This window comes from Peromyscus leucopus, chromosome 5 (assembly GCF_004664715.2).
Source record: "Peromyscus leucopus breed LL Stock chromosome 5, UCI_PerLeu_2.1, whole genome shotgun sequence".
Taxonomy (NCBI): domain Eukaryota; kingdom Metazoa; phylum Chordata; class Mammalia; order Rodentia; family Cricetidae; genus Peromyscus; species Peromyscus leucopus.
Genome location: NC_051067.1, coordinates 140,018,069 through 140,588,154, shown reverse-complemented (window position 1 = coordinate 140,588,154; position 570,086 = coordinate 140,018,069). Strand labels below are relative to the sequence as shown.

The following is a 570,086-nucleotide window of genomic DNA, read 5'->3' as shown; positions in this document are numbered from 1 at the left end:
TAAGAGATGGTATTTCCCTGCTTTCATCTTCTCGGGCTAAGTGGCAGACAACTGATAGAAGATGAGAGATAGCTGAAATTATTCCAAATAGCCAATCCTAACCTGAAAACCTTATCCTGGCCTTTCTCCAGAAATTCCAAAGAGGTCATGATCTAGAGTGTTACCTCCCTCCTGCTTTCCACCTCTTGACACCTTGTGGCTTCCCCAGCATGTCCACCATATTGTCCAGATGCCTCTGATTTAGGGTGAGTTTATTCCCCTCAGAAACTCGGTGTAAATTGAAGATTATATAAATCAGTGCATATCGAATTCATCCCACATACCTAACACCCTAGCCCAGTAACACAGTGTACTGTGGAACATCAGTGGTTTCCACCTGTGATCATGTAGCCTACTGGGAGCTGCTGTTGCTCAATTCAGGAGAGAAGACCATACCACATAATGTCTGCCAAGAAAAAGATCCAAATTCACCTTGTTAATTATGGTTCCTACTGCACACATGCCCACCATTGTAAAAGTCAAACAATGGCACATAAAACCGTTATGGATTGAGATCTCACTGTCATAATAAACTTCTCCTGAGTGTGAGTCTTTCCTGAGTTTCCATTGTGAGTACAACATGTTGACAGTCACTCAGAAGAAAACAGAGTGAGCCTCTGAACTTTTAAATCCTAGCTCCAAAACATATCAACTTAGAAGTCTGGGCACGTAGGTCTCTAAGCCTCACCTTCTTCTAATGTAACATTGAATACATCGGTAGTGTTGTGATGAGAGTTTACCTGAGGCAACTTTTGGGGTAGTTTCTTACTATTTTTAGATACAAGATCTTTTTAACTGTCAAGTTCTTAAATCCATGGCTGCCAAAGAGTAAATGTTTGGTGAGCATTAGTTATGTCTGTGCTGACATGCTGACTGCAGGAAGTTATTTCTTAAGTCATCTGTGGTTCTTTCTTCCTGTCACTGTTTTAAAGGTAATTGAAGTCTAGTCAGAAAAAAAAGGGGTGACCTGCCCTTCTCCTTAGTCTAAAATGGTTTCCATTGAGGACCATCTGGAGATTTATATCCATAGTAAGTAACTTTATAGAGAAAGTGGGTTAATGGCTACTTAAGGAAGGATTAAGGAGAATCTACGGGAAGAAATAATTTAAGTTTCTTTCTGGGTAATAAAAATGCCATAAAACTTATTGTGTGAATGTTTACTTATATCTTTGTGAATATGCTAAAACTTTTCAATTCTGCATTTTAAATATGTGAATGGTTTGATGTGTGAAACATCTCATTAAGGGAGTTATTTTAAGGATTTACCATAATTTTAAAAATTTTGTTGTTTCCAAGCTTCTCTTGGAATAAGGATTTTTGTTATAGGAAAAAATGTATTTTTATAACACACACCCATGGAATCATAAACAGATCTTGTATTTTGTGAGCAGTAAAAGCAAAAGAGGAGTCCAATGCCTTGTATTAGCTCATATCTGTGAATACTCCTGGGCCTTCAGGAAGTGAAGCCAGGAAGAGGCAAAGTCATAACAGTGTAGAGAGAATTGTAGGTGTATGGGGTGACTTTGAGTGAGGTAAGACACATAAACACAATTTCATGTACATTTCTCTCATTTACTTTCTCCTCTTCTCAGGAAATATTGGTAAGAGCCTTCATTCTGTCTTCCTTACTGTACTGTGGGCCCTGTTTAGAAGGACAGAGTGCAGGGTGGGTGCGGGCTAAAAAGAAGCCACCATTTGCAGGGACAGTGATCATTCTTTTTCAGATTATTGGGTCTCTATTTTTTTCAGTCAGGTTGTGGGCTTAATGCTATAAATATCTAGCAATTTGCCTTTCTTTTTGAACAAAATGAACACATTTTAGAATTACCCCCATTGATACATAGTCTGAAGTAATCTGTAGTACATTTATTTTCATTGCTCCACAGTATGATTAAAGCACAATCCACTTATCAATGCTCCTGCTGCACATTTTTACTAAGGCATCCACTGTTGCAATAAAATTCCTATACATGTCTGATGATTCCATGGCCTGAGGTCCTATGAACCCAGTCAAGGAATTTCTCCTCAGTCACAAGGACATACACATATGCATTCTAAGGTACACTGCTCTCAAAGATGGTAGCATCAATTTATAAACTTTCCATAACTTTGGAGAGATTCCTTTGCCAGAGTCTTCATCATGGTGAAGGGGCAGTACCATAAAATATATGGGTCTCAGTCCCAATTCTACCAAGCCCACATTGGTACAGAATTCTAGGCCTTTATTATATACGGTGATAAAAGCCCCAGGGCAGACACATTGTCAGCTCTGCAGTTTGCTGTCCTGGTTTTCAGTCCCTTCTTTATTTCTGGCCCAAGGCAATTTCCCTGGCTTTCTTAGCAGTTCAGCCATGTGTCTATAAGGATGTTAGTTATAATTTATTGAGCAATTCTTGCTGATCATACCTGGAGGTTCTAAAGTTATCTGCATTGCCAGCCACTTAAATCCCTGACAGAGTTTTCAGCACCTCACCAATCTTTAAGCACCTCCAGATGTTGGATACCATAAAGAAAATAAATGAAATCAAATTAGCAGCGATAATGAACTATTAAACTCTTCTCTCATACTGTCATTACTCAACATTAAGACACCATAGCATAGCAATTAATGGTAGCAAGTCTATGGCCAGTCGCTTGGGTTTGCATTCCAAGTGCATAATGTTAGGGCAAGGGACTTTATTATCTCTTCAGGCCTTGATTTCTTCCTATTTAGAGTAAGGATGGTCACAATAGTGCCTATCCTGGAGAGCTGATGTTTAGAGCCAATGAGTTACAATTCATAAAATGCTTAAATCTATATCTGGCAATTTGTATGTGTTGTGCAATCACTTGATAAGTAAAATAGAATCCTGAATGCTAAGCATATATTTCCAGGTTACCCATGAATATTTTACTAATGGTCTATCCCCAAGTATTCCATCTCCAGCATAGGGAAGATGGGATTGTCAATATCAAAGCACTGCTTTATAATTCTTATGACCAGTGGATTTGTCATAGGTATTTCTGTGATTATTAATCCAAGCAAACTCATTGCTGCTCATCGTGCCCTTGACACAAAGAAACAATTGCCTGTTCAATGAGTCCATTGCACATGCTGAAGAGCAAGTGCATTATGAAGAGATAACACAGACAGGGTATAAGAAATATCTTGTCCCATTCTTTCTCCGGTTTGGGAGTTAGCCAGAGTGTTCTGTCAGCAGCTTTTTTTTTTTTTTTTTTTTTTTTTTTTCCTTTTTCTGACCTCTTTCCTTCCTCATGTACTGATCACTGTTCTTCACACAGGTCTCTCAGCATTCTTATGTTTGAAAGAGGCTGTGTGTGCACAACACAGCAAAAAGATTTTGTAGCCATCAGTATTGTCAGTTTTACAGGATCCAGAATCATCTTGGAGACAAACTGGTGGGCATGTCTTGGAGAGATTTTCTAGATTAAGATAACTGAGGTGGGAAGACCTGCCCTAAATGTGTCTCATAATTCTATAATCTGATGTCCTAGAGGAGTGGTTCTCAACCTGTGGATTGTGACTCCCTTGGCAAACCTTTATCTTCAGAAATATTTACATTTTTATTCATAAAGCAGCAAAATTACAGTTATGGAGCAATAATAAAATAATTTTGTGGTTGGGGCTCACCATACCATGAGGAGCTGTATTAAAGGGCTGCAGCATTAGGAAGGTTGAGAACCACTGACCTAGAGTGAATAAAAGGGAGAAAGCAAGCAGGTCCTCAGCATTCATTGCTCTCTGCATCATGATGGTGCACACCATGTGACCAGCTGCCTCACGCTCTTACAGCCATGCCTTCCCTCAAACTGCAAGATGAAAATAAATCCTTTCTTCCTTGAGTTGCTTTTGTCAAGGTTTTTCCACAAATAAGAAAATACATTTTTTTCTAAGTCTGCCCAGGCCAATTCCCATGTCTGAGAATTCTTGGGCAGTGAGAAAACTGTGTCTAGGAGTCTGACCCTATGCAAGAACGGAACACTAAATTATGTTATTTATTCTATTGCGCCATGCATTATCAGTATCCTCAATTCCTGTTAAAGAGCAAATGTTTAACAAATTTACTTTTAACAATCCAATTTACTTTTATTAGCAGTTCATGAACTGGGCATCGTCTTGCCAATAACATGGAAAGGGACTCCAGGAAAGCTCAGCCAAGGGCTGCCTTTATGGGCAGAAAGTAAAAAGCAGAGAGAGAAGCAAATGGATGGGTTCTGTCAGTGTTACCGTCTTTATAGTATGAAAGCAGAGTGGCTTCCCTTATCATGCCAGCCTAAACAGTCTGGACCCTTTTCAGATTGCCTGCTGTGGATTTGTTTCTGTAAACTGGAGACCTAGCAGGAGTGACAACATTTAGATTTACCCTGCTTGCTGGGATCTAGAGCAGTTGCACCATCTAAAACAACAACATCCTATACATTTCATTTAATACAATTTTGATGCACACTTAGTAGACATTTAGTACATTATATTTAGCTAGAAGTAAATTAATTCACACTACACAGTTAATAGAGAAAACCTGACAATCCCTCACAGTAATATAATTTGAATATAGCACAATATACAACTAAATGCCTTGTCTTCACAATTCCTTTCTAGCTTGCTTTTCTAATACGGTGGTAAAATACCACCTGAAAGCAACTTTGGGGAGGAAAGGGTTTATTCAGCTTGTAGGTTACAGTCCATCACTGTGGGAAGTTGGAGCAGGAGTTCAAGCAGAGGTCGTGGAGGAACACTGCTTACTGGCTTGCTCCTTGCTCATCTTGCTTTCTATACACCACAGGACCACCTGCCCAGGGATGTCACTACCCACAGTGGGACAGGCCATCCACATCAATCATCAGTCAGGGAAATGTTTCACTGATGTGCCCACAGGTCAATCCAATAGAGGCAGTTCCTCAATGGAGGCTCCCTCTTCCCAGGTGATCCTACTTTGGTGTACAGTTGACAAAAACTAGCCAGCACAATCCCCATTCTTAAAGATAGTCAACTTTAGTCAACTTTAGTTCTCTTCTAGAAAATGGAGGAAGAGAAGTGATCCCCTATGACCATTATTTATTCATAGATGTACAGTCTGCTAATAATATGCAATCAATTTCTCACACATCTAATCAAATTATTTTTCCTCACCACAACTAAATGGTGGGCTGAAAACTTGTATATACAACTAGTGTTCAATCCTGTTTTCCTTCACTGAGCTTTTGGACCTCACTTGTAGTTTGTAGGGGAATGAGGAGTCATTCTGTTTTAAACATGAATAAACAAAGAGGTCTTGCCCAAATAGCTCTGATTTAAACAATAGATTTGTCAACACCTTTTCTATAGTTTCCTTACCACATGGTGTTCTCAGTTCAGACATACCTGGCTTCTCTTCTACACTATATTCCCGGAAATTTTAGTTATCCATTGCTGTACACTCATTTGTTGCAGGAGTGTATGCTATGTGTCCATTGTAAATTAGACCATTACTTCATAATATAAGAACCCTGTATTCTGTTCTTTTTTTTTCTAAGTTTGTAACTGGATGAACAGACCAAACCAAGTTTTCATCATCTTTATTCCTTAAAGATTAGAGCAGAGGGAACACCCATCTTTCCCATGTGCATTCATATTACATGGGAAAAGTGATTTGTGATTATTTGTTGTTGCAGCATATCTTGTCCTATCCTGGATGCAAACTGCATGCTAGAAGTATTTCCTTTTTCTTCTTCTAGACTTGTGCTTGTCTCCTACTACTTCTACAATGCTAACATCCCACTGAAAGTGACTATGAAGTAATCAAATATGTCTAGTCAAACCTAATAAACATCTTACAGTCCTTCCAAGGAGACATCTGTGAATGATAGATGATGTATCAGAAACAGCTGGGAAAGAGACATAAGGTTTGGAGCTACTTTTAAATTCTTTTTTATTTTTGAAATAAAATAGTTCCTTTAGATAATTTATATATAAGTATGGGTCTATTAAATTAATATATAAGCAATATTAAAATAACCTCCTTTAAAATGTTTTCTTTTGCCGGGCGGTGGTGGCGCACGCCTTTAATCCCAGCACTCGGGAGGCAGAGGCAGGCGGATCTCTGTGAGTTCGAGGCCAGGCTGGGCTACCAAGTGAGTTCCAGGAAAGGCGCAAAGCTACACAGAGAAACCCTGTCTCGAAAAACCAAAAAAAAAAAAAAAAGTTTTCTTTTTAAATTTTCAGTTACATATACACACACGTGTGTTTGAGTGTGTGTTTGTGCATGTGAGTGTAGTGCCCTCAGAGAGCGTCAGATTCCCGGGAGCTGCGCTTGTAAATTGCCTGATGTGGGTGCTGAGAACTGAGCATTATTGGTTTTCTACAAGAGCAGAGTACACTATGACCATTGAACTATCTCTACAGCCCTGAAAATAGCATCCATTCTAAGATAAAGGCATTTTAGAGAAGGAAAGGAATTCCTAGCAGAAATCAGTAGCAACAGAAACACCATAGAGAACGGCAAGAGGTGGTGACGAGCACGTGACTAGGGAGCACGGACGGACTCTTTCTAAGCGCGGAGGAAAGAGAAGAGCTGATTTCTTGTGTGACAATGACTGAGCACCGACAGTGCCAAGTTCAGAGTGAGGAGTTCAAGCTTCATTTTGTACTCAGGGGACAGAAATGAGGTTTTGAGGCTTGAGGTGATCTGCTGAAGCCTGTATTTTGCGGACATGAATCTGCTCAACTAGTTGTCCCAGCATACTTAGGCAACACAAACAATTTACATGTGTTTATTCTAAATGAATTCACTATCATATAAATTTTCTATGTTTTTGGATTTACTTTTAATGTCTACTGTGGCATGCATGGTGAAACACACCTTTAATCTCAGCAATCTACAAGCAGGGGCAGATGATCTGTGTGAGTATGAGGCCAGCTTGGTCTACATAGCAAGTTCCAGGAATGCCAGAACTACATAGAGAGAGACCCTGTCTCAAAAAAAAAAAAAAAAAAAAAAAAGCCACTTCTACTATTCTAGCATGAATTCCTTAAGAAGAGTTCTTTAAAATAAATGTCAGTTTTCCCTAAGTGGAAAAAAATCACTGGTACTGAAAAATATGTACTAAAAATGCACATTTTTCTTGACTTAAATGTTTGTGTAATGTAGTTTTCTATTATATTTTCTTAATGCTCATTTTGACATGAGCAGACTAAAGGAATGCTCTGAAGAGTAAAAGCAGAGTCAGGAGTCACCAGCCACACACAGAGGAAGCAAGATGAGAAGGCAGAACCAAGGTACTTGGTACAAAAGGTACCAAGCCACATAGCTAAACATAGATAAGAATTATGGATTAGTTTAAGTGTAAGATAGTCAGTAATAAGCTTGAGCAAATGGCCAAGCAGTTATAATTAATATTAAGCCTCTGTGTGATTATTTTATAAAAGGCTGCAGGACTGTGGGTGAGAGATTTGTCCTGATTGCGGGCCAGGCAGGACTCAGAAAAACTTCCGACTACATTAGTACTATCATAAAGTAAACCATAACTAAATCATGCACTCAACAAAAAAATAATATGCCAGTATATCTTCCCCCCCCTTGGATTTTCCCTATACCTGTTCTTTGTTTAACTTCTTCCTTTGCTCTTTGAAATAATTCACACAAATTTCCTTCTCCTGGTATAAACAAAACTCCTCTTCACACATTTGTAAACACAAGTTAAGGTGGTTGTTTGTTTCTTAGAACAGTTCCCTGGAGTCCCTGGATACCTGTACTCTGTTTGGGAAAGTCTGCCCCTTAACGCTCCAGCCCCAGGGTTTCCCATCACCATTACCCAGAACTTAACTTAGCCTTGACAAGTTGCTGTCACTGGTTTCCAGCTCTGTGTCTTTTCCTTTTGGGTTTACAGGTTTATTTTGTATCCAGGGAGTTCTTGACTAAGGGAACAAGAAAGATTTTGTTTTGAGGGTTTTATAGCTTTCAAAACGCTTTAGAACTAGAACTGGTGGTGGATAAGTGCATAAACATGTATGTGATGTTGACAGCATAAAATCCAGTGTGAAGCGCCACAGCTTCTGTTCTGAATGGCTGCTCTAAATGTGTAGAAGTTCATTGAGTTGTACAGTCTGTGGGTCTAGTTAATTTCACTGTGTGATGTGTTTTGTTTGCAGTATTTTTTATAATAAAGTTTAAAACAAAATTTTTCATAATTCTAAAATGCGTTTCATTCTAATTTCATTATTTGCTGCTGACTGGGAAATGACTAAGGGCTTGGCAGGTGTGGTCCCATTATCTTGCTACTGAGAAGCAAACATCATTCCGATCCCATCTTTTGTTGACAACTGGCTCTTTTCACATTCACAATTCCTAAGCCTCACTCAGGAAACTGTCCTAGGTAAAGCCTTCTAATGAGGTGTATTGACAGCCTTTCCAATTTTAGTCATTCTGGGGATTCCAGCTTTCATTCTCTCATGACAAATAAATATAAAGACATTTTCGTATTGTTTCACGTACTTATAAAGATTCTGATTCAATTCCCTGGGCCATTTGGAGGTTTGATGTTGTGACTGGATGTGGAATTTCTTTAGGTACCTTGCATATTTTCCAGCTAAGTGTCCTATTAGATGCTTTATCATCAAACCTGAAAATCCCTGCTCCATTCATGGTCCATTCATTAAACAGCTATTTGCTGTGGGATGTTCTGTATGTCCTGTGGGAGCCCTTCTTGGGTTCTTTGTGGCGTTACCCAGCAGGTCCGCATAGAGGATGATTAGGACCATGGGCCTGAGTGCAGGTGTCTGAGATGGTCTGCACTTGGCTGTGCTGGGGGATGGTCTGTATGTCAAGTTGTTCTGATTGATCAATAAATAAAACCTGATCGGCTGTGGCTAGGCAGGAAGGATAGGCGGGACTAACAGAGAGGAGAAATAAAAGAACAGGAAGGCAAGAGACACTGCTAGCCGCCGCCATGACCAGCAGCATGTGAAGATGCCGGTAAGCCACCAGCCACGTGGCAAGGTATAGATTTATGGAAATGGACTAATTTAAGCTATAAGCACAGTTAGCAAGAAGCCTGCCACGGCCATACAGTTTGTAAGCAATATAAGTCTCTGTGTTTACTTGGTTGGGTCTGAGCGGCTGTGGGACTGGCGGGTGACAAAGATTTGTCCTGACTGTGGGCAAGGCAGAAAACTCTAGCTACAGCTATTGATTTTGAAAAAACCTATTTACCAAATTTTTGTTATGATTATTGTCTTAAAACTGTGTTTTTCCATCAACCACAAAGATATTGCTTCCCATTACATGACTAATAGTTGTTACTTGTCTCAAATCATTTCATAATTTTAAATGATTTCTGCATGATAGAAACTATAGGAGCTTTCTAAAATTTCACGTATTTTCCTGTGTTTTATTTTATTTTTGATTTCCAGTTTAACTCAAAGAGCATATTCTGCGTGCTTCTGGTAATTTAAATTTCACTGGACTTGACAGTAAGACCAATGTGTGACTTGTCCTGGTGAACATACTATGATCACTTAAAAGGAGCATGTATCCTGCAAGTTTTGAATGCAGTTTTCAAATAGAATTTAGGTCAAGGTAACAGGTTTTGTTCTCATAATATTCTATGTTTGATTGTTTTTCTTATCTAGTTCTATCAATTGCTGAAAAATGGTATTAAATGTTTCAACTATGGTTATAAAAAATATTTCTGATTCTAATGTTATTGTCTCACGAATTTTGCAGCTACTATGACGGAAAAGGCATTTATGAATACATTGTTCCTAATGAGCTGACCCTTTCAGTGTGGAATGTTTATCTCCACACCCCCCCCCCCCCCACCTCTCTGGTTCCTTCCTGATGATCTGAATTTTGATGTGTTATCCTTTCCCCACAACCTGGAGACTTCCCATTAGCATTTCTTAGAGGCCTGCCTTCTGGTAACACATTTGCTTTTCCTTATCTACAATTGCCTGTATGCTGCTTTTTTCATTTTTGCTGGATATAGATTTTTGAGTTCTTGAATTGGCAGATTTTTTTTCTGCTATTTCAGAACTCTAAATGTATTATTGTGCTATAAATTGATTATTCATCAATTTATAATGTGTTCTTTTTTGCTTATACTTTTATTATTTTTTCTTTTGTTATCACTATTTTTAATGTTGAGTCAAAATGTAAGTTTACTACTAACAGTGTGTGTGTGTGTGTGTGTGTGTGTGTGTGTGTGTGTGTGTTTTACTTTTGCATTACTAAACAGCTTGCAGAAACACCAGAAAGTAGGAAAGGCTTATACTGGTTATAGTTTCAGAGGGTATCAGGCCTTATTGCTTAGCTCTGGCCCTGTAGCCCTGTACTGTGACTGTACCTCATGCCATGGGATAATGTGGTAGAGAACAGCTGTAGGAGACAAGAAGAGCTCAAGAGGTGCCAGGGGTGAACTCTAACCTCCAAATGCCCGATTCTAGTGACCCATTTCAGCCAACTAGACCCCATCTCCAAAAGGTTCCAGGTTTCCCAGAATAGCCCCACCAGCTAGCTGGACAAGAAGCATTCAACACACAAGCCCGAGTCAGACATTCCAGCTGCAAAGCACAAGGTTAAAATATCTAACAAATCTGTGACTCTAGAAACTTCCTTCTTCCCCACAATCCACAGAGACTTTCACTGATCTCATTCATGATCAGCATAATATTTGTGAGCCATACATCACTGAATGTATCATCACCTCACACATTTCAATTGCTGAGTAACATCCTGCTTTATAGATATGTTCATCCATTTGATGAATATTTGTATCGTCTCCTGTGGTTCATGGTAGACAGAATTTTTATGAAGATTCATGAACACACGTTTTAGTTCCCTTACATAAATATCCTCTAATGTAATGGCTGGGTCATAGAGCCAATATATGTGTAATTTTCAAAGAAATTATCAAATTGCTTTCTGAGCAAATTTGACTATTTAATATTACCTCTAGAAGCATTTAAAAATTCCAGTAAGTCTGAATTCTCATGAACATTTAGTGGCGGACATAAAAGTATGTGAAACAATAGTTCTATGTAGTTTTATCACCAGTGTACTTTCAATTATAAAAAAGTTAAACCTATGATTTAGTAATGTGTATTATAGACAATTTCAGAAATATAGAGCTATGCAAAACACACAATACCAGTTTTATGGTACTAATGCTATTCTTTTTCATTATGTAAACATGCACGATTTGAAAAATGAATTATGCTACCCACACTTTTATAATCCTTTTCTCTTATAGTGAATCATGAACCCTTGAAATAATGAAATGTCCTTCCTTAATGCCTCATCTTTAGAAACTATAGCATATTCAATCATATAACAGTGACATACTTTATACTGTTGTATCCTTTGTTATATATTTGGGTTATTTCTAGCATTTCATTTCTTTGCACTTGTGCTAAAATGTACAAACTGTAAAGTTTACCAAATTCAGTGTGAAATACAGCATTAAGTGCATATGCTGTGTAAGCATTCTCCAGAACACTTTCATCTTGCAAAATTAAATTTCTATGTCAATTAAATACCTCCCACTGTCCTCCTACCCTGCCTGGACTCTACAAGCTGCCATGCTAGTTTCTGATAGATTTTTCTAGATGATTCCCAGGAGGTCATCTAGGCAATTTGTTCAACTGATAATCTCAGGATGTTTATCATGGGCTTTTCTAAAGTGTTATAATTTTAGGTTTTGCATTCATGTATATGATCCTCTTGAGCAAAATCTTCTAAGTGATGGATGGATATATTGAGAAGCTCATTTTGAAGTATATCACAAAAAACATGTTCCTAATTGACACATAATATTTATGTATCTTTATGGGCTTCATTATAATTTTATACATATATTGAATGCAGTAATTATCAAATTAGGATAATCAACGCTTCCATTTCATACGTTTCTCATTTCCATGTGCTCAGATCTTTGTATCCTTCTTTTCTAACCACTTGGAAATTTATCCACTGCTGTAGACTGCAGCATCTTGCTGTGCCCTGGAACACTGGAAGAAATCTTTATTCTTCTTATTCCTGTTGGTTCATTTTCAATTACCATGTTAAAAATTATCTTTTCTCAATTGAATGCCTTTTATATCTTGGTAGAAAATAAGTCATCCATATGCTGGATATATTTCTGTGCTTTCTTGTCTGTTCCTCTGATTTCATTGTCTCTATGCCACGACCACAATCTATATATCTATATTGTTGTTTTTACACAATTGTTAAACTCACATAGCGTTAGCTCTCATTCTTTTTTTTTTTTTTTTTTTTTTGTAATTTGGGTTGCTGTTTTGGGTGCTTGCATTTTTAAGCATGTAATGTGTAGGGATTTTACATAAGGTTCTATTGCCTCATAAATGAATGTAGGAACATTTTACAACTTAACAACATTGAGGCTACTGCCTATGTATCTTTTCATGGAAAACACAAGTATTCAAAACTATATTTTTTTTCTTGATGGTTAAACCACTCTGTGTGGTACTAACTTTGCATTACTCTTAGGTTAAAAATTTTAAATCTGGGGAGGGTTCTTTTCTTCCAAATTGCATGTTTCCTCAGAATTTGCTTATATTTATTTATTTTATACTGCCTTTGGAAAACTGTCTTCTCTGATTGATTTAAATTATAGGTAGTACTGAAGGGCTAGCTTCTTTGGTAGGAAATCACATGAGCCCCATACTGAAAGCGATACATCAAGGAACTTATTTCTGAAGTTTTCCACTATTCTCAGGCACCTCTATTTCCATTAAAATTTTCTTGTATTTTTTTGGGGGAGGGGAGCTTGGAATTATCTTTTCTACAAGAGGTTGTTACTAAATGTCTCTGAGGTCCTTAATCAGCCTTTCCTTTATAAATGAATGCCTTAAAAAGAATATTGCACGATCTACACTGATTGTTATAGCTCATTCAACAGTGAAAATCTCTTGGGTGCAGCCATGCTGAGATATTTCTGGCCATTTTGATAGGATGCTCTCTGATGTGTACAAATCTGGTTCTTTCTTATGGGCCTGGTGAGTATGTGGTCGGATATATTCTTATACATCATTTATACTTGAAATGAACCATCTAACATGGTTGCAAATATATAAATATAGATCTTCAAGAAAGTTGTTATTTCATCATATGTCTTACATAGAAGTTATTCTTATTCTCCTGTCTTTTGTTCATCAGTAAACATTTGCCTATTGAAGAAATTAGATAATTTTGTTTAAATAGGAAACCAGAAAATAATCAAGCAGAAGTCCCTGAAACCCTTTGAATTTTTTCTAAGTGTTACTTGGTAATGATATTCTAATCATTTATATTTTTGCTGGAATGTACTTTTATCTTCAGCAAGCGGCTTTCTCACATGTCTCACATGTATTCTACATGATACTTACATCAAGCTACATCTGTTTTGTCAAAAAGATCTTAGTCATCACACTTCCTTGGCTTTCTGACGAATATCCCTTCTTCTCCCAATCCTCCTTTTCTTTCTCTGTTTAGCTACAGACTCCTACTGTTCCTCAGAATCTAGCAGAGTGACCTCTTTTGTGACTGCCTCTGACTTTCTAGAGGGACTTCATAGATCTCATCCTTCTGGATTAACCTAATAACATAATGAATTTTCCTCTAAAATACTTATTGCTTTCCCTTCTAATAACAGGGTTTCAGTATTCTCTTATTAGTTCTTGAATCTGATAAATGGGGGGCTCCTATATTTTATGAAATCATCTTACTGCATATAGCATCCCTACTTACCACCCAAAGAGATCTGTAACAATAATATCCAACACTATATTTACATAAGAGTCAAAGTGCTCAACTAAAACCTTACATTCTTATTATGGAATAGTATTTGTGTGTGTGTGGTGGGGGGTGCCCTCAATCTTCTTGAGAAAGTGCTGACCAGAGCATTTTATCTTCAAGCATTCAAAATTTTGCATGAAGTATAGAATCTCATTCTGTAAACCCAAACACATTCTTTATAGGTAGCACAGAGCCAGAATCACCTGTCATTTGTACTAAAATAGTTTGTTGTGACATTTTGTATGAGGTAGTTGATTCTACAATGTATTTGCGAATATATGCTAGCATTTTGAACAATTGAACAGGACATTCATAGGTGCAGGTATCACCTGAGTAAATGTATCAATAGTTTGCTAACTATTATAGATTTTGCTTAAATATGAAGACAGAATTACTATTTATTTAGATGTTCATGTTTTAATTATAAGTGGCATACTTTCAGCCTGTTGCACAGAATGAGCCCAAATCTTTTTCTAGATCTTCCTGTTACTAAACTATTTGAAAGAGAGTCAAGCAGCTGCTGTGTGAATCTGCTGAAGCATTAGAAAAGAAAAAAATCTCCAAGTAAATTTAGTCAGTATTGACTTCAGGGATTGCATACAGGGCCAGCAAATCTGCCAGAAAGATTTGACATCACAAAGATTCATTATTACAAATATCATGACTGCAGTTTGCAATAACTTCATGGAGGCAGTAAGTGTATGAAAGTGAAATTATAAAGGACTGTTTTTATTTTAATGAATCTAGCATAAGTTTCATAATGCATCTAGTGTAAGTTTTATGATGCACAGATGAAATACATCTCTGAAAATGAGCCTGCTGCCTGTTTTCTGCAGATTCTTAGGAATTTCTTCACCCTGAAAGTAAAGTAAATGAAAGTTTGACTGTGAATGTGTTTGCTTAAGCCACAGGGATTGTACAGAATCAAAGAAATCAATGTAATTGTACCGGTTACGTTTATTGTTGATGTAACACAGTAGCTAACAGAAGCAACTTCAGGGAGGAAAGACCCACTTTGGCTGCCAGTTCAGGGGGCTTCAGAGGGCAGGCACAGCATGGCGGCAGGAGCAACTCCAGTCTCCCAGCAGGAACAGCAGACTGCTTGTTCACATGGCTAGCATCAAGAGACAAAGCACAGGCGGAAACCAGAAGCAGGCACAGTTTTCAGCAGCCCACTCCCAGTGATCTAATTCCTCCACCTAGTTTCTACCACCTCACCAAGTAGTGTCCCCAGCTCAGCAGCAAATGTTCAAACACATGAACCAGAGATTGAACTTTCATATCAAACACTAACGATTTAATCAAAACTACACAAACATAATTAAAAATGATTGAAAACAGAACCCAACTTTATAATTAACCTTAGAATTCATGGATTCAGAGTACCCAGACCATTATAGAGGTGATGTGAAAGAAGAGAACATATCATGTGTTCTCATCCAGAAAGCAGAGAAAGGGTGTGGGAAAGATGTGTAAGCAGAGGCTAAGACAAGAAAGATACAGTCTTTCCATGTCATGGCTCAGTCACTTACTTCCTCCAATTAAAATTACCCCTGTCCTTTCCCCAATTCACAACAGTAACATCTTATTATTAATCTATGAAAGAACTAGTATATTCATTAGGTTAGGGTCCTCATGGTGTAATCATGTCTGGAAAAGGTCACCACAGATGCACCTAGAGGTGGCTTCACCAATCTCCTGGAACTCTGTCTACCCAGTAAAGTTGATTATGAAAATTACACCATCACAGGACTCTGTTTAATTGCCAGGGAAGGACTACAGAAAATGCTGCCTGGGAGCTGGGGGTTCCATGATTGCATCTTATACCTGTCAGAATGACTAAGGTCAAAAACATAAGCATCAGCTCATGCTGGAGAGGATATGGAGCAAGGGGAACTCTCCTCCAATGCTGGTGGGAGTGCCAACTTGTACAGCCACTTTGTAAGTCAATGTGGCAGTTTCTCAGAAAACTGGGAATCAATCTATCACAAGATCTAGCTATACCATTCTTGGACATATACCTAAAGGATGCTCAATCATGCCATAAGGACACTTGCTCAACAATGTTCATAGCAGGTTTATTTGTAGTACCCAGAACCTGGAAACAACCTAGATGTCCCTACACTGAGGAATGAATCAAGAAAATGAGGTACATTTACACAATGGAATATTACTCACCTGTTAAAAACAAGGACACCAGGAAATTTGAAGGCAAATAGATGGAACTAGGAAAAGAAAAAAATCCTGAGTGAGGTAACCCACACTGAGAAAGAAAAATATGGTATGTACTCACTCATATGTGGATATTAGCTATAAAATAAAGGATAACTATGCTACAACCCAAAGACCCAAAGAGACTAGGTAACAAGGAGGGTTCATGGGGGAATGCCCACTCTCCCTTAGAAGGGGAAATAGAAGAGATTTCATGAGTGTACTGAGGGCGGTTGGTGATGGGAACATGAGTTGAATAAGTTAGGGTAAGGAAGGAGGGGAGAGTATTAAAAGAGACTACTTGAAAGTTGGAACATTTGGGGGTCAAGTATAAACCTGGCACAAGGTAATCTCCCAGGAATTTACAAGGATGACCTTACCTAAGACTCCTAGCAATAGCAGATATGTAGCCTGAACTGGCCACGTCCTGTACCAGATTGGTTCCTAATCCAATTGTCATCAGAGAGGCATCATCGAGCAACTGATGGAAACAGATGCAGACCCACAGCCAAACATTAGGCAGAGTTCATAGAATCCTGCAGAAGAGGGAGAAGAAGGATTGTAGGAGTCAGAGAGGTCAAGGATACCAAAAGAAAACTCACAGAATCCACTAACCAGAGCTTATAGGGGCTCATAGAGACTGAACTGACAACCAGGGAGCCTGCATGGGACTGACCTAGGCACCCGGCATATATGAAACAGTTGTGTAGCTTGGTCTTCTTGTGGGACTCCTAACAGTGGGAACATGGGCTGTCTCCAACTCTTTTACTGGCTTTTGGGACCCTACTCCTCATACTGGGTTACCTTGCCCAGCCTCAATACATGGGAGGTGCTTAGTCTTACTGTAATTTGATATCCCATGTTTTGTTGATTTTCACTGGAGACCTGCCCTTTTCTAGACAGAAATGGAGGGGTGTGGAATGGGGTTGAGAATTAGAGTGGGGGTGGTGGGAGGAAGGAACTGGGAGGAGAGGAGGAAGAGGAAACTGTGGCCACCTGTAAAATACATACATACATACACACATACATACATGCATACATACATACATACATTTATTTTTTTAAACTGAACCAAACCAAAAGCAACAGTGTAACCCTTTATTCACGCATCTCAGTAGTGTTTAGAGTCTGGGCCCAGTGTCCCATGTTCTTGTCTTCTTACTCAAAAAGTCCCTAATACCAAGATACTTTGGGAATAAGTTTGAATAGAGCCTATTCACCTTTGATGACTGTGAGAGCAGGAGAAACTTACTTCGCTTTTTCAGAGAGGGCTATGAGTGCAGATCGAGGCACATGGAGCTCCCTTGTTGCCAGCCTCTCTGTGTGGAGTGTGGTGTCAGTGAAGAGCGTGTGCAGGTAGAAGAGTGAGGCTGCCAGGTCTATGCTTGGAACAGGCTAGGGTATGGGTAACCCAAACTGCATCGGGAGCTGAAAGAAGGTCAGTCATCCTAGAGCAGCTTCATGCTGAGCAGGAGCATAGAGCTGGAAGTCTCTCCCATTCTGTCTCTAAAGCTGTTATACCTCTTGGAGAGCACCCATGAAACTTCTAAGCCTGCTCATTCTGGATAAAACAAAAGTCCCTTTTGTTGATCCACCCTCGCAATGCAATGACTACCTGTATGTGGGCTTATTGGATTCTGGGAGAAATTGACTCTACAAACTTATTGAAGGAAAGGGGAGGGCAGGGGAGGGGTGGGGAAGGGAGGAGAGAGAAAATAGAAGAGAAGAGAAGAGAAGAGAAGAGAAGAGAAGAGAAGAGAAGAGAAGAGAAGAGAAGAGAAGAGAAGAGAAGAGGAGGAGAAAACAAGGGAGAGGGTAAGTGTCTCCAAAGGATTGTTGACAGTAACTAGTCTTTGAGAATGAAAGGTTACTACCTAGAGTTTCAGTTGAATTTTTCTCCTGGAGGATGTTATTCTTATTTTGCTGTACATTTTCAAATTTATCACCATAAATGATTTACTTAATAGTCATAAGAGGTGGACAATAAACAGCTATCCAGAGGGCCAAAGATATTCCAAGATAAGCTCTGGCTCTACCCTAAAACATTTTAGCTCCCTATATCCACAGAAGTTCTAATCAGGAAGTAAAGCATGTAAAGACCTTAACATAGTTATGGTCTCCTCTCTGGGTTCTTTGGTTTACAGTTCCCCTTGTTGGACAAGCATCATACCTTTTGAAAGCTGAAGCCAAAAATGGTCTTTTTTTCCAGTATTTCTAGGAGGCACAATGCTAGGACCTGGAGTAGATGCTAAGTAGACAGGAAGGCAGGAGAGAAACAATTGGTAAATCTACTAAGGAAGAAACCCCTGGATCGTATGAAAATCTCTTACCCATCAACTTCCAGGTCTGATTTTTTTCCTTTTCATCTTCTGTATCTTACACAATATTTACATGCAGCATATAATAGAAATACCATCTTTGAAGTAAAAATAACCAAGCAAGCATCCTAACTAACAAACTATCCTCTGTATGTGTCAGCTTATTTCTTATCCAGTCTGGATATATGACTTTTTCTTGTGTCTACAGAATGTCTTTAAATTTGAAAGCTCAGTTCAAGTAAGGTTGAAGGTCTGGGTAGACAAACAAACATAATAAAAATGATTAATTGAGGACATAAAATGTCATTTTTGTCTGTAGCTGTACTAAAACTAAGACTGGAAATTTCTTTCCTTCTTTTTCTTTTTTGTTTTTGTTTTTGTATTTTTTTTTGTTTTGTTTTGTTTGAGACAGGGTTTCTCTGTGTAGTTTTGCGCCTTTCCTGGAACTCGCTTTGTAGACCAGGCTGGCCTCAAACTCACAGAGATCCACCTGCCTCTGCCTCTTGAGTGCTGGGATTAAAGGTGTGCACCGCCGCCGCCACCACCTGGCTGGAAATTTCTTTTTAATTTAGGAATATGCCAAAGAAAATTTCAAATATCTTAGGCAGATTTGAAGCAACCAGTTATAAAGGATTTAAGAAATACAACAAATCAAAGTGAGAAATATTGTTTGGGGGTGCAATGACTTCAGTTATGTGGAGTGCCCAATTATTATAGTTGAAGATGAGTATGACCCATAATTTGTGAAGTTAACAAGTATGCATTCTCAGAAGTTGATACATATTTCTGAGGTGAGAAATAAGAATCTAAGAGTGCCTCTCCTGAAGTGTTCCAGCAGAGGAAGGGTTTAGAAAATCCCTATGGAGTCCCTTCCCCCTATGTTAAAGGGGATCTTTGATATGATATCATTTCTCAGTTGATAAAATCAGCAGGTTTTAGCTTTTATTTATATGCTCTTCCCTTCATTGTGGAAAAATTCTATAACCACTTCTGAAGTTTTATTCATTTTTAAAGTCTCTTATAATAATGTATGTGTTTCTTTCATAGATGTGGCTCATATAGTTTTCATTTTATTTTAGAACCTAATATGTGTTTTTCAAAAGTGTCAGAATTTAAGTTTAGAACTAATGGGGGTGTTTTAGGCTAAGAAAGCTGAAAGCCTTGGTCAGTTCTTATCAATTGTACCATTGATCTGTTAAACCTTTTGTTTAGTGGATTAAGATCATAGACACACTTTCCATAGTTTCTCAAATCGTATAAAAAGATTTAATTTTGTATGAATGCCCTGAATAGGACAAATTCTTTGTAATAGAATGTAGATGAGCAATCTTATTAAATAAGAAACACAGAGCTAAATTCAGAATTAAAAGCCCAAGAGGTCAGAGCAGTAATTAAGAGCTAAGAAACCCTTTCTTACCCTTCACTGCCGCTGCTGTCCTACCTCTCTGCAAGAGACCTACTTCCTGTGTGTTTGTACTTTTTATTGACTTTTTGTTCTGCCTTCTCATTGGTTGTAAACCCAACCATATGACCTCCTTATCACCGCCCATCTATACAGACCTGCAGGTCTTCTATGGTTGGTATTGAGATTAAAGGCGTGTGTCTCCATGCTAGTGGTATCCTTGAACACACATAGATCTGCCTGTCATGTGATCGGGATTAAGGGCATGTGCTACCACTGCCAGACTTCTGCTATGGCTTGCTATTAGCTCTGACCCCCAGGCAACTTTATTTATTAACATACAAATAAAATCACATTTCAGTACAAATAAAATATCACCATAATGGAATTCTTCCTAGTGTTACAGTAGTAGGCACTGGAAAGGGAAGGTTTTACCCCAGTGAGAAAACATATATAAACAGCAGGTGAATAAAATCTAGCCATCAATTGTCTATTTAGCAAAAGAATGATGCATTTAGTCCTTATTCTTTGAGTTAATTTTGTGTAATGTTATTAAAAACAGAGCAATTGTTGGAAACAGAGAATTGGACATTGTTTTTTCCTCACAGTAGTGGGTTTTTACCCCAGGAAATTTAACAACCTTTCATTGTTATGAACTCAGTTATATCTGTGTCATATTCTTTCTTTAAGCTTTAATTCTCAAAACTTTTTTACAATGTACTTTAACATTCTTTAACAAGAATACATTATATATACATACACACACACACATATATATATATATACATATATATATAAAACTTTAAACCTCCTTTTTGTTTGATAGTATCTTTCTGTCTTTTCATATTCTATATAGATAAACTTCAAAGGTGAATTGTTGTCCCAAACACATTATAAAAGTTAAATTTAATTAGGGTATAATTAAACACATTGGGACAGTTGTAAACATCATGATGCCTTTTACATCTTTAAGTAGGTCAAGCAGATTTCTAAATGGCTATTTTTTCGTAGTTCCAGATCTTTAGATTTATGTTACCTAAGCTTGGTCAAAATCAAAAATTTAAAGATCCCAGTTACAAAGAAGTCAATAAGAGCCAATAATTATATTAACCTTAAGATCAGAAATGGCAAATGGCAGTATTATTTAAATACTGTGTCTTCCTTCAGTTAGAAACTAGAACAGAAGCAAGGAATAAGCCTGAACACTGGCAAAGTAACAGACTGAAACAAAGATAAACCGAATGTCTTAAACCCATGGATACTGACCAAAGGAAGAGGTCCAAGATCCAGAAAGAACACACTGATATCTGCCTGAGGAGACGATGCTGCATGCTAGATACAAAGGGCCTATGATGGTACCTGGCACTGACCCATCTTATTCTTCCAGTGAAACTAGACTGTCCTTGGGGTCCTACATTTCAGTGTCAAGAACTGGTGATCTGAAACCATACTTATTATCTTAAAAGAAAAAAGAAATAGTTTATTCTAGAGCCAAATATGCATGACCATGGCCCAGGAACACATATTTAGGTTACTTTAAACTCTTTACCCCCACAAGACAAGAGTCCATGAACTCTCGTCTAAATCAGAAACATTTTAAATCATTGATGGAGTCATCAGACAGGTGTGTTGCCCCAAAGCAGAGAGATCATTGTTATAGACCTCAGATACCATCTGGTGACATTATTTGTTTTGAGCTGATGAACCATCAGGAGGGTAATGGTGAAGGATTCACCCCAAGAGGCATGTGGATTGCAGAATTTTAGGATTAAGGTCCCTACAGTCTGAGGCTCCCTGAGGAATGGAACTACTTTGTTAGGGGCAACAATTGCCTGTACATAGGTTTCCCGATTGAAGGGTGGTACATTTAAGGCTACCATTTAGTGAGAATTCCCTTGACTGTGACAGTGTATGGAAAAGGCCAAAGAGAGAAGTCAGGTGGTGGCTTCTCTCACGTCCTGTTTTTTTCCCCCATGGAACTGCAGAAGAGGAAAGTCACATATATTAGCTTAGATTGTGGGAAATGGTGACCTAACTCACTGCCTAGAAATGGTGATCAGTTTTGTAGGTAGAAAGGCATGGAAACAAAGGGAAAATCAGAATGGAGATAGATAAAGTAGGTCACAGAGATGTCAAGAGAGTAGATATTTTTAAGATCTGCTTATTTAATGTGTATGAATGTTTTACCTACTTTCATGCATGTATGTGCACCACTTGCATGTTTGCAGCCTGTGGAGGTCAAAAGAGGATGTCATACACCCTGGAACTGCAGTTACAAATGGTTGTAGTGCTGGGACCAAACCCAGGTCGTCTGTAAGAGAACCAAGTACTCTTTACTGCTGAGTCATCTGTCTAGTCCCCTAGAGAGTGTAACTCAACCACTTGCCCTTCCCATCTAGATTTCAGAACAGAGACAGCTAGGCAGGGAATGCTGATAGGTTGAGGCTATGGCTGGAAGGAGGAGTAGGACTGGTGTGAAAATGCTGAGTCACAGCCTGCAGCTCCCTCCAGAACCCAAGGTGCACTGACTATGCACCACGCCTGCTGGGAGTACAGCAGCTGTGCCAAGACGACAGCCCTAAACTTGCTATTTCCTTGAATCTGAAGGAGTACACTTAAAATTTGCATCTGCAATTTAACCCGGAACCTGGCCTAAAGGCCAATACAAATAACTGGTATTCCTCTTAAATTGAACTTTTCTAAGAGATAAATATGTTTGACCTCATCTTCGGAGACATTTAAGATGGACATAAATTATATAATGGATCGTAGAAATGCATATAGTAAGCCTGGTGGTGGTGGTGGTGGTGGTGGTGGTGGTGGTGGTGGTGGTGGTGGTGGTGGCACACGCCTTTAATCCCAGTACTTGGGAGGCAGAGGCAGGCATATCTTTGTGAGTTCGAGGCCAACCTGGACTACATTGTGAGTTCCAGGAAAGACTCCAAAGCTACACAGAGAAACCCTGTCTCAAAAAAAAAAAAAATGTATATAGTTTTATAGAAAATATTAAGTATAGCATTGCTGTATTTGCAAATTTCAACTACTACTACTCACTTATCTACCTAGTTAAAAAAAAAATAATCTGACACAAATGTACTCAGTTGATTTTTCATAAAATTTCAAAAGCAATCTGATGTGGAAATAAATTTTTTCCATTAATGGGTGTTTATACAATTGCATATTCATTTACAAGTAAACAAAATTAACAGACCCTATCACAGACTTTATATTTATCAAAAAAAATTTCTCAAAATAAATCATGGGGATAAATATAAATATGCAAAACTCCATTTTAATTTTTAAAGACCACTTTATTATTTTATGTGTATGGGTGTTTTGTCTGCATATATATATATATATATATATATATATATATATATATATATTCACCACATGGATGTCTAGTGCCTGGGAAAGCCAGAAAAGGGCTTAAGTTAGGGGTTGACTTCCCTTGAGGCCTTTCTACATTGCTTGCAGATGACTGACTTTTATATGGTCTTTTCTTAGTGTACATCTACTCCATGGCTCTCTTGTTCTTCTAAGATTATCGGTCACTTTGGCTGAGACCATAAAATCAGGCACCTGATAATACCAATTGTTGGAGAACATCAGAGCGACAGCAACTGTTGTTCATGGTTTCTGGAAGTAGAGAATGGCATAGCCACTTGGAAAACCATTTGGCCATTGCTTGCAAGGTTAAATATTTATTACCACAAGGTCCAGCAAGTATACTCTCAGATATTTGTCCAGATGATATGAAAATTTATGTCCACCAAAAACCTACACTACACACAATGCTCATAGCAACTTCACCCATAACTTCCCCAAACTAGAAGCAACCAAGATATTTCTTAATAAGTGAGTTGTTGATCAAATAGCAGTCCATCCAAACTTGCTTGGAAATTAAAGAAATGTGCTACCAAGTTACCAAAAAGACATGGCTGAGTGTCAATAAGCCCAAAGGATGTATCTTAAGAAGAGTAAGCCAGACATAAAAAGGCAGATGCCACGTGCAATCACTCACATATCAAATCTTTTCAAAGGTGGTTTCTATAGAAGAAGAGAATAGAATAGTGTTTATTAGAGGCTGATGAAGATAGGGAGAATGGAGAATGGAGGACTGGCTAAGCAGGCAGGATAAATGGAGAAAGAATAGGGGTTGGCTAAGACGGCATGGAAAACAGAGAAAGAGTGGGGTATTGGCTACCAGGAGCAAAGTGATAGCTAGAGAGGAGGAATGCATTCCAATGTGGTATTATACAAATGTGTGACCATAGTTAGCATTATACTGCACACTTCGAAAGTGCCAGAAGGGGATTTTAATGTTCCCTCAAGAAAGAAGTAATAAATGCTTGAAATAATTAACAAGCTAAGTATTGCATATTAATAACTGTACAATATATGAGTGTATTAAAACACTACATGTGCTAAAAGACTTGAATTACCTGGGTCTGGTGACACAAGCCTGTAATTTGAGCTGCTTGGGAGAGGGAGGCAGGCAGATTACAAGCTCAAGGCCCACCACTACAGAGTGATTTCAAGTCCAGTCTCAGTAACTCAATGAGGCCATGTTCCAAAAATAAAAACTCAGAAATCTGGGAGTCTGTGATAAAGTGCTTGCCTAATGTGCACAAAGCCATGGGTTTCTTACCCTGTACTATAAAGCAAACGAGTAGTCAACATTTTGTTTAATTACTATAAATTAGTTATAACTTTAAAATAAAGACTTAGACAAATCTTGACTAAGAGTATATCACTAACAGAAAGAAGTCAGTCCACTTACTTGGAAAAGGGAACCTCACAGAGGCAGCAAACAAATCATTGGTTGAGTTGGATAGAGAATGGTTGAGGAGAGAAAGCAGGAGATGTATTTATACAGTAAAATTATTTCATATAATGGATCTCAGACTGGAATACAGAATATATGACAAAATAATCAAACTTCACGACACAGGGAACACACCATTGTGGGAGGCCAGCTCCCACTTTTCCCAGGATTCCTATGAGGTGTAAGAAAATATCAGATAGAAAGATAGTAAAGAGGAGAAAGACCAAAACACAGGGTAGCTTCAGGAGGACCTGGGTCAATACCCAGTAGCCTCTTCCATTTATTCAAAAGGGCTTTTTATAACAATGTCAGGGGATGTGGTAAAAGACCTCCCCCTTGCTAGATCAAAGCACACTGCACAGCCAAGTGTAGACCCTTCCAAACACCTGGTAACTATGCTCGGTCAAATCATCCTCTTATGCAGTCCTGCTGGGTAAAGCAAGCTCAGATTCTCAGACCCTGAGTAATTTGGGCCTCCACACACTACCTTCTTAAAGAGGTAAGGGAGAGATGCCGACCCATGTAATTTTTGTGGAGTGAATAGAGTCTGTCAGATCAATGGCAAACAACTATTATAAAAGGGCTGTACTCAGATGATGTTATCAAGTATGTGACTATGTTTAGTTACTTGAACAGATATGTTACAGAAAAAACAATGAAACACATGAACCAACGCTCAACACCACTACTTGTGAGGGAACCAACATACTACCACACACTAATGACAAAAATAGAAATTAAAAAGTCAAAGTATGGGGGAATGAGAGCAAGTAGTATATAGTGCAGGGGAAATGCAAACTGAGAAAACTATGCTAGGAGAATGGTTATTTTAGATACATAGAAATCTATCCTTACACATGTATCCTAAGTAAATTTAACACTGTACGCACACAAAAACCTAGATGTAAATATTTGTAGCAGCTTTAATAAAATCACCCAAACTATAAACAGCTTAAATGCCTTTCAGTGGATGACAGAATAAATAAGGTGGCCCATCCCTACAGTAGGGCACTAACCAGAAGCAAACGCAATGGGACTGTTTTATTGGACTTATTTTTGATTAGTACAAATTTAACTTTCAATGATATTTGCCTCCATTCTTTGGAAATCTTTAAGGCATGTTGGGAACAACTTGGATATTTCAATATTCTTTTTCAACCACAAATCTGATAAAGTTTAAGCATAGATCAAGCATGTCTAACAAAATATAATTTTAAGATTGAGATGTGCTGTAAATATAAAAATTACATATTGGATTTGGAACACTCATCCAGATGTAAAGTGTCTTCATCGTTTTGACATGGATTACTCTTTGCAATGATAATACTATTGATTTCTTTGGTTATATAAAATACTTGAATTTAGAAAAGGCATGCCGAGCATCCTAAGTACCAGACAAGCACGTGCAGACTGAAAGAGGCATGGCATGAGAGAAAGGTGCAGGATGCTAGAGAACAAGAGGCGCAAAGGAGCAAAGTGCGGTGCCTCTGATTAATCCAGCTCCTCTTGGAGTTGGTGCTAAGCTGATGAATATGGGCTCTGAGGTGTCAAGCACCAAGAATTAAACTCATTTCTCTTCTTAGCAAACTGGTCTATGGAGATCTGTGAGATTAGTGTCTTAAGCAAAAGTTACTTCATGCTCCTTCAATGACTGCTTCCTTCCAGAGAAGTTGGATTCCTTAGGAGACAACCTAAGGTTGAAACCAATTCTTAAAGCAAGTGTTTTTTTTTTGTTGTTGTTGTATTGGTGGGCCAGTCTGCCAAGTTAAGAGAAAAAATGGAATTTAGATTAATGAAATAAAAGACTCAATATCACATTTGCACTTCATTCTATGAAGGTATCCATTTGTTTCCTTCCTTACTAAATTGAATCATTTTACTATTCGAAGGGTAAACAGAGGCAGTCCTAAAGACCATTCTATGCACATCAGAATGCTATTGGATAGCTCATTGATTATAGGCACTCTTCAAACACATACCAAACTGAATAGATTACATGTTTTATCAACTCCTAGAACAGGAAGAATGATGTTTTTTCTCGGGCAGTTGTTTAAGTCAGTGGTTAGGTATCTTCTTTGACTTTTCCTATTCTTGTTGCTATTGTTGGTGTGGCTGTTGTTACCTAGTGAGCTGGTTGGTCTTGTATTGTTGGAGATAGGCTCTTATTCTATAGCCCAGGTTGGCCTCAAACATGCAATCTCTCTGCCTCTACCTCTGTGGTGCTTAGATTACAGGCATGAATCATCACATATGTTTTTCTAGTTTCTGATAGAAGGCAACATTGATAATCCTAGAAAATCAAGGGAGAAGAAAAACCGAGTCCACAATTTAGTATTCATTAGGTTTGTCTTTATCTGTCACAAGATAATGTCTCTGGTTTTCCCTTCTCTTCACTGCTGTAGGGCAGAGCAGCATTTATTCCCGTTTACCAACTAAACCAGGGGGTTGTGGTTAGTATTCCTAAAACTTCTGTGTGCTTTTATCAAATAATTCCTCTAATAAAATCCTCCCTCACTTCCATCTGAAATTCACAAGTCAACCATGGTTCAGTCACCCAGCAACCTCTCCTTCCATTTACAGATACTGTGTATACTGCTGTCTTGGTTGGGGTTTGTATTGATAAGACGAAACACCTTGACCAAACAGAAAGTTGGGGTGCAAAGGGTTTATTTGACTTACAATTCACCATTGCTGTTCATCACTGAAGGAAGTCAGGACAGGAACTCAAATAGGGCAGGATCCCAGAGGCAGGACCTGATTCAGAGGCCATGGAGGGGTGTTGCTTACTGGCTTACTCAGCCTGTTTTTTTTATAGAACCCAAGACCACCATCCCAGGGATGGCATCACCCACCGTGGGTTGTGTCCATCCTCATTAATCCCTAATTGAGAAAATGCCCCACAGCTGGATCTCATGGAGGATTTCCTCAATTGAGGCTCCTTTCTCTATGATGACTCTAGCTTGTGCCAAGTTGCCACACAAAACCAGCCACTATAAGTGTATATGTATATTATATATTACATATACAGTATTACATATAGTACCATATATTATATACAGTAATATATTATATATACAATGTATATTTATATGTGTGTGTGTGAGTATGTGTATGTGTCTATGTGTATATATTATGTATGCTGTACAGAGAGTGTTAGCACACCAGTCAGCTTCTTTTCTCATTGGCTAGCTATACATTCCCATTAATTAGAATTCATGTCATAGAAAATACAACTTTTAAATTTTCACTGATGTCACTTGTTATGAATTCACCATATACATTGAGCTTCCACTTTAGACACTGGATGTAACATAGTATATAAAAATCAATGTAGCATTAGCACTTCTGGGGTTTGTATGCTTATGTCTTTGGCCATGATTTTATTCTAATGATCTAATGATATGCCTTAGAAGGTCTCTCTCTCTCTCTCTCTCTCTCTCTCTCTCTCTCTCTCTCTCTCTCTCTCTCACACACACACACACACACACACACACACACACACACACACACATGCACTCGGTGTATTTTGTGTCTGTCACTGTATTTCAAGCATTTGTTTTCACCTAATATAATGCATAGAGGTTAACAGAATTTGAAGGGTTAAATTTAAAAATCACATGGTAAGATATTATGAGGACTCATTGACTTGATTAACTTGAAGAAATCTCTGATTTGAATCTCAGGAGAATCTTGGCCAAACCATCTCCCTCATTTGCTGGGTTTTATTCTTCATGTCATCAGTGGTTTACTTAGTAACAGATTTGAGAGACAGATTTCTCAGCGAGTCTTCCTATTTTTACAGATGGAAAAATGAGCCAGTAGACAATTTAATTTGCTCAGGCACATATCAGCTGAATGAATATAGACAAGTAGCAGCCACAGCAGCAGAGGAAATAAATTTAAACTGTAACTTGTTATTTTGTAGAGCAGAGGTCTGGCTTACAGGTATGAAGATCACAGGCAAGTATAGTTAATCAAAACAGAGTCAGGAAGCAGAATGGATTCATAAATAGAAGCAGGCATAGCAAAGAGTCATCTGATTGTGAAGGAGATGCATCCTTAGGTATAAAAGCAAGCTTTCTGTTGGCTTGTCACTTCTGAACAACACAAGATGATACAGACCTTTTTTCTCTGTTTTTGTTTTCCTCAGATGAGTACAGTAATAATGTAATGGGCAGCCAGAGTGGAATGCTGACTTGTGATCTAAGAACTAAAGGAAAGACACAGTTGCATTTTATTCTCTTACCCTCAACAAAAGAAAGTAACTTCGAGTGGATGTTTTCTGATAGATAATATGGCAATAGATAGCCTGGATAGTGTTGTTCCCTCCTGAACTAAGAAAGAATCTCCACAACAAAAATAGGCACAGCCGTCTCTAGGGCCAAGGGGCTTCTACCTGCAATGTTGCTAATATAAATTGGGCAAGTCTCTCCTTTCTTGACAGGCATGAGATTTCTCTTTCTCATTGAAAAATATGGCCCAGTAAGGTGTCACTTGCAAGAAAACCCCACCACGAGCAGTGAAATGGCCCTGAAAGCCCCTTTGTTCCCACAGAGCTAAGACTCCCCTTCTTATCTCAGTCAGTAAAGGCCCCTAGAAGAGAGATGCCACAGAAAGAATATTAACCCAGCAATGAAGTTCATTGTCAATGACCTGATATCCACTTCTGCACAGAGTCTGGGCATGCAGGTCTTAGGTGATCCACTCTACCTGACTGATAATGCCAGGAAGACCAATTAGGAGTTCTGGGGTTACCAAATAAGCACATAAAAACAAGACCACAGAGTCTGGGAACATTAAACTACCACCAGAACCACAGCCCTGAGTAGGATGGTTGCTGTTAAAATAAAACATTGAAGTAAGACTCAAAACTTTCTAACATCAGCAGTTTCAAACACACAAAAAACAAAAACAAAACTAGTCACGAATTATAACTTGTGATACGAAATACAAGAACCATGCTTCTTTCACTATCAAATGAAGTCACTATATCTGTACTTTTTAAATTTTGATATCCATATTTCCCACAAGGCACTCAATAATTATTGGGGCCTCTATCTGACAACCCCTTGAAATAACATAAGACCCATGTGTGAGTATGGCAAATGAAAGTAGCCCTTTAAAAGGAAATCTATGCACCACGTGTGTACCTGGTGCCCACTAAGAACAGAAGGAGGCATTGGATCCCCTGGACCTGGAGTTACAGGCAGTTGTGAGCCACCACGTACATGCTGGAAACTGAACCTGGGTCCACTGCAAGAGTAACATATGCTCTTATCCAGCCCCTTAAAGAAGCCTTGGGAGCCAAGAGTGTTATTTGCTCATGAATCAAAGTAATTTAAATGTGTATGAAACTTTCAGTAGCATCATTGCTGCAGTGTGAAATCACAGATGTGAATTCTCAGACCATCTTTTCTCTGCAGTTGCTAGTGTAAGTCTTCTCATTCCCATCACTCCTTCATCAGATGACTGTTTATTTCACCTCAGCAGTGGAGACCGACACCCCCATTTATGGTGTCAAGAAGCATTGGCTCTGATGGGGTACAGCAGCCTGTGGACTAGGGAACAGTTCTGCATAATGAAATTTCAGCAAGGCTGAAGAGGGAGAAATGAACCACCTCTACTATCAAACATTTCCCCTTTGTGTCTGCATTCTTCTGGGAAACCAACACTAACTTACTTGTATTTTCCTTTGGGGTGACAGTGATAGGTATCAGATACAGCCATCCATTCAAGAGTAATGAATTGATTGTAATAATGAATGATTTGTAGAGATTCCCAGAACCTTGTGTCTCCTTCATCAAGTCATTCTCGGCCTTGCTGTCAATGAATCTTGTCTTGTTGGTTCAGCATCTTTCATCTTTTGCACTCTTAACACTAACCTGCCTCCCTTGTCTCACTGGCCTCTGCACAAAACTTTATCTTCTACCTTCACTTTGAGTCTAATAGCTCAAAGTTAGGCCAAGTGCAATTTTTAAAATGCCGTCTGTTTGATGAAGTTTATTACATGCCAAGAACTATATTAAATTATCTAAAGATTTTATTATCAAAAAATTTACAAAGTATATGTTCTGATTTCCCACATTGTACCAAAAGGTAACCTTAGAGGGGTAGAGTCACTTTCTCAAAAATCACACTGAAAGATCCCTTCCTGAATTGAAACCTGAATCTATACTCCCCATCTTCCCTCATAATTTCTGCTTCTTTTGCACCCAGGGGTCTGCTGTAGAGTTGACAGGTCCTCTGGTTTCCTGAGAGTGAGGTATCATCTTTCTACCCCTTTTTACATTTAATCTTTTCCAGGAATGTGAGCTCTGCTAGCTACCGCTAGATTCCCTCTTTAGGAACTGCCTGCTTCATGCTGATCCTTAAAAATTCAGGACTTTGTTAGAGGCCAGAACCACACTGGCCAGCATGAGCAAGTCAGCACTCTACTTTGGGAATCTGAAACATGGAGACTGGAGGACTGCATTCTCTTCAGGTATACAGGTTCAGTTCTATTTTCCTAAGGATATTAGCAAATATTTTCAGGTACTGTTGGTTTTCAACACTTACCTTTATATCAGCATAGCTTGTTGAACTATTGTAGCTTTTTGTTGCTAAAGATTAAAAGTGCCTGTCCTATCCAGGTGGAAAAGTGGGTGCCTGATGATTTCCCACTGCACTAGGCTTCCTCACCTCGTTTCACTTGTCTGCATGTGCAGCCTACTCATTCTCAGTCTTTTAACAGGAAAATTTGATATGCTTTTATTAATATCCCAAGTCTGATTTTTCAGAATTTATAATTAGACATGAACATATGGTTTTGTGCATTTCTATAGACAAGGTTGCAACTGTTCATGCTTGAAACTTTGCAATTTCTCAGCCTAAAATGAAATTATTTTATATTCCCTTGCAGCATTTAGTCTAGGGGTGAATACTCAAAAAGCTTTTGAAATTGAGTTGATAAAAATGTTTGCTTTTCCAAATATATTTTGCTATTCTAGAATTTTAGAAAAATAAATATTATATTGCATGCTGAATTTTCCAAACTATATATTCTAAAATGTGTATTAAATATTTACCATTATATACTTATATATATCAACATGCAATAAACAGTATAGTATAAAACAACATGTGTATTTTATATACAAGTATTTTATAGCAGAAAATCACATATATGTAAAATAAAATAACATGTAATTTCAAATAGAAATATTTTGTGTGTGTTCTGTGTTCTTACATCTTTATTGATACTTTTATTTTCTAATTAAAAACATCATTTCTTGCATTTTTTTCCTTCCTCCAAACCCTTCCATATACCTCTCCTTGCTCTTTTGCAAATTTGCTGTCTCTTTTACATTAATTGTTATTAGATACATATATGTATATGTATATACACATAAATTCCTAAATATAAGCTTCTTGGTCTGTATATTGATATTTGTATATGTTTTCAGGGCTGACCATTGGTATTGGATAATCAATTGGTGTGCTCTTCACTGGAGAAGACTGTTTCTCGCACTCTCAACTTTCCTCAGCTTCCAGTAGTTCTTTGGGTAAGGTTGAGGCTTCATGGTGTTTCCCCATTCACACATACTCCACTTTGGTATCTCTATTGTCCTTATTCAGTTCATGTTTAAGCAGCTCTGCTGTTGAGACTTTATGGGTGTAGCTTACAGCAAACTCCCTAATCCTCTGGCTCCTGCAACTTTTCTGCCCTTTCTGCATGGGGATGTTTTTAAGGTCTGTTTAAAGTGTAATTACATATGTCAATAAAGTTATTATAAATCACTAACAATTCTACTGAGGTTATTATCTATAATTCTAAGAAGAGATAATATGACACAGTTGCTCCAAATAAACCAAAAAGATGTTAAAAAGAATATATAAAGAACAAATGAATGAAATGCCTAACAACAGAACTGAATGGCTTAAAAGAAATGAAGTATTGTGAAAGATTGGAAGAAAAAAATGTTAGACTGAAATGCTAATGCAGAATGTTCAACCAGGTACCTCATTTAATGAGGCTCAGTGTTGACTCTCAACTGGCAGAGTTTGTTTTGGACATTGATTATCTGGTTTGTAGTCAAGACACACTAACTAAATCTTCAAGACTAGGAGTTGTAACTTTATTTGAAAAATTTAATTCCTAAGACAATAAGAACTTCAGATTCCTTGTTAATCACAGTCTCTCCTTGTTGAAACACTGCATTCGAGATCAAATTAGTAGACTACTGTAAGTTTGATCATGGAGTCAGGGCAGAGTCAGTTTAAGAAAAAAAAAAATGTGTGTCATTTGTCTGAACTCAAAGCAGAAAGCCTCTAGAACTTCTAACAGTCTCCATAATGTGGTCAAGTTCAAGATCAGTCATCTTCAATCTTAGGAAATCCAACAATAACTTTTCACAACAGACATTTTGTAACAGCCCTCAACAATCAGGACATGCAAAGAAAGTTAGGTCAAACCATATTTATATTTTAAAGTAAACAAGTCTTTTAATCCATAGCTTAAAAATATGGCTTACGTTATGGAAAGGTCCAAGTATAAGACCAAAAGGTAAGGAGACTATTGCCACTGGATGATACGGCCCATTACTGAAAGTTCCCCCCCCCCAAATCCTGCACAATATAGCACAGATGTGGGTCTATAAAGTGTGGTGCAGGATGGCTCAGACAGCAGAGGAAGGAGGACTGCCCTTATAGAGGCTCCCATTGGAAGGCGTTGGCAAGGCCAGGTAAGCAGACCTGAGACTGGCTAACTTGAGTAATTCTGGCAAGCACAGGCAGAAAGCCTATCCAATGGTCTGTGGGCTATTGGTTGGTTATTTTAAATTGAAAAATGTACTCACAGGTGAAGTGTGTACTTTCTAAAAACTGATTAATTCTGGGAAGAGAAGCCCCTCCAGGGTCAACAAATTACCACAGTATTCAACTGCAGCAAGTGAAAGACATGTTTAGTACAACATCAAACCTACATTTATGAAGAGAACTTGATTTCTCTATGTAGGTGTTCCCATGCCACTCCACAGGATACTGTGAAGTAAATCTTTGTCTAATGAGATACAATTAAACTACACATATAGCACGAGATAAGACACAGGCTCTGGCTGGTAGGGAAGGATATTGTTTTGGTTGGTTTTGTTGTCCCCCTCCTCACAACCCTAATCTGTTTTGGGGATTTGAATATCCTTATTAGCATTGCAATCAAGAAACTGCTTTCTCTACAATTTGGGGTGGGATATATAGATAGAGATATATGCATACTCACTCAATTTACATAGTAATGACATTTCTTTAAAAATTCAGCATGTATTTAAATTTAAAGTGTTCAAAAACATCTTGAGTTTATATAGAAAAGTGAGTAGGGATTTATGCTTGGTAATAATAAAGAGGTTTAATTTAAATTTATGCCAACAGGAAAAGTGGTGTCATTTCCAATACAAGACAATCCTCAGTTTTTTCCCTTCTCAGGCAAGTGTATAACAATCCTGGTACCTACTCCTTAGATATCAGTAGTAAGGTCAACTTTAATGTGACATACACACTCCTAAAAAGAACATTCCCACGGTGCAAATTTGTGCAATTAAAAACCACAGTGTGGGCTTAGGGTATATTTCAGAGGTGGAGTGCTTGTCTGGCATGTGAGGGCTTCTCAAAAGACAAAGGGAGAAAATTTGCGGCTTGACCTAGGAAAATGAGATGAAAGGAGCAATAATGAAACCCTCAAGCATGCATGTTTTCCATCCAAGGCAGGATCTATGGAGCACATGTTCCCAAAACAAACAAACAGCAAAACTATGTTAGTCAATTCTCTGTCACTGTAACAAGTACTGGAGGTGATTGACATACAAAGAAAACAGTGTTTGCTCAGTTTGGAGGCTTCTGTCCATGGTGAGTTGCTGCTGTAGCTATGGACCTATGTTGAAGCACCACAGCAGAAACACACAGTAGCACAAGTCACTCACAGAATGGCCAAGGAGGGAATGAATGTGAGGGAGGGTATGTGCTCAGAGACTTAATGACTTCCCCGAAGGCCCTGCTCCTGGAAGGCTCCACCTCTTCCCATTGGAACCATTGTTGGGAACAAACTTTGTACACACAGTCCTTTGGGAGATGTTTAAGATAAAGATGATGGAAAAACCTCTTTCATCCAAGTTGAGAGTTTGATCTAATGGGTAGTATTTATTTGTTTGGTTTTCTCCAATTAACCTCAGTGTCATGACTGGGGGTCCCCTTCCACCTCTCTGATCTTCACTGGGAACATTGCTCAGTATCTGCAGGCTTTGGAAATTGTGTTTATCTTTAATGAAACCACTAAGAGTGACATTATTGATGCCAAAAGGAATATTTGATTATTTCCATAAGGTCTGTGTAACTAGAGAGGACTTTTCTCTTTAAAAACACCACTTTGTGCTTTGGATAAGGTTTCTTTAAATTGATTAGAGATGTTTCGGAGCTATTTTGTGGTTTAAATATAAAATTTAAAAATGTAAAAGAGTCATAAAATATAAGCCTACAGGCTAATTAATACAGTGGTCCCAATATCTGAAATATAAAAAAGCTGTGTTATGGCATTTTATGAATTCTTCATAAGCAGATTCTTCAGACTGCTGTTTTATGCATCAATGTTGCTGGTGGATACAATTTTGTAAAGAACAAGTTCAAAATTTATTTATGCTGAGAGTGCTCTTTAATCTACTCATTGTTGTAAAACAAACTCACAGGTTGAAAAATCAGCATTATAGTGGAAATGGTTGAACCTTCCATCAGGTTATAAGAAAACACCATATATTTCTTAAATGCCCTGCTTAGGAGGTCAGCCACAACCCTGTGGATGTCATAACCCTTCTTACTTCTGGTAATATATATCTTAGGGTGTGTTTGGCATGTCGATTTCATCTGTTTACTTAACTCTCAAAATACCTAATTACCTTGTTTTCAGTCCAGCCTATACGTAACAAGTGATATGAGAGCATAGAAAAAGGAACGCTTAGCTAATTTTTAAAGACAAGAGAAACCTAAGTAGTAGAGCTGGGATGTGTCTGAGGGGTGAGTAGGAGCTCTCAAGGCACCTGAACAACTGACTAGATTTTAAATCATGAGTTCTTTACGCTGTGCTGGTGGACCAGCAGGATGATTCTTTCTAGCTACTTTGGTGTGTGTTTTGCTGTGTGATGATGTTTACCAATTAAAGTAAACTGGTCTTTTAGTTATGAATGCAGTGGTTTTTTTTTCTACCAGCGCTGACTCCATTTTGAACTTTCTCTTGAAACGCATGCTGTAACTTAGCCAAGTAGCTGACCAAGAACAACTCTGGCAAGTGTGCACCAATATGAAAATAAAATAGCTCATGTCCCTCTAAAAATTGCCTTATGACAGGATAATAGCCCTCTGGTATATAAATACAGGTACCTTCACACTGTCATTGGAGTTACAGCCTACAGGGTCTCCTACCATGCAAGCTGAGCATTCTCCTCAGTGACACTGGCTGCCAGGGGTTCTGCTTGAATGAACAGTCCTTTGTTTCATGGAAGACAACTTGAGAGTGTTATAGATATCTGTGGGTCTCCTTGGAGGGAGACCGGGTTAATCTGGATGAGTTCTTTGGTGACCATGGACCATCTGGTTTTGTTCTACGCTGCTCTCCAGTAATTTTATTTTGCCAACACTTTCATTTTCCTAATTTATTTTTGTCTTCATCTGATTTTGAGTGTACTGCAATAAACTGATGAGCTCAGGAACTACCCATGTTTCACCTGAATTGTCACTTGATTGGGTAGTGAAGAGCCCACCCTTCTTAGAAATGACAGTCCTTGAACTTCATCTTTTCCTGGGATTAGGAAAATATTCCATGCTTGTCTGACCAATGTGAAGTCAGGCTATTTACTCGAGACTTTCTTCCTGAATGACAGTCCATCTGTGAAGACTTGGAGCAGGACAGTGGCACCCTGGGCATGCTGTATAAGGGTTGGTTGAGAGTACAGACTAAAAGCCCTCAAACAAACTAATGAAATAACACGTTTCTACCGATGAGCGCCAGGAGGCTCTTGACAATGCAAAAGATCAACATTGGCTAAGGCAATCATCTGCTTATGAAAAACACTCCAGGGGAAATCAATCACTACCCTTTATTAGGTGATTAACATGCCAGGAGGGTTTTGTGCTCTGGGGTGTTTTAAGTTTTCATCACTCTCATAAGTTTAATATCATTTGTTCATATTTTTCCTGGTTCAGAGGTAAGACTAGGCATGAAATTTAATTTACTTGCCAAAAGTTGTGCAGTTAGAATGTAGCCAATTTTTTATCATGGTCTCTTATTCCTTGTTCTCCCACTCTGTTCTTGATCCAGCTGGGATCTCCCACTCCCCTAAGCTCTCTTTCTCCTGACCGTTGCCCTTCATTACCCCCACTCACATCCAGGCTGTTCATGCAGATCTCATCCATTTCTCTGTCATTGGGCGATCCCTGTGTCTTTCTTGGGGTCCTGTTTTCTAGGCAGCCTCCCTGGAGTTGTGAGTAGCAGTCTAGTCATCTTGAGACCAAGATTGGAAAAAAGCAAAGGGACAAATAGCCAGACGAATGGAAACACAGAACCAATAGCTGAGGAGCCCCCAACTGGATCAGGCCCTCTGGATAAGTGAGACAGTTGATTAGCTTGATCTGTTTGGAAGACATCCAGGCAGTGGGACTGGGTCCTGTCCTTGGTGCATGTGCTGGCTGTTTGGAACCTGGAACTTATACAGGGACACTTGGCTCAGCCTGGGAGGAGGAGACTGGACCTGCCTGGACTGAATCTACCAAGTTGAACTCAATCTTCAGGGAAGTCTTTGCCATGGAGATGGGAATGAGGGGGCTGGGGGGAAGGGAGGGGTGGGGCAGGGGGGAGAACAAGGGAATCCGTGGCTGATATTTAAAATTAAATTAAATTATAAAATAAAATTTTTTAAAAAGAATGTAGCCAATGTTATGCCAGTTCCCTCAGTGTGTTTGCCAGCAGTGTACCTTGTCAGGTGTGTGAATTTGGGAAGAACGCAAATGGAGAGAGGCTTTTATAAGACTACTGTTTCCACTCAGGAATTAGTACAAGTATTTTTAGGCACTGTTCAAAAAATTTCAGATGCAGCCGGGCGTTGGTGGCGCACGCCTTTAATCCCAGCACTCGGGAGGCAGAGCCAGGCGGATCTCTGTGAGTTCGAGGCCAGCCTGGGCTACCAAGTGAGCTCCAGGAAAGGCGCAAAGCTACACAGAGAAACCCTGTCTCGAAAAACCAAAAAAAAAAGAAAAGAAAAACAAAAACAAAAACGAACAAAAAATTTCAGATGCATGCTAAAATGAGTGCTGCAAACTACTGAGAAATGAAAAACAAAAACATCAAACAAGAACAAAAAGGGGACCGGAGAGAAAGTTCTGTGGTTAAGATCACTGGCTGCTCTTACTGAGGACCTGGGTTCTGTTCCCAGCACACATAGGGCTCAACTGTCTGTAAGTCCAGTTCCAGGACATTCAAAGCCCTCTTCTGGCTTCTGAGGACACCGGACACACATGTGGTACAAAGACATACATGCAAACAAAATACTCACATATATAGTCATAGCAGGAATCTTAGAAGGTCTTATTAGTAAAATCAAACCTAAGGCCAGTTATTGGGATGAATACTGGAAGATCAGAGAAGCAAAACAAGCCAGAGCCACCTCACCTCACCAATTCCTCAGCTGATTCTCTTTCCTCAGACTGGAAGCTTCTGAGTCCTCATCCAAAATCTCAGCTGAACTGCTGCTCCAAAGCCTGAAAGCTTAACTTTCTAGTTCCTGTTTCTAGATGTTTCTAGTTCCTGGTCTTCACACCTTATATATCTTTCTGCTTTCTGCCATCACTCTCTGGGATTAAAGGCTCACTTTATGGGATTAAAGGCATGAGTCACCATACCTGGCTGTTTCCAATGTGGCCTTGAACTCACAGAGAACCAGAGGGATTTCTGCCTCTGGAATGCTAGGATTAAAGTTGTGTGCTACCACTGCCTATCCTCTATGTTTAATATTGTGGCTGTTCTCTTCTCTGACCCCAGATAAGTTTATTAGTGTGCACAATATTTGGGAGAACACAATAACACCACATTTCCTCTTTTTTGTCTAAAATTAAAAAAGCTTATAACTAATACAAGAAAAACTATCCAATAAATATATACAATATATACAGTCAAGAATTATATTAACAATGTCTAGTCCATTAACATTTAACAGATTCAAACAAAAAACTCCACTATATATTAACAATGTCCAGTAATATTTGATAAACTCAGACAAAAAATTTCATTATTTATCTTATTTAAAACAAGTAGTTCCTTTTTAAAAGTAGATTCAAAAATTGACCTTTTTATCTTATCATATTCATATTCTCTCTTTTTCCTTTTCATAAAATTTTCAATAAGCTACCTTTTATCATTTTTATATCTTCCCCTTTTTCTTTTTAGTGTAGATTCATTTATTTATCCATTTATCTTATTATCTTTTTTTTAAACAAAACCTTTGAATTTAATCTCCATGTTCAGCTTTTTTCCTGACCATTAACAATTAACAACTTGTAACCAGTCATTGTAAACAATGACAATATCCAAAATTCATTAAACAACCAAAAACCTCTCATCCCACCTCTTGGGAATGTGGGTATCATTTTCTTAAAATTACTTCCTGCTTTCTGGGGGTGAAGACATCTTTAGGGGATCCTGAAAAGAAAATTTTGGGGTTAATTGTCAAGTCCTGAGAGAGTTAGTTATCTCATTTGTCCAATCTCTGCATAATGGGAAAGTGTAAGGCTTGTCTTAAGTCCTTGTTCAAGTAGTCTGTCAGGCTGGATCATCTCAGCTAGCCATCTCAAAATTGTCCTGAGTAGTTTGTAGTCCAAAGCAGATCTTTCTATGGTGTTAATCAGCTTCATGGCTTTACCATAGTCCATGTGGAATCATGACCAGAAAAACTCCAGCTACATATAGTAAAAATTTATTTAAATCATAAAACTGCAAAAGGGAAAAAATTCCAATACTAGGAGCTATTCACCAACCCTAAAGAGGCCACAAAGGAAGAAATGATATTAAGTGAAGAATAGATGAGACTATATGCATGCAAGTAGCAAGATAATAGAATGAAAGCCAACGACAGCAGCAGGAAGAGACAGGCAGAAGCTTGCAATATAATTTGAATGCCACTTTGAAATTGATGCTCAGAAAATTTCAGACTTCAAATCTCTAATAAGCCCAATAAAAAACTGATATTGTAACAAAAAAGATAGTTGTAAGATGCAAGGTTAAGACAGAGTGCAATGTTTTTCTAAAGAATTTAAAATTGGAAATGAGAACTCAAATACAGAAGTGTTTTATTTTGTTTAAATTCGTAAACATTTCTGATCACATCTCCACACAGTACATCTTAACTGTTCTTCATGAAACCATTTTCACAAGAAAACATAAAACCACGGGCGATTTATTCAGTCCAGTTTCATTACAGCTAAATCATTAAACACATAAAAGGATTTTGCACTTTCTTAATAAGGAATTTATATTTTCATAGCGACAAAATCTGGTTGACATTTAGTTTCCCATGATTTGTTTTTATAAATAATAAAAGATAATTATATTTCAGAGAATATTTTAGTGCCAACTACATTTTAAACCCTTTTGGTTTAACAACACTAAAATTTTATGCCTTGTATGTAGAATTTATCCACATGCCCTATAGTAATTAAATGATCACAGATATATGAATCTTTTGTGTTGGTTGGACAGAATATTGTTGGTTTTTCAAAAAGGTTTATATTGTTCAACTGAAGTAATAAATCAGAGAATTACATAATTTTTCTACAGACTGAGATATTTTTCACATGAAGTAGTCATAAAGGGAAAAAAGTTAAAAGTGTCCTCATATAAGACTGTCATATGTTACCTGTTGACTGCTGGGGATGCTGTGAATGTGTTGCTCTGATTGATTGATAAATAAAACGCTGATTGACCAGTAGCCAGGCAGGAAATATAGTGTAGGAAGGATAAGGAGAGAGGAGAATTCTGGGAGGTGGAAGGCTGAGTTAGGAGACACTGCCAGCCACAAAGGTCATGAGAAGATGTAAAGTACTGGTAAGCCACAAGCCATGTGGCAACTTATACATGAATAGAAATGGGTTAATTTAAGATATAAGAACTAGAAAGCAAGAAGCCTGAGCCACATGGCTGTACAGTTTATAAATAATATAAGCATCTGTGTGTTTATTTGGATCTGAGCAGCTGTGGGATTGGCGGATGAGAGAGATTTGTCCTGACTGTGGGCCAGGCAGGGCCAGGAGATAGCCCCAGCTACAGCTGACTGACCACCAGCTAAACTAAGGCTTACCAAAAGTTGACTTTACCTTGAGTCTTCAAATCTTTGAGGCACTTCTCCATTCCCCAACAGTTAAGAATGCTGCTTTTATATGTGTGTTTGAAAATGGTTTTTGACAGCAAAGACAAAAGAACAACTCTAAATATTATTTATAGAGAGAGACCTCATTGGATTTGAGCCAAGTTGCACTCAAAGTCTCTTGTTCATCTGTGGCTATCTACCAAGCTATCACTATTGGTACATTGCCCATTTCACAGTGCTGAACAAAGTACACCCACACTTGACTCCACTGTAGCAGGAATCTTAACTGGTCTTTTTAATAAAATCAAACCTGAAGTCAGGTATTGGGGTGAATGCTGGAAAATAAGAGAAGCAGAACAAACCACAGCCACCCCACCTTGCCAATTCCTCAGCTGATCCTGTTTCCTCAGACTGGAAGCCTCTGAGTCCTCATCCAAATGGATCTTAGCTGAACTGTGCTGCTCAAAGCCTAAAAGCTTAACCAGCCAAATGCTTCTAGTTCCTGGTCCTCATGCCTTATATATCTTTCTGTTTTCTGCCATCACTCCCTGGGATTAAAGGCTCACTTTGTGGGATTAAAGGTGTGAGTCACCATGCCTGGCTTTTTTTGTTTGTTTGTTTGTTTTTTTGAGACAGGGTTACTCTGTGTAGCTTTGCACCTTTCCTGGAACTCACTTTGTAAACCAGGCTGGCCTCGAACTCACCACACTCCACTGTACTTCAGAGTTCTCTCTGAAGTTCCAGACCCTCATCACTACACCTCATTAGTTACTTTGTCTCCCTGAGGTTCAGTCTCATCACTTAGAGGATGAGACTGGCATGCAGACTAAAGAAATTTGCAAAGCTTAAAATGCATTGCTGTATCTAAAATTATTATGGCAGATTGAAGTTGGCTCACAGAAGGAAATCACCTAAAGCATACAATTTATTTGTGAAAGATTATGTTGGGAAGGTCTGTATGGCACTGGGCTCTTCAAAATCAGCCTATCCATTCCAGTTCTTTCCCTCTGTACAAGTGAAAGCATGTTCATCAGGGAGTTAACTCTCCCTATGGCCTCTGATGAGACGCCCAGTTTTTTCACTGTCCGGGTAAAAGTTTAGAATGGCAAGCTGCAATGCCTTTCTTTGACCTTCATGATGGTCACGGGGAACAGAAGACAAGTCAAAAGCAACAAAATATGTACAGTGAATTTTTGTGAGCCCTGTTTTATGAGAAACAGGATGAAGAATCAGAGGAAACTGTCTACTCCTTTTAAACCATGTATTTATTTTATCTTATGTGTATGAGTATTTTGCCTGCATGTATGTATCTACACCACATACATACCTGGTGCCCACAGGGCTCAGAAGAGGGTATCAGTCGCACTAGAGCTGAAGTTTCAGATGATTTTGAGCACCGTGTGATGCTAGGAACCAAACTCAGGTCCTCTGAAGGAGCGCCAAGTGCTCTTAACTGCTGAGCCATCTCCCATGCTCCACACACTGTCTGGTTTTTATGCTTAGGCTTTGAAATTGGACATAGATTAGATCTAGTATGACACACATTTAACAAGGCCAATTGTTGCAAAATCTTCTAGACCTTTCTTTCTATTACCCCTTCCTCTCAGGCTGGAGCGGTGCACCTTCTGGAAGGAGAGACTTGTGATCAGACATGGTGGGTTGAGGAGGTTCTTTGTGGCTGGCTGCAACTCAGAAGGTCAAGGAAAGGCTAAAGGAATGTGGTAGTCTCGGTAGCTTACTAGACGAAAAGGGTTCTAGTTTCTGTGATTTGTTGTAGGGATGAGGAATTGTGGTCTCTGTGACTTGCTTTGGAGGAAAATGAGTCATGAGAGCAGAAGAGCTGGAGGGCAGGGGCCTTGGTGCCAAGGCTTTTTATTGGCCCTTTTGGTTTCCCGTCCAAGTTTTCAGCGTGACAAACTTCCATACCTGAGGCATCATTTTCTGAGTGCAAGAAGTTCATATCCAGGATAAACCTTACAACGAACTCTGGTCTCATTTAATGACACATGCCTAAGACCAAGGATCATGGTATTAAACTGTGGGACTTGTCTCTGGGTTGGATCTCGAGGTACTCATGAGTCCCACAGAACTCTGCTTTGTGTCTCAGATGCCGAGCTCTCCATCTTCTCCTTGGTTTGCTTCTGGAGTCCATTCCCTCCCCTAAGTGAATGGCTAGAATTATTTACCTTTGACTAGCAAACAAGGCACTATTTAACATAAATAAAATGAAGCCTCAAAAATTAACACCCTGTTGCAGTAAAGGATGCGGTAGAAGTTGGTTTCATGAACAAATGTCTAGTCCAGTGGTTCTCAATCTTCCTGCTGCTGTGACCCTATAATATAGTCCCATATATTGAGGTAACTATGAACCATAAAATTACTTTCCTTGCTACTTTGTGACTTCAGTTTTGCTACTGTTATAATGTAACTATCTGTGTTTTTCAAGGGTCTTCGGTGACCTTTGTGAAAGTGTTGTTTTTACCCTTAAAGGGGTCATGACTCACAGTTGAGAACCACTGGTCTGGTGCATGCTAGGGTATCAGGGCCTGATAGAAGTGTCTGGAGAAGTCACGGTGATGCTCCTGGGATTACTGGGATGCTGTAGTGTTAGCAGGGTATATGAGCCCATACAGCTAAGAGAGGTACAGACTTGATGCCATGAGCCTCAAACCCAAAGCTACAGGGATTTGGAAGAAGGAAAAACCCAATAAGAAGGCTTCATGGAGACTCTCATTGGACAAGTGTTTTATCAGGTAGAGGTGAGAAACACCAGTGCTTAAATGAATAAGAATGGGGAAACATAGAGCCTGTCCATCAAAGGACACTGTTGACATTGATTTGGGTTTAGGGTGCTAGCAAAACCAGTGGAAGGTTAGAGACTGAAGGCATTGGGCTGCAGATGTAGGTCAGTGGCAGAATGCTTGCTTAGCATACATGAGTAAAATAAAGGTCTTGCTTATGAATGAAAACACTCTAATTCAAAAGGCAATGAAAAGACATTATTATTTTTTTCTTCAGAGACCTGCAAGTGAATCTTTATGTTTTAAAGAGAGAGTTTTAATTATAGGATTTAGAATAAATTTGAAGAAAATGACTTCAGAGTGGATATTTTAAATACTCAAATGGAAAATCATGAAGTCATTATATAAGGCACCAAGAGAGGACATAAGAAAAACATAGGTAGTTGGAATCTGTCTACATCTACATACGATGTTACTACAAGATATCAAGCCTCAGTATTGAGTGAAATACTGTCTATAGAGACAGAAACATAGAGAAGTATCTGGCTCTGTAAAAAGTGTGTAGTTATGCACAGTGAATTTCTGTCATCCAGAGACACATTCCTAAGATCCCCAGGGGATGCCTGAAGCCAAGGAAAGTATTAAACCCTATGTATACTAAGTTTATGCCTGTACATATTGTGCCTGTACATAATATCTATGGCAAAGTTTATTTTATAAAGTAGGTGCAGTAAAAGATTACCTAATGACAAAGTAGAATGATTATAACAGTATATTATAGTAAAATCATTTGAATACATTGTTTTTCTCAAAATATCTAGTTGGAATGCCTCACCCTCTTTCTTGTGTGGATGGAAGATGAGACAAACCCTACACGGTAAAGAGAAGTGAGAATGATGTAGACACTGTAATGTGGAGTTAGGATGCTACAGGCATAATAGTCAGTGCACACTGCGATACTGTGACAGTCTATCTAATTACTACACAGCTCTGTGCTGCTCATACAGAGTGAAGACCTGTGCAAAGAGATAATTTGCCTACTGGATGGAAAAAGGTGGCTATATGAGGCTTTATTGTACTGCTTACAATTGCACACTTTAAAATTTATGAATTATCTTTTTTCTATATTTTCCATGTAATATTTTCAGACCATGGCTGACTGTACATAACTAAAACCACAGGAAACCAAATTGCAGCCATAAGGGAACTCTTGAACCTATTCTTATGCTGGGAGAGCTGGGCTTGATAAGGAAAGGAAGCAAGTAGACGAAGACTAGTGAGGAATCGCTTCGGGGGACACAGTTCAAGATTTCCTCTTAGGCAAAAGTTGAAAGAGTCGACACCCTTGTCAACTTTAAAGTCATGTCAAAAAGGAGGCTACCCCACAACTTCAAACCTGAGAGATCAGGAAAACAAATACTGTGACAGGCTGATAGAGTGACGGGGACAGAGTGACACTTCAGAAAAGGGAGGCAGGGTCTGTGGTGGGAAAGAGCATCCTAGGACCTGGGGCTGGGCGTCAGTTCTGTTCTTGTGGTGACACCTTGCTTTGTATCCAGGTTGTTCCTGAGGGCCACGATATCTCTTGCCTTTTGATGCCCAGCTGAGAGCAACACTGAGTGTTTTAGAACCTAGATAACAGCAATCGGTGTGGTTCCTCAGTTGATGAGGACAGACAGACAGATAGACAGACAGACATATAAAAAAAAAAACAGAAAAGACAGTAGTACAACATCACAAATCACCAGGCTGAAGCATACAGGGAATGTCTTCCACACCGGTGCTGTGAGCAAATTAAACATAATTTTAAAATAATAATGGAAAAAGTTCCACTTGGGCTACATTCTTATTATAAAAACTGAGTATCATTTGCCTTGATTATAACTTAAGTACAAAGACCCTAGGCAAGTTAGCAATATTTTTAATCAAATTAACTTGTACTAACTATAATCATCAAGTGTATTTCCAGCCAAAGATGCCTAATACTTCTTCACTTTAAATTGTTAAAGTTTCAAAGATCTTCAAATTAATTAAATGTTTGAATTGTACATCTACTAGAAGCAGTATAGTTTTTATTAATGAAAACTACTTATAAGACAATTAAACAAAAGTTGAAAGCCTCCCCTCCTCAACCCACCCCTTCCTTTTTTTGAGTCAGGTCTTACTAAATTGCCTGGGAAGACCTTGAATTTGCCATCCTCCTGCTCCAGCTTTGTATGTAAGTAGCTGAGATTAGAGTCTATACCACTTAGCCCAGTTGTATTTGAAACATTTTTAATAGAGAAAATTACCTTTCTGAAAGTTCAGAAACAAGCATTACTTCTACTGGTAACAGAAACTGTAGCAAGAACACACAGACCATTGACTTATAGTATTAGCAAACATTTTTAATAAAGCTGAAATTCCCTTATCAAGTATTTCTGAATTTGTCCTTGTTCTTGGTAAAGACAAATGACTCTCTGAGATTTAGGATATTGAAAAGTCCACATTTGTTTGTAGATCACGGAAGATATGGTACGGTTCGTTTCTGCAGAGCATCTGCTACAATCCCACACTTGATTAATCATCTGACTCAGAAACAAACGTTATGCGTTCTAGTGCTTTCATATAAAATCCTCTTTGATCCTCAATATATGTGCCAATTTGTGTTTCTGGTTTTCTTAAAAGGAGAAAATTAAGACTTAAATATTCACTGATGTTCCCAAGCTGCAAAAGAGAAGAGTCGGGGTTGGGATTCAGGTTCTCTACTAGCTCCAGAGCTCTTAAATAATGGAAATGTGTGTGTACAAAATGGTGGAACTTTTTGCAAAATCCCAACTCTATTTGAAATACAGTGAGAAGTTTCTCTTTGCAGCAGACAGAGACCACTGGAGAAAGTACAAATGATCAAACTACAGAGAACAACTGACTCCCACGGTGCCCATCTACAGAGCAACTTCTGCACCTAAGGCTCGGGCTAGGAAGATTGTAAGATCCCAAGAACTGGGAAGTGTGCCTTGAGATTTTTCTCCTAGAAATGACAGGGAAGATTTCCCCAGATGCTGCAACAATAAGGGTGCCAAAACAAGACCCAAACTTGTTTTGAAAACACTAATAGACATGCTAACATGGAGGGGGAAAATCTCAAGAAACTCCAACCCTAGTCTACAGGCAACTGATGACTTCTGAGGGAGAAGGAATTAGTCTTTCCAATAGATGAGTCCTCTAATTGGTTATGTAATAGCAAGGGTTCAACCCTGAAATCATGCATATACAACCAACACTAAACAGGCTCAGCATGGTGTGTGTGTGTGTGTGTGTGTGTGTGTGTGTGTGTGTGTGTGTGTGTGTGTAATAAACAAAGAAAAGCCTTGAATCTTAGTGGGAGTAAAGAGGGAATAAGAATGGTTATTAGGGAGGAAAAGAGAGGCAGAAAATGGTGTAATTATATTTTAATTAAAATTTAAAAATTAAGAAAATAAAAGAGTCATTGATGACAAAGTCTAAACAAATTGAAAAGGGATGGATGTCCAATTTGTCACTGGAGTTTTGTAGAGCAGTTAGAAGTATTTGCATCTATTACAAAATTTGCTTTCCTACGATGACAGAAGTTTCCTACAAATATGTTATTTCAGACCAGAAAGGACGCTGTAGAAGCTGCAGAGGAAGAATGCCATTAGTGTCTCCTTCAAAATTTTCCCACAGTTCCACATCAATGTTGGTTTGAAGCCAGCAAGTTCATGCACTGCAGGTAGACTGGGAGGCAGCTCTGCTTTCACCCCATCTATCCATTCCCTCCCTTGGCTTCTCTGGGAACTTTCATTGCACTGTGTGAGGAACAGATATGCCTCTCTGTTTTAAAATTAGGCACTAAAGAATTTGGGTTCATTTCATCACAGTTGAAGAACACACTCAAAATGAGTTTTATCAGGAAAGTAAATGAGATATTTCAGAAGTATCCATCAAGCATTCAGGTGTAGACTCAATTTTAAGCCAGCCTCTAAGCCAGCTTCGCTCAGTTAGAAGCAGTAAGTCAAGCGAGGAGTTAAAGCTTGATTCAGGTAAGGCACAGAGTCAGGACAGTGATGAAATCAGCCTTGGGTGCAGAATCAGCATGGATTGACTACTTATTGGATATAAGGGATTTCTGATTAGCCTCCATCTTTTTTTTTTTTTTTTTTTTTTTTTTTTTTTTTTTTTTTTTTTTTTTTTTTTTTTTTTTTGGTTTTTTGAGACAGGGTTTCTCTGTGTAGCTTTGCGCCTTTCCTGGAACTCACTTGGTAGCCCAGGCTGACCTCGAACTCACAGAGATCCGCCTGCCTCTGCGTCCCGAGTGCTGGGATTAAAGGCGTGGGCCACCACCACCCAGCAGCCAGGGATTCTGGTCTCCACAGCTGCACAAACTTTAACTGGTTTCAGCAGTGGTTGACTTTCTCCGCCGCCCTCCCCCCCACCCCCCCCACCCCCGCCCCAACAACAGAGTCATTTCCAGTTTTTTGCAGGGTTTTGCCTCCATTCAAACTGCCCAGAGTTTGCTGCCCTAGGAACATCCTCACTCTTGGTGTTCCTCTATGTTAATCTGGTAGCACACAGGGATGCTGCCATTCTGCTCTTATTTACAATAGTTCAGCAAACATTTGGCTTTGAATTTGGAGTGCTGCTTTAAGTCAATGACAAACACTCCCTGCTTTGTAGAGAAACAGACTCTTAATTCCTGGTCTCTCAGGGTAATACTCAAGGGAACTGGCTGTCTTCCAGCAACAGAAGACTCAAAGCAGCCACCAGAAGTTGTCTTGAACCTTGTGTTGGAAGGTTCCATCTTGTCATTTGTAGATGGACCCTTGATAGATGGGTTCATTGTGGTGGCCTAAGTGTCTTGGGTACCAAAGCATGGGCAAGTTTTAGTTCAATTGTCCTCATTTCTGAAGTCAAATGAAAGTATTTTCTGTTTCTCAGAACATTGCTACAGGCTCCCTGAAAACCAGCTGCAGAGGGTAATTTTGGACAGTTTCGGTTTGCATTCTTAGGAAATATAACTTGATGATTTGAAATAAGCCCATTCTGTATATTCATTCATTCATGAAAGCCGCCACTCAGTTTCAGGGCTGCTTATCACTTTTAGATTTCTGTTTTTGACATGGGCTCACGGTTGTAGTACTGGCTAGCCTGGAGCTTGCTACACAGAGCAGGTTTTCATCAAACATGTGACAATGATCTTCCAGCCTCTACTTTTACAATGCTGAAATTACAGACATGTACCACCACACCCAGCAAACGCTTTGAGCTGTGGACTCTTTTGCTTCCTTCCTGAATGAGAAAATGAAAACAAAGTAAACAAAGCCTTCATCAAATTGACGTGGCTTGGGCTCTGACTTCTTTGGGTTATGAACAAATTGTTACTTGCCTCAACAAGTGACTGCAGAGTCTGACTGGGCAGCCTTATCAGGAAAGCTAGACCTTAAGACAGAGCATTTGTTCTCCTTGGCCCCTGAAATGAAGTGACGGGGTCCGCATGGAGAGTGGTGTTGGGACCGCCTTCCTCTAGAATGCTTAGTGAACACTCTTCTCAGTAAAATGTTTCTTGGGACACTTCGACAGCACCATGGCCACCGTGGAACCACAGTTTTGCTGTTCCCACCACAGCCTCCAAGCAGAGTGGAAGAGAAACAAAGGGAAACTTCTGATGGTATTGCAAATTTTGTGTCTAGGAAATGTTAAATGTTGCAACATATGGGTTATGAACTGGAAACTTCACCTAATTAATACCAGTTAACTTATGAGAAACCATTGGGTAGTAAATTCAACAAAAATACATTGATGTAAAATATCTCCACAGTGCCTCTGTGGAGATAAGAGGACAATTCTTAGGAGCTGGTTCTCATGTGCCGCCTTATGGGATCTGAGGATGTCTTTCATGTCATCAGCCCTGCCTACAAGCATGTCTTCCCTCTGAGCCCATCTTCCCCAGCCCTCATGCTAATTTTATACATGAAGCTAAACATGGAAAAGTAAAAGCAAATATTTCAGCTACCAAGTAAAAGGTCTCAACCAATACAGAGTTAACGTCTGTGGAAGGCCTTGTGCACTGATGAGCTGAGTATTTAATACATCTTGGCCCTTAGGGACCTCATGGTCTCTAGAAATCTACTTTATGGATTCCTCCCTCATAAGCCTGTTGGGTGCCCAGTATTACCCACTTTCCAAGATGAGACCGTGTAGAGAATGTAGACAGATTGCATCTTATGAATGAAAAACTCAAGCTCTTAACCAAACGCATGCCTTTACTCATCTCTGCAGTCATTTTTAAGTTCAAAGGAAGAAATATATTGTATAATTTAATATTCAGAAGGAGGTTGCTGTGGATATCATTCTATATAAATAAAACACTGATGGCCAATGACCAGGCAGGAGGTAGGTGGGACAAGGAGAGAGGAGAATTCTGGGAAGCGGAAGGCTGGGGAGAGACACTGCAGCCACCGCCAGGAGAAACAGCATGTGAAGACGCCGGGAAGCCACCAGCCATGTGGCAAGGTATAGATTTATAGAAATGGGTTAATTTAAGATAAAAGAACAGTTAGCAGGAAGCCTGCCATGGCCATACAGTTTATAAGTGATATAAGCGTCTGAGTGATTATTTTATAAGTGGATTGTGGGACTAAGGGGCTTGGGGAACCTGGAGAGAAGCCCTCCAGCTACAAATGGCGCCCAACGTGGGGCTCGAGAAGCCCTCCAGCTACAGGAGGTTAAATGAAGATTTTTTTAAACTGGGCTTAAATGACCCTTTTCTGCAGTAATAAACCATATTAAAGGTCCTGATATATTACAGGAAGTTTTTTTTTTAATAAAAAAAGTATTAAATGGTCATTTGTTTCATGGAGAAATAACTCTTGGATAAAAACCATAGTTTAGTGAAGAATTATTCATCTTCCTAAAATACACCAACCTAATATACATATTAGAGTTCCTGCCTAAAAAAACAGGTTTCTTGGATTTACCAAAGACTTTAAAATAAATAGCAACTTAAGACGGGTGGCAGGGGTGGGGTGGAAGGAGATGAAGTCAATGAGTTTTGTCTTTAGTATCAAAATGATTGGTGAGAATCAATTATACTCCAGCTTGTGTAGGAAATGGCACTATCTTCTGTGAACCATAAAAACTACCAGCATTGTTAAGATCTGATAGAAACTGGAAGAGATTTTCATTATAAAGTCATTAGGCTAACACAGCTGCAAAATCAAAGATTAGTAATGCATCAAAGAAAAACCTAAGGTTTTTTCACTATAATCTTCCATGTTTGCTAGGTTTTTCCACTTGAGTTTTTACCCAAATTATCAAGAAGCTGATAAAAAACTGAGAGACACAAAGCCTAGGATGGAAATATCTTTAGCCACCCTCTTTTGCTAAATTCCAAGGTTGAGGAAATGGGCTTTATTTACATCTAGAAGGATGTGTTAAGTGATTAATTAAGAAAGAGGGAAAGGAATATACAAATTAAATACATGGGAAATTTTTTATCTATAAATAAATATTTCCATAGAATTGTTTTAATACAGATAAGGAGTTGAGGTTGTGCCACAGTTTAGAATAGGATTGATCCCCAAAGATTACATGTATTAAAGGCTTGGTCTCCAATGACCATATTAAGGAGGTAAAATTCTTAGAAGGTGGGACCTAGTGAGTAGTGGTTAGGACACTGTGTAGATATTAAGGTAATTATTATGATAGCTATTGTGGGTAGTTATTAGTTACATCCCACAAATGTGAATGCTATACAAGTATCCCCTAAACACTAGCTGTCTTCCTGTTTTGCTGTGTAATTCTCCACATGGTGTGATGATATCATTATGATCTACCTAATGAGGACCTCATTAGAGGTCACATGGGTCATACTTGCCAATCTAGGACTTTCTATCTCTAAAACTGCTCGCTAAATAAACCCCTTCACTATACAAGTACCCTAGTCTCAGGTATTTTGTTATAGCAATGGAAAAAAATAACTACTATTCTTACCATGTTGGGGGAGTTTTTTTGAACAAAACTGAAACATTGGATGCCACATATTCACCTTATTGCAGGAAGGCCAAGGGCCTCTCCTGACACAGATCTTCATTTTACTTCAAGTTATTCTAGCTTGACCTTGGAAGAGTTTGACTTAAAACCTGGGAGGGAAGGTCCCTGATGAGAAAAAGGGACTGAGAAATGATATCTCTCTTAAGGGGTTTTCCATTCAGCCCACTCTATGTGCCTCTTAATGAATAAAGGATAATGTACTGTATATAGTTATTATTGTTTGAACAGATAAACCTCACAAAACTATAATTTGAAAGGAAGCTGAAAGGCTGTAAATTTATCCCTAATTAAGAAATATTAGTTTTATTTTGATAATATTTTATATATTAATGTTCTGTTACCACATATTACCATTGTATTATGTAAAGGACTGATTAGCTTACAGAGGGAACTGAGTAGATCATTGTATTAAATAATTCACGCAGAAAATCTACAACTGAGAAATAAAATTATGACACTATCTTCCATGAGGATCGCCAACAGAAAATTACTGGGCACAGAGCAAGCCTGACCTGTGCCCCTAGTCTGTTGTATGCATTGTTGATGGTATGATGTCATTGGCCTCTGGAAGGGCATCATTATTATTCAGCCTTTACTTAGCACAATGACTTTTATTGGGTTTAAAAGGTCGATTGTGATCTCAGGTTTTTCCTTATTCTCCTTCCCTTATCTTCAGCCCACTAAATATGTTTTCTTAGCTTGTTTTACTCTGAAATTTTCATTCTCTGAAAGATACACTGAGCACAAATAATAATTACTGAACACAAATGATGCCTTATAAATACAACTCTTTTGTGGTCTGCTCATTTCTATAATGAAAGCCTTTAACATGCACATGTATTTATCTGCTTTAGGACATGGCTGCCATTCACCCTGTTTACACCAGACTGTTCAGAGTACTGTCAAAAGCAGTCTGGAGGAAGATGTAGTGCGTCCACTTCAGGTTTCATGTTCTACCAGAGGCAAGATAGTTTTTCCCCAAGATACATATAATATTTAGTAAGTTAACTCTAACAGGCTGGCACCTAATGAACACTTGGTTCTCAATGTGTTCATAGCTGCAGATATATCTGTTCATGCTCCTCTTTGTTACCCTATCATTAAATCAAAAGAGGCTACACTTGAAAGAGTTTTAGATATTCTCGACAAAAGAGCCAGGATGAGAGATTCAAGTGTCTTATGTACACAGCTAAGTGTGTGGCCATTTATCTTTTACTTCTAACACACTTCCCAAACTAGCCATGAAGCAGTGACTGACCCATTTAGATGTCATTCCGGCTCCAAGTTACAAATGCTGTCACTTCTGAATCCTAGCCAGGTAAATCTGTCATAGTCTGGATGAGTGTACATCAAATGTCCATGTGTTCAAAGATTAGCTGCCAGCCTATGTTGAGTGAAGAGTTAACAAAACCTTTTAGAGGTGGTACCTATTGGAAGGGGTTTTTCCACTGAAGACATGCCACAGAAAGGGTATTAGAACTCTGTCTCTCTCGTTGCTTTCTGGCATCCATGATGAGCAGACTTCCTACGCTACATACTGTCCCTATAGTATAGTGCATGTTAGACCTGAAAAGCAACTACAGACTGACACCTCTGGAACTGTGAGCCAAATTAGACCTTTCCTTTTGTTAAGTGTATTATCTCAGCATTTCATCACAGTGATGGAAACCTGACTACACATCTGTTAATTTCAACAAATCTAGTTACTCTCAATGGTGACTCTGCTGGCAATCCTTAAGTAAGATGTCATTCCTCTGCCCACAGCCTGTTTGGGTATCCATAGAAGATTTCTGAGTGTGTCTCCATGACTCCTGCCTGTCTCTGCCATCTTTCCCCATAAGAGAGCATATCCTTTAAGACAGCAAGTCATCCACAGAGATTATTATCAGACTTCAGACATAACTGAGTGCTGTCTGTGTTAAGAGGGAAATGACTTTATATCCAAGTTACAGAGTATTTTAAAATAAACTAAGACCAAGACCCTTTCCTCTGGTTATTAATCATCCTCTTCCTTAGACATTACCTGCATGTGATTCTTTGTTATCTCCATGTTCTCATTCTAGTCCCTGGATTTCCAAATCTGTCTTTGTTCTTCTCAGCCCCTAGTCATTTCTTTCCATTCAATTCTATTTCATTTTATCTCACACTTTCACACCCTTCATCCCATCTTCACATGACCTTGCCTTAATGGTAGCCTACATCTGATCCTTCCATGGTCCCTATTACTGAGGTTTGCTTGTTATTTGGTTCTACATTTTTTAAAATATTCATGCATAGCTTAAAGATTTCACACCACATCTATTCATGTCATCATGCGTGATGACTTAGGCATGCTTGTCAGAATTTAATCAAACTTACCACCCCACAGTTTCTTCTAGTTTCCCATTCCCATGACCATACCCAAAAACTTGCCATCCTCCAGAGCTTTTATCTTTAAGATGCTTTAATATCACTTTCCCACACTCTAGGCACCTTTATGCTGAGGTTTGCCTGCCATCCTCTTCTCTCTCCAACATGACTTCAACATACTCATCACATCAGTTCCTAGGGCTCTCAGGAATTCTCCTGCTCTTACCATGTATCTTTTCCCATATAGCCCAGACCTCTTCTGATGATTCTCATCATTTCTATTCTGCTTGTAAAACATTAAATTTTTCTCATTATATATTCAAACTGGTAAGTCCTTTTTATTGGTGTATATTAATTATACTTAGTACTGAGTTTCATACGGACATATTAATACAAGTATATAATATCCTTTGACAGTGTTTTCTTGCATACCCCAAATCATCTTTCTCTCCTTCTTCTGTTAGTGCTCCTTGTTCTTCTAGACTTTCTTTCATGTAATATGCACAGGTTTAACAAATTAGCGGAAAAAAACTTCAGTATTTGTTTTTCTGTCTCTGACTTAATTCACTTAATAGGATAGCCTGCAGCTACAACCATTTTACCATAACAGGTAAACTTTGCTACAGAATGCCACAACTTAAAAGAATACCTTCCTCACCATAGTCTGTCAGCAAGCACTGAACACACAATTGGAAGCCACTTTATCATTTTGAAAATGAATTAATTCTACAAATATTGGTTGGGTTTGAATGAACAAGCTGTTGCTTTGTTTATTGAATTTTGCAGATGCTTCTTAGACAGTATTTATCTATGTTTAAAACTGAAGAAATGTCATGATACGTCTGGCATATAATCTCCTGGGGCAGGAATAGAAAACATCTTTTTCAGTTACTTTGAGTGTGGGGAACTCTTCTGTGAAGGGCACAGAACACAGCTGGGCCACCATGGAGGACACAGAGGATTAGGGAGGCAGGGACTTGGAAGAGCCTTCCAGTGGTGCCTGGCTGACATACATTCAACCTTCTGATTTCCACTGAAGCAGAATCTCTTCAAGGACAACCCACTGCCAAACTTGATTAGCTCTTCCCATTTCATATTCTCCATGCTAATGACTAACTACAACAGCAACTCTGCTTTTTTAAAAAAAATGCTTCCTAAGGAAACATCACCTGTGGTATCCTCTGTACCATTTGTACTTGGGTTGTATCTCCCACCCAGAGAATGCAATGAACATTAGCCAAATAAGGTTGCTTCCAATCATCACATCCCAACAGTGTCCACATAGTCTTCCTGTCTAGCCAAACTAAGGCACTTGTTCTTTCCTACAGGGCATCACATATTTCAACTTTACTCCTTTTAGCCCCAAAGTGTACTGATCCCCTAGAGCCTAAATCCTACATTGTAGTGGGTAGCCATTCCAGCTTGGATCTGGAAGTTCCAACCCCCATTGAGACTTTGGCAACTGTCACGCCTGCGAGGCGGGGCAAGGGGAGGTGCCTGGAGACTCGAGAGCTGGATGGGCCAGCGCTCTCTCTGTGCATTCTCTGTGCCGGGATGCTGAACGGTGAAGGTGGACTGTGCAGAGCTCCGGAGAACACCGCTGGACTGCAATACACCTTCCCCAGACCCTGTAACCTACCTTTCACTTAATTTGTGAGTTACGCCATTAAATAAATATCCTTTTAACTACGTGGAGTAGCCAAAATAATTTCTCCAATACTACATGCTGGGTGTGTGGCCTCTAAAGTATGAGGTATGTGAAAGTGTCTTAGGAATGACTTGATTGGTCCAACTCTCTGATTCAGCACACAAAAGGCTGAGCTTCAAATCATCTGACTCTACTAGATGGAGACCTAAGTCTAGAGTTAGATCTCTTGTGCTCTGTCCAAGGCACAGCACCACCTTCTGAAGGTGGAAGGTGAGCTTCGCCACTGAGTGCTCTAACTCAGCTGGTGTCTCATTATGCTAGCACATCCAACAACAGCAGAGGACCGTTACCATCTAAACAGTGCCGTCCAACTCTCTAGAAAGTATTCACTATTTACATGTAATGTGTTAGTTTGTCAGTTAGGACACCATAAACCAGAAATGTATACAGTGAGATTCTTTTTCATTAATGAGCATAACATATGGAGACATTCTCATCTTCATGAATATGAGCTGGACATATTCACCCAGACTCTAGTTTCTTTTTCATAAGGCACTTTTAAGGTAAATACATCATGATGATAGTAATCTCTAAGGAGAGGCTTTTCTGAGCTCTAATTTGAACTTAGAGCTGAAATCGTTTTGAAAATGGAAGCAGAGCTTTCAGTCTTTGTGGAGGAAGGGTTTAGCAAAGGTTGAAAGGCGTTCCTGGGGCAATGTATTTCTTGGGCACTACGCTGCTTTGTTCATTCCCATTCCTGTCCTGCTGTCTGCTCAGCTTTTGTCTTAACTTGTCCATGTGTTTCCCTATCAAGGCACTGTTAGTAGCAAAGATGGACTTAGAGCCCATTATGTTACCCAGGAGAGCAGAGCAACAATAAATAGTTCCCACGTCACTGTCCTGGCAAGGCTTAGTTTTGTATTTTCTGGTCGTCTTAACACCAGTCCTGCCTGATCTTCATTATTAACTCCAACTTGCATATTCACATTCATCTTTCAAAGTCTAGTCAAGTTCACAGTCAGCTCAGGAGTCTTACTCAGAACTGTTAGGAATGATTTCTCCAACTGCTGGATCCTGAGAGATGGATGGACCTTCAGAGCAGGAACAGTGTGAGTATGCAGATGTTTTCTGAGATGCGTGGAATCTAGTTTTGCTTCTCCCAAAACACTAAGTGGAAAAAAAATGGAAAAAAAAATATGTCAGTGCTGTGAAATCAGTATTCTGGGGTAGGAATATTTGATAATCTGGACATTTCTAAAAATCATGAAGTTAGCAACTAGCTAACATTAGAACAAACTTGGGCTACAACAACTTAAAAAATGATTTCAAAAACAGAAACAGCAACCAAAACAAACTAAAACTCTACTCTTAAGATTCAAACAGGCAAGGATAAAGGTTATTTTTCAGAAGTTGAGAGGAATAATAAAGCCATGTGGGAAAAGGAAAAGGAAAGTGGGTCAGAGAAAACAGCATAAAAATGCTGCTATGTGCCAGGAAGGGTTCTTTTTCACTTCCTACCATTTACTTAACATGTACTGTGAAAGTGGGTGACTTGGTCAAAGTGCCTGGCTGGCGTCTGTTTGTACAGATACTAGCCAACAGCACTTCTTGCAGGTAAGTGTAAATGTCATTTTCTCTCCTCCAGACTGTCTGAGTGAAGATTCAAGCAGACAATATCAAGGAAAGCAACAAATTGACAGTGTAAGTCGGCCATGTTTGTCCCCCACCACGAGGAAGTATGACAATTGATCATCATTAGTTTAGAGTGGTAATAACATTGCCTTTGATATTGCTTTATAGTTACAGCACTACTGTTCAAAGCACAAAAGATGAACTGGTGAATAAATACTATCAACTTCAGTCATAAATGAGTAAGTTTTGGAATCCTCAAATGAAAACTATATTAATTATGATGCATTTTATGCTTGAAATTTCTAAATAAGTAAAAAGTTTAGAGGCAACAGTATGTTAATTTGCTTGATTGTGATAATCACATCCTAATATAAATCAAAACAGCATAATATATACATTAAGTATATAAAATTTTTATTTGAAAATTACTCCTAAGTCTGGGAAAGAACTACAATGCAGCAGAGATGGAATCATTCAGCAACTATCACACGCCCCGATAATCAACCAAAAGCATCTCTTTTGGAGGGAGCACATCTATGCCAGTGTGCTCATTTCCTACTTTGGTCCACCAGAGAGAGTCTGGAGTGGGCACTTCTGTTACATTAAGCATCAATCTTGCAGCACTTTTTAATGGAAACTTAGAAATTAATTCATCATTGATGTAGGGAACAAGAACTGAATCTGAGAAAAGACTGGAGTTTGGTGTTCTCTTCAGACCTTGGACTCAAATTAGCCGTGGCAAGGCTCCATCTTAGTAATTGTGCTTCCAGCATCTTTCCTGGATCCACTGGGTTTATATGGACTGTAACACCAGTTGAGGAGATATGGAACAAAGCTGGGTGCCAGTGGAGTGCCATACCATCCTGTCATGGTTGGTTGGTCATGATTGTCAACTTGCTGGATTAGAACGGCCTGGAAGATGAATCTAAAGAGGTCATTTCCAGAGAAGATGAACTCAGAAGATACCTGCTCTCGGAGTGCATAGCACCTTCCAAACCGCAGCCCAGAGAAATTTCAGGAGACGGCGGTGGTGACTGCCATCTGATCTTCCTTCTGAGCAAGTGTGTCTATCCCTACACATGTAGAGATATGCCTATCTCTGCTGAAGCAGATTCAGAGGACTCTCCAGGGAGCATGCAGGCCTCAGCACCAGAGTGGAACTGCTGAGGCCCCTGGGGTGGTACACTGAGCAGCTCGTAGGTTTTGAGATGCTCCAGTGTGCACATGGCTTTGGTTGTACTACCCAGACCCTATTGTGGAAGCCAATCTGATAAATCCCCCTTGTAACATATGTTCATTCTAACATTCTGTTCATCTAGAGAACCTTGCTTAGAAAACCATCAGGAGTCAACATAATTCCATACAGCGAGTTCTACCTTTGGAGCTTCTAGGTTCTATGGTCTGTATGCTTTTGCATGGTTCAATTTGTAAATGACAGAGGATTATAAAGTGCTCGTGATGAGTGGCAAATAATCAAATATTATGGGGATTGGAAAACTCTGCCAAAATGAAAGTTCTTGTTCAACTGAAAAAAATCCAAGTTTTTGTTTTTGTTTTTGTTTTTTTTTACAATAAGTGAAAGTATTTTATTTTATTTATAATTGAAAATGTAGTAAGTTGACTATTTGTAGTTGGATATATTTATGGAGTCTAATTGATGCTATTATTTATGGATACAATGTGAAATACGTAAATAGAACTAATTAACTTCCATCCTTGTTGTGGAATATTATCTTAATTAGGCAAAGATGTGTTATGTTTGTTTGTGCTGCATTTGTTTAATTATGTAAAGATGTGTTACTGTTTCACCTTGTCTGCATAAGGCACCTGATTAGTCTAATGAAACACTGAATGACCAATAGCTAGGCAGTAGAGAAGTAGGTGGGGCTGGAGGGCAGAGAGAATACATAGAGGAACAGAAGAGAGAAGGAGAAATAAGGGGAAAAGTGGGGGACACACCCAGAGCCAGAAGCCAAGCAGCTACTCGCCGGACATGAAGGCAGCAGAAAAGTAAAATATAAAGAAACAAAGGTAAAAAGCCCCAAGGCAAAATGTAGATAAAGAGAAACAGATTAAAATAAGAGCTAAGCTAAGGCCGAGCATTCATAACTAATAGTCTCCACGTCATGATTTGGGAGCTGGTTGGTAGCCAGGAGAAAGCCTGCTACACGTTCCTTCAAAGATAGCCTGCATTTTGTCTTCTGCTTCATTTCACTTTTTTGTTGTTGCTCTTGTTGAATTTTATTTTCGTTATCCGAGTTTGAGTTGAAACCTTTACACATGCTGGGCAAGAGCTTCTGATGTTTTAAAACAGAGTCTCCCTCCCTGTGTAGCCCAGTCTGGCCTTGAACTCGAAATCCCCTTGCCTCAGCCTTCTGATCATGGGATTACAGGTGTGTTCCTCCATACCTAGAACAATGGGAGGTTATTTTTCCAATGTTGGGGATTGAACCCAGGTGCTTGCACATGGTAGTCAAATGCTTTGTCAGGGAGCCACATTCCCAGCCCTGATTAACATTTTTTTCTGGTGAAAACATTTGAACTTTATTGCTAATAGTGTTGAAGTTTACAATATGCTATCATTGATTATATTCAATACTGTGCAATAGAATCTCATACTCAAGAAAACTTATTTCTCCTCAGATATTTGTACTCACTGACCATCATCTCTCCATGCCCCAACCCAGTTTCTGTAACGGCCATTCTGTGCTCTGCTGCCATGTGTTTGATTGTTTTAGATTCTACATATAATTGGAGAATCAGTGGTGTTGGCTTGGGAACAGGAAGTAATAAAGAGCTGTTGTTTGATACACATAAAGTTAGTTTTTGCAAAATGAAAATACATTGAGATGAGTGTACTTAGCATCAGTGAAGTGTATGTGCACTCATAAATGGTCAAGATGGCCAGGCAGTGGTGACACATACATTTAATTCCAGCACTCAGCAGGCAGAGGCAGGCATATCTTTGTGAGTTCAAGGCAAGCCTGGTCTACAAAGTGGGTTCCAGGACAGCCAAGGCTATTACACAGAGAAACCTTGTTTCTAAAAAAAAAAAAAAAAAAAAAAAAAAAAAAAAAAAAAAAAAAAAAAAAAAAAAAAAAAAAAAACAAGATGGTAATATGTGTAGTTTAAAAGTCCATAAGCCTTGCTATTTTTGCTTTCTCCACAGTGAAATCAAGAAATTCTATTGTCATTTATCATGGTGGCTCCATAGTCTGGAACAATGCTGGCACAGAATAGAAGCTAATATGTATGTGAGCAGTTTAGACCTATTGTTATCATCATCATTGTATGATATGCAGATATTTTCTGTAGTCTTGGAGATTTCAAGATTGCCTGATAGTAAAATTACCTGGAATGGTTCCCAGGTACAGCCTAGCCTGCTGAACAGAATCTCCAGGCAACTTCCCAGACTATTTATTTTTAAACAAGGCTCCCAGGTGATATGTATGCAAGACAAACTATGCACCATGTGGTTATTGCCTCTGGGATCCTGTTAGATTCATAATCACAGGCTCCCCCCAGATGCCCTGAGGTTTGACAAACATCTCAGGGACTCCTTGGTACATCAAACTTGAAGAGGGGCTAGTCTAATAAGGTATAACTCGTGGAATTTTCCAACTGCAACCACTTAGTACAACTGGAGAAAACACACTGTCTCCCTTTTGATTCCTGGGGTAATTCTGAATAAGCCACAGTTGACTCTGATCCCCTGGTCAGACTATCCCACTCCAGGATTTAAAGAGAAAACAGATCCTTCCCTCTGTGAAAAAAGTCGGCCTCAAAGCTGTGATCAGATTGCCATCAAACTAATAGAGCAAGCAACTAAAAGTTACTCCCTACCCACTTGAATGGGACTCTCTGCTTGGGACTGCACCAAACGGCTTCAGATACAATCGAAGCACCCATGGAGTTTTCTGTTCAATTCTCAGATATTCAAGAATTCTATAGCCAATTCCTCCATATTCTATTCTACATTAAACACGGGTTTTGTTATTCAGATAGCGAGAGGCCTACTAGTTAAGCAGCAGCTGCCCCTGAATACCTAGTCACTTATGTTCCTGGACCTCAAGAGTAAAGAGCACCACACAGCAGGAGGGACCATGTGCAGAGGCACAGAGTGACAGGTAGCAAGACTGACATGGGAACCCAAACTTTGTTGAAGGTTCTGAGAGAAGTATGGGGCCAGGTCCAAGCAGGGTTAAGATGGGGTGAAGTGTAATCGTCTCAGCGGGCTCCAGGTCATTTGGCTGTCCTTTGCTGTCTGGTCCCTGACACTGTGGTAATCAGGGCAGGTGACCAAAGAAAGAGTGAGGAGCCCCATAGAGAAGTTAGCTCTGGGTGTAAGACCACCCCGGTTGGTTGGTTTGCGTATGAGATGCACACTGTGTGGGATGTCCTACCGCTGAGAATGTTAAGACAGTTAAAACTATAGAGGGCTAGCAGCAAATGAAATAGTTAAGAGAGCCCTTATGGGTCCACCACACTCTACCAAAATCTGAAGTATCTCTCCTATCCATCCTCAGATCGGTCCTGCCCATGTGATGAAAACACATCTTCTTACTATCATTGCCTCTTCTCTGGCCCACAGTGCTCTGCTCTCTCTACATTTAACATAATGATAACTCTGACTCTGAAAACAGAGATGTCATTCAACTGTGATATTTCAGATGCTGTGGTTTTCACAAGGGGCTGTAATCGGAGTTCTGTCTTTAAAGTGCCCTCTCTGAATCTATCTTAATTTTTAAACAGATGTATCAGCTAACTTTTCAGGCTGCAAACTCGGTGTCCCTTGTAACCCAGGACAGCCTGCTTATCAGGCCAGACCTAAACCACTCAGTTGGTGTCCCTAACTTTGATGTGATAGTCCTGGAGGGAATGAAGAAATCACAGCCCTTCACTTGAATCTCTGCTGAGGAATGCAGTGACAGTGGTCAAATGCACTCCAAAATATGCCTGAACTGTATCCTAGAAGCCCAAGAAAAGCCACAGACAAGGCCTACAGCAATGTTTTTCAGGACTTATAAGAGCATGAAAAGTGTGCATAATACATTCCTGTAAATGCCTTTTGCTCAGACTAACATGATGCATCCTTCATTTTGAATCACCATTTTAAAATTGACATTCAAAGCCATATATATATATACATACATATATATACATATATATATATATACATATATATAAACTCATACAATAATTACCACTTAGGTAATAATCATCTAGTTCTTCTTCCTCAGATTTTTCATTGTATGTCAGAACATATGATCAGGAGTTCAGAAGTAGACATTCTACTGTAGAGACTCACAAAGGTTTCCTAGTGAAAACTTACTCAAGGTCAGAGAATATGAGCTTGCTTTACCCAGCAGGGCTGAATAAGGGGATGATTTGACCATGGGCATGGTCACCAGTTGTTTGGAAGGGTCTACACTTGGCTGTGTGGTATGCTTTTCTCCTTGGCATTGTTATAAAAATCCCTTTTGAAGAAGCAGAAGGGGCTGGTGGGTTTTGATCCAGGTCCTCCCAAAGCTATCCTATATTTCTGTTTTTCTCTTCTTTGCTATCTTTCTATCTAAAAGTTTCTTATCTCTCTCTCTCTCCTCCTCATAGGAACCCTTTTATTTTTTTCCATTTTTCTTAATTAAGAAATTTTCTACTCACTCTACATACCACCCACAAATCCCACCTCCTCCTTCCTCCCACACCCCAGCCCGCCCTCCCTCCCAAGCCACCCCACATCCCTACACCCCCCAAATCAAGGTCTCCCATGGGGGTCAGCAGGGCCCGGCACACTGAGCCTAGGCAGGTCCAAGGCCCTTCCCACTGCACCACAGGCACCAGACTCCCAAAAATCCTGCCCATGCACCAGGGATGGATCCTGATGCCCCTGCCTGGGTGCCCTCCAAATAGTTTGAGCCAAACAACCATCTTCTGTATCCAGAGGGCCTAGTCCAGTCCCATGGGGGCTCCACAGCCACTAGTCTACAGTTCGTAGGCTTCCACTAGTGTGGCCATCTATCTCTGCATGTCTTCCCATCATGACCTCGGTGTGCCCCCCTGCAGAATCCCTCCTCTCTCTCATCAACTGGATTCCTGGAGCTCAGCCTGGTGCCTGGCCATGGATCTCTGCATCTGCCTCCATCAGTCACTGGACAAAGGCTCTATGATGACAGTTAGGGTAGTCACTAGACTGATCACCAGAGAAGACTAGTCCAGGCACCCTCTGGACCACTGCCAGCAGTTCAAGGTGGGGTCATCCTTGTGGATTCCTGAGAGCCTTCCCAGCATCCTGCCTCTTCCTATTCCCACGATGTCCTCATCTATCATGGTATCTCCCTCCCTGCCCTCCCACTCTGTCCCTGTTCCAGCTCTACCCTCTCATTTCCTTATGTTCTCATCTCTCACAGAGGAACCCTTTTAAAAGGGGGGAGCTGGTGATCCACGTTCTACCTAGCATTTAGATCCAGCATTTAGATTCCTAGTATAAGAATCCCTCGAGCTTTGCTTAGTTTTAAAGCACAAAGCTCTCATATATACCTTAGCATGTGACACAAGAAACTGTCATCATTCAGGCCTTTCAATTCTTGGCAAATGATTATATATACTATGAAGCTCATGTTTGGTTCATCAATATGCCAAATATGTACGAGGACTCTTAAACCTGTTTGCCACTAAGCATGATGTCTACCGAGGTTAACATCACCCTGGAAAGTGGCAATTGAAGAGTGGACCTTTAAGGGTCAAAAGCAGTGGGTGGGAAAAGAGACTCAAGACAGGAATGTTTATGTGTCTTTATCATGAAAACCATTTTGCCTAGTAGCTACATGGAAATCAATATTTTCATTCTTAGTAAAAAAAAAAATAAATAAATCTTAAGCCAAAAGGAAAAAAGAAAAGAGCCTTTCCCCCTCATGCCACTCAAATAATGGCTGCAGCACTCTTTTTTCCCCAGCAACTTTACAGTAAAATGTACTTGGCCTGTCTCCTCTTGTTCACCTTAGAGTCCTGGTAACCTGGCTTTTCCACCAAGGAGCTGTCTAAAGACAACTGTGGTTTGTTAAGAAGCAAGGAAACCCACAGACTTTAGATAATTTCACATGGCTGACTGGCACTCCAGTGCAAGGTCATGCTCTCAGTTAAGCCTGGCCCGGGATCATCCCAGTGCTGCTCTCCCAGCCATCATGTTTAAGCCTGCCCACAACCCATTCCTGCTTCCGAGAAGACAGCCTTGATTCTCTATATGCCCAATCTCTAACAGTTCTGCTCTTAATCAAGGGGTGTCTAGTGCAGCCCAGGTCCAGCCAATGCTATTCTGCTTGGTCTAGTAACTGCTTTAGACAAAAGCATGTGATTCAGTCTAGACCATGTGCAAGCACTTCAGGCTTTTATTTTGTGGAAAATATTATCCACTATTGGGTTTGGTGTGTGAGCTGTGAGTTAGTGGTGCAGTTAGCCAATTTGTTGTCACCGAGGGAGTGCTTGTTGTGGGATATTTGATCCCACTGTGAAAATCTAGACTGTGTTAATAAAATTAAGCTTGGATCAGGGAGTGGAGCCAGAGACTAGTTAACAAAAATTAGCCATAGAGAGTACAGAGGACCTGGGAAGGCAGATGGAGAGATGCAGAGGAAGGAGTAGGGAGGGACTTAGAGATTTGAGGGCCTGTGCAGAGACAAACTCTTGCTGGGTGGGTGTCTGGCTGAAAAGGAAGGTTAGCAGGTTGCTTCTAGGCTTCTCTGATCTAGCAGGTTTTCACCCCAACCTCTGACTCTTGAGTCTTTAATTGGTAAATAGAACAACATAGATTAAAAACCACAGGAGCATTGCAGCCCCAGCTGCAGGATAACCGGCAAGACTCCTGAACGTAGGCCTGACCACCACCACCCTCCATCAGACCTTGCAATCTATAACCCCCTCTCTGTCCCCAAAACCCACCCATTCCCCAAGACCACTGCTGCTTCCTGAGACACAGACCCTGCCAGCTCCAATTGGATCAAGAGGGGACTGATCTCCTAGCCAGTCACCCCAGCCCCTAGGCCTTAGCGCCAGAGGTACAACCCATGCCCCCACACTTCCAAACATTGCAGCCCCAGTTTCAGGTCAGCAGGCAAGATTCCTGTGGGTAGGCCTTCCCACCACTACCCCCCATTGGACCCTACAATCTACAAGTCTTACTCTGTCACCCAAACCTACCCATCCCCCACAAGATCCCAACAACCGCAAGACACAAACACCACCACTGCCCATGGACCAAGAGTGGCTGCCTGAGAAACAGACACTATTTGCACCAACTGGAGGAAGAGATGGGTAGATGCCAGTGCAAGAATACACTCAACAACATAAAGAGCAATATGGCACCACCAGAACCTATCAGTTCTACAACAGCAAGACCTGACCATTCCAATGTAGAAGAAGCAGAAGAAAATGACCTTAAAAATGACTTTATGAAGATGATAGAGGCCTTTAAAGAGGAAATGAAAAATTCCCTTAAAGAAATCAAAGAAAAGAGACAAAAAAATTGGAAGAAATCAATAAATCCCTTTAAAAAAGTCAAGAAAAAGCAATCAAACAGAGGAAGGAAACGGTTCAAGACTTGAAAATTGAAATAGAGGTGATAAAGAAGACACAAACAGAGGGAATGCTGGAAATGGAAAATCTGAGTAAATGAACAGAAATCACAGATGCAAGGATAAACAACAGACTGCAAGACATGGAAGAGAGAATCTCTGGCATTGAAGATACAATAGAGGAAATAGATTTGTCGGTCAAAGAAAACATTAAAGCCAACAAAGTCATAACACAAACATCCAGGAAATATGTAACAGCATGAAAAGACCAAAGCTAAGAATAATAGGGATAGAAGAAGGAGAAGAATACCAGCTCAAAGGCACAGAAAATATATTCAACAAAATCATAGAAGAAAACTTTCCCAACCTAAAGAAGGAAATGCCTATGAAGATACAAGAAGCTTACAGAACACCAAATAGACTGGACCTCCTCAAAAAAAGTCCCTTGACACATCATAATCAAACCACTAAACATACAGAATAAAGAAAGAATATTAGCTGCAAAGGAAAAAAGCCAAGTAACATATAAAGAGAGACCCATCATAAAAACATCCAACTTCTCAATGGACACTTGGAAGTCAGAAGGTCCTGGACAGATATTATGCAGACACTAAGAGACCATGGATGCCATCCAAGACTACTATACCAAGCAAAACTTTCAATCACCATAGACGGAGTAAACAAGGTATCCCATGGAAAAAAAAACAAACATAAAGATTTGAGCAATACCTATTCACAAATCCAGCCCTACAGAAAACACTAGAAGGAAAAATCCAACCTAAGGATGCACCCATGAAAACACAGGCAACAGATAACCCCACAACAACAAATCCCAAAGAAGGGAAACACACACATACTACCATCAGAAATTTCAGGAATTAACAATCACTGGTCAATAACATCCCTTAATATCAATGAACTCAATTCACCTATAAAAAGACAGTCTAACAGAATGGTTATGAAAACAGGATCTATCCTTCTGCTACATACAAGAAACACACCCCAGCTTCAAAGACAGACACTACCTCACAGTAAAGGATTGGGAAAAGACTTTCCAATCAAATGGACTTAAAAAGCAAGCTGGTGTAGATACCCTAATATCTAACAAAATAGACTTCAAACTAAAATTAATCAAAAGAGATTGAGAAGGACATTACATATTCATCACAGGAAAAATACATCAAGATGAAGTCTCAATTCTGAATATTTATGCCCCAAATACAAGGGCACTCACATATGTAAAAGAAACATTACGAAAGCTTAAATCACATATAAAACCCCACACATTAATAGTGGGAGACTTCAACACCCCACTGTCACCAATGGACAGGTCTGCCAGACAGAAACTTAACAGAGAAATGAGAGAACTAATAGATGTTATGACTCAAATAGACTTAATCGATATCTACAGAACATTCCACCCAAACACAAAAGAATATACCTTCTTCTCAGAACCCCATGGAACCTTCTCTAAATTTGACCACATACTCGGTCACAAAGCAAATCTCAACAGACACACACACACACACACACACACACACAAAAAAAAAAATTGGAATAACCTCTGTATTTTATCAGAGTACCATGGCTTAAAGTTAGAATTCAACAATAATACATATCACAGAAAATCTACAAACTCATGGAAACTGAATAATGCTCAACTGAATCACTACTGGGTCAAGGAAGAAATAAAGAAACTAAAGACTTCCTAGAATCTAATGGAAATGAATGTACAATATACCCAAACTTATGGGACAATATGAAAGCAGTACTAAGAGGAAAGTTCATAGCTCTAAATGCCTACATAAAGAAGTTGAAGAAATCTCACACTAGTGACTTAATAGCACACCTGAAAGCTCTAGAACAAAAAGAAGCAAACTCACCCAGGAAAAGCAAATACCAGGAAACAATCAAATTGAGAGCTGAAATCAATAAGATAGAAATAAAGAGAACAATACAAAGAATTAGTAAAACAAAGAGTTTTTTCTTATAATATAGAAAAATAAATCCTTATCCAAACTAACCAAAAAGTGGAGAAAGAACATCCAAATTAACAAAATCAGAAAAGGAAAGGGAGACAAAACAACAGACAGCAAGTAAATCAAGAGAATCATCAGGTCATACTTAAAAAGCCTGTACTCCAACAAAGTTGGAAAATCTAAAGGCAATGGACAATTTTCTGGATAGGTGCCACATACCCAAATTAAGTCAAGACCAAATAAGCAATTTAAATAGACCTATAACCCCTATGGAAATAGAAGCAGTCATTAAAAGTTTCCCAACCAAAAAAAATGCCATGGCCAGATGGTTTTAGTGCAGAATTCTACCAGAATTTCAAAGAAGAGCTACTGCCAATACTCCTCAAATTGTTCCACACAATAGAAACAGAAGGAACACTACCAAACTCTTTATATGTGGCTACAGTTACCCTGATAACCAAACCACACAAAGATGCAACAAAGAAAGAGAATTACAGACTAATTTCCCTCATGAACATTGATGCAAAAATACTCAATAAAACACTGGCAAACTGAATCCAAGAACACATTTAAAAAAATCAGTCAATCACCATGTTCAAATAGGCTTCATCCCAGTGATACAGGGATAGTTCAACATACAAAAACCTGTCAAAGTAATCCATCATATAAACAAATTAAAGGAAAAAACCCCACATGATCATCTCATTAGATGCTGAAAAAGCCTTTGACAAAAGCCAACACCCCTTCATGATAAAGGCCTTGGAAAAATCAGGAATACAAGGAACATACCTAAACATAATAAAGACAATTTGCAGCAAGCCAACAGCCAATATCAAAGTAAATGGAGAGAACCTCAAAGTGATCCACTGAGATTAGGAATAAGACAAGGCTGTCCACTCTCTCATATCTATTCAATATAGTACTTGAAGTTCTAGCTGGAGCAAAAAGACAACAAAAGGAGATCAAGGGGCTACAAAATGGAAAGGAAGAAGTCAAACCTTCACTATTTGCAGATGATATGATAGTATACATAAGTGACCCCAAAAATTCTACCATGGAACTCCTACAGCTGATAAACACTTTCAGTAATGTGGCAGGATACAAGATTAACTAAAAAAAATTCTTAGTAGCCCTCCTGTATACAAATAATAAATGGACCAAGAAAGAAATCAGAGAATCATCACCCATTATAATAGCCACAAATAATATAAAATGCCTCGAGGTAATGCTAACAAAACAAGTGAAAGACCTGTATGACAAGAACTTTAAGTCCTTGGAGAAAGAAATTAAAGAAGATATTAGAAAATGGAAAGATCTCCCATACTCTTTAGTAGGTAGAACCAACATAATAAAAATGGCCATCTTACCAAAAGTAATCTCCAGAGTCAATGAAATCCCCATCAAAATGCCAACCCAATTCTTCACAGACCTTGAAATAACAATATTAACCTTCATATAGAAAAACAAAAAAATCTAGGATAGCTAAAAAAATCTTGTACAATAAAGCAACTTTTGGAGGCATCATGATCCCTGACTTCAAGTTCTATTATAGAGATATAGTAATAAAAAAACCAGCTTGGTACTGGCATGAAAATCAACATATGGACCAATGGAATTGAATCAAAGACCCTGACATTAATCCATGCACATGTGAACACCTGATTTTTGACAAAGAAGCCAAAACTGTACAAAGGAAAAAAGAAATGGTGCTGGCATAGCTGGATATCAACATGTGGAAGATTTCAAATAGATCTGTATCTATCACCATACACAAAACTCAAGTCCAAATGGATCAACGACTTCAACAGAAATCCAGCTACACTGAACCTGATAGAAGAGAAAGTGAGAAGTAGCCTAGAACACACTGGCACACTAGAGTGCTTCCTAAATATAACACCAGCAGCACAGACACTGAAAGCAACAATTAAAATAGGACCTCCTGAAACTCAGAAGCTTCTGTAAGGCAAAGGACATGTAAGTAAGACAAAATGATAGCCTGTAGAATGGGAAAAAAATCTTCAATAACCCCACATTTGACAGAAGGCTGATCTCAAAAATATGTAATAACTCAAAAAACAAGACAACAAAATACAAACAATCCAACTAAGAAATGGGCTACAGAGCAAAACAGAGAATTATCAACAGAAGAATCTCAAATGGATGAAAGACATTTAAGGAATTGCTCAACAATATTAGTTATCAGGGAAATGCAAATCAAAATGACTCTGAGATACCATCTTACACTTGTTAGAATGGCTAAGATCAAAAACACTGATGACAGCTTATTTTGGAGAGGATGTGGAACAAGGGAAACTCTCCTCCACTGTTTGTGGGAGTGCAAACTTGTACAGCCACTTTGGAAATCAGCATGGCGATGTCTCAGAAAATTGGAAATCAATCTACCTCAAGACCCAATGCTAACACTCTTGGGCATATAGAGATGGGATGCTCCATCATACCATAAGGATACTTGCTCAATTATATTCATAAGAGAATTATTAGTAATATCTAGAACCTGGAAACAACCTAAATGCCCCTCAAAGGAAGAATGGATAAAGAAATTGTGGTACATATACACAATGGAGTATTATTCAGCTGTAAAAAAAAACAATGACATCATGAAATTTGCAGAAAAATGGATGGAACTAGAAAATATCATCCTGAGTGAGGTAACCCAGACTCAGAAAAACAAACATGATATTTACTCACTCATAAGTGGATACTAAATGTAAAGCAAAGGATAACCAGACTACAACCCATAGCTACAGAGAAGCTAGGAAACAAGGAGGACCCTAAAAGGGACACATGGATTGCCTTGGGAAGGTGAAACAAATGAGATCTTCATGAGTAAACTGAGGGTTGAGGGGGGGGCAATAGATGGGAGGGGATGGGGGATGGGAACATAAGGGCACAGAATGGTCAAGCTAGGGGAGGGATTGAGTGGGAGAGCAATGAAAGATATCTTGATAGAGGGAGACATTATGGGTTAGGGAGAAACCTGGTGCTAGGGAATTTCCCAGGAATCCACAAGTATAACTCCAGATTAGACTACTAGCAATAGTGGAGAGGATGCCTGAACTGGTCTACCCTAGTAATCAGATTGGTAAATACCTAACTGCCATCATAGAGCCTTCATCTAGTAAGTAATAGAAGCAGATACAGAGATCCACAGCCAAGCACCATGCCAAGCTCCAGGAGTCCAGTGAAAGAGAGGAAAGAGGGATTATATGAGCAAGAGGGGTCAAGATCATGATGGGGAAATCTACAGAGACAACTAAACCAAGCTTGTAGGAACTCACGACTTGAGACTGACAGCTGTGGAACCTGCATGGGATCAGACTAGACCCTTTGTATAAGGGTAACAGTTGTGTAGCTTGGTATGTTTGAGGGGTCCCTGGCAGTGTGATCAGGATCTATCCCTAGTGCATGAGCTGGCTTTCTGGAGCCCATTACCTATGGTTGGATGCCTTCCTCAGACTTGATGTAGGGAAGAGGTGCTTAGTCCTGCCTCAACTGAATGTACCAGACTTTTCTGACTTCCCATGGGAGGCCTTACCCTTTTAGAGGATGGGATGGGGGGTCGGTTGATGGGGGAAGGAGCAAGAGGAGAGATGAGAGGGGGTCTGTGGTTGGTATGTAAAATGAATAAAAAAACAAAACCAGGAGCTGGTCTAAGAAAGAGACAAAGTAGGTGGAGTGAAGCATAATGAAGAGGTGAGAAATTCCCGATGGCCCCATTTTACCCATGAGGCCTCCATTGTCCAGGAACTACAGTCACTACATCTTTGGTAATGGGGAAGATGTATCAATGGTCAACAGCTGTTATCCAAAAAAAAAAAACTTAGGTTCAAAACCCAACTTCCACATGGTAGCTCACAATTGTGACTAACTACAGTCCAAGGGGGGCCAGTACACTCTTCTGGCCTCTACAAACAATGAATGCAAGTGGAATATAGACATACATGCAAGGCAAAACACCCATACAAATAAAATAAAAATAAATAAAATCTACAACAAACAAACAAAAATTCTAGTTAGGTTGTTCATGCCAATCATGCTTTGATTTCTTTCTATCGCATGTGCTGCAGACATGGTAATCAGACAGTACTTAGGGATATTGTCTGTAGACACTATTAGGATCCTGCCTTCACTCTCATACATGTGCATCTTGGGGTCTTAGTTCTTACATCATCAGCGGGCGATGACGATTATATACCCACCTTAGAAAGCCAGATGTGGACCCCCACCCTCTCTCTCTGTTCTCTCTCTGCTCTCTCTCTCTCTGTATTCTGCTCTCCTCTGCTCCTGCCATCTTTCTCTCCAGGCCTGGCTCTCCTCCCTCCTATCCTTTCCTTCCTTCTAATAAAGCTCTCTGTAACTCTGGTAGTCATGGCCCTATGGCCCATGACTTTTCCACCGGTAACCAGTGCCACCACCCGCGCTGTTTACCTATCAGACACACTCTAGTAAGACAATATATTGTAAAGTTTTAGAAGGAAAATGGTTCCTTTGCAAAGGATAAGAGATAGGAATCAAGTTTCATTCTGTTACATGTGGCTATCCAGTTTTGCTGGCAGAATTTGTTGAAAAGGCTGTCTTTTCTCTGATGTATATTTCTTATATCTATATCAAAAAAACTAATGGCTGTAGCTGCTCACAGCTAGGTCCTTTATTTCATTCAATCATTGTACATGTCTTTTTGTGTCAGTAGCATGCTGTTTATGGTGTTATGGCTCTGGAGTGTACTTGAAATCAAGTATGGCGACACCTCCAGTGTTGTTCTTTTTCTTAGGATTGCTTTGACTATCTGGGCTCTTTTGTGCTTTCTAAGAATTCTAAAGCTGTATTCTATTTTGCTGAAGAACATCACTGGAAACTTAATGGTAAGTGCATTGGACCTATAGATTTACATTTGGTAACAAAACTTCTTTCCAAGTAGTCTTCAACTGTGAGCATGAGAAGGCTCTCTGCCTTCTAGTATCTTCTTCAATTTCTTAAATCTGTCATTGAAGAGATCTCTCATTTCTTTGGCTAGATTTATTAGAAGGTATTTTATTTACCTAATTTTGAGGCAGCTGTGAATTGGACAGTTTCCATGATTTCTTTCTTGCTGCACTCATTATTTGTACATAAAAATGTGACTGGTTTTTGTGTCACTTTTGTGTTTTGCCACTTTTCTGAAGTATTTATCAGCTAGAAGAGTTTTCTGGTGTAATCTTTAGTATCTCTTTATATAGAATCACTTCATCTGAAAATAAGGATGTTTTTACCTCTTCCTTTCCTATCTGTATCACCTTTACTTCTATTGCTTTAATTCTCTAGCAAAAGTTTCAGACACTACATTAAATAACAGTGGAGAAAGTAGATTCCCTATCTTCTTCCTAATTTTAGTGGAAATATGTTTTCCCCCATTTAGTGTGACATTGACTATAGGTTGCCATAGCCCTGATCATGTTGTGCTGTGTCATTTGTATTTTCTTGAAGACTTTTATTATAATGAGATGCAGATTTTTGTCAAAGGCCATTCCATCTTCCGTTGAGACGAATGTGTGATTTCTGTCCTTGAGTTCATTTATAGGATGTATTGCATTTATAGATTTGTATATGTTGAAACATCCCTGCTTCTCTGGAAGGAGGCCAAACAGATCATGATAAATGATCATTTCGGTGTGTTCTTAAATTTGATTTGCAGTCATTTTATAGAGAATTTTTGCATGAAAGTTCATCATGGAGATTCGTCCATAGTTTTCTATTATATTATCTTATTTAGATGTTAGGATGAATTGAGTTTTGTGAACAGTACTTTATAGCAACCTTTCCTATTTTATGAAATAGTTTGTTAGTTGCTCTTAAAATTCTGGTTGAATTGAGCAGAGAATCCATCTGGGCCTAATCTTTTTTTAGTTGGGAGAGTTTTTATTACTACAGTCTTCTTGCTTGCTATAGATCTGTTCAAATTGTTTATCTCATTTGGGTTAATTTTGGCAGGTCTTAAATTTGTCCATTTCATCCAGATTTTTCTGTTTAGTTCAACTTTCTTTAAGACACATCCCAAGGCATTACCAAGTTTCATTGTGTCTGTGGAAATGGCTTCCTTTTCAGCTTTACTTCACCAATGTAGATCCTTCCTTATTTTCTTTTTGGGTGTTCAGCTAAGGGTTTGTTGATCTTGTTTATCTCTTCCAAGAACCAACTTTTTATTTCATTTATTCTTGTGTGAAAATGTTTTATATAACATAATGCCAGCACAATGAATAGGCACAGTGAAAACTAAAAATAAACGTATTTTATCCTAAAACACTCAGGTAAAAATTTGCAACTAAAATGAAAAAATCCTCAAAGTACATAAATGAGTAAAGTGAGTGAATAGTTCAAGGGCTGAACATCATTTTCCCTTCCCTATCTCCTTAACAATCTAGTTAATAATTTGATCCCCCCTTTGAACTCTACTTTCTCAACTTTCAAATTGATACAATTGACCATCTCTCCTCCCCTTCTCTTCAAACACTTGTTCTGCATTTTATTCATGGTCTTTTCTTATGTCTAAATGTTAGTGCCTCTGGGTCATGTCTTCAGCTCTATAGCATTCTAACTCCAAGTGCCTCTCATCAATGCTTCAACTGTTCTCAAACACGTCTTAGTGCTTAAGTTCTCGTTTTTACTTAAAATCCAGAGTATTTTTCCTTAGGACTTATGGCTAGTTTTATCTGGATATATTCAAATTCACATGCAGCCAAGCCACAGATGTGTTGTCTTTACAATTAATCCTGCTTCCCTCATTATGGGACCAACAATCCGAGCCACTTTGCAACATCCTGAGTTTTTCCCTATAATTCACTTTTTCACATCCTGTAGATTAGATCTTGTTAATGTATCTCGCAAATCTTTGTCAAAACATTTTCTCATCCTTTATTCTCTCAGATACTTTAAAAATTCGAATAAGAGTTTTATGTTTTAGATAAGCAATTCACAAGCACTAGAATATAGATGTAACCAACCGTCTTATTAAATAAGAAACACAGAAATAATGCAAAGGAGAAAGCCGAGAGGTCAGAGCTCAGAGCTAAAATCTCACCCTTCCGCCTGCGGTGTCCCAGCTTCCCGAAGGAGACTCTATTTCCTGTCGGTTCGTCTATTTAAAGTATTTTGTTCTGCCTCCTCATTGGTTGCAAACCCAAACACGTGACTGCCTCGTCACTGTCTGAATGTACAGCCCCCTAGGTCTTAAAGGCATATGTCTCCAATGCTGGCTATATCCCTGAACACACAGATATCTATGGGATTAAAGGCGTGTACCACTACCACCACACTCTTGCTATGGCTCTAATAGCTCTGATCCCCGGGCAACTTTATTTATTAACATACAATCAAAATCACATTTCAGTACAATTAGATTACCACCACACTAGAATGATATGATTTTTCTAGAAGATCACATAATGCATCTGGAAAATATAAAATAAAATCCTTGAGGGTAATTCTTGAATGGATTTTGATGAAGTTGGTCTGAGAATCCCATTTTAAGCAATGCTCTTCTGTTTCTTGCCTTAGCCTTAACTGCAGTGAATATACCCAATCTGATAATTTCATTTGTTTGCTGGCCTCATTTGCAAAGGTGTATCCTGCCTCCAGGATAACCTACAGCTTCTTACGGCATCTCATGCTTCCAAACTCAAGTCTCACAGTGTCTTAAATAAGCTTTCAGACTGAAGAAAATACCTCTGGAGAGTAGGATATCATTCTCCTAATTTACTTCAACCTCTCAGTAACATTTAGGTTTTTTTTTTTTATATCTTGTGAACACTATATGGCCCATATAGCTGCCAGGCTTAGTCTTAAATTTTTGTCTCTATTATCTTACATAATGCATGTTATAGCTCAACAAAGGAAGTGGATTATTAGTATAATTTTACAGCTCAGGAAATCTGAAGCTGAAAAAATGAAATTTCCCACTCTACAGTGCTATTCACTCTGGACTGGGATTCTTAATTAGGCCATAATATGATTGTGCATGGTCCTGTCTGAAATATGAGTCCCCCGGGACCCAACAGGCTAATAAACCCCAACAAGTCTTTCATATAGTGGGTACTCAATGTGAGCAAATGACTCACAATGCATCAATGTTGGTAAGCAGAAAAAAAATTTTAAAATCAACTACAATGTTTGCTTGATTCTATTCATCCTCAAAATGTTATATTTATCTTTAGGGCATTACTCCCTTATTAATAAATCTGTCTTTAAAGTGCATATTTTGAGAGGCTTTTCAAACTCATTATTCTTTGTGTTTCACATGTGCGTGAGTGTTTGTGTGAGTGTACTAACCATGTCCTATTACTGAACTAGACTGCCAACCCTACATTGTGTATTTTTATCTGAAATTGTTTTGAGCCAATTGTATCTCACTGTGCAGCTGTGAGAGATGAGCAGCGAGCTCCTGCACACTGCTATTTTCTCTAAAAGGTGCAGTTTCACAGACAGAGGACTGACAGGGCTGTCCAGGCTATCAGCATCACCATGAGGAACACTTCATCATTCTCACGTGGCCACAAACGATCCCCTCATCTGACCCATGTTCTTTCTCTCTGAATGTTGACAGTTGAGGATTGCCATACAAATGGAATCTTCCAGTACCAACCTCCTGCATCACTTTTAGATTCTTTACATGGCCTAAGGCAGGCATTAGTAACTTGTGAGATCAGTAGTTTGCAGCTATTTCTTTTTCCCATGTCTTCATATAGGCTTTAAAATAGGAAAATATCTAAATTGTAATAAGATCCTGTTGATTAACTTTTCTTTTTTTTAATGGAGTATGAATTTTGTGTCAAGTCTGAAAACTGTCTGGCCAAAGATACTGCAAAATTTCTTTTATGATTTATTTTCCTGAAAGTTTTATGTTAGTTTATAATCTATGTGTGTCAGATGCAATGTCTAGAAGTTCACTTCTGTACCTATAGATATTTAATTGCCCCATCATCTCCACTATAGGAAAAGACTATCCCTCTTTAATAGAAGTAGCTTTGTGCTTTTATTAAAAGTGTGAATACACAATTGTCTCCAAGTAAATTTAACAATAACCATCACAAAACCCAGCCCTTTTCAGGGTGAGGTGAATTTGGGGGAACTAGATAAAAATGATGATGACACAATGCTGTGAATGTATTAAATCCACCTAATTTGATGTTTTTAAAATGTGTGTGTTTGGAATTTCATCTCAATAAAAGAATGAGGAAAACCATACCCCAGCTAAGCTTCCAATGAATGTTTTATACAATTCATATCCATATTTCAAAGAATGTATCAAACTCTGTCTTCTGTTTGCCTCCAGCTTCCAGATCCCTTATTGCTAAAGCCAGGTAATATACCCTCATGTGTCTAACCTCTGGGCAAACAATTTCAACAGTGAGGCAAGATCTGGACAGCAGCAGTTCTTGGCAGGCCTGATGTTTCTCGGCAATCCATCCCACAGCCTTTAGTCATTCAGTGGCCATTATTTATACTCTGTCTGCATTGCTGAGGATTAAAGTGTCCTCAACAGAACACTCTATTATATCATGTGGTGACCGCTGCCTTTCCTTGGAGCCCACAGCTCCCAGATGATATATTTTATCACTTTTCTGACAAAGAATTTACAGACTTCTACTAAAAGGGAGCAATGTGGCAAATCAAGGGCCAAGACTGTGAAGTTCAGGACTGCGAGTTTGCACCGTCTGGAACTGAGACTTTCTTCCATGTACTTTATTCAATTAATGGTGAAGGGGGTCATTTTATACCACCATATTCAACTCTTGCTTAAATGGCCCACAATGGCAGACCAGAGAACCCCACACTGAGCAAACATCTTCTGAATACTATTTATAAGAGAAAAATTGGTCTTTTTCCTTCAAAGCTTTTAACTCATGGTACCCTGGTCATAGGCATCAAACAAGGCATAATGAGTATGGAAATCTTGGCAGACTGGACCCAAGTTTTTACACATTAAAGTGTCTCAAATCCAACATGTTCTCATACTATGAAGCTGATGTGACCCCAAATGGGTAAAGACATTTTCCTTGCTCCATTGACTAGCTCTTTCTGGCCATACCTGCCTAGACATAGATGAAGATGGAGAGGATGAGAAGGTCATAGCTCACTTTTAGTAACAGCACTGTCATTGTCACTTCTGGGGGTACTTGTCATCTCCTTCTTTGGGTATGAACAACATCCCAGAAGGTTAATGTTGGGTCTGGGGTCACATAATAATGGGGGACAGACCACCAAAGTCTATTAAACCAGAAGCAAATTTTATTCCAGAAAAAAAATATCACCCCAGGGCACAAAAGCTTATCAGCTAGCTAAGACCACAGCCAGAGTTGGAGCAGGTTCTGGCCCCCTTTTTATAGTAAGGGGGAAAGCATCAGGCATGGGATGCATGCTAGAAGTCACAGAGAAACATCTATTAAAATTTAACTTTGATCCAGGCAGTTGTTGGCTATAAGGGATAAGGGGGATTAAAAGTTAATCTTTTAATTAAGGAGCTGGCTGTAAGCAGAGAGCCACTGCTAGAAGTTAACCTTTGGAGCTGATGACTGTGGGCTTTTATTTATTTTTTTTTTTAGGTTTACAATTTTATATTTCTATATTCCTAGATCCTTCCGTTAAGATGCCACCGTTTCCTGACCATGTGTTCACTTCAGTGTATGAAGTTTCTGGACTATTTCTCCCACATTGTTTTGATGAATATTTGTATCCCAAGGAACAATGAACAACTCTTCCATGAATATGGCCTGTCTTCTCTTATGGGAAACACTGCACAGAGCATTTCTTTTCAGTCACAGTTGCTGTTGGTGAAAGTGTTCGGGAGTGTTGTAAGGAAACCCGATTCACTTGCTCTTTCTTTCCCCTTCCTTTGTTCTCTTATCTCTCTTTAAAAACATGCCTTACTCTGTAGTTCTTTTGTTTTCGAGTGAATGTCTGTCTCACTGTGTGTCCCGAGTTGGCCTGGAACTCACTATGAAGCCCAGGGTGACCTTGACCACACTAGATTCCTGTCTCAACCTCCCAAACACTGAGATAAGAGGCGTGGCCCAAGGCCCACAGCAAATCTGTTTCTTAAACCTATTACCGTTATAAGGTGTGTGTGTGTGTGTGTGTGTGTCTGTGTGTCTGTGTGTGCGTGTGCGTGTGCGTGTGTGTGTGTGTGTGTGTGTGTCTGTGTGTCTGTGTGTGCGTGTGCGTGTGCGTGTGCGTGTGTGTGTGTGTGTGTGTGTGTGTGTGTGTATACATATGAAAAAGGGTGAAAGGAGAAGGGAAAGAAGGGAGGAAAGCATGCTAGTAGCTCGCTTTTGGAACACAGATATTTTTTCATCTTGTTCCAAAACAAACAGCCTATGTTTGCTGCTTCTATTTTCTTAACTCTTAAAACTATATTAAATGTGTACAGCAGCAGTAACCAAACACTACAAGTCCAGTTATTGATTTCTTTCCTCTCATTATTTTGATTTTGACATTTCTGAGCCAGCCAACAGGATCAGTAGCATATGTGCTCTTCAAACTTGCCACTTGGCTTTCATAATTTCACATCAGTCATCAACTATGTATCTAGCTATTCAACTCACAATGGCCTGGCACTGTCTAGGAGATTTACCATGGCAATCAGACCCACGTGCCCAGAGCCAACTTAAATCTCTGTCTATACCTCTTTCTAATCACATCCACAAACCTTTACCCTATCTGGTCTCTGCCATTCACCATCCCAGAAACCTGCCTGGTGTGTCTCCATCACCGAGCAGGGAACCTGCTTCTGTTAGGTGGCTGCTTCTGTTGCTCCTCTTACTCAACCTGCAAGCTCACCACCTTTCCTTACCTCACCTTCTCTCTTCAAATTTTTGACACCAATGTTTCCTCTCCTGAGACCAAGAACGCTGTAAAGCCAGTAGTCATCTATGTGAGTCAAACTACTAAGGTCCAGTTCAGTCAATAGTGGGCAAGCGATCTGTAGGCAGCCCATAAATTGAAGTTGATTGAATCTAAACTCCTTGAACTTACACAGTCCAAGCTTCTCACACTGTTCGCTTTGCACTGTTGTGCACTTCTTTTGTTAATAGATAGCTCCCTGGCTTGTGTACTGAATAAATCACCTCCTATGACTTTTGAGATCACTGCATGTATAACACTCTTAGCAACAGGGACGACCACAGCTCATGCATACTAAGTGGAAACCTGGAGAGATTGGCTGGTTTCAGAGACCTCACAAGCCTTTCTTTCTAATAGAGCTTTCCTACATTGTGAGCCATATTAAACCTCTCCATCTGCCTCCTTCCCAGCAGTTCCCATTTGTGTCATACCTGGGTCAAGTTTTTTCTCCCCAGCTTGTCAACTTTTAAAGGGTGAACATTTTAGTTTCATTTTTCTGCCTTCCAAACATGTAAGAATATAATAGGAATTAGTCAAATTTAAGCTCATACTATAATTCACTTTATTATTGACATTTATCATACAATATTACTATTCCAATCTTTTATGTGGGCAAAATAAATGACATAAAATACATAATGAACTTTAACAAATTTAACCATACACAAAATATGGAATGATCAAAACTATGTTACATGGGTATTTTACAAAGGAAAAAACAGGCTAATAATACATTTAGATAAAATTTATCATTGAATTTTGGATGTTATATAATATTAAATATAGACATAGTCGGTTACTTTTAGAGAACCAGTTTGATATTTTATTATTAAAATGAATACTGTGTACATGAGTGCTTACAAAAATATTTTTAAGCAAAAGCTATAATCTACTCATATACTTGCAGTTACAAAAATATATATTCCTCTGAAACTAATAAACTTGCTTGAGGCATTAGATACTTAAATTCAAATGTATGCTTTCTAAATATTTCAACAACTTAGTGTTCTTGACTGTATAGTATATAATACACACATGGTATTAGAATAGATTTATCAATGAATAACATAATTTTAAGTAAAGATCCAAGTAACCCTTGTATACATATGGATACAGGGATCCTGTGAAGATTTTTTAAAATTAAATACATCCAATACACTCAACTCTGGTTGCACCTTTTATTAAGTAAATTTTCAAAACATTTGTTGGATGACTACATGAGTGGATGATAGTAATTGTTGTTTGTGCCTAAAATTAACTACCCAAACTTTTGTTGTTTCTGGTACTACCAATATTTATAGTAACTATCATTTAACAATTTAACAATTATGTCCATTAAGCTATTTCTTAATGGTAAACTAGGTAAGTAGATTTAAGATTGACAGGATAGTAATTCAGTTTGGACCCTGGCATGTCTCCCAAAGGTCCCTGGGTTAAGGGCTCGCTTCATGGTGCTCTTGGAAGTTGGAGGCAATTGGGGAGGTCCCTGTGTCTGTGGAAGCCTTCCTTTCAAAGACTGGGGACCAAATCTCTTTCTCATCATTGTGATTTGGTTAATGAACAAGAGAGCTTTGTTCTGCTATCCTCTCCTGCCACGAGATGCTACTTATTACAGGCCCAACTACTCAGGCTTCATTTGACTGTAGACTAGAATCTCCAACACTCGGAGCCAAATTAAACCATTCCTCTTTGTAAGCTAATTATCTCAGATAATTTGTCACAGTGATCACCACAAAAGAAAAAACAAATGAAAGAAAAAGAAGAAAAGCTGGCTCACACAAAGAGCGAACACAGTGAACCAAACGAAGATACCTCACCAGGTACACCTAACGCCTAGTCAGCACTGGTGTCTGCAGCACACATCATACTGTCTATTCACAAACTCTGTCTCATGTTTTCATACAAATAAGACATCCAAGTCTAATTTTTGTAATTAATTTTCACAAAATAAAACATAGTTGATAAATGATATATAAGGACATATGCATACATGTATCTGTATATCATTTAGCAGACTTAGTATACTTTAGGAATCTATTCCTGTGAGAGGAGAAACTATCCTGAGTGAAGCAGGCTTCCCACTAGGTCACAACCAAGAGATGCACAGACTATATTTTAACAGACCTCTATGCATGCCAGGTGGTACTTCGCAATGTGAATGCTAACAACACCAACAATGGCAAATCATTAGAGTAGCAAAGGATTCTGAAACCAAAGATTAACCACTATGGCCAGCATACAATTTCAATACCTAGGAAAATGGTGGCCATTTGTAAAATTACTATGTTGGGGTCATTCTTAGTAAATATGCCTCTTACATTTCCCCTTCTTCTTCAGAGTAAATATTTTCCTAAGATTCTTCCTTAAACTCCAAAGACACAAAAGTATAGTGTGTTTTATTTATTTGAAATTTAGGTCATCTTAAGCCATTTCAGAATCTTTTGCTCTTACAAGTGGATTATTTCTGAAAACTAGTTAATATATGTATATATACAAATACATATGGATGTTAATGAAATCATAACTGGCTAAGGAAGAGGCTAGCAGGAAAATTTACATAAAAATAAAGACTAGTTTAAAGACTAGTTTCCCAAAATTCAGAAGCAATTTTGTCAAATACTAAATTTTGGTAGTTTAGTTTTAATACCACTAGTGTGAAAAGTCTGGAATTACTTCAAAAATTTTCCAAAGGACAAATGACTTAAAGCAAGGTTATTCATTTGAAATTTTAATATTATGATTTTATAAAAACACAAATGAATAAGAAAACACCTGCTCAGCTATGCTGAATCATGTTGCACACTACAGCAGCTTGGACTCGTGTAAGAACACTTGACTGTTTGAAATAGAAATGTATTTGCTTTAATTACAATAGTTTACTCTCAACCTAAAGCTTCCCAGAAAAATTAAATACATACTTTGCCTATACTTGTTAATACCTCCTCTGAGATTTTGTTTGCTTAAAGTTAGCTAATACCTACTCTGGGATTTGTTTCTCATTGATTTTCTTCACTGTTAAAGTTAGCATAAGATCAACTTCATGTCATTCTGAATTGAACTACTCAAAGTTAAAATCAATACAGTCAGCAATAGTGCCATTCCCATGTAACATGCACTATAGCATCTTAGTCTGTCTTAGGCAGTGTCTCACACTGTAGTTAACATTGGTCTCACACTCACTCCCTAGCTCAGGCTGGCCTACAACTTCTGGCAATTCTACTGCATCATTCTCTTCTGCATACTGACGTTTCGGTTGTAGCTTAAAGGGGAGCCAACACAGTTCAACATATGGCTTCTCATGTGCTCGGCAAGAGCTCAACCATGGCCCCACATTCATAGCCATGGTGTTGTCTTCCTTTTTAATTGAACATCTTGCTGCGAGAAGGGTAGCCACTGACTACACAAGGGATTGAAGACACTAGAGAAAAGTGTGTTAAAGGGAAAGAAAGCAGCAGCAGCCTCCAGATGGGATGCTGGTTTAGAGGGGAGCGTGCAGCTACTAGAAACTCAGCACTACACATCTTGTTAAGCAAATCTGCAACAGAAATTCTCACCCTCTGTCTGTCTCTCTAAATAAGAAGTAGATATATTGTTAGCCCTCAAATCTTCATATTTTGACAAAATTAAACTTTGTAATGCTAGAAACCAATGAGAAAAACCTGTAAGATAGTATAAAGGATTCAGGTCCCATGATAAGATCTGAAATCTCTCGACGGGTAGACAGTAGCCTATGTCTGCATACAGAAGTTGGAAGAATAGTAAACAGGCTTTCTCAGTAGTTTGTCAATAAACACTGGTTACAGAGGAGAATGCAACAGTAAAGCAAGTGTGCCCTAAAATTTCAAGACCTGCTAAAGACCCAGTGTCAAAAGGAGGTATATATTATGGTAGTGAAAAATGATTACTCATCTATCAGATTTTTATCAGTTTTCTCATCAGCCAAGTTTTATATGATGTCCTACTCCTGGCTTGCAATACACGTGTAACCTCTTCAATTATGAATGGGAAATACCCAAAAGACCCTATAGTTCTCATACATTAAAGACATTTTGCATATTCCCACTTGATTTTGCAACATAATTTATATAATTAAATGACAATACATATCACAAAGCTCCAACTTTAGTAAGAAAATAATTATTAATATTATAGTGGCTCTCACATTAATAAAGAAAAGTAGCACAATGCATAAAGAAAGTAGGTTTCCCAGGTTAAACTCTGACTCCACCATGTTTACCATGTGAACTTGTCCAAGTCACTGGGTTAGTCTTTGCTTTAGCTTAGCTATGGAGTGTGGGCAATAAAACAAGGTCATATTTCATCACTGCTACAAGGTTATGTAAAAAAGGAATAGCAAAATTTGGGCTGGGCAACCAGAGGTGCCATTTAGTACACACTAAACCATGGAGGCTATAATTTTATTACACTAAAAATTTACAGTGATTGATTGATGTTACTATAAACCACTAGAAAAATTTTCATGTTAGTAAGTGCTGTGTACAAAGATAATATGTTTAACTCAAAAAATCACATTGATCACATTCTGTTATATAGAGTGGATCCTTAGAATAGAGTAATTTATAAATACTGCCAAAGCCAATAATACGCTTGATGAGCTATAACCATGCTTCATAGGCCTTTGTGCTCTGTGGAGGCTTACTTCCAGGATGAGTGAGGAACAGTGAAGCAACATGAAGGGCCTGTGAGTCCGTCAGTTCGCACTCTTACAACTTTCAGCAGATGATAGTCTGAATTACCAGAGCATCAGAGCTGTATGCTGACGGGAGCAAGAATGCTAATTTCCCAAAAGTTGTGGATGTATGTCATATAAATAAATATGCAAGTGCAGGCCCTATCTTAATTAGATTCAAAACACTAAGGCTTTTATTCAGCAACTGATGTTGGTTTCCCCACAATTAATCACATACAGATTTATTGGAAAAAAACATCAGGTGCTCTGTGAGTGCCTAATAATTTTTACCTTAACTAGTAGGATACATGTACCCCATACCTTTGGAACACATTTTTAAATTAAATATACCACTGGCAATTGAGACAGCTTTTAATGATGGTCTAAAAGTCATTATGAAATTTATAAAGTAAAACAGTTTGCCCAAACTGTAGTTAAGGTAAGGATTTCACTTGCTTAGCCTACATCCATACACAGTCCTGTGCTGCACAGTGGCCTTTGGGTCAGTGATGGGCAGCCTCTAGGAGATGGTTCCATAGGCCCTATCATCTAATAAGGCCGTAGTCATTTCTGCTTGTGTAAGTGTATCCCGTGACATTTGTATAATGATAATATCACCTAAAGGCACAATTTATTCCTCTTAGTAAGCAAAGTACAACTCTACCAGAATCACAGTGATGATGTTTTAATTATTTTTAAAATTATATATTTAAAACCAATATTAATCTATTCGCGGTGTTAAAAACAATGTTAGTGTATCAACACAGAAGTGATATAAACACTGCATATACTTTAAAATGAATAAGTCTATACCTTGGTTATATAAATTATCAAGGTTCTTCCCTAATGGCCCTTTAAAGTACAACAAATAAATCTATTTTCACATCTTATACATACAACTTTATAGAAAAATATCCATGATGGTATATTATTTTAAGGGTCTGACATCTCACAAGAAGACTTCATAAAATTACATTTGTCTTTCTCAGTTCAAGGTTGAGTTTTCAAATAGGCTTTTTTCTTCCTCACTTCCTCCTCTCACTTCCCCAATCCTGGCAACTCCTTATCCACAGTCATCAATGGTCCATCACCCAGTATTCATGGCTCATTGCAGAGATCAACAGAAGCATCTTCCTGCTGGAATGTTTACACAGACAGAGAACATACTTGACAACAGTGAAGAAGTCTTCCCAGAATCTCACAAATTTCTTCACTAAAAAGAAGCCTTAGACAAAATAGAGGCGTGTATTTTTCTACCTCCCACATATACACTTCTGTGTGGTTCATGGGGGAGATGAACACCTGTGCCTCCCAATCTACACTGTCCCTGACATTTCTGTATGATGGCTTCCAGAGTGTGGCCATCATTTTTAGTGACAGACTTCTTCAAGAAAAACTACCAAGTATTACACGTGTCCATTGGGGAAGTTAAAAACAAATACAATATAATTAATGAATGAGAAAGGAAGCAAAATAGTTAATCCTTCATCTCTGTATATTTTTCCTATAAATTCCAGCAGTGAATTTTGCCCTAATACAAATCTTTAATGTCAATACATAGAGTGTGATGCTGAACTGTCTGAATGAGTTGCTAGTTCCAACATAAATATCCAAAGGGAAACCAGACATTAGTTATTTACACCAGGAGAAAGGGTTACATCTTAAATATGCATCTCGGTATCTTCAGAGGAGAACGTGGAACTTGGTCAGCATTTGGAAGCTTCTGCTTGCCTGACTCTTGGGAATCCTTATTCTTCTCCAACGGGAGGTGGTGGCTCACACAGCTTGTACAGCCTAGAAAAGACACAGGACAGTATGACAATCATTTAATATACCACCCTAACCAGAGTGGCAGAACAAATACATTAGATAATTTCTTGGCTCCCTCAGCCATTCACCACATTGACTATTCTATGAAAAATAGCATATGAATCAGCTTGATTCAAAATTTTGGACCTGTGATTTAGAAATACTTCTATTTCTTTGAGCACATTTAAAAGGCTGCTCATTAAACAACATTCCCTGTTATGAACTGTAATGTAAATATCTGATACACAGGCTATCTGGTGTGACCTCCCCAAAGGGGTTGTGACCCACTGGTTGAGAACCACTGTTTTAGAAGCTGCTGCTCTGCTTGAGTCTGTCTGTTTCCTTTGCTGATAGTAAAATCTATCCCCTGAATGCCAGGAGGCAGTGTTATTATGATAGTTAGCACCCTGTCTACCACAGATATCTCGCAGTGATGTGGTCTCTATCTCATGGGGACCTACAAATTTTCTTACACCTACTACAAATTTCCCTCATTTTGCACTATCCCTGTGGAGCAGAGGCTGGCTGTGGATGGGCTGATGTGGCAGCTTCCTGAAGCCTGAATCTCAAGACACAGTTAGTTACTTGGCTTGTTCTAAGGATCTACAACTGGCTATAGCCAGCCATCAATCACCTGTCAGTAGGATCTATCTCCAGGTTCAAGGAATTCATGTCACCTGTGGAGAAGCTGGGGCATGCTCCTTCATAGCCAGGCCTAGTTGTTTGAGACCATACTGCAGCAGCACACAGCTCAGGAGAACTCATTAGTTCTATACAAGTTGGTCAGGGTGGCTAAAAGCTAACTCTAGAACCAAAGCAAAAGGGAACAAAATGCTGCCAGATAATGCTAATGACCTCAAGGCCACATGCATTACTTACAGTACATCCAGAGCAGTGGTTCTCAACTTTCCTAATACTGTGACCCTTTAATACAGTCCCTCATGTTGTGGTGACCCCCCCAACCATACAATTATTTCATTGCTACATTATAACTGTAATTTTGCTACTGTTATGAATTGCAATGTAAATATCTGATATGCAGTACATCTGATATGTGACACCCCCCCCCCAAAAGGCTCGTGACCCACAGGTTTGCGAACAACTGACCTAGCGGCTGAACAAAAGTGCTTGGATGTTGGATTGTACCTGTTCTCCTTAAGAATTAAAGGTACACATACCCTACTTTGTACATTACTCTAGTATCTCAAATGTGGAACTCAATTTTGAAACATTTCTTGTGTCTGTGTGTGTGTGTGTGTGGTCAGGGGTGTGTGTGTGTGTGTGTGTGGTCAGGGGTGTGTGTGTGTGTGTGTGTGTGTGTGTGTGTGGTCAGGGGTGTGTATGGGTACTAAGGATTGAACCCAGGGCTTTCATACTTGTTAAGCACATGCTCCACCACTAAGCTGCACTCCCAGTCTCAACAACCCAATCTTACAGCTTTTTGAAAGTGATTCAGACCAGGGTCGCCAAGGAAATTTACTCCTTTTTGCACAGTAAATTGAACAGAACTTACAAGCATTGTTAGTCACTTTAGAAAACTATAAACTTCCTCTCCCTGTGACATACAAAACCATGCTAATTCTAAACCAGTGGAGAAAAATGGGGATGATTTAATACCAATTTGTAAGTCTGGTTAATAAAATGAACTTTATCAGTCTGGAAGCCAGAAGTTATGTCTTTGGAGGTTTGCAAAAGGTACTTCATGCCTGAAAGGTGGCTTTTGCCCCGTAGGTTATCTCCACAGAGAAGGAGAATTTTGAAATGCGTGTTTTGTCCTTCCCAGAGAAAAGAACACATTAAATTGAGCTGAAGTAGTTGGAAGATTCTTCTGCAGCTGAAGGACAAGATGCTGCTTCAAATTGCCTCCTGGGGCTGGGAAAACAGAACAATGAGAAGGTTCTTTTCTTTCTCAGTTTCTAGCCTCCTGTTTCCATGGGAGTTCTGCCTAGTGTGTAACGAAGTACAGAGGCCTGAAGCAGGTAATGGAGATGGGAGGGCTGGTGGAGAACGTCCTACTGATCATACTCTATTACCTTGCTCTGCATGCTTGTGCCCAATATGATCAATGGTAGCAGAGAGATGAGTCTTGGAAATGTCTGCCTTGCAAATTGGAGCAAAGGCTACTCCCTGTAGTCACCAAATGCAATAATAGCTCTGTCTACTGCAGAGCTGGAAAGCTTCGGCTTCTGTGAGGCTTCTTGGAAGTGACTCGGGGTTATCTGAGTTCAGACACACTTGTAATGGAAATTGTACAGCTCTGGGAGTGTAGCACAGGCAGGTGAATTTGGGGAGTGAAATGTAATAGGTAAGGAGCTGGACTCTAATGTTGCAACGTGGCTTCTACTTTTGGCATCTAAATTATTGGTGTGTGTGTGTGGCGGTGGGGACTTCTGCTGGCCCAGCATAGGAAGCTATTATCCTACACATGGGTACCAGAGGTCCTGCATGAGCGAGGGCTGTCCTGGCCCCGCTTCCTCTTCTGCCTTGTTGGGCTTATATTTCTGCATTGAGCAGAGTCCCCAAACTTCAGTGTCTACACCATGCCCTTTACCCTCCTACGTGTGCTAACAGGGCTACAGAGCAAATGCCTCTTCTATAGTTAAAATATAAGGTGTCTCAGCAATTGCCCATCTAACAGATGAGAAGTTGGAATCTCAGAGAGAAATACACACACACACACACACACACACACACACACACACACACACACACACACACACACGAGTTGGGACTCAGAACTTGTTTTTCTCTTCTCTCTCCTTTAAGCAATGATGTGTGCTACCTCTTTTCACCCTGCTTTCACCGAAAGGCCTGCCCCTCCCAGACACATAACAGAAAGTCCATATATGTCAGTATATGTTTGCCAAGTGAAAGGTAACAATAATAAGGAAAGTGGATGTTAGGAATACCATGATGGAGGCTGGCTGGGAGATTTGAACCAAATAAAACCTCACATAGAGAGAGCTCACTGGACCTCCAAGAATGAACTTTTTAGAAATCTTTTGCCAGCTTTGCCAATGGGTAGTTTGGCCCTGAGAACTAAGTGTGTCCTCCAGCTAACTGTCCTTGAGGAAAGTGCTGGTTCCTGTTAGGAGGAAGCCTAGGCTGATATGAGTCTCTATATTCTCAGCATCTCCAAAGACTGTGGCTCATCCCCTCTTCTCCCCTCCCCTCCTCTCCTCCATCCCTTCCCTCTTTCCCCTTCCCCTTTCCCTTCCTTTCCTCCCTCCCCTCTTTCCTGTCTCTTCCTTTCTGGGGATCAAATCCTGGCCCTTGTGCAGTCCAGGCAGACTTGCTAGTGCTCTACCACTGAGTTAGGTCCCCAGTCCCACACTTCATTTCTTTAAGTGGAAGCTCCTTCAGGACCACAGTCACTTCTGTCCTGGGCTTCTGTCCTCCCTGGGGCAACAGTAACACGCACTGTATTTCCTCATTAAATAGCTGCAGAATGAGTGAAATAGTAAATAAAAATGTGAAATGATTTTCATTTCTGTCTTAAGGCTGTTATTCCCTTGTACAACGTGTCAATTTTATAGCTGGTTCATTTTATTATGTTTCATCTCCAAATGTTTAAAGATAATCCAATAGAGAAAAGGCCTGAGTTCATCAGTTTGTCTTCTTGTGTTCAGCTGGAGTATTGGTTTATTGATCGGGGTGCTGAAGCCTTATCCCAACCCCACTGTTTATTACTGTTCAAAAGCTCTAGCTGAGAATACCTTGTAAAGCTATTATCTTGTTTTCTTATTGGAATTTTAACACTTCAATGGGTCTATTATACAAATATACCACATCTGCTCACGGTGCTAGAGAGAACGTTTCATGTGTAATGATTCTTTAGCAATAGAAAGCTTAAGACTCCAATTTAATCACCCATGAAGGATAACATTAGCAAGACTGGAAGACTACATCGAGTTGGGAGTCAGCACTAAAAATGAATGCAGCAAGAACAGGAGAGTCCCATCCATTTTCAGGGGGGAAATATGTTTTCCCTCTTGAAAGTACTCTCACCACCCAAATCGTTTATCAAAATGAAGTATAACTCTGTAAATGGCTGTGGTCGCTATCCTCTCTCTGGTAATGGTGTTGTAAACAGAAACAAAGAACATCTTGCCTAAGTCAGGCTCTGGAGATGCCTACGTTTTGTTAAAATATAAACATAATAATGATCAAATGTAAGAGTAATTATTTAACATTGCTCCACTTCAATACGGATGCCTGCTTACCCTAATCATGGGAAATCAAATAGAAAACATTTCTCTATGTTCATTCACTGAGAGTCCTTTCATACGATAATTGGTGAACTGTGAACATTTGATATAACCAACAGAAAGTTCACTGGTTCATTCAGCTCATTTATTCATTCACTTGGTCTTGAAATAAATGTAAATATTTGATGTCTTATGTAGTCACTGATAAAATAAAAGTATATTCTCTGTTTTCTGAGAACTCATATTTGGGTTGGGCAGAGAAACCTCTAATTATTATGGCAACATGACATAAAAAGAGGCATAATGTGATACGCAGGATACCAGGAAGCCTGATAAAACAGCACTCGAGCAAAACTCAAAGCAGGAATAACATCCAAACTGGCATTTGTGAGTTAAATAGGAGTTCTCCAATCACAGCAGAGGGAAGAGCATGGCAATCACAGAGGGGCAATGGAAACGGTAGACAGTCACAGAGGGGCAATGGAAAGGGACAGTCACAGAGGGGCAATGGAAATGGTAGACGATCACAGAGGGGCAATGCAAACAGTAGACAGTCACAGAGGGGCAATGGAAACGGTAGACAGTCACAGAGGGACAATGGAAACGGTAGACGATCACAGAGGGGCAATGGAAAGGGTAGACAGTCACAGAGGGGCAATGGAAAGGGTAGACAGTCACAGAGGGGCAATGGAAAGGGTAGATAGTCACAGAGGGGCAATGGAAAGGGTAGATAGTCACAGAGGGGCAATGGAAAGGGTAGATGATCACAGAGGGGCAATGGAAATGGTAGACGATCGCAGAGGGGCAATGGAAACAGTAGACAGTCACAGAGGGGCAATGGAAATGGTAGACGATCGCAGAGGGGCAATGGAAATGGTAGACGATCGCAGAGGGGCAATGGAAACAGTAGACAGTCACAGAGGGGCAATGGAAAGGGTAGACAGTCACAGAGGGGCAATGGAAAGGGTAGATAGTCACAGAGGGGCAATGGAAATGGTAGACTGGTAGTTACATTTTGAGTTGCATTTGCATAGACCCTTCCTTTTGAATTCACTTTCAAAATAAAAAGGTCTGTTTATTTTGGAAAGCATTCATTAGCCCCTCACCAAATTGCACCACTGAATTCACCAATTGAACATCTTTTTTTTTGTTGTTTTGTTTTTTGAGACAGGGTTTCTCTGTGTAGCTTTGCATCTTTCCTTGAACTTGCTTTGTAGACCAGGCTGGCCTTGAACTCACAGAGATCTGCCTGCCTCTACCTCCCGAGTTCTGGGATTTAAAGGCGTGTGCCACCACAGCCCGGCTCAATTGAACCTCTTACAATTAGTGTCAGTATGACACTGAGCATGGACTAGAGCAGATACCTTTGCCGTGACTGACACTACCAGAGGCCAGCAAGCCCTCAGGTCAGTGGTAGATGGGGTATGCTTACCTTGGAGCTGACTGAGGAGTCCGGTCTCTAACCCCCAAGTTCTTAGCTGTGTTCTGAACTCTTGCACCCTGAAAGTCAGGGAAATCATTTCAGCTCAATAATGTTCTGAGTTAATTCATATAAACATGAGTTGAGGCATTATTCTAACACTGTTCAACATCAAGGGACAGTAATAAGAAATACAACAGAAACCACTATATGAACATTTTGTGAGTGCTCTTATGAGTTAAATTATATGGTTCTAAATACTATTTATCCTGTAGCATCAGACTCATCCAAAAGCCAGTTTAACAGATTCCCGTTTATTCCCACACCTTAATCTTTATCCTCAGATGCAATTAATAACTTAAAACATTGAGAACAGGACATGATCAATGCTATAAACACATGCTAGTCCCCAATACTTTCACAGAACAGGAGTCACACCTGCATCTCTTCAGATGGACAGTTGTTTTAAATGTAATAGTGTTTTTTATAAGAAAACATCTTCTAAATAGTTCTAAAGAATTTCTATACATATAAATGTGGATTTATGCAATCTAAGAGTTTTGCCTCAAAGTTGGTGATATAAAGACAATCTTCTTCAGCAATAAAAAGGACCCTGTGACCTGTCAGTTTCATGAATTAAATTACAACCGCTTTTTAGTTCCTAATGGAAGCTAATTACATTTTGACCCAACTATGAGTGTTTGCTGCTGGGAACAGAGAAAGGAGAGTGACTAAAACAAAACTCTGAAATGCTCCAAGTACCCACTGCACATCCAATACTACCCTAATAAAGTTGACAGTAAATGAAGATAAACCCTAAAGGATAGATTCTCTCAAAATAAAACTAAGAAATGAAAGCAGATCTGGAAAGATTAACAGGCAAAAAGGACACACAAGAAGGAATTAAAGAATAGTAACCAGTCTTATTTCTTTTGAAGACATTGAATACTTAGGAGAATATCTGCAAGAGCAAAATAGATTTCTACACATTTCACCAAGCTTCCCTTCTTATTAAAATTTCCATTAGCTGTAGTTTATCAAAACCAGGAGTCAGCACAATATGATGCTATTAATTATAGTACATTGTGTTCAGATCCTACCACTTGCTCCAAGAAGGCTCCTTTTCTGGTCCAGGATCCTCCAGAGTAGAATTTCATGCTGCATTTTGTGAACAAGGTCCATGCTTCTAGGACAGCTACTCAGAACCTGTTCTTGATGACCTTCATACTTTGATGGGTACCAGCCATTATTATGTAGAATGTCTCTGTCTTATTTAGGATTTCTATTGCTATGAAGAGACCACGACCACAGCAACTCTTTAATTGAGGTGGTGACTTACAGTTTCAGGTGTTTAGTTCATTATCATCATGGTGGGACATGGTAGCATGTAGGTGGACATGGTGCTAGAGAGGTAGCTGAGAATTCTACATCTTGCAGGCAAAAGGAAGTGGTCTAAAACACTGGGCAGTATCTTGAGCATATATGAGATCTCAAAGCCTGCGTCCACAGTTAAACACTTCCTCCAACAAGGCCACACCTCCTAATAGTGCCACTCCCTTCAGGGGCCATTTTCTTTTAAACCACCAGTCTCAGTTTGGATTTGTCTGGTGTGTTCTTATAATTAGAGAGAGGAGATGCATTTTTTTTAAAACAAGAAAATCAAGGAAGTAATATTGGGGCATTCTCTGTGGATGATATTAGGAGATACATGCTGTCCTTGTATCTTAGCACTTGTGAAATTACTTGATCTCTTTTCTAATGGGACATCTACAGTAAAGTCACCACCTCTCTGTAGGCTTTACAAAGAAGTTATGACTATGAGACTGTGAATAGTGAGTCTCCCCTTCAAACTTCTGCTCACCATTTCAGGCCCCACTGATGACATTGTGATGGAATGGAATTTTCTATCAAGATGAGTTTTAATTTACCAAATCCTTTATTCAAGTATATATTTAACTCAGCAGGAACTCACAGGTAATGATTAATTTCATTCTGAGGTACAATATGAATCTCTTAAAATTTTCCTCTCAAATTGCTCTGGTTTTGAGTACTGGGAGTTCTTTCTGGTTGCTTCTTGTACACCTTGATCCACCTTCATCATGTGTCAGCACCTGCTTTTGCCCAGTACCCAAAGGCCCATCTTTTCATCTCAGCAAGTAAGTCACCATTTTTCCTTGGACACAACACTTCTTCCCTCCTTCCCTTTCTTCCTTCCTTCCAAATCCTGTTTAGAAGCCAAGACCTGGATACTCTATGTCCTTGATACTGCTGGCGAAAAGCTGCTTCTAGACCTTTTAGCAGACAGGGTTAGTTTACTGACAAACATGCTCAGACACTATTTCTACATCTATACTTAATCTGTGTATGCACATATTGTGTGTATACACGTGTGTGTGTGTGTGTGTGTGTGTGTGTGTGTGTGTGTGTGTGTGTGAGTGCATGTCTATTAGGTCATATTGATACTAAAGTACCACAGGGCTCATTAGTGACTCCAGCCTTTTCTTTCTTACTTATTTGTAACTTATTTCTCTGTCAGTGACAACCCATCTTTTCTTGCTTAGATTAGCATTGCTAGTGAGTTCAGTCCTAATGTTTACAAGAATTAGTTTTAGAATGTCTAGGTCATACCTGCATGAAAAATGTTTTTTAACTAGGTACAATATTCATGTATAATTCTCTGTGTCATTTCATATTATTTCATTAAATAATTGATAGAAAGCTTTTCATATAACTGGTATAATTGGAAACAACTATTGGCATATTTTCTATTCATCTATATGATTCTCAGATGAAAGAGTGATAAACACAATATGTGCAGTTTAGATTCTACCTGGCTTTTTGGTCTTTCTGATATACATATATAGATATGTATATCATGTATACACAAATATGTATATCATGCTTGTAATGAACTTTGTAGCAGTTATGTCAGACATATGTATATCAACTTCTCTTTATCTCTATTTTCTCTATGTCCATTTTGTTTTCATGATTGAAGATATTACAGAGGATCGTGGTCACTCAAACCCACAGGTAGAAATGCATATGGAACCAACTCAAAATAAACTCTTCAGTGGAATGTTCATGAAAGGCTCACTCTAGCTCCTTCTCCTCATAAGGTGTAATTTTGGGAGAGCTTTTCCAAAGTTTCCCATGCACGATCTCTAAGAGTAACACAAGAAAAGCAAAGAAGACTTCATTCACCCTTTTGTTCTTGTTTCTGACCTAAATCCTACCTCTGATGTGAACATTTACCTTTTTGTTTTTTTAAAGAAGAACTTGTGCATGTACTTCCCCAAGTCCTTCCTAAACCTCATGGCAGTTTGCATCTGTGTTTGTCACTTGCCACCTGGACAACAGTATGTCACACTCTCCTGGTGGGTCTAAACTTAACGAATCCCTGTGTGACCTTCTAAGTTGCATTCAGTCAACTGCTAACCCAGGATACCTAAAGCAGAAGTGCCAAGGCACGCACACTCACTGGACCTGTGATCCACACTGCAGATGTTAGCCCACTGTTGGCTTCTTCAGTCCATTTCTTCACTGGCTAGCTTAAAATTCTATAGTGAAATCTTGGAAACAATCCTGGGGGTGGGGGTTGACAATGCTTATGCTTGCCTGAGTCAAGTTTTAATGAATAAAGTGGTGTAATAACAGGAACATATCTAATGAAGTCACTGTCGCTGAACAACTCAAGGCAAGTCAACTTTTACTGCAGCAGGTCAAGGATAGAGACAGAAAAATGTAGAATTGATGACTTTTATTTTTCCTATTACTGCTTAAACGTCTTTTGGACTAGCTCAATTCTATTTTCTAATCAGAACAATAGAACTCAGTGCATTTAAAAAAAAAGAATTTAAACTATTTAAGACCAAATTACCTTGGTTCTTCAAATGCTATTGGGTTTAGGAAATTCATTTTATTTAAAAGGGAATACAGAAATAGTCTGGTCTCTGATGATGGAAAGAGAGTTGATAGGATCATATTCAGACTCACATGGAAATTCTGAGGTAAGCACTTTATCCTCAGGATGATGCATACATCGTGCACACATCTTATCATGGACTGGAAGACTTTGGAAGATCACAGAAACTAGCAGTGTTCTCAATTCCTCTTCTTCTTTGCCTCTGTCCCCTCCTAATCTACTTCCCAGGTTTAGTAAATTATCTACGATTTCCAGAAGTGCCATACATCCTTTATTGTGTTACTGCTAAAAGCCCAGTCCACCCTTGTTTTGTGCGACAATTCCCTTTTTGCTGTCACACAGCACAGAAATCCTTTTCCCAAGTGTCCACACTTGGACTAGGTGTCTGTACTATTTTCTCATTGGACATGCTTCTCAGCCATGACTTACCCAGAGTCCCATGCCTAGAAATGTCCATCGCACACAGGCACCCATAAGCCACCAGATAAATGAACAGCAGCAAAGCAGGTCCTAGAAAACAACTCCCCTAAGACAGGCAGGAGAGAGGGACTTACCTGCTTTCTCATCACATCGGTGGCCTGCATAATGTATCTAGGAGGCAGCCCATGGCTTCTGGCTAGAATGATGGCCTGCTCCAGTGTCACACTTAGGGTGCACCTGTGGGCCAAGGTAATGGGAAGCACAGTTAGACCCACTGATCCATTCCTAGAGAAATCAGAGCTACCAGTGTCATCAGAAACCAGTCAAGCTCAATGTTGCTCAGAATCCAATATTGACTCCTCTACATGGAATTCCTGTTTACAAAGGGGCCACAGAGAAACATACATTACTGGAGATATATGTTAAAAAATTTTAAATTTAAAATGAACTTATTGTGAACTATGTATAAAAGAGAACTTCACTATAGGAAACTGAATAACCATATTTTAAATAGAATTTTTACTTTTATTAATAATGCATATAATTTAGAAGAAATAGTTTTGTATTTATCCACTTCTACATATTGGCAGTTAATAGATTTGGGGTTTGGGTTTTAGAGACACAGTCTCATAACTTAGCACAGAGTGACTTCAAACTCATGATTGCCCTGTCTCAGCCTCTTCAGGAATGGAATTACCGGGCTAGGAATTTTTCTAGATCTGTCCAAGACTTTCTTTCACTAGTGACTGTATGAAACACTAAGTAACAATGCAGGTGCTCACATATGAGGAAGTCCGACTCATCCTTAGTTATGAGACTATGGTACATAATTCCAATACATTTGGTAGATTTTACTGACTATCTAAAGAAAGAAGAGAGGATTTAAAAGCACCATTTGTAATAAGAAAAGACCCTGCTAAGGTTGGGCTCTACAATTACCCATCACTCTAAGGAAGAACATGATGAGTTCCTCTGCCCAATAAATAACTCGAGAAGTTGCCTCCTCATAACCACTGCCAAGAATTCCTCTGGATTGCTCACATGCCAATGGTCTGAAGTTACATAATTAGCATCTAGTTTAACACAGTGTTCACAGGTATTTAGTGTCTGAGTCAATTCGAATTGTTTCACGCACTGTTGTACGTGCACCTGCAGGCCACCAAAGGCCAACCAGGGTATCTGATGGTTCATGTAAAAAGAAAATCAATTTCACTTAACTGCCTGCCTCCTCAACAGACTACAACCTTTTTGTCCTCCATAAGGTATCCTCTGCTCCAATTTTAAATCTGTTGACCCTAACAGTTTAATCAATAATGCTCCTTACACTAGCTGAACGAAGCTCAAGAAATAAAAAAAAAAAAATTAATTTCATTTTCTAATCCTGAGACATTCCTGCACTTTCTGATAAAGCATGGCTTGTCTCTTCTACTGGGGACACAGATACAGTGAGGGGTTTTCTGTCATCAACCTTCTTAATCATTTTACACTGACTTATTCCTCATTTTACAAGTTGTAAATAGTGACACAGCAGGAAACTGCCTGCCAGAGACTTGAAAATATTTGAGTTCAACTGGGCCATAGATGTAGCAAATAATATACAATAATATATATATACATACATGTATATATGTATATATATATAGTAATAATATATACAATATAAAGAGGGGGCATCGAAGTGTTAGTTATCTCTTTTGTCTGTCCCCCCAACCCCCTGGTCTTTCAAGAAAGAGTATCATTATTTAACACTGGCTGCTATTCACTATGTAGCCCAGGCTGGTCTAAAACTCACAATAACCCTCTTGCTTAGCCTCCCAAGTGCTGGGATCAGAGACATAGGATACCACATCTGGCTGAGTGGCACCTGTTTAAAAAAAATCAATGATATCTCACTTAAAGAAAAATTAACCTTCAAATAGGTATGCATGTTTTCTTTCCCCAGCCAATCAAAAAGAATGCTGTGTGTATTTTAATGAACTCCCACGATTGACTAACAAATATTTTTAAGGACATTTTTTCAAAGAAACAAAACATTAGGAATGCTGCCTGCTTACAATTCAGGATGCCAGGCTTCTCCAGGCTCATATTTCCATGCACAACATCCAGAATTCCACCACCCTAAGTGCAGTATGCACAGGAAAGCCAAGCACAGAGCTCCCAGCTCTGTGGGTGATAGGTCATTATTTGCCTCATCACTCTTTATCTTCTCTCAACTCTTTCGATCTGAATGCCAGGTGGTAAAATGCAACATTTTATTCCTTGTATCTAAAAGACTCCAATTCCTGAAAGTGGCATGTAGATTTCCCCTCGTGAATAAAAGCAAGCACAAAGCACACCCACTGTCAGGTTTTACAAGACATCATTGGATTTTACAAGTGATTTGATTAGAGAAGGGCTGAGCTTCAAACCTCAGATGAGCAAAAGAAAGGACATTCGAGAGCCCAGGAGCTGAGGAAAACCTACTCAGTAAGAAGTTCCTTGCTTGACTACACTACCTCCTTTCTAGAATAACTTCTGCTCTCAATAATGGACAAATTTTAAATATCTATATTTTTGCACTATCTTAGACAAATATGGTCTTTCAAATTTGTATCTCCTTCTAGTTGCTATTAAAAAGGCAAGAAAGAAGAAAAACAAAAAACTTGACTTATTTTCCCCCTTTGGTTTACATGAAAGTAATTTAACATTTATATTGCATGATATAAATGTGCAACTTTAAATCAAATTATCAATGTCACAGAGTAGTATGTGAATACTTCATAAAAGGCAGATAAGTACAGTGAATAAAGTTCCTAGATTACCTCACTAATAAGATATTCCAGATTCATATCCTATCTGACACTAGTGAGGACATGTACTTAGTGGGGTGGTAAATCACAGAAGAATTGCTAGTTCTCTACAGAAAGAAAAACAGGACAGTATATCTGTGCTTATGACTAACACATTTCTAGACATCCTGCACTGAAACCAGAACCAACTCATTACTATTTCATATACACGTAAAATGATAAACTAAAGCTAATGGGTCTGATTTACATTGAAGGATAGTTTGTTTTAGAAGTCTTTTGTGTAAGATGTGTGTGTGCGTGTGTGTTCACATGCATTCATGTGGATGCTAACAGTCAATCTTAATTGTTTATCCTCAAGAGCCTTCCACCTTGTTCTTTTTCCAAATAGATTCTCTCCCTGGCACCTGGAGCTAGCTTAGGGTCTGGTAACTGGCCAACAACCCAGAGGGACCCACCTGTCTCCACTTCCCAGCACTGGGATTACAAGTGCATACCACAACAGCCAAAGTGTTATGTGTGATCTGGGGGTTGACTTGAGTCCTCATGCTCATACAGCAAGAACTTTACCAACTGAGCATCTTCTCAGCACCTAAGGCAGAAGAGTGCCTTTCATTCATTCATTCTGGGCTACTTTTGTGTGTCCACTTTGCACCAAGTACCATTACTTGCCAGCAGAACCAAATGTGGTTCCATAACATTTCACTTGCTTGCAATGATCCTTTTGAGGTTCTTAGAGGGGCCCTGCCAGGATATTGACATCACCACATTATTAAGAAGCTAATTGCCTGGGTTCCTGTTGCAGCTTTCTTAAGCAGCAGTTACCTACCTGCACAGCATTCAAATTGTGGGGAAGAATGCCCAACCCCATGATAATGATGGGGTGTAGGGCACTAGAATATGAACTGCTCTGGTAGACACATGGGTGCTTCTTTTAACAGATGTGAGACATTGCCGATTACCTGATTTCACACACTCCAGAGCATCACATGTACTTGTGACCCATTAGTTTTAGCAATCTTTGAACTAATGACACATTTCTACCTGTTAAAAAGATAGAAGTGCTTACATTCAGTTTCAAATTCAAATTCTTTTTCAAATTCACAAAGTAAAATGTGTTAACTGCAAAAGGTTCCAAATGCTATTTTCTTCACTCCCAGCTTCTTCATTCATAATGTATAGTCTTGTGTAGACTTTTAATGGCTGCCGGTTATTTCTGGAACTGAGCTAGCAGAAGCTGGGTTAGGATGCATTCAGGATAGCTTGACTGAGATTATTTAGATGATTCATAGTTGCTTCCACATGGAGTTAGGGTATTTCGGTACTCTGGTACAGCAATGGCTTCCAGAGCATTCCTTCCTGCTTACACACTGCACAAAGCCATCCCATACTGAAAAGCAGATGCAGGACCAGAGGCTGTGATGCATTACACCCGCACCCTGCTCCTCTTGACTGGAAGTGTGTGTGGTCAGAGAAAGCAAGCCTGAAATGTACAACGCTGGAAGCTATCTGTGTAATAACTTTCAAAATGGCATGGCTCAGTCCGTGTGCTACAGAATTTCATAAAGTTTTAGATTAACAACCGAAAAGTGAGCAAGCCATTAGCAGTAATACACTTTTGCTACTGAAATGTTTTTCTGAACTCTTAGTAACTCAAATTAAATCAGTCATGCTAGAAGCTAGAACAAATTTTCTATTCTCTTCATAGGAAAATTATATCACAAAATTATCATAATTTGCTAGGCAGTCAAAGGCAGTGCCATAAAAATTGTGGGACAAAAGGACAGAGCGGGGTCACACAATAATATCATATTCTAAGTTTTGTAAGGCTTATATTTATTAGCATTTACCCCTTGTGACTTGTTCTTGTTCTGATATCTGGTAAATATTAACTTTTATTTCTTTTTTGTCTTCTCATTTTTCTTAAAGAAGGCACTTAACTTCAAACCTATCATCTCCACTATTCCAGCAAGAACAGTCTTCTACCTCTCACTGTTACCAAATGATAAGCCGACATTCTGGGCCTTTCTTCAATTGAGTCTCACTGATGAGGAAAAGCTAAGATTCTCAAAATTGCTTAAATGTAAAATGCTGTATTTCATCCCTGTATTAACTCCCATCTACTACACACTAAGTTCAGGTCTTTGAACATTCATTTTTCCATGAGGCAGCTTTTGCAATATGCCTCCTATTTAAGATGCTTCATGATACTCTTATAATAAATTAGTAGGTTTAGTGTGCTGGGCTCTGCTGACTCCCCATGGGAGACCTTGATTTGGGGGATGTGGGGATGTGGGGATGTGGGTTGGCTTGGGAGAGAGGGCAGGGGGTAGGAGGAGGGAGGAGGGGGATCTGTGGGTGTTATGTGAAGTGAGCAGAAAATTTCTTAATAAAAAAATGAAAAAATAAAGAAAAAAAGGCCTCTCAAAGCCTCAGGGCCTTCTGCACATTTGGTCATTTACAATGAACGAAAAAGCAGCTTAATTCTAATTACATCTTCAAACCTTCCAAGGTCTATTGACTCATTTAATGTTGATTTAAATTTTAGTGCACCAATCTGGGGGGGGGGCAGATGCTTTAAACTAAGCACCTGGGGAGATGCTGTACCTCCTCTGGACCACAGGGATGGTGCTGGATACAGAATAAGACTGATGGGGGAACCAGTGTGAGTGCTGGTTGTGGTACCTGGTGTCTTTGCTCTCAAGGCCAGTGTTAGAAGCTTTTGTTACTTGGTGTGTGTGAGGCGGGGGGGTAAAATTGATTGATCCAGGTCCTGGTTATAATTCAATATGACAAATTTAAAACACGAAGACCAGACTGATGATAAACATCTCTGGATTTGTAGCCACAGTTTGTCATACAATAGTATCATGTATATGTTCATCTAAAAATATTTTAAGATGAACATGGAAAAATGCAACTCTTAAGAGTTTCTTAGTATTTACTCTCCCTTCCGCATGTGGAAAATCATGAGTGAGATTGACCACTAGTTTAAAACTTTTCTCTGTGTCACATTACATATCCAGAATCTAAAACATCCATTATCAATGAGTTTACACATGAGTATTGATGATTCAAAAGTAACTTGAGCAATGTGGTATTTTTTAAACAATTTTGAGCATTAATTATAAAATGACATCACTTGGATAAATATGATCTTATTAGAATGCTATTTAAATGATTATTAACTTACAAAAATGGAGTATTTGTTAACAGACATCTGGACTTTACAAGTTTTTGTCAGTCTCTGAGTTTTAGAGAGTAGGTGTTGAGCAACAGCCTCCCCTGGGAACATGCTTGCTTGGAGATGTTGCCCCCTAACAAACACTCAGTGTAAACTGGCTAACCCTGATGCTCACACGCATTCACTTGCCTAATTTGAACTAGCTGAATACAAAAGAAAATCATCCTGTTCATTTGAAATCCGTGAGCTTTGTCTGGAGGCAGAAGTCTATGTCATGACCACAGTCTGAGTCTCTTTTCACCATTCTTCACAGCCCTGGTGCCGCCTTCACTCACGGAGACAAGGGAAAGAAAATTCTCCAAGAGTGTAGCACCCGGCACAATCTGATAAGGACACCCTGAGGTGTCCTATTATTTTGATTAAAAGTTCCTCACATGAATTATGTCTTAAGTAGCTTTTAATTCATATTTAGAATCTTACAGATTTAGAACATAGAAAATGAAATCATTTCCCCCATTTTCAGTGGCAGTCTTGGTTATTTCTCCTTTAATTAAAAGCTGGGTCACTTTGTGCAAGTGACTATTGGGAGCACATTATTAAGAAGCTAATTGCCTGGGTTCCTGTTGCAGCTTTCTTAAGCAGCAGTTACCTACCTGCACAGCATTCAAATTGTGGGGAAGAATGCCCATCCCTAAGATAATGATGGGGTGCAGGGCACTAGAATATGAACTGCTCTGGTAGACACATAGGTGCTTCTTTTAACAGATGTGAGACATTGCCAATTACCTGATTTCACACACTCCAGAGCATCACATGTACTTGTGACCCATTAGTTTTAGCAATCTTTGAACTAATGACACAGTTCTACCTGTTAGAAAGATGTAAGTGCTTACATTCAGTTTCAAAATCTCCTTCGCTTGGACATTTTTATGATCCTATTTCTCTCTGACTACAATAAAAAGAAATCTATGAAACAGATATGTTAGAGATTCACCAACTTGATGAGAAAGAAGAAAAAGGAGGCATGAGAATTAATTTATTAAAGATATAGGGTATAAAGACTTTTAAAATGTGATCCAAATCTTGCCATTTTCATAAGCCCACCCTGGAGTAAATGTTACAACTTCCCAAAAGTAATTGCCTAGTGATTATGATGACCTCCTATGGTTCCATTAAAAGTGGTATATTACTATGAACCCCATGTTATTAAGTATAACTTGTCCATTCACAGGAGATCAATGTATGTGTGCAATGGATTACTGCATCTACTAAGGAACATTGCATCCTACTCGTTACCTGTTTTTAACTAACTCTCAAAACCCCCTCTCTAGCTGTACTGCCAATGCTATCTTTTGTCTACACTGGTACAATCCCACCCTGACCCTTCTGTTTGGCCTCTTCTTGTTGGTGGTGAGGTATAAGGTCTTCACAGTACAGTCTTGGTTTCTGCTAGCTACTGCATGCTTTAACTGCACCGCTGACATTCTCTGTAGTCACTAGCCCTCTGCTTTGCACAAACTGTTCCTCACATGCTCTCTGTGAGACCTGGTTTAAGTCACATACTGTATCCTGTGAGACCAAAATGAGCCATCTTAGAAATAAGACCAAAATGCTTTCACCCCAAAACTAAAGGCCTAAGACTGCTTCTTTTAGCTACAGGCCATAAGTTACTGGAACAGGCCAGAAGTTACTGAGACCAGTCAGTTCAGATTCCAGAAACCAGGAAGTGTAAAAGTACAGAGCCACAAGATAGTCACGAGGTAATGCCTGCCAGACTATGGAATGTCCTCTCCCTGGTTTCCAGGGTAACTGATCACAGAAATGCCTCCACCTGAGGGCAGCCAATGAAAAATGGTGGTGGGCAACTACTTCCTTAGAAGGAAAACTGAATTGTGATTTCTGGAATTCCTACAAGCGAGCCAATCAGAATTGTACCTGTACTAGCACCCCTAAATGATGTAACCTTGTGACTTTTCCCTTTAAAAACTGAGCTTGCAGACAGGTGGGCGCTTCCTCCAGCCTCCACTGCGTTGGATGTATTGGACGAAGTCCCTGCCTAGGCTTGTATTGCTTTTGGATATCCAGAATTAAACCTTGCTTTTGCATTCCGGCATGCTCGTCTTTGGTGGTCTCTCTGGGGGTCACGATCTGGGCACAACATATCCTACTTATCTGGGGAGTGTACATTTAGGAACACAGACACTGGAGAGATGGTTCTCAGTTGGATTCTGGCTTAGCTGATAGCTCTGTGACCTTGAACAGGTTATTTAATCTCTTTAAATTCTGTGTTTCCCAATATAAATCTAGTTAAATGATAGTAGATATGAGGTGGTTTTTTTTTTTTCAGGATAACATAAAGTAACTTATCTTATTACTTTTCATAGAGCATATAGTATATAGTATAGCCTCAACAACTATCAAATTTCATTAATGTGACCACTGCACCATCACCAATAGGCTGGAGTGGTATCTGTGTCCACTGTAGGCTTTCTAGATCATCGTCTGCTTCCTGGTACTCAGTAAGCATTCAGTACATATCTTTTTAATGTATACATGTACTCCTAAAAGACAAGATTCATTTCTTTATAGTCTGGATCTGGCATTTATTTTTAAGAAGGGTCCACTCATTAAATCTCTTCAGAAATATGACAAATTCATTAAAAGGATAATAGATATTGGCAAAATCAATAACCGGTTCCCTTATAGCATATACATAAAAGATTTGGTTTCATTTCCATATCTCCAGATCCAAACACTGTTCCCCCTACACCTGCTGGTTAACATTTCTGGGTGAATTTCATTTCTACTTGGAACATAAATATTACAGTCTATTGATTAATTAGTTTTACATTAATACTCCTGAGGACAGTTTGCCTTGAATAAATCTCAGTTGTCTACAATACATCTGTCACACAAAGCTGCCACCTCTTTTTATTCTGTGTTGAATCACTTCACTTAAAAACCCAACCCTGTGGCTATTCTTTCCCTTCCCCATGTAAACTGCTGCAGTTCGGCTTCCCAGGGTGGCTCCCTTGTTAGGACTAAGTGCAGAGAAGGTGGGGACTCTCAGTCTCCCTCAGAGCCTCCACAGTAAAGGTAGACAAATAGCCTTTTGTGTTATCAATGACTGAACACAGGTTAACACCTGCCTCTTTTCATGTCCCAACCTTTTGTCTTTATTCTAATGGATTTTCTCTCTAGGAATGAGAACTTGCTCAGCTGAAGTTCAAGGGGGACCCTTTTGTTGTTTTGAGTGACAATTCATGAGGCAGCAGGGGGGATGTTTGGTGGTTTCTATGAATAAGCACTAACAAGGTCTAGCATTTTGTTCTCTGTTTCTTAGGATACCTCCCCCTTTTTGCCTATGATGAACCCTTACTGTGATTTCTGATGGTTCCTGCAGGTTTTCTCTATTTTGGTAGGTTGACATAGTAATTTTCAGCAGCTGTGTTATGTGGGCTGGGGGTATAGCCCAGTGTAGAGTGCTTGCCTAGCATGAATGAGGACCTGGCTCTATTTCCAGTACCCTAAAAATGAAAAACACAACAACCAAACCAAACCAGCCAACCAAACAAACAAACCAGTTAGATGTGTTTCATATAACTCTGCAATAAGGAGATGGATGGATTTACTATCAAAACCACAGGTCTCTCTAGAACAGCTAGAGTAGCTGCAGTTGCTAGGTCCTCTGTCAGTGCGGTGCTGTTAGTGCATGCTGCTCACTTAGTGTTCACACTCCCACTGTAACAAAGAACTCATGACTGCCGCCTCATCCACGAGGCTCGAAGAGATCAGGTTACGCAACCATTTACTTACTTTAATAGCAAGTAAGGAACAGGATCCAACCATTTTCCGATCCAAAACCCGAGACTCTTTTCACTACATGAAATTCATATCACATAGCTAATGCCTTTAGAGAATTGGAGCTCCCACCATCCATTATTCAACATCCACAATCTTGGGCTCGGGACTTGCATTTTATATGCATTGTTTTGGGAGAGATGAATCCAGGAAGCTCAGATTGCTTCTGGATGGATGTAGACTTTGTCGTACTAAAATGTGCTCAGGATTAGAAGGGAAAGAGCTCTGAAGCATACTCAGGTGTATTGATTGTAAAGTAATCAAAGGGTGAGAAAAACCTGACAGGATAGCATGTCCCTTCCTACCAGGGCACTGTATTCTGTTGTATAAAATGCACTGCTCTGTGCAAAGCGTGTCATTCCTGCACGGCTCACACTTACTCCAGCCTCTAATTGTATTTAACCAGGGCACACAGAGCATCGCTGTGCAAAATCTCCTGAGAAGCAGAGAGAAGCACCCGATTGAAGAAACCAATTTGTTCCTGTTGCAGCTCTTTTTTTTTTTTTTTTTTTTTTTTTTTTTTTACCTTTCTCCTTGCTTTCATTACCTTATACTGAGGAAAACTGTACACCTAGGGGCAGAAGCAGTATGTTAAACCCAGATCAATCCCTAAGTGACTGCAGTGGTTCGCCACAGTCCGAGCTGCTGCAAAGTTAATATGCAAAGACCAGATGCTGACCTACTGAGCTTTCTCACCCCATTTACCCTCAGAAATGCTTCTGTGGCAAACGAAAAGCTCTATAAAATTACTGCAAGCCAATGGGGATTTCAGAAACCCAGTACCTATGTAACAGAACCCCCTTTCTTAATGAAGCACACAAACACATTTTTGTGTGGAAAAAAAAAATCCCAAACTAATTCAAATGAGACAACCTCTGGGTATCTATGGAGATTTTCAACATCATCTCTTGACCCTTGTCAAACAGACAGTCCCGGTGAAATCTTCCGGTGATGTCTAGATTTGATCATCAGAGAGCTGAAAAGTTAATGGATCAGCAGAGACAGGGCAGGCAGAGCACAGCCTGTGACAAACAAGGAACAGAGTGCAGGAGTGATGAGCAGGAGCTGGGGACAGATCCTGACAGCAGAGCTAAATTGAATACTGCACTCTAGCTTCTACTCTGTCTTAAGGCCCAAAATCAACGGAGTCTAAGGGGGCTTCTTTCCAGCATCGCACAGGGAATTAACCATGAAATCCCCATTAAAGATGTGATACCTTCTATTACAACTTCCAACAGAGACTCCTGAAGTTCTCTGTGCTGGCTTCTTTTTTGTTTTGTTTTGTTTTCAAGACGAGGTTTCTCTGTGCAGCCCTGGGTGTCCTGAAACTCACTCTGTAGACCAGGCTGGTATTCAACTCAGAGATTTGCCTGCCTCTGCCTCCTGGGTGCTGAGATTAAAGGCATGTTTCACCACCAACCATGGGCTGCTACATTGTATACTTCCAGGCCTGGATTCTCTCTCACACCCATGCATTTCATCTCTGTTTTGCTTTTGAGGTTTGACTGAATACACTGGCTATCTATCCTAGGTAGCTACAGTTCTTCAGTACCACCTTCTGGTCCTGTGTTCTTTAATTTGCCATCTCACTCCTGTCCTTATTCTCCATAGGTTTCCTGATGCCATCAATATGTAAGGAAGCATCTAGCTACGGTTCTTTAGCATGGAGCCGCAGTTGACTTCACCCTAAGTCCATCTAAGTTATTAAATAGGCCTTGGTTGCTGTGGATCCACATCGTTGGTGGCTTGTGCTGTGTTTGTGTCTCAGGTGTCTTAACCAACGGGTGCATGTAGGTGAGGCAGGTGGAGTACCAGGAGCATCAGCAAGCTTATGTATCTACAGGTGACCTGTCTTCTTGCCATAGCTCCTCCCAGGGACAGGTGATTAATCTTTTCTTCCCAGGCCTTCTCCTGGACTAGCTCTGTCTTGTTCCTAACAGAAAATGTTTTAACCTAGCTCAATATATATATTGGGCCTTCTCTCTCTCTTTTCTAATCAGTTCCATCTCTGTTTTACAATAGCCTGTAACTCACCTGATACTTTCAGTCCTTGTTAATTGTGACTCTATCACAGGACATGGAAAATCAGCGTGTAACAAGTTAATTCAGGATCCTCTGTCCAACTCCCTAAAAAGGTATGTCTCTCTCCCTGTGGATATCCTGACTCTGCATCCTTCCAAGGTGGTCAGAGTCATTATCGCCCCTGTGGTGGGCAATTTGGGATGTCAGCCAGACTGAATTATGAGTGGATGTCAGCTGGACTGAATTATGGGTGCCAGGAATCTAGAAAAGCTGCCACTTATTTTGAGTCATTGCATTCATTCTTCACAGTCACAGGGCCTACCTCTCTTTGCTGAAATGCCTAGGTGTTCTGGTCTTTGACTGACATGGCTGGGTTGCTCCCGCTGTTGCTGTGAGGATTCTGGGGGACACTAGCATCTGTGGCGGTGTAGTGGGGAAGATTTAACTAACTGGCTCCAGTTCCAGAAGATCAAGAAGGCAAAATCCCCTTTCTCCTGAGAGCTGAGATGCCTCTCTACTACCTTTGTATGTCAGAATTGCAGGCCCACCCATCTTTAGACTCCAGAGCTCACATTGGAATGTTGGACATTTCATAGTTACTTAGACTTTCCTATTTTAATGATGAAAATAGTTATGTAAAAATACTCATTTTATACATACTGAAGTTAAGGCCTGTTTGACCAACAATCACACACATCCTGATGTCACAACTAGACCCTTCCAATAAGATGTCACTCTCAGAAGCCTGGAGTTATTAACTTTTGTTTACATCTAAATTTAAGAAAATAATGGGCATTTCAAAATCAAATAATGTCATGCATTAATTTGTCAAGATTTGTATCAAGTAAAGGCAATCTAGGTATTAAGACAATGGCATCACTTGTAGATGTCAACACAACTATAAGGAAAACAACTGCTACCTTGATCCCTTATTTTTTATGAAAGAATGAATCTGCAATCATGTTTGAAGTATCTAATTTCCTCTATTACTTTAAGAGGATACATACAACTGTATTATTTATCTAGTTACCAGATCAGCAGAAATCTCTGTGCTTCTTTGCTTACTGGAAAATTCTATAATATTTAAATTACTTCTTAGGATGAAAACTCATGTGAAGTGTCCTGCCTGGCCTGTGGTCAGCACAAATCTCTCTCACCTGCTGGTCCCACAGCCGCATGGACCCAAGTAAACACATGGAGGTTTATATTATTTACAAACTGTATGGCCATTAGCTCAAGCTTATTACTGACTAGCTCTTACACTTAAATTAACCCATAATTCTTATCTATGTTTAGCCATGTGGCTTGGTACCTTTTCTCAGTTCTGCCTTGTCATCTTGCTTCCTCTGTGTCCGGCAAGAGACTCCTAACTCAGCCTTCCTCTTCCCAGAATTTTCCTTGTCTGCTTATCCTGCCTGTAATTCCTGGCTACTGGCCAATAAGTATTTTATTTATCAACCAATCAGAGAAACACACATGCACAGCATACAGAGCTACATCACCCATCACTCATGAGACGAACTGATACCTGAGTTATGAAAAGGCAACATTACCAATCTTTTACTGGTACACTGTCTTTTAGAACCTCTTTATCGAACAATATAGATTAGAGACTTGTAAAGTTTCTTCTTCTCCCTAAGAACGAATGCTTCATTTAACCATCTTTTAGTGATTTAAAATTAAAATATCTTCCTGAATCTTGCTATTACTCTCTTAAAGTATTTTCTGCACAAAATATAAATGGATACATTTGAAACTTTTATTTGCTTATGGAGGTATTCATTATTTTTTTTGTCCCACACATGGACTTTTACCTCCATATGGAAACCCCAGAGTGGACTGTGTCCTCTGACATATTTTATATCTTTATGAGTTAGAACAGATAAAGCTTTGCTGTCTGCCTCTTGGGACTCTATGATTACCTAAGTCAGGTTACCTTGAATGTTCTACTTTCAAAGCATCTACATGACCTAATCTGAGCCCATTTGTCAATTTGTCCTTTGATGTCATGTTAATGACAGAATAAAATATACTAAGAAAGAGTCCTTCACAAGCTCAAAGCTGTTGTTGCAAATGTAAGTTGAAGTTGCCTGGGAAAGACTGTTGTAACTTTATCACAATATTGTTTATCTTTATTTGAAATGAAAACTATTCCATGGGAGGCATTGCTAATACTGGTTTCTTTGGAGTTGTTTTTATATTTCACCTTCTGGATTTTATTTCCTTAACAAATGCTGTAGTCATACTTTGGGCCCTGTACCATGATTACATCATTGGACTTCTGTTGGTAAGTATAAGCAGGGGATGACCCTGGGATTCAAACCAACTCTTAGAATGTTAAACAGGAAAATACATCTCAACTTCCTAATAAGCTACTGATAAAAGTATTTTGGAAATGAATCCTTTTAAACTTGATTCCTAAAACTTTGTGTGTGTGTGTGTGTGTGTGTGTGTGTGTGTGTGTGTATTCTACAACTAATAGTGAAAATAACCAGATGCTAGTTATATGTGCAGAAAGAGGTTCATCAGTTTTTATGGTGATATTTGTTTGTGCTTTCACAAATAAACCTTGCCTAAAGATCAGAGTCCAGAGCTAGATACAGAGGCCAGGCAGTGGTGGCACACACCTTTAATCCCAGCACTTGCATGGAAGAAACAGGAAGTAATATGACTGGGCTGAGAGAGGAAATGATAAGGTGGGATGGAGACAGGAGCTTGGCCTTTCAGGCTGAGGATTCAGTAGAGGTAAGAAGTCTTTATAGTGGCTGGCTGCTTGGCTGCTCTGATCTTCCATCAATTACACCAATATCTGGCTCCACATTTTTATTATTAAGACCAAACAGGATTTGTGCTGCACGTATTATGTGTTTTAACAACAACAACCAGCTGGCCCTAACATGCTCATGGGCAGTTCTTCACAAGGAGAATCATAGTGCAGCTGGAGCTGGGAGCTGGGAAGCCTCAACACAGTAAGGCTTAGCTGACAACTTCCACTGATGAAAGGCCAGGTATATTAGCTAAGAATGAAGGGTCTGATTCTTCAAGAAATTCAATCTCACCAGAAATCATGAAGACAAAAGTAGTTCCTTTATACAGAAAAATTTCATTAGACACATCCCAGGCTAGTTAAGTCCTTAGCCCTGTACTAAAATCACTTGCCATTTGCTGGCACAGCCACACCAAGACTCTGATATCATGGATCACTCACCACTAAAAATCAGATCAAGATGAGTACACAGACAAGTCCCTAAAGAGGTACACTATGATCCCAGATGCCTTGCCTTCACCAGACATTTTTCAAACATCTTGTGACCTTCAGGATGCTCTCTACTCATGGGTTCCCAGAGTCTGATGAAGCAGATACTAATACAGTGGAAGAGAAAAAGCACCTTTGGAGTAAGAGACATATCTGGGGCTTTGTAATGCTTGCAAGGTACTGATTTATATTTGTTAAAGGGGAAATGGTGGCTGTTAAGCAGGGGTGGGAATAAGGAGCCCAAACAAATTAAAAAACCACTCTAAATGGAAGGATGCTGCAATAGGAGATGAAAGGAACATTTAGATCTCAGTTGCAGTCGCAAGCTCGTTGATTGCCTGTAACAAATAACTGGCGTGGGTACAAAACAGAACTTGAAAAGCCACAAAGCTGATTCAATACCATTAAAAGGTTCCATTTGGGAAAACAAAAATAACTTCATCTACAAGGCAGGTAACAACACAGTATAAGTAGCATGTGTCTCTGTAGGAAAGGAAATGCATAAGACAGCCAATACTTTAATGTGTTAGCAAAGAAATATTAATTAGAGCACTACAGAAATATAATTGTACCTCTGTAAAGAAACGAATGTCAAGGTGAGGAGAGACAAGGTAAGCCACACTACTTGTTGTGTTATACTGAGAGTAATTCTATCTGGAGATTAAACTATAATGTATTAACCAAAAAGCTTTAAGTTCTATGACACAGTAATTCTAACTAGAGGATGTTTCTATTTTAACTTAAGAGATAGACACATGTAGAAGGCTACCTCTGTGCCAGTATTATGTGCAATGGCAGAAAAAAGAGACTCATCATTAAACAAGAAATTAATAAGTGATGGGAGACTCATGAGTTGCAACATTAAATAGTACATAGACAGGTGATGGAAAAACATGTCTTTTATGCTGCTATAACAGAATACATTTGAAAACAAATTTAATTCTTAAAATTGAGGCTGAAGATGAAGTCCAAGGCTGAGGAGCCTCCATCTGGTGCATGCCTTCTGGCTGCATGGTCTCCTACTAAAGGTAGATGGGCAAGAAACCAAAGGGGTCAAACTTACCGTAAAAACCCATCCCAGTGAACTCACCCACTTCCCACAGGACACAACCAGCTCTTACTAAAACAGTTTATGTACTAATAAAGCAATGTGTAAATGTGTAGTACTTGACAGAAATAATGAGAAAATTCAACATTGAAAGGGTGGACATGTGAAGCAAAAATTCTATACAATGTCCATTACTAAATCACCTGTAATTGTATTTATACTTTCTAAAAGGCAAGCCCTCACCTTAAAGAGAGCCCACCCTGGTTCCCTGGCTCTATGCAATGACAGTGGAAAGCTCACATATCAGTAAGAGGCAGAGCAGAGCATCAAAGGATAAGGAATAACACCCTGTGAAAAAATTCAGTAAAGACAAGGCCAGGCTAAGTGCTATGAGATTTTCACAATTCATCTAAATTCCATTCTCCTAATTGTGCATATGCATTATTAACTATATAGATGGTATGTTAATGTGCATTAAGCCTGCCTCTTCTTCTAAGACCCATATTCTTGCTCCTAATAATATTCAGACACTCCCTTTACCCAATAAATAAGAATTTAGTAAGTAATTCAAGTGGATACTGTATAGTTTGGTTATTTCTCCCTTTTATCTTAAAAATAAATGTTAAAAATATCCTCTATAACATTTGATTAACGTTGAATCTGTCCTCTCTGTGGGAACCTGACTGCAAACTTCCTTGTTTAATGTTTCCTGCAGGTGTGGATCTGCTTGGCTTCCTCTCTAGCTGCCTGAATTAGAATTACTAAAGGATTATTTTAGGAACAGCCTTCTGTGAAAATTTGAATTCCAATGTAAATTGGCACATATTTTATCTTCCTAAAAAAAAAATCTAAGCAAGTCTCTCATGGAAAAAAAAGTAACATTTATATAGAAGTCCCATGTTATTCTGTATATTATAAAAATAAAACATAATTTTCAAATAGTTTTAGATTTAAATTCAGCATCTGTCAACAGTTTAGTAAATATCTTCTGAAGCAAATTACCCAAACCATTATTGATTTTTAATTGTAAAAATGGAGAAAATCATTAAATTTTTTTAACGCTACTTATGATTCTAATATAAGAATCAACGAAGACTGAAATTGTGAAACAGCTGTGTCATGTTGGCCTTGGGCTCATACAACACTATCAAACTCTAAAACTGTTCATGGAATGTCTGTGGAAGTGATCTGGACATTTGCTCATGATTGCTAGCATTAAATGGCAGATTGAATTCAGTGAACTCACACAGAGGTTAAGAGTACACATTTCTAGATGCAAAGTTCCAAGTGTCTGTCTGCTTGTTCTAGGCCTCTGGTAACTCTGATCATGAACTAGGGAAGGCAAGAGCACAGAAAGTCAAGGTGATTCCGTTTTGTTGGGTCCACTGTGGACTTTTTGCCGCTCTTTAAACCTATCAGGCATACTCCTGACAGAGGATTCTTGTTCTGTCTCTCCTGATGACTGGAAGGCTCTATCTCTGAGACAAGTGAGTGAATGAATCACTCTTCTTTTCTGATAGGCGAATGAGATCTGCCTAGCCCTCAGCAGGCATTCCCTTCTCTTATGCTGACTCCTTCTACTACTCTGACTTCCATTCTTTGGTGTTAATCCCCCTGTAACACAATGTATTTGTTTTCTTTATCATTGTTTTCTTTATCCTCCATTTCCCACAATGCAATGTACACTATATGCAAGTGGGACCTTTGTTTCTTCAATACAGTAAGTCCAGCAGTATAGACACCTAATCAGTGCTCAGTGAACACAGATAGGTTGAACAATCAATGAATGGAATGGGAACAGCCTGAGTGAACAGGAAGTTATCAGAAAAATTATTTCTCTGCTAGTAAAAACATTATGCAATATGCCTTAAGAAATTATCTCACTGGGCAGTGGTGGTACACACCTTTAATCCCAGCACTCAGGAGGTAGAGCCAGGCATATCTCTGTGAGTTCGAGACCAGCCCAGTCTACAGAGCAAGAGCCAGGTAAGGCACCAAAACTACACAGAGAAACCCTGTCTAGAAAAAGTGAAAAAAAAGAAAGGAAAGGAAAAAGAAAGAGAGAGGGGGGGGAAGGAAGGAAGGAAGGAAGGAAGGAAGGAAGGAAGGAAGGAAGGAAGGAAGGAAGGAAGAATTTCAAACATAAGATCGTGCTATACTGGGTTTCAAAACTACACCTTGGTGATATCCCATCAAAATGAAATGATACAGACTACAGAGGCTGCTGCCTTGAATGGCATTTCTCCCTTTCTATAACTCTATAATCCCAATCCAAACATCACCTCCATGGAATGGTCCAGACCTAACACTCTGAAATCAATTGCCCTCTGAATCCTATTCATTAGTTTTGGATTTCCTAAGTTATATTTTTCTTGCATGGTAGATTTTGTTGTATTTTCATCCTTGCTAAAAATATTATTAATTTTATTAACTGTTATATTGCCCCTATTTGTTATTCATGCTTGCCTTCAACATGAACACCCTCACTGTATGTTGTTACACAGCTACAATACTTTGCATGGACTAAATACCAAACAAATGTGAATAAATAAGGAACCATGACCTTCAAAGTCTAAATGACCTAATACTAAGAAAGTATATCCTGTGACACAGTTGAGCTCCCTATTCAGATTAAAGGGACAACTAAAGTTCTACCTTATTACTTCCATCTCTAAGGCTTCACTTCCACAATAAAATGAGAAGAGAGGAGCAAGTGACCATGAAGTGGGACTTGAGTTGGGATGCTCACTCCCATTGGAGGTTGAGTCTGAAGCACCTGCCTTGGCTGCCCCAGAAAACACAGTGGGCAAGACTTAGCACGAAGAGCGTATCATATCATGTGAGCTCCTGGACCGTCACTTTGCTGACCATGGGAGGAAGGCAGTGGCAACCCCAAGGAACATAGGTCTCATGACACTCTGGCTCTATGAATGTGAGTAACTGGAGAACAGAATATCCGTTAAGCACCCTGAGAAAAGTGGTGTTGAGCAATTTGAGTTCAATTCCAACAAAGGAAATTCCTACAATGAATAAGAAAGATATATGTTTTGTACCTAAAATACTAATATGGTGATATAAACATGAGAGGAATATACATCTAAACTACCCTGGTATAAATGGAAGATTACACTAATTTGGTTTGTCTACAGTTACTAAAACCACAATAAACCAACCCAGAAAACATCTCAAATTGTACCCCAAACACATCTGAGTCCTTTGAACCTTTCTAGTTTTAATTCAGCCACATTAAATATGAGACAAGAAAAAACCCCAACAGGTCGGAGACGTTCACATACCGGTGCACACCACTGCTGCACATGATGATGTGACAGGCTCCCAGCCTGTCGCACAGCTCCGAGGAAACAGACAGCAGTCCAACTCCAGAGGCGCTGCAGGGTGTGTTCACACAGGCGGCGATGCGTTTGGATCTGATGAACGAGGTGATCAGCCGGTAAAGCTCATCTAGAGCATTGAGAGGCCTCATGAGCTAAAAGGAAGTGACAAACAGAAGGCACCACTTTTAGACGTCCTTTTAGGTGACATGCAATTCAGCTGTCCCCGCTTTTAGATCCCCTATCTGAAATTCCACCTTAGGATGGAGGCAGCACATCGGGACTGCAAATCTCCATAACCAGGCAGCGCTCCCGAGGGGCGGCAGAAAGACCAAGAGGCAGCAGGTGAACAAGACTGCAGCAATAAGGGCAGTCATTGTGTTTGTTACCTTATCTATGTAGGCAGCTTTGGATGTGGCATTTGGTGGTGAGTTTGACTTGTCCAAGTAGAATGCCCTGAAAGAGTCCAAAGAAAATCATGTATTGTTAGAAAACAAAGAACATAAAATGCATTAAGATGTTTGATTTCCAAGAACTTCTGCTGAGAGATCAGTGAATGAGCAAGGCCTGGACGACCGATGGGGTTGGTCAGGCTATGCAAAGGCAATGGTTACTCGTTTAAAAAAACAAACAAACAGACAAAGCTGTCAGGACGGCTCACAGGAGAAAAATTACTTCCAGAAACTGTCCTCTGACTTCCACATCCAGGCTGTGGTCCACGGGCACTCTGTCCCCACAGTGCTATTTTCTTTTTTTTTTTTTTTTGGTTTTTCGAGACAGGGTTTCTCTGTGTAGCTTTGCGCCTTTCCTGGAACTCACTTGGTAGCCCAGGCTGGCCTCGAACTCACAGAGATCCGCCTGGCTCTGCCTCCCGAGTGCTGGGATGCTATTTTCATAATTAGCAGTGGCCTTGTTTGTTGTCTGCTTTTCAAAATAAAGCACCAGGGATCAATGAGGATTTACAAACTAGATCAGGAAAGATAAATCTAAGAACAACTTCCAAAATGACAATTACATTCTTATTGAGAATTAGTTTCCTCCTTCCTAGAATACCGATTGAGCGTCTCTTTTAAAGAGGTTGCATATAATTAATTCAGTACCAAAAAGTTGGTTACTGTTTGCTAGAATTCAGTCTGTCCTCCTGAGATTTATTTCCAGGTGCCACCTATAGTGAGTAGCATGAGCAAATATACTTCCATGAATGTGGGAGCCCGTTTTCGGGTTCCTCGTGGCTTTACCCAGCATGTCCGCATAGAGGATGATTAGGACCACGGGCCTGAGTGCAGGTGTCTGAGATGGTCTGCACTTGGCTGTGCTGGGGGAGGAGGTCTTTTGCTCCACCCCTTGGCGTCTCTATAAATACCCTGGGGCAGAGACAGTCAGAGCCCTTTGGAAAAAAGGTTCCAGGCCCTCTTGAGGCTACCTTTTATTTTCTATCTGTTTATCTCCACAAGAGTCTCCACAATAAATCCTTCTATCTAATATTTCCTGCTGCTCACACTCAATGAAAACTCTGGGGAGCTGTGGGGTTGGTGAGTAAACGCCCCACACATGAATACCGGAATGACTCAACACAAGGCAGTGTTTGGTCCCAGTGGATAGATTACAGTGACATGATCCACACATACCCCTCAGATGCCAGGAAGATGGCTCCCATTGAGCTAATGAATCGGTTTGCATGGCCACTACTAGATCAAGAGCAAAATCAAAGGCACCATTTAAACTTTCCTCTAGACTTCCTGAGAAGTTGAGAGCCATAATCCAAAAAGCTCCCCAAGAAAAAGAAAATAAATCTTGGATCCTGTGAGGGGGAAACAACAACAACAAAAACAAAACAAACAAACATGTAGTGGAGCTGAGCTGGGGAAAAAGAACCAGCAAGGAGGCAAGAAGGGCTAGACTGGATAGGTGGGGCCTGGTAAGAAGTTGGGAGCCACTGAATGGAGGTGACCATGCACTTGAGTCAGTGCCAGAAACTGACCTGGCTGTTTCATCAGCTTCTCCTTATGGCCCACACTTCAGGAGTTGGAAGTTGAATATGTCTTTCATTTCAAACCCATGAGGCCATATTTAGTATAATATGAAAACGCACATACACACCACCACGCTCTAACAAACTGTGGCACTTTGCCTGTTGTTTCACCTTTTATATAAATAAAATATCCCGAAGACGGTCAAAGCCATCCTCCTGAGCACATCCTCCTCTGTTCTCCTGCTTGTGCCGATGACGGTCCCTTCCCTAGAACACGCACCTTCTGGGCTAAGCTGACAAGTATGGCTGCCACACTAAGGTCATCACACTACCGGCTGCCGCCAGAGGTGCCAAAGACCAGGTGTTCGCACTTTCCACATCCACGTTTACGGACTTTCAACCTCTGGCTTTTAGTGTGAATTTGTATATATTTGATGACCAGTTGTTTCTTCTCACTTGTCTGCTCCCATTTCTTACTTTTGTGTAGTAGGACACTTCTTTGTAAAAAGCCATTAGCTGTTCCTTTTTTGTTTGTTTTTCAAGACATGGTTTCTCTGTGTAGCTCTGGTTGTCCTGGATCTCGCTCTGTAGATCATGCTGGGCTTAAACTCACAATGATTCGCCTGCCTCTGCCTCCTGAGTGCTGGGATTAACGGTGTACGCCACCACTGCCTGGCCAATACCTATTACTTTTTACACAGAGTTAAATTTGATGGCTTAAAGTTTCATTTTTAACCCCACACATTTCCTATCCTACCTCCTTGAGAGCATTTAATCTTAAAAACTGCTTATTCGATTCATATTTTCATTCACTGCCTTTCAGCTCATACCATGCCATAAAATTTTAGAATCTGTTTCAACGGTATTTCCTCACCAACATGGCTTTCAGTTTAAGATCTGGAGAGACAGATTTTTGCTGAGAGCCAAGGTGCCTTTTTCACTGGATCTCTGTTCTGTACTTTAACCACTAGTGTTTAGGTACACATTTACTTTTATAGGTATACATTTACTTATTTGTATAGATCCAGGTAGGACCTTAGATTGGACTTTTCCTTGTGAGGAATTTCATTTTCGTATCTTAAATAATTGAAGTTATCACCCATTCCAGTTTTCTTTCCACCAATATTTCTAATTTCTTGGCACCCCCATTAGACACAGTCACACCTTCTCAAGTGTTCTAGCCTTCTCCTTCCACAACCCCCCCAAATCCCCCCACACCCTTTTCTTTTAGCATTTATCTGTACTGAAGTTTAGGTGGTTTCCTCAGTAGTAACTTCCAAGTGTATACTTTTGCCCCTCTGTCACATCTATAACTGGTCCTTCATTACAAATTTTACTCTGATGACTTCCTTTCTATTTTCAAGATGACTACTTATTCTTATTTTACTTTTGTCATGAAAAGGTTAGACCCCCCCCCCAAACACCCCCAATATCTCTTCCCTAGGTGGCTACAGACATGTCTTTGCTTATTACTGTAATATTAGCCCCTGTAACAGGGTCATCTTAATAAATAATTTCAAGTATACAATAATTGGGTAATTAACATTTCTGTTCGAGGATTTTTTGCCTTTATAGCTGACGCTCCCTTTGTCATACTTTCAGAATCCCAGATATATTTTTTCTAGGCTGCTTTAATGCATTAATGTTTCTAGAATAGTGGTTCTCAACCTGTGGGTTGTGACCTTTTTGGGGTCATATATGAGATATCCCACATATTTACATTATTATTCATAACAGTAGCTAAATTATAGTTATAAAGTAGCAATAAAATGATTTTATGGTTGAAGGTCACCACAGCATGAGGAACTATGTTAAAAAGTCACAGCATTAGGAAGGTTGAGAACCAACATTCTAGGACATATTTATTTTCAGTGGCCAGTTTTCTGGCTGTATTTCTTAGAGTCAGGATTTTTCAAAACCTATGGAATGAAATGTACTTTTACTTGAAGTGAGAAAATTTTAAATTCAGTTTTTTTTTTGTATTTTTATATAACTAAATTATTAACCCTATTATGCTACTTTTTAAAATAATTCCAAAGTCATTTTGTGCCGAGAATCACATTTCTGTCTCCTTTACTCAGAGGTTTGGGTATTACATCTTACAGACGAGTTAGATTAGCCGTCCCAGCAGTCCCAGTGAGTGACTGGTTCAGTTCCCAGTTTAGTGGCTCTACTTGCTTCCTTCAGATCGCCTTCAGATCGAGCACCACCCGAGTGACAGTCTCAGACAGGGTGGGCAGCAGTCTTTTGTCCTTCACTGAAAAGCAGACCTGTTTTCTAGTTCTGATTCAATCAAGGAAACTGGCTCTGGACTTCCACACAGTAGAGCTTACCAGTGACTTTCTATTGTCCTGCAAAAGCTGCCCCCGCCCTCCCTCTCTGCAAGCTCCAGAGCCCATCAGGTCAGAGGTAGAGCCTTTAACTCATTATTTACATTTCAGGTTCAATTGTGGCCACAGAAACAGATAATATTTTGACATCAGCTTTGACTTACACATTTTCTGTCCTCACAATTGACCTAGGAAAGCTGCTGCAGAGTCAGACCCCCTCCCTGACCAAGAATGTTTCTCCTCCAGTGGGCCTGGGTGCAAAGTGCAATGTGGTGAAGAAAAGTACCAAAGCTCAAGGGGAGACTACTTAGCCTCTCAGGGCCCCAGTGCCATCATTATGCAGGTTGCACAATGTTGGCATGTGAAGTGCACAGTTTTATGACATGCAAATAGGACTTGTCCAATAGACAATAGTGGCCACAAGTGCACACAGTGGTCAGAATTTTTTAGGAATGTTTTAGTCATATGAAAGGATAGACTTGGACAAGCAAGATCACTCAGCAGGTAAAAGTCCTTGCCAGGCAAGCCTGACTATGTGAGTTCAGTTCCCAGAACTCATATGAAGATGGACAGAGAGAATAGACTCCACAAAGTTATCCTCTGAACTCCACGTGTGTGCTATTATATGTGCATTCACACACACAAACAGATCTATCTCTGTCCCTCTCCCTCTCCCTCTCCCTCCCCCTCCCCCTCCCCCCCCTCTCTCTCATACACACACACACACACACACACACACACAATTAAAAAATGTTACAACGCGTTTGCTTTAGAGGATAAATTAGGGGCTAAAGAGAGAGCTCAGCAGTTAAGAGCATGCAGCTTTTGCAGAGGACTCAAGTTTGGTTCCTAGCACCCATGTCTAGCAGCTTGTACCTTCCTGTATCTCCAGCTCCAGGGGATCCCAGAACCTCTTCTGGCTTCCTCATGTACCTGCATTCATGTGCACATACTCACACATATACACTCATAATTGAAAAGAAAATGAAATCTTTTTTAAAAAGATAAAATTAAGACCAAAGATATTCTGCTTTTCTTGGGGTCACCTAAAAATAGTTTGCAGTTATTTTATTTATTATTTAAACTATTATGTTAAAAATAAAATTAAGTTATGGATTTGAAATACAGATAATTCCCTGATCACTACACAAATAAAGGTTTAGGGTTAAAAAGAAAAGAACTGTTTTTAGGTTAAAGAAGAGAAGTCTGTCCTCTAAATGGCTTGCCAAGTGCATTGACTGTAGAAAGTTCCCGGCTCCTACATCTCGAGTATGTCAGCTAGGAGAATGTACACTATCAGAGCAGTCCACAAACGGTCAGTGGCATCTAAGGAGACCAACCTTGGGGAAAGACGCCAGTGCCACGGCTGCCCTCTTCCATCTTCCCAAGAGAGTGTTCTCTTTTAACAAACAAACAGAAACCACTCTGGTTGGGTTGTAATCCAGTGGCAGAATATTTGCCGACCCTGGCATGCACAATGCAAGTTTGGCTTCAATCCCCAGTACCATAAGAAAAAAGGAAAAAGTTATCATTGATTCAGCTTCTTGAGATCAGGTTAGGTCATGATGGTCTAAATCTGCTAAGTTCACTTAGGAGTGACTTTACAAAAATCTCCAAATATCAGTGCAGCAAAATATTTAAAGCAACAACTCATATCTGATGAAGTTCTGGAGAAATAACTTATAGATTGAAAATGCAGCCCACATCAAATAATACCATTTAGAAACCTTACTAACTGTTATACAGCAGAATTGGCAAAGAAAATCAGCTAACGTTAAAACTTCACCACTCAAAACATTCTTACAAGATAAAAGTCACTACAGAGTCAGAGCTAAATACTTGACTCATGAAGATATGTGCCTGCACTTAACACTTTCTAACCCACAATGGAAGGAAAATGAATAATTATGAAGACTCCTTAATGCATGTCTATGGAAGATAATCAACAACTATTATTAACTAGTATTAACAATATATTCATTGTAAAATACACATATTCCCTGAAGAGGTCCAAAGAAAATCACCAGGAACTACTTAGCTACTTCAATATTCCTCTAGGCACAGTCAATAAATTTGAAAACTCAGTTACTTGTGAGGATGAAAGTTTAAACTTGAGGTAGAAACTAATGTTAGGAATTCTTTATCAGATAAACTGTTGTTCAGCCCTATTTAACAGGTAGTCAGTGAATTTCAGTATCATTCAGAATATGATAAACCATGGATGGAAAACAATTTCCTAATGCACTATCCTTAATTATAAAAGTCATGCAATGCCTCTTAATCAAATTTTATGGAGAAAGTTAATGGTAAAATTGGATTAATGCCAAAGCTGATGTCATTTATGATGCTTCTAAGGTGAGTAAGAATGAAGTCATGGTCCTGGGTCTGAATATAAAACAATCTTATTAAGACCATCCTGAAAGTGTTGATGCTAGTTTGGAAAGGCTGACCATTGAGCTCTCTTTCCTGCTGGTCCATGTCAGTTTTCACTATCACAATTTTCTAAAATGAGCATATTTTGGTATAATCCTTGTGTTCAAGCCTCTGAGAATGAAATACCAGTAAAAGAGGTGAAGTGGTAATAAATTTCAACAAATATTTGAACTTAAGTTGACTTATTTTCGTACGTGCATGTGTGTGTGTGTGTGTGTGTGTGTGAAATAACTACAATAAAAGTAAACTTGGCAGAGTCTGCCTACCATTGTCAAGAAGACAAGTATAGGTGTGTTTGCAATAAAAATAAAGGCAGACTATAAGAGATAAGTTCAAAGACTTAGTGGATGAATAGGAGGATGGTCCCAGGAATAGGATTTAAGAGTTGGCTGTGGATAGGATTATGTCAGGTCACAATTGTAAGTAGCATTTTAAGAGGAAGCTTCACCAAGAATAACATAATAGGCACAGGGGGAGACAGCCAATATGCCTAAAGAGTGGGTTCAATTAATGGTAGAGGAGAGGACATATGGAAAGCTGGCCAGATTCGTGTTCTTTTTTTTTTTTTCTTTTTCTTTTTCTTTCTCTCTTTTTTTTTTTTTTTTTTTTTTTTTTTTTTGAGCTGAGGACCTAACCCACAACCTTGTGCTTGCTAGGCAAGCGCTCTACCACTGAGCTAAATCCCCAACCGTCAGGTCCATGTTCTAAGGAAATGAAATGTCACACTAAAGACATTGTCAATACTCTATTAAGGAGTGCAGAGGTCTCAAAAGAGAGGTTCAGCTATCAGCTCTGGTAAGAATGGGAAGAAACACGTGACTTCTAACGTGGAAATTTAGAGCTGCAAGGGATCCTAGAAATGATAAGGATCACTCAGCACTATAAGAAGACCTTAGGGATGAGGTAGGGAACTAATGTTTACCATAGGAGAAAGAAAACAAGTATGGACACATTGATTAGTTCATGCAATCACCCCCGCTAAGCACTAATTTAAACATTACAATATTGCACTCTCAACTGGGTAAAAAGTCCAGATCCTAGCACAGCAAGATCAAGCTGTGCCCCAGAGATGAACATTTCTTTTCCCACAAAGGGAGACAATGTAACTCCTTGGTTAAAAAGAGTTAAAGAAGTTGATTTAGACTTGAGAGACACATAGAAGTTAGCTCAATGACAAAAGTGACATCTTCTCATCTGGCTAACCAACTCTTTTTTTTTTTTTTTCCTGAGCATGGAGAAGAGCCAGTTTCTAAGAGAGATGTCAAAGGCACAAGCATCTCTAGTGTTTTATCACGAAGTGGAAGGGCACTCTCCAGGCAAGACCTCTGCTGTATTCTGGCTTTTTCTCCAGATCAGTATTCATGAAATCACCACTCTATTTATATATTTATAATCATGTGCAAGATTCTTCATTTGGTCTGACATATATAAACTGCTACTGTATCTTATTTGAAAATATTCTAAATTGTAGCAAGTTGCTTTTGTGCATTTTACAAGTATTTTGACTTACAGCAATTATTCTTTATTTCAAAAAGAACTGGAAAGCCATTTGGTCAATTACGGGGATCATCTATACATATGGTTAGATGTGTTACTATTACAGTTGAGTACAGGTATGACTGGATGTCTGGTATTATTGTTAAATTGCACATGATGGACTGCCATTGCACTTAAATTATGGAAAATAATTTTCTATCTTATTAAAAGGCACTGGATACTGTACAAATAAAAGTGACTCATGTTCAACCTCTCGCCACAGATGTTTAAAGGACACAAACTGAGTGGCAAAGCCTGGGAGTGATAATTTGTTCTCGAATCTCACCAGCCTTTTCCCATGACCTTAAACACAGTCTGGGCATCACTGAAAGCAGTACTTACAATCAGATGAAGAGAAATTCTGATTGTGAGACAATCTTGCGTTTGCCTAGGTCCCCTTCGCCTGTCATAGTGAGTTCTACAGTTAGAATTGCTGTGGAACTGTCAATGACTAATTGGCAGCTTCAGTTAGACTTACACACTGTAAATTCAGCTGCTAGAACGTTAACAAGACAGACCATGTGCATGACCACAGAGAAGTGTGCCATAGCATGTGGGTAGATAGCACTTTTATGACTGGTCACATTGGTCATGGACAAGGACCTCACTGCTCCCCATTTCTTTCCTTCCCAAATCCCGCGGGGAGCTGATGCGGTCAGCCTCCTTCCTCCACTTCCCAAACACGCCTTTACTGACTCTTGCTCTCCATTCATCAATCTGCAAGGGGGACAAATTCTCCTTGGGTCTACATATTTACATAATGCTATGGACAGCATCTGCTGTTGAAATCCTCCTGGAGGTTGTTGCCAAGGCAGTGCCATGCTCCAACATTACGGAAAAGAATCTGTGGAAGAGGAAAATATGAAGCAAATGTCTACTCTAAGGAAGCTGTTCTCAATAAGGAAGTTTAATGGTATCATGTCACACAAAATGGCTCATTTTATCCAAGAAAGCATTCAATTGAGTAGTATTTCAACTTTAAGTATCATTCTAGCTCATTTAATAATTATGTTGAATAAACTATGTAAGATAGCATAACACCTTATTTTCAAGAAATAACTCTGTAAGGTTTAGAATCGTAGAAGTTTTTTGTTTTTCCAAATATTAAATTGGTGCCAATTCTTTCTGGGTACCCAAGTTAGATGGGGTCGAATCTGTCTTCAAGATGACCTCTGGAGTACACAGATTCCGTTTCATTGCTTTCAAAATCACTTAACCATCTTCAGGACCCAAAGGTTGACATGCAGCCAAGCATTACCCCAGCATCCCATCTGCTCAGCACACTAACTTGCTCAGGTCCCATGTGTCATCTGTGCACAGGTCACTTCTTTCTTGAGCACCGCTCTCTTTGGTAGGACTTTCCTCTCCTTCCTTTCCTCTGACAAAATCCTGCTAGTCCCAGGAAGCCCAGCTCAAACAATACACTTGACCTAACTCCACGATATTGAGTTGCACACACTCCTTTGCCTATGATGAACAACGCAGTCTGAGTGTGCAAACACCCTTTGACATGCTTACTAGACTTCATGTTGAGACAGGGTCTTATACTCAGGCTGTCCTGGACCTTACTATGGAGCCCAAGTAGCCTCAAAATTATGCCAATCCTCCTGATTCCACCTTCTCAGTGTAGATTTAGGTGTAAGCCATCCCACTAACCTCTATTTTACTCTGGAATCCCATCATCTAAGGCAGTTCTTGACAATGCTGTGCATTTCATACTGAGCTGATTTTTATATCTCGAGAGCTAGAAATAATTGCGGAGTTATCATACCATAACAACTAAATATACACGTGACCTAGCAGAGGAAAATATTATATTTATGCATATTTGCAAAAGTTTTTTGGCATACAGGAAGAATTCTTAAGCTTATAATAAGCATTAAGTTACAGTTGAATCAGCACTCAAAATAACACATTAAGAAAAGCAATTACCAGTTACCAGAACTTAAAATGAGAATGAGGACATCTGACAATCTCTCCATCAGTGAATGACAACTGAAACAAACAATAAAAATTCTCAGGGTGCCTGACACCCTGGCAGAGGTACAAGTTTACTTTTTATTTCTTTCATAAGAAAGAAATGATACAGCAAAACTCTTGTTTACTTCTAAGGAAGAGACCAAAAACCACAAGTCTGCTATTACACTGAGATTCTAGGCATCTCATTCTTGGCTTGTATAACTCCACACTAGGCCTCATCAACCAGCAAGATTGATCAGAGGATAAAGGAGCTTGCCACCTAGCTTGAGGACCTACGTTAGATCCCTGGTACCCACAAACTGTCCTCTGACTTCTAGGTATACACTTTCATGCATGTGCTAAAGCACACACACATATACAGTAATTACATAAGTGTAATAAAAACTTCAAAAGTCAATTTCCCATTATCTGGTAAAATTCAGGCTGTACAATACAGTATCCGAGGGACAAAATGTCACCAGATGATGGCTGTCATTATTCTCTCTTCGGCATCATGCCTTCTGGCTTTCCTTAGACTTGGAGACTCTTTACTGCCCCAGAAGCCCAAAAATCTATCAACTTAAATCCCAGTAGTGTTCCTCTTAGGCATTGTCCACATCATCGCTACATCATTCCTCTTCCTGGGAAGGCAAGTGGTCAATGTATTTTATTGGAGCAAATAAATGAATAATTTTCCAACTTTTCTGTTAAATGACACCATTTCCAAGAATCTTTCAATTAAGATTCTTTCTCAACAAGTACTGAAAAATTGTCCCTCTTGAATGGTGACTGTTGGTCAAGAAAAAACAAAACAAAACAAACAAACAAACAAAAAAAATACACCAAGCATAACACCTGTTTTTAGTCACAAGATGTGCATGCACATATACAATTTGTCTTATGATCTGTGCTCACACAAGTAAAAACAAACAAACAACAACAAAAGACAATGACCTTGCTGGCAAAGCAACCCAGGTCTGCCCCACCTTAAACTTCCAATACCTTTACTTAAAATCATCATCATCATCATCATCTTCAGCAGCAGCAGCAGCAGCAGCAGGAACTTGCCACTATCGCCTAAGTGTGTAACAGTCAGAAGTGAACTTCATAAAAAACTGCAGACCTCCTCTTCCCAGAGAAAAGCAGGGTAGTTAATACCGTTGGAATTATAGGCATCAGACATGGGGAAGATGCCTCCAAAAGAATTTAGGGAGAGAATACATCAAGAGAAATATGCAAGTAGCCAACGTCCCATGTGACCCCCTTTCACAACTCGATTCCTTAGAGGAACAGGGATCAAATGTCAGTCTGGAAGTAGGCATTAGAACTGCTGTGTGGAAGGACAGAGAGACATATGTTCACCTCCTAGAAAGCTAGCTGCTCAGGAAGTGTACATAAGGGGAGCAAAAATAAATCCAGGAGAAAATAAAAATCAGTAGCGGCTCAAAAGGAACCACCTCACATGATAACAAGCCCTTTCCATTAATAATTGCAAGACTGGCCAAGTTTATGCTGACTGAAAACAAACTGACCACACCCCTTGCAGACTGTCCACTCACCCCCCATTTCTTCCAATCAAAACTTCTCCCAAGAAAACCAACTTGCCAGTCCTGGTCCCAGGCCTTCACCCTTGCTCCTGTCAACTGGGGACAGCACTCCTGGCCTCTCTCTGTTAAAACCATTCTTCCCCACTGACACTGAAGGCTTTGCATTTGCCAACTCAAGTGGACAGTTTCCAGAAATTACTTCCTGGTTCTTTTGTAAATGACACCCCTCCATCTTCAAAGTCTTACTTTTATCACATTAAACTGGAGCCTTGTTGGCTGCATATTTTCCTTGCTACCTCCTCCTTGGCATTCTCTTCATCCCTAACACCAAAACACCTGTGTTAGGGGGCGTTCTGTGCCTAGTGTCACTATTCTAGGTCACCTTCAATTCCTCACATTACCTAGACATTTCTAAACATCATACTATGGATTCCATTATCTGTTCATGATATGTAATTCATAAGGCAGGAAGAGTGTCAGTGCTTAGAATTACAAAGTAAAAAGACAGTCTTAACCTGCAGAAAACTAACTGCACTCAGGGAAGAAAAATGAATAGGTAATCACAATCCTACTTAGGAAGCAGAAGTAAACGGATCAGAAATTCAGTGTCATCCTTGGCTACACAGCGAGTTCAGAACCAGCCTGAAATACATGAAACACTGTCTCCAAAACAAATAAATAAAAACAAAAATAAGAATTTGAAAAATAATGCAACTATTTACACTGCTTTACTTTGTCTCAGCATCCAAAACTTCCAAAGCCTTTACTTCTCTTAGTGAATTGGAATGTCTTAGTGCAGAGGGTCACTCCAAGCTGAGGTGTGAGTTGTCTACATTAGGGCCACATCACAGTAAGGGACATAGTAAGACTAGGTTCTTTTGGTTGTGCAAGTTTCTGAATCTGCTGACTTAGATGTTTATTCACAATAGCTAAATTAAGAATCTAACCTACATGTTTGTCAACAGAAGAAATGAGTAGAGAATCGTGCCATGCACACAATAGAAATTATTTAACCACGGGGAAGAACGAAGTTACATTACTTGCAGAAAAATGGATGCAGCTGGAAATAATTAATCTTATTAAAGCAAATTACATCAGTCTCAGGCAAAAAGCGTGTTTTTCCCTCATTTGTGGGTCCTAGATTTTCCATAGAAACATATTACATGAAACTAGAAGTAAACCGTCCAGGGGAGCAGGCAAGGAGGACTAACAGGACTGGGGAGAAGAGACAGGGATGGGTATATTCAGCATAAATTATGTACTTGCTTGACAATATCTGTGTGTAATCCAGTACCACGCACAGTGAAAGAAACAGAGCGGACTAGTTTGAGAACTATAAGGCAAAAGTATGTAATATTTAACTAGAAACAAATTTTCTTTCATTTAAAAATTGCCTTCTTTACAATTAGTGTGTGTGTGTGTGTGTGTGTGTGTGTATGTTATACGCACACACATGAATATGTGCGTATGTGCCCATTACATGCATGCAGAGACCAGACAAGAATATATGGTGTTGTCTATTGTTCTCTGTCTTATTTTTTGAGACATCCTCCCTCACTGAACCTAAGTTTGTCTTTCTAGTTAGTACAAGGGGTCAGAAAGCTCCTAGAACTCACTTTCTCTGCCTTTCCAGAGCATTTCCATGCCTGGCTTTCAGGTGGGTGCTGGAGTCTTGCTTCTGCTTCACAGCAGACAATCTTACCCACTGAGCCATCTCCCCAGCCATAGGCAGAATTTTAATGTTGTTGCACCCACATTCTTAACTAAATTAAAAAATAAAATGGTTATTCTCTCTGTAACCTGGCAGTAACTCTACTAGACATTTGCTAGGTAAATGTGTCTTTTGAAACCTCTTCTTCTCTTCCTGTGAATGCATTTCTGAAATTGTTTTTCAGAGCCAGCCTGTAAACCATGCTGTCATTCCAACTTAATGAGATGTGTTATCAGTAGGAAGCAAGTCCATTCTCATATGCTGTTATTATATATGAGATTCTCACCAAAGCATGTATAAAGAAGTTGAGAGTGGGGATTTATTATTTCATTCTTAAACTTTATTTTGGTTGACTAAAGTGATTTTAATGACAATTATTTAACTGCTACAGAATCTGGTAGCATTGAAGAAGCTACAGAATCTGGTAGTATTCCCACCTTGTGGCTCTACACAACATAAAATATGCTTACAAGTCTCCAGAAATGTTGCTCATGGTCAATTTGGATAACTGGCCTTCCTGTCTTTGGGCTAAATTCAGGACCAGGAAAGCAAGGTCTGCCCATCCTTCCAGATCATGTTTCAGGATCACCTCTACCCCTGTGTAGCTTGCTGGGGTACTAACAGGTGCAGTATCTGTGTTTATATCTCAGGATTATGGCTGTGGACAGGCAAGGCTCCTTCTAGCCTACTTTGTATGTTCTTTCATACAGGTTCATTCTTTCTTAGTGGGCAGTGAGGTCAGTTACCCCAGAGCCAAGCAACTCAGAGAATCTCTAGGCATTATTTTTTTTTCTCCAATTACCTTGCTCTGTATGAAACCTATTTTCAGACAAAAATCTCTAGGATCAGCTCTTCTGCATGCTAGGCAAGTTCTGAAGACTGATCATACTTCTTCTCAGCTAATAGGATAGCCTATAAATCATAATTAGCTCCAACAGACAGAATGGGAAACAGAATTGTAGGCATTAAAAACTTGCCCCAAGTAATGTGGCTACTCAGGGGGTCTAGTTAGGGGACTGAGCTCCAGGTATAGCAGACTCCAATGAAGACATGCCCGAGCAGATGTGCAGCATCACTCCTTTCCATATATATATTGTTTACCTCTGTCCCTCTCACTGGGACCCGACTGACATTCAATCAATTAGGCAGCCTTCCATTTTGTTTTTCTCACATGGCTCATAAGAAATACAGTAAATGTCCTATTATATCTACTGAAAACACTCTTCTGTAAGAACAGTAAAGACTTTGCTCATCTCTTTCCCACCGAATATTCAGAATGCATATAGTTGATTTTTTTAAATTGTTATTTCTGTGTTTGAATGTTTTGCCTACCAGTGTGTCTGTGTACCATGTGCATGCAGTGTCCTCAGGGGAAGAAAGAGGGTGTCAGATCCTCTGGGACTAGAGTTACAAGGTGATGTGGGCCACTATGTGGGTCCTGGGAATTGAAACTGCATCCTCTGCAAGAGCAGCCCATACTCTTAACTGCTAAGCCATCTCTCCAGTTCCTGGATGTGTCAACTTTTATGTCTGTGCAACTGATGTCAAAAGTAGATGAAGTTTAAAATCTATACAAATGAAAGCACACCCAAGAGGTTCAGAAATGTTACACAAATTTATAAAATAAGCTACATGTGGTGATATTTTATTTGTGCTTTAATAAATAAAGTTTGCCTGGAGATCAGAGGAAAAAGGCCAGCCATTATAAGTAATCAAAGAAGTCAGGCAGGGGTAGCACTCACCCTTAATCCTATCACTTAGCAGGCAGGATCTCTGTGTGTTTAAGACCACACTTGGGAACAAAGCCAAGCGTGGTGACACATGCCTTTAATCCCAGTACCAACCATAGAGGTCTGGAGGTCTGTACAGACAGAAAGAAAGAGACAGAGCTGTGGTGGTATTCTAATTGTACTGAAATGTGATTTTGATTGTATGTTAATAAATAAAGTTGTCCGGGGGTCAGAGCTATTAGAGCCATAGACAGAGTGTGGCGGTGGTGGCACACACCTTTAATCCCATAGATCTCTATGTGTTCAGGGATACAGCCAGCATTGGAGACATATGCCTTTAAGACCTAGGGGGCTGTACATTCAGACAGTGATGAGGCAGTCATGTGTTTGGGTTTACAACCAATGAGAAGGCAGAACAACATACTATAAAAAAAAAAAAAAAAAAAAAAAAAAAAAAACGAACAGACGGGATATAGCTCTCTTTCGGGAAGTTGGGACACCGCAGGCGGAAGGGTGAGATTTTAGCTCTGAGCTCTGACCTCTCGGCTTTCTCTTTTACATTGTTTCTGTGTTTCTTATTTAATAAGACTGTTGATTACATCAACATCTGGCGCCCAACGTGACAAGAATCCATTAAAAACCGCTTGGCTTGGCGGCAGGTCTGCTTACCCGCAAGGGCGACAGGCAGCCGGCAGCGGCAGGCGGCGGCAGGCGCCGGTCGGCTTCTTAGTCCGAGTGGCGGCTTCTTAGCCTGGGTCTAGGTCTGCTTGACCTCAGGCTGGACTATCGGTGAGCAGCTTGCTTAAATCCTGCTTGCTTAAAGCCGGTGTTACAGGTGTTACAAACAACTCAGACCTGCCCTGCCGAACAGGGCCCTGCCTGTAAAGCCAACGCACGTGGTCGGAGCTTAAGGAAGCCAGACCCAAGCCTTGACTCAGCACAAGAGGAAACACGTGGCTGGATTTAAGCTTTAGCCGGTTACGCTTTCTTGTGCATTCTCTCTCTCTCTCTCTCTCTCTCTCTCTCTCTGGATTTACACCTGGGACACTAGGTGGCTGTTTTGAAAATCCCCTCGGATTTCTACTGTTCTACGCAGATTTGGTAAGTCATAACATATCAGATATTTTAAAGGAAACTATCTAAAAGAGAATTTTTTTCCACATTAAAAAAAAACAAATGGGTTTTATGTGCACATTGGAAGAAAATTGGTTTTTGTTTGAAATTTTAGGCAGTCTGACAATGGAACAAATATATAATATTAGTATTGGTGGAATTATGCAACTTATCACTATGCTAATCCACATTTTAATATTTAAAAAGATAGTCAATTTAAGTGCCAGGATAACAGCTTTAGAAGAACTTGTTAAACCTGTAAAAATTCAGACAGAAGAAATTAACAGTGAAGTTGTTTCAAGTCGGGATCATAAGGTTGCAGAAAGAAAGCCTGTTTTCACACAGTCACCCTTAATTTATCCTGTAACTGTACAGCAGATGCCTGATCAAATGGCTACACAAAATATTTGGGCTCCAATTGAAATGTTGGATTTAAAAAGGTTTAAGGAGGCAATAGTATCTTATGGCATGCATTCCCCATATGTAAAGCAAATGTTAAACTCTTGGTCAACATATAATAGGATAGTACCACAGGACTGGCGGGACCTTGCACAAGGTGTTCTGGAACCCAGCCAGAGACTTCAATTTCTGACCTGGTTTAAGGAGGAGGCTAAAAACATAGAAAAACAATGGAGGGATAAAGGAATACAAGTTTGCCAGGATCAGCTTATTGGAGAAGACCAATATGCTTCAGTACAAACACAATGTTTATATGATGTCCAAACCCTAATTTTGTGTCGGACGGCAGCCTTGAATGCATGGGACAGAGTTGAGGAACCAGGAAAAAAATCTGAGGCATTTACAAAGGTGATGCAAGGCCCAAAAGAGTCTTTTACAGATTTTTTTTACGAAGACTGGCTTCATCAGTAAAGAGAATGGTCTCGGATTCAGAAGCTGGTAAGGCAATAATTGAATCTTTGGCCTTTGAGAATGCAAAGGCAGCATGCAAAAGAATAATCAGGCCATTAAGGGCAAGATCTGCACCTATGGAAGATTGGATTAGAGAAACAATTAATGTTGAGGCTGATGAGCATGATGATACGTGGGTAGGAGAAGTAATTTCAAAAGTTTTGAGGAGTGTTAGATGTTTTGGATGTGGAAAGCAAGGACATTTGAAAAGGGACTGTAGACAGGTCATTCCTAGAAAAAATGTTTCTTCAAGGAACAATGGCAACAGAATGCCCCTTCCTTCTGGAGTATGCAGAAAGTGTGGTAAGGGAAAACACTGGACCAATGAATGTAGATCAACAAAGGACAGACAGGGTAATCCTTTGCCTCAGTCTTCGGGAAACTCCCAGAGGGGCCTTGCGCAGGCCCCCATTGCAAATCCAGTTCAAACCTTTCCTGCAGCCATAGAGGAAATCCCTGCTCTGAGCGATTAAATAACCAAATGCCTATTGGAATATATCATGCTGGTCAGGATGATGAAACAGAGAGAATAGAAAATTCAGGAGAAAACATAAAGAAAAGTTTTTGGCAAACTTCTATTAATGAACAAAGACCAAAATTAACGATAAAAATAAATGGTGTTTTGTTGTCTGGTCTGGTAGACACAGGTGCGGATGTTACCATAATTGCACCAGAATTTTGGCATCCAACTTGGCCTCTTCAGGAGGTAAACGTTCAACTGTTAGGAATTGGGACATTATCTCAGGTGAAACAGAGTGCAAGATGGCTCGAATGTATAGGTCCAGAAGGACAGAGAGGAAAATTAAAACTATATGTGGCTAACATAACTATGAACCTGTGGGGCCGAGACTTGTTGCAACAATGGAATACTCAGATTAACATCCCTCCAATATCAGAAACAAATCATAAACTAGCACATGTTACTGAGAGAAATATTAGAAGATATTGTTCTAATGAGTGGTCACCAGCCATCCATATTATACAAGAACAGGGCACAATAACTGATGATCTTCCGAAGACACCAACAGCTCTACCTTTAAAATGGTTAACAGACAAGCCTGTATGGGTCCAGCAATGGCCTTTAACAACAGAGAAACTCCAGGCTTTAGAAGAGCTGGTAGAAGAACAGTTGAATGCTCAGCATATTGAAGAATCAACCAGCCCTTGGAATTCTCCTGTATTTGTTATTAAAAAGAAATCTGGTAAATGGAGAATGGTAACAGACCTTAGAGCAATTAACAAAGTAATTCAGCCAATGGGCTCTCTACAATCTGCGATGCCTTTGCCTACTCTGTTACCAAAAGGATGGCCTCTCATAGTTATTAATTTAAAAGACTGTTTCTTTTCAATACCCTTACAAGAAGAAGACAGAGAAAGATTTGCTTTTACAGTGCCTACTTATAATAATTCTCAACCGGTTAAAAGATTTCAATGGAGGGTCCTCCCACAGGGAATGTTGAATAGCCCAACTCTGTGCCAATACTTTGTACAACAGCCATTGGAAGTGATATGTAAAAAATTTCCTAAATCTATAATTTATAATTATATGGATGATATTTTACTAGCTGACTCAAATGCAGATAATTTAGAAATAATATTTGAAGAAGTAAAGAAAATTTTGCCTTGCTGGGGATTACAAATTGCTCCTGAAAAGATACAAAGAGGAGATTCTATTAATTATTTAGGATATAAAATAGAGCTACAAAAAATTAGACCCCAAAAGGTGCAAATTCGGCGAGATAGACTACAGACTCTTAATGACTTTCAAAGATTATTTGGAGATATTTCTCATCTACGAACTATTGGGGTAAAAAAATGATGAACTGACTAATTTGTTCAGAACCTTAGAAGGTGACAAGGACTTAAATAGTCCAAGAGAATTATCACCGGAAGCTGAGAAAGAATTGGCCTTGGTAGAAAAGAAAGTGCATGAAGGACACGTGGATCGTATTGATCCAAAGCTGGATTGCATTTTGGTTATTTTACCTTCTAGGCGTTCTCCTACTGGAATATTAATGCAGAGGGAAGATATTATATTAGAATGGATATTTTTACCAAATAAACCAAATAAAAAATTAAAAACTTATGTGGAAAAAATCTCTGACTTGATTTACAAAGGAAAATTGAGACTTCGTCAATTAGCAGGGATAGACCCAGCAGAAATTGTCGTACCATTAACTAAGGAGGACATTGAAAAATTATGGACAGAAAGTGAACCTTGGCTAAGAGCTTGCAGTAATTTTTTGGGAGAAATTAACAGCAAATATCCCAAAAGCAATAGAATTGATCTTATAAAGAGAGCTGATTGGATCTTGCCTCGAATTGTACGGCAAAAACCCATATCTGGGGTTCGTACATTTTATACAGATGCCAACAAAGAAGGAAAGGCAGGTTACAAATCAGAAAATTTGAGTAAAGTGGTTCAAAGTCTGTATAATTCAGTTCAAAAATCAGAATTGTATGCTATTTTGTTGGTATTAATGGATTTTTCAGAACCTCTCAACATAGTAACTGACTCTCAGTATGCTGAAAGAGTGGTGTTACATATTGAGACTGCAGAATTTATCCCTGATGCTTCAGAATTAACTTCACTATTTATTCAATTACAAGATACAATCAGGAAAAGGAATCATCCTTTATATATAACTCACATTCGATTCCATACTGGTCTGCCAGGCCCTCTAGCACAAGGCAATGATGAGATTGATAAATTATTGATAGGAAATGTGCTGGAAGCCTCAGAATTTCATAAAAAACATTTATGAAAACATTTTAAAAAAGGTTTAAAAAAGGATTTTTCCATAACCTGGCAACAAGCCAAAGAAATAGTAAAGAAATGTCCTACGTGTTCCTTCTACAATCAAACACCATTACCAGCAGGATGTAACCCAAAGGGTACTCAGAGAAATGAAATCTGGCAGATGGACGTGTTTCACTTTGCAGAATTTGGAAAATTGAAATATGTACACCACACTATCGATACTTATTCAGGATTTCAATGGGCTACTGCTTTGAGTTCTGAAAAAGCTGATTCTGTAATCACTCATTTGCTAGAAGTTATGGCCATCATGGGTATACCTGCACAAATCAAAACTGACAATGCTCCATCATATGTCTCTGTTAAAATGAAACAGTTTTTGCTTATTACAATATAAAGCATATTACAAGCATACCACATAATCCTACAGGTCAAACAGTTATAGAAAGATCAAACAGAACTCTAAAGGATATGCTAAATAAACAGAAATGGGTAACAAAAATCCCCAGAAATAGACTGCATAATGCTCTTCTAACTTTGAATTTTCTGAATGCCAATGAGAAAGGAACAACAGCTGCAGAGAGACATTGGATAATAGAAAACACTACAGAATTAAATCAGCCTATATACTTTAAGGATGTGCTGACCTCAGAATGGAAACCAGGGTGTGTATTACATTGGGGACGAGGTTTTGCTTTTGTTTCTACAGGAGAAGATAAGCTGTGGGTACCATCAAAATTGATAAAGGTTCGATTTGAACAAGAGAGACCTCTTAATTAGAGGAGGTGATAGTTCATCAACCAGCATGAACATCCAATTTAAACTAACACATGCCTTTTCATTTAATCAGATAATAACTTGTCAAAAAGAAACGTCCCCAAAATTAGTCTTGGGGAAAGGTTTTTGCTTTTGTCTTTTAGGAGAATGAAGGTTAAGGAATTTGAAGAACACTGGACAAATGAGACAACTGAAGAAAAGGGACAAATCATCTATCCCAAGAAACAGAATGAAATGATGTATGGGTATATATTATCTAAAAAATTTTATGTCTTCCTAAATGTTTGTTTCTGCTTTTCTCTAAAGATTTAACACTATTGGTCTTCTAATAGTCCCAGTTCAATTAAAATTTAAAGCTGACTTTGGAGTTGGAGAATGGCTCTCTCCTTCTTTAAACTCAAGCATGTTGTTAAAAGGAAAATGCAAACTCCCTGTATCATGCCAGAATAAAAGAGCCATCTTCTGCTATGGTACAGGACAAAGGCAAAATTAATTAAGGGACTATTCTATTACTAATCTCAACTCTTTTGATTTTATTCTGATTCTTCAAACTTTTCTTAAAGTATAAATTTTATATCAAAATTTACAAGATTAATATATATATATATACATATATATATATATATACATTTTAAACTTTGTTAGGATATGAATGGTCATATAGAGTACTAACTAATTCTAGAAAAAAGGCTAGCTGCATATATATGTTTTTGTGTTCGAGTCTCTTATCAGTTTTCTGCAGGAAATCACGGCCAGGCCTAACATCAACTGAAGTCTCCAGAAAGAAGATGAAGCCCCACAACAACAACAATTCCACGTGGACAATAATAATATCATTAAGCTGACAAACATCATCCACAGATCAGCTTTGAACTACAAGGTGCTCAGTGCAATTTTGAGATGACTAGCTGAGATGATCTAGTCTCAAAGACTACTTGAATAAGGACTTGAGATAAACCCTGAACTTTGGCATTATACACAGACTGGATAATGAAGGATATAGTTACCTCTCCTAGAATTTGACAATTAACCTAAAATTTTTCTTTCAGGATAAAGAAAACTTCACCCATACCCAGCAGGAAGCAATTTTAAGAATACGATGCCCACATTCCCAAAGAGGTGGTGTGGGGCGGGTGGTTTTTTGGTCTTTTTAATGGGTTTTGGGTCTGGGATAATTTTCAGTATTTAGGGGGTTGGTTACAAGTTGTTGTCAAGGGTTAGGAAAAAGGCTAAGCAAAGGAGATTAGATTTAAGGTTCTTATTTTTTTTAAAAAAAAAAGGAAGGAAAAGAAAGAAAAGAAAAAGACAATTACTAGTTTTAAATATTTTACATTGGATTGGATTGTTTTATATTGTATACAAATTTGAAACTGATATTGTTAGAAAATGCTATATGTATATTTCTAATTGTATTTATACCATTCATTTAACAATGTAATGCAAATTTCTGATCCTTGAATGTTATTATTACCAACTATTAGGATATAAAGAAATGAAAGTTAGTAGTTAGACATTACAATAGAACTAACTTATAGTCATATTAGGTATGTTTTTAAGACTGAGCAGATATATTTTATACAGACAGATCATCATCAAACCCTTCAGAGATCTACAGAATATGGCATTTAAAATGTTTTAATAACTTAGAAAATTTTTCTTTTTTGAGACATGTTGGCTCCTGGCAGTACCAATCTACTTCAGAGAAAATATGGGCATTGAAGAAACTGCATATGGGGTCAACTTTCATTGTGGCAAAAGTTAGCCACTGGACAACAAAGTATCCTCGAATCAACAGGACAAAATGGACAGACAGAACACGAAACAAGGGACTACTGATTCTTGCCAAAACAAGTGTGGTTATGACTTTATCAAAAGGCATCTTCTGAGGCCAGGACAATATGGCCCCATCCCTGAAGTGGCCTTCGCATCCAGAAAAGGTACGGTGCCCTTTTCTTCAAAGGCAGCTTAACAGGCAGAGGGCCGATGGCTTCTGTTATGCAATGGAACAGCAACTGAAAGTTCATGCCTCTCGAAAGTAGACTGGCATTTAATAGAGGGATGTGGAGAAGAAGGGGATGCTGAGATGAAGCCATATATACACAGCCAAGAAGAATGGACAGCTGAATTAAAAAACTGTCAACAATTTCCAGAATTTAAAATCCTGAATCATGACAGGACACTAGTGGAATTCAGGTGTTTCTGGTACGTGGACTGCTCTCACCCAATGTGAGATTGAACTGTTGACCTTGTGTACATCCTACTTCACAAATGAGTCTGTTAGATACACTAAGTCTATAGGCTGAAGATGATGCCCCAACACTGCGGAGAAACCTCAGGTGACTGCCCAGGCAACTGGCTGTTTCTGTCAACTCACAAAATTTTTTGGAAGTTGCTTGCATGCACTTCCTGTTTTTATTTTTGTTAGCTAATATTATTCCCTTCTTGGGTCTCTGAGGGAGTTGAAGATTAGTTAGTTATGGTTGAAGATTAGTTAGTTATAGTTGAAAATTAATTAGGATAGAAAGTGCATTAGATACATCTTGGATTTACCAAAATAGGATAGATAATGGAATTATTTTCTCTGATTTGTCAAATACCTGTTTAGGTATTTATTACTTGTATATATTGTATATAGTTATTGTACTTTTATATATAGTTTTTCTTTTGTTAGTTATAACCTTTTGCTTTTTTTATTTTTATTAAAATAGAAAAGGGGAAATGTGGTGGTATTCTAATTGTACTGAAATGTGATTTTGATTGTATGTTAATAAATAAAGTTGCCCGGGGGTCAGAGCTATTAGAGCCATAGACAGAGTGTGGCGGTGGTGGCACACACCTTTAATCCCATAGATCTCTATGTGTTCAGGGATACAGCCAGCATTGGAGACATATGCCTTTAAGACCTAGGGGGCTGTACATTCAGACAGTGATGAGGCAGTCATGTGTTTGGGTTTACAACCAATGAGAAGGCAGAACAACATACTATAAAAAAAACGAACAGACGGGATATAGCTCTCTTTCGGGAAGCTGGGACACCGCAGGCGGAAGGGTGAGATTTTAGCTCTGAGCTCTGACCTCTCGGCTTTCTCTTTTACATTGTTTCTGTGTTTCTTATTTAATAAGACTGTTGATTACATCAACACAGAGCTATATGTAGAAAGAGGAAGTGATGTAGCTGGGCTGAGAGAGCCAATGAGAGAACAGAAGAGAAAAGGCATTATAAATGTGAGTAAACAGGAAGAAGCTCTCTTTGGAAGATGCAGAGTTGGTGAGGTGAGGTTAGCTTGTGGTTCGTCCTATTCCTCTGATCTTTCTCTCAGGCTTTAACCCAAATTTTTGGCTCTGTGTTTTTTATTTATTAAGACCATTTAGAAATTCGTCTACAGCTGTGGGTGGGTACCACTGTAGGCTTTCAGTTTTGCATGATTAAAGGTTTTAGTATTTGAGTAGACTAAAATGAAAATATTCTATTTATGTTCAAATTTGTCTATGTATTTTTTATTTAGTGATAATACAAAGTTATTATCTTTTTACAATTATAACAGAGTACTAAATATAATATATATGTTGATCCTTTACTTTGGATTTTGAATAGAGATGGTGATATATTTTAATGGCATTATATTAATGCAGATGACCCTTCTCTGCCAGTAATATTTCACAAAGTACAGTCACTATGAAGACAACATATAAGACTGAGCTTGAGCTTGACTCAGAGATGGACTTCCAACTAACAATGTATTCAAACCATGTCAGTCTTTCTGGACATTTTACTGCATTCCTTCTCCATTTCTCAATGGTAGGGGCCTTATTATCTTTAACTATTAACTTACCCTTACCCTAACTATTTTAATAGTGTCCTAAGTATCCTCCCTCCCTCCCTCCCTCCCTCTCTCCCTCCCTCCCTCCCTCTCTTCCTCCCTCCCTCTCTCCCTCCCTCTTCCTCTCCTACCTCCCTCTCCCTACCTCAGTCTCTCTTTGGCTTTGCCCTTATTCCCGGTTGGTCTTCAATGCTGGCACCCATTTAGATTGAACTACCCTCCCCTACCACACTTCTTAGCACTCAGGAGGAGGGCTTAAGCCCAAGTTCCTCAGGCTGCATCAGAAGCTTATCATGGCCTCCTCCTGCATACTCCCCTGACTCGACCCTGCCTCTGCTCATGCCTCACAGGTCCACAGTGCCTTTGCTCATCCACTGAAATGGGACCTCTCTCCTACAACTCACCCACCAGTATCATCTGTCAGCACTGCTTCCTGTCCCTGAACTCCCTAGTTGTTCATAGTATATGCATCTCTTTCTGAGTTTCATGTTATCAAAGCCACGGTGTGCACGGGAAAACCCTCATATAACCTGCTTACTGCCCCTATCGGGGATCTCCTAGGAGACTCAGAATCATTACAGCATCCCCAGTGCTGTACCTACATTTGCACTTGCATAAAAGTGCACAGTAACTATTGCTGAATGAGATGGAACAATTCTTCAAGCAGGATAGGAGCAGCTGGGGAGTCCCATTCAACCTCGACACCGACTCCACACTATTCTCCCGAGAGTCATGAAGTCATTGCGATGCCAGTCAAGAACCTGCCACTGTTTGCGACTTGCTTCCAGGTATGGCTGACCCACCTTTGGGCATTTCTATACATATATACCCTTGTTAATCATCTATTAGTAGACATTTTGTTGTTAATGTGTAAACCAAAAAGGAAAAAACAAATGGGTGAAAAGAAAAAAAAAAAAGAGAGAGAGACAATTAAATAATACAAGAATACAAGTTAACAGAAGTCATCATAGAGACATTAGGGAAGGCAAAGTGCAAAAGACTAAATGAGAAGAGATGGGAAGATATCATGCTGTAAGGACTGAGATCCAAGGTACACCAAGAGACAGATGTAGGAACTGGCTAGCAATGGGAATTGGAGTTATTTGGACTGAATGTACTAAAATCTAACAAAGTCAACATGACTGACAGATTTCACAAACTTGCATCTACTAAACACAGAACCTGCCTTCTGTTGAAGTTGAGCTATCTAACCAGGCAGCTAATTTTACAAACTTCATGCTGTGCTGCCCATCACAACCAAGGGTTTCAATAAAGCCATACCCTTTTCTTCTAAGTTAAGAGGCAGGCCTCTGGTATCAAAGTCTCCGGGATCAAGCTAAAAGTAATTTATAGTTACCTATTCACCTTCCATGGTACATCCACAAAACAAAATCTGAAATGCCAGCAAAAAGGGACCAAGCAAAAGCAATAGGAAAAACATTCATAAAAAAAGCTGGACTAAAGTGCCTTGACTATGCCATTTTAAGATTGTCCTTGTGATCAAATACAAAAGTCAGCAGAGTGAAAAATCAATTTTGCTTCCATAAGCACTGGACATTTTCCCTCAGACAGTATATTTCCTTAACTAATTCTTTGGGGGTGGGCTTATTTTCTCTTTGAAATATTCAACTTGCATTTATTTATTCCAAAAGAAGTTATGAACACAAAGTATTTTGATCTTCCTTTTACTTTGGCAAAAACAAAGCGTTTTTTTTTTTTTCTTAGCTTTTCCTCAGTTTCCAGATGGAAAACAATAGTGTCTTAGCATCTAGGCAGAGATGATTTCTCTCCCAAAGATGCTCAGAAAATAAAGATGATTTCATCTGCTTATACTTGTCAGACAATATAACTATTCTTCCTGATAAATATTACCACATACAGATATTTATCACAAAAATGTGAAAACTCATAGGCTAGGAATTCTAATCCCATGTTCTCCCCTTACTAAAATATTACATTAAGAATTCCTTTAAGGTAAAAGTAAAATAAATATTAGTTACAGGTATAAGTTTTCAAGGGCAAATGAAGGTGTCTGAATCTAAAAAGTACAGCCCAAGTGAGTTAAACAAGATTAACACATTAATATACGTGTAACTATATTGCCTTCTCAGTAAAACAATGGTGTCAGCTTTCATAGAATTACAGTACTTTTCAAATAAAAAAGAGATATGTTGCTCTCAAAACGTCACTACAACTTCAACTTTATCTGTTCTCATCTCATGTGAAATTTATGAACCTTGACTATACTGATAAATTTTCTGGAGAGATCTCCAACAGAGCCAGCATCTGTCCCCTTCAAATGGTCTGAAAACTTTTGGATATAAAACAAAGTAGACTGGATAGTGGAATATATTCAATATAATAATAATGTGACAAGAGCATGGCCATACATTACAACTAATATGATTTCTAATTCAATACAGCTATTTGGGGCATATATACTAAGACCCGTTTTTCCTCATCCTACTGAAGAAGTCAGATAAATAGTTCCCTAACCCCAACAAAACTAATGCAATTCAAAAAGTTGCTCAGTTTTGAAAGAAGTTGATTAATTGCAGCTTTAGATGTAACAGAAGGCATCCTGCAGGAAGATGAATCTGAGATGGGTCCTAAATAATTACAAAATAATTACACTTCCAACAAAAGGAGATGGAGCTGAAGTGTGTCCTGGGTTAAGGGTGGACTGGCAGAAGTTGGAGTGGAGCTGAAGGGTAAAATGGGTAAAAGGAACATATAGTTTCTGTTTATATATCAGTTTCACATTCTTCTCGCATGAGCTGGAGCCTCAGTCATACCTTAGAAATTATCCCTTTACCTTTTAGACTTTTGAAAATGTTATTCCCTCTCCTGGAAAATAATGGCCATCCCTGCCAAATTTACCTCGCAGACTCTCTCCCCTAAACACTTGCCACTCCATCCTGCTTTCCAATCTCAGCTTAAAGGATCTTCCTTAAGCAATCGATTCCTGAAACCATCATTCACCTTCCTCCCCACAGTTGAGATGTACTCTCTTCTTGCATATATGCCTACATATTGTTTGTTTCAGATATATTCACTAATTGTTACAGAGAATTTTGGTCAGCATTTATCTTAACCCAAAGGCAAAACATTCCTGGAAGGCATACTCTTAGCTGCTGCAATGCACCAGCATGTCTTTTGTGCTGTCCGTGGTACGTGGCATTTGCTGAATAACTAGTTAAGCCCCCAGAATGTGTATACTTTTCCTCAGTGGGAAAATTTATCACTTTAGTAAAACCTATACTTCCTAAGTTGTGGATCCTTCATACATCTCTCATGTAAGAAAAAAACCTAGGAAAAGCATAGGCATCCTAAACTGACTCAAATTCCTCACAGACTTGGTTTATCACCCTACCATGGGAGCTTTACTCCTCATGCAAAACCCTGAAAATTCTGTATTCTTGGTCTGCAAACAGAAAGGAACTGAATGTATACAGTTGGTTTACAGCTAGGGATGCCACATTATGGACACTTTAAACAAACAAACAACAACAACAACAAAAATCCCAACTGTGCTCAAAGGCAGAATAAAAACTACAGAAATACCACCAAGGAGATGAATATATAGGTTTCTGTATGGTTTTAAAACATACATCATTTAACTCTGAAAGCCTCGACTCTGTACAGAGAAATAATTTAAAGACAGAAACAATTTACAAGCTAATTAATGTTCTCTGTTGCTCACTCACCTGATTGCTCATTGTAACTGGTACTTGCAATTGACTATGGCTTACACACACACTCATCAATAGGAAGCAATATTTTCCACTTCAAACTCAACTGCACTGTATGCCATACAACAAAGGAATGGGCAGCAGTGTCTCATGTGAGGCCACCAAAGTAGGGAAAAGAAGGACATGAGCTATGAAGCCAGGGACTCAGAAGCATACCACAGCTGAAAGTGCACTATCCCTCCATTTTCTCCCGTTGTGTGATAGCTGCACCTAAAAATGTGAAATGACACTTCATCCACGTCATGCATCATAACTGCCCCATGTCAGGAGTGCACATTCACTGACATATTTCTCTCTGTGGATGTGGAGAGATGACATGCTTCATGGAAATGCTATTCTGGGGATAATCAAAATGCATCCTTCTGGCTGTCATTTTCCAGTGGCTCTGAGATGGGTATGTAGAGTATTCCTTTGTGACATAAAATCACTATGTTTCTTCTCTTTTTCATCAAAAGTATATTTTGATTTTCAAAAGGCCTTTAAAAGTTTTTTTTCTATTTATGTATAGTACATGTGCCTATTTGTCCATATATGCATCATGTGAGTTCAGATACCCATAGAGCCACAAGAGGGTTTTGAATTCCCTGGAACTGGAGTTATAGTCAGTGTAATGGGTACAGGAAAACAAACTCAGGTCCTTGTAAGAGCAGTACATGCTCTTAATCTCTGAGCTATCTTTCCAGTCCCTCACCCCCCCCCCAAAAAAAAACACCTTTTTAAAGGGCATGTGCCATTCTTTACTCATAAAGGCACACCTTAAGAGAACCATTGCTTTGAATAATTTTCTCATATTCTGTAAAGATGATGGATTTACATTTAGATATCCCAGATCATTAGCCCTAAAATATTCAGTATGAAGCTGTCACTTCATATAAATAATAAATGACATCAGCTAATGCAGACTAGTTTCTTTTTTATTTTGTTTGATTTTACTATTCATTTTACACTAAAGTAATATTAAAAAATAATTTCCTAAGTACCTGAAACTTCAAGGACTCCTTGGCTATAGGGAACATTGTTCACATTTACAATTTACATCCTTACTCGACACATTGCGGTGCTTTTTGCAATAGAGGATGAATTAAAATGAAAGGATTTAGTAATGATAAATTGCCTTTAAGTAGGGCATGGCAAAATGAGGCTGATACAGAGGATGGATCATGGCCGGGGGAATAAAAAGAAAAGAGACTGAGAGACTGAGAAGGCCTAGAGCAGATGAGGAAGTTAAAGTCAGGGTTAGCAATACTCCCTAACTTACGAATTTGTCAGAATTTCACAGTTAAACATTTCAGTTGTAGTTCTTATTTTATAAACAGGACTAAATCAATCAATAATGATTTCTGGCTGGGTCCAGGAAGGAGTTTATATTTTAGAAACATCTTGGAACTATTTATGCTAGCTCAGCCTTGTTCATAAAGAGCCAAGCAGGCATCTTCAGAAAAGGACCAGGCCATGGTGCCAGACTTTATCATCGTCTAATTTGGGGAGATGAGTTTACTGGGCTTGCTTACAGATCACACTTGGAGGGTTAGTTATGGGAATACAGGAGCATCACTGCAAAGTCCCACTCCATCATGGACAGTGACCTCATTTGGCAGGTTTAATGCCTGTAATTTTCTGCTAGACAATTATACCCATTTACTCTTGGCTGCTCTAGAGCAATAGAACCCACTGTTTCTACTTGCACAGTACCCTTCTCACTCTCACTTAATAGTCCACTAGTGTGTCATACTGAAGCCCCTCAGAAAGGAGCAGACAGCTAGGCTCTAGCTGCAAGCCCCTCCTGGGTCCTTTAGTAGAGCTGGGCAAGCAGGGGGCACTGTCTCTTCTTCTATGTATAACATTGGTCTACAGTGAACATATTTGCCCAGATGAGAGAATTAAATGGATCCACACAGAGGAAAGGGGAACCAAACAGAAAGGAAGAAAACTCATACCCAAGACCAAAGTCTGCATCACATGGTCAATACATTGTTTTGCCGATGCTAGCTTGAGTTTACTTTCTGAAGCCTGTCATCTAAGGAAGGCTTTCTAATCACACAGGTGAAGGTCAAAAAGATGTTTTCTGAAATCCAAAAAGTAAATAAAATAATGTCCAGAATTAAATGAGTTCTACTGGAAGAGTGAAAGGGGCACTAGGGTTATGAGGAATGAAAAAAAGAAAAAGAAAAAAATTTCCTTTGTAAGAGGATCAGTCAATGCTCTTGAAATGGTTAATATTACCTCCTGGCTCTAAAAAACAAAAGCATATTCCCGAAGCAACTAAAAAGTATCTGTGCAAAGCCACAGGAAAAAAATTAAGGAGGAAACTGACTACATATTTAAGACACAAGCAAGCAGAGCGGCACTTCTGGAAGTAGGAAGATAATTGCCTTCCTGAGCACAGGAAATCGAATGGGGCAAATATATATATGTGTATATATATATATAAAACCAAAGAGTACCCACTTCTAAAAACCTTTCTTAAAGAGAGATACATTAAAATATTTTCTTATGAGAGCAGAATAGTGTACAACACTTCTGCTATCTTCTTCATAATCATCAATAAATATCCTGTCAGATATATATATATACATATATATATATATATATATGCATATATGTCTATATATGTATGTATGTATACACACACATATAAACTTCTGTTTAAAGTAGACTCCCAGGGCTGAGAAAGTTGTGTCTTACTCCCCATTGCTTTCTGCTACTTCAACATAAATATCATTGTTAGAGTTTGAATGTGGCATGTGGCATCTCCCCCACAGAGCATGTGTTTGGATAATTTGGTCCCAGTTGGTGGCACTGTTTGGAAGACAGAGGTTTGTAATGTGGATACTAGCTGACAAAAGTAGGTCACTAAGGCTGGGCCTATACTCTCTGTCACCTGACCACCAAGAAATAAAGAGCTACCACCTCACACTCCTACTACACATCTGTGATGCACTATGTCCCCTGTAACCATGACTCAAGATCAACTTTTCTCTCAAGTTATTTGAGTTCGGGATTTGTCACAGCAATACAAAAGAAACCAATACCAGTAATGCAATTCAACACACATCTGTGGAGATCTTTTTAATGGAAATTTTTTTTATGCAAAAAATTTTGATGAATACAAGAGGGGACACTAAAGTCGGCTAACCCTTCAACTCACAGAATTTATATTACTATAAAGTGGGAGAGAGATCTATAATGATAACTTATCATCTAGAATAAAACTGACATTTATAATTAGCATAAAAGGAAAATAAAAAGTTGGGAGAGGGATTGCTCAGTCATTCTGGTCTGGACAGTAGTTCTGAAATTTGAGTGTGAGAAAGACTGAATCAAGTGAACCAGACAGTGGGATACTCAAGAGTCTTTCAGAAGTTTGCAGATGACACTGACATTGCTGGCCTGATGACTGTCCTTTAAGAACTTCTGATTTAGGAATTGGTCTTCAGTTCTGGCTGTATATTAAACTCCTAGGCATCTTTTGAAATGTCTAGTGCCCAGGATTCATTCCAAGTCTGCAATAAATGAATACAAAGAAGACTGTAGCAATATGAGAAGATGAATCATAAGCATAGCTTTCTCAGGAGCTGGGAGACAGAGAGGTAGATGCTGATGAAGAATGAGGAGTCAAGAGAGGGCAAGTATGAGGCACAATTAGGTAGGAGAACATGACGGATGTATCTGTAGAAAAAGGAAGTAGAGGTTGGGGCATGAAAGAGCTTCATTGCCAACTAAGGAGCTTGATATTTCTCGTGGAGGCCATAAGAAATCATTACAGAGCTTCGAATAGGAGGGTGGCATGGTCTGGAAGCACCATCCTGAGTGGATGAAAACAAGACTGGTGTTTAGAAACAGGGTTAAGCAGAATGCTTCAGCAGTCGTCCATTTCCTTAAAATGAGTCTATGGATGCATGCTCAAGGCTGTGTGTTCTATAGAAATGCTTCAATTTTGTTTCTAGTTCAAAGACAACCTAGGAATATATTTCACCAGTTGGGAAGGCAAAATTCTCCTTTAACAGTCATCAATGGAAAGATTTTTCTCAAGACTGAACTTAAGCTTCCTAAGCCAAAGCTTCTTAGTCAGGGAATTAGGAACAAATTGATTATGAATTTAAGGTTAACATTTTTCATTGCTATGAAAGGAGTAAGTACATTTTATAGCTCTGAGAAACAGTGATGTAGACAAGGAAGTAAAATTGAAACAGTCTAAGCCAATACAAATCTGAATCATTAGGACCTCAGAATGCATTTACTAACGAAGAGGAAATAAGTAACTGAAAAAGGGGCGGGTGGATTAAATCTTCCTAAAAATGATACATGATGGATGAAGCCGAGAGCATGGGAGAAGGGCCAGGCTGTGAAACCAGTCAGGTAAGTTTTACTAGAAAATCACCCGGACCAATACACATCCCTGCTGTTCATTTTAGGAATTAATTTAATCTTCAGAGTGGCCACATATGTGTGTGGCAGGGAGTCATGATATAATTTTTCAGTTACAAAGACTCAAGCTAGAACAGCTTTTCTCCTTTAAAAATAAACGTTAAGCAAAATAAACCAGACTCTTAAAGATAGGGACCACACTGTCTTACTGGATAACACTATACATTTTTATCTCTCTGGTGTCTCCATGTTCTCCCTTCCAGCACACATACTCGTGTGTATGCACGCATGATCGTGCACACACACACGCACATGCACACACACACACATACACACACGCACGCACGCACGCAGGCACACATGCATGCAAAATCATGAAATTATAAAGAGGGTCGTCATGAGAGCAGAGGAAGAGATTTCAAGAGGCGGGGGCAATAAGAAAACCACAGTAATGGAATACAAGAGACATGGAAGTAGAGGAGGGAAGAATTTAGTTGGAAGGAAGGGGATCAATCAGAGAAGGGAAGAGAGAAGGGGAGGGTACTGAAGGAGGATCCCGAGGGAGAGGGATGAATAGGAATAAAGGATAGCGTCATATGTATATATGAAAATGCTATAATGAAATATACCACTTGGTATGCTAACTCTAAACATTTTTTTAAGTTTAATGTGTCAAGTAATTTTAAAAGTGATCTGCCAACCAGTTCACTCACAAGAGAGAAATATTGTCTAATAATCGTGGAAAGTAAAAGCTTCTCAGTTACCATCCATCCCTTCCACTGGCTATGGTTCATTTTTCTTGCTACTGTAGTATCAAGGAAATCCATGATTCCCCTTTTGGAGTCTTAGTCTTGCTCATAAGAGAATTTTTTAAATGGCCAGAGAAGGGATCTTGAGGATCATTTTATTAGACTCTAGAAGAAAACAACAACAGGACAGGCGGGGTGTAAATCTCAGAAGCTGCATGGAGGAGGGAGATGGAGAGGAAGAAAAAGCCACTCCATGTTGAGTTTGGGTCCACGAACATCTTCATGCTTAGCAAAGCAGCTGCATGGTGGAAGCGGAGGGGACGGAGCACCTTCAGACATAGGTTAAAAAAAAAAAAAAAAAAAAAAGCCCTGAGCATGCTTAGCTTTTTGACTAGGATCCAAAAGGAGGAAAAACCAACCAACAAAAGCAGGCAGGCTTAGCAGTGTGGCATGGGACACAAGAGGCTTCTATGCAGTACAAGTACATCATCCCAATGAGAAGATAACTATTCCTCCCATCTCCCTAACATATCTTCAGTTCTAGTGTTCTAGTAAGGTGACTGACAGGCCCAGCTGCAGGTTCAGTAGTACTCAATGCTCTAATCTTAGGGAAGATCAGAAGGCCAAGTCCCAAGCAGGGCTTGGGCAGAACTCAAATTCCATTCTTTGGGTCAGGAGGGAGGAGCTTTACCTTAAAGAGTCTCAACCAAACCCTCATATCTCTCTTCTTCCATGTATTATTTTAAATCCTAAGGAAAGGAAGCTGACTTTTCCCTTTGTAATGTTACCATGGAAATAGGTTAGGTTCAGAGCCAACCATGAGGGAAGAGTCCATCCTCAAAGGCTTCCAACTCTGCTAAGATCTATAATACTGCACAGTAACAATGTAGGAAGAAATATAATATTAAAATTCAAGTGTTACTTATTTGGATATAGATATAGTTTCCAATAACAAGCACATTGTCATATCTTCACATGGAGCCTTTTTTTTTCTCCCCACATGAGGGGCCAGCTTTTTAATGGCAAGTGAAGGAATGTGTTTTCCCAGCAATTCAATGACCCTTTCTGTAGATGCCACCATAACATGCAACAATGACATTTCCCCTGGAAATAATCTGCTGAACTTTAATTGCATCCCTTTATTTTCTCCAGAAATTAAAACTTCAGCATAAAACATTCCAAGATTCTTTTTCTTATTCATTTTCATGGGGCATAGCCATTAGGGTATTTGAGACATTAAACATTATAAATACCAAAAGGAAATATCAATAATCTAAGCCAATGAAAATGTTATAAATTCTGCTCATGTGGCCAGAATGTACAGTCTAATGTGAAAAGCAAAATCAAGTAAACACAAGTGGAGATCACATACCTGAGCTTCTGATTGTACTGTCTGACCTTTTCCAGGGAGGCCGTGTTTATCTGGGCTTGGAACTCTTCCACGGAAACATTGTCTCTATAGTAATACCCTTCCATGCTTTCCAAGGCTGCAGAAACAAGGTAACAGTTTACATGCAATCTTTTCACTTCATCTCTGTGCCTCCTCTAATCCTACTCATTTTCAATAGATTCACCAGAGTGTCTCATATGAATACATATGCAACAAATGACGCTAAAAATGAATAAAAATGTGCCATGTGCTCTCAAAATATATATCAAACAGTTGGTGAAATTTGTTTTTTTGCTGTTGTTGTTGTGAAGTAGGCAAAGGAAATTTCTGATTTAAACTAGCCTCTATTTTTGAAACATTTTTGAATGCATTGTAGAAGACTAGAATATACTATCCCAAAATACAAGGATTATTTTCAGCTGATTATTTTGAGAAACTGCAGACACAAGAAGTATTCTGAAAACAAAGTAAAACTTAGTCTTTTGTAAGAGGAATTTGTACCCAAAACCGAAGCCTGCATTGTGTGTGTGTGTGTACCTGAACTAGGGGTCAGGTGAGAGGGTTGGAGTGTGGGTTGGGGTAGAAGTCTATATTTACATGCACATTCCCTGTTCTGCACCATGAAGAGAAAGGTGTGAAATCCTAAGAGCTTCTGATCCCTGTACAAGCCTCTGAGATTAATCTATACAACAACACTCATCCTTATTTCCTAGTCACCCCTTATAATCAGACCCTGTTTGTTTCCATGGAAATGCATAAAACAGTCTCTCTTTTCTCCATGGGGTGCATTCTAAGTCAGACCTTGCAGTAGATGCTAACACTAGGAATTGTGCTTAAGCCTATTCAGATTTACACACACACACACACACACACACACACACACACACACACACACTTTTGTAATGCCCTTTCCATTTTCACTAAGCACTTATGAACTGTGGTGCTTTAACTTCTGCAGTGTGATAGCAGAAGCACAAGAATTCTTCAACCTCACAATGTCGTCGGCAGAAGAACTAGTTTTACTCTATCTTGCTTAGTCAAGAGTGTTAACCTTTTCCCAAGAAGGTAGCATTTTATGCCTCTCTTTAGCACGTCCCAATTGTCAGCATCACTATTTTTGCACGTTGGGGTCATCACTCATTAAAATCAGGGCTAGTTGAGACTGAACACTGTCAGGAGCCATTGTCATGAACTACTGTGGGCAATGACGCAATTACAGTTTAGAGCAATTGGTCATTCAGATGTCAACCCACCAGAGGAATGTTCTTTGATGGGGTAACCTGTTGAGCAAGGCTTTCAGGCCATTGATTCTGAATACTGTTTCTTCCATCTAAACTTCCTGTGAAATAACAGCTATGATAACTCTCCATTACCACACATTTTCATAAAATGTATATATGCAATCTCTTGATCACACTCAATCTATGGATACATATATCTGTGGGTGGTCAGAAAGATTACTTTTCACTTAGCTGTATAATTTGACATATAGAAAATGTACTAGGATATGCTTTACAGCCAGATCTATTGTCCCATGAGACTGTAGACACTTAAAGCCTGCCTTGTTCCTCTTACAAAGACTAACAAAAATAACAATCCCACCTCAGTCTAACTCAAACTGCACACGTTTACCTCACACTTACCTTAAAGCAAGTTCAACTAGACTAAAGGCCTTTGTAAATAGACCATAAGTTTAAAACTTTACAGTTATGCACAAAATCAGAGTCACAGGTGTCTACCATGATTACTAACACAAAGCACCCTAAGAAAAGCATGCTGATTCTTCCCTTGCCAAGTCCACTGACAATAGACCTATGTCTCAAAGTCTGTCTCATTTGGGCACTATGGCCCTCCCTCTTTGTCCTGAAACCTTGAAAATGTGTTGCCATGGCAAATGGCTCCGCTCCTTATCGCTTACCCTAGGAATGTGCTTTTGACCAATGAGAGGCAACTCTTGTAACTTTTGCTATTGCTTCAAGCCTCCTGTGAAAGAAGAAAGAATTAAGCAAGATGAGAAGAAGCAGGAAGATGAGAACAGAGAATTAGAGCTAAGAATTATAGACAATTAGGCCAAAAAAATTTAGGAGAATAACAAGAGAATAAAGAGACACGGACTGAAAAAACACTGTGTGAGTAGATTCATTCCTTCATCCTCAGATACTTAATTTTTCCCTTGCTTATGGTAGCATCTCTTTTGAACTTTAAAAAGAAAGCTTTTAAGGCAGGCCTGTGGTGATATTTTATCTGCATCTCCCAATAAAATTTGCCTGGAGATCAGAGGAAAAAGCCAGCCACTATATAGAAGTCAGGCAATGGCTGCACATGCCTTTAATCCTGTCACTTAGCAGACAGGGATCTGTCTGGATCTCTGTGAGTTCAAGGCCACACTGGGAACGGAGCCAGGTGTGGTGGCACATGCCTTAAATTCCAACACTAGTTAACCATGGAGGTCTGGAGGTCTGTACAGACAGACAGGAAGTGACAGAGTTGGGCAGGAAGAAAAAATGGTGTAGCTGGACAGAGAGAGGAAATGAGTTGGCAGAACAGAAAGGAATATAGGCGTGGGTATACAGGAAGTAGGTCCCATTGGAGACTGAAGGTCGGTAAGGTGAGGTTGGCTTGTGGCTTGTTCTATTCCTCTGGCCTCTCAGCTTTATCCTCAATTTCTGGCTCCATGTTTTTTTTTTTTTTTTTTTTTTTTTTTTTTTTTTTTTTTTTTTTTTTTTTTTAAATTAATAAGACCATTTGGCAATTCATTAACACAGGCCCTAAAATGTCTTCATTAGAACACTGAGACCCTGTTATCTGATAACTGAGACCCTGATAACTGAGGTCAACTGAGAGACTAATGGGTAGGTGGCTTATACAAGCATGGTCATACTGCTCACAGACTGATCATTCATGTTTGGGATAGACAAACATCATATTATTCAGAATGGTGTGCAATTGAAACCATGCATCATTGATTTCTAGAATTTTCCATTTAATGTTTTCAGACCATGGTTGCCAGCTTATACATAAAAACACAGAGAAAGTGAAACCACAGAGAAGGGAGAGACTAGTTAAGCTTAGGGTCAAAGCTCAAGGACTCCATCCAGTTCCTGGCCTCACTCACTATGTCACGTTGGCTCTACTTTGCCTCATACACTAACTTCTCTAACATCACTCTCTTCTCTAGTTACATCAGATTCTAGAAATGGCAGGACTGATGAACAGCCATCTTTATGACAAAGGATCAAATTGCCCTCAAGGAAGGGCAAGCCTGGAAGAACAGGAGCCCCCAGGATGAAATCACTCCCCCAGTGTTAGTTACTTTTCTGTGGTTGTAACCTAAGACCCTGACAAAAAGCAACTTAAAGAAGAAAAGAGTGATTTTAGCTTACGGTTCCAAAGGGGACATCGGCCCCATGGCAGGGAAGGCATGATGCAGACCTGGCAGTCAGGAAGCGTGGTGATCGCACTTCAACCACACACACGGGGCAAAGAGTGAGAACAGGAAGTGTTGCTGGGGTGTAAAACCTCAAAGAAAGCCCACTCCCAGGGACATACCTCGTCCAGCAAATCCAATTCCTGAAGCAATGGTTCTCAATCTTCCTAATGCTGTGGCCTCTTAACATAGTTCCTCATGTTGGGGTGACCCTCAACCATAAAATTATTTTTATTGCTACTTCATAACTGTCATTTTTATACTGTTACGAATTGTAATGTAAATATTTTTGGAGATAGAAGTTTGCCAAAGGTGCTGCAACCCACTGGTTAAAAATCACTGTCTTAAAGGGTTCATAACTTCCCAAACAATGCCATTAACTGGGAACCATGGGTTCAAACACATGAGTCTTTGGGGGACATTTTGTATTCAAACCACAACATTTCCCAAATAAAGGCACTTAACCCATGCTTTGTTAGCCCCATAGAAAGCAAAATAGTCATCCTGAGTGATAATGATGATGATTTCTCCAGAAATCTGCTGTCACCTACATGTACGTTAACCATCTCATTTGTTTCTTAGCTACAAAATTTCTAACTTCCTCTCAGCCCATTAAGACAGACACTGGGTCACTGTCCTGCTTTACAGGTACTTCCTTACATGACTACACTGAGACATGCTCCTGTCTCTGCCTTCACCACTGCTTGTCTTTGTTTGGTGCAGAAGGACAGAACATGGGGAGAGCCCCCGGTCCTCTCAGGGTGGCACTTCTACCTGAAAATCAAGTAACTAAGCCATCTCTCATTTCTTTTGGCATCTTCCATGTCCATCCGAGCTATCCAGAGCTGCTTCTTTCATTTGTCTTGGCCTTAATGATCTGTCTTGCTACTGAGATCTTTTCCAACTAACAATTATTATAAAGGGTGGAGAGAAACCAGTTTCTTCCTTCATGATATTCTTTATAAAGCTAAGCTCAAACTTCATGTTATATACATTCTAATAATATATACTACACTTTAGTTATACTATATGTACACACATATGTCTGGTCACAGCATGTATGTAAGCAGAACTGTGCATTAAGATGCATCAGAGCAAACACGGAGCCAAGCAAAGTGGTATTAAGGCAGGATAGAAAGATGGGGGAAACTAAGGGAACACAGGAAAGGAAAGAAGCCCCTTACTCTGGGGTCTGGTTGAAGTCTCTTGAAGCTGAGTGTAAAGAACTCATGCAAAATTTATTGTGAATGTGGCTGACAAAGTTGATATTCCTTTCATATAGACATATTTCAATTGAAAAATGTGAAAATAGCAATAATGAAGGCCTAACTCCCCATGACCAAATATGGGCATTCTCCTTTTCCAATTGTAAACCTGCAGTTATCTGGGAATCTCACATATGGAAGACAATAAACATCATTTACAATAAAAACTGTATCTTAAATTCCATGGCCAGTCTTTCTACCAGTGTGTGATGGAGAGTTGTAATAGTCAACTTCACACAACCTAGAATCTCCCGGAAGACAGTTTCAATGAAAACTGCACAACTCACGGTGGGCTGTGGAGATGTCTGCAGGAACTGTTTTGTTTATTACCTAATGTAGGAGATGCAGCCCGAAAATAAGCAGTGCCATTTCCTGGGTTTGTATCAGAAGCTGTGTAACAGTAAAGAAAGTGAGCTGTGCAGTAGGAATTGCCTCATTCATCTCTCTCTGCTCTCAACATTGGCTATGGCTGGCTGCTCCCAGTGCCTGCTCTGACTCCCCTCAATGAGGGGCTGAAGCCGGAAGCTTCAAGGTTTTGTCTTGAGTTCCCCAATGATGGGATTGTAAACAGAATAAATGTTTTCTTTTTTAAAGTTCCTTTTGTCAGCACATTTATCATAGTAACAGAATTGAAACTAGGCCATCATAGAATCTCATCCAAGGCACTTCAAGATCTCCAAAGGGTAGAGGAATTGCCTAGAAACATTTGGAGCAGTAATTTCAGAAACCACCAGAATCTTCTATGTGACTCTTCTGAAGGTGCTTACACATGGCTTTCTTAAAAAGGCTTCATCTGAGTTTGAGTATGTACAAATCCTTCTCTAATCCTTCTCCTTCTATTGCTGCCTGTGTTTAAATCTAGGCTAACCCTCTTAATAAACCCCAGCTGGGAATCCTGGCATCACATGGGTAAAGCTCCCCACATGTTACTCCTTAGTCAGCTGCAAGTAGCAGCACAGAGATGCATCTCTGGCCCAGGTCCTCTTCCTACTGACATCTTTTTTAGTGACCATGAAGGGACAACAGGTGGCGATGTACTGGGAGTTTCCCTGACTGCTGTTGAATACCTCTGCACCCCTAGTCTGTATGTCACCTTGGGTTTTCTGTTTCTTGGAGAAAGTCGAAAGCCCCACCTGATGTCTAATGACTATAGCTAAAGTCTGAAGGTAGGTGTTCCCCTAGCGTTATCAACATCCATTCCTGAGCCACATGGAACAACCATGGCTATTTGCGAAGGTATCACTGGAAGGTCTATTACCAACATCCAGAGCCATTCTCTTTTCTTCAAGCGATTGGCCAGGGACCCTATCGAGGAGAAGTGACTTTGGGGTAACACCAAGAAAAGTAAGCCTTGAAAAGCAGAAAGTTACAAATCCTAAAAATATTGAGAATGGCTGTTTCTATGCATGCCATTCTCCAGACCTCTCCTGAAACTAGCCTACTACCATACCATACTTTCTATAACTCCAGCAGCCTCAGGCACAAGAACACTGAAGACCTCCTCCTTTATTGCTAGCTTGCTTTACAACCTCAACTTTTCTCCTTGTGACAGCATAATTCCCCACTTTCAGTGCTGAATTCTCCCAAAACACACACACACACACACACACACACACACACACACACACACACTACCATCATCATCATCATCATCATCAAAGTGCTTTCCAAACTTTCTAAGGCAGTGGTTGGTTCTTAACCTATGGGTTGCAACCCCCACATGGGTGGCATATCAGCTATCCTGCATATCAGACAGTTACATTAAGATTCATAACAGTTGCAAAATTACAGTTATGAAGTAGCAATGAAATACAGTATGAGGGAACTGTATTAAAGGGTTGGAGCACTAGGAAAGTTGAGAACCACTGCTCTAAGGCAAAGACAAATTTAAACTATACAGGTCTGCATGTACTAATCATGCCTCTAAAATGTTCTAAAGAAGCATAATAAGACAATTATATAGAGATGGTTTCCAGGGAAATTAGCCACCCAAGCTATGGGGCTGTCCAAAGCCCATTAATGGCAATACTGGAAAGGCTGGTGATGTGGTCTCAGTGTGAGCATTTCAGGTTATTTTCTTTTTCTTCCCATCCTTTTCCTTTCAGACACACTAGAGAACATCAAGAATATAGTTTAGTTTCATTATATGTTTTTTTTTAAGGGAAGGAATTTGGTCTAAAAGGGTATTGTAGGAAAATTCCCCATCTCCAAGGGCATCAGCCTGTGCTGTTTCTGAAATGGGAAGAATTACTGCAGGCTGAACAAACTTCACTCTTGGACCTTTTTGTTCTTACTGCATGTTCACTTGAGGCTCATCATTAATTAGGTGATGTTTTTTGCCTTTAAGATGCAAAATTTCTATTTTGCTTTTATTTTGAGCCATTGGAGAAGTACAGATTTTAGGTTAAGGATTGTTTTGTGTTATGGAGAAGAAAATTAGAATAACAGTCTAGTCCTGGTACATGATAAATCTAAACAAAAGTTATAAATCATTTCATTTTTACATTTATTGTTATATATGGCTATACATTTGTATGCATTGCTCTCATTGAGTGAAAATGAGAACATTACCATCCCAGGCATGATTGAGAAGGTATTTATTGTAGATATGAGGGAGAGAACAGCCAGAGGCATCTACAACAGTCTAGACTGAACATGGCCAGCAGAACAGACCAGGCCATGGGGTTAGTGGGGAGACAAAGAAAAGAGAGACAGAGGAGGAGACAATAAACAGATGAAGAGAGGAGCTAGGAGCCCAGGGTCAAGAGCACTAAGAGAGCACATAGCCAAAATGGCTGAGTTACATGGGAAAGGAAATCTGGGGGGGGAAGAAGTGAAGTTCAGGGGCTGGAGAAGTTTAGGGCAGGGTAGGGTAGGGAATGAGATGTGATGAGAGGAGTCATTACTGTAACTAGCACTTTCCAATGTTTCCAATGCTAGGAGAGACTGGAAGCCAGAGTCCACTTGGATATGTTAACAGGTACCTCAGTCAGCCATTTGTCCTGGGTTTCTTTGGGACTTAATATTCACACGTCCTTATACATTTATACATTGTTTTCTTGGCAGCAAATTGGTCTATAAGTGCATGTTCACATAAATGAAAAATGTTAAATTAGTGTGCGTTATTGCAGTATCACTGGAGTTTTAAGGTAACGTTGCTGGCTCTGGTTTCCAAACAAGCTTAGCCACCAATCCTAGTACATCTATTAAAGATACAAGTGATGGGGAGGGACGAGGGGTAGATTTGACCAGTGTGCCTAAAGTGGAGGGGACAAATGAAGAGATCCATTTACCTCAAACACATCTTTGGTTACTGGCATGAGCATGACTTAAAGGGGAGGACTGAAACAAGAGATAAAAATATTTAGTTGGGCAGTCTTGGGTCAGGCAGTCTAAGGTTTGATTAATGTTGTCTCAGTTCTGCTTCTGAAATATGGTCCAAAGAAGTCCTCCTTGCTTGAATAGGCATGTTGGTCTTCAGGAGATGGCTGCTTATATTCCAGGGTGCAGCCTCACCAGAATGCATGACTGTCATCATCTGGTGGTTCTGCGACACTCTGTAGTCCAAGGCTTGGGACCATGACTTAACTCTGTGCTGTCAGCTTGACAGGAGAGGAAATGACTAGGCAGACATTCTTACTTGATTGACATGCTTACACACAGAGGCAAGCAGGCAACTGGGCGTGGGGGTGGGGAGGAAGGAAGATGGGCAGGGGATAAAGACAGAGATGCTGAGCTTCAATCATGCCTTTGTTGCCTTGTGGACCCAAAAAAGAGGCCACTGCTTTCTTTACAAGGCACCTTCTGAGTAACTGCTATTATAGGAATTAAATTGCTAGTAGATTAGTTCATTTAAATAAGTTTGTAAAAGGAAGTAAAAATGTCTCCGGGGTTGTTAACATGTTTGGCCTGTGTTCTATATGCAGTTTCCAGACTTTTAAGTTTTTAAAGGACAATAAGGCAGAAAGGAGCATCAAGTAAGAAAAGATGGATATAGAAAGTTCTAGACATTATGAGAATGCAATGAGAAGAATATGAAATAGATTTTAGTAAAGAAGATTAATCAGAAAAGGCTTTGAGATTAAAAAAAAAGTTTGTCCCTAAAGGAAAGGGCCCATTCAAAGGACAGAGAGGAAGAATTAAAGACGAAAGCAGAAGGCTTAAGCCTGTCTCATTGGAAGGGCTAAGTCATAAGAAGACTGATAAAAGTGAGTCTTGAAGATAACATCTATATGATTGCATTTACTATAATTCAAGGTATTTAGAATTTTCCTAGAGACAGAATTATTTTTAAAGGTGGTTATTTCATCAATCTGCTCCAAACAATTAAAGGAAGCTTTAAAAACGAAATAATAATAATAATAATACATGATAAAATATAGTCAGTAACCAGTCTCCTCAGCCAGATATCCCTACATCAGTTTTTAAATTTGACTTTTGGAGAGCTGAAGAACTGAACACAATAATGACAGCCTAAAAAGCCCAGGAATGCCACAGTGATAGCCTTAACTCTGGGGAAGGGTGAGTTTTCCAATCAGAAAAGATCCTGCCCTTCAGAAAAATCCCAGGCTAACGGGGACTGAACAATTCCCAGGAAAATGGAAGAAAGACTATCTAAAACTGGGTCTTAAAGACTAGGGTAAAGAGGGCTGGCATTGGAAATGAGTGTCCCATCCCAGAAGGTGGGGGGAGATGGTTTTTACCCCTAATTACTGGTTGTCCTGGAGAACTAAAGTCTCTTAAGGATCCTCAGAGAAAATCCCCTCAAGCGACTACAGATATCCATCAAGAAGCCTGGATTAACTCTTGACATGGCAGGTATGATGGAAATACTTCTTTCTTTTTGAAAGCAGGGGCTCCCTTCTCTCCTTTCCTTGAAAACCACAGCCTTTTCTAAAAGTGTTTATCATAACCACCATTGATGGGAACCTCCAAACTAAATGATCCAGTGTGCCTTGAACACGAAGACTGGGAGATATAATTTTTTTCTCAAGCTTTTTATTTCTTCCTGAAGATCTTGTCTTTTTGTTATGAGGAGATGGAAAACCCTCTGCAGGGTCTTTTGGTACCTTGTTGATCTGTATATAATGCTCCACTTTCCCAGGTTTAAATGCCAATGGGAAGTACTGATTAGTCCAGAATCTAAAGGCCATTAGTTAAAGAGCAGTACTTCTCCATTCAGCAAACTCAAATATCTATACTTTTTAACCCCAAATTTCCAAATGAAACGGCTTAGCTATGTCTTTGAATTAAAGGACAGTTCCCTTGGACATACTACATCTTAGAAAAGAGGACCTATCTTTGAACGGATAGTATGTCAACTGTTCAGTACCCCTGTACATTGGTGCCATGGAGATTCAGAGATTGGTGTGACCTGTTAGAAAATATAGCAGCTAAAGAATTAAATTCCCTGGTTTGAAAAAATATATGTTACTTCAAATAAGAAAAAAAAGATGCATAAAGGTATAGATAGTATAAGGGTGCAATGAAGGGATGAGTATGAAAGATTTTTGGTAACAAAAGTTAAAGAGCAAATACACTTCTTCTAGATTTAAAAAAAAAAAGGAAAAGACTATTCCAAGACAAAGAGAAAAGTGAAGAAAGTGGATAACTTGAACCTATTCATAGAAATAGCTAAGTCACCAAAATACTGACAAAAGACAAAACTTAAAGATAACAAGTATATAATAAAAATAACGTTTAAGAGTTGTAGAATATTGGGTGCCTCAATAAAAGGTTCAACACGCCCCACAAAGGTGGAAATTTAGGGTTATTCTGAACTCTGGGACAATGAGCTCTGACCTCCAAAAGAAAGATCCTCTGATGGTTTAAGGCAGCACAGAGCCAGCTCGGAGCCTTTGCAGTATGGCTGGGTCCTATGGAACTCATTGCCTACACACTGGCCTCAGAGCTCAGCCACTTTAGGAGGCTACTCAAGCCCATCTCTGGAACCCTCTGATAGATGAGTAAACCACCATGTTTCCAAAAGCCGAAGAAGTTACTGTTATGAGCCCAAGCCTTGAGAATCCAGAATATAGAGGAAAGTCTTTGCCTTTCACATAGCAGAAAAAGAAAGCATGGACGGAAGTCCAGAAGCTGAGGAACATTCTCAGACTTGGAGCTCATTCTTCAGAGCAGCTGGACTCTATTGTGGTGATATTTTATTCGTACTGAAATGTGGTGGTATTTTATTTGTGCTTTAATAAATAAAGCTTGCCTGGAGATCAGAGGAAAAAGCAACCCATTATAAGTAAACAAAGAAGTCAGGCAACAGTAGCAAATACCTTTAATCCTATCACTTGGCAAGCAGGGATTTGTCTGGATGTCTGGAAGTTCAAGGCCACACTGGAAACAGAGCCAGGTGTGGTGGCACATGCCTTAAATTCCAACACTAGTTAACCATGGAGGTCTGTACAGACAGGAAGTGACAGAGCTGGGCAGGAAGAGGAAGTGATGTAGCTGGACAGAGAGAACAAATCAGATGGCAGAACAGCAAGGCATATAGGTGTGGGTAGACAGGAAGTAAGTTGCATTTGGAAGTTGTGGAATTGGTGAGGTAAGGTTAGCTGTGGCTTTCCCTATTTCCCTGATCTCTCAGGTTTTCACCCCTATATCTGGCTCCATGGTTTTTGTTTTTGTTTTGTTTTGTTTTTTAATTTAATAAGACCCTTTAGAAATTCAGCTACACTCTATAGCATGTGAGAGGCCAGGGCATTTACAAGCTCTAACAGCTATAGCAACGGTAGGAGATGAGGTAACTGAACTCACTCCGGGACACTAGAGAGAGGTCCTAAACCCTCACCAAGTTCATAGCATCTTTGGAAACGAACGATACCAATGGTTAACTATCTAAAATGAAGCACTTTATTGGGATCACTATAACTGATCTTTAAAGTTTGGCACATGGTAAGCCTACTAACTTTGGTCACGTTCCAGAAACACACAAATTAGCCCACTCCTGTGTGGGGCCCATGGATCACAAGTGTATACAAGTGGACCTGACTTAAAAGATGAACCCTTAATAAACCCATGTGCAGTTGTTTACAGATGGAAGCAGCAACACAGACTTGGGAACTGACAGGCAGGAATGCAATAGCGGCTTCCAGAAGACAACAAAGGCCACAAGCCTGCCTCACAAGCTGAGCTTATCAACTTAACCAGAGCTTTCTAAGTGGGAAAGAAATCAATGGGTCAATGTTTACACTGATGCTAAACATGGTTTCCTAGTTCTTCATGTTCACACAGCTGTATGAGAAGAAAGAAGACTTTTAACAGATTTTTTTTTCTCAAAAAATATGCTCCTGAATTTTGTTTCTTCTCTAAGCCATCTGGCAACCCACATAGGTAGAAGTGATCCATCATAAGGGTTATCAGAAGGACAATTCCTTATGACACCAAGGAAATAAACCACAGACAGAAGTGCCAAACACACAGCACTCCAGGGACAACAGAGACGCCTCTTCTACCACTCTCCCCAGGGTAAGCGCATCTTACACAGAAGTAGGAATCAGAGAAGAAATAGGCTGCTAAGCAAAGATGTAGATAGAAAATGGCCAGTGGTGGACTCAGAGTGGACATAAGATTCTGTTGTCCAAAGAAACGTCATGACTCATGTCACCAGAGGAGAGAAGCATTCACTTCTCTAGTCACTCATGCCTTTGAGGGAAAAGATTAAAATCTGTAACTAGAACTCCTAGTTGGGTCTTGTTCTCTTTAGCTCTATATTAATGCAGAAGGTGAAGCCAGGTCACCACTTTACTAAACACCGTACAAAGGAGAGGGCAATCCCCAGAAAAAGACTGCCAACTAGATTTCACTGAGATGTCTCTCTGTAAACCTTCTAGTGTTTGCTGACACATATACAAGATGGATGGACATTTACCACACTTGGATCAAAAAGAAGTAAAATAAGTAATGTAAAGCCTTATTTCCTATAATAAAAGCTCTACCTTCTGGGCCTTTACAGCCTCAAGAGCATCTTGAAGACAAGGTCTTTTATACCTGTGAACCTCAGAAGACTTAAAAGCTTCCTACAAGAAAAAAAAAAAGTCTTAACTTCTTAAATGCTGTTATGAAACTATCCGTTTGCTTCATCACTTCCTTTCAGATCCCATTGGTATGAGATACAGTGAATGACCACAACCTTACACTCTTCCATTGAGTTTGCTCCACTCTGGATTCCTTTTCCTGGAATCATTCTTCTGTGTTTTGTCACAGTCTTAATATGTAAGTCATTTTTTTTTTAAAAAGAGCCCAAGGGATCTTACTTCTAAACTTGAAAATTAAGAGAATGCAGAAACTTGAAAGCCCTTCCCTTGCTATTCTGAGAGATTTTCAAGGGAAACTAGCACTATTATTGGTAGAGTGTTGGTAATATATACCTGAGAACCGGGATAACATGTGTCCTTAGCTCTCAAGATTTACATACTCAGAATCTATGTCACTCTCTACTTAATGTTTTAATGATTTGCTAGCATCATTAGCATGTATCTCTTGATAAAAATGGTCTTGCTATTTTCAGAGTGAATCTTATTAATTAGACATAACAATCTGCTGCATGAAGTGTCATCTGTGCCATTGATGGCAGGAATAATGACATATTTTTTTTACAGATTTCCATCAAATGATGAGATTATACTCTGGTCTCGTAGCTCCTTGGACATTCTTTTATCCCTCTTAGACCAAGCAGGTTGACACTTTTGGTACCTGGATACAGAGTGTCTATGCCCTGATGAAACCATAATTTCTAAAAAATGGATCTTGGGCCATCATCAAATCGTGGTGATCAAATTCTCACAGGAGAAAATTGAGGCACAATAGAAAAATAGGGAAAATTAGGGGAACATGACAAGTTAAAAAAGCCTCTTTATCCAAAAGTCTGGCTGAAGTCTCTCAAAGGTAACAGTTAATAACTTCAGCAAACTTCTTGTGAAGGTTACCTTCATAGAGATAATACTTATTTCATATTGAGACAATTGAATTAAGAACATTACTACAGGGGCTGGAGAGATGGCTCTGCAGTTAAGAGCAGGGACTGCTCTTCCAAAGGACCTGGGTTCAATTCCCAGCAACCACATGGCAGTTCACAACTGTCTGTAATTCCAGTTCCAAGGGACCCAACACCCATGGCAAAAATAAAAATAAATAAATATTAAAAGGTGATAAAGTATATCTGGGCTGGGGAGATGTCTCAGAGGTTAAGAGTACTGGTTGTTCTTCCAGAGGTCCTGAGTTCAATTCTCAGCAACCACATGGTGGCTCACAGACATCTATAATGAGATCTTGTGCCCTCTTCTGGCCTGCAGACATACATGTAAATGGAACACTATATACATAAATAAATAAATATATCTTTAAAAAAAAAGAACGTTAAAACAGCAATGAACTATACTTAAGGCCTAAGAATATATCACTATGTATGGTCATATATTTTTCTCCTTTTCCAACCTCAAACCTGCAGTATTCTGAGAGTCTCCCTTCTGTGACCTTTGGGATCCATGGTTTTACCATATCAGATTGTAACCATACCCAAAGCTCTGCAGAAACAACCTATGCTCTCAGTCACTGAAAACAGAGAGGTTTTCCTTATGACTCAGAGAAGCACTGCTGAAGCCCAGCAGATCCTACACACAGCTATTGCTAAAACAACTAGGCACAACTCGTTCCTGAGAAGACCACAGCCAAGTGGTCTTTTCCTTAAATGCTTACATCTACAAAGAGATTGCTTCTTAATAAATTCTAATTCTGCTTCTTTCTGACTCATTCTCCATTCCTTTTCTGTGGCTCAGAAAAGAACCTCAACTCTACTTAAGTGCATGCCTCTGAAGAAAAGTCCTCAGGCTGCTGGTGACAGCAGTGTGGAGCTATGACTCTGGCCCAAGCCTCACAGTGCTGACTCAAATCTTAGGACAGTGCTTTTACTCAAACGGTGAGTTATTTTAGGTCAAGATAAAAGACACACCTAACATCTCACTCACGTTAAAGGTATTTTGCTTAACATAGTTTTCACTTTACTAACATTTTATTAAGGTTTTTTTGCTTGTTTGTTTGTTTTATAGAAGACACGAATCACACAACAAAACCCAAAAATCCAAGTTTCATATGCAGGCAGCAGCCAGACCAGTTAAGGTTGAAATTTGGCAATGTAAATCCTTTTCCCTTGAAGTGAATCACCAGTCACAAACTCTGATTTTCAAAGGAATGTTTCAAATTTGATTTTTAAAGAAACATCATTTCCTTCCAAAGCTGCTAAATACAGTATTTGTAAACTAAATAATGAGGTTCCACGAATTAACAGAAAGTTACCATTTTCAGATTTTTTTTTTCAAAACTAGCAAGGTGACTACTAATTAGAACTGGTAGTTTTGGTTAAATGGTAATTTTTAATGGTAATTAAATACTAATTAAAATGGTACATTTTAAACATCTTGGATCTAGTACTTATCATAATGACACTTCTAAAGTCTATTACTAAATTTGAATTTTTTCAATAAAAGTCACAACTGTCATGCAATGATGTAGAAGATTTCAGAGGATGCATGCAACATGAACCCCAGCACAGGAAGCTAGCTTTGTGGCTTCTTTTCAAGTTTCGCATGTTTTCACTCCACAGTTTCAACATTAATTAGAAAAGTCATAAAAGACTCAGTAATCTCCAGGCCCTGGATACAGAAAGGAGTAAATGGAAGTCTTCTGATGAGACAGCCTCAAATACAGACAGGGTTCACCCCTGCTAAAGGGTGGGAATTGTTTTTCTGTTACCACGGTGACATTTCAGGAGGCATCTGTCTACCAACAGACATACTTCAGTGCCAATTACTCTTCCTACTTGAGAAGCTAATAGGGAAATCCCAGTTTCCACTCTCAGGAAGCTGTGCCACCATCAGTGGGCAGGTTAATTAATACCTGAGACATTCAGGTTCCTCATTCTGCTCACGGAAAACAAATAGCTACTAATGATGGTTGTGGGGAGATAATCTCATTAAACGATAGTATTAAGAGAGCCTGTGACATGTATAATATAAAATAAAAATATATAAATAAATAAGAACTTATTTATTGAAAGAGTTTTAAGTTCTGGGCAATATGCCAGATATTCCACAGGAGTTAATTATTCAATGTCCTGAGCTATGGATTGTGCTTGAGTGTGCTTACCTAAGCAGACTGTCTGGGCACTGATCAAGGGTTCATACAAGGACACTGTAGTTTGTGGCTTCAGACGGGAAAGATGAGGGCAATGGCCAGGCTTTGGTGGAACTTTGTGTGTATCTGAGAGGTACCTTCCTAAGGACCTAGTGCTGTCCTTAGAGTCCACTCTAATAAGGACAATTATGTAAACGTAACTGACTATAATTTTAATAGCACTCTTCTGTTCTTATTAATTGCCGTTTTCATTATGTCTTTTGACAACAATAAAAAATTTACATGACTATTAAAATTCATAATAACTTAATTTTTTTCAGAAATAGGAGTAATGTCTAAGTTGCCAGAAGTTTTAGCAAGACTTTTATGACACATAATAAGGTTGTGGAGAATGAAAATCAAAAAAGATGAGTTCTGTATTTACAAATTAAATTTGTATGGCCAAGAGGAAGGAGAACAGTATTTCCTATTTTAGCTAAATGGTATGTTTTATTTATTGTTATTTAAATTAACACAAAGCAAAATGGTGTTCTAAGAACTAAATTTCTATTCTCAGGGAAAACAGATTAAATATATAATAACCATGGTGACTTCAAACTTCAAACTTTGTTCTCTAGCATTTTCTTATCCAGTTTCCTTACTTCTTATGCATATAACTCTCAAAGGTTATATTGAAATACTTGATTGAACACATTAGAACATATTTAAAAGCATTTAATTAAAAGTAATATTTAAAACAAGGCTTGAGTTTGCTTGTTTTATTGCTAGCACTTTTTAATTAGAGGAAATAAAACATCCCATTAAACTTAAATAGCTCGCAAAAGAAGGGGGTGGGGACATGTAATTAATTTTAAGGAAAATTTAATGTTAAATTAAGACTCACAGCCACATTTCCACTTATTTAAAAAAAAAAAAACTCATGGCTTTCCAAGAAACTGATCAATCGAGAAGAAACATGGGATCCATCAATATGACTTTTGACTATATTCAACATATCTGCACACCCATATTTACTATAGCAATATTCACTACAACAAAGTTACAGAAGCAGCCCAGAGTCCATAAACAGGTGAATAGACAGAAAAAATGTGGAATTTTATCTACCAATAAGAAGGAATAATATCACCTCTTTTGCTGGAAAGTGGATGTAACTGGGATGATCATAGTAAACAAAATAAGCCAGACTCAGGAAAACAAGCATCACATATTTTCCCTCATTTATGAATCCTGGGGTTTGGCTTGCTTGTTGGTTTGTTTATAGATACATTAAAAAAAAAGAAGAGAAACTGGGGAGAGGAAGTGGATTGTAGGAAGGGAAAGGGAGGGGAAGAAAGAGGAAGACTCAGAGGGTAGCTATGATCAAAACACGAGACACATGCAACTGTCTTGATGAAACCCAGCACCATGCACCATGAACACATATGATGAACAAGAGTAAAGCAGGCTGACTTTTATAACCATTGGGCAACAAAAACTCTAATGATGTCACTATTGGTTAAATAAGATACTGCAAACACACAGAAATGGTGATAGCCAATCAGAACTGTTGCCAAGCTTTGTGTTGCCAAGCTCCTGTTAGGATATTTGTGAAGGGAGCTATAAACTCACATACAAATTAAACAATTGGATATCATTCCTGTCAATTGTTGATTCATTTTTTAAATAAGTTATTTATTTATTATTATTTATTGTTTCAATTATAATATTGTATAAAGCCCAATGGGAAAACTAATATTCATCTTCCAATGACACTTTAAGAAAAGTTTGGGAGGAAAGATAGTTAAAGAGAAGTAACAGAAAATGTCAATGTTTGCAGCAAAATTCCCCTTTAAAAAGAGATAACAGCACTCAAGACTCTAGGCAAATTAAATTATTCCATGCCCACAGGAAGACATTTTTTAAAGACAGTTCAGATGTTAAGGGTAGCAGTTTTTGTGGAAGCGCACTCACTCTAGGAGACAAGCAGCTGAAAGTCCCCAAGAGGGCACTCAGGGAGAGACCAGCACTGTGCGGTTCTATTTAAAGAGGACCAGCATCCAAAGAGCAGCCAACAGATGCTCAACATGCCTTCCAGGAAGGGATGCCACAGATTTCAATTCACAGAGCTTTACGTGATGTCAAATCAGCTCATGCTAGAACACAGGCTTAGGAGCCCTGGATGTCAGCAGAAAGGACATACCATCTGGTGAGAGGTGAATTGTAACTTTCAAAACACATGGTAAAGTCCCAACCTATAGTACCCACAAAGTGAAAATACAACTTTATTGTGAAACATTACCAATGTCATCATTTAAAAAAATACATTCACACTGGATTAGAGGAAGCCCAAATCCAGTGACTTGTATCATTGTCAGAGGAGAAAACTGTATTTAAAGACACAGAGACAGACAAGAAAAAAAGGGGTCATCAAAGAGAGGCAGAGCCTCAAGGACAGCTGGTAGGCACAAGCTGATGGAAAGTGGGGAAAATCACTCCCTGGGACCTTCAGCGAAAGTTGTCCTGTGGACACCTAATTTTAGACTGCAGCCTTGTGGAAGGCTGACAGAATGGATCTCAGATGATACAGTTAGCCATGGCAGCCTCCAGAAACTGGCCCTTCCACTCCCTTGACTCAGTCTGGGACTCCCTTGTGCTCCTTATCTGTGTTCTGTTGGTTTAAAGATTCCCAAAGTAGATGCCTTCCCTTGGAGACAAATCAGAGGTCCCGTTGAAATGTAAGCTATAGCTCCTGGGATCAGCCTTCAGAAAAAAGACTTAGCTAGTATGACTTTATGGGAAGAAGAAGCCAGGTGATATGTTGAGGTCCCCTTGGGGCTTCCTCACCTGAATGTTATGGTAAGTAGATATGGGCAGCAATCCTGGTTTGAAAGGAGCACAAGTTAGGAGTCTAAGTCCCCGAGGCATGAAAGTCTGGTTTTGTCACAGATCACTGACAGAGAGCAGCAGAGGTTCAAGCTCCGAGAGAAACTTGTCTACACCCAGAGAAGCCCCCAGACTGCTGACTGGTGTCCATATAAAAAGAAGGAAGAATCTGTTGAAGCTTTAAGATGAGCTCTAGGAGTAAGGGTTGCAACTGGTCCCAATAACCAGGTTCTTTTAAATGTTATCTCCTAGAGGGAAAGGAAGCTGACCAGGGTCTCATAGGAGCCTCTTGTAGCTCATATAAAAAGACATGATCTGTGGGACACAAGGTACAGGCTACAGAAGATGCTCCAGGAGCATCCACACAGATACCTGTTAGAAATAACCAGTTCATTTCCTAGCTGCAGAGTCTTGACGAAGACATCCCTGAACACTTCACCCTTCAGAACACCATCAGCTTTTGGTAAAGAAAAGTCTGAGCCAAAGCGATGCCTCCTGGTAAGGGCAGCCTGCATCTTAACATATTGTCAGCATGTAGAACTTTTTACAGTATCCTTAACCTGCTTTGTCTGCTCCAGCTACATAGACTCCAGACATCTGAGCATATGTGAAATGAATTCATATAACTAGAAATTAACTGGATAACTGCAATGCTTCAGAGCCCAGGGAGATCAGTGGTTTCCTATCCCGGTGGGCTCAGAAATGCATAGAAAACTGCAAAACTATCTTGGCATTTGTGCACCACCTCTCAGTGATGTTGTATTAATGGCTGTGTTTTGCGGCTGGGTGTGGGCACTTCCTAAAAATCTTTCCAAGATGACCCTGTGCAGCCTATGACTATCGTTGACAGAGACATGAAATTAAGTCGTCGTCGGAAGGGGGACCTGAGTATTGATTCAGAGCTGCTTGACTTTCCCCACATTATGGGTCCAGGAACCCGTCCACATTTAAACTGTGTAACCTATAATCAAACATGCATAAGAAGGAGGCAGATTATCTTACAGTGATCTTGGCCTTCAAGCATTTTGGATGTTTTTTATGATAACTTTCCTGCCAGGCTATCTCTGCCTGTCTTGTCTGGGAAATTGGTACCATTTTTGTTCGAGTAGTTACTGTTCTGAAGCTGTGGCTTCCTGCAATAAACATTCACCTTTGACCCTGCTCACTTCTGGCCCTTGAGAGGAAGTGAGCAATATCCTTGCTTCTGCAACCACAGGCCACGCTGGGGGCTGACACTGAGGACTCCCCTGGGAGATTTTCACATTCACAGATTATTTTTTTTTTAAGTAGCTCGTGAAGAACTATAGACTCTTCAAAGAATGTTTATCCCAGGAAAGGATCATTTCTTTCATTTAGCATCGCTTAGGATCACAAAACTGGGTAACTATCTGATCCAGTGAGTCTGGATCTCCCAGGCTTCCGTCCGAACACTGAGAGACACAATGATAGCACATGGGAGCATCATGACTACAGAGGCATTTTGTCACGCCTTAAAGGAATAATTTTATCATGGTCAGCTTTTTAATGAAATCAGTTGTTTCTAGTCTTCTCTTCCCTTCTGTGGTCTTGAACACAGACCCTGCCCACTTTGGTTTTTTGAGACAGGGATTCTCCGTGTAGCCCTCGCTGCCCTGGAACTGGCTCTGTAGAGCAAGCTGGCCTGGCGTGTACCACCACCCAGCAAGGTCTGCTTCTCTTATGTTACAGCTATGAGGAATGAAAGCCAAATATTTACTGAAGGCTTCTTAAATTACTTTTTAAAGCAATAGATTTATTTTTCAATTGGCTTTTGCAAAATTTGTAAAAGAAAAGTTACTTACAAAATAATCTTTTCCTTACACACATCTGCAATGAGCTGTGATTATTCAGTTATTGAAGGTGGATGTGTCACGAGTGTAACATTTTTTAAAAGGAATATTTACTGCCATCTGTCATATCAGTAATGGTTTCAAAGACAAAATTTTTAAAAAGACAGAAATAAGGTTGGCAAGATGGCTCTCTGGGTAAAGGCACTTGAAACTCAATGTTGCCAGCCTGACAACTTACGTCTGATACTTGTGTATCTGTCTCTGTCTTTTCTCTGTGTACATGCGTGACTCTCTCTGTCTCTGTGTGTGTATGTCTGTCTCTCTCTCACACACATACACAACTGAAAAAAAAAAACAAAGAAAGAAAAGATACAGAGTCCTTAAGAGCTATAAGCCCAATTAAAGCTGTAAAAATGAACTGTCCAGTCCAGCATTCTCTGTCTCATCCAACTCTGTGAAGACTTGTTGTGGGATATTTGATCACATTTTGTGAAAGGTGCCCTCTGATTCATTTAATAAAGTGCTGAATGGCCAATAGCTAGGCAAGAGAGGTTAGGTGGGACTTCTGGGCAGAGAGAGGAACTCAAGGTGAACCTGGCATGTGGGAGATGCCAAGGAAACACTTAGGAAGTCAGACATACAGAATGGAGAAGAAGTAAAAAGCCACATGGCAGAATGTAGAGTAATAGAAACAGGTTAATTTAAGTTATAAGAGCGAGTTGGGGATAAACCTAAGCTTTCACAATTAATAGTAAGTCTCTGTGTCATTACTGGGGAGCTGGTGGTCCCGAAGAAAGTCTGACAAAAAACTCCAACTTCATTTGATACCCAAAGTGTGGCACATAAATCCACATAGGACCTGAGAAAGCTGAACTAAGTTCTGAACACAGAGTGGGACACAGCTTCCCAGTAACCACAGTCCCAGTGCTTGCAGATGCTCTGCTGCAGCTGAGCACTTGACTAGCATGCTACCAGCAGGAGACAGCAGAGGCCCAGAAACTTCCCAGACATGGGGCTGACAGACTGGTCTCTGGGCCTAGGCCAACAGGCATAAGGATCCACTCTCATGGACCCAAGGAGGGAGTGGAGCCAGCCATGAATGCCATCTGCTAAGCAGAGCCATGCAGTGGTAGCCTAGCAGTTTAAGGTTTGGCTTATGCAGTCAAAGAAATGCTGCAGATATACAAAAACAAAAACAAAAACAAAAAAGAGGTCCAGGTGGAAAAACAATGTAAAGAGGTCAGGCACAGTATGCTTAAAATGTGCTTAGATGCTGAAGAAAAAAAAAATGGGTACAGACAGTCATAAAAAAATAAACAGTTTAAAAATAATAAAGTCTTTAAAAAGTAAAGTAATATAAAAAGAACAAGCCATGTAATGAGGGGAAATACACAGGATGTCTGGATCCTGTATGGTGCTTTGTTGACTCTGAATTATTTTAATGCCAATGAGCAAAAGGCAAATGTTATGGAGAGACACTGGATTGTAGAAAAAACTGCTAAATTAAACTTATATTTTTTAAGGATGTCATAACTTCAGAGTGGAAGTCAGGGAATGTGTGTACTTGGGGGAGGTTGTGCCGTTGTTTCTATTGGAAACAAAAGGCTATGGATTCCTTCAAAATTAATGAAGATCACATTTAACTGGGGAAACTTCCTGGAAATCTTGGCTGGAGGCATGAAGGAAGAAATCAATAAAAACTATAAGACAGGTGACATATAAGCTGATCCCTCTACATGGGAACAGCGCTGAGCCTGGAGGAGAGATGATAAATCTTACTGGCTACACAGGCCCTATTACAGCTTGGTTATACAGTCCAAATGGATACATAAAGTTGGCAGATGCCCTTTAACTGCTCAAACAAAGAACAGAGAATCACCTTTAGCTCACTTGTGCACACTGGACATTCCATAGTTGTGTTCATACAGCTATGTATGCTACCTTTAAAAGTTTGTGTGTTTTCAGGAAAAAAAAAAAAAAAGGACCAGACACAAAGGAAGACATAAGTAGCCCAGGTGATCCAGCCTCTCAGAATGCCTCTATTGCAGTTTCCTCAAAAAAATCTTCATCCACAGCAACTTCAAAGCAGCTAGCCAAGATGATCCAGTCTCACAGGCTATTCTAGCCAGGACTTCAGCTAAGCCCTGAACTTTCCCATTATACAGAGACTGGACGACAACAAACTCTCCCAGGACTTGACCATTATCTCAATAGTCTCAGGATCCCCTAAAGATGCTGTCACCCCCATAGCAGGATGCTGTCACGCCCACATTCCCAAGATATGGGGTGGGTAGTTTTTGGCTATTTGGTGCTATGCTCATCATAATTTAGAGGAAGATAGTTCTAAGTTATTCTTGGTCATGGTCAGGGATGAAACTAAGCAAAGGAGGTTAGGTTCAGGGATCTCTTTCTGAAAAGATTTTAAAAAGGAGGAATACAGGAATGATAGGATAAAACGGTAAGATTGTTGAATCTACTTTTTTTTTAGGATTTAAAAATCTCAACTTGCAACATCAAAAAGAGCAGAGCTCATCTAAAATGTAATCCAAGTTTGTATGTATAACTTTATATAATGAATAGTAATTATTTGAAAACCAACAATGCCTTTGTAGTTTATCGAATCTACTTTTAAACTAAATAGCAACTCAAATAATTAATCTCAAATAAAGGTGTGTTACTTTTGTTTATGCTGCATTTGTTTAACGATATAAGGATGTACATATGATTATGCAAAGATGTGTTGCATTTGTTCCACATTGTCTGCCTAAGGCAACTGACTGGTCTAATAAAAAATTGAATGTCCAATAGGTAGGTAGAGAAAGGACAGGCAGGGCTGACAAGCAGAGAGAATAAAAAGGAGAAATCTAGGCTTGAGAGAGAAGAGAAGAAAGATGAGAGAAGGAGAGAACAAGGGAGATGCCTGGGACAAGAAACCAGGCAGATGCCAGCTGGTCAGACATAGAGAAGCAGTTAAAGAAAGATACACAGAAGCAAGAAAGTTAATAAGCCTTAAGGCAAAAGGTAGATAAAAAGAAACAGGTTAATTTAAGTTAAAAGAGCTAGCTAAAAACACGCCTAAGCTAGGCCAAGCATTCAAAACTAATAGTAAGTCTCTGTGTCATGATTAGTATTTGGTTGGTGGCCTAAAAAAAAGGCTGGCACATACATGTTTCTACTCTTGTTTAGGGTATTTTTGTATACTGATACAAATTTAAGGTTATTTCTGTTATTTTTATTTTTTATTTATTTATTTATTTATTTTGATTTTTCAAGACAGGGTTTCTCTGTGTAGTTTTGTGCCTTTCCTGGGACTCACTTGGTAGCCCAGGCTGGCCTCAGACTCACAAAGATCCGCCTGCCTCTGCCTCCCGAGTGCTGGGATCAAAGGCGTGTGCCACCACTGCCCGGCTATTTCTGTTATAACAACTGTATATATGTTTCTACTCTTGTTTAAAGTATTGTACTTATGTGACTCATTTAAAAATGTAAAGTTCTAGTCCTTGAAGGCTACTATTACAAACTACTTAAGGTAATTAAGAAATACAGGTTAATAGTTAGTCATCTATAACAATCAAAATTGTAGTTATATTAGGTATATTTTCAAGGCCAAACAAATATATTTTAGATAGACAGGTGGTCATCAAACACTTCAGAGATCTACAGAATGTGGCAATTAAAATGCTTTAACAACATAAGGCTTTTCATGACAGTGAGACATGTCTGGTCCTGGCAGCACCAATTTACTTCAAAAAATGATGGTGGGCATTGAAGATCCTCCATAGAGAGTTTGCTTTCTTTGTGGCAAAGTTAGCCACTGGGCAAGAAACTGTCCTTGTGGTCAACTGCTGACAGTATCCTATCCAAATTGGACAACCAGGATATAAAAGAAGGTGACTATCAAACTTTGCCAAGTCAAGGCAGGACAGTCCTTCAAAATTCCTGCTTCATGGAAAAAGTCTGTCAGATCTTGTAGGCCTATAGACTGGAGATGGATGCTCCAACATTGCAGAGGAACCTTAGGTGACTGCTCGGACAGTCAGATGTCTCTGTCGTTTCTAGAGTTTTGGAAGTTGTTTGCTCTGTACTTCCTGTTTACTCAGGTAATATTATATCCTTCTCATGTCTCTGATAAGGTTGAAGACTAGATAGTTGTAGTTATAGTTCTCCTTGTTACCAAATTCAGAAAAGAAACTCACAACAGAGATGTAATATGGTTGGCAGACATAAATGCTTAAGTTATCTAAGAAAAAAATTTAAGGTCTAAAAAGATATTTTTAGGTTGGTAATACAAGTTATGATAGAAAGTAGTTTAGGTATAAAACTTTGGATTTACCAAGATAAAATAGATAATAGTGTAGTTTCTCTGAAACTACAACAAACACAAATTGACTGAACATTGTGAATGTAATTCTTACTTGATAACTGTTCTTACTGTATATAGTTTTACTGTGTTAAGAGTTAAAACTTGTTCTTTTATTTAGATAAAAAGTGGGAAATGTTGTGGGATACTTGATCACACTGTGTCAGAGGCACCTTCTGGTTTGTTTAATAAGATCTAGATGGCTAATAGCTAGGCAGGAGAGGTTAGGTGGGACATCCGGGCAGAGAGAGGAACTCAGGATGAATCTAGGTGCATGGGAGATGCTAGCAAGACCCTGAGGAAGTCACACATACAGAATGAAGGAGACGTAAAAAGCCACATGGCAGAACATAGATTAACAGAAACAGGTTAAGTTATAAGAGGTAGCTGGAAACAAGCCTAAGCGAAAGGCCAAGCTTTCGTAATTAATAATAAGTCTCCATGTCATTACTGAGGAGCGGACAGTCCCAAAGAAACACTGACAAGAAAGTCTGACTACAGAGATTTCTAACATATTTCAAGTTAGCATATATTTTCAAAGATCTACCTTTGGTCATTGTTTCTTTTTCTTTTTTCTTTTCTTTCTTACAGACTATTGCAAATGCTGACCTTAACTATCACATACCTCTGAAGAAAAATGAAAATGTTGCCTAATAGCTCCTTAAAAATAATCACAGAAATCCCCTTTTGAAGGGAATCAGTCTGGAAACCTGAAGTAGAACCAACTACATTTTAAAAACTAGACTTTCGGTTTAATATACATGTGGCATAACACAAAATTTCCACTTGTGACAAATCTGGCTTCCATGTGCCTGATCATTCCTTAGTGAGATTGGTTGATTCTTTCTCTACTCTGCTCATTTTTATCAGACTATTAAAATCCACAAGTAGGCCTTGAAAACCCAAAGGGGTAAAAACTTGAATTCTGTAGGGTTCCACTCAGAAACTGACATAATCCTGGGACACTAGCATGCTCATTTTAGGAGGTAGAGGGTTACTCCAAAACTAACAAAGACCATACAACAATGCGAATGTCTGGTCTTTTCTCAGCATCTGGGGTTTCTCTCCGAATTCATAGCAAGAATCTTCATTCTTACATTATTTTGAATTTATTCTACTACAGATGTCACTCACTGATTAATTACAAGGGAAAACTGATCAAGAATACACATTTCTTCACAAAAGCTGACATATGCAATGATAAAAGGCATCAATTTCTCCAGCCAGTGACACAGAAAACATTTAGCATGCATGCACATTTGAGAATATAAACACAGAAGAAGTCAGGGTAAAAACACATGTATGTTTAATTTGTTTTCAGACAGAGTCTCATTATATTGCCCAAATTGGTCTCAAATTAGCATGCTTTCTGCTTCAGTCTCGTGAATGATGGGACTCTAGGCATGCACCATCACACCAAGCACAAATATGCTACCACTAAACATTCTTATGCCATACAGTAGGCAAGCCATTTGATCTTTCTGCCAGACTTTATTTAACTAATTCATTTAGTTCACTTTAGCTTTATTTCTTTGAATTACTCTGCTTCTCTATCTTATAAAATGCTCCAATTCTATTTGATGAATATATTTAAAGCAAACACTCCTTAACAAAACATTTCCAGAAACAATTATATTACCTCAAAACTATGAAGGATTTTTTTCAAATTAGTGAAAAAAAATCACTGTGCACATGAAATGTACTTAAAACATTAATAAAGATAAAACAGTTTACATACAGAAAGCCTAGAGAGAAAAAAACGTCTCACCTTGTGAAAAGAGAACAGGGTGAATTTTAAACCCTCCTCCATTCTTCAAACGCTGGGGCAGCTGCTCAAAATGGTAGCTGTCGATGTAGAAGTAAACTTTCAGGGCCTGCCGGCTTCCTTCCACTTGGTATGTGAGAGGGACATCTGAAGTGACATTAAAGGCCATGTTAGTCCCCGAAGTCACGGATATGCTAGAGAGTACATTGGATTATACTAGTAATATGTTAAACTTTTACCAAAAAGAAGAAAAAAAATCCCGAAATTTACTACAAAGTAAGGCATTAAGAGTACTCCTGTACTTAAGCCCCTCAAAACATGCAAATAGCCAGCCACCCCCCACTCCACTGCCAGGCTACACTTAATGGCCATAAGGTCCATTTCCAGCCCCTGGAGATGCAGGCAGCCAAGCTCTGCCCTACAGCAAAAAAGTCCAAGATCAGGCCACAAATCCCACCAATGCCAGGCCACCCTGGAAAGCTCTGCCCCACAAGAAACCCGGTAGACAGCCTGCCTCCTGCTTAGTTCTTTCTGTTTTTGCCCAAGCAGAAGTAGCTGCCCTCTTGTGTCTTTCCCAATAAATTTCTTGTGTAAGGTTTGTTGTGTGTTGTGACTCTGTGGTATTCCTTGGCTCCTGACTGCCAGGATAACGTTCCTCTCAGAGGAACACTTGCATTAGGGAAGCCTTTCTCCTCAGAGCTGGAACACTTACACTGTACTTTAGGTCCATGCGATACACAAAGTACAGTTCCATAAAACAGTACTGAATCAGAGTTTCAAGTTTATTACTGAGTTGAATACCCAATACTGTAATAGGAAACTCGGTTACACTTTGACACACCAGATGTCTCACTTAACTCAATGAGGATCTCTCAGGGCAGCCGCCTCATTCATATTTAGTCAAAATGAGCCCACAGAGTACACTCCTTAAGTAGTATGTGAGAAAAAAGACTGCATAGCAACCATTAACAATATGAGCATGGGCTCTGTAAGCTCTGCTCCCTGAGTATTAGATTAAAATGAACCATGTTCTGTTGAGGATGTCTTATAGTCATTGGAAATTGTCATTCCAAATTCTTATAGCTACTTTCAAATACCCTAAAATTAATGGCTTTAAAAAAAATATCAGTCAACCTGACTGGCTAAAATGCTGCCAGAGTATTTCACAGTGCAACTGTAAATCTTTTTCCTTCTACATGAATCCACACTATTTCTACCCCATTAAAATAGAATATAAAATCATTCTGAAGATACTCAAAGTAGAACACTCATACTAACTAGTTAAAAAATTAAGAGCAAAACATAGCAGGCACTTAATGTATCTTCCTGACTTAACATTAGTACTTTAAACTTGCTCTGAAACTAGTAAAGAGTTCAAGTACAAAAGCCATTTATCACACAGGACAAAAGTTCCTTAGTTCTCTATTTAGTTGCGTGTCTAGGCAAAGGAGCTATGGCAGTGATGTCCACCAGTCTCCTTTATGCCATGTCATAATGCTTATCTTATTTCTGTAACTGTTTCACAGAGAGACGTTGATTTAGGTGGTTTGATTTAGGAAACAGAAAAACACGTTTCTCAATTGAAGATTTAGAAGACTGCCTTTTTATGAGTGGGAAAATCTTTTAATTATGGTTGTCAAAATTAAAAACCAAAACCAAAAACAGTAACAAACTAACACAAACAAACAAACAAAAACCAAACATGATGGTTTGTTTATACCTGTGCTGAAAGATTGTGGAGTCCCAGCCTGACCTGGGCTACAGAGAAAGAGACGAAGGAAGAGAAGGAGAGATAAAGAGAAAGAGAGAGTAAGATAGACAGAAAGAAAGATAGGCTGAGATGTAGACAGACAGAAAAAAGAAAATAGAGATTTATACCTGCTAAATATTTATACATTTTACTTTTTTCACATACTGTCATATATGCCAATGTTTATTAAACTCGATGCATTTAGTCTTTGTCATCCATGTAGCAAAGTTTTGCTAAGTGGATAATGTTATTGAAAGGATGACAATAATGCCACAGTTATTTTAGATTGGTATAAAGTAAAGGTAGAAAGGAATTAAGGAGGTAAAACTTACTGAGAATTAGCAACATCTTGCTTACAGTGAAGTAAAAACTCAATACTACTTGAAGAAGTGAAAACAGTTTCCATGTGCACAATTCTCATGAACACAGAAATTACCCAAAAATACACAAATCAAAACTAGGGAACAATTATACACCATTAAGTGGGATTTACACAAGGAATGCAAAAATAAATTAATGTAATCCATTGTATGAATAGACTAAAAAACACCTACCTAATCCTGGCAGCATACAGGAAAAGAATTCAACAAAATGTAACATGAACTCATGAAAAAAAAATGTTTTCAGTCAATGGGTACAAAAATGGAGTTCATATATATAGCTATAGCTAGTATCATACTTGATTTTAAGAAACTATGATTTCCCATTAAAATCAGGAGCAAGAAAGATGACTCCACTTACTGCCTCCCCTTTTCAACTTTGTACTAGTAGTTCCCAGTAAGACAATCATAGAAGAAAAGAACATGAAAACAGACACATCAAAAAAGGAGTAAACTTTTGTGTACAGATAAGATTCTTAGCAACAGGAGGAAATCTAAGATTAACAACATTCTCTTGAGACTAATATATGTATATATCAAGGAAGCAAGAGACAGAGTTAATATTCAAAAAACAATTATTTCCCCATATATCAGCCATAAACAAATGAAATACAAAATTGAAAATGCACTACCATTTATACTAGCTGCCTCTAAAATGAAATATATATAAATATACTAAAATATGTACAAAATTTATGTGAGAAAAATAAAATTTCTGACAAAAAAACTCAAAAACAAATTAAGAGACAAATAAATGGGGAACAAGTCTATGTTCATGGTTAGGAGGAGTCAATTACTGTCAAGATGTTCTTCATTCCTGATCTGATAGACAGCTTTCATGAAATCTCAAATTCCAAGGTATTCATGGACATCAACAAAATGATTCCAAAGCTGACACGATGAGGAAAAGTACTGAGAACAACTAACACAGTGCTGAAGAAGAAGCGCAGAGGACAGGGACTGTCCAACTCCAGTATCACTCCACAGTTACAGAAATTAAGACAATGTGCAGGTGGGCAGAGCATGGAGAGCAGCTGAATGGAACCCCAGTCTAGAAATATGTACACTATTTCCATGTGAGCTGCCAATGTACCCTTGACAAAGGAGCGAAGGCAACATGATAGGCCTTTCAGCCCCTGATTTTGGAACAACTGCACACGTACATATAAAAAGGAATCTTGGCACAGTGCTCACATCCATTCATAAGATTAATTCAAAGTAGGTAAAAAACCTAAATAGAAATGTTTATGTAAATCCTAGAAGATAGCAGAGGAGAAAGCCAGGTGACCATGGGTGATGCCATCCTAGAAATATCACTAAGGGCACCGCCAATAAAAAATCTGACCATCTAGATTTTATTAAAACTCAAAATTTGAACTCCATGAAAGATGATGCCAGCACAATGTGAAGAGGAGCATCCAACTAGGAGAAAAATATCTGTGAAAGACACATTAGATAAAGAAAGGACTCTCTCAAAATATACAAAGAGCTCTGAAAATACAAAATAAGGAAACTATAAACTGGTTTTTAAATATCCACAGTAACATGGAACTGAAACCCACCAACTTTTTACCTGCAGAAAGTCATCTTCTATGAAAAACAAATTTATTTCACGAGGAGAGTAAGTCATCAAGCTGTGTGAGGGAAAGTCTGAGAACACCCTATGCAGACTCACCCTAGAAATCAATCATGATGGCATCATCCCTGCAGATATGACACCAGATCATTGAATGGGATAAGTGTATTTATAAGTAAGTTTTCATTTAAAAGTTGATAGTTCCACCTGTTTGGATTGCCTGTCTAACCCCTTCCACGTCTTTATCTTCCTTCAGATCTGTTTAAAAGCTGCTTCTATGGGAAGCTTTCTCCAATTAGCCCTGAAAAGGCCACATCACCCTCTTTGATTATGAATCTTTATTTCTTCAGAGCATTTATCACATCCTACTTCTGTAGTTAATTCATCATTGTGTCTCATCTTGGCGTCAATACAATGGGCCCATGATATTTCATCCATTATGGTAGCCATAGCTTCAGATACAATGGTTGGTCCATATGTACCCATTCTTCTGATAACTACCATAAGATTAACAGTATCATGAAAAAGGAGACATCTTGCCATCACGTGCCCAGAAGTAAGTGGAAGGGAGTGGTTTCAGACACTGATCACAACCATGAGCTTCACGTGATGCTTGAGGATTTCAAACATACCTCACTTTACCACCCAGCTCTGAGCTGAGAAACCTAACGGTTTCATTGGCACACTGATGGATGAGAATAGATCCAGGATTTGAACTCAGGTTCTAGATCAAAGTGAATGGTTTCTTTCCAGTTGACACTTCCTTCTCTCTATCCTTTGTTCTGTCCCCAGAGGCATGCAGCCAACCTCTCTCTGTACTAGTCATGCAGACTTTATTAGCCATCCTGGCTCATCAGCTTCTACACAGGTGGAAAGACAAGACTACCTGCCATAAATTTTAACAAGCTCTGACTTTCTTATACCACTTAAGTAAGACTTGACGGACCTCAGGTAACGACTTACCTTTCACAATGAGAACTCTCTCCTATCATCATTTTGAATTTGCTTGAAAAGTCGATGTTAGATCATGGCCTACCCCTTTAAAAAGAAACTAGATCCCACTGTCTGAAGAAATAAGGATGAATGCACACTGCAGCCCTCTCCCTGGTACAAAGCTAAGAAGCGTTTCTGGTTATGGATTTATTGGTCCTGATTTATGGTTCTAACTGGTATCTGGTTCCACTACGCTCTTTGTCGAGAATGCTATCCCAGACTAAACTGCATGGTGTAAAACTTCCTGCCAGCCCCCAAAACTTATAAAAGCAAGATACTACCCTTTGTTTTGAGGGTTACTCCGAAGGCTCCTCTGTCATCTCCAAACCACCCCTCTCATGGTGGCTTTATCTTTTTTCTTCTCACTGTGACTGGGGGCTTCACGCTCAGTACGAGAATGAGGCTTGAAAGAACTCAACAGAAATCCACCTCCCTAGACTCTCCCTCTAGTGCGCTGGTGCTGAAAGTGTGTTCCTGCCTAAACAATCTCTAAATGAAACTCCTTTCAGTTTTAAGAGGAAGTTTCTCCTTCCCTTTAAGGCCCAGGTTATGTTGTTTTAATGATATTGTACCCTTCTAATCAATGTTCTCCTACTCAAGGCTGAATCATGGTCTCCAGGCTTTTTCTCCTAAAACACTTCATTTCTGAATGACTATATGTCAACGCCCTTCCCAAACCCACAATGGCTGCTCTTTCTTTATTTTTATGTTTAATAGTGGAGTCATGTGAAATTGATACTGGTGCTTTACTACAGAATTACCTTCAGACGTCCAGACTATGCTCCAAAGAGATGCATAACGCACATTGATAACCACCACCACCACAAGAACAGCCATATTTAAACCCTGTTTTTTAGAGGATTACAATTACCTCTAATGTTTGGAATGTGCCCAACACATCAATGTCTCTTACTGTGGATTAAAAAAAAAAATCACTCACAGAGCTCATCATTGTGGTTCCCGTGCTTACTCAGTTGTCAAAAATGTCATTTTGAAACCACATAGGACAATGAATGCTCATGAGGGCTTATAGCTCCTCAAGCAGCATTTTAAAGAATGAACATTAGGTAACATCACAGAATCATCTTTTCAGCCTTCAGCAAAACTGTCCCTACTGCCTTCAAGTAAAACTAAATGTCTTTCTACACACACAAGTAGAAGCCTCATAATTTATTTAAAATTTTGTTTTTAGTCAAAATTTACCACCTCTTGTCAGATAACAGTTCTCTCTTGTGTATCACCAACTTATACCTTCATATTCTTGCTTTTTCTTGTTCATAAGTGGAAATGAAAATTAGTGACAATTCTATTTTCTCAACCTTCATAAATTGATAGAAATAGTACTGATATTTTTAATTTTACAATCTCCACAGATCCCCTCACATCTAGTTCACTATGATTTCTCAGCTGAGTCACTCAAGAGCTTCCTAAGCAGCCTATGAGCTTCTGCCCCGTCCTCAGAATGGTATATGTAACACAACAGCCAGAGGCATCCTTTTGGATATGTAAACCAGACCCTGTTGTTCACCCAGCAACCAGGACCATGGAGATATCTCAATCCCAGGAAGCCCTACATAGTCCTGTCTCATACTCTGTTCTGTTCACTTGCTCTACCATAGCGAAAAAAGACTGGCTTGTTGCTCTAAAAACATGTCCTACATCCTCCTACCTGGGAGTGGAAGAAGTCTAACACACTCTTCTCTCAGTATCTGATGGCTCTCTCTCAGCCCCCTTCAGAGCCCTGCTCACCTAGACCAGAGACCCTCCCCATCCTCTTAAGAGCACCTTTTACTCTACTCCTTTATCTTTATATTCTAATCTATTTTATTGTTACTTTAACTTCACATCAAATTAATTTGTTTTTCTGACCTGTCATTTTCTTTCCTCACTTCAATTTATAACCCACAGAAGACACCATCTGCTCAGTACTCCTTTGGACCTGATTCCCAGAATAGTGCTGGAAAGAAGTAAGCATTCAAATGAAGTTTTGCATGAGACAAACAAAGGAATGATGGTCATTATTTCATCAGACCATGGATTTGAAATGAGCACATATTGAGTCTCTATCTAAATATTAACCACTGAGAAGGGGAATAAGAACATCTCTTATCTCTAAAGACACTTATCTCTTTTATCAAAAACGTAGGCTCCACACACTTCTGAAAAACAGGAGGCACACAAACGTTTTTAAAAATAAACTAAAAATTTCATGGACAGGTAGACACCTTATTTTAAAAAAACTTATGACAAGACTGAAGTCATAGAAGAATGATGGCAATTTGGAAAAATTTAAAGACATGGACAGTAATCCATGGGTTCACTACATAACAAGTACTGATACTCAAGTATGACATCTAAAATAGAGCCTCTGTCAACACTCATGTTGGAAAATGGATAAGTCAGAGACCCTTTTCAATCATTCAACTCATAGAACTCTATGCAAATGGACAGACAGTACCATCTGCTCCAGAAACACTCTACAAATATAGTTACTCACTTGCAACCAGTGGCTCCTCTTCTGATGGTCTGAAGAAAAAGGAAACTTTTTCCAAATCAAATAGAGCAACCAGTGTATCCTCCAGCATGGCCTGTTCATCTTTCTACAATTAAGGGAAAGAATCTATAAGACAACCGGACAATGTGCTGTCAGTTCCCATGGTGCAATGGAAACCCAAAGCAGAATCATCACTTCTGTTTTATTCCATAGAAAGCACTAGTGCCAGCACCTGCCTGAGAACTCCTGGTCCAAAAGGAAATCAAGAAGTCCTACATAGTGACATCTTCCTTGTATGGTTTTGTAGTTTTCTGGTTTTGTATTTTTTTAATATTTAAATGATTATACACACAATTTTCAGACTAGCTTGTAGATAGAATCTAATTATAATGATCTCATTTACAAATAATCTATGCTTTTGGCCTTTTACTTCTAAAAGCTCACAAAGTAACAGCTAAGAAGCAAAAAAAAAATCGTTATTTTTAAGTTGAAAGCTACATTAAATCACAGCCATTCTGTTTATAATAATTTATTCATTATTCAATTACTGCTCATTAGAATCAAGATAAAAGCAATTTCCATGTATAGATATATTTGTCTTCCAAAGGGCTTACATATAAATATCATGCTTACCTTACCAGCTTTGTGGAGACCTTAGTCTAGAATATGAATAAACAACCCAATTCATTTCAGCCATTTGTCTCATTTCTGTAATGAGATTTCCCATGCATAAAATAACAATCCTTTAAAAGCTCTTTCACTGCACTCAGGCTGCTTCAAAGCACAGTAAGCTTTGAGCAACTCGTTGAAGTATATGAAGCATGCTGAACTGCTTGAAAGGATAATTCATGTTATTTAGAAAACAAGGGCTGGGGCTGGAGAGATGGCTTAGCAGTTGAGAGCACTGGCTGCTCCTCCAGAGGACCCAGGTTCAGTTCCCAGCACCCACGTGGAACCTCACTACTGTCAGTGACTCCAGTGCCAGAGGACCAACACACTCACACAGACATACACGTAGGCAAAACATCAATGTACATAAAATAAAAATAAACCATTTTTTAAAGATGAAAACAAATGCTATATTAAGAGATAATTCCTATGTGTAAGGTTAATTGTGTCATCATTATGAGCCTAAGTACTCTGTAGAGAATGTAGTAACTGTCAGTAAGAAGGCCAGAAGTGAGCACCAGAAATGTGACGTCACTGAGATACACACACAAGTGTGTGGGTGCTTAGACACCCATGGAGGCTAGAGGTGGATGCCAGGTGTTCTGTTCTCTCTCTTTTCACCTTCCAGACAAGGTCTGTTATTGAATCTGTAGCTAGCCTAAACAGCAAGTTCTAAGGACCTTCCTTCCTATCTCTCCCCTCTACAAAATTAGAGTTACAGGCATGCAAGAAAGCAAAGCAGTTGCATTGTTGGTGTTTGGTTGGTTTTTGGTTTGGGTTTTGATGTGAAACATGTGGGTGCTGAGGATTCAAACTCAGGCACACACAGCAAGAGCTTTTACCCACTGAGCCATCTCCCCAACCTCCTAAACCCCTTTTGAAATAGCAGAAAGAAAAGTACCTACCACCTGGAAGTTTATGGCAGGACTGAAAAAAATCACCCTTTTTCTGATGTCAAGGAATAGAGTTAGGAGAAATGTTCCAAACATCTCAGCCTCTGCACATAGCAATGTGAGCCATGCTGTTTCAGTGACTGTGATGGAACTAGGGGACAGCTGGCTGTGCCTAGAGCTCTGGATAGCACAGTCCCTGGGTGGTTGCAGCTCTCAGAGACCCATAGTCACAGGTGAGCTTGTGCTTTGTTTTATTTATTTATTGGTTATAATTTAATTTCAACATGTCTCCCTTGCTCTTTCTCCCTCTGATCCTCCCAAGTACCCTTCCCCACTCTCCTTCAAATTCATGGCCTCTTTTTTCAGTCAATACTATTGCATGCCAATGTACATACATATATACTCCTGAATATAAAATGTTTGGTCCATTTGACGCTATTTGTATGTACATTTTCTGGGCTTTTTTTTTTTTTTTTTTTTTTTTTTTTTTGGTTTTTCAAGACAGGGTTTCTCTGTGTAGTTCTGGTGCCTGTCCTGGAACTCACTCTGTAGACCAGGCTGGCCTCAAACGTACAGAGATCTGCCTGGCTCTGCCTCCCGAGTGCTGGGATTAAAGGCCTGGCTTCTTTGCATTCTTAATACAGAGGTTCCCTTGAATTTTTTTTCCAGTAAACTGTGATTGAAAAATCAGTTACTGAAATAAATTTAAAGGCCAGTTTTTAAGAGGAGCGCAGTTTCATTGAGATGTATAACTCACAGAATATGCAATTCACCCAGTCAAAATACATAGCTCAACATCTTTGATGCATGTGGAGCGGAGACACTTCTGTCATCATCTAATTGTAGAATATTTTCACCATCTCCAAAGGAAACTGAGCATCATTAAGCATTCTCCCTGGGACATCTACCTGAGCTCTTAGCTCCAGGCAATCAGATGTCTACTTTGATCTCTGAAATGTATCCATCCATTCAGCATGTTTCATCTCAGTGGAAGCAAACTGTGTTCTCTGTTGCCAGGATAGTTTCCTTAGGATTGTGTTTCCAAGATTCATATACAATCTAGCATTCATCAGTGCTACAAATTGTCTATGCCTGAATAAGATTTTATTATATGAAACACAGCATTTAACTTACCCAGTCATCCTCTGATAAACACCTGAGTTGCTAACAGTCTTTATGTATTTTGGGTAACACTGATAGGACTATTTGACACAGGTTCTTAAGTGAATAGAAGTTTGGGTTTCCACTGGATATTACCTAAGGATTATGTCTTGAAGAACTGGCAAGCTGTTTTCCAAAGATGTTGCATCATTTCACATTCCTGTAACTCATTTCTCAGGATTATAGTTTCTACAGATCCTCACCAACACTGGTTACTGTAGAGGGCTCTTTCTTTGTGCTTTGAGTTACATTTCTCTAACGGCAGCTGATACTGATTATCTGCCATGTGCTTTTATATCTATCTTCTAGGACAGTATCTACTCAAATCCTTTCCCCACTTTAAATTAGATTTTTTTTTTTGATTTTCGAGACAGAGTTTCTCTGTGTAACTTTGGTGCCTGTCCTGGATCTCAATCTGTAGACCAGCCTGGCCTCTAACTCACAGAGATCCACGTGGCTCTGCCTCCTGAGTGCTGGGATTAAAGGCATGTGCCACCATCGCCAGGTCTTAAATTAGGCCATTTTTTTAAAAATAACTATTGAGTTTCAAGGGTTCTTTATACATTCTAATCTACGCAATTCATTGCCTCTATGACTTGTAAATATTTTCTCCTAATCTTGGAAAGTTCAAACAAAATTAGCTTAAGTCAAAGCTGCAGCAACTGACTAGATATCAGAAACTTTAAATAAAGAAAAAATAGGATAGAAATGGAATCTCACTTATGCATTCATTCATTCATTCCTCAATCAACAAATACTGCTACTCTGTCAGGAAGTAGCCTGGCTATCATACATAATTTACATTGGATATGCTATGGCTTTTGTTTTTGGTTTTTCAAGACAGGGTTTCTCCGTGTAGTTTTGGTGCCTGTTCTAGAACTCACTCTGTAGACCAGGCTGACCTTGAACTCACAGAGATCCACCTGGCTCTGCCTCCTGAGTGCTGGGATTAAAAGCATGCACCACTGCTGCCTGGCTGGACTTTATTTGTAAACACTTTGCCTAAAGTATCTTACTTTTAATTAACCAAATAACTAATTTATTACCCCAAGACGTCAAGAAGTGCATAGAAAAAAAAAAAGAAGTGCATAGAATCTTTTCTAAATAATCTACTTCTGTATCTCTTAGCTACACTGAGATAGATGCCATTACCTTATCATTCCAGAATCTTCTACGGATGTACAGTACAACCATCACCTCCCTACCCAACATTGTGAAAAATGTTATTTTGCTATATTCACACGTCTCTATTTGTTTTCAACCTATGTTACTTGGTAGCTACATTTTCCACTTGAACTTTAGTTAGCAGATGAGACAGGGTCTCATGTTCCAAATCAGAATTCCATTTAATGAGCCCTCAAAATGTTTATGAACATAAAAGCAGAGATTTGTGCAGTAGTATATCACAAAACTACAGAAAGTCTCCGTGAAAACCCCCAAAGGTCTCTGTTTTTCAAATGGTTCTCGATCCTTTTTTTCATCTTTCTGCATGCTTAAGTATGGCCTTGTCTAGTGCGGCTGCTGCAGTGTTCTGTCTATGGGAAGCACTCATCCAAAGGAAGAGCTGAAATGGCTTAGCCCGTGCGAATCTGAAACAGCCTGCCAGACAGTAGCTGCTCTGTGAAGCAGATTATCAGCCTCAGCGAGAGCTCAGGTATCTGGGAAGCTGTTACTTCTGGCCTGAGTGGATTTATCAAAAGCCCACATTCCTCTCGTGACTTTTTCCAGTCAGTGCTCAAGCATCTAAGAATTACTAACATTGGAGTCTCTCTCCCAGCTTTTAGCAGCCAGAGACAAGGGATAAAATCAGAAAAGAGGAAATACACCACACATTCTTATTAAAACCTGAATGATCATAGGGGGAAAAATTCCCTTTAAAATAGTCAAATGATTACAAAGGTGACAATAAGGGAGAAATGGCCAACTATTCCATATTTGGTAATGTGAGCAGATAGGTTACAGCTGGTACAGACAACAGGAGTCATATTCCTTACCAAATTTGGTGACAGAAGTGACTGGAAGTGAAAAAGAACACCTGCATTTGCAATCTGGTCCAGCCACCTTCTGCTGGCTTCCCACGTCTCCATCTCATTCTCCTTGCTGTTGTCGAACATCTGGTTTAAGGCGGCCATGAGCTGCTCAGAGAAGGCACAGACAGTGGCCACAAGACTCTGGCAGAAAACCATGTCTCTCCGGAGCTGAGTTTCACTGTCTGTGATTGAAAAGAACACAAAGGAAGCTTTCAAATGTTGCAATAGCCAGGTGTGGTGGCACAGATTTTTAATCCCAACACAGATCTCTGTGAGTTCAAGGCCAACCTGGTTTATACGGTGAGTTCCAGGACAGGCAGGAATACATAGAGACACCCTGTCTCAAAAATACAATATAGAACAAAAAAATGTTGCAGAGACCACCACCAGCATGGCACTATGACTGTAAGGGAGCAGTTGAGTGGCACACATACTTTGGCCCTAAGCAACAGCACTCTGATTGGACTTAAAACCCACTCAGCATGAAGGAAAGCATGCTGTTACTAGAAACCTAGCCAACAACCCAGAACTAGTGAAGTCATGGGTCTTGGAGAAGAACATAAACTGCCACCTCATTAAAGCAACCTAATCCCTAACTGCATTCTAAATATCCCTTTGCCCACTTAGTGTAGTATTCACTCCTCATGAAGGAAACTTCTCTTTGCAGCGAACAGAGACCATTACAGAAAACCACAACCAATCAAAAAACAGTTGTGGAGCTCAGTCCCAAAGGATACATCTACAAAACGACTACTGCTTGGAAGGTTTGGGGAACACTGTGGGAAAGGGGATAAAAAAGACTGTTAAGAGCCAGGGGATCAAGGAGTTTGCTGTGAGATTGTACCTTCTAGTAATGGCAGAAACCACACCCATAAAGGCTCACTGACATGACTGTCTAAGCATGAGCGGAACAAAGACAGCAATAGGCATGCCCAAGTGGATTGGGGGGGGGGGGACCAATGAGGCCTCAACTCTACACAAAGAGCTCCAGACAACTAAAGAATAATGGCAATGGGAGAAATAGTCTTCCCCATGGAAGAACACACCAATTAGCTATCCAATACCAAATGGTCAGCCCCCAAAATATGCATGTAAGTAACAACATATAGACTGAGCAAGTTGCATTTATGTATTCAAGAACATGTATCTGCAGATATCTATACATATATGTATGTGACAACAACTAATGAAAAAAAAGTCCATGACTTTGCAAGAGAGCAAGGAGTAGAGAGGAGGGTTTGGAGGGAGGAAAGAGAAGGGGGAAGTGACATAATTATAATTGCAAAAAGAATGTTGCAGAGTGAAAACCATTTTTTTTGGAGGCAAGGTCTCTCTGTAGAGCTCTGGCTACCCTGGAACTCACTGTGAAAGACTAGGATGGCCTTGAACTCACAAAGATCCACCTGACTCTGCTTCCTAAGTGCTAGGATTCAAGGTGTGCACCACTGCACCCAGCTTGAAAATGAATTATTACACATATACCAAGGCTAGTGTTTAATTTTCTCACTTAAGGGAAAAGGGTTGAGTTTCTTTAACAGCAAAATTTTCTAGAATTCTTTTAATGAGCTTTAAACAGTAGCCTAGATCAGAAATGTTTAAAGAAGACTCCTTGGATGGGGATGGGGGTGCTGTGAAATGCTGGCCCCTGAACTTGACATGGTTGTTGTACACATCAGACCACAGAAGCTATGAGCACATACATAAGACCTGCACAGAATGAAGCCAGTCAAAATCCAAGCATGTAAGAGGAAAGGGCTCAACAGACCCTGCTGCTAGCTGACAAGCTACTGAGAGCTGCTGGCTGTTCAGGGAGAGAGAAGCCCATTTTTAGGAGTGTGGCCACTGATAGGTTCTCTGTGCCCTAATGGACAACCCTGTGCCCATATGCACATGGACAGTAATAATTCAAGTCGGTGGGCTAAAAATAATAAGAATGAGAAAATAAAATAAATAAGGAAGACATGAAATTGGGAAGGAGATGTGATCAGAGGTCCTGGGGGATACAGAATAGGGGAATAAGGGATATAGATGATCAAGTACATTAGGTATATATATGCAAATTCCAATGAATAAAAGTTAAAATAAAAAAAAGTCCTTCATAAGCACGGTGACTCTATTTTGTAATCATTAACTTATTTTATAAGAACTTGAGGAAAAAATACAAAACTTTCTTATTCATATTTTTACCTTATATGACACAATTTTTATTTGCTAAAAAGACTCAAAGTCTAACTATACAGTTTGTGCTGACAAACTGAATATTGTTAAAATTTTTAAAATAATCACCTTCAAAACCTACCCAAATATTAATGCATGTCGAGAGAGCACATTTGCTGGCCAACTGCCTGTACTAGTAAACAAATATGCACCTCATGAATCACTCATACAGTATCTTGGGTAGTAAATATGTCTACATTTATAAGACTGGGGATGTCTATATTTTCTCTGATACCTAATAAATTTAATTTTAACATAAATTGATTTTAATATGTTTAGGGGAAGTACTATTCAACAGTTGAGTAGGTTTTGCTAACTCTGAAGGTATTCTTTCCCTGTGAACTACCTCTGCAGGGCTTGTTTATTAATGAAGGATGATAGACATCTGGGACTCATTTGGCATCAGTACAGACTCCAGCGTACATAACCTTCAGGCCCTAATTTTGGCATGGGGTGAAATCCATGTGCAAAATAATCTCCCCATCAAAGTAGGCTGAGTATTTTGAGAGCTTAAAGAACCCTGTGAAGGGAATACCTAATACTGGCAGTGGTGTAAAATGTAAAGATAAATGATGTCTTCAACACTGAACTCCCATTTTATTGACAGAGACATCATTTTTAAGTCATTTACAAAGAATATTGAACATTTGTCTTTAATTACCATCGAAATGTTTCCACACAATACAGTTGCTTTGTGTTAATTTTAATGTTAGGACCATTCACTCGACATTTTTCTTAGAAAACAGATTAAATAGTAAAATATCCAATATTATATTTAAAATATTCATTTATTAGTTTTAACTACATGAACGGTCTCCTTTGGTAGACCAAAAGGGTTGAATATGCTAATTCCATAAGGTTGACATATTAATTTAACCAACACGTGCTGTGGATATCACTCTATATAAATAAAACACTGATGGCCAGTGACCAGACAGGAAGTATAGGCGGGACAAAGAGACAGGAGAATTGGGGAAACAGGAAGAAGAAGAAGGGAGAGACACTGCAGCCACCGCCAGGATAAGCATTATGTAAAGAGGCCGGTAAGCCACCAGCCACGTGGCAAGGTATAGATTTATAGAAATGGGTTAATTTAAGATATAAGAACAGTTAGCAAGAAGCCTGCCACGGCCATACAGTTTATAAGTGATAGAAGCGTCTGAGTGATTATTTTATACGTGGATTGTGGGACTGTGGGGCTTGGTGGAACCTGGAGAGAAGCCCTCCAGCAACAAATGGCGCCCAACGGCTCGAATTTCCACCTTAAACCTGACAATATTTAATAACCAATTCTAAACAGAGCCAAAACCAGGTTCCTGCTTCTTGTCTCATACGGGTAGCTAGAGGGCGCAAAATGCAGGTTTGAACACTGGCGGGTTCCTGGCGCGTGCGTTTCACCGGCAGTATGGCGGGAATGAGGCGTCTGCCAGCGTCACATTAAGCTGTGTGGTAGATTTAGTCCTTACTAGTATTAAGAAAAAAAAAAAAGAGGTTTCTGGGCTACACAATGCTTTGATAAAAGCTTAGACCCACTATTTCTGAGAATTGATGGCTCCCAGAGCTGGCAGAAAACGTACCACCGCCATGTTGGGAAGCTGAAGTGGGCGGAGCCAGCAGCCACAGCGCCCTTTCAGGCTTAAAAGGCTACAGTTTAAAGCAATAAGTTCACAATAGGACTGATTCAGATGAAATAGTTTATAATGCATGTAATAATGTATGTAGGCTTAAAAGAAAAAAAATACATACCATTATATAAACAAATAGTATCTAAAAATAAAGTGTTTAAAAAAATAGTAAAGGTAATAAGCCACGTAAAGATGGCTATCACACATAAAATCTGGATTATGTTGTCTTTGATATTCATAACTAAAGAAAAACATTTGATTGTAAAAGCTGTTCAGTTATGCCAAAATGTAAATTTTAAAGGTACCTTGACTTCAAAATTTGGATATAAGGATATGTTACTTTGGAAAAGAGGTTCTGCTTTTGTTTCCACAGAAAGCCAGAGGCTATGGATTTGTTCCAGATTAAGATACATCAGGTTTCACCAGCCAAGACCCCCTAAAAGATCTCCGATGACACCATGGCCCAGATGATCCAACATCTATAACGGTTTCAAGGCAACTGGCTCCCACAATACAACCTCAAGGACTACCCTATAGGCCTAAAATTTTCTTTGCGTCTCCCTAAGATACAGCGCCCCCCTCCAGCAGGAAGTAGTAAGAGATGCTACGCCCAAATTCCCAAATATACCAAGCTGGCTTTAGGGGTGGAATTGGCTCACTCCCCCTCTAAACCCAGACATATTGCTTTAAAAAAAATGGTTAAGAGATTCTTGTGTCCCAAATCAGAAGAGCCCTCTGGTGTGTGACAGAGAAAAATCAATATTTTTATTTAAAACAGGTTGATTATAAATGTGATCTCTTTCTAAAAAAGAAAAGGGGATATGATATAGATATATAGGAGGATATAGAGATGATAAGATAAAAGGGTAGATTAATGAACCTACTTTTAAAGAACAACTTGTTTAAAATGTTTTACATTGGTATAGATTTTAGTTTGTTTAAATTGTTTTACATTGATATAAATTTTAGTTTATTGATACAAACTTGAAGTTAATTTTGTTATACTGTATATATATATATATATATATATATATATTTCTATTCTTGTTTGAGGTATTATGTTTATGTAACTCATTTAAAATTGTAATGGATAATTAAAAAATAGATTAATAATTAGTCATCTATGATAATCATATTTATAGCCATATTAGTTAGGTCTTCTAGGTATACATAGATATATTTCAGATAGCTAGGTAATCTTCAAACACTTCATAGACCTAGAGAATATGGCATTTAAATAACTTAGAATTCTGTTGACATGAGACACAATTGCTCCTGGCTGTGCCAATTTGATCCCGAGAGAATGTTGGGCTTCTAAGACATTTCCATTTGGAAGTTTGTCTTCTTGGCACAAAATGGCCTACTGGGCAAAGAACTGCCCTTGCCTTGATGGCTGACAGTACAAATACAATGCTGTCCTTTCTGGACAAGCGGGACACAAGGAAAGCAACCACTGAATTCTGCCAAGACAGGGTAAGATGGTCTTTCAGAATTCCTGCTTATAAAAATGGTCTGTCATATACTCTAGGCCTGTAGCCAATTTGAATGCACCAACAATGCTGAGAAACATGAGATGACTGTCCAGGCTGCCAGCTGTCTTGGTCTACTCTTGCAAGGTTCCCGAAAGTTGTTTGCATCCATCTACCATTTCTCAGGTCTTTGATGTGGTTAAAGACTAGATAGTTATAATTTCCTCAGTTATGATAAAAGATAAGTTAGATATAAAACCTTAAACTCACAAATATAAGATAGACAGGACATCTTCTTTAATATTGTAAGTATAATTCTTGCTTGATAATTGTTTTGTTATATGTAATTTTGCCACGTTAAAGTTAAAACCTTCCTTTTTTAAAAAAAGAAGAAAAGGGGAAGTGCTGTGGATATCACTCTATATAAATAAAACACTGATGGCCAGTGACCAGACAGGAAGTATAGGCGGGACAAGGAGAGAGGAGAATTGGGGAAACAGGAAGAAGGGGAGAGACACTGCAGCCACTGCCAGGACAAGCAGCATGTAAGACGCCGGTAAGCCACCAGCCACGTGGCAAGGAATAGATTTATAGAAATGGGTTAATTTAAGATATAAGAACAGTTAGCAAGAAGCCTGCCATGGCCATACAGTTTATAAATAATATAAGCGTCTGAGTGATTATTTTATACGTGGATTGTGAGATTGTGGGGCTTGGTGGAACCTGGAGAGAAGTCCTCCAGCAACAAACACGTGTAAGTTAGATATCTACCTCCAACAATTCTATACCATGGCCCTGTGCTGCTAAATGGGGAAGACGTTTGGCAAGTATCTATCCAACATGAAAACTGGGAATAAACTTTACTAAACTCTCAAGAGAGAAGCAAAACACCTGTTTTGAGTTGTACAAATCTAACAGAGTAGGCATTCAACAACTGTCTACCGAATGAGTGAACAGAAACAATGAAGCATGGGTGCTGACTAATGAACAGAAATGCAGGAGCTCATGCTCTGACTTCCTGGAATCGGCGGATTTAGTTTAACTGAAGAGCCAGACACACGAAGCCTGTGAGCTCAAACATGAAATAAGGAGCGGGCCACCCCTCTTCTTTGACAGTCTTACTTTGTTTTTTAGAAGTCCTAGAGCAAAAAAGAAAACCTGGATAAACTTAAAAAAAAATACTCAGGAACTGTTATAGGAATAGTCTTACCTAAACCTGAGAATAATTTAATAAAATAAAATTAGGAAGAAATTGCTAATATCAAAAGTGGGAAGTCATCATCTAGGGAGGAAAGGGTCCGGCTCCTTTATCAGAATGAATGGAACTCACAAGAGTTAATAACTGTAAAAACAATGATGTCCGAAGTGCTTCTGAAAAGAAATTCTTAAATTTTATTTTTTATATCTCCCCAATACTTAGACACTTCATCTCCTCTCTCTTACTATATTCTTTATACATGTAAGCCAACTTTCATTCAATCATTATCAAATCTGAAGAGATCACAATTAACATTCATTAATCTTTCTAACACAAAAGTGTTGATAACTCCAAATATACATTGTTCTTGCTCACTGATTCATTTTTAACATTGAATATCCCATGAGAATAAGGCTTAGTATCAATTATTGGAGTAGGAGGAGCCCTAGTCAGAGCCTTGGCCACATTTCTAGCCATAATAGAATAACAGAGATAGAAATACAACAGTTAATGATTTTTTAAATTAAAGATACTAAATAAATGCTCATTGCTTTATGGGGTGATAGTCACCACTTGGCTCTTTTGAGCAGACTTCATATATATATTCCCACTTGATATTCACAGTTCCTCAATGTCACACTCCCCTCCTCTCATCCCACAATGCAGCAAGATTTTAAAACTGTAACAAAACAAAGAAGTGTGGGTGCACAGACCTATACAGAGCCTTGCAGTTAAACTCAGCACCCCTCAAACATTAAATGCCTTGCTAAATGGCCTCACAGCCCATATTTTATTTCTATGCCTCATTAGACAGAAGGATAGATAATCCACAAACTTTAATGCAGTGTTTAACAATCAATGCATTAAAAGATTGGACATTTTTGAATTATTGAAATACTGAAAACTGTGAAATTTTCTCTTTCTCAGGAAATATGGTGAACTTATTCTGCCATCACAGACCCAGGACATCTCTCTCTAAGATGGATAATTGAAAGCACTGTGAGAGTCTTCCCCACCCCCCATTGGATTATTAGTGCATCAAGACCAGAAGTGGTATATCACATGAATTATACCATAGACTTTAGAGGCAATCAATGAGCATTCAGCTAGTGTCTTAAGGCACAGGATTTGGACCTGGGCATATAACTCAGCAATAGAGTGCTTCCCTGGAATAAACAAGAAAAGGGCTTTGGATTCAATCCCTAGTACTGGAAGAAAAAAAGAACTAAGACAATATTCATTTCTACTTCCTAATTCACAGGTCTCTAATAAAGACAAACAGAATTTTAAAAAGCACAGCAGTTCTGAACAAAATGCATCTAATAGGCTTATTAAAGTTGCAGCTACTCTTTTCTTAGCACCTAGCAGTGATTGGCACTGAATGGGAACCTGGTTGTGTTACTGAGCAGTATGATAGAGAAATGAACCAGAATCTGTTTCCTGCCAACAAAAACATACACTCTTCTCCTTTAAATTCAAAATTCCCCAATGTCCTTCTGTACCAAAGCTCTTCTCACTTCCCAGTCTTATAAAAAATAAAAATAAAAAAGAACTTCAGCAAACATCTTAACAACTATACCCAGCTTCTAGCAAAAGAACGTTTGTGTGACAGCTTGCTAATTATTTTGGTAGAGTAAAACTTTTCTTGTAGTAGGAATATATTTGAAAAAAAATGGTTTTGTTGCTATAAAAAGATTCAATTTCCTTTCGATACTTCAGTTCCTACTGTACTCACCTTCTATAAACACCTAACAAACGCAATACTTCATGTAATCTCAGCTATTTACAAGTCTAAGTGCCTTAATTTACTGCTCAAAAGAGAACCCAGAAGGGGACAGCGAGATACATAGAGATATTGATGGGCATTATACTGACACAGACATGGTAGGGGACAAAGAAAAACAAGCAAAGACATGAAAACTAAGACTTCACAGACTAGGAATGGTAGTAATGGCACAGCTGGGCAATGGCTGTCTACCGAGGGAGAAGCAGTCTCCTCCACAGATGAGCTCCTACACAGTGTCCAATCCCAAGTGGTCAGCCTTGGATACACGTACATACAAGCAAATCTAAACGGACTCAGTAGATTATATATAGGTGTGTATGTCTATATATGTATATGTATGCAACAATAATAATGCAGGAAAAGATCACAGATTTGGGAGGGGGTACACAGGGGTTGGAAGAGGGAGCAGAAGGAGTGATATAGTGCTTATGTATAAAGTTCTTAAAAAGCAAAACACACACACACAAAAAGAAACTATTAAAAAAAAAATCCCTAAAAGTCCCAAACCAGAGAAAGAGAACTTTTATCTTTGACTTCTAATAAATATGGAATATTTCCAAAAGATTAACAAGAAGGGTTAAGTAGAACATTTAGCAGATATGGTCTATCCTTTTCTAATGAAAAACATAATTTCACAGGCAAAATGACAGCATAATTTGACTTTTGTTTAAATGCCATCCCATGCATAAAAGGGAAGGGTGAGTGAAAAAAATAACAGAAAGAACCATAAGTAGAAAAAAAATAAAAAGAAGAAAAAGAAGCTGCTGCCAGCTGGATGTGGTGTCATCTGCCTACAATCCCAGTTGGGTGTGGTGTCACCTGCCTATTATCACAGTTGGGTGTGATGTCACCTGCCTGCAGTCCCAGCCCACAGGAGGCAGAGCCAGGAGGATCCCAAACTTCAGGCTGGGCTATAACCTGAAGTTTGAGGCTATCTTGGGCTATATGAGACCCTATCTCAAAACATACACATAAGCGCACACAAACACCATAACCATATACTGAAGCAGCCATCTGAACACTGAAGAAAGCTATGCAATCCAGGAACAATTTGGAACTAGCGAAACCAAGTTTGAAATTCCAAAGTGCCTTTTCCCATTTCTTAAATTTACTCACTGGAGGCTATTTTGGTGAACCATCATGATATCAAAGATCTGAGTTGAATGAACACCATCTACTAGTTATTATTATGCTCCCAGAACATATGTATTCTCCTTTAAAACTGTGGAAACAACAATAGTTGTCCCTGATGAAGTTTATAAAAATGAATCTATGAAATGTGTCTTTAGAATAGTTCAAAAATGTAAGATTTTTTGCTGTTGTTACTGTTATTAATTAAAGAACAAGGCACAAACTATCCAATCAATTAACTAAAAGCCCCTTTGTTAGACTCTACTCATTCATTCATCACCAAAACTTTCCAAGTTAGTAGGCTCTAAAATTGCCACAAATTATACCCTACCTTTATCTACATAGTTGCAATATAATTTTGAGAGTCCCACCTTCAAAAGAAAAATCCCAAGACAGGTGTGGCAGCATTTTCCAAATATTCAAATGGTTGAGGCTGGAGGATCACATCAGCTAAGGAGTTCAAGGCTAACTTGGACAAACTGAGTGAGAAGCTGGCTCTTAAATCTTAATAGAGTAAATAAACAAATCACAAGCCAGTAAAGGCCCTGTTGCATTGGAACCAGCTACTGGGTGCCATGGTGCGCAGACCATGCCAAGCTCTTCCACACTTCCACAGTATCTACTTCCTGAATGCTGGCTTTGCGAATGTGTGCCATCACACTACGCTGGGCATGCAACCAAGGAGGGCTTCCTGACTGTTAGATGGGCATTCTAGCACGGGAGCTCCATTCTCAGACCATCCATCACTCTTACATTCTTACAACACCAATCTGGGGAACATTTGTGACAGCTACCACTTTGGGTAGTTGTTGATGGTGAAAATAAGTAGTGCTGTCTTGGAGGAGGCAAACGCCCTGCTATCTGTAGTTGTCCTTTGGCATTACTGCTGGTTATGTCAACACTCCTAATAATGTATGGTAGAAGGGCTTTAATGTAAGATCTATAAATATCTTATATATATTTTATATAAATCCTTGGTCATAAACAACGATTAGATGGCCTCATGACAAATACCATAGTCACACACCAACTATTCCCTTTACCACAGCCGACACTCTTTCTCCCTGCTGAGGGGAGGTACCGATGTGCAAGCCAAGAGAGGTCCGAACCTGTGATGCTCCCTCTTCATTGGCTTCATTGGCTTCATTGGCTTCCCAAATGCTGCTTCCATGCCCGCTTCCTCTTTCTCTTAGTAATGAGACAGTTTTAATATGTGTTTATATGTATTTTTATATGTACTTATAATCCAAAATGAGCTTAAGCTTTTGTGTTCTTATTAAAATACTTAAATACATTGAAGAAAATCTTTCCAGTACTTTAGGGAAGGCAGGAGTCACAGCCCCATTTACTTCTCCAAGTGGCAGAAGGCATTGATTTTCTATTTTAAGACCTTTATGATCCTGGCCACATTGCTTCAGATAGTAAAAATAGGGTAAAATATTACCTGAGTTTTCAAGGAGAGCCAGTAGTATCCGACACTTCACCTCTGCAAAGAAAGAGAACACACTTATTAACTGTCCACTCTGCTTCTGCAACACATATGACATTGTATCCTGGTAGTAAATGATATTAGGTAATCAAAATGCCATTTACTTGACATTCAGCTATTGCCTATCTGCTTAGATAAATGCTATCAACTGCTCAAGATGCTAGAACATCTTCCAATTCTGAATTACACTATAGAACACCATTCAAATACTGCCCAATTCTAGGTAATCCTTGGCTACTTTAGCTTATATGCTATTCCCTAATATATGTATTATAAGCTGTGTTGCTAAGCTGTGAAAATAATAGTTGCTACTATAACTAAAAATTTTAGATACAAATGCACGAATATACATTAATATACTCTACTATTCCATCCCACACAGGGCCAATCACAAATATTTGACAAGTACATATTACTTTCGTACTTATCACTGTGTCCGTTGACTTCTAATAGTAAAGAGTTCCTTCTATTTAATCAAGATTATGGGATGTAAAAAAGACTTACAAATCATCCTGTTCTATGTATGATAGTTGTGAAGAGAGGGGGTGGACTCTGATCAGAAATACAGTCAACATTTCAAAGGGCAGTGAATTTTACAAACACGACTGCAAAAACAGATTTCAGAGGCAAGCAAGCACACTCAATTGAAAACCAATTTGTTTACTCTAGCTTTATGGCATTAGAAAACTTAAGAATTTCTTTTAGTCTCAGCTCATTTATAGATAATACTTTATCTATATAATGGCCTGTGTTAGGAAAATGAACAGGAAATATACGTGAGGTCTTTGCAAGTTTTTTAAAGTGCTGTATATTCATGAAGAGTGCTACTACTCTAACCTAGAGCTGGCTGAAGCTGATAGAGACTCCACAATGACAAAATGCTTCACAGAAACTTAAGTTTAGACCACCAGGGAGAAGGAACTTAGGTGGGAATAGTGCCAGCAAAGAAATATATCAGAAAATGAACAACATATATAATTATCTCATTAAGACAGTAGGATTGGGCCACAATTATGAAGTTGACATGAAAAATAGCTTATAATATTAGATTGATGAGTGTAGACTCATCTGGGAGACATCACTACCAGGCTCTGGGATAGAAGAATGTACCATGAACAATTCATTTAAAAGAAAATCTGGCAACAGTGTGTATAGATCAGAAAACATGGAGAGAAGGATAGAAAATTGTCAGCATTATGAAGGCAAGGTATGTAAAACTGAAAAACAAAGCATGCCTTATGATACTGGGACAAATACAGACAAAAAAGAAAAAAGAAAACGTAGGTTTCTGGGAGACAAATAGTAGATCTTTAAAAGAATGTCATTTTAAAGGAAAAAAAAGAAGAGAAAATGTCACCACTTACAAATCATGTGAAACACCCCCTCGTGGAGGGAAGGTGCTCATTAAACTCACAGGAAACCTAGCAGACTCAGGAAGCTCAGGAAAATGAGGAGATGCACAAAGGCCCCCCCACTGGTTATGTCAGCAGGAAACAACTGCAGGGGCAAGGAGACCTCTCAGTCATGTGGCTGCCTGAGGACTGTGCAAGGAACACACACACTGATGCAGTAGTCACCCTTCACCCCTGCTCCTGTCAGTCACCCCTCACCCCTGCTCCTGTCAGTCACCCCTCACCCCTGCTCCTGTGAGTCACCCTCCACTTCTACTCCTATGAATCACCCTCACCCCTGCTCCTGTGAGTCAGTCACCCCTCACCCCTGCTCCTGTGAGTCACCCCTCACCCCTGCTCCTGTGAGTCAGTCACCCCTCACCCCTGCTCCTGTGAGTCACCCCTCACCCCTGCTCCTGTCAGTCACCCCTCACCCCTGCTCCTGTCAGTCACCCCTCACCCCTGCTCCTGTGAGTCACTCCTCACCCCTGCTCCTGTGACTCACCCCTTCACCCCTGCTCCTGTCAGTCACCCCTCACCCCTGCTCCTGTGAGTCACCCCTCACCCCTGCTCCTGTGAGTCACTCCTCACCCCTGCTCCTGTGAGTCACCCCTCACCCCTGCTCCTGTGAGTCACCCCTCACCCCTGCTCCTGTGAGTCACTCCTCACCCCTGCTCCTGTGAGTCACCCTCACCCCTGCTCCTGTCAGTCACCCCTCCCCCCTGCTCCTGTGAGTCACCCCTCACCCCTGCTCCTGTCAGTCACCCCTCACCCCTGCTCCTGTCAGTCACCCCTCACCCCTGCTCCTGTCAGTCACCCCTCACCCCTGCTCCTGTCAGTCACCCCTCACCCCTGCTCCTGTCAGTCACCCCTCACCCCTGCTCCTGTGAGTCACCCCTCACCCCTGCTCCTGTGAGTCACTCCTCACCCCTGCTCCTGTGAGTCACTCCTCACCCCTGCTCCTGTGACTCACCCCTTCACCCCTGCTCCTGTGACTCACCCCTTCACCCCTGCTCCTGTGACTCACCCCTCACCCCTGCTCCTGTCAGTCACCCTTCACCCCTGCTCCTGTCAGTCACCCCTTCACCCCTGCTCCTGTGAGTCACCCCTCACCCCTGCTCCTGTCAGTCACCCTTCACCCCTGCTCCTGTCAGTCACCCCTCACCCCTGCTCCTGTGAGTCACTCCTCACCCCTGCTCCTGTCAGTCACTCCTCACCCCTGCTCCTGTGAGTCACTCCTCACCCCTGCTCCTGTCAGTCACCCCTCACCCCTGCTCCTGTGAGTCACCCCTCACCCCTGCTCCTGTGAGTCACTCCTCACCCCTGCTCCTGTGACTCACCCCTCACCCCTGCTCCTGTCAGTCACCCCTCACCCCTATTCCTGTAAGTAGCCCTGATAAACTCTGAACTTGGATGGAATCTCTCTTTGCTCTGTCATAGCATTATCTGGGGTGAGGGGGCATTTTTTGTTTCTTCCCAGGAAAAGTCAGGTAGCACAAATTGAGCATAAATTTAAGGGGATAGTAGAATCAAGAAAATGTATCTGAATTTAGCTGGTTACATGAGACTGTGCTTAGCTGAAAGATTACGAAGAAGACATTTAGCACTTTTTTGACATCTGTCAATCAATACCCCATTAAGGTGGCGACCTTCTATTACCTTCTCCAGTAGGCTATGTACGGATGGAGAAATAGTGATCTAACACTGGAGTGGCACTGCAGCAATCCTTCTTACACAAAGGTCATAGGGTCATGATGTTTTGATACCGTGTTTGGTATAAATTTTAAATCAGACATCAGGAAACATAAAAAATGGGAGCACTCCATTGACATATGTAAAACACAAATTTCTAGCCAAGTGTCAATAAGTTAAATTTTTATCTATTAGCATCATGGGGCTACATCTATTACATCACTCCCTACAGTTTGAAAAGTAGGATGAAAATTACATTAAACCAAATGGAACACAGTGGTAAAGAACTGGGGAGGTTACCTGAGGATATTCCACATCACAACATCTGATTTAAAAATAATGACAGTATACCCTCTCCCTGGGGCAGCTCTGGCTGAAGCAGTAGATGGCAAATAAACTGTTTTTTAAAGACTCATTTAACACAGAGACCATCTGAGTTTTCACCCAGAGTAACTGCATCTCAAATGAACTCAGAAAAATAGCTAGAACTTAACTCTGCAAAAAGCCCTTACCACACCATTCACTATAAGATTCTTACAACATATAGTCAGACTAAACCAGCTACTGGAGTCTCATGACCAAGGGTGGTACCAATGTTCAGAACATCAATCAATCAAATGAACAAAGGAATAATAAATCAATCTATGCAAGTATCTACTAACTCTATGGCTTCAAAATGTGCCTTGAAGAACAAAGAGCATAAAAACATATTAAGACAATTAATGTAAGATTTTAAAATGCTTTTTATTGAGTATTTTATCTACATTAGAAATGTGTATGTTAAAGATGAAATACTTTTACTAAAAGGTAGTAAAACAAAGTTTAAGGTATATGTCCATTTCTAACCAATATTGTACTTAACTGAAAAAAAAAACAGTTAAATCTATCTATTTTTATCATTATCAAAACATCAAAAGATGGTGAGCTCATCTGTATGAATTTGCAACTTCTGGGAGCATTATGCTATTGAGAGTTAATTTTTCTGAGAAAATATGGCTTCCAATCCATAAGACATGTGCTCCAGTTCTCAAAAGTGTCTTTAAAACCAATTCATTCTTAAAATATTCATTATTTGGGACAGTTTTGATTAAGAATTTTAATGGGATGTTGTAAGTGTCCCAGGAAACCACAGTATTAAGCCATAGAATTAAAATATAGTCTAGAAAACCAGTTACAAATAACAAAACACTTCAGCATTGAATAAAATCTGTTATTTATCTGGAGGCCTGCTCTACATCCATCCAAATGTCCTCTCTACTTAGCTCAGTGTTCAAAGATGCTGTATTTGAGTGTATTTTAATTACCCTAAAACTAGAGTCACTAGAAGTATGCTAGGATCATGGAAATTATGTTTGCTGTGCACACTTCTCAACTTAAGTGCTGTCAATATTTGGGGGTAAACGGTCCTTTGCTGTGACAGACCGTTCCACATGCTAGAGTAGGCTCAGCAGCATCCTGATCTGCACCCACTGGGTGCCAGTGGCACACTTGCAGCTGTGACAATCAAAAACATCTCCAGACATTCAGCCATTACCCCAATCTCTAAATTAGAGGTTGTAACAATTTCAGGATGCCATGCAAATAATGTCATGGCCGCCAGAGGCCATCAGCCAAGACCAAAACTTTAAAAACTAGTGTTGCAGCCTACGAAGTTCATTAGATTCCTCCACAGACATACAACCGACTTTTTAGGCCTTCTATAAAAATTAAGCTTCATGTACTTTTTGTTCATTCTTTACAATTTTCTCACATGATTTCAAATTCCAAAGGTTTAAGCTTGAATTGTTTCACTTTGTCTATGTACAAGGCCTTATTTTATTCATGCAGAATCCTCTCCATGATACATTCTGCAGGCTTATTCCTTCTCTAGCTCCTCGCTCCTCACACATTTCATCCCTCTTATTTTATTCAGAATGGAAATCACTGCAAAAAGTAATGAGGCATTACCAGACTTCTGGTTTTACTGACTTTTTAAGTGACTATTGCTGATATCAGACAATGTTCTTTGCTTTTCATACTGACCTTCAACAAATTTTCTGATGTTCTGTGCAAGAGCCCGGACGCTGCTGGGAAGATTCCAAGGATCCTGCTTAAGGTGAAGCCTCAACCTTTTTGGGCAGCTCAGCTTTGCCTCCATTTCCTGCTGAAATTCTAAACAAATGTGGAGTATCTCTCATAAGTGTTAACCAGTTCTCAGTTAATTCCACTGGCTTCAGAATTTGCTTGCTTTCATCCATTTTACCATGTTAAAACAGTGTTAATAAATTTCTTCAGAGAAGTTACAACAGAAAGTGTGTTTGTTAAATCTAAAAATCAAAGCTCAATGTTGTTTTCTAATAGGTATTCCACTCAGGAAGCAGATATAGGCAGAAACCCCATTGTAAATACAGAAAATGAGGTGGGAGGAGGGTACCGTGCTAGGTTCTGTGGTCTGAAGTCTACCTGCCAATTCTACACTCCTGATGCCCCTCCCCCCCATGGCATATGACCAGTTAGACTTGACTCTACTGCAAAAGGAACTTAAGACATTTGTGTCTCTAATTCATGAATTTTTGGTTTTGCCCCTAAAGGTATCAAGTGTTTTAAACTTTCAAAGAAACATGAAAGTTTATAAAAGATATTATAGTGATTTTTAATATTCTCACATATGATCCAAACAGAAATGGAGTTAGGAGAATTATGAAACAAAAGCAACAAAATTTTTCTGCAACATTTTTGTGTTATGACTATATTGTCTATTGCATGCTATCATCTAATATTTATTTCAAACATACCTTGCAATCCTCGACCTGGTGTGAGACACTTGGTTTGCTCAAAGGCCCTTACAACAGCTTGCCCTTTCAAGAGGTTGGTTATAGAATCCATCTACCAAGGGTAGATTTCTGAGTGTTAGAGACAACCATAATACATAATACATAATATATAGGTATATATGAGTATATATATGTATATATATACATATATATACATGTGCATGAAATTATCTTATAAAATATTTTTCTTAAATAAATGTTTGTAAAAACCCACAATGCTAATGAAGCTTATCTTTAAGCAAAATGTTATAATCAACTCATGTTTCCACTTAAACATTTCCAATTCTTCCTAGTAATTTACAATAAATTGACAAAAAGGTACAAATCAAAAATTTACTTCACAAAAGTAAAAGTTCAGAACTTTTGAAAAACAGACTTATTTTCAAAGTGCTCAAACTTTCAATATGATCATTTTTTATTATGATTGTAAAACATTTTGCAAAAGTGAAGTCCTGACATGAACGTCCAGACAATTGTAAAGTTTTTGAAACTAGAAATAACACTAAGCAGGGTACCAGGAAACATTTAGTCAACCCACCAACAGTCAAGAGGGTTTCTCCTGTTTATGTGGTTCTTTTCATTTTGCCGTATACAGTTGTCTATAAAACACTTGGTATTCACAAGTATCCTTTGGGTTAGCTGTAGAAATGCCTCTTTTAAAGCAAAGGAGGTCAGGAGACAGATTGCATTCTCCTTCCTAGCTCCTTGCATTATATTTCAAAAATTGCTGACCTTTAATCTGGACAAAAGACCCACAACTGCCCCATCACACCTGGTTGAAAAGCTGCTCCAGGCAAGTGTGTATCTTGTCCTGTTTATCATGAGATATGCGGACGCTGACAGGAAGTTCATCACCTATATATAAAAAAAATTTCCAAAACCTTCATCTTATTTCTAAAATGTTGAAATATTATTGTTTGATAAAATACAAGCAATTAAAAATGAGACCTTCTCCCACATCAGAAAAGGAATTGTATCAGGTCTCACAGAACAGAAAGGTCAGTTGGATCTCGCTGCTGAAACAGTCCAAAGCAATGCCCCTCACAGGAAGCATAGAGCACAGAGCATCAACCTGTGTTTTTCTGACGTCCCTCTCCCAGTTCACTAAATGTAAAGTTCCCTCGGGTGTACGTGCTTTCTAAAAAACATCCTCAGGCTGAAACGACTTCTTACACTACCACCCAAGCATCCATGACAAATGCTTTTGGTAAAACTTTATTTCCACTGTACCTATAACCCTTCACAATGAAGAGGAAGATCAGAAGCCATACATTAAATAACACATTTAAATGTGCTCTTCTTATAACTGGCATTTGGAAACTAGCTTTAACAGTCACAATGTAATTCGGGATGCCACTGAGAATGACTAATAAAATTGAAAATGCATGTGGATCAAAGAAATGAACCCCCCCTTTTGCAGGCATCTGTGACGCCGCTAACATCAAAGCGCACAGGCTGTCTCCCACACGCACCTGAGTCCATCTCATCACTGTGGAAGTAGGAACTGCACTGGCTGCTGCAGATACTCGTGAAGGAGGCAATGGAATTCCTGTTGCTATTGCAGTCACTGCAAAAAAGAGAATCTGTTTGCCCAGGTTTGTACTCCAATGTGATGGCAAGAGAGAACAGTGGAGGCCCAATGTGAGCAGGGCAGAGCGATAGAGGAGAGAACACCATAAGGGAAGTCATTGCTTTGTGTGCTAATTAAAGTTACAGTAGAGAGTGCTTGCATCCGCCTGCTAATTCTTATCACATACATTTGTGCCATAAATACATTTAAAAGTGTGTTCTATACAACATTATGAGAAAAAGAAACCTGCCCAACTCATATTTTTCTCAATTTTTAAAAGCATACTTTTAAATTCAAACATTACAATTTTTCTTGTCATATAATTGATTCCTAAGTGAATTTTTGAAAATGTCTGGTTATAAAACCCCACATAAGTCTTCATTATCTGTTTAATAACAGTGGTTAGGTAAGTTTCTGACAAAGTCTGTTTTATTAATTTTTTTCTTTCTGATAGTTTATATTACAACTTAGTGGGGACATCACACCAGTGACCTCATCTGTCTCCATGGATAACACTAAAAATGAAGACTATCTATGAAAAGAGTGTTTTAGATGCTATGTGATTATGAGGATAATTCAGATTTTAGAAATAGTACCAGAGATTTTTTTTTAACTCCTTAGAGTAAGGAAAAACGACTTGATTTTAAATCTACATTTAGAATTTCTATCATAGTCCAGAGAGAGAGACTGTGGGGGTAATTTAAATTATCTGATAACTAGGATGTGAGGGAGAAGGTATTTTTAGAAATGTAATTTCCCGCTGGAGAGAAACCACAGACTCCTATTATGAAGCATGCTGGTACTTTCAGAAGCTAAAAGTGAATGAAATAGTGAAGGTGTTCAATTCATCATTAAATCTCCAGGAATAATTACTTGATGTAGTTGTTAAAATCCTCTTTGGAAAATAAAATTAGGCTGGCAGACTGATTAAGCAAGAAGTCATGAAGCGAGGCCCCTGGTTGTCAAGGTGAATATCTACCCTACCTCCATAGACCTTTGTGTATCAAATGGAGTTGCTATCAGAATCTGCCACTTTAGGTGGTTGTGGGGGGCGGTATTTTAAATTCCTCTGCTAAAACTGCACTTTTAAAAAACTGTTCATTACAGCGGGGTGGTGGTGGCGGCGGCGGCGGCGGCGGCGGCGGCGGCGCACGCCTTTAATCCCAGCACTTGGGAGGCAGAGGCAGGCGGATCTCTGTGAGTTCGAGGCCAGCCTGGGCTACCAAGTGAGTCCCAGGAAAGGCGCAAAGCTACACAGAAAAACCCTGTCTCGAAAAAACCAAAAACAAAAACAAAAAAAACTGTTCATTACTAGCTTGAGATAATCCTACCTGATGAAAATAATTTTGATACAATTAATACTGACACATTTGTCTCATTGGAAATCCTATGAACAGCAGTGAATATTTTTTCCTTCAACTGCTATAAGTGAAACCAGAGATGCTGAAGCTGTAGACCCAATATATGTGGCTAGCTGGAAAAGTGCTCAAGTGAGAACTCTGGAGACAAGGTTCGGGGGAGAAAAGTACTTTCAGTGATGGACTCCTCAAAAGAGCCCTTAAGCAGGAAGGGGTGCTGGATGAAGTGTGTTTACCCCAAATTCTGAAGTTACAATCTAACACTCAGGACCTCAAAATGTGACCAAATTTAAGGAGACAGTCTTTGTAAGGTTATTAGGATGGGTTCTTAATCCAACACAACTACAAGAAGGGGATCTATAATGGGAGGTCACATGAGGAGACGTCACGGGAAGATGACAATTTACATGTGAAGGACTGATGCCTGGAGTATACCCTTCCTTCACAGTCCTCTGAAGGAACCAGCACAGTCAACGTCTTGGTCAGGCTTCTGAGTTCTAGAACTATGTGACAAATTCTGTTGTTCAAGTCAGCCAGTGAGGAGTACTTCATGCTATCAGTCCTGGCTAACTACTACAGAAACAGCCCCTAGAGGAAACAACCACAAAGCTGGACATGGAAGTGCATTACATTATATATTTTTAAAAAAGAAAAAAAGGGGGGAACAGGGGAAAAAAGAACTGCTCTTTACTAGCCAATAAACAATGATCAAAAGGCATTTTGAACAACTGCTATTACAGGGTTACACAGCCAGCCCGTAAGAACAGTTCTCTGACAATAGGGCCACACTGCTGGAGGGAAAAATGCTTGTGCCAAATAACCCGGATCATTAATGAGAACCACTTTAAAGGCAATGCTATCCTACTTGAACTGATGGTTATTTTGAAATAGCAATAAATAAAATCAACCATCAACATTTCTTTTACAAGATCTTTGAAGGAAATAGAAACCTCCCTTGAGTTCGTTGATGAGATGAGATGAGACGGAGGAAGGGCTCACCTGTAAGAGTCTCTGTTGCTGATGGTGTCGTGACCTGAGTCCTCCTGCTCATCTCCGGCCACGTTAAAACAGACACGCTTGCTGTTTCTCTCTCCCTTCTCATTGTCACTGTCTGTGGGTATCACACATTCTGTTGTCTTACGCTCCAACTTGGGAGAATATGTTATTGAAGACAGGAGGCTGCAATGTGACATTTTTAAAGAACATAAGTGCATGTTTTGAAACTAGCTCAAACAGATAACTCTTTTATTTGTTAAATATGATAGGCTTACAAATATTTCCAGAATGCTTCTGTGTTTCATGCCAAATAAACAGTATCTGTGTAAAAAAAATGTGTCATAGAATGTTTGGTTTTACTGCTCAGAAGCAAGAAAGCAGCACACAATCAAATACAGAAGGCTGTATTCAAATCCTGCTTCAGCAACCTGCGGTTTGTTATCAGAACCGAGTATGGTGGAATGGTATGAAGTACCTAGCCCCCATGGCTGCACTGGGAATTAAATGTGAGTAACATTCTGTGAATAACACTTGTATTCCCTCTTGTCATTGGGCCACTAGCAGTACAGCTGCCTCTAAATTGAAATCGTCCCTTCTGGAGGGACAGGAAGGCTCCTAAGACTCAGCAGGTTAAGGAAACTGAATAGGTTCAAGAAAGTCTCCCAAGCTAACAATTCACAAGGCCTTTGGGAGGACTATAAATCCAGTAAAGGATGGTTGGAAGGAGGAGACGCTTCGATGGAGCTGTTTTCAAGCTGTCTGGGGAGTTCCAGGACACAGCATCACCCCATGCTAGGATGGGCCTTTTAGCGATGCAGCTTGGGTCATCCATGCTCCCCACATGTAGCCCCAGTAAACTCATTCTTTAACCAAGCTAGACTTGAGTGGAATCAGTTCTTTGGTCTGGCATTGGTGCCATATTGGAAGTTCAGAGGCTGGCCCCTGCCTCACCAGGAAAAGTCATGCAAGGAATTACTAACTGCAAACATTAACTGTTCTTTAATATCCCTGACTCATTCTTCCACCTTAAAGACCAAGCTACGCTCTGACTTCTGCCTCCAGCATAGCATTACTTATTTGACAGGGAGAATCCACACCATTAATCTCTATTCTCTGTTCTAACAGGCAGGAGCCCTGGATGTCTAACTTAGAGATACTAAGCAGGGTGACCACACATGTCAGGCTAAAAGGAGGCAGGGCCACTTGCATTGGCAATCCAGTTGGGATAAAAAATGCACAAAGCTGCCCAATTAAAGAGTTCAAGAGTATATAATGTCTTGAGTTGGTGTAAAAACTGATGAAGACTGAGTAGTTACAATTCTAAGGCTGGAAGTTAGATGAAGTGACGCTTCTGTTAGAAGCATCTAACTCAAAATTATGTGAACATAAACTTGGTTTTTATGATCAAACAGCATGCTACAAACTTGCAAGATGAATTAAACTATACCTGAACTTCTCTTGCTAATAATCACAGTGACTATTATAAAATACCTCTGACACTCAGTTCCAACCAATTGTACATTAACTGGATTTGCATTTGTTCATAACAATACAAATACTCCTTTTTGGGTATTTCAAGACAGAAGTTCTCATACCTCTTATACATATTGTACATGTGACAACAAACCCAATGCTGTGCTTCCATAGTAAGGGATTTGAGTAAATCCACAGTAAGGGATTTCACTGATTTAAAACATGTTTGGTTCTTAGTACTGTATATGTGGTATTCAAGAACCACAGGAAAGCCTCTGCCTTGTTGGAGTGTCAATTTCACTGGGGAGAAGTAACAAACAGCAAACTTTATAGTTCATCGGATGGTGACAAATGCAAAGTTCTAGGAAATAAGTAGAAAAAAGGATGGCGCTGGGCATTGGTGTGGCTCCACAGTAGAGCACTTGTTTATGTAGCCTGCTCATGACCCACTAGATTCAGTTCAGAGCTACAGTTTCACATAGTTTGGTCAGGGAAGTTCTCACTGTTAGGTGCTGCTTGAATAATGTGTGGCATTTTATAGTTGTTAGACACCAGTGGAAACGGAAGAATTCCATTGCTCAAGACTCTGTGAACATTTTCCTCAGCACAAAGTGATGATGAATTATCTTAAAGACAGTTTCTCTATCTTGAAAGATATTTCTAGGCCTTGTAAGACAGATTGTACATTTATTCACTCCTTCCCTCCACAAGATGAAAACATTAGACTAACTCCAATTACCCAAGCTCCTACTGCAGAGACAGATGAACCCTGCATGCCAAGGAGGAAAGGCATGCAGTTCTCATCTCACAGGAGCCCTCGGTGCTGGTGGGTATTTTAAATTAGAAGTCATGGGGCTCAGCATAAACAGTTTTCTCACAGTAATAAGGATTGTATTCACATTTTAAACAGTTGCAATGTACTTGTACTGACCCTCTGGGAATGAGTGTTTAAGCTTACAAACAAAACGAATGACGGGGGAAAAAATCACATGCATAACATTTCTAGATTCCAAGAAGCAACAATAAAGTATATATATTTTGTGTGCAGGCAAAAAATTCTTTCCTTTGTTTTTGCTCAACATGCATCTATCTACCAAAGGTCCACTTAATTAAATTATGAGGAGAATCCTACTCCAGAACAGTTTCCTTTGGATGAAACACTGATAGATAATAACTTCTGTGCACACTATAACTCACCTATCTGTGTTCCAAAATACCATCGTCATAGCATTTCTTGGTTCTTATAGTAGATGTGGTAAATATGGACCAGGTATTAATTCATTTACATCTAAATTCCACCTTATAAAGGAGGCATTGACTCTATTTTCAGCTGGCGGGGAGGAGATGAGAGACATATACTGTCACATACATACACTACAAATTAAGAAAATTTGACTTCTCCGCATAAGTCTTACACACTGGAGAGGGTGGATGGTCACGAGTGTACATATCAAAGTAGGAGACACCTTCCTAGTCCTCCGAGGATGGGTGTGTCTACCCGAATTGTCTTAGGTGATATAAGATGAAGGATGTGGTGTGTGTTACTGATAGTAGAATCCTATATGCCTGGGTAGAACCACCTTACGCCTTTCTCCTGCAGGACAATCAATAGCATTCTAGTTAAAGGGGAACCTGTCTGCTCCTCTGAGTAAAAACAATTGCCCAACATGGACGCGAAGAATGAATAAAGACACCCTTGTTTCTTGAAATCTGTGGGATTGTTAGCATGCTCTTGAACAGTATAAGGGGATACAAGACAAAGGTGCTGTGTGGAAAGCAGATGTCAGAGAAAGGCTAGAGTGTCTAGAGAGGAGGAGCTTTTTCCTTCTCTCTATGGATCTTTCTTAGCCTGATTCTTGAAAGCCCAAGTGGTTGGCTGACCTGCAGACCTTCTCACGAGCAGGGTCCACGAGACAGAACACCCTCATATAGGACTATAGTTGTCATTTTTCAGGGACAGAATGAGCGTAGTGAAGCTGGAACTCAGTGACATGAGCTTGGGGCAAACGATGCAGAAGTTTGCAGGCTAAAATAATAGATTTGATCCTACAATTGGCTATCTGGGTCAGTGTGTTCCATATCCATGGACTCAATCAACCAATCATAGATTAAAAGTATTTCTAAAAAGCATTCTACCTGCATTGCATATGTGCAACATTTCCCTGTTATCATTCCCTAAACAGTACAGTATGACAACTACTTAGTTAGAATTTATATTATAGTAAATACTATAAGGAATCTAGAGGTGATTTAATATACAAAAGTATGACTGTTTTATATACAAATACTATGCCATTTTATGCAAGAAATAAAAGCATCTTGAGATTTGAGTATCTGCTGAGAGCTTTAGGTACAATCTCCCTTGGATACAAAGGGATAGATGTAATTTAACTACAATGTAATGCTGCTTATGGCTTTAGGAGGGGACCAGACCAATTCACTACACTGGATCTCTCCAGCACCTGTTGAATGCAGAAAGCATCCAAGAGAGGCTCAGCTGGGCAACTCTCCAGAGACACCAGTGAGGGACGATGGTAACTCAGTCAAGAGTGACAGGCAAGGACATAGTCTGAGGTATAACTAACAAACCTAATGAGGTACTGTAAGTGGAGAAAAATGAGGTGGACAAAAACAAAGATAGTATTTGAATTCTGACTCGATGAACTGAAAAGTTGGACAACACTTTGCTGTTGGGATAAGCCCTTGGTAGGTAAAAGTGTGTAAAAGGTTTAAGTATAAGAATATTATAATTCAGTCTTAGAAGCATTTAAATGAGAGGCAATTTGGAGACCCTGCCCCACCCAGCAATCACAAATAACTACAATAATGAAGTACGTCAGTGAGAATAAAAGCACAATATACCCTTCACAGCAGCACTTGGAAGGATTTTTGGGAAGGCATGGTTCTGTTTGTACATTTAACAAGCAAAATGCTTCAAATATAATTCCACCAACAATACTGCAATCCCAGGTGCCAACTTCCCTGGTGTACAGCAACTCATCATTCAATCTTAGGCTATCTGATACTTGCAAAACAAGGCCTGTTCTCAAAGTTCCCATTTTTACCATGCACTGCCCACACTCCCTTCATTTGCACTATGCTAGGGAGAATACACAAATTCTCTATTTTAAACTCCCATCAAGAATTCTGGACCACCTATGAATTTTTTTCCCTCTCACTTATATCCAAATGTAATTAACCACAAACAACTCAAAGGCAAAAATCATTCAGCTTCCCAGAGTGAATCAGAAACCACCAAGTCCTCATCATATCGGTAACACCCACTTCTGTTGGGTTACTGCAACCAAAATTCATCTCATTTCCATCTATGGATCTGAAACTAAGTAGGAAGATAAAGTAAAATATCTACGTAATAGAAAAAAATGATTTCTAGAAGTGATTGGGTGATAGGGTACCCAGACATCAAAATAAGACAACTTCAATACCAGGTCCTTGCAGGAATGAGCGTAACTTCTAGGAGGGCTGGCTATGAGGTCTTATGAGGGAATTTCTTTAATGCTATCACAACATCTGCTTCTTCACCCTGACCAAGAATAATTATCACGTGGTCAGAAAATGCTCTGGTAACAAGCCTTTAAAATAACCTGGTAAGCTTGACTGCACTGCACCGTCTCTGAATTCTAAGGGCAATGGGGAACCCGGGCATTTGGACAACTGCATTGTTTTAAAGAGATTATGCAGCAAATCAAATCATGTGGAAGATGTTTATATTTAGAATTAAATTACATGCTGTTCACGAAGAAGACCAAATTCACTTCTCCAGCCATTGTTCATGTCTTGTTCCTTTTCGAATAAGCACACAGAACTGGCAAAGGTTTCACAACAGCCGAATGGGGAACTCGCAGCTGAAAAATGTGTCATTTTAACTAGTTGCAGTTCACTGAAACCTAGCCATTGCTAAAACTAGTTCTTTAAATATAAGGATCAAAAACCAAGTGAAGTAATGCCGCAATTTACAAATTTTTTTTTTCTTGAAAATATATGTATTTGCACTCCGGCCAGGGAAGCAGTAGGCTAACTACAGACCTTCACCTCTCCTGCCTCTCCTCCAAATCCAGTCCCTCAGTCTCATCCCCAACTCTGCAGCAGAGCTGATGTGATGGCTCCTCTCTGTCGATCCTCATTCCCAGGGTACTCACTAAGCAGATCCTGGTGTAACAGCCTGCTTTTCTCAGTCCTGCTATCCCTCCAGGCAGCTCCCCAGCCCAGCCCATTTCTAAGTGTCAGCTCCCAATATCCAGAACACATTTTACCTTGGAACCCCCCCTCCCTCAAATGCTCACATTTATCTGGATCTCTGAAGAATTTCCTACCAGGCAATACACAACCACCACACAATACACAACCACCACACAATACACAACCACCACACTTTCCTAAGAACCAGAGAGGAAACAGAAACTAAGGAACTAAACACTGATCCAACAACAGAGAAGACCAGATATCAGCATCTAGAATTACAATCTTCGCCTTCCCACATGACTAGACACCAGATTAAAAACACAGTAACATATAATAAATGTCCTTAAAGAAAAAAAAGAATGAATCTCTGTAGATGAATGTATAAATGGTCTTATTAAATAAAGAAAAACATAGAGCCAATTATCGGGGTGAAAGCCTTAGAGAGATCAGGGAAATAGGGAAAGCCACCAGCCAACCTTACCTCACCAACTCTGCAGCTTCCAAATGCAAGTTACTTCCTGTCTGCCCATGTCTTCATTGCCTTGTTGTTTTGCCCTCTCATTGGCTATCTTAGCCCAGCTACCTCACTTCTTCCTACACAACTTTCTGTCTGTCTGTACAGACCTCCAGGCCTCTAGGGTTGGTATTGGGATTAAAGGCCTGTGTCACCACGCTTGGCTCTGTTCCCTAGTGTGGCCTTGAACACACAGAGATCCTGCCTGCTAAGGGATTAAGGGCTTGTGCTGCCTGACTTCTTATTTACTTAAAATGGCTTGCTATTTCCTCTGATCTCCTGGCAAACTTTATTAAAGCACAAATAAAATATCACCACATTTCAGCACAAATAAAATATTACCACATTTCCCCTTTTTCATCTAATAAAAATAAAAACAAAAAGTTATGACTAAGCCGGGCGGTGGCGGCACACACCTTTAATCCCAGCACTCGAGAGGCAGAGGCAGGCGGATCTCTGTGAGTTCCAGGCCAGCCTGGGCTACAGAGTGAGTTTCAGGAAAGGCACAAAGCTACACAGAGAAACCCTGTCTCGAAAAAACCAAAAAAAAAAGTTATGACTAATAAGAAAAACTATAGACAATAAGTACAATAATTATATACAATATATACAAGCAATAAATACATGAACAATGTCTAGTTCATATGCATTTGACAAATTCCGATAAAAAATTCCATCATCTATCCTATTTTGGAGAATCCAAAATGTTCCTAATTCACTTTCTATCCTAACTTATATTACCAACAGAAAACTATCTTATGATGTCTTTCAAACTTATACATTTAACACCTCTTAGTGAGTTTCTTTTCTGTATTTCTTAACAAGGAAAACTGTAACTATAACTATCTAATCTTCAACTCCCTCAGAGACCCAAGAATAAAAAATGACTGGAAGACTAGGCCTATGGGCTGAAGATAGATGCCCCAACGTTACAGAAGAATTTTGGGTAACTGTCTAGGTAGTCAGCTATCTCTGTCATTCCAGATTTTTGGAAATTGCTTACAATGCTCTTCCTGTTTACTTAGGTAATATTGTATCCTTCTGAGGTATTTGATGGAGTTAAAGACTAGATAGTTTTAATTATAATTTTCCTTGGTTATGATAAAAGATAAATTAGTTATGGAACTTTAGATTCACAAATATTGGGTAGATGATAGAATATTTTCTTTAATTTTGCCAAATACAAATAGACTAGATATTGTTACTATAATTCTTGCTTGATCACTGTTTTGTTATATGTAATTTTACTATGTTAAAGTTAAAACCTTCCTTTTTGATTAGACAGAATAGGGGAAATGATGGGAACATCTTTCTGTATGCTGTGAATATATGTTGCTCTGATTGGTTGATAAATAGAGTTGTCTGGCCTATGGCAAGGCAGCTTACAGGCAGGCAAGAAATCCAAACAGACAGACAGGAAGAAAAAGGAGAGGCAGAGGAGATGCAGCTAGCTGCCACCATGAGAAGCAAGATGTAAAAGTACCGGTAAGCCACAGCCATGTGGCAAAATATAGATCTATAGAAATGAGTTATAATTTAAGATATAAGAACTAGATAACAAGAAGCTTGCCATGGCAATAGTTTAAAAATAACATAAGCCTCTGTGTGTTTACTTGGGCCTGAACAGCTATGGGACTGCAGGGCTGCAGGAGCCGGGTGGGACACAGAAAAACCTTCAGCTACAAATCTCTTAAAGAAATCCATAAAAATACAAACAAACAGTGGAAGGAAATGAATAAAAGTTTTCAAGACAGGAAATTGGAAATAAAACCAATAAAGAAAACCTAACTAAGGTAAATCTGGAAATGAAAATTTCAGGAACTCAAACAGGAACCAGAGTCAAGCTTCAACAACAGAATATAAGAGACTGGAGAAAGAGTCTCAGGTATTGAAGATGATAGAAAAAATAGATACACTGGTCACAGAAAATGTTAAATCTAAAAATCTCATGGCACACAACATCTAGGAAATCTCAAACATGATGAAAAGGCCAAATCTAAAAATAAAAGGAAAAGAGAAAGGAAACAAAATCCAGGTCAAAGAACAAAATACTTTAAAAAATGCATAGAAGAAAATTTCCCTAACCTAAAGAAGGAGATACCTATCCAGGTAAAAGAAATATACAGAACACCGAATAGACTGGACCAGAAAAGAAATTATCCTTAGCACATAATAATCTAAACACTAAACATACAGAACAAAAAAAGAAGATTAAAAGCTAACAGGGAAAAAGACCAAGTAACATATAAAAGTAGACCTATTAGAATTACACTTGACTTCTCAATGGAGACTCTAAAAGCCAGAAGTTGATAGATTGCTGCAGACTCTACAAGATGACAGATGCCAGAGCAGACTACTACTATATCCAGCAAAACTTTAATCACCATAGTTAGAGAAAACAAGATATTCCATGATCAAGTCAAATTTAAACAACATATCTACAAGCCCAGCACTATATAGTAGTTTTCTAGAAGGAAAACTCTAACCTAAAAAGGTTGGCTACACCCAAGAAAAGACAGAAAATAAATAGTCCCAGAAGATCAACATTAAAAGAGGGAAGCATGTATGTACACACACACACACACACACACACACACACACACACACACACACACAGAGCACACACAGCACACACACAACACAACCACTACCACAAATAACAACAACTAATACTGCTTATTGATAGCTCTCAGCATCAATGGTCTCAATTCCTCAATAAAAAGACATAGACTGACAGAATGGATTCAAAAACAGGATCCATCCTTCTGCTGCATCCAAGAAATATGACTTAACATCAAGGATGGACATCACCTCAAGGCAAAGGGTTGGAAAAAAATTTTCCTAGAAAATTATCCACTCTAATATCTGACAAAATAGACTTCAAACATAAACTAACCATAAGAGAGAGGGAATAACACTGCATACTCATCAAAGGAAAAATCCACCAAGAGGACATTGCAATTCTTAAAACCTGTACCCCAAGCCCAAGAGCAGATAAGTTGGTAAAAGATATTTATAAAACATCGCACCAAAATGCAAAATACCTTCTTCTCTGTACCTCAAGGAATGTTCACCACATACTTGATACAAAGCAAGTCTCAACAGATACATGAAAATTGAAATAACACTCTGCATCCTGTCTGACCACCCAAGATTTAGGCTGGATATCAACAACACCAGAAACAGGAGAAAGCTTATAAATGGATGGAAACTGAATAACTCTCTGCTAAATGAAAAATGGGTCCAGTCATAAATTTATAAAATAATTAAATATTTTCTAGGACTGAATGGAAATGAATATACAACATACCCAAACTTATGGGATACAACAACGGCAGTTCTAAGACTTAAGTCCACAGCAGTAAGTGTCTACATAAAAAAATAAATAAATACAAACTCACTAAAAATATCTCATACTAGCAACTTAATATCAAAGGTCTAGAACAAAAAGAAGAAATCACACCCAAAAGGAGGACATTGCAAAAAATAATCAAACTCTGGTCAGAAATCAACAGAAACAATATAATAGAAACAAATAAACAAGAGAAGCAATACAAAGGGTCAGTGAAACACCATTGAGAAACAAATCAATAAGAGTGACAAACTTTTATCTAATTTAACTAAAAGAAGAGTGAATTTCCAAATTAGCAGAACTAGAAATGAAAAGGGGACATAACAAAAGACACTAAGGAAATCAAGAGAATCATAAGGGCATGCTTGAAGAACTTGTATTTCCAAAATTGGAATATCTAAAAGAATGAATAATCATCTCAATAAATATTACTTCCAAAGTCAAATCAAGATTAGATGGAAATTTAAACAAACCTATAAACCCTACAGAAATAGAGGCAGATACTAAATGTCTCCCAACCAATGAAAGCCCAGAGCTAGTTTTAGCATAGATTCTACCAGAAGGTCAAAGAGTTAATTCCAATAATCCTCAAATTATTCCACAAAGTTGAAACAGAAGGAAGATTCTGTTCATTTACAAAGATCATTCACGATGATCAAGTGGGCTCCATCCAGAACGCAGGAATGGTTCAACATACATAAATGGATAAATATAATCCACCACATAAACAAACTAAAGATAAAAAAAATGACCATCTCATTTGATGCAGGAATGGTCTTTGAAGAAATCAAGCACCTCTTCATGATCAAAGTCCTGAAGAGATTCAGGACACAACCAGGGAACCTGTGTGGGACTGACCTGACACTACATATATGTTACAGTTGTGTAGCTTGGTCCTCTTGTGGGACTCCTAACAGTGGCAACAGGGACGATCTCCCAACTCTTTTACTGGCTTTTGTGACCCTACTCCTCATACTGGGTCGCCTTCACCAGCCTTAATACATGGGAAGGTGATTAGTCTTACTACAATTTCGTATGCCATGTTTTATTGATACTCATGGAAGACCTGCCCTGGGTGGGGAGCAGCAGAGGAGCCTGTGGGGGGGGGGGAAACTGGGAAGAAAAGAGGGAGGGTAAACTGCAGCAGGGATGTAAAATAAATAAATTTAGTAAAAGAAAAAGAAAAAAAGAGGGTAAGTACCAGAGGAGATGGAAGACTCCAAGAAAACAAGGCCCTTTAAATCAACATCAGCAAAGCTCATAAGCACTCAGAGAGACTGAGGCAATGCACACAGGACATGCATGGGAATGCACCAGGTCCTCTATGCATATATTATATAGTATGGCTTCCATAAAACTTCCATTCATGTTCTTATAGGATTCCTAAGTGTGTACACTTGCGGGTCTCTGATTCTTGTGCCTTCTCTTGAGGTCTGTCCTTCTGCAGGTGTGTCCTGTCCAATTTCAATGTGATAGGTTTTGTTTTATCTCATTATATTTTATCTTATTATATTTTATTATTGTCTCTTAGAAGCCAATTTTTTCATAGAAAGGGAGCAGCTCCAGATGGAAGAGGAGGTGAGGAGGAGCTGGAAAAAGTCAGGGAGAGGAAACTGTAACCAGAACGTATGAGGTGAGGAAAGAATCCATTTTCAAAGAAAAAAATTAAAATATTTAGAAACAGACTATTTAGAAACAGAATAGCATCTAACATAACTAATTGTACTGCATCATGCTTTCTCCATGGATCATATTTAGAACTGTCATCCAAGTTGTCTTTTTTTTAAAGGTAGGAGGTCTCTTGGTATTGGACTGTAATAAAACAGAGAGCCCTAAATGTCATCCCTAGTGAAATTCCTGATTTTATTCTTATTACACAGATGAAGTTCCTCAAAAAAGAAAAAGTGAGTTTTCCAAAGAGCCTTCTGTGCATCCAACTGTGCGTGAGGAGCTGCATCCACAGGGAACCACATCATCAAAACAAAAATGTTGCCTCCATTAAAAAAAAAAAAATAGAAAGGAAGAGAACATATATCTACTTGGAAATATATGAATGACTTAAAACTTGAAAAAGTCAACAAATTAGCCAAGTTTGGAGGAGCATCACGAGGAGCTGGCTGTCAGTACATTGACACATCAGTAGTGCTGCTTTTGACAAAGGCAGAGTAGAGTAATAACTCTTGGCCTGGGTGGAACTGTAGGATGGGTGCAGGTATTCTCTACAACTCCTGCAGAGAGCTGAGCTCTAGGGCTCAGCGCCCATGACACAGATCCATCTACTCACTGCAAGGGGAAGGACGAAATGGGCTTCTGAGATAGAACACGCCGTGAAACTTACTAAATTAAAGCACATATAATGCCTTAAAATAACATCTTGGTCACAGGGTTCCAAGACAGTTCAAAACACGATGCCATGGCTTAAAAATAGTCCTCTGTTGTCTTAGTGACCTCAGCCCATTTAGTTTATTTGTATGAACACAGAAGCTACAGTTTAATATTTTAAATCCCATACATCATTTTTAAAACCTAGTTCATTAGATAATAAGAAAATAAAATTCTCACTCAAAATTATTCCTGAAACTCCAGAAAAGGGCAGAGTAAACAATCCTTGACGGGGATTTTTGAAATATGAGAATTTTAAATTTTCTTTTTAAGGTTTATTTTTCTTAGTTTTAATTATGTGTGGGTATGCTTATCTGCATGTGAGTATATGCATATGAGCACAGGTATCCACAGAAGTACTGGGCCCCCCCGAAGCTGGAATTACACACATGGTTCTGAGTCACATGATGTGGGTACTTGGGAATGACTCAGTTTCTCTGGAATAACCACAAGGGCTCTTCCACACTGAGCTGCCTCTCCAGCCCCAATAACTTGAATTATTTTTAATGTTGTGCATCTCCAAACTTTTACTTTGATTCTAAATTTTAAAGATATGTACCATAAAAGAAATGTTAATTATGATTCCATCAGTATGTCAGACTACAGAAAGTGTGGAATACATTTTAAATATTTTACTTCTAAACAAGAGTTGTCCGTGGAAGTGTAGGGAGATGTATGTGTATAAAGTATTTACTTTGCATCTGCTAGCAATTTCACAACTTCATAAAACATATAGGATAAAGGCCTCTATATGCTTTTTAGAATCTTATCAGGTCTAAACACATTGAATAATGTTCACTCCTAGGCGGAAGGATATGGAATGAGTCCCTCATACGTAGCCTAGGAAATAGGCCTTCAGAGTGAGCTATGTTCACTCCTTAAGAATATGAGCAAGGATTTTGGTACTGTCGATGCTTTCCTCATTAATTTCTACATTTTCAACATAAATTTGAAATTTATTATCATCATACATTTACATCTATGAATGACAAGCTGATCTTTTCCAAAAGCCGCTTTTTCTTTATGATGCTAAACTGCCAGATGAACTGCCATAATCTCACACCGAAATACGGCATACCCCCTTGTGGAGCACAGGCATCCCAAGTATCAAATTCTTACGTAAAAAAAAAAATCAATGAGTCTTGTTACCAAGGAGATCGTGAACTGCTTCATTCTTATCGTGGCTAAAATATCCAAATTATTAGTCCATTAATTCAATCAGAACAGAAAAAGAATTGATCTTAAAAATACATTGCTTTACTTAAACTCATTTAATACATGTTAAGTATGTGTTGTGCTGTACTATGTACCACTTATTAATATCTCGGGGAAACATATTTAAAGATTGTTTTCTGAACTTCAAAATACAACACAAGAAGTAACTCTCCATTTACAGTTAGAACACTTTTAAATGCACCCCCACCGTGGTACTCAGAATTGGACATGAAGTCTCATGCACACAGGCAAATGTTCTACCACTGGTCTATTACCCCTCCCCAAGCTTTTTTTCACTTCTTACTTTGAGACAGGGTCTTGCTAAGTTGCCTGGCCTGGTCTCGAACTCCCTATGTAACCTAGTTTGGCCGTGAAATTGTGATACTCTTGCTTTGGCCTCCACAAGTAGCTGGGACTACAGACCCGTGCCAGTGGGCCCAGCTTTAAACATGTTTCAATGTATAATAATGTAAAATGATTTAATGCTCTTCTTGTGTCATTCTTGCTTTTATAATTGAATGACTCCTTAAAATTCTTATCCACATGAATTGCATTTTCATATCATTTACAAGGTGGAATGGAAAAGGTATTTATGGTCAGCACACAATTCCCACAAATAGTGAACATACTTTCCAAAAACGACATCTTGCCTAACTCTTTATTCATGCAAACTTCTGTGCACGGCATAACATACTTACTCATCTATTTGACAAACACACAGCTCCACCTCCTTCAGTGCAGTCTGGAGCTTGATGAGGAGCTTCTGATAGATGTCTTGAGTTTCTAAGTCTTCCTCTTTCAATAAATATCGGAGTCCATGGCCGTCTTTGTGTCCCAGTGACAGGCCCGAAGGGGCTGCCATGGTTGTGATTGTGTGCTGAATATAGACCATGGGGCTCAGTTTCCCTGGGGAATTCAAATCATTCCATCATTTAACTTCTACTTATGCAGTCCAGCACATTTTAAAAGTGCAAGTTTATATATAATAAAATGTCAATCCAATGCTAAATTTAGTTCAGAAATTAAAGTTTGTAAGGCATTGTTATTAAAATCTATACATAGAATTGATTCACTTGTCCTACTGCAATGATTGACAACCGCATGTGTGTCCTTCTCCTGTGCCTCCCTACTGTTCTCACAGCTACAGTGTCAACTTCACATTAAGAACCTTTCACAGCCGGATGAACCATACATATAATGAAAGCAAGAGAAAGCTTTCTTCTTAAAGGGAAATCCTGAAAGCATCGACTGTCTTTATTCTATACGTACATATATGAAATAATCTAAGCAAGCAGAGCAAGGAATCCTTTCTTTATTAAAACAGAGGCTTCCCTGAACACTAGGAATCTCCCAAATTTTAAGCTACAGGCGTAGCTAGCTATACATTGCCTAAATTCCTATTCGTGAGTTGACAACTTTTCAAAAGCTAACATACCTGGCTCTGAAGATTTATTTTCTCGGTCCTGAGAACTGTGTTTCCTACTATCCAGCTGAACACCGAAGGCACTCCCCAGGGAAGTTGATGTTTTAGGATAAGAAACTTCCATCACGTTGACATGGCAGTTGGTTGGGCAGAAGTCACTGCTGTGCAGTGGGGAGATCTTAGATTTGGCCTGCTTAAAAGTAGGCCAGGCTCTGTTCTTCAGCACCCGAGAGAACTGCAAATTAAAAAAGAGACGGGAGTGAGCCGAACACACAGTAATGACTCAGCTCTCTCACAGGCATCGGACACAACAAACTCAAAAGGAAATTCAAGCGTATCACCTGAATGAGGGAAAATGAATGGAATGTTAGAATTTACATGGCTGTTTCAAAACCCCAACATCCCAATACAGCAATTCATATAGACAGCAACTGAAGGTTCAGCTGAGGCTCTGACAGTGAGTTGGGGGTTAGAAAGAATGAACCTCAGTGAGAATACAACTTCCTAGCACTTGGTCCCTTGGGTTTCAGTAGCTGAGATAGCCTAATAGAGAAACTTGCTAGAAGGGGCATCAGAGCAGGAAGTCAGCTAGTTTTAAAACTAGGCAAGTCACCAAATAGTACAGCTATAGGTGGTCAAGGTTGGAAGAGGACAGGAGCATCCTGAGCACTGCCAGAAAGCCACCCAAAGCATGAGTCTGTGCAGACCCAGCAGCAAGCCAAGGAGGTGCTGGCCCAGAGTGTACTCTTCTTCCATGCCTTTGACAAGAAAGAATCATTTGCCGCCCAAATGATCCGTGGCTTACAAGTGTGGCTACCTGCTACCCTAAACTTGCAGAGGCTTTCCCATGGACTCCACAGGCTCCTTCCAGGGTCTAGGTAGTCAACAACATTCTGGTTCTCACCAAGCCTGCTTCCCCTTACTTTAAAGGTCTTCTTCTCCCCTTGTTCCCTAAACTCCTTCTAGTTTGTATATAGTTCCTTGCATACACTACCCATTCACACTGGACCTCTGTACAAAATTCAGTGTGTCTAGATGTTTCTTACTCATTGCCAAACACTTTCTCTTCAGCAGAAAGTCATCAGGAGTCTTACAGGAGCTCTAGCCCAGTTTCCATTTCCCTGGCTACAAATGAGAGAGCACCTGTAGCCCTTCTCATAATTGGGAATAATCTCTTTACTCTAGCTCAGCTGGCAAAAGGAAAACTCCATGGGGTAACAGTCTTGTATACAAGAAGTAGACACCTCATAGAGCCCAACTGGATTGTGGTTTCCGAAGGCCTTTAATGGCTTTTGAACTTGGTGTCGAGATTATCACAGGACTCAATATGACCTTGGAAAAGTCAGTATCTTATCACTCAGTAAATAGGAGGTTGGATTAAATAAACGTACTGATTCCTTCTCTCTAAAATTACAACCATGATCTTACCTTCTTATATTACCAGCAGAACAATTTTGGCATTGAAAAGAAAAAAATTAAGACTATCACTGAACATTTTATGTTAAATACAATGGTAAATATGAAAGATCATATTCCATAAGTGTGAGCTCAATATTGGCAAAAAAAACCCTCTCATATGCATATACAGACATATAACTGTATGTATACATAGGCGTGTATAATATGTATGTTAAAATATTTATATTTTATATTTAGCTGTATAGCTCAAACAATACAGTGAGGATCAGAATGAAATCCAGAAAATCATTGACAAGATTACCACCAAACTTGATGACCATGTACACTGAAAAGAATTAATGAACTCTAGGGATTCCAGATCTAGCTCTTCACCTTACTAATAAACTTCCAGCTGAGACACATCCAGCATTTAAGGCAGGCTAGATGCAAAAATTCAACCCCAAGTTCTTTTCTACTTTCAAGACTGAAGTCTTAGCTAAGCCTTCCTGACACACAGAGGCACAGCAGTAAATTTTGTTATGTCATGATAGCAACCACAAGAAGAGGTTAAGATTCCCTTGCTTCATCTTTCAACCAATTCTCCATCTTGTCAGAAACAAGAGAGGAAAGTATGTGTTGTGGTCACCGATATAAACACTGGGGATACAACCCCTTTTCCATGAATTACACACTCTAGGAGTAGAACTTTATGCATGTTACTGTTAAACAGAACAACCAGAAAGTTACATCATATGTAGCGCAATTGTAGCTAGGTGGAATGATACATGTATAACAAACACATAACAGACATACAAGAGAAGTGATCAGAAATGTTCAGGTGATGAACAGGGTGGTGCAATGAAGTGCTTAAGGGTAGAAGTAGGCACTCGAGTGATAAGAGATGGAGGGGCCAGGGGCAGAGAGGTAGACTCTCAGATCCATGTCACAACACAAATTCCTGCCACCTCACCTGGAGGGAAATCATAGCCCTGTGTCGGAATGTACCTGAACTGCTTCAAAATAAGAATCCTGGAGAAAGTCTATCCTGAGAGGCAAATGCCTCAAGAAAGCAGCACTGTCCACCATCCTAGGATGTCTAGTCTGAATTCGTTGTGCATACCAAACGCATGTGTTAGACACTTAATTCATGTTATGGTTTAGGTGTGAAGACCTATGTCTTCAAAGGTTTCCAGCTTTGTAGCCAGAATGGCAGTGCTGGGACCTTTGAGAGGTGATGTCTAGTGAGAGATCTTCAGGTTGACCCGAAGGGTATATTGTTCTTGGACAAGATATGGATCCTTCTGTCTCTGTGTCTCTATGTCTTTGTGTCTCTGGCTCTGGCTCTGCTATAAAAGCAAAGTTTGCTTGCACGATCGCTGTCTCATGTGATGTCCCAGCAGATGCTAGCATAGTGAGTTGAATAAGCATCTATTCCTCATTAGTCACCCAATCTATGGTACACAGTTACAGCATCACAACCTGGACTGAGGCAGACAACCTTAGGGGAAGAGAAAGCAACAGGAGTTGTCTCCATCCCAGGTACCACGGCACAGGGTGTAAAAATGAGTATCCAGACACTAGCTCCCTGGTTTCCATGGTAAAACTTTCAGAACAAAATCCTAAAACAAGGAAGGTATAGCCAGTGAACTAACTGTGGTGCTTATGCAAGAACATACTCTGTGCTGTGTGTCAGCAAACCTCAGTCTGCTTAGCATTGGAACAACATTAAATGAAAGGCCAAGTTTACTAGGAAAGGGGAGCAACTTTTCCCAAATGAAAACTGATAACTTTCAATAAAGACATATACCGGGTCTGGGGAGAGCTGGAGAGGACCGAATGTTAGGCCTACTGTGTTTACACAGCCTGAACTCACTGCCACCTTTATCCATTTAGTGATGAATTAGAATCTGAATCTGCAGGGAGTTGATTCCAGAACACGGTAGGGATACTGAAAGCCAAAGATGCTTCAGTCTCATATATAAAGCGATATAGCACATACAGATGACTTTGTCTTTTGATTTTTACATTTATTTACCTGTGAGTGGTGGGGGTGCACACATCTGGAAGTTAGAGATCATCTTGCATGGGTTCTACTCTCCTTCTACTCCATGGGTCCCAAGGGCCACAAAAGGCGAACAGGCTTAACAGGCATCTTTTCCCTACAGAGCAATCTCACCAACCCTTACACAACTTTAAAGTCATCCTTACATTGCTTCCATAATACCCAGAACAACATAAATGCTACATAAACATTTACTGTAATGCATTTGAAAATTTTATGTTATTTTATTTTTTCAAACTGCTTTTGATCTGCAGTGGGTTGACTCTCTGGATGTGGAACCACAGATGTGGAAAGATAGAGTGGACCTAATGAAAGGAGGATGTAAGCCTGAGACAGAGAAGGGAGCAGACAGGGAACACTGCAGAGGGGTGAAATGGGGACTTTGTTGGAAGCATGTAAGGCCTGAGATATTCATAACTTCATGTGGAGAAGCTCAGTAGACCGGGCGACTGAGATCACCAAAGGATGCAGAATGAAAGAACATCAAGTACTAAGCCCTGGAGACTGTCAATGAAAGGTAAGAAAGAAAAGAAGAAACAAGCTCAGGTCCTAGGAACACATCAACAGGAAAAGACACAGCCTAGGAATAGGCAGGGTTCCAGAGAACAAGGTCAGCTGCACCAGGTTCTGCTGAAACATGATAAAGGGGGGCAATGAAGGAGCTTTGAGAAAATATAGCCATTTCTGTGGCATGGCCGGGATCTGAGCCAGTTGTAGAGTGCTGAGGAAGAAAAGAGGGTGAGTGGTACACTGAAGGATATGGAAGGCTCCTTCCAGGAGAAGAAAGAATGAAACAGGGGGTGGAGAGGAGGCAGAGGGCAAGGAAGGATACGTTTTTAATACAGGTGATAATGAATGAGTATTTGTAAACTGACAGGAATGCACAGTTCTTGGACATGAAACTTCAGGTAATTTATGCGCTGGAAGCTAATTCATGTTTAAATTCAATATAGTCATTTAACTAAAACCCAGAGATAATATAAAAGTAAATTATTACTCTGCAGATGTCTCCCATTTCAATTAAATGTAAAATGCTTTGCAATGAAGTTAGGAAAAAGATTTTTATATTAGATTATCTTCTTAGAAAAGGAGGGCGAAGAAATTTATGCACTATTTTCCAAATCCATGTGTCAGTTTGAGGATTATATGTAGGAAAGTAGAAGGGAAATTCAAAGGAAGTTTTCCAATTCTTTCAGTTATATTTTTGTGTAAACAAGAACTGCCCCTAGGATGCCTACAAAGAATTCCCAAGCCTCATGATAAGTCCAATTATTTCAACCAGGATAGTGACTATAGTATTAGGAAGGGCTTTCAGTGCAGTGTAAGAAGCGTGTTCCCAAAGCAAAACACAGCTTTACACCTGAACCAATCACAGTTCTGCTACACAGAATAATTTCCTTCTTGAGATACATTCAGTTGTCCAGGATGCTCCAGGCTGACATCATACATGGACAGAAACACATCTGGTGGCCTGTAGGAAACCTATTATGACCTCAGGAACCTGACTACAGAAGCTACAGGAACTGATTAGTTCTTAGTTCTAAAATCTAAAATGTTTAGAGTCCGAATAAACTAAAGCCAGCCTAAGATTTTAGTTCCCATGGATACTTATTTTTATATAAGACAATTTTTATTTAAATATATTTTGATCATATTTTCTCTTACCCCAGGTCCTTTCATATCCTTACCCTTCCCTACCTACACAACTTTAAATTTTTGCTCAAAAACACAATACAACAGCAAAAGCCCCTCAAACCAAGAGAACAAGATAAAACAATACTCAAACAGAAGAAACAAGCAAACAAGCAAACAAACCTACCAAATTGTAACCAAACAAAAGCACACACAAAAAACTGTGGCATCCATTATATATTGGTCAACTACTCCTGAACACGAGGACTGCCCTGGAGTGGTTGATACATCCAATGTCACTCCATAGGAGAAAACTGATTTTCCCTCCCCAGCAGGTAAATGACAGTTCAGTTGTTTAATCTTTACCCTGGTGGCTAGGTTTTCATCCATTCATTTTTTTAAAATATAGTAAAATAAAATATATTAAGATAAAAACCAAAACTATTACATCAAATTTGGAAAAGACAAACCTACAGAAGGAAAAGAACCCAAGAGAAGGCACAGGAATCAGAAAGTCACTCATTCGCACACTCAAGAATCCCGTAAAATCACTAAACTAGAAGCCACAATATATACACAGAGATCTGATGCAGACCCATGTACACCCTGAGGATGCTGACTTAGTCTCTGTGAGTTCATAAGAGCTTTGATCATGTTGATTTAGAGGGTCTTGTTTTCCTAGTGTCCCCCATCCCTGCTGGTCTTACATTCTTTCTGCCTCCTCTTCTGAGGACTTCCCTGAGCTCTGAGGGGAAGAATTTCATGGAGACATCCCATTTAGGGCTGAGTGTTTCTGTCTGTCTGCGTGTGTGTGTGTGTGTGTGTGTGTGTCTGCTCATGTAAAGTCTAACTGTTGGTCTCTGTACTTGTTCCCATCTGCTGCAGGAGGAAGCTTCTCTGATGATGGCTGAGCACTTCACTGATCTTTGAGTTCTATGAATACATTTTATTTCACAAAAAGAAATATGTCAAAAGCTTTCATTTGGAAGAAAAAAATGATGATAATAATAGCTTCAAAATAAATATGTGGGAATTAAAACTCTGCGTTCACAAAGGCTGTGGTTTCTGTTGACATGAACTTGATAGATACACTGAGCTAATCTTCTACAAACTACTATAATTATCAACATCCCATTCAAAATAGAAAGGTCCTTGACATATTTTCATGCTATCCCTGAATCTCCCTCTAATGAAAACTATAGCCAATTATTTCAAGTTTATTTATGGCCAAGTGAGATGACAATGAGCCCAGTTTATACAACGATCAGGCCTTACAAGACTAGATGTTTCTTGATTAATAACAAAAGTGAGAGAGCATTCAAATGCCTCCTACAAGACCTGAGGCAAGAGTTATTTCCTAGAGGCAGAAGCAGGATGGGACTCAGCATGAATAAGAGCTTTGAGACTAAACCCATGACACATATCTCAGGATAGTCTGCAATTCAGTGATAGGATTTTTATCATCTGTGATCATTGCCCACAAAGCTGGCCATGTCTACATTAAAATTTCACAGGACCCCAGTTACTTCTACATAAATGCAGAATACCTTCAATTCACCAATATAATGTGTCTTGGAATCTTTGCCACTTTGGCAGTGTATGCTTCTGAGCCCACTCACACCCCTTACCTTATTACACACTTATTAATTTTAGAAAAGAAGTGATAGAACCTTGACCTTCCATAAGCCATCATATGCATGCATGTTGCACCCCAGACATCTTTCATCTCATGGACTTTTAACCATCCCAGGTCACCACCAACTTGTATCTAGGCAGGTTGTAAAGACCAGCAACATTTCCACTCTGACTTCATCCAAGAACACATTATATTACTGCCTTATTACAAACAAAAGAATCACTGGAAATACCTGATTTCATTCCTTTTCTACTCTGACTGCAACTAACCCAAATCTTCCCTCCTAATTCAGGCAATAATCCATCTTCTCAGTTCTATACTATTTGAATGGCATTTCTCCTCCCTGTCACTTTGACATGCTTTGCGGTGGTGGTGGTGGTGGTGGTGGTGGTGGTGGTGGTGGTGGTGGTGGTGGTGGTGGTGGTTGTGGTGGTTGTTCAAACAGGGTTCACTATGAAGCCTTGGCTAGCCTGGAACTCACTATATAGATTAGACTGGCCTCAAACTCATAGAGATTGACCTGCCTCCACCTCCCGAGTGCTGAGATTAAAGAGGTACAGTAGCGTAACCTGCCTGACATGTCCTTTTACTGTAGGAGCTACCATCGTTGACTATTCAAAACCAGTGATTTGTCCTTTACAGGGATCCTATTGTTCTTGGAGTCAGAACCACACTGTTAGTACATTAGCTGTTTAAGAAAACACAACACCAAATGTAAGTAAGCAAACGAGAACCACTGCTGGAATAAAAATCATCAAACTTCAATTGCCAGCACTGTGATCAGCTATGAGCCACTGGGCAAGTTCCCCGACAGCTCAGAACTTTAGCTACTTTATCAGTGAGACACGGAATGTGTATCTCACTGTTTTGGTAAGATAGTGTAAGACTATATATGGAGCTGGAGAGATGGCTCAGATGTTAAGAGATCTTGTTGCTTTCCCAACCAAAGTTCAGTTCCTAGCACCCACATCAGTGGCTCACAAGCCTCTGTAACTTGAACTCTGGGGAACCCAATGACCTCGCTGGTTTCTGCAGGCATCCACACACTGTGGCATATGCACACACACACACACACACACACACACACACACACACACACACGCACATGTGCACACACACAAATAAAAATAATTCTGTAAACTACTGCACACATTGCCTGATTCCTGTAATAGACAGCCATAAACTGTAGGGTGCTACAGAGCTCTAGATAGTACCTCATACAAACCAATATGTGATGCCAGGGTGTTCAACTATCTTGGTAGGACTTCTAGCCAGTAAAAAGGGCATGACTACCCTCACTGCATATATTTTGATCTTTCTTTTCAATTATGGTTAAGTGTGAGAGGACAGGAATCCTCAAGTAACTTTTCCTCATGCCTCTGTTACCAACATGTAAGACCATGCTACATTTCTCTTTTCTTCCCAGCCCATCTTACAACTTTGCTTTCATTTTATTATGGAACATAGAGCTAATGGCCTATGCACTGAAAATATCTGAAGCACAAAATACTCCATTCAGTTTCACTCATTCTTTGCAGTGGTCTATTTATGATCACTACCTATGATACTTCTTGGTGTTGCCACTACAAAACCTGATGTGACAACTAGTCAAAATGAAGAGAGTAAGTAGCCCTGGGTACCCAGCCTCAACTGCTACATCGACAGTGTAACTTCTGTATCTATGACTCAGGGAACACAGCAGAAGAGAGAGAGGAAAAATTCTACAAGCTAGAGGAGCAGGAAGTCTGCTGCTAGACAGTGTGTTATAGACATGACAGGGATACTTACCCTCATGAAAGCTCAACAATATATTTGCTTAGCCAATGTGGATAGGAGAACATTCACAAGGCAATAACCCTTGATGAAGTGCTACAGGCAATCAATGGTTGCAGACAGAGGGAGAAAGAATTTTCTTCAAGGGTAAGTTCCCTGATAGATTATCCAATCCTGAACACCAGGCCTAAACACATACATACAAGCAATACTAAATGGACTCTTGAGGTGAACATGCATGTGTGCGAGCACATGCGCACGCATGTACACACACTCACACACACACATACACTTATAGAAGGAGAGGTTATAAATTTGAGATGGAGCAGGGGAAGCATGTGGGAGAAGAATGAGGGGTGGAAATGATGTAAATATAATACTCAAGTATAAATTCTGAAAAAAAAATTAAAAAATGGTATGAAAGATTTTCTTTAGAAAAATGAACCCAAGAAAGGCTACTGTGCTGGCTAGTTTTATGTCAACTTGATGGAAGCTAAAGACATCTGAGAGGAGAGAGCCTCAATTGAGAAACTGCCTCTATAATATGCAGCTGGAGGGCAAACTGTAGGGCATTTATTTAGTGACTGATGGAGGAGGACCTAGCCCATTGTGGGTGATGCCAACCTTGGGTTGGTGGTCCTGGGTTCTATAAGAAAGCAAGCTGAGCAAGCCATGTGAAGCAAGTTAGTGAGTAGCACCCCTCCATGACCTCTGCATCAGCCCAGCCTCCAGGTTCCTGCCCTGTTTGAGTTCCTGTCCTGACTTCCTTCCACGATGAGCAGCTAAATAAACCCTTTCCTCCCAAGTTGCTTTTGGTTATGATGTTCTATCATAGCAATAGTAACCTTAAGCAGGACATCCATGCATACTTACACATACATATCTCACAGAGATTTTGATAGTTATAAAGTAGACCATTTCCCTTTTCATTTAGGTCACCACAAAGCAGAAGGCCAGACATGGCATTCAATTTCAGCAACTACATAAGATCTTGGGATCTATTTTCATAGGACTCTTTTCCGTGTGTGTGTGTGTGTGTGTGTGTGTGTGTGTGTGTGTGTGTGTGTGTGTGTGTGTTTTCCTTTTCTGATTGTTTGTTTTTATCGAAAATAGACTTTTATACAATATATTCTGATTACAGTTTCGCCTCCGAACTCCTCCTAGATCCCCAAATCCATCCACCAGATACATACCCTTTCTTTCTCTCTTACATTAGACTACAAACATCCCCAAAAAATAAAAAGAAACTAGTTACAAAATTAGATAAAATAAAAATAAACAAACCAGAATAGGATGAAACAAACAAACTACCAGGAGAAAAAGCCCGGGAAACACATCCAGACACAGTTCATACACACAGAAACCCCACAAAGATGCACTGGAAACAACATAAGTGCAAAAGACCTTCAAGGGAGAAAAACCTACTTGGTCTCTAGCATCTTGTTACAGCAACAGAAAACTGAACAAGAAAATTATACGAATATTATTTCAATAAATGAGTACATAACACCTATTTAAAGAAGATATCAGAAAGTGATTTAAAAGTGACTCCAACGATAACTTCAATAACAGCATCAAGTAAAATAGAGGCTATTTACCTTTCTATAACTCGATATTCTGTGGCATACATGCTCAATCCTTTCACTGCACATGGTGCTGAATTTATTCTGAAGCTCTGTGGGTATTACTTCATTCAAAGAGTTAAGGCTGGTGCAGTTTTGTACAAAATGATCATCACTTTTGGCTAGGGCTTCCAGAATCTGTGGCGATAAATATACACAGAAGAAAAATAACTTAAAAACAAACAAAGGGACAGCATTGACATCCCCCTTACCGAGTGGACCACAGAGGATGGATCCAACAACAACTGCCTGCTGAGAGGCTGAATAAAGGAAAACTTCTCACAAAGCTTTGTCAAGGCACTATAAATGGTTTTGATAATAGACCTTTACCTTATGTACTATGGTTTCTGATTGTGTTTTTAATGGATTTTCTGTATGTGCAAGTGTGTGTGTCCCAGTGTCTCTATGCATTCCTAGTGCCTTTTCCTTGCCTATTTTTGGTTTGGTTTTGTTTATTTTGTTACTTTTCTGGTTATTTATTTATTTACTTATTATAATTTTTACTAATGCCTGTTTGTATGTTAGTAAGATAGAAAGAAAGGGTGTGGATTTGGGTGGGTAGGGAAGCAGGGAGGATCTTGGAGAAGAAAAGGGAAGGGAAAATCTTAATGAAAATATATTGTATGAAAGAAATCTTTCAGTAGTAAAAAAGAATAAAAGGGAGTCAGATTAGCCTTTGAAAAAAATGGGAGAAAAGTACCCTAGTAGATTATAATTCAGTGTTTGAGCTCTGGCTGATAAAGTTTCCAGATAAGAGCATCCAAATAATTTTGGTTGGTTGGTTGGTTTTGCATTTTTGAGACAGTGTTTTCTGTGTAGTCCTGACTGTCCTGGACTTCACTCTGTAGACCAAGCTGGCCTCAAACTCATAGATTTCCTTCTGCTTCTGCCTCCTGAGTGCTGGGATTAAAAGCGTGTGCCACCACCAGCCAAAGAGTGTTTTCAGTGAGCAAATCTTTTGTATACTGCAGTCAAGTTAATGCTCTATGTATGGCCCCTGCCAGGTGCCATTAGGACCAGGTCAGGATGGACACCTACAAGCCAGCATGGGGCCGCCTGCCTGGGGCCAGTAGAAGAAACCACATGGACCTACTTAAATTTTTAAAAATAATGTTTTAAAGGTAGCATTTCAACTATTCATATTTGAAATAACAATGAAAGTGAGCACATAAGGGTCAAGAAACTGTATCTTATCTGTCCAAGTTGTAAAAATCAAAGTCCTCACAGGATGATAGAAAAGTAAACTGAAACGTTGAAGTCCAGATGTACAGAGGGCACATCTGGATCTACTAAAGGTTTAGGTGATCTACTTAAACCTTTCACATTATATGTCGTTCCATTCAAATTTAAAGTCCTTTCCTCCTTCTCTATCTTGCTTTCACCAAAGGACCATCTGACATCATCATTTGCAAACAACAATTAAACAGACATCTATGGATCGATTTAAAAACTGGTTCCTAAGTTTCCCAACATTTTGGCACTTGAAGAATTTTCAAATTTCTTATATTTCGTGACATGAAGAACTCTTAATAATGTACATTTGAAAAACTATCATGAAAATTATCTGAAACTTATTCTTTGGCCCAAATTAGGAATATAGCAACGTTAAAAGTCAGCTAGGCCTTGCCTGGGCAGGAGTCTCACACAACTCAACACTAAGCTCCTAGGATCAATGAAAAGAAGCTGGTACATAATGAAGACTGCGGAGAGTTGAAAGAGGTAACTGCTGTAACATGCACAGTCATTCCGTATAATGAAGAGGAGACAGTCTGGTGTCTAATTGAGAAGACTCTGACTGTCACAGGGTCACTCCTACCTTGGCAGTCAGGCTGAAGAACCCTTTGGGCTCCACCATCTTCTCCACAACGTTGCACTTGGTACCTGCAGTGCTGTCATACTCATAGACAACCCCGTACTCCAGGTGGACGTTGTCCACCGTCAGACTCACATGCTCCTTCTTGCCGTCGATAATGGCCATGGTGCTGAACTTGTCGATGACCTCTGGAACACAATTTTGGTGTAGCTAATTCATGTTTTTTCCTCCTCATCAAGTAATTTTGAATCTCTGGGATTTTTCTATTATTTTTATTTTATTGCTGACACAGGATCTTACTATGCAGCTTTGGCTCACCCAGAACTTACCGTGTAGGCCCAGGTTGGCCTTGAACTCAAAAAAGATCTGCCTGGCTCTGCCTCCAAAGTACTAGCAGTAAAGACGTATACCACTATGCCCAGAGAATGGCATCTTTTAATATTTTTAATAGTTCTTTAAAGGCTATCTAAGTTAGACATGCTAAGTGGAATACCTATTCTTGCTAATGCTTTAAAAAACAAAATATTTCTAAGAAAAAGCCAATATTTGACAGATTCATATCTTGAAATTTTAATCTATCTAATCTGATCGATATATCACTTTGATCAGTGGACCACATACGTGCTGATCTACATCAATGTAAATAGAATAGAGGCAACTGCATCTTTTTTCATCTGAAGCATATGTGAGCAGCTGGAGAGAAGGCTTAGAAGCTAAGAGAACTATCTGCTCCTACAGAGGCCCTAGGTTCAGTTCCCAGCATCTACATGGTGTCTCATAACCATCAGGTACCCTCTTCTGGCTTCCATGAGCACCAGACATGTACTTGGTGCACATACATACACATGCAGGCAAACACTCAATAACAAATAAGAAAGTCTTTTTAGAACATGTGCATGAATCAGAGTCAGATATTCTAAAATAGCCTCAAATATGGTGGGAAAATGTACTCAAATGATTAAAGACAAAAAAAAACCAAAAAACCCACAAAGCAGTTCATATTTCAGAGGCAGGAAGGAGAAACAAGAATCATTTTTGTTTCCAGATGCTTGAAGTTTCTCTAACCACATCTTGGAGAGAATATTCACTGAGAAAGTTTAGCAATGTTCACTAGACTAAAATTTCCATCTAGAAATTTCAACTACAGTTTAGCCTACATTCATTCAGAAACTGAGGAGTAAATACCTAAAATCTCATAGAAGAAACTGTTATGTGGCCTAAAAGTAGACAGTGAGTGAGAGAAAATAAAATATTTATAATTCCAAAGTCCTACAGGAAAAATTAATACATGTATATAATATATATATAAGATATGTATATAGACTTATATACTCATGTTTTTATATTTATGCTATATATTTGCATATAAATGCATGCAAAACTTTTATTTATAATACCAAAGTCACATAACAGAAAAGAATATATATCTTTTTATATAGATATCATGTATGTTTATATAAAATGTACAGTTATATAAAAGCATATATAAATTTATAAATATATAAATACCTGTGGTGGTTTAAGAGAAAATGGCCCCAAAAGGGAGTGCAGGCTTTCCTCAGGGTGACAGTCAGCCAGCTTCCTGTTGCCTCTGGTCAAGACACAGCTAACACCATGTCTGCCATCTGCCTGCATGCTGCCATGCTCCCTATAATAATAATGGACTGAACCTCTGGAATTATAAGCTACCACCTCAATTAAATGTTTTCATTGCAAGAGTTGCATGGTCTTCACGGCAATAAAAAATCCTAACTAAAAGAGGTTTTGGTTCCAGGAGAGGGGTAATACTGGGATAGGCCTGATCATGCCTTTGTTTGGAGGAATTTGGAGTTTTGTACTTTGGGTTACGAAAGCAGTGAAGTGCTTTTAGCACTGCCTAAGAAGTCATACTACCAGAAGCATGGAAGACAGTGGTGCTAAGAGTTATTTGAACTTGGAAGAATTTTGCTATGTTGCCTAGAGATCATTCTCGTGATATTTTGGTGAAGAAAGTGGCTGCTTTTTGCCCTTGTCCAAAGAGTCTGCCTGAGGCTAAAGTGAAGATATTTGGATTAGTTCTGTTGGCAGAGGAAATCTCAAAAGAGCCTAGTATAGACTTTGTTTTGTGCTTATTAGTGTTAACTCTAATGAAGAGGAGCACACCGAGGAAGGGAAAATATTTGAGAAGAAAATGTTCACCAGAATGTAGAATGGAGCTAAATTCTCTATTCAAAGAGATAAATGGAATAAGAAATGGAATAAAGCTGGAGTGGTGAACTCAGGGCAAGATCCCACTCACCCACTAAGTTTCCAACTTGTGGAAAGGAATTAAAGAAAAGTTTAGAGCCACATGTGGTGGTGCATGCTTTTAATTGCAGCACTGGGAAGGTAGATATAAGTATCATATATAGAGATGGTATATATATTCTTTTCTCTTGTACAACTTTAGTGGTATATATATATATATATATATATATATATATATATATATATATGGCTAATGGAGAATAGCAGTTTACCTTAAAGTAAATAAATATCCCTTTTAGTTTCTAACATCACATAGACCAATTTACCTTTTGATGTGGATCAATGCTGACAGATTCCAAATGGGGAGTAAAAGCCTCAGGACCTAATTCTATTGTGAATAAATAGTATTATATTTTATCATAACAACATTACTGTTTGATGAAGTTGAGACAGTTCTTACACTATCCATGGGTTGGACAGATCAAGCCAAGCATCCTTCCAACAATGGACAGAAATTCCCTCATGAACAGTGTGAATAGATTCACACAACAGGAATAGACAGTTAGTCTTTGACCCTTGTTCCCAATAAAGAAAATCCTTGGAGCTGAGATTTGGGAAGATGGCTCAGTTAATTTAGTGCTTGCCTTGCCAGCATGAGAAACCTGAGCCTGATCTCCAAAATCCATATAAACATGCTGGGTATAGTGGCACACGTTTGTAATCCCAGTGCCAGGGAGACAGAAACAGGAGAATGTAGACAGAAGTGTTACTAATATCAAAAAATAAGCCACATAAAGATGGAAATCACACACAAAGTCTGGATTATATTGTCTTTGGGATTTTTAACTGCAGATAGACATTTGATTGTAAAGGCTGCTGAATTAAGCCAATATATACATTTTAAAGGTATCTTGACTTTAAAATTCATGTCTAAGGATATGTTGCTTTGGAAAAAAGGTTCTGCTTATGTTTCCACAGAAGATGAGAACCTATGGATTGCTTCTAGGCTCATATGGTTTGATTAGCCAAGAAAGACCCTGTATAAGGTCTCTGATGACAGACACCATGACCCAGATTGTCCAACATCCAAAAACAGCTTCAAGGCAACTGGCTCAGACTATGCAGCCTCACAGACTACTCCAGTCAGGACTTGACCATAATTCTTAATTTTCTCAGAATCACCAAAGTTTGCTAGCACCCATAACCAGCAGGAAGTAGTATGAGAAGCTACCCCCAAATTTCCAAAATACTGGTTATAAATGTTTATTTTTATTTAAAGGGGGTTGATTATAAATGCAATCTCTTTCCAAAACAGAAAAGGGGAAGTGCTGTGAGATGTCTTTCTGTATGCTGTGAATATGTGTTGCTCTGATTGGTTGGTAAATAAAACCATTTTGGTCTTGGCAGGCCAGGATGGAGCCAGGCGGGAAAATCCAAGGGAGATAGTGAGAGGAGAAAGGAGAGGCAGGAGAGACACCATCCCACCATCCTGGGAGCAGCATGCAATGGCACACAGGTAAAGCCACAGAACAGGTGGCAACATATAGATGAACAGAAATGGACTGAGTTAAGTTGTACGAGCTAGCTAGTGAGAAGCCTGAGCTATTAGGCCATATAGTTTGAAAATAATATAAGCCTCTCTGTGTTTATTTGGGACCAAGCTGCTGCAGGACGCGGGTGAGAGAGATTCATCCTGACCGTAGGGCCTGAGCAGGACCAGAGAAACCTTCTGTCTACAGGAGAATCCCTAGGTCTCCTGGGCAAGCCAGCCTGCCCATCCTAATCAGTAACCTCAAGAACAATTAGAGATCCCGTCTCAAAGGAAATTTACAGTATAAAAGAAGTTGTTCAGAGATTCCCACTAATAAACATGTTGGAAGGACACAACAAAAATATAAGAGTGGATTCAAGGACTTCTATGGGAAAGTTTTGAAAAAAATTACTCAAGATATTTGGCAAGTGTAGGCATAAATACAATAGCCCCAGCTGCTGTAGGTAAAGGAGTAACTGAATATAGACATTCGAAGGACTGCTCCATTGAGAAACAGAAACAGAAGCAAGACACTTTTCAAAAGGGGTGTGTGTGTGTGTGTGTGTGTGTGTGTGTGTGTGTGTGTGTGTGTGTGGCTTCACAAACTCAGATATGTACCCCCTCTCTCATTGTCAAGGTGGGAATATAATAAACATTACTTGACTCAGGTTTATATTTTAAAGGTGCTACAGACTATCTCAATACTATGACTTCTTGTATGTACTTGATTATGTGAAGCAGAGAAAATGGGGACCTGAACCATTAGACCTGGGGTGGAGGCAGAGAGTCTGCATTTCTGCCTAGCTTCCAAGGAAGCTTACTATGGTGAGCCCTACAGGAACAGAAATGTCTACATGTCAATCACCTCCAAGAGGGAAATCCTGAGTTGAATCTACCCTCCTACCCCCCATGACTTAACTAGCACACTAAATCCTTGACCTAAATGGGCTCAATTTCTTCCCTAAAAGAGGTTCAGGTAACTGATGAGACTTTGTTTTGATGACTGAATGAGAAACCCTGGGGAAACACTGCAAAGGGGCTGCCGCAGAGCATCTGGTGCTCACCTGGAATCACATCACTCAGGAGGCAAAGGCAGGAAGATCATCACATATTCTGGACCAGACTGGGCCATATAGTAAGTGAAACCCTACCTCAAAAAAAAAAAAAAATCATCACATGTCAACCACTACCCATTAATACTTGCATGTCTGCAATTGACATATAAATTTGGTACTGAGCCACAGACTAAAAATAAAAGACCTCAATACTTGGGAACAGATACAGACACTATGGAAAAGAATAGCATAAGCACATGAGAAGAGAAAAAAAGCAACCTACCTTCTACTTTGCAGTCAAAAGCATCCCCTGCCTCATCTCCAGGGGGCTTCGAGGGGCACTTCTGGAGGTCTTCATGAGCACTTTCAAGACTATCATAAACCCACTGTATGGAATCTTGCTGGAAGGGAAGAAAGGGAGAACTCTCAGAGATACTGTGTAGATGCCAAGATGGATATTAACTTCATAACCCTGTTTTAGGAAGAAGCTTGACCATCTAGCTTGTTTATTTTTCTAGTTTAATAGTAATAAAATTTGAAAATGAAATAAAACCTCAGAATAAACAGCCAATGCTAATGCTCTGACTGTTTCTAGCTTAAATTATTTTCAGAAGATATACTCTATGCATTTATTCTAAGCATGAATTCTTTAAAATGGGATATAGTTCCCAAATGTCTTATTAAAATGTCTCAAGTATATCTTTAAGTGAGTTATAAATTATACCTTAAAATAAACAAATGCTAATGGGCAATTATTTGCTGCACCAATTACCTATAATTATGAACACCATTTTAAGGTCCTAACATTAACTATATTTTCATACATTAATGGTATTATGAATCAAACCAATGTGAAAACTGGAAGACCATCTCTATCATACTGAATTTCCGAGTCACGTAACATCCTTTCATGTAAGACATAATTCATCCTATAGTTTAATTAAAACAGCAGTTCCAATCTTCTTTAGAGAAACAAGACAGATGAAATGATTTCCAAATAAATGCTTCAAGGGTTATATGACTCCAAGGTTTATAAATAAGATGATAAATCAAATTGAGCTGAATTACTTAAGTATAATATAATGTGTAGCATTCAGTTTTCCCTGAATCAGCTCTACAATTGTGTTTAGTTAGTGTGCTGCCATAAGTCACTAAAATAAGATCCAAGGATTGGAGATGTGGTAGAACTCAGAAGTAAGGACATGCTTAACATTCACAAGGCTCTAGGCTTAATCTCTAACACCACACACACACACACACACACACACACACACACACACACACACACACACGTTGACTTGGTCATTCTTTTATCTGTGATGAACCACACCCACAGATCCATGTTTTCTTTTAGGTCCTTCTCACCCTGACCCTGCCTTGGCCGAATGACTCAATTGTCCAAGGGGTTAGTGGCACATATCACCCAGGTAGAAGGCTTATGGCAGTGAACCCCCCGCCCCTCCTGATATGTTGGTACTATGCATGAAGAAGAATCCTGCAAGAGACCGTCTAGACAAGAACTCAGGTGGGCAGCTTGGCACATACATCTGGGTGCTATGAGGAGGGGATCCAGGTACCCTATCAGGTCCTTGCAGAACAACGAAAGGTACATCAACAGTTTCAGAAGAACCACCATCCAGTCAAATTCAGAGAAAGACAGTGCTGTCCTAAGTCACCTGGTTTTGGGGTCCTCTGTTACATGGCAATGGGTACCTGACAGTGCATCATACTCAGTGAATTCATTGTCTCTCTTAACTATTTCCTGATCATGACGTCTCCAGGAAAATAGGTAGGGAAAGGGAAAGGGGTAAATCAACTGAATCAGTTTGTTTACTTAGTCAAATCCTAACAGAAGAGGAAGACTTGATTATTTCCGAAGTGTACAGGTGAACAAGTGCTTACTGAACTGCCATCGTTCAGAGTAACCTATGAGTCTATGCATAATGTCTAAGCTTCTATTCCAATGCTGACCTTAGTAGTAAGTAAAATAAATCAGCTCTTTCTCTGCGGAATCAATGCTTTGCAGAACTTCAGCCCTACTGCAGTAAAAGCAGCCAGTCATCCTCCTGGTGTGGGCACAGTCATATTCTCAAAAGCGAGAGAACTTTATCATACAGAGGAAGGAAAACATATGACCCTCCCCCAGTAAAGGGTCCCTCTGCCTCTAGCAGATAACCTGAGACTCTAGTCTACCGAGCCACTGCTCACTTTTTATTCAGACATTAGAATTTGCTTATATTGGGTTGCAATTTCACCTCTTGATGGCATTTAACAGATCAAAGGACAGTGCTTAAAAATTTAAACACTGGCAAGTATATTCTGGTAGTTTCTTTTAAAGCTAAATCCAGTTGCCTAAATAACTATAATTAAAAATTAACCACTGGCTATATAAAATCCACAGTCCATAATTTTCCATAGAAGATTTGTTATGAAGAGTATATTTATACAAGCTTGATCAGTATATATTTGAAAGTATCTCGTGAAAACATTTCATAGCTGTAGATTTGACATTCATAAACTTATCAAAAATAAGGGCTGAGGGAGGAGTTCGGTGGCAGACACTTGTCCCGTATGCATTTGGCCCTGGGTTCAACCCCCAGAAACAATGGGATTTGAAAGGGTAAGAGAGACAGAAGGAAGAAAAGAAAGTGTCTCAGAACATGTTTTTAAACAGACAATGATGCTACAAGAATAAAATGTAATGATAAAATACAACTATTTAGACATAGCCAACACTAGGATTAACTAATCAAATGCAGTAGTCACCATGAGATTCACAGTGCTGTGCTTAAATTGGAAGAGAACTGGAAACCTTAAAGCTTTTCATGCATTATTCTACACCATCCCCTCAGTATTTCATATGAATTTTCAGTTCAGTCTAATCTTATCTGTACCTTCATGGGCCGCCTGTATTTCCGGCAGGCTGTCACGTGTGCGATGACACTGGCATGGGTCTCTTTGCTGACATTGATTCCATTTACTTTGATAATACACTGCCCTGGGTGAAGGCCAGCTGCTGCGGCCACAGTACCTTTAAAGATAAATCGGGAAAATTGTCAAAATCGAATGTCAGCAAAAGGATTCACCTGTATCAGATATAGAACAATGTAAGTGCTTTTAAACATTTAAACATTATTTGTTTAAAGCTACCTAAAATGTCCCAAATGAATCTTGTTCAGATAGCAATGCCCTCTCAGTCTTCCCAGTTCTTCACCCATGATCCTGAGTACAATTAACAACATATTCCTCTGCCTCCACAAGGATTATTTTGAAGGAATATTGCATAATGACCTTCACATTGCTAATCAGATGTTTCCCTTTCAAATATCTAGTCAATCTAACTTTCTAAATAGTTTAAAAAAGTGAAAGAGGCATAAACTATATTTACAAAATCCATAAATACTGAAATATTACTTTTGTTTTTCAAACCCCAACAATTTTATGTGCATATAAAAATAAATTCTCAGCCGGGCGGTGGTGGCGCACGCCTTTAACCCCAGCACTTGGGAGGCAGAGGCAGGCGGATCTCTGTGAGTTCAAGGCCAGCCTGGGCTACCAAGTGAGTTCCAGGAAAGGCGCAAAGCTACATAGAGAAACCCTGTCTCAAAAAACCAAAAAGGAAAAAAAAAATTCTCTAAAAATCCTATATTTTTTTCTGTATGTACATTGGAATGCATATTCACATGAGTATACACAAGTGTGTGGGTATGCATGCACCAGTTTATGTGATCCTATGTGAATGTACATGTGTGTGTGTGTGTGTGTGTGCGTGTGCGTGTGCATGTGCGTGTGTGTGTGTGTGTGTGTGTGTGTGTGTGTGTGTGTGTGTGCATGCATAGGTAGACTAGAGGTCAACAATAAGCAGTTCTTAGATTACCTTTCACTTTATTTTTTTGAGTCAGGCTTTCCCACCCATCCTGGAGCTAAATTATTAGCTAGGCTGGCTGTCCAGCAAGCCCCAGGAATCCTGTTTCTGCTTCCCCAATGCTAGGATTCTAGGTGTGCACTCTGCATTGGTGTTTTTATGTGGGTGCTAGAGATTCAAACTCAGGTCCAGCAAGCAGTGCAAGCACACTTCAACTGACTCATCTCCACTCCTAAAAAGGCAATTCTTAAAGAAAAAACAATCAAGCCAATTAGCAATTATGGCTGATTGACGAGGATAAATGAGAGTTCAGGAACCAGAGAATATGTGAACAAAGGCATTAAGCAGTTATCAATTGTCCAGTCACTTTATGTACCTATGTAAATATGTAAATAGCATGTTCTAACTGGTGACTTAATACTTTCCAACCATTGGTATTAGAGCAAATCAACACCAACAAATACTATTAATGAATTTCACATATTACATATATATATACATATATACACACACATTGATATATATATGTATATATATATATAATATCATAGCAGTGCCCATAAAACTTACCATATAGCAAAAAAATTTCCATTGCAAGCAATGCACCCATAAACACATTTTTTAAACTTAAGAATACACCTTTTTGTCTCTGTTCAGTGTCCTCTAAGGTTCAATCGAAGAAATGGTTTTCCTGCACTGAATTGAGTCTCAGGTGAGGAGGGCCATTTCGACAGAGAGCAAGGCTCTAAGTCGGAAAATCACCTGACAATCTGGACATCTAAGCAGTTCTGTCTGTGTGCAAGCTTAAAGGTGTTTTTTTTTTGGGGGGGGGTGAGCTAAGAATTTGGTGCAGGGGGTGCAGATGAGTTCAGATTGGGAAAGCCACAGAGCAAATCTTTTCTCCCAGGAGTCCTAGCTGCCTGGAGTGAAGATGCTGGAGTCTGAACTTTATTATACTTAGAGGATGCCGAGGGACACCTGCCTTAGAGCCTGCGTCTGTCAGTGAGGTGAGAAAGAAGTGTATCTTGGGAATCAGGAGGCAAGTGTGAGAAGGAGAAAAGACTCATCAGAGCAGGAGCATGTGAAGAAGAGACGGCTGAATAAGGATAAGGGCCCACGAGGACAGACAGTGAGCCAGGAAGCACACACTCTGTAACTCTGGAAGACTGGTGAGATGATTTGTGTTGTGTTGCTTCATTTTGTTTTTTTTGTTTTGTTTTCCCAAGCTATTCTGAAGAAAGAGCTAAGACGTTCCTTAGACTGATCCAAGGCTGAACTCTAGTGGCCTGGAAGCAGTAATACTGGCAGAGTGACTGCAGTGACCTTTTCTTGTGGCAGAATTTGTTTGATAATGAACCACCACTGGGGGGAAAAATCTGTGAGGAAAGACACAAGAGCCCACCCCCCCCCACCCCACCTTCCCCATTTAAGAAACAAAAAGCAGGAACACAGTGGCCATCCACTCAAAAGACAGTGATGAGGGCCACAGCTGCACATATTCAGGCTTACAGTGACTGTCCCCAGGCATGAGACTAACTTCTGATAGGTTAGTGAAAACAGAAGTAATGTGTGATGTCTTGGCATACTTCTGTTCTACAGCATTGAAGGGCTATTGGAAGGGCCTTAAATGTTCACCCAACCACTGTGAAAATCTAAGTAAAAGATAATTCTTTGCAGAAAAATTTATCTTTTAATCATACACACATTGATTATTTTGTAATATAACATTAATTGGTTCTGATAGCAACACCCTTTCAAAATGTTCCTGCTTCTCACAGTCGCTTTGATTTGCATTTCTCTGATGACTAAGGATGTTGAGCATTTCCTTAAATGTCTTTCAGCTTCTGTTGAGAATTCTCTGTTTAGCTCTGTAACCCATTTTTCAATTGGATTGTTCAGTATTTTGATGTTTAGTTTCTTCAGTTCATTATATATTTTGGAGATCAGTTCTCTGTCAGATGTGGGGTTGGTGAAGGTCTTTTCCCATTCTGTAGGCTGTCTTTTTGTCTTATTGACTGTGTCTTTTGCCCTACAAAAGTTTCTCAGTTTCAAGAGGTCCCATTTATTAATTGTTGCTCTCAGTGTCTGTGCTACTGGTGTGATATTTAGGAGGTGATCTCCTGTGCCAATGCATTCCAGACTACTTCCTACTTTCTCCTCTATCAAGTACAGAGTAACTGGAATTTATGTGGAGGTCTTTGATGAACTTGGACTTAAGTTTTGTGCATGGTGACAGATATGGATCTATTTGCAATTTTTTACATGTTGACATCCAGTTATACCAGCACCATTTGTTGAAGATACTTTCTTTTTTCCATTGTATAGTTTTGGCTTCTTTGTCAAAAATCAGGTGTTCATATGTGTGTGGATTAATGTTAGGGTCTTCAATTCAATTCCATTGGTCTAAATGTCAGTTTCTATGCAAGTACCAAGCTGTTTTTATTACTATAGCTCTATAGTAGAGCTTGAGGTCAGGATGGTGATGCCTCCAAAACGATTCTGAGATACCACCTTACACCTGTCAGAATGGCTATGATCAAAAACACTAACGACAATCTATGTTGGAGAGGATGTGGAACAAGGAGAACGAACACTCCTCCACTGTTGGTGGGACTGCAAACTTGTACAACCACTTGTGGAAATCAGTATGGTGGTTTCTCAGAAAATTTGGAATCGATCTACCTCAAGACCCAGCCATACCACTCTTGGGTATATACCCAAGGAATGTTCAACCATACCACAAAGATACATGCTCAACTATGTTCATAGCAGCATTATTGGTAATAGCTAGAACCTAGAAACAACCTAGATGCCTGTCAACGGAAGAACAGATTAAGAAAACGTGGTATACATACACAATGGAGTACTACTCAGCAGAGAAAAACAAGGACATCATGAAATTTGTAGGCAAATGGATGGAACTAGAAAATATCATCTTGAGTGAGGTAATCCAGACTCAGAAGGACAAATACGGTATGTACTCACTCATAAGTGGATATTAGATATAAAGTAAAGGACAATCAGAATGCAACCCACAGAACCAGGGAGGCTGTATAGCAGGGGGAACCCTAGGATGACTGTGGCTTATAAGTTTTGGTTTTACCCAATCACTAGGCAAGCTTTAGTGAAACATTTCACTATTAGGATAAGAATTTGTGCCATATCAAGTTGATTAAAGAAAATGCTAGCTGTACTTTCAGGAAGGGAAGCTAAAATCTTTTTAGATTATGGATTAGCCTATAGAAAAATGTCTGCCATAAATCAAAAAGTGAAGGGGAAGATGAATAGGAATCTCACTTACAGAAGTTAAGTAAAACACAGCTCTCTGGACAGATGAAAATAGGTTTCTTCTGTATCCCAGAATCTAATCAATATTTATATGTATATTTCAGCTATTATTTGGCTTATTGGGAAATTTTATCATTTTTACTATTTTCTACAGAGAAAATATTTTCCAGTTTTAAATAAGATTAGACTTTTGAATTATAACCTGTTCTTATGTTCAAGCTATCTGTGTATTATTTCTCCTGTAGTTGTACATAAAATGTTTTTACATTAAAAAAGGAACAAATACTGTAGAAGTGTATTACATGAAATATATAGAATATATAAATTCATAGAGACAGAAAGATTAGACGTTATCTCAAGATGGAGAAGAAAGGAATATAGAGCAATGATTTCCTAAGTACAGAATCTCTGTTTTGTGTTATGGAAAAGCCCCACAAATGGAGAGTAGTATCAAGACATAATGTCATGATTGTAATAAATCAATACAATTAATGTAATTAATGAATATAATAAATATAGTTATTGGATAAATACTGTGAATGTAATCAATGAATACCACAAATGTAATTAATATCATGAGTGTAATTAATGGAATATCATGAGTATAATTAAAAATTAAATTTTAAAAAAAATTTAAAAAGTTAAAAAAATGTTCCTGCTTCATGTTTGAGTGATCACATTATGATGTTTTGCATTTTTTTGAACTGCAAACCTCCCCCTTACTAGATAAATATGAGACTTCTCAGCACACAAAGGCCCTTCTTGCTCCATCAGCCAGGCTACTTTATTATGTGCAACACTGGGAAATCTCTACTCTCTTTACTGGTGTCAAGATAAAATAAAAATACACATCACAAGAGCGTTTTGGTTTTTTATTTGCCTTTCAAAGAAGTAAAGTAAAATGCACACAGGCTTTTAGTCACTACAATTATTTGATTTAGAATGAATTTCATGGTGAGATTTATTACGGACTCAAAGGAAAAAAATTGAAGGAAATATATAGCAACTGGGTATCAAGCCCACAGGACTCTCTACAAAGCCTGGAAACTCACATTCTTTAATTATTGACCAAAACCCCAACATTTATTTGCTGCTAAGGAAAATATAAATAGATAAGCTTAAAAATCATCATTAGTTTAAACTAAAGAATACAAAAAATTATGATCGGGGTTGTCATTCTTCAATCAAATTTGTAACAGCAATAAATATGCTTAAGAATACCGGGGTCCTATTTAATTGTTTAATTATTTATTCGTGTGTGTGTGTGTGTGTGTGTGTGTGTGTGTGTGTGTGTGTGTGTGGAAGCCAAAGGTTGATGATATTAGCCATCTTTCCTAGATCTCTTCACCTCAGTTTTTGAGCCAGGTCTCTCTCTGAACCCGATATTTGCCATTGGGCTGTCCTAGACAGCCAGCAAGCCCAGGTGACTCTCCAGTCTCTACCTCCCAAGGGTTGGGATTACAGGCATGTGCTAGCACACTAGGGTCTTTTTTGGATTTTGTTTTTAATGTGGGTGTTGAAGATCTGAACTTACAACCTCGTGTTTTGGGGGAAGTGCTTCACCTACTGAGCCGTCTGTAGCCTCTCTTTGGGCTCTCTGAGCAAGGCCTCTCTCTAGTCCAAGCTCACCTCAACTTCCCAGCAACCCTTCTGCCCCGGCTTTCCTGGGTGCAGGTAATGCAGATGTGAGTGATCGCACCCCATTTGAGTTTTTGAGGTTTTAATTTTTCACATATGATGTCCTTTCATTGAGTTCCTAGAGTGAGAGGAGATGGTCCCTAACACTACGATGATGTATTCTAAACACATTTCAGCTGGAACAGCCAAAACATGGGAGAGCACAGTTCCCCATACCAGGGGAATGTCTTACCTCTTCCCACCGCATGAACAACCGACGGGCCAAAACCTCTGATCTGGAAACCCAGTCCATCCGCAGAATCTGGGATTTTAACTGTCCTAAACGTAACCAGAAAATAAGGTGAGACAACTGTAAAAGCCACAACAGGTTCTGGCAACAGTCATGCATACCTGCGCTCCTCTGGCAATGCATACATACATCCTGAGATCTGGGGCAGGAATTTAGCCTTGGGACAGACTAACCAACAATACCCACACCAAGAATGGAACATAAGAAAAATGAGGTCGTAGTAGCCACTCCAGCTGAGACAATGCAAGGCCCTCAACAGGATGTAAATATGTAACGGTGGGGGTAGACTCCAGATGGGCCAGCCCAGGGCCCCCAAAACAGGATGTAGAGAACAATAGGTGGTAGTGGCCAACTCCAGCTACATCAGCTCAAAGAACCGCAGAGACTTCCTTACCAGGGAGCAGGAGCAGTGCGGCTGACCTTTCCCCTACTGGACTTCTCGACTTCCTGGGCATTAACTCTCTTATGGGTATTCTTGCATCTCATTCATCTACTTGTGTCAGATAAAATTTTGTGCAACAGGGACTTCTGTGGAAGCCCCCCCTCCTACCTCCTAGAAACGTCCATTCTGGGGGAAGAAACGGGAAGATAACAGGTAGAAGAGAAATCTAAGCCCCTCTGTTGCTCAGGCTGATCTTTTCTAGAATGCATCCCTTGCTTCCCCACTGGTTCTAACTGGACCATTCATTGCCTCACCTATTACTATTGCACAAGTGAATTCTCCTATTTCCAGGGTATAAGGAGAGAGACTGCTGCTGGGGTCAAGATCAGAGGAAACTGGAAAACTAGAGAGGGTCAACCAGGAGAATGCCACTGGGTGAGAAGCCCTTGGAGAGAACACTGGCCCCTCCCCCAACATGAGGTGCATATAGCAGGAAGGCCGTGGCGCGTCCACACTGGGCAAATTCTTACAGAGATACATCCATGGAAAACAAGAGGCAATGGGGACAGCTGAACTAGCTCTGAGTCCTTATTCTGTACTTTGTAGCTGGGCAAACATGGGTTTGGAGAAGCTCCTTAAAGTCTCTGTTCCAAAATGTGCCATAGAAACTGTTGGAGGTTATCACTGTCAGAACTTATTTTGTAGTTTGCTGATGGGGATTAAAGAGGTAACAAGTTCTATCCCAATAGTTTCTGTTGTTAGAATAATAATAATAAAAAAAAAGACCAAAAGCAAGTTAGAGCAAATATTGAGTCCATGTTACAGGTCACTGTCAATCTGTCCATCACCAAGGGAAGCCACGGCAAAGCCTGAGGCAGGAACAAAAACAGAAACCATAGAGCAATGCCACTGATAGGCTGACTTAATGCTTCTGCTCTACCAGCTTCCTTATGCGAGCCAGACCCGCCTGCCCAGGGGTGGCACAATTCAGAGGGCTGGGCCATTCTCCATCAATTAGCAGTCAAGTTCTACATATCACCCCCCAGTAATCCAGAATATTAGGTGATGCATAATTCCCAGCAGCCTCCCTTGCTGAGTAAGGTCTGCCCATTCTGTGCTATATGAAGTTGATTTTCACTCTTCAAAATCATTGTACTTTTTACAAAAAGTTTATACACAACACCATGAAATCCATTTTAAGAGAAAAAAAACAGAACTCTTCTAATTAAATGTGATTAAACTCTAATAAAAACATGATCTTTGGAGATCTTATGATCTTATGCCTTAAGAAAAAAATAAAACGTTGGAGCTTGATCAGACATCCTGTCTTGCTCTCATTCTCTGTGTCTCTTGTCCCTCTCATTCGCTGGTCCACCCTTCAGGTCCCCATTGAGGACCCCACTGGCCAGGGCACCTTCGATCCCCAAACAAGTAAATAGACAGAAAAGAGTCTTTTTAAAGATTCAAAATAAATTGAATTCTACCAGGAGACATTAAAGATGAAGAATGGAAAATCTTGAGAGAATGAAGATGAAATTTCTTCCTAAAAGAGCTTTCTGGAGAGAGTGAGTCCTTCCCATATAGACAAACAAAATAAACTCTTAGTTGAGTGGTTGCTTTGCACAGTCTCTTCCCCCTGGTTTTCAGAGCCGATCAGGAAGGCATGATAACGGCATGCATCTCAGCGAGAAGGCTAAGAATAAGTGTGATAGCACACAGATCTTAGTAAACGAACATTTAAATTATTATCTATCACAAAACATGGAAACAACACAGGCCCTTTCTTCATCGGGCTTGAGGCCGTTGTTGCAAGTGGACTGGCCATCAGGAAGGTGGCTGTGTGACTCACAAGTGTTCGGCTGGGCTCTGGAAAAGAAAGGGGGTAGATCTGGGAAACCGAAGCTGATGGTTCCCCTCAAATGTTTTCCCACTAGTATAAAACATTTGTTAAATTGAGAAGCTATTTTTTCCCCCTGCAAATAACTCTTGAGGTAGGTGCTGTTGACTGCCAGCCCCAGAGTGGGCCTTTCTCTCCTGTCCTACAAGCCTGATACAGTTCAGGGTCTGGGACTTGGGGCTCTAGATACAACGGTCTAGTTTTCTTCAAGGTCAAGAAACCCTGTGCTTTGTTTTGTTGTTTGTTTTTTGAGGCAGAGTTTCTCTATGTAGTTCCTGTCCTGGAACTTTCTCTGTAGTCCAAGTTGTCAGCACAGAGATCCACCTGCCTCTGCTTCCCGAATGCTGGGATTAAAGGCATTCACCACCACTGCCCGGCTAAGGAAGCCTAATTACTGTTAAAAGGGGTTGTTTTAGTAATGGTCACAAGAGAAATGAGGACACTGTGTTTCAAGGCCTCTGGGAAATTCTTCCTCATTCTTAAAAGTAGCAGGCATCCATAACACAAATTCTAATTGGTCTTAATAATAAAAATCTGGAGTCAGATATCAGGGTAAATGCTGAAAGATCAGAGAAGTCAAGGAGCAGCCAAAGTCACCTTTACCTCTCTGACTCCTCCTACCTCACCCACCTCACATTCCTCTCTCTACCCAGCCATATCACTTCCTGTCTATCTGTACACACCCAGACCTCTTCGGTTAACTAATGGTTAGCTCCACCCTCTGATCTTCAGGCAATCTTTATTTGTTAGAGCACAACTAACTAGAGTGGTATTGTGGGTTGTGACCCCTTTGGGAGTCAAAATGACCCTTTCACAGGGGTTGCCTAAGACTATTGGGAAACAGAGATATTTAAAGTACAATTTGTAACGGTAGCAAAATTACAGTTATGAAGTAGCAATGAAAATAATTTTATGGTTGGGGTCACCACAACAGGAGGAACTGTATTAAAGGGTTGCAGCATTAGAAAGATTGAGACTCACTGCTATAGATGATATTTCTCATTCAAACTACCACAGGGGTCAAAGAGGCTTTATGAGCGGGGGAGCGTTTGCAGGTCAGCCTTAATATTCAGGAGTTCATAAGGCAGAAGGGAAACTCTTAGAAATTTAATCTGAAGAGAGAAATCTTTTTTTTTTTTAATTTTTAAAAGAATTCTATGTGCATTGGTGTTTTGCCTGCATGTATGTCTGTGTGAGGGTGTCAGATCTTGGAGTTACAGAGCTATCATGTGGGTGCTGGGACCTGAACCTGGGTCCTCTGGAAGAGCGTTAACTGCTCTTAAGTGCTGACCCTTCTCTGTAGCCTCTGAAGAGAAAATTCTTAATCTGAGGGAAAGAAAGACACAATGTGCCCCAGGATGGGTTCCGCAGAATCACTTGTGAGTTAAGGAGTCGGAAGTCTTTGGATAATGATGGTAAGGACTGAATGCATGCACCCTATTAGAAATGACAATGTACAGCAATAATCACACCGATAAGAAAAGTAATATTATCAACAGCTCTGTTTCTGGGACTAGGTTAAATGTTACAAATGTGTTGGTAAGACGCCTCAGCTTAGGTAACGGGCACTCGCCAGCAAGCCAGACAACCGTCAGTTACAGAGATTTCTGAGGGATTCTGGGGTGAGGAGTAACAGGATAGAGGAGCCTGGTTCTGCAGGATAGAGATGTGTTGAGGGTCCCGAAGACACAGAGGGACAGCTAATATAACACACTTGGAGGAGTCATAGAAAGCCTCCTCAGGGGTGCCCCCACCCCCAGAGGAAGCCCCAAGAGGAAAGATAAGGACAAGTATAGTGGGAGGCATGTTATGGTGAGTAGGAGAGAGAAAGAAAGGGAAAGAGAGAGAGGTGGTTTGGGGTTCAGGGTTCAGGGGACTGCAATGTTTACCAACCCTGCCCACTCCAGGCCCTGGACGTCTCAGATTCCTGGAGTCACTCACAGGTCCCTGTCAGGCCAGATCACCAGTTGTATTTTATGCCAGGATTAAGCTGTGTGCTTTAAAAGGCAAGTCACAGAGACTGGAGAGATGGCTCTGTGGTTAGAGCACCGGTGCTCTTCCAGAGAACTTGGGTTTGAGTCCCAGCACCACATGGTGTCTCACAACTGACCTCTGTGGGCATTGAGCATGCATGCAGGCAAAAACACTCCTACAGTTATATATATATATATTTAAATTTCTTTCCTTTATTTTACTTTTTAAAACCTTGTATTGATTCTTTGTGAATTTCACGTCATGTATCCCAAACCCACTCATCACCGTCCCTCCTCCATATCTGCTATTCTGCCCTTGCGACCTCCTCCCCCAAAGACAACAAAACAAACAAACAAAAATGTGGCCGTGGACCTGCAGCGCCGCGCAGTCCACCCTTTCGACCAACAGCTTTACTTGCAAATGTTCACTGCGACCAGTCCTTGGACGGGTTCGAGGCCTCTGGCTTCTGCTACACTACCAACACTGCACCCTCACGGGGACTCCTCTTGGACATCCTGCTGTTGACCTGTGTCGTGAAGATCCTGCGGCTTTGGATCTGCAGGACTGGCCTCTTCACGCTCCAGCGGTTCATGGATGGGGTCCCCCAACTCAAAGCTCTGATCTGGGCCTGGGTGGTAGCTGAGCTGCCTGCTCTCCTGCACTCTGCCTAGGTGGGGGGCAGGGTCAGCTCTCCAGGCTGCTGTAATAATTTTTTTTTTTTAAAGTAAGTCATAAATTGCCTCTGAAAATTCAACCGATTTTCCTATTGAGGAAAATGGTCTTTTGGGGGTCCTATGCCTCAAATTTGCCTGAAGTCTTAATTTTCGTTCCTCGAGGGTGATGTAGAGAACGTCAGAAAACAGGACGTAGCCAGAGTCTGTAGGGGAGTGAGGGATTTACACCAACACATTTTGACATAGGGTTCCCAGCCAATTGAGACCTTGGAGAATGGCTATATGAGAAGCTACATACGGCTTTTGGTCCCCGCTCAGTGACCTGGACCTGCAAGCGGCCACTCAGCAGGAAAGGCAAAGCATGTTTCTGGGGAATCTGTGGTTTTATTGTGGCATGGCGACCGGGCCTGAATCTACGCTGTTTCCTAAGGACCGGGCCTGAATCTACGCTGTTTCATAAGGACCGCGCCTGAATCTACGCTGTTTCATAAGGACTGCACCTGAATCTACGCTGTTTCATAAGGACCGCGCCTGAATCTACGCTGTTTCCTAAGGACCGCGCCTGAATCTACGCTGTTTCCTAAGGACTGCACCTGAATCTACGCTGTTTCCTAAGGACTGCACCTGAATCTAGCTGTTTCATAAGGACCGCGCCTGAATCTAGGCTGTTTCCTAAGGACCGCGCCTGAATCTAGGCTGTTTCCTAAGGACCGCGCCTGAATCCACGCTGTTTCCTAAGGACTGCACCTGAATCTAGGCTGTTTCCGTAAGGACCGTGCTGGAATCTAGGCTGTTTACATAAGGACCGTGCCTGATCTACGCGCCTGAATCTGCTGTTTCTGTACAGACCGCAGCTCCTCAATCACTGCCCCTCTGCTCAGGCCGAGGCCTAACGGGACTTCTGTGTCCCTCCAGAACCACCTCTGCCTCTGCAGCCAAATACAGTTTTTTTAGCTAAGTTTCTTACCAATAAAGGCTCCAGAGTCAATACTGGGATGTAGAGATACTCCTCTACCGCTTTAAGTCACCTCAGCTCTTTTGTTATAAGGAGGAAAGATGAACACAAACATCGGTAGTTCTCTACTTATATAGATATATAATAGAGCGATCAACAGAGCTTTGGGTTAGTTTTGTTTTAAAGGAAAAGGTGTCTTCCTAAGTATACGCATGCATGGTGTACCTTCTAGATCTGACTTTATGCAGATGAGCAGTAGTTATAGACTGTTTAATCACCAATATTTCCTACAGGCAAAGATGTAACTCTTTCTTCCTGGCTTTGAGGTGGTCTACTAGAGGACTTTTTACTCAGTCAAACTCGACATAACCCAGAACAGCAAAGTTTGGACAGTAAAAGATAAACATCATGGCTACCAACACCATGCAATTCAGGAGTGAGCACCTATCCCAATAAACAATGCAGTGTCCTCTGTCATCTGAAGACCTGCATTCATGGTGCTGAGGAGGCCCACATGTTCAGACAGGGGAAGCTGATGATAAATGACTTCCTGGTCGTCAGCATCACTAGTTTACACATCCAAGTGTCACTGAATCACTTACTCCCTTGGCTTTGTGCTCACGAGGACTCTCAGAGGCTTTCTGCTGTTTAAGCAGGATTTCAGGAAGCAATCGACTTCAGGGAAAGGTCTCAGAAAAACCAGGTCACCATTAATAGCAAAAATCTTCTTCCCAACTTCCATGCCAGCCATCTAAGGAAGAAATGGCAAAAAGAATTAGGATGATAATTTAATAGATATTTTAGGTTTTCAAAAACTGAACCATGGGCAAGGCTCAGCATGTACTGATTTGGACACGAGAACACATACACAATAGCTTTATACAAATGTATATAATAGAACTATGAATGAAGTAACAGTAATACTACTTTTACATATGTTTTATATATTATATAAATATATGTATTTACATATATATATTGCATATATATTTATTTAACTTAGAAAATGTCACCCCCTGAACATATGAATGGATTGACCACAGACAATATGAATCTCCAGCCTACATCAGCATGGTGTGCCTAGTACTGAGGGATGGAAGGAGTGGCCTGGAATCCAAGCAAGTGCCAAGGGCAGAGTTGACCCCAATGCACCATGCTGAGAAAGGACAAGGACGACAATACTCCTACAGTTAGCCCAGATGTTCTTAACCAGGAGGACTGCACATAAATTCCCCACTGTTTTGATGAGACAGTATATTTTGTCTACGGTGGAGTAAGATGAAGCTGTGCCCTAAGATCAGCCTCTAAAAATGCCCAGGAGAAGGACCTTCTCCTAGAGAACTATTAACCACGGTCATTTTGTGATCGGATACACTAGCAGAGTACAAGTGAACCAGCGGTAATATATTTGCACTTGGAGTGCTGGATAGAAAGCTTTATCTTACATATTTGATGGTAAAAATAAAAGACCTTTAGTATTAACATATACAAAGTACCACTGACTTCAGTAAACAGATTTAAAATTATGTATGTATGTTCTACTTCTACAGTTCTTACATTTTTATTAAAGACCTAGATCCTGAGGTGTTTGCTTAGGGGCTGTGTATCTTGTAAAGAGTCTTACATCCAGCATCACTGGGGCACAGCACTGAAAAGAAAGCCGCATGAAAACAGAGAAGAAAGGAAGGAGGGAAGAGGGAGAGGAGGGAAAAGAGGGAAGGGGGAGAGGAGGGAAAAGAGGGAAGGGGGAGAGGAGGAAAAGAGGGGGAAGGAGGGAAGTGAAGGAGGGAGGAAGGGGGAAAGTTCATATGTGTGTACATGTATGTACACATATGTGGCAGCCAGAGGGCAACCCTGGTTGTTGTTCCTCAAGTGATATCAACCTTGTCACCTTGTTTCTTGACAGGCCTCTCATTGACCTGGTATTCACCAAGCAGCCTAGGACAGCTAGCCTGTGACCTCAGGAGCTCACCTGCCTCTATTTCCCAAACATAGGATTACAACTGCACACACCACACTTGTTTTCAATGTGGGTTTTGGTTCTTGAACTCAAGTCCTTGTACAGAAAGACTGTTAGGCTAAATTATCAGTCCAGCTCAGAACATGGTATTTTGCCTGCTTTCTACATTTCCATGCTCTCAGAATCTAAAATGCTACCTAATAGATAACCACTATCAAGTGACTATTTCTCAGTGAAGAAGTCAATGATCAGAAGATTCCACTGTTTAAAAACCTAGTGATGTGAAAGCGTGCCAACTGGCATTAATCCAATGAGAAAGCCAAAGTGCTTGCTTTACTGGTGGAAATCATATTCACAGAGAAGACAGTGGAGGAGGAAAATAGAAGAGGCTGCCTTTGGTTGAACACAATGACCATGTGACACACAGTGCAGTTGTCACATCCTATATAGCTCCCACAGAGCTCCAGGATAGATTTCATGACTGGGAAGATCCTGAAGTCACAGGGAGCTGCAGATCTCTGGAGTACCACCACCTCCCCAGTCCATCATCACCGAGACACAGTCTCAGCTGCTACAAATCCAACACTACTTTACAGAACCTCAGAGACACAACCTTCAACAAACACATAAAGGTCGATTTCAGTTTGGCACTGTATTGTATGATGACAGACTTTTAACAAAATTGCTAATTTACATTACCTCAGCATTAGACCCCTTTTCCACTAACTTTATTATCGGAACTTTATTTTTGTCTTCCAGCCCAAAGCCATAGCTGCCTTCATTGGATTTAATCTGAAATGTAAAATAGTAACATTATTGATAAAGAACAAGGAGAGCATCCCAATGAAATCGACGGAAAATATCAGCGTGCTTGTCTGCTAATCACTATACCCAAAGGAAATTTTAAGGCACAGTGGCTTACCAACAGTGACTTAGCTATGACATTCTCCACAACTTTCAAGTCATGTTTCATAAGCCTGTGTTTCATATTGGATCCTTCCATTTCCTCATCGGCAAAAAAGCGGAAAAGTAGAGGCTCATCTTTGAATTCACTTTTTTCCAGGACTGCAAAAATGGAGAAATTCAAGAATTTCAGTAAATTTGGGTCTCAAACTCACTTTCCACACCAGCACACACTCAGGGAATTCCTGCCGACAATGAGCTCAGGTTTACATCCTAGGACAAGGGGACCTCACATATATCCCTTAGATTCCTTTGATAAGTTATGCCTCCCTTCCCTGTAAATTACTGTCATCTACATACAAGATTTAGTATTTTAAAATAAGTAATATCTTTCCAGTGTTGCATTTCTTAGTCTTCCATTGTCCAAATGGAAAATCTAAATTTAAGAGTGAAAACACAATAATTCCTAAGCCCCGTAAACTCTAAATATAAAAACTTAGGGCATTTTCTACGTTCAGAAAACATCGTAAACGTGTTTTGAATGCAGTGCATCTTCATGGGAAACTGCAAAAGGGTTGCATAGCATCTTTCTATGTGTGAGCAACTCCCAGTGAGGAGTCACAGTTGGTCCAACACTTCAAAATGTGATTTTAGTTTCCATGACTTGCTAGCTCCTCTCTGTTTCAAAACAATATTCTCAAATAATCTTATTTCTGCAAAGGTCATTTTTTTCTCTTTTACATAATTGTTAATATTTTTCCCTTAGTCCCTAGGAATGTTGATCTGTTCTGTTAGCCTTGTTTATACTACAGGCAGATACAGAGAACAAGAATGTATACTTAATAAGAGCTTGACAGTTGCCAAAATGTTTTAAAAGAGAAATCTGTATTTCTCATTCTTGGTCATTAGTACCTTGTAGTGTGCTTGTTGGGACAAGGTGACTCACAGTAACAGGAAGGCTGTGGTCCCAGGGCACTAAGCTTTGTGATGTATCAGTCCAGGTCTGGGGCCAATTCTGAGTGTGAAAATTAGGAAGTTACCTAAACTCTCTGCATTTTAGTTTTCTCATCTGCAAAATGAGGGTGAAAGAAATCTTCATACTGCCTTCCCTAAAATGAAGTACTACATATAAACAGCTTGGCATATGCCAAACAATCCAAAGAGGCAACTACTCTATTTCATTATTTTTACAGAGTTCCAGAAAATAATGTGGAGCAGATGGGTGAGTGGATGATCTTTGGATGGAAGAGCATCTGGTAACATGGTGACAAATGAAGCCATCCACCACACCATAAAAACTAACATGAGCCACTGTGAACAACAGAAAGGAAAAACACTTTGGACTGAGTCACGTTTTGCCTCCATGATCTAATTGTTTTTCCAAAGATCACATGATATTTCCTCCAACAGCCTGTCCATAATGGCCAACAGAAGTACCAAGAAATCTGGGCAGGAGACTTTGGTCACGTTAACTTTTGTTATCACTTAGTATTTTGCAATAAATGCTTACATCAAATTACAGCTTGTTGTTGCTTTGGGTTAAAGAGAAAAAGAACTGAGGGGTGTCAGTTTGATTTTATAGTTTTAATTTCTTAAAATATTGTAATTTCTTCCATTAATAGTTTGTTCTCCAGGGACTAATACTTCTCTATCTTAACATTCACAGTGATCTAAGCAAAAGGACATGGGACAGAATTCTCCAAGAAGCACATGATGAGGAAAGATGTTCCCAAAATGGCTGTAACTGGTGCTCAACACCCTTTTTCTTATAGGTATTGATAACCTTCCAGACATAGTTGATAAATGAATGTGAATGCTATGTCAAACATATATAGAGAAGCACATTGCATTAGTAATTGAAAAAAGACTGTTTGGGTGCCCAGACTTTGTAAGATGGCACAGAGGGGAGGGGAAATGCTCATTAATTTGATAGATGGAGAAATTTAAAAAAAAACAACACTAATGTTTAATGATTTGTTTGAAGTTATCAAGCAAAAAAGAGGATCTTTAGTAAACTAAAAAAAATCTTTATTTCCAGAGATGAAGTTCTGTAAGATGATTTTTGGGTATGTTTTCCTAAAATGAACAATAAATGCTAACTATACATGCTCTTATCTAATCATTCCACTATATATTGTCATTCTGGCAAGATTATGTGTCTAATATAAAGTGAATTCAAAGAGATATACATGAGATTTTTAAAAAGGAGATAAAACTTTGACGTCTCAGTGTGGCTCTTCTGGAGTCAACACAATCAAGAAAAACAAGAGGAAAAACTGAAAACACTGGTAGATAACAGTCATTTGCCACAGAAACGCCACTATTAACAAAATCAACCTCAGATGTGGTGACTCAACAGTAACCCATGACAAGCCTCAGACAGGTTGCCTTGACCTTCATGGCGCACTGACATAGTCCCAAAGTCCTCAGAAGACCCAAAACAATGAACTCCATCTGAGAGTCTGCAGGTGAGAGTCCCTACCATGGTGCATAAATCCATTGTCACAGAGTCCAACAGCAAATATCATTGCCTCTTCCCTGGTACGGCAATCACCCTGTGAATCAAAAGATAAATCACTGTGCATGTTCAGAGGCAACTTGAAGCTTTAAGGACCTGATTTATAGTTTAAGGGACATTTCCCACACATTACATAATTTTCCATAGTCCTTTACTTAGCACTTAAGCACTCTATCAAATTGGCTTTCATTTCTATTTCTTTTCTATCATCAACACTCTAATTTGGTGGGGTTTTTTTTATCCCTTATCTAAATGAACATATTTTTTCTGGAGTCATTCTGACATAAGCTGTTGCAGAATTTAGCTGCACTACACAGGAATTTCATGTTCTAAAGTTTTAAAGAGAGATCTTTTAATAATGAAAACTTTAATAATCAAAACAAAAACATTCTGTTGGGCTTTCAAGATCGTCTTGGTTTTTCATCTACAGCTTCACTTTTCAAAGTTTTCAACGTATCCTATTTCTTTAGTTAGTCCAGTTTCCTACAATTGCCTGAAGTCAGTCAGTGAATGGCACCCTCGCCTTCACTAGGGTAATGCCGGCCTTTTACCTGTCTACAGAACACCAAAATAAACTTTCACCTCTGGCTGTGTCAACTGTAACCCTAAACTGTAACTGTAATCCACAAAAGCAAACTGATTATGTACCTGCAAAGAGGCATCATATCTTAAACAATCCAGGTGGTTGATAAATTTTATATATTCATTTGAAATTCATATTTATTTATTTTATTCATTTCTTAATATCACACCGAGTTCAAGATACCACAAACAAAAAAAAAATTTTTTCCTGCCTTCCATTAATTTGGATTGTGTGCAGGATTTGGTCATTTATAAAGTGGTACCCAGTTAAGTATCATTATACAATTTAGTTAAGATTCTTAATTAGGCTGATTCTCTCCGAGAACTAGTTGCACATAAAAAGACCCTGAGCCTAGCTGGAGGATTCATAAGGCCTTCTGTGAAAGATGATGCTGAGAATTTTACAGAAGATCTAAAAAGGAGCCCAACAGATCAACAGCTTCTTGAAGGCAGGAACCATCCTGCACTTGTCCTTATGTTTTGTTTCAATAGCTAGTTGAAGTGATAAGCTTGTGCTGAAAGCTTTAGCTATTTTGATTATTTAAATGTTATATTTCCAAGATTAATATATCATTAAAAGGAAAAGTGTATAAATGTAATCTGAAATACTGTAATGATCTTATACCTTCTAAAAATCCTTTGGGTCTACTCAGATCTGGGAAGCACTGACAAAAAAGTGTAAAAAAAAAAAATTATTTGGGCTGGATGTAACAAGGACTTGTTTAATTAAAAAATAAAAATGCTGCCTGCACATCACACATAAACAAATCACATGATTCTTTAGGAATACATTAATGCACTTATCCAGAAGGAAGTTCACTTCGTGAAATGAGGTATTTGACTATAAACCATTATAATAAGAGCATCAATCTGGCAAGTATTCAGAAGAGAACAAAAGTCATTGCATTTTCTAAGATGACATCAGTCACTGCAGACATCTCCAACATCCAACGATACCTCAAAAGAACATAAGGACCATTGCACTGCAGCCTGCTCTAATCAATCCAATAAAGCTGTCCCAATCCAGTCAGTACTGACTGATGTGCAGAATAAGTCCTATTCGAGTCTTGGTGGAAAGGGAGCCTTACTTTGTCTCTTCTTCCCCCTACATTAAGCACTGGAGTTTGCTCCCTTGTCATCCCATTGCTACATCTTCCTCTCCCAAGGCAGCCCATGATGTTCTACTTTGAAGCTCAGCAATGAGAGCTGAGAATATCTGCCTTAAACATATGCATTTCACACTATCAGAATCATGAAGCTGCAGTGACGGACGTAAGGTGATAGGATGTCTACTCTAGGACAAGATAAGCAGTTGGAAACACCACAGTCTAGAAACACAGTGACATGTCCAAGCTTGCCTCATTCAATTTTAGCAGAGCTGGCATCAGATACTGACTGCTTGAGACAATGTCCTTGGAGATTTCAGCAGACACCATAGTGACAAAAAATACTTCATTTCAGTTTGCTTAGGGCTTTCTGAAGTGTGTCCTATTTTTCTTTAATGTTTATCCTTAGAAAACACAAATATTTTTCCCCATAAAGTTGGTAACACTTTCTGGGTTAGACTGTAAATGTTTATTTAGCATCAGGTTTTGTCTCAGATGCACCTGCCTCAGTCTTCTCCCATATACCAGGTATTGCATGAGTTCCTATTCTAGAACAGCAGAGTTCTATGTGAATTCTCTTGCTGACCAGAGAACCCCCCTAGCTGCACTCATAACCAGTGGTAGGAAAGTGGTAAGAAAGAACATAGCACACTGGCGAGCTACTGGATAGGTGGTCCAGGGTAGTACCAAAGTTATTATTTGATTCATCTGAGACATTAACTTCTCAATGTAAAAGTTTGTGTTCAATGAAATACAAATCAGGTGGCCTTGAAAAATTTAGAAATCAATACTAAAACAATAAAAATCTGTGTGTGTGTGTGTGTGTGTGTGTGTGTGTGTGTGTGTACAAAAAACAGTGTTTAAATATTAAAAACATTGTTGGCATTTTAAGATTAAACATCTAGTTTTATTACCTATTTATGAAAGGAAACTGATGATGTTTTTATACAAACAAAAGAATAAGGCTGCTTATGAAACTGACTCAAATATTTATGTGTAATGACTATATTTCAACCAAACAAACTCCTTCCCCAGGCAGCAAGTTTAGTTCAAGTGTATATCAACTTTTCTTAGTGTCTTGCCATTGATCAGCAGAATATACCCAAGTATTTGTTAGTTGAATTATCATGAAAAAAAAAACTGTATTTGTAAGTCTATATTTGAAAAGCTACTGTGACAGGCATGTTAATCTTTTCTACTTATAAGCCAATCACAGAAACTTTCTCAACACCAACTGTTAGAGACAAGAGCCTGTGAAGCTGAGCAACAATAACAATACACTCTGCACTTTGTAGACATTAAAGCTTATTTACCCAAGTCCAGCTGGTATCTAACACAGAAAATGACACGGGAGATTAGAATCATTTGAGAGGACTAATGAACAGATACTTAAAAACAAATCAGTAGAAAAAGCATGCAAAACAAGTTAGTGTCTGAACATAGCTATTCTTCATTGATCCTCAAATTATGCTTGGCGGGTTTTGTTTGTTTGTTGATGAAACTCAGCTCCTATTTTCAAAATAGGAATGTCTTATTTTTAAAAAGCAAACTAGCATAAAGTTTATTCAAGAGCCCAGGAGCCAGATTCAAATCCTAACTCAGCTTTATACTAGCTGTAGGAGTGTAGGCAAGGGAGATCACACTATGTCACCTTCAGGCAAGCACTAAATTCGTTGAAAGCTCCCAATTACACATTCAAAGTAAAATGGAAAGAAGGAAGCATACTAACACCTATTTGCCTCCTTACCTGTGCAATTAACCAGTCTATCAATTTGTTGGCCATGACCACAGATTTGTAGGTCCTTAAATGGTAATCTTTATCTCTACAAAGGAAGAAGAAAGCAAGAACGTGTTAAGCCAGGGACTAAGTGAGCACAGGCAAATCCTTCCATTTAGTATCAATGTACAGCAGGAAAATCTATCAATGCGCTTGCAATCACCCAATATATGTATAAGTAAGAGAAATTAACAAAGTATATATGAGACAAAAATCTATCAGCTCATAGAAAAGAAGACAGACACATCAATGTACCAAAATAGGGCATTTCTTCTTTCACATTTTTTTTTTGCAAACAAGATTATTACTGCTATCATACTTGGTAGTGATTTAGCTATAAAAATGGCATATCGTTAATGGAGGAATAAGAAAACAGAATTTCTACCCCTAAGTCATAGCTCCTAAAATTCTCCTCAAAGTGTGGAGAATAGAGCAATAGCCTTTCTTGCCTCTACTTTCTCCAAGAAGACAGGCAAATATGCATTGTAGTTATTCACAGGCCTGAAAGGCCTGAAATAGATCCAGGGACAGTCTATTTCACAATCTGTCTCAGCAAAGCATGGAACAATGAAACCAGCTCCCCATCCTCCCCAGGGGATATGGGGATTGACTGGTTCTCATATCAGACATCCTGCTCAGCTGACTTTCCAGACTGAGAAATCATTCAAAGTTGAAAAATATGCTAGCATAAAGATTATTCAAGGACTAGGAACCAGATGCTAATCCCAACTCAGCGTCATACTAGCTGTAGAAATGTAGGCAAGGGAGACCGCAGTATGTCACCTGAAGACAAGTACTAAGTTCTTTGAAAAACTGAAGGAGTCTCATGACTGGTCTTGTGAACAAGACCAGAAATCTATAATCCATTTCATTTTGTAGTCCAGATAAAAAGAGAACAGAAAATGGAAGTCTTTGCAAACTGTCAGAAAAAAAAGAAAAATTCCTCCTTATCTATTCGTAAGGACTAACTTTCTTGATATAAAAAAAACTCATAGAAAAAATATTTTTCTGAACTCATTTTCATGCACATAATATTTATATATATATGCAAATAACATGAATAATTAGCTATTACTCTTTTTTATTTGTTTAGCAGGGAAAAAAGATATACAATTGCTAAGTATTTAATATTAATTTGTCCAAAACATCTGGAAGGGATCTACAGCAGCAGTATGCTATGAAGTCCACACTCACTCTTTCACAAGTTTATACTGTGAAGTCTGCTGCTAAAGTAGACAACATTTATTCAGGTAAGAAGACATCAGGTTCTCCTGAAGGACTACAATGCTTACATGGTGTAAGAGAGCATTCCATTATGCAGACATGGCAATTTCTTGAAACAATTTCTAGCTATCTATCACCTATCTATCTATCTATCTATCTATCTATCTATCATATATATATATATATATATATATATATATATATATATATATATATCCATCCATCCCTGTATGACCTTATAACTGATATTAAGCATGCAAAATAAAAGCAATACATGAAAATATTTGGATTCTATAGCCATTACTGAAAAATGTATGTATTTGTTTAAAACTGGACCATGCATTTGTTTTGAAAATGAGTTAGTTAATAAACTCCAAAATTATGTCTAGTAAGTCTAAAATAATTCTTAATTTTCAAATAAAAGTATTGTCTTGGAGGGGAAAGTCTATCAAAAACAAGTATAAAATATACATCCATTGTTCAATCATTCAGATATACATATGTGTGTATGTGTGTGTGAGTGTGTGTGAGTGTGTGTGTGTGTGTGTGTGTGTGTGTGTGTAAAATATAAAAATCTTCCTAGCTGTGAGTATTTAGAATAAATGGAATTTCTGAATCATTTATAGACCATTTAACTACCATTTATTAAATACTAATGGAATATGGATTATTTCATTTTCAGCTGAAGATTATGGTATGAAATAATAGTACAGTGAATTTTGAAATTATAATAAAGGGAAAAGACACTGAATATATAGTGCTGAAAAAATTTAGGAATATTTGAGATAAATAATTTCTTAAAAATGAAATAATCCAAGTTCTAAGATGAAACTTAACTGTTGCATTTACGGCCCCCATAAGAAGCAGACTCACCTGACCACGGGAGTGAACAAACTATGGAGACGACAGTACAGCCTTACACCCTGTGTGAGACAAACGCGGGTCAGAAGCGGGTCAGTCAGTCAAGAGACACACATGCCGGGGGACTGTCGAATAGCAAATCCTTTCTTTTGCAGTCTCCCGGAGTCATCATACAATCTCAACAAAGTTGAAAGGCTAGCCACATTGAAATGCATGATAAAAATAGGAGTTAAGTCTCTGAAGAACAGGACGGAAATGTACTGTGAATTTGTCATATATGTATGACATATAGGAAGGTATACCTAAAATTTTTCTTATTATAAATGATAAGATATACTTTAAACAGAAAGTTAACACAGAAATAAATCTAGAATGTGTGGTCAATATATTTCAATATAAAACATTGCCAAAGATAAATAAAAACTGGTATTAAGTTAGTCTTTATGTTTGTGGATTTAAAAAATTATACAAATGTCTCGACAGCGATTGCACCATGTGAAAGTCAGACTGGTACCTTCTGAGTGGGATTCTGCTTCCACTTAGAAGCAGGGAAGAAAACAAATGATCCAACACTGAAATTTCAGAAATTTTGATAAGACAAAGACCGTTCATGTGACAACTTAAGAGTTTTCTCTATTAGAAGACTTTTTCAAGCCTCTTAGTAGCTTTTCTTCCTCACCACGTTTGGCAATGTGAGGGTTGCTGTGGACGCTGCTGAAGGCAACCTTACCTTTGAAATCACATCCTGCATCTCACTCCTGGGGTAAAATGTGCCGTCGTCATAACGGAATCGGTACAGTGTTTGCTCTGGCTTGAACTGGTGCTTGTCGGTAACTAAAACATGGAAATATTACTGTAGAACAGTGGCAAGCTACATTGTTAAGTAAACACAAGTTTACTGAACACATATTCACAATTTATAAAAAGCAGAGTAATGTCGATTCAATATTTTCAAGAGTAAAATCTATAAGGTTTTGTCTTTTGCTACATTGAAACTTTCCATATCATGAGTTGAAGACTCAATTGAGGTTAATAATAGTCAGGCCAGTGTGGTAGTGCATGCCTATAATCCTAGAACTAGGGAGGCAGAGGCAGGAGGGTTGCTGTGTCCAAGGCCAGTCTAACCTACCTAGTGAGTTTGAGGCCAGCCTGGGCTACAAAGTAAGATCTATGTCAGCATGGACTACAGAGCAAGACACTGCCTCACAAAATAAAATAAACTTCAACTTAAAAACTGTAAAGAGTAGATACTTAGATAATAAGCAAGTTATTTGGTTTTTTTAAATCCTTAGCCCTACAAGTGAATATCTGCTTGTATCTATTTTATCATATGGTGATTGAGCCAAGACCACACAAACACCAATCCAAAACATATTTCTCGTCTTCAGACATCCAGACATTACTGAATACTGTCAATATGTAACAGATTGCAAATTTTTAAGAGTTTTTACACTGATAGGCACTTTTTTTTTACATGTCATTTGTATCTTTTCCTTTTTTTCTTCTTTCTCAATGGAAATAAGAATGGCTAGCCTTCTGTGTCATCCACAGGATAAAGATTTTCATTTCTCAAAACTCTTATCATCAGGAACCATGATTTCTTTGGTAAACATTAACAAATGCCTAAAGAATTAAGGCAAATCCTTCCCAAACTCTTCAAAAAAAGAAAAAGAAGAAGAAAGAAAAGAAAAAAATGAAGGGAAAGGAATAGTTGCAGATTCATTCAGTTTATGAAACCAGATGGAGATACCGCAATAAAATAAAATCACAGTTTACTGTCACTAATAAACAGAGCTGCAAAAATCCTTAACAAAATGCTACAAAATTGGGAACAAGGATTCCTGGGAAGAAGCTGTGCCTTCAGAGGCTGACTGACTCAGTGATGCGGAAGCTTGGAATGTTGCAGGTCCAGAGCCTAATTACAAGTTATCTTGAGCTACTTCCAGGCCCTAAATAGCCATCTCTTGCCTACCTCTGTGTGGGATCAAACATCCTTTAACTAACTGATAAACTGCTCTTGGAATGTATAAACACAATCTTAGTCACATTAACTAAAGGGCTAAAAGTGTGATCAGCTAGCATGAGACATATAGCTTGGCCATAACTCACCTACCCAATGTAACTACCAAGTTTTTTAGAAGGGTATGTTATTTTATGGCTTTTTTATATTACTATAAAAATTTCATTAAACTGTTACCTCATCATAGCGTGGTATTTGGGGTAGCCATTCCAAGCTATGCTTACTCATATTTGGCTCCAGAATACTCTCTCATCCTCTTTGAGGTGACAGTTGGAGGATTTTTCCCCCTTTTATATTGACAAAAACAAATTCAGCAGGACACAAAAAAAAACGAAACATCTGTCATGGTCAAGTGGGGTTTATCCTAGGGGAGAGGACTGTTCAACACTGACAAATCAGGAAATAAGAACATATTAACAATTACAAGTAAGATGAGCTCAAGAGATAGGGAAAGCATTTGACAGAACACAGCACTGTTTCATGATAAAATCTCCCAGCAGATTTAGCATAGAAAGGATGTACCTCAACAGAGCAAGGACTGTGTGAGGCAGGAGCTAACATTATTGTTAGTTATGCCCCAGCGTTGCCCCTCCTGGCTGGTCTTTATGCCGAGGCGCTGCCTCTCATGGCTGGTCGCCGCCCGCAGCAATGCTAAATTCTTTACTATGGGGTATTCCTATTGGCCACTTAAGGAAATATGTGATGTATAAAGAAGGATGACCATGATTACATGTACACACTCAGGAATGCAACGGCCTCTACCTGTGATGAAGATGTTTCCCTATACGAACATATATCAGGTTCCCCAATAAAAACACCTTGCTGTTCTTTTCCAGGCAAAGACCTCACATTGGAATCATCTCCCATTACTCTCCTTATTTGTTACAAGACACTCTGCTTTTCACTCAGTTCCTGGCCGTATGTCTCAGCTCTGAATTGCCCAAGCAACAAACTCTCTGCATTTAGTTATACTTCTCTTCCTCACAGGACTGCAAGTCCTTCCAGAACAAATAGGCAGGAAAAGAAATAAAAGATAGCCAATCTGGAAAGAAAAAAATTGTCTCTCTATCTTCCATGCACAAAGACATTTTTAAAAAATGAAAAACTTATTTTAGTAAAGGTACAAATCAACATACAGGAACACAAAACCAACGGACAAAAGCCAACAGCATTTCTAAAGGCTGAAAATGAACGATCCAAAAAGACCTTAAGAAAATCACAGTCACCATAGCACTAAAAAATGTAAGACTTGGGAAGGAATCTGATCAAGGAGATAAATGTGCTGTATACTAACAGCTATAAAACACTGGTGAAAAAAATTAAGGAGACACAAATAAATGGAAATGTATTGTTTTCATGAATTGGGAAGATTAATATTATTTAAATGTCTAGTACACCCAAAGTGATATAACAGATCAAATGCAATCCCTATCAAAATTCCAATGTCATTTTCACAGGAACAGAAAAAACAAAACAAACAAATGAAAGTAAGCAAACACTGAGCTCTCTGTGTAACAAAGAGACCCCAACTAGTCAAGACAAATTTACCCACAAGAACAAAGCTAGAAGCATACACTATATATGACTTCAAACAAACTACAAGAGCTGTAGGAATCAAAGCCTTGTGTTCGTAGCACATAAACAGACCTAACAGACCACTGAAACTTTGTAGAGAACCCCTCCAAAAACCCCATGCATTTATAGTTCACTGGTCTTGCAAAGGTTACCAGGAATGCACTACAGGAACATAGTCTCTCCAATAACTGTGTGCTGGGGAACCAGACAAACACGTGCAGAAGAATAAAAATGGAACCCCATCTCACACCACATAATCATCACCTCAAAATGAATTAAAAACTTAAACATAGGACCTGAAACTGCACAACCAATAGAAGAATGAAATGGAGAAAACCTTGATGCTGTCCTGGCAATGAAGTTTTTGGGTGAGATCCCCAAAATGCAGATAACAAAAGCAAAAAACAGACCAATGAAATTGTCTCAAAGGAAAATATCCTTCATAAGAAAATAATCAACCAAATGCCAAGTACTAACTGTGGGATGGAAACCATGTAATCCATAAGACCAATATACATAAAGAATCCAATCAAGTCATTATCCAAACTATAAATGACCCATTTGAAAAGTGGACAAAGACCTAAGTGAATACTTCTCAAGTAGGTGATTACAATGGCTTAAGGAACTATGGGAAAGTGTGTTTGAGTCTGTACATAAAGTATAACAAGGAGGGAGAAACTGTCTTGGGAAGGAAAACACTTTCTAATAAAGTTCGTTTATATTTAAATATTTTCTATATCGAGAATGTAGTAGATAGTGAGCTACAAAGAGCTATATTTTCATGATTAGACAAAAAACTGATCTTTTCATTGGTAATATTGAAAAGAGAGCATATACTGTCAAAATCAACTACATTTGGTGAATCCAGAAGTATATCAAAAGATTTATTAATAACCTCAAATGCATGCACACATACAGAAGTTTAAGTCTTTATCCCAACACATGTAAACCTTGTACATGGCTTAAGACTATGAAATTGAGCCAAAACTATTATTTAGGGGGAAATAATAACAACACAGCTTTTAACATCCTATTTGCCCATGAAGCTAACCCATAAAGAGAAAAGCATGAGTGGAAAAAATAAAATTAAAAGAAATATTTTGAAATTCTGTGCATTGCTTCACAATCAGTGATTTGTTTCTTTTTCCCAATCTACCAATATCCATTATTATACTTTTAATAGTCATGGGACTAAATTGTCTTGATTTTCAAGGAAACAACTCAGGTGTCTCTTGCTACAATAAAAACAAATGGCAGTTTAACCTACTCAAAAAGGCAGGGTTGCCGGGCAGTGGTGGCACACGCCTTTAATCCCAGCACTTGGGAGGCAGAGGCAGGCAGACCTTTGTGAGTTCAAGGCCAGCCTGGTCTACAGAGCAAGATCCAGGAAAGGCGCAAAGCTACACAGAGAAACCATGTCTCAAAAAACCAAAAAAAAAAAAAAAGGACAGGGCTAATCTGTAAGGGACTTTAGGGTGAAATCTTCATAACCATGGGCTAATCTGCAATCTTAGACGTTGCCTTGAATAAACAGTAACAGCACAAGTCTGCACTCAGTCTACAGCAGGATTAAAAAAAAAAAAAAAAAGGATTCACCCACCAAGCACACTCAGGTCACCTTGTGAGGAAAGATGCTCAGGGAAATCTTTCAGATAGCTATGACAGAAGAAGGCATGCGCAGTAACCATGGTGCATGCGCAGTAACCATAGTTTCTAGAAAGTGGGGGTCGGGGCCAGTGGAGAAGGCCAGCTGATGCACAGTTTGCAAATGTTTGGGGTATAAAGTCTCCTAAGCTGACCAATTTCAAGCCACCCACTAAAAGTTGCTGAAGATGGAACTGATGCAGTGGCCCGTACTACCGGGCACTCCTACAGCACACAAGCCTGGAGCAGAGGTGAAGGAAAATGTGGTGAAACAATGAGGAAATGCCAGGTTTCAGGAAGCCATCACCCTATGCATTATGTACCTGGTTATGTAATTTCAATGTTAACAAATAATTGTGTTTAACAACCAGTTTGCAGGAGTTTATAATTTAATTAACAGCTCTCACAAGCATGTACAATCAACTTCAGCACACTGCAGATGTACCAGATAAGCATTTCTACTGTGACAGTCCTTAGAGATGACGAATCTCAACAGTGTGTTGTAGAGAAAGCGTTTGTTGTGCCATCCTAGGAGTCCATACAAAAGCAAGAAAAATAATACATGCAATAATAGCAACAACTCACTCATTCTCATTCTCTCTCTCTCTCTCTCCCTCTCTCTCTCTCTCTCACACACACACACACACACACACACACACAGAGAGAGAGAGAGAGAGAGAGAGAGAGAGAGAGAGAGAGAGAGAGAGAGAGACTAGGTTAATAATATATGCAATATGAATAATAGCAACAACACATTCTTTTTTCCTAGCTGTCTTTCAAACAGATGGCTCATTCAACTTCACTTTAGGAACTCTGTCTCTGCAAAAGCACAGCTGGAAACATACTCAACAACCAGAGCATTTAGCCCCTCTCTCTTCTTTAAATAGAATTACTCTCAATATGAAATTGCATAACTTTGCCCCCAGTTTTGGAGAATTAGAGTCATTTTTAAAGGTTTCTTTTCATAAAAATGCTGGATTCCAAATGTGATTTTATAGTTGATCAAATCCTCACTGCAGTATAGTAAACCTGAGCCTCTGAATTCAAACAGTAACAAATGGAAGAATACTGAAACACAATTCTCTGGGCTGTATTTCTCAGTAAAAAGAACTAACCAGGCTATAAACGCAATTGTTCAAAATGGGTTTTAATTCTCCTAATTTAAATGTTTGAAGAATTCTTGCAGTCCAGATTTGAAAATCATTTTAATAAAAATGCATTTAATATTTTCACTTCAGGACTCTATTACTAACTAGGCCAGGAAAATGGCTCAGTGGATAAAGACACCTGCTGGCAAGGCCAAAATCCCTGAGTTCAATCCCTGGGACTCACAAGGTGGAAGGAGAGAACTAATTCCCAAAAGTTGTCACCTAACCTCCAAATATGTGTTGAGGCATGCAGGTACACAAAAATAACTAAACAGGAAAGTGCTTTTAAAAGAGGCTCTGTTGATAGCTGAAGTGGTACCTACAGCCAGGGATGAACTGATCAGGACTGGGACGTTCCCATTTTTTTGTTTGTTTGTTTTCATTTTATCTTATTTGTCAAACATTTTTATTGTCTGACCGTTTCAAATATGCACATATTTAGATCACACTGACTCTTTTCCCCTCTTCTCCCCCCCTCCGAACTTTATGTGCTTCCTTTGTTTCTGTTGGTTTTTTGTAACCCATTGAGTCCACTTAGTGCTGCCTATACGATCACAGATAAAGGACCATCTACTGGAGCCTAAGTAATTCCATCAGGGGTCAAAACCCTGAAGAAAACTTACTCTCCATCCTCAAGCAGACAATGACTAACAATGCTTCTTAGCAAGTGGTGGCACATCAGGAGCCACTCTCCCATCCATTCTGGGGTTTGAGCTACTGGAGGATACACATTAGCAGCATCACACCCCTGCTGTGAATAATGTGAGTTTCAAGAATGACAGGCCTGGGAAGATATGCCCACTGGTACAATAATGGCATGAACACTATAGAAGCAACCTCTTTTGTTTTGTTAGTAAAACACTATCTCTGGAAGAAAGAGTAAATGGGAACAGAAAAGCTATTTCTGAAGGTTAACTGACCACAATTTTATGCCACCTACTTAAGTTGAAGGAAACACAAAGAAACGATTGTTATAGGAAATAAGAATTCTAATTATCCTGATTTGGTCATTACATACTATAAACATGACTCAAATTATCACTCTATACCCCATAAGTCCATACAATTACTGTGGGTTGATTAAAACATTTTACAAATTAAAAATAAGAATGCAATAAACATTCTTATTCCTAAATGTATACTTGACTTGGGTTAGGGGATATGAAAGACTAAAACCTGTATCAACATCTTATTTCTACTTAAAGCTGTTGCATGGTTTAAATATGGATTGTTCCTCACAGACTGATTATTTGAATTCCTGGTCCCCTGAGGGTAGCACTATTTTGGAAGGTTCTGGAAACTGGTGGGGTAAGGTAGAGCCCAAGGAAACAGGTTAATGGAGACTGATCCTTGCGGGTTTCTTATCCCTGACTATGTCCCATCTGCCTGGCTCCCTGCTTTCCGACTGGCCATGAGACAAACAGCTCTCCTCTGCCACAAGTTCCCACTACCATCATGTTCTACTCAAATGCATGGAGCCAAATGACCATGTGACCATCTGAATCCATGCACCAAAGTAAAACTTCGCCTTACATTGCTCATGATAGGTGTTTTGGTCACAGCGAAAAGTACCTATTACAGCTGTTACCTGGTGCTTTTCAATCACACTTGATGGTAATTGCATGTATATGATGCTTTAGATCTTTTCTATTATTGAATCAAGTATAAAATATTACACAATATGAAAATATCTGCCATTTGCTTAAAGCATGATAATTCTCTTATTCATTTAGTATGTGATTACTGATTACCTAAATATGTTAGGCATGAAGAGCACATATCTCAAAGCACTATATATATATATATATATATATATATATATATATATATATATATAGAGAGAGAGAGAGAGAGAGAGAGAGAGATGGCTCATGTGCTAATGTTGCATATATTTTCAGTAGAGGCCAGGATATGGTAAGGGAGACAATGAGATAATTAATAACCAAAGAAACAAAATAACAATGTAATTTCAGACAGTGATAAGCATATGAAATTGGTTCAGCTGGTAAAATCACTTTTTGTACAAGCATGATAACCTGAGTTCAATACCCAAAAACCTGATGGACAGACTGAACCAACTCCAGAAAGTTACCCTCTGGCCAGCACACAACATGCATGTGCATGCACACATACTAATTATAAATTCAAAACTCAGGGAAATTTCAAATCCTTAAATTTAATGTATTAAAATGGCAGACTGAGTGGAAGGGCTTCTAAAAGTCAGAGGGCCAAAAAAAAAAAAGATGAGTCAAGGATGCAGGGAATTTTGTTGCTTCATTTTCCACAGTACTGTATTTTTAGCACTTAGAAATGTCCCCCCACTTTTATGAGAAACTTACAAGCAACTGTTGAATGAGAGAAGCAAGAGTAAAGATCCAAAATTAAGTGTCACCTTTGAGCATGAAAAGATGTAGAGGGCTAGGGTGGGCACAGTGTAGCAGGTCAGGTTGGGCAGGTGCCCACTTAGAGTAGAAACCAAGTGTCCCACTGTGCAGAGTGTTGCAGGCCTTCATGAAAGAGTTAAACCATAGGAAGAAATCTGGACTTGAGCTGATGAGAAGCCAGGAAAAGCAATGAAAATGGACGCCTACCTTCATCTTCTATCTGTTATAAAGGAATCTCATACCTTCATCTTCTATTATAAAGGAACCTCATACCTTCATCTTCTATTATAAAGGAACCTCATACCTTCATCTTCTATTATAAAGGAACCTCATACCTCCATCTTCTATCTGTTATAAAGGAACCTCAAGCAAAAGTGGAAAGGAGGGAAGAAATGGTGGAGACTGAGGAGGCGGGGATCCTGGGAAGGACAGAACTGTCTACTTAGGTGGTGATGCCCAACCTGCTAGAAGGTGGCACTGGTCGGTCACAGAGGTAACACTCAGAGTGATGGGGAAAACTCACAAGGATTTGCTTTGTTTGTGCACCACTGTGAACTAGGGAAGACATGACTGTAAAAATTCCATAGTCTAATAGTCACAGTTTAAAATGACTCCTTGTCTGTTTCTCTCCGCCCCACTTTTCACATCAGAGATTCTTCGAGCTTTTACCTTAGTCTCATCCCTACTCTCTCCTTGGTTTTGGTGTGTGAGCCCAACTGAACCCTTCCCAAGTTCCCCGCTCTAGTCTCACGGCTACTCCATTCCTAACTCTTCACCGCTCAAGCCTCTCCTGAATTAACTGTCTTAGTCATGCGGAGCAGAAAGCTCACCAGAGACCCATCTCTCCATCCATCACATCCAAATGGGCCAACTCTTTTCATATCTGCGGACCCAGCTCCAAAGGCTCCTTGTTCTTTTCCCTGCTGGCAGACATGTGTGCTGCAGCCTTTAACCTTCAACCTGCAGACTCTGAGGTGCTGCAGGCATCCTCTGAGACCAAGTCCTGACCACGCCTTCACGTGAAGATATGCATCAGCTCTGACCTTCGGGACAGGGCCATTGGGTCAGCCTGCTCAGTTAGGTGTCTTCCCACCACAAGACCTTGGCAGGATGCTGATCCATGGAGCTCACAGTGTAGCCACATGGGAGCCTACTGCAGTTCCTCCAGTGGCCACCGTGAAAGTTTTTCCTACTCTGACTGGGTTCTATCATTTTCTCAGAGGAATGCCCCTTCTATTATTTTAAGTTTTATTCATTCTGTAATACCCAACACTAGTGCCACTGTCCCTATGAAGCAGTCTCACATACTCTAGTCAGAACTATGCATCTCTCCTTGCACAGTCTGGTACTTATTAGCATTCTGGCTTTTGCCTGTACAGTGACTGTTGGTTTTAGAGAATGGCAACTATATAATCTTGAAAAAAAAAAATCTTAAACTCATGATATTCTGTTCTTTACATACTGAAAGCACTAAAAGAAATAACCATGCTATGATATGGAAAACTGTACATGAAACAGATGTGGGACTCAAAGACAGGCCATTTGTGAACACACAAAGAAAGGTAATTGATGAAATAATCACCATGGTGGATGATCCCATTTTCTAACAATGCTTGTCCCAGATGAACACCTTCTTCAGGCCTGTGAATTTCCCCAATTTCCAGCAGCCACGACACAAATTCACTGCAAGAGAAAGACAATGGAAATGATAAAGTCTGTGTCTTCCCAGGAAGTCTGTCTGGTCCACATATCCCGAAGCAGCCATGAAAGAAATCTTAAATACCCAAAGCACCATTTTCAAGAATCCAGCAGATTTTTTTTTCCCCACAGACTCACGACCATAGAAATCAGAATCTATCTCAGAAACCCTATGTGCTGAGCCTCTCCAATACTGCACTCACTAAATAACTATTCTTGGGGATGGCCCTCATTCCCAAAGAGATCATTCAAACATAGGTTTAATTAAAAGATGATGCCCCCCAAGGCAAATAGTTGTGGGTATCACTAAGATAAATTCGCAGTAAAGGCAGACATTTTGCAAATAAATTGTTCTCATGTTTATGTTTAAAACACGTGAGCATTTATATAAACTAATGAATATGTTTCAGAATCATTTTTATTATTTGCAAACAAGCCAACACCAAACACATTATTTTCCATTGATCCACAAGTAACAATCACCTTATACCAAACAATCAAGGGGCACAAAATTCTCCAAGTAGGTTGTGTAGTACAAGAAAAACATGTTAAGTCAGGGAAGTAGATAAGGGGCTTTCTGTTATAATATAAATGGATTGATTTAAGTTATAAGAGTTAGTTGAGACAAGCTTAAACTAAAGGTCAAGCTTTCATAATTAATAATAAGTTTCTGTGTCATTATTTGGGGGTTGGTGATTCAAAGATAGTCCAACAAAAAAGCTTACTACACTTCAGTCTGAAGTTTCCTTGCCTACAGTTCAGATGTGGCCACATACTATTTCCTGGTAGGTAGTTAAAGGATATCCTGGTGGGCACAGATCCATCAACTCCATGGATCAAACGGAGATAGAAACCTAACCATCCCAAACCATTATACTAACCAATGGAAGTGTCCAGGCGTCGAACGAAGATGGCTGATTACAGTCTGATCTTTGATATAGCTCCAGGGAGCTTTTATAGACTTCACATTCTCTAACTATATGAGTGTGTCACGCTCCCTAACCCACACTTTCTGCTTCTTTAAATAACCACAGGAGCATTAAACACCTAAGTATGGACTACTGAGTTCAAAATTACTTACAGAAAGAAGCGAGACTGGAGTCTGGCCCAAGGAGACCAAACTGAAGCAGCTACCCTTCGCATTCACAGAACCGCATGTTCCCACACGACACAGGCTCTGGTTCTAGGCCCCTCACATGACAATCTGTTAGACTCTTAATCTATTCCCTTTCAGTCTGGCTTCAGCTATACGAATTCGGACTAAGCAGAAGTTTAAATTGTCTTCTCACAGCTCTCCAATATCCCTTTACTCTGTGGATTCCTGCCCAGCTCTGATTCTCAGACCCTGTGCACTTCCACAGCATGTCCATCATCCTGACCCCAACAGGCACAGCCCCTGCCTGACACTCCTTGTCTGACCCTCAGCTCTAATTCCCTGACTACACGGCATATCAGCCATTGTGCAGGCAAAGATGGTGAATGAATGACTCCGCATCTTTGTCTATTATCTCATACCCCTACTGTCCAGAAGAGGCTGATAAGGATTCAAAAATGCTTAGGATAACATTTTTAAAACACAAATCATATAAAATAGATGATATACCCAGGAGACTAAGCTTACCTTCCAAGGAAGCACTTAGGGAATGTAGTCAGTTTTCTTTTTCTGTCCTTGATCAGATTTCCCTGTTGGCACATCATTTTATACAATTTCTCACCCTGCTCAGAGATCATTACCCAGGTGTCTTGCTCCATTCCTAACTTTAAGCCTATCAAAAATGAAAGAGAAGACATCGTGTTAACTAAAAGTTTTCATCTATTCACTCACACCCTCACTAAGCAAGCCCCTACTGCCATATCTACCATCAGCTAGACTCACAGTGGTTCTCACCCTTCCTAATGCTTCGACACCTTCATACAGTTCCTCATGTTGTGGTGACTCCCAACCATAAAATGGTTTTTGCTGCTACTTCATAACTGTAATTTTGCTGCTGTTGTGAACTGTAATATAAATATCTGTGTTTCCTGGGGGTCTTAGGCAACCCCTGTGAAAGGGTTGTTCGACCCTCAAAGGGTTGTGACCCACAGGTTGAGAACCACTGAGCTAGAGGCTATAGGTTTGAGCTCTGTAGAACTGGGACCAGTTTTTAAGAAATCCATAGAATCCTAGTGAGACTGGCAAGGCTATATTCCCAGTGTGTGAGGCACCCCTGGGAGGCCATGCCCCAAGGGCACATGGTTTTGCCAGTGGAGGGGGGGGCAGATGAAATCAGCATAGCTATACTTGAGGTCCATCCTCAAGGGGAGACCACACTGCAGTAGGAGAGGCTTATTCAGCACATCTCACCTCTGTGTGAGAAAGGCCACCAAATCATTCACAAGAAGACGGTGTTTAAATATAGAATTACAAATCCTTATTTCTAAGAAATAATTTTTTACAAGAGTCACTAAAGTCAAGCAATCCATGGCACAGAATCCTGAGGTTAGATGAGAATACAGCTGCTCTGGTGGGTTTGACAGTGTCCTGGTAAAGGTAAATCACGTGGTTCCTTAGGTACTGGGGAGGTAGCAATGTATTTTATGAGCTAGTGGAAAAGGCAGGCCCTATGGGAAAGAAAGTTCTGTCACTTTGTATGTAGCTTAGAGGACAGGGTATGGAACACAGCAGGGGGGATTTACTGCTATGAAGGAGAGGGGAAATCTGGGTGCCTTGCAGGTTTCAAAAGACAAAGGGGAGGGCTGGGGTGTGGGAGGAGGGAGGAGATGGGATCCGTGGGTGGTATGTAGAATGAGTGGAAATTTTCTTAATAAAGAAAAATGAAAAAAAAAAAAAGACAAAGCGATGCGAGGACATAATGCTTTTCAAGTAAACTGCCACTTAGTAGAGAGAAGTCCACTAAATACTGACAACGTCAAGGAAGTCTGGGGGTCAGCACAGCAGGCGAATACGGAGCCTAGGAGAAAAGGCAAGGCACAAAGGAAGTACACAGGTATACAAGCAGAAGTCCCACTAAGGAGAACAGAGAAGCTGAGCAAAGAATATAGTTAGAGGAAGCCAGAGGCAAAGTCCTGAGACCATTCACAGTCAGTGGATGGGGTGGGGGAAACGTCGCAGAAGAAGAAATGTTTGAACTGCATTTTAGTCCTCAAACCACAAAATTTTATATTAAAATTCTGTGTTTTTACAATGTAAAAACTATTAACATTTATCAGTAAAAATGAATAATTAGGTAAGAATAGAGCCTAATAAAGACAAATATCATTAGAAATTTTATAGAGTATGGATTTTTTTGTTGTTTTCAATTTTTAAATCTTGGGCAGATCATGCCATTTAGAGTTAGAAGAGGGTGAGCTGAGGAAAACATGTTTGCCTTTTAACTAATTATTTTCACAAAACCAATAGCTCCCACTTTATGCACCCACCTTTCCGACGTTCTCTTTCTTTCAAAATAGCTTCAAACCATTCATGCTTCTCTTCAGGGCTTTTAGCCATGCATACAAACCATTTATTTTTTGCTGTGTTGTGTATCTTCCACCCATTCACAACAATGTGCCCACTGCTGTGAAAATCAGCTGAAAAGGAGAAGTGAGGACCAATGACTAAAGAGTAATCTGTACTACATCAGCATGGCCATCCAGTTCATGAAAGCACAAAGCCATGAAATTAAAAATACAGCATGGATATATGCACGATACTCATATATATATAAATTAAGGTTTGGTATAGTTAGTCCTCATTAATAAATTAATTCATAGTGCTGATATATTGTATGTAATTAAATACTACAAATTAGCATTCATTTAAACTATGTTGGTAAATTTTCAAAAGTAATAAAATAAGAAACTTTTAGGCATCTTTTCAATAATCAAACAATCATGATATTAAGTTCATCTTATCTTTCTAATGCTTCCTGAAAATACATCCTAGGTTTCAGAATAAAGACAGTATTACTGAACAGACAAGCTTCTATTACTTAATGAATGTTTTGGGGAGATAAAGTCAGCCAACAGAATGTGTGTATACAAGTAAAACCCAACAAACAGAAACATATGCATGCCAATCTGCTATTACCGCACCAGAATGGAGTGTACTCTTTGAACCCACACCATTCCGTATCCTAAGAGCAGGGAGACAACAGTGACATAATTTGTCCTTCCCAGTCAGTCACTCCCGCCAAGCAGAGATGCCAAGATGGAGAGATGAATGGAAGCAGCCTGACAGCATCAGCACCAGCCAGAGTGGCACCATGTGCCTCCCTGCACATCACCAGGCGGCAGCAGCCAGTCCACAGGGCCAGCCACACACACAATGTGAGAGGTTGGGGAACCCAAGTGGTACACCTCCTGGCATGGCATCTCTTCTCCGAAGCTGCCCATTTTATTGTTTTGAGGGGACACAGATGTTCTTAACAGCCATTTCTTTTTTCATGAATGTCAAACCACCGCATTATCTTCTGCTAAGCGACCGATCCCCAAGATGTATTCTCATCCCTGTCACATGTGCATCCGTCAAATTAGATCAGGTATTGGTCTGTATTTTAGATATGTACAGTACGCCTACACACAGCAACTTTTGATCATACCGAATCTCAATATATTGGGGGCATTTTTGTTTGTTTATTTGTTTGTTTTTCAAGACAGGGTTTCTCTATGTAACAGTCCTGGCTGTCCGGAAACTCACTCTGTAGACCAGGCTGGCCTTGAACTCACAGAGATCCACCTTTCTCTGCCTTCTGAATGCTGGGATTAAAGAGTGCACCACCACCGCCTGGCTCAGAATCTCAAATTTTTAAAAGGAGATTTTGGGGTTTTCAGAGTTTTACATACTTATATACATATTTAATTTAAAATAGCAGAACCTCACAATCCATGGGAGATTGTGGTTTAACCAGCTTTGGGGAGAATATAAAAATGACTTCATAATTATTCTATACTTTTTTACTGAGAATTTTTAATGGACTAGTGAAAATAAAACCAAAGCAAACTCTTCTATTAAATACATTTGCAACTTCTCCTTGATATTTGTCACCTGACAAGGTCCTTACACATGAATCATGCTCTGTTGTTTAATAGATCCCATATGTGTTATCTCCCCTATAATCACACTCTGGAGAAAAACATCTGCAATGGGCAGGTTCAGTCTACATGAGAACCACTGGGCCTCCTTTAAAATGAGCATAGCATACTCTTCTCACAGCTAGTACTAAAATTATCTAATAGGATCTGTTTCTAAAATGTGAGAGAATCAATCTGACCAAATAACACAATTGCTGCACCAATGGCACTTGGAAAAATCAGACTGTATCATAGGATTTTAAAGAAATCAGCTTTAAATTGTGCAGACAGGCAAGCACGCATCACGGATGTATGTGTGCCTGCTAAGACCAGAAGTGGGGGCTGGCTGGATCCCCTGGAGCTGGACTTCACACAGTTACAGCATGGGTGCTGGGAACCCAACTTGAGTTCTCTTGAAAAGCAGCAAGTGATCTGAACTGCTGAACCATCTCTCCAGCCCCAAAGTCATATGATTTTAAATGGAAGAATAATGATACTCCATTTAAAGATCAGGTGAGAATTGTTTTATAGCATGCTTTTAAAATATCACTTGTAATTTTAAACTCATATGTAGTTGTACATATATGTACATATATACATATATATGGAGCCTCAAAACCGAGTACATGTATTTCATAATATAATTAGCATATACTTTACAAAACTGCTTAGTTGCTTCTCATTTACTTTAAAAGATGGTGCTCTGTAAGTAGTATAACCACAGCACATCGTTCAAAATATTCACATTAAGAAACTTATCCATAAAGATCATTCCTACTGAGACCAAGGCAAAGGTCAATGGTGCTTTCTCCATAGTGAGTTTTGTTTGGTTTTGATTTCAGTTGCTAGGGATCCAACCCAAGGCCTCTCCGATGCTGAGTATGCACTCTTTCACTGAGATAGACCCCAAGGCTCTCTGTCCTATTTAAGATGGAAAAATATCATCAAATGAAATAATTAGATGATTGACACAGAATTAAATCAGCTTCAATGGACCTAAAATATTAATTTTATAAAAGATGTCCAAAAGAGTATGGAATTTAAACTCCTACTCATTAAATATGGAATGTTCAAGTTCAAAAATCCATGGTATCTGATTTCTTATAAAACCAGAAATGTTCAAGGGTCAAATCCAAACAAGTCACTAATGACTTTGAAGCCCTGTGATCTGAGAATTCCTTCCATGAATCAGCACATTTCCACTGAAGGAGATGGAATGCTTCCAAACTGCTCCATAAAAAAACCTCAGTGAACACAGTGGTAACCATTTAATACCATTTGCATTTTAGTAAGCTGGACAGTATCCAAGCACTGTACACACAAGCTATAGAATGAGGGAATCACCAAAATGTTTGTTCAAAATATCCAATATCAATAATGATATCTCCATAATGCATTCAGCTCTCACTCTGATGATCAACAGTGAATGTATCAATCCTAAGACAAAATTTTAAGATTACAACTCATTCACTTGAACATTTAACATGAAGAGAATTAGTTTTGAAACAAATCTTTGATTCTAGCAAATAATTCAAGAAAGAATTCTGGCATCTAACACAGCACAGGACATTACTTAGGACAAAAATGAAAAAAAAAAGAAAAACACTAATAATTATTATTATAGAATACATTCCATCCAGCATGTATAAAATCACTTTTCATAAGGTATTTATGCTCATCTATTCAATTAACTCTTATATAACTACTGAAAACAGCTGGGCGGTGGTGGCGCACGCCTTTAATCCCAGCACTCGGGAGGCAGAGCCAGACGAATCTCTGTGAGTTCAAGGCCAGCCTGGTCTACAGAGTGAGATCCAGGACAGGCACCAAAACTACACAGAGAAACCCTGTCTTGAAAAACAAAACAAACAAACAAAACTACTAAAAACTATGTGCACTGGGTGACAAGGAAAGAAAAAGGTTGACTGACATTAATACTTCATTTAAATGAAAAAGGACGCATAATTATAAGCTTTCATTTTTAAGCATTGAAAAATATGTGAAAGAAAATATTTCAAAATTTTATTTAAAAGCAAAGCTTAATATTACAGTAATATATTCAATACATTAAGATGTTTCTAAATATTTATGGAGAAACAATGGTTGCAAAGAAAATCTATTTTAAAATGATCAGACTTTGAAAAAATAGCTGAGGCAAAACAGAGCAGCAATGCAACGCTTGCTCAACCTACCTGGGAAAGTAGCCGCCACAGCACAAAGCCAAACAAAACAAGGAGGAAAACTACCCAAAGAATAAAAATCGCCAGTCTTATCACATTCAAAATTGACCACTGTATTAAAACCTGTGGTTTACCCAGTAAACTAGAAACCACACTTTTAAGAAGTCAACAGCCTTCATTCATCCTTTCTGCCAAAGCACACAAACAAACTAGTTCTCAAAGGAGATTTCAATCTTACTGTGAAACTTAATACCTGAAATTTCAGTAACATCCCTTCTATTATTTTTAACTGGATATTTTATAAGATCATGAACAAACTAATATCTCCAGCAATAATCCTAAAAGAGGAACTTGAAGTTGCTGTGGGATGTTCTATATGTGCTGTGAAAGCCGTTCTCGGGTTCCTTGTGGCTTTACCCAGCAGGTCTGCATAGAGGATGATTAGGACCATGGGCCTGAGTGCAGGTGTCTGAGATGGTCTGCACTTGGCTGTGCTGTGGGATGGTCTGTATGTCAAATTGCTCTGATTGGTCAATAAATAAAACACTGATTGGCCCGTGGCTAGGCAGGAAGTGTAGGTGGGACTAACATAGAGGAGAAATAAAAGAACAGGAAGGCAGAAGGAGTTATTGCCAGCCGCCACCCTGACAAGCAGCATGAAAAGATGCTGGTAAGCCACGAGCCTCATGGCAGTGCATAGATTTATGGAAATGGATTAATTTAAGATATAAGAACAATTGGTAAGAAGCCTGCCACAGCCATACAGTTTGTAAGCAATGTAAGTCTCTGTGTTTACTTGTTTGGGTCTGAGCTGCTGTGGGACCGGCAGGTGACAAAGATTTGTCCTGACTGTGGGCAAGGCAGGAAAACTCTAGCTACATGAAGTCACTGAAACGAACACTGAAATCCTGAGAATGGGTGAATGGCAGTATGGCTACAAACCAATTTACTAACATCCTCACTCAACATGGGAAATAATGCAGAAGACAGTTATTCAAACTTTTCCCCTTTGGAAGAACATACTATCAATTCTTCTATGCTACAATATAAGCATGATTGACTGCAAGTTGTTAGGTATTATAAACATTTATCATAATTCCTTCTCAAGGGTTTGGGAACTTAGTTCAGTAGCAGGACTTTTGCCTAACAAGTGAAAGGCCCTGGGTTTAAGAGAATAATTAAGTTATATTTTACATGTCAGCTGAAAGCTAAGTGAGATTTATACCAAATACAATCATTTCTCCTGCAAGTTTTAAACCAAATCAGTGCAACTAAGTGTCTGATAGTTTCTGCCTTTTCTAGAAAGCACTTTGTCTACACCTACAGTATATAACAATTCTAAATGTTTTTATAATTCAAGTAGAATAAAAATTTTCCCATCTAATTTTCAGCAGAAGTTCCAGGCTTGCTCAAAACTTTATCTCAACTCCTTCCATTTTGATCTAGATAAAGTACAGCTCTTAAGTTGGTGTGGATAACTACAGATAAGCCTGATAATATTTTCCATTCCTCATCTTACCCAGCATCCTAACATGGAGAGTACTTGGCAGGGGACATGAGCAGTCTGGCCCAGATCTTTCAGAGCCTCATTTAAAATCTGAGCTCACTGAAAGAATATGAAGGGAATGACCAAGGAAATAGAAAAGAAGAAGAAAACTGAAGTAACAGCCCAAATAGCTTGCTGAAAGAATAAGCAGCAGCCAGCTCTCGGTCCTAGCACACGGATGTCTCAGGCCTGTGGATGCTGCCACTTCTGAGTCAGCTTCCCAGGGTAGGATGTCAGGGACTCATCAGCTGCAGGCTAGCCCCTGCTCCATACCAACAACCAACTACTCCACAATGACTTAGTTCTTAACTCTGGCTTCACGTCTTCTCTTCTGAAATATTGATGGTGTTTCCTGTTTCCTCAATCAAAAACTTACTTTTGAATTCCTAAGCCAAGAAGAGGATGAATACCTCCAAAGCTTCCTATGTGTTTCCTCCCAGGAAGGAAAGGGAAGGTGCCCATTTGTCACCTGATTAAAAGTGCTGGGATTAAAGGTGTGCACCACCACCACCACCACCACCACCACCACCACCACCACCACCACCACCACCAAGCCCATTCCTCCTCCTTTTAAAGTTTTTTTTTAAGTTAGCATAAAAATAATAGGTCCCATCATAGCATTTTCATACATATGTGTCATTATGCTTTGTTCTAATTCATGTTGCTCCCACATTACTGGCAGAACTTGTGGTAGTTCATTCAGTCATTTGGGAAACCACCATACTGACTTCATAGCGGCTATAGAGTTTACAAATGAGTATGCATTCCTCTTGACATACATCCTCATGAGCATTTGCTGGCATTTATTTTCTTGATGATAGCCATTCAGACTGGAGTGACAGGTGAGGTGTTGAACATTTTTAAGTATATACTAGCCATTCCCATCTCTCCTTTTGAGAACTGTCTATAGCTACTCATTGGTCCATATGCTGATTTGGAAGGTTTGGGGTGTCTAACTCTTTCTTGATATAAAACCCTGTTTTATGTAGTTAGCCAACATTTCTCTTCCAGTCTGCAGGACAGCTTGCACAAGCTTTTTCATTTCCTGCTGTCCCATTTGTCAATTCTTGGAATCATGTTTTCAGTTACGACTTATTTTCATAAAGTCTTTACCCATCCATGCCCATATCGTGAGGGGCTTTCCCCTAGCGGATTCAATGTTTCAGATTTTACATTGAAGTCTTTGATTCATTTTTCAAGTAAGATGAGAGACAGGGTTCTAATGCCCATCTTCTACATGTGGAACCTAGTGCTCTCTGCACCATTTGCTAATGAGGCTTTTGTCTCCAAGGCTTATTTTGACACCTTTGTCAAAACACAGGTGACTATAGCTGTGTGAGTTTCTTTCCAAGCCCCCTATTCTGTGGCATTGGTCTATGGCTATGTGTTGTGTGTTGTTCCATTGCCATGCTCGTTTGTTACTGTGACCCTGCAACTGAAGGTGAAATCAGGTATTGTGATAGTTCCAGCATTGCTCTTTCTGCTGAGGACTGTTTTGTGTATCTGGAGCCTTCTCTACTTTCATATGCATTGTAGGTTATTTCTTCTACTTCTGCATAAAATGTCATTAGGATTTTGATGGGGATTGTCTTCAGCCTGTAGATTACTTTTAAGAATACTCCTAATTTCACTACAACTTCTGCATTAAAAAAATCTTCCCATCCTTCCAGCATCTTTTTTGATATTTTCTTCAACATCTTAAAGCTTTCGGTAGCTGTGTTCTCCAGTATTTTGTGAAGACATTGAGAGTGAGATTCCAACCTGGTTTCATGCTTTTGTTACATAATACAGCTACCAATCTCCCTGTGCTGATTCTTACCCAACTACTTTGCTGGAGCCTTCTCTGCATCATCAGTTCAAAAGGTTTTCTGGTAAAGTCTAGGGCCTCTTGTGCATAGAGTCTTCAGGTTCTCTTACTCACAACATGTGCAACAGGGAGAAACTGGTTTCTTCCTTTCTTATTTGTATCTCTTTTGAATTCTTTCTGTTTGCTTAGCAAAGACCGTGAGCACCATATTGAATGAGGAGAAAGAATTGGAACTCCTGTCTCCCATGTTTTAGAGGGGATGTTCTCAGCTTTTCCCTATGTAGGATAATATTAACTCTAGGTCTGTCACATCGTGTTTAACATTTATTTTATAGGGTTGTGTTGCTTCTATTCCCAGTTTCCCAGGGTTTTTTTCCCTGAAGAGATGCTGAACTTTGTTAAAAGCCTTCTCAACAGAGGCAGCCATATTGTTTCTGTCCTTAAATCTATTTATGTGCTTTTTTACATTTATTAATTTGCATACATTGCACTGACCTTGCTCCCTTGTGATGAGACCTGATTGGTAATGTAGTATGGGCTGTTGAATTCCGTTTTCCAGAATTCTATTGAAAATTGTATATCTATGTTTATAAGTAAAAATAGTCTATAGTTCTCTTTCAATATTCTCTCTCCACCTTCTTCCTCCCTCCCTCCCTCCCTCCCTCCCTCCCTCTCTCTCTCTTTCCCCATTACCCTTCTGATATCAGGAAAACATTGCCTTCACCCAGTGAGTCTAATAGCACTCTTTGCATTTCTTTTTTGTGGACAAGTTGGAGATGCACCGGTGCTAGCTCTCTGATGGTTTGGTGGACTTTGCGGTGACTCCAACAATGTGGCCTTTTCTTAGTTGGGAAACGTCTGAGTACTGCTTTCATTTCATTGACTGCTATAGTTGTTTATATTCTATTGATTTAATTATCATAAAACATAGTATCTAGAAAATTATTCATTTCTTCTAGCTCTTCTAGGTTTCTTTTGAAATATATTTTCCAAACTTCCCCCAAAGATTCTCTGGATTTCAGTAAAATCTACAGTAGCTATCCCTTTCTCCTCTCTAGTTTTATTAATTTAGGTCTTTTCCCTTATTGTTGGGATTTGGTAACTACAGGTTTGTCAATCTCTTTCATTTTTACAAGGGAAAAATTCACTGGCATTTTCTCTCATCTTGGCTATTACTTAAAAGAAAGCTTTCTGGGGAAATGAATCCATATACACCCTTTGTCATAATTCGCTTCAGCTGTCAACTTGACACATCTGACAAGAAGGACAACTTTGAAATTATAATGAAAATCATCGGGAAAATGTGATTCAATTTACAAGTACCTTAGAAACACACCTTTTTATTTTAGTTACTGGTTGTGACTAATCATATTTTCATGAGCATGTTTGTAAAGGCCAAATTTCCAAAAATCTTTATGGTCCTTTAGTAATAATGAGCTTTATCTAGCACTTGGAACCACAAAAATCATCCCCATACAGTTTCCCTCTGTAAGTCAAGTGACAATTGAGCCACATGTAACCCCCACTACCTTTATTTATATTCTATAATGAAAATGTTGTAGAGCAAAATTACCATTCAGATAAAATATTACTTAACGAGAATCAATTCATTCATTAGACATTTCTCCACATACATTTTATGTTCCCAAATATGAAATTGCTAATATCCTGTGGTATTAAAGCAAAATAGACATACTCAGACAAAGCACAGCATAATTCTTTTTCAAGTGTTTTTCTTTTAAAATGGTATTTTTCAGCCAACACCATTTACAAGCTAAACAAGGATCCTGCACACCTGCATCTCACCTATGCCCGTCTGCAACCTGTTGTTACACCCAACAAGACACTGCTAAGTGCTGATAACTGGAGTCAGAATTCTACCTCATGAGGAGTTTAATAAGTGTGCTTACCTGTGCCATCATCCACATTTTCCACTTCCATCACCTCGGTATTGATCCGACCTCGAAAAATGTACCTGTGTCCATCTGTGGATGCCTTGCTGTTCTTCAGCCGTCTAAAACAAATGAAACCACAAAGCTTTTGTTACTAAACTTAATGTAAAACAGTATGCTTTTTAAAGTCTTTGAAAAAGTCGTCAATCAGTCAGTATCATAAAAAGTTGGGGGCAGTTAACACTCAATCTTTTCATTCACAGTGGCGCTGGTGGGTTGTTATGCAGGCTGGAAGGAGGGGAATTTTTGAAGCAGGATTTCATGTATCCTAAGCAAACCTAAAATAAACTATATAGTAGAGGATGACTTTGAACTTCTGATCCTCCTGCCTCCACTACCCAACTGCTGGGACTATAGGTGTGGACAACGCTAGCCTGTTTATTTAATGCTGGAGATCTACTACAAGCTTCCTGCCTGCTATACAAGTACTCTACCAAGTGAGCTACATCTCCATCCCCTTATATATGATTTTAAATAAATGAGTGAAAGCACTGGGCTAGAGACTGTCTGGCAGCATCAGTGTAATTATGCACATTTCCTCAACAGAAGACTTCAACACTGTCAAACCCAAATGATAGATCCTGGAAGTTGGTGGTTTTAATGCCACACGAGTTCTCACACCTCTGATTCTCAATTTTCAGTAGTTGAGAATTTCCAATTTTTTCAAGACCTGGCAAACAAACTCAATTAGTTCTTCTGATTCCTCTTCAGAAAAACTAGGCTGCTAGAAGCTTATAAGTCAAGCAATAGTACTCAGCTACAAAACTGTTTCCTGGGGGCTAAAGATGACTCATGGCTAAGAGGATCTGCTGCTGTGGCAGAGGATCAGGCTTCAATTCCTCAAGAAAATGACCTTATATGAAGATTCAGGACAATTTCATCTTATGTGATGGAAGTGCACCTTTTTATGTGTTCATTCTATCATTACCACTGTCTATGTGTTTTATGCTACCATAACCAATGTACATTAGCAATGTATACAATGCTAAAGTCCAGTGTCAGGAAAAGAAGTAATAAATTATGATTAATTGAATGGGATATAGTAAAACAATAAGCTATTATGCATCATTTAAAAATGAATAAACTATTGCTATATGGAACTGAATACACATTTAAGAAACTGATGAACAGAAAAATGGAAAAAATATAAATATACTATGATACTGTCTTTGAAAGTTGTCAAGTGAAGCTAAATAACATCTTATTCATTGGCGTTACATGCTATACCATAAATCACTCTTATCCTAAATTTTATTAACATTGATAGCATTAAAAGGATCCCAAAAGGAGATCACTAACTTAACACATTACTCTTCAAAGAATTCAAGTGGAGAGCTGAAATGAATGCATTGTGTCCTTGGTTCTTGTGATTATAATGTTATGGGACTTAGAAAAAGTTCAGTTTACTCTGCTCTCAAAGTACCTATAGATCTTCAAAGGCCTATGTTAAAGTGAAGCCTGTAAATGAACTTGGATGTTCTTGGTTGAAGGAATAGATAGTTCACGTACAGGCTTCTCTAATTGTGGAATAAAGAGGACATCAATCTATTTGAGTGGTTCTCAACCCTCTTAGTGTTGTGACCCTTTTATACAATTCCTTATACTGCAGTGACCGCAACCATAAGATTATTTTGTTGCTACTTCATAATTATAATTGTGCTACTGTTATGAATTGTAATGCAAATATCTGATATGCAGGATATCTGATATAGGACCCCCAAAGCGGTCGAGACCCACAGGTTAAGAACTACTGATCTGATTATTTCCATTCCTAGCTACTATGCAGTCCACACTGTGCATCCATTAAGGATATCTGTTAATAATACACATAGTAGGATTTTACTTCAATAAAATGTCTCAGTTCATTTCTGTATGACTGTAAGAACACAGTACATCAGCATTTTGTACACTGACATTAATCGTACAAAAGCTCTGGATTTGATGATCACAGATATAAGCTTTCAGGTTGGGATGGCTAAAATGGAGACTCAGATTTCCTAACTGTTGGTGCTCATTTGCTTGGGTACAGGCACAGGGCTGATGGCTTACGTGGAACAGGGGAGGGAACTGGGCCGAAAGTTCTCAATGTCATCCATATGAACTTTGAAAATACACCAGTTAGTGACAGGAGCCGACTGGAAAGTGCTCGGAGCTTAAAGTAGAGATGCTGTGCACTGTGAGTGGTGAACAGGGAAGACGGACAAACAGAATCTCCCATTGCTGAGGCTCCCATAGACACAGAAGGAAATGGCTCAGCTGCAGAACTAGGAAAGAGGGCAGCACAGTAACATCTCCCACAAAGACGCCTCTCCTTGAGAGCTGCGGGTGGAAGTGGCACCAGAGAGTGGCACATAGGTCACGACCCATCAAGCAGGTAGAGAGCAGGCAAGGCAGGCTCGGGTGAAACGGGTTATTGGAAAGTTGAGTTCCAGGAATTCCGTGGGAATGAGGAGTCTGCGAGATAGGAAAAAAAATACTTCCAAAGTGTGACTTTTTCATGAACTAACCTGTGTTTTCTTTTGCAGTACACCAACAGATTATCAAAAAGAAAAAACACCCGTTCTTGAATATTTCCAGAAGAGATTTTCATTAAGACTCCACACATCAGCATCTCCGTGCAGGTGTCAGTGATGTTGGATCCCTGGGTGAGGAAAAGCAAGGATGTAGTGTCTGGTCACCTGATTTATATTGTCTTTGTAGTGCTGGGCAGGAAATGAAGTGTAGCACAAAGCCAGACAAGCACACTATTGCTGTGCCATAACTGAAGCCCTGATTGAATTTTTGCATGCAATTATTCTCTTTTAAATTTCACTTGTTTTTATTAATAAGCCATATGTACACAGGACAACACATAAGCAGTCAAAGGAGTCGCACTGAACGGCATCTCCCTCCCATCAATCTTCAGGTCGGTGGACATAGAGACTCTAGGTCTTCCTGAGACAACTGAAGACACAACAGACATGTGAAAACAAACTGGGGGAGCCCAGGAGGCCTGAGCCCCACACAAAGAACTACAGGCAACTAAAGAGAGCTGGCGTGTTGGAGGGGAAATAGTCTCCCCTAGTTAAGAGCACACCAATTGGTCATCCAATATCAAACACTCAACCCTGAAAACTCAGGTACGACAGGGGGAGAAAACACACACACACACACACACAAATGTAACAATAGCAATTAAAAGAAGGAGGCCATGAATTTCAAAGAGAACAAGGAGGGGTACATGAGAGGATTTGAAGCCAGGGAAGGGAAGGGGGAAATGACATAATTACATCATAATCTCAAAAATAAAAGAACAAAAACTGCCTAAATTATTAGTGGGTATCAATTTAAAGATCTACTCTAATTACAGAGAAGAGGAGAAAATAAACAAAAACAGAAAAATGGGCTGGAGGACAGCTTGGTGGGCAAGAGCTTAGTTCCCAGCACCCACTCCAGGTGGCTCCCAAAGGCCTTGAACTCCAGCTACCTGGGATCCAATGCCTCTGGCTAATTCTTAACATCGCTAGCCCTGAGAAGAGAGCAGGAAGAGAGAAGCAGCCGTCCCCAGGCATCGACAGAAAATAGCTCTGCACAGAGCGGAAGAGCACACACCCTGAACACCACCACAGGACCCCTGGAGGTGCCCTGTCTGCCTCTCACTTCCTACTAACACTTCAGGCTGGCCTCTGCTACCTAGCCAGCCACTGGGGGCGTTATGTCAGATTTAAGAGGGGAAAAAAAAAAAAAGAACACCACTTTTCAGTAGATCTCTCTATCTGGTCTCTGCAGCAAGAGTATTTCAGCTTTAAATGTAGCTGGGTTCTTTTAATCTAAAGGTAAATTGCTGGTGCTTGTTTAAATCAATGTTTCTATTGTTTGGTTTTGATATTTAATATTCAGAACATTAACTGTATGTAGTTTCATATTTCCACAATAATTACTAGTAGAGGTCTTATAGTCGACGAAAGCAAAGTTAAATGAAAAACCCAAATCTATAAACAGGAACTTAATGAAGAGAGTGTGTTTTTATGTTCACTTGATTATCTTTGTTACAAACATATGTAAAGTCTTAGGAAACCTCTTCTTTAAGTTTCTTTTCATCCTGACAGTTCACATACATATGTAAACCTTTAACAGTTTGATCCACTCCCTTGTGTTCACTGAGCCCAAATTACCATGAAAATGAACATAGATTTCAGTTCCAGTGGCTTTATTTCTAACTACCTACTAAGGAGCAGTATCCTTATCTTAGGAATAATCAGAGTAAAATTAGCTTGTAACGAAAGGATACTTACCAAGTTACGTATATAAGCTACCTTCAAAATATATTACGGGAAGGGCGTTTCCTACCAGAAATATCGCAAAAGGTATAATACATTCCCTTTACACTATCCTTACTGTGAGTAACACACACCAACCCAGTACAAAGAGTCACTAGTAAATATTCAGACACGAGTAAGTATTCCTACATGACATAAAGCCTAAAAATACATTACCTGTCATGTTGCTTGTAAATGAATTATAAATATTTCATATAAAATTGACTTAACAACTGATTCAGAGTGTTCTATGGTAGCAAAGCCCCCAGGCACTTGTCTTCTTTCTGGACCTATAGTAGCCTGACTTTCAAACGCTTTTTAACATCACTAAGAAATCTTTAAATATGCAGAATGTCACTTAGCCTGGCTAGTATTTTATCTTTATTTTGACAATTAAGGCCAATATTTAATTCTAAACATCTACCTCCCAAATAGGTGTTTAGTCACTGAACAACTGTGAATGGATACTTTATCAAGAATAGGAACATTGGATTTTGAACATCTCTACATGTCAAGCAATATGCTATACATTTTCTCCTGGCATAAATTTCCACAAAGATGATCTTCCTGTGATATGAAACTATTAGCTAGTTAATTGACTCCCACTAAAATCAAGCTCAGTTATAAGTCCACTCTTCTTGCTGTATGTCAGTCACAAAAGTCTAAAGAGAAACTAAAATCTTGGGAACATGAAAGAGGTAAAACTCCCTAAAAGACTCCCAAGCATATGCAATGCCATGGCCAAGATCCAGCGGAGACAGTCCCGCTCAATGTGAAGAGACTGACTAGGTTGACAAGATGGGGGCTTGGAACAAGAATCCTTTCAGTAGTCCTGAGTTTTCATGAACCCTCTGGACACTCTCACAGAGAAAAACCTCTTCAAAATACAGAAAAAGTACAACATGAAAAGTAACACACTGTTATCACCTAAATTTGCTAGAAAATATATATCACACACAAAAGATGCATCTGATTCACCCTTCTGGAGTTTCAAATTGTTAGCTAAAATTGTAACTTTAGTAGTTTAATGTAAGGTTAAATCAAATAAATAATATATTCATTTTACCAGGAAGATGTCCCCAAATTTCACCCATTTAATGAAATTTTATGTAGATTCATTTTTGGTGTCCCTTTTCTAGAAAGAAACACTTATCCTCAAATAACAGGAACCACTTATAACTCAGTTCTACTAAAGTTGGAGGATGCTTTATTTCCCAAGTTACGAAGAGGAGAAACAGAACAATACCACTGGCAGCTTCTGGAAGATTCAAACTTAAGAAGTAATAAGAGAACATAGCTTGAAGTAAATTGCAAACTAAATCAAATGTAAGCAGCGACCAGATTCTAGCATCAACAAGGACTAATTTCAAACTGGCCATATAGTGCTGGGAACATGTCTATGATATTAGGAGTCAAATCTGAGTGGTTGTTAATAAGCCTGGTATATTTAGTAATTTTCAGGCCAGTCTGGACCATGCTATGAAATTCTGTGTCAAAAACAAAAACTACAACAATATTTCCCCATGTGAAAAGAAATTAAGAAATATCATATTTCCCTTCTGTTTCTTTCCTTTTCTAAAATATAACAACAACCTTCATCATTTGCCCCTAACCTTTCCATATTAATGATTCCTTCTCATACATTTTATTTGGATTTTTCTAACATTTGAGAGACTGCTTCCAATTAGACATGTCAAGGATTTTAAGCTGAATTACTAAACAATGTCATGTTATTGATATTCTTTTATCAAAATACTTCAATATAAATCCAGAACTTATAGCTAAAACCACATAACTGACACACCAAAAGCAGGCTGAAACTGAGAATAGCCCAGTTCTATGGAATGAGTCAACATCTCTGATTAAGCATCTCATAAACTTTTGCACCAAGTATATTAACTGTTGACAAATGAGTTCAGTAAGTCTGGTAGAGTGCTCTGAAACTTTCAGCTTTGTGGCTGTGTCTCATTTACTCACTCTCAAAATACAGTGGGCATTGTCACTCTCCTGGGAACTCATATAATCAACTGTACTGATAAGAGGTATAACTCCGTAGATGAACAATTAAAACATGACATCTTCTTGGCCATAGTTACTATATAAATGCTGAGAAAAAGCGAACTGCTTTAATGAATTTACAGTTAAACAGCAGGCAGAAAACAGAGCTACTTCTAAGGATCAGCTATATTTTTCTGAGTTGCCAATCTACTCAAACTTCATCAGCTTATTGTTTTGAGAAACTGAGTAAGTTAAATTGTCCTAATTTATAAGTCAACCAAAAGGGAATAATAACTTCAGAAAATGTTCAGACTCACAGCCAAAGCTGAGGTATGGTTAATCCCCCCCTCCCCCAGAGGTTCATGTCTTAGAGAATTAGTATGACAATGTTAGAGTCTTTAAGGGCAGGTGAGTAGTGAAGGTAATTAAGTCACGGGCACTGACCTCACAAAATGTTAGAGCAGATCTTATGGGACTGGGCAGTTCCCATGAGAATGAATTGTTAAAACAGAGCCTGGGACTTCCCCTAAACCTCTCCTCTCCAGGTGACTCAACTCCTCATGGACTCCCAACATGCTCCATCATCTACTCTGAAGCTCTCACAGACCTGAGCAGACACCTCAGATACACTTAGATCTCCCAGATCACGGGCTAAGTAACCAAGCTTAGGTAGTCCCTTCAATCACTCACCTTAGCAGGTCAGTATTTCCCCAGTGGTGAGTGGATGATCATCAGCCAAGGATCTTTATCTTCCCCTAACCGAAACTAGATTACTACTGTCTTAGATTTTTGTATTGAGTTTTGAATGGAGTGCCAAAAGTTTTGAAGAAAAATTTTAGAGACTATTCACTTTAGCTACAGCTTGATTAGATTGTCAGAAAGTTCGGTTGCCCCAAAATCATTTTCAAGTCTCATACTGTAGCTTTTCTATTGGTGATCTGACTTATACAGTTTCTGTAAACTTAACTTTACTTTGAAAAGTCCATGGCTGTTCTAGTTATAGTTATTATTGTTTTGATGAAACACTACAACCCAAAGCAAGTTGGGGAGAAAAGGGTTTATTCGGCTTATACTTCCACATTGTAGTTGAACACTGAAGGAAGTCAGGACAGGAACTCAAGCAGGGCAGAAACCTGGAAGCAGGAACTGATATAGAAGTCATGGAGGGGTGCTGCTTACCTGCTTGTTCACAATGGCTTGCTCACCCTACTTTCTTATAGAACCCAGGACCACCAGTCCAGGGATGGTACCACCCACAAGGGACTGAGTCCTCCCTCACCAATCATTAATTAAAACAATGCCCTATGGGCTTGCCTGCTTACAACCTGATCTTCTGGAGGCGTTTTCTCAATGGAGATTCCTTCCTCTCAATGACTATAGCTTATGTCAAGCTAACAGAAAACTAGCTAGCACAATGGCTTAGATTCATATAACCTTAAGTAACAAATGTTTAACCTGCATTGTCAACTTGACTAGATTTGAAATCACACCTAGCATGCCTGTGAAGGCACTTCCAGGGTTTAACTGAGGATGAAAGACACATCTTGACGGCAGGAGCAGCATCTCACGGGTTGAGGTTCTGAACTTTGTGAGAGGGGGAAAAAGGAACACAGCTGAGCACCAGCACGTCCAGCTCTCTCTGCTTTCTACCTGAGGACACAATGTGACTAGTCACCTCAGCCTCCTGCCACCAGGCCATCTATGTCATGATGCCCTTACTTCAAGCTGCTTTCACCGAGGATTTTGTCACGGCACTAAGAAAAGTATCCAATGGAGTAACAGAGCAGCGGTCACTAGCTGAGTTCATATACTATAAAGATAGGACATTCTTCAGGATAAAATCTGACTGCTGAACCAAAACTTCAAAATACTGCATCATATTTGCAGAACTCTCACTCACCTCACTGGACCCTTGAAATCACTCACACTGTCTACAAATGAAGCCCGATGTTTGTCCCAGAAAAAAAAACAAAAAACTCCTGGGAGCCCAGACTAAAAACCAAGTCTCCTCAAAAGCTATGCCTTTTTCCCTATTGTTTCATATGATTTGGGAACAAGAAATTTCAAGTACTTATACAAATTCCACACACAAGTGTAAATAATCATTCATTATCCCAAAGTTTTAGGTGGGCAAATTATTTATGAAAAGTTATTATAAAACCAAAATCTTGTGCAGGGCAGTGGTAGTGCTATCTTTAGTCCCAGGACTCAGGAGGAGGCAGGCAGATCTTGAGTCGGAGCCAGCCTAGTCTACAGAGCGAGTTCCAAGACAACCAAGGCTACACAGAGAAACCCTGTCTCAAAAAACAAAAACAAAAAAACAAATAAAAACAAAACTTTTCTTTGATTGATAGGACAATGAGACCCTGAACAACTGAATGAGAAGAATTTCCACCCAAAAAGTGCAAACCCATCACTTGTAAGACATAGGTGCTATTCAGGGCAGGAGTGCTGTGTCCTGAGGTGGTTATGAGAGACCTGAAGGAGTTTCACAGGGAGCTTATTCATAGCATTCACCAAGTTCCTAACCACAAGTCTCTACAAGGGACTCTGCCTTCTGTGAATATCATTGTTGCACCTACATCAGAACTTGGACTCTGCTAACCACACAAGAGTCTTAACGTATCTCACAAACCACTGTTAATAATCTGAAGAAACCTCTTTAGTCTATTCCTGTTCTATCTCAGGTCAGAGTTGACCCTGGCCAACTCTGGGCTTCTACAGAGTTCTCTTTGAAGAGTCACAACCCCTAACCTGCTTTTTCAAAGAATTAATAGTTCTCATCATCATTATAGTGGGCTGGGGTACATAGCCAGACCTAATCAGATGTTATCAAGCAACTGGCTCAACCCCTCTCAAAGCTTCATGCATCAAAGTCCCCTAACGCTCAACTCTATGGCTTTATCTTATTTATTCAGTACCAAAATCTCCTCAGGAAGAGGGCGTGAGCACTCTCTTTCGAACTAGCTATTCATGTCAATTGCTCTGACACAGCTGAGTTCTTGCTGCTTCCCTGCATAGTTGACAGAATTGATGAAACTCCAATAACTTCTTCAGCTTCAAGGCTCCATCTTTAATATTGTAAAATCAGGGATGGCTTGCCAGCTTTCTGTAACTATAACAAATATCTGAAATAAATCAATGGACAACAAGGAAACATTTGATTTTAGTTTCACGTATCCCACAATTGCAGTCCTTGGCCACCTGTCCCTGTTGCTCTGGTCTATGATGAAGTAGAACATCATGGTGGACGTATGTATAGAGACGGTTGCTGACCTCATGAAGGAAAGGAAGTGAAAGGGAGAAACAGGATGTCCCCAGCATCACAATAATCCTTTCAAGGGCGCCATTCCCGGTCACCTAACTTATTTCTACTAGGTCTCACCTCCTGACAGTACTACTTCCACCCAACAGCACCAATGACTAGGGGCCCAAGCTACAACTCATGGGTATTTGGGGACATTCAAGATGTAAACTATAACAACAGGCCTAGTTGATACTTCCTCTGCTGTGAGCTACTCATAAATTAACACAACCCAAGGCTGTGCAAAACAATATTGTTTAAGCAAACTCTCTTTTTGTAGTAGACTCAATTTTTTTAGGTGACACACTAGGAGGAAACCAAATTACAGCAGCAGACAAAGGAGTCTCTGACATTCTTATTGTAGTTAAAGGCCAGGCAGACTATACAGATAAATCCTGCAGTTTTAAGAGAGTTTGGTTTTTCTTCCGGTATTTGACTGACAGCAAAGCTGTAGAAGCAAACTTGGCTCCATTTTTCTTATCCCAGCAGGACCACCGCTCTGCAGGAGAGGAATCATCATCATGAATCAAACGTAAAACACACAGCCATTCTCCCTGATTGAAAGAGGCAGCATTCATACTGCAGGAGGGTCACCCTGAACACTCAAAATAGAAGAATATAGGCACAGAGGAAGCTAAGTCAGACCCCAGCTAGCACTTTCAACGATTCATAGCAGGGGGTGACCAAAGAGGAAGACTGTCTCAGGTCAGCGTTGACAATTTCTTTGCATATCTGGCTGAATAGAATTTTAGGTCTAAATGAAAAGCAACAGACTGAGATACAAGTTAGCTAATGGCAACTCTCCAAGGAGAATAGCAGTCTCTGGATTTGTGTGAGTTGTACTTGGCTGTGCATTTTCATTCCTGTTTATACTTTTGTATTTTTTATTATCATAATTGCTTATTCTATCATAAGAAAAAGGTTGCTAGCCCAAAGTTCATATTCATTGAAGTTACGCTCATTTCAAACCAGAATTTTAGCTTATTTCTATAGCAGGAGTATGGGATTTCATTCCTGTGGAATAACAGAGACTCAACATCACCAGTCACCATAGCTAGAAACATCTGACAGATTCTCAATCAGGATCTTCATATGCTTTTTTAATCTTAAAAAAAATAAATAAATAAACAAGAAAGCATTCTTCCATGACTCATGAAACTCACACTTTTCATTTTGACTAGACAAATAACACCAGATCATAGAGATTCCCTTCAGTTTAGGAATGAAGAAAGTCAAAGCACAGAGTGATTAGGCAGACTCGAAGTGAAATTCAACATCAAGTCCCCAATTTAAGAGTCTACAGATGGTATCACAGCACACACAATGCTTTATTATTATCCCAAGCATTCAGGTGATGGACTTGCTGATCAAAACAAGGACAGGAAAAAGGGACCCATGGGACCCCAAATCCTAAAGTGCCAACTCCTAGAGGCGCACAGGATGTACTGGTTCCATCACAAATTTCTCAGGTCAAGAGTTCTTCCATCTGACACACGGGTGAAAGTACCAGGAAAAGCACTTTCAGAGCTGATGATGGTCCCCAGGCTGCTGGAAGATCACCAGCTGGGGTTCCGTGCCTTGAAAAGAAGCCCTGCCTGGGACTCCAGGACTGTACCAAGCTGGAAAGTTGAGCCAAGTGCACATACCTCCCAGCCTTCGATGTGTGACTGCCACTCCTCCAAAACCTCCAGTTTCTCCATCTGTCTCTTGGCCTCGTTGATGTTGGAACAGACAGCTTTCATGGCTTGGAGGGCTTCCATCACCGCCGCGTAGTCACTGTGTTTCCGTGGGGTCCTCTTCAGTAATTCCTGTTTACACACAGAAACGAACCACGCTTTGATCTTCAGTGCTGTGGTACAGCGGGTTCCGACTGACCAGGAAATGGAAACGACTAAGAAGGTGACAGCCACACTGCTAGGTGACATCACACACTCCACTAAAGATAGCGATCAAAAGCCAAAGGTCAACTCAGTGAGTAAGCATTACTTCAGTGCTCCTTTCTGCAACTCAGTGAGGAAGCATTACTTTAATGCTCCTTTTTGCAGTCACTGTCCTTTTCCCTCGAACTTACCTGTATTTTAGAAACAGAACAAGGTTTCTTCTCTCTCTCAAATCATCAACTATCTCACCTGAATCGTATCACAACTTCTATAAATCTGACTTTTGTTCTAACAGATGCATACCAGACTATGTTAATTCCCTATTCTTAGAGTCTTTAACAGATCTTCAAACAAATATGCACCACAGTTTCAAGCCCGATTAAGTTCCCACTTCTAATATCTTCTGAGAAAACTATAAAGACATGCCATAAATAAAGCAATGCTTGTGTATACCTTTTATACTCTAGCACAAAGAATTAGCTGACCAGTTTCACACCATCCCCTCACTGGGGGAGCAGCACATGTCATCATCCCATCAACTGCTCCTGTTCCTTCGAAGTAAGCAGTAGTGTTCCATACACCCAGAAGCTTCTTTATTTAATTCTTAGTTTCTGCTTTGGGGATGGAACTTTTATTGAAGTTTTTCTGTTCATTCTAAACATCAAAAACAAAATAATCTGTAATCTTTTCAGTATATTAAATGGTCTTAGCTGTTGTTTAGAAGCACAAAATTAAATATCTTCTTCACCCACTGTCTAGACAGCTGTGACCACATTGCTTTTTAATTAGTCATTTGTTTCTTTACGACAGTTGTCATCATCATGGCACTAACACAATTACAGAAACCCGGAGGCATAATTTCAGAATTTTTTTTTTTTAATTTCTCAACATGCAGTTGGGAAGTAGGCAGTTCTTAGCTGTTTTATTGTTGAATACTTTGAATAAACTTTGACCTTGTATTTGATATGATCTAATATACATCACATTATTCCCAAGATGAAGTTGAAATTTTTATTCTGGACCCCAAATCCACTAGAGAGACATGGACCCTCAGAAGTAAATTTTCAGAAGTAAAGCCTTTTTAAGTTATGTGAAAAGAGGACATCAACTTTCAGGACAGGATGTGGGCCCTTGGAATGGTACCCAACACTAATCTGAGGAGCTGAGACATGAATTAGATAATGTGAAATAAACAAAAAAGAAAAGACAATCAAGTCATGATTCTAATAGTTACTTGCTCTCAGATTCTGAAAGTTCTTCACAATATAATCTAGTGCATTTAATATGTTCCTCTGAATAAATAAAACCACTCAAGAAGAATCCTAGTCTAATTTTTCAACATCAGCCTATCTGTATACATAAGTAAATGGTCAGCACTAGCCTATTTGTATACATAAGTCTTTTTTTCTTTTTGTGAATGAAAATAATTTTCCTCAAAGGGCAAGGAAGTCATCATCTCTGCTTCAAGTCTCTCAACTACTCTCTTTCATGTGAGATGAGAATGTATCTATGATACAATTTTTAAGAATTAAATTCAAACATTTGAGGCCATCTCTAATCAGCCATGAGTTATTTAACACAACCACTAGTTTATGATATATTCTTAACATTCTCTTCTTGCCCTTACAATAAAGGAACTATCTGGGATTCCAGCAAGGGATCAGGGACAAGGGCACCTATGGGTGCATAAGCACTGAGTCCCTGAGGTGGTAACCTGCAGGGATTCTCAAAACTGAATGGCATAAAGTAAGAACTGAGAAGTTATATGGAGGACCCAGACAAGTACGATCAATCCTCTGAGCAACTAAACCAGATATATGAAATATGGTGTGAAGATGTGATGATGTTATTAAAACAAACACTAATCCTTTTAGAAAGAAGAAAGCGTTAGATCAGGCTCTTGGAGCAGGAATGATTTTCTCACTGTCCATAGGACCAAATTGGACAAGGACCTCCCTATGGGGGATAAGGCTAGCCCCTCTCAGAACCCCCTCTGAAATCCAAATGATCATATGAAGAATGGAAAGGACATTTGCTTTACTGTGTTATAGAGGGTCTTTATTAGTCCCTGTTATACATTACAAGAAGACAAGGAGGCTCCCATTGGGAAAATACATGAATGCACCCTGAATCACAGGGGGGCACAGTCCTAAAAGCCACACTCTTAACTCATCCAGGTTCAGACACTCATAAAAACTCCAGACACTAATATCCATCCCAGACAAAACACTAGCAGGCTTTTCTAATTTGTCCAGGTCACAAACTCAGTCTTTTTATGATAGAACCATGAAAAAGAAAGAAAAATGAACCAGCACCATGGGCAGTTAGTGGTCACTTTAAGAATCAACCGGATAAATGTCCCCCCCCCCACACACACACACCCTACAAGTCTAAGCCTAGGGCTTGCTTCCTCTGTATGCAAGGTCACTTCCTGTTGGGAATGCCCTCAGAGACTTCTGTAAGAGAAATCACTGGTAGCATCAATGCCTTCTAGCCCTTTTGGGCTTCATGTCATTCATTACCTCTCCATAATGACAGGTCTGGTGCGGAAGGGCTTCCCATACAGGCTCCCATCATGTTCAATGATCTTGAGGAGCCCTGGGGATTTATGACTGTAAGCATCATAAGATTAGATTCATGACTGACTGAGGAACGTGATTCTTAGCACTGACCCCTTCCCCTGGTTCCTGGTCCCAAAGGTTTACAATAATTCAGGGGGTGTTAGACCAACCCCTAGAGTGATACCTCACTCAACTGCTTCCTTGTTCAGGGGGAGATCTCTACTTGTCATTTCTTTTCAATAGTTCCCCTTCCCTTGACTCCTTTATTGATTAAAAAAAAAAAAAAAAAAAAAAAAAAAAACCATTTGTCTAGACTCAAGGTCAAACTGCTTCTTCCTCCAGGGCAGAACACTAATGCTTGTCTCCTCAGAGAGCAATGTCAAGGCTTCACTGTGGACAGATGGAAGTTCAACGCTATAGAGAAGGCTAAAATGGCCACTTCTGTGGTCATGTGTCATCTTAAAGATCCTGACTATTTTCCTGATCAGAAACAATGTCTCCTGAAGCTTAAAGTCAAAGGGAGATTTAGCTCCATAATTCAAGGGCTAATGAAATAAGGATGATTGGTTGAACGTTCTAGTACACAGAACATCTCATATTTGGTGGTAGCACAGGCTCTAAAAAAACGGAAGTCAGTCCAAGATCCCTGTATGATTAATGAGTGTGACCCTACTCCATCCAGGAGTTCCTAATTCTCACACTCTCCTCACCCAGATTCCCCTAATAAGACTCATTAGTTGGTGTTAGATCTTCTTTCTTTGTTTGTTTGCTTTTCCAGACAGGGTTTCTCTGTGTAGCCTTGGTTGTCCTGGAACTCATTCTATAGATCAGGCTGGCCTCAAACTCAGTGATCTGCTTGCCTCTGCCTCCCAAGTACTAGGATTAAAGGCTTGTGCTGCTTCTATCACCACCACCTGGCGAGTGCTGGATCATAGACACTTTCTTACACATCTCACTCTACCCCATAATCAAGTTTTTATTTGCTCTTGAAGATCCCACATGCAGGACAGGATAAGTTACTTGGACTGTCCTCTTCCAGGAGTTTTGAGACAGTCTAGTTTATTTGACTAAGCTCTTTTCTGAGATATGATGGGATGAACTTAAGACCATGTAGATGGTCTCTTATATGGGCCAACCAAAAACCTCATATCCCAGAGAAGAGATTCCTCCTTATTTCCTAGCTGAGATATGCTACAGGGTGTCTTGGGGAAAAGCCCAGCTATACAAAGCAGAAGTTGCCTACTTGGGCCGTGTCCTTCCGAAGGAGCCCAGGGCTCTAGGACCAGAATGAATCTGACCCATCTTGTCCTTCCTGCATTCCCAAGCATGCTCTCCCAAACCCTCAAACAGATGAAGGCTTTTCAGGGAGCTATAAGATATTGTAGAATGCAGCTCCCTGATTACTCAGTGCTAACTATGCTTCTAAAGCAGGCCCTCAAGGAGATGCAATCTCAAGAATTCACCAGAGTTGAATGGATTCCTGGGTCCCAGCACGCCTTCCAGAAACTTGAAAAGTCATTAACCCAAACTCCTGCCTTAGGCTTGCCTAGTCAGACTAAGTTTCACCTGTACATAGCTGAGAAACAGGGAACAGCTCCAGGGAACAACGTACGTTCCATTTCCTCTAGTCAGACAGACAGCTGAGGAATTAGATCAGGTAGCAAGGGACTGCTCTGGATGCCTGTGAGCAGTTGCTCCTGCCAGACTCCTGATTCCTGGAACTCAAAAGATTCCCTAGGGCTCCTCCTCACACTTCACATGTATCATTACACTGGGTCATTCTAAGTAATAAGAGGAACCTCTCAGAGGTTCTCAACCTTCCTAACACAGAGATCCTTTAATATAGCTCTTGACGATGGTATGGTGACCCCCGATCATAAAATTATTATCATTGTTATTTTATAACTGTAATTTTGCTATTGTTATGAATCATAATATAAATATCTGTATTTTCTGATGGTCTAAGGCAACCCCTGTAAAAGGGTCATTGGACCCCCCAAAAGTGATTTTGACTCACATGTTTAGAACCACTGCAAATCTAACTCACAGAAGTTGCCTTAAATATCAGGCCCTCATACTGGAGAGACCTGAAATTACTCTGCAGACCTGTCCAAGCCTGAACTGAGCCATCAGTCTTTCAGAAAAGGAAGGGAAGCCTCTCCACTACTGTGTAGCCCATCCTGGTCTCTCAGATCAACTCAATTGGTCCTCTATAGGGAGGGAATGTCCTTTGTGAAAGGAAGAATCTGACATGCAGGATATGAAATAGTCACTGACTTTGAAGTGCTTGAATCAGGACCAATATCCCCCAATTCTACTACTCAATTAGTCAAACTGAAAGCACTTATTTCAGCCCTGGGACTGTCCCAATATTTATTGGCACAGATTCCAACTATGGCTTCTTCATCCTCCCTGTCCATGCAACCACATGGAAGGAAAGTTGCCTCCTTCCAACTACAGCTGAGATCCCTATAAAGTATTCCCAAGAAATTCTTAGGCTCCAGAACACAATCCTTTGGATCACTCAAGTGGCTACAACCCACTGTCCTGGATATCAGGAAGGGGATGACCCAGTGGCAAGAGAAAATGGGTGGCTGACTCTGAGGCCAAGAGGGCTGTACTAGTGTACAAGGAATGCCCCATCCTCTGTGAGGAATTTCTACTGCCTTCTGAAAGAGCCAAAAAACTCCCTTGGGAAACCAGCTTTAGCCTTTAAAATCAGACATCACCAAGGATGGTGGCTAATACCTAACCACTGATTATTACTGCCCTACAATGGAAAGTCCTGAAGTCCCTTTATCAGACATATCATCATTTGGGATAAGGGAGTACACTCATCTTGGTAGAGAGAATGTTCAAGAGACAAGGCCTAAAAGACACAACCCATCAGGTGGTATAAGGACGAGAGATATGTCAGAGACATAACCCTCCAAAAAGGGGTCCCCAGCCTTCAAATACCCAGAGACGGGAAGACTGGCAACTAGATTTAACTCACATGCCCAGTGGACCAAATTCCAAATACTTCCTAGTCTTGGTAGATAGCTCTACAGGTGAACAGAGGCTTTCCTGTGTAAAACAGAAAAACACAGTGGGAGCTAGGGTGTTGTTCCACAAAATAATTACTAGATTTAGAATACTTAAAAGTCTCCAAAGTGACAATGGGCTTGCTCATTTCTCAGGCTCTGACTAAAGCCTTGGAAATTCACTATCATCTATATTGGGCTTGACAGACCCAGACTTCTAGAAAGGTAAAACAGGCTAGGAATACCTAAAAGACATCTAAGGAAGCCCTCCCAGTAGGCTCTTATTTTTAGTTTCCAAATACCCTTTGCGTGTGTGTGTGTGTGTGTGTGTGTGTGTGTGTGTGTGTGTCTATACTTCTACACTTTTAATGAAGTCTGTTTCCTGCCTCTTTTTTGGAAGGGGTGGCTTTGTTTTTTGTTTGTTTTTTTTTGTTTTGTTTTTTGTTTTTGTTTTTTGTTGTTGTTGTTGTTGTAGTTTTGGGGTTTTTTTTTTTTGTTTTTTCAAGACAGGGTTTCTAAGTAGTCCTGGTTGTCCTCGAACTCAGAGATCTGCCTGCCTCTGCCTCCTGAGTTCTGGAATTGAAGGCATGTGCTGCTACCACCAAGTTTCTTCCTGCCTTTTAATTTCTTAATTGATGGAGAAACCAAACCGATCAAGACCTTAGACAGTAATAACTGGACTTCACCAATGGCTTTGCATATGCATGCACACATACATACATAAGCATACTCACACACGTGCACAAACCTACACTAACCAGTACATATGACAACACATATACTACTCATACACACAAATTTTGCAAGACAGTCAACTTTATGCAATTCATAAAATTATAACAAGATTTATTTCTAATTACTATTCATAACATTTCTGTTCCAAAAGGTAAGCCAACACATCAGTTTACATATCCATAGTATTTCATAATATCTATGTTTGTACATAAATTCATATGCTATGATTTCATGATCATCCTCATCATGATCTTTGTCCTCCAAATGCAAATGCAAGGCTTTAAGAGGTTAGATTACATACCTCAGACAGAGAGTTAGTAGAGAGAACACCTATGATTTGAACTCAGAGTTCATGCATCCAACCCTACCTCTAATTCCTTATCTTAATGTTGTAATTCCAAAAGCTATAGTTTAAGACTTGCTATTCCTGTGCAACATGTTATCATCATAATAAAACCCTGGTTACTTTCATACCTGCAGCCCCTGATAGTTAGTGTGATGCTTACTGTCTGTAAAGGAGGGCTTCTCACTTGGTGTTCCACCATTTGTTGTTTCGTGTGAGCCACACACCACCTTTACAATAATCATTGAAAAGGCAAGTGTATTACTTAAGTTTCCATTGTAATGATCTACTCCATGACCCATGAAAGGGTTTGTTTCAGCTTACAGTCCATCATGAGGGGAATCGGGGCAGAAATCCGGAAGCAGGGAGAGGCAATGAGGAATGCTGCTTACCGGCATGTTCCCATGCCTTGCTTAGCTTATTTTTTTTTTTTTTTTTTTTTTGTTTATACAACTCGGAACCATCTGCCCAGGGGTGGTACCACCCACAGTGGGCTGAGCCCTCCCACATCAATTGTTAATCAAGAAAATGATCCCCAGACTTGCCCACAAGACAAACTGATGGAGGTATTTTCTCAATAGACATGCCCTTCTCCTAGATGGCCCTAGCTAGTGTCAAGTTGACAAAACAAAAACAAAAACAAACAAACAAACAAAAAAAAAAAACTAACCAGTACACTAAGTTTTGAAATTGTGTAATTTAACCCTAACATCATAAGCACCAAGTCACCAAACTATGGAGAAACCAAAAATAGAACAACAGTGGAATTAAAAAAAGTAAAATGGAGTCTTCTGTAGCTAAAGTGCTATGTAAACCAGGCATAATGGATTTAATGGGATCTCTTCTAAAGCTAATGCATTTACTCTAAATGAAACTCAAACAAGGATGTGTGTTTCAAAGAATAAGCACTAAAAGCTTCCTTTAATGGCCTTTCTACTAGGGTTTGTTTCCTAATCCACACAGGAATTTATGACAAAATAGCCATATTTCCAGTAATTATGCTCTACTCTTTTGAGAACACTGGCATCTTAAGAAGACTTTTTTTTTTAATCAACAAAATATTAAGGCGCTAGCACACGCTGCAGCATTAAATACCTTCAGCAGGAGTGGGTACTTGCATATTCTTTGGATTGGTGTCACTAAGTACCCTTCCAGGGGAACATCTGTGTTCTTCCGTCCTCCAAGCAGCATGCAGTTCTGTGGGGAAAATAAACACTTAATAAATAAGTACATCTTGCAAAACTATTCATTCAACGTTTTATGTGGAAAGGTTATGAAAACATGTGTCCTTAAATACCATGTCACAAGGACAGTCAAGACCCAGTCTTCCATGTTTGTTACAGAACCCAAAGTGAACTTATAACCTCAAATTTAATTCACATATATTCTTCTGAGCATGAAGGAGAAGGGTTTAAACAGAGAAAGGGAGAGAGAGAAGAAATAGAGAAACAGGCAAAAAGATATATTTTGTTTATAGAAGGTGCATTGTTGGGCTTGGAGAGAACAGCTTGGCACTTAGAGAGTTAAGAACACTGCTACTCTTGCAAGGGACACAGGTTTAGTTGCCAATATGCAGATCGGGCAGCTCAGAGTTGCGTATAACTTGAATTCTTTTGTTGTTGTTGTTGTTTTCTTGTTTTTGTTTTTGTTTGGACAGGGTTTCTCTGTGTAGTTTTGGTGCCTGTCCTGGATCTCACTCTGTAGGCTGGCCTTGAACTCACAGAGATCTGCCTGGCTCTGCCTCCTGAGATTAAAGGCGAGCGCTGCCACCACCCCCCAGAGTAACCTGAATTCCAAAGGATGTGACAGTCTCTTCTGGCCTCCACAGGCACCTGCACACACACTGAACACAGACAGACAGACTAGCAAATACATTCACAGAAATAAAAAATAGGCTAATTGTTAAGCACATCGTGTTGTAGAAAAGCAGGTACCAACCAAGACACTGAGTTCTAATGTGAAATTCAGGCTTCCCTGCCAACTAGTGACGGCACCAACTTGATCTCATTTTAGAGTTTCCTCTCTGTCAAAGCGGAATGCTTGAGGCTGGTGGTTCTCAGTCATTTTGGTTGCTGCTGCTGCTGCTGCTGCTGCTATTATGTGATCACACTTAAGGAAAGATGCTATGGCAGCCAATCTTAAAAGGAGATCAGAGCAGATCTCCACATGGGCAAGGGGAATGGAGAAATCTCCATATTAGCAATCACAGGGCTAGGTCGACACGGAGCAGCTTGAGCTCACCAGAAAGTGGCGGTGAAAAACTCACTTGAGCAGATGGCCTTCCATCTTCTAAACAATACTACAAAGAGAAAGACCTGTGGGGAATCTTGTTTCTGTGCTGCCTGCCAGAGTGGGCACCAGAGACGTGGATTTCACACATCGGGCAGGAAGGAGAGGGCCTTCAAATGGCTACCCTCGGAAGTCAGTATATTCCCTGTCACTATATGAATTTCGAGGAGGAGCCAGGAGCTGAAAGGAAAACATTTAAAAGGCACACCACTGGTACAGGGTCCTCCCCTGAATGGGACAGTCAAGTCTCAGTCTAAGTCTGTGGACGTCGTTAGAGGACGGTCACTTCACCTGAACATCACATAAGACAGGGCAGCCGATATTCCTTCACAGCACCTGGGTATTCTCCCTGGGAGACATTCTTGGACACAATTATCTATATCTTACAGTATTCCATGAATGTTTCGGAGTTTCCAGTTCCAGCATGAGCTAGCAGCCTTAGAAGTGTAGTTACCTTCTTTCACAGCTCTGGGCTGAAGGATCCCGAAAAGTCCTAGGTAGGTTTAACTTTTTCTTTCAACGTGTGTGTGTGTGTGTGTGTGTGTGTGTGTGTGTGTGTGTGTGTGTGAAGGAGTACAAGAGAGGAGGACATATGTGTATGCATGCCTGCATACTGTGGACACCTGTATGTGTAGGTGAGTGTGCACACTGGTGTGTGTATATGTGACATGTATATGTGGAGGACCAAAGAAAGTTGATGTTAGAAATCATTGTCAATCACTCTTTCATCTTATTCAACGAGACAGGGGACAGGGTCCCACCAGAGCTCACTGTGAGAACTAGTAATGCCAGCCAGCCTGCTCTGGGGAATCCTATGTCTACCTTCTAAGGCTGGGATTGCGGGCGGATTCTCATCCAGCATTCACATGTCCTAGGGACAGAAACGTCGGTCCTCATGTTTGTACAGCAAGCACGTGTAGTGGTTGTTTTTGACAACTTGACACAAACTAGAATCATCTGGGACCAGGGAACCCCAACTGATGAATGTCCCCGAAGAGACTGGCCTGTGGGCACGGCTTCAGAGCATTTTGTGGATTAACGATTGATATGGGCATGTACAGCCAACTGTGAGCTGTGCCGTAATCATAAAAAAATTAGTCTGCTGAGTAAGTTTCAGGGGATTCAAGGACATTAAAAACTTCCTGAGATGACAGCAACAGCAAAGGCCCAAAGTAATACCATCATCACCCCAAACCTGGAAACTATTAGATGTTAGTACCCCTCGTTTTATGAACACAGAAACTAACTACTGAAATATAATGAATATCCTAAAGCCATCCAGATGATCTATGTTCACTTAGTTCCAGGGTAGGGACTATCCAGACAGATTCTGTCTGCTGGAATATGCTGTGAGTCACCTCAACACCCACATTCTTGACTTGTGGCTTTTTCGGTGGGACTTCACATTAAGTCATTTGGCGAACTAAACTAAGGAGTATTCCAAGTGAACACTACTAAAGACAGGATGCACTAAACAAGAGAGCAGAGCTCTTACACTCTATCAAGGGAGCTGCAGAGAGCAAAAATCTCTTACCAAGGAGTGTTGTCCAAAATGCTAGCACATTCCATAAGCAAAACAGGAAATACCCACAATGCTATCCTGAGACTACAGCTATACTTGAGGTCTTCCAGCATACTAGCAAAAAATTAACACAGATCACCTAAAAAGATATACATAGAATAGAGAGAATGCATTTGTCTTTGGCTGATGAAAAGGATGTGTCATTCAAAAAAACCTTCATGGGCACCCTGGGGAAAAAAACCTGAATCACCTTGCAAATCCTTTGGCCTTTAACTGTGCCCAAACTACAGTCATGCTTGGGTCCATGCTCATGAGACAGTAGCTCTGACAAGTAAAACATTCACAGAAGGGATCTCAAAAAGCAAAGCGAAATAATGAAGGTAACCTCAGCAGAGGTGTCTTCAGAGAAACGGAAATTCAGATCAATTCTAGGTAGGTTACTAAGAACAGAACAGAGCAACAAGGAAAAAAAACAAACAAAAACAAAAACCCAGTAACCAATCTCAGAGAGGAAACACAGATTCCAGAGTTGCTATTTAGTTATTTAAAATGTCAAGTTGTTTTTTTTTATTTTAAAATTATGACATACACAAAGAAACAGGAAAACTTGATTCAGTCATAGTCAATAGAGACTCTTTAGTGTACCTAGATATTGGATTTAGCAGACTTCAACATAGCAATTACAAGTATATTCAGAGAATTTAAGCACCTCTTAACTGAAGGACACTGATGGCAAGCAAAGAAAGAGGAACCCTCAACAGAAAAAAACAGTGAATCAAACAGACACATGATGAAAAAAGACTTCACTGAGTTACAGGTACGTTAATATAAATCATCAGATGTGAAGAACAGAGAATAACAGGTTATAGAAAAACGAACAATTACAAGGAACCAAGAGGGAACATGGATGTGGTGGCTATAGAGAGGGCAGCAGCTAAGAGCACTGGCTGCTCTTCCAGAGGATCTGGGTTCGATCCCCTAACATCTGCATGGTACCTCACAAACATCTGTAACTTCAGTACCAGGAGATCCAACACCCTCTTCTGGCTCCCAAAACCCTTACACACACGGTGCACAAACACACATACAGGCAAAACACCCGTACATACAAAACAATAAAATAATAACAATTATTATTTTCATCAATGTATGCATAAGGGTAATCAAAGAAAATGAAAAATTATATAATAAATATTTTAATAACCTCTACAAATTCACAACTTACGTTTTTATTTGTTTTATTTTAAGATGGAACCTTGGAGTCTTACAATGTTGCCCAGACTAGGCTTCAAATCCTGGGCTCAAAAGACCCTTCCATCTCACCCTCACAAGTAGCTAGGACCACAGCCACATTCTATTTGGGCCAAGCTAAAATGTCTCAAAACTTATTAAAAACCAAAAGGTTTATGTACAAAGTAGAAAAGCAAAGTTAGTATCCTCATCGAATCACACTGTAGTTGAACTATGGAAAGACCAAGTATAAAGAGTGGGAAAAGGAAACTGAAGCAGTATGTAACCAACAAAAGCAATACAAGCAACAGGTTCACTCTCATCGGAAGCCACGGAGGCTGTGCGGCAACCGAGTCCAACTCAAAATCATGAAAAGAAGGATACAGTCAAGAAGAGCTCTATCCATAGAGCGATCCTTCAAAAACAAAGACAAAGACATCCCCAGATAAGCTAGAAATGACATAGAGGGAAAAATAGGGTTACAAGCTAGGCTATCACAGTCAGAGTCAATCTACAGGAATGAAGGAGAGTCGAGGTGGAAGTCTGTAGAAAAGTAGAGAAGACAGAACTGTGCGTGTCGTGGGCTTCCTAACACAGAAGGTGGCCCAGGTGGGAGAGAGGAGGGTCACACTCCACATTTCCTTCCAGGAAACACCGAAGCAAAACATCCACTCTATTGCTTTGGGATTAAGTCAGTATTAACAGAAAATGAATATGATAGGGAAAGGCTATGTGCTGTCTACCAGAACATTTAAAAGATCATAGGAAGTCATAAAAAATGAAGAGTTAAAGATAGCATTCCAAACACTAAAAGATCTACCATAACAATAAGGAAAATAGACTTTATCAAAAAATTACCATCTAAGACAAAAACTATATTTCATAATGATAAATAGAAATATGAATATAACAATCATGAATATATATATATATCTAACAACAAAATATATAAGGCAAAAATGGAGAAAATTGAAGGCTATTAAAGATAGTTATATTTGGATTCATACACCCCTTTTAAGTATATGAATAATATGAATAATTCACAACTTCATTGTTTTATATAATCAATAATCACATATATATTATAGTTCATATATATGAATGACCCATAGCTTTCAACACTTAAAAAAATAAGCGCTAAGGATGTATGTCGTTCAGTGAGCGCTGTGGATGTTGTTTAGTTGACAAAATACTTGCCCAGCATGCACAAAGCCTTGACATCAATGCCAGTGTTGAAAAAGACAGACAGAAAAAGGGAAGAAAGTAAGGCAGCAAGGAGGGAGGGGGAGGGGGGCATAGGGGGAAGGGGAGGGGGAGGAAATGTGATAATGAAACCTTTCAATGTATGTATGAATGTGATAAAAATTTAAGAAAGACCATTCATGTGAACAATCTACACCTTACAAAGATATCCCTCTAAGACCAACAATAGGTTGCCTGCTCTTAGAGCGTCTATTCAGCAATCTACAGAAGGTCCTAATCTAGATGATGTTAATAAGGGGAAAAAAAAAACTGCCTTAATTCAGGTAACAAGATGCTGCAAAGAGAATACCCTAAGACTCTGCAGAGAACTACCAGACCCGAAGCATGAATCCCCAAAGGATACTAAGATAATTTCAAACACAACAGTACCAACAGAATAAAACATTTTTGGGGGGGTGGTTTTCGAGACAGGATTTCTCTGTGTAGCTTTGCGCCTTTCCTGGATCTCAATCTGTAGACCAGGCTGGCCTTGAACTCACAAAGATCCTCCTGCTTCTGCCTCCCAAGTACTGGGATTAAAGACGTGTGCCACCACTGCTCAGCTAAAACATTTTTAAAAAGGGTAAAATCAGCATAACACATAGGTACAGATTTCTTAAATATGACAAGAAAAACATGGCCATAATGAAAAATAATCAAAACTAAAAATTATATTTCATCAAATTTTAAAACTTGATTTTTCAAAAGGCAATATTGTTTAAGAACTGAAAAACAAGGCTGGGAGGAGCAGTATTGGAAAGTGATATATTTGATACAGAAATTGCTCCCAAAACAAAGAATACTTATAAGTGTCTCTAAGGTAAACACTGCAATTTAAAAGTACACAAAAGATCTGAATAAATACATCACCAAAGAAGACCTGGTTAGTGAGCACAGGAAAGCATGCTTAGTTTCAAATTCAGGTCACACACCTCCTAACACAGTTATAACCAGTCACACCAAGTACTGGCAAGGTACAGAGAATCCAGGTTCTCAGCGCGGGGCTTGTGGAGATGGCTCAGCCATCATGCAAAACAGACCCACGGTTGCTTAGTTAAACTTACCATATGACCCACCATTTTTGTTCTCTGTTTGTACTCAAGAGAATGAAAATGTATGTCCCCATACAGACTTGTGCATGAATGGAAACATTATAAACAAGAATAAAACCCAATGTTCATTAATTGATAAAACAGATGAACAGACTATGGCAAACCTACAATGGACAATTCAGTAATAATGAATGTAAAGTGAATACACAACATAAAGCTGGACATTAGAAAACTGTAAATACTGGGCAGTGGTGGCACACTCCTTTGATCTCAGCACTTGGGAGGCAGAGACAGGCAGATTTCTGTGAGTTCAAGGCCAACCTGGTCTACAGAGAGAGTTCCAGGACAGGCTCCAAAACCACACAGAGAAACCCTGTCTCAAAAAAAAAAAAAAAAAAAAAAAGGAAGAAAACTATAAAATAACAAAGGTCAGGCCTAATAGAGTATATTGTTTGTTTCTATTTGTATAAAACCTAGAGGCACTTATCTGATCAGTAATCTGAACACTTAAGAGGCAGATGGGGGCGTTTCAAATTTGAGGCTAGCCTGGACTACGTAATAAGACTCTATCCTAAAAAAAAAAAAACAAAAAAAAAAAAACATTCTTTTTCTAGAAAAAGTCACTCTACATAGAAAGCAAATCATTGTAACCTGGAGCAAACGGTGGCAGGGGAAATGGGCTGTCGAGAGACAGGCATCTGCTCAAGACTATGGAAGTACTCTGAAGCCAGGCTTTGGGGACAGCCTAAGAACTGCTGTCACTTCATCAGACGCTTGCGATGACGGCCCATAGCTGCCAAACAAGCCTTCATGAACGAATGTTATCTTAAAGGAAGTTAACATTGAGTCCTGCTGCTCCTATGAAAATGGAGTAAGGGATGTGTGTAGGAGAGCAACCAGTCTCTACATTTGCTTCCTTCCTCGGCCTGCCCTGCCCTACTTCCAGTCCTCTGAGGAGTAAATAGATCCCTAGGGAACTGAGGATGCAAGGCAAAGGTAAACTCTGACCTACGTTCTTTGTCTGACTGATGAGACAATTCTCCCTTAACCAGGAGAGGGCATTAGCGGTGTTTCTCACACACAAGCTCGGCCCAGATCTGTTTGCTTACATGTCCATGGACTATCTTCCAATTCTGCGTGTGCTAAGAGGTAACCCAGTGCATTCTTACAGGTAGGCCCTCAACCACTGCCAGCTTATGGTTACAGATGAATATGCACTTACTAAAAGAAATGTCCGGATTGTTCTTATCTTGTTCAGTTCCAGAAGCAATTTTTGTGCCTTTTCATGGTTGCTGCAATATTCATCATAAATACGAAACTTGTCTTTCTGTGAATCAAAGACAGAATCAATGAGAACCACTGTGTATTACTTTGAAATTTTAACCCGCATGATATGCATTTAAAAACTCTACAAAGGGACAGTATCTCAAGAGATATACTACATGTGTATGTTTCATTTATTTCCCCCATTCATAAGGATAGCCTAGAAAAGAAGTTGATAAATTTATCCCAACAAGAATGCAATAATCTGAGTGAGCCACATGGTGGCAAAGCGCAGAGAATGAGTGGTTTTTTTCCCTTTGCCATGAGAATCCAGACACAGCTTTTTATACTTTTTTAAGATCTTACTCTGAGCTAGGTCCAGCGGAATAAGCGTACTTCTCCCAGTTGATGGGAGGGACACGGTCATTTCATACAGAGGGAAGAGGCATGGGATACATCACATGGGAATCATGAAGACAGAATCCAGAAGTTCATGTTACCAACTGGCAGCCGCATTTGAGAGGGACTTGGACACACGAGATAACATACAGTACCAAGTAACTAAGATAATGGCCGAACCTGAAGATCAGCATCCCAGCAATTGCTTCATAGTGAGATGTTTGTAGTGGGTAGCTGTTCCGGCTTTGAACTGGAAGTACTACCCCCATTGAGGCTTCCGATAACTGTCACAACTATGAGGCAGGGCTGAGATAGGAGTCCTTAAGACCTGATATCCAGATGTGCCGGCTCTCTTGGTTCCTGGATCCTGGACACTGGTGGTAGACCGAGCAGAGTTCTCCAGAGAACACCGCTGGACTGCACTACACCTTTCCCGGACCCTGTAACCTAACCCTTTACTTGTAAGTTACCCCACAAAATAAACCTCCCTTTTAACTATGTAGAGTTGCCTTAATACTTCCACCAATAGATGTTTAAGACAGAAAGACCAAGCAATAGTATTATAGCTACTTTCAAACAGCCTTTATTCTGTGAGAAATGAACAAGTCTACAGAGCTCCAGAGCAGGACTATTCAGGGGACATGGCTAGGCCAGTGATGAACAGAGGTGTGATCAATCAAGATCTTCTAGTGATTTAAGCTGCCAGGAAACACCAGAAACGGTTTTCAGTGTTAGTGGGAATTCTTTCCAAAAATCAAGAATTTTGCTATATCATGATCTGTAGGCTCTCTACCATCTCTAAGACTGCTCTCAAAGGAGCTATAATTAATAGCTATCAAAAGAGCCCAATGAGAAACACAATAGTTTATTGATCAAATTATCAGAACAGAAGGGTATCCTTTGTAATTTCAAAGACACGCACTTAGAAACAGTAAGCACTGTTTCATATAGCCAACAGAGCACGGGCTGAATCACTTGCTTGAAGAGATAGTATGATCCAGAACAAGAGTAAAGTTCAGAAGTAGTTGAGCGACATTCATGGATGACAGATTCATAATGTGTTACTAAGGAAATGGCTGTCAGGGTGCAGAGTCCCATGAGCATCCCTGGCCTGAGATAACAGTTCCTCCAGCTGGCAGGGGAGTCTGATTCTTCTGTGAAAGGAAACAGGCTTGAGGAAGCGGATATGAACAACACAGCTTCCAGCCACAACCAAGAATTTCAGTTTAATCCACCCAGACCCCAGGAGTATCTCCCTTTGCTAGAATTATCATTATGAAATACAGATTACAAAAAGAGCCTGTTTGTCACATATAGATAAAGAAACTACAAGATATATGACTAAGTAGGAAACAGATGCAAAGCTTCGTTTACCATAGAATACTCTCACCTAGCTGTTTAAGTGAGATAGTCAGGGGGTAGCCATTTGATTCAGAGAGGCATTCTGAAAATTAGCATCAGTGGAAAGGGGTCAATAACAATATTTTCCAATTTGTTCGTCTAGTATGAATGTCCTTTAGTTCTTAAAGACAATTTTCACTAAGCAGGTGGCTTCTTAGTTTGCAAATCCACTCTCTAATTCCAGGTATCCTGTCCAAATACATGAAATTGACAACAGAGCAGAGGGTGTGTGTTCCAGACCACCAAGCCCTTGCCCCTCATTCTTTCCACAGCACTCCAAAACAACTTCTGAGAAGCCACCCTGGAGGGAAACCAGTCATGGGAAGCAACGGTCTGTTCCCCTCCAGGTCTGTCACCAGCCAATTAACAAGGGGACATTCTGACCAATAAAGAGAGGGCTTGTAGCGCCATTATAAGAGTGAGAATTTTCTGCCTCAAAAGAAAAATGTTCTATGTTTGAGTGAAACATAAAAATCCATTCATTATGAAACAGGCTGAATATTCATTAGAATTCAAAGCTACAGAGGATGTGAAGAACTAGCTTGTCGGGAAAAAGAAAAGGCTGTTTATTCTTGGAGTGAAATGGATGATGAGAGACTCCCTCCCCTTTTCTGGCTCTGAGGGCAAGATTTCACTGGCCTTAAAAGACCCCAACCTTCTGGTGTCCAGCTTTACTTCTATGCTGAATTCACACACACGACTCTGCCAAGATGCAACCCTTAAAATCGAGAGAGAAAGAGTTTGAAAGTAAACAGGAAAAAAAAATATTATCCTACAAAGTGAAGAAAGCAGGTTCCCACTTCTTGCTGGGCATTGGGTTCCGGGTGTAAGCATTCTTCTACAACTTTCAGGAACTCCTTATGGACGGCAAGGATCTCCTCAATATTGGAGAATAACATCTGTAAAATAAATACATCAACAAAAACTTTAAGGGCAGTTGTGAAGCAAATTTGAAAAATTAAATTAAAAGGCCCATGAGGGCACAGCCCCCTAAACAGAGAGCTACTCTCCATCATCTCTTCCTCTAGCCTGGCAAGCAGGACCAGTTTCATCCGGACTTCTCTACTTCCACAGAACTCTGGGAATGGGGACACCATGCAGACACTTAGGAAAAGACCTGGGGGACAAATCCCAGTCTGCCAACCCCAACCTCTTCCCCAGTGCCTGTATGTAAGGGTGTGGGAGGTTGGCTGACAGGCTTTCAGGGAAGTCCGTGGCACTATGAAAGGTGTCCCGGAATGGACCGTCCTTCCTCCTGGCAGTGTGTTTGTGTAGAAGCCACAGCTGGGTCACCTGCAAGGTCACTGTGCTGCACCCAGATGGCGGCACTGGGTGCTGCAGACCTAGCAACACTTTGCCCACCCTGAAACATCTGCATGGATGTTTTCTTCCATCTGGACTCCCTGTGAGTGAAAGTGTGCAAGTCCATTTGAATCATAGGTTGCTTTTCTTTGTGACTCAAAGCTTGTTAACTAAAGTTTCCAATGGTAGAAAAGTCTGCATGTTACATGTATAACCTATAAGGAAACAGAGTCAGAAGAATCTAAAAAGCTTTTGAATTTTTTTTTAATTAATAAAATAGTAGGAGCATAATTAGCAACCACTACAGAAAAATTAATTTTCATTTACCATTCTTTATTTCTTTTTTTCATAACTCTTCATTCTTCCTGAGAGAAAGAGAGTGGGGAGGGGGAGGGGCTGGGACTAGAACCCAGATCCTCAAGCACTACATCGTTTAGCCACGCTCTGCTACCTAGGTTATGGGTGGTGTTTCTCAGTTCCTGTCAGGCCTGCAGTGACACTGTAACCAACCCAGAACACATACTACCACTAAGTCACACCCCAGGACCCTTTCCCTGCATTTTGCAGTGTAAGGAAATGCTTATGGATTTACTTTGGGGCTGGGATATTACATTTTTTCTGTTTGCCAGGGGACCCTTGAAATTTTGCTCATTAGAGATCACAGAGACTGCAGTTCTCACTTCCCCATAGCTTGCCTTCCTGAGCTACTCTGGCAACTATCTTGTCGCCTCGCCCACCCTTCTTCTCATAGACACTGAAATTCTAGTCTTACTTTTTAAGCTTATTTTCCATCTTTTCAAATGGTTCCATGATCTTAGCAAACGCAAGAATTCTTTGCGACATGTAAGCTGTCTTCTTCCTTTCTGTTCCAGACTCTAGCTCCCTCGTTCACATTATCAACACTAGTCACTGCTACAGAACTCACAGTGGAGCTGATGATAAAGTAAAGGGCCCTGAAGGAACCCTCCATGGACATATCGCCTTTCGGGTCCCTGAGCTTGGCTGAGAGGCTAAAGCTGCCTGCTCACCTTTACTGTTTCCTCCGTCACATTTTTGTCGACCTTTGCTGCTGCACACTGGTTCATTCGATGCAAGAAGGCCTGTACAGAACAAAAGAAGACATTAGGAGAGCAAAGCTAGAACTATAAAATGATTGGGCACTCATCAGAACAAGGTAAAGTGCCGTACAAAACACCACGCTTACCAGTCGGCATGGCAATGCACACCTGTAATCCCAGTACTTGGGGACAGAACTAGGAGGATTGCCTGAAGGTCCAGACTAGCTGACCTCCATAAGGATTTCTAGGCCAGCCAAGGCTATGTGGTGAGACCTTGTTTCAAATAAATAAAACTGAAGTTTAAAATGCTTAGTAGCTGAGTATAATAGTTTTGCTGTAATATGTGAGATTCTTGCACACTGTCGCTCCTACCCCAGAAACTTTCTTCCGTTACATTGCTGAGGCACAGAGAAAAATGATCAAGTCTATATGAATTAAATCCATCCACCTGCTCTTCAGAATTCTAGGGTAAAGGTAAACATTTAGAATTGGGTGCTTCCTAAATTTTAAGCATTGCAAAGTGCAGAAAGATCAAACTATAATGTAAATACGGCATTTCACCTGAAACGGTAAAAGGACCTGAAATTCTACAGTGACTCTTAGTACTGTGAGGTGGGGGTCGGGAGGGGAGATAGTTGCGTCAGCACACTCAGACACACTTGCCAGTAACTGCTGCTCTCAGGAAGGATCCCTTTTCCATTCCTATGTCACCATGCTCATACTTCATCAGAAGCAAAATAATAAATTTCAGGGCTTCAGTCAGAGTTCTTCATTGCCCTACGGTAGGCATAAGTCTTTCAAGACAAGGGAGTTGCTCAGAGGTAGAATGATTGCCTAGCAGGCACAAGTCCCTGGGTTTAATGCTCAGCATCAGGGAAAGAAAGACGGAATTGGGGGGAGGGGGAGTGTACTTAGAATATTTAGACTTGAATCTTCTTTGATAGTTAAGCTTTCTCTAAAGGCTAAATACAGAATGTTTGATATAGTGAACCTTAAAGTAAAAAGGTTTTAAAAAAAAAGAGAACTTTCCACCTAGCAAACTTAGTTTATATCTAAAGACATTATCCATAAATTCCCCAGTGGCCCGATAAGATCATTTCAAGGACTGTGGATATTGCTCAACTGTAGATAATATATCAGAAGCCCTACTCCAATTGCCCAGCACCACAAAGTAAGAAAAGATCAGTGCTCTTTTGTCTGCCTTGAGAACTCTGCCACCAGCAACCAAGTGAAGGAAGGTATGCAACTTCCCAGGGCACACTGAAGTTCAGGGCGGGTGCCTCCGGCTATGACATTTAAAAAATAAAAATTACAATAAGAGTCATACCTTTGACATGTTATAGTCACACATTTAAGTCATTAACAAAAGTTGATGATGATTAAGAGATTGCTCATAATATCCCAGATTGGCACCCTCAAGGCATTGCTGACAATAATAACTAGGACACCAGTCCTGAAGACAACTTGATCACACATGTCACAACTGAAGTGGACTTTCCTCTAACTTAGTGATTCTACTTCTAGGAATATATTCTGACAAAGAGACTCACTGGTTATAAAAGTAATAAAACCGGAAACAACCTAAAGACCCACCCATAAAGAAATCACAAAATACACTGTGGTACATTCATATCGCAGACTTTGGTAGCAAAAGCACAGTCAGACATGAATGTACTGAAACCTATGCCCACATAAACGCATAAGTATATATAAATACACATACAAGTATACATGATAGATGCTCATGAAAAGTTGTCTGGTGAAAATAATTCACAAAGTGGTATTCTTGATATGCAAACACATATGCACACATACACATGAACATATACACACAAGTGTATATATATATATACATTATATATATACATGTATCATATCAGTGAGGGAAAAATGATCAGAATACTCCAAAACTGCCAACAGTAGCTACTTCTGCCCAGGATTCTGGAAGGAGACTTCTGGACATTAATTCCTTTTTGAATGTTTGGCTGTGAGCACATTATCACTTCTGCTTTAAAAACAAAGCTTCTTAGAGCTCTCTTACTCATCCTCCTTTTTTTTTTTTTTTTCACTGTTTTAGGATATATTTATGTTAATTTTGTGGCAATCAGCTTTTCTTTTTATAGTATTTTTATTTTATAATTAACTTAATTTCACATATCAGCCACAGATTCCCCTGTCCTCTCTCCTCCCCCCCCCCCAATCCACCCTCCATTCCCACCTCCTCCAAGGCAAGTTCTCCCCTGGAGAGTCAGCCCAGCCTGGTAGACTCAGCTGAGGCAGGTCCAGTCCCCTCCTCCCTACACCAAGGCTGAGCAAAGTGTCCCAGCATAGGCCCCAGGCTTCAAAAAGCCAGCCCATGCACCAAGGACAGGTCCCGGTCCCACTGCCTGGGGGCCTCCCAAACAGTTCAAGCTAATCAACTGTCTCACTTACCCAGAGGGCCTGAAACAGTTCCATGGGGGCTTCTCTGCCTTTGGTTCACAGTTCACGAGTTTCCACTAGTTTGGCTATTTGTCCCTGTGCTTCTTCCAATCATGGTCTCAATATCTCTCGCTCATTCAATCCCTCCTCTCTCACACTGATTGGACTCCCAGAGCTCCACCTGGGGCTCAGAGGTGGATCTCTGCATCCGCTTCCATCAGACACTGGATAAGAGTTCTATCATAAGAGCCAGGGTGTTCGGCCATCGATCACCAGAGCAGGTCAGCTCAGGCACTCTCTCAACCATTGCCAGTAGTCTACAGTGGAGGTATCTTGTGGATTTCTGGGGACCTCTCTAGCACTCTGCTTCTTCCTATTCCCATGGTTCTTCATTCATCATGGTATCTCCCTCTCTGTTCTCCCACTCTGTTCCTGATCCAGCTGGGACTTCTGCTGTACTCTTGAGTCTGCCCTCCCCCCAGCAACTTTTCCATGTTTTAGGGCTTTGGTGAGGAGGGGATTGTAAGTCTTAGAATGTATTTTGCTTGCCCAGCTTTCAAGTTTTCTTGGCTATTATTAGCCTCCATCTCCCCTCCAGGAGGGAAGGTTCCAGTCTAAGAGACATGGTTGCACATAGCTCATTTGTTTACTTGAATTTTTTTTTTTTTAAGTATAACTTCATCCTTTCTTTCAAAATGTACCCGGGGTTCTGGCAGTGACATTGAGTGTGTACCTCAGTTAAGTGGAAGGAGAGCTCTTCCTAAGGTAACTGTTTCCTCGTCTAAGCCATAAGCATGGAAAAATCTCCATTTTCTTAGATTTCCTTAATTTCTTTCACTAGTTCTGGAGTTTTCAGTGTACAGGCCTCACATCATTTTTTATATTATTGTAAATGTAATTATTTTGTTTTCAGTTTTAGATTACTTCTAATGTATATAAAATCTCATGTGCTCATTTTATGCCTTAACACTCTTACTAAGTAATTCAATAATTCTTATTTTGTGGCTTCCTTAGGAACTTTCTCAATATGAAATCATGTCTTCTGAAAATAAAAATAGTTTTATTTTTTCCTTTCCATTCAACATAAAAAATAAAAATAAAAATAAAAACAAAGCTTATTTAAACAAAACCAGACAAGGCAGCCCCCCAGATCTTACCCACCATCAGCATCAGCACTGTGTTTTATTCCTTATTCATTCTGTTCATACTTCTGATTCCCTAACTATGGAGCCAAAGCAAAATAATAACCTGAGCTCTCTTACATACATCTAATTAAATAAAACAAATGCAAAAGCATTGGGTATAACCTTAATTTTTATTAAAAATATGATATAGTTTTTGAACTATTATACATCGTTATACATAGTTATACACAGTTGGCCATGGAGAAATGACATGTGAATCTTGTAGTTTTTAAGATCCTATTTTACTTAGAATTGTTTTGTTTAATTTTTAATTTCAGATTTGTTTCTCTTGAATACTTTCCAAATACTCATCCCAACATGATCTTCCACTTTTTCTATTTAGCTTTATCACAACGAGAATGTTTGACTTGCCTAGTTTACATTTCACATTGACCACATAGTAAACAGGTAATGTCTCATGCAAGCAAATCTTAAACTTCACCTCTGCAATTATAAACGTTTTCTTCATAAACAGGACCTAGCGCATTCTTGAATCACTAAATGAAATCCTGGAAGTAGTAAAACTAAATCAAAATGAGAGTTGGTAGGGAACATACTAACTAATCAAATACACCACCTAGTCCGCTGACATGTCTACCTCCTTGTCTTCCATGGTATTGTGGACCATGTGTTTGACTGCATAGGAAACAAACCTGGACCTCGCTGCCATGTCTGACCAAACCGTCATTCCCCAAATTCCTTGTTTTATATACAGGAAAAGCAGACTTTAGATGGCTTCCTGGGAATGCGCAATCCTGAGAACTCCGGTATTTTTTTTTAAATGTTAAGTCTTCTGTCCTGAAGATAAACATAAATACATTTTTAACAGTCTGTAGCCACCATCTCCTCAGTGTTTAATAACTGGTCATTAAACCTTCTCACAGCAACTAAGGAAGCATCAGCAAGTCAGTCACAAAGACATGTAAGGGAACTGACACTATTCTGTGCATTTATTCCTTTATCCAAGTCCACAATTTCACTGGATCTAGCCATAGTGCAAATATATTTGAAAATAAACCATAAAAAACAGCTTTTAATGCTCATGGTTCACAAGCACTCTGCTGTTTAAGAGTCTACATGCAGGATACCAACTCTTCCTGAAGTCCTGAGGAAAGATGGTTGGTTGAGGAAGATGGTTGGTTTAGTGTGCACTTTGAGCAGGACTCTATGGTGGCTCTGATAAAGCAGGTCCAGAGCCTACTTTCTGATAGACATTGATTTACTGATCCTCCCAAAGGCTGTCAATATCAGAGTTAGAGAAACCAGGAAGTGAATTGCAGTGGGAAAACAGAATCACTCATCTCACCTTTTGATTCAACTCAACAACCAATAATGACCACTTCTACACATCGCCCTCACCCAACCACCTGGAGTCTCACGTACCCTGCCAGGAGATGCCTCCCTCATGAGTCACAATCTAGGTTTCATAAACAGTTCATTGTGGAAATGCAAGGCAGGTGGTCAGACAAGATGGACAAGCCACACTTGGAGGAGAGGCTTCCAGGTGCTTCCCCAAGGACCTTACAGCTCACACGTATGTCCACACATGCTCACCTTTTCATCATCCCCCTAACAGTGCTTGCACACACATTTTCTGAGATACCGGTAGTATGGGCTATCTTTCCCCCAGTGTGAGCAAGTGCTTCATTTTTTCTTTATCTTTTTCCATGTTGCTTTCCTCTGACTATATATTCAGTTAAAAGCTTATGTCAAATGTCAAATGTCAAATGCTAAGTTTAATAACACTAAAAATACAGATTTGCTACCAAGAGAAGGAAGAAAGTCTTTAGATAGAAGAGAAAGAGAAAAGAATCTCTTCTTTGTCTGCTCAACTGTGCTGCTATCACCCAATAACGAGCCAAGGCCACAATCCTTCACTCTTGGTAAGCACTTGTACTTGAAAAGTGCAAGGCTCTGATGCATCTCCTTTGGCTCACTTTTGCCGTTCCTATTGTTTGCATCAACTACACCTCTCTCTCTCTCTCTCTCTCTCTCTCTCTCTCTCTCTCTCTCTCTCTCTCTCTCTCTCACACACACACACACACACACACACACACACACATAGTTTTTGTATTTTACACTTTAAATTTTAGCCACTTGATGTTAACCTGAATTTCACAGGATCATGTATTAAATCTTGGTACTCCCCTAAATATCCCACATATAGAGACAAGTCAGCATCAGTAAATCATCTTGAAAATGCAGCCATAAAGAGAGAGGAATAAATTTACACATAAAAATGAAAATTTCAAGAGGGTTTTGTTCTGTTACAGGAAGAAAATGTACTCGTTCTATGAAAATAGATGTAAATAAACATTAAGGGTAAATGTTTTCCTTTTGCCTTTTAAACTTGAAGCATTATCACATCACAATTCTTTAGGGTGTCAATAACATTTGTTTTGTTTTCCTGGGAACATCGACAGAATCTTGCTAAATCAGACAAGTCTATTTGAGTTTGCCTTGAACATCTGGCTAACAGTGATGCCATTTTAAGAGAATGGAGAAAACTCAAAGAAGAAAAGGGATTTGAGGGTGGGAGAATCAGCTTGTTGAGGCCATGTGGAGTTTTTTGTTTGTTTGTTTGTTTTTGTTTTTGTTTTTCAAGACAGGGTTTCTCTGTGTAGCTTTGTGCCTTTCCTGAAACTCACTCTGTAGCCCAGACTGGCCTCGAACTCACAGAGATCAGCCTGCCTCTGCCTCCCAAGTGCTGGGATTAAAGGCGTATGCCACCACTGTCCAGCTCTATGTGGAGTTTGAAATGTCTACTGGACACCAAATGGAGATCCTGAACAAGGAATTGGCATACCATTTGAGGTTCTGAAGAGAAACCATGGTTTGAAGAATTCTCCTGCTCTCTCTCAGGTGAGATCAGACACTGGCATGAAGATAGAACTTGGAAAAGGATAGAGAAGGAGACCTCTAGCCTCAGTCCATAAGATAAAGTACTCAGGAGAAGACACCAAAAGGCTGCAGGACAAAATTCAGGCCTCTCCTACACGCAGGGTGTGGAAGAAAAAAACAAAACAGGAGACAAGGATTCCAGTTAACAGTGAAGTGGTGGAGAACAGTGTCACAAACACCAGGGCAGGAGACAAACATCAAGGAACCAACTGCCTCTGGAGGACCAAACAACCAAACAAGACGGTGCAGACACATTCGGTCCTGGTGAGCCTGACCAGTGGGGCGGGCAGAGCGGAAGTGAGGGGATGGGGCCAGTAAACAGAAAAGTTCTAAAGAAGCTTTGCTGAACACAGAAGACAACTTCGGAGGTAAATTTAAAAAACTACTACAGCCAATCATCCTTCAAGTTTTACACAGTCAGTCACCTCATCTGAAGTGTTTAGAAGCCAAGTACTTCACACGGGGGAGTCTTTTCAGTTTTAAACATTTGTCCACACACGCACAGTGAGATAGATTAGTGATTGATCCAAATATGAAATTAATTTGTTTAACACATACCTTGCATGCACAGTCTGAAGATAATTTTATGTTTTCAATAATTTTGTGCATGAAATAAGTTATGAGATTTTCCACTATCATGTCATGTTAATGGTAGAAAACTGACTTTGCTGCATTTCCGATTTGGGACTCTGAGAATAGGCATGCTCACCTTGCAATAGGCTTCATGAACATAGTTTCTCTGAATGCTTCCTGTCCTCACCAGGCTCCCTTCCCTGAACACTTTCTAATTCCCAGACCTCTTGAATGGGTGCTCTTCTTTTTACATATGTTTTCATATGTTAATATCTACAGTTTAAAAGATAGCTTAATAATGAACTGATCAGAAAGAGACAAGAGTTTCTGTTCTGTGCCAGTCACTGTTCTGGGTACTGTTCAGCACCAAGGCTTCTTCATATTTATGAAAACTATGGCTGGGTGGTGGAACACGCCTTTAATCCCAGCACTCCGGAGGCAGAGCCAGGCAGATCTCTGTGGGTTTGAGGCCAGCCTGGTCTACAGAGTGAGTTCCAGGACAGACACCAAAACTACACAGAGAAACCCTGTCTTGAAAAACCAAAAAAGAAAACTATGGTAAATCCCAAAGAGTCTGTCTTCTGCATGCATCTATCAATATCTAGCGTATTACAAATTAAAGTGCAATCAATATAACAATTATTAATTTAATAGATTCATTTATTTTAAAATTACTAATCATTAAACCCTTTATATATTAATATAAATACTATTTTTTGGTTTTAAAAAGATATTAGCTTTTCTCAAAGTAATTTCTGTGAAAAGTGTGATACTTGGAGCTGGAGAGATGGTTTAGTATTTTAGAGGATGGATGTTCAGACGCCAGCACCCAGTCTGGGAGGCTCACCGATGTCTGTAACTCCAGGTCTATGGCATCTGAAGTCCTCCCCTGACCTCCATGAACATTTATATGTATCTACCTGCACACAGACAACAGACACACACCAACACAGGCACACAGATAAATAAAATCACTTGTTAAGTGTATACTGGTTTAGATGCTTGTAATTTTTAATGACTACCTTAATAGAAAATACCTGGATCTTCGTGTATGCTAAAGTAGTTGTGATATGTCATTTCAGTGGAACTAACCAAAGAAAATACAATCTAATATAAATGAATACTGAATACAGAAGGAGTGTGTTTCTTATAACTTATTCAGATAATCATGGATATTCTTCTTACATGAATTACCAAACTCAGTTGACTATAATTTCTTAAAAGTCAGTAGGAATATGAAGCTACACATAATGAACTTTTCATTGTTACATTAAAATCCACTGGTCTAGCATAAAGGGATATTATACTCAAGTGTGAATGTTTAAATTTTCAGTGTTAATTTTATGATAGGTATATCTGTTATATATAATATTGACATATGTCACTACATAATGTTGAAAAAAGGCACATGTGTGAATATCAACATGTAGTTCATCAGAAAATTCTTTAAGTCTTAGGAAACAGTCAACCTCACAGAGATGGACACACATTTCTTAAAACTCAGTGCTCACTTGAAAGCATGAATTCTATCACTGACAACAAACACTATCAGCTGTTTTTCTTTTATTGAGCAAGTGTCTGCCAAATACACAAACACTCTAAAAACAGAAACCATAGTTTGTCCTGAAGTCACTATTTCAAGTAAATATGATGTTTCCCAGCAACCCAAACAACACCAGAAGTTCTTTTCCTAGAGCTGAACACAGTAGTGAGTTATGCAGCCAAAATCCTTGCCTATGCAAAGAAAACTTACATTATTTCCTCAAGAATATTCTTCAAGGGTTAGAGGGATGACCTAGCAGTTTCAAGCACTTGTTGCTCTTGCAGAGGACTCAGGTTTGATTCCCAGTGCCCACCCAGTAGCTGACAACCACCCACAGTTCCAGTTCCGGGAGCTCCAATGCCCTCTTCTGGCCTCCATGGTTAGGGCACATTATTAGTACAAAGACAACACATGCAGACAAAACACTCATAGATATGAAATAAGAGATACACTCCCTCAAAAAGAAGTTTAAAGGAAAGAATATCTCCAGTGGAACTGTCACCTTCTCCTTGACCCCCATGAGGTGACATAAACTAACCGGTGTGGCCACAGATTTGAGTACAATTAAAGCATTAATGAGTTTATAGACTGCAACTCTTGCATCATCAGTACACACAACGACACAGTAAAAACAAAGCAGTTTTAGCATTACCGTGAAAATAGTTTGAACCTCATATATCCCTGAAAGGTTTTTCACAAAGTTCTACATATCCACAGACCATGAGCACTCTTCTGGGCATATGACATAAATATATCAATAAACCAAGTTGTCAAAAATATCGGCTTCTATACTTATGGGAGGAGACAATCTTGAATGAAGAGAAGCCAAATACTTCTAGATGAGGAGGTAAGGGAGCTGGAGATGAAACTGAGCAGCAGATCACTGCCTAGTATCTGACAGGCCCTATAGTTGATGCCCAGCACTACTAGGGAAAAAAAAGAAAAATAGAAAATAACTAACATTAAGTAAAAAACTTAACTTTAATAGCTTTTGAAAATCATAAGATATTCAAAAAACCATGGGACACCTTGCAATAACCCCAAGGGCTCTCCATTGACCAATGACCAAGATTCATTCCAACCAATCTACGGTATCAAATGCTATTATTATTTCCTTAAAGCTGACTGTGTTCTTGTTCTATCCCCAGCAGAATACATACTTCATTCACTTCAAGTAAAGTACTAATGAACTTCACCAGCCTTCTTCCCTCCTGTATGTATCTTTCCTAGCCTGGCACCAACTCTATACACAAGACTCACGATAGGATGGGGTGCAACAGGCCCCTCTACTTATAATACCCAAAGAAAAAGGCCCACACAGGTCTCAGTCTAATTTTACTGTCAAGCACTTGGAACACAATCAGGTAGTAGAATAACAAAAAACAAAGGGAAATGATCAACTCCAAATATTGTTGTAATTATCTTGGCGAAATAGTACTAACCAAGGGTTGCAGGCCCATTATTAGGTCCTGGCCTCTATTCTTGCACCTGAGAAAATGACTATTTTACAATGTAATTCAGACTAAAACTCTGCAGCTCCAAATCTTTGAAGGGTCTGCTTCCACACAAAATACAACCCACCCACCTCTCCCCACTCCATGAGACTGCTCTGAGATACCTCAGAATGGAATGGATGAGCCGGGACTAGACAGTCCGAGGGCAAGACACCAGTAGATTCAGCATCTGTAAAGGCTGGCTCTTCAATATGTCACCTTCCCATGCCCTCACACGGTGACAGGGCAAACAGCTCTGCTCAGACCTCTCTTGAGGAGGGCACTAAACCAATCTCTGGCAGAGCTCTCATAACCTAACTGCCTTCCACAGCACCCTCCAGTGGGTAAATGTGTGTGTTGGGGGGGGGGAGTGCAATAATGTTATGTGTGCAGGTGTGCTCCCCCATACTGTGTGCACATGAAGGCCAGAGGTGGATGTGAGTGACTTTGCTATTGGTCTCCACCTTAGGTTTTTGAGATGGAATCTCTCAGTAAACCTGGTGCTCATCATCTTGGCTAAACTGAAAAGCTAGTCAGTCTCCAGGACCTGCTTGCCTCTGTCTCCTCAGTGCTGGGTTTGCAAACATGCCCTGCCACAAAGTGTGTGTGTGTGTGTGTGTGTGTGTGTGTGTGTGTGTGTGTGTGTGTGGTGTATATTTGTGTTGTATACACATGACTGTGTGGGTGTGCATGCCTGTGGGCAGACAGAGGCCAGAGCAGGACAACCAGAAGTTCTCCTTTTTTCAGTGTGGCTGGCTGGCATGTACTCTTGGGGTCGCCTATCTGTCTGCTAATTCTGGGGTCACAGGCATATGCAGACATGCCCTGACTTTCATGTGGGTGTTGAGGCTTCAAATCCGGATCCTGTGCTTTCAGAGGAAGCCTCTTATTCCACTAAGCCACCTCCCCACTCCCACCCCCCAGTTTTTACTGTCGGTGCCAGACAATGAATTCAGGTCTTCATGCAATCCACTGAGGCTTCTCCCTAATCCATGTTCAGTTAAGTTTTTAATTAACATGCAAAATTATGAGTTTCATTAAAACATTCCCAGACATACATCTTTATACTTGTTCTTATTCTCCCCCCCCACCAGTATCCTCACCCACAGCATCCTCACCCACAGCAGAACTCTAGATGATCACCCTCCCCTACTCTGTCAGTCCTGCTTTGCGCACTGACGCCGCTCAATCCTCCTCAGCCTTCCTGCTTCACTCCAGCCTTGTGAGACTTACTTCTACATCAGCACCATTTCAGAACCCCGTTCCTCCGCCTGCCTGGAGTATTTTCATCTGGCTCTCTCCTGCTGATATTTGGCTTAAATGCCATTTCTTCAGAGTAGTTTCTGAAAGCCAACAGACTGACATGCTCCTACCTATGGCGTCCACCACGCCTCTGAGCTCCACTGAATCTGTCTACTCTCGATAACCCACATCAAGATGGGAGGTCCAAAAGATAAAGATGTCTTGATTGCCTCACTAATATTTGCCCAACATCTACAGCAATGCTCAGCACTTAAGAAGTATTCAGTAAGGGTGGGTGTAGTGGCATATGTCTTTAATCCAAGCACTTGAGAGGAAAAGGCAGGTGGATTTCTTTGACTTCGAGGCTAGCCTGGACTACAGACTGAGTTCAGGTATAGCCAGAGCAACACAGTGAGACTCTGTCTCAAAAAAATAAATAATGAATGAAAAACAAATTATTCAGTAAGCTTGTGGAACAAAGAGACAACTTGTTTTTCAGTAGATGACAGTCATTTCAGAAGAACACAGACTGTGACCTATTAATTTCCTTAGTCTGTTTTATCTTCCTAAACATGGACAATGTGGAATGCAGGCCATGACAGTCTTCTTGCTCATCCATGGACAGAAGGGTTTCTCAATCCTGTTGACATTTGGAGCTGGATAATCCTTCTGTTGTGGGGAGCCGTGCTGTCCACTCGAGGGTGTTTAGTAGTGTGTTTTCTTTCCTAATGCCCTGAACCGTAACTATAAAATGACACTGGTTACATGTCTTTACCCTCTGAATTACGCCTGCCTAATGAATATAAACTGCATCTTTTCATCTCTGAAGGAGATGATCATTTGTCCCTCAGCTACCATGGCAACATTCCATCCAGACAAAACTACAAAATCTTAGAAGTACTAAACCATCTGTTAAGTACTTCAGTACCACTAAAGGCTCATCCTCAAGGGCATTTTTCAGTCTACAAGTCATCCAAAGAGACTATACAATGCCTGGATTATTCGGATAACTGCCCAACTGCAGTGACATCAAAACAGTGGAGTACCCAATCCCCCAAGGAAAGCCATCTATTTCCTGCATGGTCCAGGACTAAAAACATCTGTTACATCACTGCTATTGACAGACCTTCTATATGTGCTCAACTTCCCATTACAAGATGCTTCGCTCCTTTTTCAGAGTAACTATTAATTCCAACCCCATGACTGTCTCAGAGGCAGATAATTATAATCACACTCTCAGGATCTGAACATAATTAGGTGCTGTAGAGATGGCCCAGCACTTAGGAGCACTGGTTGCTCTTGCAGAGGACACAGGTTCAGTTCCCAGCACCCACATGTTGACTCACAACTGTCTATAATACCCATTCCAGGGGAATCCCACACCCTCTTCTGGCCTCCATGGACACCAGGCACACACGTGGTACACAGACACATGTGGCCAAAACAGCCATACACAGAATAAAATGAAAAGAAAAAAATGTTGATGAAGATAATGAAAACAATTAACTGTTCTCTATTTGACCCCTGTAAGTTAAAAACCCTATATGAAAAACAGGGTTTTCTTGGAAGTCTTCATCACTTTTGACTAGAACACTGTGTACCAGACACTGGACTTTAGAGACATTGAACAAGTGACTGGTAATACTGAGGTGAAAAGAAAAGGACACTAACAAGAATAATACCAGCAAAATTATAGTTTTATATTCAAGTATTAAAAGCAAAATGAAAATCATTTTTCGTTCTCTTTTGTACCTTTCAGTCATTTTCTGGTCAAGCTTTGTTTCTGAAATTCCAGTTCCTACAAATTCACTTCATAGCTCAGTCAGTAAAAGTTTGTTAACAAGACATTTAATTTCTATTGTCCCAAGGTGATATTGGTTCTAATGAAGAGGGGAAGAACACTAATGGGTTTGAACACAGTACAATACAGTTAAAACATTCACCCAGGGCTAGGGAGGTGGCTCCGTCAGGGAGGTGCATGCCACACATGCATGAAGACCAGAGTTCAGCTTCCCTAGCATGCACACACAGCGCTGGTTTGGTAGCATGTACCTATGAACCTAGCACTGGAAAGACAGAGGCAAGAGGACCCCGGAGCTCACCAGCCAGCAAGTCCTGTGGAATCAGTGGGCTCCAAGTTCGGTGATACACCCTGTCTCAAAACAAAATTTTCTTAAATGGTAAAAAGTAATAGAGGAAACATCCAAAGTCAAACACCAAGAAAAGCAGATCAGGGGCTATTTTCTTCAAGAGTACCGCCAGTCTGGACCTAAGGGACCCACATAGACATTTCATTTTGTTACCAAGCATCATCTTCTTTATTATGCTTTCCACTCAAGCTGAACGTTAGCTGATAGTCAAGAGCAGGGTGGGTTTTTTTTTTTGGGGGGGGGGCTTTTTTATGATTTTTTTCATTTTACATACCAACCACAGTTCCCCTCCCTCCCCTTCTCGCACTTCTCCCACACCTTCCTCCCACCCGATCCCCCATTCACTCCTCACAGGGGGAAGGCCTCCCTTGCTTAGTCAACACAGGCTGGCATATCAAGTTGGGGTAGGACCAAACCCCCCCCCCCCCCCACACACACACACACACCCGCATCAAGGCTGAGCAAGATATCCTAAAGAGCTAGTTCATGTACCTGGGATAAGTCCTGGTCCCACTGCCAGGGGTCCCACAAACAGATCAAGCTCACAGCTGTCAATCACATTCAGAAGGCCTAGTTCGGTCCCATGCCAGCTGTCAGTCCAGTCTGTGAGCTTACACTTGCTTGGGTCAGGGCAGCAGTTTTTAAAACTGAAGTCTGTTTTGCTCATTTTTGCAAACTGATCTCTGTAGCCATTGTTTTATAGCCACAAGCTTGGGATTTTGCCAAGATACCCTGGACTCTCAAAGATATTTAGTACTGACCACTCCAGAGCTGTGAGTTTGAACATGCCATTTGACTTTAAAGTGTTTAAATAAAATACTACTTCCATGAGAATATAAAACAGGAGTAAAACTGAACACTTTGTGACATATGTTACTTAACTCTAGGTTTCTCCAGAGTCTAACACTGAGGTACTAACTCTTAGATGAGAAGCTAACAACAGGTCCGGCACCTGTGAACACAAATACTGAATAATTTTTTTGGTCATTTTCTTTATTTTTGACTAGCATTTTTAATGGGTAACTTTATCAATAAACTCTTCTTAGCATATTTATCCCAAGAACCGTTTGCCTCTTGAAGATCCTGCTTTCATCGTACTGTTTGGAGTCAATATCTTTCCAGAACGGTTAGATATATAAGTCAATTCTAGGAAGAAGCCAATTAACGAAATCCAGGAAGATTAGAAAGCATGTGGTGTTATGGTAGGCTGTCTAGAAGCCCTTCACAACTTACTCTCCACATACCTCCTCCAGCAGACCTGGAAATATCCACTCAACTCACACACGACCACAGGACACTAAAGGAGGTGGGGTTCAGCTCTGTGATAAGCACTTCCGAGAAGCTGGAGATCCTACATATCGGTCCCCTCACCTATTAAATCAAGTTAATAATAAATTACTCATCTCACAGAGTGATGGACTGGATGGCACGGAAATAATTTGAGCTGGTACCTTTGTGCAGTCTTTGCCCAGCCCACAGTGAAGGTCCAATAAATAGCAGCTAACGTTTCTGCTGCCGCCACCATTGTCACTGGCCACTACTGGTACTACGTCTGCTGCTCTGGATCGATGCTGTTATGATTTGAGTGTGACAGGTGTCTGAACACTTGCTCTTCAACTAGCCATGCTGTTTTGAGATATGCAGCCAAGCTGGCAGACAGGAGTTAGGCTGGAGGGTTATTAGAGACATAGTCTACACAGAACGCTCAATTCCAGGGTCAGCCACCAAAATGTGAGCAAGCCACCTCACACTCTCACAGCCAAGGATGTGGTTGGTTTTCACTGCCAGGAATACTCCCAGGCCTCCCATTCCCTGAAACTGTGCTAACATAAACCTTTCTTGCTCTCATTTGTTTCTGGCAGGTTGATTGTCCCTACAGACAGAAAAGTAACTAACTATCATACTAACAAACAGTTGGGAGCACAGACCTAAAAGTAAGGCTGCTACCTTTTCCTCTCTGCATTTCTATTAACAGCGATTCTGCCAACTCCTGGAGAATCCCTTGATATAAAAACAAACAGAATAATGTGAACCTTTTAGGATAAATTCTACTGTTTAGAAATGCTACATGTTGGGTGGGATGGCACACCAACAAACCTACTTATGAGAATATCACAAGCCAAAAATGGATAGAATCAACCTAAGCTAAAGAGCTTTGTAGGCCAGCAACACAGTCTACTGTAGACTATCAGATGTTTCCTCTCATGACCACATGGCTGACTGATGCATGTCTCCTTGTCATTGCCCAGAATGAAGAGATAGTACCATCCTGCACATCACTAGGCCAAGACATGACTCAATACCAAAATTCAAAGTAGAGTTTCCACAAATGAATGTGACTTTGGAATCAACAATTTAAGCCATATTATTGATAAGTTGGAGTTATTGGTATTTTTAAATGTTATTGTCTCCAAATGCTGGTCCTTTGTGTTAAAGATCCCAACCTACCCTGACCTGCAACTCAGATATTGTGTATATTTGTCCATCTTTCTACACATGTAATTTACTTTCTGAACATTCCAGAATTTATAAACTTACCTAAAATAGAAGGTAGGGGCTGGAGAGATCAGTTAGGCAGTAAAGTGTTGGCTGTGTAAGTATGAGGACCAAGTTCAGATCCCCAGCACCCACATAAAAAGCCAGACACAGTGGCTCAAGTCTGTAACCCTATCACAGGGAGCACAGAGATAGGCAGCTCCCTGGAGCTCACTGGCCAGGCAGTTTCTTCAATCAACAAGAACTGGGTCAGTGAGGGACCCTGTCTCTAAAACAAAGCAGAGAGGGATTGAGGGTAACACGCAACATCTACCTATCTCTGTCCTCCACATGACATAAGCATGCACACATACAAATGCACATGCAGTACACACACAATACCACAATTCACGAGAAAGACTGGAAGACAGAACCAATTCACTCAGAGCAAGTGAGAGATCCAACAGAGTTTTCTGTTTAATTATCTCAAAGCTTACAAGACTTTTATTATACAAGGTGTAACAAGCATTGCACAACCTATGTGAAGCGGGGCCAGGGAAAGCCTGTGACTTCAGACCTAATCAACAAGCGCCTTGCCTCACAAAGGTGATGATAAAACTGAAGACCAATCTGAGACATTCTCTTCAAAGACATCATAAGATAAACACTCTTTGCTACCAATTCTTTCTCAACACTAGTGAATCCTCAAGCGATGATAATTTATCGGGCCAGCTTACAACATAAAATCAAAATGGACTCCCTTGGGTATGACACATCTTTTTTTTTTTTCTTTGTAATATCAGAATTCACCAAGATGAGAGAAAAAGAGGAAAAGATGTTTCAAATGGCCCATCATTTTTTTGGTGATATTTTACATAAAGTGTGTTTAAGTTTCAAGGGAATATGACACTTTCCTCCAGAATCTGCAGGCACTAGGCATGCATGTGATACACAGACACATGAGGCAAAACACCCATACACAGAAAATGTGTGTGTGTGTGTATTCTCTCTCTTTCTATCTCTCTCTCTCCCTCCGCCTGTGTGTGTGTGTGTGTGTGTGTGTGTGTGTGTGTGTGTGTGTATGTGTGGTGTCATTGTACAGAGGTACTGTGGGAGCCAAAAGAGAGCATCAGATCTCCTGAAGCTGTAGTTAAAGACACTGATGTGAGGCACCTGGCACACACAAATGCTGGAAAAGGAACCCAGATCCTCTGCAAAAGCAGCAATCACTTGTAACCACTGAGCCCTCTCCCCAACCCCAGAAATGAATTTCTAAAAGCAGCTCAAAGGCCGACAGGAACACCTTTATGAATTTTTCCTTAATAAGGTATTGTCTAAATTGCTTTATTCTTAATATTATACAAATATTTACACTGAGATGTCAGCGGACTATTGTGCCTTTGATATAATACTTCATATTGTGCTGGTCAGGAATTTACATTGATAACAGATAACTGAAATAGCACAGCACCGTGGAAGAAAGGGCCAAGCGGGAAGCACAGTATAGATAGTATTTTCAAGCACAGCCTTTTCTCTGGCACAGGAAACGGGTCATTTCCCGAATTTAAAGTGCAGAACACTATTCCTGTTCAAGTCCTTATTCAAGAATCCAGTTCCCATGGAAAGAAAATGTTAGCTGTGGAGGAAGGAAAACAACCCAAAGAAAGGCGTCAGGGTCCCAAGCCGAAGCCCTGCCCCTCCCTGGCACCCATGCCCTCTCTCTTCTCGCCCTGTGGTCTAACTTAGTGCCCAATCTCATGAGGAACAGGAGAAAAAAATATCTTTACAAGAGACAGTTTGTTCAATTAATAGAAAGACTTCTTTTTTAATCTTGAGACTTCTGTACCTTACCTGCAGGTTTTATATCTGAGAAATACAGGGGTCAACTTGGCCCTTTCCTTAAAGCTAGCTACTACGGCTGGCCACACACATCCTGGAAACCTTCCAGCCCAGGTCAGTATCCACAGCTCCTTCTGACTTGCCATGTCCCCTTTCCTCTTTCTTATCACCCAGCATTGTCCTCACCCTCCTCAGTCAACAGAGCAGCTTCTCCCCAGTTTACAATGGTATCTCCTTTCCTCCCAAACTCTGCTCCTCTCTCCCTGAAAGCAACTGATGTATCATAATCAAAATGGCTACAGTTAGGCCAGTTTATTGACAAACATTCACAGTACAGAGATGACCAGAAAAGAGCCCAACAATTTAAGGCTCTAGTATCTAAAGGAAGCATTTCTAGTCAGTAGGGAGAGAATGGCAGGTGCTGGTGCAACAGGCTGCCACTGCCTCTTCAAATCAGACTCTCGAGATTACCAGATAAGCAACTTGACAACCTGAGGAAGAGTTCCGTATTTGTGGAACGACAATCCTAACAGTCTCTGTAACCTTGGGCTTGCTATACAGAGTGTGTGTGTGTGTATATATATGGAGAGACAGAGCGAGAAATAGAGGCAGAGGCAGGGACAAACGGAGTGCAACAATGTAGCAGTCATATCCAAGACCACTCACTACCTGTGTTTTCTGTTACTTTTTATATTGTATTTTTTTATCACCAAACACACTCAACAGGTATGACTGTCACTCTTTTTGTTAATAATAACAGTCTCTGGAGGACCTTCGAGAAGGAACACCAGCTAAGTGTATGGAGACACAGACCTACAATCCTAGCACTTGAGAGTGGAAAACCAGTTCAAGGTCATTCCTGGCTACATAGTGAGATGAAGGTCAGCCTGAGTTACATGAGACCATGTCTCAAAAAACAAAACAAACTAACAAAGGTAAAGAGGAGGAGTGAGGAGGAGGAGGAGGAAGTAAAGGGAAAATCAGAACCATCAGGTCACCATGACTGTGCCAGCATTGAGAGGTGGAGGCAAAAAGATGGCAAGCTGCAGGCCAGTCTGGGCAGCCAAGTGAGGAGAGGCTGTCTACAACATCCCCACTGTATGTTATGATGTGCAGCATCAATAACCAGCTATAAGAAATTAGTGTTGTGTGTGCACATAAATATTTCAAAATTTTCCCAAGATACTCATTATCTTTCTCCATAATTTGTCTTGTAAAACCATTTGAAGAATCTAGAGTAGGGCATTTGCTTATACATTATAAAAATAGGAGAAAGAGGCTGAATAAAAACTGAAAATTGGGGACAATAATTATCACCAGCAATCCTACTGGTTCAAAAATCAGGAAAATAACAATACGAAATACCAGAAATACTTCTACATATCTCATGAATAAAATAGGAGACAGCAAAATGTTACTAATGAGCTCTTTCCCATGGATACTGGCTTGCAGCCCTGTCAACAACTGAATATTCATGAGGCAAGTCAGGCAGAGGTAAACAAGAAAGCTCTTCTCCTGGTGAGGAAAACAACCTGGGGAAACTAAAAAATATTTCATGTATTTTGGGGTTTGGGCCTGCGTTTTATACAACAGCAAACAAAGAAAAACCTAATGTGTGTTTGTACCTTATCCATGGATTTCATTAATAACCATGAAGATACAAGAGGCTTGCCCAGTGACTACCAAGGGGCAAACATTTCCCAGCATACCTATTGTCCTACCAAAACAGCAAGGATCTCTGACAAGGTGCTGCCCAGAGACCTGAAGGAGCAAAGGGAATGAGACACAGGAGGAACTGGCAAGGACAGAGGCACTGGCCTCCGGAATGAACGAAGGATGGGCATGTGCAGACACTGAAGAATAGTAGACTCACATTTCCTAGAGTCAGAAGACCTCAGAACGAGGTTGAACCAGAAACCAAATTATGCTTAGTTTCTAACTCTGATTTCAACAATGTCGACATCCCCACCCTCACCTTAGAAAAGCATCCAGAAGGTCACTATTTTCCTAGATCATAGCTGAGAAATCCAAGCCAACATGACCAGCTAGCTATACTGACTTTTCTCCTCTCTAAATGAAAATCATGGGATTTGAATACCTTTATATTTCTGTAACAGAATATTGCTTATAGAAGAAAATCTTCCAGAAGCCCCTCCCTCTCACACTAATTACAGCATGTAAGCTAAGATGGCCACATTCCAGAACCCAGTACCATCAAGCACCCACTTCAGTTAATGAGTTAGAGCTGTTACAGGCCTGACTAACATTTCCCTGGGCACCATGCTACCCCTGGGTCCACCCAGGAAAGGTGTCTCCTCCCACCTCCATCATCTTTTGCCATCTTAGAAATGTTGACACTTAAAGGAGTCACACTGTTTGTTAGTCAGAAGTTTCCGTACTGAGAAACTATCGTATAGAAGAATGCATGGGCTTATACAGTAAGGATGAAAGCCAAACCTTGCAAAAAGTTTCAAAACCCTTAACAATTTGACTTGACTAAAAATGGCACACAACCACTTTCTCACTGGATTTAAGGCTTGCTCCAGAAGATGAATATATCATAGGCCCTGGAGAAGAACCTACTCTTATTGCGCAAAATGGACACTGCCTCCTAATATTATATTAAACTACCTCTTAAACACCTCTGTTTATAGCCAGAGATTAGTGCCCTCAGCCCTCAGCAGGCAAGCTCCTTTTTGTAGTAGATGGTGATTAATACAGAGACACGCAACTGATGACATGAAAAGAGGAGGAGATGGTGCTGTCCTCGGCCCGAAATGGGACATCTGTATCACACACCCTGCCCTCAAAGCTCACAGATCACGTCAGAAGAGAAGGTGCCAAGACTGTATGAGCCAGAGACTGTGGAACAATGCTTTGAAACCTTGTTTCCTAGACCCAACAAGGCCGTTGCACGCATGGACTCAAATGGTAGGACTGCATGCATGCACAAGACCAAGCCAGCCCAAACCCCAGCACAGGAGGAAGAAGAACCCACAAAAATCCTACCACTTGCTAAGGAGCTATTGAAACTAATGGCTGCTAGGGGAAGGAGAGTCAGTCTTCCTCAGGAATACGGCCCCCGATTGACTGCCAATGCGCCAGTGGATGGTCTTACACCCATGCATACATTTGTAGACAAAGTGAACCTAGTGGATTTTAAAAAGACTACATGATATTGGAAGAGACTAGTGAGGAGGGAGTTATGGGAAGAGTTGGAGGGGGGAGTGAGGCGTGAATTTGGTCAAAATACATTATATACACACATAAAATTCTCAAGAAGTTCAAAATAATTAAAATTAAATTGTAAAAGGAAATAAAGGGTTTAGAAAAATAAAAAATACCATCAAAATCTTCTTTGAAATGAACCAGTGAATTAAATAATGAGTTAATCATAAATATTTCATAAAGCATCCATCCTCCACCCATCCCCCACCCATCCTCCACCCATCCCCCACCCATCCCCCATCCATTCCCCCACCCATCCTCCATCCATCCCCCACCCATTCTCCCATCCATCCCCCATCCATCCTTCATCTATCCATCCCTAATCCATTCACCAACATGGCTACTTTTTCCCTGTAGAGTTAAAATAGGAATTTCTCACACAGCACTCTCTCTGCTATCACTATCCCACGGTTCATAATTCAAACAGCCACCTCACTAAATATCATAGTTATAAAAGCCAAGGGTTCAGCAGACCGTTTCCCGCTGTGCAGTGACATCTCGAGTTCAATGGACTGGGAACTTCTCTAAATATCCTCAGTGTGAAGAGCTGAACAAGTACCCGGCAAGGAGCTTTCCAGAAGTGCTGCTCCAGAAAGAGTCAGTTTACAAAGTAAATCCACAGTGGTGTGTGTGCAGGTGTGCAACCTCAGTTTGTATCAAAGACCGGAAAGCAGAAGGGAGTCACTTGGTAAGGGAGGGTCAAGCAGAAGGGAGGCAAGGCCAGGTAACTGAGAGATGAATGTGATTATATTGCACATCAGCATGTATGGAAATGTCAGAATGAAAACCATTATTTTGTTCAATTTATAAGAAGGGAAAATTAATATTTGCCTAAATAAAAGTAAATAAAATTTGTAAGAACCAATTTTGATCCACAACCCAGATAAATCCACCAAAAAATGAATTAATGAATTCAAATGACATAAAACCCCTTTTAAGAATATTGCCTGAATGTTCTCTTTCAAATGCACATCCAAGATCTTAATGGCTCTGTGTATATGCGTGGGCATGAACATGGGGATGAGTGTGGGCATGAGTGTGGGGATGAGCATGGGGATGAGTGTGGGCATGAGTGTGGGCATGAGTGTGGGCATGAGTGTGGGCATGAGTGTGGGGATGAGTGTGGGCATGAGTGTGGGCATGAGTGTGGGGATGAGTGTGGGCATGAGTGTGGGGATGAGTGTGGGCATGAGTGTGGGGATGAGTGTGGGCATGAGTGTGGGCATGAGTGTGGGCATGAGTGTGGGGATGAGTGTGGGCATGAGTGTGGGGATGAGTGTGGGGATGAGTGTGGGGATGAGTGTGGGCATGAGTGTGGGGATGAGTGTGGGCATGAGTGTGGGGATGAGTGTGGGCATGAGTGTGGGCATGAGTGTGGGCATGAGTGTGGGCATGAGTGTGGGCATGAGTGTGGGGATGAGTGTGGGCATGAGTGTGGGGATGACTGTGGGCATAAGTGTGGGCATGAGTGTGGGGATGAGTGTGGGGATGAGTGTGGGCATGAGTGTGGGCATGAGTGTGGGGATGACTATGGGGATGACTGTGGGCATAAGTGTGGGCATGAGTGTGGGGATGACTGTGGGCATAAGTGTGGGCATGAGTGTGGGGATGACTGTGGGCATAAGTGTGGGGATGAGTGTGGGGATGACTGTGGGCATGAACATGGGGATGAGTGTGGGGATGAGCATGGGGATGAGTGTGGGGATGAGCATGGGGATGAGTGTGGGGATGAGCATGGGGATGAGTGTGGGGATGAGTGTGGGCATGAGTGTGGGCATGAGTGTGGGCATGAGTGTGGGGATGAGTGTGGGCATGAGTGTGGGGATGAGTGTGGGGATGAGTGTGGGCATGAGTGTGGGGATGAGTGTGGGGATGAGTGTGGGCATGAGTGTGGGCATGAGTGTGGGCATGAGTGTGGGCATGAGTGTGGGGATGACTGTGGGCATGAGTGTGGGCATGAGTGTGGGCATGAGTGTGGGGATGAGCATGGGGATGAGTGTGGGCATGAGTGTGGGGATGAGTGTGGGCATGAGTGTGGGGATGAGTGTGGGGATGAGTGTGGGCATGAGTGTGGGCATGAGTGTGGGGATGAGTGTGGGCATGAGTGTGGGATGAGTGTGGGGATGAGTGTGGGCATGAGTGTGGGGATGAGCATGGGGATGAGTGTGGGCATGAGTGTGGGCATGAGTGTGGGCATGAGTGTGGGGATGAGTGTGGGCATGAGTGTGGGGATGAGCATGGGGATGAGTGTGGGGATGAGCATGGGGATGAGTGTGGGGATGAGTGTGGGCATGAGTGTGGGGATGAGTGTGGGGATGAGTGTGGGGATGAGTGTGGGCATGAGTGTGGGCATGAGTGTGGGGATGAGTGTGGGGATGAGTGTGGGCATGAGTGTGGGCATGAGTGTGGGGATGAGTGTGGGCATGAGTGTGGGGATGAGTGTGGGGATGAGTGTGGGGATGAGTGTGGGCATGAGTGTGGGCATGAGTGTGGGGATGAGTGTGGGCATGAGTGTGGGCATGAGTGTGGGGATGAGTGTGGGGATGAGTGTGGGGATGAGTGTGGGCATGAGTGTGGGCATGAGTGTGGGCATGAGTGTGGGGATGAGTGTGGGCATGAGTGTGGGGATGAGCATGGGTATGTGCATGGGCATGAGTGTGGGGATGAGTGTGGGGATGAGTGTGGGGATGAGTGTGGGCATGAGTGTGGGCATGAGTGTGGGGATGAGTGTGGGGATGAGTGTGGGGATGAGTGTGGGCATGAGTGTGGGGATGAGCATGGGGATGAGTGTGGGCATGAGTGTGGGGATGAGTGTGGGGATGAGTGTGGGGATGAGTGTGGGGATGAGTGTGGGCATGAGTGTGGGGATGAGTGTGGGCATGAGTGTGGGCATGAGTGTGGGGATGAGTGTGGGCATGAGTGTGGGCATGAGTGTGGGGATGAGTGTGGGGATGAGTGTGGGCATGAGTGTGGGCATGAGTGTGGGGATGAGTGTGGGGATGAGTGTGGGGATGAGTGTGGGGATGAGTGTGGGGATGAGTGTGGGCATGAGTGTGGGGATGAGTGTGGGGATGAGTGTGGGGATGAATGTGGGGATGAGTGTGGGAATGACTGTGGGGATGAGTGTGGGCATGAGTGTGGGCATGAGTGTGGGCATGAGTGTGGGGATGAGTGTGGGCATGAGTGTGGGCATGAGTGTGGGGATGAGTGTGGGCATGAGTGTGGGGATGAGTGTGGGCATGAGTGTGGGGATGAGTGTGGGCATGAGTGTGGGCATGAGTGTGGGGATGAGTGTGGGCATGAGTGTGGGGATGAGTGTGGGCATGAGTGTGGGCATGAGTGTGGGGATGAGTGTGGGCATGAGTGTGGGGATGAGTGTGGGGATGAGTGTGGGGATGAGTGTGGGGATGACTGTGGGGATGAGTGTGGGGATGAGTGTGGGCATGAGTGTGGGCATGAGTGTGGGGATGAGTGTGGGCATGAGTGTGGGGATGAGTGTGGGCATGAGTGTGAGCATGAGTGTGGGGATGAGCATGGGGATGAGGCTGCGAAACTGGAAGAACCTACGAAGGAGAAAAGGAGGAATTGAAGAAAGGGCAGGGAGGGCAACAGGACATGTCCGACAGGGCAGTGGAGAGGAGGTTTCAGGGGCAGATGAGGGAGGGTAGAGGGATGGCGGGAAGATGCAGGGCGAAGAATCTACAAGAGCAAACTCTGTATGAAAAAGCCAAAGTGAAACCTAGCACTTGGTGTGCTGGTAATTGATCAATTAATTAGGAACAAACAAATGATAACTAATGTCCTACGTCCACTGAGGAGAGCTGGATACAAAGAAAACTGCGGTGCACAGGGAGCTGGGTGCAGGGCTGAGGCGCTGGACAGCGATTACAGGACAGTAGGTCGGGGTCTGCATGCCGTGTGGCAAGACACAAGAGGTACGCCAGCAGCAGCAGCAACTCCAATCCAACCCCAGCAGAGTAAGTCCCACTGCATATTCAAAGCGGTCAGCACCCACGGCTGACAAAAAAGCAGAGAGGGCACAGCTTTTAAAGACACCTCTAATAAAAATTAATATTATCGTTTACAATAGCGTCAAAAATAGAAACTGTTAGGAATAACAAAAACAAAGAATAAAATGTCTCTAAATGAAGATTAAACACAGGTCAGAGCCACAGACAAGGTATAAATAAGTGGAAAAAGAAACCATGCTCATGAACTAGAAAGTTTGATTTTGTTGTTTTTGTTTTTTGTTTTTTGGGTTTTTTTTTTTTTTTTTCAATACTGGGTTTCTCTATATGACAGCTTTGGCAGAGAACCACCTGCCTCTGGCTCCCGAGTGCTGGGATTAAAGGAAGTTTGATATTTTTAATATAACAATTCTCTCAATGTTGATTGACAGATTTGCTACAAACCCAGACAAAATGTGAATAGTTTTTTGTTAAGAAACTAGTAAGTAGTTTGTAAGTTTTATACAAAAAAAAAAAAGGATGATAATGCCTAAAGCAGTCTTTAAGAAACAGTAGATAACATATTCTTTGATTCCAAGAACTAGTCTAAAGCCACAGCAATTGAAAGGAGGTGTGTGGCCACAGAATAGCAGAATAAATCTCAGGATGGGAACAGCGGTAAATCTGTAGAATAAAGTATTTGTGGCGTATAAGTAAGATTATTCCTAAGCTGAATTAATACAAGCTTTGTTCTCTTATATGCTATTAAATAGTAGTAAATTTTCATGTAAGATACCATAATAATTTAATATATAATAATATGAGAAAACTTAATCAGTAGAGAAATAGATTCAGTCATAAAGAAAAGGTCCTTACCTTGAAAAGTATAGTCATAAAATACAGCCAAAGCAAGGGTTTAAAGTGAGATTATTTTGATATGTTTTATTTGATATGATTTAATGTGAGATTAAGTTGAAGAAACGAATATAGAATTCTTAGACAGAACACCCACCTTGAAATGCTATAAATCTAGACTCTCTCCAAATAATTGCTTCTTTACCACTAAAAACAATGAAAACATTGGGAAGTTTGAGTCTAATCATAACCAGAGGATGGTTCCAAATGGTTTAATCTCTGAGATAAAGTTCATAATCTTCATAATTTATTTTTTTTTCAAACAAACACAGTAATTTATAACACTAGAATTTCCAGCTGAACTGAAGTCAGCTGAAGTTTTCCCTTAGGAGTAACTACTTAATTACCCTTTCCCAGTCTTGGTCCAGTGCCAGGTTTGAGCCCCCTACAGTCTCAGAAGAATAAAGTTTGGTTCCTCCAACAAGAAGACAGCTCCTACTATATTCAGATGAACAGCCCCACTAAAGGAGTCTGAACCGTGGGGAGCGCAGCTATGGAAAATGAGCTTCTGTCCGACTCCCAGTCAAAGTGCCAGCATTCAGATCTTATAGCTTTGCTGCCACTAACAGCAACGCGCAGTGACACACACTGGGCCGATTTATAAGAATGCCGAATGCATTTCAGCCAGTGTTAGAAGTCTGGAAGGCAGACCCAAGTGAACACTCCTCGGGAAGAAACGGTTTTGTAAACGGATGAATATTTGATCCAGTCAAATGTTAAGCAATTCCTCATAAAATCATGAAATGCTGTTTCTCCTAGTTTTAAAATGCTTCTCAGACTAGTGCTTAGGCAGTAAGTACTGAAGAAATCCAAATCGGGCGTCCCAGCTGAGACTCACACACACAAAAACTGACCCATGAAAACAGAGCACATCCAAGACCATAACTTTTTCTGCAAGTCTTAACAATTGTCGGTGACATCATTGGGCCATCATCACTGCTGGACCACACCACAGCAAGAGAGCTGGGCAAATACTCTGTATCTAACCTGCAGACCAACAATGTCACTCAGCGCTCCCACATTAGCTGACCCCAACAAACAAAGCAAAACAAATGCAGCTACCCACTCAAGTTCCAGAGACCATAGAATAAAGATGAGCCCAGGACAAGACGTTCTGTCTATGGTCGAGAGCAGTCCCTCGCGAGAGCTCTGTGCTTGCTTGTGTGTATCTCAGTGTCTCTGCTTTGGGCAGGGCTCTCTGCAGAGAGCAGGGGGCAAAGGGGTGACCAATATAATCTGCAATACAGGCTAAGTGGCTTTCTTGTTTTACAAGTTAAAGATTTCATGTCTCAATTTTCAAACTTTTTAGTTTATACCTTAGAAGACCTGGGGCCCTGGTTCTGTAGCTATCACACTGCTGCCTAGGAACAATCTACTGAAGTTTGGTGCCAGTGGCTGGTGGTGCCAGTCTCTAGCAATCAGAGCAGCCTTGCTCAATTCTGCTCTCTACCTGGGGTCATGGGTCACACGGAGCACTTGAACCCAGCCATTGGACATGCTTGGGTTAAGCACTATCAGTCCCTTAGTTGTGTGAGCTTGGACACATGATCTTCCTTCTCTGTGTTTATATATATATATATAATTTATATATATATAAATTTATAATAACTGTGGCTGCTTTGTAAGGTTGTTGAGAAACATTTAAAAAAGGGGTTCTAATATCCACCAAATAGCCAATTTCCTCCAGAAATACACCTATAGTAAGGAAAACAAAAACAAAGGTGGAATTAGATGCCATTGCCTTTACTGGCTGGAACTGAGGGGAGACTGCAGCCTTGGGCCGAGGTGGAAGCCTGGAAGCCTTAGACCATGGTGGAGCCTCAGCAGAGGAAACGGTGCTGAAACTCTGGGGCCTCCCGTCAGCTCTGATTCTCTTCTAAAACCAGCACTGAATTTGATCACTGTCTGAACATTAAAACCACCTGAGAAAGGTCTAAAATCTACACAGTGCCCAGGTTAGGCTCTATAGGCACAGATATTGTTTGTTCTCTGTTGTTACTGTGTGTTGCTTCTTGTTTTGTGTGCCGACAGTGATCCTCACGCACAGGCTGGAGAGCCCCTGGACACACAGGCAGGAAGCGCCCAGCAGGATGAGCATTCCTGTAGACTCACCGCAGAACTTCACATTTTTGCCGATAATCAGCTTAGGAAGCTTTAAATCCCAGAATTTATAGTCCAGCTAGCAGAAAACATTCAGTTTATAAACATGCCTGCATTTTGATCATATCAGCTGTGTATTTAGGAAATGCAGAGAAGAATGTTTATAAAATGTGGTATTTCTTAAAGTGGGTCCCCACAAAAGTCACTGGGGTGATGTCCACCACTTGAGGTATAGTAATTTTAAATCCAAGAATGTACTGCTTCCACCATGCTAGATGGGGTGGATAGGGCAACAACAGATAAAGCTATTTGTACTTAATACTGAGGCAAACTTCCATCACCTCCTGCAAGCTTTTTATTTAAAAATGGCAACGTCACCATGAAATGCAGAGCTGTGTTATTTTTAAAGCACTAATATATGTGCTGATCTGCTCCTCTATACTAACTTGACTAACCATCTCAAGTTCTTAGCAAGCAACAGGCTCTTCAGAATACTTAGAGCAAAAGCATCTATCACCCAAATGGTTTTAAGTTTAATAAGACAAAACATTAACATTTTTTAAAAATAATCTGGTATTTCCTTTCCCTGGGTGTGAATTTTTTTAATTCTTTAGATATTTTGAGAAACACTATTTTAAGGAAATCTAGTATTCTTTCTGAACACTAAATTAGAGCTCATTGCACTTAAATGTAAATTTAGATGTGCTCTACCTATCTTGCCATGTCTGCTCTTAATTAGCCTTTTCTTGTGTTTTCCATGTCTGTATCTTATTCTCCTAAACGGAGCATTGTATAACCATCTGTCTCTGGGGCACTCAGATCAAAGAGGCAAAGTTGGATTTCTGAGCAAAGGGAATAAAATGGTGGTTGATGAACCTGACTCAGGGACATACTCAGTTGGCTTGCTATTAAAATATTGGAAAATTCAACTACACATCCCGAATTCCAACTAATTTTGAAAAAGAAGGATTAGGGGGACATGGGATCCAGGCCTCTTAGTAGTTGCTGGGTGGCACTCTGTCTCCCAGCACAGGGAAGCCAGAGAGGCAGCCAGAGCAAGTACAAGAGAGCAACTCCATCGCAAGACTTCAGTCCCCAGTCCAGCAGCGTTGTTCCCAAGTGGGAAATGCCAGGCAGCACTCTACTCACTCAAAACCACAGTTGCCATTCATGAGAGATGCAGTAGGTGTTAAGTTAATTCAGAACAATGTCCCCACACTGTGCCTTGCAAACCCCAGCATTTTCATCTGAATGACCTGACCTGACCCAGACAAGGAAAAGCATGCTCCTGGTTAGGCTCCTGTCACCAGAATGAAACACCGGCCCAACCCAACCTTGGGGAAGAAAGGACTTATTTCACCTTGCATTTATCAGTCCATTACTAAGGGAAGCCAGGGAAGGAACTCAAGGCAGGGACGTGGAGACAGAAACTGTGGGCTAGACCCTCCCTCACCAATCATTGATCAAAAAAAAAACCTACCCCCAGCTATGCCCGCAGGTCAATCTGATGGAAGTGATTGCTCAACTAAGATTCCCACTTCCCAGCTATATGTTAGTGCCAAGTTGACACAAACTAACCAACACGGTCAGTCACCTTTCCCCCAATTTCCTGTCTTGAGCCAAAAGAAACATTATGAAATGAACTTTTCTCTAAAAACTTTTTGTCAACCAAATACAATTAACCTTGAACTTTCATCTGTGAAGAGGTATCTAGCCTGAGGTCTGGCTACCACTACACTTGGCTCCATAACCACAAGGCTTCCTAAAGGTCTCCATCAGAGTTGTGTGCCTGCTAGAAACCTCATGGTCCTGATAACAGTGTTAGGGGAATGTCATCCTGGGTAGCTCTGGTGGATACCACAACTACACAGCATGGTTAAACATCCCTACATAGATAAACAACTGCTCCAAGAACCATCCAGAAGAGTGGATGGGGAGGGGAGAGAAGAGGGAGGGGAAATTGTGGTAGGGATATAAAATAAAGATTTCACAAATAAGTACTTATTGGATATTAAAAAACAGAGAAAATGACTACTTATTGGGATTAAGTAAATACTGATGAATTGAGGAACCACTTCTAGAATTTATAATTTTCCTCTTAAAATATAGATAAGCTTCATGAAAGTGAATTAGAATACTATAAACAATTGGGTATGTTCAGTCAGATCAATGCAAAAAAAAAAAACATTTTAAACATATATAGCAATAAAAATATATTACAGGATGTCCTAACAGTGAATGCTGATACTTTATCACCAATGGGTGTTTTCTATCTTTGACAATAAAAAAGGTAAATAAACCAAGCTTCATTATTGGTGTTCAAGTCCATCACCATACAGATTAACTACTCTGTTAGACCCAAAGACAACCTTACCTGTCCAATAATCAATCAGATTTTCCTGAAAGAAAACTTGGGTACGATCTAGTAGATTAGAATAAATATTAAGTTTAATCTAAAAATAGCCCGAGTTAAGATTAAACCTTGGCTAATGCAGTGGATTAAGATTTATACCACTTTATCACAAAATTAGTAATGATCCTTAAATAAGGGGGGGGATCAAAATTTCCAAGGATATTTCTTGACCAAAAGTATTTTATTTTCATCCCTCTAAATTGCAATCTGTTAATTAGCTTGACAGGAAAGCCTCCCAAATGCTGGTGAGTATTTACAATGCTATTGTGTTTGGCTTTGAAAACAGGTCATGGTTAGGAAATCAACATGGGAAGCATGCTTCAAACACCCAAAGGCATCTGCTCTGCCTAGCAACTGGCGGGAACTTGGTGTGTTTTGTCTGCTTCTAGGCCGTGTGGCTCCAGTCACTGGAACAATGTGGTCACTACAAAAGGAAATGCCTGCCTCTGTATTTCTGCACAGCCCAAGAGTCTGAGGGGGACCTGTGTCACTAAGTGAGTTTCTGTCTCATGTCACTCTGCGGGCAAGGCAATGAAGACCTCTCTCCCCAACCCTGTTTCCTCTTCACCCCACATGGCAGCTAGGGACCTTCAGCATTTCCTCTTTGGGGAAGGCTGGGAATTGCCTGTTTTCATGAAATGAACATGACCCAGAAAAGCATTGAGCATGCTCAGGCTGTGCACTTGAAAGCGTCCTCAGCTGGACTTCCCATCATACAGTGTCGGAGCGCCTATTTACTGAAGCACAGTGGACACAGCCTTCCAAGCCAGCAGTAACAGATCTTTGGCACCAACTCACCACAACAACTGGCTTGTGCTTGTACATAGGAAGTCAGAGAAATTCACTTCCTATCAACTACCAGAAGTCCTTGAATAAGTGGATGATTCCCAGTTGGTATTTATTTAATCAGGCACATTCTGATCAAATCTTCTTTTGTCTCTCTCTCTCTCTCTCTCTCTCTCTCTCTCTCTCTCTCTCTCTCTCTCTCTCTCTCTCTCAGAGAGAGAGAAAGAGAAAGAGAAAGAGAACAGAATGAGCAATGCATGTCTAGAAATAAAGTTAAGTGCTCTGGGTTTGAATCCTAGAACTCAAGAACATCATTTTGTCATAAAGAGCTTTATTGTTCAATTCAAAAAAACACTGTTGAACAATTATTTTTTAGGATTATATACCAGGCATTAATCTAGTTTCCAAGAAAGAAAGTGAAGAATAAATGACAGGCTTTGTGCCCATGAATTTATCATTCCATCGATACACTGACACATACAGAAACACTGGCGTTGAAATGTGTTGCACATGCATTTCTTTTTGAGGTCAGAAGCAGGACAGAGAACTGAATGATCTGAGGATACAAGAGATGTGGAAAAAACTTTACGAAGCAGCCAGTTTTTCACTGAAAAAGAGAAATTCAAATTAACAGGGAAGCAGTGCACTCAATGCACAGAGAACACGAGAGGAAAGGCAGGGCACAAATGCCCAGAGCAGCATGCAATACGGAGTGAAGAATGGACACCTAGACTGTGCCAGGCACTGGCCTCTGCTCTCTCCTGGTGTCAAGTCAATCTTCACTTATGGCATCCCTACCTTACAGATGTGAACACTGAAGGAGAGACAGAGTAGAAATGTCTTTGAGGACAACATCACTTTGATCCTGGTCACCTGGATCCAGAGCTCATGTCACAGAGCAGTAGGTGCTCACTAAGAATGAGTCAACAAATGAAAAACCTAAGCTAACATTTCTGGATGAGAAGGGCAATAAGTCCGGTATATGGGGAGGGGGGGAAGATACTGTTGAAAACTGAAAAGAGAGAAAGAGAGATGGTGGAGGATCCTCAGGGCAGGCTACACTGTCCAAGACTTATCCTCTGACCATTCTTAGGTGAGGGCAAGTGGTCATCTGCCTGCATAGAAAGTTCACTATCAACAGAGTAAAGAATGCAGGCAAGGGGCTCGAGCTATAGTTTGGACACAGAGAGCTCACCTACCCATGAGCCCTGGGTTAAATTTCCAGCACTGAGAAAAAAACAATACAGAAGAAAACCTCAAGTAGAGGCTATAACCAGTTAAGAATCTCAAAGCACAAAGATAAGAAAGATGCTAGAAATGAAAGCGCACGGGCATATCATCCATTACAGAGGCAGTGCACAGCTGGCAATGTTGGCAAGATCCCACACCTGCTCGTCTGTGAAGCTGGGCCTGCTGCAGGGAGCACTTGATAATTTAACCTTTTTATGAAAGGCCTTTGTGGAAGGACTAGAATGAAGCCAATCATCAGAATGTGGTTATCAAATAAAGATTTAGAATCTGTTTTCATTAAAAACAGAGTTTGTTTAGTTTTGAGAAAGCACACAAACTTAAAATTTCAGCAGTCAGCATTTCTGTCAAAAGAAACACCATTCCATGGCCTATGCAAAGTAAATATCCTGCAGGTATCTTTCAATACTGTCTAAAGGGATTAAGGAGAAAGAATAAAAATGAAAGTTTAGTAATGTGGTTTGATTAATCAAAATTTGTGGTTCCAGCTTACCTAAACATAATCATTCCAAAAAAAACTCCACCAAGAACCCTAAGGGAGGCAATGTCCTGAACAAAACTTAGTTTCAGGTCCGTTTGACAAGACTTCTAAATACCCAATCATACAAATAAAGATGACGGAAGGCAGTAAAGAAAGTGTTATCAGTAAGAACGGTCTATGATTTAACTGAAAATAATTCTATTCCACTTGGAATGTGAGAATAAAAAGGTGCATTAAATAGGTGGCATGTGAGTTGGCTTCGAGAGGATGTGTGCAGGAGGGAAGAGAGTCAGCATAAAAATGGAAGACCACCCACGTGTGGGTCAGCTCCAAGGTGTCTCTACCAAATTCCCAAAGGCAGCACACATCTTTTAAACTATTTCTCTGTAGAGAATGAAGATTCTAATATTTATCAATATTGTTTTAGTAAGTGACCCTACTACCTTCTCCTCATCACTCCCTGGGGGAAAGAAAGCATGTGGTTGTAGTGAAAACAAAATAAGTTATGAAGCCATTTTTAAAAAGTTAAAATCCACTCCATGGCAAGCATGCCTAAACACCATGGCAGTGGCTGCTAGTGAGGTTTGCAGGAATTAAGAGCACTTCTTGCTCTCTCAGAGGACCTGAGGTTTGCAGGAATTAAGAGCACTTCTTGCTCTCTCAGAGGACCAGAGTTTAGTCTCCAGCAGTAACACTGGGCGCCTCACACTCACAACCACCTCATCCCAGCTCCAGGGAGCTCCAATGCCTAGGACCTCCCAGGGCACTCTTGTTCACCTACCCACACACATATACACAAATAAGAAAAAAAATTAAAACAACATAGCATTCTTGTGTGGTAAGCACTGTTACTATTATTCAGATTTTACATGGGAAAAAGAAGGATAGAGACATTATTTAACCTTCCCTAAGTTACTCAGCTAGCAAATGCCATAGCTTATCTCAAGTTATTTAACCTCTACTCATTCACTAGTAAAGGGATTACAACAAAATCCCCTCCCCCTCTTCTCATTCACATTTACCAAAATCATGAAGCAGCTGATGGGCACAGAGTGTACAACTAAGTACCGGCAAACCAGCCAGTCTGTCTCTAGTGGCTATGGTTCTTACAGAAGCCCAGAGTTCAGCAACAAAGTCACTCCTCGCCCATAAACCCCTAATAAAACCTCTTAGCACATGGCCCTACTCAGGCCCAGGGCTTCCTGGCTTCAGCACTCCTGCATACGTGCAGACGAGATCATCTGCTTCCTACAGATCTTAAGGAGCAAGACTGTATTTCACACTTCCAGGCAACGAGTGACCTGAAAGTGATCTTGGGTGAGACCTGGACAGCTGACAGCACCTATATAAAGATGACCTCCGTCCTCCACTGTGACTCTTAGTCACAAGGAACTCATCATGGTAGAGGTGTTCCTCCCAGCGTTGTGGAGTTTCTTATTCACAATGAAAGCATCTGAAAAGAATGCTTCCATTCTCATCTTAGAAGGAAGCCTCCCTCTGTAGACTTGTAGTTTATTTAGTGGCGGTTTTCTCCTCCAGACAATTCTTGTTCCGGCCACTTGTCTGGCTGCTGTAACTCAATTAAGACATAAAAAGTCTCTCTTCGATTATGTTTTGCCTGTGCTATTGTTCCCAGACTTTTTAGTGCCCCAGACACCTACTGCTTGCTGGCTGTTAGGAGATGACATCCAGAGTGCCTTGATGGAAGGTGGGGAAGCCCTGCCACCTCCCTCTCTGTACAGGGCTCCTGGTGAGATATTTATGACCAACTTAGAACCCTGTTCCCTTAGGTTAGACATGCGTATCACTCCATGTCTTTTTCACAGGGACTGTGAACTAGAGATTCAGGACTTGTACCTTTAAGTTTCTATTTCTTTCTTTATTTTCTTCCCTCCTGGGCAGAAAGGGGTGTGGTGAGACAGGGGTGCCCCGTTATAATGGGAATTCTGGAATTCACTACACAGACCAGGCTAGGCCAGACGTGCGGCAATCTTCCTGGCTCTACCTCCTGAGTGCTAGGCATGGCATGTAGGTGTGCTCCCCACACTTGCCTTACTTATTTTCCAACTGTTGTATCTTCCTCATCAAAACTACGTTTGTTTTTTAATGCCATGACTTACTATTTGAGCAGTTTGTACATCTGTCTGTCCTTTATGATCTCCCCCAGATCATGAATAGAGACAAACAGATAAAGAAAGTCAGGTCCAAGGAGCCTGTGGAACTCTGCAGAAGAGTACTCGCAGTTCTGGTCTCATTCCACAGAGAGCGTGGCTCTCTCAGGTCGCTCACCGGTCTGACTCTTTTCCAGATTTACTTATTTTGTGTGAGTGTTTTGCCTGCATATATGTATGTGTACCACATACATGTCTGATGCCCACAGAGGTCAAAAAAAGACATCAGAACCCCAGGAACTGGAGTTAGCAATGGTTGTGAATCACCACATGGGTTCTAAAAACAGAACCCAGGTCCTCTGAGACAGCAGCAAGTGCCCATTACTACTAGTCTCACTGTTTTGTGAACATGCTGGGTTTTGGTTCTTTGTTTGGCTTGGGATCCTTGGTTTTGTTGTTACTGTTGGCTTTATGGTCTGGTTGTTCAGTGTTTTGTTTTGTTCCTATCTCTCTCTTTCACAGAATATCTGACTTTATTCTATATTGCTACTCCAAAGTCTACCTTTCCTTCTACTCTTGCCAACTCCATAAAAGAGTTAAAGTTTCTATATTGTCATAGAAGTCCAAGTGAAAAGAGATCACTGACCCTGGGAGAAGGCTGAATTTTCTCCTTTTTTTAAATGTTTAATTGCATTTATTGGTTTGCATTTGTTCAATCATCTTTGCTTCTTTTTTTGTAATTGTTTTTCTTTTTTTTTTCATTTTACATACCAACCACAGATCTTCCCCTCATCCCTCCTACCACTCCCCCACAGCTGCCTAATCCGCCCCATCCACCCACCCACCCTTCACCCCCTCCTCCAAAAGAATAAGTTCCCCCATGGAGGAAGAGCAAAGCCTGGTACATTCAGCTGAGACAGGACCAAGCCCCTCCTCCTGCACCAAGGGTGAGCAAGGTCTGATTTTTCAATTCTGGCAGTGAGAACGGTCACCAACATTATCCTCTCTTTTCTTTACCACAGTATGCAATGAACTCAAACCAAAGGGACCTGAGCTCTGTTCTGGCCAGGTAAAGCCTTTCTCAGCAAAGCGCCTCTGTACCAGACATCTAGCGACACTCACAGTGATCCAAGTGAAACTGTCACTGTGAACGGTCTGACAAGTCAGCCTCCACCGTCAGCTGCAGTCACTCCCAGAGGTGCTTTTGTGACTCACTGCTGCCTGCATGGCTGTACTTCCTTTAAATCTCAATCACAACGTACTGGACTCTCATATGCAGAATGAGCGGCCCTGACCCGAGAAGAATTACATCCACCTAGAAGAAGACACAGTAAGCATCGGCCACATCGCTGCAGTGTACCTTCCACGGAGAACACCACACTGTCCAGAGTGGTGTCCACCCCATGGAAAACACTCAATGACCGTACTGGGTAAATAAGTGAATGGGAAGAGGCAGGACATCTCGCAGTACTATTTGAAAAGCATTTTAGCTGCCAAAGGAGATCAGGCCGCACAGAACATCCATGGCATTTGTTTGTGTGTAAACTGATACATTTTAAGCTTGGTTTTTGGAAAGACCCTTTAATCTTTTTATATATCCTGATTCTTCACAGTTAATGATCACAACCATAAGCCACAAGCTTTAGGGACATCTGCTATTGATTTAAATCCCCTTGTCATTCACTTCTTGGATACCAGAACTACACATTATCAAAAACGATAGAAGGAGAAAGTGGGAAACGCAGAGTCAAGCTCTTCCATACGGCACGGGCACGTAAGGACGTGTGGCAGGACTGAAAATAATCAAACCTGGCTCATTCAGAATTGCTCTGTTATCGTAACAATCTTTAGAAGAAACAGTACAAATATTACACAAAAGAAGCAAAGAACAAAGGGATTCCTTACGCTGATTAGATGTGAAGATGCAGATGTAAGGTTAGCCACCATTAATCTTCCTTTTAGTAAATTATACAAGGGAACTGTAAACATGTGCCTCGTCCAAGCAGAGAGCATGTGCCCAGGCTGTTCTGCTGCGCACACCCGTGTGCTTTCTTAGCTGTAGCCTAACAAGTGATTCACTGAAGCTAACGCTCTCGCTATGTTCATCTACACAGAAACTTCAATGGGTTATTAGGGCCCTTTCTTTTATCATTAGAGGAAACAACATGATTTTCTTTCTCACGCTATTTGCAAAACAAAAGTTAAAAAAAAAAACAATAGCTCTGAGGAGCTGAAATGCTTCCAATAAGCTGTTATTAATTTAGAAAGAATGTTTAATTAAAAGAACATTCCTCCCCCCAACCCCATTTTTTTTTTCTGGACTTAAATACTGAAGCCTAAATCCCACAATTAATTCAGAACTTTTGGAAGGAGCCAGGCCTTAGAACTCTAAAGGCTCAATCAAATCTACTTCTCAAATAACCACTTTACGTTATAAAATTTGCTAATTGGGCAGCTGATGAGAAAGAGAACATACACAAATCAGAGACTAGACTGTGGGCTGCTTTATAGGCTTCTGACAGAAATACAAAGTAACAAGTGCAGAGCAGCCGTAAAACTGCTCAGAGCACTCAAATGAAGGTTTGCAAGTGTTTACCAAAACGCTAAGAGCGTTAGTTACAAAGCAGAAAACAGTCAACAACTTAGCCATACAGCTACCAGCCACTGGGTGGTCAAGAGGCGCTGCCCTCCTAAAGGTGACAATGTGTAGCAGTGAGGATGTTCTGTCTAGCGACACTCAATATTATGAGTAAACGTTAAAAGGTAAGTGTGAACAAGTGTTTAATAGTCTGGAAGCACAGCTCATCTCTTGCAGAATGTTCACTTAGCATGTGCGAAGCCCTGAGGTTGGGAAAGAAAGGGCTATTAGAACAGAAAAGTCTTCAGAAAACTCAAAGCCAGATGGCACTAATCTGCTGTGCAGAGTTAAAGTCATGTGACTGTTACCCTTGGAGAAAGCCATCACCGTCCGAGGACATGAGCATGGCTGGAGGGATACTAGCCACGCTCTTCATCTTTGCCCTGGGCTCTGTATCTGTGCAATATATGAAGTTCACCAGTGGTTTCTGTATATTATACATCAGTCACCCACAGCTGTCTCTGTTGTCTTCTGTCACAGACCGCCTCACACTGGGCAGCTTATTTTTCATGGTTCTGGAAGCTAGAAGTTCAGAGTCAGGTGCCAGCAGAGTCTGGCTCTGGGGAGGGCCCTCCAGTAGGATATGGGCTACTGACTTCTTGTAGCCTCACACAGTAGAAAGTCTATGATAGCTTTCTAGCGTCTCTTTTATGGGTGCCAATCCTATTCATGACCTAATGACCTCCCACATGAATGGTGGGAGTGCCCAAATGCACAGTGCACAGTACTAACAAACTATCCTTACCATTTTTTTTGTTCCTGATGTGGTGCCTTGGGAATCTGAGAGTTTGATTACACATTTTCTCTCTCCTAAGTGTGATTTCAATCAGGTGACCGGAGAATCCACTCCTAAGCTGGCTTAACATCTGCATCCTTTCCATGTTTGGTCCTCCCATGTATCCTGCTCTCCTCCCACTTCCAGACAGTTCCCTACACATACCCAATGGGTTTCAAACCTCAAGCTCTCACCCCTACACCCAGACTCAGGTTTCTCACAGCATAGTGACCTCAGGTCACACTGCTAAGGGGTGGCTGACTTCAAAACAGAGGCTTCCAAAAGCAATCTTCCAAAGACCCAGGGAGAGCCACAAGGACTCTTCTGATTAATCTTAGAAATCTTTGGTCTACTGCAAGTTACGACACTAGCCCAGAATCAAAGAAAAGGTACTCACAAAAGGGCAGCCTAGGAAGATAACTCTGGAGATCAGCAGCAACAGTGCAGGATAATGTAATCAAAAGCTTAAGATAAAAGGATGGGCTAGGCTGGGCAGCAGTGGCACACACCTTTAATCCCAGCACTCGGGAGGCAGACAGATCTCTGTGAGTTCAAGGCCAGCCTGTTCTACAGAGCGCAATCCAGGACATGCACCAAAATGACACAGAGAAACACTCTCTCTCTCTCTCTCTCTCTCTCTCTCTCTCTCTCTCTCTCTCTCTCTCTCTCATTCTCTCTCTTTTTTTTTTCTTTTTTGATTTTTCGAGACAGGGTTTCTCTGTGTAGCTTTGGAGCCTGTCCTGGAACTCTCTCTGCTGCCCAAGCTGGCCTCGAACTCACAGAGATCCGCCTGCCTCTGCCTCCCGAGTGCTGGGATTAAAGGTGTGTGCTATCACCGCCCGGCTGAGAAACCCTGTCTCAAAAAACTAATTTAAAAAAAGGATGGGCTAATACACTGCTTAGTAGAAGAGTGCTGGCCTCCTATTCCAAGGCCCTTGACTTGTAGGAAACCCCCATGGCTACAAAGAAAGCTACAAATATGTGAGAAAGCATTCAGGTATTTGCTGCTTAATCAAGTACCTGTTGCTGAATTCCTAACAGATACCAAATATACAAAATGAAGTTAATATAGTTATAAAGATATAATTGCATGCTAAAATATAATAGATAAGCACTCTTTCCCTCCACAGTAATGACACATAGTAACACCCCACATAACTGCTCCACTCTATGACTCTCATTTTTTCCTTAGTTTATAAAGAGATTGTTCAGCACTTTGAAAGGTAGGAGATAGAAGAATAATGGCCACTTGTTTCGTTTTTAAAACAAGCCTACTCAAGCATTCTTCAGTCTTCACTGACACTGCAGTAGGGATTCATTATAGGCAATACAAATATGAAAATCCCCACAGTTCCTGCCTACAGGTCCTTGTAGAAAAAGACACAATGAGCAAAACACAGGCACAGAAATATACAGACTGTCCACGGGTCCCATCAACCAGAGTCACCGGCTCTTTTGTCCAGAATGTCTCTAGAACACACGATGGGCAAAGGCTGAACCTGGCCACGGGAACTGTGATGGCGTCTGCAGAAAGGAGGGAATGAAGTAAATGTTGCCTCTTCCTCAGGAAAACTCACATTGTACAAATCAGGAAGGCTGGAGATGATGGACATGAAGCCCGAGCTGTCTGTGAGTTCTTCAGAGACACACACAGGCCAGGCTGAGAAAGAGATCTGAAAGGCAGAGAGCTCAGGGGCTGGCTCCTTGTCCGAGCAGACGGGGAGCGGCAGACATGTGAGATGGGGATGAATTTGCCCATGTTCCTGCTTATTTTTCATAACTAAATACAAAATTGTTTCTACCTGATAGGAAAAATTACAAAAATAAAAGCAATCTATCAAGGAAATTAAAATATAATTTTGAAAATGATATCCTGTATCACGTCCCAGTCAGAAGAACCAGCCACATGACCACATGCAGCAGAAAAGTTAAGTAACTTCTTCTCGGTATTCCTTCTGTACAGTCAGTTCCAAAGATTCTCAGAATTTGCATGATAAACAGTGGGAAATTTTCTCATACTCACATTTGGCCAAACCACACTACTGGAATCTTAAAAAAAAAAAAAAAAAAAAAAAACAATAAAGATGTCAGCTCTCTTTTTTCATCCCATTGTTAGACCTTCTATGGGTAAATTAACATTAAAATTTAGCAAGCTAGGATAGTTCTGGGTAGCCTTTTAGCTAAATGCTAATCCTGTGTTATTAAGTAAGTATAATACCTTCTGAAATTTATTTTCAGAGGAAAAAAAATGTTGATAAGCTGTCACATTTAGAATTGGTCTCAGAAAAAATGCTTTCCAAAACTCCACAAAGGTGTACAGCTCAGTGACGGATCACTAACCCAACACATTTGAGGTCCTAGGTTGATCCTCAGGATCAAAACACAATTCAAAACAAAACACCACACACTCACACACACACACACACACTCAACAACAACAAAAATAAATAAAATACAACAATAAGGGCCAAAAACAGGCCCCTAGCGCTGGGCATATGCCTGAGTGGAAGGGCATTTGTATGAAGGCCAAGCCCTGAGTCTGACCCCAAGCACTGCCAGAAAAGAAGAAAAAGGAGATTCTGCGTTTACTTCTGCACACACACACACACACACACACATACACACACACACACACACACACACACACACACACACACACACACACACTTCCCTTCCTTCCTAACTCCCTTCCTTCCTTTTCTTTTGTTTTCAACCTCAATCAATACTAGGAATACTGCATTTTCCCAGTCAAGTCCCCAGTGTCATCAGAGCATGAGAGAGAGGGAGGTCACTGCAGATACCAGACAGATATATCAAACCATCTGCAGGAAAAGTTTTCCTAGCACAGCAGACCGATTTCTGGTAGTAATTCACTTTTGTCACCCATTTTCAGTAGATTCTGAATGTACTCAAACATGCACTGAAACACTATGTGCTTCATTACTTAAAGTATCTACTACTCTAAATGCTGTCAACAAAAGCCTTCACATTATTATCAACGAGAGAAATATCATGTCTTATTGAAAATATCAGGAAAAGATGCTAAGTTTTATAATAAATGAAGGCACTCTGACAGTTCAAATAACTGAAATAACACTGCTTTAATAAAATAACCTGCAGCTTCTATTATCACATTCTACTCTTAACTCTATGTGTATGTATTTTAATTACAAATGCTACTGTTCCAACACTAGAATGGCTGGCTGACTTTATTAGACACAGTCAAGTAATGCTTTGTAAGTTGTGATGTGTCCCAAAAATTATTATTACAAAGCCCCACACAAGTAATAAAATGAAATCAGTCCATTAAAGTTCTAAAATACGTGTTGCTAACAATAAAACATACAGGAAGTGGCGGGGCAGGGGTGAGCATGGCATAGGGGAATTTAGTAAGGGAGATCATTGGGAAAGACAATACTGGAGTTGGATCATGAAAGGTGAGCGGAATATGGACATCCATGAGGAAGGAAAGGTTATCCGAACAGATGAACAGCTCGGGCAAAGGCAGAAATAGCAGCAAGATATTTCACAGGATTATGGGAGAATCAAACTAACCCTCCAGAGGGGATTCTCCTGGAGTCCATGCAGTACACAGATGTGGAAAGATATAGTTGAGAGCCTTCCCATGAAGTTCTACATTGCCAGGTTGAAACCAGGAATGTTTGAATAACAAGGAGATGGAGGCCATAATCAAACTCGACCCAGTACAAAATCCTACTGGGCTAAATTCAACCAATTACAAATGGAAAATTTTAAAGAAATGAAATTAAATCATCATTAAATGTGTACAAACTGTTTTCTTGTCTCCCCCCGCCCCCGGATAATACAATATAACACCTATTTATTTACATGGTATTTACATTTCACTGAGTATCTGAAGTATGTAGAGATGACTTAAAGCATACAGTATAACATCCAGGGTCCACACAGGCTACTGCACTTTGTACAAAGGACTTGAGCTTCTGTGCAGTCCTGGAACCAGTCCCCAGTGAACACGGATGGATCAGTCTATGCTCATTTCCTCCTTTACGCCCTGCCATGTTGCTACATGTACTGAACACAGTACTCCAGAGTTCAACTGTCCTTCTTTGCTTTGGGCCTCCCTTCCATAACTATGCCCGTGCTTTGGGGCATTACTAAATAAAGTTTACTTAAACACATGCACTGCAGTACTGTGACGGGCATCTGATGAGTGACAGACAGACAGCATCTATAACACAGATGCATTGAGTACAGAGGTTAATGTACTAAAGAACATGGAGTTGAACAGTGGAGATTTCATCACCCATACAGAACAGTGGTCAATGTAAAAGTTATTGTCTATTTTCTACAATTTCCCAGTTAATATTTTCTGAGACCACCCAGCTGGTGGGAGGGCATGAAAACCAAGGAAAACAACGCCTTGAGGAAAAAGCAATGACAAAAGATGCATCCTGGTGTGTGTCTGGGATGGGTACCACTCCTCCGCCAGACTAATTCACAGAATAAACAGGGATGGCGTGGGGAAAGACGATGAATCTAGAAACATTCAGAAAAGGAATCAATAGGACAAATGTCTTGCTGGGTATGGGAAGAAAAATAAGAAGACAATGATGACAGCCAGTTTCCCAGGCTGGGGAGACCTAAGAGGATTATAGAAAGGGAGACAGGGGACTAGAGAGAAGGCTCAGCAGTTAAGATTGCCTACTGCTCTTGAAAAAGACCCAGGTTCAGTTCCCAGCACCCACATGGCAGCTCATGAGCGTCTGTAACTCCAGCTCAGGAAACCCAATGTCCTTTTCTGGCCTCTGTGGGTATCATGCACACATATGATGTACATATATATGTGTGTAGGTAGAACACCAGAGCACTCATACACATAAACTGAAATTAGTTCAACCAAAGAAAAAAATGGGGAAAGTAAGGAGCAAGAGGTTGAGTGTCTGAGGGGAATGTAATGAGTTTAGTTTTCCACACTCCTAGAGTCAGAAAAAAAAAAAAAAAAAAAAAGGTAAGCTTGCAATGCATCATCCTCCATGCAGAAGCGATGGGATTCAAGGTCTTTGCTGGGATGATAGAACTGAATTTCAGTTGTGCATAGATATCTGCAGAATCCCTGCATTGGTAAACATGGAGGAAGGAACTAAGGTTATCTGAAAGGGGAATCACAGAGCTGAGAGGAAGCAGAAGAGTCCCTCGGGTGGATAGAAGGAAATTCCAATGGAGAGACATTCACTATCTTAATACGGAGGAACAATCCGAACCTGAGGAAAGGGAGATGAAGGTGGCACACTTAAGAAACACTGAACTTGGGTCACAGGAGCCTCAGGATCCTTCTTTCAAAAGAGGAAGGTCGGTAGCCAGATAGGGAGATGGTGGAGAAGGAGGAAGCCACCCAAAAGCCACGTGGGTAAGGAGTCAGCCGGCTGGGAGGAAGGCTGCCTCAGTGGCAAGCCAGAGGCTCACACATGGCGGCGTCACTGGCACCTTTTAACAGGACGCACCTGCTGGCACAGTGAGAATGAAATTACAATTAGATTCTTGTTCCTCGTCCGTGCATAAGAATACGCGCTGGAGAGATCATGGAGGCATCCTTCTCTTTATGACAGGAATTACAGGAAATGCCAGTCCAGGCCCATTACACTCACATCCAAATAAAGGCATGTGACCCTCTCCCAGCGGGGAGCTGGAATTAAGCCTCTGGATAGGAGAGGTGAGCTCCAAATAACACTAAGGACATGGCACCTAGCAAGGAGTTTGGCACAAATCAGTGCCTTGCATTTGCAATCTCCTTTGTTATGCATGCGCATGATTACAAACTGACGCTTGAAAAAAGAACCTCCACATCCATCAGAACAAAGAACTTAGGAAAATACATCTGTCCCTCATGGGAAGCCTCGGGATAATTTCAGACATTAATTTCTACAACATCCTTATTTCCCAAAGTAGCTTACTTCCTTTCCCAGGGCAAGAGTGCTTCCCACTAACCGCTGTTCTGCTGCATGAAAAGTCATTTGTGACTGATTAAACTGTACACAGATCTTAACAATATCTTTTCCACTGGCAGAAGCGTTCATCACTATTGAAAAGCATATTCCTGTGTGACCACTGGTTCAAAAGCTCCTTCAGAATGTGATTGCCTAACTAAGTTCATTTCTCTTTGGCTTCTTCTCCAATGTTTAATGACAATGAACTCTGACAAGAACTTGTTGTCAGTGTATGTCTGATCATTCAATTATCAATATCATGTACTTTACATTCATGAATTTGATACAAGTTTATGATCTTTTATTGTACCTCCAATGCATTTCCAGTATGAGTATTCTAGACTTTTTCCAAGCAAAGAGGGTTTCTTTTTATATATATATATTCCCCTTACTGTTATAAATACTGAATACACTCACAGAAAGTCATATGTGACAGTTTGACTGTAATTGGCCCCCATAAGCTCACAGGGAATGGCACTATTAGGAGGTGTGGTTATTTTGAAGTAGGAGTGGCCTTGTTGGAGGAAGAGTGTCACTGTGGGAGTGGACTTTGAGGTCTCCTATGCTCAGAACACAGCTCAGTATCTCAGTTCACTATCTGTTGTCTGTACAGGATGTAGAACTCTCAGCTACCTCTCTAACACCATGTCTGCCTGCACACCACCATGTCCCACTATGATGATAACGGACTGAACCTTTGAACTGTAAGCCACTGAATTAAATGTTTTCCTTTTATCAGAGTTGCCATGGTCATGGTGTCTCTTCACAGCAATAGAAACCCTAACTAAGGCATCATGCAAGCTTTGTTAAGTCTAAGCAAAGAGCAACGAAACATAAATCACTTCTCTAGTGAGTTCACCGTCTAGTAGGAAAGCAGATACAAACAAAATGATTAAGGTCAGCAGTGTGTCAGCAGATGCTAAGCTGACATTACAGTTGGGGAAAAGGGTGGCTGTAACTTGGAATGGAGTGGTCTGAGAAGGCCTCACTGTGAGGTGACATCTTTAGCGAGGCCTAAAGGAAGCCCAGGATCTAGACACAAAGGGATCTAAGAGGAGACCAGTCCAACCCTGGGGGAACAAGTGTGCAGAGGCCCTGAGGCACCGGCAATGAGGAGGTTCCCTTCAAGAGACGGGAAGGAAGAGAAGTCAGCAAGGTAGGGGGCAGAGGCGCAGAGCTCATGGCCTCACAGTTCATGAGAAGGATGAACTGTGGCTGCAAGTCAGCCCTCCCCATCTGAGGGTTCTGCGTGGTGGTCCAACTAACGGCAAATTTAAAACACTCAAAAAAGAAAATATGCATCTGGACTGAACACACACAGACTGTTTTTGTCGTCCCCTAAGCGATACGGTATAAGGGCAATTTACACAGCATCATCACTGTGCTGGGCATTCGTGTAATCAGGAGATGACTGGGAGTATGCTGGGAGATGTGCTCAAGCTACATGCACATGCGCTGCTCTCTTATGAGACTTGGACATCTGGATTTAGTATCTGTGGGAGATCCTGGGGCTAATTCCCTATGGACACCAAGGGACAACTGTATTAGGAACCTGAAATGGTCTGAAAAGTCCTTAAAGAAGTATTCAAGTGACAATCCAAAGCTGTAGTAACAAGAATATATGAAAGGAGACAAGAAATCGGGTGGCTGTGAGTTAGAGGCTAGTCTGGGCTACATAGTGAGTTATATGCCAGCCTGAAACTCTCAAAAATATTTTTTTTCTACACAACTGGATGGGTAACAGTGGACAGAAATGGTGAAAGGAGGTTAAAATCTGGGTAGTTTTTAATGGTAGCACTAGATGGACTTGTTATCATTAGACACCAGAAATGAGGGAAAGATCAAGTTGTTCACTGGCCAGCTGAGGTAAGATTTCAGAAGTGGCTAGGCAGGAGCAAAGTGGTATGCGGGAGGAAGGAGGAAGGTCCTAAGTTGGTACTGACCTTGGTAAAGTCTAAACTACCCATTAAGCTTCCAGAGGAGAGGCTAACCAAACAGAAGCAATCTCAAGATGGCTGCCAAGTCCGTGTAGGTAGAAGAATGAATTCCAGGGCTCCCAAACACGACATAGCATGGGAAGAAGATCAACCCGAAAGTGAAAATGGAGAACTTGCAGAAAGAGAGCTGCAGGAGGCTTGTCCTGGAGGCGGTGACTGGGGACATACAGTCACATCCTTTAGGGCCAAATCAACCAGGATTAGGTAACACACCACTCAGTTTAATGACCTCAAAGTCCCTGCTGACTTTGACAAGGGCATTTTAGGAGAAGGAACAGGCTGAAAGCTAATGGGAAATCAGAAGAGAATGTGAGCAGAGCAAAGGTTATTGGGCTCTCTCCTTTGTCTCTTGCCTTGGTTCCTGAGTGTGCCAGCCACCTGGATTTTCTCCACACTCACTACTAATGAGAATATGTTAGTCACAGGCCCTCCACGTCTGTCTGCTTCACTTCTCATCTACACTGAGACAGGCCTTCGAGCCAAAGCAGATGTTTGCTGTCTTTGAATCCCCATTTATTTCCTTAAAAATTGGGAAGTTAGTTCCTCCACCACAAGAAGCTGCAGACCATACTTTCTCTCCTTTCCTAGGAAGTACTGGGAGAGCTGGAAGTCACATTTCACTGTCTCTGGCCCCCACTTTTTTTTTAAAGAAGGAAACCTGGGGTGGGGAGACAGCCCAGTGGGTAAGGTGTTTACTGCTCAAACATGAAGACCTGAGTTCGGAATCCAGGCTCATATAAAAGGCTAGGCATGACAGTACTTATCTGTAATCCCACCACCAGGGGCAGAGACAGAGAGATCCCAGGAGATCAATGGCCAGTCTAGCCAAAATGGTTAAATGGAAGCTCTAGGTCCAGTGAGAGACCCTGTCTTCAAACACAAGGTGGAAAGCAATAAAGACAGCCAAAGTGGATCTCTGGCTTCTACAGGCACATGTAAAGGCAAACACACACACACACACACACACACACACATACACGCACACGCGCACGTACACACGCAAGATTAAAAGGGAAAAGCACCCCTCCTTCCTAGATTAATGTCTGCGGAACTGGACCGCACTAGGCAAGGAGAGAATGGCAACGCCCGTCAGCATTCTCAGCTGCAGGGAGAGACCGCTTCGCTCCGTCTCTGGCTATTCTGGCTGCCCAGTAACATCCCTCTTTCTGGATAGTGGTTGTTTTCAAAGTATTCCATAAACATATCCCTATTCTTCTCAACTCCATCTTACTCTTTGCCATCAAGGGACTCTGTGACTTTTCCAGGAAGCAGGCACGCAAGCAGAATCATCTAACCAACTTCCGAGGCAATGGGGATCCCGAGTTGCCTCATTTTTTTATTGACACAAATGTGCATTCTGTGCCACAGATGTGAAGTCTGTGCTATTCCTCCTCTGTATTCCACAATGCTACCTACAAATTAAAATCACCTGGGGATGTTTTGAAACTATTTAATCTCCTCATTTGTATATGTATTTTTAAAAAGACAACAGGGACAAGATTTTAATGGATAAGAAATAAGGTTCATAGGAAGAATATGTTCTAGTGCCCTACTATACAATAGGGTGTAGACAGGCAACAACAAATTGTTGCATATTTCAAAACAGCCAGAGAAAAAGATCCTGAATATTATACCATAACAAACTGGTAAATCTGTGAGGTGACAGATAGGCCAATTATCTTGACTTGGCCACTACAGACGTATATGTATCAAAATCTCACAAGGTCTCCCATAAATATGAACAATTATGCCAGGTAAAATAATTTAAATGTCTATTATCCTTGTCCCCTCAATCCTCATGGAAAAGATCCCTACAGGCCCATGCATCCCTGTTTCTCAATGGGTTAGGTCTGTCTGACTTGTGCTAAGCTTCATGGGCTACCTTTCTCCAGTCCCAACTGGGCCCATCAGAGCCATTCTAGACTCCATTACTGAAAGCCTCACTACCCAAAGGCTCATCCCATTAAGACTCAGTTCTGTGGTTCCTTTAGTTAAAAACCTTACTGTAGTGGGTAGCCATTCCAGCTTGGATCTGGAAGTTCCAACCCCCATTGAGACTCTGGCAACTGTCAGAGGGGAGGCGCTGGAAACCTGAGAGCTGGATGGGCCAGCGCTCTCTCTGTGCATGCTCTCTGTGCCTGGACCCTGGACGGTGGAGGTTGACTGAGCAGAGCTCCAGAGAACACCGCTGGATTGCAATACACCTTCCCCAGACCCCCCGCAACCTATCTATTCCTTCATTTGTAAGTCATCCACTAAATAAATCTTCCTTTTAACTACGTGGAGTGGCCTTTATAATTTTCCCCAATACCTTACTACAGATAGCATTCCTTGTCATCCATACTCTAGTCCCAGGGTACCTTCGGTGGTTGTGACCTACGACTTCATCACTCCTCATGGTTCTCCTACACCAATCTTCAACCAGACCATTGTAATCAATGTACTACAAAAGCAAAACCTTCCAATGAGACTTGGAAAGAGGCTGTGTCTAAAAAGACTGATTGATGGATCAGAACTGCAGTGATGTGGAGGGCTTGGAATGCTGCAGGTCCAAAGGCTAATCACCTCATCCCTGGCTAGCTTTAGGCCCCTGAACAACCATTCCTTGCCCATTTCTGTGTCAGAACTAATAACCTGTAACTAGTAAATAAAACACACCTATGCATGGGCTAATAATTAGTGAAAAAAGAGGCCATGAATTTTAAGGACAACAGGAGGGCGTAAATGGGAAGACGTGGGGAGGGAGGAAAGGGATGGGGAAAATGCTGTAATTAAATTATAATCTCAAAAATAAAATTAAAAAAAAAAACATTTGGAATCTATTATCTTAGCAGAGCACTAGTTTCCACCAACCCAAAAGCTAAGATGTGTCGGGCAGCAACTTATACCTGTAGAACGTCCCCATTTGGATGTCACCTCCCCTCTGGTGGGCCTGCCAATGCACTTTAAAATTTAATAAAGTCAAGTAAGTAAAATTTGACTTTAATTTTCTTTGTTCTATAAAACTATTAAACTTCTTCCGTGTTGGAACATGGAATTTGGGATAGCCTAAATCTGTATTCCTGGGCCAGAGCCACTCAAATTTGGCTTTAGATTATGGTGAGAGGTATGGGGGGATTTTGGTTGGTTGTTTGACTGGGGGAGGGTTGTTGTGGTTTTGTTTGGTTTTGTTTTTTATTACCAACGGTATAATCTACTCAAAAATCATAGGCTTTACTCTGTTAGCAAAGTGGGCAAAGTGTTAATGAGGGTAAGAGTAATTGCAAGATAGCGTCAAAGAGTACCAGCCCTCCTTGTCCACAGGTGGCATCCCAGCTTCCTTCCTCTCTGGAACTCCCTGGCCGCTGTTCATAACTGCGCTGAGATTGCAGCAATTGAAGAGAAAGATTTTCCCCTGGTTCATTTCACATTGCTTACTCAAAATTTAACTTTGGACCAAGAAGACATTGTTATCAAACATGGGGGTCACAACCTGTGCCCTAAGTTAGGTTTGGTCATCTGTCTTCAGTAAGTCAATGAAAAGATCAAAATTCAAGTGAAAAGCAGGAAAAAGGAAATGCATTCATTGTGGCCACATTGGGAATAGGAACAAAGAGATCCATCAAACTCCCAAAGTCTGACTTTGGGGTTCTAAACTGAGATTAAATTTAAATAGAGGGCCAAAAAATATGCAAATCTAAGCAGTGCAAGTCAAGGTGTGGTTCCGCCCACTACTGATCCATAGCTGTCTGGGCTTAAAGTGATCTGAAGAGCTGTTAGAGTCCTGTGAAATTGCTTTCCTGGAGACAAGTTCTCCCTCTGGCTGGGGCCTATTCCTTCTCCCAGTGTGAGATGCCTGGGGAAATTCCCATTTCTTTGGCATCCACAGTGGAATAGCCACATTGAGAGACCCGCATCTCTTTTGAATATCTGCCTTTCTGCCAGCCCTGTTACAACAGGAGTTCGTGGTATTACTGTGAGAACTCAAGTTCCAAGAATGGTTGGTAGATTTTCTCAAACTAGTAGCCCAGCCCCATCTCTGTAGGAGGTTGGTGGGACTGAGAACTGCAGAGCAAAATATCAGCCTTTATGTGTAAATTGGTTCCATCAGAGCCATGCAACTAGATGAGGGGTATTGTTATTTTTGCTAGGATAATGAATCCCATGTTGTTGAAAGGCTGATGGTCATTACAGCCTTTCTTTCTATGAATTGGAAAAGCTTTGGTTTGAGGTTTGGAGGGTTGGGGTTTTCTATTCATGTCTGGTTTGGGATGTAGGGTGGAAATTTGATGACTCAACTGCATATGGATGTTAGACTGCTTTCCATGAAATTTAGAGGCCTTGGGAAGCCGACATTAACCTCGCAGCCAACAATTGCTACTCAAATCCACACATCAGGTTTATTAGTAAGGCAGCCGATTTTGAACTTCCATCTTTTAAAATAACGATAATTGGTTTCCCTCTTATTCCTTTTTCCGTATTTCCAGAACTGCTAGATAAATTCTAGTAACAATATAGCCAATCAAAGGAGAAAATATTCAAGGTGCTGGGATTTGAACAAATCAAGTGACAGATTTTAATCATCAAACTAAGACTAGAACTGAGCTCAGAGGAAGGCATGAGATTCTCTCCTTCTCCCCGAGCCCCCCCCCTCCCCGCCCCATTGCTTTTATTTGGAGTTTATTCCCCTTGAGCACACCTGGATACTCACGTGAGCTGGAGAAAGGACCTTCCCAAATGTACACAGTGGGAGTCAAACAGACCTGCTGACCAAAATCATCATCAGCCTTCAAGCAAGCTGTCAGCCTCCTAAGTCTTACTTAATGGCTTCATCTCCAGATGGGACCAGATTTGATTTATTAAGGGAGGTCCCTGTGGGTGGTAAATATTCTTCTAAATTACTCAATAATCATAAAACATTAATAAGCGTTCCTAGGTGAAAAATGGCCTAGGAAGAGTAACTAGAAACACATAGTTCAAATAATTACTTTCATCTCCCATGAAATAAGTTTAACAGAAGCAGTCAAAACGCATCTCCACGTGGGCTGCAGTTATTAATGCTGAGCCTTATCTTCAGGAGACAGTCTGTCCCTTGGACTTATCACAAGCCTGAAGTCCAACTCCAAGCTACCCAGGCAGTCCAGGAAAAGTGTGTCTGCCCCAGGCTCTACAAAGGAAAAAAGGGGGAAAGGGAGGGAGTGGTAAGCAAGCCAGAATAAGCCAGGACCAGCTGAGCAATGGGAAGTACATGTCCTAACTCTAAAGGTGGCAGAGATCCTACAAATGGGCTGCTTTGTCTGGGCAGTCCTAGACCACAGACCTCAGCTGGGTCAACCACTAACTCCTGTTCCTTTCAGGACTCCCAGCCTGAACAGATATTATCTTAGAATCTAAGAGTGAAGCCAAGCCCTCAGTGAAGCCTATCTTCCCAGTGATAGCTCTGGCCACACCCACTGTGAACTCTGCCCAGATGGCTAAGGAGCTATTAGCACTCAGGAGCCTCCTCCTTGGCAGACTCCAGCAAGAGTGACCCCAACAACAACATAATCCAACCGGCCCAGATGAGCAATCAGGGAGAGAGAGGAACAGAGCCCAAAATCACAAAGCCTCCATGTCAGAGCTACATGTGGGCTTAGATATTTTCTCAAAGAATTAAAGGGATGCTGTATATCTGATTTCCAAAAATCCAACGTTTCACTAGGCAAACATTGCCTTTCAAGTCCACTGTCATATACTGACTTGCCTGTATCCACTGGCTGGTGGCAGTCAGGCTGATTTTTAGGCCTCACGTTGTCAGGTTCACATCACAGTCAAAATCGGGTTCCCTGATAAAGTATAGATAAGAGAGCCAAGTTTTTCCTTACTCTGAAACAATCAGGCAGACCAGTCACGACCAGCACAAAAGAGAAGGGGCTGGAACGGACTGCAGCCTTCTGGGGCAATTGTGTTTGCACTTCCTTTTAACTTGTATGATGTATGAGCCATAGAAAGGTCTCCTCACGGAAACACTGGAGAGGAAAGCACAAAACCTTATCAAAAAATCTCAGACAGCAAAATCCCTTCCCTTCGGTGACACTCTTTAAAACTCAGTATCGGTACAATGATTCACCAATTCCTATTCTTAAGTTGGTAGTTGATGCGCTTAATAAGCCCATTTCCATCCCTTTGTGTGAACTGCACAATGCTCCACAAAAGACATCATTTCCAGAACTAACTCTGTAAGTACTTCAGCTCCAGCATCCAGGCTTCCAGACTCTGAAGAATTAAGAAGGAAGCAGGGCCCAGAATGCTGAGGAGAAAGGGAGTGTAAGTGGCCTCTCCTCCTGCACAGCCTCTGACAGCTGCTCCTAGTGACACTTTATAGGACCCGGAAGGCTGCCTTACAGCTGCCTGTCATCCCAAGGGAGTGGCTTCTATAGATCCATCAGCAGATGACAACGTTATGGAGACAGGGCTTGCAACTCTTATCAGGGAAAATCCCCAACTAGGAAGAGAAAGGAGCCAGAGCATTTCACATACTGGCTCTGGACTCAGTGTCAGGGAGGATCCCAGGTAATAGTCACAAAAGTGCCTTCTGGTTCTGCTGCTTGTTCAAGATCTGTCTCCACCCTAGCCCCACTCATTCAGGGCTAGGATCCCCACTTTGCTAGAGACTGCCCTTCCTCAAGCATGTGCTATCAAGTCACCACTGCCTGGGGATTTGAACAGTGTTTTCTGTTCCCTAAGCACAGGGCTGCTAGGGTAGGAAAATTGACCATCCACAAAACAGGGTCCTTTCCAGGGGTGGTGGTCACATGCCTCAGTACTCAAGAGGCAGAGAGGCCAAGGTAGGCAGATCTCTCTATAAGTTCAAAGCCGGCCTGGTGTCCACAGTGAGTTCCAAGTTAGCCAAGGCTACATAGTGAGGCCCTGTATTTTAAAAACAAACAATTGTTCCTTGATGGTATAAACACATAGCAGAGTAAAGAAGCATATTTATAGTTTGCACCTCAAAAAGCTATACATCTGTCTCTTACACTGAAGTCAATCTACTGAAAAACAAAAACAAAAACAAAAAAACATCCAGTTAAGGAATTATCCTCATTCATCCTTAAAGCTCAGAAGCACCAGGCATTCCCTAGACTGCCCTATTAACTGTATTAAAAGTGTGTAGCTGGAGTTAACCTCACCTCTGCCTCACGTCATACTGAAGAGCTAAGAGACTCAAGTAACAGTCCTCAAGGATACTACCTGTTATAGTTAACAGGCAGAAGAAAGTTACTTTCAGATATTTGTAGAGATTGATAGAGTCAATGTGTGCCTTCTTGTCTTCATAAAACATCAAAACACACACACAGAGAGAGAGAGAGAGAGAGAGAGAGAGAGAGAGAGAGAGAGAGAGAGAGACCCCTCTATTTCTTTTCTCTGCTTCATTTGTTCTTTCAGGCACTTAGACTATCTAAACATATTGAATGTTTTACTTATTTATCTTGCAACTCCTGAAATAGACTGGTGCTCCATGGAATGGGAACTTTTAATTCTTGTCAGTAATACATTCTTCAAGTCTACAACAATAATTGATACCTATTGCTATGCTCAATAAATATGTTCTAGAACATTAAGAATCAGGCCCAGCTGGGTGGTATATGCCCAACTTGTAACCCCCAGCACTTGGGAGGCTGAAGCATGAAAATAATGAGTTGTTGGGGGTTTTGTGTTTTAAGATTTATTGTTTCATTATCTTACGTGCATGGGTGTTTTAACTGTGCACCACATCCTTGCCTTGCTGGCAGAGGCTGGACAAGGCCATTGATTCCCCAGAACTGGAGTTACTGACAGATGTGAGCCACCATGTTGGTGCTGGGAATTGAATCCCAGACCTCTGGAAGGGAAGTCATGCAGTCAACTGTGCAGCCTTCTCTCCAGCTCCCTAATAATGAGTTTACGGCTAGCTGGAGCTATGCTGATGAACCTGTTAAAAAACAGGAAGAAGGAAAAGAAGAAAGAGAAAAAGAAAACAGGACCTATGATTTTGAAAGCAATTCTTAGAAAAAATAAATCCTACAGTGAATATATTAGAGACACTGTTTCAATTGCCTTAACTATAAACTATGAATTACTAAAAAGGATAATTTTTTTCCTCCCATAAAACAATAAAGTTGGTGTGGACACGAACAATAACAACAACAAAAAAATCACTCTTGTTCCATTTTGTGGCTTTTTAAAAAAAACAGAATTCTAAAGTTCCATATTATTTTTTAAAATTACTGTAAACTTCACTTACATGTTATTGTGTAAAGAAAAATACAGACTATGACAAAGGACTTAGACCCTTGAATTCTGACAGTCTGGAAAATAAATATTTGTAGGGAAGATGTATAGAACAAAATAGAAAGTACACATGCATGTTTTTCTTTAAATTTAATAAGCAGGTTTTTTCTTATTTTAAAAAAACACCCATATATACTAGTTGTCTTTCTACATCTCTCAGGAAAGATTTGCTTAGATTTCCAAAAATGCCAGAAAACCTTAATCTCATCCATATACCCAACTACAGAAATATATGTTCCTAACTGAGTTTAAACACTGAAGTACTAAATTCTGAAAAGTTTCCTGTCCAATGACCATGTTCCTTACACATGCCTCAACCTTATGGATAACCTAAAATTTAAAAGCCTTAAACCCCATGGCGAAGGAATAGAACTCTTGCCTGACGTGACTCCACTTCTAGCACCACTTAAAAGACTCTTAAGTCTTAAAGGGTTACCTATGTGGGGGTTTGAATGAGAATAACCCCATAGGCTCATATATTTGAATATCTGGTTCCCAGTTGGAGGACTGTTTAGGAAGGATTAGAGGGAGTGGCCTTGTTGGAGGAGGTGTGTCACTAAGGGTGTGCTTTGAGGTTTCAAAAGTCCATGGCAGTCCCAAGCTCTCTTGCCCTCTCTACCTGTTACTTGTGGGTAAGATGTAAGCTCTCAGCTACTGCTCCAGCGTCATGTCTGCCTACCTGCCACCATGCTTCTCTCCATGATGATCATGAACTCACCCTCTGAAACTGTAAGCAGGCACCCAATTAAATGCTTTCTTTTATAAGTTGCCTTGGCCATGGTGTCTCTTCACAGTAATCAAAAAGTAACTAGGACAATCTACTATTTTCAGAGATGTTCACTGTACTGGGCTGATGAGATGGCCCTTGCCCCAAAGCCCAAATGCTTGAGCTTGACCCCAAGACCAGCAGATCCTATTTACGTACAGAAAAAGCCTCAAATTCTCATGTTATAATTGGAAGCCATGTTCACCCATTCTATGCCACCTCTCAGACACTCTGTATGATTATATGCTTATGCTACTTTTGACTTAGAAACTTAAAAAAAAAATGTCCTTAGCTGACCTGTTTATCAGGCTTCCTTCTATGGCTACAGTGCCAATTACTTCTCCCTGATCCAGCCCATCAACAGATGAAGGCCTACCTAGAAGAAAGAATACTCTTAGGCATAGTAGCCCTTTCAATAGTGGACTTATCTGTGTTTAAATCACATTTTTAATTTCTGCTAAAGCAATGAATGTAATACCCACCAAATGCAAAGCAGTAGGCACACTTTTGAGCTCCCAAGAGTATGCATACTAATTTTACTTTATGGCTTAATCATATGTAGGCTAAACACATGAGTTATATTTAAACCAAAACCAAAGACTAAACCCCATTAAGAAACACTAAGTACACAGAGATCCAAAGAAGAATTAAACGGAAACCACTAACCTTAATGATTTATATTAAGAGATATTCAACAGGAGAATCAAGGTCATCTATTTTTAAAAGGTCCACTGTGCCTTCTTATTTCTATGAGGGCGGCACATGCTGACTTCTGGGTCATGACTTGGGTGGTTGGCCCTGACAGTCTCAGGCCAATCAATAGCTGCTTCCACTCGCTTGCTCCTGAGGGTTTGCCTGAGATGAACTTCTGTCCCTTCCTCATTTCTATCATCTCCGAACTTCCCAAGTCAACAAGCTCTGTCCCCATCCCAACATCTGTCTTGTTTTTCCTCTTGTTGATTAATCATACCTTTCCCACAAATCACAAAAACCTGCAGATCATGGGCAAAACATTCTGGAACTGCCACAGAGAGGATCTATTTGAAATTCTCTTTTGCTCCCTAAAAATCCTTGGATTTTTAGTTCTTAGATTCCTACACTCTAAAAATTTACTGTGAAAATTTAAATCTTTCGCTCCATCTCACCCACACATACCTCCATCTAATATTTATTAATGACGTTGTGAGTTGCAATATAGGAATACGCAGGGATAACACAACAAATACATAATACCTGCTAATGACTGTCCTGGGACATATTCTTTGAAGATACTAGAACATTTTAAGAATAACATAGAATCTCCAAACCTGCAAGGTCTTCCCATGGAGGCCTCTAGTTTAGTCTGTGTTGAAGTTGTCTTATTTGCCAGGATCCCTTTCAATCCTGACCCTCAGGGGAATGGAAGGTGGGAGACAAAGTGGAGGGCACATATTCCCATTAAGCATGTGACCCAAAATTTACAAATCAACTCAGGGAGGAAGAATTTACTTGGCTTACGGGTTATTGTCCATACTAAAGGGAACCCAAGATAGGAGCTTGAAGCAGAAACCAGGGAGGGCTCTCACCAGCTGGTTCACTGATTGATTGGCTCAGCTCACTTTTTATTACAGCCTAGGTCAAACTAGGTGGGGATATACTGCCCCCATGGTGGCCTAGGCTTTCGTATATTAATCAGCAATCGTGAAAATGCCACACAGACATGCCCACAGGCCAATTCATCTCTCTGAGTTCCCTCTTCCCTGTATCAAGTTGACAACCAAGATTAGCCACCACATATTTTCACAGTAAATCGTTAGAGTATAGGAATCCAAGATTAAAATTAATCATTTCTAAGGGTAAGAAACTAAATTGTCACTGGGCACCAAATGGTCCCCTCTATATTTTTTCTCTATCTCTTTCTTTAGTGCAGAGTCTCCCAGACTCTAGCAGGGAGCATGGCTGTCTGATTAATCAGCACACTTTTCTGTTTCCATTATAGCTGGTATGGTCATGTTACAAAGAGATCTGGCCACAAAGATGACAAAGTGACATGTATAAATTCTGGGTCACATGCTTAGTGGGAATGTGCCCTCCACTTTGTCTCCCACCTTCCATCCCCTGAGGGTTAGGACTGAAAGGGATCCTGGCAAATAAGACCACTTCAACCATGCAAACAGTACAGTACCCTGCTTCCCCCACCTTTACTGTCCATTGGAACCACCTGGAGAAATTCCGTGACCAGGGATCTGGGTTCACTTCCCACACTCTGATTTCCCTTGTCCTCGGTAGCTAACAGAGCAGTAGAGAGAGGCAACCAAGATCTCTGGGTAACTCGATGCTGCTGAGCATCTTAAGCTTCTGGACCACCATTAGGCAACAGAGCCAAAATATTAACCAGATCCCAAAGGAGGTTTCAGAAAATGGTGACTACATATGGCTTTCCCATTCGCACACACCCTTGCACTGTTTAACCTGATGTTATTTGGTCTGGGTAAGAGCAGCTGAAAAAATACCCTTTCAAATATACACAATAAACACAACATCCTGGTAGTGCAAGAAAAGAATATGTACATACAGACTTTAAAAAATTAAGCACTATTCTTTTTCTTAAGAAAAACCCTGAAGTATATCTAGAGACAAACATTTAAACATTCATTTTGGGTATAATCCAGGGAAACCGGGGCTGAACTAAAGAAGATCATTAAAATTAAAAATAAACTAAACATATTATGATGATAAAAACATTCCGTTGTGCCATGTTCAGTTGATATCCTTGGGAGGCCTGCTCTTTTCCAAAGGGAAATGGAGGGGTAGTGGATCTGGGGGAGAGGGGAAATGAGGGGAGCTGGGAGAAGTGAAGGGAGGGGAGGCTGCAGTCAGAATGTAATGTATGAGAGAAGAATAAAAAATCATTCAATTTAACAAGAATTAGAAAATACGTAAGTTGGCCAATTCACCGATGATCTGAATCTCTCTTTGAAAACTCAGAATCAAAATGTGATGATTCCACAGCAGTTAAAGTAATGCTAATGCACTTCATCAGACACAGGTGAGCCTGCCCTGAAATGGTCAACCTCCATTTACTTTCTCTGTCATTCCCAACTTCATGGTCCAAAGTGGATGCCTCCATGTCTGCCATCACATCCTCATACCAGCCAAGAAGAAAGTAGAAAGAAAAGGAAAAAAGAAAATTTCCCACCCTTCATTATATATTTAGAAACTACCTATTGTCATTTTTGTTCACAATCCCCTGCCATACCCTAAAAATATCCCTCATCTTATCTACAAGGAAATTTGCAAAATAAAATATGGCCTGGATATCTAAGTCTTGCACAGAGCTAAAAGTATTCATCACTATAGAAGAAAAGAATAAAGAGTGTTTAGGCAGTTAGAAGGCTTTCCCAGAGATAGTAAGAGGTAGAAGAAAATAGAGATGGACCTGTGTCTATATAATAAAAATAAACTGTGTAAAAATATAAAAACAGGTGATTGCTACAAAAGATATAAACATACATTAAAGTCATATACAGAATAAAGGCCCTCCTCACCATTAGAATTGACATCTGAAGTGATGGTGAAGGAATACAATAACCTTGGAATATGGGGAAGGAACCGGCACATGGGTGAAGGAATACAATGACATAATACCTTCCCCTAGACTGTGGTACAGACAGAAGGACAACCGTAAAAGGGGAGGCACCACGTCAGGAATGCCAAGAACTCCTTCTTTGGGGCAACAGTCACAAATAAGAGGGAGCTGAAATTCCAAGGGAGCCTGGACACAAGGCCAGCTTGAGGCATCACAAGGCATCAGAGGAAACATCAACATGTCTTGCACAATCTCTGAAAATATGTCGCCATCTACAAAGCCTCTGGTTCTGGCGAGAAGACAACTTACAGAGATAACTCAAACAGCTAAGCCAGGCCCTGGACCCCACTGGACTCGGGGAGATAATGTTTTTAAAGAGTAAGAATGCATGCATCAGTGTTCTCTGTTGCTAAACTTCTGCTATAAACCCAGAGAATATTTTATATCTGTATTCTAAATTTAACCCTGCTGGAATCCTTTCGTAAGTATTGTACAATTTAACCTTTTCAAATGAAGGGTTTGCCTTTTCATGGAAAGTATGTATTTCACGCTAATGAGGAAACACAATGTCCTTGGCATAGACATTCTCCAGCAAAATGGGCCCCTTTTGTGCACTATGCTGAGCTACATGGTAAGACAGGAAGACAACAAACTCACCCAAGAAAATCAAAGTCTGAAACCAAGGACTCCATTTAAATGATCAGTTTTCTTCACATTCCCCTCGCTGAATGACTGGATAGAACTGGTTCACAGGAGTGAGGGGAAAGCAAGAAAAGACAGTCATTGTAGGTGTCTCAGGATTCAGGTGTTATGCTCAATGACATGGGAAACGTGAATTGACAGCACTTCTAAGCAAAAACATTCCCAAGGATCTTTTCCTAGAATTACAATGATAATTTTATAAATCAAAGATACTAATTTTCATATAGCAAATACAATTCTAGTAACATAGAAATTTTATAAATTAGTAAACCTCCTTCAAATAAAAATTCATCTATTATCAAAATTCAATATATAATAAATATAAGAATTGATGCCCATTAAAACAAGTTTTAGTTCAAACTAATGTGCAAAAATGCAGACATAAGATTTTATTTGGTATTGATGCTAAGTACATGGTTAAAGAACCCTGCACAATACATTGTTAAAAGTACTGAAAAAAAGTATAATCACATTAGCTGTCAGATAACTCATTTGAAAAAATTTATATTTGTATGTATATGTTTTAATGAGTGGGGGGGGGTATGTGTTAGACTTCTACTGGCGTGACAAGATGCCATGGCCAAGGCAACTTATAATAGAAAACCTTTACTGGGACTCATGGTTCCACTATATTAGAGTCCATGATCACCATGGCAGGAACCATGGCAGCAGGCAGGCAGACATTTCCATCCTGGGGCAGTCGCTGAGAGCTTACATTCAAAACACAAGTGCGCATAAAGCAGAGAAGACAGGGCTAAGTGGGCATGATATGGGCTTTTGAAACTTCAAAGCCCACCCCCAGTGACACACCTTCTCCAACAAGGCCACATCTCCTAATCCTCCCCAAACAGCTGCACTAACTGGGGACCAAGCATTTAAACATATGAGTCTGTGGGGGCCATTCTCATTCAAACCACACAATGTGTGGACATATGCTCATGGGTGTGAAGGTCGGCAGATATGTGCCAGGGCTTACATGTGGAAGTCATTGGATGACCATGGGTATCAGTCCTCTCGGTCCACCATGTTTGAGAGCAGGTCTCTGTGCTAGTTTTCACTGCATAAACCAAGCTAGCTGGCCATTGGGTTTTGGGGGGTTCTCCTGTCTTGTCCTCTCTCTCCACAGAAGCTCTGGGGTTGCATTCACTTGCACTATCTGGCTCTGAGGATTCTAACTCAGGTCTTGAACTTGTTCCATCTCGACAGCACAAATGGTTCACATTGTAAAGTATCTACAATAATCCAGTAGATGCAAAAAAAAAAAAAAAAAAAAAAAAAAAAAAAAAAAAAGTTCTATACAATTTGTACTATGGCTCAAAAAAAAAAAAAAGATTATCATTACTTCCAAAAGTTCAACCTAGGCACAATAGACACAATAACTCTGAAAGGCTTAGTTCTTTTTTTTTTTTTTTTTGGTTTTTCGAGACAAGGTTTCTCTGTGTAGCTTTGCGCCTCTCCTGGGACTCACTTGGTAGCCCAGGCTGGCCTTGAACTCACAGAGATCCGCCTGGCTCTGCCTCCCGAGTGCTGGGATTAAAGGCGTGCGCCACCACCGCCCAGCAAAGCTTAGTTCTTTACCTTGACTTCTAAATGCCTATGTTTCATTTTTAAAGCCACATTTGAAGGGATAACTCTACAAAGACTGTCATACACCTGAGCTCAGATGGCCAAGTTGAGTGTGCTTTCCTCCTCCTGAACGGGCATGTTCAAAATCTTTACTGTTCTCTCCAGGGCATCTCACTCTCAGCAAGGGAGCAAAGGACCCAAACAGAGACAAACAGAACACTGTATACAAAACCAATGTTTAATGTTCAAGGAAGAGACTACCAGGCAGAAACCTTCAATACCTGCCACCCAACCCCCTACCCCCCACCCCACCCCCACCCCTGCTAACTTCCTCCTTCCGACCTCATGCAGCATCCAATTCCTTCCTAGAACAAGGCACCCTATAGCCTCCTAGAAGGCCCCTGGCCATCTCAGGACATGGTTTGTAAGTTTCTATAGCAGGATTTACATCCAGGTCACCAGACTTCCTGGACCCTGCTCTGGGCATGCACTCTGCATTACAGTGTGGATGCCAGGCCTCTGGTACTTCTCGGGCTGCCCAGTTCCAGCTGCAGACAGAGGCAGAAGCGATTGCACACTCAAGAGACAGCCTACTCATTGTGAGCATTAGCGACAGTGCTTTAAAATGCTTTAAAATGGGTACGGTGTGTGGCAGGAAGGCTTCTAGAATTTGGTTCAATGCCTACCCATCTTCCAATGCTGCAAGGGCCCTCAACCATGGCTCACCTGAATGTATCATTGCCTTCTGCCATGTCCCAAGCTTCAGTAACATTTTGTGTTGTTGTTATTGTTCACTTTTGTTTCTTTGTTGGCTTCCTTCTCCTTAATTTTATCCAATTTCCTTAAACACCTCCAGATGAAATTTTGTCCTTACACTACTGCTGTGATTTGAATGCAGAATGTCCCCGACAGGCTCATGAATCTGAACACTTGGTCCCCAGCTGGTGGGACTTCTGTAGAAAGCTGTGGAACCGTTAGGCATTGGGGCCCCAGGGAAGGAAACAGGTGCTTGGGGACATGCCTTGATGCTCTGTCATTCCATTTCCTGTCCTCTGCTTTCAGACTGCTGATGAAATGCAACCAGCAGCCTCATGCGGTGCCACCATGCACTTCCCCACCAACACAGACTGCATTCCCTCAAACTGAAAGCAGAAACAAACCCTCCATCCCTTCACTTGGGTACTAACAAAGATTTCTGGCACCACAACAAAAAAGTAACTAACATAGTTACTAACCATCCCTCTCTTCCTATTTACCACCAAACACCTTGAAAAATTTCCTCGGGTGCCATTATGTCCCATGTCTCCACTTACTCCTCCTTTCAGACTTCTCTTCTGCCAACAGATCCTTCCTTGACCTTAGAGAACACACCCCTCATTAACACACTCTTCTATGTCGATCCCTGTTCCTACCCTTACCCTGACCCCAACCCCTACTTCTATCCCTCCCTCCCAACCCTCTGGATTCTTTGTTTCCATCTTCAAAGGTCTAAGTCAATGATGTACCCTACACTTCTTTGAACAGTGGCTCTCAGCTAAACGTCCAAAACCAAATTCCTTTTTTCCTCCTCCCCACGCTTTTCTGTCCCTGGCATTTTGTTTTCCAATTAATGGCTCTACCCATCTAGTCATCACACCTACAAACGTAGCACTGTCCTATGTTCTCCAGTCTGCTCCACCTTCCCTTCTGGCACACAATACCAAAGGTTTTACCCCAGCATTGCGCTGTAGCTGTTGAGTGCTTAGGGGTTTGGCAGGGGGGGGGGGGGATTGTTGTTGTTTGGTTTTTCAAGACAGGGTTTCTCTGTGTAACAGCCCTGGCTGTCCTGGAACTGGCTCTGTAGACCAGGCTGGCCTCCAACTCTCAGAGATCCGCTTGAGCACTGGGATCAAAGGCCTACGCAACCACTGCCAGGCATGAAGGCTTGGGATTTTTTTTGTGGATTTATTTGCAAGATTTTTGTTGTTTTGCTGCTGTTGCTTGTTTTTACTCATCTCTGTTCCTTCAGTCTTACATCAGACACTACATTTCCTACCAGGACCAACCCAATGGTAAGAATAGCGAAGGTGTAGCCACTTGTTTCTCAACTCTGTGGATAGATTCTCTTTCTAAGAAACAAATCTGAACCCAATAGATATTTTTCTTATACCAATGGCATCACACTATGCCAGGGTATATAGATGACACCAGCAGTCTAAATGAGCATCCTCTACATAAAAAACAGTCTCTGATGTATCACATGTTGGTTACTGATGCCATGCTTCCCACACACTGTCGGGAGAATCACAAGTACTCAAAGATCCCAGGGCTCAGCTAGGAGTCTCAGCCAGGGCGATCAAAGGAGAGCTATCTCCAAGTTTAGGAACCAAACAGGGCTGGTGTACAGACCTGACAGCAGTCCTACCTCAAAGAGAACCCAAGTCTCTGTCTTGGATGATCTAAACAATGCTTATGTTTTATATAACCTCCACGGTTACTGACCAGTGCTCTCCTTCAGCAGACAGTACCAATTTAGCTCAACTTCTAACCTGTGTCAGATTAAAAGGATTAAGGAGCAGCCTTCTCTATCAGACATGCTTTGAGACTAACACATTGGGGGAAGCAGTAAAAGAGGAGAAGGAATCAAATCTACAAGTGAAGCCCCGCCCCCTTCCCCATTCTTGGGGTTCTCTGAACTGCAGATCAGTAGCACACCCAGTGTCCCTTCAACAGCTGATCCCTAATGCCTTGAGTTAAAAGTAGGAATCCTTAAGAATGGAACTTTTTTCAAATCGGACCAACTGATTTCAACTCCACCAGTACCCAAAAAGCATGCAGGACTTTTTAATCTCTAGTCATAAAGGAAGTTGTAGCATTGCCAGGGTGCCAGGTTCTACCACACCAATGCCACAAGACAATGCTGCTCTTGGGGGACAAACAGTTCTCCCCCAATCTAGCACAGTCTTCCACATCCTTCAGGCGCCAGCTCTGTTACCTACCACTAGTACAGAACTGCCCTTCCTCTCAGACTGAGCGTCTCCCTCAGTGCCTTGATGACATATGGCTCTAATATTAGGGCTCCAACACACAACTGTGATCATCTGTGCATTTTTCTTTTTCCTCCAATAAAGTATGTTTCACTTCTGTTTATATCCCCAGTACCTAACATAAACAACGTGTGTCTTCTCAGGCTGTTGTAGGGAGCGGAGGAGGCGCTGAATGAATGTGTATTTTGACGTGGAAAGGCCATGTCATAGGGCTCGAACACCAATTGGCCCATGGGAAACTGGCAAAGCCATTGTACATATGTCCAGGCTTAAGAGAAACGGCAAGACTTTCCAGGAATCCCAATATGAGCGTTTACAAAGATTGGTCAGTGGGCAAGACTAGCAACTCTGGCTGGCTTCCTCCTCCTGGAAGGATTTTAGTCTGAGACTTCTCTCCTCCAGAGGTCTCCCACTGAGACGAGCTAACCCCTCCCCCGATGCTACGCCTAATAGACAGGAAGAGGTTCCAGGTTTACGTTTACGTGGCTGGGGTAGTAGAGGGTAGAGAACCCCCCTCCTCCCCCCCATCCCAGCTTCACTGCATTCATGTCCTTTCTTCATTCCCTCAGTGCTCCAGGAAGGTTCCAGAACCCAAGTTGTCCAAGCGAAATACCAAATTGGTGGTAGCTTTCACATTTCTGAATATAAAAAGTTCTGGGTCAGAACCTCTCTTTGGTTTGCAAATGGCCACCTTCTCTTGGTGTCCTCCCTTAGCCTGGCCTCTGTACACACACGTGCATCCTGAGTGTCTCCGTGGGTGCTCAAATCACTTCTTTTCAGAACCCCAGCCACACTGATCAGGCCTGTCCTCACAGCCTCATTTTAACTTACTTCCCTCTCTTACACAATCTGTAAATTCACCAGATTGTAGCACAGGGTTAAGTCTTCAACATATGACTCTAGCCGAGGAAGGAAGATAATTCGGTCCATAACACACGGATTAGGAACAATGCATCCAATCAATACATGTTTGCCTGGAAGAGCCAGTCAGGACCAGAAAGACAGTTCTCGGGTGCCTTCTCATTTGACTCTGCTTGCTTGGCCTGTTTGTTTTCACGAGCTCCTGCAATGAAAAAGCTAACACAGGAAGTAAACGAACCCTCCAGGTTCTTTAGGAATGGATCATCTAGATAAAAATGGCTTCTCTAACTGCTTTTGCAAAGGAACAAACATGAACACCGGGAGAAGTCAAGGTAGGGAGCCTGGGGCCATAAAACTCAGATCCCCCCCCCCCTCAGTACTCCTGAGGACCCCCGAGCTCTAGAGAGCAGCACTGGAAGAAGCTAAGAGATCGCATTGGGTACAGAAAATGCAAATGTTTATTGAGAACTGTAAGGCACAATATAAAGGATGGTAGCTACTACACGAAATACGGTTTTCTCAGCACCTTAAAGTGAACTGAGCATAAAGAACGCCATGAATAAGGCCACCGGTCTGGCTGTTCCACAGATAAAGGCTCTGGCTGCCAAGACTGATGCCTTGAGACACAGCAGAATTAGATGCCCCAAACCCACATGGTGGAAAAGAAACATCTGACTCCCTAGCTGTCCTCTGACCCCCCACAAGAGGGCTTAGCACACATACACACAAAAACAAATGCATAGGTAAACTAAAAAAAAAAGAACACCACCATGCCAGAAGACCCAAAAACAGGGGGGGAAAGTGTAGAGAAGGAAAATTTTAATTCTGATGAATCTGTCTGGCTCTTTGTAACATCAGCAGAAGTAACATAAACCACTTACATGGCCTTCACCTGCGCCAGACCACAGCCAAATCTAACTCACTCTGTCTCCTCAATACAGCACCCTAGAGAAATGCCATTATTTCACTTATTTAAATATATACTTGTGGGGACAAAGGAGCCTGAGAACTTTAGGAATGACTGAAGTTACACACAGTCAGGATTCACAGTTTAGGGTATCAAAGCCTGAACAGGCAACAGATACCAAAGTCATTTATTTCGGTAAGAAAGCTGGAAGCCTTTGCCAGATGAGCCTGTAAGGGGCAGAGCTGTGCCTAACAACATGGCAGGAACCTCACATCTGCTTCTCACCGTGATCAGAAATGACACTACACTCCCTCTGGCCCTTACCAGTGTCCCCGGCTTATACAATAAATGACATGGTCACCCTGCCACAATAACACAAGTCCACTGAGAAACAGCTATACAATTGTTTAGGACCAGTGAAAAATAAAACCGTGAGACCCCTTCTTCAAAAGGCAGGGAGAAAAAGGCTAGCAAACGTAAGGAAATGCAAGACTGGTTTTCTTTCATGTACCTCTGAGGATCTTGCTCTGTTGTCCCATCGGACATCATTTGCAAAGCCCAAGTGGAAAGATAAGATTGGTAAGAATTTCAAGATGGCAGAGGCCAGACATCAAAGCAAGTAAGGATCCGTCTGCGCATGAAGCCACAGGGATATATACATAGACACACGGGTGTGAACAGGAGACACACGTCCAAGTGCCCTGGATCTGCCACCACAGTCCACTCGCTCTATGAGCAGGGAACTTGTTATAGGCTGGAAAGAGGAAGCAAGTCACAACCGACCATTGTCCAGAGCAGGACATTAAATACTGTTACGAATCGCATGGAACCATTTATCTAGAAATGTTTTCCAGTTATTTCTAAAGAAGCACAAAATTTCATTTCCCAAAAACAAGGAAAATGCAAGCAAATTAGGTCACTCTCTACCATCTTATCTATAGAGAATTAAAGAGGAAAACATCTTCTCTTTTTACGTCCCGTAAATGCTTCAAATGTGTCAGTGACATCTTGACAATGTAGTCATCAAATGAGAATACCTTGTCATATTCTACCACAAGAGTCCTTACTATTACAAAACCCCAATATGTCATAACAGTACAAAACTAGCAGCACATTCCTTCTTTCTTTTTTGATTTTCTGAGACAGGGTTTCTCTGTGTGGCCCTGGCTGACCTGAAACTCACTGTGTAGACCAGCCTGGCCTCTGCCTCCCAAGAGCTGACACTGAGGGCCTGTGCCACTGTGCCCGGTGAAAGCTGACATTTTAAATGAAGATCAACAAGTTAGTTTTTGAGACAGGGCCGAGTACTTGCCTGCTTCTGCAGCTTAACATTGGCAGTCTCCCCTTTACATCTATTTTCAGAAAGGCTGCTAAGAAGAAATGACTCACTCTTCAGATCCAAAGACTTAGTTCCCAACCAAGTTTCATGAAAGTCAAATTTGAAGTGATTAAAAGTTAAATCTCCTTAAAAAACATGCTCTTGTTTGTAATGGCTACATCACGTACAATAATCCTACCCATCACCAATTATCAGGGCATTCTCAAACAATGTGGGCCCTGGGGCTCGGATAAACTGAATTTGAGAAGCCAACCTGCGTGTTTTGCATCTCCTGAGACATTGTTCTTTCCTTCCTGACACAGCCAAGTGAATTTCTACACCGTGACTGCAAGCACAAACTTTACAGATTGAGCGAATCTCGGGAGGAAGTTCGGTATTTGAAACATTTCCCTTCGAACCTGGGGGGTAAGGAACACAGTGATGGAAGGGAGAGGTCTGAGGATCTGGGCAGGGTTCGGGAAGCTAACTCCTTTCTGGAAGGATGGATGCTCCCTCCGGTTATCAGGATGGACAGGAACCGGCTATAAATTCCTTTTTTCTTTTTCTCAGCGAGGAAAATCCCGCCTTTAGGTGACGTCTCGGGAGTTCTTTTTCCCACAGTTTCTCCCCTTCTGTCTGAAACTGAATGAAATGCTTTGGGGACAGAATTCCAGTGAGTCAATCTGCGACCTGGAAACAGCTCCTGCCCAGTCTAGGAAATCCTGAAGTTGTCAGCCGCGAAGCGAGTTTTATGACACCACTCTGAAGGGGGTCGGTGTGCACGGGGGACCGTGAACCGGGTGGAGGGCAGATTTAAACTAGGAGAAAGGAGATTGTAGGGCTGGGAGGGAGGGCGGGCGCGCACATGTGGCTTTAATATGTAACAGCTGCCAGGGATGGTGACCCCGCTGCTCCTTCTCCTCCGCCCCCACCCTCAGAATCCAACGTTTCAATGATTATACCTAAAGGGACTTCACTGCTGTTGATCTAATAACCGAGTCCGGCTGCACCACATTCAAGGACTTTTCAAACACTGCATGTACCTGAAGGTAGCAAACTGAAACACGAAACTAAGGCTTTTAAACAAAATATGAGCGGAGAGAAGGGGGATAAAGAAAAATGACACAATGAAATTAGCCCTGGGAGATGGATCAAGAAAATTGAGCGCAGATGGGACAGGCAGAATGGCCGCAGGTTAACTTCTCCCACGCGAGTTCTTCCAGGCCCTGGCCACTCTGTGAGTGTTCAGCCACCAGCCCATCCCCAGGGTCCCTGTGCCACCGGTACGGGTGCCCGGTGCTGGCGCAGACAATGCTCCGGACCCGGTGCCCTGCGCGGGGCCGGCCACTCACCGACACCAGGAACTCCAGCGTGCCCACGTAGTCGCGCTCGGTCTTCTGCAGCTCACTGAGCACGCACACGCGCAGGCGAAGCTGCTTGTCCGCGTCCTTGGCGCTCTCGTCGCTCATGGTGGCCCGCCGGGCGCAGGGCTGGGGGCAAGTGCGCTGCCCCGCGCCTGCTGCCGCCTCTGCCGCCCGCAAAGTTGCCGCCTCCGCAGCGGAGTCCCCAGCCGGACGGCGCAGCTTCACATGCTGGCCCGAGGCCGGGCCGTGGGCAGAGGAGGGGGCTCGGGCTGCCGCACGCGCGCGGGAGGCGCGGGACTCGGAGCGGGACACTCCCGGGAGAGCCGGATCCGGGCCCGGCCCGCCGCTCCGGCCTCACGCGGCCCCAGCCCGAGGGGAGGTGGCTCCGGCAGCCACAGCGGTGACTTGGACATCAATCAAATGCTTTCAATCCATGTGACTCCGACCCTTTACCCTTAGCCAAATCTCAGGAAAAAGGAAACACAACCCTGGGGAAGTGTATCGTGCCAGCTAACTAAACACACACACGCACACGCACAAGCACAAACACACACACACACACACACACTCAGGAATGGAACTAATCCGAGGTTCCCAAACCTAGGAGGACACTTGTGAGACAGCTCTGGGGCTGCTCCTGGGAATCCCGCCCATTGTTTAGCTTTAATGTGTTTTGCACCAAGTCTGAAAGCAAAGAAACAAGTCCCCGCGGTTACATAACTGCTTGGGAACAAAAACAACCACAGCATTGACCCTCCCGCGTTTGACAAGGAACACATTGATTTTGGGTTTTAGTCTAGGACAAAACAGGTTTGATTTTTTTTTAAAAAAGCAAACTAATATTATTTCACAGGGCAGACAACCTTTTGTCAAAGCTTGAAATGTCAATTAAAGTGATAAATGAGGAAACCGGAGGAAAGTGACAACCCTTATCCATACAGTGACTCCACATATGATCAGCATTGCCCTGGTTAAATCCTTTTTAATATCATTGTGTGTCTATAATTTTTTCAGTCTCAGTATAGTACTTCAGTATCAGTATAAACTCTAGGAGGGGCAAAGATATTTGTTGTCAGCTCTTTCTAGGAATTGTGATTTGAATGGTCATCAGAAAAAAGACAGGGTAGAAAGATAGACGGTAGTAGATGATTGACAGGTGATACCTAAGGGTAGATGAGAGATGATTGACAGATGCCATACAGAAGATCGATAATCTTCGGTTTTGAAAATGGAAAGACCAAAGCGTTCGATTTTAATGTTTCAGTTTATTGATTTCTCTCTTGGAAACGGAACCAAGACCTATAAATTTAACAAACCAAGTGATCCATTTGCATTTCTAACTAGATATCGTCCACACATTCTTTCACAGACACTTTTTTCTACCTAAAACATATGTCCACAGCTTACAGCTAATGACATTTAAATAAATGAAGTGAACATGTGTTGCAATGAAGAGGCAGCCAAACTCTGCAGCCTGAGATAAACTAAAGATGTTTTCCCCAGTATTTACACTAAAATAATTTCCAGTTTCCCTCGGTTGTTTCAAGGTATGATTGTGACTTTCATTAAACAAAGCGGAGTCATGCATTCTTCTTGTATTAAAGATTCGATGGTTGAATGATGTGAGTGATGCTGATGGAGAAGGTGGCATGCCCGTTTCTTCTGCATCTGGCTCTTTAGAGGCAGCCAGGAGCAAAGGGCAAATAATGTGGACAGCTTCACACTGTGCCAGAAGAACAAAGGACAGGCACATTAAAGAGGGACCTCACAGCACCTGGTAAACAATAAACAAAAGAAACGGGAAGGCACAGGAAATACATCCAGTAGCTAGTGGGAAGTTCAAACAGGATCTAACCTCTCTAGGTTCTACAGGTAGTGAGGAATGAATGCATTTCTTGTTCCCAAGTGAAAAAGTAAACAAAACAGATTTCTATTCAGTTCTCTGAATGACATAGGATATTTTCTCTTGCCAGTTGTTTCCAGTTAGAAGCATCACATTGTGATTTCTTTTTCTCAAGACATTTAGTCTATGTACAGCCCACTAGAGTGATCATCTCACCAAGAGCAAAATACTTGAATCTGAATCATCTCTGAGGTTTTGCCCATCCAAGACATTTGCCTCTGTTCTACAAACATGCCTGGAAGACCCCTATGAAAACTATGCTGTGCTAGGATCTCAGGCCCATTAAGACCATGAGTGCTAGGAAAATATTTCTAGTGTGAGTCACAGACCATTGCACTACAGTCACTTGAGGTTCTGTTAAAACGAACATCCCCAAGTCTACCCTCCATTTTTTTTTTTTAATTTTCTCAGACATTATACCCAATATTCTTTCAGTGAGGTCCTCAGATTCTTAGGCTCACCAACACGTGAAATCTACCTTCTAAAGACTTACAGTGCAGTGAGGGAGAGGGTCAGGCACCTTAGAAATGCCATTAAAAGACGAGCTTTAGTAATTGCTTGTGAGCGGAAGCTAACAGAAAGATACTCATTTTAATTGTGCGAAATTCATAGTTCCCTCAGAAGTGCCCGTGCAGAAATGATTATGCTATTAGTGGTTTCTGCCCTCTTTTCTCCTCCCTCTATGCCTCAGTATCATTTGTAATTAATGAACAACTCCAGGACACCTTGTAGTGCATTCTGCCAGTCTCTTCTGAGAGGACTCTCACAGGGACCTCCATAGCCCTGGCTGGAGTCCTTAATTCCTCATCAAAGACTTAAAAGCATAAGAAAACAGGGAGAGAATATCTGGAAACTTTCACTTTGATGGTAAATAAGGTCTTTCACAGACTCTCAGTGTGTTGTGTCCCTTCCCACTTCCTCTATTGAAACTTCAGGCTGTGCTTGCCAGGAATGGGAAAGCAACAAGTAAGATGATGGACAAGATCCAGTTTTTTTTTTTCTTGAAATACTAATGAGGTTAAAGTCTTCAATAAAAAAGAGATGGGGAAAAAGAAGATAGAAGTGGCTGAGTTCTGGACTAGTTCAGCCATTAAATTTATTTCATATGCATGAACTTGGGGCAGTTAGAATCTATTAAAAGGTTCAAAGAGCCCAAGGGCAGAGCACAGTGGATCTCTTTTGGTCAGGCCCAGAGAAGGACTACTCTGGCCTGAAAAGCTGAAAAATCCAAGGCTGCTGCTTTGCAAGAAGAGAGCTCTCCAGACGAATTTCAGAGAAAGGTCATATTTATCTCTTCCACATTTCAGTACTGTTGTATGCTCAGAGAAAGTCATAGATCAAATTTGACACCAGCTCAGTAAAAGAATTGTCAACTTAAAAAACGAAAGGAAAGATTGCTTTACTATATGACTACCTTGTTTAATAGAAACTGTTCTTTGCTATTTCCTTAAAGGCTGTGGTCTCTGGTTGATGACTCCATGCCATCTTAAAAGACAAACATAGGTAAGATATAATGGAGATGCACTAACACACACCTAGCAGACTTGAGCAAGAAGTGATTCCTAAGACTGTTTATGAACTTGGGTTCCAGTCCACGCTCAATCCCTCGGCTGCTTGCTTTTCAGTTTCTTGGCAGTTTGGTCTGAAGCATGTGATTAGTTCTAGCTTCCTCATAGAAGGGATTTAGAAGGTAAATAGCTCAAAGAACAAAATATAGTGCTCATAAATCATTCTTCAATCTTTATTTAACTTTAATTAATCACAATTTAATCGTGGGACATAGAGAACAAATATTTGAATGGTGTACTTCAGCAAGAGTCTGGAGTTCTCTCCAGATGAACTTGATTAAGAACAAGCCACTCTCCTCACCCCAATCTAATATGTCATGAGAAATCATGTTCTCTCTATGAAAACTTAACCTATTAACATTGCAGGAAAACAACCAACCAGTGGGCCTATTATTGATCTCAGAACATCACCGTCCTTGCTGTCCACCTCCCTGCAAAGCCTCTTGACCACTTCCTAAAAATAGGTCTCTGTCCTTACAGATCCTCACACCACTCCGTATTTCTCTCCTCCCTGGAAAAATGTCCCAAGAGTTCTCCACATTGTCTTTAGCAGAGAAGCTAATGCTGCCCAACAAGAACATACCCACATCTACATGTCCACCCCTGAGATTGTTACCTTCAAGAGAAAAGGTCGTTGCACACAGGTGTGATCAGTATGAGGTCATGGCAATGAGGGCGTCTCTGGGATTATAAACCAGGTGAGAAGCAATCTAACCTAAGAAGGTAAATTCTGCTTGTTTGTTTTGAAATAATCTTGCTATGTAGCCCAGGCTAGCTTAAAACTCACTATGTAGCCACAGATGGCCTCAAATCTTGATCCTCTTACCTCTATCTCCCAAATGGTGGGATTGATTATAGGCATACCACACGATGCCCGAACTACATGAACTGGTAAAGGCAGAAAACCTTTCCAGGTATAATTATGATGGGAAAGGCAGCTATGGGGGAATGATTCAAAATGCAACAGTGCTGTTTTTGGCGGGTGGGTAATGGGGGTTACAAGCCAAGGACCACAGGAAGCCTCTAGGATCTGGGAGAAGCAAGGATCTTACAGAACCCAAGGGACCAAAGCTGTGTTAACACCTTGATTTTAACCCAGTATGATTTATGTTGTCCCTCTAGCCCTCAGAACTGCATAAAGACAAATGTATGTTTAATCGATCACTGCTTTTGTAGCAATAATTCATTTTCTTCATTCATTTACCTCCCATTCTTTCTCCAACGTCTCTAATGTGGCGACTCTCCCAGTGCTGCCAGGACTGATTTTTAATTGTCACTTGGTCTTTCTCTTTCTATTTGTATTGAAGGCTCTTCATTCCCTGCACTGTGTGACCTTTCCTTGACTTTTCATTGTCAATTGATTGTCTCTCATCCAAACAAACCTCCCTTGCTCTGTGTGGTGTTTTGAATAAGAATGATGGCCCCCGTAGGCTCATATGTTTGAATGGTTAGTCACCAGGGAGTAGCACTACTTGGGAGGGATTAAGAGGTGCATCCTTGTTGGAGTAGGTATGGCCTTGTTGGAGGAAGTGTGTCACTGGGAGCTTTGAGATGTCAAAAGTCCAAGCCAGGTCCAGTGGCTCTTTTCCTGCTGCCTGAGGATCCAGTTGAGAGGACAAAGAACTCTCAACTCCTCCAGCATCGTGTCTGCCTGCATACCACTATGATTCTCACCATTCTGATAGTGTGCTAAACCTCTGAAACTGTAAGCAAGCCTCAATTAAATGCTTTCCTTTATAAGAGTTACCATGGTCATGGTGTCTTTTCCCAGAAACAGAACACTGACTAAGAGACTGCTTTCTGTGGCCATGTAATTGTGCTCAGGTTCCCTTTGATCCTCTGGACCTTCCATGCCAAGTTCTCCATGGTCCATTTCTAAAAGTTGGTGTTCTCTAGAATTTGGTCCAAAGCCTTTCTCTTTTTATTCTCCCCTGGCCATTCATTCATTATATCCTTGACAAGGGTTTCTCCACCAAGAATTAATTGGTGCCTGTGTTTCCATATTTCTCACATACGGGGGCTGAGTAGTTTTCCCAGATGAGATTTGAGCCAGAGAGACAAGAAAAGGAAGGTCAACCTTCAACTGTTTCTGTACCAAACTGATCTGAGTGTGTATAGAACTGGCTCTGTGGTCACCAGATGACATGAAATAGAGAGTTGTTTCATAGAATAGAATGGAATGACGTTTCTTCATTATTTCCAAGTTGGAGGTAAATATCAGATGTGACCCACCATCTTTTGAGTCTACACCTTGAGTCACTCCTGACCTGATGTCTACCCAAGTCAGTCTAGAATTCCAAAGTAAAACACCAAGCTTCCCAGTTAAGTAGAGCTCTTCTCTAGAATGCACAACTCTACTACAATTGTAGATCCATAAGATGAAGTAGAGACTTTATAAAGTGACCCACAGTCTATTCAGAACCTGGCCTGCAGTTATAATCCCACAAACATTTGCCCCCCAGATATATGATAAAATAGATGGGAAAAGAGCATTCACTGGTACCTTCTGGTCTCCCTCGGCTCCATCACTGCAATTCTTTTTTTGTTTGTTTGTTTGTTTTCTGTTTTTTCAAGACAGGGTTTCTCTGTGTAGCTTTGGAGCCTGTCCTAGAACTCACACTGTAGCCCAGGCTGGCCTCGAACTCACAGAGATCCACCTGCCCCTGCCTCCCTAGTGCTGGGATTAAAGGTGCGCGCCACCGCCGCCCAGCTCATCACCGCCTGGCTCATCACCGCAATTCTTAATAAGGATGAGTCCGATTTGCTTTCTACTTCTCCCTTTATCCATTCTTCAAGAGGAGAAGCAAAATTTAGTTTCCTCAGGGGAAAAAAATGTTTTATATGTAAAGCATCTTCATTACACATTGTAAACCTGCTTAATGAAAAAGAATAAAGGAAACATGTATTTATTTCATTGTTTTGTCAAAAAAGTGCTATTCTAATGACTTATTCAAACCCATCTATTCTATTCTCAAGCCAACAGTAAAGCACAAAGAATGTCTGATGATAATTAGGACAGAAATTACAGCTACTAAAGCACAAAGATAAATTCATGGAAATAGGGATTTAACAAGCCCGACATACCTCAGACAGGGAAAAGAATCTTCCAGAATGCTTCAGAAACCATATCATTATAACATAAAAACACATTAAACAGTTTCTTATGCTGTTTATAAAAAGGAGTATTAGATTTTTTTTATTTTTTTTCTCTCATATATTACATCTCGACCACAATTTCCCCTCCCTCTCTCCTCAGAGCCCCCTCCCCCAGATCCACTCCTCTTCCTTTCTCTACAGAAAAGATCAGGCCTCCTAAGGATAGTCACCAAACATGGCATATCAAGTTATAATGAAACATTTACTCATATTGAGGCTGGACAAGGCAACCTAGTAGGAGGAAAAGGGTCCCCAAAACAAGCAAAAGAGTCAGAGACAGCCTCTCTCCCACTGTTAGTGGTACCACAGGAACCCCAAGCTACACAATCATAACATATATGCAGAGGACATAGGTGAGACCCATACAGACTCCCTAAGTTCAGTCTCTGTGAGCCCCCTGTGGGCTGGTTAGTTGATTATGTGGGCCGTTACCTTGTGGTATCTTGATGGCTCTGGCTCCTGTAATCCTTTCTTGCTCTCTTCTGCAGGATTCCCTGAACTCCATCTAATGATTGGCTGTGGCTGTCTGCATCTGCTTCCACTGGTTGCTGCATAAAGTCTCTCTGATGACAATTATGCTAGTCACCAGTTTGGTTATATAAGATGACCAGTTCAGGTTCTGTATCCTCCATTACTAGGAGTCTTCTGCTAGGGTCATCCTCATGGATTCCTGGGAATTTCCATTGCATTAGGTTTCTACCTCAACCCTTAAGTGCTCCCCCCAATTTCAGTGATTTCTCCCAGTACTCTCTCCCTCCACCCACCCCTTGCCTAATCATTCCTGTCCCCATCTGCACCTGCCCCCAGTACACCAGCAAAACCTATCCTAGTTCCCCTTCCCAGGGAGGTCTGTGCATCTCCTGCTTGAGCCTGCCTTCTTATTTAGACCCTCTAGGTCTATGGATTGTACCATGATTATCCTTTACAGCTAATATTAACTTACAGTGAGTACATACCATGTTTGTTTTTCTGAGTCTATGTTACCTCACCCACCTAGGATGATTTTTTTTTTAGTTCCATCCATTTGCTTGCAAATTTCATATTATTGTTTTTAACAGCTGAGTAAACCTCCATTGTGTAAATGCACCACATTTTCTTTAATCATTCTTCAGTTGAGGGACATCTGGGTTGTTTCTATTATGAATAAAGCCTCTATAAACATAATTGAGCAAGTGTTATTGTGGCAGGATGGAGCATCCTATGGGTATATGCCCAGGAGTGGTATAGCTGGATCTTGAGATAAATCAATTCCCAGTTTTCTGAAAACCAGCCATATTGGCTTCCACATTGGCTGTACAAGTTTTGCACTACTACCAACAATGGAGGAGTGTTTCCCTTGCTCCACATCCTCACCACCATGAGCTGTTCCTTGTTTTATATCTTAGCCATTCTGACACATGTAAGATGAAATCTCAGTCAATTTGATTTGCATTTCCCTGATGGCTAAGGATGTTGAACATTTCTTTAAGTGTTTCTCAGCCATTTGAAATTCCTCTGTTGAGAATACTCTGGATCTATACTCCATTTTTTTTTTAAATCAGATTATTTAGTTTGTTGGTATCTAGTTTCTTGAGTTCTTTATATATTTTGGATGTTAGCCCTGTGTCAGATGTGGGGTTGGTAAAAATCTTTTCCCACTGTGTAAGCTGACATTTTGTTCTGTTGACAGTATCTTTTGCCTTACAGAAGCTTTTCAGTTTCATGAGGTCTCATTTATAAATTGTTGATCTTATTAATGCCTGTGCTACTGGTGTTCTGTTCAGGAAGTTGTCTCTTGTGCCAATATGTTCAAAGCTATTCCATAGTTTCTCTTCTATAGGTTCAGTGTATCTGGGTTTATGTTGAAGTCTTTGACCCATTGACCTGAGTTTGTGCAGGGTGATAGATAAGGATCTATTTGCATTCTTTCTACATGCTAATATCCAATTAGACCAGCCCCATTTGAACATATTTTCTTTTTTTGATTGTATATTTCTGGCTTCTTTATAAAAAAAAAAATCAGGTGTCCATAGGCATGTGGATTTATGTCTAGGTCTTTGATTCACTTCTGTTGATCAATGTGTCTATTTTATGCCAATACCATGTGGTTTTTATTACTATATCTGTGTAGTAGAGCTTAAAATCAGTGATAGTGTCACCTTCAGAAGTTCTTTTATTGTACAGGATCTTTTTAGCTATCCTAAGTTTTTTGTTTTTCCATATGAAGTTGAGTATTGTTCCTTCTAGGTCTGTAAAGAATTGTGTTGAGATGTTGATAGGGATTGCATCGAATCTGTAGATTGCTTTTGGTAAGATGGCAGTTCTTCCTATGTTAATTCTGCCAGTCCATAAGCATGGGGGATCTTTCCATCTTATGATATCTTCTTCAACTTCTTTCTTTGAAGACATGAAGTTCTTGTCATACTGGTCTTTCACTTGCTTGGCTAGAGTTATCCAGTGAAACTTTATATTATTTGTAGCTATTGTGAAGAGTGTTTACCTGTTCCTTTATCAGCCATTTGTCATTTGTATATAGGAAGGTTAGTGGTTTTTTTTTTTTTTTTTTAAGTTAATCATGTATCCAGCCACATTGCTGAAAGTGTTTATCAGCCGTAGGTGTCCCCTAGTGGAATTTTTGGCTTTGCTTATGTATACTGTCTTATTACCTGCAAATAAAGATACTTTAACTTCTTCTTTTTCAGTTTGTATCCCCTTGGTCTCCTTTTGTTGTCTTTTTGCTCTAGGTAGAACTTTGAGTCCTACATTAAATAAGTATGCAGAAAGTGGGCATTCTTGTCTTGTTCTTGATTTTGGTAGAACTGCTTTGAGTTTCTCTCCATTTAATCTGATGCTAGCTATAGGCTTGTTGTAAATTGCCCTTATTATGATTAGGTATGTTCCTTGTATCTCTGGTTTCTTCAAGACTTATATTATGAATGAGTGTTGGATTTTGTCCAAGGTTTTTTTCAGCAACCAATGATATAATCATGTGGGGTTTTTTTCTTTCAGTTTGTTTATATGGTAGATTTCATTAACTTATTTTTGTATGTTGAACCATCCCTGCATCTCTGGGATGAAGGCTACTTGGTCATGGTGGATGACCTTTTTGATGTGTTTTTAGATTTAGTTTGTGAGTATTTTATTGTGTATTTTTGCATCAGTGTTCATAAAGGAAATTGATCTGTAGTTCAATTCTCTTTCTTTGTTGAATCTTTGTGTGGTTTGGGTAGCAGGGTGACTGTGGCCTCATAAAATCAATTTGGCAATGTTCCTTCTGTTTCTATGTTTTAAAATAATTTGAGGAGTATTGATATTAGCTCTTCTTCGCAAGTTTGGTAGAATTCTCCACTAAAAGTATCTGGCCCTGGACTTTTTTTTGGTTGGGAGACTTTTAATGACTACTTCTATTTCCTTAGGGGTTATAAGTCTATTTAAATTGTTTATCTGATCTTTATTAACTTTGGTAAGTGGTATCTATCAAGAAAACTGTCCATTTCTTTTAGATTTTCCAATTGTGAGGAATATGGGCTTTTGAAGTATGATCTAATTATTCTTTAGATTTCCTCAGTATCTGTTTTTGTGTCCTCCTTTGCGTTTCTGATTCTGTTAATTTTGATATTCTCTCTGTGTCTTTTAGTTTGGATAAGGGTTTGTCTGTCTGTTGATTTTCTCAAATAAGTAACCCTTTGTTTCATTGATTCTTTGTATTGTTCTCTTTGTTTCTATTTTATTGATTTCAGCCCTCAATTAGATTATTTCCCACCATCTACACCTCTTGAGTATGTTTGCTTCTTTTTGTTCTAGGGCTTTCAGGTGTGCTGTCAAGTTGCTATTATGAGATCTGTCTAATTTCTGCATGAAGGCACTTGGTACTATAAACTTGACTCATCACTGCTTTCATTGTATCCTGTAAGTTTGGGTATGTTGTGCATTTATTTTCATTGAGTTCTACAAAGTCTCCAGTTTCTTTCTTTATTTCTATCTTGACACAGTAGCCATTTAGTAGAGAATTGTTCACTTTCCATGAGTAAGTAGGCTTTCTATTGTTTCTCTTGATGAAATCCACCTTTAATCCTTGGTGGTTTGATAGGATGCAAGGGGTTATTTCAATTTTCTTGTATCTGTTGAGACTTGCTTTGTGACCTGTGAACAAATATGTTGTCAGTTTTAGAGAATGTTCTATGATGTGCTTAGAAGGAAATGTATTCTTTTGTGTTTGGGTGAAATGTTCTGTAGATATCTGCTAAGTCCATTTGGCTCATAATATCTGTTAGCTCTAGTATTTTTCTATTTAGTTTTTGTCTGGATGATATGTCCATTGATGATACTGCAGTATTTAAGTCTCCCACTATCACTATGTGAGGGTCGATATGTGAGTTAAGCTATAGTAGTGTTTTCTTTACTAACGTGGGTGCCGTTGTGTTTAGGGCATACATATTAAGAATTGAAGAATCATCTTGGTTGATTTTTCCTTTCATGGGTATAAAGTGTCTTTCTTTGTCTCTTTTGATTAACTTTGATTTGAAGCCTATGTTGTTAGAAATTAGAATGGCTACATCAGCTGTTTCTTAGGTCCATTTGCTTGGAAAATCTTTTTCCAACCTTTTACTCTGAGGTAATGTCTGTCTTTAATGTTGAGGTGTGTTTCTTGTATGCAGCAGAAGGATGGATCCTGTTTCCCCATCCACTCTGTTAGTCTGTGTTTTTTATTGGAGAATTGAGTCCATTGATATTGAGAGATAACAATTACCAATGATTGTTATTTCTTATTATGTTGTTGTTGGTAGTGGTGGTAGTGTGTGTGTGTGTATGTGTATATGTTTCCCTTCTTATGATTTTGCTGCTGTGAGATTATTTATTGCTTGTGTTTTAGTGGGCATAGTCAGCCTTCTTGGGTTATAGTATTCCTTTGAGTATCTTCTGTAGGGCTGGACTTGTGAATAGATATTGTTTAAATTTGACTTGGCAGCAGGAATATTAAGCAGCTTATCCATATCGTAGGTAGCTGATCTGGCAGTGGAGAGAAAACTTGGATGAGGCTCTAGTGCATTAGGCCCACCCACCAGGAACCAATTCCTCCAACAAGGTCTTACCTCTTAAATGTCCCACAACTTTGGAAAACAGTACTGTGAGCTGCAAGCGTTTATATTCAAGAGCCTCTAGGAGACAGTTCACAATCAAATCATAGTGTCACCTAAGGTAATGACTCAGACTGACTCAGTGACCTTGGCGGCACCTTGTAAGTCTCTCCAGAGAGTTTTAGTTGGGACAAAATAAATAAATGAATAAAAATTTTGAGATATACGATTGTCAGTTCAAAAGACAGGAGCATTTTTAAAGCTTTTTAAGATTTCTTTTATTTTATGTGTATGGATTTTTTGCCTACATGTATGTATGTGCACTGCATGCATGCCTATTGGGATATGTTGGAACTGGGTGTATATATGGATGTGAGCCACCATGCGAATTCTGGGAATAGAATCTAGGTCCTTGGCAAGAACGTGTTCTTAACCACTGTGCCATCCCTGCAGCCCACTGGCAGCTCTCTTGCAGTGTGGACTAGGCCTGTACAGTGTCCGCCTAGCAGCTAAGAGAAAGGCTAATGGAGCGAGTGTTGATGAAAATTTTCAAGGCTAGTTTAAAAGAAGGAGAAGGAACAGTGAACGAGGTGCTGCATGCCATAGTGGGGGAACCTCCTCTGGGCGCTGGCACCTGTGTATCGTGTAAATATTCTGTATAGATTTCGTTAAAGAGGTATATTGTAGGTATTTTTCAGAGGCTGAGGCTTCATTACTACAGCTAACATCAGGAAACACAGACAAAGGGAGCACATAAAGGGACGTGCCAGGAAGCTGTCTGCTGTTCTGCAGAAGATCTTCTCAGTCTTGTCCCTTCAGCATTCTCGACTCTCCCCTGCTGCAGCCTCCTTCCCTCTCTCTAGTGAACCACTTCTGTGTTCTCTCTCCTTTGCTGAAAACCATCCATCCTCTTTCTGCCTTGCAAAAGTTTGTTGCAGTAATCGTTCATTTATTTCATGACAATAGAACAGCACAGGATCTTCCCATCCTGGCTACTGATGTGTACACACACACTTCAACAGGTGCACAGATACACAGACATGCTAGAAGAGAATGCCCGGTCTAAAGGAATGTTATGAATACCAAAGAATGTATTATAACATTTTACAATAATACATAACCATGGATTAAGCACCATCTATTATTTTCACTTGCATCAATTGCCTGGACCATTATAGACAACAGCTCTTGATTATTACAGCTTCTTGTGTCTCCACAGTTTGCAACTTGATAAATCTGTTGCAAATGAGATTGTTTTCACTTTCTTAACTCTTAGCTGGCCTTGTTAACTAACTGCCTTTACTAACAGAACATAATAGGGATGGTGTTTCCATTTCAGAGAAAAGGCCTGGAAGTGTCACCTCCTGCCTTCCTCTCCTGGACTCCTAAAACATGCTTGGCAGAAGTCCTGTGTCGCTACCACAGGAGGAATAGCCACGTACAGGCTTGTCATTGCACTCCAGCCACGTTTCTATCAAATGCAGAGCATGGGATAAGGCCAGCTGGGACCCCATATTCCTTCTGGAGTTGTCAGATGACGACGTCTGCAGAAGTGGGCCTCTAGTTAGACCAGAAGAAGCGCACACACGGGCAGTTCACAAAAGCACAGACAGAATTCTCCCCACTCCCATCCTCTCTCTTCTTACACTTTAAAGTCATCCGTTGGAGTTTTATTTTTCCTTTTAAAATCTGGCCCCAACTTGATGAATTTACTTTGCTAACTTTTTGTTACATCTGCATGAGTAAGATGAGTAAATGGATGGCATTCTGTGCATTCTTTCACAAGCGGTGCGGTGACAGACCCCAGATGTCACTAGCTCTTGAGACTGCTTTCATACCCTCTGTGAGTCCCTTTACTCTGTCTACATCATTCAAAACAATCCCTCTGCCATGCATTTCTCCTCAAAACTTCCAGCTGATGGTGTCATCTCCTCTATCCCTGGGCCTTGACTGAAATGTTTCATATGCAAACATTGTTCTAGGGATTTGGGGATTTGTAAAGTAGAAGCCCCATTTCCATTTCAAAGACTGATCCATATGGTAACTCCTATGGATATGCATAGGTGACCTTGACTGTCAGCCTGACAGGGTCAAGACTCACCAAGAAGACAAATCATCAAGCATACACATGAGGGATTATCCCGATTAGGTTAATTGACGAAGACCTACAGTGATATGGGCAGCACAATTCCAAGGAATAGGGTCCCAGACTTTAAAAAAAAAAAAAAAAAAAAAAAAAGGAGAAAGTTAGTTGGGCACAAGCATCCATCTCCTTGAGATTCCTGACTGTGGGGGCAATGTGACCAATGGCTCACACTCTTGCTGCCCTTGACTCCCTGACTGTGATGGACTGTGCTCCCTCAAACTGTGAGCCAAACAGTGACCTCTTCCTCCCTTATGCTTGCTCCTTGCCAGTTACTTTGTCACAGCAGGGGGAAGAGTAACCAGTGTAACTTGTGTGTCCCCAGTTCATCATTCATATATTGAAACTGGCCCCAGGTGATGCTATTAAGAGGTGGGACGTTTAGAAGACAATTAGGACACAAGGACTCTGCCCTCATAGAGTTATTTCTCTTATAAAAGGCCAGTTGGACTTGTCTGCTTCCAACTGTGAGCATGTAGTTGTGAAGGTTCCATATGAGCAGGGAACTTCACCAGACTCCAAAACTACCAGTGCCATGATCTTAGATGTCCCAACCTCCAGAAGTATGAAAAATAAATGTGTGCTCTTTAAAATTAGTTCAAGGTATTTTGTTACAGTAATCTCAAATGATTAAGACAGAAAAGTCAGTAAATACTGAACATGAAGGAAAAAATTAAGTTGTTTTGCTGTATTCTATAATTAAGGAGGTTTGTTTACTTTTTAAAAAGATAGACATGCAAAAAGTGCTTGATCATATGCTAGAAATAAGCAAGAAATCAAGATAGGAAATGTATTCTTTTTTAATGTGGTTGAAAATTATAGTGAATACTATTTAAGTAAAGTATTAATTAAGCTATAAATATAAGCTATTCTTAGATGTCATAAAGAAAAATCTAAAACAGGGGAAATCTTTATATGCTGAAACATACCTGATATCCCTCAAACCTCATGAAAAGAAGAGGAAAGCCAGATACAGTGGTTCATGCCTGTGAGCCCAGCCCTGGGGAGTCAGAGGCAGAAGGATCTTGAGTGTCTTGCCCTTTACTGGTCCTGGGGTAGCTGGTCCTGCTCCTCAATGGACACAGCAGCAGGAAAGCTGTCCCTGTCCCTCAGGGGAGAGCTGCCCCCCAACCCCGAACTCTGAAGAGATGGCCCCACCCCTCACCATGGGCCTAGGAGATCTTCTTCCACACCTGGGGTAATCCTAGTGGCCTGGATTGACAAGCTCAGCTACCACCCACTATCCTGGGCCTTGGGTTGGTCTACCCCAACATCTACCCCATCTGTGACCTGCTGGAGTACATGAAGGGACTGGTCCTGCTGAAGGACAACTGCAGGATTTCCACGACTCAGGGCAACAGCAGAATATCACAGAAAGGAGTTTGGGTGGTGGTCCAGTGATGATGGTGTGCCAGAGGCATTCAGCCAGACCAATGAATGACTCATTGCAATGAACATTTGCAGGTGGGGCTGACTAGACATAAGGGTATACTGTGTGACACACCACAGCTCCCAATGCTACTAGGTCAAATGAAGCAGTGTTGGAGAGATGGGAAAGATGCAGGCACAGGTGATTTTGTTGTTGTTGTTTATTTTGTTTTTAATTATTTGAGGGGGAGTTTCATTTTGGTGGAGGGATGCTGTAGCGGTGAGGGGCAGATATGGGGGAATAGGGTGGTGAGCGGGATTGGGTATATGACATGAAATTCCCAAAGAATCAATAAAGAATTATGTTATTTAAAAAATGAGCACAAAATAGAATAACAGAGCACTTTTTTAGCACTGGATGAATGGGGCCCTGGGTTCAACACCCATATCACATGAAAAGGAAAGAGAAGGAAAAGGTGGAAAGGAAGGGAAGAAGAATGGAAAGAAGAGAAAAGACCCAGTAAAGGAAACCACAGTATTCAGAACCAGGTCACAGGCAGCTTACAACAGCAGTTCCTGAGAAAGGGAAACAAGTAAAGTCAAGACCAAGACATTAGATGAACCAAAGGTGAGTCCCCTAAATGGTTATCCAATGCCAAGTGATCAGCCTTAGAAAGTATACATAGAAGTAACACACATACACACACACACACACACACACACACACACACACACACACACACACACACCCCTGGATGAGGAATCTAACAATTCAGATGTTGTAATAATGCAGAAAAACTTAGGTCTTGATGACGAGGCCCAATGAGTGATCTGAGTACCCCTACTTTTGCGGTAAGTGTGATGAGGTGGATGATCAAGTCAGTACTGTACACACCTACCTGCTTGACATCCCACCTGGATGTTGAGGATATCAAAGGAGGCTTCATGAAAGATATATCTGAGTGAGGAAAAGATTTAAGGAAGGAGAAGGAATGTAAGGGAATAATGACTTTGCTAAGGTCAACATTGTGGAAAAAAATGCTAAAGGGATTAGGGTATGGATAAAAGAGGTTTCTAAAATAGGTACCAAAACCCAATTTAGAGGAAGAAATAAGCTCTGATGCTGTGTAGCATTGTAGGATGAAGACCTAGCAGAGAGAAACTCTAAGGCTTCCCAAACAAAGAAATGATAAGATGTAAGAATTGCCAAATATTCTGTTTTGATTGTGGTACACATGTTAAAATATAACAGTGAATCCCACTACCATATGCAATGAATACACATTCATCTACTAAGACAGAGCTGGAGACGTTGCTCAGTGGTTGGGTGTTTGTCTGGCATGAGTGAGGCCCAGTGTTCTACCCTCAGCACAGTATAAAGAAAACACTAATTTACAAACAGTGTATGTAACTGTAATGCCTCAGTTTATTGTCAGTAGTCTGAGTGCAGAAAATGAGTACTTCCTTTTTTTAAACCTCCTTAGCATCCAACAACAAACTTCTGATTAAAAATTAAGAAAGAAGTTGTTTTGTATATTTAAAAATAAAGTTTGTATCCGGTACAGGGGCATGACTATAACAAGCACCTGGGATGCAAGCAGGAAAACCAGAACCTCAAGGCCGGCCTGGACTGCACAACATGCTGTCTCAAAAGACAAGACAAGGAAGAATGAAGTGTGTTATAGGTGGACAGAGGGGACTAGAGGAAGAGAAGTCAAGGAGATTGAAGTGAAGGAGACAGAAAACCCCATAGAAAGTTTGCTGAGCAGGAATGAGGCCAGAGTGCCAAAGCCCCGATGGGCGACTGGCAGACTGAACACGAACACATTTCCTGTGGTAACAGGAGAAAGCATGAAGTGGGTTGGACATGCATGGGTGAGAAAGGATTTCTCCTGGTGCCTGTTTTATCTATGAAATAGGATGTGAATTCACTTGTTGGGTTATAGAGTCAGAGACTGAAACAGGTCCAGAAGGGCTTGGAAACTCTGGCTTTGGAGAGGCCCCACTATGATTGTGTGGTTTTGTCAAGAATGTTCGGCTGAGCCCGAGGGTGTATGCACACATTGGGACATCTAAATACCTGAGTGCTTCCTTCCTTTCTTTCTTTCCTTGGGATAGCTCTTCTCACTATAAACCCTCAAACGTGCCACAGTCCCCAATTCCAGGGGGCTGGGAGTACAAGCGTGGGCCACTATGTTCAGTTTCAAGTTCTTAAGGAAGCAGAAGTCATTTGGGCAGATGAATAAAAAGCCCATGTTTTAGTGCTCTGAAATCAGAACTGATGAGACAAGAAAAAATATCCAACAAACGAAGGGGTACTCCAAGCAGTTCTACAAACTGGAGTAGAGAAGAAAGCCTGCCCACTCATCTCCTTACTCCATCAGTCCATCTGTCTTCAGGCATCAAGCAACATTCGAGGTGTTTCTAAATGCTCTGGATACTGCAAAAGGAGACAGTCAGCAATTCGCCAGGTTTTCACATTCGAAAAACCCAAGATCCATCACAGCAGTAAGCCATCAGGACATCTCATGGCTTCTCATTTACCTAATTCTCTTTTGTGGAAAGATATTTATTTATATATACATTTATTTTATGTGGTATAATTCAGTGGTAGAATAGCATTTGCCTAGTATAGTATGTGTGATCCAATCTTTAGGAACGCGTGTGTGGAACCATAGGATAGTGGCCTCTCTAATAGCTGTTATTTAAAATTCTCTGATAAGACCAAGCATGGTGGCACACACCTTTAATCCCAGCACTCAGGAGGCAGAGGATTACTGAATTCAAGGCCAGCCTGGTCTACAGAGCGAGTTCCAGGACAGCCAGGGTTACACAGAGAAACACTGCCTTGTAATATATATATATATATATATATATATATATATATATATATATATATATATATATATGTGTGTGTGTGTGTGTGTGTGTGTGTATTATGTATATAATATACATATATAATGCACACATATATAATACATGTGTATATATACATACATACATACATATATGTACACACACAAATAAAATTCTCAAACAAGCAGAATCAGAAGTGATTCAAACCAGCATATAAAGAAGTTGTTTTATTTATCTAAACTCAGAATTGGTGACACAAAAAGGGACACAAAACAAGAATAATTTAAATATAAACAGTTCCAAGAAATGTAGATTGTTTGTACTTTTTGTCAATTAGAAACAAAGGGGACCATGCTTCACCTATACTATCTAGAAGCCACGGAAAGACTACAGGCTTTTCAAGAGGCCTAGTTTTATTAAGAATCATTAGAAGACCCGAGGAATCTTTTTAGATCTAATTTACAAATTTCCTAATTGAAAAGACTGATTTGTTTTAACTCTTCCATAACAAATTATTATTAAAGTCCATGATCCAAGTTGAAATCCCTTGTTAAAAAAAAAAATCTTGAGAGATAGCCAACCTCCCAATTCTACATCCTGCCTACAGACTGAAAGATAAGAAATGAAACCCTTAACCCCAGTACTTCGGAGGTAGAAGCAAGTGGATCTCTTTGAGTTCAAGGCCATCCTGGTCTACAGAGTGAGTTCGGGGACAGCCAGTGCTATGTAGAGACCCTATCTCAAAAGCCAAAAAAGAAAAGAAAAGACATTTTTTATTTGAAAATAGCCATTCATAAGCTACTGCCTGACCACCACAGCCATTCCTTAGATGTTGTTTGTTTTTTGCTCTTTTGGGGGCCTGCCATCCAGCTCCAAATAAATCACTCATGGAGGCTTATTCTTAATTATGATTGCCTGACCTTAGCTTGGCCTAGTTTCTTGTCAGCTTTTCTTAACTTAACTTAACCCATCTACCTTTTGCCTCCGGGTTTTTTCCATTCTCTTACTTCTGTAAATCTTACTTTCTCCGTGGCTTGTTGTGTAGCTGGGTGGCTGGCCCCTGGAGTCCTCCTCCTTCTCTGGCTACTTACTTTTCTTCTCCTCCATCTGTTTTCTTCTCCTTCTATATATTCTCTGCCTGCCAGCCCCACCTATCCTTTCTCCTGCCTTGCTATTGGCCATTCAGGTTTTTTATTAGACCATCAGGTGTTTTAAACAGGCACAGCAACACAGCTTCACAGAGTTAAACAAATGCAGCATAAACAAAAGTAACATAGTTTAAAATAACATTCTCAACACTTAGAGAAACAATATTATCTGTAAGAAATTTTCTTTTCTCTTTTTTCCCCTTTGGTTTTTTGAGATTGTGTTTCTCTGTGTGGCCCTAGATATCCTGAAACACACTCTGTAAACCAGGCTGGTCTAGAACTCACAGAGATTCACCTGTCTCTGCCTTGAAATTTTCTTTTTCAAGATGGCTTTTCACTGGGCAGCATTGTACTTTTTGAAAGTTTAAACGTGTTAATATTTTCAGTGCTTAGGAAAGTGCCTGTCTATACTTTACACAGTGGTTGTCAAATTAAGGAGAAGCTATCTATCACATCACAGCTGACTACCCTTCAAGTTTAGTACTATGCATCCTCGACCGCAGACTCTAGAGATCAAACACTGATGTCCTGAGTAAAAGGTTCTAATGGTACTTTATACCATACTTAGTCTCAACATCTAAGCAAAAGAAAGAGGCTTACTTATTTAGGTCTTTAAAAAAAAAAAAAAAAAAAAAAAAAAAAAAAAAAAAAAAAAAAAAACTTTCTTTGTTTTAAGATCTATTTATGTACTTTAAGTATCCATGGGTGTTTTTTCTTTGACACACCAGAAGATGGCATCAGATCCCATTTTTAGATGGTTGTGAGCCATCATGTGAGTGCTGGGAATTGAACTCAGGACCTCTGGAAGAGCAGCCAGTGCTCTTAACCTGAGCCATCTCTCCAGCCCCCAACTCATGTTGATCTTAATTTCAAATTTAGGGAGTACAGAAAAGGGTAGTTCACTTTAAGTTGTTTTTCTGAATTTCAAAATAATCTTTTAAAAAGGCAAGGATTACTTTAATGTGATTAATGAGATCTAGTCTTTGAAATTTTGTATGACACATTTTTTTTTTAATGTAAAGGAGAACTGTCAGTCCTGGTGAGAAAGTTCATTAAAAATATATATGTTTATGCATCCGTGGAATTGCATGTATTACAGGGTTTTTTTGTGGGGGAGGGGGAGTAAATAGTTAATTGTACAATTCCTTGTGGTATTTTAGAACTCAAGTGGATACATCTACAAACACTCCTACTCCTAAGACTCGGGGCATACTGAAGGAGGGTGGGCAGCAAGATTGTAAGAACCACAGGACCAAGGAGTTTGCTGTTTGCTGTGGGATTGTGTCTCCCGATAACACCAGAAGCTACACATGTAGAATTTCACTAACATGACCCCAAGCATGGGCTAAACACCAATGGACATGCCAAATAGGACAGGGAAAAGCCCACACGACCTCAACCCTACAGAAGGAACTACAGGCAGCTAAGAAGGCCAAACAGGAAGGCAATAAAAGCACAGGTTAGACAGGAAGAAGCTCTCTCTGGGAAAGCTACAGTGTGGTGGTAAGTTAAGGCTAGTCATGGCTGTTCACTATTTCTCTGATCTCTTCAGCTATTACCCCTGTATTTGGCACTGTGTTTCTTATTTAATAACACTGTTTAGAATTTTGTCTACAGATGGTCTTCCCCAGGGAAGAGCACACCAATTGATTGTCCAGTGCCAAATGGTCAGCCCTGAAAACAAACATAGAAGTGACATTATATGAATGAAGCAGATTATATTTACATATATACATATATCCATGCAATAACAATTAGTGAAAAAAGAGGTCCTGAATTTGAAAAACAGTGAGGAAAGGGATATGGAAAGGTTTGGAGGGAGAAAGGGGAAAAAAGAAATGTTATAATTATATTATAATCTCAAAAAATTGAAATTAAAGAAACACTAAAGAAACAAGTGGGGAAAAATATGTAAAGAACTAGGGTCTGGTTCAGTGAGTAAAAGCACTTGCCTCCAAGCCCAATGACATGAGTCCCATCCTTAGACCCTTCACAGTGGAAGGAGAGAGCTGGTTCCTGAAGGTTGTCCTCTGACACCCACAGGTGTCAGGCCTATGCCAGGTGGTGGTAAGTTAAGGCACATGCTCCAAACCTGCAATGTCCCCCACAAATGAATAAAAGAAAATGGAAGACTTTTAAAATGAGTTTGAAAGCACTGAAGAATATATCTGGAAGCTTCTTTTAAGATGTGTTTGAGAAATGACTAAGATTTTACATAAACTTTGTTTCTCCTAGAAATTTTGGAGAAATCAGGTGCCATAGAAAATTAGTCCTTGATATATTTATTTGTTGATTTATTTATTTTAGACAAGCTGGCCTGAAACTCACTATATAGACAAGACTGGCTTCAAACTCAGAGATCCACCTGCCTCTGTCACCGATCCCCAGGTGCTGGATTAGAGCATGCTCCATTTTGCCCAGCCTCTTCCTTAACCTTGACTGGAAGTTTCTAGTGTACACGTTTCCATAGGAGATACTGCTCATACCATGAAGAGATTTTCAAACGTCCCTTTGAAAGGAAGTACTATTTTTACTGGTCTGTAAGAAAACTGTTGGCTGGATCATGCATGAGGCTTTCTTGTATGCTTGTTCACTTTTAACCAAAAGCACAGATGACTTCCAAGGCTGCTCTAGGCCTTTTCCTGTGCTTCTCACTAAGATGGAGATGAAAGCTTGCTTGGGGAGTCCAGATGTTCCTTACTTCCCAACAATGAGTATCTTGCTGCGAAAGTCTCTGACTTGTCACTCAAATTCTGAAAGACTCTGGGGCCAAGATCTTAGCAATATGTATCTATAAAATGTATTAATATAGTTAATAATGTGAGCTACTTCATTGAGGTAGGTCAATCACATCAACATAGCCATTTGGAAACAGGAACTGTGCTTTAGATACAGTGAGCTCATTTCAGAACTGTAGCTAAATCACAAGCATGCTGTTCCCTAGTGAGCATAGTTACGATTTGTTTCATTTGGGATTCCATAGATTTTTGTACATATGTGTAAATGTAAATCTGTGTTTATGAGTTATATTTAAAACTATGACCAAAGGTACAAAATATGACTCTAAGTTATAACATACATGCTACTTAGGTATATGGTACTAGTAAATAAACTTTACCTTCTAATATATGCATAATGAAGTATTTATGGTGACATACACACACATACACACACACACAGAGAGAGAGAGAGAGAGAGAGAGAGAGAGAGAGAGAGAGAGAGAGAGAGAGAGAGAATGGGACAACCTCTGCTGCTGTCCCACACGGGTGTTATTCACCTTATTCTTTAAGACAGAGTCTCTCACCGGTCTGAAACTCAAATGGGCTAGACTGGCTGGCCAGGTAGTGCAAGGGTCCACCTATCTTGGCCTCTCCACTAATGGTGGTACAGGGTTTATTCTTTGCTTTTTGAAACAGGTTTTTGTTTTGTTTTGTTTTGTTTTTTATAGCCCTGGCTCTCCTGGAACCAGCTGCCTCAAACTCACAGAGATGCTCCTGCTACTGCCTCCTGAGTGCTGGGATTGAAGACATGTGCCACCACGCCTGGCTGCTGCTGCTGCTGCTTCTCCTTCCTTCTCCTTCTTCCTTCTTCTTCATCTTCATATTATTATTAGTATTATTATTATTTTGATTGGATTCTGGGTGTGGAACTAAAAAACCCAGACCCTCAGGTCTTCATGCTTCCAAGCTACACATTTACCAACTGAGTTGCCACCACCACCCTCCTGGCATTTCTTTTTTCATAAACTTTGAGCAGTATCTCTCTTGTCATAAATAATAACAAATCTGTCACTCCACTTGCATAACATTTGCATAATAATCAAGTCTCCATTTTAACCTGAGCCTAGTTTCTTCAAACTCAAGTGAATGGAATTATTTAGGAAAGCTGAATTTCGACAAAATCTTCTTTCCTCCAGACCAGTGACTTTATATCTGGAATTTAGCTTAATGGGAATTCTCAGACTCTTCAAATGGAGAAGGCCTGTTGCAGAAAGGCAGGAGGGTAAGACTCCCCCATCTCATTCATAGCAACTTTATATTGTTTTCTCCAATCAGTCTATAATTGCTTCTCTAAGACAATGAGTGTTAGGAATAAAAACATTTGTATAGAACAGCTCAAGGCAAGCAGTATAATTTGCAGAATGGAATAAATAGGACCAAGAATAAAATTGTATCTTCATGGGTACCTACAACATCAGGGAAATAAATGTATTAAAATTATAATATCATTTTGTGGAAATGAGTTTCTCTGAAGCAGCAAATGCATTGTTGAAAGAAAATATTCCAAAGACAATTTTCCTATGTGATTAAGATTCTTTGTAATTCAAAAACCTCTGTCTTATAATATCATTCAACTTCAAAGGCATTACTGGCCAAGAAATGCCCCTGAGCTCCTCGGTGACACTTGTCATTCTTTCTTCAGTCATAAGAAATTACAACACCAAAAATACTACAGAGCCCACACATTGTGAACTTCCTCTGTTGCAAATGCTCGACTGAGGCAAGATGTGCCCCTTGGAGCATGGGAAAGGAGCAGGAATCGAGGAAAGTGCCTGCAGTCTCAAGCAGAAGCTGGAGGCAAAGAGGGCAGAGGCAAGAAAGGAAAGTGAAGTAGTTATATTTTATTTATTTTACAGCACGCACACTTATGAGCGTGTGTCTTTGTAGCAGTATATTTTTGTCTGAGCACAAAGGCACTCAAGTGGTTGGCCAATTTTTGTTTTGAAACAAATCACTTGTCATTTAAAGAACTGCTGTGGGATATTCTGTATGTCCTGTGGGAGCCCATTCTCAGGTTCCTCGTGGCTTTACCCAGCAGGTCCACATAGAGGATGATCAGGACCACGGGCCTGAGTGCAGGTGTCTGAGATGGTCTGCACTTGGCTGTGCTGTGGGATGGTCTTTATGTCAAGTTGCTCTGATTGGTTAATAAATAAAACACTGATTGGTCAGTGGCTAGGCAGGAAGTATAGTCGGGACTAACAGAGAGGAGAAATAAAAGAACAGGAAGGCAGAAGGAGTCACTGCTAGCCACCACCATGACAAGCAGCATGAAAAGAGGCCGGTAAGCCACGAGCTGTGTGGCAAGGTATAGATTTATGGAAATGGACTAATTTAAGCTGTAAGAACAGTTAGCAAGAAGCCTGCCACGGCCATACAGTTTGTAAGCAATATAAGTCTCTGTGTTTACTTGGTTGGGTCTGAGCAGCTGCGGGACTGGCGGGTGATAGAGATTTGTCCTGACTGTGGGCAAGGCAGGAAAACTCTAGCTACAAAGAACATCTTTCCTAGGTGTGTAATCAGAATGGAAATACAACCTATTTATTTATTTGTTCAATGTGTATGCAGATATAAATGTAATGAGGCAGAACAACACTTAGTACTTTCATCATCATGTACTCTGAATAGCATCAACAGTCTTGATTTGTTTGATACACACACGTTCCATATACTGTGACAAATACTTGCTGGGAATCTAGCAACAATCCCACTCTTAGTCATTACTCCATAGAATCTATCACTCCATTTTACATGTCAGAAAATTACGGTGGTGGCTGGGAGATGGCGCACGGATAAAGCACTTGCTATGCAAGCAAGAGGACTCGAGTTCAGATCCCCAGCACACATGTCAAAGCTGGTGCCTATAATTGTAACCCTCGTGAAACAAGGACAGGTCATCTCGTCTAGCAAGCTGCCCAGCTAGACTGGCTAGAACTGGCAAGCTCCATGTTCAACTAGAGCCTCTGCCTTAATAAGTAACATGGCAAGTGATTGAGAAAGACATTTAGCATCAACTTCATCTCTTCATACATGCACCCACTTGTACACACATGAACTTCATGTACTCACACCTGTGAACATGCACACACATATTCTCTCTCTCTCTCTCTCTGTCTTTCTCTCTCTCTCTCCCTCCCTCCTTCCAAATAAATAAATAGAAATGAAGACGGTACAGCAGATCCCAGAGTAAACTGGTAGCAGAACTAGCTTGCTCAGGGGTTGTAACACTTAACTGGGAACCTGTGGTACATGTAAACTCTCAAGTCTCTGGCCCAGTCTACTGAATCAGAAACCTAAGGGGAAGAACCCAATAAACCGTCAAATAAGCCAGATTCTAAGCAATTCTAATGCCTCAAACTTAAGATTTACTCCTTAGTCTAGGCTACTTCTAAAGTATATTATCATGTTATAATTGAGTTAATGCACAGGAGGGTATTAGGCCTGACTCAACGCTCCAGACTGCCCAGCTTGGTCATGGTTTGTATAACATCCTTATCCTTATAAGTAGCATCATGATAACTTTAAAAGTATCAAATCTAAATTGATTCTAATATTTTATTTAAAATTTTAAAAGCAGAGAGAGTAACACTGTCAAAATTAAATTTGAATGTCTAGGATCTTTCTTTTATGAGACGAAGCAGAAAGTTGAAAGAGCAAGTTTGTAAACATAATTCTGAAATTGGAACTAAGTTTATTCTACCATTCAATCAATTTAGCTCTTGATTAACATTTCTTAACATAGAGACATTAGCTTATAAGTAGATGATTGGGGTTCTGTAGGTTGACTGTAATCAATCATAGTTATTTTATACAGGTAACTGTTCAAACATCCCTTAAATATATTTATATATTTAATTTAAAATAGACATTTTCATATGACATACAAAAAATGCCTATTCCCAGGTTAATCACACAAGGAGAGTAAGATCTAGCTACTTAAAACTGTGCAATTTAAAAAATCATGAAATTCATCTAAGCCAAGGCCAGCATTTCATATCCAAGCCTTGCTTATGTGATATGGATTTACTCTAAACAGCACCAGCTTTTCTTTGTAAGGAAGTGACACCTGTAGGAGCTGCTCTCTGAGAATGCAATGCTACTATGTGTTTTTCTCTCTTCGTGCACATACCACTCATCATATCCATAAATGGCCTGTTTCCTCTCTCTGTTAGTGAAAACTTTATTTCCCTCCCATCTTTTAAGGATATCTTCTCCTTGGTGCTTAAAATATGTCACTTCAGATGTAGATCAGCTGGACCACTTGCTTGGCAGGAGCAAGGCCTTGGGTTTAATCCCCGGCACCATTTTATAAAATGCAATGTCATTGTTATCCTCCTTCCATGGTTTCTGGTAAGATGTCTTCTGTGCATCTTCATTGTTCCTCCAAGGATAACTCTTGGATTGCTTCCATTTTTTTTTTCTCTCTTTGTTTTTGTTTGTTTTCAGCAGATTGAAGGAGATCTTCTGTTCTGGTTTGGAGGGTTTTGTTTCTCCAGTTTAATTATTCTTGGTGTTCTCTAAGCATCTTAGGTCTGCAGCTGGATGCCTGTGACTGATTTTGAAAATATCCCAGCCTCTATTTCTTCTGCTGTTTCACTCTTCCTTCTCCTCTGGGATTCTGATTCTGCCTATCTTCTACCGCTTTCTACTGTCTGCCCAAGGGGGGGGTGGTGGTGGGAGATTTGCAAATGCATATGTCTTTCTTTCTGCCTGGCTTCTAGGTTGAGATTGGTGTTGGTCTAATCAGAAACTGGGCTGTACTGGGAGTTTGCTGTGGTTATGCTTATCACCAGTGAACTAGAACTTCCGTTTGCATGGTGATGTGTTGTGCCATGTTGTTCCATGGATCCACATGCAGGTGAGTTTTTATTTTTTTAACACCTGCACCTTGCTTACCTTCAGCTCCTTTGTGTGCACTTGTCTGCCTCATATGCCCCACTGTTATTTATTCTCCACACTTGGAGTGGTGGGTAGGAAAGAATTCATTTCAGGGGTTCACTGCCTCTGTTATAAACCCAGGTCTCAAGTATCTGCCCTTCTCTGCATGCAGTGCTAGATCGAGCACATATCTCTGCCCTCCCCACATAGAAAGCTTCCCCCTCTCCCCAGCTATGACAGGTTTCTACCATTACTCTCAATCTAGTATCTCTTGCTGTTTTCCATAAAGTTTGAAGCCTTTTTTTCTCTCACAATGGAAATAGGCAGCGATATCTTGGCAGATCTGTGGCAGTAGGTGATGTTCCATACCCTAGATGTTGCCTTGGAAGGATTTTCTTCCTCAGGCTTCTACATGGCCTTCCCTGCAAGCACCTGCTAGAATGCTTCCAGGGAATGTTACAGACCCTTGCACTGCAGCCTACAGTTTGATGTGTACTCTTACTCTGATCCATACTTGGCTGTTAGCAGTTAGTTTTAAATAAGTTACAGCTGAGACTTCTTATCACTCCATGTGGTGTTTGGTTGTGAATGTCCCCAGAAGCAACTTCTCAGATTAAATGTTGTCCTACAGGTACTTATTTCTTTCCAGGCTTAGAATATGTCTTTGCTTCGAGATGTTGGTTCCTTTAAGGATTCACAAAATGCCACTGGCGGCTTTCATCTTGTCGTGCTTTATCATCTCCTAAGTGTGGAAGCAATGTTTTATTCAACTCTATAAGATCAAACATTTCTTTCCCAACTTTAAAATCATTTAAAAACAGCCTTATCAGGAGAATATCTGTGACTAACAGAGTACAGTGACATTGATATCCTGGGACATCTTTTCAACCAGACTTAAGGAGAGTAACACCTTTATTCTACCTTTTAGAGCTTGGAGTCACAGTAGAAGAAATTTAGCAGTATTGGGGAGCCCAAACATGAATAATAGGTCAATGAAGAAGCTGTCTTTCACGGCACAGCCTCATCAACCACTAGGCTGCAGCCTTAAGCAATGCTGAAGGAGCAACCAGACAGCTGAGTCCCACAAAACTTCAGAAATCTAAGAAACAATTAGGATCATTACTTGGAGACACTAAATGATAATCAATAATAGACAAGTGAGTCACTGGTCAATAAATATGGGCAGGCAAAAAGGCTCAGCAGGTAATGGTCATTGCTGCCAAGCTTCAGAACCTGAGTTCAATCCCTGGAGTCCACATTGTGAAAAGAGAAACCAACTTCCATAAATTGTCCTTGGACCTCAACATGTATACATGTGCCCATACAGAATAGCTAGTTAGCTAGCTAGATGGCAGACAAATAAACAATAAAAATAAATAGATAATATTTGTGACACACAAATGAAAATGTTGAGCATGTTACCAAAACCATAGTTCATGAAACAGGATAACTTTCTTCTTCTAAGGATGTTAGGCAGACAAGAATATAAGACAAAGAACTACAGGGAGAAAATAACTCAGAAGATAACATGAAAACAGTTGTCATTTCCCCCAATTAGATCCACATGGCTCTGTAGAGTGAGGTCAGAGATGGGAGAGTCGGTGTGTTGTCTTGACAAAAGCATGTGTTTGAAGACACTGTTACAGGGAACTCAAATCAGTTTGCATGGAACATGGAAGCTCCTCCACTTGAATGCAATGTAATAAAAACAAAAGCCAACCTTCCCAAATCGTGACTAACTAATATCGAAACAAAGCATCATTACTCCAAAGAAACCCGAAAGGTATGTGCAATATTCAAAAGATATAGCCATGCTTGATCCAATTAAGGAATTACTTCATTTACTTTTTAAAAGCTACAAGTTTTAACCACTCAGAAGGCAGTTAAATAATGAGTGAAAATGACTAAAATACAACCATTTTTACCAACTCGGGAAACAAATGACGCAATGCTGCAGTTCATGCTGTTCCCTAACCATGGTCTCTTTTAAAACTTACTAAAGTTTAGCAAAGACAGCCTAAAGAGATAAAGGGGTCAACAGCTGCCCAGCACAAAACAAAAATAAATTCTAGGAATTTAGATAAATAGGGCAAGTTCACAATTGGGATAAATTTAGAAGACCTTCTGAAGTATAGTCCTGTTATCGAGATTTTCTTAAAACAATTTCTCTTTCAAATATTCTAACAATACTGATGATAAGGGGAAAATCATAGCCATAATGCTGTTAATTTTGTAAGATGACACTCTCTGGGCTCCAGGCCTGATTGAAGTTAATGAAGTGTGCCTTCTAACAAGGACTGACTGATTTCTGGGCCCATGCATGGAAAAAAAAAATCACTTCAAATGTAACTTCCTAAATTGAACCTCTGAGCTCCAGGTTTCCCTAGCTGAAGGCCGACTCACAGTAGCGCAAATATCACAGTCACCACGCGTGGCATATAGGGACAGTGCTGTGCTTTAAGGACAGAAAAGAAACCTCCCAGAGTATACACTTGTGTCTGCGCCACAGTTAGAACAATGGTCAAAGCACAAGGGAACCCGTGGCTGATATGTAGAACTGAATGGTATTGTAAAATAAAATAAAAGGGGGAAAAAAACAAAAACAGGAGGACAGAAACAACAGTGTGAATTTGGGCTTGGAATTTCCTGTGACGGGTTGAGGGTTTTTCTTTTTCTTTTCCCTCTGTTCTCCTTTGTGATGGGAGCCGCTGACTAAGACTGTTTTTGTGTAGTAGTATTTCCTCCACAGGTGTAGCTAGGAATTCCAGTTGGAATCTGGAGGGAAAATGACCCTCCTGTTTGCCTTATGGTTAAGGATGTTGTATTGTGGCTGTGATTTCGAATTCTGTCTCAAAGAGAACAATTCTAATGTAAGTTGGATCATACATATCATCTTGGGGCTAGAAGTGATTTTTAAAAGAGAGGAAACAATAGCATAGACTATTAACTGAAGCTTTACTACCTGCTGGCCAGTGTGTAGCTAGAGTTTTCCTGCCTTGCCCACAGTCAGGACAAATCTCTGTCACCCGCCAGTCCCACAGCCGCTCAGACCCAACCAAGTAAACACAGAGACTTATATTGCTTACAAACTGTATGGCCGTGGCAGGCTTCTTACTAACTGTTCTTATAGCTTAAATTAATCCATTTCCATAAATCTATACCTTGCCACGTGGCTTGTGGCTTACCAGTGTCTTCACATGCGGCTTGTCATGGTGGCGGCTAGCAGTTTCTCTCTGCCTCAGCCTTCCGCTTCCCAGAATTCTCCTCTCTCCTTGTCCCATCTACTTCCTGCCTGGCCACTGGCCAATCAGTATTTTATTTATTGACCAATCAGAGCAATTTGCCATACAGACCATCCCACAGCACCAGTGTGTATCATTTAACTTCCAAGTCTCATAGAAATCTCTCAAAAATAATGTTGCTATATGTAAAGATGCAAAAGCCAGAAACTCAGAAGAGAATGTATGTAAGTCCCTAGAAAAATTGTCAGCAAAATTATAATTAGCTCCTATGTTATCCTGGGATGTACTGGGGCAAAAAGGAGCCTCTCATAACTCATTTGGTCATTCATTAATAGAATGCATACTTATTGCATGCCCACTATATCTCAGGCACTTTATAAAGCTGTGAGTTGGCAGTGGAGAATTGCTGAGACTTACTTTTTCCTTAAGGATCTCCAATTCTATAATTTGTGAAGGTCAATCATTCCTCATTCCTTCATTCATTCAATAAAAATATAAAACAGGCCACATTCTGTGTAAGATATTTTTAAGCAGAAAACAAAACACATTAAAAAGATATACCTGCATCTTCATAACTCACAAGGTAGTAGAGAAAGCAATCAACAAGATAAGAAATAAAATATACAGTATAGTACTTGATAGTAATTACCGAAGGGAAATAAATGGGGGAAAAGAAATGGAAAGATCTCTGTAACAAAAAGAGGAGCTGGCAAAGTCTCCAGTGAAGGGATGACAATCTTAGGGAAGGCCTTAAGGAAGAGAGGGATGGAAGCATGAATACACGCAGGCAAAGGAGAACTAGGCGGAGAGTAGAGTCCCTGGGTAGACATAAGGGGAAGAGGAGCCAAGGATGAGGTGGGGGTGAGGAACAAGGCCACTGAGCAGAGCCTGTGGACCAGTGAGAACCTGAACGAGACGGAATGCTACTGGGAGGAGGCTGAGGTAGTAGAATGGCACCCACCGTTTGACTTGCATTTCCTATTGACTCAGTAGCATACACTCTCCTAACGGGCAACACAAGGAGAAAATATTCCTTCTCACTTAGGACCCAACTGATGCAGTATGATGTGAAGAGCTTTCAGAATGATTTCAATGTAGCACAGATGGGGGCTGCCCAAAGAAAAAGTAAATGGACTCATCTGAAATAAGGAATTTCCTGTATTGTTTTCAATCTGCCTGTAGCAAGCTGGACACTTTGGGCCAAGAGATTCAACCCCCAAGTACCATTTTTGGCAACTGCCTTAGGAACTGTAGAGAACAACTATATAGAACAAGTGTTTTTCAAACTTTGTAAAAATGAAGCCTTCCAGCACTTCCCTCTCTCCCCTGGTAACCTGCTTTTAAAATAATAAATCACTCAAAAGATAATAACCACCAACATGTTAACCCATGTTAACAAAAAAACATGAAGCAGATTCACTTAAAAAGCACCTGCTTGTAGACCCCGCTTCCCCACCTTCCCTGTGCTTTCACCTGAGTTCTGAGCACAATTCCTGGGTTGAGCATTTACTGGCACATCAAGCAATGCCTTTAAACAAATTCTATGTGCCAAAGATTTTGGAGTGGGCCAAACTGAAAAAAATGGCTCTCACCTTTCAGGATTTTTTTTTTCCATTCTCAAAATGGGGCCTGGGGATATAGCCCAGTGGTAGAGTGCTTGCTTAACATGCATGGGGCCTGGGTTCAATAGTTCGATACCCAGTGCTGTGAAAAACCCTTCCATGTACCCCTCCCTACTCTCCTTCAAATTCGTGTTTACTGTTTATGTATGCATGTACATATATGTGTATACACACACACACACACACACACACACACACACACACACATATGCCTAAATATAACCTGCTCTGTTTGTATAATGCTGCTTGTATGTATGTTTTCGGGGTTGACCATGTGGTTCTGCACAGTCAAGATGCTTTTCTCAGTTATTCTACCACAAAATCAGAAAGCTACCTACCACATCAGTCATTCTAGTTAACAATTAGAGGCTGATATTAAAAATAGGCAGCATTTATTCCACAAATATTTATTTCACACTTACTGTCCAGTTTTGCTCCAGGCACTTGTTTCACTGAGATAAAAGAGATGCAGTGAACTATTGAATATTGGCCTATTCTCAAACTGTTTACAGTCATGGGAAAAGAGTCAGTGACTGGGAAATGTGGGCCCTTTATGTAACAAGGACTAGCTTAAGGAATCGTGGAGTTGGCATGAAGACATAGAGATGGGATGCCAGAGCTAGTTTCTGAGTTTACAGAAGACAAGCAGCTACAGGGAGCAGGTTAAGAGTGTAAGATAAAGAGGGGAATCTCCTCTGGAAATGAAAACAGACGTGCACTAGGCATGTGTGTGTTTGGGTGGCAGTAATGAATGATCTCTGTCTTGAATCTTCCTCTGAATCTATGAGGGCTTGCTAAAATGCAGGTTGTCAGATTCCATTCTCAGTTTCCAGTTCAGGTCTGTCAAAATCAGAGCACTATGCAAAGCTGAGTCCTGTAGTCTAGGACAGGGCTGTGATTGCATCTCCAACTCAGCCATTCAAGAATAAAGGGCTGAGAGAGCCGCAGGTGGCAGAGGGCACGGCTGGGCCCCTGGGCTTCTGAGCAGCCATTTTTTACCTTTCCCTTCTCCTCAGCAGAGATGATCAAGTGGAAATGAGGAAAGACCAGGGAAGAAATCTTAGAAGGTGCTTCCTTGAGGAGATGGTACATTCTGGGCACCATGAGTGTCTGTCTACTGCTGATTGGTTAAGTTCCAAATAGAGTAAAACAGCCCAGGGTTAACAATGAAACCAAGAGAAAGCAAGATGAAAAGCTGCCCGCACTGAGGTCTTTTTAGTCCCCTACCCCCTCAGGGATACTGTGTGATCAGAATACTCCACTGAAATTCTGACCTAGTCATTTCGAGAGCTGTTTGTGTTCTGTCTTATATGCAGTTGGAACATTTAACCAAAACTTGGGAGCAAAGTGACTAACAGGATATAGTAATTAGGCACGTCAGGGAACTGCCACTCTCATTAATCATGCTAAAATAATTGGAGGCCCTAAAAAAGAAACAATGGCCAAAGGTCTTTTCCATTTAAAGAATTACTAGTAGGTAGAGGAAATGTGCTTTGTTATTCTGAATTGCTTTACAAACAAGGACAATTGCAATTTATTCTAAAATAATCCTGAGACTATAACAGAATCAGGAAAACATCACCCCCCCACACACACTCATGTACACACTCACCCTCATACCTATCCACATTAAAAGAGTTTGTTGGAAATGTAATTTGTTTTTAACTTTTTATTTATTACTTTTTGAGAGTTTCACATGTGAGTACTATAGCTATACCATTTCCTCCCTTTTCCCTCTCCACTCTGCTCCCTTTTAAACTCATGGCCTCTTTTTAAAAAATTATTATTGTTATGTATATATTATATACATATACAAAAATGTAGATAATGAATAGATAAGTACAACAGATAAATATAATGTGCTCTATTTAGTATTGCTCATATATGTATATATATATTTATAAATGTATGTATATATAAGAGTGTGTGAGTGTGTGTGTGTGTGTGTCTGTCTGTGTGTCTGTGTGTGTGTGTCTGTGTGTGTGTGTCTGTGTGTGTGTGTCTGTGTGTGTGTGTCTGTGTGTGTGTGTGTCTGTGTGTCTATGTGTGTCTGTGTTTAAAGCTGACCACTTGGTATTGGATAAGCAATTAGGGGCCTCATCCCTGGGGACGACTGAGTAGCCCTGTCTCACCAGTCATTAACTGCCTACGGTTCTTCACCTAGGAATGTAGACATGTGAGAGTTCCCTATCCATGCCAGCTTGGTTCAGACCTGTTTTGGCAACCATGTTATTGAGAATTCATGGGTACAGTTTCCCTGTGTAAATTTTTTCATAATGAAGAGTAATTTAAGCATTCTGTTAAAGAATTTTGTTGTTGTTTTCTTGAGACTGGATCTCATGTATACCAAACTGACCCTTAAACTCACAACCTTAAAAGTCTGATCTTGCCTCCACTTCCAAATGATGAGATTGTAGGCAGGTGCCACCATATCATTTTGGGCTTGGCTTTCTGGATTGCTGGGGATCAAACCCAGGGTGATACACATGCCAGGCAAGCACACAACCAACTGAGCTACACTTCCAGCCAAAGAAACTAAAGTCTCATGACATTTTTCTTCATTTCTTTAACGCTCATTTTGCACCAATGAACTTGTACAAAGACACACATACCCCCACACACACACACACACATAGAAGAGCAGGTGCTAAAAGCACATTTTAAATTCACTTAATAGTTAAAGATGAAGAAGATTTCAAAGAGATCAAAACCAAATATCTATTTTCCAGAAGAGACGGTTGGAGAAGACCCGTGTAGAATTGCCCTTAATGTTATCAGGCGCAGCATTCTCAGAGAGAGAAAAACACAAGCACAGCAGAGGCTAGGAGCCAAACTCCCCTAACATCCTGATCAGTGAGACGCAAACAATTTTACAAGCCCTCAAAACTGAAAACAACAGCATCCCTCAAATAATGCGGCATCCAAACAAGCCGCAGATCTCCATTTGCCTTTTCCTCCTCCCTTTCCACATTCCCATGGTTTCCTTCCAGCGAGCAGAAAGATCCCTGTTGTGGGAGAACCCTTCCTACGTGGGCTAGCCTCCCTGTCCATGCTTATCCTCATCGCCCTCAGTTCTGTGCTTGATAGCAAATTCTGCACAGGTTTACTTTCCCTGCAAGGGCTGGAATCCTGCCTAATTCAGAGAAAACTGTCAGCATTCAAGGACTCTGGGGCACATATGACCTGGATTGGAGAAACAAAGAACAATATTTTCCTTGCAAAAAATCCTTAATGGGTTTATTCGAGCAGAGAACTATTTATAAATTAGGCAGAGAATCAGACCACACAATCGGGGCTTCACGGAGAGGAGGAGCCATAGGAAGGTTTTGTTAGGTGTTTGCAAAAGCAAGACAGAGAAAATGGGTTCCATTGGTGGAAGAGGAAAAGTAGCTTATTAGAGGAGTTACTATTGGCTAAGCTAGACTCACTTTACCTTCATGTTGAGTTGGGCTTATTATATAGGAGCCTGAGATACTGGAGCCATCTCAGCCTTCTGTTACCACAAATTCTTTGTCTCTTTTTCTTTGCAACAGGGTCTTACTATATTGCTCAGGCTGACCTCCAATTTACTATCGTTCTCACATTGTTCACAAACTTCCCAATGAGAGACCCCTCCCTACCCTAATCCCCACTCTCAAAAGGAAGGAGAGAAGTGAGGAAAGAAGAAATCCCTTTTTCTATTCTTCCCACTGTCTTAGATGGCTATTTTTTGGATATCTTTGAATAGACTACATCTTTCTGTTTTATTCACAAGATTAATAAAATAAGTAATATGATAACATGATCATTTCATATATATATAAGAATTGTTCTTTTGTCTTTAAAAACAATTTCTGATAGAACACTCGGACACTCCAATTTTTACTTTTTTCTCCCCAGACTGGGTCTTTCTTTGTAGCCTCGGCTGTCCTGGAACTCTATGTAGACTAGGCTGGCATCACTTGCCTCTGCCTCCTGAGTGCTTGAATTAAAGGTATGAACCATTATGCCGAACTCCTGTTTTTAGATAATTTCAGATTATAGTAACTGCTTTCTATTTTTTCTATCACTGTGTTATTTTCTTCATACTTCAATAGTCTGTTTCAAAACAATAAATGCCTAATTGGAAAAAAATAAAAAACTTTAATTTTATTTCAACTATGCTCTCATATTGTTCTATGGTGATAAATGTTTAAAGTGCTGGGCAGTAGTCATGCATGCTTTTAATCCCAGCATTTGGGAGGCAGAGGCAGGCAGATCTCTGAGTGAAGCCAGCCTGGTCTACAGAGCTAGTTTTAGGATATCCAGAACTACACAGAGAAATTCTGTCTCCAAAGACAAAAAATATATATATATAGTTTAAAGCACCACTATGGAGATCAGTGAAAAACTTACCATAAGTGTGTGTATGTGTGTGTGTGTGTGTGTGTGTGTGTGTGTGTGTGTGTGTGTGTGTATGCTGGTGTGTTGAGGCTAAAAAGAAAAGAAATATATTGAAAGGATCCAAATTCTAAGATCATCTAAAGTACCAGAAAATTTGACTTAGTTGAAAACATTCAACATGAAAGAGACCATAAAGTTACTTTATTATCTCAAAAGAAATTATTTCCAAATTTATTAAAGATGATTTAGCAATGTAAGTGCGTTCCAGCTTCCCTTCTGTTTTTATTGTGAACAGGTTTAATACATTATGAGTATCACAAATAAATAAAAAGTGTGCTGGGCATCTACCACAGTAATTTCCTTGGTTAGACCTGTTCATTTGACAAGCAGCCTTGTATATAAAATGTGTGTGTGTGTGTGTGTGTGTGTGTGTGTGTGTGTGTGTGAGAGAGAGAGAGAGAGAGAGAGAGAGAGAGAGAGAGAGAGAGACAGAGAGAGACAGAAAGAGAGAGAGAGACTACTGCCCATAATTTAATTATTATGCCTAATTGGAAACATGTCCATTATAGAAATATATGGATATCTAGAGAAAGTTTTTGAACCTGTTCTGAGGTTAAACTATTGTTATTAATGTCAACCAGCTATTTTCCATAGAGCTTAATTTCATGATCATAATGATTCTATAACATAAGCATAACCAAACAGTTTATGAATGATGAAGTGAGAGCTCAGAATGTTAAATCACTTGTAGATACCAGTCAATAAGGAGTGAGTCAGCATTTGAACTTGGATGTCAAGGTGCAGGGAGAGAATAATGATGAGCAGTTAGACATGGGAATCACAGGAGTGGACATGCCTCTGAGCTGAGACCATGAGGGCTGTTTAAGAGAGGCGTCCTAGGATCTTGAGGACTTGGGAATGGAAGTAAGAGGGAGAACGTGGAGAGGCCAGCAGGATGTGATAGAACAGACCCATTTTGTGCTAGGTGTGGTGACACACCCTTTTAATCCAAGGCCTTGGGAGGGAGAGGCAGGGGGCTATCTTTGAGTTCCATGTCTCTCCTGGCTGCATAGTGAGAACCTGTCTCAAAAAATCAAACAGCCGGGCGGTGGTGGCGCACACCTTTAATCCCAGCACTCGGGAGGCAGAGCCAGGTGGATCTCTGTGAGTTCGAGGCCAGGCTGGTCTAAAGAGTAAGATCAGGGACAGACACCAAAACTACACGGAGAAACCCTGTCTCCAAAAACAAACAAACAAACAAAAAAACCAGACAAACAAAAACAAAAAACAGACAGACAAAACCAAATAAACAAGAATACCAACAAAAGGAAGATGGAAGCAATGAACACACAAGAGCACCGTGGTAAGTTTGACCATAAAATGCAGGAAGGTTACAGAAGAGAAATGTGTGATCAAAGGGGTTTGTTTGTTACTGCTTGTGTTTTTATGATTATTTGTGTGAGATAGGGACTCCTGCAACTTACTATATCCTAGGCAGTCCTCCTGCCCCAGCCTCCCAAGTGCTTGGATTATAAGCCAAGAAAGCTTTGTTGTTCTTTTATATTTGGGGTTTTAAAAAATAGGTTTTGTGCCTCATGTAATCTCAGTACTTGGGAGGCAGAGGCAGACAGCTCTCTGTGAATCCAGGGCCAGCCTGTTCTACATAGTGATTTATAGGACAGCCAGGGCTATGTAGAGAGATACTGGATTTTAAAAAAAAGTTTTCTTATAAATTAGAAAGATTAGAACTTACTCAAATACTGATTGCTGATAGAGTGTATCAAAACCAAAAACTGAATATGAGGAAGAAATAATGTATTTGATACATGTATTCTAGGCAAGAAAGGACAGGATCCAAGTACATGTGGAGGCCATGGGCCTTGATGAGTAGAGGGATGAGTCTGGCAACAGGGGAAGGCCAGAAACAGATGCTGGTAAATCTTACACCATGAGAAGAAAAGGAGTTTCTTCCAGTGGTTTCAGGAATGTTGGGAGCAGCTGTGTCTATGAAGGAATGAATTAGGAAAGTGACACATTACTTTTCTTCTATATTCTTTATCACATGTTGTCTTGCTTATCTATAATGTATCTTATAATATATAAACCCTAATACATACACACACACACACACACACACACACACACACACACACACACACACACACACATATCCATCCCTTTTTAGGATTTAGTGCATTTATAAAAGAGAATATAAAAATCCCATTTAACTATCATTAGCCAGCTAATGTTAAATAGCATGCTGGATTATTTGTGTGTATATAATAGAGCCAGATGTCTCAAGAACCTTATTTAATAAGGCATTGGCCTCATTTTCTTTTGAAGCCTGGGAAACACATACAAAAATACCACTCATTAGAAGTAATTAATTTCACACAGAGTTTCCCAACAATACATACAAATGGGGGTGTGATTCTCACCGGATAAACTTTAGGTTCAAGGAATGAAGGGAATCCTGGGTGTGGTGTATGCCTGAGGACTTAGCACTTGGGAGGCACAGGTAGGAGGATCACACCTTTGAAACTTGTCTGCACTTCACAGAGAAACCCTGCCTCAAATGAACAAGGAAACAACAATGCATAGCGAGTGAAACAGAGCTGGAGAAATGGCAAACTGCTCTCGTCGAGGACCAAGGTGGCCTAGCAGTGTCTATGTGGGGTGGCTCACAACTGCCTGCAACCCCAGCTCCAGGAGATCTGGCCCATCTGTCCTCTTCAGGCACCTGTACTCACAGGTACACACCCACACAGAGACACGTGCACATGCTTATCATTTAAAAAAGGAAAATAACCACAAATACAAAGCGGAGAAATAGAGGAGGGAGGGAGGGAGAAGGGAAGGAAGGGTGGGAAGAGGGAAGGAAGGGAGAAGGGAAGGGAAGGAAAGAACAGGGGGAGGGAAGGGAAGGGAAGGGAAGGGGAGGGAAGGGGAGGGAAGGGGAGGGAAGGGGAGGGGAAGGAAGGGAGGGAGAAGGGAAGGGAAGGGCATTTTAGAGGTCTCTTAGCAGTGATGCACTGTTCCAGGTGTAATCTACACATCAGCAGCACTTTCTTCCTCTCGAAACAGATCCAGGTTCGAAATCTCATTTTGCATAGTGTGAAATCTCAAACATTTCCATTTTTGGAAATCTGATTCTGTGTCTCTTGTCTTAATGGAGTTTTAAAAAAAAGTCACCCCTTTCTTCAAGCCCTGTGATGGATGGTCTTGGTTATCATAACAGATAACTGGATCTGTTATCAATTAAGAGACAATCTGTTCGTCTTCCTGGTGAGGGATTTTTTTTGATCTGACTATCTGAAGTGGGAAGACCCACCCTAAATGTCGGCAGTTCAGATAAAAGGAGGTCCCAGGAAAAAACTTTCTGCCTCGTTGCCTTTCTGTCTCATTGGCAAGTTTATCTAAACTGTTGCGGCTGCTGCTGCTGCTTTCCTTTGCTGATATCAAAACCCAGCTTCTGCAGGCTTTGAATGTGGACTCTAGACCACAGGTTTTCCAGGAATCCTCCAAGCCTTCAGCACCAGACCGAGGCTGTGAACCATCTGGCCTCTTGAACCGAGCAATGATCCAGTGTGCAGATAGCCGTTGTGGGCTACCCAGGACGTTATTGTGTGAGCCAATCTAATAAAGCCTCTTTTCATATAGGTGGATTCTACTGGTTCTTTTCCTCTCCAGAACTCCAATCATTTTGCACAGTGTGAAAATCCAAAACCTCTCCATTGTTGGAGAGTGATCTGTTTCTGGACTTGTTGTTTCATTAAAGTAAAAGAAAAGAAGAGAAAATTCACCCCTTTCTTCACACCAGCTTGTACATTCCTTAGTGTGCACCCGAGGAGGCAGTGTGCAGTGGACCTGTCGATGGCCCTTCCTCTTGTCTGCAGCACAGGCAGTTTCCACTGAATCTTGAACGATCCTCTTTGAAAATCCTTCAGCTACCCTGTTTCCCCACATGCTGCTTTACCGCCTATCACCAAGCCTACCATAATTTCCTTTTCCTAAATCTCCTTTTCCTAAATTCATTCCCTAAGCACAATTGCCTGCTCTCCTCTGTTTTTGGCTTCCCTATCTTCAGGATTCCTGTACAGAAACAAAAGAAATTCCTCCACAATCCTGATCAAGGACAATCTAACCATCCCCTTTTGTGGCTTTGATGAGTGTCCCATCTCACAGGGCCTCTACCCAACTAATCAAGGCATTTCCTCAAAGCTTCTTCCCCCAAAGCATCCTGGAACCTATTGCTGAGAAAAATCAATTCAATATGCAAATAGCACCAGCAGTAGCAATATATAATGTTACCTATAATTATTGAAACTAAAGTCCTTCCTAGAGTAGGCAATACAAGAGACCTTTCTGCTTTAGAAACGTCCTGATCAGATTGGCTGTTGCATGTTTTTTTAACAAAAAGCTAGTAGGAGAATTCTGTACACTATGCATGTACGTAACCTCCTGCCACTGGGCAGTCAACATTCGCTTCCACTAGCTTGAAGTGCTCCTCTGCCTGCTCAGGGGATCTTCAAGAACTAACAGCAGCTGGCACTGTGCATTCAGACCGTGTGCTAAGTTGTGAATAGGGTTGATCCTCCCACTGGGAGTGAAGCCTTCATGCTTATCAGTCCCATTGGCTCAGCTCCCAGCAGTCAAGGTACCTGCCTCACTACGTGTCTGCACTTGGCTCACTACCTAGATGCCATACGAGGATTTCCCTTCACCACCTGGGGGGCCTCTTTAGATCAGCAGTATAGTGGGTGTGTTCTTTCCCAGCTCTTGAGGTTTCTTAACGCTGTCCACAGTTCCTGTGATTACCTTTCTGAGATTCACTTTTCCTTTCTAGAAATTGTTTAAACTCTCAATGGCCTGTTCTTGAATGTATATGACTAGACTTCAGTGGATTATTGTATAACACCGGTATTCTTCAGACCCAGGGGTATTTTTATGTGTTGTTTCCTTTATATTTTCCTTTCAAACAATGTTCCTAACTTGACCTTCTAAATTAGTTTTAACTTCTCCAACTTTTCTTTTTTTAAATCCATTTTTAGAAAGATTTTCTCAACCTTCCTGTGGCTCCTTCTGTATTCTCTGGTCGGAGAACAGCTTGGGGAAGTTAGTTTTCCCTTCCATTGTCGCATGTGAGTTCCAGGGTTCAAACCCAGACTGTCAGTCTGGCAGCAAGCCCTTTGCCCTCTGGGGCATTCACAGTCCAAGTTCTTGCTACTTATTTAACACCTAAAAGCCTGTTCTTGTGTTCCCATGGCTTACTTCTTACATCCTTTGTTCTTATGTCTGTTACAATGTTCTATTTTTTCTTTTCTTTATTAATTTTTTTTTCATTTATTTTACATTCCAACCACAGTTTCCCCTCCATGGTAGTCAACAAAGCATGGCTTATCAAGTTGAGGCAGAACCAAGCTCCTCCCCATGCACTAAGGCTGGGCAAGGCATCCCTGCATGGGGAATAGGTTCCCAAAGGCCAGCTCATGTGCCAGGGACAGGTCCTGATCCCACTGCTAGGAGCCTCACAAACAGACCAGTCTATACAACTGTCACTCACATGCACAGGGCCTAAGTCGGTCTCATGCAGTCTCCCTAGCTGTTGGTCCAGAGTCTGTGAGCTCCCACTAGTTCAGGTCAGCTGTCTCTGTGGGTTCCTCCATCATGATCTTGGGGCCCCCTTGCTCATACAATCCCTCTTCCTTCTCTTCAACTGGACTCCTGGAGCTCGGCCCAGTGCTTGGCTGTGGATCTAGGCATCTGCTTCCATCAGTTACTGGATGAAGGCTCTCTGATGACAATTAGGACAGTCACCAATCTGAATCACAGGAGGAGGCCAGTTCAGGCACCCTCTCCATTATTGCTAGGAGTAATAGCTGGGGTAATTCTTGTGGATTCCTGGGAGTTTCCCAGGCACCAGTTTTCTCCCTAATCCCCAAATAGCTCCCTCTATCAAGATATCTCTTTCATTGCCCTCCCTCTCCATGCTGCCCCCAACTCTACCAACCCAATCCCTCATGTTCCCATACCCTCATTCCCTCCCCTCCACCTCCTCCCTGCTCTCAGTTTACCCAGGAGATCTCATCTATTTCCCCTTCCCAGAAAAAATCCATGTGTTCCTCTGAGAATCTTCCTTGTTACCTAGCTTTTCTGGGGCTGTGGATTGTAGCCTGGTTATCCTTTGTTTTACATCTAATATCCACTTATGAATGAGTACATACCATGTTTGTCTTTCTGGGTCTGGGTTACCTCACTCAGGATGATTTTTCTAGTGCTATCTATTTGCCTGCAAATTTCACCATGTCATTGTTTTTTACTGCTGAGTAATATTCCGTTGTGTAAATGTACTGCATTTTCTTTATCCATTCTTTGATTGAGGGGCATCTAGGTTGTTTCCAGGTTCTGGCTATTACAAATAATGCTGCTATGAACATAGTTGAGTAAGTGTCCTTGTAGTATGATCAAGCATTTTTTGGGTATATGCCCAAGAGTAAAATCTCTGGGTCTTGAGGTAGATTGATTCTCATTTTTCTGAGAAACTACCATATTGATTCCCAAAGTGGCTGTACAAGTTTGTACTTCCACCAGCAATGGAGAGTTTTCCCCTTGCTCCACATCCTCTCCAATATAGGCTGTCATTAGTGTTTTTGATCTTAGCCATTCTGACAGGTGTAAGATGGTATCTCAGAGTTGTTTTGATTTGCATTTCCCTGATGACTAAGGATGTTGAGCAATTCCTTAAATGTCTTTCCACCATTTGTGATTCTTCTGTTGAGAATTCTTTGTTTAGATCTGTACCCCATTTTTCAATTGGATTATTTAATATTTTGATGTCTAGTTTCTTGAGTTCTTTATATATTTTGGAGATCAGCCCTCTGTCAGATGTGAGGTTGGTGAAGATCTTTTCCCATTCTGTAGGCTGCCATTTTCTCCTTTTGACCATTTCCTTTGCCTTACAGAAGCTTTTCATTTTCAGAAGGTCCCATTTGTTAACTGTGGATCTCGGTGTCTGTGCTGCTGGTGTTCTATTCAGGAAGTAGTATCCTTTGCCAGTGTGTCCAAGGCTACTTCCTGTTGTTGGTTGTTTTTTACTCTATGGGGGCCCACCACCCAGCTCCAAAATGAATACATGTGGGGACTTATTATTTCTTATGAATGCCTGGCATTAGCTTGGCTTGTTTCTTCTCTCTGCCTGCCTTGCTATTGGCCATTCAGCTCTTTATTAGACCATCAGGTGTTTTAGACAGGCAAAGTAACACAGCTTCACAGAGTTAAACAAATGCAACAAAAAAGAATGCAACACATCTTTGCATAATTAAACAAATGTTCCACAGGATAAACAAATATAACACATCTTAAAATAATATTCTACAACAACTTCCCATTTTCTCTTCTATCATGTTCAGTGTAACTGAATTTATGTTGAGGTCTTTGATCTACTTGGACTTGAGTTTTGTGCAGATTGATAGATAATGGATCTATTTGTGTTCTTCTACATGTTGTCATACAGTTATGCCAGCACTATTTGTTGAAGATGCTTTTTTTATTGTATAATTTTGGTTTCTTTGTCAAAAAAGAGATGTTCATGGGTGTGTGGAGTATTGTTTGAATATTGTTTTTTTGAGATCTGTGAAGAATTTCATAAGGATTGCACTGAATCTTTATATTGTTTTTGGTAAGATTGCCATTTTTACTATGTTAATCCTACTAATCCATGAGCATGGGAGATTTTTCCATTTTCTGATATCTTCTTTAGTTTCTTTCCTCAAAGACTTAACATTCTTATCATACAGGTCTTTCACTTGCTTGGTTAGAGTTACCCCAAGATATTTTATATTACTTGTGGCTGTTGTAAAAGGGGTTATTTCTCTGATTTCTTTCTCAGCCCATTTATCATTTGTATAAAGGAGGGCTACTGATTTTTTTTTTTAGTTTATCTTGTATACAGCTATATTACTGAAGATGTTTATCAGCTGTAAGAGTTCCCTGGGGATTTTTTGGCTTTGCTTATGTATACTGTTATATATGGTGATATTTTATTTGTGCTGAAATGTGATTTTATTTGTATGTTAATAAAGTTGCCTGGGGATCAGAGCTAAGAGCAAGCCATTTAGCAGAAGTCTGGGTGATGGCGCACACCCTTAATCTGATCACATGGCAGGCAGAATCTCTGTGTGTTCAAGAACACAGCCAAGCTGGCAACCCAAACCTTTAATCTCAGTATGAACCATAGAGACCTGGAGGTCTGTATAGATAGGCAATGACGAGGAAGTCATGTGGTTTGGTTTAGAACCAATGAGAAGGCAGAACAGAAAGTCAATGAAAAGACAGAATACAGGAAGAAGGTCTCTCTCTCTCAGGGGAAGGACAGCAGCGAGTGGTAAGAAGGTGGTCTTAGCTCTTCACTACTGCTCAATCCCTGGGCTTTTAACTCTTTATTTGGCTCTGTGTTTCTTATTTAATAAGACTGTTTGGAATTACATCTACAGTCATATTAACTGCAAATGGCAAACATTTGACTTCTTCCTCTCCCATTTGTATCCCCTTGATCTTCTTTTGTTGCTTTACTGCTCTAGCTAGAACTTTGAGTACTAAATTGAATAGATATGGAGAGACTGGACAGCCTTGTCTTGTTCCAGATTTTACTGGAATTACTTTGAATTTCTCTTCATTTAATTTAATGTTGACTGTTAGCTTGCTGTATATTGCTTTTGTTGTGTTTAGATATGTTCCTTGTGTCCCTGATCTCCCCAAGGCCAGGGATGTTGGATTTTGTCAAAGGCTTTTCAGCATTTAATAAGAAGATCGTGGTTTTTTTTTTTTTCTTTCAGTTTGTTTATATGGTGGATTACACTGATAGATTTTCATATGTTGAACCACCCCAGCATCTCTGGGGTGGAGTCTACTTGATCATGGTGGATTATTTTTTTGAAGTTTTCTTGGATACAGTTTGCCAGTATTTTATTGAGTATTTTTGCATCAATGTTCATGAGGGAGATTGGTCTGATAATTGTGTTCTTTGATTCATCTTTGTGTGATTTGGGTATCATGTTAACTATAGCCTCATAAAAAATTTGGCAATGTTCCTTCTGTTTCTATGTGTGGAATAATTTGAGAAATATTGGTATTAGCTCTTTTTTGAAATTCTGGTAGAATTCTGTGCTGAAACCATCTGGCCCTGGCCTTTCTTTGGTTGGAAGACTTTTTTTTTCTTTGTCTTTTTTTATTATTAAGAAATTTTCTATTCATTTTACATACAACCACAGATACTCCTCTCCTCCATTTTCCCATCCCCAACCCCCCCATTCTTACCTCCTCCAAGGCAAGGCCTCCCATGGGGAGGCAGCAGAGCCTGATACATTCAGTTGAGGCAAGTCCAAGCCCCTCCTCTGGCACCAAGGCTGTGTATGGTGTCCCACCATAGGCACTGGGCTCCAAAAAGCCCGCTCATGCACCAGGGATGGATCTTGATCCCATTGCCAGGGAGATCCTTAAGCAGATCAAGCTCCACAACTGTCTCGCCTATGCAGAGGGCCTAGTCCAGTCCCATGGAGGCTACAGCTATTGGTCCATAGTTTATGAGTTCCCACTAGTTTGGTTTGGTTGTCTCTGTAGATTTCCCCATTGTGATCTTGATTCCCCTTGCTCGTAGAATCCCTCTTCTCTCTCTTTGACTGGACTCCTGGAGCTCAGCCTAGTGCTTGATTGTGGATCTCTGCATCTGGTTCCATCAGTTACTGGATGAAGGCTCTGTGATGACAGAGTATCCACTCACCGGTCTGACTACCAGAGTAGCCCCAGGTGCAGGCCAGCAGGCAGGACTCCTGCAGGCAGGCCTGACTACCACCCTGCCTCAACGGACCCTGTAACCTACAAGCCCCACTCCATCCCCTGCTGGGGATGTTGTGAATGTGTCGCTCTAATTGATTGATAAATAAATGGTGATTGGCCAGTGGCCAGGTAGGAAGTATAGTGTAGGCAGAATAAGGAGAGAGGGGAATTCTGGGAAGTGGAAGGCTGAGTCAGGAGATGCTGCCAGCCGCTGCTATGAGAAGTAAGATGTAAAGTACCGGTAAGCCACAAGCCATGTGGCATGGTATAGATTTATAGAAATGGGTTAATTTAAGATATAGAAACTAGATAGCAAGAAGCCTGCCACAGTCATACATTTTATAAGTAATATAAGTCGCTGTGTGTTTACTTGGGTCTGAATGGCTGCAGGCCCAGGCAGGACTGGAGATAACTCCAGCTACAATCCACCAAACCCACCCATCCTCCAAGACTGCAGCTATTCCCTGAGACACAGACTCTGCCAGCTCTGTTTAGATCAAGAGATGAGTCTTTGTTCTCCTAGCCAATCACCCCAGCCTCTAGGCTTTAGGTTCAAGGGCACAACTCACACCCTCATATCCCTACCCATTGCAGCACCAGTTGCAGGCCATCAGGCAGGACTCCTGCAGGCAGGCCAGACTACCACCTTCCCCACCAGACCCTGTAACCTACAAGCCCCACCCCAGCCCCCAAACCCACCCATCCTCTGAGATCACAGTTGGGAGACTTTTAATGACTGTTTCTATTTCCTTAGGGGTTATAGGTCTATTTAAATTGTTTATTTGGTCTTGATTTAATTTTAGTATGTGGTGCCTATCCAGATAACTGTGTATTTATTTTAAATTTTCCGATTTTGTGGAGTACAGATTTATGAAGTATGAACTAATGATTCTCTGCATTTCCTCAGTGTCTGTTGTTATGTCCCCCTTTTTGTTTCTAATTTTCTTAATTTGGAAATTCTCTCTCTGTCTTTTGGTTAGTATGGATGAGAGTTTGTCCATCGTGATGATTTTCTCAAAGGACCAACCCTTTGTTTCATTGATTCTTTGTGTTGTTCTCTTTGTTTCTATTTTATTGATTTCAGTCCTCAGTTTGATTATTTCCTGTCATCTCCTCTTCCTGGGTGAGTTTGCTTCTTTTTGTTCTACAGCTTTCAAGTGTGCTGTGAAGTCACTAGTGTGAGATCTCTCTAAATTCTAAGAAGGCACTTAGTGCTATGAACTTAGCACTACTTTCATAGTGTCCCATAAGTTTGGTATGTTGTGAATTAATTTTCATTGAATCCTAGGAAGTCTTTAATTTCTTTCTTTATTTCTTCCTTGACCAGTGGTGATTCCATTGAGCATTGTTCAGTTTCCATGAATTTGAAGGCTTTCTGTAGTTTGTGTTGTTGTTGCACTCTAACTTTAACCCATGGTGATCTGATAAGATACAAGTAGTTATTACAATTTTTGTTTGTATTTGTTGAGATTTACTTTCTGACTGTGTATGTGGTCAATTTTAGAGAAGGTTCCATGGGGTATGGGAGACCAGCTCCAACATTTATTTACCCCAGGGAGTCTTGATGAGTGAGAGATAAGAGATTTAGATAGAAATATAGAGGAGAGAGACAGTTAGAAACACAGGATAGACTTGGGTTAGCCTAAATCCTTATCCACTGGCCCCTTCTGTCTCCACTAAAGGGCTTTTAAAGGAATGCCAAGGGGTGGAGCAAAAGACCTCCCCACCAGCACAGCCAAGTGCAGACCATCTCAGACACCTGGTGAACATGTACATGGTCAAGCCATCCCCTAAATTAGCCCTGCTATATAAAGCAAGCTCAGATCTCACTCGGAAGTTTTGTGGGCTCACAATGAGGTGCTGAGAAGGTATATTCTTTTGTGTTTGGGTCAAATGTTTTGTAGAAGTCTATTAAGTCCACTCGAGTCATAACATGTTAGTTCCCTTGTTTCTCTGTTAAGTTTCTGTCTGGCAGACCTGTTCATTGGTGAGAGTGGGTATTGAAGTCTCCCACTATTAACGTGTGGGGTTGATGTGTGGTTTAAGCTTTAGTAAAGTGTAACATGAATCTTAAAGGGTCTTATTAATAAAAAACATGGGAGCCAGATATTGGGGTGAACACTGAAAGGTCAGAGAAACAGAACAAACCACAGATAACCTCACCTCACCAATCCCTTAGCTAATCTTATTTCCTCAAGCTGGAAGCCTCTGTGTCCTGATCCAAATGGATCTCAGCTGAACTACTTCTAAAAGCCTGAAAGTTTAAAAAAGACTCTAGTTCCTGGTCCTCATGACTTATACTTTTCTGCTTCCTGCCATCATTTCCTGGGATTAAAGGCATGTGTCACCATAGCTGGCTGTTTCCAGTGTGGCTTTGGACTCACAGAGATCCGGATGGTTCTCTGCCTCCTGAGTGCTAGGATTAAAGGTATGTGTGTGCCACCATTTTCTGGCCTCTATGTCTATCTAGTGGCTGTTCTGTTCTCTAACCCCAGATAATTTTATTAGGGTGCACAATATGTTGGGGGACACAATATCACCACAGTAAATTTTATTTTAGAAATGTGGATACCCTTGCATTTGGGGCATAGATGTTCAGAATTGAGACCTCATCTTGATGTATTTTTCCTTCGATGAATATGAAATATCCTTCTCTATCTCTTTTGGTTAATTTTAATTTGAAGTCTATTTTGTTAGATATTAGGATAGCTACACCAACTTGCTTCTTAGGTTTATTTGGTTGGAAGATCTTTTCCCAACCCTTTACTCTAAGGTAATATCTGTCTTTGAAGTTGAGGTGTGTTTCTTGTGTGCAGTAGAAGGATGGATCCTGTTTTCATATCCATTCTGCTAGCCTGTGTCTTTTTATTGGTGAATTGAGCCCATTAATATTAAGACATGTTAATTACCAGTGATAGCTAATTCCTGTTAATTTTTGGTTTTGGTGGTGGTGGTGGTAGTGTGTGTTTCTCTTCTTTGGGTTTTACTGGTTTTAGATTATTTATTGCCTGTGTTTTTTATGAATTTGGCTAACTTCTTGGGTTGAAGTTTGCCTTCCACTACTTTCTGTAAGGATGGATTTGTTTATATCTGGTTTTGTCATGAAATTTCTTGATTTTTCTTTCTATGGTGATTGAAAGTTTTGCTGGATATAGTAGTCTGGACTAGCATCCATGGTCCCTTAGTGTCTGTAAAACATCTGCCTAGGACCTTCTGGTTTTTAGAGTCTCCATTGAGAACCATTGAGAAGTTGGGTATAATTCTAATAAGTCTGCCTTCATATGTTACTTGTTTTTTTTTTTTTTTTTTTTTTGCAGCTCTTAATATTCTTTCTTTGTTCTGTATGTTTAGTGCTAGTGTTTTGATTATTATGTGGTGAGGGGACTTTTTTTTTTTTTTTTTGGTCCAGCCTACTTGGTGTTCTATAAGCTTTTTTTTACCTTTATAGACATGTCCTTCTTTAGGTTGGGAAAGTTTTCTTCTATAATTTTGTTGAATATGTTTTCTATGCCTTTGAGATGGAATTCTTTTCCTTCTCTCCCTATTAATCTTAGGTTTGGTCTTTTCATGGTGTCCCAGATTTCCTGGATATTTTGTGTTAGGAATTTATTGGATTTAATATTTTCCTTGGCTGATGAATCTATTTCCTCTATCGAATTTTCAGTGCCTGAGGTTCTCTCTTCCATCTCTTATATTCTGTTAGTTATGCTTACTATTGATGTTCTGCTCCAGAAATTGTATCCTGTGCCAATGCATTCAAGGCTATTCACAGTTCCTCTTCTATTAGGTTCAGTGTGTCTGGATTTATGTTGAGGTCTTTGATCCACATGGAATTGAATTTTTTGCAGGGTGATATATATGGGTCTATTTGCACTCTTCTACATGAGGACATCCAATTAGACCAGCACCACTTGTTGAAGATGTTTCCTTTTTCACATTGTGTATTTCTGGCTTTTTTTTTTTTAAATAAAAAATCAGGTGTTCATAGGTGTGTGGATTTGTGTCTGGGTCTTTGATTCCATTCCATTGATCAATGTGTTTGCTTGGATGCCAATACTATGTGGTTTTCACTTCTATTGCTTTGTAGTACAGTTTAAAATCAGTGATCATACCCATGTCTCTCCACCTACCGCTGCCCTTAGCCTGGTCCTAAGCCACAGGTCTAGAAGAATATGGAGAGTGCTATCTGCTAGGCCTCATATGTGCCTCCTGTCCTCACTGGTGGGGGAGGGGCTGGGGAAGAGACAAGACAGCCCACAGCCTTGGGTTGGTGCCCCTTGTGCCACGAAGCTAAAGCTCTTGCTAGAACCTCAGCTAATGGGGTCAGCGATGGTTATGTCCCCTCCTCTCTCCTGCTGTGCTGTTCTGACTGTTGTGATAAAAACATGTTTAAACATGTTCTAAACATGTTTAAACAGAGAAAAGAAAGCAAGAAATCAGGGATGGTGACACCTCTGGAAGTTCTTTTACTTACAGGATTGTTTTAACTAACCTGAGATTTTGTTTTTCCATGTGAAATTGAGTATTGTTCTTTTAAGGTCTGTAAATAATTGTGTTGGAATTTTGATGGGGATTGCATTCGAATGTAGATTGCTTTTGGTAGGATGGCCATTTTTACTATGTTAATCCTACCAATCCATAGGCGATCCATGGAAACATCTTCTGATATCTTCTTGAAAGACTTGAAGTGTTTTGTCATACAGGTCTTTCACTTGCTTTGTTAGAGTTACCCCAATATATTTTATATCTGTGGCTATTCTGAAGGGTGCTGTTCCCTGATCATTTTCTACACTCCTTTGTCATTTGTGTATAGGAAGTATACTGATTGCCTTTTGAGTTAATCTTGGATCCAGCCACATTGCTGAAGGTGTTTATCAGCTGCTGGAGTTCTCTGGTAGAATTTTAGGAGTCACTTATATATGCTAATATATCATCTGCAAATAATGATACTTTGACTTCTTTGTTTACAATTTATATCCCCTTGATCTCTTTTAGTTGTCTTAATGCTCTAGCTAGAATGCCAGGTACTGTATTGAACAGATATAGAGAAAGCAGACAGCCTTGTCATGTTCCTGATGTTAGTGAAATTGCTTTGGTTTTTCTTTCCATTTAATTTGATGTTGGCTGTAAATTGCCTTTATTATACTTAGGTATGTCCCTTATATCCCTAATCTCTCCAAGACTTTTATCATGAATACATGTTGAATCTTGTCCAAGACTTTTTCAGCATCTAATGAGATAATTATGTGGCTTTTTTTCTTTCAGTTTATTTATGTGATAGAATACATTGGCTGTAGTTTGAACCATCCCTAAATTTCTGTGATGAAGCCTACTTGATCGTGGTGGATCTTTTTGATGTGTTCTTGGATTTGGTTTGTGAGAATTTTATTCAGCATATTTGCATCTATGTTCATGAGGAAAATTGGTCTGTAATTCTCTTTTTTGTTGAATCTTTTTGTAGTTTGGGTATCAGGGTGACTGTGGCCTCATAAGATAAATTTGACAATGTTCCTTCTGTGCCTATTTTGTTGAATAATTTGAGGAGTATTGGCATAAACTCTTCTTTAAAGGTTTGGTAGAATTCTGTACTAAAACTATCTGGCCTTGGGCTGTTTTTGGTTGGGAGACTTTTAATGACTGCTTCTGTTTCATATTGCCTTGGCTGTTGTTGATTGTATTCTTACATTGTCATCGAGGCATCTGGGTTTGGGGTGATTATAGTCTCAGTGCCAATTTCTGAGTTTATCTTTGTTGGATGGCTGTTTTATTTCTTGGTTTCTGTCTCCTATCTGGTCTTTTGGTTTGCATGAACTCTTGTCAAGCAAAGGGTCCTGCCCACGCTGGGGCCTGGGACACAGTAATGAGGGAGTAAGCGGGGATTGGGGTAGTGTCCAGGAGTAGAGGGGGCACCAAGAAGTGGAGAAGCTCCATGGCCAGGGGGTGGATTTCTGGTGGCCAGAGTGGCCTCTGATTGGTCAGGGAGTCTCTGCCCAAGTTGGGGGCTGAGACAAGATGATGAGGATGGGAGGGATATTGGGGATGGGGAGGGGGCACTGAGAGAGTAGGGGAGGTCCATGTGCAAGTGGCCTACCTATACTTCTGGTGGCTGACCTGGCCTTTGATTGAGCAAGAGGTCTTCCTCCTAGTTGGGAGCTGGAACATGGCAAAGAGGAGGGGAGTGGGATTGGGGATAGTGTCCAGGGTGGGGGATGGGGTAATGGCACTGAAAGAGTGGAGGAGGTCCATGGGCATGGCAGCCTACCTGGAGTTCTGATGGCTGGCATGGCCTCTGGTCTGGCAGTGAGTCTCTGCCTGAGTTATCCTACCTGTTCTTCTGCTGGAGTGGCCTGCACTTGAGCAGGGTATGACTGTCAGAGTTGGGGACAGGAACAGGACAGTGGAGGCAGGGGCAGGAGGGATGGTGAAGGATTGTGTCTATGGGACCCGAGGATATGGGGACGTTCCAGGACAGACAGTCTACCTGTTCTGGATTTCCAAGACAAATTTTCAACTGATGATTCAAGGGTCCCTAATCTCCATGTCCCAATGCCTCCCAAGGCTCATAGGTGTCCCTCATCTTTCCTGTTTTCCACTTGCCTTTTAACACCACTGCACACACTTTTATCTTTCCCCAGACTGCTGCAGTTACTCTGATCCATCCATTTTCCATCATCCAAAGCTTGTTGAAATCTCTCACTTGCTGTTTGGATTCCACTCAGCTCTGTGGCCTGCTGGACTCAACCTGTTAAATTTTTTTTCTTAGATTTATTTTGTGTGTATGTATATAAATGTTTTGTTTGTGTGTAAGTACTTGTCCCACACATATGCCTGGTACCTGAGGATGTGCCCGAGGAGGTCTGAAGATTATGTAAGATCCCATGGAACTGGAGTTACAGGTGGCTATTAAACACTACGTGGGGCATGGAAACTGAACCCCAGTCTTTTGGAAAAGTAGCCATTGTTCTTAACCACTGAACCATCTTTCTAGCCCCTCTAGGCCTTTAAAAATGATATTAGAAATGGGCTGAAAACAATCACTTAATCAATATTTTGTGCTCATTTGAAATACAATTGTCTTTAATTCTTGTAGTTTAGCATCTGTTGTTACCATTCAGAGAAATTACCCACCTCAAGATCACATCAAATTCCTTCTTGCTACATAGATAGGCGATAACTTTGACCTCATCCTTGGGTGTTTAGAAGGGAGCAATTTAACCAGCCAATTTTCTTTGAAACTCTTTTCTTTTCTTTTCTTTTCTTTTTTTTTTTTTTTTTTTTTTTTTTTTTTGGTTTTTCAAGACAGGGTTTCTCTGTGTAGCTTTGCGCCTTTCCTGGAACTCACTTGGTAGCCCAGGCTGGCCTTGAACTCACAAAGATCTGCCTGCCTCTGCCTCCCGAGTGCTGGGATTAAAGGCGTGCGCCACCACCGCCCGGCTGAAACTCTTTTCTAATGTTGACTGACAGCACATTCCTTTATATTTTCCCTGATTTCATTTGATTACTGGTCATTTTTGCGAGGAGTTGCTCTTAGGTTATTCCCTAAATGTTCAAATTCAAGAACTTGTACTTGGAGTCCCATCTCGCAGTTTCCTACAGAAGTCTCGTGTCACTCTTTTGATCTCAGGACTGCCTATTCTCTAATGATCTTCAGTTGACTCAGGCCTCCCTCCTGGGTTCTAGCTCTGTTAAAGACACAATAACCACTTAACTACCAACTAGTGTGTGCTTACTGTATATCACACACAGGCTTTGGATGTTCTTTTAGTCAGTGCTAGAAATAATTTGATTTTGAAGCTATTATCACACACACACACACACATACATACACACACACACACACACACACACATTTGGAGCTGAATCTATGGCTCAGTGATAAAGAGCAGATTAAGAGCATTTGCTGGCTTTTACAGAGAGGTTCAATTGCCAACACTCACATGGTGGCTTACAACCATTTACAGCTCCAGTTACAGGGGATCCAACACCCCCCTTCTCACCCTAGTTGGCATTAAGGACATATACATACAAACTGGCAAATACCCGTGTACATAACTACCTTTCAAAAGTCTTAATTACCATTCTTTTTGTCTTTAATCATAATTCCCATCCATTTATGCTTTTCTTCTCCTGCATTCTGTCTCTTTTGTTTTTAAACTGTACCAGGACAAAATGGCAACTCAGTAGCTCAGTAGCTTCTGGGGTTGGTACAATGCTATCCCTACAATTGCTCTACAAAGCCCTACATTACTTAATCCATGCTCCATATGACTTCTAGAATGGTTTTAAAAACTCTAGATTACATCATACCTCATTTTCTCACTCTTTGTAGTGCTTAGAATGAAACTCCAAATCCATAATTTGACCTAACGTCTGAGTCCCACCTGGATTAGAACTCTCGGGTGTAAGCCTCATGCTTTCCTATCTAGTCCTTAAATAAGCCGACCCCCTTTCACACTTATTTTTATTTCTCTGACCAGTGAATTTAAACTTGCCCCCATTTCCCAGTCACTTAGCCTTTCTTCTCCTTTAATAAGCTTTCTTAACCCTGATCACAAATACTAATTCCTCATGAATTAGCTTTTGTATGAGGAGAGACATTTCTCTGTCCACTGTTAGTCTTTCCCAGTGTCTCGATGTATCTTGGACCATGATAAGACAGGGCTGTTCCAGTTTCTTTTCCTTTGCTGTGAATCAGCATGCTGACCACAAACAGCTTACAGAAGCCAAGGGTTTTTTGACCTTTACCCCAGGACCCAACTCGTCATTGTAGAAGTCCAGGCAGGATCTTGAAGCAGAAATCATGGAAGAATGCTTGCTGGCTGGCTTGCTCTCCAGATGTCACTGTATCATGCCCAGTTACTTTTCTTACAAAGGTGAGCCTATCTGCTTGGGGATGGTGCTGCCCACAGTGAGCTGGTCCCTCCCACATCAATGATCAAGACAAACTCTCACAGACATGGCCACAGAACAATCTGATCCAGGCAACTCCTCAATTGAGACTCACTCAGACAACTCTAGGTTGTGACAAGTTGACAATTAAGGCTAAGACAGGGACTCCTTAAATTCAACAGAAGTTTGCTAATGCAATATATTCATATTTTATTCATCTTAGGGTTGGCATCTTACGGTTCTCCATAGACACAGATTTACGTGCACACGTTATGCATACAAAAAGAGGCTTATTCTAAAGAATTAACTCTTGTAATCATGGAAGCTACAGAGTTCCAAGGTCCCCAGTTGGTAAGCTGCAGGCCCAGAAGAATGATAATGTGGTTCCAGTCCAAAAATCCTTCTTCTTCAAAATGCAAGAACTGCTACTTCAGTTCTAATTCATAGGCAGGCAAAGATTGACATCTCAGCGCAGACAGCCAGGCAGAAGGCACAGGGCCTTACAGGAGGCTAGGCCTTTTTCTTCTACTTGTGTCTTAGGAGGACCACATGCTCTCCTTGTGTCCCGATTCAAAAGTCCATCTCAGCTAAAAACAGCCTCACTGAAACCCTTGGAATAGTATCTGAGTAAATTTCTAGGTCCTCATAGCCCAGCCCAACTGACAAGGCTGACCATCATAGCTTGTTAATTAAAAACTTCCAGGCTAATTAGCTAAATTTTTATTTTACTAAAAACCATATAAATGCATTTTCATTTACTAATCTCCTCTCATGGACTCACAGCTTTTTCTTTGAGAGTGAATCTGGTGATTGAAGTTCCAGATGGTCTTGCCCACAGAGCAGCATTCATAATTCATCTTCTACATCTCCTGGGGTCTGTTTCCTGAGTGAGAAAAAACCCAGACACAATGAGACGACAATTAGGAGCCATTTTTTTCTAGCCTTTTACAGTTCCTGATTCTTTTGCAAGTTGTTTTGATGTTACATTTTACAAACAATTTTCTGTTCAAAAGTATTTCATTTTCACAGTGGCAATATTTTTCTTTTAATTTAGTCATCTGTCTAATTGGGTAAAGTGCAGCTTTTGCACTATTACTGTGACAAGGTGTGGGATTAAATGTGATCAAATCCAGGACATCGTACAGCTCAGCTGGCAGGGCTGACCCTGGTGCCCTTGCAAAGCAGGAAGCTGAGGTACCACAGAGAAAGTTTGATTTGCAGTGGGTCGAGAGTGTGGCTCACAAGGAGATGCAAGCTATCTGATTAACCAGGAGAGTCAGTTCAAGGAGCCCTGCTTAGAAGGCACTCCCAAAATAACTGTGTTAACAGACATTAAATACTAACATCTGTCTACATTAAAAAAATTCAAGAGTCCCAAAGGACACATATGATCATGAACATCAAAATAAACAAGACAAGGAAGAGGAACTATTTCTGGAATTTTCTAGAATTCCTTTGTTTATATTTGTCCCTTCCTATTCTCATGATTGCCAATAAATATGTAATTGAAGAAAATAGTTCTCTCACTGAGTCTCTCTGAGATATGCTCTGTGGCAGCCTATGAATTAAATCATATGCTGCCTTATCACAACATCTCATTTTTAATCTCATAGTTTTTTTTAAAGAGAAAAATACCACTGTATTCCATCTAGATCAGTGGTTCTCAACTTGTGGGTCTTGACTCCTTCAGGGGGCAACTGACCTCACACAGGGTTCACATATCAGATATTCCGCATTTCATATATTTACATTATGATTTGTAACCGTAGCAAAAGTACAGTTATGACGTGGCAATGAAAATAATTTTATGGTTGGGGGGGTCACCATGACATGAGGAACTATATTAAAGGGTCACAGCATTAGGAAGACTGAGAACCACTGTTCCAGATGGAAAAAAAAAAATAAAGCCAATCATCAATGTGCCCTTTAGTCAATGGCAGCACACCAAGGAAGTGGCAGTGTTCCTTCTCTGTAATGATAAAATGATAAAATGCACGTTAATTAGCATTCTTATATAATGAGACAAAGTCATAAAGGAGTTTTATTACTTCTGTTAATTACTTCTCTAACATACTTGTAAATGTAGGTGACAAAAGACTAAAAATGTTGCTTCATAGATGTACAAAATTTAGAATCTAATTATTTAGTCACTTTACTTTTGAATAGCTCTGGTTCTCAAGCCATCAGCGATTTCATTAAAAATCTCTGGTGGCCACAGCAGTGACATTAGCGCTGGGTAATTTGTCATATTCTTCTCATAGTCACTGGGGACAAAGTAGTGTACAGTCTATGAGAGGCTCAGTCCCATTCTGCCATATCCATGGAAGGAAGCAGTAAGTGTAGTCCAGTGTTGACACTGGACCCTTAAAAAGGCCGTCACAATATTTCACTTATAAGCTAAATCTGTGTGGTAAATAGATATGGCCCCCCATCGACTCATGTGTTTGAATATGTGGCCTGTAGGAAGTGGCACTATTAGGAAGTGTGGTCTTGTTGGAACAGGTATGGCCTTGTCTGAGGAAGTGTGTCACTGTGGGGTGGACTTTGAGGTCACATATATGCGCAAGCTACACCCAGGACAGAGTCTCTCCTGTTGCCTGCAGATCAAGAGAACTTTCAGCTCCTTCTCCAACACCATGTTTGCCTGCACACTGCCATGCTTCTCACCATGATGATAATGGACTAAACCTTTGAAACCATAAGGCAGCCCTAATTAAATGTTTTCCTTTATAAGAGTTTCCATGGTCATGGTGTCTCTTTATAGCAATAGAAACCCAAACTAAGGTAATCTGTTTGTTATTTGTCCTAGGGATGGTGTGCACTAACTTTACCATTAATGAGTAGCATGTTGTAGAGGGAAGGGCAATGCTGTGGTGTTTAAGGGGTTTGGAGCTTGATTTAAAGCAGGCTTTTCAGTACAATGTGATATGGGTAAAGATGGTGATAGAATGTCAACATCTTTATATGTTGTTAGGCAACAAATTGAGGCCTAGAAGGTAAGGACCTGGAAGAGTTTCATAAAAGAACAAAGAAATGATTGATATAATCTGTTGAAAAGTCAGTTATGAGTTTATTATAAATGATTTTTTCCGGGAGTTCCTGAAAGGAACACTGCAATTATTTTTAACTATTATCTTCTTGGACAAAGCTTTCCTAGAATAGAAAAGTCATAATGATGATGGCGGTCATCACATAAAACCATGATTATTTGGACAATGAACTGTGTTTGTGGGATGAGGAGGAGACATGCATAGTGTTGAGTTTGTTTCTCATTTGTAAAACAAGAGTAATGATAATAAATGTTCTAGAAGGACAAGATGTACAAAAAAAGGAGCAAGAGTTTAAATTATGTCATATATCAATTTTAGATTTAAATATCAACTACAGTGCTGGAGAATGACCAGGGGTTAATAACATTTATTATTCCCCAGAGAATCTAAGATCAGTTCAGGTGTCTCACAACTACCTGTAAACTCCAGCCCCAGGGCATCTGACACTCTCTTCTGGCCTCCATGAACACTTATCTATACACATGTGTGGCAGGTACTCACACAGTCACACATACATGCATATAAATATGAATAAAAACATACCTTTAAATCAGAACGATAAGTTCTTGGCAGGTGTGATTCTGTTTTATCACCTCGATGTAGTGGGTAGCCATTCCAGCTTTGATCTGGAAATTCCAGCCCCCATTGAGGCTTAGGCAACTGTCACGCCTACAAGGCAGGACCAAGGGAGGTGCCTGGAGAGCCAAGATCTGGATGGGCCAGCGCGCTCTCTCTGTCCTGGACCCTAGATGATGGAGGTTGACCGAGCAGAGTTCCAGAGAACCCCGCTGGACTTCGATACACCTTCCCCAGACCCCACAACCTACCTTTCCCTTTTTTGTAAGTTACCCACTAAATAAATCTTCCTTTTAACTATGTGGAGTGGCCATAATAATTTCACCAATACCTCCCTATAGTGATGGTTACTCTACCAAGGGTTTCATAAACATTAAATAAATAATATATGAGGAAAGAGTGTACAATAGATATGTGTTCCCGGCAGGAGCCCCATAGTTTATTTAGTCTTGCCAGGACACTGAAGAGGGTTTGATGAAGGACTAACTACAAATTTTAAAGAACCAACTATGTGCATTAAAGCAACAGCACAAAAACCATTTTCACTTCAAATCCTGAAGGAGGAAGGGAGGAAGGAGAGCAGGAGTCTGAGAAGAGCTGTGACCTCTGACAATCATGGAAGTTCCAGGAGAAGATTGGTACTACGAGAATATACCCTGTGTGCAGGTTTTCATGGAGCAGAGGGAGCTGAGTAAGATTGACTTCCTCCTCCCTGTGCCCAGTCTCACATCAAACCCAACTAGAAGCCAGAGGTAGACGATCCTACACATTGCAGTTCCTTGTCACTTCGGAAGACAAGGTCCCTTTTCCAGGTTCTTTGTTTTGTACAGGAAAGATGTTAAAACAGACACAGAGAGGAACTCAAGGATGGTTTTACTAGAGTTAGAGGGAGAAAACAGCAGGGCAGGCAAGTCTGGGATTGGGCAGCTTCAGGGAGAAGGGAAGTTAATGGTTTAGAGTCAGAAGTCAGAAAGTGGGCAAGTTCTGTCGAAGTCTGTGAGCCATATTGAGTGGGAAGGCTTTATCTGATAATACATAGCTCATTGAAGGGACAATTATTCTTCCCTCTTCCTTATTTTATTCTGAGGTATATCATATTTTTTTTTTAACCTTTTGCCTTTATTTTGGTCTTCAGGTTGTAAAATAGGATTTCCCCTTAAATTCTGGAGGAGTCTTTTCACAAAAGAAGCTCCCTGCCTCGTCCAAACATGGAAGGCGTTTTCCATCTACATTTTTAAAGGGTGTTACAGACTGCCAACCATGCCATTTGAAGTGGTGCTGGGAAACAAGTAGCTACAGGGAGACTTTCACACTCTTTCTTCTTGCTTAACATTTTCTTTCACTTTTAGGCCAGCCTCCCTGAGCAAGAGGGTAGGAAGAAGAGTAAAATGGGCTGGGACAGACACTGGTGAGTGACCAGCTCCAGGACAGACACTGGTGAGTGACCAGCTCCAGGACAGACACTGGTGAGTGACCGGCTCCAGGACAGACACTGGTGAGTGACCGGCTCCAGGAAAGACACTGGTGAGTGACCGGCTCCAGGACAGACACTGGTGAGTGACCGGCTCCAGGACAGACACTGGTGAGTGACCGGCTCCAGGACAGACACTGGTGAGTGACCGGCTCCAGGACAGACACTGGTGAGTGACCAGCTCCAGGAAAGACACTGGTGAGTGACCAGCTCCAGGACAGACACTGGTGAGTGACCAGCTCCAGGACAGACACTGGTGAGTGACCAGCTCCAGGACAGACACTGGTGAGTGACCAGCTCCAGGACAGACACTGGTGAGTGACCGGCTCCAGGACAGACACTTGTGAGTGACCAGCTCCAGGACATACACTTGTGAGTGACCAGCTCCAGGACAGACACTTGTGAGTGACCAGCTCCAAGACAGACACTGGTGAGTAACCAGCTCCAGGACAGACACTTGTGAGTGACCAGCTCCAGGACAGACACTGGTGAGTGACCAGCTCCAGGACAGACACTGGTGAGTGACCAGCTCCAGGACATATACTGGTGAGTGACCAGCTTCAAGAGTTTCACAGGAGAGTGACCAGCTCCTACAAAGTCCTAGTTCTTCTAGTGTGGCCACTCAGGAATCATGAGTCAGTTGAAACAGAGGTACATGCAAGCCAGAGCTGAACCAACCTTTATATGCAGTAGAGGGAAGCCATGGGAAATTCTAAGCACTGTGTACAATATTTGGTAGAATAAAATTGATTATTTAAGAATGTTTAGTTTTCAAATACAGAAAGGATTTAGAATGTTTCCACCATAAGTAAATGATAAACTTCCAGGAGGATAGATATGTTTGACCTGATTTAAATATAGGTATACATGTATTGAAACATCACAAACTATTTCACAAATATGTAAAATTTTATGCTTTATTTATCAGTTGGAAACTAATTTAAATTTAGCAACAGCATAAGAAACAGTGTTTGCACAATGGGACTGTTCAGTCCATCTGAGTACCAATATAATATGTATTTTAAAAATGATTTATTTTTTCTTAGTTTGAGTGTATTGCCTTCATTATGCCTGCATATTGTATGTGTACATCTGTGCAGTGCTCATGGAGGCCAAAGAAGGAGTCAGATGCTCTGGACTAGAGTTCTAGAGAGTTGTGAGCTGCCATGAGATTACTGAAAACTGACCCTGGGTCTTCTGGAAGAGCAGGCAGTGCTCTTAATTACCTAGCCATCTCTCTAGCTTATAATAAGTTCTTCTTGGCAAATCGAAGTATAAGAATGTATAAAGTCAGTTGGGTTCAGAAACACTGTCCATTCAACTGGACCATTCAGTCTTCAAAGTGGATCAAAGATGAATTGGTTGAACACAAGTGAACTCACATTTCACACTATGGAATAAATACACACACACACACACACACACACACACACACACACACACACTATACAAGTAATATAAATGCTATAGATGCAAGTATTTCTCAGGACACTGATGTTGCATATCAATCCCCCATCAGATGGTGTGCTGAAGGGTCCAGATAGGAGGCCTAGTGCAACGTCTTTCTGGAAGTCCTGGTTCCATGTATTCTACAGTCTGACTTGCTTTGAATCTTGACCAAGTCTACATCAGTGGCCATCTCCTTACAGCAGTGCCTGCAGCTGACTGCAAAGCCCTCTGAAACACAGGGTTCTCCAGCTTCATTTCTCTTGCTTGCTGAACCCCTTTTGCATGCCCAAGAATGCCCATGAATAGCTTCCCAAAGTGCTTGTTTCTGGTGGGTAGGAAAGTATTAGAGTACTACTCACTCTCACCGCCTCTTATCCCCCACTACATCCTATCCCCCACCTCCTCCTACCCCCCACACCTTCTATCCCCCATCACCTACTACCCCCCACCTCCTCCTATCCCCCTCCACCTCCTACCCTCCACCTCCTACCCCCCACCTCCTACCCCCCACAACCTCCTATCCCCCCCTCCTCCTATCCCCCACTGCCTCTAAAAAAGGAAAGGAATATCTTTTAGGTGGTGGCTTTTTCTGTTAGTCACTTCCTTTGTGGTTGGTTGTTTCTCCTTAAAAAAATATCAATGTTCTGTGGGAGCTGGACTTGGCCTTAATCAGGCCACACCCCTTCTATGGCTCTTCCCCTAATCTTGCTACTGTCTCTCTAGGAAATGTTGACAGAGCATATTATCCATTAAGTAGATAGTGGGAAGACTTCCTCACAGATGTCACCCTTTTGAGAAAACAATTATCTAGATTTAGGGCATTTTCCATTCCAGCGATCCTTGTAGACACAATTCCGAACATTATTATCATTTCAACTCATTTTTAGTCAAATAGACTTTTGAAACATGATGGTACCTGCTTCCTAGGAGACCTTTTAAAAAGAGATAATGTCAAGGTTAGAATATAATCTCAGAAATGCTTACTTTAAAAAAATAGTTTCCATTTCTTTATAGTTCATGTGGATCTGTACATGTTTCTTGTGCTTATAAAGATCTGTTCCTTTGCTTAATGACTAATTTGCTTGAGAATTCCTGCCATCAAAAGTCAAAATAAATATTCTGCCAAATTTAATGGTAAAGATTATTATTGTTCCCTCCATCTGCTCCTAAGATTTGCAAAGGATTTTCTTACACAGACAAATGTATTCTTTAAAAGGAAAAGACATGATTTAAACAATAGAAACAACTTGTCCCAGGTAAACCTTTTAAGGTAAACAAATATAATTTGTAGTCATGTGTAAGGTAATGAAGGGATTTTTGTTTGTCAAAGAAGAATAAGACTTAAAGTGGGTGGTGGGTTTTCTTCACCAGTTTTCTAACCTTTTAGAAGCATATGGTTTCCTTGCTTCCAAAATTACATTTAGAGTAATAGAAAGGCTAAATATATAAATATAAGGCTAAATAACAATGCATCAGAGCTCTTTGCAGCAGCCCCTGGGACAGCGGATGCACAGCATTCCCATATCTTTGGCTTAAGTATACATGGGAAGCATCGTGCACTCACCCACCATCATGTGCAACTTACCCCCTATGCCGCTGTCTAACTAAAATCTCATTTTCAATGGATTGTATGCCATCGTCTGAAATTATGGTGTTGAAAAACCACTTCTCACAACGTACTTTATTCAGTGAGTTTTGAAACAAAAATCCTATCTTAGAAATAAAAAAGCCATGCTGAGAGGTGGTGGTGTATACCTTTAATCCCAGCAGTCTGAAGGCAGAGGCAAGTGGACCTCTGTGAGTTAGAGGCTAGCAAGTTCCAGATAGCCAGGACTGTTACACAGAGAAACCCTATCTCGAAAATAACCAGAGAGAGAGAGAGAGGGAAAGAGAGAGACAGAGAGATAGAGAAAGACAGAGACAGAGACAGAGAGACAAAGGGAGACAGAGAGAAATAAAGTCATTGCTTGAAAAAGAAGAGTAACTTTCTTAGATGGTACTGCAGTCATTGGCTAGTGCCCACTTTGTGAAGAAAGCCATGTTGTATACTTGATCAGTGAATGACTAAATCAATCAGAAGGCCCATTTCAAAGACTCAAGGCTAGCTTTGACTACAAAAAGAGTTCTAGGTTAACCTAGGCTACATAAGACTTGTGTCCAATTTTTTTTTTTTTTTTTTTTTTTTTTTTTTTTTTTTTTTTTTTTTTTTTTTTTTGCCTAAAACAGTAAGACACTAATTTTGCAATGGCCTTATTAGATGATTGAACATAATGGTTTTAGCATCAAGATATACCTTCAATCCTTTTTTTTTCTTTTAAAAATCTCTCTCTCTCTCTCTCTCTCTCTCTCTCTCTCTCTGTGTGTGTGTGTGTGTGTGTGTGTGTGTGTGTGTGTGTGTGTGTGGCAGTTAGGGTTACCATTGCTGTGATAAAACACCATGACGAAAAGCAACTTGAGAAAGAAAGGGTTTATTTCACTCACAGTTCATCATCAAAAGTGGTGAAGGCAGGAACTAAACAGAACAGGAACCTGGAGGCAGGAGCTGATGCAGAAGCCATGGAGGGTGCTGCTTACTGGCTTGCTCCCTGGCTTACTCAGCCAGCTTTCTTATAGAACCCGGGACCAGCAGCCCAGGGATGGCCCCACCCACAATGGGCTGGACCCTTCCCCATCAGTCACTAATTAAGAAAATGCCCTATTTCGCATACAGCCCAATCTTATGAAGGAATTTTCTTTACTGGGGTGTTCTCCCAGATGACTTTAGCTTGTGTCAAGTTGACATAAAACTATGAAGTACCATGTGTATGTATGTGTGCAGGGTCATGGGTATGGGTGCCTGTATGCTACAGCACACACATCGACATCAGAGGACAGCCTATGGAAATTGGTTCTCTGCGTGCACCATATGAGTCCTAAAGACCAATTCAGGTTTGATAGAAGGAACCTTGTTTGTTTGTTTGTTTGTTTGTTTGTTTGTTTGTTTGTTTGTTCATAGACAAGGTCTTACTGTAAATTTTAGGCTTGCTTTGAATTTTCTATGTAGCCTAGGCTGTACCATCAACCCCTACCTCTGACTCTACCTCCATAGACCTGGTATTACAGATGCATATTGTCACATTCCACAGAAAAGATATTTTGACTGTGTTCAATTAAGTTGTCTTCCAGAACTCTTATCCTCAAGTGTCTGAGGTGTTTCAGATTTCTTAGACACATGGTCGAACCCTTGCCTGGGATTTCAGCAGTTCTGCTTCAGAGACTAGGGCAGTATAATGTCTGCAGTTTCTGGAGGGTCAACGGGAGTCACAGGGAAGAGCCAAAGATGCACTGCACATTGCTATGTGTATAGTAATATCACACTGTTATATGTGATATGCAGTTCTGTATATTCTGGAAAGTCAACGGGAGTCACAGGGAAGAGCCAAGGATGCACTGCACATTGCTATGTGTATAGTAATATCACACTGTTATATGTGATATGCAGTTCTGTATATTCTGGAAAGTCAACGGGAGTCACAGGGAAGAGCCAAAGATGCACTGCACATTGCTATGTGTATAGTAATATCACACTGTTATATGTGATATGCAGTTCTGTATATTCTGGAAAGTCAACGGGAGTCACAGGGAAGAGCCAAAGATGCACTGCACATTGCTATGTGTATAGTAATATCACACTGTTATATGTGATATGCAGTTCTGTATATTCTGGAAAGTCAACGGGAGTCACAGGGAAGAGCCAAAGATGCACTGCACATTGCTATGTGTATAGTAATATCACACTGTTATATGTGATATGCAGTTCTGTATATTCTGGAAAGTCAACGGGAGTCACAGGGAAGAGCCAAAGATGCGTTGCACATTGCTATGGCTATGTGAAAACATGGGGGGAGCTGTCAGTGCCCACCTCACCCATTCTCTGCGGTCCTCAGGATCCTTCCTTATTTTTGTTTGTTTATCACTTTTACCTATTTTTTCTCCTTTTGATTTTTTCTTGTTGTTTTGAGACAGAGTCTCTCTGCATAGTCCTGGCTGTCCTGGAAATCTCTATGTAGCCAAGGCTGGCCTCAAACTCATAGAGATCTACCTGCCTCTTCCCCTTAAGTGCTGGGATTAAAGGCGTGTGCCCCCACACCTACCTCTGCCCATTTTTCAATTTTCACAAAGTCACTGTCTTCTTTTTATCCTCACCCAATTTCTTGTACTAAAATCATTTTATACTATCAACTCTTTCTCTCCTTTGGGTCTCTGTTGTGCCCCTTTTAAGGACTGTACCAGAAAGCCAAGGGTAAGATGTCATCTACCTGGCAGGTATGTTTATATCTCATGTACCACTTTATACACACACACACACACACACACACACACACACACACACACACACATTCATAGAGTGCATATGTGTTTGGCATTACTAGAGATCAAACATAGGACAGGGCACACATTAGGCACATGCTCTACCACTGACCTATGTTCCTAGCCCTACCCTTTTATGTTCGTGAGGGCTTACATAAGAACTTATGCATTATGTCTTGGTTCCAACAAGAGTGTTATTTGCAATTCACAAACAAGAGCTTGTTAGCATGAAGAAGTACAATTCTGGAAACTTGTAGATTGTGCTGATCAATCATCATGTCAACTGCTAAAACTATCCAGTATTTCTTATTATTTCCTCTACTTCCAGTGTTGTCCTTATCCTCCCTAAAGCTTTGTATTATGACATAAATTGAAACAAACAGACATAAGTCAAGGACTTTGCATTTCATTGGAGAGAGCTATCACACTATTATAAGCTATGAATTTTTATTTCTAAGTAACCAACCAAACACACAGTAGTGAAAGCAACAGTAGATCCTTCATACATAAAGAAGATGCAAAGGCACAAAAGTAGGTCCTAGATTTTTGTCTCAAGCTGTTTTTGAAAAAGATGGATGCCAACTTGCTAATGAAGTTTAGAAACCCATACAAGCACACACAAGATTTTTTTACAATCAAGTTTTAAAAGTTCATATTGAAACCCTTACATGGAGGGTTACTGTGGATGAAGCTCACCTTAAGCACTGGTCAATGTCTAGGCTCAAGTTGATCTTCTGGGTATGTTAGAGAGAATTCCTTTTAGGTACAAGCATTTAACGAGGTAAGGATAACTTTGCAAGCCTACTGGTCTATTTGGAGTAGATAATTTTTTATTGAGTACCATCTTGATTAAGTGGACAATTCATTGGCATCAGTTGTATTCATGGTATTTTGTGATCCTCGATTATTTCCAAGACATTTCATTCAAGGTTCCAAATAGATTGAGTGTAATGTACAACTCCTAGCTCCTCCTCCCTCCTGCCATTTAGTGGGCTTTCTCTTTCAGTGGACTTTCTCTTTGTGGATACTTTGTGTGTATTATTTGCTTTTTTCCTTGACTGGGACAAAATGGCTGACAAAACAATGTAAGGAGAAATTTATCTGGAGTCACACTTAGAGGGGACAGTCCACCATGATGGGCAAGGCCTGGCAGCAGGAATCCACTCTGTATTCACAGGCAGGAAGCAGAAGGAGTTGAATGCTGCTTTTCAGCTTGCTTTCTTCTTACTGTGTGGCACTCTAGAACACAGGACGGTGCTTCCTACATTCGGAACAGGTTTTCCTTCGCAGTTAAACCTCTTTGGAAATGCCCCCACAGACACACCCTAAGGTGTGTTTTCATGGTTATTCTAAATCCCACCAAGTTGGTAATGAAGATTAATAATCATCTCATGTAAGAGGAAAACATATACTACCTTGTCCCTGTTCACTTAATAGTTTTTAAGGCTCATCCAAGTTCTAGTATATCACATCTATATTCCTTTATATAACTAAATAACAGTCCGTTGGAGGTACATACTGCATTTTGTTTATCCCTTCATCTATTGATAGGATATGTGTCCTTCATAAACAGCCATAAATATGGGAGTGTGAGTATCTGTTTGGTTCCTGTGTTCAATTATTTTAGATTTGTGCCTAATAGTAGAATATGTGGATATCCTAATGGTAGCTCTGTGGTTAGCTCTTGGAGAATTATTAGAGTTCTCTGGTGTACCAGTGAAACTACAGCAGCTTACATTCCTGCCAGCAGCATGTGACAGCTCCAGTTTCTCCATGTACTTTTCCAGGCTTCCTATCTTATCCTTAAAAAAATTCTATCCTTCCTATTGGGCTTGAATTGGTCTTTCGGTGTGGGTGTTCTTGAACCTTCCTGATGATTAGTGACTCTAAGCATCTTATCCCACACTTAGTCCCCTTTGTCTATATCCATTCTGTAAAGTCTATTCAGGTTTTTATTTTAAAAAAAAATTACAAGATCTCACTATACATCCTGGGCTGGCCTTCAACTCAGTATCCTCTTGCCTCAGTGCTTAGATCGCTATGTGAACCACCACATCAGCTACAATCTTTAATTTGGAGGATGACTGATGGAGTAGGTGTTAAGATGTCATGTGAAGAACTACAGGAACCCCATGGACACACACAAATTCATCTGCATCCAGTGAAGTATCTGTGCTTTCACTGAATTGGGAAGAATCATAAAGGAAGCAAAGAACAAAATTCCAAATTATTCTGGTGTGTTAGTGAGGACTACCTAATGTAAAACTATAAAAAATATATATTGGAAATTTCAAGTCAGACAAAACTTAAGTTTCATGTAGGATTTAACACACTGTTTCCCTGTATTCATTAAGTGCCCCCAAATGAATAGATGGAGAGAATTAGAGAAATAGAATAGGAGAACTCCACAGAAAGGAAATCTGAGCTTTGGCTTCCTAACAAGAGGAAGAGAAACAGTGTTGTCACATTTGGAGGGATCTGAAGGCAGAGGCACAAGCAACATGCTTCCCAGCATAGGTGGAAGTTTTCCTGTGTTCCGCAGCCACTCGGCCCCAAGTAAGCACACAGAGGATTGTATTAATTGCAAACTGTTTGGCCCGTGGCTCAGGCTTATCATTAACTAGCTCTTACAACTTAATTCAATCCGTTTCTATTAATCTATGTATTGCCACGTGTTCCATGGCTTTACCTGTGTCCCATTACATCTTGCTTCCCAGTGGCAGCTCGCAGCATCTGCCATGACCCCACCTTTCCTCTTTCTGTATCTCCCTTGGATTACCCACCTCCCTCCCCAACTCTCTGCCTGAGTGAGTCAAACATTGAAAATGTCATGGGTCCAAAAGAGATGGTTATCTAGGATACCATCTACATAGACAGAAGCTCCAAAGATGACCCTCAGAAATTCTTGCAGAGCTTCCATCCACAGGACAAGGGGATCTACCAAATTCCTTACATGAAACATTGGAAAACCACACTGAGAGCATAGAGTCTATTACAGTGACTTCAAAATCAGGTTCATAGCATGCCAATTATAGCTAACAAAACTCTATACATCCAGAAGAGAGCTATTGCATTAGTGAGACTAGAGAAGGCATAGGTGGGACCTATATCCAAGTGGCCATGGGTTCCTTACTAAAATCTACAACTCTACCATCATCTGGAAAATGCATCCTTTTAAACAATTCTCTAGTAGCTGACAACTCACCAGAACTGAATCCACCCAGAGGAAGCCATAGCATGGTGTTTTAAGAGAGCACCAATATTTTTGTGTGATGTTTTAAAAGAGTCAGTGAGTAATGTTTTGTGATAAAATTGCAGGCAATTTACCACAAAACACTTTTGATCCATTTAACTGCTCTGTATCTACAGGACACCTGGACAAAAGCCAATGATTGCAGGCTAAAGCCACCTCTCTCTTCACATCACAGCTTAGCAGATGCCAGGACATCTCAAAGCATGAGGCTACCACATGCTGAGTATTTTCAACTACAGGAAATTAGGAAGCTGCTTCAGAACCAAGGAGTAGTTGACTCTTCCTACTGGAGTCCAGGGAGAAGCTTTCTCAGGACTGTCTTATCCACCTAATAACAGCATGTGCCAAAGTGGATCACAAACGCCTTTGGTCCTCTGGCTGAAGGTTCATTGGCTGGGAAGAAGAAGCTCACACCAGAAAAGAGGAGGCAGGAAAGGAAGCACTACACCCAGAGGCCTGGAACTCCGACTTAAACTACTGTCCTTTCCTCATGCTTGTCCTAGTTAGGGTTAGTAATAGGGTTTGTTGTGATAAAACACCATGACTAAAAGAAATTTGCGTAGGAAAGGGTTTATTTCAGCTTACAACTCTCAAGTCATACTTCTTCACTGAGGGAAGTCTGGGCAGGCACCTGGAGGCAGGCCCATGGCAGAAAGCTGCTCACCAGTTTATGCCTCCTGGCTTGTTTGTTTGCTTTCTCATGTACTCCAGAACTACCTGCTCAGGGGTTGCACCACTCACACTGAAGCAGGCGCTCCCACATCAATTTATTGATCAAGAAAATGTTCTACAGATTTGTCTACAGGCAATTTGATGGGAGTATTTTCTCCATTGACATTCATCTTTCCAGATTAACTCTAGTTTATGTCAAATTATCAATGAACCAATCAACCAATCAACCAACCACCCACCACTTCCACCCATCAGGACAAGGTCCATTTTATCTCCTTTAACATTAATTTCTTTTATTTACTCCCACCCCACCGCATTCCTCTCCCTTAAGGACCTATTTAACTGAGCTACCTGGTATATACTTTCTTTCCATACTTCTATTCATATAAATCAAGTTAAATGCAGAGGTAACGAGCCAAGTGTTTGAGAGGAATGGGGAAATTTCCTTCTACACAGATGTTAACACGACAGGAGAAGTCTTGACCTCTATTTTTTTTTAACTGCAAAGAATCTTAGCCATTAATTCTCTTTCTCATTCCTATGACAGAATGCTGCTGAGACCAAGGAAACAAACAAGAATCCCAAGGAGACTGAGGTCTAACAAGCATGCACAGATCATCCTCGCCAACCTAACAGGTCCAGTGTGAGGGGAGCTATGTTGAGGTGACACAGGAAATGCTGCAACATCTTATGGAGGAGATTGGATTAGGAACTCTAGGGAATTCATAGGTGCTGCTGCCTCGGTTTTATGGCTCATCCCGGGGAGTCTGTTTCAATTCACTTCAGATAGAACAGACCAAATAATCCTATCTGTTAGAAATAATCTTGGGGTCACACAAAGGACAAGACAAACAAAGTGCAAGTGTCTTGACAAAACTTCACTCTTGATCAAGGCGATGCACTTCTCACACAAGCAGGAGAGCAAGCGCAGCGAGGCAGGAATGGTTGCCAGTCTAACTCAGCGCGGACTGTGTCTTTTTCCCATTGGCAGGGTCAGACCTCAAAGTCTTTTGTGATTGGCTATTAAAAAAATCTGTGCAAACGAAATGAGGGAAGGAATCACAGCAGCAGGCCTTGTGTAAACAAAGGTTTTAGCAAGGAGTGATGGTGGAGATGAAAGGTTTTCCAAGATGTGGGAGATTAAAAAGATTTTCATAAACAGCTCGCAAGTTCTGTGTGTGGTGGGGATAAGTATTACAGTGTGAAGTGAAAGCCCACAGAGGTGTGTGTGTGTGTGTGTGTGTGTGTGTGTGTGTGTGTGTGCGTGTTATTTGTTTGTTTGTTTGTTTGTTTATTAAGGGAGGCTATGGTGAAACAGACTCACTAATACAGAACAAGGAAACCACCACCACTGCCGATCCGCCAGTCCAGCTGCCTCTGTCCTGTCCTTCTGTCCGGAAGGGAAGGGGACCAACAGCAAGTTGCTCTGTGCAGGGTCCCAAGAGAGTGCAAGTATGTGCCCTCCTCATTTTTAACAGGTCACATACCCAGGAAAGACCATGCCCATCAGGCCAGAAAGCCCAAAGGTCATTCGCTGAACGGAAGGCATTCCCACAACAGTGTTTGACAGAAAAGACTAATTGATGTTTCTTCCACATCAAAGTCCACTTTGGTAAACCAGGGTTATTTACAAGAGTAAAGGCTTTGAAGGGAAAACTCTTCCTAGGCAAGAGAATAGACTTTCTACCTAACATCCAGTCAGGCAGGTCAACCATCTGGTCCAAGGACCGCCCTTCAGGAAAATGGGACCACCTGGAGCACAGCAGGCATATGGAATAGTCTACGGAAGAGATGGAAGGAATAACTAGCGCTTTCATGAGATACTGTAATTATCCTTCCAAGAATTCCTACCCCACACACAGTAGCTTATAGGGCAGTGGTTCTCAACCTTACTGATGCTGTGACCTTTTAGTACAGTTCCTCATGTGGTGGTGACCCCCAACCATAAAATTATTTTCACTGCTACTCCCTACTCCATAACTGTAATTTTACTACTGTTATGAATTGTAATGTAAATATGATATGCAGGATATCTGATATGTGACCCCTGTGAAAAGATTGTTCATCCCCAAAGGAGTCTCTACCCACAGGCTGAGAACCACTGTTGTAGGGTTCCAGCCATCAAATTCTTCGAGTCCCTGATCGATTCCAGTTCTAAGTCTGCTTTCACTGACACTGTGGGCTTCCTCACTATTTCTCTAACTCTCCCCTCACAGCTATGTGGCTGCTTGTCTATTATCTGTCTGACCATCTGTCTGACCTCTGTGGATGCTTAAACATCATGGTATTTCTCTTCTTTTCTCCAGTCCGCTCCTTTGGACAGTTCCTGAGATTTACAGCTTTCTTGCTCTGGTATCTTTCTTTTAAACTCTAATAAAATTGTCCTTGAGCTACCATTTGACTTATTACTTATTTTTTTTTTATTTATGAGACTAAGAACCTCAAAACAGAACCCTAGTTTCCCCAGTATCAGAAAGAAAAACATGAGCCAAAACCCAAAAGTAAAACACAGGGCCCGAGATAATGGTATACATCTTTCATCTCAGAACTCAGGAGGTAGAGGCAGGTGGATCTCTGTGAATTCAAGGTCAGCTTGGTCTACAAAGCAAGTTCCAGGCCAGTCAGGGCTACAAGTGAGACCTTCCTTGTCTCAACAAAACAAATCATGGAATCAATAACAACAACAAAATCCAAATCTTTTTTGATGGGCTGCAAATTGCCAAACTTCCAAATGTTTCCCCACTTAGTAGCCAGCAATGGAAGAACTAGTTGACATTCAGTTCACTAAACACTGAGTGCATACTGTGAACTATATGTCCTTATTTCTTTCTTTGAAGGGAAAGAGACTTATATAATCTTAAAACACAATCCACCCATGAGAAACTTCTATTACACAAATATCTTATAATCGGCTAGAGGCACATGGGTATGAGCTCCTCCTGTGCAAGCGTGGAGAACTGAGTTCGAATTCTTAGGACCACACCAAAAAGCTCAGCATGACCTTACAGGTTTATGTAACCTAAACACTGTGGAAGGGAGACAGGATATTGCTGGGGCTTGCTGGCTGCAAACCTAGCCTTAGGTTCAGAAAGAGGTCCTGTCTCTAAGGAATAAGGCAGGGAATGACTGAGCAGTGTCTTTGCATTCTATTGCAAGAGGAGAGACACCAGGACCACCACCACCACAACTCTTATAAAGGAAAATATTTAATTGGGACTGAGCTTTTGAAAACTCAAAGCCCACCCCTAGTGTTAGTTACACTTCTCCAACAAAGCCACACCTCCCAGTCCTTTCCAACAGTGCCACTCCCTGGTGATCAAGTATTCAAATCTGTGAACCTTTGCGGGCCATTCTTATTCAAACCATCACAAGCAGGAGGCCTGAAGACATTCTCTGAGAATGTATACACACATACCACACACACACACACACACACACACACACACACACACACACAGACACATAGACACACAGAGACAGAGAGAATGTTTTAATCACTTTTTTTGTTGCTGTGATACAACCCCATGACCAAGGCAACTTATAAAAGAAAGCATTTAAATAGACATCATTTCAGAGGGTTAGAGTCCATTATGGTGGAACAAAGGCATGGTGGCAGGAACAGCAAAAAGCTCACATTTTGAGCAGAGAGAGGCACACTGAGAATTTGTGTGAGCTTTTGAAACCTCACGGCCCACTTACCTCCTTCAACAACCTACTAATCCTTCTCAAAGAGTTCTACCAACCAGGGAGCAAGTATTCAAACAATGAGACTATATGAGTCCATCTCACTCAAACCACACACACACACACACACACACACACACACACACACACACACACACACAATTTTCAAAAAATAGAAAACAAATATTGAATGGCAATTTACCAAATATGATAGAAATTTCATTTTGATATAATGAATATAATTTCACCAAAGCCAGGAAGGCAGAAAGAGAAATTTTCTCTTTAGAGAGAGGCTGCAAGGACATCTCAACCAAGATGCTGCAGAAACCAGTTTTGAAGGATAAATAAAAGTGAAGAAAAGGGGAGCATTATGGTTAATGACCTCTGTAAGCAAAGGGGCCAACTGAGAGGACACCAAGACTTCGCAGAAGACTAACACTGTTACAATATTCAATGCAGAGTACAGATTCTACTATGAAATTCTACTACTATGACATTCTCAGTTTTATTAAATTATGGATTTATGAATTAGCATATGATTTATAACTTCAGATAGTACTATGTTCATTTCAAACTTCTCTGACATGTTGGTTAATCTTAAATTGATTGCACTGATGAAAGTCTTGCAAAAAGCAGGCCAAAAAAAATGGGTTTTAACTTTAAGCTGGCCATGTCTTAAGGCCAATGCCAGTAAGAGAAAACAGGATGGGCTGGGAGAAGCTAGCAGAGGCATTGAATCACAATACAGATTTTCCCCCAAATGAAGAACACAGAGAAGGAAGACAAGTGAGTAGAAACAACCTAGATTCCTGAAGGTGCACCTAAAGCAAAGCTCCACAGGTTGTTGAGTTATCCAAAGTCATCCATCAGAAGAGCTCCACCCTAGAACTCTGCCACACTGTACCACCTTCTAGGACACAGGAAGCAGAGACTTGGTAGCAGTGTGGTGGGGATGGATATCAGAGCCAAGAGGCCCTTGATTAATGATGCTCCCATGCTGGGTAGTCATGGCAAGCTCCTTAGACAAGTCTGAGATGTGCAATCAGTACATATTTGTACATCCATCATTTACCATTGTAAGTGTGTTTCAATGAGAAAGAAATTCCTCATGTATTTCTTTGGTAGAGAAATAAATGTGATTTTTTTCCCTTAAAAAGTAATTACCCAGACAAGTTTTGTTATTGCTTGGCTCCTTTAAAATCTATAGGACAGTTTTTGGTTCAAAGAAAGTTGCCCTCTTGTTCTTAGTAAGTGGTAAACGGGGAGAGGGACTTGTCATTATGTTCACATGGTCTATCGAAGTTGGAGCCATTCATTTTTCCTCCAGAGTGAGGTTTGCTCCATTTCTGCAAATGATTGCTCTGTCTGAAGATCTTTGTCACAGGATGGGGACAGATGGGTGGACCAACCATGTCTGCAGTATTCTCAACATCTCTTTATTATAATCTAATTCATTACATCTGGCGTCTGCAGAGAAACCTCACTTCAATATAACATCATGTATTTCACACACTGGGGTAATTAAGGGAGCAAGGAATAGAGTCTGTGATGGATCTGCAGGTTCCCACGTGATTTCCTTGTCTTGATATCAAATTTCCACCCTATTGTGGTATAAGCTGATCCCATCATTATGACTTGTGAACATATTATATAATTACATAATTATAGGACATTTTATACCTACCAATGAGATTCAAAGAAGGACTAAGACTCAATATCAGTGGACTTAAGATCTATTGGGGGTTGGGGGTGGGTACAGAATCATTTATATAAAATCATTCCAGCTATTATAGGCTGTCAAATCCGTTTTTTTATTTTCTCCTACTCATAAACTGTAGAATTAACCTATAGCAACCTCCTGGATGCCTAGCAGAACACACCATAAGACACTGGGTCAGAAGCAGGACCATTTTGAATCTATATAACAGCAAACATCAGTGCAGCTTGGGGACTCTGCTGCTTCTGCTGCAAGTGGCATACTAGTCTGCTCTGCCTGAGGGCCATACATTAACTCATTCAAGTTGCCAGATGGACATACCTGCTGTGGGATGGTCTGTATGTCAAATTACTCTGATTTGTCAATAAATAAAACACTGATTGACCAGTGGCCAGGCAGGAAGTATAGGCGGGACTAATAGAGAGGAGAAAGGAGGGAACAGGAAGACAGAAGGAGACACTGTCAGCCGCCACCATGACAAGCAGCATGTGAAGATGCCGGTAAGCCACGAGCCATGTGGCAAGGTATAGATATATGGAAATGGATTAATTTAAGCTATAAGAACAGTTAGCAAGAAGCCTGCCATGGCCATACAGTTGGTAAGCAATATAAGTCTCTGTGTTTACTTGGTAGGGTCTGAGCGGCTGTGGGACTGGCGGGTGATAGAGAAATGTCCTGACTGTGGCCAAGGCAGGAAAACTCTAGCAACACATACCCACGTAAGAAGTGGTCAGAGTCATTGCACACTGTAGTTTGGGCACACTCAGTTAGACAGGGAGGGAGGGACTCATGAAGTTCAGAGGGGATGCATCTCCTAACTCAGGATGGCACTACTGAGGTTCAGAGTCCAGAAATGACAGGGCGTTCATGATTCAGGTAGAAGTGATAACCATAGTGTCTATAAAAATCAAACAAAAATGATTAATACCGTGTTCATTACCAACTCACCTCAGTCATCAGCAATGTGGTTTGCTTAAAATGAAAAGCCAGTGACAACAATAAGGACAAGGATAGGAAAGAGAGGAAGAGTCTTTAGGAGTTTTCATGCTTAACTTTCCCAAGCAATGCAAAGCTGTCATTCTGAAGTTTCACTGTCAATGATTTAAGGGAGGGATGCCAAAGACAGAAATGTGATTGTAATCAAGTGAGCTGAAATGACATGTCCATCCACTCATCCATCCATCCATCCCTTTGCACACATCTGTTACATATTCTTTCTAAACCATAATAGAAACAACAGTAGCCATGATGATGTTTTGTGCTCCAATTCGCTGTGTGGTAGTTGATGGGTGTGGAGAGAGTTGAAACCCCTTGTGCTTCCATGAGATAAAAATCTGTGAGCTGTAAGCCATCATTGTCACCAGCTAGAGCCCATTCCTGCCCCACACCCATGTCTGCCTGGCCCAGTTCCCTCCATGAGCTCCAGAGCCACATAAGAGGTCGGAGCTCTACTGACCTTTTGTACCAGAAACCATTGATTTTAGCAGGAAATTGGGCTTCCTCTACTTGGTTCCAGAGGACATTGAACATGACCTTGAAGTCTTTTGTGATCCTATTTCGAGGCCAATAGCAACCAAAGCCATAACACTTCCCAGAATAAAGGTAGATGACCTAGGAAGACACCAGACTGACAGGAAGCAGCATGGTACCCCAGCTTCAGAGAGAAGTGGATCCAGCATCCACTGCATCAATTTATCAATGTATCGGAAAAACATTAAAAAGCAAGACTTAGGCTGAAGGTGTAGCTCAGTTGGTAGAGCGCTTGACCAACATGTAAAAAGCCCTCGTTTGGATCCCCAAAACCTTATAAACAGAGTATGGTCATGCATACCTGTAACCCCAGCACTCAGGAACTATAGACAGGGAGATCCAAAGCTCAAAGTCATCCTTGGCTGTACAATGAGTTTAAGGCCTGCTTGCACTATATGAAACCTTATCTCAAAACAAAAAACAAAAGCAGCCATTATTTGGAGGCACCAAACATTATTGGATATGAAAACTGGGCCAAGTACAGAAGGTGAAAATCAATGTCTTTTTCCCAAAGTAATATTGATCATTTTAATATTCATGGGATGAATAGAGACTCTTTGATCATACAAAAACTTCTATGGTGGTGGTGTATGTATCACACATTTTAGAATCCTCTTGTATATTTTTAATTACAATTCTACTTTAAGAAGCAGAAATACATTTTCATTTGTAAGTAGAAGAAAACTCTTTGGGAGGTCTCTTTGTTACTTCAAAGAAGAGCTCTTTCCCACTCTGGGAAATTGCCTTTTCCCTCTTCAAATGTGGCTCTGATTATCCTCTTCCTACTTCACAGCAGTCCTATCTCGTCTAAACACCTGAACATTCCTTTCTTTAGCAGTGTTCAAGTTTGTAATGGAAGGTCTAAGCAAATCTTCTCCTTCACTCTTGAAGGCTCACTGCAATGAACTGACAAAAGACAGGGAAAAAATACATTAATTTCATAACATGCATAGGCTGGAACATAGATTTATATACAAAGTATGATGGACTATGATGTGCCAGATGGTCAATAATTAAATACTTCACTAGACTACTGAGAACAGTGTTTTATAGGGTGGGGTTGGAGTGTTTTCCCTCTGTGACAGCCAATCATTCCTGCTTGGGGAAATTTCACACTACTTGTATTTATCCCATGAGCAAAACTTCAGAGGAAGTTCCTTCCTGAGTGTAGCTGGGAGTTTTCCTGTGTCCTGGCCAGCAGGTGGTCAGGACAAATCTCTCCCACTTGCATCCCCCAACTAAACACACAGAAGCTTATATTAATTACAAACTGCTCTGCCATTAGCTCAGGCTTATTACGGACTAGCTCTTACACTTAAATTAACCCATAATTCTTATCTATGTTTAGTCACATGTGTTTAGTCACGTGGCTTGGTACCTTTTCTCAGTTCTGCCTTCACATCTTGCTTCCTCTGTGTCTGGCTGGTGACTCCTGACTCTGCTCTTCCTCTTCCCAGCATTCCTTTAGTCTGCTCACCCTGCCTATACTTCCTGCCTGTCAGTGTTCTATTAAACCAGTGTACAAAAGCGTTATCCCACAGCATAAATAAAGAAGGTTAAGAGACTGGTGGGGAGGGGAAGGTCAGAAAGAAAACGTGAGGCTGCCTTTTCAGTTTCAAGTCACATACTTTGAAACGTGGGATACGGGTCTCAGTCCCATCAATAATGCAAAGACTGTGATTATCCTCAGCCACATTTTATTTTATTTTTATTTTTGTTTGTTTGAGACAGGGTTTCTCTGTGTAGCTTTGTGCCTTTCCTGGGACTCGCTTTGTAGACCAGGCTGGCCTCGAACTCACAGAGAGTTCGCCTGCCTCTGCCCCCGAGTGCTGGGATTAAAGGCGTGCACCACCACTGCCCGGCCATATTTTCATTTTAAGAGAACATTTTTATTTCAAAAATGAAAAAATGAAGATGATTTGTTACTGAGTTGATTTTACATTTTTATTTTATTATTTTATGTGTGTGAGTGTTTTTCCTCCATGTGTGTATGTGTACCTCATACGTGCCTGTGTCCATGGAGGTCGAAGAGTGTGTTGGATTCCCTGTAACTATAGTTGCAGATGGTTGTCAACCATCATGTGGGTGCTGGGAATCAAACCCAGGTCCTCTAAAAGAAAAAGAACACGTCTTCTTAACTGCTAAGTCAACTCTCCAGCCCTAGCAGTTGCTTTTTGTAAATATTTTTTGAGATAATTTTATTTTCATCCTTCCCTTTCCTTCCGGTAAACATTCCCATGTTACCATCCTCTCTGTTTTCTCTCAGATTCATGGCCTTGTTTTCTTTAATTGTTGTTTTATGCACACACACACACACACACACACACACACACACACACACACAAATATGTAAATCAACCCTCTGAGTTCAATATGATGTCAGAGCTGACCACTTGGTAACCAACTGGAGAGGGCTATTTTCCCTGGGGAAAACTATTTTTCCTGCTTTCAGCATCCTTTAATGAGATTGTGTTTCCTAGAAGACGTCAGAGAAGCTACTTCTATGAATTCTCATCAACATGCTGCCTAAATAAGACCCGAACAAAGACAATACCAATAGACATGGTCACGTGGACACTCTGGTGCCCTCAACTCTAGAGAGAGAACTACAGTTACTTTTAAAAGGGTATCTTGGAGCTATAGCATCTGCTTCTCTGACTACAAACCATTAACAAAACATCTATTCTGCTCAGACATAAGCCTCTTTCCTTCACTTCACTATGGAGAGATGCCTGTGCCCAGATTCAATCCTTAAACCACGCTCATCTGTGGACGATGCCAAACAGCCAATGAAACTTAGGAATTCCAGCAGTCAGCTAGATGTTCAGTAGGAGACCAAGCATTCAGATTTTATTTGTGAACATGTAGATGTTTGGTTGTGTTTCTCATCTGTCCTCTGGAGTTCTGGCAGTAAATACACACGGTCTTTAGAAATCACAGAAGGAATTCATTCTCTCAGCATTTCATGTATTTGCCCTACAATGTTGCCTTTCTGTTCTGAAAGAAAGTTCCACTGTGTGCTGGAAGCAGCAGCAGTGTGGCAATCTGTCCTAATAAAAGAATTGGATATTCAGGAGGCTGTTTGCTGTTTGATGAAATGGGTAGGAGTTGAACTGGAGTTCCCTGGGGTATGGTTAGAGCTAAGGTTATATATACTGTATAGACCCTGCTGCCCTAAATCTCCGTGGCTCACACAGCACAGGTTTATATTTCCTGTGCATTGCAAGCTCAGCATGGGATGATGTGACTGTCAGTTGGTGGGATGGGGATCCTTGCTTGGTAATTACTCAGTGTTCCAAAAGGAAACAGCCTTCATTGCAGCATGTGCGGAATCTACATTTGTCCATCATGGAATTCCATAATTGGTGGAGCTCCTACTGAAGCTTTGTAAAATATCAGGCTGGAAAAGATCCACAAGACACAAGAAATGGGGAGTCATCGATGTCTATACTCTTCTAGCACAGACTAGTGACAGAATGGAACCCCCCAAGGGTATCCACATTAGGCTGTGGACCAAGTTTTCAGTGGTGACACTGGTGAAGAATTCCCTCTGGTCTCAGAATGACTCACCAAGATGGAATTCCCTTAAAGTTGGCTCTTGCCCTAAGGCAAACTGACATTCTCTGGTTCCTCAGACAAATACTGGTTGATAATTTATCAATGTGCTATTACATACATGAGATCATTGGTAGTATGTTTTATTTATAATTTAAATGTTAGTTACCCATTTGTCATTGGGAAAAAAGGAATTGCATACAATTAAAGGACTTCTAAAACTTCTGTAAAGCACAGACATTTAAGGAATACAGATACATAGGAGTATTAATTCCTCTGGAAAAGAGACACTATTTTATGTACCTCATTTCGCTGATATCTGATACTGCTCATGTACACTATAACGTGAAAGTTCTTCACAGTACCATGTGCAATTCCTAATTGTTATATATAAGGGAAAATAGCACACATCAAATTGAATCAAATATATACCTGAACTGAACAAGTCATTGTTCTAGGACACGAGGTAGAGGATACATTCAACACATAAGCCATATAATTTACAAGGTGGCAAATTCAGGTCTCTTAAAACAGCTGCCTGCAAGTATATAAAGAAAAAAATGCACTCTTTTTGTTATTAAAACTTATAGTATCACCCTTAAGTTCTATGAATTTGATAACAAAATGTGAATTTGATAACAAAATGTGCATTCTATAGTGGCTTAAAATATCTATTTGTTAAAAATACTTTTTAAAATAGCTACATATGTGTAAAAATATTCACCAGCATTTATATTGTATTTATTTGTGTTACATACTATACTGAATGCTGATTAACACACACCACTTTGAGATGTGACCAGACGTTGAGGTAAATATTATTATTACTATCTTCTCCATTTACAATAAGAAGCCAAGCCAGGAGAAGGTAGAAACTGTCTAAGATAACAGGATTAGCATGTGACGTCATGATATGTGATATGTACTCCCCAAAATGTTAAAACCCAAAGAACTGTGCCCTCCCAAGCGTGCTTTGGAGCAATCAATATGACTGGATCCTTACCTGCATAGTAATGTCATGTAGATCCAAGGCACAAAAACAAGACAAAAAAACCTGCTACCTTCACATACATTCGATACAGTATTTGAACAGCACCCTGTCCCCACACCACCCTCTGTACTGATCCCACACTTCCCTGCACTCGGTTACTCATCATCCATCACAAATGTCCCCCAAACCACTTCCACACTGTTCCCTACTTACCCACACTTTTCCTTACGACTTGGCTTCATGCTGTTCCTCCCCGCCCTCTGCACTCTCCCCTCTGAACTCAGCACACAGCTGCTGCTATGTTCTGTAAAACAATCTCCAGATGTTTCTTCATCTCGCAGATCTGAAACTCTGTATCTATTTAGTTCCCTTAAAGTTGGCTCTTGCCCTAAGGCAAACTGACATTCTCTGGTTCCTCAGACAAATACTGGGTGAGAAGGGAGAGTTGACAGGCCCCAGGGAAGCCCACAGGTTATTAAGACAAATCAACGTTAACAACCTTATTTGACATTAGGGTTTGTCCTCTAGGTCTACAGTAGTCTTGAACTCAGGACCCACTGGAGCGAGTTTTCATTTCCCTCAGCTTTACTAGGTGCTCTTGTGTCTCTGCTAGATGGCAGCACAGCCTTTGAAACCAATGTGGAGACAGCTTACTATGCTCAGCTCTGTGGGTCTGTGGTAGGGAAGCTCCATTGCATGGGCCTGCGGTGGGGTGGTAGCCCTGATGCACTCTGAATCACCGTTGAGATTGCTTTTTCCTGTTCTGGTTCATACCCTCATTCTTCTGTCTCTCCATGCCATTTTCTGCTTTCCATTAGTATAGCAAGCACATACCCCGGTAACGGGGGAGGAATAATCACTCTTGATTCAGACTTGGTAAAACACTCATTTATTCACATAATAAGATTACAAGCAATATTTATCCCATCTTCCAAATGGAAGCAGGAGTACCTCTCCAGGTGTACAGGTCCAGACTCGCCATGTCTGTTCCTCTGGATTTTGGGTCAGTCTTCCTCAGGTCAGCCACATCTGCACTGGGGACAGGATCTCACATCTCTGGCAGAATAGAGTCATCTCACATGAGGGCCTGACGAACTCTATTGGTCAGGTCTGAGGTTTCATCTTTTATATCCTTTTCTGGCTAGGTTCCTAGTCTTATTCCTACTTCCACACATAGCTTATAACTTGTCACTACTCCATTTGTGGTTTACTTACGTCATTCTATTGCTTATCACTCCTTACCAGGGTTGTTTACCCTAGATCTTACATGTTCCTTACAATTAGTCCCTGCTGGAAGTAGTATATGTTCATCTCTATCCTAGCTTCTAAACAGATACTAAGTCTATTTTTGACATACATACATGAAACTCCTTCTAAAATAACTGGATTTCTGTGGTAGTTACTATTGATTGTTAACTTGACAAGGTCTGGAATCACCGATGAGACAAGCCTTTAAGATGCTTATGAAGGATATCTATATTACACTAGCCTCTAGGCATGCCTTCAAGGGAGTCTCTTAGGTAAGTTAACTGGTGCAGGAAGATTCACATTAAATGGGAGTAGCAGCATTCACTGGGCTGGGATCTTTGACTTTATAAAAGGGATAAAGGTAGTTGAGCAACAGCATTTACCACTTTCTACTTAGTTACAGATGAAAGGTGCCTCAACCCTGAGCATTATTCATCATAATGGACTGTGCCCTTGAACATAAACCCATTAGGATGTTTTTGTTGGAATATTGTGTTGCAGCAATGAGAAAAGTCAGAAAAATTTCCAAATACTTTTTCTCATATTTCTTGCAATAGGAATGTGAGAATTTTTCATAATGTTTAATTTCCCTTTTGCCTAAAAATTGTTCCTTCAACCAATTCATCTTTGCTCATATCCTGCTATAAACAATGAAGAGGAACTAAGCCACTTCTGCATTCTTGGCATATAAATCTTCACAGCTAAATATTCAACTGAATCATTCAAAACTTCTATTATCTTCAAAGCATTGAAACATAAATACAAATGGGCCAAATCTTTGTTATTTCATAGCAAGGATATTATTTTCTTCTTTGGCCAACCACATGTTCCACAATTTCACTTGCAATTTCATCTATATCTCTATCTGCATTCTCTGTGTGGTTATTTATGTATTCCCTTGAGGTAAGGTACTATTGTCTTTTTTTATATTCTTGCAACAGACTAAATTGTAAGTAAGAATGACTTCTAAGAAAAGATTTTGCCTAGGAGATCACCCCCAAACCACCCTATAAGGAAGAAGGTAAGTATTAGGTAACTAAGAAACACTACAGCTACATCTTATTGGCTGTGACACAGTTAACTCTTTGTTCTGATAGAGCTACAAGGTGATCACGTAAATATGAGAACAAAGGGAATTTAGTATAACTAACAAATTATTATCTAGTATAACTAGAGAATTGCAAGGTTGTAGATAGTAATTCTGGCCAAGTGATTCAAAGTTAGAAGACAGTCAAGGTCAATAATAAACTGGAGTCTAAGGTAGACAACTATGCTTAACTGAGTGGGCAGCACATGGAAAGGACATGATCATCTTCCTGGTTGGGCCAGGGGGACATGTGTATTGTGTGTGGCTTTCCATTAGCTTTATCTACCATAACCCAGAGAATTAACAAATCTCAGTAGAGATTACTACAGCCCTTGTCCAGTCTCTTCCATACCCCTGTAAAAACCCACACAAAGAAACTCAGTGGCTCTTCCTTTCTTGGAAAACCCCTTCATTTTTGAGAGTTTCCCTCACTTTTCCCTAGTTTCTCACTTTTTCTCAATGTCTCAATTTTCTGTAATTCCTCTTAATAAAGCTTGTTTTCAATTTGTATATACTATGAGAATTTATGTCTTTAACTCTTATTGGTGTGAGACAACAAGCTTAGAGTTCCTTTCTCAAGCTGACTTTTGGTGACTGTTGAGAGTCTGGCTTCTTGGTAGCCTGAATCAAACACAAATGGGTTGATTAAAGTCCCACATACTCAAAAGCCTTTATCAAAACCACCAAGCCAAGGTAGTGCTTAATCAAGTTGGTCTTACAGCTATTCCAGGAACAAGGAATCACAAAAGGAAGGGAATGAAATCCTAATAGATGACTAAAGTTTAGTAGAGGGCAATATGGCCACATAATTATGGTAAGGCATTAAGCATAGTGAATTAGAGCACTGGTGTATTTATTATTAGATCACTTACAATCATAATTTTGAAATCCTCTTGATATTGGTAGAAATTGAACTAAGAGAAGGTATATTATTCATCTTGAAAAATCAGCATGATGCAGTAATTTTAAAATATAATAATAGGTAGCCTACCCTAAGTTACAAAAGATTTACCTTTGATCAACTTGTTTATAGACTGGTTGGAAGCCATGAATTTTATATAGAAATAATACTTGTCATAGTGTTTTGGTGTCTAGATCAGGTCAAGTAAGAATGTGAGGAGACAGTGTAATTGAACCAGAACTCTACAACAACAGAGCCTACCCTCTTGGTAGAAAAGCAGGAATGCCTAAAAAAGGTTTGTTCTGCCCTTAGAGTTCTGACCACTGCTGTACTTTCTCCCAGTTTGTCCTGAGCCTGGGCAATCCCTCTGCTCAATACCCACCAAGTTCAATCCCTTCACAGTTGCCTTCCGCAGCAAAAGTTGGCTAGCCAAGCTCTACTGGATATGAGGTCATGTCAAAGCACAGTAGCAGGAAAATAAAAGCTCATTACCACAAAACGGGGATCATTTGGCAGCAGGATCTCTTTATTAATAGCAGTCAGGTTCAACAGGCTCTAGAACTGGGCCCACTGTGAAAACTGTTTATCTTTTCAGAGGCCCTTCTTAATACAGTAGGATTTCTAACTATGCAAGCTACATCTTGAAGGCCAATAGAAATATAAAGCATCAGAGTACACTGGGGTACAGTCAATACACCGTGACAAATTATGACAAGGACACAAGTACTAATAAAAATAAAAATATTAACAAAAATCTGTAAACTTAGAATATGCCAAAGGTATGGCTGGCCAGAGCTTAGGAAGTGGAAGTGAACTGCCTGTTCTCGTCTGGAAACTACTGAGCATAGAGCTTTTTTGTAATTTAAGCTGTTAATCTTTCATAGTGTGATGTTGAGAATAAAGAAGCTGATCTGAGGTCCCTGGACACTTATTTAAAAGGGAAGAAAACTCTTTTCCTTACAACAGTCATGATCAAAATGTATGGGGAAGCTGGTCTGCCCTGCAATATTGTACCTTATCTGTTAGATGGCTATTTTCAATTAACCATGCCCATGCATGACACTGGGATGAGAATGAAGGTTGAGAAGAAAGCCTGAGCAAATCTTGCTCTTATGGACCAAATGTTCTGATTGATCTCGTCTCGCTACAATCCTTCTATTGAAGTCTTAATTCTTCACGTTGATGTATTTGGAGATGGCAGTAACTAAAGTTAAATGAGGTTGTAAGGGTGGTATTCTGGTCCAGTAGGATTTGAATGAGATAGGGGCATAGAAGAGGGGACATAGGAAACTCTGCAGGCTTTGATTAATGGCAAAGGAGTTTAATCAAATGTATAGGAGTATTGACTTGGAAATCAAGTGTCTGTTATCATCCTTGGAAGCACTTCTGGAGTTTTTTTTTTTCTTTAGATACAAAGTTTAGTTTGTGTTTAGACAAAAACTTTAGAAGTTTTTAACCTTCAAAATTGATGGACAAAAGTGAAACTAACAGCAGAAAAAGCAATATCTGGAGACACTTAAAGGAATTACTGTCTATACCTCACATTATGAAGACTTTCACCAGGACAATATTTGCCCCCATGCAAATGGAAGAGTCCTTAGGTACCTTAACCTTATTCCTCATCCCATCAAAACTAAAGGAAATGATTCAAGGGAAAGGAAAGAATAGATGTTAAAGTTTTAGTTTCTTATCTCAGGCATACAAATTATCCAATTATAAGTTCAAACACTGGAAAAACAAATCTACTTGCCTCCTGGGTCTCCTACAAATCATTTGCCTTTATGTTTAATAATCCTATCACCAGCAATAACCTTTTCTTAATGTGATATGTAATCAACTTTGCTATGCATAAACATGTATTTGTCCTTATAAAATTAGAATTATAATCTATGCTTTTTGTATTCCACATTTTTAAACATGCAGTGTTATTATACCTTTAAAATAATCATTTTAATAATTTTAATAGTTACTGAATTTTAAATCATAGCAGCATAATTTATTTCATCATTTTCTGTTTGGACATTTGAATTGCCCCTCTGTAAATTTATATATACATAATTACTTAGGGAACATTCAGATGCCTGTCTAGATTATAAATGCTTGTGTTCAGTTTGGGTCACTATTAAACTCTCAGCTAATATCAGCATAAAAAAATAGTGGGTTGGCCACAGCACCTGCCGAATGAATGCTTAGGCTTAAATCTGCCTCATTCACAGACATTTCTGGTTGTAAAGCCAGCTATCCATTGTGGTCTTCTAAAATTGCAAATACAAATAAAATATACTATTGACTGAGTCCTGGTCTGTGCCAAGAATTCTGTTACACATCTTTAAGAAGAACATCTAGCCAGTTCACTGAAGGTGTTTATCAGCTGTACACGTTCTCTGATAAAATTTTTGGGGTCATTTATGTACACTACCAAATCATCTGCAAATAAAGATTCTTTGACTTCTTCCTTTCCAGTTTGTATCCTCTTGATCTCCTTTAGTTGTCATATTGTTCTAGCTAAAACTTCAAGGACCATATTGAATAGATATGTAGAGAATGAACATCCTTGTCTTGTCCCTTACTTTAGTGGAATTGCTTTAAGTTCTGCTCCATTTTATTTAATGTTAGCTATTGGCTTGCTGTGTATTGCCTTTACTGTGTTTAGGTATATCCCTTGTACCCCTTATTTCTCCGATACTTTTATCATGAAGGGGTATTGGATTTTGTTGAAGGCTTTTTTTGCAGAGACCCACAGCCAAATATTAGGCAGAGCTCAGAAAATCCTGAGGAAGATGGGGAGAAAGGATTGTGTGAGCCAGAGGGGTCAAGGACACCACAAGCAAGCCCACAGAATCAACTAACCTGGACTCATAGGGGCTCACAGAGACTACACCACCAACCAGAAAGCCTGCCTGGGACAGACCTAGGCTCTTTGCTCATGTTATAGCTGTATAGCTTGGTCCTGTAGGACTACTAAGAAAGGGATCAGGGGCTGACTCTGACTCTGTTGCCTGCTTTTGGGACCCTTTCCTCCTACCAGGTTGCTTCTCCAGCCTTAATAGGAGAGGAGGGTCCTAGTCTCACTGCAACTTGATATGCCATGGCTGGTTGATATCTATGGGAGGCCTGCCCTCTTCTGAAGAGAAATGAAGGAAGAGTGCACTGGAGGTAGAGGCAGGGGGATGAGAAGGAGGGAGGGGGAAACTGCAGTCTGGATAGAAAAACAAAACAAAAAATAAATACAGAAGGAGGAAAGAAGGAGGCAAAGGAGGAAGATGAGGAAGAGGAGGAGAAAAAGGAGAAAAAAAACCCATGCCAAAAAAAGTGCCTTAACTTTAAAGGATATTAAAAAAAAAAAACAACAAAAAAACCACTTTCCATTATAGTTTCAAAGACCCTTCTAGGAGTCTTTACTAATCTTATCCATCAATCTGATTCTGCAAGACCTCAAGGGCCCCACCCCAATTGACATCTGTATCTCCTACGAGTGGGTCCTGTCTGAGGGTGCACACGAGGCTGCCAGGGAAGCTGTCCATGGGAAAGGCTGGTGAATTATCACCAAGGATTTTGTGCGCTCAGGTGAGTTCTAAACAGCTCACTAGAGTATTGTGGTATCACCTACAAGGAATAAAAAAGGCATAAAGGAGAAATCTTTAAAATTTTTGTTGCTATTATTTATTCATAATAAATAGTGACCAGCTTTAAAAATGCAGTTTCTTTCAAGTGTAAGATATTTTTACTACATCCCCTCCTCAGGTCCGCCTCCTTCTGCCTTCCCCATTTCTTCCTCCCCCTCATCTACTTCCTTCCTCCAGCTCCTTCTGCGTTCATATCACACAGTGCATACAGCGCATGTATACAGCATGTGCACATGTCTGCACAGCTTTAGATGCTCTATATACAATCTCAGATCCACAAATGAGAGAAAACATGACATTTGTCTTTCTGAGTCTGGCTTATTTCAGTTAAAATTATTATCTCCGTTTCCACCCATATTTCATCAAATACCATAATTTCATTCTTCTTTATGGCTGAATATAAACTCTATTATGTATAGCATTTTTTCTTTTATTCATTGGTTGACAGAGAACTATGCTGATTTCACAAAAGTTGTCTATTGTGAGGAAAGCTTCAGTAAACATGGTGTGCAGATATGTCCGCCGTCTGTAAGTGCTTTTCAGTGGGTTGGGATATAAACGAAAAGGGGTGGTATGGCTGGACCATATGGTAGTTGTAGTTTTCTTTTCTTTCTTTCTTTCTTTCTTTCTTTCTTTCTTTCTTTCTTTCTTTCTTTCTTTCTTTCTTTCTTTCTTTCTTTCTTTCCTTCCTTCCTTCTTTCTTTTCTTTCCTTCTTTCTTTCTTTCTTTCTTTCTTTCTTTCTTTCCTTCCTTCCTCCTTCCTTCCTTCCTTCCTTCCTTCCTTCCTTTCTTTCTTTCTTTCTTTCTTTCTTTCTTTTTCTTTTTAGAAACAGTCATACTGACTTCCACTGTGGCTTGGGCCAAAGGAGAAATGTTGAAGGATAAGTCATGAACTGCCTCTAAAAGAAAAGAGAAGTGGTATTCTGAGATTTTCTTATCTTTTATATATATTATATTTATTCTCAGAAGGACATGACCAAAGTAGAAAATACCATTCTCCACTCCCTAAAACTGCAAGCTGTAAGTGAAAATACAAATTTTAGTGCAAACAGCACTCACTCCAATGAACAGCACTTTCTCCTCAGTTAAATGGCACATACAAAGCTAATGAAGCCTCAGATTCATTTACACTCATATTTAGGAGACAAAAAAATCTGTAATCCTTTAATGCTGTAATACTTATTTTTTCTTATCACTGAGACAAAATGCGACAAAAGCAAACTGTACCTCACTGTGGTCCACCACGGGGAAGCAGGCATGGCAGCAAGACCGGCTTTAGCTGTGGCCACAGGAACAGGAGGTGGCCGGCCACGTTGTGCCCACAGTCCCCACCAGGAGGCAGAGAGCTGAATGCTGGAGCTGTGCTACTTCCTCCTTTTTAGTTGGTTTCTTACCGAAGCCCATCAAAGGGTACCATCTACAGTCTGGGTGGGTCTTGCTATTTCAGTTAGGCCTCTCCAACACCTCAAAGAGATGTAACCTCTAGGTGCCTTCAATCACTGTCAAGGTGTACCAGGGCAAATACCAAGAATTATTTGAAAAGGATGAAAATCCTTTCTTTTCATTATCATTTTGAGCTATTCTATTTTTTGTGTTACGCTTGTAAGTTGCTGAACAGGAATCAAATCAATCTTTCCAAACAATGCTAGGAAAATGCTGCTTTACTTCCTGTGGATGAATCATTGTATGCAAGGGAGGGAAAGGTGGTAACTAGCAGCTCCCACATTCAGCAAGATTCTCTTTCAAAGACATGCAACCTTGCAAAAACTCAACTTATGCTAGGCTATAAACCGCAGACACTTAACCAAATGGCAGACACTTAGGTAAATAAAGTGAAGTAGAAGGAACAAGATTTACCATAAAAATTCATCCTCTGTGTGTTTCACTATCTAGACATTCTCACTTCTTTTCCATTCTCACTCTACCTCCCAGGAGACATGGAGGCCACAGTCAATTGTGTCAAGAAAGAAAGATAAACGTAAGAGTGACACATTCATCACACAATTTATACATCATATAAATTACAACTTATATTCCTATCTACCCACCTCCCCCACTGCCAGGAATCAAGGCTATTGCTACTTCAGAGTGGATGGGAGGTTATATTTGCCATGCTTTCAGAGAGCCCCTGCAGCTTGTTGCCCTCTCTGATGCCCAGCAACCACAGGAAGCATCTGTTAGCTGGAACTGGTAGTGGCCTTAATGGGTTGCAAGCAAGGGCTTTGTGAGCTGTGATGGATCTGCTGCAGGAGAGAGGGAATATGAGCTGGAAGCAGCCTGGCCTCTCTTTGCCACAGATGGTGCCAAAGGCCAGAGGGAGTCTCTGATGATGCAAATCACTCAGGGCCTGAGGACTGAGGTTTCATTATATATCATTGGTTTTATCAAAGTTTAATATGAACCCCGTGATATTGGCTGCTATTCATTTGCTGAGAGCTTTTTTTTTTTTTACTATTTATTTTTTATTTTGTTTGCTTATTTTTGTTTTTATTTACTTATTTTTAAGTTAAAAATGAATGTGGGTATTTTTCTGCATGTATGTCTATGTACCATGTGCATGCCTAGTGTCCATAGAGACTAGAAGAGGATGTTGGATTCCCTAGAACTGGAGATAAAGACAGTTTTGAGTATCATATGAGAGCTGTGAATAGAACCTGGGTTCTCTGGAAGATCAGCCATCGCTCTTAACCACTGAGCCATTTCTTCAGCTGCATATTTTTGTTGTTGTTTAATGAAGGAAATGATGGACTTGGGGAGAAAAAGCAAGGGAGAAACCCTAAAGGGCAGCAGGTTGTGAATTACTAATTATTAAAAATATCACAACATTATTCTGATCCACAGTTTGCTTATAATAGAGGCTAAATTGCCTTTAATGTTACATTTGCTAATTTTATTGCACATAGTCTTTCATTTATACTTTATTTTAACTTTTTTTCATTTTATGTGTATAGTGTTTTGCCTGCACATATGTCTGTGTATCATATGTATGTAATGCTCACAGAGGCCAAAAGAGGACATTAGATCCCTCAAGCCTGGAGTTACAGACTGTTGTGAGCTGCCATGTGGGTGCTGGGAACCAAACCTAGGTCCTCTAGACCAGCAGCCACTACTCTTAACCACTGAGCATCTCTGGGGCCTTCATTTATACTTTAGTTAGAAAGCTTTGATGCAAGACTCGAGTATTTAGTTTTGGTCCGATCTCCATTGTTCTAAAAACCTGGGCAACTGGGTTGATGATATCCGAGCTCCATGAGAGCAGAGTCCACTCCTGGCTTTTTTGGTGCTGAATTTCCAAGGCTTGGCACAATGTCTAGCACATACCTGGTTTTCAATAAATATCAGTTTAATACATTTTTGTTTGCCATAGTCATTACTTCCGACTTCTATAACAAATCAGTAATAAAACCTCTAAATAACATGATCTTTTTCTAAGTTCCATACAGCCTCCCTTTCAGTGTTACATGTTTATTTATAAGCAGCCCATTCTTTGTTTAAATTAAGAAAAAAAAATATGCTGTGGCTGTGCTTATCCAGTGTTCCAGTCCAATGAGCCATGCTTACCCTTTTGATCATGAATGATTTTGATAAAAAGTCATATTGGCAGCATAATCAGGCATTTCACAAACAAGGTATATAAGTCAGCCCACCTTCTGCAGCTTTATAGTATAGGCATTTGTGGTGGGTCAGAAGTAGTAAGCCAGAGGCAAGGTTTCTCAGCAATGGGTGATGTCATGTATCAGAGACTAAGAGCCTGTGGGCTCTGAAAGGATCTTTTCTGACTAATTCAGCTGACCTTTCAGGCTTCAGTTTCTTTCTCTGTTCAACCAGGGAGGAGTTCTCAGTGGTGTTACTCAAGCACATTCCAAGCTCATAGACCGCCTAGAAGGCAGACCAGGGCTTCTCAGCACACAGGCCCAAGGAGAGGGTGTTGGCCTGAGAGCAGCTAATTTATGGGCAGGGTGTTACCATCTCACAATGCCAGATCTCTCCGGCAGGAAGCAGTGGAACTGCCTGAAATATTCAGAGCCTATCTTTGTGGAGATTTAAATTAGAGACACGCAGAGACCACTGGGAGTTTGTGTCTTTGCAGAACATAAGGCAGGCAGACAGAACAAAGGTGCAGTTATGAGTCAGGACAAGCCACGAACAGGCAGACGCTGGGGCAGCTGGGTCTGCAGGAGCAGTGGACCCTGGCTCCCAAGGACAGCCAGGGCTTATTCAGTCACAATACTGTCAGGAAGCTGAACCCAGAGCTGTCCTCAAATGACTTCCCTTGAGGTCCCTGGGGCGCGCGGGGGGGGGGGGGGGGGGGCTGTTTATGTTCTTTTGCCCTCCCATCTCTTTAGCTAACCCACAACTGTCTAATTAACACATGTGTGGGTTCAGAGCTCCTCCAGCTTTAAGAAACTAGAATTATATGAAGCATATTAAAATGTGAAGCTCATTAATCAGACCTCATACTCCTAATGCCTGATTTGCTTATGTGGGATACCAGCAAGTTTATTTTTGCTCAACAAGATTTCATTATACATGCCTCAAAGTATAAAGAAAGGGGTAGAGAAGTTGTTAAAAATTAGGCAGACTGGTTGTCAGGATAATTTATCAAAAAATGTATGACTCCAGGAACTTTTATGGGGTAGAGTAAATTTATGTTCTCCTCTTCATACCTTTTAATATAAATTTTTACTCTCTTCCTGTGGTTCAGTGTACAATTGTTAGAACACAGAAACATAAAATGTACTAAATAGCACATGGTACTGTATACTAAATAAAATAAAGATACAATAAAACAAAGACCCCAGCATGTCTGTTTTTGGTGCCCGCTTCATGTACATGTCTTTACACATGTGAGTGCCTAGCAAGCTGCAGCAACCCGAGACTAGCTGGAAGATAGGTAAGTTACTAATCCATTTGGCTGACAACCAATGAGATACATTGTGTAGATGGTAGGAGACCAAGGACAGAGCAGGAATACCTCCATCCCTCTAGTGCTGTGTATTCAGAGACTTTGTTTTGCTTGACTGGAGCTGGCATTTAAAGGATCAGTCTACATGGCTGGTTAAAGACACCTACATGATACCAACTAGAAATCGTTGTTTTCTACAACCTCTTTCTATATGTCAGACCTTTACCTCTAAGGTAAATCATGAAAAAAAAAGTGCTGAGGGAATTAGCTGAAACACTTAAGTGAAAGAAATAAAAAGATCCAAATTAAAAAGAAAGAAGTAAAATTTTTCTATTCACAGATGACATGATCTGCTAAGATAATCCCAATTACACACACACACACACAACCAATTCAACCAATACAGCTAGACTGCAAATTATAATTGATACACAAAAATCAATGTATTTCTAACACTAACAATAAATGGCCCAAATATGAAATAAAAAATTAATTTCAGTTACGATACCACGATAAACAATAAAATACTGGGGCTGGAGAGATGGTTCAATGCTTAAAAGCACTTTCTGTTCTTCCAGAGGACCCGAGTTTGGTTCCCAGTACCTGTTTTGGTCTCCTCACAAGTGCCTATAAGTCCAGCTTCTGGGATATGACACCTTCTTCTGACTTCTGTGGGTACACACATATATGTGACATGTACTCACACAGACTCATAAATATCAATTTTTTAAAAAATATTTTTTAAAATATCGTACTTAGAAACAAATGCAGAGACACAAAGACAGAAGATTTATATGTGAATTTTACAAAATATTAAAATGCAAGAAGATGCATACATGAGGAGACATTCTCTGTTCCTGGATTAGAAGACTTAATATTTTAACGATATCAATAGTACCCAAAATGCTGTACAAGTGTATATAATTCCATTCAAAATCCACTTACACTTTTTTGAGGCATAGATAAATCAATTCTCAGTGTATATGGAGTTTCAAAGACCCTGCACACCCAAAATAATCTTGCAAAATAAGAACAAAGTGAAGATTTCAATATTCTGGAATTTAAAAACTTACTACAACTTTAGAGTAATATAATTGGTACTGTGTAGACAGACAGACTAATGAAACTGAGAAAAAGCCCGGAAACAAAGGGCCACATACACAGTCAAATGATCTTCATTCAGCAAAGGCAGCAAAGCTGTTCACGCCTTCCGCAACCTAGGCGTTATAGTTTCAAATGTAAAAGGATTCCCCGGGGATCAATGAATACATGGTCCCCAGCTACTGGAACTAGGAGATGGGGTTTTCTGGTGATGGGGTCTACCTGAAGGAAGTGGGTCATTGGGGGTGGGTCATGGGTTTCTGGTTCTGGTCCAGGTCTCTGTCCTTCCTCATCCTCATCAACACATGAGGGAACGTGATTCTGACACGGTGAAGCCAGCTGCCACCGTGCCTTCTCTAGAACAGACTAGACTGTAAGTTCCCAAAAATGTAAACTTGGATGAGTCCTTTCTCCCTTCAGTTCTTTCTATTAGCTATTCTTGTCACCAATGAATACAGAAAACTGGCACCCAGCAGTGGAGGCACCATTGGGGTAAGAAACCTAACATGTCGTTCTTAGACCCTTAAAACTAGTTTGCTCTCTTAGGGTGCTTTTCTTAGGTCATTTGTCACAGCAACAAGAAAAGTCACTAATACAGCGGGGGACCCCCAAAGACATCATGCTAAGTGGAAGACACGGTTAGTGAAACATGCCATTGGCAGGGATAAACATCGTGTGATATATTCTCTATGAGGTGTTAGATTAGCTAAATTTATAAAGGCAGAAAGCAAAATAGGCTGGGAGAGAGGAGGGGGTGCGGAGTTAGTGTTTAGTAAATACCTATTTTCGATTGGATGATAAAAATGTATCAGGACTGGATGGAAATGACAATTGAACAATGTTAGTGTACTTAATCCCATTGAACCACTTGGAAGTGATTAAAATGGTAATATATTTGTTTATATCACAGTAAAAAACAAAGACAATTGTCCACATGCATGCTAGTCATTCTCTAATGGCATTGTTGATGACCCAAGTTCTATTGTTAATACGAGGCAGGGTGGTCAATTTTTGTTGTCAACTCTGCTGGATGTCTAGGGATACCTAGAGAGCTGGCAAAGCCTCATTTTAATGTGTGTTTGTGAGGAACTCAGTATGTAAGTCAGTGTCTGCATAGGGGAGAAACACCATCAGTGTGTATCTTGAGTACCATGCAGTCAGCCAGGGACAGGGGTGGAAGAAAAAGCTGGAGGGAAGATGTTGGTGAAACATCCCAGCCTGGAGGAAGGGGTGATGATAGGCATGTGCCTCCATAGTCGGCTTGTTACTTGGGGCCTGAGGATCCAAACTCAGGTCAGCACATTCGCATAGAAAGCATTTTCATTGTGGAGCCTCCTCAGCCCTTCCGCGGCTGTGTACAGGGTCTCCCATCTGAGGATGCCTAAATACTCTTCGTTCACTAGAGAAATGTAAAGTCAACATCACTTTACTTTTTCCCCCTAGATCCAGAGTTGGAATTCATTTTCTTCTTTCTATAATATGATAGAAAAATTTCACTGGCATGTAAAACCGCAATGGAAGGAAGATCAATGAAATAATCATCTCCCCTAAAATACCAGACTATGAGGCCAATTTTAAATTCCATTCAAAACAAAAACAACCCCAAATTATGCTGAAAATCTCATTCCAAAACCAAACTGCAGTTCAAAATTGCAGATGATATTCTGTGGTCTTATTTTGATGTTCTTTAGCTATTGCTATTTTTATCCTGTGATAGAATTTTTTTCTCTGCTCCCACACAGACCAATTTTCAATGACATTTCTAATCAAACCAAATTTAAGACAGGAAACCTTATAATAAGGTCATCAGTCTTGGCTTCCACACTATAAACTGAAACACATAACAGAATAAATAAGAAAATTTAGCTCTAACTCGGTGTTGAACTTTAGACTTCTTTGAATATTTGCACTCAGTATGAATTAGATACTGAAATAGGTGGAAAGGGGTAGCAATATATAGTTAATCATTCTCCTTCTAATGAAAAGGATTGAGTCAGAGAATGTGATGTTTACTCAACTTGAAGAGATTTAGCATCACCCAGGAGACATGTCTGTGAGGGCATTTCCATCTGAGGAGAGAAAACCCTTCCTCAGAGTGGGTAATATCTTCCATCAGCAAGCACAGGTCCTACGGGGATGGCTACTTCTGCATCCTCTGCTGATGTTATTGACTCCAGCTTTCCAGTGTGGATTACTGTGGACACCCAAACTACTCGGGTCTGAGAATCTGAGTTTGCTTTACCCAGCAGGGCTGTGTAAGGAGATGATTTGGCCATAGGCGTGTTTGCCAGGTGTTTGGAAGGGTCTACACTTGGCTGTACAGTGTGCTTTGATCTTGTAAGGGGGAGGTCTTTTGCTCTGCCCCTTGGCATTGTCATAAAAAAGACCTTTTAAATAAAGATGAGGCTGTGGGGTATTGATCCAGGTCCTCCTGAAGCTATCCTGTATCTTTCTCCTCATCACTATCTTTCTATCTCTCATTTTTAATTCTTCTCTCCTCCACCTAAGAACACTTCAAAAAGGTAGGAGCTGGGTTGCCACAGATTACATACCTAAGATTCATCACAAGCTCCTTTAGATCTGGATTGGCCTGCAGAGGCTCGTGGCTTTGCAGACTGAGTGTCTAACAGGGTTTCTGTGTTTCCAGAGTGCAAATGGCCATTACTGGAATATCCAGCCTCTGTTATGTGAAATAATCCAATAAATACCCCCTTTAAATGTATCTATCTTCATTCTATTGTTTCTGTTCCTTAGAGAATCCTGCGTAATATAGAAGAAATACCAAACAACTTCCTTTGCATCTCAAAAACACAAGGATACATGCAAACATCTCTGTAAATCATTTTTAGGTCATCAAAACAAGCTGTTTCCTGAGCTTATATTTTTCAGTTATTTCAAGAACTCATCAAATATACAAAAAAATTAGGACTGTGTATTTAAAAATAATATGTTATTTAAGAAATGTTGGAGGAATTGTAGTTTCTTCCTTATATCATAAAAATATTTTTTCATAAGTGAGAGATTTAATTGCACACTGAAATTATAAAGTCACCACCACAACAAAAACCCATTCCAGCATTAGAAAATACTTAAGTATCAGGAAATAATGATTGAAGTTCACAGACATCCACTAGTAAGCATTTATATATTGGAGAGAGAGACAGAGATAGATAAAAACAGACAGAGACAGAGATGGACAGAGATAGAAAGACAGAGAGATAGAATGAGATAGAGACAGAGAGGACAAAACCAGAAACTGTCTTTGTGAGCTAAGGCCCGAAGAGGAAAATTGGTCCTGAGAGTGCAAACATCCTCTAAAGTTCTGTGCATTCACATTAGCAGTTTTAAATAGTCCTAGCTAGAATGTCTACTTTGTGCTCAAGAAAATATTCAGGATATGCAGGAAGAGTTATTCCTTTGCATGCACATTTTAGCTGCTGGCCATGTGTCAGCACTTATGGTGGCACAGAAATGAGTTACTGAGATCATCCTTCAGGAGAAGACTTGTAGCCTCCAGCAGAGACTCCTTATGAAGGCTGGGTGACTCCCATTGGGAGGTAACACAGGAAGAAGGCCCAGCTGTTCAGGTCCACATGGGAGGACTTTCAGGCCATTTTACCTCAAGAGCTAAAGCAATATGGGCAGTGTTGCAGTTTGACCTGCCCCAGTTCTATCCGGCTTTGATTTCTTTTCTGCCACAAGTGTTGGGGCCAAAGGGTACTGTTTGAATCAGAGTTCTCTAGAGAGATCACACCAGTAAGGTGTGTTTACAGAGACATTCAAGAAGAGATTCATTAGAAAAACTGGCTCATGTAACTATGGCAGCTGAGAAGTCCTGTGGTAGGTTGTTTGAAAGCTGAAGATCAGGGATGCTGGCCGTATTTCCCAGTCTAAATCCATTAGCCTTGGAATCAGGGAAGATGATAGTACAACCCTCAGTGAAAGACTGAAGACCTGAGAACTTGAGCACTTACTTGGTATAGTAAGTCCTGAAGGCTGAAGGCTAGGGAGCCTTGAGAGATCAGAAGGGACAGTAGAAGGGTGTGTCCCAGCTTGTGGAAATGGGAAACAACTTTTTTGTTTCATCTGGGTCCCCAGTTGATGATATAATACTCTCCACACTTAAGGTGGATCTCGGTCTCATGACTCATATGCCAGTCTCCTTCAGAAATGCCCCAGATGCACCAGGAATAATCTGCCAATTCTCCACACTATGTTTCACATAGTCAAGTTGACATCTAAAATTACCCCGACACTCAACTGAGCTGCCTGCCTCAAAACCCTGCTTGTGTTTGTTTTTCAGGAATCCTGCCTGCATCAGCCTGTGCTAGACGTTGGGGGCACGTGGAGGTGAGCAAGACAAAGGCCTTTCTTCATAGCTCTTATGCACGGCTTCGAAGAAATAAAAAACTAAGTGAGGAAACAAATAGAACTGGGTGCTCGCAGAAAGCAGTAATTGTTGTGAAGAAAATAACGGGATAAGGAGGTAACACATGAGCAGAAAGCTGAGCAAAAGGCAGCCGGGAAGCCATGGAATAGACATGAGTGGGAATTACAAGAGCAAAAATAATATGGCGAAGACAACAACCACGACAAAACAAAAAATCTCTGGGATTTTAAAGTAATTACAAGAGAATATCAAAGAATGTCCATTTGACCTTGGACTTAGAAATGATATTTAAAACCAAGTCATAAATATTGCAAACCACACAGCGAATTCTACTTCCTTAAATTTTGTGACATCTACAGTACACAGTGTATTAAGAACGAAAGCAGAGGCAAATAACCGCAAAGTAAAAATTGCAGTGCATGTAAAAAACTGACAAAGGGTTGCTGCCTAGAGCGTGTAAATCATCCTTACAGTCATTGTGAAAATCATTCCCATGCATTAGTTAGTTTTCTGTGTTTAGAGAAAAATGCATGAATCTGCATATTCAAAGTTGATAGATTTATTTAGTTTAGAGTTTTGGACTTTGAAGTCCAAAGTTGGACAGCTCCATCTTTTGGGACTCTGGTGAGGGTGCCTTAGCCCACTGACAGCATGGCAAAGGCTCATGACGGGAGGAGATCTGGTGATGGGACAGGAAATGGAAAGCTTCAGGATCTCCTTCTTATGCCAGCATGTTCAGCCTTTCAGAGGGACGAGGCAGTTTCTCAGAACTGTTAGTCCGTTACTGGGCAGGCTCTGCTCCTGCCCACACATGGCTCTCTATGCCCCTTAAAGGTTCATCATGTCAACACAGTCATCGAGGGGACCAGGCATCTAGAATATTGTCCTTTAGGGAACACACCCAGATCTCATTCAAACCATAACACCCACAAACGAGAATGGATCCATAATGTGGGCTTTTAATTTCTAGCTCCCAATAGTTCATTGCTATTAAAAATTATTTGAATTATGAAAACCCACTACTTATAAGCTAACTAAAATAAAATAAGTTTGAATGGAAGTATTCAAATGCATCTGCATTGGTGCATTATGCTGCTTTGGGAAGTCATGGGTCATTAAATGAAAAACCCAGTAGCAGGTATGGGATACCGTATAGTCTATTTTTTGTTAAAGAGGCCCCCCCCCCCAGGGTCTCAAAATAATACACACTATTACCATTGCTCTTGATTGCCCACCAGAGCTAGATGGTAAGATGCTATTACTGAAGACAACAGGTCACAGGATATAGAGACATTAAGCTGGAATTGACCTTGAAATTCCTACCAGTTGACTACCTTTCACAGTGCTTGAAGGTATTATGCTAGCCATTGGAGGGGCAAGGTCATCAACAGTCTTATCTAGTTGTGGAGATATATTGTGTACCCTAACAAACTGGCCTGAGGATCAGAGGACAGAGCCAGCTACAAGATTAGACGTAGAGTGGTGGCACACACCTTTAATCCTATCACTCAGGAGGCAGAGATCCGTCTGGATCTCTGTGAGTTCAAGGCCACATTGGGCTACATGAGATTGATCCAGTCTAGGAAAGAAACAGAGCCAGGAAGTGGTGGCACACACCTTTAATCCCAGGAAGTAATATGGCAGGACAGAGAAAGGTATATAAGGCATAAGAAAACAGGAACTCACTCTCTTTAGGCTGAGGATTTTGTAGAGGTGAGAACTAGTGGATGGCTGTTCTGCTTCTCTGATCTTTCAGATTTCACTCTGATATCTGGCTCTGGGTTTTTTATTAAAAGACCATCTAAGATTTGAACAACATCTAGCTGTGAACTCTGAGTTATAATATGCACTTGCCAGAGAAGATGTACCCATTGATGCAGTGATGGCATGAATTGTTATAGTAGTTACCAACCATTTTCTGATTGGATATTAGGCTTGCTCCACAGGGGGGAATCCATGCCTGCCTGCTACCATAAACCTGAACAAAAGCTCATAGATGAGGAGATCATAGGCCCTAGAGGGAAAACTACTATACTACTGCTGTTTTGCTAAATGCTCACATTATCAAATTGGCCTCTAAATGTTTACATTCATGTCTATAGATTAGTGATAATCTCATCATTGGTCAAGGGTGTTTATTTTGGCAGTGTGCATACAGAACTTGATGTAAGACTCATAAGGGTCCAAGGATGAGAGAAATTGACTACTCAGCACTAAACTGGACATCTATATTACCTCCCAAACACATGTGCACACAACTGCGTGTACACACACACACACACACACACACACACCTCAGAAAACATCATGGAAGAGGTAGTAGAAAGAACATGAGGGACACAGGACATGGAGGTGTGCTATGAAGTGCTGTCCTCTGGATGTGATATGGCTTTTGTACTTATGAACTCATAACAATTGTGGTTACTGGCACAGACCTGCACAAGATTGAGCATGTTAACATTTCACCCTTGATGAACACCCAGCCCTACCCTTAGCTGAGCTACTATTGACCGTTAATGACTGCTGGGGGCAAGAGAGACCATTTTTCTTCAGTGGTATAGCCACTGGTTAGTTTCTCATGAGCAAAGGAATACATGTAAGAAATCCTTGACACACACAAAAAAGCAAAGAGATATGTTGCTAAGAAAAATGGTTCCAGAAGGATGAGATGGTATAATAAAAGAGGGAAATGGGCATGAATATGATCAAGATACATTTTATATATATCATGAATATATCAAGATACATATGTGTGTGTGTGTATAAAATTGCCAAAGAAAAAATTTAAAAAATCATTTATAATATTTGAATGAGCTTTTCTAAAGGTTGATACTCAAAATTCAATAAAAATGAGAGAAAATTGATATTCCTTTTACCTTTTTTTCTGCAGTTTTTTTAATGGGTAAAACCATCCATAATTTAAAAAGGAACAAAGAGGAACCCTGTGAAGGGTTTGGAGAACAAGGGGAGATTATTGCAAGATGGCAATTTGATTGAAGTCTGATTGTAATGCAAACTGCAGGGTTTTAAATGATGCAATGTAGTGATTTGAAATAATGTTCTTGGAGCCTTGTCTTTGAGCATCCTCATACCCTGGGACATCTCTTTCTGAATACCCCTTTCTCCCTTACCTATCCTGATAAAATCTTTTTAAAAAAATATCTTTAATAATGTTATGATTATTATGTAGAGAAAGAATCCTAGATGAGCTAAAGCTGAAGGAAGAAAGTTGATGTGTCTGATGAAAGGGGAATGCAGCTTCACCAAAGAAGTGTGTAGATTTTAACTATTTAGTTTGAAATAATTTTTTTTTAACTTAGAGAAAATAAGGAAAATTTGCATGGGGATTCCCATATACTCTTTTTTTAATTGTTAAAATATTATTTCTTTTCTTATATAATACATCCTTAACAATCCCTCCACTGCTCCCAGTTGTCCCCGCCCCTCTCTCCCAGATCCACTGCTCCTCCACTTCCCTTCAGATAAGAGCAGGCTTCTCACAGATACTAACTGAACTAGGCATAAACTCTTATATAAAGTCTGGATGAGGCAACCCAGTAGGAGGAAAGGGTCCCAAGAGCAGGCAAAAGAATTAGAGATACCCCTCTCTCACTTTCCCACAAACTCCCCAAGCTAAACAACCACAGTATGTATGGAGGACCCAGTGCAGATGGTTGCAGGTTCCATGATCACTGCTTCAGTCTCTGTGAGCCCCTATGAGCCCTGCTCAGGCGATTCTGTGGGCCACTTTCTTGGGGTGTCCTTGACCCCTGTAGCTCCCACAATCCTTCCTACCCCTCTTCCACAGTGTTCTCCCAGCTCTGCCTAATGTATGGCTGTGGTTCTCGGCATCTGCTCCCATCAACTGCTGTAGGAAGCCTCTCTGATGACTGACGACAATTGAGATAGGCACTGATCTATGAGTATAGCTGAATATCATTAGGAAATATTTCATTGACTCTTTTGTTTTCAGTCATGTTTGGTTCTATCCTAGGTCTCTGAGCCATACACCTTTCAGTTTCTAGCTATCCAGGCAGCATCCAAAATGGTCTCCCTCTCGTGGTGTGGGCCTCAACTTAGACCAGTCATTGGTTGGCCACTCTCATAAGCTCTGAGCCACCATTGCCCTAGCACATCTTGCAGGCAGGACAGATGTGGGTGGAAGGTTTTGTGGCTGGGTTGGAGTCCCAATCCCACCACTGGGACCCTCCACCAGAACTAGAGTTCTGGAAGCTGGCATGGCCCTTGGTGAAGCAGGGGCCTTCTGCCAGTGTTGTGGGCCAGGATATAGTGATGAGGATGGGAGGAGGGGTTGGGCGTTTGCTAGGCAGGCACTGAGAGAATGGGCGATGTTCTGAGGGTGGCAGTTCTGGCAGACATCATGGACTCTGGTGGAACAGAGGGCTTTCGCTGAAGTTGTGGACTGGGATACGGTGGTGAGGTGGGTAGAGGTGATTGAAGGTAGGCTTGGCGGGTCATGAAAGAGTTGAGGCAGTCTGTAAGTGGGCCGCCTACCTGGTGGCAGAGTGGCCTGTGGTCCATCAGTGGGCTCCATATACTCTTTATAACCAGTTTCCTCAAATGTTAGCCAAGCAGGATATAACAGGGAACAAAACAGGAAATAACAAAACCAAGAAAGTAAGCTTAGTTCAAATATACTAACTATAGATTCTACTAACTCTTTCGAATAGCCTTTTCCATTCCCAGATCAAATCCCTAACATCTTTAGTTGTCGTGTTTCTTGCTCTCCCGCAATGTTCCACAGTTCCACATTCTTTCCTAACTTTGAAACTCATGAGGAGTACTCAACTTTTGTAACTTTCCCTGTCTTAGTCTATCTCTAGCTACCAAAATAGAATGCTCAAGAGTGGATAATTTACAAAGAATATAGACTTATTTCTCAGGGTTCTAGAGACTAGCAATGCCAAGAGGATGGCATTAGGAGATTGTGTGGGATCTTTGATTGCGTTATAACAAATCAGACAGCATTGGGTGGTGCGGAAGTATGCCCACAAGACAGACAGAGACACTGAGTCAAGCCCATTCTTCTCTCTGGAGCCCATTCTGTAATAACTAACTCCCAAGGGTGACACTCTTATTACATAACTCGCTTTTAAGCATACCACCTTTAACAATAAGTACATTTCAGTGAGTTTCACAGGGACATTCAAACTTTAACCATGCCTAAATTCAGGCTTGCCTGAGGTTTTCTCATGATTAGATCTAGGTTATATGCTTTTGTCAAGAAAACCACCAGTTGAGGACTAGAGAAATAGCTCAACAGTTAAAAGCACTGGCTGCTCTTCCAGAAGCCCCGGGTTGATTCTCAGCACCCAGGTACCTCACAGCTGCCTGTAATTTCAGTTCCCATGTATCATACACCTTCTTCTGACTTTCACAGGGAATGCATACAATTGGTGCACAGACACACATGCAGAAAAACACCTATTAACATAAAATAGAAGTGAATAAAGCTTTAAGAAAGCAAACACACAGTTGGTGCTGCTTCTTTCTCATTTATAGATTAAGAAATACCGTGTCAGTTATGGGAGATGTTAACTTTGATCACCTGACTCAAGTGCTGTCTTCTAGGCTTTTTACTATGCTATGTTAACACAAAGGAATGCCACTCAGCATTCATGGGTAATAGGAAGTTACTGTTTTCATGAATTATTAATATAAATGAATAATTATGTATTTTCTAAATGTGTATGTGAGTGTGTGGTGTGCACAAGCATATTTGTTCTCTTAAGTATTTGAGTGCTTGTACACATATACATGTAGAGACCAGAGATTAACATCAGGTGTCTTTTTTTATTGCTCTCTACCATATACATGTATATAGCTCTGCATTCAGAGAAAGACTATATATATATATATATATATATATAGGCAGGGTCTTTCTCTGAATGCAGAGCTCACTGTTTTGGCTAGTCAGCTTGCTCTAGGGATTCTCGGTCTCTTCCTCTTAAGGGCTGGGATGATAGATAGGTTACCATGATGACTGCTTTGACATAGGTCCTGGGGATCCAATCTCTAGTCCTCATGCTTGAAAGGCAAGTGCTTTGCCCATTGAGTCAGGTCCCCAGCCATATAATTAGCAAATATTTTTGATAAGGTATTTTGACATTATGCAAATGTGCTGTTTTCCCTCAAGCTCTCTCTCTTTGGAAACTGACAACATAAACTAGATTTAAAATGATGCATTAAAAACACAACAAAAAACACATATGGGGTAATGCCAATGAATATTCTATTTGGAAGACTTGACAACAAACAGAATAAAAACCATGCAAGATTAGCATTCTATCATTGTCCTGCTTGCTGTTTTCATTCTAAGAATGCTCTTTTTTCAGTGGGTGGCAGCTACATGCTTGACCACACTTGACCAGGAGCCTTACTCTTAGGCTAAAAACTGCAGGTTTCTTTGTTTTGTTTTTTTGTTTTGTTTTGTTTTGTTTTGTTTTGTTTTTGATATTTTAAACACCTGTAATAAACTACACAATTTACCAATAGAGGAACTCTGGTTAGCAATCAAAATGGTTTCAATATGAAAGGAATCCATAAGAACAGCAACAACCACAAAAAATAGAGCAATTTTTCTCAATAAAAATAGGCCAATTGCTAGAAGGTCCAGTCTATGAAGACACTATTTTCAAGCCCTGGAGAAATGAGCCTGTGGAATTTGCCAATTATGTTTTCTACTTCGTGCTCTGAAGAACCTTACAAAAAGCAGTCCACACACAGCAGAACGACATTTGAAGAGTAATACTGGAGTGACAGAACTGAGGTTAATCACTACAGTGATTCCTGTGTATTACATCTTAATTTTTTTTTATATAGCATTGGTCCAATAACACAAAAATAGAGAACAGCATCTCAAGATTTATCTCATTCTGTGTTCAGACATAAAAGGGTTAAGCATTCTTCTCTTATGTTCTGGAGGCAAGTTGATGTTAACCTGATGGCAATCACACCTGGGTAGTTTTCAAGCTTCATTATGAAAAGAATGCTGAAAGCCACCACTATACAGCATATGGCAGTATAAGGACTCTTATGTTCACCAATTTAGAGATACTTCCCAATAGTCCAGTTTTATTTTTGTTCTAGAGGCTGCATGCCAAAGACTGGATACAAGCACACATACATCTAAGTAGCAAGATTACAGTCAACAGACTCTGAAAATTAAAATGGCAGATATAGTGAGGCTGGTGCTGGCCTGGCCACATTTTCCCTCATGCTCTTGCCACCATTGTGTCTTTCTGTAGCTTTTTATGATGTTTACCTAGCAGTAATCTTTCTTTTCTCCCATTTTTTATTTATCCATTGGAATTCTTGGGCAAGTGAGAGCTGACATGAGTAAACAATCAGGATTATTTGTCCATGAGCTGAAGAGAGATATCTCAGCAGTTTTGACCAAGATGCCAATTTCAACAAATGGTACCTGGACAATTGTATGTCTACATGTAGAGGAGTGAAATTAGATCTGTATCTAAATCTAACCTGAATAAAAATAAACTTCAAATGGATCAAAAGTCTCAATGTGCAACCTGAAACTCTGAGAGCACTAGAAGAAAACATGTACAATATCCTACAACACATAGGTGCAGGAGGGGATTTTCTGAATAGGACTCATTGGCTCAGAAATTATTGCCAATGATTGACAAATGAGATCTAATAAAATTAAAAGCTTCTGTAGAGCAAAGGAAACAACTGAGTGAAGAGGAAGCCCACACAGTGAAAAAGTCTTTGCTAGCTGTGTATCCAGTAGAGGGTTGTCTAAATTTATATCTTATGATTTTACCAATAAAGACTTGGGAGTCAGAGGCTGGGGTGAAAACCTGCTATCTCAGAAAGGTTGAGGAGCACCTAGTTGACCTTTCTCCTTAGCTGGTGTCTCAGAAAGAGAGTTTTTTTTCAGCTGTTTCAATCCAAAATGAACTCTAAACTCTCTGCCCCTCCCTTCCACTACCTGTCCATTTCTCTATCTATCTTCCTGATTCCCCCCTTAACCCTCTATGTTTACTTTTTGTTAATTAGCCGCTGGCTCTGCCTCCTGACCTCAGGTTTTTATTTAGTTAACATAATCTTGGGGTTCACAGTGTGATCAAATATCCTACAACATCCTCCTGCAACTACCTCATTTCCCCTCTTAATAGATCCTGTATCCTACTATACCTCTCTCTAGAGCTCCTTCTCTCCCCACATCCAAGTCCATTTCTACTTTTCAGGCTTCTATGGTTACCCTATGTTATATTCTCAGATCCACACATTCAGAGGTAGAGTTCACAAATAAAGAACATGTGGTGTTTTTCTTTCTAGGTCATTCAACATAGTATTTCCCAGTTTCATCAATTTGCATGCGAATTTCTTTCTTGTTTTAATTTTTCTTCACAGCTGAATTGAGCTCCACTTAGTATATGTACCACATTTTCATTATCCATTCATCAATTGATAGACATTTAGGCTGCTTCCATTTCTCAGCTATTGTGAACGAAGTAGTAATGAACATTGTTTTAGTTAGGGTTACTATTGCTGTGATGAAACATCATGACCAAAGCAACTTGGGGAGGAAAGAATTTATTTGGCTTACTTTTTAACACCACAGTTCATCACCAAGGGAAGTCAGGAAAGGAACTCAAGTTGGGCAGGGACCTAGAAGGCAGGAGCTGATACAGAAGTCATTGAGGAGTGTTTGTAGATGTAACCAACTGTCTTATTAAATAAGAAACACAGAACCAATGTAAAAGAGAAAGCCAAGAGGTCAGAGCTCAGAGCTAAAACCTTACCCTTCCTCCTGCAGTGGTCCTACCTCTCCGAAAGAGACCTACTTCCTGTGTGTTTTTCTTTAATATAGTCTTTCTGTTCTGCCTTCTCATTAGTTGTAAACCCAAACACATGACTGCCTCGTCACTGCCTGTAAGTACAGCCCTCTAGGTCTTAAAAGCATATGTCTCCAATGCTGGCTGTATCCCTGAACACACAGAGGTCTACCTAGCTCTGCCTACCAAGTGCTGGGATTAAAGGCATGCGCCACCACCGCCACGCTCTTGCCATGGCTCTAACAGCTCTGATCCCTGGGCAACTTTATTTATTAACATACAATTAAAATCATATTTCAGTACAAATAAAATACCACCATAAGTGTTGCTTACTGGCTTGCTCCTCCTGGCTTACTCAGCCTGCTTTCTTATAGAACCCAGGATGACTAGCCTGGGGTGGCACCACTCATAAAGGTCTGTGCCCTTCCTTATCAACCATTCATTAAGAAAATGTCCCACAGGCTTGCATACAGCCTGATCCTATGAGAGAATTTTCTTAACTAAGGCACCCTCCTCTCAAATGACTCTAGTTTGTGTCAAGCCGCCAACGTAGAACTGGCCAATACAAACATGGACCAACAAAAATATCTACTTGTAGCAGGTTTTTGAGTGGGATAGCTCGGTCTTATGGTAGATGTATATATTTTTTTTATCTTTTTTAGTATTTTCCACTCTGACTTTAATAGTGGATATATCAGATTGCAACAGTACATGAAGATTCCTCTCCACATCCTCCACAACATTTGTTGCCAGTTGTGTTCTTAATCTTAGCCTTTCTGAGTGGGGTAAAATGAAATCTCAAAGCAGTTTTAATTTACATTTCCCTCATTACTAAGAATGTATTTCCCTCATTACGAAGATTGTTGAACACTTTCTTCAATATTTATTTGCCACTTTTATTCTTTATTTTTTTTATAAAATTTTAATTTTTTATGTGTATTTTTACCTACATATTGGTCTGAGCATCAGATGTGTGCCTGGCGCCTACTGAAGCCAGAATAGTGTTGATCCTCTGAAACTGGGGTTACTCTTGACTTTTGTTGTTGAGTTCTTTATCTATTCTAGACAACCCTCTATTGGATACACAGCTGCAAAGACTCTTTTTTCACTGTGTGGGGTTCCTCTTCACTCGAGTATTTCCTTTGCTCTACAGAAGCTTTTAATTTTATTAGATCTCATTTGTCAATCATTGGCAATAATTTCTGAGCCAATGAGTCCTATTCAGAAAATCCCCTCCTGCACCTATGTATTGTAGGGTATTGTACATGTTTTCTTCTAGTGCTCTCAGAGTTTCAGGTTGCACATTGAGACTTTTGATCCATTTGAAGTTTACTTTTGTGCAGGGTGTTGATGGATACGGATCTAATTTCACTCCTCTACACGTAGACATATGATTTTCCAGGTACCATTTGTTGAAATGCTATCTTTTCTCTAGGGTATATTTTTGGCATCTTGGTCAAATATTAGATAGCTTTAATTATGTGTTCTTAAGTTTGAGTCTTCTGTTCTGTTTTTATTGACCCGTGTCTGCTTTTGTGCCAGTACCATGTTTATTATTATTATTATTATTATTATTATTATTATTATTATCATCATCACCATCATCATCATCATCATCATCATGGCTTTGTGATATAACTTAAAATCTGATATGATAATCTTTCTAGCCTCACCCTTTGTGCTAAGGAGTACTTTGGCTATCTTGTTCCTCTGGGGAATTCATATAAATTTTAGAACTTTTTTCTATTTATGTAAAAATGTCATGGTAATTTCTTTTGAGATTTCATTGAATCTGTAAATTTCTTTGGTAAAATAGTCATTTTTAAAATATTGATCTTACCAATCCATTTGTGTGGGAGGTCTTTTTATCTTGTAGTGTCTTCATCAATTTCCTTCTCTTTCAGATATTTAAACTTTTCATTGTAAAGGTCTTTCAACTCCCTGGTTAGGTTTATTTCTGGATATATTTTTGAGGCTGTTACAAATGGGGTTGTTTCCATTATCTCTTTCTCAGCATGTTTATTATCAGTATACAGAATGGCTACTGATCTTTAAAAGCTGATTTTTATTCTTGCAATTTGCTGTAAATGTTGATCACTGCCACTTCTTGAAGTTTTGTAGTAGAATTGTTGGAACTATTATATATAGAATATCATATCATCTTCAGATATGGATAATTTTTGACATCTTTTTCTATTTGTATCCTGTTAATTTTCTTTCTTTCTTTCTTTTTGTCTTATTGATCTACTTAGTGCTTTGTGTGCTATGTTGAAAAGGGATGGGAATAGTGGACAGCCCCATCTTATTCCTGATTTTAATGGAAATGCTTAGATAGTTTTTTCCATTTAGGATAATGTGAGCTATGGGTTTGTCATACATAGTCCGACTTCATTATTTTGGGTTATATTCCCTCTATTCCTTCTCTATCTAGGACAGTTATCATGAAGGCATGTTGAATTTTGCCAAAAGCCTTTTCTTTATCCATTGAAATAATCATGTGACTTTTTTCTTTACCAGACACTATGAACAGACCAAACATGAGAATAATAGGAATTTAAGAAGGAGAACAAACCCAACACAAAACATAGAAGAAAAATTTCCCAACCTAAATAAGGACATATCCATAAAGGTACAAGAAGCTTACAGAATAACAAATAGAGTGGATCAGAAAAGAAAATCCCCTCACCATATAATAATCAAAACACTAAACATACAGAACAACGAAAGAATATTAAAAGTGGCAAGGGAAAAAGAACAAGTAACATATAAAGACAGACCTACTTGAATTATACCCGATTGAGACCGTAAAATCCAGAAGGTCCTGGACTGATGTCTTACAGACTCTAAGAGATCACGGATGCCAGTACAGACTAGTATACCCATCAAAATTTTCAATCACCATAGATGGAGAAAATAAGATATTTCATGACAAAGTCAAATTTAAACAATATCTACCCACAAAACCAGCCCTATAGAAGATACCAGAAGGAAACCTCTAACCCCAGGATGTTAACTCTACCCACAAAACAAAGGCAATAGATAATCTCACACCAGCAAGACCCAAAGAAGAGAAACACACACACACACACACACACACACACACACACACACACACACACACACTAACAACAACAACAGCAGCAGCAGCAGCAGCAGCAAAATAACAGGAATTAATAGTCATTGGTCATTAATATCCCTGAATATCAATGAACTCAATTTGCCAATAAAAAACATAGGATATGGGAGCAGTATCCATCATTCTGCTGCATAAAAAAAAACACACCTCAGCATCAAAGATAGAAATTACCTCAGAGTAAAGGGATGGAAAAATATTTTCCAATCAAGTGGACCTAAGAAGCAAACTGGTGTAGCTATCCTAATATCTGACAAAATAGACTTCCAACCAAAATTAATGAAAAGAGATAGAAAGGTGCATTTCATATTAATCAAAGGAAAAGTCCACCAAGATGATGTCTCAGTTCTGAACATCTGTGCCCCAAATGTAAGAGCACATATTTTTAAAAGAAACATTCCTAAGCTTAAACCACACACAGAACCCCACACAATAATGGTAGGAGACTTTAACATTTCACTCCCACCAGTGGACAGGTCTGCCACACAGAAACTAAGCAGAAATAATGGAACTAACAGATGTTTTGATTCAAATGGACCTAACAGATATCTACAGAACATTTCACCATAACACAAAAGAATATACCTTCTCAGCACCTCATAAAACCTTCTCCAAAACTGATCACATGGAACACAATGAAAGTGGTGCTAAGAAGAAAGTTCTTAGCACTAATTGCGTTTATGAAGAATCTGGAGAGATCTCATACTGGTGACTTAACAGGACACCTGAAAACTCCAGAACAAAAAGAAGCAGACACAAGTAAGAGGAGTAGATGACAGGAAATAATTAAACTCTGGATTGAAATCAATAAAATAGAAACAAAGATAACAATACAAAGAATCATTGAAACAAAGAGTTGGTTCTTTGAGAAAATCAGCAAAATAAATAAACCTTTGCCTAAACTAATTAAAAGGCAGAGAGAGAATATCCAAATTAACAAAATCAGAAATGAAAAGGGGGATATAACAACAGATACTGAGGAAATCCATATAATCATTAGGTCATACTTCAAAAATCCAGACTCCACAATATTGAAAAATTGAAAACAAATGGACAAATTTCTTGATAGATACCACTTACCAAAGTTAAATCAAGATCAGATAAACAATTTAAATAGACTGATAACCCCCAAGGAAATATAGACTCAGTCATTAAAAGTATCCCAACAACAACAACAAAACAAGAGCCAAGGGACAGATGGTTTTACAGCAGAATTCTAGCAGACTTCATTGTATGAGGCCACCATTACTCTTACACACAAACCCACAAAGATCCAAGAGAGAAAGAAAATTACAGACCAATTTCCCTTATGAACATAAATGCAAAAATACTCAATAAAATGCTGACAAACAGAATCCAAGAACACATCGAAAAGATCATCCACCGTGGCCAAATAGGCTTCATCCCTGAGATTCAGGGATGGTTCAACATATGATAATATGTCAATTTAATACACTATATAAACAAACTGAATAAAAAAATACACGGTTGTTTCCTTAGTTGCTGAAAATCCTTTGACAAAAATCCAACACCACTTCATGATAAAAGTCTTGGAGAGATTAGGGATACAGGGGATATACCTAAACAGAAAAGTATTGGTGGTAGTTTGTCCTTGAAAGTCTTGTAGAAATCTGTTGTGAATCTATCTGAACCCTGGATTTCAGAAAACTCTTCATTACTGTTTAAACCTTCTTGTTTAGTATGTCTCTATTTAACTTACTGATCTCTCTTTGGTTTAAAACTTCAGTGGTTCAGCTGTATCTAGGAATTCATCTAGTTCTCATGTTTTCCAGCTTAATGGAGGACAGCTCATCTCTAGTTGTATTAATTTCTGGTCTCTCTCTGTCTTTCTTTCTGTCTCTGTCTCTGTCTCTGTCTCTGTCTCTCTCTCTCTCTCTGTCTCTCTCTCTCTCTCTCTCTCTCTCTCTCTCTCTCTCTGTTATTTTGCCTAATCTAATTAATTTGTCAATCTTGTTATCTTTTCAGAGAACCAATGTTAAATTCATGGCTTCTTTCTATTGTTTTGTCTGTGTGCTTGTGTGTCCCTAGCTCTGCCCTACTGTGTGTCATTTCCTCCTGTCTTTAGTTTCATTCTGTCTCTATATTTTCAAGGCCCTGAGCTGCATCATTGGATTCCTTGTTTGTGACCTTTCTGGCTTTTTAAGCCAAGTCTTTAAATATGGTAGGTACATCTTTAGAGATTCTTATTAAGCTGTTTATCTTATTTTCAATAAGGCATGTATTCATCTTAACATTAATTACAGAACTGGGGTTGTGGCTTGGTGATAGACCATTTATTTGGCATGGATAAGGCCCTGAGTCCCTCCCATGCTTAGAGTTAATCCATCAATCAATGTTTTTAAACAAGATTTAGGAGATAGGCATGGTAGTACACCTTCAATACCAGCACTCAGGAGGCAGAGGCATATAGATTTCTGTGAGGTCAAGGTTAGCCTGGTCTATATAATGAGTTCTAGGCCAGCAAAGGCTATGTAGATAGACCTTTTCTCAAAAAGCAAGCAAACAAACAAAATAGCCTAAGAACATCTATCACAGCTTGATCTTAATTGTATAAAACTGGAAAGCCTAGATGTACATCTATAGAAGAATCAACGAATGAACTGTGGTATATTTCTATGATGGAATACCATATAGCACTACATTTGGACAGGCAGAATAACTTCTAACATTCTATAACACAGCAGGGGAGTGATGGTTGACAACAGTTAATTACATCATCTAAATAGCTAATAAAGAACATCTTGAATTTTCCAAACACAAACAAATAAGTGTTTAAATTGATGACTAGGCCAATTACCCATGCTGGTGTGGCAGTGCCAGCCTTTAATTAGTGGTCCAAGGCATGGGCAAACAGGTCTCTATGAGTTTGAAGTCAGCCTGGTTCTGTATAGTGAATTCCAGGCTGTCCAAGGCTACACAATGAGACCCTGACCCAAAAACCAAAGCAAAATAAAACAAAAACAATTTACCCTGATCACTGTTGTAGTATGCATGTACTGAAATACCATAGTGTTAGCCATAAACATTACTTGAAATGAAAAGACAGCTTTTGAAAAATGAATAAGATATGAATGCTGCCAGCTAGGAAATCATACAGAATACATTTATGATGAAAAGAAGTATATCAGTCAGGGTGCTTTAGAGTCACAGAACCCATGGAATGAATCCCCCCTCCAGATATATATGAATGACTTATAGGATGCAATCCAACAATGGCTAGTTGTGAATGGAAAGTTCAAGAATCTAGTAGCTGCTCAGTCCCACGAGGCTGGGTGTCCTAGCTGGTCTTCTATATATGCTGGAATCCCAAAGAAGGAGGTTCTAATACCAATGATGGAATGGATGTGTTGCTGAGGCAAGGGCAAGCAGGTGAAGAGCAAACCTTTCCTTTTTCCATTGTCCTTATAAAGGCATCCAGCAGAAAGTGTGGCCCAGATTAAAGGTGAGCCTTCCAGCCTCAAGGTTTGGATTAAAGGAGTGTTGTCTTCTTGCCTCAAGACCTGGATCACAAGTGTACCCTCTGTTTCTCAATTATAACTCATTCTAGATTTAACCAAGTTGACCACCAAGAATAGCTATCATCAGAAGTCTGACTGATACTTCCTTTCAGGTGAGGGTAAAATGGTTAGGGTGTCTATAGTCAGAAGCACAAAGAGATTTGGGGGCTTACAGGTACATTTGCTGCCTTGATCTCAGTGTGTGTGTGTGTGTGTGTGTGTGTGTGTGTGTGTGTGTGTGTGTGTGTGTGTGTATTGCTAGCCCCGAATTAGTTCTATTTAGTGCTATAGTGTTAAGTTATACTTAGTACATTTCACTGTAAAGTAATTTCACTAAAATACTTTAACCATGGGAGGGAAAGTGTCTTGCTGGGAATCAGGCCTCTTTGGGAGCTCTGAGGCTAGTTAAGCTGGGTTATTTTCTGCTTTGTTAGTTAACTGGCTTCTCTAAACATTACAGTCTTAATGCTACCAATCCCAAAGATAGAGACGATGATTAAATAAGCAGACGTCTGCAGGCTGTTAGCCCAGCACTGGTTCAGAAGGAGCCCCCCACTGCAGACTGACAGCAGCACTCAAGACTCTAAATTTCATCTATCAAAGAGAAATGGAGCATCCAAGTCCCTTTGGCCTGCTCCCCAGTTTTGGGCACAGTGAATAAGTGCCATAGCAGCCATCCACAAGGCTGGGTTGGTCTTCAATAGTATTAAGATGTTAAATATTATCTCACCGGGTCAGTAATGGGCAGAAGATGAATAAGAGTTCTACTTGACCCCCAGAACCTCAAGGAGGCTGGATTCAGCCACACATTCCAATCACTATGGCGTCTAAATATTCCCACACACTGAACTTCCAGCAAGTGGCACTTGGTGTTTTGGACTAGATCAAGCTGGCCTATCAAATATGACAACATATTAAAAGACCTGTGTCTTTTAATCTGATATCACAGCTCATAACTCCATGCAGAGAGAGAAAAGGACAAAGACAAGAAAATGTTAATCTCCAACTTCTGTGTTTATTTGCTTATTTATTTGTGGGGAGGGGGCTTACTAGTTAGAGCCCAGTGTATGCTATACAAGCTCTCTACTGGAGCTATACACAAGCTCTAGTGGCCTGCTACCTCTCTGTTAAGTTTAAAAACTTAAAAAAAGTAGTCACTAGTTCAGTATCTTTGTGGAATTCATAACTCTCTTATTGTGCTGTTATTATCAGAAGAATTTCTATAAAACCATTCCAATATTAGTTAAGTCGTCTTTCATAAAATGCACCTTTTTATGAATATATCCTTCAATAGATGAGTAGATAAACAGAATATGATATAGTCATTCAATGGGATGTTATACACTGATAAAATGAAATGGGCTGTTAGGTCCTGAAAAGACATGTAAGAAGCATGTATAATATATTGCCAGGTAAAAGAAGAGATTGTGTAAAAGCTGCCACATGATTCTAAATATATCTGTAACTCCAAGCATGAGAGTTGTGTGTACACTGTCACTTAACTGAGATAGAATGGCTGTGGGAACATAAGCATTTAGATGGGGTCTAATGTTACTGGACAGAAGTAGGAAGGAGATGATAGCTGAGGCTAGCTCTATCCCAGTGAGCATGTCCATCTCATGTAACACACACATGAACTGAAAATCCACAAGATAATTCTGTCTCCCTCTGTACAACCTGCCTTGCGAAAGCCAGTGAAGCCTAGCTACATGAGAGAGTCCAGTAATAAAAGACACTTTTTGGAAGTCATCAAGTTTGAGGTGGGCTCTCTGAAGCAATGAATATTAAAACAGATAAGAGTTGAGCATCTCCAATCCCCAAACCCACACTGCTTGAGTGTCAACATGATGCAGAGTTTCATGTACAAAATTACTAATAGCATTTTATACATAAGGACTGGAGATGTCGATCAATGGTATTTACCTGGTATTCCAACCCCAAGCACTGGAAAAAATTAAAATAAAAGCATTATACAGATTATCTTCAGGGTGCATGTATGTGGTATATATGAAACAATGGTTTCATGTTCAGACTTCCGTCTCATCCGCAATATATCTTATTATGCATATTCAAACGCTTTAGAATCCTAAAAATATCCAAAATCTGAAACACTTCTTGCACAAGTAATAGAAAGAAGACATACTCAGCCTGTGGAAGCTACTAGATTTTACTTTTATTTTCTTCTAATAGATGGGGCTGTCATATTTGATTGGGTGGTCTTACATGTTTCAGAATTTACCATTTTATTTACAGCACAAGCAATATTTGATCTAAGTCCTTTGGAACAATTGAGCATGTTTTGACTCTTAGAAATATATCACTCTGGGAGAAGCAGGTACATGAATGTCTAGAGAAAAATAATCCTTCCTAAAAACAACTATTATTTCTAAATTTTTACATGATATCTTTAAAAGAAATATACCATTAGGAGAAATAAAGACATTAATACATCACTCTTATAATATGTCACTCTGATAAAATTTAAAGTCTAAAATTGGTTTCTTATCCAGTAGGGATAGTCATCTAAATGATAATCTATTTCTCTGTTTAGCATGACAATAGAACTGGCCTCATCCAGACTCCAGGCAGAGCACAGCCGTTCTGTCCTGCAGAGAGGACACAATTCACTTCCTGAAATTGAAAATGGCTTCCAAATACCATTATCATTTCCCTAATCCAACTTTCACATATAGTTCACAGAATGCTAATTAAATTCAATTTGTAAATTACATGTTTATTCCACTGAATAATAGAATCATGCATTTTTTATTTGACTAATATTTAGACAGGCATGAAAGGATAAGTTCCTTAACAATATTTTGTCAAAGATGCTTTTTTATGAATTTTATTTTGTGTAATGATGGTAATTCATTACTTGAATATGCAGAGGATTTATTTGAAAATATACACATGAATTATTCATCTAATAAGGGAAGACACACACATGAGTGCCTACTTTTATTCCTACTGCTCACCTCCTAAACAAATATGATGATTTGGGGTAAAGTAACATCTATTTCAGTTTTCTGTTAGAACAGAATTAATGAACCTATCAAGACAAGACTTTGTCCTTCACAACCTGCTGCAGTCTCAAAGTGTGTCACTTAATTCACATGTTGAAACTTAACCACTATTATGACATTCTTAAAAGGGTCATGAGTAGCCTTGTTAGTGAAGTTGGGAGAGTTATTTGTTTCTTCTACTTCCAGAACTGTAAGCAATACATTTCTATTGTTTACAAGTTTCCCAGTCCGTGGTGTTTTGTCATAGCATCAAGAATAGACAATGATAGAACCCAAGATTTTAGTCTTTAGAACTTTACATTGATGAAGAAAGGGAAAAGGATGTCCCTGACTTGCATTCTCATTTCCACCAAGAGTCCTAAGTGACACACAGGTTTTACATGTCAACAAATTATTCAGAGTCACATGAATACCATTTTTTCAAGTTCCTGTAAATATATCATTTCCCCCGGACTTTTATGCAGCTTTTTGTCTTCCCTCTCACTTTATTTTTGTGTGTATTTAGAGTAAGTAATGCAGTCTGTGAATGAGTGAATATGCATATCCATGAGGAAGGCAGAGCAAGATGGGAAGTGTCTTTCTCTATTACTCTTTCTTTTCTTTATTAAGAAATTTTTATTCATTTTACATACCAACCACAGGTCCTCTCTCATCCCTCCTCCTGCTCCCCCAAGCCTTCCCCTCTAACCCACCCCCTATTCCCTCCTCCAAAAAGGTAAGGCCTTCAATGGGGAGTCAGCAAATCCTGGTACATTCATTTGAGGCAAGTCCAAGTCCCTCCTCCCTGCATCAAGGCTGTGCAAAGTGTTTCACTATAGGTAATGAGCTCCAAAAAGCCAGCTCATGTGCTAGGGATAGATCCTGATCCCACTGTTAGCGGGTCACTTAAGCAGATCAAGCTACACAACTGTCTCGCTTATCCAGAGGACCTAGTCCAGTCCCATACAGGCTCCACAGGTGTTGGTCTAAAGTTCCTGAGTTCCCACTAGATAACTTGATAGAAGGAGACATCATGCAGATAGGGAAAAACCTGGTACTTGGGAAGTTCCCAGGAATCCACAAGGATGATTCCAGATTAGACTACTAGCAATAGTTGAAAGTGTGTCTGAGCTGGCCCACCTGGTAATCAGATTGGTGAAGACCCTAATTGTCATCATAGAGCCTTCATCCAGTAACTGATGGAAGCAGATGCAGAGATCCATAGCTAAGCACCAAGCAGAACTCCAGAAGTCCAGTTGAAGAGAGGGAAGAGGGATTCTATGAGCAAGGGGCATCAAGATTATGATGGGGAAATCTACAGAGACAATCTATCACTTTCTTACTGACTTGAGGCAGGCTTTCTCACCAAAGCAGAAGCTTAGCCCTCCTGGCTAGGTTGGATGGCTATCGAGCTCTCTGGATATGTGGGTCTCCATCCTGAAATGTTAGGGTTAAAGGCACAAGTGATCATATCTGGCTCTTTTTATGAGTGCTGGGGATTTGAACTAAGATCCTTATGATTCAAGAGTAAGCAATCTTACCTGGTTGAGCCATCTCCCCAAAGCCCATTCTGTCTTCTTTTAATTAAAGATGGCTCCTGTCACCACCTCCATCCTTTTCTACATGCTTCAACTTCCCTAAACTTAGCAGACTTTAGCCTGAGGAGACCAAGGGCTTAATCTCACCAAATATTCAGAATCAAAAGCACCTTAATGAGATCTCATTTAAATTACAGGGTTTTGTTTTGTTTTGTTTTTCAGGGTCATATTTTCTTGCCCAGCCTGGCCTGGACCCCTAGATTCCAGGGCTCCTTCTCCCTCAGCTTCCTGAGCATCCGTGATAACAAATGCATGCTAAGAAGGCTGGCGGGCTGGTTTAATAATGAAATACCCACCAACTAATCATGAAGAGAGCTCTCCTCTGACGAAAGTCTATGTCAAAGTTCTCTTCATCTAGTCTAGAAATCAATATAAAAGGATAAGTGCTGTTCATCATGTCTCGACTTAGACAAAGTACCCCAGTCTTTCTTAAATCTAAATTAGCTTCAAAGAAAGTCAGAGAATGACTCTAAAACCATCCTGGCTCTTGTCAGTTACCAAAACATCTTAAGCAGGATTTAGTAGCAAGTTCTCTGTCCAAGGGAATGCATTATTTATTTTCACAGTAAAAGAAAACTTGGGGTGCACTGTTAAGAGAACTAAACATTTTAATATCACAAAAAAATTAAGGAAAGAAATTAATACTATCTTGTGGAACTTGCAAATAATTCTAATTACTTATTAAACAAATAAAACTTGTGTGATATTTGTTTTGAGGTAATTTTATTATACCATTGCACTCATTCTAGAAAATGGAAAAGATTAAGATATATTATTCATATGTTATCTTTATTAACATTTCTTAATAAAATCTAATTACATCACTTCTATTTTCCTATATTCCCTTCCTCTTTCTCAGATTCATGACCTCTTTCTTTAATAACTTCCTTTAATATATATATATATATATATATATATATATATATATATATATATATATATAAATGTTGTTAGACAAAGCACCCCAGTCCTTCTTAAATCTAAATTAGCTTCAAAGAAAGTCAGAGAATGACTCTAAAACCATTCCGGCTCTTGTCAGTTACCAAAACATCTTGAGTGGGATTTAGTAGCAAGTTCTCTGTCCAAGGGAATGCATTATTTATTTTCATTATATATATATATATATATATATATATATATATATATATATATATATGAATAAATATATAGATACAACCTATTGAGTCCATTTAGTGTTACTTGTATGTGTGTGTTTTGAGGACTGACTGCTTAGTACTGGATGCCTATCGCTTGCTCATGCCTGGGGAAGGCTGACTATTCTCTCATCAGTCCTTAGCTGCCTATAGCTCTTCATCTATGGGTGGCGTCCCGATAGATTCTCCCTATCCTAATTGGAATGTGAACTTGGTTCTCTTTCTAAAGGTCATGTTGACATTTCATGGGTGTAGCTTCCCTAACATATCTAGAAGACACAATCTGCCCACAGACTTCCTGGTCCTCTGACTTATAAGGTAAAGTCCATCCTCCCCTTCTTTTGTGATGTTCCCCAAGCCTTAGATTTAGGGTTATGTTGTAGATGTGCCAATTAAGGCTAAGCACCACACAGCCAATTGTAGTCTGCATTTTGACCAGTTGTAGATTTCTGTAATGGTCTCTGTCTGCTGCAATAAACTACTTTAATAAGGGCTGAGATCTACACTTACCTGTGGGTATAAGGATAAGTGTTTAGAGTGCAGTTAAGATGATCCTGGCTTAGGAAAGTGGCAGCAGTAGGTTCTCCTCTAAGACCCATGAACACACTATCCACAGATTTTACAGTTTTCAGTGCCAGGCATGATCTTTCCTTTGTCACATGGGCCTTAAGTCAACTTAGACAGCGGTGGTGACTTCTCTGATGTAAGTGACAGCACAACACCTTCAGGAATTTCCTGTCTTGTTGGTTGCTGTGTTCACAGGCATCACTCCTGGGAAGGACTAGTGACTGCTTTCCTCAATTGGCAGCTTACATCTCACTTCTGGTACTCTGAAAGCTAGTGCTCAAGGAGGAGGCCTTGAAAGATGCCCTCCCATCTGTAGTTGGCCTTTTCTTTGGGGCCACCAGCTCACAAATAATGACACAGCGGCTTACTATTAACTACAAAAGATTGGGCTTAGCTTAGGCTTTTCCCTAACTAGCTTTTATAACTTAAATTAACCTGTCTCTATTCATCTACATTCTGGCACATGGCTCGGTTACCTCTCCTCTGCATCATATGTCCAGCTTCTTAGGTATCTCACTGGCATCGCTTGCACACCCAGATTCATCCCAAGTTTCTCTGTCTGCCTGGAAGTCCTGCCTATTCTCTCTTGCCTAGCTATTGACCATGCAGCTCTTTATTAAACTAATCACAGTGACACATCTTCACATAGTGTAAACAAATACTCCCCAAATCCAATCTCTTTCTACTATAGGTAACAATAAAACATAATCTGTTATGTCTAGAGAGACAATTTATTGATTCCTGGACAGCAAAGAACATCAATTGACCTAACTTTGGTAACACTGCTGCTGAGGCCAAATGGTCCCTCGAGATGCTGTTTGTTTCTCATTAACCATGATAGTTGATCACTGTCAACTTGACTGGGTCTGAAGACACCAAGGAGATATACCCCTGGCATATAGATAAGGGTGTTTCCAGAACAACTTACCTGGGGTAGGAAGGGCCACCTGAATGTACCTCCTCATGGGCTGGGGTCGCAAAGTGAAAAAAAAAAATGGAAAAAGGAGAAATCCTGCTGAGAACCCACACCCCCACCCGCACACACCCACAGACACTTCTTGTTCACTGTGGACACAGTGGGACCAGCTATCTCACACTCCTATCACCATAGCTAGAACAGCTCTTGTTACCATGACTCCCCTACCCAAGTGGACTGTACCCTCAAACTGTGAGCCAGCTAAGTCCTGCTTTCTTTTACTCATAGACCCTCTGGCTTTCTCATGGAAAGGCTACTTCAGGTCGCAGCACAAAGTGACTCCAGATACTCCATTCCCTCCTCATCACTAGCTTCAAGTTTGGCTGAAAGGGAGGCTCTGTATCCCTGCCAGCTGGAGCGAAAGCTTCAGAATGGAGTTACAATGACATGGACCTATTCCTGAATTCCACCCTGAAGCAGGGTTCTCCACTGAGAAGTAGGAAACCAGGAATGATTCTCAGTATCCAGAACTCAAGGGCTTCTTGATCGCATAACAAGAACAGGGCTACCACTTGAAGGAGAAGAATCATCATCATAGGAAGATGAATCTCTCTCTCTCTCTCTCTCTCTCTCTCTCTCTCTCTCTCTCTCTCGTGTGTGTGTGTGTGTGTGTGTGTGTGTGTGTGTGTGTGTGTTTAAGAAACTAGAGTTTTAAAGTTGAAATATAGCCTTTTTATTGTATAATATTCAATATTATTTAGTGGGAAGAAAGCACCTGAAATCTAACAATTAACACATACTCCAAAAAGTATAGATTTACTGGACCTATGTTAAAATTTCAAAATCAAACTCAAGAACACATGAAAGACTACAATAAGAAGTGAAAGACACCCAGGTTCATAAATTTTGCATTCAAAAGTCAGAGCTACCATCTGTCTGTCAGACACTTTGTTCACATACCTGAGCTCATCATTCATGACTAATTTTAATGAGGTTTTCATAGTTCATTTAAGGATAAGTTAGTTGAAAATTCAAATAAGATTCCATATGGAGCCAAAACTCAAAGTCAGATGAATTATCACCATTTTACATTGCTGAAGCATTCATTTTCTCCAGCATCAAAGACAGCTTCCTAATAATCTCATAATGGTCAGAAATAATGGTAACTGGTGGTAAGTGTAGCAGGAACAAACTTTGGTTAAAAAAATCAGGTTCATGTTGAAATGACAATATAGCAAATATTCATTCACTGGGTAAAAAATTATAAAAATGAAAACATGTAGCACATCTACTGCTCTGGGGCAATGCATGTCTGATTTCTGTAATGCTGCACCTGCCCCAGTGCGCTCAGTGTAGAGCCTCATTCTATTTCTCACAGCCCCCACTTCTAATTGGATTTTGCGATCTTATCACCCAGAGCACATAGCACTTACTGCACACTAAGGTGACTTGTGCAAGTCCGACAAGAGAAAGACAAAATCATAATCTAAGAATAACAGGGTCCATCGTCTTTGAAATCCTACACTAAAGGTCATTTCTCAACTACTCCTCCTTGGGAACAGGGCAAGTTTATTGTTGGTATTACTAAATATTTATATGACGCTTGAGATGACTAAACGTCTTCAAACAGTTCAAACATGCTCTCTTTTCTAAGGATTGGCTTGATGAAGTGGAATTCCTTCTAGAGTTTATAGATAGAGGGCTAAGGTCAGTGGCAGTGGTTGTATCAAATCTGCTAGTGAGTCTTGACTCCAGTGTACCTACCAAGAAATGGAAAACCTCTGAGGACTGTGATCAGGACAGGGAGTTCGGAGCAGGAAAAAATAAAGACAAGAGGACAAAGACTGCTGATGGGGTCATAGGTCAATAGAGTTGGAGTTGATGCAGCCCAAACCAGGACTGAACATCCTCAAGTGTATGTGCAGTGCAGAGTGGAGAGTCTGGTGCAGAGGCAGAGTCAGAGGGAGATAGTATCCTCTTCTCTCTGCAGCAACCTGCAAAAGCCAAGGTTCTCTCTTTTCTCAGGAGATTAAATGAGACAGAAAAGCCAAGTTCTGGAACTAGGTACTCATTTGATGGCTAGATCCACTTTCCAAATCAAAGATACTGAGGTGATTTAAGGAAATAAAGCAATTTTGTGAACGTTGGACTGATCCAAAAAGTGACTATGGGAGTCAGCAATATGTCGAGTGTGGGTAATAGAGAGCATTGATGGGTGTCCTTCCACAGAGTAGGAACCAACAGGGTTGTGGAATGAGTTATTCCATGTGGCCAGCATATCAAGGACATTTGATACAGGAGCTCCAGCATAGGAGTAGGACACGGATCACTTGAACAAAGGGCAAATAGAGTCAGATTTTAACTCTCAACCGCTAAAACTAAGATCAAAGTCAGAGCAAGATGCAGGAATCCTGAAGCACCTGGGCAGAGGATTAATGCACAAGATTGAAGAGATGGCTCATTCATTGAAGGCTAAGGCTCACAACCAAAAGGGCAGGAGGGATAACAGATCATCTTGACTACAGGGATCAGAAATAGTCACCAGAGAAGAGGAAGAGCAAGATAACACTCAGGTGATTTTTGAACTATTTGATGAGATACATGAGGTCATGGGCAGTTTGTTTAAGACAGACTAGGGCTTCTAACACACATTGAAAAGTTTAATATGACAAATGTTAGATGCAAAGTTGAGAAAAACTGTTATTCCCAGAGGGTAACTGAACAGACACTTCCTTTCTGAATCCATAACTTTATAAATAATATAAACCTTCACATCATTTAATTGTCTTGTAGAAGACATTTGCTGGAGTGTTTCCATTGTGACTGATCCAACAAATTTTAGCCTTGCAAAAGATTGGCTGTTACTCTGGCTCTTTTAAAACGTTTATTTCATTTTACATTTATTTATTTGTATTGGGGGAAGTAGCGGAGAGAAACATGGGTCTGTGATTCTGTCCTTCAGAGGACAACTTTCAGGAGTCATTTCTCTCCTCCAATCAGGTGGGTCTCAGCATCACATTTGTGCTGTGGATATCACTCTATGTAAATAAAACACTGATGGCCAATGACCAGGCAGGAGGTAGGTGGGACAAGGAGAGAGGAGAATTCTGGGAAGCGGAAGGCTGGGAGAGAGAGACTGCAGCCACCGCCAGGAAAAGCAGCATGTAGAGACTCTGGTAAGCCACCAGCCACGTGGCAAGGCATAGATTTATAGAAATGGGTTAATTTAAGATAAAAGAACAGTTAGCAAGAAGCCTGCCACGGCCATACAGTTTATAAGTGATATAAGCGTCTGAGTGATTATTTTATAAGTGGATTGTGGGACTGCGGGGCTTGGGGAACCTGGAGAGAAGCCCTCCAGCTACAAATGGCGCCCAACAGCTCGAGTTTCCACCTTAAACCTGAGAATATTTAATAACCAATTCTAAACAGAGCCAAAACCAGGTTCCTGCTTCTTGTCTCATATGAGCAGCTAGACGCCGCAAAACGCAGGTTTCAACACTGGCGGGTTCCTGGCGGGTGCGTTTGACCGGCAGTATGGCGGGAATAAGGGGTCTGCCAGAGGCACATTATGCTGTGTAGTAGATTTAGTCTTTACTAGTATTTTTTTTTAAAAAAAGGTTTCTGGGCTACACGCTGCTTTGATAAAAGCTTAGACCCACTATTTCTGAGACTTGATGACTCCCAGAGCTGGCGGAAAACGTACCACTGCCATGTTGGGAAGCTGAAGTGGGCGGAGCCAGCAGCCACAGCGCCGTTTCAGGCTTACAATGGTGCAGTTTAAAGCAATAGGCTCAAGGCTCAAGGTAATATAAAACATAAGCCACATAAAGATGGCTACCACACAGAGAATCTGGATTATGTTCTCTTTGATATTCATAACTAAAGAAAAATATTTGATTACAAAAGCTGTTGAGTTATGCCAAAATGTATATTTTAAAGGTACCTTGACTTCAAAATTTGGATATAAGGATATGTTACTTTGGAAAAGAGGTTCTGCTTTTGTTTCCACAGAAAGCCAGAGGCTGTGGACTTGTTCCAGATTAAGATACATCAGGTTTCACCAGCCAAGACCCCTGAAAGGACTCCGATGACACCATGGCCCAGATGATCCAACATCCAGATCGGTTTCAAGGCAACTGGTTCACACAATACAGCCTCACGGACTACCCCATAGGTCTAAAATTTTCTTTGCGTCCCCATAAGATACAGCGCCCCCCTCCAGCAGGAAGTAGTAAGAGATGCTACGCCCAAATTCCCAAATATACCAAGCTGGCTTTAGAGGTGGAATTGGCTCACTCCCCCTCTAAACCCAGACATATTGCTTTAAAAAAAAAAAATGGTTGAGGGATTCTTGTGTCCCAAATCAGAAGAGCCCTCTGGTGTGGGACAGAGAAAAACCAATATTTTTATTTAAAACAGGTTGATTATAAATGTGATCTCTTTCTAAAAAAGAAAAGGGGATATGATATATAGGAGGATATGGAGATGATAAGATAAAAGGGTAGATTAATGAACCTACTTTTAAAGAATAACTTGTTTAAAATGTTTTACATTGGTATAGATTTTAGTTTATGTTTAAAATGTTTTACATTGGTATAAATTTTGGTTCATTGATACAAACTTGAAGTTAATTTTGTTATACTCTCTCTATATATGTATATATTTCTATTCTTGTTTGAGGTGTTGTGTTTATATAACTCATTTAAAATTGTAATGGATAATTAAAAAATAGATTAATAATTAGTCATCTATGATAATCATATCTGTAGCCATGTTAGTTAAGTCTTCTAGGTATACATAGATATATTTCAGATAGATAGGTAATCTTCAAACACTTCATAGACCTGGAGAATATGGCATTTAAATAACTTAGAATTCTGTTGATGTGAGACACAATTGCTCCTGGCTGCACCAATTGATCCCGAGAGAATGTTGGGCTTCTAAGACATTTCCATTTGGAAGTTTGTCTTTTTGGCACAAAATGGCCTACTGGGCAAAGAACTGCCCTTGCCTTGATGGCTGACAGTACAAATGCAATGCTGTCCTTCCTGGACAAGCGGGACACAAGGAAAGCGACCACTGTACTCTGCCAAGACAGGGTAAGATGGTCTTTCAGAAATCCTGCTTCTGAAAATGGTCTGTCAGATACTCTAGGCCTGTAGCCAATTTGAATGCACCAACAATGCTGAGAAACATTAGGTGACTGTCCAGGCTGCCAGCTGTCTTGGTCTACTTTTGCAAGATTCCCGAAAGTTGCTTGCATCCATCTACCATTTCTCAGGTACCATTATGTTCCTTCTCAGGTCTTTGATGTGGTTGAAGACTAGATAGTCGTAATTTCCTCAGTTATGATAAAAGATAAGTTAGCTATAAAACCTTAAACTCACAAATATAAGATAGATAGGACATCTTCTTTAATATTGTAACTATAATTCTTGCTCGGTAATTGTTTTGTTATATGTAATTTTACCATGTTAAAGTTAAAACCTTCCTTTTTAAAAAAAGAAGAAAGGGGAAGTGCTGTGGATATCACTCTATGTAAATAAAACACTGATGGCCAATGACCAGGCAGGAGGTAGGTGGGACAAGGAGAGAGGAGAATTCTGGGAAGCGGAAGGCTGGGAGAGAGAGACTGCAGCCACCGCCAGGAAAAGCAGCATGTAGAGACTCTGGTAAGCCACCAGCCACGTGGCAAGGCATAGATTTATAGAAATGGGTTAATTTAAGATAAAAGAACAGTTAGCAAGAAGCCTGCCACGGCCATACAGTTTATAAGTGATATAAGCGTCTGAGTGATTATTTTATACGTGGATTGTGGGACTGCGGGGCTTGGGGAACCTGGAGAGAAGCCCTCCAGCTACACATTTGGGTCATGAGGCTTGGCGACAAGCACGTTTACCTGCTGAGCCATTTTGCTGGACAAACCCGATACTTGTCTTTTTTTTTTTTATTTTCAAGACAGGGTTTCTCTATGTAGCTTTGGAGCCTGTCCTGGAACTTGCTTTGTAGACCAGGCTGGCCTCCAGCTCACAGAGATCCACCTGCCTCTGCCTCCCAAGTGCTGGGATTAAAGGCGTGTGCCACCACCGCCCGGCTTTTTTTTTTTTTTTTTTTTAACGCTACTTCAGGGTTACATCGAATAAACTGGATCTATTTTCATTTCTTTTTTATTTTCTTAAATGCACCGATTTTTCTGGCAAATTCCTTCTGACACTACAGTGGGTTTGTGAGAAGCGCATTTCTGAAGTTTTCTGTTGTTTTTACCTGTAATTTCTGGGTGAATAGAACACAGTGCAAATACTCTTTCTTCTTGCACTCAGAGGGCATTGAGAGTTCTTTCCTAGAATCCCAGTGTCACCGGTTCTCACTAACAGGTCTCATGTGGAAGACATTCCTTCATATTTTTTATAGTTTAGTGGTACTGAGAATCGAGTAAACCATCTAGTCTGCAATAATTGAACAGTTTGATGTTACTTAGATTACTGTCCACTTATAGATTAATAGTTTTTGCTCTCAAATCTCTCCTCATCCTCACTATGTCCTTCTTGTGCCAAATTTCAAAAGGGCAGATCTGAGGGGGCTCTTCTAAAACAATAACAGTAATAATATTATGAACTAATAATATTTCACAACAATTACCTTTAAAAAAGACAATCAAATTCTCCTCATCAATATCCTCCTTCAAACTCAGGATCCTTTACTGATTCTTATCTGAGTCAACCTTGATCTTAATGGCTACAAAATGCTAAGTTTCCCATGCCAGCATTTCCTCCATATTTACCAATACACTCTCAGTATGCTTTTAGAAGCAAGAGTCCAGCCTTCTTCCCCAAACATTTTTATTTAACTATGTATTATCAGGAAAGGCACATGTGTCTTAGCTCGTTATGTGCAGAGTTGCTTTAATGACAAAATGGTTCCCTATTTTCTCAGTCATTACACACTTTGGCTCTTACATCTTTCTTTGTATTTCCAACATTAAAAATGTGATTGTCCCATATCATGACAGTCAGAGGTCATCTTGTACCTTAGCTCTGGACTTAACCCTTTTAACATGATGTTTGACACTCATTTTGTAGGTTCCCTTTTCCAGCTCTAGAGTCCAACATTTCTCTGAGGATCCCTGATATATTTTAGTTGGGAACAGTTAGAGACCAAGATCTGTGTTCCAGAGGTATTTATGGCAGCCACTGGGTTGTTCTTGGTTCTAGGAAACAAATATACTTAGAGCACGTGAACACACATGTATGTATGTATGTATTCATATCCATGTATAAACAATGAATTGATGAAATCACAACAATAATGTTTTGAACCTCCAGTCCACACATGTATATACCTTTTTTCTACTGTGAGTCTTGCTTCACTAAAACATCAGTTCATTTACTAATCCTGTTGTTGAAATAGTTGAAGAATTGCTTTAATCATGCAATTTTAAAACTCTAATGAAAGTAGTTCTGGGTCTGCTTGTATTTCAGGGCACCACCTCTACCACAAGCCCCCAGTCTGGGGCACATGATGAAAACAGTGTGTTCATAAATTACTATACTTCATCCTCATTCTCATCTTCAGCATGACTGTCTTAAACACTCAAAAAGAGTCAGGGCCTGTGTTAGGTTGATTTCACTTTTAGGTGACTTCATTTTATTTATTTTAAAGTTATAAAATATTACAGAATTCTAGAAAGAAGTAATTTCCTCTTATTCTACCCGTGTCCCCTGTCTTGGGGTAGGTAACCAATTTCATTGTTCTCCTCTTTCCCCCGAATTCTGTAAAGATGGAGGAACAGCAAGATGGCTCAGTGGGTAAAGGCACTTGCTGTGCAAGGTTGGAGACTGAGTTTGATCCTTGGATCTCAAGTAAAGGAGGAGAGAATGGACAGATGTTGTGATGTTTTCCATTGACCTCCATTTATGCACCATGGCACATGTATCTCCCCCACTTCATACCATTCAGTATCACACACAATAATAATAAAATTTAAAAGGAAGAATGATACATGTGCTTGTGTGGGATGTAATATCTTTCCTCTTGAAGGTTGTATACTTTATAATATACATTTATTGGTGCTGTAGTGGTAGTGCAACTTGGTAATATACCAAATATATTGCTTCCATACCAATTCATAGTGCTTATTTCATTCATTATTATAACTGAATGGTATTCCATTGTGCTCCTACATTTGGAAATTTAGGTATTCCCAACATTTGATAAGCACAATATGCTCTACTGTCTAGTAACATTGAAAGTATGAGTATTCTGTGCTTTACTGTTATTGTTGATTTTATGTCTGTTCATGAAGTCTGGGAACCAGTAGAGATCCACTTTACACAAGCCCAATAAACCCCAGGTGACCAGTCACCACGCGTGTTGAGATGATAGTACCTGGTAGGAGAGGCCAGGATCGAGGGCAGCACAGAAATGTTCTTGCAGATGACTCGTCGGGCATTTGCTACTTCTTGCCCTCTCCTCGGCAGCTTTGTGTCAGCGCTCTTCCCCTGGCTGTCACCATTTTTCTTTCCCCACTGTCCTATTGATTTATTGGAATGTTAATGTCTGCTCTAGGTGATCTGTCAATATTATCCGTCTGGCTGTCCATGGGCAAGACAGCGGCTGTGACCTCTGACCTGGTGTTGCTCCCTCCTCTCATCTCGGGGCTATGATGAATCAGTTCTTCTTTAAATGTCCTTGTTTTATGTCAGTGGAATGTGTGGAGGAAGCAGAGACCAATGTGGATGTTTAGGTGCCCAATTTCTATAATTTTCTTCATTAGTGTGTAAATGATACTATACACTTGGCATCCAGAGGCTGTTGGGTGAGACTGAGGAGCATATCGTAAGGTTTTAGATTCAAGGGTTTGCACTCGGTGTAGGGACTTTGGTTTTCCAGACTCGTGCAAATTTTGCTTTGTGCTGGTGGTACATGTCATTGAAGGTGGAAGAGCTGATGGAGAAAGAGAAGTCTGTTGCCTTGGTTAGTCCAGAGGTTCCTAGAAGAAATTTTACCCTCTAATAAGTTCATCCCAGTGGATACCACAGCCATTCAGTTCCAACATATTGTAATGTAGAGGAGCTTTAATGCAATGATAGAGTTCTAAGTAATACCAGGAACGCAGTCTCGCAATCTCTTAAATTCCTGGAGTCCAGTGCTTCTGCACACAGAGAAGCTCTGCTTACCTCACTATGTGAACAGCATCCATCCTTCCTCTCTGATAGTTTCCAATACTGATTGTCCTCAGCTTCAGGATTCACATCCAGGAGACATACTTCTGCACAACTAACGGCAGTGTCAGCAATACTCCATTTAAACCTGTTTGTTATGGGAAAGAAGTTCCCATATTTCTCAGAATATTTATGGTACAATGATATCCAATTTTTTTGAAGTGAACTCCAAGAAGTCAATGTAGAATCACTTCCATATTTCAGGTTATCTATGAAAATGCAAAGCTATTAAGAGATGAAGTAGTATTTTTCATTATGCACAGTAAGAGAAGAAAGTTGTTTTTGGTGTGTTTTGAGACAGGATCTCATGTATCCAGAGCTGACCTTGGACCTTTAATTTCAGATCCTTCTATCTCTGCTCCCCAAATGCTACAATTATAGAAGTGGGCTACTACAAATGGCTTATGCAGTGCCAGGGATTCGTGGATGTTAGGCACACTGCCAACTGAGCTACACCCCTAGCCCTGGAGATAGAATTTTTACATTGGATAATGAGTGGAGCTCATTTAATTGTTGAATTATCCTATATTTGTTGTACACAAAGGATGGAGAGGCCTAATTTCTACTTCCCAAGATCTCCCAGGGTGTTCTTTGACTACATATTGCTCTATGTCTGTTACAGTGATTAACCACCAACAATGCCCATTCTGTATTTTATAATTTCTGTCTTAAATTTACTGTATGCAATTTTTAACTATTTATGTCCTTCTTTTATTCTTTCTTCTAGTGCTTTACAGATTTTTTTCCACAAATGATCTCACATGAAAAGTTTGCTGTAGGAAATCTCAAACTCAGACCCAAAGTACCTTTCTTGGGAACTTGATTCACAGTCCCTTTGCTTGATGTCTTCTTTTTTGATCTATACCATGTCATATTTTAGCCTAAATTCATAGTTGCTGAAAAAAAGACTTGTTGCTGTCATAATTATACTTTCAAAAATATGCTAAAGAGAGTGTCTTAAGTAGGAGTTTCCAATGTCATCTAAAATTCTGTTTGATTTTTCTGTCTCCCTTGACTTGCATGTCTACTCGCTTGTCATTTACTATGCTTTTAAGGTGAATATTTTAAAAAGACCAAAAGAATGTGTCTAGGGATAAATCTAACCCATACTTACCAAGCATCAGCAAAGTTTTAGTTTCAACTAAAGTTAAAAATAATAGGAAAACATGTTTGTATTTTTCAACTGTAAATTCTTAACACTCTATATCTAGAAGTAAACCAAAGATTAAAAAGGTAGTGTTCATCATCAATAGGACAAAAAGGCAGTCCACAGAATGGGAAAAGATTCTCACCAACTCCGTATCTGACAAAGGACTAATATCCAAAATATATAAAGAATTTAGGAAATAAGACATCAACAAACTAAATAACCCAATTAAAAAATGGGATACAAATCTAAACAGAATTCTCAACAAAGTAAACCTGAATTGCTGAGAAACACTTAAAGAAATGTTCAACATCCTTAGCCACCAGGGAAATGCAAATCAAAATGACACTGAGATTCCATCTTACACCTGTCAGAATGGCTAAGATCAAAAACACAGATTACAGCTTATGCTGGGGAGGAGCAAAAGGAGCCCTCCCCCATTCCTGGTGGAAGTCCAAACTTATACAGGTACTTTGGAAATCAATATGGTAGTTTCTCAGAAAATTGGGAATCAACTTACCTCAAGACATAACTATAACACTCCTGGGCATATACTCAAAGGATGCTGCATCCTTTCACAAGGACATTTGCTCAACTATGTTCATAGTGGCTTTATTCATAATAACCAGAAACAGGAAAAAAAAAACCTAGATTTCCCTCAACCAAAGAATGGATAAAAAAAACAAAGTGGTACATTTACACAATGGCATACTACTCATCTGTTAAAAACAATGACTTCAGGAAATTTGAAGGCAAATGGATGGAACTGGAAAAAAAATCATCCTCAGTGAGGTCATACAGACCCAGAAAGACAAATATTGTTTGGATTTACCTTAGGTCTCTCTTAAGCCCCTCTTAGCAGAGTCTTCTAGCCCATCCCTATTCTTCTCTACCATCGACTTACCAGCAGAAACGTTCTCTGCAAGGCAACCCAGAGCCACCACACTTTCCTAAGATCCAGAGAGGGCAATAGAAACCACGGGATGGAACAGCCATCCAACAAAGATAAGACCAGTTATCAACACAGAGAATCACAATCAACCTAATGTCAAATGCCTAGACATCAGCATGAAAACATAATCATTAAGAGCCAGAACCCAGCAGCTTAACTACAGTAGGCCTTGAGAAATGAGATATAGCTGTAATACAGGACAAGAACTTCAAAATAGCTATTTTTTGAATAGAACATTTATTTGAATAGAACATTCAAGAACCTTAAAGAGGATATGAATAAAACTCTTAATGAAGTCTGTGAAAACACATACAGTGGAATGAAATAATAAAAACAATAATTAATGACATGAAAGTAGAATTTAAATACAAGATTGAATCATTAAAGAAAATCCAAGCTGAGTTAAAATTGGAAATAGAAAACTTAGTAAGTCAAACAGTAACCTTAGAGCTAATTCTCACCAATAGAGTACAAGATATAAAAGACGGAAACATTGAAGAAAAGATAGAAGAAATGGATACCTAGATCTAAAAACATACATGCATAAAACATCCAGTAATCTGGGACACTATGAAAACACCAAATCTATGAATAATGGGCGTAGAAGAAGGAGAAGAACCCCAGGTCAAAGACAGAGAAAATATTTTCAACAATAATCATAGAAGAAAATTCCCCTAACCTAGAGTAGGAAGTACAAGAAGAACAGAAAACACCAAAAAGACAAGACCAGAAAAGAAATTCTCTGACACATAATAATCAAAACAATCAACATACAGAACAAAAAAAGAATATTAAAAGCTGCAAAGGAAAGACAAGGAAATTTATAAAGACATACCTTTAAAATAACATCTAATTTTTCCAATGGAGACTCTAATAGTCAGAAGGGCCTGGACAGATGTTCTTCAAACTCTAAGAGACCACAGATGCCAACCAAGACTACTATAGCCAGCAAAACCTTCAATCACAATAGATAGAGAAAGAAAAACATTTCATGACAAAAACAAATTTAAGCAGTTAGCTGTCTACAAATACAGTTCTACAGAAGGCACAAGAAGGAAACCATCAGCCTAAAGAGGTTAACCACACCCAAGAAAACACAAGGAATAAATAATCTCAGACCAGCAATTTAAAAGGAGGGGTGCTGTACTGGCACAACAAAATAATAGGAGTCAACAAACATTGCTCATTGATAACTCTCAATATCAATGATCTCAATTCCCCCAGCAAAAGATGCAGACTAACAGAGTGGATTAAAATCCATCCTTCTGATGGATCCAAGAAACATATCTTACTATCAAGGACAGACATCACTTCAATATGGAAACAGATAGTCTAAGCATAGGTACCAAAGAAAGAAACAGATGTAGTCATTTGAATATCTGACAAAATAGACTTCAAACAAAAACTATTTAGAAGGGATAGGGAAGGATATTACACACTCATCAAAGGAAAAATCCACCAAGAGACTGCTGTGGGATGATTTGTATGTCCTGTGGGAGCCCTTCTTGGGTTCTTTGTGGCATTACCCAGCAGGTCCGTACAGAGGATGATTAGGACCATGGGCCTGAGTGCAGGTGTTTGAGATGGTCTGCACTTGGCTGTGCTGGGGGATGGTCTGTATGTCAAGTTGTTCTGACTGATCAATAAATAAAACCTGATCGGCTGTGGCTAGGCAGGAAGGATAGGCGGGACTAACAGAGAGGAGAAATAAAAGGACAGAAAGGCAGAAGGACTGGCTGCAGCCGCCGCCATGACCAGAGACACTGCAGCCGCCACCATGACCAGCAGCATGTGAAGACGCCGATAAGCCACCAGCCACGTGGCGAGGTATAGATTTGTAGAAATGGATTACTTTAAGATATAGATTTATGGAAATGAATTGATTTAAGCTATAGCACAGTTAGCAAGAAGCCTGCCACGGCCATACAGTTTGTAAGCTATATAAGTCTCTGTGTTTACTTGGTTGAGTCTGAGTGGCTGTGGGACTGGCGGGTGACAGAGATTTGTCCTGACTGTGGGCAAGGCAGAAAAACTCAAGCTACAAGAGACCATTACATTTCTAAACACTTATGAACTAAACACAAGGGCATCCAAGTTCATAGGAGAAATACTATTACAGCTAAAATCACAGTGTTAGTGGATGACCCTACTCTCAATAATGGACAAGTCATCTGGACAAAATTTAAACAGAGAAATGTTGAAGTTAAATAACACTGTAAATCAAATGAACTTAGAAGATATTTGCAGAACATTTCTCTAAACATAAAAGGGGGTACGTTCTTCTCAACAGCTCATGGAACTTTCTCAAAATGGATCACATATTTAGACACAAAGCAAATCTCAATAGGTACAACAAAAAATTGAAATAACACCTTACATTCTATTTGACCACCATAGATTAAAGTTGGATATCAACAATAACAGAAACAACAGAAAGTTTAAAAACACATGGAAACTGAACAACTTACTACTGAATAAGAATAGGTCAAGACAGAAATTAAGAAGGAAATTTTTTAAAAAAGTAAGAATTGAAAGCAAATGAAAACACAACATACGCAAACCTAGGGGAAACAAGAAAGGTGCTTCTAAGAGGCAAGTTTATAGAACTGAGTATCTATATTAAAAAAGAAGGGTGGGGGAGCTCTCATATTATCAATGAAGATTAGAACAAAAAGAAATCACATACAAAAGTAGATGGCAAAAAATAATCAAACTGAGGACTAAAATCAATGAGGTAGAAATAAACAAAACAATACTAAGAATCAACAAAATGAAGAATTGGTTCTTTGAGAAAAATTGATATTTGTAAAATCAGTAAGATTGATAAACCTTTAGCCAAATCAATCAAAAGACAGATTATCTTTCTGTTATCTAATATCTTCTCCAACTTCTTCCTTCAATGTCTTAAAGATTTTATTACAAAACTTCCTTGCTTGGCTAGAGTTACCCCCAAGATATTTTATATTATTTGAGGCTATTGTAAAAGGTCTTGTTTTCCTTATTTATTTCTCAATATGTTTTTCATTTGTATATAGGGAGGCTACTGATTTTTGCATGTTAATTTTGTATCCTGCTATTTTGCTGAAAATGTTTATCAGCTGATGAGTTTCTTGATGGAATTTTTAGGGTCATTTATGTGTAAAATTATGTCATCTGCAAAAAAATATGTTGACTTCTTCCTTTCCTATTTGTATCCCCTTGATCTCTTCCAGTTGTCTTATTGCTCTAGATGAGATGTCAAGTACTACATTAAATAGGTTGGAGACAGTGGACAATATTGTCTTGTTCCTGATTTTAGTGGAATTGCTCTGAGTTTCTCTCCACTTAGGTTAATGTTGGCTGAGAGCTAGCTGTAAATCACCTTTATTATATTGAGGTATCACTAGTCTCTCTGGGACTTTTATCATGAAAGTATGTTGGATTTGTTAAAGGCCTTTTCTTTATCTAATGAGATGATCATGTAGTTTTTGTTTTTCAGCTTATTTATGTGGTGGGTTACATTTATCCCTGCATCTCTGGACTGAAACTATGATGGATGATCTTTTTGATGTGTTCTTGTATTTGGTTTACAAGTATTTTATTGGGAATTTTTGCATTATATTCATAAGGGAAATTAGACTGTAATTTTCTTTTTTTCTTGGATCTTTGTGGGTTTGTGTGTAAGAGTGTGGTCTCATACAATGAAACAGGCAATGTTTCTTCTATTTCTATTTTGTAGAATAAATTGAGGATTATTGGCATAAATTCTTCTTTGAAGGTCTGGTAGAATTCTGCACTGACTTCATCTGGTCCTGAGTTTTTTTGCAGGGTGGGGGCTGGGAGGCTTTTAATTATTGCTCTATTTCATTAGGGGTTACGGGTCCATTTAAATTGCTTATCTAATCTTGATTTAACTTTTATGAGTCATATATATATATATATATATATATATATATATAATCACCCATTTCTTTTAGATTTTTCAATTTGGTAGAGTAGAAATTTTTAAAGTATGTCCTTATGATTTTCTAGATTTCTTCAGTGTCTCTTATGATGTTCCCCACCATTGTCTTTAATTCTAAATAGATCAAGGATCTCAACATAGACCAGATAGCCTAAATCTGATAGAAAAGAAAGAAATAAGAAAAGCCTTGAGCTTATTGGCACAGGAGACAACTTTCTGAATAAATAGCACAGGCACTAAGAACACCAATTAACAAATAGGACCTCATGAAACTGAAAAGCTTCTGTATGGTGAAGGACCCTGTCATTCAGACAAATTGGCAGGCTATGAAAGGAAAAAGTTCTTTATCAATTACACAACAGATAGAGGACTAATACCTCACACATACAAAAAAACTAAAAAAAAAAAAGAAGACATTAAGAAAACAAGTAACCCAATTCAAAAAAAATGGAATGCAGAACTAAATAGAGAGTTTTCGAAAGATGAAATGTAGCTGATGAGAAACACTAGAGAAATAGTCAACATCCTTATAGTCATCAGGGAAATGCAAATCAAAACTATTTTGAGATTTCATCTAACACCAGTCAGAAGGCCCAAGGTCAATAAAATAAATGACAGTTCATGCTGGCAAGGATGTGGCATGAATAGAACACTCATCCATTGCTGATGGGACTTTAAACTTGTTTAAACTTTAAACTCAGGGATCTGGGAATAGGTCTACCTCAAGATTCAGCTATGCCTCTCTTGGGCATATACTCAAAGGACTCTACATCCTACTACAGAGATACTTGATAAGCCAGATTTATTACTGCTCTATTCATAATAATCAGAATTTGGGAACAGCCTAGATGTCCCCCCACCAATGAATTGATAATGAAAATGTGGTACATTTATATAATGAACTATTATTCAATTTTTAAGAAAATAAAAATCTCCTAGCACTCAGGAGGCAGAGGCAGGTGGATCTCTGTGAGTTTGAGGCCATCTTGGTCTACAAAGTGAGTTCCAGGACAGCTAGGGCTGTTATACAGAGAAACCATGTCTTAAAAAAACAAAAAAGTCCTCTGTCACATGTAGGGTTGGTGAAGATCTTTTCCCATTCTGTAGGGTGTCGCTTTGCCTTGTTGACCGTATCCTTTGCTCTACAAAAGCTTCTCAGTTTCAAGAGGTCCCATTGATTGATTGTTTGTCTCAGTGTCTGCGCTACTGGTGTTATATTTAGGAAGTTTTCTCCTATGCCAATGCGTTCAAGACTACTTCCTACTTTCTCTTCTAGCAGGTTCAGAGTAGCTGGATTTATGTTGAGGTCTTTGATCCACTTGGACTTAAGTTTTGTGTACAGTGACAGATACATCACCAGTGAGGCTACCTGGAAAACGGGACCCCAAAAAAGACACGGAGAAATGAATGAGATCTACATGAACAGCCTGGTCATGAGTGGGAACAATGAAGAGCGACGGTCGAGGGAAAGAGAGTGGGAGATCCTAGCTGGATCAAGAAAAGAGAGGGAGAACAAGGAATAGGAGACCATGGTAAATGAAGACCACATGAGAAGGGGAGGAAGCAGAGAGCTAGGGAGGCCCACGGAGATCCACAAAGATACCCCCACAAAAGACTGCTGGCAACGGTCGAGAGACGGCAGGAACTGACCTACTCTGGTGATGGGATGGCCAGATACCCTGATAGTTGTGCCATAAACCCCATCCAAGGACTGAGGAATCTGGATGCAGACATCCACGGCTGGGCCCCTGGTGGAGCACTGGGAGTCTAATTAGTGAGAAAGAAGAGGGTTTATATGAGCGAGAATTGTTGAAACCAAGGTTGGATAAAGCACAGGGACGAATAACCAAATGAATGGAAGCACAGGATCTATGAACCAAAGGCTGAGGGGCCCCCAACTCGATCAGGCCCCCTGAATGCGTGAGACAGTCATTTGGCTTGATCTGTTTGGGAGGCAGCTGTGCGTTTGTGCCGGGTCCTGGGCTCGTTGCATGAGTTGGCTGTTTGAATCCTGGGACTTATGCAGGGACACTTGGCTCGGTCTGGGAGGAAGGGACTGAACCTGCCTGGACTGAGTCTACCAGGTCGACCCTGGTCCTCGGGGGAGACCTTGATCTTGAGGAGGTGGGAATGGGGGGTGGGCTGGGGGGAGGGGGAGGGGGGCGAGAGGGGGAGAACAGGGGAATCTGTGGATATTATGTTGAACTGAATGGTGTTGTAAAATAAATTTAAAAAAAAAGAAAAGAAAAAAAAAACAAAAAAAAAGAAGAAAAAAAGAAAGAAAGAAAATTGAAATCATGAAGTTCACAGATAAATGGACAGAGCTAGAGAAAATCATCCTGAGTGAAGTAATCTAGACCCCAAAGGATAAATATGGTATGTATTCTCTTGTATGTGGGTGTTAGCTTTTCAGCCTTCCATAGGCATGCTGCTTTGACAGGCATGCTACATGCAGGGATGGTTATCTGTGTAACCACAGAGGTTAGGTACAGAGTAAGGATTTGGGGAAGGAAGGAAATCTTAAGGTAGAGGAAATAGAACATATAGTTATGGAGAGATGAGGGGAAACCTGGAATGATGGGATTGAACTGAGCAGGGGAGGCGGGTACAGGTATATGGAGCATGGTATGTCACATAGCATGTGGGTATGTTCCTTATGCTCTTTTGTAGTTTCTTTTTTTCCTTTTCTGTCTGTTTCCTTTTTTAATTTCTGTTTTTTTTTGTTTATTTGTTTTTGTTTTTTTTTAATTGACCTGTTTGTTTTCTAGGAGAAAGCATGGAATTGATAGGAGAAGGGATCAGGAGGATCTGGAAGGAGATGAGGGAGGGGAAACCATGATCAGCTTATACTGTGTGAGAAAATTTTTTAAATAAAATTTTAAAAAAAGAAAAAGAAAATGACCACCCTACCTTTCCCTTTATTTTTGTTTGTTTGTTTGTTTGCTTTATTTACTTATTTATTTGCAAGATAGTTTTTTTTTTTCTGTGTAGCCCTGGCTGTCCTATAATTCAATTTGTAGTCCAGGCTAGCCTTGATCTCAGAGATCCACCTGTCTCTGTCCCCCAAGTGCTGGGATTAAAGGCATGTGCCACCACCCACAGCTGTCATTTTTTATATTTTAAGGTTGATTGTCTTAAGCATTTTGTCACAGTGACCAAAATCTGTGTAAAACAGGAACTTAGGACAGGTATACATCACTGAGTTATTAAGATGATTGAATTATACAATGTATACAACTTGCTCAGCGGTGAGCCTGGCACATAGTGGAGAGAAACGTTACCAAATGCAAAGAAACACCGAGCAGGACTTTTGTTATATTCCAAAAGATAACTTTTAAAATCATGGCTGCTGTTTATCCGCTATTTCAAAAACTTTATGTCATTAACAGGCACTGTATCTCTTCAGAGTGCGACTTGTAAAAATGGAAAGATTGAAGAAGCCCGAGAGGAAGTGTAAAAATATTCACAGAAAAGGAAGGCAGAAAGCATGAGGTGAGGGAAGTGAGTGAGATGCTAGGAAGCTTCCACCACTGAGGACTAGGCTCTTCTGCACTGAGGGGGTCCAGGGACAAAGATGTAGTAGAGGAAGGGAGCTGGGGGCAACTGTCGTGTAACCTAGAGGCAGGATCTGGGGGAAAACATTCTCAGTCATAAAACAAGACAGCACAAAATGACCTTTCTACAAACCTTTTCAAGAAAATTTTCTGTGTGACGTTGCTTCTAGACAGAATTTTTTTTCTCAGAAATATTTTAAGACTTTGCTTGATTTTGACCTCATGTGGGTTTAAGGCCTAATTTTCCATCTTTCTGCAGATCTGGAAATGCAACCTAAAAGTCATAAATTACAATGTGTCCAAGTTTATAATATGCTCAGGTTTAATAAAAGAAAAATAAAAATTCCCTGGAGGTTCCCACATGCTCATGGACAGACAAATCAAGTGAGTTCTCAAGAAAGTGTGTGACAAATCTCACTTCCCAATAAAATAAGAGGAAATACACAAAAATAAGTCACCATGAGTGAGAATCCGGAAAAGCGAGCAGCAAGCCGTATGGTGAAATCCTCAGGACATGGAACCTCCAACTGCAGAATATACACTACAAAATGACGGTGCAAAGTAGGGTTTTAATACAACCCCATAGCACATCCAGGCCTGTTGCTATAGTGCCCATTCAAATGTCAATAAACAGAAGCTGGAAAAAAAAAAAAAGAACAGATAGGAATAAGGGCCTGTAAAAATGAATATTGTCCAAGTTATTATTAAGTTAGGAATGTCATCTGGCATAGCCTAAAATCACCTGAAGAAAAGTCTCAGTCTAGCACTTTCTTTTTTTATTTGAGAATTTCATACCTGCATGCAATGTGCTTTGATCAACTCTCCCCACCCACCATTGACCTCCTCTCTAATTCCACCCATCCCTCCAACAACTCTTCCCCCTCAACTTCATGTGGAGGGCTGCCTGTATGTGCGTGGGTATAGAGCCATCTACTGGAACACAGGGGTCTCTCTCTTCTCTGCCAGCAATCAATTGCCAATACCTGCTCAGCTAGGGGAAGGACTCCAGAGCCCTTCCCAGACCCATGATGGGAATATGTCTGGCTTGATCTTGGGCAGGTCATGTGCATGTAGTCACAGCCATTGTGAGTTTACAATAGGCAACTGCCCTCTCCTGCTAGCAAATACTTTCTTGCTGCAGATGTCCCCTCCCGGTTATCAGGTTGGTCTGAGAGCGTGTCTGTGAGGGATTGTCTTGATTGTTAATTGATGTAGGAGGGCGTAGCCCATTGTCAAAGGTACCACTCCCTGGGCAGGTGGTCCTGGGATATATAAAGAAGCTGGCTAAACCAAAGCTGGAATGAGCCAGAGAGTGAGCCAACAACAGTTCCTGCCTGAATAAACCATTATCTTAATCATCTAGTACATTTCTTTCACAAAATCAAATCTTCCACAAAGATCAAAATGTCACCTGTACCTTTTAGATTTTCCAAATTAGACTCTGCTTCCTTAGGAACTCCAACTCACGAGGGGAATTGGAGTTTCATTAGTAGTTTAGAGTAAGCAGTCTGGAGCAAACCGCAAAGTCAGGCTCTCCCACTTATCCTGTGTGACGTTAGACAAGCGACTTGACTTTCCTGTGCTTTGATAACACTCATTTTAAAGCGGGGCTGCTACTGCTGCATACCTATGTTATAGATATAAAAAAATGCTATATCATGTTCTCAAAATGAACGCCCAGTTCAGAGAGCTACATGTGTTCTCTGCTGTTATCTGAGATACACCTCATGCTCACCAAGTTCTGGTATTCTGGGGAGAGCTTATATATCATTCCATGTTTCTGAACTGAAGTTTCAGTCTCACTTTTTGGCCTCCAACTTACAGAGTGCATACTGCTAACAGTACTGGCTGAAAGAACGGATGGAAGAAAGGAATTATCGGTGAAGAAACAAGTGTAATACCGTCTTAACGGAATGAAATATTTCCACAATGAAATGAACAAATCGAATTTTAAGCTCTATGTCCCCAGTGTGCCATCTACACTCAGAAATCAAATCAAATACATTTCAGTGGGGGCAGAGGAGAGACTGGCAGCTGCTGTGATCTGGAGCCATGCACTCAGTGTTCTGGAACCAGGCATGGAAGCGCTGTGCTGTAACTTTAATTAACGATGGCACTTTCTGGAAACCTGCCTTCATTCTTTTGGGAAATAGAGTAAAAAGACTAGCCAGATTGAAATGCATCCGTGTTCAATGGAGCGAAGAAATTAGAATTTACTCTTTTTGATTCATCAGCAAGAAATACTTTCAACCTATAATCGACTTCATCATTCTTCACACCAAATGGAAACGCACAGATTTATGCAAGCACTATGTGTAGGGAATCTCTTTAAACTTTAAAACAAATAGTAGAACTGTATATCATCTAAAAAAAAATTAAGCTGCATTGTGATGCTCAACTTACTTTCAGAAGCAAGTCGATACTCCAGGCAACCAGCCATAATTCTTACTATATACTGCCCTCCAGTGGATTTCTGTCACATGTAAGCTCTGGAAATTATTGGAAATGACCCGTAGGTAAGATTTCTTATTATAAACTTGAAGACCGATCTTTATCATAAACTTTAAAAGTGCAACAGAAAATACTAAACAACAATCCTCAAGGCTTTTCTCCTGAACAGTCTTCCATTTAAGCCACCTGACGTCACGGTAAAGGGCCTTGCTTATCCCCCACTGAGATCCTCTCTCCCTCAGGATGATGTCATGGTATTGGGGTATTTCAACTTAGGACCATCTCATCAGTGGATCTAGAGCTACTAACACTTCTAACAAAATTCACATTGTGTGAAAAAGGAATGACTTTGGACTTGCCCTGACTTTCTTATCAATCCAAATGACGTTTAAAAATGCTGTCTTGACACTCCTGGGTAAAACAAATGACAGCTGTTTGTTCTCATTTGACAGCAAAAGTCACAGATAAGTGGCAAAGTTTATAGTAAAATCGTATTTCTTCTGACACCTGGATGTATGAGGTGTTGTTATCAGAAAGATGACTTCAAACACAGCAAATGAGAAACAGCAGCATTTTAAGGAGTACCCCAGGTGGGTGGGGGCTTCTCCAGACGTGATGTTCTTTTCGGGTTTCTTTTTGATTGACTTCATAAAACCAACTTTCAACTAAGAATTAGTGATTTAAAACATGCACATTCTTAGGAGAGACATTTATGATGAACAGTGAGTGGTAAAATTGTCACAGGTAACCAATTAGATGGAAAAGAAAATGACCAGGAGGACATTTCTGGAAGAAAGACATTTTCTACTTTAAAACAAGCATAACTGAATTTAAGCTCAATAAAATTCTCTTAAATCTAGGCATAAAATATTAAACCATTCAGCAGGAATTGCCTCTTTCCAGGTGGCAAAGGCATTTTTAAATGTAGATTTTTAAAAATATTGCTCTAGTGGTAACTTGCTGCTAAACTATTGAACACTGACAAGGTGTCAAATAAAACTTTGAGATAATGTAGAACTTCGAGTCGTGCTCTGAGTTTCTTCCGTGCGCTTGTGATTCTGTTTGCTTACCAAAATATTCCCCGAATACTTACCCACAGGAAATGTTTAACTTAATTCATGGTAGACTGGAAGCTGCACGCATGTGAGTTGGGATCTGGAGATAGATAGGGAGTGAGGAGAGGGAGGGCAAAGGAGGGAGAGAGGGAGAAAGGATGGAGGGATAGAGGGAGGGAAGGAGAGGGGGAGGGAGGGAGGGAGGGAGAGGGGGAGGGAGGGAGAGAGGGGGGGAAGGAGAGGGGGAGGGAGGGAGGGGAGGGGGGGAAGGAGAGGGGGAGGGAGGGAGAGGGGGAGGGAGGGAGAGAGGGGGGAAGGAGAGGGGGAGGGAGGGAGGGAGGGAGGGAGGGAGGGAAGAGAGAAATTCAGAAATCCACCAAGGTAGGGATAGAATCTATGAATCTCTCTCTCTCTCTCTCTCTCTCTCTCTCTCTCTCTCTCTCTCTCTCTCTCTCTCTCACATCTCACACACACACACACACACACACACACACACACACACACACACGGCAATTCATGGAAAAGAAGTCAAACAGCTCCAGCCACACAGCTTGCTGGTGGGGGGAGGCGAATCATCCAAAGGATAAAGGATGAGACAGGCGATCCTGCTGCAAAATGACTAGCAGTTCTTCCCTAGGACTGGCCTGCAGGCCTCACAAGCCTCAAAGCTAGTTTTTTATTTGGGTGAGACAATGGATCCTCTGGTGGACAGGTCAGCAACTGAAAGGATTTTGTCATTCTCTAGGACCTGGAGGGCAGGGTCCAGGTGTTTCCTCAAGAGAGAGCCTATTGTTTGAAGCTGAGCTATCCTGGAGTCCTGGGAATGGAGAACCACCACAAGACAGGGAGCCTGAACTTAATTTGCCACAACTCATGGTGAGAGAGAGCCCTGGGAAGCTGTGGGAACACAGGAGAGTCCTGCCAGACTCTAAGTGACAAGCTGAAAAGTGCAGCTGGGTGGCATAAAGTGAGTGGAGCAATATACCACTGCCCCTGTGGCTGGGAGCCAATCTCATCAACTGGGAATGATCAAGGTGCTCCATAGCTCTGAATCTGAGGTTAGTGGGTGGATCAACCTCTGAAGCTGAGTACCTGGCATTCACCGCTGTAAAACCTGAGAACTCTAAAATGCCAGCATGCCACAGAGCTGCATTCCTCCAGTGGGCAATCAACACTTAGTAGGTCTCAAAATCACAATGACAAGTCCTCCACCTAAACAGATTTCAGCGCAATGGTTGTTCTCCATACTCCCAAGGCACTTAGGAGATATTGATTGAATATTAACCACCTCATGAAACACAGGCTGAAGAGTCTCTGAAAAGAACTAGTGCAGACCACAGAATGCAGATCAAGTGTGCCCTATAGTCAGAGGTTTTCCTGTGTCCCACCTGGTCCCACAGCCACTCAGACCCAAATAAACACACAGAGGCTTATATTAATTACAAACTGTATGGCCATGGCCTATGGCTCAAGCTTCTTGCTAGCTAGCTCTTATAACCAAACTCAGGGCATTTCTATTAATCTATGTGTTGCCATGTGTTCCATGGCTTTACCTATGTGCCATTACATGCTGCTCCACGGATGGTAGGATGGTGACTCCTCCACCTCTGCCTTTCTTCTTCCTGTCTATCTCCTGGATTTTCTGCATGCCTCTAAGCAGCCTTGTCATAGGCCAAACAGCTTTATTTATCAACCAATCAGAGCAACACATATTCACAGCATACAGAAAGACATCCCACAGCAGTGGCCAGCAGAAGCTACTCATATGCAAAGAAGAAGACATCTCCCACTTGTCCAATACAGGTTTGCCAGCAACTAACAATCACACTTTCCTTTTGTATATGAGTGTTAGAGGGCCTAGAAACAAACTATTTTGATATTTCATCATTTTTTATCTTCCTTCTGTTCTTCCTTTTTCCCCCTTTTCTTACACAACCCCCCAATAAAACAACTACCACCACCACCAACAACCAAAATAACCAGCCAAGAGTGGTGACACACACCTCTAATGCTGTCACCTTGGAGGTTGAGGCAGGTGGATCTTTGTGAGTCTGATGCCAATCTGGTTCACATAGTGAGTTCTAGGACAGCCAGGGCTACATATTACAGAGAGACCCTGTCTCAAAACAAAATAAAAACCAAAACCAAACACTAAAACTAAATAAAACAAACAACAAAACAAAACAAAATCACAACCCAGCCCAGATGTATACAACACAGAATCCTATCAGACCTTCAAAGAAGAATGACCACAATACTCCTCAAATTATTCCATAAACAGAGAGGGAAGGAATACTTCTGAATTCTTTTTATGAAATCAGGATTTGCCTAATACCAAAACAAGACAAAGATCCAACAGCAACAACAAAAATAATGGCCAGTAAGTATCTCAGCTTCAACACTGGTGTTACAGTATACTTAGCCAGGCCTGGCTTCTACAGAGTACTGAGGATTTAAACTACAGTGTTCTCTTCTTTTAAGTGTCTTAATTTGCTTTCCATTGTTTTGATAAATAACAAGATCAAAAGCAATTTGGCAAGTGTCTTAATTACTTTCTTATTGCCGTGGATAGAAACAATGATCAAAGAAATTTATGGAAGAGTTCATAAGAAGGCTTTCAGTCTCAGGACCATCCCTGCAGGAAGTACAGCAGTAGGCAGGCAGGCATGGCACTAGAGCAGTGGCTGAGAACTTACATCATTACCAGCAAGTAAGAAGCAGAACTGAGCAGAAACAGTGTAGACTTTTGAAATCTCAGAGCCCACACCCAGTAACTTATCACCTGCAACAAGGCCATACCTCCTGATCCTTCCCTAACAGTTCCACCAACTAGGGACTTAGTATTAAAATATTTGAGCCTCTGGTGTCCATATCATTCAAACTACTACAAGAGGAGATAATTTATTTCAGCTTGTAGCTGGAGACCATTATGAAGGAAGTCATGGCAGGAACTCAAGGTAGGAACCTGAGTGCAGAAACTGGTGCAGAGACTGTGGAGGAACACGGCTTACTGGCTTGCTCACCATGACTTGCTCAGCTTTCTTTTTTTTTATATATATAATTCAAGACTACTTTCCCAGAGATGGCACTATCCACTATAGCCTGGGCCCTCCTACAATAACCATCAATCAAGAAAATGCCCCCACAGACTTGCCTACAGGCCAAACTTATGGAGGCATTTTCTCAGTTGAGTTTCCCTCTTCCCAGATGACTCTGGCTTGTGTCAAATTGAAAACAAAGCAAAACAAATCACACAAAGAAAGTGTTCTGACACACAGAGCTACTTCTGTATCCCCTACTCATTATATTTCAAATGCTAAGATCTTTAAAAATCCTCTTAAATAGACCTCACGTATTCCTCATTGATTTTTTTTAATACACTATCAAAGGCTAAGTTTTGAAGTGATAATCTTTCTTTCTTCTCACCCTTCCTTTTTTAAACTTTTAAATTCTTTGTGTCTTTCATATCATGCCTCCCAATTCCACCCATCTCTCCCTCTCCCCAAAAATAAAACAAAATAAAATTTAAGAGAAAAAAGGAAAAAGAAAAAAAGGGGGAAATCTCATCATAGAAGTTTCGGTGTGAACAGTGAGTCAGGCAGTAAACCCCTTTATCCATACACTTTTACATGCAGGGTTCATCTCAAAGAATCATTGATCTGCTGTGAGGCCCCTGGTCTCTGCTACACCATCAGTGTTGGGTCCTCACTGGCACTCTTCCTCGACATCCCACTGCTGCCCTGTTGCTGCCCTGTGTTGGGGAGATCCTGCAGCCCTGGGGTCCACAAGATCGACAACCCCTCCTCCCCACCCCTGTGCTCCATCAGATCACAGATGGGGCAGATGTTGGGGTGGGCCAACACATAACCCTGGTTCCGAGACTGGATAGTTACAGGGCTAGTCATTCTACAACTACCCCCTGGTCTTCACCACCAGGGTGAGCGCCTCAGCATTGCCCTGGCTAGTTCACCCCTTGCAGTGATGAGCAAGAGGTAGGGGCTTTCACATCCTCAGTGTCTTCCACACCTATACCTTCAGGGACCTCTCTACTGTGTTGCCTAGGTGAGGTATAGGGGCCACTCTCCAGAGTGCTGCTGCTGATAAGGGGCAGAGGCCACTCTCCTGCTCCTATGACCTCAGGGCTAGCTCTTCCACCTGCCTCAGGCACTCATGGGCAAGGGAGACATCATTCCCCTGCCCATGCCACCACAAGGCAGAATCAGGACAGTTCTCCCATGTTCACAACTTTGGGGGTGGCTCACCCACACTTTGTCAACAGGGTTGGCTCTGCTGGGTTGCCCAGGTAGGGTGCAGGGTCCATTTTCCTGAGTGCTGTAGCTGGTAAGGGGGAGGGTCGGCTCCCTTGCCCACCAGAGGTGGCAAGGTAGGGGGCATCTCTCCCTCACCCTCACCACCACATGGCAGATGAGGGTACGTGGCCAGCTATCCCACTCTCGAACTCTCAGTCCATCTCTCCCGCACCTCCGCCAACAGAGCCAGCTCTGCTGTGCTGCCTTAGGGAGGTGTAGACACTGCTTCTCTGAGTGCTGATAAGGGGGAGGGTCAGCTCTCTTGTCTGTCACAGGGGGTAAGGGGCGAGGGGGTAAAGGGGACATATCTCCTCAACCCACACCACCACATGACAGAGGAGCAGTGGAAACAGGTGTGCCACACTCACAACTTCAGGGCTGGCTCACCCACACTTTGTCAACAGGGTTGGCTCTGTTGCGCTGCCCGGCTGAGATGCAGGTCCTGCTCTCCTGAGTGTTTAATCTGGTGTAGGGGCCAGGAACAGCTTTCCTGCCCTTATGACCTCAGGGCCAGCTCTCCCACCTATCTTAGGCACTGATGAGTGGCATCTCCCTCCTACTCATGCCACCACATGGCAGATGAAGGCTGGGGCTAGGTCTTTCATGTTCTTGGGTTGGCTCACCTGTGTCCTCATCAACAGGGTCAGCTCCTCTGTGCTGCCCAGAGAAGGTGCAGGGCCTGCTTTCCCGAGTGTTACAGCATGTGAAGGGGTCAGCTCCCTCAACTCCTGGAGGTGGTAGGGGTGAGAGGGAAGAGCATCTTTCCCTTGCTCCCACCACCATACCCCAGATAAAGGAGGTGGTATAGCAATGCCCCTCTCCCACCCTCAGGACTGGCTCACCCACAGCTCTGTCTGCAGGGTCAACTCTACCGTGCTGCCCCAGTGAAGCAAAGAACCCATTCTCTCTCCTGAGTATTGCAATCAAGTCCCCCACCTGCTGCAGATGGTGAGGGGTGAGGGGAAGAGGGAATCTTTCCCTCATCCATGCCACCACATGGCATATGAGAGGGGCATGACCTGCTCCCCCATTCTCACACTCTCAGGCCCAGTTTGCCCATGCCCATGTGAACAGGCTCAGCTCTATTGTTTTGCCCAAGTGAGGTATAGGATCCTCTCTCCTGAGTGCGTTAGCCAGTGAGGGGCAGGACCAATTCTCCCTATTGTGACAGCCAGTGAGGGGTGGTGCCAGTTCTGTACAACCCTATCCTCTCGGCCTTTGGTGGAATCAGGAGCTACAGACATCAACAGAGACCATGGTTGCATCAGAGCCATGAACACAGATGTGGGTCCCAGCAGAAGCTCAGACCCATACATCACCACAGCCCTGGGTGGAAATGAAGCCACCCACCTCCACCCACTCCTCACCACTTTCACCTCTTTAGACATGGGACAGGAACCATTCTATCTGTCTGTCTCTCTCTCCCATACCTCACCATAGTAGTACCTGTCGGCCTCACACTGTAAGGTACCGGGTGGGCCAATATTTTCACCTTGGAGCCCAGGGTGGACTGCCCCAGACCTGAGTGTGGGTCTCCTTGTCCTGCTTAGACTGTCATGGGTGCTGGGCAGGACCATGCTTCCTCATCACAAAGAGATTATAAAAGTGCTCCTGGTTGGTGTGGAGGTGTTACCAGAGTCCTTACATGAGCCTGGGTCTCAGACCCCTGATTTGACTGGACCCATGGCTGTGTGGAGTAAATGCTTTCATCTCACTAGCCAGGAAACTCTAAGTTCTGATGAAGGGCCTGAAGGGAGTGATAAATCATTTTGTCCTTAAGCTAAAGCCTCATCTGCTCCCTGTCATCTATCAGTGGCAGACGGCAGCTCACTAATGATCTCTTAAGAGGTAAATGGCAAATGTCGGGAATTTTTCAAGCCAGTTTCTGAACTTTTGGTCATTTTACTTATATTTATATTTACTTATAGCCCTAAATGTTATGTCTTCATCAAATTCCTCCCCTCAGAGCTCAGGGAACTCCTTAGAAGAGACTGAAAGAATGTAAGAGCCAGAAGAGATGGAGGACACCCACCAGGGGAACAGGGCCCTCTAAATCACAAACAAAGCTCATGAACTCACAGAGACTGAAGCAGCATGCACAGAGTCTGCACCAGGTTCTCTGAGTACACATTGTGGCTTCCAGTTTAGTGTTTTTGTGGGATTCCTGGGTATGGAAACGAGTGTGTCTCTGATTCTTGTGCCTTCTCTTGGGCTCTTTTCCTTTGGCTGGCCTGTCTTGTCCAATTCTGATGTGTTAGTTTTTCTTTTCTTTTAGTATGTATTATTATTATTATTATTATTATTATTATTATTATTATCCCTTAGAAGCCTGTTCTTTTCCAATGAGAAACAGAAAGCAAGTGGGTCTGGATGGAAGGGGAGGAAATGGGAGGAGCAGAGGGAGAAGAAACCATAATCAGGATATATTATGTGAAAAAAGAATGTGTTTTCAATAAAAGGAAAAAGTAAGACAAAAGTGAGGAGGACAAAAGACACCTTCTTCAGAGGAAATCTTGAATATTTATTAGACAGGTTTTATTGATCTCAAACAATAGACTACATACTGTACAATAGTTACTACATGTCAAATCATATTGTTCACTTTATAAAGCTTTCTAATTTATTTTATGATCTTCAAAATTGGTTGTGTATTGCCCATCACATATAACTAGGAAGGAAGAAAACTTGTAATTTGGTAATAACTGGGCAAAGTAAGCTGAAAAAGCCCCAGGAAGAACCCCAGGAAGATACTGAGTGAGTTAGTACCTGTATCCTGCAGGGGCTAGCATAGCTTGGAGTTGGGACTAGTGGTACAGGTAGGTTTGTGAGAGTAGAAAACATACTTTGAAGTGTTGGTATCATCTCTCAGGCAGGAAGAACCAACGTGTGGGAGGGTTCTTCCTTAAAAAGTTCTAGGCTCTTGACTTTGTTCCCATCAGTAAATAGTCTCTCTAGCTGCAGTTTACCACAAAATTCAGAGTGGTTGAAGCATCTACTTACAGCCATTGGGCTCAACACAGCAGAGCTATGGTCACCTTTAGATATCTCCGGCTAGTATCACTCCTTGGCCTTTTAACCAGGATCAGTGTTGAAATGTCCTGACAGTGAGTAGAGGTGGTCAATTTGTAGGTTAAAGCAACTTTTAGAGATAGGAGGTGAATGACAAATGAAGATATATTAATATATGACAAGGACAGCAGCATCACAATGTGCCGCTCTAATATTACACTGATTCACAAAACCTGAAGAACTTGAAATATGATATGATTTCTTTAAAATGCTCAAATTTGCTTGCTAGACTGTAAATGTCTTTTAAAAAAAAAAAAGACCCATTTGATCCATTTACTTTCCCTAGAACACTTACATGTGGACGATAACCAGTTAATAGCTTTGTAGAATCAGGGTAATAATTACCTTACAACTTATCTTAGCCACTGTTCTATTCCTGTGAGAAGACACCGTGATCGAGGCAACATGCTTGCTTACAGTTTCAGAGGATGAGTCCACAATCATCATGGCAGGGAGTGTGGTGTTTGGCAGCCATGATGCTGAAGTAATAGCTGAGAGTTTACTTCGGATTCACAGGCAGGAGAGAGAGAGAGAGAGAGAGAGAGAGAGAGAGAGAGAGAGAGAGAGAGAGAGAGAGAGAGAGAGAGAGAGAGAGAGGAGGGAGAGAGGGAGAGAGGGAGGGATGACTGGGTCTGGTGTGGGCTTTACAAATCTCGAAGTCCACCCCCAGTGACACACCTCCTAATCCTTCCTAACCAGTCCACCATCTGGAAACAAATGTTCAAATATAAGAGTTTATGGGGGTCATTCTCACTCCAAATACCACACTACTCGATAATTTAATAAAACACTTGAAAGCAGTTTCCAGGTTACAAATGACTGACAGATATAAGGCATTTTGAAGACAGGGTTATACTTGATAATTTTGAGGACATAGTAAGTAGAATGCATGTAAAAGATGTGTAAGCTGTGAGAACAAGTCAAAGGGAGAAGTTTGGAGTGAGTTTGCTCAGGAGGTGGAAAGTAAATGACGTCAGCCCGAGTTGCTGTTCAAGGGAGGAAGAAACAAGTCAGACAGGAATAATGGACATCGTAGTCAAATCTAGAATGTTGCAAAGAAAGTTCTTGTTATTTGAAAACCTGGGACGCTTCTTATTACATTCATTTATTTCCATATGGTGTGTGTGCATGCATGGGTGTGTATGTGCATAGGCACGTGTGTACCACGGCATGTGTGTGGAGGTCAGAGGTCCACTTGAAGGATTAGGTTCTTTCTTTCCACCATATGGCTCCCAGGGGGGATCTCAGGCTGGTGAGCTCAGAGGCAGGAGCCTTTTACTGGCTGAACCACCTCACTGGCTCAGTGTAATTCTTTTGATTAGGTATAATATCAAAGATAAATTGGGTTAAACAGATTTCTTATCATTATGTTTTAAAATCAAGACTCTGTGATTTCTACGTACCCATATATATCTGCATACATGTTGGTCTAATTGATCTTATAAATATACTATTCATGCTGTATATATTACACATGATTAAGAAAGAAACTTTCATTCATAGTTAATGACAAAATAGTGCATTTACCTTGGGGAGATCTGAATACTACTCATTTTTCCCTTACAAAAAAGGAAAGACTAGAATATTTTATTGATTTATATTCTTTCTTGGCCTCAATCTGATCTCAGAGATCTCAAAGAGTTTCACTTTTATCTCCACAGAATTTCCATAGATAGCTTGAATAACTGCTTCTTTATCTTTGTTACTTCACTTCTACAGTGTATATTACTACAAAATCCATTTTTGTTTCTACACAACCAAAGAAAAATGTCAGTCAAGTTTAATGACATCCTCTGAAGAAAATTATTGGGTGAAATTCAAGTCCTTCACTTTCTTGGAGAGAAAGTATTAAAGAGCTCATCTTTTACTCACAGTGTTAAGTCCTGGTAGGAATCTTTGAAGAAGCATTAAGTCTTTTATTTCCTCTGGTCACTTGGTGAATTGTCTCTTCCATTATCAGAAGACAGCCTTGGAGATTCGAGGAAGAAGCGCCTTCAAATTAGAAAAATGCTAAGAATTGCTTTGTACAAATGAGCTCCTGCAAACTGTTATAATTATAGTCTCCTCTATGTTTGTATATATGTACATGCATATGTAGGTATGTATGAGAGTATAGATGCATGTAAAAGAATATTTGGGACTTCAGTTGTGCTGTAGTATTAGCATTAGTTAACCTGCAGGTTTTCCTGCCATTATAGAAATCTGATATAATAGTCAAGACACTCAACATCAGCACCACTGACGTCTGAACCCATGGCTCTTGTCAATGGGAGCTGCCCAGTATATATGACAAGATGTCCAGTGTCATGCCTGGTTTCTAACCACAGATATCTACAACTGGGTCCTTCAACAAAGGATATTTCTTGACATTGCTAAATGTCTTCTGGAGGCAAAAACTTCATCTTGCTACAAACTGCTATGCTATGTTGAAATTTACATATGTATCCCCTCTGGAGAATCTAAGCTAGTATGCTGGCTACAGTAGAAATGACTCTGCCTGGCTTTGCAATTCAGAGGATCTTTCTTCATCATGTGGAACTGTGCATCTTACTCAAGGATCTTGATTCTAGGAGGTCAAGACAGCAGTGTCTTCATATACTGACTTTCTGAGGCAGAGGATGATCTCAACTAGAACAAGAGCAAAAGCCCTTGGAAACATTACAGAAGTCTATCTTATAAATACTACTTTTTGTTTTGCTTTGTTTTGTTTTAAATACCGATAGTATTTGGCTTTACCCTAGGCTCCTGGACTATCTGGTCTCTGAATCTTGGTCACCCAAGAAGTGTCAGGCATGGATTCCATCTCATGGGATGGGCCTTAAATCAAATCAGATATTGTTTGGTTACTCCCACAAGCTGGGTACCACCATTGTCCTAGCATATCTTGCAGGTAGGACTCCATTGTAGATCAAAGTTTTGGGCTGGCTTGGTGTCTATGTTTCTCTTTTAATAACATGCAAAGTACCTTCCTGTACCAAAGACACTAGAACATAGGACTGAAGACTCTATGTAGTCACCAGCTTTACTTCTCCATGTTCAATGAATTGTATAAACATTGTCTTCAGCAATAGGGTCTTGCTCTCAGTTTGTGGAGAGCAAACTATTGTCTTGGCAACAGCCTGGGTTGCTTGGGGATTCCCATGGGACCCCCTTTGGCCAACAAATCCATCAGATGTAACCCAATCCCAGTACTGGAAACTTTATTTCATAATAAGGGATGACCAGTTTTATGGTACTACGTTTCCAAACTACCCATCAAATGCCCACTAATTTTAGCTGACTCTCCCTATATTCCCTTCCTCAACCTCCTCTTCCCTCTTCAAACCCACTTGATCATTCCATTCCAGTCCCCTCCCCCACATGGCATCCATAATTATCTATTCTATTCCCCTTTTCTAACGTTCTGCCTATAACCTCTAGTTCCTTACTTTATACCTACCCTCTGAGGTTCTATGGATTGTAGCTTGGTTACAATTAACTTAACAGCTAAGCTACAAGTGTTGGGGATGAAACTGGGGGATTGAACTCAGAAGAATGGAGAGAGAGGGAGAGAGAGAGAGAGAGAGAGAGAGAGAGAGAGAGAGAGAGAGAGAGAGAGAGAGAGAGAGATGAAGATCTGAAGCAAAAAAGTACTATGAATGTGTTGTCATTTGTGATAGGGACTAATCTATTTTCCTAAGAAACAATCATTCGTCTACAAGCACCAATATTTTTTTTACAGACTAACTTTATGACTCCATCTTATCTTTTCAGCATCTTACCATCATATTCCTTTCACATTATCCATAGACAGACACCTCTTAAGTTTGGACCCCCACCCTTATTTAATCCCTAATTAAGATTTCAAAGAACATGGATGGTTTCAGTTTTCATAATTATATGCTAAATATGGCATCTTGGAAGGTCTTGGAAGTCAAGAAGAGGCCAAAGTACCAAGAGAGGGGATTTTCTCACAGTGGCTGACATCAAGAGGCAGGGAAAGTTCTGACTATAGATATAGGTGACTTTAGGAATGTAAATTACATTGATTAGAATAACTTTCAATGGATGGATGACTCTGAAGCACTTTCCTACTCTAAATCATAAACATGGCAACTATCTGAGGGTTATTAAAAAATGTCAAGACATTTGACTTATGCAATGTACCCCTCTAGTTCCTCTTCCCAAATAATGATGGATTTTTACTCTATTAATCCATAAATGTCAGATTTTCATTACTTTCATTGTAGGAACTGACTTCAAAAGAAAGATTTATCTAATCTACATCAGGTAGGAGGCTGATACCAAAAACTCTTATAAATATGAAACGATTAATACTATGTCACCAGAAAACTTGAAATATACTGCTTTGAAATAATTGCTCTAGAGTCCATTGCTAATGTGGCTATAAATGATGATAGAACAGTACAAATCATTTTTACAGAATCATTATAATAAACTGATAATGCATGCATAACTTTTAATTACCAACATTACTCATGATGAAATATTTTAATACTTTACACATATTATCCTTCGCCATTATTCTTCAATAATTTCATAAGAACCATGTGTTTAAAGACAATATTTAGAATGGACAGCTACAAATACATTCACCTTCTGGAGAAGAACCAAGAAATAAAGAGTATGAACCTAAACAACCTCCCTCCCTTATAAAATAAGACATATTCCTTATAATTTAGATCAGTATTTTTATTGAAGACTGGCATATGTGTTGCACAATGTCTTACTTAGATATATGTAGATATTAGAGTATAATTTTTTTTAAAAAAGGTTAATTAAAATGTTGTTAGCCTCACATACTTGTATTCTTAAATTCAAGAAAAAATTTACCATAGCGAAAACATCATGCATGAGTTTATTTATTATTTTGTTATTACTTATTTAATGCATAGTTTGAATATGCCTGAATTAAGGCGTTAGATCTTCTTATGTAAGTCTCTGTTTTCTGCCAATGGCTCACCTTCACATGTATTCAGGAGGCCGGGCGGCGGTGGCGCACGCCTTTAATCCCAGCACTCGGGAGGCAGAGCCAGGCGGATCTCTGTGAGTTCGAGGCCAGCCTGGGCTACCAAGTGAGTTCCAGGAAAGGCGCAAAGCTACACAGAGAAACCCTGTCTCGAAAGACCAAAAAAAAAAAAAAAAAAAAAAGAATAAAATAAATAATTCAAGGAAGTTTCTCACAGCTATGATGAGATCTATTTCTCCTTGTAATTGTTCAAATGAACTTAAAACATACTCTCAGGCATTTAAGAAATAAATCTAGGTATTATGAGTTCATTTAGATATAGGTTTGAAATGGTGTGTGAGCCTGAGCTAGTTTTTTTTTTCTGTTGCAGAGAAAGAAGTTACTAATAAATGTGTCAAAGTTATCGATTTTAAGTTATTCTTTCACAATTCCATACATATATTTAAAGTATTTTGTTCATGTTTACCTAACATCGTTCTCTTTTCTCCTTCCACTCTTGCCAACCCCTCTTTACCCAACAAGTTCTGTGTGTGTGCGCGCGCGTGCGTGCGTGCGTGTGTGCGTGCGTGTGTGTGTGTGTGTGTGTGGTTGGATTTAGTGTTGCTTGCATGAACATGGGTAGGAGATATTTATATGAGCAAGGACTGAGAAACATGGCTCCCCTGTCCCTAACAACCATAACTGCCTTAGTTGCCAATAGCTCCTCGGGGAGAAGTGTGGTTTCATGATCTGTTCCCTGCTTCCATGACGAACTGTTAATAGGTAAACTCTTCCCAGGCACAATCTTGTACATGTCTTGTACAGGTAAGTGTGACCGTGAGTTTATGAGTGCAACAGCCATGTTCTAGGCAGCATTTCATGACAGTCCTCCCCATTACAAGGCTCTTGCATTCTTTCTGTTCACTCTTCAATGATGTTCCTTAAGCCTTGGAGTAGGTGATATAAATATCCCATTTAGGACTGAATACTCAACAGTCCTTAATCTCTTCTCTTTGGCCCATTATGAGTCTCTGAGTTCCTTACTACCCACTGTCACAAGAAGCTTCTCTTGTTACAGTTAAGAGTGGCACTACCCTGCAGGTATAGACACAAATATTTACGAATTTGATAACAGGTCCATTTATCTAAACATCAGTGGTGGGTTCTCCTGTAGGGCCTATGAACCCCCAGCCATGAGCTTTTTACAGTGCCAGACTGTGGTTTTCCTCTATTGGAACCAGCCTCAAATCCAATTAGAAAGCAATTGCTTACCTCCATAAAAGTCATGCAGTTATTATAGCAGTTGTCACATCTAGCTGGGTAAGATGAATCTTCTTCGCCAGCAGCCTTCATAGCACCCTCCAGAACTACAGAAGCTAGCCACCAAGGAAGGATGTTTTAGCTCAGTTCTAGCTTAATTGCTTTATGTCCTATAGCCAAAGCATGTAGTGTCTTTAGCAACAGGGTCTTGATTCTGATGGACAAGAGTAATGGCCATAGAATGTATTGTTTTGGGGTTTCTGGAGCCTACCTGACCAGCAACTCAAGGGAGGTATGAACATTTAGTAACTGATGTCCTCTGGGAACAGCATTTTCCATCCATGCAGTATACTTCCATTCAAACTCTTTCTTTTATAAGAATTTTATTTTTAATTAACATACAAAGAAGTAGGTTTCTGTAAGACTTCTCATATAGTCTTAATTTTGATTAACCCTGCCACTGTCTTCTATCCAGTGTTTGAACAACTTGTGTTGTTATTTGAGGAAGGCATGGGAACTTTAGGAGTTAAGGCCTGTGCCCCTTTCTGAATGGAGGAGGAGTGGATGAGATGAGAGGGGTAGATGGGAAGTGGGGGGAGGGGAGGGGAGGAGAGGTGAAGCTGGGTAGGGGAAATCTAAGTGTCTGTGGAGACCCCATGATATTGAAGTTGCCAAAAATAAGGGATGTTCACTGAAGGAAACTCTATGCACCAAGTGGAGCAGGCCCAAGAGACAGACTACATGTGCTCAGGCAACAGAGCTGAAGGGGTGGAGCTACCCAAAGCCATTGGAGCCTAGATGATGCCACCAGATTCTCGAGTCTCAGGGACATTCTGCATTCAAGTCATTAGTACCCAGGACTATGTGGAGTCTTCATTATTTTTGGTCTGTTAAAATGTATCATTTATTACGTGTTTTTAGAAGTTAAAGTAAAAAAAAAATATAGTTTTTGCCAAACAAATATTATGTTGGAATAAAAAAAAAATCAGTAGAAAGTACATAGCACCTAATGTAAGAGTCTATATAATTTGGTCATTTTAAACTTATAAATACTATTTTTGGATATCTTTGAGGACAGGGGATAGAAAAGAGAAGACGGTGCAAAATGTACAGCACGGCCTCAGGGCACAGATGGTAGTTAAAATATCAGTAGATTAAGGTGTGGCCGCTGAGCTGACAGAAAACCAGCGGAAACACCAAGGGGATGTGTGAAGGATACATATTGACACAGGTCCTAACAGTTTATTTAGGAAGGGACCCAATATCAGCTTCATCTCAAATAAAACCAGGAAACAAAGAGCTGTGTGCAGAGCTGCAGTCCCAAGGCTACACTCAGAAGCCCAATGAGAAAGAAGGTGATCAGAGATGTGCTGGATGATACTTAGGTTTCCTGGGATGAGAACTGAAAAGGCTGGTGAGGAAGCAAAGGTTAATGAGAATGTGGAGACAAACACCTGAATGGAACGGGCTCAAAACAAAAAGAGGGGAAGATTTAGAGGCATTAAACATTGGTTGCTGTTGTAAATCACGTCAATGGAACTGCGGTGATTGCAAAAGCAGATGAGGACGGGGCCTCTGCAAGATGTACAGCGGCATATGAAGTGAACGACTCATCCCACAGGCTGGCAGTCTCTTGCTGGATTATTTGTATGTGAGATTCATGAACTACCTTTCTGGCTTGCTGATTCCTATAGACTCCGTCTTCACTGTGACATCTGAGTGGCCCTGTCTCAGGGCAATAATGCAGAGACTGATAGAGGAAGACACCCAATGCCCTACCCTGGCCTCTGCAAACACACTCAGGGGCATGCCCATCTACACTTGCACAAGCATCAACCACACACCGCAGTATACACACCCAAAGCCTTTTCTTTACATATATGCCCAGAAGCTGCCGCTGCTCTCTTCTGCTCTCACTCTGATGAGAACCACCATGCTCATTTGATGGGTTAACCCAGCAGCTATCTGGCCAGTCACTCCATTTCAGTCCCAAACTCTACAGCATGTCCTCAGCGTACCATTTAGAAAGTACCTACTCACAGCTCTGCCATGTGTGCCAGCATTTCAAAACTCGCAGTGTTCTAGAAATCCCCAAATATCAGTTATCCTATTGCAGCACCTCTTAACTCTTCCTGCCACGCTTCCTATAACATCCTCTACTCACTGATCTCCCTGCTATCCCTTGAGCATGCCAAGCATACATATCCTTATGGCTAAGTGTCAGCTGTTCTCTGCCTGAAATGTGCTTCCTCCGGCATCTGCATAGTGCCCTATGGATGACGTTGCTCAAATCGCAACTCCTCCATGAAAGCTTCCTGGAATATTTATTTAATTATACAAACTATCTGCCTGAACACCCCGATCTTTTTTCTACTTTTCTATAACATTTAGTTGTTCTCCACTATATCATAAAATCTGCTTACATTTTCATGAATCATTTCCTTAAGGATTTAACATCACATAGAACAGGAAGCTTTGTTCCTTTTGTTCACCAAGAATGTGGCTGGCTTCTCCTTAACGTAAATATTTTCTCAATAATTGAATCTTGTCTTTTGAGGATGACTAAACTTACAGTTCATTTAGTCGCTTGATGCCTGGTTCACAAAACCTGTCTCTTTCTCTCTCCTACCAAATATTATTATCACCAAAATACAATGCCAGTCAACAAATTCATAGATGCCAATTTTGCCTGGAGCCTACAAAGGGTTTAGAACCCAACATCTTAATGAAAAATAAAATGAATGGGAAAAAAAACCCTCTCTCAAGGATCCAGAAGGTGTGGCATCATCCACTCTGGTCTCCTGATCCTGGCCACTAGCTGAAGGATCCAGAAGGTGTGGCATCATCCACTCTGGTCTCCTGATCCTGGCTACTAGCTGAAGGATCCAGAAGGTGTGGCATCAACCACTCTGGTCTCCTGATCCTGGCCACTAGCTGAAGGATCCAGAAGGTGTGGCATCAACCACTCTGGTCTCCTGATCCTGGCAACTAGGTGAAGGTGTCCTCTCTACCCTTCTCTTTTTAAACTATGCTAATACATTCTGTAGGACAGGGCATTTCAAATGTTGCTTATCTCAGTCTCTTCATTTGGGTTCACCTTGGACAGGGCCTAATATTTATCATCACATAGTATTCAAGAGCTGGATCTAAATGAAGGTAAAGATAGGAAACTTTTTGTCTGAAATGGAACATAAGATTATCTTCAGGTTCCAGTGACCTGTCTTTTATTCTTCTGTTTTCCATTTACTATTTTGTCTACTATGGATACAAAGTTGCGTATGTTAGACTTGTGAGAGGAGAGCAAAATATTAGCAAGTAAATGTTCACATTTTGATGCCAAGGCAGCACTAGAATGTTATTTCAGTTTTGAAACAAGTTTCAAAGGATCTCTGGTCCCACCTGGTAATGGTCTTCCTGTTGCAAATGCTAGTTAGCTCAAGAACCTGTCCTGGGGTGGACTCTGATAATGTCTGTGCTTCTCTCTCGTGACCTTTGCCTCTCACCGCCATTGGTTCACCAGCCCCTAGCAATGTATGACCTAGAAACCAACCACTTCCATTTTATAATTCCTTCCAGACAGTGATTGTCCAAGCCAACTGCTCAAAGACTAAAACTTAAAACTAGTTACCATGTACAATAACAGGGATACACAACAATTCATGCAGAAATTGGTGTGTATAACACATAAAACCAAGGCTTCCTTCAGCTTTGAATGAAGGGGGCCTCCTGCTGTAAAAAGTATTTCTTTGGCATTTAAAATGCTGAAAGACTCCTATACAGCCAAGTTTAGGAAAGTATTTTTCAATGTATGCTTAGTACAAAGTAAGGCAAGTGTTTCATGCTATGACACTCAACAGCTCAGCCATAACCTTCAGCATGCTCAGATGGAGCTGGGTTATAATTGACTCCTTTGGAAAGGCTCCCCCGGACTTTGTCCTTAATTAGGATTAAAATGCTCTGAGGACCCACAGGAGATACAAGAGAAGCCTTTTATTTTCATCATTACCATTTCTCTCGGGCAAGATCACCTTTCAGGAAAAGATGTGTAGACTTTTTCTCTAATCTTCTCAAAGAGAAAGCCAGCCTGTTAAACTAATTGCCATCATTTCTCCCAATCCAAAAGTGACTTCAAGGCAGCAAGCTTTAGAAGAATAGAGATTGTTCATTGTTTCACTACAAGAGAATGCTGTGATTGTAGTGGCTGGCGGCAGTTGTGACAAAAATAAAAGCATACATCATTAGGAAAGGCAGACACAGGAACTCAAGAAGGAAGTATGACAAGATGCTATAATGAGATAATGTTCCCCTAAAACTTATCTGAGACAAGGAGTTATGTAAATTCATGTATAAGAAAGACTTGAAATATATAAGCAAAAGATCTTCCAGAAATCAAGTAGGCGGGGAAAAGTAGAATTCATAAAAGGAAAAGAGAGGTTATGTGACTACTGACAACATAAATCTTCTATGTAAAAAATACCGTAAGTAAACGTCAAAGGTAAACAAGAAGCTTAAGTAGGAGAGATTGCTTAATTGCCACGTTCTCCATCAGGGATACATAGGGCACTCCTTTCAGAAGCATTCACTGCATATGAAACATGAAACATTATATATATGGTGTAAGTGTTAAACTATAGGTTAATAAGTCCTTCAACATAGAAAAGTTCATTCCACTCAATAGTGGGAAAACATAAAAATCCCAAAAGAAATATTGAAAATACTGTGTTTATACATAATGGTATAGTATTCAGCCATAAAAAGATTGGAATCCTGCTATTTGTGTCAACTGTGGAAGGGACTAAAGTTCATTCTGGTAAGTGAAATGAACCAGGGACAGAAAGACAAATTCTCATGTTTTCATTTGTGGAGGATTAAAAAGAGAAGAAGAAGAAATTTAATTGCCTAAAAAAAGAGTGTGGATTGGGGTCAATAGGAACGAGAGAGAGAGAGAGAGAGAGAGAGAGAGAGAGAGAGAGAGAGAGAGAGAGAGAGAGAGAACAGTCAGACAAGAGAAATTAGTCTTATTCTGTGGCCTGTGGACTATCTATAGATATAGAATGGCTACAGTCTGTAGCAAACTAGGACATATTTCATGTAGCAGAAGTCTTCAAATTATCAACACATAGAAGTGACTAATATTTGAGGAGATGGAAGTGTGACTCACCCTGATTTATTACAACTTACATATCAAATTATACTCTACCACATAAATTAGGCACTAATATATGTGAGTTGGAAATATTTTTAAAGGAAAATAAGGGGCATGGATACATCTCAGTGGTAGAAAGGGACTTCACAAAAGAACAAACACCAATAAATACATCAAAGGAGTAAATTCCATAATTAATCATAAAGCAATTCAAGTTTTAAAAAGTAAAGATGAGCTTCCACCATAACTATAGAAATTAAATAATTTTTTTAAATGTTTAGAAAGAGATAATTTGAGAAATTAGCAAAAGAAAAATGCATCTAATATGGCAAATTTATCATAACAAGAGTAAAGGGAAAATAAAGAATCAGAAAAAATTTTGATGAAAATATAAAAAGTACTAAAATTATACATATTTCTTAGACCTAACAAGTTATCCTCTAGGGAAAAAAATGTTATCACTTAGCTTTAATTTGGGGCTTGGTGCTTAATTTTAAAACCCAGTGACTTATTAGCATTTTAATAAAACATATATTGATTTAGGTGGAGTTAAAACTTTTAAACTGGTCATCTCTTAAGGAATAGAACAAAATCTCAACTTTCTTCCCAGCCAGGTTTTTGCTTTTGTACGCTTTCCATTTCCCCCCGGCGTAGGTCTCTATGTAACTGTCCTTAAAGGAAGCAGCAGCAGCAGCAGCAGCAACATGCCAAGAGCTGGAGCAGCGCCTGTTGCCTGTTCCCTCAGTCAACAACAGTCAGCAATAACCACCCACCCGAGTCCCATGAACGCTAACGGGTTTGTGTGAGAGACTGTGTGTCATTGCTAAGCACAGAACCTGCCCCATAATGAATGCTTGATGAAGAGTAACTTTTGTAGAAATACTTAAATACCATGTGTCTTTGTATGTTATTGACTACTCATCCTTTAAATGTGGAAGTCTAAAATAATATTGAAATTTTGCTCCACGACATGCAAAAATAATACCATCTTACCTCTATCATGGATAGCACTTAGGAGGAATTATCCCGTTCCAAATAGTGAACAATTCTGAAAAACAACAACTTATATCTCTACAAAAGGGAATTCATCAAACAAGTTGGTATGTTGGTAAAACATGGCTCACCATACAGCTACTAAGGTTATCTCACGAAAGTATCAGATGGCAGTTAGTGGAAATTTACATGGACCTCTATTTTCTTATTCATAAAACCAGAGACTAGGAGTAAAGATGATTCTTGGTCACTTTGAGCTACTTTCTGCCACTTTCCTATACAGATTTTTGGTTTGTTATTAGAGTAGATTGGGTGGTAGGAGCAGACTTAGAAGCATGTATACTTGGCCTACAGCATGAGAAAAATAAATGGGAGTCAATAGGGGAGATACAGTGCTAGCTAGGCTTGTTGAGGGGCAGGGGGTGACCACTGCAGTGCCAATAATGCCCCAGGGGCTGTGCAATATGGCATTCTTTCCCATAACTCCATTTGTTTCCAGTAACAATCTCTCTCCAGGTGGATGTTGTGAGCACACAATTTGATGGTGTTTTGTCTGACCTGCTGCTTCCATCTGCTAACTTGCTAAATATTCTTTCTCTCTTTCTTCCTATACATAAGCTCACACATTCAAAACCAAAAAGCACTGTGGCAGCTATTGTACATTGCTCTCTGGACCATACCAGGCATTTATTATGTTATTTGAAAAACATGATTTTAAATGCATACTTAGACATTCAGTGTCAATCCCCCACTGCTCTATGCCGTTGGTGACAGCTGACTTCAGATGTAGCCTCCTGATGTTGAGAGATTCCGGTGGGTGCTCATTTTATTTTTGAGAGCTTATTAATTAAAAGCATAAAGGTAAGGAGTCCTTGGGTCCTTGGGTCCCATAGTTGTAGTTGAGTGACATTTGCTAATGATTCCCTCTGTCACATTTGGATATGCTTCAATCTTAGAGTCAGAGTCCCCCACTTCCAGGAGCTTTCCACACTCGGAGGTGAGAAGATTACACATTAATAAGAGCTGGAATAGTTTTCCAAAGGAGCTAACACCAGACTGATAGCTCTGCTGAGGTCTGCCTTTATAAAATGGATGACATACAATCTTTGCAATCAGAGGTGCGGGAGAACAAATTTATCCATGAGAGATTTTGTTTCTCTTCTGACGGTGTTCTATCCAGAAAGCAATCTCCAGCTAAGCTGCATAGCAGGTTGCTAGGGATGACAAAATTCATGCCGTGGATTGCAGTACGACTCTGCCCTCAGCAGAGCACATGCTGCTTCTATAGCATTGGAGTGACTTCCTACCTCAATTAAAAGCAGAGCCAGTGGCCCCTGTGACTTCCTGACAGACCAAGAGAACCTCCAGGCACATACTGACTTTATAAACTCCTTCTTATATGGAAAACTAAAATATCTGCCTTAAAAACGTCTCCACATAAATAACACTTGTCAGTTATAGTCTGTAATTCTGAATCAGCAGCTGAAAAATCCAGTTCAATTCCATTAGTGTCTAAAACAAGCCTGGGCTGATAGGACCATCCACAAGATGGTGGCCCAAGGACTTTTACCACTGCCTAGCATCATTCAGTGGTTAAGTCGCCATATCCACCCAGCCTGTAGTGTAAGGCTTTTGCCTGCTGTGCCCTGACTCCTCAACTCCACTTCATCTAATTTCTCTAGGTGTCAAACCACACTTCACTGGGATTCCACATGGAATGTGGCTTGTCATGAGTACACTATGTCAGAAACACAGACAGACATGTTATGTCTTTATGCAATGTCTGAACTTATTGCATAACGAAAAATTTACAAAGTCTGGCAGGTTCAATAATGTCAATTTGCCACATACCCCCACCTTTCCTTGATAGCCCTAGCCAAGTCAAGTACAAGTTCATTTGTTCCAGTTTTGATTACTAACATTAACCCTAGGATCATGTATTACACATCGCATAGTAATTATAACCGTGTGTGTGTGTGTGTGTGTGTGTGTGTGTGTGTGTGTGTGTGTGTGTGTATGTGTGTGTGTGTGTATGTGTGTGTGTGCAGGTTGCAGAGTGGCTGAAAGAGTTAGAGAAACAAGACCTTTCAGCAGTTTCAAAGAGGCCCGAGAGGCCAAAGTTGAGAAACAGATAGGGGTGCAGGGTATCTGTCTTCATAACATAACAAACTGAGTCCTACTGCAGAGATGGGAAAGAAGCAGCTGAGGCTGCGGGCTGCTGACTGTAGTAGGGTCGGGATGCAAGGTTAGAGGTGAGCTGTAAGAGCGAGGTGACGAAAAAGAAGTCTGGATGGATGAACAGGACAGACAGATGGCAATTTGAGTTGGCTGTAGAGACTGAGTCAAGATAAAGCCCCTGGGACAGCTGGGAATCCTCTGCCTATGGGTTCTTGATTCAAAACCTAGGTAATTAAGTGACAGGTCAGTGAGAATCATTGCCATAGCAATGTTAGATGTCTTCCTCATTATGGAGTCCAGATGAGGATCTTCTCACATCCCATAAGTTCCTTTGTCTGTTTTGTTCTAGTTTGATTTCAATGGTTCACATGCCTTTATCCACCCTGATGAATGTATGGGGTGGTACCTTTTCTATTCCCAGGAGTCTAACCAGTCTGAGATGTATGGATGATACTAAACAGATGGTATAGTCATCCTCCAGCCTCAAAATGGAGTCAAAAGCTGTGTGTAAGAATTACTCAGGGCACAGTCTGAAAAACCACTCTTTTACACGAGATGGAATAACAGAGCAGGGTCGGCTGATCCTCAGCACTTCTCCCATGCACAAGGCTCAGATGGCAGATTCTATTATTAGAAATCCCTGAATAAGGGATCACGGAGGTTAGAGCATGTTCATTGTATCTGAAGACCCTAGCAACTTTCAATGTGCCTACACATGCAGGCTGTGCCCACCTCTCCTATCAAATGTAGTCACACGCCAAATGCATATACTTATCCAAGGACTATAAAGTCACAGAGAAACATGGTAAGAATATCTAGGCCACAGTCTGATCTACTGCTTTCTCAAATTTGAAGCATGTCGGCTTCAGTGTTCACCATTCTCTGTGGTATTGTTGTAGCCCGCTACTCCAAAGCATCCTTCATGACAATGCTTTCCCAACTTCTCCATATCACAACAAACACAAAAACTTGCCAGGAGAAACAAGAAATGCAGAAGAGCAACCCAGCTCATGTCCCCATAGTCATCCAAGTGTCCAGCCATCTGTCCCCCCATTTTGCTTCCACCTCCAGTCACTTGATTTGAACATATAAACAAGTGGAGACAACAGCTGTCATAGACATATATACATATACATATACATATACATATACATATATATATATGTACTCTAACATAAACTTGGTAAGAAGAGCCATCAGGCAGAACATGTAATTGTAAAGTTGTAATTGTAAAGTTGACAAGATGTCCCTTTGCCTTCCTATTCCATACATTAGAATCCCCTTTCCATCCCGGCTGTCCACAGTCTGCCAGGCCATCCATCCCTCAAGCTCAGTTCTAGTAGATGGAGGTTGGTTACCCTTGGGGTGGGGTTGGTTGTCCCTTCTGAAATGCCCCTGATTATCTGAATTTCTCCTGATAAACAAAACCCTTGTAAAAAGTCCTCATGAAAGAGGTTAAGCATTACTCATGTCACACACACACACACACACACACACACACACACACATACACACACACACACATACACACACATACACACACACACATTCACACACACACACACACACATATACACACACACACATACACACACACACATTCACACACACACACATACTTTTTCCCGTTGTGCTCAGTTAACTCACATTTATCAACTACTTACTGAGAATGAAGCCTCATGGTGCAACAGTGAATAAAACATGATTTCTACAACTAAGGAGCTTATACTTTTAGCTAGTAGGAATAATTTAGACTACACACCATTTAAGCCAAAAAAAAGCAACCCAATTTTGTTAAAGTACTTGAATAAAAAGGTGTAGAGACTGATATAAAGACAATGAATAGGAAAAGATCAAGGACAGTGGATGAGTCAATGTAGAATAAAGAAGCTTAGAATATATAGCTAAAGGCAGCTGTGACCAACTGTCATTCTAGTAAGTGAGCACTTTCTCTCTCTGTGCCAGCTGAAAAGAAAAATGTCACTTTCTGAGATTAACTTGGCACAAGGCAATCTAAGGAGGTTTTGGTATATTCCTGATGGAGGATGTGCTTTGGGTCAGAGTTCATGCAAGAGCCTGCCGTAATTTGAACTTGATCCATACTTAACCCCTTATATTGTGTTTAGTTTAGTAAGCTGGGGTTTTGTTCATTTTGAGATGGACTTTTAGAACACCATTTGTCAAGCTTACAGCACAACTCTGATGATCTGAGTTTGACCACAGGAAACTGTTTGTTTGCTTGCTTGCTTGTTTGCACACGCAGTGGAGTAAAGCTATAATCCCAGTAGATAGAGCTGTAGTGAGATGGAAGGAGATCAGCGGGAAGTTCAAAGGCCAGCTAGCCTGGGAACACCTCATGGCAGAAACAAGAGAGACTCTGCTTCTGCAAGGTCGGAGAGAACGGACTCCCTAAAGAAGTCTCCACATCCAGTTTCAGCTATGAACACATGTGTATACACACACACACACTCACACACACACACACACACACACTCAATTACTACTAATAATAATAAATTTCAAATTTTTAAATAAAATCAAGTCAGCCTGTGCAACTCTGTACTCTCAGAAAATTTTAAGACAAAGACCAAATGTTCTTCTAAAAGAATAAAAGGTGATATTAATTAAATACAACCAATTTGAAATATAATATAATATTCTTACTTATTTGGAAACAGGCTAGCTCAGTCAGAAAGTGCCTGCTGAAAAAACATAAGGATTTGAGTGCAATCCCCAGAGCCCAGGTAAAAAGCTGGGCATAAGCTTGTGCTCATCATCCCGGGACTCAGAGGGGACATCTTTTGGGTTCCCTGGCCAGCCAGCTTAGCCTACATGGTAAGGTCAAGGTCAGTGAGAGATCCTGTATCAAAAACAAAAGTAAAATATGATGGACAGCAGGAATAACACCTAAGATTGTCCTCTGGTCTGCACATTCATATATACATACGTGTTTATACACAGGTATGCATATAAAGAACATGCAGTTCTAAAGTCAAATTAACAGATTATAGCAGGCATTAGATGAAATAGAAAACAAATATATTAATAATATATAGGGTATATTATATATAACAAATATATAAAGGGTATATAATAAAAATATGATTTAAAATTCCCCTTGAAATAGTCTTGAACTCATTATATATACCTAGACTGGCCTGTTTTTGTTTTCTTTTGTTGTTGTTTGTTTGTTTGGGTTTTGTTTTGATTCTTTTGGCATAATACCTGTCAATGGAATGAAACAAAACATTCAGTGTTGTACATGTCCTTGTAAATTCTGTAAATCACTTCACATAGTTCTTGTAACCACAGCCATGCACTTCAGGAATGAGCCAGTGGGAGAGAGAACAGTGGGAACTCCTGGAGTTCAGTTGAAGAGAGGGAGGAGGCATTATAAGAGCAAGAGGGGACAAGATCATGATGGGAAAATACTCAGAGACAGCTGACCCAAGCTAGTGGGAGCTCACGAACTCTGGACAGCGGGGGAGCCTGCATGGGACGGCACTAGACCCCTTGACTGAGGGTGACAGATGTGTGGCTTGATCTGTTTGTGAGTCCCCTGGCAATCGGACCAGGACCCATCTGGAGTACATGAACTGCCTTTTTTTAGAGCCCATTCCCTAGGGTGCAGAGCCTCCCCCAGCCTTAATGCAGGAGGGAGGGGCTTGGGCCTGCCCCAACTTGGTATGCCAGCCTGTACCCAAAGGAGGCCTTACCCGCTGTAAGGAATGAGTGGGGGTGGGTTGGGGAGGAGGGGGGAGCGGGAGAAAGGGAGGGAGGGGGAACAGTGGGTGGTATGTAAAATTAAAAAAAAATTAAATAAACAAGTACACCTAAAAAAAAAAGAAAGAAAGAAAAGATACGCCATACAATATTTTGAAATTATTAGTGACCTTTTCTTTCAGCATTATTGTACACCGAGTTTAGGCCCCTTGAACAATCGACACAAAAGGATGAGCCCTTACCAATCTCTTCATTGTGTCTTCAAAGTTTGTTAAAGATTATAACTTTCTTTAATATATACAAACTTCAAGGTTTTGCCAAATGATTTTTTCAAAAATGCATGCTAAATGGGATTATATGCATTGGCACACAGAAATGCTAGTGAAAAGTTACAGGCAGTCCCCAATTTAAAACCTGACTGCTTTCCAAAAGTGAACTTGAAAGTTGGTTAAATAGGAAGAATCTTCTTGTGGAAATAAATGGCAGACAGTTTCCTGACAGCAAGGCAGGATCTTGAAACCTCTGAACCATAGTTCCAATAGTACCGCCTAAATCCTGGGTCCAGGAAAAAGGACCAGCTTGGCCGAGGAGGAAGAAAGGGAAAGCAGAGGTTTGCTTCTCTTTCCTAATGTCTTAGTCCCACTAAGATGCTGTAACAAAATAACATGCCCTGCGTGGCTGATGAAAAATAGAAAGTTATCCCTGATGGTTCTGGAGGCTGGAAGAACCAGAGTAAGGCACAGGCAGACTCTGTGCCTGAAGGGACTACTGTGTCACAGTCAGGGTCCACTCTTGGGGCTGATTTTGTTGTTGTTGTTTGTCTTGCTGTGTAACCTGAGTGAGCCTTGAATTCACTGTTTGAGGCTCCTGTTGGCCTCTGACTCACTATTCTGCTCCAGACTCCTGAGTGTTGGGGCATGCACCCCCAACTGTGGTATAGCACTATTAACTATAGGTCTCGTGGTGTCTTTTGAGCTTACTTATCCTGCCTAACCATGAATTTGTACACTCTGATCATTGCTATTTATTTCCCTAATAACCATGGTTTTACTCTATTTATTTGATGTTTCATAAAATTTCCCACATTAAGTAAATAAATGTTTCTTTGGTTGTTATTGTTGTTGTTTTTGGACCCTGATATATTTCACCAAACACAATGCCCTCCATGTTCCACATCTGAGTTACCACAGATGGCCAAATCTTAAATCTACCATGTCTTAACTAGCCATCTGCCAACAGATGTTTGGGCACTTTTATTTTTAATGAAGATTTTTTTTTATTCATTTTACATACCAATCAAAGATCCCCCTCTTCCCTCCTCCCATGCCTCCTGCCTCCCCCTCCTAACCCCCCTTCCCTCCTACAAGAAGGTAAGGCCTCCCCTGAGGAGGTACATTTAGTAGAGGCATGTCCAAGTCCCTTCCCCTGCCTCAAGGCTGTGCAAGATGTCCCACCATAGGTAGTGGGCTCCAAAAAGCCTGCTCATGCACCAGGGATGGATTCTGATCTTATGCCAGGGGGCCTCTTAAGCAGATCAAGCTACACAACTGTCTCAATATGCCTAGTCCAGTTCAATGTAGGCTCCACAGCTGTTGATCTAGATTTCATGAGTTCCCACTAGTTTGGTTTGGTTGTCTCTGTAGGTTTTCCCATCATGATCCTGATGCCCTTGCTTATAGAATCCCTCTTCTCTCTCTTTGACTTGATTCCTGGAACTTAGCCTGGTGTTTCACTGTGGATCTCTACATCTGTTTCCATCAGTTACTGGAGAAAGGCTCTATGATGACAGTTAGGGTATTCAGTGATCTGATTACCAAGGTAGGCCAGTTCAGGTACCCTCTCCACTATTGCTACTAGTCTAAGCTGGGGTCATCCTTGGGGATTCCTGGTAGACTTCTTCTATTGGCCATTGTGTAGAGTTTAGGATGGACTTGGAAGTGCAGATGTCTCTTTTACATGCAGATTTCATTACCTGTGGATACATATTCTGCAGAAGATTGCTGAGTCATGTGGTTGTTCTGGTTTTAATGTTTTGAGGAACTTCCATACCACTCTGCATAACAATTTCACATCTTTACATCGTCATTGTCCCTGTACAGGGTTCCTTACTTTCCACACCCTGACACCTTTTTTTCTTTTCTTCTTCTTCTTTTTTTTAGATATATGTATATGTCGGGGAAGGTGTGTGCACAAGACTGTAGGTGCCTACAGAGGTCAGAAGAAGACATTAGATCCTCTAGAGATGGAGTTACAGGCAGTTGTGAGCTGCTCAATGTGGGTGCTGGGAGCCAAACGGGTCCCCTGGAAGAATGGTATGTACTTACAAACTTAAACGCTTAGATTAGCTTCCCCAACTCTTCAGTCTTAACACAGAGACCCAGCTGGAGGGAGGCAGCATTGCAGAGGTGCATTTACAGTCAAGGTGGTCTACTGCTTAGCAATTTTCTTATTCGCCAGGATTCTATCAATGACTGTAGTTTCTCTAATTGCTGCTCCTTCTGGCTTTTGACAGATCAGATTGTCATTCAGGGAAAAAAATGATGGAGCTGGAGAGATGGCTCAGTGGTTAAGAGCATTGGCTTCTCTTCCGGAGGACCTGGGTTTGATTCCCAGCACCCACATAGTGCCTCAACCATACAGGTTACAACCATCTGTAACTCCAGTCTCGGGGAGCTGATACCCTCTTCTGGCCTCTGCAGGCACCAGCCAGGCACACGTGCAGTGCACAGACATACATGCAGGCAAACATTGATACACATAAAACAAATACTCATTTTAAAAAGAAAAGAAAACAATCATGATTGTCAGATGAGCAGGCAGGGCAGTAAAAGAGCCACGGCATGTATGTAGATAGCTAGAGTCGCTGCTGCTATTCATTTTGACTTCTGTGCAGTTTTGAATAATGATAAATGAAGACCACATGAGAATAGGAAGAAGCAAAGTGCTAGAGAGGTCCTCAGAAATCCACAAAGATACTCCCACAATAGACTACTGGCAATGGTCGAGAGAAAGCCCTAACTGACCTACTCTGGTGATAGGACGGCCAAACACCCTAATTGTCATGCTAGAAACCTCATCCAAGGACTGAGGGAACCGGATGCAGAGATCCACAGCCAGGCCCCAGGTGGAGCTCCAGCAGTCCAATTGTCGAGAAAGAGGAGGGTTTGTATGAGCGAGAATTGTTGAGACCAAGATTGGAAAAAGCACAGGGACAGATAGCCAAAGGAATGGAAGCACATGAACTTTGAATCACGTTTCAATATCCAGACATCGTGTTGCTTTTCCTTTGTCTTCCCCGAAGTTCTTCCGCACGGTTTAGCTAAATGCACAGCATTTTGTTTTGCTCTGACCTGTTTTGTTTGAAGAAGTACCGGGTGCCACTGTCCTGGTCCAGGTGTGAAGTCTGGTACATGAGAGGATGTTGCCCTCCTTCCTTCTGTGCGGCTGAACTTGGGTCAAGAGGCAGCAGGTGAGGAGCGGGGATGGTGGCGGGAAGGCTTCCTCAGTGTGAACCCGGGGAGCTGTGGATGCCGGCTCCCCTGGAGGCCTGACCCGGTCCTCCCACCCCATCCTCTGCCTTCAGCGCTGTGGAGTCAGAAACAGACACGATCTCAGTTATGATGCTAAGACAAAGTTAGGATTTGCAAAGATACCAAAACACCCATCTCCTCACTCTCCCCCTTCAGTGCCACTGTCTCCTTTGCCCCTTCATGAGCTGGGTTCATAAATGTTGCTCCCAACCCTCTTTTTGTTATTTTATCTTCATTTTGTATATTTTAGCTTTTTAATTTCTTATAAATATGATTTCCCTCCCGCAAAGACTTCTTGTTTTTCTTCTGCATAATTCCTTGTGTGTATAATGAATGAAATATAAGATGTCTTGGATCAAGTTAAAAAAAAAACAATTGTCTGATGGAGTAAGAGGATATAAATTCAGGATAAGGTATGTATTAGCTGGCTTCTTGGCAGGGGCAGTGTGCCAGTCTCACAAACATATACATTATCCATAAATCAAAATTCCTATTTTTCCAACAAGGATGCAAGCAGCATCTTAAGACTTTGAGTGAATGAGGCAGTTTTGGCTTTGTCCTGTGACATATCTAGAAACAAGCTGCAGGGCTGGGAGCACAGCTCAGAGACCAACCGCTTGCCTAGAAAGCACTAGGAACTGGGTTCAACCCTTAGCAGTAGCAAAAGGAAATGTTAGGGTAAATACTGCAGAGCTAGCCAAGCCCATCTGCTTCAGCTGTTGCAGCAAAACTAACACAGATCACCCTAGATTTCAGTGCATTTCCAAGCATTCACTTTTCTTGGATGTGTCTATGGTCTGGGCACCCCAACATGCCTGAGTCACGTACCTCATTTTGTCTCTGACATGAACATGACAGAGTTAAAGGCCAACAGGATTTTATTTAACCAAAGCATTCATGAGCAACCTCTACTTACTAAACCTTTCTAGAAAAGTTAATGACATTAGCAGGTACCATAGCATTGGCCTTAGTCTGTGTTACTGCCAAATATTTGAGGCTGGGTACTTTATAAAGATGAGTGGGTTGTTTTGGCTTATAATTTTGGAGACAGGGAAGCTGGAGAGCATGGGACCATAATTTTCTCAGCTTCTATGGAAGTCGCAGCATGTGGTACATGGGTACAGAGAGGCGGCATGTGTGTGAGAAGGACAGAGGGCAAGCCGACCACTTTATTCCTGCCTATTCTCTGAATAACTAGTCAGGCCTGTAGACTAACTTCTGCCTTCCAGAGCTTATCCAATCCAGAAAGAACTAGCTCAGTTTCTTGATCAACACAATAAGCAATTCATGAGAGTATCCCCTCTATGACCTAGTTATCTCTCACCTCACCCCACCTCTAAAGATTACACCACTTCTCAATACCACTACTTTAGAGACTAAGTTTTTAACAGCATCACTGTTCTTCAGATAGCTCTTATCACCCACAACTGTGCAATTTTATTGTCCCTTTTGCATATTTTAATATTTACCCTACCAACTCCATTCACTTACTCTTTAAAAAAAAAGATTTGTTATTTTGCGTGTGTGTGTGTGTGTGTGTGTGTGTGTGTGTGTGTGTGTGTGTGTGTGTGTGTTTGCAAGAGCCTGTAGAGGTCAGAAGAGGGCAGCAGATCCCCTGGAACTGGAGTTGTGGGGAGATGTAAGCTGCCTGATACGGGTTTGGGGGAACCAAAACTGTAGTTGTCTGTAAGCGCAGTGAGTGAGTGCCCTTAACTCTCTCTTCTTTTTTCCCCTCTGCCTTTCGTTTCCACAGCAAACCGGTAAAGGGCCTACTGCATCTCAAGAGAGTTACCTTCAGTCTTCACAGCCTCGGTTCTGTTCTCCCCCTCGGATTTTAACTAAGGTTTTTTTTTTCTTTTCTTTTCCTTTTCTTTTATTTTGTCCAGCTGTGGTGTGGTAAGCCCATAATCCTGGACATGGGAAGAGCAAAGCAGGAGAATCATGAGTTTGAGACCAGCCTGGGATACATATCAAAATTATCTGAAAGAAAAGAAAACAAGACAAGAAAAGAAAAAGGACCTTCCAAACACAGGCAATAAATGTTCATGCTCTTCCTGAAAAGGATCTCTCTGCTCCTGGACGTCTTCTAACCAGATGGCCTGTCCTGCTAAGAGGTTCCTCCTGTCTTTGAAACATGATGAAGTTGCTCCAATCTTCTAAGTATAATACTATGGAAAATATTTGTTCCCACAGCCAAAATTGAAGCAATTATCCATAGCTTTTATTTTATAATTTAATAGAATTAGATTAAATTGCAGAAAGTTGGTAAGCTTAGGAGCCAGACAGGCAGCAGCAGGGCCTTTGATTTTCTTCTAAATTCCTCTTTCTCTCTAAATATTTTCTATTGTACAATGTGATATTTCAATATCTGAATATATTGGGAAATGGTTAAGCTGATAACCATCAATATTATCTCACAGGCTTGCTTGCGCATGCATCTGGTAAGAACATTTAAGATCTGCTTCAAGCAATTTCATTATTAGTAACTAGTCCACACAGCTGTTCCCACTGTGGGTTGCAAAGATGACCCTAGACAGACTCTCCTCTGAAGGTAGGACTAACACCCACCTGTCCCAGCTGTTGTGGGCAACTGGCTGCTGTTACAGGCTTCAACAGGTTTAAAGTGAGTGATCACCCAAAGACAGAGCTGCACCAGACCCCAACGCATGATCTCTCACATTAGGATAGGATCCTATCTCTCCCTGATCTACCGTCTCCAAAGGGAGGTCTCAGAGAAGGCCAGTGGAGATCTCACACACCTTCACGGGCCCATCCTGGCTGTGCTGGGAAAGGAGGCATTGTACCAGCACTGTTGTTGCTATCAATGAGTGGCAACTAAAACTGTTGGCCCTAGAGATTGTAGGTATATCTAGACCCTGCAACCCCAACAGAACACATTGCTGCACTCCTTCTAACCTATGAGCCCTACAAAGAGGGTATCATAAAAGACTTCTGCTGTGAAAAATCAGTGACCTGGTAGGCAATACACTGGACCTGCCTGTGTCACCATCTGAGGATGCAGAACCCAAGTGTTAGGGCTACAGGGTATGTCGTCTGAATGAGCCTCTTTCTTTCTAACTCAGTCGGCTGACACCAGCATTCCATGTAGCATCAAGTGGATACTTGGTAATTTGTTGAGGATTAATTAATGAGACAAGTACCACAGTCTTCTGATTGTGCCTGTGGACACAGAAATATTCTGAAAGATAGAGCAGTCAGTACCCAGAGGTGTAAAATATTGTAATGTCATACTTCATCAGCTCCCATTCGCTCTAACAAGCCTACCTCATTTAATACCATTATCGTAACCAAACAGTTCCATTATTTGTATCCCTGGGCTAAGCCACCAGGCTGGTTATCCAGCAGGCTCTCACCTAAACATAAATTCCAATCTCAGGGGGCATTTTTTAATTAGCATGTTTTCTTTAATTCTAGAATTTAATTTAGATTGTAGCAATTAAAATGATCACTTCCCGATTATTAGCAGAATGTCCTATACTATATACGCCATGATTATAAAGCCACAGGCTATACACAGCTGAGTGAAAGCAAAGAGCAACACACTGACTTTTAATTAAGTACCGATTTTAAAGTCATTGTGCCAGACTCTAGATAAAAACATTGTACCCAACAAAATGGAGCATGCCATACTCAAGTTTGGAGTGTTAGTAGAAGCTGTACTGCCTGTGCCCAAACTCTATAAGGTTGTATTTGCAGAATTTATTCAGTGTGCAGGTGTGCATACATTATTTTTGTCACTAGAGGGCAGGAAATTAAAGTATATTATTTCTAAAACCCTGAAAGATACAACTGCTGTATTTAGAAAATCATAATAGTTTCCTCAAAGAACGAAATAATTCAGTGAATATTGCCCTAGTGAATAATTCATGAAATACTAATAAATGTGACAAATGAAAAACCCAATTGTTTTTGCTCTATAATAATTTTTATAGGAAAGAAATATGAATTTTTATTGGATGATAACCTTACAAATGAACATTTCTCTTAACACAAAATACATCTTTTGCTTGGTAGTAGTTTCATTTCTTGTGTGTGGGGGGAAATGCCTTCTTGCTTTTTTTCTGGGGTTATATATCATGCCATAGTTTTCTTTTATTTAACCCATTAATTTTTGTTTCAATTGGAACAATGGAACTTCTGCAGACATCTCATCAGCCTGTGAAGGGTTTGTCAGATGCCCTTCTATAACAGCCTTCTGTGAAAGGCTCCCTGGTAAGTAAATGTCAGAGAGGGTTTTGTACACCTAAAATTTCTAGACATACTCACTAAGTGAACCAGAGAAAGCACAACACCTCCCTAGACCCCTGGAATTCCAAATATGACGAATATGATGAGAGTGTTTTAAAAATTACTAAAATAATGCCAGAAGAGTGATAAGGTATAAACTATGTGGACAAAGAACTCCAATCAAATGACCCCAGGCATTAGCTGTTCCTCTGTCCTGGGCAGCAGAATAACAGCCTCCTCTGAACCCATGAACACTTTCCTTGCAGGGCTAAGGGACTCACAGAGGTGATTAAGGTCAGGGACCTGGTTGAGGGAAGGGGTTGTTTGGATTATTCAGGTGGGTCTGATTTAACGCCCTGCACTCAGAGAAATAAGAAGGAAGCAGAAATGAAAATGCAGGTCAGACAGATGAGATGGAAGGAGAAGGAGACATGGGGGAAGGAGAAGGAACTGACTCCCTGCTGGCTTTGAAGACACTGGGGTGGGACAGTTCAGCAGTTGGAGTGGCCCCCAGCTGACCCCACAGGAAGTGTGGGCTACAGTCCTGTAATAAGGAACAGAATTCCAACAACTGATAATAAGGAAACAGTCCTTTCCCTTAAACATTCTAGAAAAGAACAAAACCCATTGACACCTTGATTTTTGCCCAATGACTCACCTCTTGATCTACAAGACAGAGGCCGAATATTCCTTAGATGAAATTTGTGAGACCAGAGTGCTTCAGATTTAGCGTGCTTTTTGTTTTCTTTTGTTTTAAATATTTACATAAACATAATGAGATCTCTTGGAGATAACAGTCAAATCTAGACACAGCACTTGGCTGTTTCATGTACATCTAAACACACAGTCCGAAGGTAGTTTTAGACAACATTTGTAAGAGTTCATGTGTGAGACAAGCTTCCAAGTATGGACTGTTCTGCTTGTGGCATCCTGATAGTGTTAAAAATATCAGGGTGTTTTTGGAGCATTTTTGGCTTTGTCTTAGGGTTGTTCAATTTGTGTTCCTTAAGTCTCTTAATTTGTGCAACTTTGTTATGGATTCCTAGAAAATCACCATATCTGACCATTGCTAAGGGGATACCTTCCACTTCTCAGCTTGTCTTGGTTTTGCATCCTGCTTCTAGCTTCTGGAACATTACTAAGTTCTTTTCAGTTTGTCCACAACTCTACTAAACTATCCTATAAAAGGTGATTCATGACCTGATTCTTGAAGGAGTGGACAAAGTCACTGGGAACGCTTTGAAGGGGAAGAAATAGTGTAAGTGGCACAGACATGGTAAGTTGTATGATGTGGGTGGGGGGAAGAAGCCCAAGCTGTCTGTGTGAAGCACAAAGTGAGGCACAAAGGACCAACAATGAAGAGTTGGCTGGGACCAGAGAGGAAACAAATGCCACATCACATACCATCCTAACCTATAAGCAACAGGGAACCCTTCATGGGCTTTTGAACAGAGTTTAAGGTTTAAGTAACTAAGTAGTCATAGGCTATCATTCTTGGAGACACAAGAACAGGTATTCTAGGGAAATGAGGCATTAGGACACATTTGTAGAAGGGCAGATTAAAGATGATCCACACAGAATCTATGTTGTGAGTATTCATTCCAATAGCTTTGGAGTATCAGCCTTAGGGCGTGGCCTCTTGATGGGTTACACGACTGCTTAAAATCTGAAGAGGGGCTTCAGTTGCTCTCTTAGGGTGATTGGAGACCGGCTGGCCGGATCCATTTGCTCCCAGGCAGATGGAGGGCAATGACAGCTGTTTACTTGGTTCTGTTTCCGTGAGTGTGTTTTTCCTCATTTCATATCTTAATACATCCTTGATACCCCTTAAACAGACTTTCGTGGGTTTCGCATAACAAATATAGGTCATGAAATTAGCCAAAGTCTGTGATTGGTTACATAAGGGATTTGAATGAGGAGACAGGGTAATGACCCCCTCTCAATGTCTTGTAGATTATGATGGTGCTTCAACTCTAATGGAAATATCCAAAAGAGTGAGCTAGCTAGTGGGAAAGAAGCCATTTTGGATATATGCCATGGAATATGCTATCTATCTCTTAGTTGATGATTTGACCCTGAAGTCAGGAACGTCTAGATTGTAAATATACATATTGAAGTCATTAGTATATATGAGAAGTAAAAACTGTGGGAGGATCAGTAGTTCTCAGGAAGGTACAGAGGATGCAAAGAATCAAGGATCTTACTTTAAACCCTTGAGAAAACAATACTACAGCTGAGGATAAAAGGGGGAGCCACGAACGACCAGAAATGGGGGAGGGGGTGTCAATAAGACAGAAGCATTAGAGTGTGGTGGGAACAGTACACAGAGAAGAGAGATTCCAGAAGTGGCCAGTAGTAATGTAAACCTAAAACGTGGCCTGACCACGACATTTATATGGTTGTAGATAGTTGTCTGCTTCCAATGGCACTAGCAGAGGTGAGGGAAGTGGAGGCAGGTACCAGTGAATTCGTATACCACACACGAGGAAGTAGGGAAGTGCTGTCTCACTCTTAATAACAAGGCCTTATTAACCCCGACATCTACTTATCCTGCCAGGACTCAGGGTCTAGCAGGTAGATAAGAGGTTAATAAACACCAGAGAAGTAGGTTACAAAACTGAGAAAAACAGATGCACATGGTATAGGATCTTCTGATAAGAAACTTTCAGTTAAAGGTCAGGCAATATGATGGCTCTTCTTGGTTGTGAACTTGACTACATCTGAAATTAACTAAAACCCCCAAATGGAGTGGCATACCAGTGAGAGATTTTTTGTTTGTTTGTTTAATTTGAAGTTGGAAGGTTCACCTCTAACATGGATCTTTGAAGTAGGAAGACATATCTTTAATCCAGATTATTTGAGCTGGGAAAACCCACCTCTAATCTGGGCCACACCTTCTGCTGGAAGTCTATGGAAGTGCACGGAAGAAGGAAGTTTCTGCTGGTTTCCTGCTTGTTCTCTCCTCAATAGCAAATCCATTCCTTCAGTGCCATTGGAGCCTACTTCTTCAGGATCCCAGCATAGACTGAAGACCAATTGAGACATCTAGCCTGATGCGGACTGAATAACTACTGGATTGTTAGAACTTCCATTCATAGACAGCCATTGTTGGGTTAGTTGGACCACAATCTGTAAGTCATTATAATAAATCCCATGTATATAGATATATATACACATACAGATACATACATATATATGTTTATGTATATATGTTACAGTGAGTAACTAGTCTGCCAATTGCATGAACTAAATTCTTACAGGTGCTTCCTAAAACAGCTGTCTTGTCTTCCATCATTGCTTACCAAGCCTATTAACAGATTAATTTGTTTTATTCTTCCATAAGTTATTTCTATTATTCATCCTATAAGTTCTGTTACGCTAGAGAACCCTGACAAGCACAGATAACCTAGCAGAATTAAATGATAGCTGGTCTTTCTCAAACACTCTAAGTGTGACATTG

General features: G+C 40.2%; 1 protein-coding gene across 1 annotated transcript; it reads right to left on the bottom strand.

Annotated features, from left to right (window-relative positions):
• Positions 1-82,766: 82,766 nt before the first annotated feature.
• Prex2 (phosphatidylinositol-3,4,5-trisphosphate dependent Rac exchange factor 2) lies at positions 82,767-390,466 on the bottom strand. Its single transcript, XM_028864566.2, has 40 exons — positions 389,811-390,466; positions 321,000-321,071; positions 319,446-319,568; positions 316,829-316,933; positions 309,367-309,468; positions 301,376-301,537; positions 292,637-292,770; positions 290,088-290,191; positions 281,013-281,162; positions 279,214-279,358; positions 277,477-277,577; positions 267,854-267,957; positions 267,136-267,185; positions 265,009-265,084; positions 261,538-261,610; positions 259,075-259,217; positions 258,852-258,944; positions 256,795-256,943; positions 250,254-250,339; positions 244,125-244,261; positions 241,514-241,631; positions 236,422-236,606; positions 234,582-234,743; positions 224,495-224,717; positions 223,758-223,965; positions 209,924-210,103; positions 207,469-207,563; positions 206,769-206,851; positions 205,958-206,048; positions 205,206-205,334; positions 200,056-200,097; positions 189,150-189,367; positions 184,436-184,538; positions 177,243-177,386; positions 150,593-150,707; positions 116,145-116,211; positions 115,720-115,910; positions 96,401-96,503; positions 91,934-92,001; positions 82,767-86,278 (listed from the first exon to the last, which is right to left on the bottom strand). The coding sequence occupies exons 1-40, from the start codon at positions 389,925-389,927 to the stop codon at positions 86,233-86,235; spliced, it is 4,797 nt and encodes a 1,598-aa protein (XP_028720399.1). The 5' UTR covers positions 389,928-390,466; the 3' UTR covers positions 82,767-86,232.
• Positions 390,467-570,086: the final 179,620 nt, after the last annotated feature.

Bases quoted from the DNA above. Each gene is read 5' to 3' on its own strand.
- Prex2 (XM_028864566.2), bottom strand. From the start codon at position 389,927: ATGAGCGACGAGAGCGCCAAGGACGCGGACAAGCAGCTTCGCCTGCGC. The intron at 279,359-281,012 runs GTGGGTGCATAA...CATTTTTGATAG, and splicing joins AGAAAGAGAACGTCGGAAAG to GCTTAAAGTTAGGAATGGAG. The intron at 265,085-267,135 runs GTGAGTCTGCTT...CTTCCTTTGTAG, and splicing joins TTGTTCACTCCCGTGGTCAG to AGATAAAGATTACCATTTAA.